The sequence below is a fragment of the Bos grunniens genome, chromosome 7, assembly GCF_055505025.1.
Source record: "Bos grunniens cultivar Pamir isolate PY7600 chromosome 7, Bosgru_T2T1.0, whole genome shotgun sequence".
Lineage (NCBI taxonomy): Eukaryota > Metazoa > Chordata > Mammalia > Artiodactyla > Bovidae > Bos > Bos grunniens.
This window is the reverse complement of record NC_141171.1, coordinates 60,932,250-61,483,027: the sequence shown is the minus strand read 5'-3', so window position 1 is coordinate 61,483,027 and position 550,778 is coordinate 60,932,250. Positions and strand designations below refer to the sequence as shown.

At 46.6% G+C, this 550,778-nt stretch overlaps 7 protein-coding genes and 2 long non-coding RNA genes across 32 annotated transcripts; 3 read left to right on the top strand and 6 right to left on the bottom strand.

Moving 5' to 3' along the window:
• Window positions 1–4,517: 4,517 nt before the first annotated feature.
• On the bottom strand, window positions 4,518–22,384 carry CDX1 (caudal type homeobox 1). 3 transcript variants are annotated; one of them, XM_086412431.1, is made up of 3 exons: window positions 21,847–22,384; window positions 7,022–7,167; window positions 4,518–6,211 (listed from the first exon to the last, which is right to left on the bottom strand). In XM_086412431.1, exons 1-3 carry the CDS (start codon window positions 22,289–22,291, stop codon window positions 6,005–6,007), a joined length of 798 nt encoding a protein of 265 aa, XP_086268557.1. In that variant the 5' UTR covers window positions 22,292–22,384; the 3' UTR covers window positions 4,518–6,004. The 3 variants fall into 3 exon arrangements, 2 of the variants coding, with proteins under 2 accessions (XP_086268557.1, XP_086268558.1); XM_086412432.1 differs by lacking the exon at window positions 21,847–22,384 and adding an exon at window positions 7,707–7,830; XR_015167737.1 differs by lacking the exons at window positions 4,518–6,211; window positions 21,847–22,384 and adding an exon at window positions 7,497–7,834 and having other exon boundaries at window positions 7,034–7,167.
• A 10,474-nt stretch (window positions 22,385–32,858) lies between these two features.
• PDGFRB (platelet derived growth factor receptor beta) lies at window positions 32,859–70,692 on the top strand. 2 transcript variants are annotated; one of them, XM_086412430.1, is made up of 23 exons: window positions 32,859–33,511; window positions 49,265–49,310; window positions 50,412–50,735; window positions 51,260–51,526; window positions 52,241–52,368; window positions 52,484–52,655; window positions 53,242–53,434; window positions 54,108–54,223; window positions 55,565–55,688; window positions 56,122–56,333; window positions 58,633–58,727; window positions 59,644–59,776; window positions 60,315–60,419; window positions 60,758–60,868; window positions 61,885–62,044; window positions 63,062–63,222; window positions 63,757–63,875; window positions 64,113–64,235; window positions 64,997–65,108; window positions 65,529–65,628; window positions 66,165–66,270; window positions 67,132–67,364; window positions 68,662–70,692. In XM_086412430.1, exons 2-23 carry the CDS (start codon window positions 49,271–49,273, stop codon window positions 68,837–68,839), a joined length of 3,312 nt encoding a protein of 1,103 aa, XP_086268556.1. In that variant the 5' UTR covers window positions 32,859–33,511; window positions 49,265–49,270; the 3' UTR covers window positions 68,840–70,692. The 2 variants fall into 2 exon arrangements, with proteins under 2 accessions (XP_086268556.1, XP_086268555.1); XM_086412429.1 differs by having other exon boundaries at window positions 33,051–33,511; window positions 56,080–56,333.
• A 62,309-nt stretch (window positions 70,693–133,001) lies between these two features.
• Window positions 133,002–164,581, top strand: CSF1R (colony stimulating factor 1 receptor). The gene is made up of 21 exons (XM_086412420.1): window positions 133,002–133,205; window positions 138,070–138,327; window positions 138,762–139,046; window positions 141,083–141,219; window positions 141,881–142,040; window positions 146,370–146,556; window positions 149,274–149,389; window positions 149,522–149,642; window positions 149,718–149,905; window positions 151,495–151,610; window positions 157,003–157,129; window positions 157,264–157,368; window positions 157,804–157,914; window positions 158,603–158,765; window positions 160,686–160,777; window positions 160,878–160,975; window positions 161,604–161,726; window positions 161,805–161,916; window positions 162,524–162,623; window positions 163,463–163,571; window positions 163,662–164,581. Exons 1-21 carry the CDS (start codon window positions 133,157–133,159, stop codon window positions 163,797–163,799), a joined length of 2,895 nt encoding a protein of 964 aa, XP_086268546.1. The 5' UTR covers window positions 133,002–133,156; the 3' UTR covers window positions 163,800–164,581.
• Window positions 164,582–164,709: 128 nt separating this feature from the next.
• Window positions 164,710–225,492, bottom strand: HMGXB3 (HMG-box containing 3). 6 transcript variants are annotated; one of them, XM_086412410.1, is made up of 22 exons: window positions 225,019–225,492; window positions 224,738–224,760; window positions 224,362–224,363; window positions 221,812–221,950; window positions 220,755–220,929; window positions 216,984–217,481; window positions 215,317–215,415; window positions 209,001–209,132; window positions 204,656–205,062; window positions 202,441–202,616; window positions 202,207–202,304; window positions 199,865–199,963; window positions 198,183–198,332; window positions 192,890–193,191; window positions 192,260–192,387; window positions 176,373–176,504; window positions 175,264–175,448; window positions 171,014–171,233; window positions 169,677–169,810; window positions 168,810–168,926; window positions 166,920–167,129; window positions 164,715–165,961 (listed from the first exon to the last, which is right to left on the bottom strand). In XM_086412410.1, the coding sequence occupies exons 1-22, from the start codon at window positions 225,181–225,183 to the stop codon at window positions 165,494–165,496; spliced, it is 4,059 nt and encodes a 1,352-aa protein (XP_086268536.1). In that variant the 5' UTR covers window positions 225,184–225,492; the 3' UTR covers window positions 164,715–165,493. The 6 variants fall into 6 exon arrangements, with proteins under 6 accessions (XP_086268534.1, XP_086268535.1, XP_086268530.1 ...); XM_086412408.1 differs by lacking the exons at window positions 224,362–224,363; window positions 224,738–224,760 and having other exon boundaries at window positions 164,710–165,961; window positions 204,656–204,819; window positions 204,916–205,062; XM_086412409.1 differs by lacking the exons at window positions 224,362–224,363; window positions 224,738–224,760; window positions 225,019–225,492 and adding an exon at window positions 222,257–222,559 and having other exon boundaries at window positions 164,710–165,961; window positions 204,656–204,819; window positions 204,916–205,062.
• Window positions 225,493–225,563: 71 nt separating this feature from the next.
• Window positions 225,564–349,895, top strand: PDE6A (phosphodiesterase 6A). 2 transcript variants are annotated; one of them, XM_086412428.1, is made up of 22 exons: window positions 225,564–225,722; window positions 286,665–286,817; window positions 287,438–287,527; window positions 288,073–288,213; window positions 294,933–295,007; window positions 303,847–303,911; window positions 309,829–309,895; window positions 315,171–315,218; window positions 318,128–318,277; window positions 318,840–318,983; window positions 320,996–321,061; window positions 321,282–321,428; window positions 322,321–322,428; window positions 324,366–324,475; window positions 325,956–326,043; window positions 326,248–326,348; window positions 326,863–326,970; window positions 345,418–345,481; window positions 345,754–345,828; window positions 346,489–346,572; window positions 349,126–349,273; window positions 349,681–349,895. In XM_086412428.1, exons 2-22 carry the CDS (start codon window positions 286,737–286,739, stop codon window positions 349,752–349,754), a joined length of 2,034 nt encoding a protein of 677 aa, XP_086268554.1. In that variant the 5' UTR covers window positions 225,564–225,722; window positions 286,665–286,736; the 3' UTR covers window positions 349,755–349,895. The 2 variants fall into 2 exon arrangements, 1 of the variants encoding a protein (XP_086268554.1); XR_015167734.1 differs by lacking the exon at window positions 326,248–326,348 and having other exon boundaries at window positions 225,585–225,722.
• On the bottom strand, window positions 238,519–261,256 carry SLC26A2 (solute carrier family 26 member 2). Of its 6 annotated transcripts, none has more exons than XM_086412421.1 (5): window positions 260,964–261,251; window positions 258,961–259,028; window positions 249,628–249,806; window positions 246,660–247,368; window positions 238,519–245,178 (listed from the first exon to the last, which is right to left on the bottom strand). In XM_086412421.1, the coding sequence occupies exons 4-5, from the start codon at window positions 247,341–247,343 to the stop codon at window positions 243,658–243,660; spliced, it is 2,205 nt and encodes a 734-aa protein (XP_086268547.1). In that variant the 5' UTR covers window positions 247,344–247,368; window positions 249,628–249,806; window positions 258,961–259,028; window positions 260,964–261,251; the 3' UTR covers window positions 238,519–243,657. The 6 variants fall into 6 exon arrangements, with proteins under 6 accessions (XP_086268547.1, XP_086268548.1, XP_086268550.1 ...); XM_086412422.1 differs by having other exon boundaries at window positions 260,984–261,230; XM_086412424.1 differs by having other exon boundaries at window positions 260,801–260,993.
• LOC147369662 (uncharacterized) lies at window positions 345,179–349,784 on the bottom strand. 2 transcript variants are annotated; one of them, XR_015167735.1, is made up of 4 exons: window positions 349,650–349,685; window positions 348,711–348,760; window positions 348,344–348,434; window positions 345,179–345,810 (listed from the first exon to the last, which is right to left on the bottom strand). It is a non-coding gene; the product is annotated as an uncharacterized LOC147369662 (long non-coding RNA). The 2 variants fall into 2 exon arrangements; XR_015167736.1 differs by lacking the exon at window positions 348,711–348,760 and having other exon boundaries at window positions 349,650–349,784.
• An 8,366-nt stretch (window positions 349,896–358,261) lies between the features above and the next one.
• PPARGC1B (PPARG coactivator 1 beta) lies at window positions 358,262–471,637 on the bottom strand. 9 transcript variants are annotated; one of them, XM_086412418.1, is made up of 13 exons: window positions 471,289–471,637; window positions 387,271–387,444; window positions 385,933–386,019; window positions 379,552–379,767; window positions 375,498–375,650; window positions 372,509–373,622; window positions 371,558–371,594; window positions 370,965–371,038; window positions 369,007–369,790; window positions 365,841–365,916; window positions 363,290–363,411; window positions 359,700–359,854; window positions 358,262–358,556 (listed from the first exon to the last, which is right to left on the bottom strand). In XM_086412418.1, exons 1-13 carry the CDS (start codon window positions 471,364–471,366, stop codon window positions 358,456–358,458), a joined length of 3,171 nt encoding a protein of 1,056 aa, XP_086268544.1. In that variant the 5' UTR covers window positions 471,367–471,637; the 3' UTR covers window positions 358,262–358,455. The 9 variants fall into 9 exon arrangements, 8 of the variants coding, with proteins under 8 accessions (XP_086268544.1, XP_086268541.1, XP_086268537.1 ...); XM_086412415.1 differs by having other exon boundaries at window positions 375,498–375,614; window positions 471,289–471,449; XM_086412411.1 differs by lacking the exon at window positions 471,289–471,637 and adding an exon at window positions 469,764–469,996.
• A 59,464-nt stretch (window positions 471,638–531,101) lies between these two features.
• On the bottom strand, window positions 531,102–542,407 carry LOC147369659 (uncharacterized). The gene is made up of 4 exons (XR_015167732.1): window positions 542,174–542,407; window positions 541,749–541,911; window positions 532,752–532,881; window positions 531,102–531,851 (listed from the first exon to the last, which is right to left on the bottom strand). It is a non-coding gene; the product is annotated as an uncharacterized LOC147369659 (long non-coding RNA).
• Window positions 542,408–550,778: the final 8,371 nt, after the last annotated feature.

The window sequence follows — 550,778 nt, the reverse complement described above, 5'->3', positions numbered from 1 at the left end:
TTCAAAAGTATCAATTCTCTGGTGCTCCAGCCTTCTTTATGGTCCAGCGCTCACACCCATACATAACTACTTGAAAAACCATAGCTTTGACTATACAGACCCTTGTCAGCAAAGTAATGTCCCTGCTTTTTAATATGCTCTCTAGGTTTGTCATAACTTTTCTTCCAAGGAGCAAGCATCTTTTAGTTTCATGGCTGCAATTACCGTCTGCAGTGATTTTGGAGTGGAGTGATTTTTAGGTCCCACCCAGCTGCTCCTTTCTTTAAGCCTGGCCTCACAGGGTAGGCAGGGCCTCTCCAGACCCAGGAAGGAAGGAGCCCCTTAGCCATGAATGTGAAGTGAAGGGGAATTCATTGAGCCCTACTGTGTGCATTGATGAGCTCATATCCAATATCTAAATTTTAGTTCTTTCCAACAGCCTGGAGAGTCAACTTTGTGCTTCCCTATTTTGCACCTGAGGAAACTGTCTTCAAGGAGTGAAGTTGTATGTCCAGGGTCACAAATCACTGAATCTTGGAGCTTTGAAGATAAAGCCAGGAGGCCCTTAGGCCATGCCTCAGTCAGTTCAGTTTAGTCACTCAGTTGTGTCTGACTCTTTGTGACCCCATGGACTGCAACATGCCAGGCTTCCCTGTTCATCACTGACTCCCGGAGCCTGCTCAAACTCATGTCTGTGTAGTTGGTGATCCCATCCAACCATCTTATCTTCTGTCATCCCCTTCTCCTCCTGCCTTCAATCTTTCCCAGGATCAGGGTCTTTTGCAATGAGTCAGTTCTTCACATCAGGTAGCCAAAGTATTGAAGCTTGTTTCACCATCAATCCTTCCAATGAATATTCAGGACTGATTTCTTTTAGAATTGACTGGTTTGATCTCCTTGCAGTCCAAGGGACTCTCAAGAGTCTTCTTCAACATCACAGTTCAAAAGCATCAATTCTTCAAGGCTCAGCTTTCTTCATAGTCCAGCTCTCTCGTCCATGCATGACTACTGAAAAAACCATAGCTTTGACTAGATGGACCTTTGTCAGCGAAGTGATGTCTCTGCTTTTTAATATGCTCTCTAGGTTGGTCATAGCTTTTCTTCCAAAGAGCAAGCATCTTTTAATTTCATGGCTGCAGTCACCATTTGCAGTGATTTTGGAGCCCAAAAAAATACAGTCTCTTAAGGTTTCCATGGTTTCCTCTTCTATTTGCCATGAAGTGATGGGACTGGATGCCATGATCTTAGTTTTTTGAATGTTGAGTTTTAAGCCAACTTTTTCACTCTCCTCTTTCACTTTCATCAAGAGGCTCTTTAGTTCTTCGCTTTCTGCCATAAGGGTGGTGTCATCTGTGTATCTGAGGTTATTGCTATTTCTCCCATCAATCTTGATTCCAGATTGTGCTTCATCCAGCCTGGCATTTCACATGATGTACTCTGCATTTAAGTTAAATAAGAAGGGTGACATTATACACCCTTAATGTACTCCTTTCCCAATTTGGAACCAGTCTGTTGTTCCATGTCTGGTTCTAACTGTTGCTTCTTGAGCTGTATACAGATTTCTCAGGAGGCAAGTAGAGTGGTCTGGTATTCCCATCTCTTGAAGAATTTTCCACATTTTGTTATGATCCACATAGTCAAAGGCTTTGGCATAGTCAATAAAGTAGATGTTTTTCTGGAACTCTCTTGCTTTTTTGATGATCCAACAGATGTTGGCAATTTGATCTTTGCTTCCAGGCCATGCCTGGGGAGAGGCAAAAGCCAGTGGCTCCTGGATCCAAGGGCCTGTGGCTGCCATCACACTTCTTATAGGGTGGGTGGCAGCTTGACTGAACCACTCCCTCTCATTGGCTTGTAGGTTTCATTAGGCTCTAAGCAAGGCACAGAGAAGCGTGGGAACAGGGAGTAGAGACAAGGCATTGGCTCAGGAGCCCTAAAAGACTCGCCTCCTTGTTGCCACTTCCCAGTAGTACCTGCTCCCCGCAGATCCAGGCCTGGAGGGAGCCAGTGCTAGAGGAGGGGAAGGGAACAGGGCTGGGACTTTAGCCATTCTCAAACCCATCATGAGGTGGCCACCAAGCAGCAGCAGCAGTCACTGGGCCTCACCTTTCACATGGGGAAAGGGAGGCCCAGAGGAAGCAGGACCTGGAAAATCATTCAGTGAAGCAAAGGCAGGTGAAGCCTGGAATCAAGGAGTCTGACCCCACCCAGACTCTGCCCAGACTCTCCATATCACAACTTCCTCCATCCTCACCCTCATCACCACAGCCCTTGTTGGCAAAGTCTACTTCATACAACAAACAACCCCCCCTCCCCAACATTTTTTACAAGACATTGTCCACATGAGTCAGTCACCTTCTGAAACCCTGGTTTTATGATCATGCAACTGGCCATGAGTTCTGCCACTGAGCACATTTGACAGTTGTTCTCAACACAACCCCCTTCCCCCTCCAAGGGTAAATTTGGGTACCACTTGGCAAAATAACTAGTTAGGAATCCAAGCCTAATAAATAATCTATTTCCCTTTCCCTCTTCCCTCTCCCTCTCCTTTATTTTTCTTAGTCTCACATCAAACCAGAAAAATGGGGATATGTACTGGACTTAAAGAAAATGTGAGATGAAAATGTACTTCCTTTTATTATATAGGAAGATATTTTTAAGTGCATATAAATAAACATTTTTAGTTTGCTTAAATGTTCAGACTTTATCGCTGAAGATCATGTGTTTTGTTACACCAGCCAGTGGTGACTGTGAAAGATGAGGATCCAGACTGCTAGTCCATCTGGTGAGATTCAGAGAAGGTAGTTCTGGAGCGGCCATACCCTCTGAAGCTGCCCCATCCTACACCTGCTCTGCTCCCAGCTTCTGTGTCCCACTGGTTGGGCATCTCACCCACTTAGAGCCAGGCTGGCTTCCTGGCTAAAGACCTCCTCTTTGTGAATACTCCACTCCCAGCCCCGAGTCCCTCCCTAGTCTTGATCTGTGGCCCTCTCTGCTCAGCCCACACCAGGTTCTTGGCAGTCCGTGAAGAAGTCTCGTCCACAAGCCTCAGGTTCTCAACATGGCGTTAGGGGCCTACAGAAATGTAGTGCTAACACACATGTTTCAGATGTGCTAGAGGCCATGACTAGGCCCTGAGCCTTGCACAGCCAGGCCAGGCCAGATTTCACTTTTGCCTCCACACTTTCCCCATCTCTAATACCAACTCAGGGCCTGCCACCCAGCCAGGGGGGAAGCATAAAGTCACTATATGCAAAGCAGAAGCAGTACCAGGTCATTCCTGATAGGAAATCCCGAACACCTCTTAGCACTGGGGTGACTGCAGGGTCTGACAGTACTTGAGGGGTCCTTTTCCTGAGCCATTACAACACCCAGATCTGGTTGAATTCTCTGTGTGGCAGGCAATGTATTATCTCACATGGCAGCTCAAGACACTGCTTGGAAGTTGTCTTAGATCAAAGTTTCCTTTTCCATGAAGCTCAAACAGCAGTTGACAGGTGATGGCCAGCCCAACCTGTGGGTCCCACCCAACCCCTTGACTTCCCAGTAGACAGCAGCTGCAACTCCTCAAGCCTGCCAGGCCTGGTGACTGACCTCCAGCCCCACAGAGGTCTTCCTGTGGCTGGGGACAGGCTTGTCCTGCCTCAGATCCTCCCAGCCACCATCTGTCCTCAGCCCTGGGGGCAGGGGTTGTTAGAGCATCAGTTAGGCTTGCCAGTATCTCACCCTAGGATATAGCAGCCCTGGGAGCAGATGGCTAAAACACAAGACTTATTGCATGCCAGGCCCTGTGCTAAACACAATTCTGAGGCAGCTTAGAGTATTTTATTTCCATGGGGACGCTGAGGTTCAGAGATGCTAAGTAACTTGTCTGAAATCTCACAGCTTGGAAGTGGCCAAGCTGGAGTCTAGGCCTTGTGACAACAAACTTGCTAACTAAACACTGAATCACAGCTGAAGCATGGCCCTCCAGCCCCACACTCCAGAGCCCACAGTGTTCTGTGGGGTGCTGGTAGGTGCTGGTAGGGGTCTCCTCGATAGTGAAGCATGAGAAATGCTGGATTAAAGAAAATTCAGGGGGTTTCTTTGCTGTGGGACTTGTCAGTCTTTGATGTGTTAATACACCACTGTGACTATCCCAGAAGGGTTGAGTCTGCAGGACTTCCCAAACTTACTTGACCAGAGCCATTTTTTTTCCTTGATAAACAAGCTCCTTTGTCTTACAGATGGGGAAATGAATAGGGAAGCAATTACCTGAGGGTCACACAGCAAACATTTCTGAAGATCAGAAAACTATATTCAATCACTGCTAGCCACACTGCCACCAATCTTCTTCCTCTGCTCCTGGAAGCCTGGTCCTTTCCCCTGGTTCCACCAGGTCCCCATGCCTTAGACGTCCACCATCCTCAGTTAAGCTGTGCTGCCTCCCAGGCCACCAGGAGGAGGAGGAGAGAGAAGAGCCTCTGCTCCTCAGGGACGCATGCGGGGACTAGATCCACCTCGCGCATTGTCGTCATGTGCCTCAGGAGCAAAGGGCAGGCAGGCAGACTGCACACAGTTTTTATGGCTGGGCCACCTCCCAGAACAGTAAACAGAGGGGCAGGCAGCTGGCACTGGATCCCTCTAGGGAGTGAAGGCCCCAGGCAACAGACTCCTCTCCACCTCTGAAAGGGAGCTGACAATATCAGGAGTTTCTAAAAAGTAGACTTTCAAGCTTATGTTGCTCATAATCTTTTTTTTTTTTTTAACCATTCCTCCGTCTTGGCTTGACAACACCCACTAGTCCTATAGGCCTCACTTCAAACATCCCCTTCTCCAGGAAGCCTTCCAGATCCTCCAAGATAAGCTGGGAGCTCTTTCTGGACTCCCTGGATGCTCTGCTCCCCTGATACCTAAAGCATAGCTCAGACTGGGAATTCTGGGGGCAAGGACTGTGCATTCCCCAGGTCCAGCCATGCCTGGCACGTGGGAGTACCCAACGAATGTCATCTGTTAAAAGAAATCCCTGAGTATTTTAAAAATTCAAAAGACTGAAAGACTGAATCTGATGATTCTGCTTACAAAATGGACTTAAAATTTGACATAGTCTCATAGACTTACTCTAATGATGTAGTGTTTTGATCTTTCAAATGTGTTTTAAAGGTGACCTTGTTGTATGCCTGCAGAGACTAGGAGGGACTATGCAGTTGCTGTTTCCTTTCATGCTATTTATAATGATTTTTATACATTTTTAAAAAGAGAAAAAAAAAGTTTATTCTTGAAGCTGCATCCAAGAGATTCCATTCTCTGTGCAACACACTTGCCCAGTTGTGAGGTCTGTTTGGTTCAGAGAAAGTCCTCTGGGGGCTCTCTGAGGCGTGGTCCCCAAGGGACAGCCTGGTGGGGTGGTAGAAACTTGGTAGGGTAGACTCTGCCCCTGTGTCCCCTGCAGGGGCCTCCCCACAATCTGGAAATCCCACTGAGAATGGGTGTGAGGGGATATGCTGTGTAGCTCAGACAGGATGGTCATCTCTTGCCCAGGCTCAATCCTGAGGGCTTTGTACTTTGCATCCCGCAAGGAGAGGGTTCGAGGCATGTGATGATGGGGGCAGGTAGACGTGAGCCTGCAGGAAAAGGCAGGCTGGCACCCTTCCCTTGGACCCCCTCAGGTCATGGTCTGCAAGCCATCTTCCCTGGATTCCATCTCCTTTCTCCAGGAGTCTGGTCCCTACAACAGCCTCCCACCTTTGAGCCTATGGAGGAGGAGCTAGATCCTCCTCATCTTGCCTCCTGGGAATTAAGACTTCCCACCCCAGGCACCCTTATCCCCCTGAGGCCTAGAACACCAAAGTGGGAAAAGGTCCTATTCAACAGGTTCACTGCACGGTTGGGCCCAGGGGATGCAGGGAATAGGTGGGTGATTTGTCCAGGGTTACTCAGAAGGTCAGTGGTATGGCTTGGGACTCAGACTCCTGGGCCCCCACAGGAGCCACATTCCCAGCACCTGAGTCCTCAAGGCCCCCAGCCCACAAGGCTGGTCAGGGGGCTATGGCAGATATTCCTCCTTGACAGGCACTGGGGAGGAGGCACCCAGGAGGCTAGCAGAGCTGGGGCACAGGCCCGCCAGGGGTGGCCCTGCTGGGGTGGAGGTGATGTCATGGGCTGGTGGGGGTGGCTGTGGAGGCTGCTGCTGCTGCTTCTTCTTATTCACTTTGCGCTCCTTGGCCCGCCGGTTTTGGAACCAGATCTTCACCTGTGGGGTCAGAGAACAGAGATGGGGCAGAAGGTGTGGAGACTGAATGACAGAGCAAGAGGAAGAGAGAGGGCAGTGGAGCTCTTGTTTCTTGATGTGGCATTTGGGGCTTCCCTCCGGCTCCAGCTACCCCAACTGTTCATGTACCGTGAACATGTTCTCCCTTTCTGGAACCTGTTACCCTGCCTTTTATTTTTTTTTGAAGTACCTGTAATATTTTTTTTATTCTGCCCAGCAAAATATAGGAGTTGCAGCTGTTCCTCCATCCTTTTACTTTATTTTTTAATTTTTATTTATTTTTAATTAGAAGATATTGGTTTACAATGTTGTGTTGGTTTCTGCTGTGCAACAACATGAGTCAGTCATAAGTATACATATATCCCCTCCCTTTTGAGCCTCCCTCCCACCCCCACACCCACCCCTCCACCCCTGCTCCTTTACTCTTAAGACAACTTTTTCTGTAACCCTCTTCCTCTCCATCTTCCAAAGCCATACTCTAACACCCTTCCTCCAGGAAGCCCTCCCTGTCCTCCCTGTGATTGCTCCCTCCTCTGGATTTAAACAGCACTGATCAAAGCCTGCTGTAGCCTAGAATTAATCAGACCCCCTATCCCTGTATTGGTGCCCAGGGATATTGGGTTTTATTGGCCAGGGGATTCATGGCAGCAGCTCTGTTTCTGTTGTGTTGTATGACCATGGCCAGGAGAAAACCTCTCTGTTCTCCCTTGACTGAGCTCCATAATCTGCCTGGTAGCCTGGAGGTCAGACTCGCAGTACTGCTCCTGTGGCTGAAGTAGGGGCCCTACACACCTGCCGTTCAGTGAGCCCCAGGTTGGCGGCCAGCTCTGATTTCCGCCGGATGGTGATGTAACGGCTGTAGTGGAACTCCTTCTCCAGCTCCAGGCGCTGGTGGTCGGTATAGACCACCCGGTATTTGTCCTTGGTCCGAGTCTTACCTGAGAAGCAGAAGTGCCAAGAGGAGAGATGAGTGGGGAGAGGAGCCTGCAGAAGGCCAAGGCAGGGCTCCCAGGAGGAGGGGCAATCCAGGACCCCCGAAGAAGAACGCTGAGAGAGTAACAATCAGGCTTGGAGACTTCCAACCTGGGAGTCAAGCACCGTTCTTACGCCCATCTGGGGCCCCTAACACTGAGAGAGAGGCTTCCTCAATGGTTCAGCAGGCAAAGTATCTGCCTGTAATGCAGGAGATGCAGGGAATGTGGGTTCAATCCCTGGGTCAGAAAGATCCCCTGGAGGAGAGCATGGTAACCCACTCCAGTAGTCTTGCCTGGAGAATCCCACGGACAGAGGAGCCTGACAGGCTACAGTCCATGGGATCGCAGAGTTGGACACGACTGAGCGACTGAGCACAAGGCTCAGAGACAGGATACAACTTGCCCAGAGTTACCCAGCAAGCTGCAGGTGGAGTTGGGGTTTCCGCCAGGTCTGCTGACCCAGAGCCCTACTCTGACTGCCAGGCCCACCAGCTTTTATGCACCAGTTCCCAGGTGTGGCTGCACAACAGACACATGGGGAACTCGGGAAAAGCACAGCTTCCAGAGCGTCACTGAGCATGTCAACTCGAAAGCCTTGGGTGGAATCTGCATTTTTCACAAGCTCCCCAGGTGGTTCTAATTCGGGGATCCTTGGAGGAACACCTGGCAGCAGGGGTAGGTTGAGATAGAGACATCAGCTGCTCTTCTCTCCTGTGGTGGAGAGAGCAGGAAGGGCCGCCACAGCCAGAGGCTGGAAGCAGGAAGCTTTCAGGAACTGCCCTAGGGTATATGCTCCTCACTTCCTGTTGAATGCCTGTTGGTTGCTGGCCAAACAATCAGACAGAAAGTATTGGGACTGCTGGTTGTTCCCCAGGACTTGTCAGGTTCCTCAAAAGACCCTGGTTCTAGACGCGAAGTCCTGAGCTGGGGCTGCACCCAGGGGGCTGATCTGCTTGGAGCCATTCGCGCTCCAGCCTGAGCCCAGACACACAGCAGGAGTGCTCAGGCCAGCCCACAGATATTTACCGAGTTCCTGCTGTGGGCCAAGTCCCGGGTACAGCAGGGAGCAGAATTAAAAGTCCCTGCCCTCCTGAAGCTTAGGTTCTAGTGGAGGGAGATGAGTAAAAATAAAAAAATATGAAAATTATTTGATATGTTAATTGATGAAAAGTATTTCAGAGAAAAAAGAAGGACTGGGAATTTAGGGAGGAGAGAGGCTATGATTTTGAACAGAGTGGTCCATGAAGGCCTTACCTTGAAGGGGAGCTTGAGCAAAGATCTAAAGGAAGTGAGGGAAAGAGCAATGCAGCTGTCTGGGGAAGAGGTGCCCAAGCAGAGGGAACAGTAGGTGCAGAGGCCCTGAGTAGGGGACGTGCCTGCTGTCTGAAGAGGGAGGAACACTGAGAAGGCTGGTGCGCCCAGGATGCAGTAAGCAGGGGGGTGGGCAGGTCATGCGAGGCCCACAGGCCATGGAAAGGACTCTGGGTTTTGCTCTGTCTGGGACAGGAGCCATTACAGGGTTTTGAGCAGAGGAGACATGAGATTTGATATAGGTTTTAAGATGCCTCTTAAGATGCCTCTGGCTGCTGCATAGAGAACAGACTGGTGAGAAAGGGGAAGTGTGGGGAGACCTGCCATAACTCAGGAGAAAGAAGGTGGTAGCTTGGCTTCCACATAAGACTCAGCCTTGGACCAGGAACTGCATGGGTTAATGTCAGGGATCTCTTTCAGGCTGGGATCAGAGGTCTGTCTGGAGAGACTATTAACGAGTCATGCTTGGCCTGGGCTGCTGTGAGGGCCTGACTCAATACCAGTGTCCTTTTGTAAGAAACTGAGCACGTGGCTATGACCAGGAGGCACATGTAAGCATTTCCAGACTCGCCCCTGCATCCCACCAGGGCATGGCCAGTCTGCATAACCATCGACCTCTCCCACTTCACCCAGATGCCCCCCCAACAACCTGACCTTCATCTCCGTGGTCCCAGCTCTGGGCCTAACTGTCCCTCAGCACCCCTGTGCTAACCACCCCCCAACACTGTTCCAGCCTCCGCCTTCCCCACCCAGCCCACACAGCTTGGCAGGACAGTGCTGGGCTCCCCAAGAGCCAAGTGGTTTGTGGAGAACAGGAGACAGCAGATGTTCCTGGGCTCTTTCCCTTGAGTTTCCTGCCAGAGCAGCAGAACCACACTGGACTCTTCCACAATCACTGACCTCAGCCCATTGCCCGACACAGCACGAGACAGCCTCGGCCCTCAGCCAGGCCTAACCCAGGAAAGGGACCAGGGAGTGGCTGCCGAGGCCTTGGCTCCAGATGGGGCCCCTTCTTGACCTAGAAAATTCAATGCCAGCTCAAAAACAATTCTGCCTAATGCCACCACCGCTGGAACCCAGCAGATCTCTGAACCCACAGCCCCGCTGGGTTCACTGGGCCAAAGCCAGAAAGGGTCATGGAAGTTCAGTCTCCTCCCACATTATAGATGAAGATACTGACGTTCAGAATGGTTATACAGCAGCCAGAGGTCCAAATAAGAGAGGCCTTGTGAGTTCTTTTAGTTCAAACTCCCTGTACATTCAGGGTTACTGAAGCCCCAGGCAGTTACCAGGCCTGCAGCTCCTGTTGTGGTGCGTAGCTCCTCACCCCACCAGATTTGGGGTCCACAGAGCCTGCTATATAGCCCTCTAAGCATTGGCAATAGAAGCTCAAATGGCAGGCCCATCGTCCACTTGTATTTCTGGAAGAGAGGGTCCAGACCATGGTGAGGGCAGATCCCCAAAGTCCTGGCTGGGCCTGGATGGCCCTCAGGTTGAAAATGCCAAAAAGATTCACTTTTGGGAGTGGGGGGAGGAGGCTTCCTGCCCACCCAGACCTCAGCCTGAGAGACTATAAAGACACCCTTTTCCTCAGGCATCCAACCCTTACTCCTATCCTCCCTGATGAGCAAGTGGGGATCCATTACACCCATTTCATATATGAGGGAAATCAAAGCTCAGAGAAGGGCACTTGCTGAGGGTCATCCTGCATGGTAGTGGTATCAATCTGGGCTCAGGTTTCCTGACCTCCAGCCTGGGCTCTTTCCCCCAACTCTGGGGGCATCAGGAACTAGACAAGAGATGGGGTTCTGGCTGCATAGTTACTCCTCTCTGTGTAGCTGCACCTCTAGCAAGGCTGCCAGTGAAGACCCAGGACCTGTTACAGCCTCCTGGATCCAAGAGAGGGGCTGGTGGGCTCAGGAACACACAGACCAACTTCTATCTGGGGAAGTTGCTCAAAGCACAAAATTTATTGCTGAGAAAATGGCTCTGCCAAAGAACCAAATGTTTGAAATCATACTGTGTGGTCCAGGAACCAGAAAGTCCCATCTGCTGGCCAGAGGGTGATAATGGGAATGTCCTCCTTGGAGCCCAACTTGGTGATCTCAGCCTCATTTAACATGCACATGCCCTTTGACTCCTGAATCCCTCTTCCAGGGAGTGATCCCACAGAAAACTGCCCAGAGAGGTACTGTTTCAGATAGTACAAAAGTTAAGAACCATGTACATGTCTATGAGTCAGGACTAGTTAATAAGAGAGGGTACATCCATGGAGAGGATCATTAGGCAGTCATTAAGAAGAAATTATAAAGCTCTATATGTGCCAACGTGGAGCAATTTCTAAAAACATTACGTTTTTTAAACGGCAAAATGGTGTGAAAAGTATGTTACTATTTTCGTATAAAAATGGAACACACACACACACACGCACTCGAACATGTTTGTGCACCCACGGAGTTCTTTCTGTAAGAATACACAGGAAGCCAGTATCGGGGCTGCCTGGAGAAGGGACTGAAGCCTGGGGAGCCACAGGGAAGAGGGAGTCTTTGGGGTATTTGCATTTTTACCCTCTGAAGATGTGAATTTGTATTTTTAATGACAATCAGGCGCCCTGGGCTCCAGTCCCAACTCTGGGCCAGAACTCCCCACTGCTGTGAGCAACCCTCCTTTCCCCTCCTGTTATCACCAGTGCCACCCTGGGGGCCCAGAAGGGAGGGAGCAGGGAGGTACGTGACAGCGGTGGGGCAGGGAGAGCGCCCAGGATGAATGATTTACAGGCCTTTGGGACACTGGGCCTAAGAGGGAAGTCCGGACTCCTGTAACAGGTGTCTGATGGGGGCCAGGCCACTCCCAGTCACCTAATGAATAACCCTCTGGGCCAGATGCCAGGGCACGTAGGTGGGAGAGAGGGTGGGAGTCCCCCCACCAGCTCTTAGGGGTGAAGCATGAGAGGAGAAGAGGCTTGGATAACTCTCCAAATGAGAGTCTTTCTCTCTTCTCTGGTTGTAGGATGCTAGGAACGGTCCATCCATATGCATCAGGCTGCCATAGAGGTTAGCAAGCTCCCCACCCCTAAAGCGTGCACAGCAGAGGCCCTGGGAAGTTCCAGGCTAAATGTCCTGACTCCTGACCAGCAGCCTCAAATGCCTGAGGAAACTTTTAAAAGCACAGATTCTGGCCCAGAAGTTCAGACTCAGGGGCACTAAAATTGGGCTTGGGGATTTGATACTTGAATAGCTCTCCAGGTGACCGTGACATGTGGTTGTTTGAGCAGGCAGACCTCTAGGGCTTGCTGTCCAGCTTCTCACTGGCTGGGTTCTGAGTCTCATGTTCTGTATCTACAAAATGGCAATAATTATTCTAATAACAGCCAATATGTCCATGTGTCAAGAACTTTGTATACATCTCTCAACAACCTATGAAGCTGTGCAGGTGTTAGCCCCAGTTTACAGATGAGAACACTGAGGCCCAGCAAGGTCTGCACATCTGAGGGTGGGACCTGGCCCAGGTCTGTCTGGTTTTAGAAACAGCACTAGAACCTATCACCCAGTGTAAGGTCTCCCATAATTAACTCCCACCCTGAGTATTTAGGGGATCACTTGAGATGGACGGATGAATGATGCCTAGCATATACCGAACACATGCAGGGAAAGGTAGATCCTAATGATTTCCATGGTGGGATAACCACATGGCAGGGATGCTGGGAAATGGATCTAAGCAATGGATTGTATGTTGGATGAGACCATTTATTTATAAGGTCCCTTCCAACTTGGAAACATGAAGTTCCCAATGTTTGTTGATGCTCTGATTATATTTGTTATTATTGCTGAAAGAATTCTAAGACTGATTTCCCTGAGAGTCTAGAAACAAAGTCTGCCCAGCTGGAGGGTGCGGGCAGGAGCCTGGCGGTCTGCAGTGGGGCCTCCTCATCCAGCCTGGGCCAGGCAAGGACAGAGTTCAGCCTCTGCCCCCAGGGCGGGGTTGGTGGCTCCCAGAAAATCAAGTGGCCTCTGGGTCAGCACTTCCTTTGACCTCTTCCTGCTGGGACTGTGGCCCTGAGGGATGACACTGCCAGCTCTGGCCCTCAGAGCTTGGAACACAAATCCATGACCCCTCTCTGTGTGGTCCAATCCCACTGGCCATACATCAAAATCCCCCACACCCAACAGACATACACAGACACAGAGAAATGCACACAGGCAGGCATGGATGCTTGTTAAAAATACATATTCACAAGCTCTCAGGCCTGTTGTGTCCTGGTCTCTCTGCCATCTTTAACAAGCTTACGGGAGGGGATTCTGAATCACCAGCTGAATTAAGTATGTCCCGGTGCTGTGCCACCTGTGTGGCCATAAGTAAGTCCCTTCTCCCCTCTGGGCCTGTTTCTCCTATGCAGCAGAAGGTTGGGTGTCAGCTCCCAGGGCCCTGTAGATTCTGAACTTCTCTGTAGCTCTGAGCCCATGGGCCCAGGTCTGCATCCTTAGCTAATGGATTTAACAAGTGGTTGAACTTCTTTGGGCTTCCCTTCCCCCTGGGGAGCAGAATGGATATGAAAGCAGTTTGCAAAGGGCAAAGAGCTATGGAGACAACAAGCTGGACTGAGCTATTTGTAGAAGCGGATGTTGGAGGGATCCCTTGGGAGAAGGAGGAATGCCGCCTGATGGGGGCCCTCAGGGCAAACAACATTGCCTGGGGGTGGGGAGGTCTGGCTGGGCCACCAGCTGGACATGTGAGGTTCTGCTTGGAACCATTCCCCCATGTGTATGACCAGTGGGTGGACTTCTGTTGCCCAGTTCCATGATGGATAGATATCCTCCCCGGGCCATGAGGCTCTCTATTGGGCCCATGATTAGTTCTTGTTTTGGCTGGTTTGCCAGTCCTAGCTGCTCTAGCACGAGTCCTCATTCACTCCTGCTCATTCCTGGAGCAGGAGTGAGGCTAGCATGGCTGTGGGAGTGAGATGAGAGGATGGCCAGACCAGCCACACTCTGGGGCCCTGCAGGTTTAGGCGGCTTCTCCACCCCACTGTCACCCCCCTTCCTAGGCACCAAGCTCAGTCAGCACCGCCCTTCCTCCTCCCCAGCTGCCTCTGCATCTTCCCCTCACCTATCTTCTTCAATGAGGTCCCCAATCTGACTCGGCTATGGGAGGCAGTAAAGAGGACAGAAAGTTCATAGTCAAATAGACCTGATGGTTCTAACCCGGCCTGGCCATGGGCTAGCAGTGGGAACCCAGGCAAGTCACGGAACATTTCTGAATCCCATTACTCATCAGTGAAATGAGGACAGGAATGCCTCCTTCAGACATGGAAGCTGTGGAGAGTAGATGTGCTCATGTATTTAACAAGATATTAAAAAAGCTATCTGTGACAGTGGAGAAAAAGAAAGAGGGGAAGGAAGGAGGGGGGATAAGAGGGAAAGGACGAGGAGGAGCAGGGGGAAGAAGATGATGATGCAGAGACAAAAAGATGATGACTGCAGGGACAAAAGAGGCCAGAGAATCCTCAGTGGAGAATAAAGGGCACATCAGGAATGGATTACCGTGCTGGGAACTCTGGAGAGGAATTTTCCTGCGCTGTCCCATATGATAGCTACTAGCCACATCTGGCTGCCTAAATTAAAATTAATTAAATAGAATTAAAAATTCAGTGTTTTAGTCATGCTAGCCATATAGCAAGTGCTCAGTGGACACATGTAGCTAATGGCTACCACACTGGACAGTATAGATACAGAGCCGTCATTACAGGAAGTTCTATTGGACAACACAGCTAGACCAAACTCCCAGCAAAGTCCAGATGCCCACACCCTCGTAGCATATACCTAACCCGACTGCTTGGACTATCTGCAAAGCAGCCTGTCCTTGCACTCATCACCCAGTTATATTCTTCCTAGGATTTTCCACAAGGGGCACCAGAAATAGGGGGCACCTTTGGCCTAGAACAGCCCTTCTGAGAGTTACCAGCAGCAACTGCATCCCTCTGTCTTCTGGGCTGAACAACCTGCAGCCTCTCAATCGTCTCCTGGTGGAGTTTCCAGGCCTCTGCCCTACCCTGGCCATCCTTCTCTGGTCTGGAGGTGAGGTCCCTGCCTAATTGTCCGCAGGTGTGGGTCCTAAAGAATCATATCTGGGGCAGAGGTGCAGGGAGGGAGGGGCTGTGGACCCCAGCCCTTTTCATGCTCACCGAGGGACCTTAGCAAATCCCTTCCCCTTGGTTCCTGGCTGCCTACATGCTCCATGATGGCAGAGACCATGCATCTTGCTCATTTGGTTCTACAACTGTTCCAGACACACACAGTGAGTACTTGATGAATCCTTGTTAAACTTAACACAGACTCACTGCTTCCTGGCCTTCTCCTCACAGTAAATGGCCCCTCTCCTCCAGCCACTCAGGCCAAAAGCCTAGGTGGCAATTTCCCCGCTCCCCACATCCCATCCATCAGCTGGTTGGCTTAACCTCCAAAGGACATCCTTCTGTCTAACTCCACTGTCTGCATAGCCTTAGTCACAGCCACTACTCTAATAGAGAAATGTGTTGTTCTGGGGTCAAAAACACTTGCATTTGAAAAATAGTGAGTACTCAATGGATGGTAGTGCATATTATTATTACTATGGGAAGTGCTTGGTACTTATTTGTTAAATGGTTCATTCCCACTTTCAAGGGTGGGGGGTAGATTAAAAACAAACCAGCATAAGAAATAGTTACAAACTGTGATTAGTGTGAAGGAAAGGAAGTGTTGAGCTCAGAGCATAACCTCACACCTCTTACAGTTATTATGATTAAGATGTGGGGGCGGGTGGCAGGGGGTAGAGAGCCTACTTTATTTAGCTTGAGGAAAGTGTCCTGGAGAAGATGACATCTAAGCCAAGATCTGATGGTTGAGAAGGAGGTCTCTATGTCACCAATGGGGAAGAATATCCCAGGAAGACAGGAGAGCATGTGCAAAGGCCCTAAAGCAGAGAGAGTAGCAACAGAGGGCCAGACCCCCAAGGGACCCCTTGTGCCTTGCCCTGGCAGGAATCCCCAGCACCTAGCAGAAGAGAAGAAAGACTCAGAGACTAGCACCACCCGCCTGCCTCATGAATGAATGAGAAAAGGCACAAGAGGAGGCTGAAAAGGCTAGCAGGGTTTTGAGCCCTAGGGTAAGGGGCTTGGATTTGACTTTGAGAGCAATGGGAAGACATGGGAGCCTGGAGGGTCAGTCTTGGCGTCCAATGATGCCTGTTCCCTCTCTGTTGATGCTAAGGGGTCTTTGTGGGGGCACCCCTATAAGGCTGAGGGGCAAGTATGGCAGGGGAGGGCTTAGCCTCTTAACATGGTGATGGACCTGACTCCAGACATATATGTTGTTTCCAGGTCCCAAAAACTCTGGGACAGAAACTTGAGAGGCATCTCATTAAGATAATTCCCACCAATAAGAGAGGCTTGCTGCTAATAAAGCTGTTTTGGTCCTTCAGAACAACTCCCCAAACTCTCAGCAGCAATATCTGCAAAGTGGGGGGAAAACACCCAACCAAAAAAAGCCTTCTGCCACCTTCTAACTGGGTCATTCCCCCCTTCCCAGCTACATCTGAAAGACGAGGTGGCGAATGGAGCTTCTGCCTGGAGAACCGGTTTTAAACAGCCTGCTGTGCCCATCCTCCCACTTCAGTCTCTTACAGCTCATCACTGACTGGCCTCCTTTTCCCCACCTGGACTGGAATGCACATGGGGAGGGGGGCTTGGGCTCCCATTCTGAGTGTGTTGCTTCATCTGATAGATGGTCATCGGGCTGCAGAGGCTAGGTTTGAACCCTGGGCAGCAGCAAACGTGGCCATGTGAGCTTTGGCAAGTCACTTTACCTTCTCTGAGCCTCATTAACTCTATCTGTAAAAATGAAGCTAATAATAGATCCTCACACCTCTTACAGCTATTATGAGACTTACATGAGTTCACCCATGCAGAGTTTTTGACACAGTGCCTGGCACGTGGTAGAGACTCAGCCGATGTCACAGTTATTAGCTTTATCATGAGCTCCTATTATGTGCAAGGCATGATGAGAAGGATGAGACTGACTAGGACAGTTCCTTGAGGGGATAACAGATGGCAGATGGCAGAGATCAACAAGACAGTCAGTGATAAATGTTCAAAAAGGATCTGATACAGTGCTTGGAGGGGAGGGAACCAAGGAGGGCTTCCTAGAGGAGGTGGCCTTGGAGAAGCAGCATTTGACCTGGTAAAGATACAGGAGGGCAGTTCAGGTCAAGAAACCCACGCTAGAGAGGCAGGGAGTATGAGGTGTGTGCTCTCATGTACCTGCTAATGACAGGTGGAGATGGTCACAGGCACCAGTACACTGAGTACCTACTGTATGCCAGGCTCAGGGATGTGTTTTACAGGAACCATTGCCTCAAGGTGTAATCCTGCTATAATCTTGATATCACAGTGGAAGAAGCTGAGGCTTAGAGAAATGATCCACATCAATTTGACTGCAGCTGATGCAGCTTCTAACAGAAACACAATTTCAGGCTTGAGGCACTGAAGCTGGACTCTTAACCATCCCAGGTAAGCATTTCTGTATCTCAACAAACTAATGGGAAAGTGGCTTCAAGAGTGGGTTGGGGCTGGTTCTCAAAAGGACTCTGAAATGGGGCTGGATTTTCATTACAGCAATCGAATGGTATAAAACAAAAGGGCAATTCCATGGCAGTGGGGAGCCATGGGATGCTCTTGAGCAGGGGATGAGCTTTGAGAAGGTAAATCCAGTAGTGGTTTAGAACAGTGGCCCCCCAACCTTTTTGGCACCAGGGACTGGTTTTATGGAAGACAGTTTTTCCAAGTATGGGGGTGGGGGATAGTTCAGGTGGTAATGTGAACAATGGGGAATGGCAGATGAAGCTTTGCTTGCTCACCCACCGCTCACTTCCTGCTGTGCCACCCATTCCTAACAGGCCACACACCAGTACCAGGGGGTTGGAGACCCCTGGTTTAGAGGACATCAAGGTCAGAGCTGACTCATTTGAAAAGACCCTGATGCTAGGAAAGATTGAGGGCGGGAGGAGAAGGAGACGACAGAGGATGAGATGGTTGGATGGCATCACTGACTCAATGGACATGGGTTTGGGTGGACTCCGGGAGTTGGTGACAGACAGGGAGGCCTGGCATCCTGCGGTTCATGGGGTCACAAAGATTTGGACATGACTGAGTGACTGAACTGAACTGAGGGCAGTAGGGGGGCTTCCCAGGTGGCTCAGTGGTAAAGCATCTGCCTGCCAATGCAGGAGACACTGGCAATGCAGGTTCGATCCATGGGTCAGGAAGATCCCCTGGAGGAGGAAATGGCAACCCATTCTAGTATGTTTTCCTGGAAAATCCCATGGACAGGGGAGCCTGGTGGGCTACAGCCCATGGAATTGCAAAGAGTTGGATACAACTTAGCGACTAAACAGCAGGAGCAGCAGCAGCAGCAGGGTATTGGGGAGAGGCTGAAGGTAAGAGGCCAGGTTGGTGGCTGTGGCAATGGGCCAAGGGAGAAGGCCTGGAACGTAGTTGGGGGAGGAGGGTTCATCCCCTCCATGGGCCTCAGTTTCTCCATCTGATAGCTGAAGAGGTTGGACCAAGATCCAAACCCTGCTACAAAAGTCTTATCATCTGAGTGGGCATGACCCTACTTGTATGGGACTTTAGCCACGCCAATGGGCCATTAACCTGTGAAAAACTATTTATTGATACTGCATCAGAGACTGAACCTTTGACAGAGGATGATTCCTAAATAAAATATTTATAGTTAAAAGGGGAAGACAAAAAAGAACAGAGCCACTTGCAGTCATTTCCCATCCTGGCCTCAGTCAAGTGACAGTCATCACTCAGAACTGGCTAATATTTTGTTTATGGACAACATAATAGCCTCTCTTGCACCTTCCCAAGCTTTGTTGCCCTCTCCTTAGGTAAAACTGGCATCTTAGTCCCAGCCTCAGCTCCGCCAATTCCCCAGGTAAGAATAGAGTACTGACCATCCGTGGAACAGGGAGAAAGGGGCAACCAGGCTTCCACCACTGGCATGAGCGGCTCAGCTGGACAGTCGTGGGTCCCATCTCCAGGTTGAGATCTTATCTCTCCCCGCTTCTCCCAGAGCTCTCTTACTGTCCCTCACACACTTGCCCTGTTCATTCATTCATCAGAAAATATTGAGCACCTACTAAATGCCACACACGGAGCTGGGTGCCTGGAATGCAGTGAAGTGAAAGTCACTCAGTCGTGTCTGACTCTTTGCAAGCCCATGGAATTCACCAGGCCAGAACTGTGGAGTGGTAGTCTTTCCCTTCTCCAGGGAATCTTCTCAACCCAGGGATTGAACCCAGGTCACCCACATTGTAGGCATATTCTTTACCAGCTGAGCCGCAAGGGAAGCCCATCCCTTCTCCAGCAGATCTTCCTGACCCAGGAATTGAACCAGGGTCTCCTGCATTGCAGGCAGATTCTTTACCACTTGAGCTATCAGGGAAACACAGTCATGGGTCAAATAAACATGGTTCTGGACTTCATGGGAGTTTACCTTGGTGGGTAGGTGTGGGAATAGACACCACACAAACACAAAGTAAGTTAACGTTCTGAAGGAAACAAGGCAAAGATTATCAACGGGTATGTGGGGGAGGCACTGACTTCAGAACATCATGGAAGACCTCTCTGAGGAAGTGGCCATGAAGCTAAGTAAGACCTGAAAGGTAAGACAGCTTGCAAAGAATTTTCCTGGAAGAGGGAATACAGCAAATGTATAAGACCTGCCTGTAGCAGCACATATAGCTAGGCCTCAGGAAGAAGTGTAAATTTTGCCCTAAATATAATGGGAAGCCATCAGAAAATTTTTAACTGACTCATCCAACATATACCCCAGCCCAGCCTCCACCTGTGTGAAACTAGAACATTCCCTTACAATCTCCAGCCTTCAGTTTCCCATATGTATGTCTGGTCTCTAACTGTCCAGTCAGATATTCTGGAACGCTAGAAGCACAGAAGGCAAGGAAGGAGCAGGAAGGATACCATCAGATCGGGGGCCAGCAGCACTGGGGTGGGGGGGTGGGGGGGATGGCATGCACTGACCTTCCCTCTGCTGTCCCAGACAACAGCGTAACCCAGGAAACACCCCTGGAGACCCCACATCTTCATTCCCCAGAGGGACGAACTGAGGCCAAAGAGGAGAGGGGCTTGGCCTCTCTCTCAGGGAGGGTCTGTAACCTCCATTCAGTTCTGCCCCCGCCTCAAGAACACTGGTCAGATTCAGACTCCACCTGAGTGGACAGGCAGCAGCTTCTAGCTTCCAAAAGGCAGAGTGGTTCTTGCCTGGCTCCAGGGGTGGCCACTTTCCTTGGGAACCCCCAAACCTCCCTTGGCCCGCCTTTCTACTTTCTGGGAGTGAGGGTGAAAGAATGTTTGCCTTTGGGCAGAGTTACTCCTAGGCCTCCAATGTGCCCAGGGCAACAGTTTCCAGATGACTTTCGAGACCCGAGCCAAACTGGGTTTGGCAGCTCCAGTGCCCAGAGAGCCAGGATTTGCCTGACATCACACAGCCTGGAAGCTCCTCAGGGCTCCTGCCAGTCCTCTGACCGCCACAGGCCCCTGGAGAACCTCCCCGTCCATCTCCATAGTTGGCTGATGAGCAGGAAGTAGCAACTACAATAAAGGAGCAGGACAAGTGGACTTTCTTCTTCAGAGAACAGACACAGAACCGCAGGACCCCAAGTGTCAGTGGCCCCAGACACTTTGTCTCATATAATCTAAGGTAAAATTCTCAACTGAGGTTTATGGATAAAGCTTCTAGGGGCCTTTGGAACCCCTGAAATTGTCTGCCCAGTTAGGAAACACTTTTTCTTTTTTCCTAGGGAGAACATTTATGCTTTCCACCACATTTTTCAAAGGAGTTCTTTTGTAACTCAAACAAATGTATAAGACCCTTCTCGCTCATGTCACAGGTGGTAAAACTGAGACCTAGAAAAGATGGCTGATTTAAGGGACTCTGTTGAGAGCATTAGAGCACAGGCTTGGTCACATCCCAGCCTCACCACGTACTGGTTACAACAGTATAACTATATTTGCCCTACTTTGTCATCTCTCTATGCCATAGTTTCTTCATCTTGAAAATGGGGGTGATAATAGTCCCCACGATAAAGTTATAAGGATGAAAAGATCTTAGGTCAGCGCCTGCTGCGTTAGTAGGTGCTCTGTAAGAATTAACTGTTATTATTTAGCCACAGAGACAAGTGGTACAGCTGCAGCAGAAACCTCAGTCTTCTGAGGCCTCTGGAGGCAGGTAGGAGGTTCTGTGTTCTGGGGACTCTCAAGGAGGTGGTACAGTTGCAGCCAGACCTGTAGCTGCTGATCACCCCCTCCGCAGCATCTGCCCCAGGATGAGCTGTCCGTGTGGGGGGGACGTGGGGGTGAAGAGGAGGGGGGAGGTGGGGAAGGCCCAGGCTCACTCCCAGCTGGGGGAAGGGGAGGAGGGGCTGGACATCAAAGGGTGGGCAGGCCAACTTCCCGCCCCTAAGGCCAGGTGGCCTTTGTCAGGACAGGCCAAACATAGTCAGGACAATGGGGTATCATGTTCACTTTCCGGCCGACAGGAGTCACTACCGAGCCAAGGCCCAGCCTGTTACATGACAAAGGGGGGACCTATAAAGAGGTCAGGCCGCCCCTTATTAAAGCCGAGCCTTTGTCCTGCCCTCTCCCCAGCCTTTGAAGAGGGTGGATCGGAGAGGCCTGCCTGGGGGCAGGAGGTTCACAGGCTCAGGAGCCAAACAGCAGCCACCTTCCCAACTGCTGCTGCTGTCCCCTCCCCCAGGGTCAAGAGTTCAGGGAGAGCCCTGGGATGGTAAGGTAGGGACCCTCAACCACCACCAATCTAACCAAAGAAGGCTCTTTTTTAGCCCAAAGGATATGACCCACCAATCTCTTCATTATATGGATAGGGGACTGAGACCTGGAAAGTGACTCGTGTGTGTGCACACATACTGCATGTCCCGAGGCTGGGATAGGGGTGCAAGGAACAGATGACCACCTGGACCAGTGCTGCCTTAGTTTACCCAGGGATAAAGGTCTGGGGACCTGTGTTTAGTTCCTACAGGGCGTCTTTCTTCATTGCTTGGGTCTCAGTTTCCCTACCTACAGGGAAAGACAGGTTGTGCTTTCCAGTGCTCTGGCAGGCCGGGATTCAGAAGGGGGAAACTGAGAGAACAGCCTCCAGGGAGAGTGGACGGGGGCCACGTTCTGGAACCCAAGCAGGGCCACGGCAGAGGTCAGACAGCACCTGCTGGCGCCCAAGGGAACCATTCGGAGGCCCAGAGCGAGAGAGGGATCCTTACCGCTGCCACCGCCGCCTCCAGCCGCCACACTGCGCCGCATCCACTCGTAGGGTGTCCGCCTTTGCGCTCCGGGTGAGGAAGGAGTGCCTGGGCCGCCGAGGGGCTGCGCCAGGAGACCCGGGCCAGGCCCCGGGGGCGTGGGCACCGCGCCAAAGTCCGGAGGGGGCCCGAATGCCAGCGGGGCCGGGCTGGCGGTGGGACCCGTGGGGCCCGGGCCGTAGGCGGCAGCCCATTCGTCCTTGGGCGCAGAGAAGGGCGCACTCCAGGCTGCAGGGGGCACGGGGCCCGGCTCCACGTGAGAGTAGCCGGTGAAATCTGGGTACTGCGGGGGTCCAGGGGGTGGGGGCGGAGGGCCGTAGGCTTGTGGGCCCAGGCTGAGACTAGCGGGCCTGGCGGGGCCGGGGTACACGGGGGAATCCTTGTCCAGAACATAGCCCACGTACATGGTGGCCGCGAGGCCGCCCGCGCATGCTGGGCCCTGGAGCCGCCGCAGCCGGCTGCCCCGACGAGCGACTGCACACCTGAACTCCCAGCCCTGCTGCCGCCCGCCCCACCCAGGCCTTTTATAGCTCCGGGCCGCCTGCCGCCCCAGCCGAGGCGGGTTTGCATTTCAAAGCGGGGGGAGCCTCCAGGCCGCGAATCAAAGGGGGAAACCCGTCGGGGGCGGGGGGTTCAAAAGGAGACAAATTGCCGCCCCAAGCGGGAGGTGGACTCTGGGGCCAGAGAGGGTGGGGGCGCGGAGGGCGCATCCCGGCGAGCATCGAGGCATCACTAGGTATGGGAGCCTCCTGCAAGGCCCCGGCCTAGCGGCCTTGGGGGCTAGTCCTCCCCGCGGCCTTGTCCTCCTTGCCGCCACACCGACCTCTCCGCAACCCCATTGTACAGGTGAAGAAAAGGGATCTGAGTGGTGGTAGTGGGGCGAATGCGGGTTAGCGCCACACAACCGCACCCGGCCTGTGGCGCAGTCGGTAGGGACCAGTTTGAGGTGAAAGGGAGGAACCGCTGACTTCAAACAGGGTTCTCGTCTTTAAGGTAGCGGGTCCTTAATCTTTTTTTTTGGGGGGGGGAGGGGTCACGACCCCTCTTAGTCTCTCCTGAAAGCTGTGGATGTTTTTCCCCTGGGGGAAAATGCACATATGCACATACACGAGTCTGCAAACAGTTGGGGAGTTCACCTGAGTTGGCTCTCCGGAGGAAGTTCTTAGAGAAGTCGGGTAGGAGCATTCTTTTACAGATATTCTAGGGAACCTTTCACAATTCTCTTGACAACCCCCTCCCTCCTCCCCATCCCTGCCTTCATTTTAATGAGAAGTTTCCAATATACACAGAAGTAGAATTGTAGAGTGACTCACTATAGACCCATCATGAGCTTCAACCATTATCAAGATTCTGCCACACTTATTTAACTGACTCGCCTCCCTTTTCTTGCTAAAGTATTTTAAAACAAATTTCAAACATCGTGTCATTTTATCCCTACATACTTTAGCAGGCATCTCTAAAACACATGGACATTTTCTTACATAATATGCCATTATCAAACCTAACAAAATTAACGCAAATTTCTGTGTATTATCTAATACCCATTCACATTCAGAGTATTTCAATTGATTTTTAAAATGTCTTTTTAATAGTTGGTTTATCCTAAAGCTCTAATCCATTTATTATTAGAGCTAGGGACCTCTTGGATTTTAAATGTTTCATGCATCTCCCCCCATCCTATCCAATTAAAGACTGTCAAACATTTCAGAGATATGATGAGGGGGACGGGGTGAGGGTAAAGAGTTGAGAGGCCATTAGTGAACTGAGAGTGGGAAGTGAAACTGAGGGTTTGGGGGAAGGATTCATGAAGAACAGGGCTCTGGATCAGAAGGCCTGTAAAAACCTCTTATGGGGTTTGATCCTCCAGTGTTTCCTGGGAGCCCCCTAAATGTGCAGGGACCTGTGGCCCCGAAGGTGGAATCAGAGTCTTATCTATCCAGCCTGTCCCTCTCTTGAGTTGCCACACTAGCCAGGGCAGGTCAGCATCATTTCAGGACTAGATAGATATGTCAGGATGAGGATATAGTTCACAGGGCCCAGTGCAAAATGATAATGTGAGATCCCTTGTTCAAAACTCATTTTAAATTTCAAGATGGTGGCCGCAGAGCGCACAAGCAAGCACGGCACCCTTCTAAACACTGGGCCCTGAGTGACTGCATGGGTCTCAGCCATGAAGCTGTCTTGGTCAGAATCTTGTTCTTCTGAGACTCTGATGGATACCATAACCGAGTGAGCGACAGTAAGCCCAGGATGCCCTTTCCTGCTTGGAGGAGCTCTTTTCATTGTACAGTGGGAAGCACCAACACCCAGAAAGGAAAGGGGTTGTGCCCAAGTCTATGCAGCAAAATGAATGCTGTTCATGGAAGAGAGGAAAGAGGGCTTCCTGGTTTGTGGCTGACATGGATGAGCTCACTACAGCCTCAGCAGGGAAGGTCAGGAAGTGGACATGTGGGGATGGTTTGATCAGAAGCCATCTGAACCCAGGACCCAGTCTTTCAAGGGGTTGGACCCAATCTTTCAAGGGGTTGGTGAGATACTGGGGAGTACACAGAGAAGGGAGAAGAGACCCAAGAGGACGGGGCTCTGTTCTCTGAGCTGGTGTAACCAGCGCTGCTTAGACTGGACTGGAGGAAGAAAAGACCTGGAGGGTGGCCTGAAGGTATGAGTTTGAGGAAGGAAACAGGGCAGACCTAAGACCTGAGAGAGAAAGCTGCAGGCACAGACGTAGATTTCAACCCACCCATAGTAAAGTGCTCTCTAAAGGGCCATCTGTCATGAAAGGGCTGTTGTGAGAGAGAGAGTGAGTTCACCGCCACAGAAGGTAGGACAAGTGATTGTTGGAGGTCCCCAGTCAGGGATGCTGCTTACAGGATGCCTATCCTGGAAAGTAAGAAAGTTGATGCCCTCTAGGTACCCTCTGATTCCAAGAATATGTTACCTCAGAGCTAGATGGAAGGCTTAAAATTTGGGAGTAGGTATAGGAATTCATCGGAGAAGGCAATGGCATCCCACTCCAGTACTTTGCCTGGAAAATACCATGGATGGAGGAGCCTGTTAGGCTGCAGTCCATGGGGTCGCTAAGAGTCAGACACGACTGAGCAACTTCACTTTCACTTTTCAGTTTCATGCATTGGAGAAGGAAATGGCAACCCACTCCAGTGTTCTTGCCTGGAGAATCCCAGGGACGGGGGAGCCTGGTGGGCTGCCGTCTATGGGATCGCACAGAGTCGGACACGACTGAAGTGACTTAGCAGCAGCAGCAGCATAGGAATTCATTTGTTCCTGTAATCCTATGTTTGGTGTTAGTTAGTTGCTAAGTTGTATCCAACTCTTGTGACCTCATGGACTGAGCCTGCCAGGCTTCTCTGTCCATACAATTTCCCAAGCAAAAATACTGGAGTGGATTGCCATTTCCTTCTTCAGGGGATCTTCCCTATCCAGGGATTGAACCTGGGTCTCCTGTATTGCAGGCAATCTCCTGCGTTGCAGGCAGTTCATATGTTCGGAAAATGTGTATTAACACTCCTCCTTTATGCCGACATTGTGTTAGGTACTAGGTGAGGCTCTGTCCCTGGGGTGCTTACAGAATGGGAAGGGAGAGAAGCAGGTATGAATCAAATGATCACAAATAAGGGTAAAATTACATTTTGGAGAGGGCCAGGAATCCAGAGAGTACTCCCAAGGGAAGGAGACTTGGAAGTCTTGCAAGAGGATGTGACATATGAGTCAGGGCCCTGGGGAGCAGGAAAGGGCACTGTGGGCAGAGGGACAGTGTGAGCAGAGGGGTTGATGCTGGGGATACGTAGTCTTCCAGAACTGAAAGACTGATTTGGAGTTCAGTGATGGTGGTGGGGGCAAGAGATGAGTGTGGGGAGAGACAGAGCAAGGCTTGGCAGAACAAGCTTGATGAGGGATATGGGAGGTTGTTATCAAGGGTTTTGCATGGTGGGAAGGGGGCTATGGCTGGTGTGTGGAGAATGAGCCAGAGCAGAGGCGGGAAGCCCAAGAGCTACAAGGAAGCTGGGCAGGGGTCCAGGAGTGATGAAGTGTTCAGGACTTGGGTGGTGGCTGAGGGAGGGGGGACTTGCCAGGCAAAGCAGGGACTATTTCTCTAGCCAGGGAGAGAGCAGAGTCAGGGAGGCCTGAGGCCTGGGGTTGGGAGTGGGTGGGGATGAGGGGAGGGCTCCGTGGCCCCCTTCATTGCCATCCTCTCCCAGGGTGGAGGCAGGAGGTGCCTACCCCTCCACAGACATCTCCTGGAGAGGCCTCTACCCATCTTTCTGTCACCCCTTCTTGGACCTGTTCTTTCCTGAGCCCTGGGGACTGGTGGGACAAACTGGCCTCATTTGCTGGATGAGGAAAGAAAGCAGAAAACATGGAGAGGTCTAGGTGTCTGGCCAAAGTTACACATGGCTGGGCACAAAAGCTGGCTGCCTTTCTTGCTGCCCAGCCCAAGTACCCAAGGGCTTCTCAGCCAGCCCGGCGGATCCTCCAACTCACTCCTTTTACAGATAGAGAAACTGAGGCCCAGAAGCCTAAAGAAAGAAAGGATTTTTTTCCAGGTTCCCTCAGCAAGTCAGTGCTGTACTGGAATCAGACCCAGGTCTTCTGATGCCCAGCTCAGCACCCTTTTCTTAATCTTTCTGAGGTTGCAGTGTTTACTCTTTCACCTGTGCTGAAATAATAATAACAATAGATCATTATTTATTGAGCATTAATAAATAATGCATAATAAATATAAATAAGTAAATAATCAGTAAATAATAATATAAAGCATCATTATTTACTGAGTGCCAGGCATCATGCCAAGTTGTTTGCATGTATTAATCTCATTTCATCCTCACACAACCCAGTAAGGTAGGGTCATTGTTATCCCCAGTTTGATTTGCAGATGAAGCAGCTAGAGCTCAGAGAAGTGAAGTTACCTGCCTGAGCCCACACAGCAGGTCAGGGGCTTGTCTGGAAGTTTCTCTTTCCTCTCCAGCTGAGCTGCCTGGAAGGATAGTGAGCCTGTATGTGCCTCTCCTTCCCACCCAGGATTTTGCCTAAACAAATACCTAGTTCTTCTTCCTCCTCTGGCTTCCTCATGCAAAAGAGCCTCAGCTACCCCCCACCCTCACCCCTATGTGGACCCCTGAATCAGAGACCTAAACTACCCGTCATGTTACATGTTAAGAGGACACTATAACCTTGTCTAAAACTTTCAAGCTGTGCGTCTGAAATCACAGGTCTTCCCCCTGCCTTGGCCTCTGACTCACCATGTGACCTTGAACCCTTGCCTCCCTGGGCTTTGGTGTCCCCAAGGCGCCCACTGCGGGCTGGTTGCTTTGGACAGCCATATAGCTGTGGCACTGAGACCCTGTGTAGCAGGAGAGCCCCCACACCCTTGTCACAGCCTCTTCCTCTGTGACAGCCCCTTATCTCTGGGAGTGGCTGTTTACTGGGCCCCTCTTCCCTCTGGAAGCCCTCCCTCTGGGCTGCTCTCACACACCCAACCAGGGCCTTCTGGGGTGGGGTGCAGAGACAATGGCCTCATAAAGATCTTGGTGATAACTTGGTTTTTAAATCAGGTTTATGGCCCTGAAAGAGAAGAGGTTCTGGGCTCAGCTTCCTGTTGGAAGTGATTTGCCTAAAGAGAAACTGGTGGGCACCAGGGCCAGCAGGAGGCTTACCTGGATTGCTCCCCAGTCCCAGCCCAGCCTCAACCTCACTCTGTGACCTTGGGCAAGGAACGCTCTCTTTCAGAGCTGTTCCTGAGCTGTGGGGAAAGTGGGGATGGCAACCTCTGCCCACCTCCAGGGGACAGGTGTGAGTCTCATGGGTGTGTGCTGGGGCTCCTGGGAGCCCCTCCCCATTCCTGTCTCCCCTCTCATCATGGTCCTCTCCACCTCCTGCCCCCTCCAGAGGCTGGGGGTGCCACCTGCTGGCTCTGTGAGGTACTACTCAAAGGCTCCCTGGGGGCTTAGTCTCAATCGTGACACAGGATGTGCTGATTCCTTTCTTCCTCTCAGCGCAGAAACGAGAGGTGTAGGGGAGGGAGGCAGTCTCCAGCACACAGCTACTTAGGGAGCAGGGGGACACTCGAGCCAGAGGTCCAGGGGCGGAATGTGCTCATCCGAAGGAGCACTGTGTTGATCTGTTGTTCAGAGGAGATACAGAGGCCGGGAAAGGAAGGTCACCCTGTGAGTCGGAGGTCAAGCACGGACTTGTACCTAAAGCAAGCACACACCCATAAGCCTCACTCCCAGTTGGAACATCCTCCAGCCTCTGGGCTGGACAGAGTCAGGGTGGGGACAGTCAGCCGGTAGTTGACGACCATAGCCTCCCCGCTAGTCCCCTGCCTCGCCTCACCTCTTGCCCCTGTTAGCCCATCCTCCTTAAGGTATCACCATAATCCCATCGATCTCCTATTTAAAATCCTGCCCTGGCCCCTGCTGACCCTCAGGACAAAGGCCATACTTTACTACCTCTCCAACCTTACATCCCACTATGTCCCCTCTCTGTGCCTCAACCACTCTTTTCTTCCTGTTCATACACACCAGGCTCTTTCTGGCCTCCAAGCTTTTGCACATGCTGTTTCTTCTGTCTAGAACACTGTTCCTGCCTCTGCATTATATGTAGCCCTTTAACCTCAGATGTCAGTTGAAATATGTCTTCCGCAGAGAAGTTTCAGCCTACCTAAACAAGAACTCCTATATCCACCCTGTTATTCTCTGTTTCTTTCATCACTTTTTTTTTTCTATTGGTGTGGCATGTGAGATCCTTGACATTAGTTCCTTGATCAGGGATCAAACCTGTGCCCCCTGCAGTGGAAGCACGGAGTCTTAACAACTGGACTGCCAGGGAAGTCCTTGTCATAATTTTTGTATTATTAATTTATGGTTTCCTTCGTGTTTGTTTATGAGCTCTATGAAGGTAGGGCTCAGAGTAGGTGTTCCACTAACTTGCATCGCATGCGAGAAACAGCCTGAGAGGCAGAGGTCCCACTCCAGACCTGCTGTGTGCCCTTAAGAGGGTTCTGGCCTTCTCTGGGCCTCAGTAGATCCAGTGAGAGGGAGGTATGTGGCCTCTGTGGGCCCTGTTGGTCTGATGATCTGTGAGCCATCTGTGTACCAGAAGGACACACCCTTGTTCCCAGGGGCCCTAAGACCAAGGTCAGCTGGAGGCTGGGGAGAGGCTGAGATGGCAAGGTCTTGGAGCCCTTATCTCTGGGAACCCTGTCGAGCCTTGGTGGTGACAGCCTGGCCCAGCAAGAGCAGTTCTAGGAATCTAGGGTGGGAATGTGGCCCGAAGTCCCCACTGGCCCCTCTGCCCCACCAGATAGCCACTATGCTGAGTGTCCAGGAGGGGGAGGGGCCGTGTCCTCTGTGTGCCTCTTTTGGTTCCCTCGCTTTTAGGTACAAGGAGCTACCTGCTCAGGGTGTGCAGGATGGAAAGATAACGCACTGGGAGTCAGGAGTCCTGACTTCCCAGCCCCTTCGGTCTCTGCTGACCTCAGGGAAGTCGCCTCCACCCTCTGGGCCTCAGTTTCTGTGTCTGATGGAAGCACTCTTAGGGCTCTTCAGGCCCTGGCATCCAAGATGACTGTGCCAGTGTGTGGCACATGCGTGCTGCATCCCGACCCCAGGCCTGGGGAGCGGGAGGAGGGGCAGTGCTGGGAGTATGGGAGAGCCAGATGTGGGGGCTGCTGGCGCTGCCTGAGTGAGTGCTGAACTGGCCTACTGGGAATTCTCCCACTCAGGCGCCCTTTCTGCCCCCCCACTCCTTCACCCTACGGAGAGCTTCGGCTTCCGGCTCTAAAGAGCGTGGGTGGGGGCTGAGGAGGGGGGGGTCAGTTCATCCTGATTCCCTCCTTTAGAGAAGAACACGGTCCTGAGAGTCTAGACGGAACCTGGGTGCCTGTCCTGGACTCATATCACAGTCACGCTCCATCCCTGGGGCTCAGACATCCTGGGTGTCAAATTGGCGGTTGCACAGGCTTCACTCCAACCCTGGTGGTGGACTTCTGGGACAGCAGCTCCCGGTGACACCGGAGAATCAGGCATCTTTTGTGAGAGCTTTCTCACTCTGCCCTAGTCCTTGAATAAAATGCCTTTGGTGCATCACTTACTCAGGCCTCTCAACAACCCCACGTTACAGCTCAAAACACTGAGGCTCTTTGAGCTCAGTTCATGTAATTTGTCCACAGTCACACAGCTAGGAAGTGGCAGAGTTGGACTGGAACTACATACATCAGAGCCTTGGTTCTTAATCCTCGAGCATGACACTGTGCAGTGGGAAGGGGATGTACTGAACCCCAAGGCCTGCCTTGCACCTTTGCCTCTGCACCCTCTACCTCAGGCAGGGCTCCCCACACCTCAGGCTCTGCCCACTCACCCTCACCCTAGCCTCTCCCAAGACAGGATGGTCAGAGGACGGACCATAGCATCTGGACACGTGGGAGACTGCTTGCGGCTCCTCCTGTCCACAGTGGGGCTGGGGGCCATGCTGACCACCCCAGGGTGATGGGACTGCTCTGGCCACTGCTCACCCCTTCAGAGTACACAGGGGAAACTGAGGCCCAGGAAGTGGAGCGCTCAGCCGAGGGATACACAGTGGTGGGCTGCAGCTGGAATGAGGGAAAACACTATTTCAAGAACAATTCAGACAGTGTACTAAGCCCTTGGGGTACAATATAAATGACAACAGTCTTTTGAGTCATCCCTTGAATTATCTCTGTTTTTTCAGAGGAGGAAACTGAGGCTCAGGAGTTTAAATGACTTCCCCAAGATCCTGTAGCTTCGAACTGCTAAAGCTGGGATTTGAACCAAGCTCTGTCCATCTCTGAAACCTGCCCTGTCAATCATGACCCTTCTTCCTCAACTGTCCAGCCCTCGGGGAGTGCCCTGTGGTGTTCCGTGTGATTCTGCACCCCCCAACCCCATCTCAGCTGTGAGGAGGCGTAACAGCCCTGGTGCCTGCCAAGGGTTAATGGTGGTAGGGGCTAAGTGATTCCAGATGGGCCAGCCGGATGGCCGGGCTGGCCGGAAACCGGCGGCCGCCAGCTTCCCAGGGGAGCCACCAGCAGCCGCCCCCTCCCCTCTGTGCTGCATCTCTGGCCCCCAGCTGTCCCCTTGCCCTGGGGCCCACCCGCCTCCTCTCCCTAGCTAGAGTCCAGATCTAAGAAACTTGTAGACAGAGCATCCCAAGTGCCCTCCAGCACAGTGAGCCCATCCTTGCTATGAACAGATGGGGAAACTGAGGCTCAGAGAAGATGAAGTACCTATCCAAGGCCACACAAGAAGTGCATAGCTGGGTCTCAGGACTCCCAGACTATCTGTTTTGGGTATTGGGATTTGAAATGCCTCCTTGTTCTCCCCCACCAGCCCTACTGACCTGGTCCTAGCAGCTGAACTAAGGCTTCAGAGGTGAATGGCCAAGGCAGATGCTAGGAGGGGAGTTGTAAAGACTGATGAAATCTTTGGACAGAAAGGCCTGACCCTGTGGTCTTTGGAGTCCCCGGACTTTCCCTATGACTCCCTTGCCACTGAGCTGGACTAAGCCCCCTCCCTTGGGAGACTCTCATAGCTCCCACCCCATCATGTGGACCTAGTCTGAAAAACCCTTCTCCCTCTGTGTGGTCTAACCCAAATGTTCTGCTGGGCTGTCCCCAGTGGGCCAAGACCAAGAAATGAGCACAAGATTGGTGACTGTGGTTGGTATGAAATCCCAACCTCCTTCCTTTATGAACAGACACCTGGGGTGAGGTGCTAGAGGAAAAGGTTGTAGATAGAGGGCAGGATGGAAGGAGCTCTGGGCAGAGTCAGGTAGGGCTCCACCTGGGACACCTCTCTTTCCCTCTCTGGGACTCCCCATGTATTACAGTGGTAGGGGTAGGGTGACACAACCCAACTCTCATTAAAAATGATGCCTTTGGTCAGGAATCTGTTGATTAGAGACTTGTTCTGATCGGAGGAAATGAGGGTTGAAGAAATGAAAGGATGGGACTTCCCTGGAGGTCCAATGGTTAAGACTCCATGCTTCCACTGCAGAGCACGTGGGTTCAATCCCTGGTCGGGAAATTTCTGCATGCTATGGGATGCAGGCAGGAAAAAAAAAAAGGAGAGGGTGAGAAGTCCAGGGGCTCCCAGAGAAGGCTTGGCAGACCTTGGTGAGAGGTTGGAAATGGAACACAACAGTACTGGAAGAGAAATGAGAGTTGGGGAAGGGATAACAAGGAAGAGGGTAGGACAGGAGGGCCAGTCAGCACTGTGGTGCGGGTCTTCGTTGGGGTCAGAGCACCTGAATCTGTTCTGGTATGTACAGACCTGACCCTGCCCTAGCTCTGCTGTAGCTGTGTGAGCTTGGGAAGCCCATCTGACTCCTCTGGGCTTCAGTTCCTTGTCCACACAATAAGGAAATAATTCTTTCCTGGTCCTCTGGGGATTTTGAGATGATAGGGGAAGATGTCTGGAAATCTGAAGTTTGCTGGGTGACCTTGGGCATGTCTCTTTCCCTTTCTGTGCTAATTCACCCCGGACCTTGATTTCTTCTTATGAGAAGTGATTGATAACCTCAGAAGGGCTTTTTCTCTCTTCTAAGTCACCTTTTTTCAGAAGCCCTTCCTGATTCCCTCAAGCCTCAGGGAGTGCCCCCCTCTTCGGGCACTGTATCTCCCACTAGCTGGGTACCCTGAGGTCGGAGACTGTAACTTACCTCTGCAACCCCAACACCTGGCACAGTGTCTGGCACATGGTAGGTGCTCAGCAAGCGTGTTTAATGAATGAGTGTCGACTGAGTCACCAGATGGGTTATCAGAGCTCCCTCTGCAGATGGGAAAGCTGAGGCCCAGAGAGGGGACCCACCCCCGGGTGCAACAGCCAGAGGAGGCTACCACCCGAGACAGGCATCAGGCTAGTGGGCCAGGCCACTCTTTAATAAAAGTGACTCAGCGGCTGGCTGGCGTGGGCTGTGGAATTTCTAAACATCCCCTCACATCCTGAGTGAGCAGGCTACGGGAGGGAGCAAGCAGAGGGAAACGAGGAAGAAAAACAAGAAACTTGGGGGAAAAGAAAGAGGGAGGGGGAAACTAAAATTGAAAACAGACACACGCGTCTGCCCTCCCCGCCCCCAGCCCCCCTTCCCCCAGCTGGGCCAATCAGAGGCTGTTCTGCAGCCTTTCCCCCAAAGCAGGGGGGTGGGGGCAGGGAAGCCCACAGTGGGGTGAGCTCCTGGGGCCGCCAGCGGCCCGCAGTCCCTGCCCGCCCTGTCTGGAGCCAGAGGGAAGGAGGGACTGGGAGGAGAGAGCCGGGCCCCTCTGACCAGCGCCACCAGGCAGCAGCCTGCGCTGAGCGACCCGGGCAGCCAGACCCAGGGCGGCCCCTCCTGGCAGCCCTTCTCCTCCACAAGGATGCTTTGGGAGTGAGGCCACTCCTCACCCCGTAGCCCTTCACTCCCTCCATTCTCCTGAGGCTCTGCGAGCCGACAACGCTCCTCACTGTCCTCCCGCTCTGCCACTGCCCCACTTCAGGTCCAGCAGAATCCTTGTGATGCCAGGGGAGAGTAGGCAGTGAGGAGGTCTTCCTGGAGGGGGTGACAGCCCAGAGCCCAGGACTTTGCCCACACCTCAGAAGGCATCAGCAGCAAGGTAAGCACTGGGAAGAGGAGGGAACCCCAGCCTCTTGTCCTGTCCCCTTGTCCCAGACTGCGCCTTCTTGGGTAGGTCAAAAAATGGAAAATATTTTTAACAAAACCAGATGGGAGGAGGCTCCAAGATTGTGGGCGACATCTGGGCTGGAGGAACCAGCTCTCTCCTGCTCAGGCTGCTTCTGGGGTGGGTGCCCCTTGCCCTCATCAAACAAATCCCAGGGGTTTCTGGCAGTGAGCGGGGAGGGGGGCCTTCCAAAGCAAAGCGCTGCCTGTAGGGGGCCGCGAGGAGAGCTGGAAGGAGTATGAAAGGGGATTTGGGAGATGGATCCGGAGATATATCCATGTATCCTGCCGGATACATAGAAAGGGAACCTAGCAGGGAACTGGGGACCTCAGACGCACAGCCTCTGTCCCTGGGCCCAAGCCTTGTCCCTAAGAATCTGTCTGGCTCTAGGCCAGTCGGCCGCCAGGCAACCTCTCGGGATTTAAATGGATTTGCAAATTTTCCGGATTCCTAAGATGTCCTTCCAAACCCCCAGCGGCTGGGAAAGTGCGAAGGCGAGGGGGCAGAGGCAGGCCCGTCCTCAGGCAGGCTGGGCTGGGGGTCTGGGATTCAGCCGTCCGATCTGGGGGCCCCTCTGTGAAGAAGAGGGGTTGGCTATTGGGCCCTTTCCTCTGGTCACAGGCAGCTTCTCAGGCCTTCTCATCTTCCTCTTTCTCCGTGCCATCCTAAAACATGCATCTGATCACCATTCCTTCCGTGAGTCTCCCCAGTAGAAGGTACCTATGGAAAGCCTAAACTCCTAACAGCAGCTGCCACTCATAGACACATTGCATGATGCTAGGACCATTCGGCAGAGAAGGCAATGACACCCCACTCCAGTACTCTTGCCTGGAAAATCCCATGGACGGAGGAGCCTGGAAGGCTGCAGTCCATGGGGTTGCTGAGGGTCGGACATGACTGAGCGACTTCACTTTCACTTTTCACTTTTCATGCACTGGGGAAGGAAATGGCAACCCACTCCAGTGTTCTTGCCTGGAGAATCCCAGGGACGGGGGAGCCTGGTGGGCTGCCGTCTATGGGGTCACACAGAGTCGGACATGACTAAAGTGATGCAGCAGCAGCAGCAGGACCATTAGGGGTGTTTTCTATGCTTGATTTCATGTGCGTTCAAATCCAACGGAAGGGACTGATTTTATACCAAATTTATGGGTGAGGAAACAGAGGCTCAGGACAGCCACACAGCTGGTAGGTGGCAGAGCTCAGGAGATAGTAGGCTCCCTGCCCCAGCACACCAGACTTGGGCTTTGTGTTCCTGCCAGTCAGATCCCAGGCTTCCCAGAGGAATTTTCATGCTCCTGCCGGTAGGCATGCCCTTCCTCACTACCTTGCCTTTTCCTTTAAGGACCCTCCCTCCTCTACCTCCTCCAGGCAACCTTCCTTGGTTCCTCCGGTCTTCCAAGAGCTTGCCATGCCCATCATCCTGGAGCCTTGTTGCTTGACCCTCTGTTTGTGTTCTGTTTACATATCAGAGATTGTTTGGGTCCCAGGCTTCCCCATCCTGTGTTCTGACCCCAGTTCCCCTGGGAAGACAGTGGGACTGAGCAAATGTGGTTCTGAAGGGGAGGAGGGACCTACTGAAGACCTTGTGTTCCCAAGGGTGAGCCCAGAACCCAGGCCTCTTATCTTCCTTCCTCTCTTCCTTATCACCCTCTGGGTGCCTTTCCAGAACCTTACATGGTCCTCCCGACATTTTTCTATGTCAAGGGGGGAGTGTTCCTGTCTCTGTGATCCCAAAGTACACAGATGCCTCTAGTGAGGTCTTCTGAAGTCAGGCCATCTTCCCTTGCCTCCAAGCAGCAGAGCCTTGAATCCACAGCACTTGGGAACATGCAGACTATGTTGGTCACCATCCTGGAGTGCTGACTCTGTGCTGGAACCTCTCGAGCCTTATAATCCCCATCTCAGGTCTTTAGAATCAGTATTATGATTACCCCTTGAAGACAAGGAAAACAAAGCTCAGAGAAGCTAAGTGACTTTCCCAGGGTCACACAGTTGGTAGAGTTGGTATGTAGGCTGAGGTCTGCCTGAAACCAAAGACTTAACCTCCTTGCTCCCAGGGAGGCTCTGGTCAGAGGAGAGAGTCTTCATCTTCCCTCAGAGCCTGCTCCTGGGTCCAGCACCTTCTCCAGCAGAAAGTTTAGCTCCTGGGTCCACCCAGCCCCGGCTTGGTCCTGAGTGAGGAGGGAGACCATCTGGTGAGCCCTCTCCCTTCAGTGGTGATCAGGCAGCCCTCCCTCCTCTGTGGGAAGAAGAGCTGAGACTTCTAATTGCCCACAGATGTGGGGCAGCGGAAAGCACCGTGGATTCAGAGTCAGAAAACCCAGCGCTTGTCCTGGCTCCTCTCAAATCCTGTGTGGCCAACCTCAGGCCCCCACGTCCTCTTTCTTGCTTCGTCTGCATCTGGAAGGCAGTGGGCATGGTGGGTAAAACAACACCAGTTTCCGGCATCTGATGACGCCCCCTTGGCTCTAGCTAACTGTGTGACCCTGGGCCAATGCTCTGCCTCTCCGGGCAATAGGTCCCTCCTTTGTGAGCAGTAGGGTGGGACACAGAGTCGACAAGGTAATAATATAGATAAGGCACTTAGCATGGTTCCTGCATCTCGTGCAGCTGGACCTAACACCTAAGAGAGCAAAGAGAGCGCCTCTGCTCTCCCCGCCTCCTGTACAGGATGACATGGTTGTGACCTTGGTCTGCACATCGTGAAGGGCTGTAGCCATGGAAGGGAAGGAACCTGGGCATCATGGCTGTGCTGAAGGCTCACTTCCATCCTCCAGGCACAGTCTGGCTCCGAGACCAGCTGCCTTCCGGGCTGAAGGAGGGAATTCTGGGCCTTTTGCTCAGATTGGGCTACTGAATGGTGAGGAGGGAGAAAGGAATGAGAGGGCCTCAGGCACTCCTGAAACACCCCCATGCCCTATTTTTGGCAGACGGTTCAGAACCCACAGACAGTGGACCCTTGGAAGGGGGAGATCTTCCCCCCTATTTTCCACATCTCCCCCCGCAACCTGCCCATTGGCCATGTCTTCCCAGCATCAGAGCTTGAAGCACCTCCACTGGGAAGCCATGTGTGAGAGAGGACAGAACTGGGAGCAGCCTTCTCTGAGCACTTTCATTGTGCTTTTTACATCCATTGCCATCAAGGTCATGGCTATATTCCTCAGCACTTAGAACAGGCCTGGCCTTCAGTGACTGCTTAATAAATATTTGCGGAACTAATTTAATCATCGCAGACTACCTCAAGGAGGGGACATAAACTCTCCAATTTATAGAAAAAGAAATGCCCAGAGAGGTTAAGAGGTTAAGTCAGTTGCTCTAAGTCCCACAGCTAGGATATGATGGAGTCGGGACATAAACCTGGTGTTCTTGACTCCAGAGTCCATGACTGAGAGACGGGGTGGGGACTGGGCTTCAGCTGTGGGGGCCCCTCAGAGCTCTAGAGGTGGTCATCAGACCCTGGAACCCATCCTGTATGACTGTGGGTGAGTCAGTCCCTCTCTGGGCCTCAGTTTTCCCATCAGTAAAATAAGGATTTTTGAACGAGATGATCTCTGAGTTCCTTCCAGCTGTAAAACAATTCCAGGATTCCAAGCCGCGCCAGTCCAGATTGGCAGCCACACAAGCCCTGTTGTGTACTCAGGGATCATGCATATTTAACTTCACAATGAAAGGGTTTTTTCTTACCCCTTTTCTGCACGTTACAGAGAGCGGTCAGGATCGATGACCACTAATGGAAAATGGTGCCCTATGATCAAGAGGAAGAACTTTCTGACAATCAGAGCAGCCTGGAAATGCACTCTGTTTCTTGGGGGAGCTCTGAGTGTGTGTTTCCCCAGCAGCCACAGGCCCATTTTTCTTGGATACTGAGGAGGGAGGGTCAGGACTGCCTGTGAAGGGGTGTGTGTGGATGCTGTGACCCTTTGCTGATTTTTGAACTTCATATGCTCTGATTTCAAAGTAGGCTTTGGCCAATGGTAGATGGACAAATGGTGGGGCCCACAGGCAAGGGAATGGATGCAGAGACCCACCTCTAATGGGAGGAGTGTGGAATTCACATAGTGTTGCTCCCAGTGTAGAAGCCAAACCTAAGCCCCTCCCAAGACTTCAGGCCCAGAACCCTCAGGCCAAAGAGCTTCCTGAACCCCCAGGCCATGGCCCCAGGACCCCTCTTCCTAACCCCAGCCTAGTACAGGAGGTTGAAAATCAAAGTGTATCATTTTAGCTGTATTAGCACCCTCTCTTTTCCTCGCTTCAGATCAGAGCTCTTTAATGTCTCAAGTGCGCAAAGCCTTTCATCTGCCAGAGGTACCAGCTTCTCTACCCTGTGATGGAAAGGGTCGTCACTTGGGAGGTGGGGGCAGCAGGGCCAGGGGGTCAGACAATTCCTGAAGGTCAGAGATGAAAAGGACTATGGGGATCACTCTGCTCAACTTCCTTATTGTATGCAGGGGACACTGAGGTCCAGAGAAGAGGAGGGATGTGCCTCAGCTGTAGCACTGAGCCCAGGATCCAGCCTGCTGGCCTGGACTTTCCTCTGCTCCAGCGCACATGTTGGATCTTCTCCACCCATCTCTGTGGCTCAGGGCTCAGGGCTCAGGCTCCAGCTCTCACTAGATTGAGGTCACAGGGCAGAGTTTGGGCTAGAATGGAGCAATGCCACCCCAATGAGGGATGGGAGCCCCTCTGGGTAGTCTTGTGGACCATGGAGCCTTTGATTATATCACTTCTCCATCCCAGCCATAATTTCCTTTTATGTAAAACAAGGGGGCAAGGGGACAGTTCAGTGACCTCAAAGGTTACATCCAGCTCCACCCTTAGCCCCTGAGAGCTCCTGTCAGGCTTTGTGTGGCTGTGTCACATCTTACTGCTGTCCTGGTTACCTTCTGTCTTGGAAGTGGAGCCATAAGGGCTGTGACACCCTCCTTTTCCTCCTTTTTTAGCTTCTCTACTCCTGAAGCTGAGCCTAAGTGGTGGATAGTGGGAGGAGGTTCCAGCATCAGCCCCAGAGGGCAGGGCTCAGATTTACAAACCTGTCACTAAAGGCCCGGCTTCTCCTAGCCCAGGGTTTTGGGAATGAAGGTAAGGGCTCAGGGGTGACTCAGTGGACTGTGGGCTATTCCACTCTTACCTATATTTCTGTTCTTATCATAATAATCTTATCTTATTATGTTCTTATCAGGCTGGGGCCTTTCTGTTGAATGGATAGTAAAAGTGATAAGTACACGGAGAGATGGATAAACAGGTTGGTCGATGGCTGGATGGACGAATAGACGGCCTCCCCTTTAGTCCAGGGAGCAGGGATGACTTCATAAGCATTCAACATGTGCAGGCACAGAGGATTTCATGCTTAGAAGGGCCTTGCCTTGAAATGCTTAATAGTATTTTTTAACAAGGGTCCCGACACTTGCATTTTGCCCTCAGCACAGCAAACTATATAGTTGGTCCTGCCAGGGAATTCAGGCTGGGTTTGAGACGGCTTCATCCTGAAAGCTGGTCTTGCTGCCTCTACTGTCCCCATCTAATCCATACCCTCCCACAAACTGCCAGGCTACTCCTGTCGCCCACCCTGTGGAGGCCCTCCCCATAAGTGCTTAGAGTTGCCCTGTTGTCACCCTAGGCAGCAGCCAGCCCCCCACCCTCACTGCCAATACCCTGGCAAGTTGGCTCCCCAGTGCCTCCAGGGCAGAGCCCAAGTCCTTACTCAGCACCCCAGTCTTTTCCCAAAGTGACCCCTGCCCTCCTTCTCTGCCCATCACCTGCCTCTTTGCTGAAAAAGCCCCAGTTTCCAGCCTCACAGTCCTTTGTTTGCCATCACCCGATGCCTCACAGTCTCCCACTTCCTTAACTGCTCATACAGAGCTTCTGTGGAATAGCCTTCCCTGGCGTCATCCCCCAGGGAGCCCAACTCACAGCCACTCCTCCCCCTCAAACCATCCTATAATCATAACAGTTACCACTGACTGAGTGCCTGTCATACGTCAGGAGCCTTTCAGCATCATCTCTACCTCTCATGGCAATGGAAAAGGGTGTCTCTTTTGCTGTTTCCCAGGAAAATGGGACTCAGGGAAGTTAAACTCAGAGAAGTCGCGTGGTTATGAGGCAGTGGATTAAGTGGCTGGGATTGCTGCTCCTGGCCTGACCGAGCCCCTCTGGGTACTTTCATTTCCCTGGGAGGCATCAGGCACTGTCCCCTGGCATCAGAGTCCCATATGTCTGTTCAGCCCCCTCATCACTCTGAACCATCACCTCCCTAGATGGAAAGGGTCACCATTGCCTGCTATCCTGAGGATCAGAGAGTTGACCTTCCATAGCCATTTGAGCTCTCATGCTGAGTAAGCATCTATTGAGCGCCGGTATGCGTGCTAAGTCACTTCAGTCGTGTCCGACTCTTTGTGACCCTATGGACCATAGCCCGCCAGGCTCCTCTGTCCATGGGATTCTCCAGGCAAGAATGCCAGAATGGGTTGCCATGCCCTCCTCCAGGGGATCTTCCCGACCCAGGGATCGAACCCACATCTCTTATGTCTCCTGCATTGGCAGGCAGGTCCTTTACCACTAGCGCCATCTGGAAAACCCATATTGGGCACCTACTGTAAGCCTGGAGAATCCCAGGGATGGGGGAGCCTGGTGGGCTGCCATCTCTGGGGTCGCACAGAGTCGGACATGACTGAAGCAACTTAGCAGCAGCAGCAGCAGCAGGAAGCCTAATCCTATATGAGGAACTTAAAGATATCCCCCAGGTTGTTAGGTGGGCTTTCTCATTTGTGAGAAGTTGAACTAAGGGACTAAGACAAAGAGCAGGTTGGCAGACAGTGGACTGTTAGCCTTGGGTTCTGGTTCTGGAGGAGGGGCCCCCACCCCTGCCCAAGCTGAGCCTGCTGACACCGCCAGTAACAACAGCAGCGACAGTAACAATAGCAGCAACCCTTCTTGGCTTTCTCACCACCCCGTTTCCCACACGGACCCCTTTGCTGACAAGCCTAGCCTAGCCGGGTCTCAAGGCCAAGTGAGTGAATGAGTGAGTGACTTATTCTCCCGTGAGTGAATGAAGAAGAGTCACGTGGCCACTGACTTGGCCGAGGGCTGTGCGCCAGGCCCTGCTCTGTGCATTTTACTTGTATTAACTCATTCGAAGGCCTCGACAACTCAATGACGAGCCCGGACTTAGAGAGAGGAGACCCGAGGCACAGGGAGGCTGAGTAACAGCGAGTGGGAGACTCAGGGTGAGCTCCTGGAGGAAGGGGTCAGAGAACAGATGTGGAGAAAATAAGGGGACTAAAACGTGGGAGTTTTCTCCCCTCTGGCTCTGGCGCGCAGGAGGGCTATGAGGGGAATCTCAATGCTCTGTAATTGGCATCAATTAATGGCAGATTCTTGTTAGCTAGCTGCCCCACCCGATGTGTGGACTCTGGGCTGCTGGGGGAAGGCCGCGTGCTGGTGGGTCAGTCCACACGGCCGAGGCCCGCCTGCCCCCTGCCCACTTGGCTCTGAGAACCCATTCTGTGTTCGGCCCCCACCCCAGCCCGGGGCTGATCCCGGGCTGGCAGCAGCCAGGGGAACAGAAGGTTTGCTTGTCTGCGCCTGCCGCACCCCCCTCCCCAGTCTGAGCCTGGGACCCCTCTCGGGGGCTCCTTTGGCTGCCAGGGCCTGGCTCTCTCTGTTGCCATGGCACCGGCCGGAGATGAGGCTCTGGGGGGCGGTGGGGGGCGGGGTTGCAGGGAGGACAGCCGAAGGATGGTGGAGGCCTAGAACTCTGCAGCTGCAGGGGCCCCTGGGCCCTCTGAACAGTGGAAAGGGGGTGCTGGGGCCCCAGCAGAGGTAGGCCTGGAGCATGAATGCAGCATAGCATTGCACCTAGCCTGACTGCCGGGATGCTCTGTCTACAGCCTTTGGGACAGGGCTTGTGGTAGACCAGAGCCCTGCTGTCCTCAGCAAGGACTCCTCTCCTCAGTGTAGATGCTGACCCTCAGGCTCTGCAGTGATGTCCCAGAAAGGTTCTGAGATCCTGCCTTGCTTAACTTCCAAATTCCTGGGTGAGCTGGGGTAGATCCCCTGCTCAGGACTCTGACCTCTGAGGACCTCGAATACCTGAGGGCTTGAGCCCATTAGGGTGAACCCATGTGGTAGTGCTTCTCTGGGAACAGACCTGTTTCTGGGCAGAAGCTAGGCAGTCCAACATAGTGGTTAAGAATACATGTTTGGGATCAGTCAGATGGGCCTGAGTTTGAATCCCAGCTTATCATTGGCTTTTATTAATTTGTTGTGTGACCTTGAGCAAGTTGCCACACCTCTCTGAGACTTAATTTCTTCCTCTATGAATAGAAATAATGATTGTACCCTCCTCACAGGATTGTTGTGAGGATGAAACCAAATTCCCAGGTCATGTCATTTAGCAGAGTGCTTGGCTCTGAATTAGTAAGGGCTTTTGTTTCCACATTGTGGAGCATCAGAAAAATGAACGGGAAAAAAGATGCCCTGCTTGTGGGGACAGCGAGTCATTGATGGTGGCAAATGGAAGCAGGACTAATGGGCAGAGGGTATAAAGAGACAGACGGAGCACATGTAATAAAAGTTTCCAAACAGCCTGACCCCTGAGGAACCTGAGCTGTTCAAGAATAGAATGGGCCATGGTGAGGTGGCGAGATCCCTATCGTGGGAGGTGTGCAGTTGGGAGGCTTGACAATTGCAGAGAGGCTGGGGGAGAGATGAAGTAGGAGGACTTACAACCCATCTCACACCTAAGAATATAGAGTTCTGTGAAAGATGATGTGACTGTCTGCCTCTTTGTTCTGCCAACTTCAGTTTCACCTGGCTGAAGAGGGGAGAGGTTGGAAAATAGAGGGTGAACAAACAAGCCTGTTGACTCCTTTATTGAGCTCATACTGTGTGTCAGGCACAAGCTTGACATCTTTGCCTCCTGTCTTAGAAAGGCTGTCACATGGCTGTTGAGCCTGTGTGCTCTGGGATCAGTCCACCCGGGATAGAAAAGGGGCTCCACCACTGGCGAACTCTGTGACCTTGGGCAAACGATTTGCCCTCTCTGTGCCTTGTTCTCCTTATCTATAAAATGCAGAAGCAACACCGATATCATGGATTGTTCTGAGACCATTCACATTAAGGGCTTGGCCCAGGCATTGAGTGATAAGAACTAAATCAGAGTTGGCTATTCTTCTTATTTTCAAGGTCTTCTAAGTCTTTGTTCCTTTTGGAAGGGGGCATTGAGGCCCAGCTGGGATCCAGAGGACTCTAATCCAGGGATCCACTGGGCCTGGGCAGAGCCAGGCCACAATGGCCCAGGGGGTGGCCGTGGGGACGAGCAGGGAGGCCAGTGAGGCGCCGGAGGAGGCAGGAAGCGTTTGCTTGGCGGGCGGGTGGACAAGGGTATGTGGCGGGCCTCCCTCCCTCTCTGACCTCCTTCTCAGGCCGGTTCCCAGCCTGTGTGGGGACCCAGACCCCCTCCCCTGGGCCCCCAGTGGCCGCGAGGCACACACTGAGCGCTTTCCCACGAACTGTTCCAAGTAACTAGGGCTGCTCCCCCTACCTCCAAGCGCCTGCTGCTACTCTGCGGCGGGTGAGGGGTGTGTGGCAGGAGAGAGGGCTCGGACTGGGAGGGATCAGTCCATGTTTTATCAGCCTGGCTCCAATCCAGACAGATGTTTCGTTTTATTTTGAACTTCCAGAAAAGAGGTCATTTCTTTCCATTGTGTCCCTGGGGAGGCCTCCTGGGGAGAGAAGAACAGAGTGAGTGACAAGAGCATGGGGGCCTCACTTGGGCCCCTAGGGAGCTGGAAGGACAGCATCCTGCCCCCTCCGTGGTGATGAGCTGTCTGTCAGCAGGGCAGGGAGTGAAGGTTCTTACAGGCTGGGCTAAGAAGCCAGCTTTTATGTAGGGTGGATGGAGAGCCGTGGAGGCACCAGGGAAGGACATGGTTGGGTGGGGATTTCAGGAAGGTTGCTCTGGTCAGGGGATGAGAACAGGCAGGAAGGCTCAGACTAGAGGCGATGTGGTACCATGGGGTAGCCAGAGGTCACCGAGCTTGTGCTGGAGGGGGTGGGGTAGGACCATCAGAGTGATGTTCCATGGAACTGGCACTGTCCTTTCATCCCACACGGACTTCCAGAACAGCTGGACCCCATTCCAGGCCCCAACTTAGCTGATTTCTGCTGCTTTGTTTGGAGGACCTCGTAGATACCTGGAAAACAGAAAGGTCCTCTGGGTCTAGAAGCAGCATGGCAGGGAACTGGGCCTGGGTGATTGGCATCACTGTGTGACTCAGGTCAGGTTGCTCACCCTCTCTGGTCTCCACATGATCCTGAGGTTTGTGGGGAGGTTCAGTGTGTAGGGTGGAATGCTGACCTTCAGCAGCAGAAGGGGCATTGGATCGACATGCCCTCAACCTCAGGTGAAAGCTCCACAACCTCAGCTGAGTTCTAGCTTTCTAACCCCTGCCCATAACTATCTCCCAACCCAATGGACCCTGCTCTCCTTCCTGGCTCCCAGGATGGGGTTCCCTACCCATGCTTCAAGATGGCACCTACAGCTCAGCCCACTTGGAGTGAGCCCACAGAGCCACACCCTCTGCCATCACTCTCATACTCCCCCAGCTGCTGGCGGGAGGACTCAGGCTTTGGCTCCAGATCCCTCTTGCCCCCACACACTCCCAGGCCTGGAGCTGGCTGCCTTCTTTGAGCTGAGTCATGACATCCTGGCCAGGGCCACTCCCCAGCACCCTACCCCCATCCCAGCATTTCAACTCAGCACGGCTACTTCCAGACCAGGGTCCTGAGAGTCACCCGTGTCAGCCCCAGCAGTGTTCTCAGGACAGCCCTGCCCACCCCATGTACAGATGGGGAAACTGAGGCTCAGAGAGGCGCAGGACTGTACAAGCAGGTGACAGAGCTGGGCTAGGACCCATATCCCCTCCTCTCAGCCGGGGATCTGCCCCTGAAGTTTGTGTCTGGGGCTGTGAAGTGTCCGTGGTGTAGGAGGGAGGACCAGAACACCAGGCAGGAGACTGGAGTCTGCATCCCACTTCTGACAGCAACTTAGCAAGTCGCCTCCTCTGAGTCTGTTTCTAATCCCTGTCTGACTGGGACAAGGCCGGGAAAGTGATATAAAGGTCTGTGTGTGGTGGGCGGGGGCAGTATCCTGTCGGGAGGGAGTGGACAGCAACTGTTGTTCAAACCCTGGGCCTTGAACCACCAGCCTCACATCAAAACCAGGGCTGGAGGCAGGGGCTGCCCAGGCAGATGAACTACAGCACCCCACTAGCCCCCTGAACCCAGCCTGCTAGGTCAAAACCCTGACACTGGTCCCTGTCCTTCTCCAAGCCTCAGTTTTCCCGTCTGCACAGTGGTGCACAGGAAGAGGGTTGGATCAGATAGATGGTCCCTGAGGGCCTCAGAGCTCTGACATTCCAAGACTCTAACCCCGTGACCCCAAGGCCAGGCCTCCCCCTCCCTCTGGCATCTTGTTTATTCAGAGCATCCCTGGCCCGAGACTGCGGGCCTCAAGCACCTCTCCTCTGTGAAGCAGGGCTTCCTCCCATCCCCACCTCACTGCTATTTCTGCCCAGCCTGATCCTTGCCTCCAGACTGAGTGTCCCCCTGCCCCCTCAGGTACCCACATCCCCTCCAAATCCTAAAACCAGCTCAGGGCCAGCTCCTACTCCTTCTGTTCTGCCTCATTCTCATCTCAGAAAAAGATATTGTGCCTCCAGCACAGACACATTCCTGCCCCCTAAGTACTCCAAGCCAGAAATAGGAGTGGGGCTCATTTAGGACACCTCTTTCTCCAGCCCCTCTACATCCAGTCACCACGTCCTGTCATTCTGGGCTGGCTAAATCTCAGTCCTGTCTGTTTCCACCAGTCCCCACTGACGTTGGAACAGCCAAGCCCAGTAAACACAGTAGTGGTGGCAGAGCCATCTACCTCGGCTCAGTCTCTGCTCTGTGCTCTTAGGCAAGTAAATAAGCACTCCCTGCCTCAGTTTCCCCATCTAAAATAGGGTGATCCTTGTATCTATCTACCTCATAGTGTTGTCTGAGGAGCAAGTGAGTCAGTCTATGTCAAGTGCTCAGGATAGTACCTGGCACAGTAAGTGCACAGCACACGCTGACTTTGTGTCTTCTCTGTGCCCACGTGTGCATGTGTGTTCAGGTGAGTTTGGGGTCCCATGGGCACATGCTCTATGCGTGTTGTATGTGCATAGCTTTGCTTGTGCTAAGTACACGTGTGATTTAACCTGCATGTGTGCACCTCACATGGGCATGTGGGAGAGCCCCGAGGTGGTGCTGCAGGCGTGGTGGAGCTGCATGCATGCACGTGTGGGCTTGCGCATGTCTGATGCCGGCGTGCGGGCTGGGCACACACAGGGCCCGCTGCCCTGTATTTCAGAGCAGTGTGTGAGCGAGCGCGTAGGCAGGAGCCTGTGCTGTGTGCACGTGCTCTCCGTGTGAGCCTCCCCCACTGGCAGCAGTGCAGGCCCCCCTCCCCAGCCTGCCTGTGTCGTGGGAGCCTTGGGACCCCGAGGGAGGGAAGCTGCTGCTAGCGGATGTGGCCAAGATGGACTGGATTTATTTAGATTAAGGCGGTGGGAAAGGAGTGGAGGCTTGTATGAGCAGGGCTGAGGCTCTGAGGAGGAATCCTCAAGCACACTTGTTCCTCTGGACTTGAGGTCATACCCTGGACTGAGGGGGTACCTCTGACTCACTGTGAGGAGCTGGGCAATTATCCCATCTGTGGATCTCTGTACCCCCAACCGAGCCAAAATAGGAAGACTCATGAGAACGTCCCACACAGCACTCGCCTCACAAACAAAGGGGAGATCTCTGAGGGTCCCCTCCCTCTCTGTGCTCCAAGGGCCTTCTGAGGCAGGAGAGTGTGGTAGGAAGGGGATTCCTCCTCCCTATGACATCCACTTTGTCCCAGGTGGCTCCTCCCTGGAAAGCAGTCTTGCCCCTGAAGAAGAGAAGTGGTCACAGGCAAGCCCCTTTCCCCTATTTTAGCCACCTGGGCCTTTCTGGGGTTGGCTGCAAATATACAACCTCTGGGAAGCACAGAAGTCTGTAGGCATTGGGTAGACAACTGGAGGTGTCAAGGAGTCATCCAAGATGGCTCAGGAGGTTGGGTCCCAGTCCCCATTCTGGTTCTTCCCAATCCACCAGCTTGTTGCCCATGCCACACTTCCACTGTCACCTCCAGAGGGCCATATTACCTGTTTATTTGTCTGGAAGTCACCTGAAAAACAGAAGCCCAGAGAGGGAAAGAATTTGTCAAAGTACACACAGCAAATCTGGGACCAAATGGTTAGGGAAGTGAATCCATGGAATGAAAATGGGTTATGGATGCTCATTTTGCTCCAGCCTCAGGAATGTTGCCTTTCCTCTCATCAACAACCCCATGTCCCCAGGCCACCCCGGCAAGAATAATAGTGACTAGAACCTTCTCTCTGGCAGTGTTAGAGCAAGGCTGGCTCTCTGAGATGATCCATCCAAACCTCTCCCTGTATGGAAGGGGAAACTGACTCCCAGAGAGGGCTGGAGGCTCAGTCTCATGGTAGGTCTGAAGTCCCATGTGAAATGCTCATTTCATGGAGGGAGAAGCCAGTTCAAGATCCCTGGTTATCTATACTCTCCCTAAGGTGTCTCCACTTTCCCTGAGCTCCTTTGCCTATCCCATCCTCTCTCTGCAGCCTGATTCTGCCTTTTTGATGTGACTGGGCCATGACAGTCTGTCTGTAGGTCTCTGCTGCCTGTTCAAGAAGGCCCCTCCCAGCTCAGAGCCTCAGGGACTCTAATCCCCCTGAGCCCCAGGTCTAGCAGAGAGGAGCCAGGGTCGAGGGCTGCTCACCCAGGGGCCTAGTACACAGCCTTCCAGAGCCAGGCCAGTCCTAGTTGTCATGACCTCCCATCTCCAGGCCAGCCGACCAAATTCCTCCTTTAGAATAATAAACAGTGTGGCCAGCCAGAGAGGTGGGGAGGGGATGGGCAAGGAGGCTGAAATGACCCCTTCCCCCAGCCTCCACTGCTAATGATTTTCTTTGGCTGAGATCTCTAGCAGGAAGGGGGGATCCAGAGAGGCACCCACTAAGGGGCAGATAGGCCTCTGTGGGGGCTGCTGGCTCCACTGTGGCGCTGCTTCGTCCTGCCGGAAGAGGTCTGGCAACCAGCTGGAGGGCTGCGGCAGGAGGGGTGGGCGGGGGGCGCTGGGGATGCGGCCTCAGCATGGCTGGGCTTTGAGTCTAAGGCATTTGGCAGAGGGGAGGGGGCTCTCAGGAAGGCTGGTCTGAAGAGGAGAGCAGATTTATTCAGGGAGTTCTTAGGGTGCTGAGCAGACAGCTGAGACCAGTGGTCCCCAGTCCAGGCCCTTGCCTGTGTCTCATGCTGAATGTGTAAACACAGCCCTGCAAGTGAGCCACTTGCCATCGTCCTGTGTTTTGAGAGCTGGAGACAGAGGCCAGTGAAATGTGATGGTGCAGGAGGTAGCCCTGCTGGAGCTTAGACTCACATCCTAGCCCTGGATTGCAAACTAAAAGGGATGAGATGAGGGTGGAGTGGAGCAATCTGGCATGGGCTTAGGAGTCAGGCCAGGCTGGGCAGCCACTCAGGGAAGGCACCAGGCTTTCTTGTCTCCTTATCACCTGGTCTCTCCCACATTTCTTGCCCTAGGACCCCCACCCACTTCTGGCCTCCTTCCTGTTGATACTGCGGTCAGAACTTTGCAAACCTGGGTATTGCTGGTTATTTTGGATCCTCGGATGGGGCTGCCAAGGGCAGGGAGAGGGTGAAGACCCATATAGTCCGATCTGTCTCCCTCTGTGTCCCTGCTTCTCTTTCTGCCTCCATCACTGGGTGATTCCTGTCTGTATCTCTGAGTCTTTGTCTTTCTACCCCTATCGTTCCGGTCACTTTGTCTCCCTCCAGAACAAGCTCTGCCATGTAACCCTGGGTAAACTTCTTCCCCTCTTAAAGCCTCATTCTCCCCATCTGGATACTGAAGGTGGGGGTGAGGGGCTTGGATTCAGTAGTTTGCAAGGATGCTGTGCTGTGTGGTGAGGCCTCCTCTGGGTCCAGCCCCTGGCCCCTCGCCCTGGGCCTCCCTGTGCAGCCTGGGGCTGAGTTAAGGGGGCCAGGCGTGGGGGGTGCCCCCCACATTCCACAGCCCCACTCCCCCGCTTCCCTTCCCATAGCCGCCTCCATTTCCTGTTGTGCTTGTGGAACTGTGGGAGTTCTCTGGGTTCTGGCTCACCCCCTCCCTCTCCCTCAGGCCTTTCATCACACTTTCCTAAATATTTGTCCTGGCAGATAAGAGCCTGGTATTGGAACTGTCACCCGGAGGATAGGCTGTTAGAGCCGGTGGGCCCCTGAACACCATCCAGGCCAAGACCCCACCCCCACCATACGTACCCAAGGAGAAGCGGGGGGTTCAGTCAAGACCATCAAAGAAGTAGAGGCAGAGTCAAAGCAAGGTCCAGGCACCCCGAGACTTGGCCCAATTCAGGGGAAGGAGCCCCTTGGGCATGAGTGCCCTCTTGGTGTGGAGTATGGGTAGTCTTTGACTTTAGCCTAATGGATCCAGGGGCTGGGTGGCTCAAGCTGGGGCTTACTCTACAGGACCCAGGGCAAAGATGGGCTGTGGCACTGCCTCTGGCTACTCTGAGCCCTGACTCCTGTTTACCTTTGCAGGATACCATGTGGCTTCCGAGCGCCATGCAAGCTGTTGTCCTCAAAGGTAGGTAGGCTTGGGCAGGGATAGGGGGCCCTGGGGAACCTCTAGGTAGGACTCTGAAGCTGGCAGGGTGGCTTATGCTAGCACCAGGACCTGGGAGCCCAGGGGCGCTGCTCTGCTCTTGAGCTTCAGTTCCCTGCCTTTCTACTGGGTCTCAGTGGAGGCCTCCTTCCACTGTCCACCCCTCAGCTCAGAAACTTCAGTGGACCTCTGCCTGTCCAGAGCCATCAGCTCAAATTCTTGGTTTGGCCCTCCATACTCTATGTCCCCTCACCAACTGTCCCCACCCTCTTCCCTAACAGTCACTCTGGTCTCCCATCTCTTATCAGCACTTACTGATATCAGTCTGGCCTGTCTGGTTCTGGTGAGGGACTCCCCTCCTATTCACGGACCCCTCATTGGCTGTGAGCTCCCAAGTCTGGGTGGGCTTTTTTCAAGCAATCAATGCTGACTAGGCAATCAGTGGCCAGCCAAAGGTTCACCCAAGGATGACTGACCCACTGGCTGAGCACCCATCCATCTAAATGGGTGCTTATTTTCACCTCCAGGGTTTTCAGCTGCTGAGGCTGGGCACAAGGCCTACAGCATCCTTCCCCAGGGCATCAGCAAGCAGAGGGAAAACCAATCACTCGACATCCCCAGCACCCTTCAGCCTCCAGGGGCCTCAGTCTCTTTCCTGACCTGATCTGCCCCACTCTGGACTATGTTGGCCAACACCTCCCCAAGCAGGGCCATCTCTGGGCTTTGGGTACAACCTGGGCAACTGGGGCAGCTGCAGGGAAGAGGCTCAGAAAGTGACCTGGGAAGTAATGCAGGAACTGGGGGCCTGGGAATTGCTTCCCAAGGATTTCCTGATGTCTTTGAGAGAACATGCCTGCAGCCTGAATGCCACACTGCAGAAGGACTGCAAGGCTGGGGGTCTCTAGGCACTGAGAGCGGGAGGCCAGGAGTCCCTGGGGACTAGACCCTGGGCAAACAGGTCTCAGAGCCATGGCTTCCAGTCTCTGTTTTCTGTGGATTAGGGAGGTGTGTTCCTCAGGGTCAGCTATGGAAAGAGGTGCTATTGCTCTTGTGCCCTGACGTCTGATGCCTCCTCTCCCAAAGGCCGGGTGCTATTGCTGCCCCTGCTGTTTCTGCTGGGACCACAGGCCTCCTGGGGCCTGGCCATCATACCCCCGGGGCCAGAACTTGTCCTCAACCTCTCCAGCACCTTTGTTCTGACCTGCTCGGGCCCAGCTCCAGTGGTGTGGGAACGGATGTCCCAGAAACCCCCACAGGAAATGACCGAGACCCAGGATGGCACATTCTCCAGCGTGCTGACACTGGTCAACGTCACTGGACTAGACACAGGAGAATACTTCTGTGGCTACAAACGCTCCCATGGGCTGGAGGCCAGTGAGCGAAAACGGCTCTACATCTTTGTACCAGGTGAGGACCCCTGGCCAGTGCACTTCTCCTCTCCTGCCCTTCTCAGCTGCAGGCATCTGGGGGAAGCTCAGAGAGAGCTTTACTGAGATGGTGAAACATAGCCATCTCAGAAATGCAGATGAATCAGGGAATCCAGCCTGGCTCAGTCCAGGAGTATGTCCACTCCCACCCCTGGGTCTAGATATTCGTCTGCTGTCTGCCAGCCCACCCCATTCCTGGTTCCCAAGGATGCTGCATTCTCTGCTGGTTCCAATATGCACCCCCTTGGCCTCCACATCCCATCTTCCCATTTTCCAAGCTCCAGGTACCAGCTGTCCTTTAGCTTGTGACTTATCTTCTTTCTCAGGCTGATGCTGTCCATATCAAATGCTAAAGCTAGAAGGGACCCTGAGAGCATGCTTCTTCTGTAGAAGGTAGACTGAGGGGCAGAGAGGGAAGAGACTTGTTCAAGGTGACAGAGCAAATCAGGGAAGAGCCAGAAACCCAGCTCCTCTGACTCACATTCTTGGCCCTGCCTCTGGCAGATCCTTCTGTGGGCTTCCTCCCTGTCGACCCTGAGGAGCTATTCATCTTTCTCACGGAAATAACTGAGACCACAATTCCATGCCGAGTGACGGATCCGAGGCTGGTGGTGATGCTGCACGAGAAGAAGGTGGATGTCCCCCTGCCCATAGCCTATGACCCTCAGCGTGGCTTCTCTGGTACCTTTGAGGACAAGACCTACATCTGCAAAACCACCATCGGGGACAGGGAGGTGGATTCCGATGCCTACCATGTCTACAGCCTCCAGGGTGAGCCCCCTTTCTGGCCTGGTGCTCAGCCGAGGCAAGTATGACCCTCCACAGAGGGAAAGACCTTTTCAGATTATCAAGTGTGCAATTCCATTTTCACTGGATTCTCACTACAGCTATGGAAGGCAGGTGTGTTTCCCTATTTTACAGATGAGAAAACTGAGGCTCAGAAAGAGGATGAAGTATGCCGAAGGTCATGGGAAGCATTAGTGGTGGAGCTGGGCTGTATATACTGTGGTAGGCAAAGGCACAGGCTTTCAGCCAGTGGGATTTGAATCCCAGCTCTGCCACTTCCCATCTGAGTGACTTTGCACAAGACAAATAATCTCTCAGAGTCTGCTTCTTCCTCTGTAAAATAGGGATAATATAGACCATTTATCTAGGGGGATTATTATGAAGATTAAATAAAAGATGGCGAGTACCTGGTTGTGCTCAATAAGTTTCTTTTGTACTTAGGTGCCCAGAGAGTACTTTGATTTCAAAACATTCTAGAATGCCAGTTTCATGAGGACAGGAATTTTGCCTGTTGTATTTCCTGCTAAAGCCCTAGTGCCTAGAATAGTACTTGGCATATAGTAGGTATTTAATAAATATTTGTCAAAACAATGAATCTTCCACACACCAGTCATGCCCTCCTTCTGTGGACCCTGACCCCATCCCTAAGCTGATGTTGGTGGTGACTTCTTCAGCCCTAAGCCAATCTCTTTCCACCAGTGTCATCCATCAATGTCTCAGTGAATGCAGTGCAGACTGTGGTCCGCCAAGGGGAGAATATCACCATCATGTGCATTGTGACCGGGAATGAGGTGGTCAACTTCGAGTGGACATACCCACGCATGGAGGTAATGCCAGGCCACAGGTTAGAGGAAGGGTCAGGCAGGGATGGATATTTCAGCTTATAGCCTGACTTCCTGGACCTTTTCTAATGTGGGGGGCTTGCCCCAACTGTCTCTACAGAGTGGGCGCCTGGTGGAGCCAGTGACTGACTTCCTCTTTGAAATGCCCCACATACGTTCTATCCTGCACATCCCCAGTGCTGAGCTAGGAGACTCAGGGACCTACATCTGCAATGTATCAGAAAGCGTGAGCGACCATCGTGATGAAAAGGCTATCAATGTCACCGTGGTCGGTGAGTGCCTTGAGCTTAGCCCCAGCCTTCATTCTGAACTGGACCCAGACCTTGTCACAGCCCTGGGGTACTGTCAGCCATGTTCTAATCCAGCTCAAGCCTCAGTGCCAACCAAAGCCCCATTTCCAGGATCAACCCAACCAAAGCACAGTATCAGCTCCAAATCCAGTCCTAATCCCAACCTAGACTTCCCAGCTAGCCAGAACCCTAGCATCAACCCGATTTCTAAATCCCTACTGCCATTCCAGCCCCAGGCCGCCCCATCCCCAAATTGAAGCAGGCTATAACTCATCTCAGCCACAATCATGAGACAGAACACACCTAAAGAGCACTGCAACTGTAGTCCCAATCTTGAACCCTGCCCCCAAACCAATATCAGACTCAAATTTGGTTCCTGCTGCAGTCCATCCCAGTCCCAACCTAAATCCCCAGGCTCAGGTTCAGTTCCTAAAGCCTGAAGCCCGCCTCCAGTATGCTGGGCTCCTTGGGTGTACAGCTGATGCCCCGCCCCAGGAGCCCCGCCCCAAGGAGGTGCTGCCCCATTGGCTCAGGGCACAGCCCCACCCCAGACGGCTGCCCCTTGCAGAGAACGGCTATGTGCGCCTGCTGGGACAGCTGGACCCTGTACAATTCGCCGAGCTCCACCGCAGCCGGACACTGCAGGTGGTGTTTGAGGCCTACCCGCCACCCACTGTCATGTGGTTCAAAGACAACCGAACCCTGGGTGACTCCAGCGCCGGCGAGATCGTGCTGTCCACACGCAATGTGTCTGAGACTCGGTGAGCAGCCACCTGTCCACTCTATTATAGCTATTGTTCTCTGCAGCCGCCAGGCAGCCCACAGCCTTAAGACCTATCGAGGCCCATCTTTCCTGAGAACCTACTACGTGACAGGCACCCTGCCAGGCCACGTTGCCAGGCACTGGGGGCACTGCCTAGAATAGAACCAGACAGTTCCATCCTTCCTAGAGTTTCCTCTCTAGAAGGGAAAACAGATGCTGGTCAGATGACCACCCAGATGTTTAGTTGTCCTTGTGATGGGTGGAGCCAGCAGGAAGCAGCCCTGGAGAAAAAGACAGGATGGCTAGGGAAGAGGGCCAGGCAGGCCACTGCCACCTATGCAAGAATGTGGCCCTGAGGCCGACCTGAGGTGCTGTATGTTAGAATAAGGCAGTTCAGGCCTTTCTGAAAGGGATGAAATGCGGAGGAACAGACATAGTGCTTCCCCTTCACCATGCCCTCCACCCCAATCCTCCTAACCCTCCCTCTTGGCTCACTGGAGCTGCCTATGGGTGGGGATCCAAAAGTCCTGGCACGGCTACTGACAGCCATGTGACCTTGGCAATCCCCTTCTACTCCCTGGGCCTTGTTTTTCTTATCTTTACAAGAAAGGTGGGGGCTTGTAAGAGTTCTCCCAGCTCTGACAGCTGGTCCCCTGGCCTGTCCTCCTCAGGTATGTGTCAGAGCTGACACTGGTGCGGGTGAAGGTGGCTGAGGCTGGCTACTACACCATGCGGGCCTTCCATGAGGATGCTGAAGCCCAGCTCTCCTTCCAGCTGCAGGTCAATGGTGAGGAGCCTTCCCCCTGCTTTCCTTCCCCTGACCCTCCCACCTCTATTCTCTCTCCATTCCTACACTGGCCATCCACCCAGAGGAGGAGCAGAAGAGGGAGTCCAGGACTCAGAGGGCTGGATTCTAGACCAGGCTCCAACACTGACCACTGCTGTATGCACATCCCCTCTTTGGGCTTCAGTTTCCCCAGCTTTAAAAGAAAGTCATTGCACTAGACTGGTGTTTGCAAAACCCCAGGCATTCATGTCCCAGTGCCATGATGTTTCCTTCTCACACACCACTTACACTATACTACTAATTAGATATTTATTGAGCAGCTACACTATGCCAGTCCATTCAAGGTTCTTGAGGCCCTGCCATTGTATAGCTTGCATCTTAGTGGGAGGAAGAAAAACATTCAGTAGTGGGGGAAAAACCCAGCAAGCCAGGTGCAAACAAGTGCTGTGAAAGAAAACAATAAAAGCTAGGTAAGGAGGATAGAGAGTCCTGCAGACTAGGGAGTGAGGAAAGCTACAGTTTCAATAGCATAATCAGGGTTGACTGCATGGAAATGACATTTGTGTGAAGACTTGGAGAAGGTGAGGGCATTAGCCAAGTGGCTATTTGGGAAAAGGGCACACCAGGCAGTATGAAGGCAACATTGAAAGGCTTGTGTGGCCAGAATAGAGTGAGAGATAAGCGGTGCAGATGAGGTCAGAGATGACCTTGAACGGTGGGAGATGAGATCAGAGCTGAGGTTGGCAGTTGGGGGCCCATGGGAGGATAGATAGTCTAGGCCCTCATGGACTACACTATGGAGTTTGGCTTTTACTGTGACTGAAATGAAAAGCCACTGCAGGGTTTTGAGCAGAGAAATGACACGATAATGACTTAATGTTTTGTGGACTAACTTCCTAAAAATAAATTTATTTTGACTGAAAATTGAACCTCTCCATTGTAGATGGAAAATCAGCATCACATGTCATAAATATAAAGCAACCACTAAAATAAACTCTGAGAAAACAACAACAAAAAAATGCTATTAAATCTTGGCTCCATGTTCTTGCTGGTCCAGGACTCTGATCCGAGGCTTGCCCTCTCTTTGTTAAAAGGGAAGATTAGAAAATCTTAGATGTTAAAGACAGACTAGCACCCTACAGGCATTGCCTTTGAAGTACCCAGAAGGGGAATCTGTCAGTTTTCACACGGTGAGTCCTGGTATTTAATGCTCACCTGCAGTCTGCAGTTCCCCTCCCCCTCCCCCAGGGGAGACTCTGGAACAAGCCTTCCCTGAGGGCCTTGCTCACTGACTGTCTATTCTGACCTCTCCACCTCTGTGCCTGCTCCCTTTACACGCAGTGCCTGTCCGTGTGCTGGAGCTGAGCGAGAGCCACCCTGCCAATGGGGAGCAGACAGTTCGTTGTCGCGGCCGGGGCATGCCCCAGCCACACCTCACCTGGTCTACCTGCAGTGACCTCAAAAGGTGAGCAGACCCCCAAGCCTCCGTTTCCCAAGGTACCCACAGCTAACTAGATGGACTCAGTGAAAGTCATCTAGTCTGGAACCTTCCTCTGGGAACACTGTTCCAGGCTAGAGCCATAGTCTAGAAGACGTGGCTTCTTGGAGATGCTCTGCATGACCTAAACTGTCGCTTTTCCTTACCTTGACCCTGAGGGTCAAACGAAGGGAGCGGATTTTGCAATCCGGGGTTCCCAATTCTAGGGTAGGAGCGCCCCTGCTGGTCAGTCGAGAGATCACATGAGGAACCCACTAAGGAGCAGGCAGTGGGAAAAAGAACTAGACAGGCCCGGCTTCCTTCCAGCACCACACAGTGGCGCTGCCTGCTTATGGCCTCAGTTTTCTCCCCCGCATAGGGTGGGAAGGGACTGGAAGTCGACCTGGCCGGTTCTCGGCAGGTGTCCGCGGGAGCTGCCGCCCACGCCGCTGGGGAACAGTTCCGAGGAGGAGAGCCAGCTAGAGACGAATGTGACGTACTGGGCGGAGGAGCAGGAGTTCGAGGTGGTGAGCACACTGCGCCTGCGCCATGTGGATCAGCCGCTGTCCGTGCGCTGCACGCTGCACAACCTGCTGGGCTACGACGTGCAGGAGGTCACCGTGGTGCCACATTGTGAGTCCTCTGTCCTCTGTGGCCCCTTGACGACCCCTCACCTCCACTTCCACCCTGCTATACTTGGGTCTGTGTCTGTATGCCCATGGCAGGCCAGAGTTGGCAGGGTCAGAGCACTCAGGAGCGCTGCGAGTGTATGTTCCTATGCGCTTACACAACAGCACAATATTGGCACACGTGTGTACATCCACGAGTGTACGTGTGTAAACCATGACTACGAACAACTGTATCTCCTTATGTATGTACATTGTATATATGTGTACTTGAGCATGCCTGATCCATGGACACGGGTGTAAACCCTCCAGGTGTAGATTTGTAAAGCAGGTAGTGAAGAATGTCTCATCCTCACATACATGCATAAAGCTTGAGCATGTGTCTGTAAGCATGCACACAAGCATATTTGTGGGTGTAAACCCAGTAAGTATATGTTTGTAAACCACATACATGAGCATCCCAATCCCTGGGCAGATATGTAAACCCACAAGTGTATGTCTGTAGGTGTGTATATGTGGTACACAATCCCCATATAAGTGGCAAACAGTGCATGTACAACCCCTGTGCAGCGTGCACATATGGCATAATGCATGTCTGTAAGCATGGAGATGCAGCACACCTTTCAGTGAAAGTGTGCAACCCAATCCCCCACATATATGCTTGCTGTGCCTTGCATGTCTGGTAGTAGGTACACATCCATGCATAATTCTCACCCATGTGAACAGTCACTATGGTGCCCAGATGCTTTTGCTACCTGCCAGTCCCAGTGCGTACATGGACCTGTATGCATAAACTTCATTTATGCACCCGTTTCCTCATCCAGTAAATAGTCACAGGGTCTCAGCTTCTCTCTGGAGAAAGCCCAGCCCTGCCTGTCCTCCTAGTGCCCATGGTCCAGAAAGAATGCAGACAAGGAACTAGGCAGCCTCACTGTGAGGGTCAGCTTCTGGGGGGAAAGCCTGGAGGGAGAAGGAGCTCCATCCCCATCTATGGGATTCAGAAAAGTATCCTGGTGAAATGAAGCTTTAGGCCAATAACTGAAAGATAATTAGGAGTTAGCCTAGTGAGGAATGGTGCTCCAGTCAGAGGGAATAGCCTGTTTAAAAGCCCAGAGGCAAAGTGAATTCAGAGCAATTAAAGAAATCAACGTGGTTGGAGAACAGAGTTAGTGTGTATTTAGGGGTTGGGGGAGGAGGTAAAGGGGAGGGGACTACAAGAGAAGCCAGAAGCCAGTGTGAGCAGAGCTATGAAGGTTGTACAAGGTGTTTTGGACATACTTACGCCGGCACTTAGGTAGGTATTTGGGCTTGTATAAGCAGATACTTCTTTACACAGACCTGCCTTCCCCTGCCCTGTGGTGGGATGGGTGGAGGTTTTAATGCCTTACCTCATCCATACTCCTACACACACATTCATATTCCTGAGCAAGTGGGCACCTACTGACCAACTCTGAGCAAGGCAGAAGTAAAGCTTTTGTGTGCCATCTGAGGGGGAAACTGTCATGGCTGGGTGAAGTCCTCTCTTTCTGCTCAAAGATAGCTCCCTAGAAGATGTAGGCTCCCTAGAGCTCTCTAGGGAGCAGAAAAGGGCCTGTGGGGGACAGGGGAGGAGGGAGGGAGTTCCCAAGGAACTTCATGGGTGGCCAGAGGGGCAGGACAAGGGTGATGAGGGTCTGGCTGAATGAGGAGGGAGTGGGAAGAAGTGGGTATGTGCAGCAAAGAGGCTGAGGCTTTGAGGGTAGAGGAGACTCAGAGCTTGGGGGGCCCAGAGTTGGCCCTGTATGGTTACCTGTTGCCTGGCCCCTTCCTCAGTCTGCTTTACGATTGCCATCACTGTGGGTGGGGGTGGGGGAGGGGAAACAGGCTCCTTTCTGGAGTCTGTATGCCTCGGGCTATGGGAGTTCAGTTATTGTATCCATTGGTGTCTGTCCTAGCTGTGACAAGCCCCATGAGGGCCTAGATTCAGAAGAAAGGTGAACCACAGCCCTGCTCTCAGGAGCTTGTATTCAATCTGGACCTGTGGCAGACAGGCCAGACTGATCCTGGAAAGAGCTGAGGGGATATGGAGGCCAGTGGTGATCCAGGGGGAGTTACTGTAGGGCAGGGAATATTTAGGGTGAGGCTGGAGGTGTGGCCCAGAAGGGAAAGGCTAAAGGTCTGACATCATAGGCCAAAGCGGGGATGGGGCTGGTTCCATTCTGGGCAGGACGGGCAGAGAGGTTTTTGTGGTACCAGAGGTAGAGTGCAGGGAGGGGAGCTGCCAAATGTCCTGTTTGTTCATAAGCATCTCTCATCTCTGCGTCCAGCCCTGCCCTTCAAGGTGGTGGTGATCTCGGCCATCCTGGCCTTGGTGGTCCTCACGATCATCTCCCTCATTATCCTCATCATGCTCTGGCAGAAGGTAAGCCCCGCCTTTGCCTAATGGGTTCAGAGTGGCACACCATTTTTTCGCATGGACCTCTGCCATCCTCTAGTGCTGCAGGATCTGGCCATGTCTGGGGCCCAGCATGGAGCTCAGGTGATAAAATGACGTAAAGTGATGCGGGGTGTCTGAGCTACCTCCAACCCCAGCTGCCTAGAGTCACACGGGCCTGGTCCAGACCATCTGGAGTGCTCTGACTCTGCAGTGCACCCCACTCCCCACCCAGCATCTTGCTCAGGCATCAGGTCTGTCCAGCCTAGCCACAGGGCCCGAGACCTTCAAAGTGGACTGCCTGGGTTCCAGCATTCTTCCAACTGTCACCCACACTCCTAGGATTCTACTGAAAGGCATTCTAATCCCGCTAATCTGTCATTTCGATGGTCTGTACTGTGGTTTCCCCATTCCATGATTCTTCCATAGGATTGCTGCACTCGATTCTGTCATTCTAAGATTCCAATCCTGTGATTCCAGCATCCTGTGATTTCAACATTCTAAGGTTATATCTTTCTGAGATTCCCACTGTGACTGACCCGGCATGGGGAGGGGCCATCCACATCCAGTAGAGTGTCCCTACCTCGTGTCACTTTCCAAGGCTACGTGCTCCTCTACTCGCATCTGAGGAGCAACTGGGGTTTGGGGAGAAGCTGGTGAGGAGGTTCTGATGAGCCTGCTGCTCAGCTGTCAGCTGCTTCTCTGCCACCTCCTCCTTATATCTGTTCCCATGGAGCCCATAAAGGCCTTGGCTCTATTGATAACTTGCTGTATGACTTCAGATCTACTCTATGACTTCAGATAATCTTTTCTGGGCTTCAGTTTTTCTTGCCTCATCTGTTTCATAAGGAGCTGGACCTAGTGGTCCCCCTCTGATGATCCATCCCTGATCTTGATCCTGCAGAAGCCACGCTATGAAATCCGATGGAAAGTGATCGAATCTGTGAGCTCTGATGGCCATGAGTACATCTATGTGGACCCTATGCAGCTGCCCTACGACTCCACCTGGGAGCTGCCACGGGACCAGCTTGTGCTTGGTCAGTCCAAGGAGGCCTCAATTGGCAGTCTGGGGACTTGAGGCTGGTGGGAACACTGTCTGACATCTGGGCCCAGCCTTGCCATGATTGGCTTGAGACCTAGGGCTGATGTCTTGCCTTCTCTGGCCCTCAGGCCCTACCCTCTGTACAATGTGGGGGTAAGATGATCCCCTTGAGACCCTCTAGCCTTTATGTTCTATGATCCAGAGATGCTGTGAGATGAAACCCCTTTGTGGAGAGAGAGGAAGTATTAATGAGTGCGAGGCCTGTGCTTAGTGCAGCTGGAGAGGCTGAGAGGGTACGGAGAACCTGTGCTCCCCTCTGGGGGAGAGGTTTTCCAGGGACTAAAGAGGGACCAGAAAGTAGGCAGGACTTAGGTGAGACCAGGAAGGACTGCAAAGCACTGTGATTTTAGGAGCCTTCATGGGAGAAACACCTTAAGTCCAGGGTAGCTTGAGGGATGTCTAACCTGGCCTCAGAAAGCATACATGTTGAGATTCTTCGTGGGTCAGCAGCTGAGAGATTATCTCTTTCCTAGGACGCACCCTGGGCTCTGGGGCCTTTGGGCAGGTGGTGGAGGCCACGGCTCACGGCCTGAGCCATTCTCAGGCTACCATGAAAGTGGCTGTGAAGATGCTGAAATGTGAGTCCTGGGACCCCGCCTCTCTCTCCCCTCACCCCCACCTCCCCCGCACATTCAGGCACTCCCAGAGCAGGCCTTGTGCTGATTCTCTGGGCACAGAAGTACAGGCATACCACAGCCAGCAGCACTCCCGATTCTACTTTGGGAAAGAGGCTTCCTCACCCTGCCCCCTCCTCCAGGAGCCTCCCCACCCACCCTTTTTCCTTCCTCCTGCCTGTGGGTCCTCACCACCCTTGACCACCTGGGTCTAACAGCACAGACTGGGGCAGAGGAGCCAGAATAGGCTCCAGGGAGGCCTCCGTGACTGGGCCAGGCCTGAGGTCCTCTCTCTCCCTCAGCCACAGCCCGCAGCAGTGAGAAGCAAGCCCTCATGTCGGAGCTGAAGATCATGAGTCACCTTGGGCCCCACCTGAACGTCGTCAACCTGCTGGGCGCCTGCACTAAAGGAGGTACAACCCACTGCCAGAGGATTCTGGGAAGTGCCAGTGGCCAAGGCCTGGCCCCTCCCTGCCCCCTCCTCAGTCCAAGGACAACAGGACACTCTCACTGGAGGGTCCGTGCCTACCCAGTCCAGTGCCCTCACTTCACAGAGCCAGATGTGTGTCAGATTAGCAAGTCACAAAATCACATCACCTCCAAGACCAAAGCACTCTTCAGGTTACCATTCCTAGCAGTTTCCAAATCAAGGAGTCCTCTGATGTTTAAAACTTGTCACAGTCGATTTTAAAAAGGGTAATAAGTAACAGCTCATGAGACACTGAAATGAGCCCTTTCTCTGGAGACCACCAACCGGCTTGCTCATTCAGAGCTGCTTTCACTCGGAACGTAGAATAAGTAAGGTCTCTCAGCTGAGTGTGTTTATTTGGAACTCTGATTACAAGTTAGGCTGCAAAAAAAAAAAAAAAAAGTTATCACTATTTGCAGCTGCTTGTTGTGAGATTTGGGATTTTCCTCAGTATTGTGCAACCAAAACAAAATACAGAAGTACACTGTGTGCGTAGACCAATTTTTGTCTGCAGTGGTCACACATTTCAAAATGTTTGATTCCACCAGTATCTTCAAACTGCCAAGTCAATGCACTGTGCTTGAATTTAAACAGTAACCTGGTAATAATCAGTTGCCTTGGTTTGCTTTATATCCTGGGCTCAAATTTCAGCTTCATCAACAACAGCTAACCCTGTGCTTGCAGTTTGCCAAGCACTGAGCTGAGCTAACCAAAGGCATTATCTCATGAATACTCATGAGATTCTTTGGGGTGGGCATTACTAGCCCCATTTGATAGATGAGGATAGTAAGGCTCAGGGAGACTGCCTTGCTCACAGCCAGGAAAATCCAGGTTTGCCTGGGGCCTGAGCCTGTCTGCTGTTCCACATGCAGCCTGTCGTTAGCCTCAGGGCTCTGACCGGAAGCCTGACCCCGCCCCACCCCCTGCCCTGGGACTGTCCCTGAGCCTGTCCTCCTGCAGGGCCCATCTACATCATTACCGAGTACTGCCGTTATGGCGACCTGGTGGACTACCTGCACCGCAACAAGCACACCTTCCTGCAGCGCTGCTCGGACAAGCGCCGCCCGCCCAGCGCCGAGCTCTACAGCAACGCCCTGCCTGTTGGGCTCCCTCTGCCTAGGTACCGCAGGGAGGCTGGGGCCTGAGTCGGTGGGGAGCCCTGAGGAGCACCTGCTCACCCCTCCTTGTCCAGGACAGGAAGTTGAGGCCAGGGTGGGCAGAGCTGCTCCTAGAGCCAGCCTGCAGCCTGGCCCCCTCGGCCACCCTAGAGGTGGGCATGACAATAACAGTGGTGATGATGGTAGCTGCCACCTGCTGATTGTAGGAGGTGTGGCAGGCCCTGCACTGAGCACTCCGCGGATGTGACCCCCTTCGACCTCTCACCAAACACACATCATTGTCTCTCCATCAATGGGGAGCACCTGGGGTCCTCCTGATCCAGGTTGACCCTCACTGTAGCGCTCTCCACTCTACTCCTCCCTTGCTGCAGCCTTCCCCCTCCTCCACACAGCAGTCTCTCCAGTGCCTCCAGGGTAGCTATCCTCTTTCTTCTTCTTGTCCAAAAATAACATTTCTTTTCTCTCTTGCTGATTGCAAAAGCAATACTTGTCTATTTCAGAGGCAAGAGTCAGTTAAGAATAGCATTAAAAGACGTTAAAATTCATCCATGTTCTCTTCAACATTTTGATTGGTTTCCTTCCAGTCTTTTCTCTCCCCCTAGAGACACATGTGTACTTGGTCCCACAGCTCTCTGGAGAGCTGATGCCGCGGGCAGAGGCATTAAGGTGATTCACTGCCCACTTGCAGGGCCTCATGGCTGGACAGTGTCCTTCCTGTGACCCTTTCTTTGGGTACTGGAATTGCCCTAGGCATGAGTTCTCTGAGGACACAACCTAGGTCTTATCATCATCTTGGCAGCCCCAGTGCCCAGCTCAGGATGGGTCTGAGGTTGGCTGGAAGGGCTCACTACATGGTCGTTCGTATTGTGACAGATTGTGAGTAGAGGATGCTTGAGTGAGGGAGAGAAGAAACGCATAAGTGACGGGGCCTTTCTGGCCCCAGTGGTGAGCAGAGGGGCAGGAGGGGGATGAGCGGGGAGAGCCTGTGCTACTGCCTTGTGATGCTCCTCTGCCCCCAGCCACGTGTCACTGCCTGGGGAGAGCGATGGTGGCTACATGGACATGAGCAAGGACGAGTCGGTGGACTATGTGCCCATGCTGGACATGAAAGGAGATGTCAAATACGCAGACATCGAGTCCTCGAACTACATGGCTCCTTATGATAACTACGTCCCCTCTGGTGGGTGCACGCAGGGTCCTCACACCAGTGTTGTCATGCATTCTTTCCAAACCCTTTCCTCCACCCAGTCTGGCAACAACCCTGCCAGGAAGGTGGCCCTGTGCCCATTTCATAGATGCAGAAACTGAGGCCTGCCACCTGCCCAAAGCTGCTGTGTGGTGGAACCCCAATATCAACCCCTGTTTTTGGGTCAAGAAATGTGCACACAGCCTTCAGGGAGGAGAGGAGCTTGGGTTGGAGGGGATGCCTGACCTGCTGGGGCCTCAGGAAAGAGTGATCTGCTCAGAGCAGACCCCAGGCTGACTAGTGCCCTGAGGAGCAGGCAGGCCAGGCTGAGTAAAAGTGGCCCAGGGCTAATGCCAAAAGTTTTTTCTGGAAGTCGGAAAATTTAAGAGATATTTGGAAATTGTTTTCCTTTTGGGGAAGCCTTAGAGGATCAGGAGACTCCTCTCTGGGCCATCCAGCCTCTACGAGCCAGAGGCCAGGGTTCTGTGGCCCTGGGGAGACTCAAGATGTCCTTCTGCTCTTCTCTAGCTCCTGAGAGGACTTGCCGGGTGACTTTGATCAACGAGTCCCCAGTGCTTAGCTACACGGATCTTGTGGGCTTCAGCTACCAGGTGGCCAATGGCATGGAGTTCCTGGCGTCCAAGAATGTATGTGTAGTCACAGTGAGCAGAGTGGGGTCCTGGGGAGGGGGGTCCCCCGACCAGCCAGGGTCCTCCAAGTATGTGACCCATACAGCATCCCTCTGGTGGCTGAGGATGGCCAATGCCCTCACACCTGGTGGCCCCTCACACCTGACCAGCCATGTATTTTTTATAAAGCCCTCGACCTAGAGAGCCTTTCCCCACAATTGCCCCACAGTCTCAGCTCCCATCCCCTGTCCCCAGTGTGTCCACCGAGACCTGGCAGCCAGGAACGTGCTCATCTGTGAGGGCAAGCTGGTCAAGATCTGCGACTTTGGCCTGGCTCGTGACATCATGCGGGACTCAAACTACATCTCCAAGGGCAGCGTGAGTGCCTTCACCGTCATCATGGTTCATGTGGCTTTGACTCATGGGAAATCAGGACAGAGTCCTCGTGAACTCTGCCTGCCTGGCCCTGTGTGTAGGGACAGGAAGGGGAGCCACCAACTGTGCATGGGGAGGGGATGGGGGTGAGATGCCCAGGCCTGGGGGGTGGGCCAAGGGCTCAGATTTGCTGGGCATGGCAGGGGCCAAGGGGCCAGCTATAAAGCTGGAATGGATAGGGAGCAGGCCAAATGCGCTTCTCAGCAGTGATGGTAGGCAGAGGAAGAAGCCCAGATGAGTGAGTGGCAGGTGGTACTCGGATAAAAGGTGACCATCCTGCCTCGCACTCATGTCCCCACTTTCCACACAGGGACAGAACTGGAGGGACACTAGGCTCCAGAGATGGAAGGCAGCTAGGATGAGAGCTGGGGGACACCTGAGCACATCCCTGCCTCCGCCCACAGGGGCCTCTACTGCGGTCAGGAAAGGGATCCTGCTCCCCGAGGAGTCTCAGACCCTGGGGCTCTTCCTCACAGACAGGGGTTGCCGTGTCCCCAGCCTGTGAGAAGAGAAACTCAGCCTCCTGATCCTCTGACTAACCAGCATTGGGATGGGTGTGGGAACCGTGTATCGGCAGTGATGGGCCTTGGGGGCCAGGAAGTGAGAAACAGCTGAGGTGGGGACCGCCGGGCCTCCTCCTGCCCCCCAGGTGCAGAGTGGGGCTCAGCCCCTCCTCTCACTCAGCAGCCTCTGCCCTCCCACAGACCTTCCTGCCTCTGAAGTGGATGGCCCCCGAGAGCATCTTCAACAGCCTCTACACTACCCTGAGCGACGTGTGGTCCTTCGGCATCTTGCTCTGGGAGATCTTCACGCTGGGTATGCTTCCTTCATCCTCCAGTGCTCACCCGCACACAGCACAGCGTCCACCCTGAGCGCCCACACCTCCATCCTAGGGGGGTGGTGGGACAAGGTTCAGAAGCTCTGCTCTGTTCTTGTTACTGTGTGACCTCGGCAAAGTGTCTTGCCGTCTGGATCTCCTTACCTCTGCATCTCAGTATAGATGGACTTGGACAGTGACGTCAAGAAGCCTGGCTCTGGTGTTCTCTGGTTCTGATTCCGGGGAGGGATTCAGTCTGTGTCCAGAGCCTGTGAAGGAGCCCACATTTCCCAGTGCCAAAGCCAAGATACCCTCACCAGTGCCTGGGCTGGTGTGCCTCTCCCTGTCCTGTAGGAGAGGATTCCTGCTGCTTTCCCAGCACCCCTGAGCCTGTGTCTCTTGTCTCTGCTCCCTAACAGGTGGCACCCCATACCCAGAGCTGCCCATGAACGAGCAGTTCTACAACGCCATCAAGAGGGGCTACCGCATGGCCCAGCCTGCCCACGCCTCTGACGAGATGTGAGTGGAGCATCTGGGAAGATATTTGGGGGTGCAGATAATACATATCCAACTTTACCAGCTTAAGATAAAAATAGATTAGTTCAGAGATGTAGAAAAATTAGGTTTAGCCGGATCCCATTGTTCACAGACATTAGCCACAGCCTCTTGTTCTACCCTGGGACTCTGTTCTCCTTCATGTTAACCTTACTTTCAGGCTGGCACCATCCAAATGGCTTCAGCCTGGCTGCTTTCACCATAGTTCCAGCAAAAGGCCCAGAGGTGGCTGTCAAGGGCTCTGCTAGGGTCACAGGCCCATCCAGAACCAGCCACTGGGCTGAGGGGATGAACCCCTACTGGCCAGACCCAGTCATGTGCTCACCATGCGGCCAACCCCATGGAAGCACTGAACTGAAGGTGAAGGAGGGGCTTCTCAAGGGAACATGCCGGAGCAGTAAAGGGGAGACCCTCCCCACCTCCCCTCCCACCTCTTTTTATTTATTCCTCACTTTGTCCTGGGAGGTGGCAGGCCCTGACCCCTCTGCCCCTTTCCTCAGCTACGAGATCATGCAGAAGTGCTGGGAAGAGAAGTTCGAGATCCGGCCCCCCTTCTCTCAGCTGGTGCTGCTTCTCGAGAGACTGCTGGGTGAGGGCTACAAAAAGGTACGCTGAGGCAGGGTGGGGGTGGGGACTGGAGAGCACCAGTGCAGAAATAGACACAGGGTACAAGGCTCACTGTGACACACTGGTGTTTGGGGACAATCCTTTCCCCTCTCTGGCCCTGTTTCCCTATTGGTGCTAATAAGGGATGTGAGTGTAGTTTATTTTAGCAGTACAGAATTTCTTAAAGTGAAATCCTACTTGGAAGCTGATTAATTTAAACTGAAGGCAGGGAGCCTATTGCCCCCTCATCCTGCATCCTTCCACTTGCCTTTGCAACCAGACCAAACCCTGGGCCTCCGTCCCAAGTCTGAACAACCCCAGGCGCAATGGCTACTAAGGGCCTGACTGCCTAGACCCTGTGGCAGGCTCGTACACGGCAGATGTTGCCAGCGGGGCATTAAAACCGTCCCCTGCCCCACCGCAAAGCTAGTGCAAGGGGGATGCATGTATCCTTTGTCTAGACACAGCCCTTTCCCTCAGTCCATTCCTCAGCCCACTCCCAGCCACATCAGGTTATGGGTCCAGGACCAGTAGTGAGGGAAACAGGCCCCAGCGAAGGAGATCATGGCAGGCAGAGAGCCCACGCCTGTCTCCCCTGAAGCAGGGGAGAGTTAGGGTCACGGGTGCTGGTCTGAGTACTGACCCCTCCCCAGGTGACCCTCAGCTCACCTTGTCTGGTAGAAGGCCAGGGAGGAGGGTAACTTAGTGGCTTTGGGCAATTCTCCTTCCTCTCGGAGCACCAGGGACCTTATTTACATAATGCTGGAAGGGCTAGCTCAGAATCTACCTGTTAGATGATCCCTGAAGTCATTTCTGGTCTGACCCTCCCTCTGTCTTGGATTCTTCCTGCCCGCTGAGCAGAAGTACCAGCAGGTGGATGAGGAGTTTCTGAGGAGCGACCACCCAGCCATCCTTCGGTCCCAAGCCCGCTTGCCTGGCTTCAATGGCCTCCGATCTCCTCTGGACTCCAGCTCCGTCCTCTATACTGCTGTGCAGCCCAACGAGGGGGACAATGACTACATCATCCCCCTGCCTGACCCCAAACCTGAGGTTGCTGATGAGGGCCCACTGGAGGGTTCCCCCAGCCTTGCCAGGTAGCTATTCCTACCTGCAGCCCAAAGCAGTAGTGTACATAGTGTGTGTGTGCACACGTGCGTGTGTGTCTTTGTATGTGTGTGTGTCAGTCTGTATCTTCATGCCATCAGACTTGGCTTAGAAGTGAGTTACCTCAGCTGAGTACTTATTCCTGCCAATGAGTAGAAAAAAGAATGGAACTCATTTGACCCTTGATGACCTCAGGTGGAAATGGCAGGCTGGTAAGAGAAAGAATGGCCTGGGACATATATGCAAAGTATCTGTTTCCTTTAAAGGAACCCCCACAGCCATCTACTCTGTCCCCTCTCTCGGCTGTGACTTAGCCCTAAGGAGGGAAAAGGAAAATCTAATTTGCATCCCTAGCACCACATGTATTACTCTGTGGTCATCCCCAAGCCTGTGATCTGGCCTTCAGCACCGTGCCCTGAGGACCCCAGGGAGCATGGAACCGGGAGGCAGAGGTGTCTACAGAAGTTCAGGCCAAAATTCACACTGGGGAGAAGATTCATGCTTTTCTTTGGCCTTGGGATGTGAAGTTACAGCACGAGGGGAGGGTTTTGGAGGAAGGCCAGCTATCGCCTGGACTAGATGTTCTGCATGTGGCCAGACCTACACCCAAAACAAGATCCACCCTGTGGCGAAATGGCTGGGGCTGCAAACTGGGTTCCAGCTGTATTTCTGCCACTCGCTGCAGTGAGACCCGGCCAGGTCCCTTTGCTGTGAGCCCATCTCTGTACATGCACTAGGAGCCCACACGGGACTTAGAAGTCCCTCCCCACCCTGTTTGAGAAGCTAATATTCCAAGGCTCCAAGCAGCCAGTGTACAGAGGAGTTCAGCTGAGTTCAGACAGCTTGGGGTGTGAATGCTGGGGCTGCTCTGAGCCTTCAGACCAGCTGCTTCTCCTCTCTGAACCTCAGTTGCTTCGTCTGCAAAATGAAAACAGTCAGAGTACTTCAATTTGGAGGTTGTTATAGGGATTGAATGAGGTCATTATGCGTTCAGGCATGTGGGAGATGGAGACTGATGAGTGAGCAATGGACTCTGGAGTCAACTAGATCTGCTCTAAGTCCCCATCCTATACTTAGCCACTGTGCGATGCAGGGCAGTGACATAACCTCTCTGAGCTGCACTTTCCTCACGACGCGTGCCTCATGTAATCTCTACAAGGATTTTAGTGAGCTAAAGTGTGTAAGGCACATGCAGCCAGCTCAGGTAGATAGAGGGCTCTATCTTAATGCTGTTCTTTCACTGAGGTTCCCTCCAGCCTCTCACTCACTTGCCCTCCCCGCCTCTAGCTCCACCCTGAATGAAGTCAACACCTCCTCCACCATCTCCTGTGACAGCCCTCTGGAACCCCAAGAGGAGCCAGAGCCAGAGCCGCAGCCTGCCTCCCAGGTGGAGCCAGAGCCCAAGTGGCCGCCGGATTCCAGCTGCCCCGGGCCTCGGGCCGAGGCGGAGGACAGCTTCCTGTAGGGGCTGGCCCCCACCCTGCCCTGCCCTACCCGAAGCTCCCCTCTACCTCCCAGCACCCTGCACCGCCTGGCCGGGCCTGGCCTCCCATCAGCCAGGCTGCTCCCGTCGGCTGTCCCTTTCCGGAAGGCTTCTGCCCTTGGCACATCATACCCAACCCCTCGGCCTGGCTTAGGAGGCAAGAGAGCTGGAGGAGCCGTGACCAGTCCTCTGCCTCTGGAGCACCCCTGTGACTCTGAGCCAGGGCTCTCCCAGGGGACTCAGTTTCCCCATCTGTAAGATGGGAATGATGGGCTTGGCAACCCATAGTCTGGGATTCTTACCCTGCCTGACAGATGTGGAGGATGGAACCCTCAAGTTTCGTGAAGTGGTGGATTAACTCTTCTGTTCAGCCAGCTGCCGCTCAAGGAGCTGCAGCTCTCTCCTTGCACTTTTTTCTCCAAGAGCTGGGAAAGGGACCCTAGCATCTCCAGCTCCTGGCCGAGCTAGGGCCTGGCCTTGGACAATGTTGCCTCATCCAGAAGCCGCCTGCCCTCAGTGCCAGTCTTTGCTTTCCCAGGCCCAAGCTGGTCTGGGGCCTTCTGTGCTTAATTAATGCTGGGGCTGAGCCAAGTACAGGATACCCTGGCCTGTAGCCCCAGGCCCAGGCACTTGGGGTGCACATCCCCATAATATGCCGTGTCCATGTCTTCCTGGCCCCATGGGTCCAGGGATCCTCTTTCTTATCACTGCCAGTCTTACTCCACTCACCAGAGTCTCCAGGGCCAGATGAGCCCCCCATCTCTGATGCGTGTGTTGACATGCTTGCAACAGGTGCCTGCATGTGTGGACCAGTATGGCATTGGACCTGCTAAGAGAACTTGGAGAATTCCTTCACCCTCTCTGGGGCTGTTTTCCTTGTTGAAAAATGAGCAATTGGACTCACTGACTTCTGGTACCCTGCCAGCACTAACATTCTAGAGTATTCCAGGGGTTGTACACTTGCCCAGATGAAGCAAAGATAAACACTCCACACCTCTATCCTGGGATCAGCTGGGACCTGGGGAGGCTCCAATCACACATCACACACTTCCGGGCATTCAGGAACTGGGCCCCTTCCCCAGGCCCCCGGCAGGTCCCCAAAGGCCAGCTGCCCAGGCCTTGGCTCTGAGTGATAGCCAGTGTCCTGGAAAACCCCCAGAAGGGACGGGGGGAGACCATGGGATCCCTTTCAGCACCCACATGGCCTCTGGCTGGAGCTGTCCTGGGCAAAGGAAGCAGGCAGCAAATCGAAGCGCCTGGCGCAGCCCGCCACTCCAGCACCTGCTGTCCAGGGCTGTGCCGCAGACCTGACGGGCAGTAAGAGGACAAGACGCCTTGGAGGGGGGACCCGAGGAGGGGCTGCAAGACGTGGGTAATTGGGGGTTGCCTTCCCACCTTCCAGCTGCCCCAGTCTGAGGAAGGAACTGTGGGAGATGGCTTTGTCTGCCCAGGGGTGCTCACCTCATGCCTCTGTTAGCCCAGTGGGCAGTGGTGGGGCCTGGGGAGTGAGGGCTGTGGCCAGGACCACTGGCAGGGGAATGGCTGGATGGGGTGGGGGTGGGTGGGTGAGGGAAGGTCAACGACTCTGGGAACCAGCCCCCTGTGTTGGTTGGCACCTCCCTGCCCTGGGACCCCTAAAGCCTGGTCAAGGGGAGGGTTGGGTTCTCACTACGGTACCAAAGATGTAATCACCTAGGTTTACAAGTATTTTTAGGACTCACGTTAACACACATTTATATGACAGAAGTGCTATTTTGTACGCCATCAAATTTTCCTCTCTGTGTACTTTTTTAAGAGAAAGATTTTAATATTAAACCTGGTGCTTCTCACTCACAGACTTCGTGATGTCCCGCAGGTGTGGGTCCCTGGGCCCGGGAGGTGGCAGGAGTGGGTGGGGCAGCCGGGCTCACACAGCCGTAGGATCTCCACGTGACCCCTCAGCTCAAGTCCACTCCCATTTGTGAGGTGGGGTTTTTCACACTCCCCACCCCCCGCCCCACCGCTCTTCCCTGGTAGTTGGGGGACCTGGACCTCAGGCTTTGGTTTTCCAAGTTGTGGAAGAAGAAGGCTCTTCTGGCGCCGTAGTGCTTGGTTCTGGGTGGGGGCCCTGAGCCCCACTGCCACCCCCGCACTGCCCCGCCATGTGCTTTGGCTTTGGCCATTAAGCCAGCCACCCTCCCTGCAACCTGTGACCCAGTTCCAAGCTGGTGTGGCTCATAAGAGGCATTCGCTACAGCCCAGATCCCAGGCCCTGGTGACCTGTGGTCGGGTCTCAGGTACGGGCAGGGAGACAGACAGTGTGCCCGAGGGAGCAGAAAGGAGGAAGGAGAGAGAAGAAGAAGTAAGGAAGATGTGGGTGAGTGTGGCCACAGCACGGCCAGGGGAGGGAAGCAGGGGCCTAGCTGTGGCTCTGAGAGCAGAGTCTGCCAGGCTGGGAGAGGGGTGCAGACTCATCCCTCATGGCTGTGGCAGCTTAGTGGTGTGTGGGGCTGTCATGAGCCAGGCATCTTGGTGTCCACTGGCCAGCTCAATACTGGTTGTAGGCTCTACTTGACAGCCCAGGGAGACCCGGCAGCAGAATGGGGCCAGGGCAATAGAGCTGCCGGGGCAGAGGGCAGAGTACACAGGTCCTGGCCCTCCTGCCTGGGTCCTTTGGGACGGGTCACCTGAGGGGGCAGCAGGGTTCTGCCTGAGACCCGTCACACCTCACTGTGTGACCTCGGCCATTCCTTGCTCTGTCTGAGCTGGGGATGGGGCATCCCAGTTTCCTTCTGGAGACTAGCACCTCCTTTCAGAACCACAGGCCTCCCTGGACTGCCTCCAGGAGTCTGGGGCCGTGGCTGCCAGTGGGGAGAGGAACAGAGACGTGGGGCAGCTCTGACTCATGGGCCCAGCCGCCAACTCAGGGGCAGCTGAGCCACCCCCAGGGAAACCCCCCTGCCCCACCTCCCCTGCTGCAGGGCCTGGGGGTCCTGGCCTTGGCGCCCATGATCCCATCTCCCCTGGCTGTGGTAGGAGATGAGTAAGCCACACCCGGATCTGCCCTGTAAAGAGAATAAACAGCCACATTCCAGATGGGAATTATCCTTGTCTTTGGGAAAGCCTCTATCTGGAGGTCAGGGGACCTCGGCCCCTTCACCTCAGGCCTGCTCCTTATGGGGTCTTGGGTGGGTTAGCCCAGAAGTAGATGGAGCTAAGACACCACAGAGAGAGGCGAGGAGGACACAGTGCTGGTGCCACTTGCTGAAGCATTCCTCTGTGCCAGGGATGTCCTGTTGCTGCACACATCTTCCCGTTTGCCTTCACATCCCCCCATGAACTTAGGGCTGCTCCTGTCCCCGTATTACAAAGGGGATACCAGTTCAGGAGAGGTTGTGGTGACCTGCCTATGGTTGTCAGGTTGGTACAGCAGGGAGGTGATGGGTGCCTGGGCCTGGCTGAAATCTGGGTCAGCTCTCAGGGGGGCGAAGGGAAGCCTGGGTCCCAGCCCCTGTCTCCTGACTCCAGACCTCTGGGGCTGTGGGTCCCCAAGAGAAAGTGCTGGGGGGAAGGAAGGAGCTAAGAGACTCTGAGGGCTAGGTGGATGTAATAAACAAGCATCTGATGGGCTGGGAGCCCACACACCCCTGTGCAGAGGGGATGTGGGAGCTGGAGGATGGGGAAACTGTAGCTCCTGTGGCTCTCCCATCCCCACCACTCAGACGGGCCCATGGGAACTGGTGAGCTGGAATTTTCCTCCCAGACGATGAGCCACTTGACTATACAATTCTTCCGCCACCCTATTCACAGCCAGGGTCCTTGTTCCTGGAAAAAGAGAGAAAGACTGAAAGCTTTTGCTTCCAGGGCCCTGACCCTCAGCTGATGAGGGGCCCCACAGCTCCCATTAATGTTCCTTCTTTGAATTATAGCCCTGTCTCCACAAGGTCTTTTCTATTTCAGTTTCTCATTCAGCTTCATAAACATTTAAAATTACTTTTATAGAAGCAATTATATAATATATGCCTGCATTAAAAAGTACCCATTAGCAGATGTATAACACAGAAAGAGACCCATGAGACCCTGGCTCTGTCTTGGTCCCTCATCATTTAGAGTGGGATCCTCTCTGTAAGCCGATGTGATGTTCACGATAAAGCTAGGCAACAAGCCAAGGGAAGACCCAGATGAAAAAGCTAAGGCTCAGAGCCATGAAGTGCTGGTCCAAGGTCACACTGGGAGGCTCATTCCTGCCAGTCTGGTGTCTTTGCTACTGCCTTCCTCAGGGAGATTCGGAGTCCAGTTTCTGGATGCAGAGGGGATAGCAGGCTGAGAAGCCATTGGATCAGGTTGCTAGCCACCCACTCGGGGTGAGGGTCTTGGAATTCCTTGAGTAGGCTCCTCCTTAGAGGGAGCTTCTGGGGCTTCTGGGCTGTGATCGGCTCCCACAGCTCAGAATACCGTTAGCCATGACTGCTTCGGAGCCTGATGAAGGGGCCTAGGCCTGGGGCAGGGGGCTGGGCCTTCTCAGGATCCAGAAGGGACTCAGAGACATCACAGAAAGCAGCCTATCTCCCTGTGGTCCCCTCCAACTGGCTCAGCCTCTGCCCTTCTCTCTGGGCACATTAGGGCCTGTGTGTCTGCTCTTTCCAATGGCTTCTTTCCACCTGACAGGGTTGGGGCAGTTCCAGTCTCTTTCTGGTTTAGGGTTTTGTGGGTAATCACTGCAAGGAACTAGAAAGTTACAAACACGGGGAAGTAACAAAGTTTCTGGAAAATCACAGAATTCTCAAGAGTTATTGTTCCCCTTCTGAAGGTACAAGATGGCAACTTCCATGTCTGAAAATTTTTCTTCTCCATTACTGATCTTTTTGAAGCATACTATGATCTTGTCTCTATTTGCTCAGACACCTTCGATGGCTCCCCGTGGCCCAACAAAGTCCAGACATCCTCATGTGGTCGTGAAGGTCCCTCCTGACCTGGCTTCAGCGTCTCTCGCCTCTCCCATGTCTGTGCTCCAAGGCCTATCTATCCCTGTGTGGGCCCCAAGCTGTCCAACCTTCCAGCAGTGCCCAAGAGCTCCCTTATTGCTTGTCTTTCTGATAGTAGCCATTCTAACAGCTGCGAGGTGATTTCTCATTGTGGTTTTGATTTGATTTCCCTGATGATTAGTGATGTTGTACATCTTTTCATAGGCCTGTTGGTAATTTGCAAAAATGTCCATTCCTCTGTCCGTGTTTTAATTGGATTATTTTGCTGTTGAGTTGAATGAGTTCCTTATGTTTGGATATTAACTCCTTAGCCCATACATATAATTTGCAAAGATTTTCTCCCATTTCACAGGTTGCCTATTCATCGTGTTGCCTGTTTCTTGTGCTGTGCAGAAGCCCTGCCTCTGCACTTCTCTGGGTGCTGCCCTCACCACCCAGGACACCCAGCTGTCTATGACTGAAAGGATAAGTCTGGCTAACTTCCAGCCCAGCTCAAAGCCACCTCCCCCAAGAAGCCTTCCCAGCACCCGGCTGGGAGTGGTTTCTTTGCCCGGTCCTTCGATTGTGCCTCTGATGGGCCCCATCAGTCCACTAACGTCCTTTGTGCTCTCTCATCTCCAGGCCTTTATCATGTTATCTCTCCTTCCTGGAACATTCCCACTCCTCTCTGCATCTCTCGCCAGCTCCTTCTCAGTTTAGGCAGACTCTTTCTTCTGCAGCGCTCCCAGGATGTCTTGCAACTCCACTGCTGTCCTGGTTTGTCTTCACCACCCAGCCATGAGCTCCAAAGGGGAGGAACTATGCCTGCCACGCTCAGCACTGTTCCCAGGGCCAAGCAGAGAGTTGGTGCTTGATAAATATTTGTTGGATGCACTTCACCTGCCATTATTGTCTCACTGAATCTGAGTTAGTAACCCTTCCCCTGTTTTACAGACAAAACAAACAAACAAACAAACAACAACAACAAAAAAACAACCTTAGAGGCCAGAACCTGGCTGTGGTCACACAGCTATAAGTGGGGAATGTGATTCCCAGTCTGTCTGGCTCCAAAAACCAGGCCAGTCCCCCTCTACCCTTGACCTTTCTGAGAGCCGCAGCCATTGCTAAAGCAGGTAGTTAAACACATGGGCTCTGGGGCTGAGTTCCTCAGTTCAAATCCGGCTCTGCCATGTGTCAGCTGTGTGACCCTGAGAAGAACACTTAACATCTCTGAGCCTGTTTTTCCTCATCTACAACATGGAGTAATTAAAGCTATCCCCTTAGATGATTCTGAGGATCAGATGAGATAACCTGTACACAGAGTTCAGTCTGGAGATTCTCACAAAGGAAGTGTCTAATGAACAGGGGCTCAAGATAACTCCTCTTTGTGTAATTGCTTTACTGCAGTTGTTAATGGCACCCCTTTTGGTCTCAAAGGTTCATATTTGGATGACAAACGAGCAACAGAGATTGATGTCATTGTGACCACCTTCGTTATAGTACCACTACTTGGGACAGGGAGGGACCTGCAGGTAGGAAACAGCCCTGAGCCTCTCCGTCCTGGGCCCAGAACAGGGCATGGCTGGTTTCTGAGAGTGGAGGACTCCTTTCACTCTCTTTTCATTTGTTTACGGGCTTCCCTGATAGCTTCCTCAGCTGGTAAAGAATCTGCTTGCAATTTGGGAGACCTGAGTTCGATGCCTAGGTTGGGAAGATCCCCTGGAGAAGGGAAAGGCTACCCACCCCAGTATTCTGGCCTGGAGAATTCCGTGGACTATTATAGTCCATGGGGTCACAAAGAGTCGGACATGACTTAGTGACTTTCACTTCACTGCCTGCAATGCAGGAGACCCTGGTTCAATTCCTGGGTTGGGAAGATCCCCTGGAGAAGGGAAAGGCTACCCACTCCAGTATTGTGGCCTAGAGAATTTCATGGACTGTATAGGCCCAGAACAAGTCACTGCCGGTTTCTGAGAGTGGAGGACTCCTTTCACTCTCTGCTCGTTTGTTTATATGTTTACTCACTTATTTGTGCATCCAGCACTGACTGAGCTGCCACCACCTGCCAGGCATGGGCCAAGAACAGAGGGTGAGGAGAAACCAGGGCTGTGCTGGGGGTGGAGGTGGGCAGTCTGCAGGACATTACATCAGTAATGTCCCCCACTGAGAACAGCCCTTCACTGAGAAGGGCTGTGACCTCAGGGGGCCAGTGTAAGGCAGACAAAGGGAGGAGGGCTGAGTACAGACCAGACAGAAGAAGGACCACATCGAGCAGTAAGAGAGCAGGGTGAGTTCAGGAGCTGGGAACTCGGGCTTCAATCCTGCAGGGAGAGTGGGTGGAGAGAGCAGAGGCGCTAAGGCCAGCTGTGGGCAGGTAGCAAAGGCTACTGTAAGCCCTGCTAGAGCATGAACCTGACCTGCACCTCTGGGCTGGAATAGTAGATAGGAACAAATACCCTTGGTAGCCTAAGGCAGACACTAGAACTCTTTCTATCCTCAGTCCTGATGGGAGTCAAGTGTCCTGATGATGGTCCCTGTGTCCTGGCTTGGGCCCCTCCTTTCCCTGGTGGGGAAACTGCCTGCATGGACTGGGGCTGGGGTTAAGTGGTAAGGAATGTGGAGGCTGAGCTCTCCCTGCCATGGAGTCTAGAGGTGCCAGGACCCCAGAGCCAGGCAGGGAGAGACCCTTAGCACGTGCAGGAGTGTGAAAGGCCCACACAGTTGCTTCAGGATTTCCTAACATTTGGGCTGACATGCAAATCCTTTGCAAAGTTCCTCTGCCACAGGAAGCAGTGATGTCAGTCTGGAATCCCTGTTCATCACCCTCCTAGCAGCATCACTGCAGCTTCCCCAGCCAGGGGTCACCCCTACATCACCTGCACTGTTCCCTACAGTGAGCCCAGGGCACTTGCCTTCATGGTGGTCAGCACCCTCACAGTCGAGAAAGACCCAGGGTCACATTGTGCTTTGTGGTGGTCATTAGCAAAGTCTCTGCAGCCAGCTCGGTCACCTGATGGCTCTGAGACCTGGGGCAAGTGCCAACCTTTCTGAGCTTTGCCCTCCTCATCTGCAAAATAGGAATAATTAATAGAACCAGCCTCCTGGTTGAGAGGATTAAATGAGATAAATATGCCAAGAGCCCGGCATGGTACCTGGCATGTGAACAACATGTGAAAAATGTTAGGCCTCCAAACGCCATACTTCTAGGAGGGCAGAGTGCCTTCCGACTCGTAGAGCTTTTAACACAGCTTTCATTCACAGATTCGTACATCCCTCAAACATCTGAAGTCAGTGGATCAGAATGTTCAGGTATACCACAGGCTCAGGAGGCAGAAATACCCTAACCAGCTGTGTGATCTCAAGACAGTGACTTAACTACTCTGAGTCTTGGGGTAAAAGCCACACCTACCTATAAGTGTGGCCTGCAAGTGAAGAAAGAACTGAGATGGGGGTGAGCCCAGAGGGCTTGGGATGCATAGGAAGGGCAGGAGGCCCCTTCAAGATAGTCCAAGCTGTCGGATTTTCCAGGTGGACAGCAGTAATAGGACACGCAGCTGAGCAGCTTCCTCTGATCTCTGGGACAGGGACACGCTCTGCTGAGGCCACCCCCCAGGTCCACTGTTGACTTCCACTACCCACCCAGGCTAGACCCATCTCTTCTCCACCTCTACACCCTCCACCAGGGACGGGTCTCTGCCAGCCCCAGTCAGGGACTCTGAGAATTGCATGGAAGCTGAGCACCCTACCCCAAGACCAGAGACAAACTTCTCCTACATCTTAGAGATTCTCAGGTTTCCACAATGCCATTCGTGAGCTTTCAAGGGTGGTGGCCTCAGACATTAGTAAGCATCAGAATTCCCTAGAGAGTCTGTTTCCTGTGCAGGTTCCTCCCACTTCTAATTCTGCAGGCTTGGGATGGCCCTGGAATCTGCTTTTTAACAGATCCCCTTGTGATTCTGACTTCCCTGGTGGCTCAGAGGTTAAAGCGTCTGCCTGCAATGCGGGAGATGTGGGTTAGATCCCTGGGTCGGGAAGATCCCCTGGAGAAGGAAATGGCAACCCACTCCAGTATTCTTGCCTGGAAAATCCCATGGACTGAGGAGCCTGGAGGGCTACAGTCTACGGGGTAGCAAAGAGTCAGACACGACTGAGCGACTTCACTTTCACTTTCACTTGTGATTCTGAGGCTAGGGTTCCTGGACTGTATGTAGTTGGAGGTCCCTGTCTGTCGGCTCCCGGGAAGAACCGTGGCCTGTAGCGTAAAGCCTAAGCTCCCGGCCACCTGCTCAGGGACTCTTTGCTCTTGGACGTCACCCCTTCCTACCTCTACTTCTGCACCCCTCCTCTGGCCTGCCGTGGGGATCTCTGACTTTTTGTCCCCTCCGTCCTCATGCCAGTCAGTCTTCTGGATTTCCTTTCTGCCTGAATGACTCCTCCAAGGACCAGCTCCAAAGCCACTGCTCACGAAGCCCTCAAAGACTCTCCATCCTGTCCCCTCATGACATCTGACTGTGCTCCTGTCAGCACACAAAGGGGCTCCCTCCAACTGGGTGGGAGGTGAAAGTTAATGTCACATTGGTGACCCTGCATATTGTTGAAGATGAGGGTGAGGCTGACCAGATGTGCTGGGAGACCAGGTCCCAGGAGGACCTCTAAGGGACCGAAGAGCTTGACCTGGAGACACGGTGCTTCTGGGGGCCCAGGGGAGGGCACATGTTCCTGGAGTCCTGTCAGGGGACAGGGAACAGAGGTACCTGGGGGTCCTGAGTACAGAACCAGGAGCAACAGGGGGTTCCCAAGGAGACAGTTCTGTTCCCGGATAGGAAGCACATGCTGCAGCTTTCTAAGGACTGGAGGTGTGCACATGGCCTGCCAGGAATGCTGTGATTGTATGGGGAGTGGTGTGAGAGGATTAACTTGATGGCAGGGAGCAGGAGTCTGGGCCTGAGACTCTGAGAATCCCAATTCTCACTCCAACTCTTTCCAAAAGTCTGTGTGTCCTGAAATAAGTCACTTACCCTCTCTGACCCTTCTTTTTCTTATCTGGTGGAGATACTATGCAACACGCCAAGTCCCTATGGCCCAGATGTGTATGAGAAAATAGAGATGAAAGTGTCCTGTAGACAACGAGTGGCTCAGCCTTCCTCTGCTGCTGCTGCTGCTAAGTCCCTTCAGTCGTGTCCGACTCTGTGCGACCCCATAGACAGCAGCCCAGCAGGCTCCCCTGTCCCTGCAGCCTTCCTCAGCAAGGTACAAAACCCAGAAACCAGAAATGAAAACACCAAAAAGTTTACAACATACAAAGCTTCTGTGTAAACTTCTGTGTAAATAGAGAGCAAAATAAAAAGCTGAAAGAGATGTGGTGGACTGGTAGAGAACATTTTCAATGTATCTGATAATAGGGTTAATAGACATAATACAGAATGTAAATAGTGTCAACAAATCAATAAATGATAAGAAATAGGACATGGGTCAAGGATATGTGCAGAAGAAATCCCAAAAGCCAAAATACATGTCAAAAAAGTTCATTTCACAATCAACCATGGAAATGTATATTAAAATCTCAATGAAATAACATTTTATTTTTCCTATCAGGTTGGGAACATTTTTAAAGATCAGTAATAGCCTTCCTCAGCCATCAATGCAAAGAAATAGAGGAAAACAACAGAATGGGAAAGACTAGAGATCTCTTCAAGAAAATTAGAGATACCAGGGGAACATTGGAGAAGGCAATGGCACCCCACTCCAGTACTCTTGCCTGGAAAATCCCATGGACGCAGGAGCCTGGAAGGCTGCGGTCCATGGGGTCGCTGAGGGTAGGACACAATTGAGCGACTTCACTTTCACTTTTCACTTTCATGCGTTGGAGAAGGAAATGGCAACCCACTCCAGTGTTCTTCCCTGGAGAATCCCAGGGATGGGGGAGCCTGGTGGGCTGCCATCTATGGGGTTGCACAGAGTCGGACACGACTGAAGTGACTTAGCACTAGCAGCAGTAGCAGTAGGGGAACATTTCATGCAAAGATGGGCTCTATAAAAGACAGAAATGGTATGGACCTAACAGAAGCAGAAGATATTAAGAAGAGCTGGCAAGAATATACAGAAGAACTGTACAAAAAAGATCTTCATGACCAAGATAATCACGATGGTGTGATCACTCATCTAGAGCCAGATATCCTGGAATGTGAAGTCAAGTGGGCCTTAGAAAGCATCACTATGAACAAAGCTAGTGGAGGTGATGGAATTCCAGTTGGGCTATTTCAAATCCTGAAAGATGATGCTGTGAAAGTGCTGCACTCAATATGTCAGCAAATTTGGAAAACTCAGAAGTGGCCACAGGACTGGAAAAGGTCAGTTTTCATTCCAATCCCAAAGAAAGGCAATGCCAAGGAATGCTCAAACTACCACACAATTGCACTCATCTCACATGCTAGTAAAGTAATGCTCAAAATTCTCCAAGCCAGGCTTCAGCAATACGTGAACCGTGAACTTCCAGATGTTCAAGCTGGTTTTAGAAAAGGCAGAGGAACCAGAGACCAAATTGCCAACATCTGCTGGATCATGGAAAAAGCAAGTGAGCTCCAGAAAAACATCTATTTCTGCTTTATTGACTATGCCAAAGCCTTTGACTGTGTGGATCACAATAAACTGTGGAAAATTCTGAAGGAGATGGGAATACCAGACCTCCTGACCTGCCTCTTGAGAAATTTGTATGCAGGTCAGGAAGCAACAGTTAGAACTGGACATGGAACAACAGACTGGTTCCAAATTGGGAAAGGAGTACGTCAAGGCTGTATATTGTTACCCTGCTTATTTAACTTACATGCAGAGTACATTATGAGAAATGCTGGACTGGAAGAAGCACAAGCTGGAATCAAGATTGCCGGGAGAAATATCAATAACCTCAGATATGCAGATGACACCACCCTTATGGCAGAAAGTGAAGAGGAACTAAAAAGCCTCTTGATGAAGGTGAAAGAGGAGAGTGAAAAAGTTGGCTTAAAACTCAACATTCAGAAAATGAAGATCATGGCATCTGGTCCCATCACTTCATGGGAAATAGATGGGGAAACAGTGGAAACAGTGTCAGACTTTATTTTTCTGGGCTCCAAAATCACTGCAGATGGTGACTGCAGCCATGAAATTAAGAGACACTTATTCCTTGGAAGAAAAGTTATGACCAACCTAAATAGCATATTGAAAAGCAGAGACATTACTTTGCCAACAAAGGTCCATCTAGTCAAGGCTGTGGTTTTTCCAGTGGTCATGTATGGATGTGAGAGTTGGACTGTGAAGAAAGCTGAGTGCTGAAGAATTGATGCTTTTGAACTGTGGTGTTGGAGAAGACTCTTGAGAGTCCCTTGGACTGCAAGGAGGTCCAACCAGTCCATTCTGAAGGAGATCAGCCCTGGGATTTCTTTGGAAGGAATGATGCTAAAGCTGAAACTCCAGTACTTTGGCCACTTCATGCAAAGAGTTGACTCATTGGAAAAGACTCTGATGCTGGGAGGGATTGGGGCAGGAGGAGAAGGGGACGACAGAGGATGAGATGGCTGGATGGCATCACTGACTTGATGGACGTGAGTCTGAGTGAACTCTGGGAGTTGGTGATGGACAGGGAGGCCTGGCATGCTGCAATTCATGGGGTCACAAAGAGTCGGACATGACTGAGCAACTGATCTGAACTGAACTGAATAGCCAACTTCAGCAAGAATGTAGTGAAGCTAGGTTTCCCTGCACACTTTTGGTGGGAATGCACATTTATACAGCCTCTTTTGGAGGGCAATTGAACAGTACCTGCACATTTAACTGTACCTACTTTCAGACCCAGCAATCCATCCTCTAGGAATGGATTCCCCTAAAGTGATGTCACACATGCACAATGATTCACGTGCTCAGATGATCACTGCGATGGAGAAAAATCAAGTAAGTAAAGTGTCCATTCAGTAGAGAAATGGTAAAAAATTATGGGATATTCACATCATGAATACAAGAAAGCAATTTAAAAACCAAGGAGGTAGGTGTCTATGTACCCTGCATGTAAGTTAAATAAGCAGGGTGACAATATACAGCCTTGACGTACTCCTTTCCCAATTTGGAACCAGTCTGTTGTTCCATGTCCAGTTCTAACTGTTGCTTCCTGACCTGCATACAGATTTCTCAGGAGGCAGGTCAGGAGGTCTGGTATTCCCATCTCTTTCAGAATTTTCCACAGTTTATTGTGATCCACACAGTCAAAGGCTTTGGCATAGTCAATAAAGCAGAAATAGATGTTTTTCTGGAGCTCACTTGCTTTTTCCATGATCCAGCAGATGTTGGCAATTTGGTCTCTGGTTCCTCTGCCTTTTCTAAAACCAGCTTGAACATCTGGAAGTTCACGGTTCACGTATTGTTGAAGCCTGGTTTGCAGAATTTTGAGCGTTACTTTACTAGCGTGTGAGATGAGTGCAATTGTGTAGTAATTTGAGCATTCTTTGGCATTGCCTTTCTTTGGGATTGGAATGAAAACTGACCTTTTCCAGTCCTGTGGCCACTTCTGAGTTTTCCAAATTTGCTGACATATTGAGTGCAGCACTTTCACAACAACATCTTTTAGGATCTGAAATAGCTCAATGGTGATGGAATTCCATCACCCCCAGTAGCTTTGTTCCTAGTCATGCTTCCTAAGGCCCATTTGACTTCACATTCCAAGGATGTCTGCCTCTAGGTGAGTGATCACACCATTGTGATTATGTGGGTTGTGAAGATCTTTTCTGTACAGTTCTGTGTATTCTTGCCACCTCTTCTTAATATCTTCTGCTTCTGTTAGGTCCATACCGTTTCTGTCCTTTATTGAGCCCATCTTTGCATGAAATGTTCCCTTGGTATCTCTAATTTTCTTCAAGAGATCTCCAGTCTTTCCCATTCTATTATTTTCCTCTATTTCTTTGCATTGATCACTGAGGAAGGCTTTCTTATCTCTCTTTGCTATTCTTTGGAACTCTGCATTCAAATGGGTATATCTTTCCTTTTCTCCTTTGCCTTTAGCCTCTCTTCTTTTCTCAGCTATTTGTAAGGCCTCCTTAGACAGCCATTTTGCTTTTTTACATTTCTTTTTCTTGGGGATGGTCTTGATCCCTGTCTCCTGTACCGTGTCACGAACCTCTATCCATAGTTCATCAGGTACTCTGTCTATCAGATCTAGTCCCTTAAATCTGTTTTTCACTTCCACTGTATAATCATAAGGGGTTTGATTTAGGTCATACCTGAATGTTCTAGTGGTTCTCCCTACCTTCTTCAATTTAAGTCTGAATTTGGCAATGAGGAGTTCACGACCTGAGCCACAGTCAGCTCCCAGTCTTGTTTTTGCTGACTGTATAGAGCTTCTCCATCTTTGGCTGCAAAGAATATAATCAATCTGTTTTCAGTATTGACCATCTGGTGATGTCCATGTGTAGAGTCTTCTCTTGTGTTGTTGGAAGAGTGTGTTTGCTATGACCAGTGCGTTCTCTTGGCAAAATTCTATTAGCCTTTGCCCTGCTTCATTCTGTGCTCCAAGGCCAAATTTGCCTGTTACTCCAGGTGTTTCTTGACTTCCTACTTTTGCATTCCAGTCCCCTATAATGAAAAGGACATCTTTTTGGGGTGTTAGTTCTAGAAGGTCTTGTATGTCTTCATAGAACCGTTCAACTTGAGCTTCTTCAGCATTACTGGTTGGGGCATAGACTTGGATTACTGTGATATTGCATGGTTTGCCTTGGAAACAACAGAGATCATTCTGTCATTTTTGAGATGGTATCTAAGTACTGCATTTTGGACTCTTTTGTTGACTATGATGGCTACTCCATTTCTTCTAAGGGATTCTTGCCCACAGTAGTAGATATAATGGTCATCTAAATTAAATTCACTCATTCCAGTCTATTTTAGTTTGCTGATTCCTAAAATGTCGACGTTCACTCTTGCCATCTCTTGTTTGACCACTTCCAACTTACCTTGATTCATGGACCTAACATTCCAAGTTCCTATGCATTATTGCTCTTTACAGCATCGGACCTTGCTTCCATCACCAGTCACATCCACAAATGAATGTTGTTTTTCCTTTGGCTTTGTCTCTTCATTCTTTCTGGAGTTATTTTGCCACTGATCTCCAGTAGCATATTGCGCACCTACTGACCTGGGAAGTTCATCTTTCAGCGTCCAATCTTTTTGCCTTTTCTTACTGTTCATGGGGTTGTCAAGGCAAGAATACTGAAGTGGTTTGTCATTCCCTTCTCCGGTAGACTTCATTTTGTCAGAACTCTCCACCATGACCAGTCTGTCTTGGGTGGCCCTACACAGCATGACTCATAGTTTCATTGAGTTAGACAAGGCTGTGATCCATGTGATTAGATTGGTTACTTTTGTGTGATTGTGGTTTCAGTCTGCCTGCCCTCTGATGCCCTCTCCCAGCACCTACCGTCTTACTGTGGTTTCTCTGACCTTGGACATGGGTATCTCCTCTTGGACACTCCAGTGCCATGCAGCCACCGCTCACCACTCCAGCCTTGTAATGCTTTAAGTGTCTGTAGGATTGGTGGTGATGTCCACTCCTTGATTCTTGACATTTGTAATTTGTGTCTTTTTTTCTTGGATATTTTATCCTTTTTTTTTTTTTTGCAATGAAATAGCTTTTGGCTTTACTGAATTTTCTCTAACATTTTCTGGGTTTCATTAATTTCTGTTGTTATCTTTCCTTCCCTATAGTTACTATGAATTTAAGTATTCTTTCTCTAGTTTCTTATGTAGAAACTCAGATCACTGATTATTTTTTCATTCCATTAAAACAATTTTCTAATTTCCCATGTGATTCTTCTTTGACTCAAGGGTTGCTTGTAAGTGTGTTGTTCAATTTCCACATATTTCAATTATCCATTTATCTTCTTGTTAATGATTTCAAGTTTAAATTATTAAGCTTGCACAAGAATTGTGCAAGTTATTGTGCAATATTTGTATGATTTAGATACTTAAACTTTGTATGCTTTTTAAATTTTTAACGATTTTTCGTACAGATAAGGTATGGTACATCTAGGTGAATGTTCCATGTATCTGTAAGAATGTGTATTCTGCTGCTAAGTGGAGAATTCTATTAATATCAATTAGGTCAAGTTGGTGTATAGTTTGGGTCAGGCTTGCTGTATTCTTACTGACTTCCTATTAATACTTGTACGGTCTGTTAGTGAGAGAGAGCGTCACTGCAGATTTTCTGTCTCTTCCAGTTCTACCAGTTTTGTTTCATGTATTTTGAATGTCTATTCTAAGGTGCATATACATTTAGAATTATTGTCTGCTTTAGTAACTGACTCTTCATTTGTGATGTTGTTCAGTATTCCTAGAAATATACCTTGTTCTGATGTCTATTTGTCTGATGTTAATATAGCACTCCAGCTTTTTTTTTTTTGACTACTGCTTACATGGAATGTCTTTTTGCATTCTTTTACTTTTATCCTACCCTTGTCTTTTTGTTTAAAGTGGTTTTCTTTTTTTAAATATTATTGATGTATAGTTGATTTACAGTGTTGTCTTAGTTTCAGGTGTTCAGCAAAGTGATTCAGATATATGTATGTATGTATACATATATATCGGAGAAGGCAATGGCACCCCACTCCAGTACTCTTGCCTGGAAAATCCCATGGACGGAGGAGCCTGGTAGGCTGCAGTCCATGGGGTCGCTAAGAGTCGGGCACGACTGAGCAGCTTCACTTTCACTTTTCACTTTCATGCATTGAAGAAGGAAATGGCAACCCACTCCAGTGTTCTTGCCTGGAGAATCCCAGGACGGGGGAGCCTGGTGGGCTGCCGTCTATGGGGTCGCACAGAGTTGGACACGACTGACGCTACTTAGCAGCAGCAGCATACATATATATATATTCTTTTTCAGATCCTTTTCATTATAGGTTATTATAAGACATTAAGTGTAGTTCCTTGTGCTATACAGTAGGTCCTTTCCATTTGAATATTTTGTATATAGTAGTGGGTTTATGTTAATCTAAAATTCCTAATTTATCCCTCCCTTTCCCCTTTGGTAACCATAAATTTGCTTCCCATGCCTATGAATCTGTTTCCTTTTATAATTAAGTTCATTTATATAACTTTTGCAGATTTTATATATAAGTGATGTCATGTGGTATTTGTCTTTCTCTTTCTGACTTCACATAGAATGATAATCCCTAGGGCCATCCATGTTGCTGCCGATGACATTATTTCATTCTTTTTTATGGTTGAGTTACATATATACATATAGATAGTTAGATAGGTGTGTATTCTTAATGAAACCAGTCCTGATCACCTTGTTGGAACAGATGGGTAAAGGAGAGACAAGGGAGCAGAAAACAGGAAGATTCACCCCAGAAGAACATCCCTGTGTCTGGCCTATAGGAAGCTTATACAGCTGGGCACATTTTCATTCTTCCTCACTGAGAATTTTAACCCTCTTTTGTATGAGCCAAACAAGCAGGGTGTTAGCATCAAATGGCTTTTAAGTGTGTCTGTGTCCATAAAGCAAAGTTTGCCATGAGGAACAAAGATTGTGGTGGTGCTAAGGCCACGTGTCATGTGAGGTCTTAGACTGAATGTTTTCTACTTGGAAATTTCCCAGATGCCAAGATGAGCTTGTTTTTGATGTCTGCTGGGGAGGTAAAATGTTGCGGTCATCTACCAGGAAGATTAAGCCCCTACATGCTCAGAAAGGGAGGGAGGGCTTGAGTATTTCAAACTGTATGCTCCTGAATTCCCCTCTCAAAGTCAGCCCTGGCTGAGTCTCAGAGAGCTCCTTCCTCACTTTGGTTTCTTCAAGGGGATACAGCCACCTCCTTCACCTGCCTCCTCATGGGGGAAGTTTTCCAGGTAGTGAGACAAAGTCTGGACTCTCCTAGGCTCCCATGCAATGGGAAGCCTGCCTTCAGCACTTGGGGAAACTCTTAGGAGCCTCTGAGCACACTGGCTACAGTCTCAGAACTGCCAGGATGGATTCCTGGGCAGCTGGGCAGCACCCATGACCTGTAGATAAGTGGGCCCAGGTGCTGCCTATAAAGAAGCAAGTATGCTCAGAGCCTCGATTGGCAAGTCCTGGGGCTTCCCTTCCTTTCCCATGAACGCAGGGTTTTCTTAGGTGCAGCCAACTTTGCAGGGTCTCGCAGCATCACGATGGGCCCAATCCGTAAGCGCTGGGGAGAAGCAGTAGGCATTTGGTGAAGATAGTTGTTACAGGCTCTTCTGGGGTTTTTCTGGCCAAGAAGTAAATTATCTTGAGCACCACAGTGGAGGAAACCCGGTCAGCCAACTGCAGAGCCCAGTCTGTCTAAGGGCTTGGTTTTCTTCAGTGGATAAACACCTGGCTGTTCTATATCAGCTCCAGAGTAGGTAGGTACAGGACTCTGCTTGGAGCTGAGGTGCTGACGCGGCGGGAGGTGGAGTTCTGCGGGTGGGTTGGGGGGGCGGTTCAGAGGAGGGAGATAAGCCCACATTGTAGCCCTGGCTGGCGGTCGGAGAGCACCAGAGGCTGGGGCTGGGGCTGGGGCTGGGGCAGCACCAAGCGGCAGTCACGGAGACCCCAGTGGCTGTGCCAAGTGACTGGCAGAGTAGGGGAGTAGGCAGAAGGAAGGAAACTTTGCAAGTGTGACCCAACTGAATACTCTGGATTGGGAAAAAGAAATGGAGGAAGCAAGATGAAGGGCAGAGGGAAGGCTCCCGCATACAAAGGGGATGACTCTTCGCCCTCTACCCCTTACCCTCCTTTTGGTTGTATGATTTTCTTCTTTTGTTAAAGCAGCGCCTGCTTCAGAGCGGCTGGGGGCTCGGCCCATCCACTTCTTGGGGTGCGTGCCTCTCCCTGGCGTCCCTTCCCCCTCCCATGCGCCCGTTGTTCAGTGGTGTACATTTCTTCTCCCAGACGCGGGGCACATGCCCCAAGGGACAGGATCCTCAGTCGCCTTAGCTCCTGGAGCTCTTCATAAGGAGTTGGGGGAGAGGGAGGCACAGGAAATGGGAACTGAGCTGAAGCAGGGGCTGAAACTGGGCTGGGTGAGGGTGCTCCTGGCTCCCCAGCCTTCTGTGGTGACCTTCCTGGGGTTCTAGCTGCTGCTCCCAGGCAAAAGTATGGTCTCCCCTGCCCTGCTTGTGGGCCCCATGGTGTGATGCTGTGTCTGTGTGTTCTACACAAAGGGACTTGCCCTTTCCCTTCGTAACCTACATTTGATGTGGATTAAACCTGTATAACAGAGAAGGCAATGGCACCCCACTCCAGTACTCTTGCCTAGAAAAATCCCATGGATGGAGGAGCCTGGTGTGCTGCAGTCCATGGGGTTGCTAAGTTGGACATGACTGAGCGACTTCACTTTCACTTTTTCATGCATTGGAGAAGGAAATGGCAACCCACTCCAGTGTTCTTGCCTGGAGAATCCCAGGGACGGGGGAGCCTGGTGGGCTGCCATCTATGGGGTCACACAAAGTCAGACACGACTGAAGTGACTTAGCAAACCTGTATAAACAGAGTGAGTGAGTGAAGTCGCTCAGTCATGTCCGACTCTCTGCGACCCGTGGACTGTAGCCTACCAGGCTCCTCCGTCCATGGAATTCTCCAGGCAAGAGTACTAGAGTGCGGTGCCATTTCCTTCTCCAGGGGATCTTCCCCACCCAGGGATCAAACCCGGGTCTCCCACATTGCAGGCAGATGCTTTACCATCTGAGCCACCAGGGAAGCCCCAATAAACAGAATAGATAGGTACAATGTTTGACTCGTTTTTCCAAGTTATTTTGCAAAATCAATTTGAAGAAACAATGTAAAACTATATCCTATGCCCAATTTGCCCCAGGGCCTACTGTGCCTCAGGCAAGGCAACATCCACTGAGACCAGGTCTAGAAGATCAGGATCCACCCAGGGTGTTTGTTTGTGTGCCCTTCCCAGTTTCTACCTCTGATCTACATAATGGAGGGGAAAAAATCCACACAGGATTTTTTAGAAACAGGATACAGCCTCAACCAGAACCATAAACAGATTCTACAAAAGGTAAGAGTGGATGTATGGGCTGACGGGAGGCCAGGAAGGGCCAAGAGGGCTGACCCAGGAGGAGTTAAACTCTGCAGCTGCCAAGGCTCCAAATGTAAAGCAATGAAGTGAAGTGAAGTCACTCAGTCGTGTCTGACTCTTTGGGACCCCATGGACTGTAGCCCACCAGGCTCCTCCGTCCATGGGATTTTCCAGGCAAGAGTACTGGAGTGGGTTGTCATTTCCTTCTCCACGGAGGATCTTCCTGACTCGAAGACCAGGTCTTGGTCTTCGGGAGACCTGGATCGAACCCAGGTCTCCCGCACTGTAGGCAGACGCTTTACCGTCTGAGCCACCAATTGGCATGGGAAGGAAGATACAAAGCCTCTGATAACCTTCCTTAAACGTCTGTTAATATGACCCTGTGAATCCCCATAGAACACTCCAATTCTACTAATACAAAAACCTGGAGCCAGAAATTATTGTTTAGCACAGGATTTGAAACTGTAGACGATGTGTATCTGGTTCTGTCAAATCCTTACACTTACTTACAACTTTATCTGGTAACTTTTGCTGGCTTATATTTCTGTCCTTGTTGAATTATAGGAGATATATCTACAGAGATAGTTATATTCTAGATGCTTAACACTTGTATATATTTTGCAAATGATTTCTGCCATGTTATGTTTTCATTCTCTTGATGGTGTTCTTTGCACCAAAATGTTTAATTTGTGATGAAGTTTAATTCATTTTTTGGTTGCTTGTGGTTTTGATTGCATAGCTATGAAATCACTTAGTCATATGCTTTCTTCTAAGAGTTTTATAGTTTTGCCTCTTATGGTTTGGCCTTCGATCCATGTTGAGTTAATTTTTGTATATGGTATGACATAAGGATCTGACTTCATTCTTTTGTATGTGGATATTCAGTTCTCTTAACATCATTTGTTGAAAAGACTGTTTTTCCCCATTGAATGGTCTTGACATCCTTGTTGATAATCAGCTGGCTGTAGATGTGAAGGTTTTTTTTCCCCTGAATTATAAAGTTTATTCTATTGATCTCTGAATCTGTTCTTATGCCAATACCACACTGTTTTCATTTCATTAGCTTTGTAGTAAGTTGTACAATTTAAAATTGTGACTCCAATTTCATCTTTATTTGTTATTTTTTCAAGATTGATTTGGCTATTCAGCATCCCTTAAGATTCCATATGAATTTGAGAATCATCTTTTCCACTTCTGTAATAAAGGACACCGGGGTTTTGATACTGAATTTACTGATCACTTGGAGGTATTGTCATCTTAACAGTATTAAATCTTCCGTTATGTGAACCCAGATGTCTTTAAATTCATTTAGTGTTCTTAATTTCTTTCAGCCGTGTTATGTGGTTTTCAGTGTTTATGTCTTGCATCTCTTTGGTTAAATTGGTTCCCAAATATGTTACTCATTTTGATGCTATTGAAAAACAATTATTCTTAAATTTTTCTTTGCAGGTTGTTCACTGCTTGTGTGTAGAAATACACTTGAGTTTCATATGTTGGTCTTGTATCCTGTGACTTTGCTGAATATATTTATTAGCTCTGCAGGACAGTAGATCCTTTAGGGTTTATCTATATATAGGATTATGTCATCTGTGAATAGAGAAAGTTTTACTTCTTCCTTTTAATTTGGGCACCTTTTATTTCTTTTTCATGATCACTTGACTAGGACCCCTAATACAATGTTGAATAGAAGAGGTATGTGCAGGTGTCCTTGCCTTGTTCCCGATGTAAGGGTGTGGTGGGGGAGGGAGTTTTTAGTCTTTTATCATTGAATTAGCTGTGTGGTTTTTTTTTTTTAATATATGCCCTAATTATGTGAAGGATGTTCATTTTAATTCCTAGACTTTTGGATGTTTTATTATGAAAGCATGCTAGATTTGTTAAGGGCTTTTTTTCTGCATCAGTTGAGTAAATCATGTGAGATTCTGCTGTTGTTCTATTGATGTGGTGGAATCAATTGATTTTCATGTGTTGAACCATCTTTTAATTTCTGAGATAAAGCCCACTTGGTCATAGTGTGGCTCTTTATTTTAATATGCTGTCATCGTTTTAATATGCTGTCAGATTTGGTTTGCTAGTATTTTGTTGAGTATGTTTGCATCTCTTTTTCTAAGGTATATTGGTCTGTAGTTTTCTTGTGAAGTTCTTGTCTAATGTTGGGATTGAGAAAACGCTGGCCTCCTGGAATGAGTTGAGAAGTGTTCCCTCATCTTCTTTTTTTTTTTTTTTTTAATGAGTTCAAGAAGGATCCAGGTTAATTCCTTAAATGTTTGAAAGAACTCACCAGTGAAACCATCTGGTCCTGGACTTGTCCTTGTTGGTAGGTATTTGATGATTGATTCAATCTCTATGCTAGTATGGTTCTGGTCAGAATTTCTAGTTCTTAATCAGTTTCAGTTGGTATCCATGATTGCAAAAGGCACAAAGCACTTTGCTAAAACATTAAGATTGGGTGAGTGAGCGATAGTCACTTAGTCATGTCCAACTCTTTGCAACCCCATAAACTGTCGCCTGCCAGGTTCCTTTGTCCATGGAATTCTCCAGAGAAGAATACTGGACTGCTATTTGCTTCTCCAGGGGATCTTCCTGACCCAGGGATTGAACACAGGTCTCCTGCATTACAGCCAGATTATAAAATTTGTATATCTAGGTGGATGGAAAGAACGTCTGGATAGACAGAAATAACAGGGTAAACAGCTTCCTCTGATCTCTGGGACAGGGACACATTCAGCTGAGGTGGCCTAGGCCACCCCTCAGGGCCACTGTGACCTCCAACTCCCTGACCAGCCACATCCCTTCTCTACCTCAACACCCTCCACCAGGGTGTTGAGGTCCAAGTCAGGGACTTTGTTTGAGTTACATGGAGCTGAGCACCCTGTCCTGAGACCAGACACAAAATTCTACATCTTAGAGATGCTTGGGTTTCCTCAAGACCATCTGTAAACCTTGGAGGACAGTGGCCTCAGACATAAGTAAGCATCAGAATCTCCTAGAAAGCCTATTTCCTGTGCAGGTTTGTACTTTGGGTCTGGAATGGCCCTGATTTGCATTTCAACAAGTCACCCTGTGACTCAGAGGCTGGGGCTCTGGACTGTATGTAGTTGGAGGTCCCTGTCTGTCGGCTCCCGGGAAGAACCGTGGCCTGTAGCATAAAGCCTAAGCTCCCGCCCACCTGCTCAGGGACTCTTTGCTCTTGGACGTCACCCCTTCCTACCTCTACTTCTGCACCCCTCCTCTGGCCTGCCGTGGAGATCTCTGACTTTTTGTCCCCTCCGTCCTCATGCCAGTCAGTCTTCTGGATTTCCTTTCTGCCTGAATGACTCCTCCAAGGACCAGCTCCAAAGCCACTGCTCACGAAGCCCTCAAAGACTCTCCATCCCGTCCCCTCATGACATCTGACTGTGCTCCTGTCAGCACACAAAGGGGCTCCCTCCAACTGGGTGGGACACGAAAATATTAATGTCACATTGGTGACCCTGCATATTGTTGAAGATCTGACGAGGGTGAGACTGACCAGATGTGCTGGGAGACCAGGTCCCAGGAGGACCTCTAAGGGACCAACGAGCTTGACCTGGAGACATGGTGCTTCTGGGGGCCCAGGGGCGGTGCCACATCCCTGGAGGCCTGTCAGAGCACAGGGAACAGAGGTACCTGGGGTCGTGACAGATGCTTATCACGACTGATGAGTGCCCTGAGGGAAGCACGTGCTATAACTTTCTAACAATAGACATGCAGGTGACCTACCAGGAATGCTGGGAGTGTGTGGGGAGTGGTATTACCCATTGACCCCGGCTGTCAGGAGTGGTAGCCTGGCCCTGAGACTCTGAGAATCCTAATTCCGGCTCTAAGTTTTCCCCAAAGTCGCTGTGTGACCTGAGATAAGTCACTTACCCTCTCTGACCCTTCTTTTTCTTGTCTCTGGTGGAGATACTAAGTACCACACTGAGTCCCTGTGGCCCAGGGCTGCATGAGAAAATGGAAATGAAAGTGCCCTGTAGACAATTAGTGGCTCAGCCTTCCTCAGCAAGATACAAAACCCAGAAACCAGAAATGAAAACACCAACACACTTGACAACAGAAAAAGTAAAACGTTGGTGTAAACAGAGATAGCAAAAAAAGAAAGTTGAAAGAGACATGGTAGCCTGGTAGAGAATATTCAGCATATCTGATAATAGGGTTAATAGACATAATACAGAACATAAATAGTGTCAACAAATCAATAAAAGACAAGTAACAAATGGAAAAATTGGCCAAGAATATCTATAGAAGAAATCCAAACAACCAATATACATGTCAAAAAAATTTTTTCCTCATTTCTCCATCAACCTAGAAACGCACATTAAAATCTCAATGAAATAACATTTTTCTATCAGACTGGGAATATTTTTAAAGATCAGTAATAGCCAACGTCAGCAAGAAAGCAGCGAAGCTGGGTTTCCCCACACACTGTTGGCGGGAATGCACATTTACACCGCCTTTTTTGGAGGGCAGTTGAACACCACCTCCACATTGTACTGTACTTAACCCTGCTGCTGCTGCTACTGCTAAGTCGCTTCAGTCGTGTCCAACTCTGTGTGACCCCATAGACGACAGCCCACTAGGCTCCGCCGTCCTTGGGATTCTCCAGGCAAGAACACTGGAGTGGGTTGCCATTTCCTTCTCCAATGCATGAAAAGTGAAAGTGAAGTCACTCAGTCGTGTCCGACTCTTAGTGACCCCATGGACTGCAGCCTACCAGGCGCCTCCATCCATGGGATTTTCCAGGCAAGAATACTGGAGTGGGGTGCCATTGACTTCTCTCTCCAGGACCCAGCAATCCCACCTCAAGGAATGGATCCGCTCAGATGATGTCACACATGCATGATGATTCAGGCACTCTGATGTTCACTGCAGCATTGTTTGGAGAAAAATCAGTTAACTAAAGTGTCCATCCAGTAGAGGAATGGTGAAAAAAAGGAATATTCACATCATGAATATAAGGGAATTAAAAAAACAAGGAGGTAGGTCTCTAGGTACTGACATGGAAACACTTCTGAGATATACGGTTAAGTGATAAAACCCAAGCCCCTAGCCTAATAAATAGCATATGAGACTATTTTTTTAAAACCACAAACTCTGGGTGAATGGATGGATGAATGGACACATGGATGAGCCTGCATCTGCACAGACCCACATCAGGAAGGGTGTACCTTGTGCACGATTCAAAGCAGTGGCTGTTGCTGGGAAAGAGGCTTGCTTGGGAGAAGGGTGTGGGGGTACTTCCATTCTGGGGAGAGTAGATCCCTCTTTCTGTGAGACTCTGTTACAGTGAGTGCTGTGGGAACAAAGAGGACTATAGCACAGTGGTGGGAAGCGATTCCTGGCTCTGCTGCCCTCTGCCTGCTCCTGTAACTGCTGGTGGTTGACTGGCAGGCCTGCTAATTGCCTTTGCTGTTCGTTTTCTAAAGGCTCTTTTTTTTTCTTCCCTGCCTCTGCATGGCAAAACCCAACCCTCCCCAGCCTTGGCACTTATCCCAGCTCAATACATTATTAGTTAGGTTTTCTTGTACCACATTCAAGCAAACAAACCCCCACATCTCACAATAAAAATTTTTAAAGAAAAAAAAACAAAAAAAACATGTCTTTCCCTCTCCTCTCCACCTTGTGCAGCTGATCTGGTGGCCTTAGTAGATCAGTAGGGATTACTCATGCATCCACAGGACAACTGGGGGTTCTGCTCCAGGCTGGGTTTAGCAGAGACGCCTTAGGTGGTGCAGCCTTGCTTTAGATGTTCTTCTTCCTCCTCTTAGGAGCAACAGGCCTGCTCAGTAATATTAGAAGCATCTTCTTCTCTTTCCAGAGATTTGTCCATTCTATCTAGCTTGTTGATGTGCCTCGAGCGTTTCATAGCATTCCCTTATTATTCTTTTAGTGTCTAGAGGCACTGTAGCCCCTGGCGTAGTGTAGGCCCTCCCTCAGCTCCTGAGAAGCGACCTAGAGCAAATTTGTGTAGACGGTCAGCTGTTGGGTTCCTATTCCCTGCTCTGGCTCTCCAGGCTCCTCAGTGCTCATTTTAATTTTGAGAGAAGAAACAGCTCCTACCTCAGATGTCTTTGTGGTGAGTAACCTTGCTAAAATGCACCTGTGCCTACATCGCCTAATAACCCCACATTGTTGGTTAGAGTTCCACCCTAAGGGAGACAATATACAAGGTTAAAGCCACTGACTTATGCAAAGGTCCATCAGTTTCAAGTTCCAGACCCTGGGTTGGATCCCCGCCTTTGCATTGGTCCCCATCTGACTGTTTTCTTTGTTCAGATCACATCAGTCGCTCAGTCGTGTCCGACTCTTTGCGACCCCATGAATCGAAGCACGCCAGGCCTCCCTGTCCATCACCAACTCCCGGAGTTTACTCAGACTCATGTCCATCGAGTCTGACAGATGCCATCCAGCCATCTCATCCTCTGTCGTCCCCTTCTCCTCCTGCCCCCAATCCCTCCCAGCATCAGAGTCTTTTCCAATGAGTCAACTCTTCCCATGAGGTGGCCAAAGTACTGGAGTTTCAGCTTTAGCATCATTCCTTCCAAAGAAATCCCAGGGCTGATCTCCTTCAGCATGGACTGGTTGGATCTCCTTGCAGTCCAAGGGACTCTCCAGAGTCTTCTCCAACACCACAGTTCAAAAGCATCAATTCTTCGGCGCTCAGCCTTCTTCACAGTCCAACTCTCACATCCATACATGACCACAGGAAAAACCATAGCCTTGACTAGACGAACCTTTGTTGGCAAAATAATGTCTCTGCTTTTGAATATGCTATCTAGGTTGGTCATAACCTTCCTTCCAAGGAGTAAGCGTCTTTTAATTTCATGGCTGCAATCACCATCTGCAGTGATTTTGGAGCCCCCAAAAATAAAGCCTGACACTGTTTCCACTGTTTCCCCATCTATTTCCCATGAAGTGATGGGACCAGATGCCATGATCTTCGTTTTCTGAATGTTGAGCTTTAAGCCAACTTTTTCACTCTCCACTTTCACTTTCATCAAGAGGCTTTTTAGTTCCTCTTCACTTTCTGCCATAAGGGTGGTGTCATCTGCATATCTGAGATTATTGATATTTCTCCCGGCAATCTTGATTCCAGCTTGTGTTTCTTCCAGTCCAGCGTTTCTCATGATGTACTCTGCATATAAGTTAAATAAACAGGGTGACAATATACAGCCTTAACGTACTCCTTTTCCTATTTGGAACCAGTCTGTTGTTCCATGTCCAGTTCTAACTGTTGCTTCCTGACCTGCATACAGATTTCTCAAGAGGCAGGTCAGGTGTTCTGGTATTCCCATCTCTTTCAGAATTTTCCACAGTTTATTGTGATCCACACAGTCAAAGGCTTTGGCATAGTCAATAAAGCAGAAATAGATGTTTTTCTGGAGCTCACTTGCTTTTTCCATGACCCAGCAGATGTTGGCAATTTGATCCCTGGTTCCTCTGCCTTTTCTAAAACCAGCTTGAACATCAGGAAGTTCACGGTTCACATATTGCTGAAGCCTGGCTTGGAGAATTTTGAGCATTACTTTACTAGCGTGTGAGATGAGTGCAATTGTGCGGTAGTTTGAGCATTCTTGGGCATTGCCTTTCTTTGGGACTGGAATGAAAACGGACCTTTTCCAGTCCTGTGGCCACTGCTGAGTTTTCCAAATTTGCTGGCATATTGAGTGAAGCACTTTGACTCAATATGCATCATCTTTCAGGATTTGGAATAGCTCAACTGGAATTCTATCACCTCCACTAGCTTTGTTCATAGTGATGCTTTCTAAGGCCCACTTGACTTCATGTTCCAGGATGTCTGGCTCTAGGTGAGTGATCACACCATCGTGATTATCTGGGTTGTGAAGACCTTTTTTGTATAGTTTTGTGTATTCTTGCCATCTCTTCTTAATATCTTCTGCTTCTGTTAAGTCCATACCATTTCTGTCCTTTATCGAGCCGAACTTTGCACGAAATGTTCCTTTGGTATCTCTGATTTTCTTGAAGAGATCTCTGGTCTTTCCCATTCTGTTGTTTTCCTCTATTTCTTTGCATTGATCACTGAAGAAGGCTTTCTTATCTCTTCTTGCTATTCTTTGGAACTCTGCATTCAAATGTTTATATCTTTCCTTTTCTCCTTTGCTTTTCGCTTCTCTTCTTTTCACAGCTATTTGTAAGGCCTCCCCAGACAGCCATTTTGCTTTATTGCATTTCTTTTCCATGGGGATGGTCTTGATCCCTGTCTCCTGTACAATGTTATGAACCTCATTCCATAGTTCATCAGGCACTCTATCTCTCAGATCTAGGCCCTTAAATCTATTTTTCACTTCCACTGTATAATCATAAGGGATTTGATTTAGGTCATACCTGAATGGTCTAGTGGTTTTCCCTACTTTCTTCAATTTAAGTCTGAATTTGGCAATAAGGAGTTCATGGTCTGAGCTACAGTCAGCTCCTGATCTTGTTTTTGCTGACTGTATAGAGCTTCTCCATCTTTGGCTGCAAAGAATATAATCAATCTGATTTCGGTGTTGACCATCTGGTGATGTCCACATATAGAGTCTTCTCTTGTGTTGTTGGAAGAAGGTGTTTGTTATGATCAGTGCATTTTCTTGGCAAAACTCTATTAGTCTTTGCCCTGCTTCATTCCTTATTCCAAGGCCAAATTTGCCTGTTACTCCAGGTGTTTCTTAACTTCGTACTTTTGCATTCCAGTCCCCTATAATGAAAAGGACATCTTTTTTGGGTGTTAGTTCTAAAAGGTCTTGTAGGTCTTCATAGAACCGTTCAACTTCAGCTTCTTTAGCGTTACTGGTTGGGGCATAGACTTGGATTACTGTGATATTGCATGGTTTGCCTTGGAAACGAACAGAGATCATTCTGTCGTTTTTGAGATTGCATCCAAGTACTGCATTTCAGACTCTTTTGTTGATCATGATGGCTACTCCATTTCTTCTGAGGGATTCGTGCCCGCAGTAGTAGATATAATGGTCATCTGAGTTAAATTCACCCATTCCAGTCCATTTCAGTTCACTGATTCCTAGAATGTCGACATTCACTCTTGCCATCTCTTGTTTGACCACTTCCAATTTGCCTTGATTCATGGACCTGACATTCCAGGTTCCTGTGCAATATTGCTCTTTACAGCATCGGACCTTGCTTCCATCACCAGTCACATCCACAGCTGGGTATTGTTTTTGCTTTGGCTCCATCCCTTCATTCTTTCTGGAGTTATTTCTCCACTGATCTCCAGTAGCATATTGGGTACCTACTGACCTGGGGAGTTTCTCTTTCAGTATCCTATCATTTTGCCTTTTCACACTGTTCATGGGGTTCTCAAGGCAAGAATACTGAAGTAGTTTGCCATTCCCTTCTCCAGCGACCACATTCTGTCAGATCTCTCCACCATGACCCGCCCATCTTGGGTTGCCCCACGGGCATGGCTTAGTTTAATTGAGTTAGAGAAGGCTGTGGTCCTAGTGTGATTAGATTGACTAGTTTTCTGTGAGTATGGTTTCAGTGTGTCTGCCCTCTGATGCCCTCTTGCAACACCTACTGTCTTACTTGGGTTTCTCTTATCTTGGGCGTGGGGTATCTCTTCACAGCTGCTCCAGCAAAGCGCAGCCAATCTCCTTACCTTGGACGAGGGGTATCTCCTCACCGCTGCCCTTCCTGACCTTTGACATGGGATAGCTCCTCTAGGCCCTCCTGTGCCCGCACAGCTTCGGCAGATTGGTGTTTGGATGACTGTAGCAAATGGCAACCCACTCCAGTATTCTTGCCTAGAGAATCCTGTAGATAGAGGAGCCTGGTGGGCTGCTATCCTTAGGGTCACACAGAGTCGACACAACTGAAGCGACTTAGCATGCATGCATGCATTGGAGAAGGAAATGGCAACCCACTCCAGTATTCTTGCCTTGAGAATCCCAGGGACAGAGGAGCTTGGTGGGCTGCCTTTATGGGGTCGCACAGAGTCGGACACGACTGATGCAACTTAGCAGCAGCAGCAGCAAACTTTCTTAAACCTGATTTTAATGGGGGTCCTCTGATTTCAGGGGATAAACCCATTGCTCCCTGGCTAAGCTTGCCTTACAGAGATGTTGGGAGTTTTCACCTGTGTTTAATATGGTTGCCGGAGGTATTGATACAGGTGTGTATTCTTAACGAAACCAGCCCTGATCACCTTGTTGGGACAAGCGGGTAAAGGAGAAATGAGAGAGCATAAAACAGGAAGATTCACCCCAGAAGAACATCCCTGTGTCTGGCCTATAGGAAGTCTATACTGCTGGGCACCTTTTGATTCTTCCTCACTGAGAATTTTAACCCTCTTTTGTATGAGCCAAACAAGCAGAGCGTTAGCATCGAATGGCTTTTAAGTGTGTCTGTGTCCATAAAGGAAAGTTTGCCATGAGGAACAAAGATTGTGGTGGTGCTAAGGCCACGTGTCATGTGAGATCTTAGACTGAATGTTTTCTGCTTGGAAATTTCCCAAATGCCAAGATGAGCTTTTTTTGATGTCTGCTGTAGAGGTAAAATGTTGCGGTCATCTACCAGGAAGATTAAGCCCCTACGTGCTAAGAAAGGGAGGGAGGGCTTGAGTATTTCAAACTGTATGCTCCTGAATTCCCCTCTCAAAGTCAGCCCTGACTGAATCTCAGCTCCTTCCTCACTTTGGTTTCTTCAAGGGGATACAGCCACCTCCTTCACTTGCCTCCTCATGGGGGAAGTTTTCCAGGTAGTCAGACAGAGTCTGGACTCTCCTAGGCTCCCCTGCAATGGGAAGCCTGCCTTCAGCACTTGGGGAAATTCTTAGGAGCCTCTGAGCACAATGGCTACAGTCTCAGAACTGCCAGGACAGATTCATTGGTGGCCAGGCAGCACCCATGATTTGAGGCTACAGTTCCAACAGCCCTCCTTCTTAAGAGAACCTTCGAATGCAATCTGATCATCTTTGAGACTGCCCATTCTCCTCTGTGGCTTCTTCAGGGAATTCATACAGCTAAGTTGGACTTCTCTGGTGGCTCAAACAGTAAAGCGTCTGCCTACAGTGCAGGAGACCCGGCTTGAATCCCTGGGTCAGGAAGATCTGGAGAAGGAAATGGCAACCCACTCCAGTACTCTTGCCTGGAAAATCCCATGGATGGAGGAGCCTGGTAGGCTGCAGTCCATGGGGTCACAAAGAGTCGGACACTACTGAGCGACTTCACTTTCACTTTGTTTTCAGTACTACATTTGCTTGCTGCTTTCCAGAAGGCATGCTAGGAGATGGAACTGGATCTAAAATCCTCAAGTTCTTGTTTTCTCTCTCACACTTCTTGAGGCTGTCTGAGTTCCCTCTGCTTTTATGGGGGAGTGAGGGAAGGCCATTTCAAGCCTGGAGACTTGAAACCCACAGACTGTTCTCAGCTCTCAGATTTGAAACCTGGGATATTGACTAAGCCTTTAACTTAGGGGTTGCTTGTTCTCATGCTGTCTGTAAACGTGCATTCTCAGGGGCCAGCTAAGCCCTCAGAAGCAGCACTAAGATGGAGAGCAGTTGAGGGGCAAGTGGCAAGCATGCCCAGGTGCTGCCTATAAAGGAACAGAGTGCTCAGAGCCACAGATGTGTCGAGTCCTGGGGCTTCCCTTTCCCTCCCGTGAACGCACAGATTTCCCAGGTCAGCCAACTTGGCAGAGTCTTGCGGACCTGCCTGCAGTCTCTGGGAACACTGCTGGTTGAGATAAGGTCCACTCAGTAAAGACTGGAGAGGCGGCAGGCATTTGATGAAGGTAGTTGTTCCAGGCTCTTCTAGGGTTTTGCTGGCTGAGGAGTAAACTCTTTTGAGCACTACATCGGAGGAAACTGAGTCAGCCAGCTGCAGAGCCCAGCCTCTCTAAGGGCTCAACTTTCTTCTGTGGATAAACTTCTGGCCTTCCTTTATCAGCTCAAGAGTAGGTAGGTACAGGCCTATCCTTGGAGCTGAAGCTGAGTGGGAGTGAAAAGGAGGCGAGCTTGGGGGAGGGGATCAGCCCACCACAGCCCTGACTGGCAGCCAGAGCACCAGAGGCTCGGGCAGAGGCAGCACCAGGCAGGACCCCAGGGTCCCTCTAGAGCAGCTCCCAGTAGATGTGCCGAGAGCTTGGAGGGAATGTCAGAGCAGGGGAGTAGGTGGAAGGGAGGAAACTGAATACTCAGACTGGGAAAAAGAAATGGAGGAAGCAAGATGAAGGGCAGAGGGAAGGCTCCCGCATACAAAGGGGATGACTCTTCGCCCTCTACCCCTTACCCTCCTTTTGGTTGTATGATTTTCTTCTTTTGTTAAAGCAGCGCCTGCTTCAGAGCGGCTGGGGGCTCGGCCCATCCACTTCTTGGGGTGCGTGCCTCTTCCTGGCGTCCCTTCCCCCTTCCATGTGCCCGCTGTTCAGTGGTGTATATTTCTTCTCCCAGACGCGGGGCACATGCCCCAAGGGACAGGATCCTCAGTCGCCTTAGCTCCTGGAGCTCTTCATGAGGACCTGGGGGAGAGGGAGGCACAGGAAATGGGAACTGAGCTGAAGCAGGGGCTGAAACTGGGCTGGGTGAGGGTGCTCCTGGCTCCCCAGCCTTCTGTGGTGACCTTCCTGGGGTTCTAGCTGCTGCTCCCAGGCAAAAGTATGGTCTCCCCTGCCCTGCTTGTGGGCCCCATGGTGTGATGCTGTGTCTGTGTGTTCTACACAAAGGGACTTGCCCTTTCCCTTCGTAACCTACATTTGATGTGGATTAAACCTGTATAACAGAGAAGGCAATGGCACCCCACTGCAGTACTCTTGCCTAGAAAAATCCCATGGATGGAGGAGCCTGGTGTGCTGCAGTCCATGGGGTCGCTAAGTCAGACATGACTGAGCGACTTCACTTTCACTTTTTCATGCATTGGAGAAGGAAATGGCAACCCACTCCAGTGTTCTTGCCTGGAGAATCCCAGGGACGGGGGAGCCTGGTGGGCTGCCGTCTACGGGGTCGCACAGAGTTGGACACGACTGAAGTGACTTAGTAAACCTGTATAAACAGAGCGAGTGAGTGAAGTCGCTCAGTCATGTCCGACTCTCTGCGACCCCGTGGACTGTAGCCTACCAGGCTCCTCTGTCCATGGAATTCTCCAGGCAAGAGTACTGGAGTGCGGTGCCATTTCCTTCTCCAGGGGATCTTCCCCACCCAGGGATCAAACCCGGGTCTCCCACATTGCAGGCAGATGCTTTACAATCTGAGCCACCAGGGAAGCCCCAATAAACAGAATAGATAGGTACAATGTTTGACTCGTTTTTCCAAGTTATTTTGCAAAATCAATTTGAAGAAGCAATGTAAAACTATATCCTATACCCAATTTGCCCCAGGGCCTACTGTGCCTCAGGCAAGGCAACATCCACTGAGACCAGGTCTAGAAGATCAGGATCCACCCAGGGTGTTTGTTTGTGTGCCCTTCCCAGTTTCTACCTCTGATCTACATAATGGAGGGGAAAAAATCCACACAGGATTTTTTAGAAACAGGATACAGCCTCAACCAGAACCATAAACAGATTCTACAAAAGGTAAGAGTGGATGTATGGGCTGACGGGAGGCCAGGAAGGGCCAAGAGGGCTGACCCAGGAGAAGCTCAACTCTGCAGATGCCAAGGCTCCAAATGTAAAGCAATACCTTTTGAAAAGTCGTGGGAAGGAAGATACAAAGCCTCTGATAACCACCTTTCTTAATTGCCTGTTAATATGACCCTGTGGATCCCCATAGAACATTCCAATTCTACTGATATGGAAATCTGGAGCCAGAAATTATTGTTTTGTACAGTATTTGAGAGTCATTAACACAATCATCGGAGAAGGCAATGGCACCCCACTCCAGTACTCTTGCCTGGAAAATCGCATGGACGGAGGAGCCTGGTAGGCTGCAGTCCATGGGGTCGTTAAGAGTCAGACACGACTGAGCGACTTCACTTTCACTTTTCACTTTCATGCATTGGAAAAGGAAATGGCAACCCACTCCAGTGTTCTTGCCTGGAGAATCCCAGGGGGAGCCTGGTGGGCTGCCGTCTATGGGGTCGCACAGAGTCGGACACGACTGAATCGACTTAGCAGCAGCAGCAGCAACACAATCATAGAGGATATGTATCTGGTCCTGCCATATCCTTACACTTTGCTTATACCTGGAGACTTCTGTTGGTTTATAGTTCTGTTCTTTTATAATTAATGGAGAGAGATACAGATATATTCTAAATACTTAGCCCTTGTGTATATGGCTTGCAGATGTTTACTGTCATGTTGTGTTTTTAGTTTCTTGATGGGATTCTTCATACCAAAGTGTTTAATTTTGATGAAATCCAATTCATTTTTTGGTTGCTTGTGTTTTTGATGACATAGCTATGAAATCATTTACAAGTCCAGGTCATATGCTTTCTTCCAGGAGTTTTATAATTTTACCCTTTATATTTAGGTCTTCAATCAATTTGAGTCAATTTTTGTTTATGTTATGAAGTATGGGTCTGACTTCATTCTTTTGTACGTGGATATTTAGTTGTCTTAACAGCATTTGATGAAAAGGCCTTTTTTCTTTTTCTAAGTCTTGGCATTTTGTTGGAAATCACTTGACTGTAGAACTGAAGGTTTCTTTGTGAACTCTCAAGTTAATTCTGTTGACCTCTGAATCTATTAGGCCAGTACCACACTGTTTTCATTTCTTTAGCTCTGTAGTAAGTTGTGAAATTGAGAAGTGTGACTCCAGTTTCCTTTTTCTGTTTAGCTTTTTTTTCAAGATTGATTTGGCTATTCAGCATCTCTTGAAGTTCCAAATGAATTTGAGAGTCATCTTTTCTATTTCTATCATAAAGGCCATTGTGGTTTTAATAGAGACTGAATTTATTGTTCACCTTGGGGTATTATCATCTTAACAATAATAAATCTTCCAATCTGTGAACACAATGTCTTTAAATGTATTTAGTATTCTTAAATACTTTCAGCAGTGTGTTGTGGTTTTCAGTGTTTACATCAGAATCTCCTTAGTTAAACTGGTTCCGAAATATTTTATTCATTTTAATGCTATGGTAAATACAAAATTATTTTAACAATTTTCTTTTTAGGTTGTTCACTGCTTGTGTATAAAAATACACTTGAGTTTTGTCTTGTATCCTGTGACTTTGCTGAATATATTTATTAGCTCTAATATATTTTGGGGGGTTATGGTCTTTTAGGAGTTTTTTGTATATTGGATTATGTCATTTGTAAATAGAGAAAGTTTTACTTCTTCCTTGCAGTTTGGGTGCTTTTTATTCCTTTTTCTTCATGATTGCTCTGACTAGAACCTCCAGTACAATATTGTAGAAGCTGTGAGAGCAAGCATCATTGCCTTGTTCCTGATGCAAGGGTGCAGTAAGGGAAGGAGTTTTCATTTTATCATTGAGTTAGCTGTGAGTTTTTTTATATATGCCCTTACTTATGTGGAGGATGTTCATTTTAATTCCTAGCCTTTTGGATGTTTTATTACGAAAGGGTGCTGGATTTGTTAAGGGCTTTTTTGGCATCAACTGAGTTAATCATGTGAGATTCTATTGTTCTGTTGATGTGGTGTGGTCAGTTGATTTTCATGGGTTGAACCATCTTTGCATTTCTGAGAGAAAGCTCACTTGGTTATGGTGTATAATCATTTTAATGTGCTCTCAGATTTGGTTTGTTAATGTTTTGTTGAGTATGTTTTCATCTCTGTTTCTAAGAGATACTGTTCTGTAGTTTTTTTTTTCTTGATATCCTTATTTGATGTTGGTATTGAGATAATGCTGGCCTCTGAGAATGAGTTGAGAAATATCCCCTCATCTATTTTTTGAATGAATTAGAGATGGATCTAGGTTAATTCCTTAAATGTTTGATGGAACTCACCAGTGAAACTGTCTGTTCCTGGGCTTTTCTTTGTTGGGAACTTCTTTGTGATTGATTTTATCTCTTTGTTAATTATGGTTCTGGTCAGAGTTTTTAATTCTTGATCAATTTTGGTTGGTATTCATGATTACGAAATGTTCAAAACACTTTGCTGAAACATAAAGTTTAGGGTTATAAAATTTGTGTATCTAAGGAGACGAAAAGAATGTCCAGATAGAAAATATCAGGGCAAACAGCTTCCTCTGATCTCTGGGACAGGGACAAGTTCTGCTGAGGTGGCCAAGGCTACCCCATGGGACCACTGTGACCTCCACCCCCCCGACCAGCCACATCCCTCTCCACCTCAACACTCTTCACCAGGGAAGAGTCCCTGCCAATCCAGGTCAGGGACTTTGAATTACATGGAGCTGAGCACTCTGTCCTGAGACCAGACACAAATCTCTACTACATATTAAGAGATTCTCAGGTTTCCTCAAGACTATCTGAAAGCCTTGGAGGGCAGTGGCCTCAGACATAAGTAAGCATTGAAATCCCCTAGAGAGCCTGTTTCTTGTGTAGGCTCCCACTTTGGGCCTGGGACGGCCCTGATCTGTATTTCAACAGGTCCCCCTGTGACTCAGAGGCTGGGGCTCCTGGATTGTACTTGGAGGTCCCTGCCTCTGCCAGCTCCATGAGGAACTCTGACTGGAAGTATAAACCATTAGCTTCAGCCATGTGGTCGGAAACCTTTTGCAGTTGGACGTTGCCGGTTCCTCCCTCTGCCTCTGCCCCTTTCCTCTGGCTAGCCACAGAGAACTCTGACTTTTCACCCTGGAAGGCATCTGATTGTGCCCCTGTCACCACATGAAGGGGCTCCCTCCAACTGGGTGGACTTGAGGAACGGTTAATGTCACACTATTGACTCTGCATGTTGTTGAAGATCTGATGATACTGAGGATGACCAGGTGTGCCGGGAGACCAGGTCCCAGGAGGACTGCTAAAAGGCTATTCCACAGCATGGGAGGCCTGTCAGGGGACAGGGAACAGAGGTTCCTGGGGTCCTGAGTGCAGTGACTGCTGCATGCCCCAGGGAGGCAAATCTGTTCCCTGGTAGTGAAACACGGGCTACAACTTTCTAACAGAAGGCACACAGGTGAACTGCTAGGAAAACTGTGAGTGTGCGGGGAGTGATATTGGCAATTGACCTGGGCAGCTGGTAGAGATAATCTGGGCCAGACCCTTGAGAACTCCAACTCTGGTTTCAAGTCTTCCCAAAGTCGCTGTGTGACCTGAGATAAGTCACTTACCTTCTCTGATCCTTTTTCTTATCTCTGGTGGAGATCCTATGCACTTCACTGAGTCCCTGTGGCCCAGGCCTTCATGAGAAAACAGAAATGAAAGTGCCCTGTAGACAATAATGGCTCAGTCTTTCTCAGCAAGATATAAAACCCAGAAACCAGAAATGAAAGGATCAACAAATTTGACAACATGTAAAGTAAAACTTTTGTGTAAATAGAGATAGCAAAAAAGAAAGTTCAATGAGATGTCATATAGGTTGGTCAATAATTTTTTCTTTTTTTTTAATATTTATTTTTGATTGGTGATTGCTTTACAATATTGGTTTGATTTTTGTCATATATCAACATGAATTAACCATAAGTGTACATATATCCCCTCCCTCTTGAATCTCCCTCTCAACCTTTAGCCCATTCCCACCCCTCTAGGTTATCACAGAACCCCAGTTTGAGTTCCCTGAGTCATAGAGTAAATTCCCATTGGCTATATATTTCTGTATGTTAGTGTATATACATCCATGAAGCTCCCTCCATCCATCTCACCCTCTCCCCTCCCCTTGTCCATAAGTCTGTTCTCTGTGTCCGCATCTCCACTGCTGCTCTGTGAGCAGGTCCATCGGTACCACTCCTTTAGACTTACATATATGTGTTAATATACGATGTTTGTTTTTCTTTTTCTGACCTCACTCTGTGGAATAGGCTCTAGGTTCATCCACATCATTAGAACTGACTCAAATGTGTTATTTTTTATGACTGAGTAGTATTCCATTGCAACTAAGATCATGGCATCTGGTCCCATCACTCATGGGAAATAGATGGGGAAACAGTGGAAACAGTTTCAGACTTTATTTTTTTGGGCTCCAAAATCACTGCAGATGGTGATTGCAGCTATGAAATTAAAAGACACTTACTCCTTGGAAGGAAAGTTATGACCAACCTAGATAGCATATTCAAAAGCAGAGACATTACTTTGCCAACAAAGGTTTGTCTAGTCAAGGCTATGGTTTTTCCTGTGGTCATGTATGGATGTGAGAGTTGGACTGTGAAGAAAGCTGAGCGCTGAAGAATTGTTTTTGAACTGTGGTGTTGGAGAAGACTCTTGAGAGTCTCTTAGACTGCAAGGAGATCCAACCAGTCCATGCTGAAGGAGATCAACCCTGGGATTTCTTTGGAAGGAATGATGCTAAAGCTGAAACTCCAATACTTTGGCCACCTCATGCGAAGAGTTGACTCATTGGAAAAGACCCTAATGCTGGGAAGGATTGGGGACAGGAGGAGAAGGGGACGACAGAGGATGAGATGGCTGGATGGCATCACTGACTCGATGCACATGAGTTTGAGTGAACTCAGGGAGTTGGTGATGGACAGGGAGGCCTGGCGTGCTGCCATTCATGGGGTCGCAAAGAGTCAGACACGACTGAGAGACTGAACTGAACTGAGTATTCCACTGTATACATGTACCACAGCTTCTTTATCCATTCATCTGTCGATGGACATCTAGGTTGCTTCCATGTATTGGCTGTTGTAAATAGTGCTGCAGTGAACATTGGAGTACACGTATCTTTTTCTGTTCATGTCTGATAGGGTTCATAGAAATAATTCAGAATATAAATAGTACTGACAAATCAGTAAAAGACAGGCAACAGATGGGAAAATGGACCAATATAGAAGAAATCCATATAGCCAATGTACATGTCAAAAAATTTTTTTTTCTCATTTCACCATCAACCTCAGAAATGCACATTAAAACATCGATGAAATAACATTTTTCTATCAGACTGGGAACATTTTTTAAAGATCAGTAATAGCCAGTGTCAGCAAGAAAGTAGTGAAGCTGGGTTTCCCCACACACTGTTGGCGGGAATGCACATTTACACGCCTTTTTTGGAGGGCAGTTGAACACCACCTCCACATTTTACTGTACTTTACCCTGGGACCCAGCAATCCTGCCTCTAGGAATGGATCCCACTCAGATGATGTCACACAGGCACAATGATTTAGGCACTCTGATATTCACTGCTGCACCGTTTGGAGAAAAATCAGGTAACTAAAGTTTCCATTCAGTAGAGAAATGGTGGAAAAAAACTACAAAATATTCATCCCACGAGTACAATACAGCAATTTAAAAAATAAGGAAGTATAGATCTCTATGTACTCACATGGAAAGACTTCTGAGATGTGTGAATAAGTGGTAAAACCCAAGCCCCAGCCTAATAAATAGCATATGAGACTATTTTTTTAAAACCACAAACTCTGGGTGAATGGATGGATGAATGGACACATGGATGAGCCTGCATCTGCACAGACCCACATCAGGAAGGGTGTACCTTGTGCACGATTCAAAGCAGTGGCTGTTGCTGGGAAAGAGGCTTGCTTGGGAGAAGGGTGTGGAGGGACTTCCATTCTAGGGAGAGCAGATCCCTCTTTATGTGAGACTCTGTTACAGTGAGTGATGTGGGAGCAAAGAGGACTATAGCACAGTGGTGGGAAGCGATTCCTGGCTCTGCTGCCCTCTGCCTGCTCCTGTAACTGCTGGTGGTTGACTAGCAGGTCTGCTAATTGCCTTTGCTATTCGTTTCTTTCTAAATGCTCTTTTTTTCTTCCCTGCCTAGCCTGGCAAAATCCAACTCTCTCCAGCCTTGGCATTTATTCCAACTCAGTGCGTTATTAGCTTTTCTTGGATAGCATTCAAACAAACAATACCCCACAAATCTATAATAATAATACAGCTATTTCTCTCTCATCTACACCTTGTGCAGCTGATCTGGTGGTCTTAGTAGGCATCACTCGTGCATCTTCAGGACAACTGGGGGTTCTGCTGCAGGCTGGGCTTAGCAGAGATACCTTAGGTGATTCAGCCCTGCTTTACATGTTTTATTCCTCCCCTAAGGAGCAACCTGGAAAATCCCATGGACGGAGGAGCCTGGTAGGCTGCAGTCCATGGGGTCGCTAAGAGTCGGGCATGACTGAGTGACTTCACTTTCACTTTTCACTTTCATGCATTGGAGAAGGAAATGGCAACCCACTCCAGTGTTCTTGCCTGGAGAATCCGAGGGATGGAGGAGCCTGGTGGGCTGCCGTCTACGGGGTTGCACAGAGTCGGACACGACTGAAGTGACTTAACAGCAGTAGCAACAAGGAGCAACCAGTCAGCTCAATGATGCTAGAAGCATCTTCTTGTCTTGCCAGAGATTTGTCCATTTTATCTAGCTTGTCGAAATTACATGCCTAGAGTGCATTATAGTATTCCCTTATTATTCCTTTAGTGTTGGTAGGGTTGATGGTGATGACCACTCTTTGATTCGTGACGTTTGTAATTTGTATCTTTCTTGTTTTTTTTTTTTTATTATTTTTCTTGGATACTTTATCAATTTTTTTCAATGAGACAGCTTTGACTTTACTGATCCTTCTTTAACATTTTCTGAATTTCATTCATTTCTGTTGTTATCCTCTTTCATTCCTTATAGTTACTATGAATTTAATGCGTTCTTTCTCTAGTTTCTAGTTTCTTAAACTAGAAGCTCGGATCATGATTATTTTTTAATTTCATTACAAATAATTTCTAACTTCCCATGTGGTGATTTCTTCTTTGACTCATGGGTTGCTTATAAGTGTGTTGTTCAATTTCCACATATTTCAATTTTCCTGTTGTCTTCCTGTTAATGATTCCAAGTTTAATTCTGTTATTGTGCAATAAATACTTTGTATGGTTTAGATATTTAAACTTCGTATGCTTTAAAATTTTTTTTAATGGTTTTTCATATAGATAAGGTATAGTACATCTAGGTGAATGTTCCACGTGCCTCTAAAATGTGTATTCTGCTGTTAAGTGGAGAATTCTATTAATATCAGTTTGGTCAAGTAGTTGTATAGTTTGAGTCGGGTTTTCTATGTTCTTACTGACTTTCTACTTGTACTGCCTGTTACTGGGAGAGAATTGTCACCACAGATTTTTTTGCCTCTTCTTTCAGTTCTATCAGTTCTGTTTCATGTATTTTGAATGTTCTAAAGTATGTATACATTTAGACTTATTATCTGCTTGGATAATTGACTTTTTTGTCATTATGTGATATCCTTCAGTATCCCCAGAAATACTTTGTTCTGATGTCTACTTTTTCTTGTATTAATTCAGTACTCTAGCTTTTTTTTCTTTTTTGATTACTGTTTACATGAAATACGTTTTTCCATTTTTTTACTTTTATCCTGGTGGTGGTATAGTCACTAAGTCGTGTCCGACTTTGTTGACCCCATGGAATGTAGCCTGCCAGGCTCCTCTGTCCACGGGATTCTCCAGGCAACAATACTGGAGTGGATTGCCATTTCCTTCTCCAGGGGATCTTCCTGACCCAGGAATTGAACCTGGGTCTCCCGCATTGCAGGCAGATTCTTTACTGACTGAGCTATGAGGGAAGCCCCAAAATGGAAGTTTTAGGTGTTGGCTATGAATTCAGCTTTCTCCTAACACTTTTATCCTACCTATGTCTTTATATTTAAAGTGGCTTTCTTTTTTAAATTATTACTGGTGTATAGTTGATTTAAAATGTGTTAGTTTCAGGTGTACAGCAAAGTGATTCAGATACATGTGTACGTATGTGTGTGTGTATATATATATATTTTTTATACTCTTTTCCTTTATAGGTTATATAAGATATTAAATGTAGTTCCTGTGCTATAAAGTCGGAGAAGGCAATGGCACCCCACTCCAGTACTCTTGCCTGGAAAATCCCATGGATGGAGGAGCCTGGTAGGCTGCAGTCCATGGGGTCACAAAGAGTCAGACACGACTGAGCGACTTCACTTTCACTTTTCACTGTCATGCATTGGAGAAGGAAATGGCAACCCACTCCAATATTCTTGCCTGGAGAATCCCGGGGATGGGGAAGTCTGGTGGGCTGCTGTCTATGGGGTCGCACAGAGTCGGACACAACTGAAGCGACTTAGCAGCAGCAGCAGTGCTATAAAGTAGATCCTTTTTGTTTATATATTTTGAATAGTGTGTTTATTAATCCCAAACTCATAATTTATGCCCCTCCTTCCCGCTTTGGTAACTCTATGATTCTGTTGATCTTTTGTAAATAATTTCATATATTTAATTTTTGTATCTCTCACATGTAAGTGATATCATGTGGTATTTGTCTGACTAGACTTACTATGATAATCTCTAGGTCCATCCAGGTTGCTGCCAGGTTATTCTTTTTTATGACTGAGTTATATATTCAAACACACACATACATACATATGCAGGTATGTATTTAATGAAACCAACCCTGATTACCTTGTTGAGACAAGCAGGTAAAGGAGAAACGAGGGTGCATCAAGCAGGAAAACTCTCTACCCTAGAAGGACGTGCTCTGGTTCTGGCCTAAAGGAAGTTTATACAACTGGACACAGTTTTTCCTTACTGAGAATTTTAGCCCTCTTTGGCATGCTTAGAGAAAAAGGGGGAAATTGAGATAGCACCTTGTTAAGCTGGTTTTGCCTCCTTAAATATGTTGTTGATGAATCAAACCTTTATTTTACAGAGACAACACAGCCATGCACGTGTGCAAGCTGGGAACCCATGCCTTCAGGGTAACCCCAGAACCAAGAGTATTTAGTCTGTGAAACTCAAAGAATAGAAATGTTGCCACCAGCGTGCTTTACAAAGTGAGAATCCTTCATAAGAAAAATCTGGTTTCCGACAGCGTTGCAAATAGCTTATACGGATTATTCGAGACTAGCCTATCAGCTTCCAAGCTTGAAATTTCCCTAAACCCCTTTAAGTGGAAGTCGCTCAGTCCTGTCTCACTCTTTGAGACCCCATGGATTATACAATCCATGGAATTCTCCAGGGCAGAATATCGGAGTGGGTAGCCTTTCCCTCTGCAGGTGATCTTCCCAACCCAGGGATCAAACCCAGGTCTCCCTCGTTGCAGGCGGATTATTTACCAGCTGAGCCACAACGGAAGCCCAAGATACTAGAGTGGGTAGCCTATCCCTTCTCCAGGGGATCTTCCTGACCCAGGAATTGAACCGGGGTCTCCTGCTTTGCAGGCGGATTCTCTACCAACTGAGCTATCAGAGAACCCCTTAAATTTCGCCCTAAATCCTGGATGAAAAGAGATTTGAGAGCCTTACTTCTTATCTCCTTGCCAGTTGACCTAACAATAAAACTTTGTTTTCTCAAAAGCTAGTGCCATAATATTGGCTTCTCTGCATGTCCGGTACTGAGTCCTTGCTGGGAAATACCCAGGAGTAAATTGCTGGCTGCTGCTGCTAAGTCACTTCAGTCATGTCCAACTCTGTGAGACCCCATAGACAGCAGCCCACCAGGCTCCCCCGTCCCTGGGATTCTCCAGGCAAGTACACTGGAGTGGGTTGCCATTTCCTTCTCCAATGCATGAAAGTGAAAAGTGAAAGTGAAGTCGCTCAGTCATGTGGTAATTCTCCATGTAACTTTTTGAAGAACTCACAAATTGATGAGTGCAGCAGCTGCACCACTTTAAACTCTCATGAGAGTTGTATAAGGGTTCCAATTTTTCCACATCCTTGCCAACACTTGTTATTTTCTGATTTTTTTTTAAAATTGTGGGCAACCTAGTTGGTGTGAGGCAGTATCTCACTGTGGTTTTGATTTGAATTTTCCTAATGACTAAGGATATTAAGCATCATTTCATGTACTTGTTGGTCATTTGTATATCTTCTTTGGAGAAATATCTATTCAACTATTTTGGTCACTTTTAATTTGAGTTGTCTTTGTTGAATTACAGATAATATATCTAGAGGAAAATGTATATGATACTTAACCCTTGTATAAGCGGTTTGCAAATATTTTCTGCCATTCTGTGTTGTCTTTTTACTCTCTTGATATTCTTTGCACCAAAATGTTTAATTTTGATGAAGTCAAATTTACCTTTTTTTTTCTTTGGTCTCTTACGGTTTTAAGAACATAGCAATGAAAACATTTTCAAATCCAGGTCATGGATATTTACCCCCCATGTTTTCTCCTAAGAATTTAATAGTTTTAGCCATGTATTTATGCTTTTGATTCATTCTGAGTTCATTTTTGTATAAGGTATGAAGTAAGGGTCTGACTTTATTCTTTTGAATGTGGATACCGGTTCTCTTGACACCATTTGTTGAAAAGGCTGTATTTTCCCTAATGATTGGTCTTGGCATCCTTGTTGATTATCAATTGGCTGTACATGTGAGGGCTTCTTTCTGAACTCTCAAGTTTATTCTCTTGGTTTCTGAATCTGTTCTTATGCCAATACCACACTGTTTTGATTTCTTTAGCTTCGTAGTAAGTTGTGATATTGGGAAGTGTGAATCCAGCTTTGTTATTTTCAAGGTTTATTTGCCATTTGGCATCTCTTGAAATTTCATATGAATTTGAGAATCAGATTTTTCCATTTACGCACTGAAGGCTATAGGGATTTTGACAGGGACAGTGTTGAATCCATAGATCACTTCGGGGAGTATTGTCATTTTCATTTTGTGTGTGACTGCTCAGTTGCTAAGCTTTGTTCTGCTCTTTGCCACTTCATGGACTGTAGCCTGCCAGGTTCCTCTGGCCGTGAGATTTCCCAAGAAAGAATACTGGAATGGGTTGCCATGGTCCAGGGACTGAACCCACATCTCCTGCATTGGCAGGTGGATTCTTTACCACTGAGCCACCTGGGAAGCCCATGTTAACAACATTAAATCTTCCAAACTATGAATACAAATATCTCCCCACTTATTGAGCCTTCTCAGTTTCTTTCAGAGTGTGTTGTGTTTTTCAGTGTTTATGTCTTATATCTCTTCGGCTGCCAAGTATTTTGTTCATTTTGATGCTATTGCAAATACAATTGTTTTACTGGATTCATTGCTAGTGTATATAAATGTGCTTGAGTTTTGTTTGTTGATCTTGTATCCTGCAACTATGCTGAATACATTTATGAGCCCTAGTAGATTGGGGAGGATTACAGATTCTTTAGAATTTTTCTGTGTATAGGATTATGTCATCTGTGAATGAGATGGCTTTATTTCTTTTTATTTGGATGCTCTTTCTTTTTCTTCACAATTGCTCTGACTAGTACCTCCAGTACAATATTCAATAGAAGTGATAAGAGCCAGTGTCCTTGCCTTGTTCCTGATGTAAAGAGGTGGGGGAGGGACCTTTCAGCCTTTTATCATTGAGTAAGCTGTGACTTTTTTGTATATGCCCTTAACTGTGTTGAGGATTTTTTTTTTTTTTCTTAATTTTAAAAGCCATTCCTAGTGAAACATTTATTTTTTCAAATAATTGTATTGGGATATAGTTGATTTACCATGCTGTGTTCTGCTATATAGCAAAAATGAACCAGCTATACATATACATAAACCCACTCTTTTTTAGATTCTTTTCCCATATAGGTCATTACAGAGTATTGAATAGAGTTCCCTGTGCTATACAGTAGCTTCTTATTAATTATCTGTTTTGCATATAGTAGTGTATATATGTAAATCCCAAACTCCCAATTAATCCCTACCTTCCCTTTCCCCCTTGGTAACTATAGGTTTGTTTTCTACATCTCTGACTCTATTTCTGTTTTGTAAATTAGTTCATTTGTACCATTTTTTTTTAGATTCCACATATAAGAGAAATCACATGATATTTGTCCTGCTCTGTCCTACCTCACTCAGTATGACAATCCCTAGGACCATCCATGTTGCTGCAAATGGCATTATTTCATTCTTTTTTATGATGAGTAATATTCCATTGTATATATGTACCGTATCTTCTTTATTTATTCATCAGTGGACATTTAGGTTGCTTCCATGTCTTGGCTATTGTAAAAAACACTGCAATGACATTAGGGTGCATGTTTCTTTTTGAAGTATGATTTTCTCTGAATAAATGCCCAGGATTGTGATTGCTGGATCATATGGTAGCTTCATCGTTAATTTTTTAAGGAGCCTCTGTACTGTTCTCCATGGGGCTTCTGTGATGGCTCAGATAGTAAAGAATCTGCCTGCAATGCAGGAGACCCAGGTTCGATTCCTGGGTCGGGAAGATCCTCTGGAGAAAGAAATGGCTGCTTACTCCAGTATTCTTGCCTGGGGAATTCCATGGACAGAGGAGCCTGGCAGGCTGTAGTCCATGGAGTCACCAAGAGTCAAACATTACTAAGTGACTAACACTTTCACTTTTTATACTGTTCTCCATAGTGGCTGTAGCAACTTACATCCCCACCAACAGTGTTAGAGGGTTCCCTTTTCTCCACACCCTCTTCAACTTTTAATGTTCATCGGGTTTTTTTTGATGATGGCCATTCTGGCTGAGGGGCTTCCCTGGTGGCTCAGATGGTAAAGAATCTGTCTGCAATGCAGGAGACCCAGTTTTGATCCCTGAATCAGTAAGATCCCCTGGAGATAGCTACCCACTCCAGTATTCTTGCCTGGAGAATTCCATGGACAGAGGAGCTTGGCGTGTTACAGTCCATGGGGTTACAGAGAGTTGGACATGACTGAGCGAATAACACTTTCACTTTGATTCTGACTGATGTGAGGTGATACCTCATTGTAGTTTTGATCTGCATTTCTCTAATAATAAGTGATGTTGACCATCTTTTTTATATGCTTTCTGGCCATTTCTATGTCGTCTTTGGAGAAACAACTGTATTTAGATCTTCCACCCATTTTTTCACTGGGATATTTTTTGGATATTGACCTTCATGAGCTGTTTGTACATTTTGAAAATTAATCCCTTCTTGGTCATTTTGTTTGCAAATATTTTCTCCCATTCTGAGAGTTGTGTTTTCATTTTCTATATGGTTTCCTTTGCTGTGCAAAAGCTTTTGAGTTTAATTAGGTCCCATTTATTTATCTTTGGTTTTATTTTCATTACTCTAGGAAGTGGACCAAAAAAGATCTTGCTGCAACTTATGTCAGAGTGTTCTGCCTGTGTTTTTCTATAAGAGTTTTATAGTAGGTAGTCTTATATTTAGGATCTCCTTGCAGTCCAAGGGACTCTCAAGAGTCTTCTCCAACACCACAGTTCAAAAGCATCAATTCTTTGGCGCTCAGCTTTCTTCACAGTCCAACTCTCACATCCATACATGACTACTGGAAAAACCATAGCCTTGACTAGATGGACCTTTGCTGGCAAAGTAATGTCTCTGCTTTTGAATACGCTATCTAGGTTGGTCATAACTTTCCTTCCAAGGAGTAAGCGTCTTTTAATTTCATGGCTGCAGTCACCATCTGCAGTGATTTTGGAGCCCCCCAAAATAAAGTCTGACACTGTTTCCACTGTTTCCCCATCTATTTCCCATGAAGTGATGGGACCAGATGCCATGATCTTCATTTTCTGAATGTTGAGCTTTAAGCCAACTTTTTCACTCTTCTCTTTCACTTTCATCAAGAGGCTTTTTAGTTCCTCTTCACTTTCTGCCATAAAGGGTGGTGTCATCTGCATATCTGAGGTGATTGATATTTCTCCCGGCAATCTTGATTCCAGCTTGTGCTTCATCCAGCCCAGCGTTTCTCATGATGTACTCTTTAAATAAACAGGGTGACAATATACAGCCTTGACGTACTCCTTTTCCTGTTTGGAACCAGTCTGTTGTTCCATGTCCAGTTCTAACTGTTGCTTCCTGACCTGCATATAGGTTTCTCAAGAGGCAGGTCAGGAGGTCTGGTATTCCCATCTCTTTCAGAATTTTCCACAGTTTATTGTGATTCGCACAGTCAATGGCCTTGGCATAGTCAATAAAGCAGAAGTAGATGTTTTTCTGGCACTCTCTTGCTTTTTCCATGATCCAGTGGATGTTGGCAATTGGATCCCTGGTTCCTCTGCCTTTTCTAAAACCAGCTTGAACATCTGGAAGTTCATGGTTCACGTATTGCTGAAGCCTCGGACTGCAAGGAGATCCAACCAGTCCATTCTAAAGGTGATCAGTCTTGGGTGTTCTTTGGAAGGACTGATGCTGAAGCTGAAACTCCGGTACTTTGGCCACCTCATGCAAAGAATTGACTCACTGGAAAAGATTCTGATGCTGGGAGGGTTGGGGGCAGGAGGAGAAGGGGACGACAGAGGATGAAATGGCTGGATGGCATCACTGACTCGATGGATGTGAGTTTGAGTGAACTCCAGGAGTTGGTGATGGACAGGGAGGCCTGGCGTGCTGCAACTCAAGGGGTCGCAGAGTCAGACACGACTGAGCGACTGAACTAAACTGAATCCATTTTGAGTTTATTTTTGTGTATGGTGTTAGAGTATATTCTAATTTCATTCTTATACATGGAACTGTCCAGTTTTCTCAGCATCATTTATTGAAAAGACTGTTTTTTCTCTGTTGTATATTCTTGCCTCCTTTGTCATAGATTAAGTGACCATTGGCATGTGGGTTTATCTCTGAATTTTCTATGCTATTCTGTTGACCTATATTTCTGTTTTTGTGCCAGTACCCTGTTATGTACTGTGCCAGTACTGTTATGATGACCATGTCTTTATAATGTAGTTTGAAGCCAGCGAACCTGATTTCTCCAGCTCTGTTTTTCTTTCTCAAGATTACTTTGGCCATGTAGGGTCATTTGTGTTTCCATACAAATTGTAAAATTATTTATTCTAGTTCTGTGAAAAATGCTATTGGTGATTTTATAGGGATTGCATTGGATTTATAGACTACTTTGGGTAGTGTTGTCATTTGGACAGTATTAATTCTTCCAGTCTAAGAGTGTGGTATGTGTCTCAGTCCATTTGTGTGATCTTTGATTTCTTTCACCAATATCTTACAGTCTTCTGTGTTCACGTCTTTTGCCTTCTTTGCTAGATTTATTCCTAGATATTTTATACTTTTTGATGAGATGGTAGATGGGCTTCTTTCCTTAATTTCTCCTTTTGACCTTTCATTGTTGGTGTATAGGAATGTGCTAATGTATAGTGTGTATTGATTTTATATCCTAGAATTTTTGTTTAAATTCGCAGTTTTTTAGGTATGTTACCATGAAAGCATGTTAGATTTTGTTAAAGACTTTTTCTATATAAATTGAGATAATCATGTGAGATTCTATGGTTGCTTTATTAATGCGATGTTGATTTTCATGTGTTGAATCATCTTTGCATTTCTGTGATAAATCCAACTTGGTTACAGTGTATAATCATTTTAATATGTTGTCAAATTTGGTTGCTGTATTAAGTATCTTTGCACCTATGTTCATAAGGGATATTGGTCTGTAGTTTTCTTTTCTCCTGATGTCCTTGCGGATTGATGGTATTAAGGCAATGCTGGCCTCTTAGAATGAGTTGAGAAGTGCTCACTCATCTTCTAATTTTTGAATGAATTTGAGACAAATCTGGGCTAATTATTTAAATGTTTGGTAGAACTCAACAGTGAAACTATTAATATCTGATCTTGGGCTTTTCCTTGTTGGGAGGTTTTGATGATTGATTCATTCTCTTTGATAGTTATAGGTCTGGTCAGAGTTTCTCATTCTTGATGGTTTTGGTAGATGTTCATGATTAGCAAAGATTCAAAACACTTTACTAAAACACAAATTATCTAGAAAATTTGTATAGCTAAGGAGATGGAAATAATGTCCAGATAGAAATAACAGGGCAAACAGCTCTCTCTGATCTCTGGGACAGGGACAGGTTCTCCTGACATGGTCTAGGCCACCCCTCAGGGCCACTGTGACCTCCATCTCCCTGGTCAGTCACTTTCTCCACCTCAACATCCTCCACCGGTGGAGGGGGGGTGTCCCCACCAGCCTGGGTCAGGGACTTTGTGGCAATTGTATGGAAGCTAAGTACCCTATGCTAAGACCAGAAACAAACCTCTCCAACATCTCAGAGATTCTCAGGTTTCCTCCAGCCCCATCCGTGGGCTTTGGAGGGCAGTATGCTCTGGGGATATGGGCTTCACTGGTGGCTCAGAGGTTAAAGCGTCTGCCTGCAATGCAGGAGACCTGGGTTTGATCCCTGGGTCAGGAAGATCCCCTGGAGAAGGAAATGGCAACCCACTCCAGTACTCTTGCCTGGAAAATCCCATGGACAGAGGAGCCTGGTAGACTACAGTCCATGGGATCGCAAAGAGTAGGACACGACTGAGCGACTTCACTTTATGCTCTGGGGAAACAGTGGAAACAGTGTCAGATTTTATTTTTGGGGGGCTCCAAAATCACTGCAGATGGTGACTGCAGCCATGAAATTAAAAGACGCTTACTCCCTGGAAGGAAAGTTATGACCAACCTAGATAGCATATTCAAAAGCAGAGACATTACTTTGCCAACAAAGGTCAAGGCTATGGTTTTTCCAGTGGTCACGTATGGATGTGAGAGTTGGACTGTGAAGAAAGCTGAGCGCCTAAGAATTGATGCTTTTGAACTGTGGTGTTGGAGAAGACTCTTGAGAGTCCCTTGGACTGCAAGGAGATCCAACCAGTCCATTCTGAAGGAGATCAGCCCTGGGATTTCTTTGGAAGGAATGATGCTAAAGCGGAAACTCCAGTACTTTGGCCACCTCATGGGAAGAGTTGACTCATTGGAAAAGACTCTGATGCTGGGAGGGATTGGGGGCAGGAAGAAAAGGGGACGACAGAGGATGAGATGGCTGGATGGCATCACCGACTCGATGGATGTGAGTCTGAGTGAACTCCAGGAGTTGGTGATGGACAGGGAGGCCTGGTGTGCTGCGATTCATGGGGTTGCAAAGAGTTGGACACGACTGAGTGACTGAACTGAACTGAACTGAGGCTCAAACATAAGTAAGCATCAGATTCCCCTAGAGAGTCTCTGCAGGTCCTCACCTCCCACCTCTAATTCTGCAGGCCTGGGATGCCCTGAAATCTGTAGTTTAACAAGTCACCCTGTAATCCTGAGGTTGGGGTTCCTGGGCTGTACTTGAAGGTCCCCACCTATACTGGCTCCCTAGCCTCATAGAATACAACACAAGCTCCAGCCACCAAAATGTTTAATTTTGATGAAGTTCAGTTTATCTGTTTTTTTCACTTTGGTTGCTTGTGGCTTAAGTCAAGCAATGTCAATTTGTTGACATAGCCATGAAACCATTATGAAGTCCAGGTTATGAATATTTACCCCTATGCTTTCCTGTAAGAGTTTTATACTTTTAGCCTTTGTATTTATGTCTTTGATCCATTTGAGTTAATTTTTATATTTGGTGTAAGTCAGGGTCTGACTTAATCCTTTTGCTTGTGGATGTCTAGTTCTCTTAACACATCTGTTAAAAAGACTTTTTTCCCCCTTGAATTGTCTTGGCATCTTTGTTGAACATCAATTGACTGTATATATGAGGGTTTCTTTCTGAACTCTCAAGTTTATTCCATTGATGTCTGAATCTATTCTTATGCACTTACCACACTGTTTTGATTTCTTTAGCTTTGTAGTAAGTAGTGATCTTGGAGAGTGTGGCTCTAACTTTGGGTTCTTCCAGATTGATTTGTTATTTGGCATCTCTTGAAATTTCATATGAACTTGAGAATCAGCTTTTCTGTTTCTATCATAAATACCATTGGAATTTTGATACAGACTGATTTTGTTGGTCACTTTGGGAATATTGTTATCTTAACAATATTAAGTCTTCCTATCTGTGAGCACAAATGTTTTCTGTTTAGTCTAAACATCTTTCAGCAGTCTGTTGTGATTTTCAGTGTTTCTGTGTTACATTTTTTTGTTTAAGCTGGCTCCTACATATTTTATTCATTTTGATATTATTGCACATAATTTTTTAAAATTTCCTTTTTGGGTTCACTGTTGGCATGTAGAAATACACTTGAGTTTTTTGTGTTGATCTTATATCCTAGAAGTTTGCTGACTGCATTTATTAGCTCTAATAGGTTTCAGAGTATTTTGTAGATTCTTAAGGGTTTTTCTGTATATAGTCTTATGTCCTCTGTGAATAGAGGAATGTTTACATCTTTTAATTTGAATGCATTTCAATTATTTTCTTTTGATTGTTCTGACTAGAACCTCCAGTAAGTGTTGAATAGAAATAGCGTTAGTGTCCTTGCCTGGTTCCTGATATTAGGTGGGTGAAAGAGGACACGGAGCTTTCAATCTTTTATCATTGAATTAACAGTAAGTTTTTTATATAAGCTTTTAATAATTTTGAGGATTTAAAAAAAATTCCTAGTCTTTTGTGTGTTTTTATCATGGTAGCAATTAATGTGAGGTTGGTTTTCTTGAGTTAAACTATTATTGCATATGTGGGATAAATCCCACTTGGACATGGTGTTTAATCATCTTAATACGCTGTCAGATTTGGTTTGCTAGTATTTGGTTGAGTATGTTTGCATTTATGTTTGTAAAGAATATGTGTGCTTAATCACTCAGTCGTGTCCAACTCTTTGTGATCCCATGGACTGCAACCTGCCAGGCTGTTCTGTCCATTGAGATCCTCCAGGCAAGAATAGTTTAGTGGGTTACCATCCCCTCCTCCAGGGGACCTTCCAAACCCAGGGACTGAACCTAGGTCTCCTGCATTGCAGTCGGATTCTTTACCATCTGAGCCACCAGGGAAGCCCAAGAATACTGAAGTGGGTAGCCTATGCCTTCTTTAGGGGAACTTCCCAACCCAGGAATTGAACTGCAGTCTCCTGTATTGCAGGCAGATTCTTTACAAGCTGAGCTACGAGGGAAACCCATAAGAGATGTAGGTTTGTAGTTTTCTCATGATATCCTTGTCTGTTGATGGTATCATGGTAATGTTGGCCTCATGGAATGAGTCAAGAAATGCTCACTCAAATTATAATTTTTGAATGAGTTTGAAATGAATTAGAGTTAATTCTTTAATTGGTACAGCTCATTAGTGAACCTATCTGGTTGTGGACATGCTCTTGTTGGGAGGTTTGATTCAATCTCTTTGCTCGATATAGTTCTGGTCAGAGTTTCTAGTTCTTACCTCAACTCTGGTTTGTGTTCATGATTAGTAAAGGTGCAAAACACTTTGCTAAAACACAAAAGTATTTGCAAAATTTCTGTATCTAAGGAGTTGGAAAGAGTGTCCTGGTAGACAGAAACAAGAGGGCGAATAGCTTCCTCTGATCTCCAGGACAGGGACAGGTTCTGCTGAGGTGGCCTAGGCCACCCCTCAGGGCCACTGTGACCTCCTGCCCACTGGTCAGCCACCTTCTCCACATTAACACACACCAACGGGAAGGGGTCCCCAACAGCTCCAGTCAGGGACTTTGTGACAATTGCATGGGAACTAAGCACCCTATCCTAAGATCAGACATAAACCTCTCCTACATTTTAGAGATTCCAGGTTTCCTGCAGCTCCATCCATTGGCTTTTGAGGGCAGTGGGCTCAGACGTAAGTAAGCTTCAGAATCCCCTAGAGGGCCTGTTTCCTGTACAGGTTCCAACCTCCTACCTCTAATTCCATAGGCCTGGGGTGGCCCTGGAATCAGCATTTTAACAGGTCCCCCTGTGATTCTGCAGCTCAGGTTCCTGAACGAAACACTTAGAGGTCCCCACCTCTGCCAGCTCCCTGGCTTATAGAATACAGCCTAATCTCCAGCCACCAAAACGTTTAATTTTGATGAAGTTCAATTGATCTATTTTTTCTTGGGTTGCTTGTGGTTTGATGATATAGCGATGAAACCATTATGAAGTCTAGGTTATGAATATTCATCCCTATGCTTTCCTCTAAGTGTTTTTTACTTTAGCCTTTCTCTTTATGTCTATGAGCCATTTTGAGTTAATTTTTATATATGATATGAAGTCAGGGTCTGACTTAATTCTTCTGTATGTGGATATCCAGTTCTCTTAATGCCATTTATTGAAAAGACTTATTCTCCGTATGAATGGTTCTAGCATCCTTGTTGATAATCAGTTGCCTGTAGATGTGAAGGTTTCTGTCTGAACTTGCAAATTTATTCTATTGATCTCTGAATCTATTCTTAAACCAACACTACAGTGTTTTGTGTTTTTATTTCTTTTAGTTTTGTAGTAACTATACCATTGGGAAGTGTCAGTCTAGCTTTGTCTTTTGTTTTTTTCAACATTGATTAGACTATTTGGCATCTGTGGGATATTCCATATGAATCTGAGAATCAGCATGTCCGTTTCTATATTAAAGGCCACTGGAATATCAATGGACTGTATCTAGATCTCCTTGGGAATATTGTCATCTTAACAATATGAAGTCTTCCAACCTGTGAACACAAATGTTTTTCCATTTACTGAGTCTTCATTTCTTTCAGTAGTGTGTTGTAGCTTTCAGTGTTCATGTCTAGCATCTTTTTGGTTAAATTGTTTCCCAAGTATTTTATTCGTGTTGATACTATTGCAAATGCAATTATTTTTAAAATTGTTTTTTTGAGTTCTTCACTGCTAATGTATAGAAATACACTTGAGTTTTGTGTGTTAATCTTGTATCCTGTAACTTTGCTGAATGTATTTATTAGCTCTAGTAAGTTTTAGAGTTTTTTGTGGATTCTTTGTGGTTTTTCTATATATAGATTATGTCCTCTGTGAGTAGAGAAGTGTTTATTGCTTTTATTTGGATGCCCTTTATTACTTTTTCTTTGTGATTGCTCTGGCTAGGACTTCGAGTATAGTGTTGAACAGAAATAGTGAGAGATGGTGTCTTTGCCTTGTTCCTGGTATAACGTGGAGGATAGGGAAATGTCAGTTTGTTTTTAATCATTGAGTTAGTTGAGAGTTTTTTATATATGCTTTTAATAATTTTGACAATATTTGTTTTTGTTCCTTATTTTTTGGGTGTTTTACCATGCTTGCCGGGGTCTAGCCCCAGTGGATCCAGGGAATTCGAAGGGGAGACAGCATCCGTGATCAGGAAACAACAGCTTATTTAAATGTTAATTAAAGATATAAAGAGTGGTTAAATAAGTATAGCTCAGTGAGAAAATTCAGTGGAGAAAAGAGGCTGAATAATTCAGCCGGAGGTGAGAGAAAGAACGACATGGGGAGACCAGGCTTTGGTGAACAAGGCCCACACTTTATTTTCCAAAGTAGTTTTTATACCTTAAATTATGCATAGAGGATAATGGGGGAAGGTGTAGAGTCATGCAGTAAGCCAGGCTTTCTTCCTGCAAACTTACCATATGCAAAAGTTTAGGTGATTTGCATCATCTTCTGGCCCGGAGGCCTGTTAACATTTTAAGACCCTTTCTTCAGAAAACTTATTTTTCTCTAAAGGTGATTAGTCAGGTGCCACCCTCCAAAAGCATTAGATAAAGTTGCATTCCTATAGAGCAAAGGTGTGGTGGGCTATAACAAGAAAAAGAATTAACTCAAGGGTTCCAGGTTACAAACATTAAAGCTACTACTTACACCAATTATATTAATCAATACACTGCCAGGGACACAGCAGGTAAGGGATATGGAGACTTAGCAGCAAACATTGGCCCAAAAAGTGAAAAACCGTTCACCAATACAATTTCTAATCAATCTTTTAACTGCTCAAAGGAATCTGTATTTAGACAGTTTAGAACATCTCATGCCTCTCACAGTTGGGAGGCTCTGAGCAATCACATGTGGCTGGAAAAACCTATTCAGACAGGCTAGAGGACTTCCAAAGGAGTTTGTAGGTTGAAACACTGTCACACCCAGGAATTATTAGCTGGAGCTGTAAGCTAACTCTTTTTTCAGAGAGAGATAGTGGGGGACAGCCCCCCGTAAAGTCAGAGGTATAGGTGAGAGCACAAAGCAGAAAGTAGGCAGACTCTGGTTTTGGGGGTAGATGCTCGAGAATTTCCAGGGGGACTCCTGAGGCTCAATCCCGCCTTTGCATATGCAGAGCCTCCTTCCTCATGACCCTTGCCACGGGTGGAGCTCCTGCTCCTGGCAACCATGAAAGCATGTTAGATTTTCTTAAAGGCTTTTTCTGTATCAATTGAGATAATCCTGTGAAATTCTATTGCTGATCTTTAAGGTTGATTTTCTTGTATTGAACCATCATTGCATTTCTGCATAGTGGGATTAATCCCACCGGATCATGATGTATAGTCATGTCAATGTGCTGTCAGATTTGGTTTGCTAGTATTTGGTTGAATATGTTTGCATTTTTATTCAGAACAAATATTGTTCTGTAGTTTTCTTGTGATGTCCTTGTCTGTTGATGGTACAAAGGTGATGCTGGCCTCATAGACTGAGCTGAGAAGTGTTCGATCATCTTCTCATTTTTTAATGAGTTTGAGATGAATTGGGGTTAATTCTTGAAATGTTCGGTAGAACTCACCAGTGAAACTATCTGGTCAAGGGCTTGTCCTTGCTGGGAGGTTTCTGATGACTGATGCATGTCTTTGCTAGTTATAGGTCTGGTCAGAGTTTTGAGTTCATGATGGCTTTGGTTGGTGTTCATGATTAGTAAAAGTTCAAAATGCTCTGATAAAACACAAATGTATTTTTAAAATTTCTGCATCTCAGGAGATAGGATGTCCAGATAGACAAACAGCTTCCTCTGATCTCTGGGACAGAGACATGTTCTGCTGAGGTGGCCTAGGCCACCCCTTGGGGCACTGTGATCTTCATGCCTCTGGGCAGCCACCTTCTCCACCTCAATACCCACCACCAGGAAGGTATCCCCAACAGCCCGGGTCAGGGACTTTGAGACAACTGCATGGAAGCTAAGCAACCTATTAGAGACCAGACACAAACCTTTTCTGCATTTCGAGATTTTCAGGTTTCCACCAGCTCTTTAATGGGCTTTGGAGGGCATTGGGCTCAGATACAAGCAAGCCTAAGAATCCCCTAGAGACCCTATTTCCTGTGCAGTTTCCCTCCTCCTGACTCTAATTCCACAAGCCTGTGATGGCCTTGGAATCTGCATTTTCACCAGTTCCCCTGTGATTCTGAGGTTGGGCTTCCTGAACTGTACTTGGAGGCCCCCCGCCTATGTTGGTTCCCCGGCTTTATAGGAAACACCTAAGCTCCAGCCACCAAAATGTTTAATTTGATGAAGTTCAACTTTTCTATTTTTTGTCTTGGTTGTTTGTGGCTTTGGTGACATAGCCATGAAACCAATTTCACATCCAGGTTATGAATATTTACCCCTATGCTTTCCTCTAAGAGTTTTATATTTTTAGCCTATTTATGTCTTTGATCCATTTAGGTTAATTTTTGAATATATATGAACTATGGTTTACTTCATTCTTTTGTATGTGGATACCCAATTGTCTTAATAACTTTTGTTGGAAAGACTGTTTTCTCCCATTGAATGGTAATAGCGTCCTTGTTGATAATCAATTGCTTTAAATTCTTTCAAGAGTGTGCTGTGGTTTTCAGTGATTATGTCCTGCATATCTTGCATTAAATTGGTTCCCAAGGATTTTATTCATTTTGATAGTATTGCAAATATGATAATTTTTAAATTTCCTTTTTGGTTGTTCACTGGTAGTGTATAGGAATACACTTGAGTTTTGTTTGTTGATCCTATATCCTGTAACTTTGCTGAATACATTTATTATCTCTAATATTTTAGAGTGTTTTGTAGACTCTTCAGGGTTTTTCTGTATATAGAATTCTGTTCTCTTTGAATAGAGAAAGGTTTTCTTCTTTTCATCTGGATGCATTTTATTTCTTTTTCTTTGTGATTACACTGACTAGAGCCTCCAGTACAATGCTGAATAGAAATAGTGAGAGCTGGTATCTTTGCTTTGTTCCTGATATAAGGCATGGGGTAGGAAGCTTTCAATCTTTTATTATTGAGTTAGCTGTGAGTTTTTTATATATGCTTTTAATAATTTTGAGGATTTTTTTAAAAATTCCTAGTCTTTCGTGTGTTTATCACAAAAGAACATTAGATTTTGTGAAAGGCTTTTTTCTGTGTCATTTGAGATAACCATGTGAAATTCTCTTGTGCTGTTAATGTAATGTTGATTTTGTTTTGTTTACCCACCTTTGCATTTCTGCAAAGTGGGCTAAATCTCACTGGTAATGGTGTTATTTATTTTAATAGGCTGTCAGTCTTGGTTTGCTAGTATCTGGTTGAGTATGTTTGCACTTATGTTTATAAGGGATCTTGGTCTGTAGTTTTCCCATGAGGTCCTTGTCTATTGATGGTATCAAGGTAATGTTGGCCTCATAGAATGACTTGAGAAGTGCTCAGCCATCTTGTAATTTTTAAATGAGTTTGAGACAAATCAGGGTTAATTCTTTAAATGTTTGGTAGAATTCAGAAGTGAAACTATTAGTATCTGGTCCTGGGCTTTTCCTTGTTGTGAGGTATTTGATGATCGATTCAATGTCTTTGTCATTTATAGGTCTGGTCAGAGTTTCTAGTTCCTAACTGCTTTTGTTGGTGTATATCATTAGTAAAGGTTCAAATCACTTCACTAAAACACAGATGTATCTATAAATTTTATATATCTAAGGAGATGGAAAGAATGGGCAGATAAACTAAATAACAGGGCAGACAGCTTCCTCTGATCTCCTGGACAGGGACAGGTTCTGCTGAGGTGGCCTAGGCCACCCTCAGGGCCACTGTGACCTCCATCCATCTGATCAGCCACCTTTTCCACCTCTACACCCTCCACCAAGAGGGTACCCATCAGCCCAGGTCAGGGACTTTGTAACAACTGCATGGGAGCTAAGTACCCTATCCTGAGACCAGACACAAACTTCTCCTGTATCTTAGAGATGCTCAGGTTTCCTCTATCTCCATCCATGCGCTTTTGAGGCAGTGGGGCCAACATAAGCAAGCATCCAAACTCCCAAGAGATCCTGTTTCCTGTGCAATCCCCACCCCTAATTCAGCAGGCCTGGTATGGCCCTGGAATCCACATTTTCACAGGTCCCCCTGTGATTCTGTGGCTGGGTTCCTGAATTGTACTTGGATGTACAAGTACATCCACCTTTGCCCACTCACTGACCTTATAGAATACAATCCAAGCTCCAGCCACCAAAATGCTAATTTTTTATGAAATTCAGTTTATCTACTTTTTTTCCCCTTTGGTTTCTTATGGCTTTGGTGACATAGCTATGAAAATATTTTCAATTTCAGATTATGAATAATTACCCCCATGCTTTCTTCTAAGAGTTTTATACTTTAGGCCTTTATATTTTGTCTTTGATCCATTTTGAGTTAAGTTTTGTATGTAATGTGAAGTCACAGTCTGACTACATTCTTCCGTATGTGGATATCCAGTTCTCTTAACACCAGTTGTTGAAAAGACTTTTTCAACATTGAATGGTTTTGGCATCCTTGTTGAAAATCAGTTGACTGTGTCTGTGGAAGTAATCTTTCTGAACTCTCAAGTTTATTTTATAGATATCTACATCTATTCTATGTATTTCACTGTGCTGTATTACTAAGAAAAACTTTGGAAATTTCCTTTGCCTTTTAGGATAGGGTGTAGGTTTACGACTTATAGCCCAGAAATTCATTACATATCCCTCATAAAACCACCACTCTGGAATTCAATTTATTAAAAAACACACTCCAAAAACAAGAAATATCCTCACTCCTAGTTTAAAAATATTTACTCTTCTGATTTGAAATATTTACTTAACCTGGAAAACCTTATCCATCAGAGGGCAGACAGGATGGAAACTACAATTACAGAAAACTAACCAAACTGATCACATGGACCACAGCCTTGGCTAATTCAGTGCAATGATGAGCCTTGCCATGTAGGGCCACCCAAGATGGACAGGTCATGGTGGAGAGTTCTGACTAAACGTAGTCTACTGGAGAAGGGAATGGCAAACCACTTCAGTATTCTTGCCTTGAGAACTCCATGAACAGTATGAAAAGACAAAAAGATAGGACACTGAAAGATGAAGTCCCCAGGTCGGTAGGTGCCTAATATGCTACTGGAGATCAGTGGAAAAATAGCTCCAGAAAGAATGACGAGGCTGAGCCAAAGCAAAAACAACTCCCAATTGTGGATGTGACTGGTGATGGAAGTTAAGTCTGATGCTGTAAAGAACAATATTGCATAGGAACCTGGAATGTTAGGTCCATGAATCAAGGTAAATTGGAAATGGTCAAACACGAGATGGCAAGAGTGAACATTGACATTTTAGGAGTCAGTCAACTAAAATGGACTGGAATCAGATCAGGTCAGTCGCTCAGTTGTGTCCAACTCTTTGCAACCCCATGAATCGCAGCATGCCAGGCCTCCCTGTCCATCACCAACTCCCGGAGTTCACTCAGACTCACGTCCATCGAGTCGGTGATGCCATCCAGCCATCTCACCCTCTGTCGTCCCCTTCTCCTCCTGCCCCCAATCCCTCCCAGCATCAGAGTCTTTTCCAATGAGTCAACTCTTCCCATGAGGTGACCAAAGTACTGGAGTTTCAGCTTTAGCATCATTCCTTCCAAAGAAATCCCAGGGCTGATCTCCTTCAGAATGGACTGGTTGGATCTCCTTGCAGTCCAAGGGACTCTCCAGAGTCTTCTCCAACACCTCAGTTCAAAAGCGTCAATTCTTCGGCGCTCAGCCTTCTTCACAGTCCAACTCTCACATCCATACATGACCACAGGAAAAACCATAGCCTTGACTAGACGAACCTTTGTTGGCAAAGTAATGTCTCTGCTTTTGAATATGCTATCTAGATTGGACATAACTTTCCTTCCAAGGAGTAAGCATCTTTTAATTTCATGGCTGCAGTCACCATCTGCAGTGATTTTGGAGCCCAGAAAAATAAAGCCTGACACTGTTTCCACTGTTTCCTCATCTATTTCCCATGAAGTGATGGGACCAGATGCCATGATCTTCATTTTCTCAATGTTGAGCTTTAAGCCAACTTTTTCACTCTCCACTTTCACTTTCATCAAGAGGCTTTTTAGTTCCTCTTCACTTTCTGCCATAAGGGTGGTGTCATCTGCATATCTGAGTTATTGATATTTCTCCCGGCAATCTTGATTCCAGCTTGTGTTTCTTCCAGTCCAGCGTTTCTCATGATGTACTCTGCATATAGGTTAAATAAGCAGGGTGACAATATACAGCCTTGACGTACTCCTTTCCCAATTTGGAACCAGTCTGTTGTTCCATGTCCAGTTCTAACTGTTGCTTCCTGACCTGCATACAAATTTCTCAAGAGGCAGATCAGGTGGTCTGGTATTTCCATCTCTCTCAGAATTTTCCACAGTTTATTGTGATCCACAGAGTCAAAGGCTTTGGCATAGTCAATAAAGCAGAAATAGATGTTTTTCTGGAACTCTCTTGCTTTTTCCATGATCCAGCAGATGTTGGCAATTTGATCTCTGGTTCCTCTGCCTTTTCTAAAACCAGCTTGAACATCAGGAAGTTCACGGTTCACATATTGCTGAAGCCTGGCTTGGAGAATTTTGAGTATTACTTTACTACCGTACGGACCGGAATGGGCAAATTTAATTCAGATGACTATTATATCTACTACTGAGGGCTAGAATCCCTTAGAAGAAGTGGAGTAGCCATCATAGTCAACAAGAGTCCTAAATGCAGTACTTGGATGCAATCTCAAAAACGACAGAATTATCTCTGTTTGTTTCCAAGGCAAACCATGCAATATCACAGTAATCCAAGTCTATGCCCCAACCAGTAATGCTGAAGAAGCTGAACGGTTCTATAAAGACCTACAAGACCTTCTAGAACTAATACCCAAAAAAGATATCCTTTTCATTATAGGGGACTGGAATGCAAAAGTTGGAAGTCAAGAGATAACGTGGAATAACAGGCAAGTTTGGCCTTAGAGTACAAAATGAAGCAGGACAAAGGCTAACAGAGTTTTGCCAAGAGAATGCACTGGTCATAGCACCCTCTTTCAATAACACAAGAGAAGACTACACATGTACGTCACCAGATGGTCAATATCAAAATCAGATTGATTACATTCTTTGCAGCCAAAGATGGAGAAGCTATATATAGTCAGCAAAACAAGACCAGGAGCTGACTGTGGCTCAGATCATAAACTCCTTATTGCCAAATTCAGACTTAAATTGAAGAAAGTAGAGAAAACAGCTAGACCATTCAGGTATGACCTAAATCAAATCCTTTACGATCATACAGTGGAAGTGAGAAATAGATTCAAGAATTAGATCTGTTAGAGTGCCTGAAGAACTAAGGATTTATCACGTTATCACTTTAAATTAGTCACATCTATTCTTTACTGAACATCAATAAGGACATGGAATTTTTTTTTTTTTGCTAGATGAAAGCAAAAGCACATTTTGTAGTGGTGTCACCAAAGTCAAAACTTCCCTGGTGGCTCAGTGGTCAAGAATCCACCTGCAATTCAGGAGACACAGGAGATGCGGGTTCTATCCCTGGGTCAGGAAGATCCTCTGGAGAAGGAAATGGCAACCCACTCCAGTATTCTTGCCTGGAAAATCCAATGGGCAGAGGAGGATTTTCTGTATATAGGATTATGTCATCTGTGAAGAGAGAAAGTTTTACTTCTTTTAATTTGGATGCATTTTATTTCTTTTTCTTTGTGATTGTTCTAGCTCAGACCTCCAGTATAGTGTTGAACAGAAATAGTGAGGCATGTTGTCCTTGCCTTGTTGCTGATGTAAAGCTGTGGTGGGAGGGGTGGGGGCAGGGAAGCTTTCAATGTTTTATCTTTGAGTTAGCTGTGGGTTTTTTTATATACGCTTTTAATAATTTTGAGAATGTTTGTTTTCGTTTCTAGTCTTTGGGGGTTTTATCATGAAAGCATGTTAGATATTATTAAAGGCTTTTTTCTGTGTCAGTTGAGATAATCATGTGAAATTCTCTCATTCTATTATTGTGATGTCAATTTTCTTGTACTGAGCCACCTCTTCATTTGTTGGATAAATCCCAGTTGATCATGGTGTCTAATCATTTTAATATGCTGTCGGGTTTGGTTTGCTGGGATTTGGTTGAGTATGTTTGCAGTTAGGTTCATAAGAGAAATCCATCTATAGTTTTCTTATGATATCCTTCTTTGTTGATGGAATCAGTTATTGCAGCCCTCATAGAATGAGTTGTGAAGAGCCCAGTCATCTTCTATTCTTTTGAGTGAGCTTGAGACGAATCAGGGTTAATTCTTTAAGTGCTTTTCTTTGTTGGGTGGTTTTTACTGATTGACTGAATCTCTTTGATAGTTACAGGTCTCGTAAGAGTTTCTATGTCTTTTAGTTTGTTTTCATGATTTGTAAAAGTTCAAAGCACTTTGCTAAGACAGAAATGTATTTGTAATACTTATATTTCTAAGTCGATGGAAAGATTAATCATTTTCCTGGGTCAGTGTTTATTGAGTGGATTTTTTTTTTTTAGATTCTAGAATTAATTTTATAACCATTTGAATAGAAATAAAAACACTGAAAGAATCAACTAAAAGTGGTAAATGCAGTTGCATGCAGGAAAGGCGGCAGAGGGATGCTAATTTTCTTAGACTACAGCAGCACAGTTTAACCCTTTGTAAAAGTAAACAAACTTAATTAGTCCAGAAAAAGGCAGTTCTATAGCCAGGCGGTTGCTGTTGTTCAGTTGCTAAGTCATGTCCACTCTTTGGGACCTCATGGGCTGCAGCATGCCACGCTTTCCTGTCCTTTACTACCTCCCGAAGTTTGCTCAAATTTATATCCATTGAGTCAATGATACTATTCAATCTTATCCTCTTCAGGTTGCCTAGATCCAAATTCCACCTCCATTTGGTAGCTATGAGACCTTGGGCAAGTTTACAGTGTTTGAGCTCTCTGAACCTGAACCTCAATTTTCACGTTGTAAAATGGGGAATGATAACAGTACCTACTGTATAAAATTTTTATGGGAACAAAAGGGGACAGTGGTATGTAAAGGTTTGGCTGGTGAGTGTCCTGTAAATGGAAGCTTCTTGATACTATCTGTTTTCAGGCTTGTCCAGACCAACCTAACTTCCTTTTCCACTTAGCAAGAGCCCCCTGCTGCTCTGGAGCCCCCCCATATGTACAATCAACTGCCTAATACTGGGCATGTCTCTTCTCCTAGGGCCCCTTAGAGGTGGCTTCAGAAGGGCTCTGAACTTAGCAGTTCTACCCTTACTCCAACCCCGCCCCCTGGGGGGCATGTCTTTATTTATTTATTTTTTAACCAAGATTTCCAAACTCTGTGGTTGCCTTGCCTAGCTAAAAGAGGAAGAGGGGGATCAGCCCAAGGAGAAGGAGGAAGAGGAAAACAAGACAAACAGCCAGTGCTAGTGGAGAGGAATACATGTCCAGTGGGTCTGGTCCCGTCAGGGCTGGTGTCTGAGAATCTGGTTCTCTGCCCTGCCGCAAGCCCTGCGTCAGCCTGCCGCTTTCCTGCTGAAGCCATGGGCCCACGGACCCTGCTGATCTTGCTGGTGGTCACAGCTTGGCATGGTAAGAGCAGAACCAGAGCTTTGGGGGGTCAGGGGGTGGGGACAGGGTTGTGACAGGGTTCCAAGGGAAGGATTCTCTAAACCTCTGCCCGTCACTAGGGTCTCCACTCCGCATTTTCATCTCCCCAACCCTGGACTGCGGGTGTGTGGGTGTCTGCTCCAGAAAGGCAGTGGAGGGAAAGCGGGTATGAACTAGGTGGAAGCAGCCTGGCCAGGGCTGTGGATCTGGCCCAGCTCAGATGGTGACTGTCCGTGTGTCCTGAACACATCCCTATGCCCTCGGGACTCTTTAGTGCCTATTGAACGGTCAACAGCATGTTTTGGGGGCTGATGGAGCAGACAAAATGCTCCTCAAACCCCACTGTGCACACAGATACCCCAGGGATCTTGTTACAGTGCAGACTCTGACTCTATCAGTCTCAGGGGTGATCTGAGATTCTTCATGACTATCGAATTCCTAGGAGATGCCAGTCCCACTGGTCCAGACCTACGCTGAGCAGAGAGGCCCTGAGAGCCTCTTGTGGCTCCGCTGGCACTGCCAGTGTGGGACTCACGAGGCGAATGAGGCAGGATGTGACTTGGAGGGGCCTGAAGAGGCAGTGGTCCTTCCTTGGGTGGCTTGGGCAAGAGGTCAGAAGGAGAGGTAAGAGGTTAGCCTCTCTGGCCAAGGGCTCAGGAGAGGTAAATTTGGGGCGAGAGAGTACAGGGCTAGCAGCTTGTCTCAGGGGAGGACAGCGAGGGTCTGCTAGGCTGAAATCACAGACACAGGCTGCGGGGCCTCAGGACAGAGAGCTGTGGAGCAGACCCCACCCGAATCCCATCCCTCCGACAGCATCAGTGATGCAGGATCTCCCGCTAGGAGGGTCCCTAACTGAGGCTGGGGGCTGGGTGCTGGACTCGTATCTACAGTCGGCCCGACAAACACATGTTAAGTTCTTTTGGCCACTCCATGCGGCATAAGGGATCAAACCCATGCCCCCTGCACTGGGAGTGTGGAGTCTTCACCATTGGATCACCAGGGAAGCCCCTAAATTTTGCTGCATATTTGGAGGAATGCTGGGGAAGGATGGGGACTGTGGGTGGGGTAGGAAGGCAGCAGCATCTCCGGCCTTCCCACAGTCCTGTGGCTGCAAGAGCCTGAGGAATAGGTGCGTCTGGTCCCTGAGGACGAGATGGCCCACTGAAGGGCTTTTTTGGGCCCAGTCAGTTCCACTGGGCTTGCAAGTCTGTTCTCTTTTGTTGAGATGAATTTATGTGTAGTAGAAAGCATTGATTCTTAAGTGTACCTGTGATGAGATTTGACAAGTATATACGCTTGTGTCCCCACCATCTCAATTAAGATAGACACTATTCCCCTCATCCTAGAAAGCTTTGTGGGTTTTATTTCACTCTTTTGTCCTATCCTCCTGCCCAGAAAATGCCTATGGGAGACTGATGGGGGATGGAGGGGCTGTCCAGCATCTCGCCTCAAAGGAAAGAAGAAATGGGGACTGCAGGCTGGAAGCCTACTTTTTCAGTAGACCAGTGATGAATGAGGGGCAGTTGTGAGGAAGTTGGGAGACAGAATCACTGCACCCTAGAGACCAGAAGAGACTCACTAAGACTCAGGGCCAAGGAGGAGGCTGTGCCCCAAACCTTGGCATGCTGTGTGTGTGTGTGTGTGTATGTGTGCGCATGTGTGTATGTTTGTGTCTCTGTGTGTGTATGTCTATTTTTTGCATGTGTATGGGTGTATATATTTGTGTATGTGTGTGCATGTATGTGTGTGTGTGTGTATGTTTGTGTGTATGTGTGTGTATGTCTATTTTTTTGTGTGTGTATATGTTTGTGTATGTATGTATGTATGTATGTGTTGGGGGAGAGGTGGGGGTGTGGGGGCACACCCTGGGAGCTGATGATGAGGGATGTCTCCCAAGCAAGTGGGAGGGGGTGAGAAGGTTTGGGGAGTTGAGATGGTGGGGTGAAGGGGCAGAAGGGGTCCAGCCCCCACCCAGGGAGTAAAGGCCTGAGCAAGCTTTTCCTTCCCTCCTGTCAAGCCAGCAGTGGGCAGCTGGAGCGGAAGCTGAGGGTGTCAGCCCTGTCCTGCATGAATACTTGCGACGACAGGACAAAATAAGATAATGCCTCTCTGACTACACTTCCAGGAGGCTGAGCCTGGAGTTAGAGGACAGGGTTGGGGTGGGTGAGGGAGAAGGCACCGTGAGACCCAGCAGGGGCAGAAGCGAAATACAGAGTCACAGAATCTGAGACCGTGGGATGCTACAGGCATAGGCTGTGACCTTTAAAAGTTAGCACTTCAGCTGTCAGAGTGTCAGGATCAGAGAGGAGGTTAGGAGAGTAGTAGATGAAGCAATAACACGGGACAGGAGAGCTGACTCAGCCAGAGGTTGTTTATCACCTCCTTGAATCCTCCCAGGACCTCTCAGAGGTGGAAATTCGGATTGTTCTCATTGAAAGAGTATCCTGAGGGTCAGAGGTTAAGCAGCCTACTTAGTTAGCAGGGTAGAGCCAAGTTTTGGACCCAGGTTGGCATAGCACAGTTGTAAAGAATCCTCCTGCCAATGCAGGAGATGGAAGAGACTCGGGCTCCATCTCTGGATCAGGAAGGTCCCCTGGAGGAGGAAGTGGCAACCCATTCCAGTATTCTTGCCTGAAGAATCCCATGGACAGGGGAGCCTGGTGGGCTAGAGTCCATGGGATCGCAAAAAGTCAAACATGGCTGAGCGACGACTGGCTGACATGAGTCCACAATCAAGCTCTTCCCTCCAGTCCCCCACCCCAACCCCGATGCCCTGCATGGCTGCAGCAGTAATAGGCTAGCACCTGCTCTGTTGGGACTTGCCAGCAGCCTGCCAAAAATGATGCTTGCCCCTCTCCCTGGGGGTCAGCAGCACAGGGAAGCCTGGCTACAACCCCCAGGTGTCGGCTTCCGCAGTATTCCTCTGGTCACTCCATCCTTTATGCAGATCAGAAGCCTGCACATCTCTGATGTGTACAAAATCAAAACATAAATTAAGTCATCCTGAAATAATTTGACAGGATCTTTCTGATTCTGGGGTTTGTAGTGAGGGCAGGGTGCAGTGGAATGGAAAGACCCATTTAAGAAGATTTTGTGCAGTACTTCCCTGGTGGTCCAGTGGTTAGGAATCCACCTTCCAATGCAGGGGACATGGGTTCAGTCCCTGATCGGGGAACTAAGGTCCCACATGCCAAGTGGCGGCTAAGCCCACACACTGCAGCTTCAGAGCACTTATGCTGCAACAAAAGATCTCACGTGCTGAAACTAAGACATGATGCAGCCAAATAAATAAATACACTTTTTTTTTTAAGAAGAAGCTTTTGTGCAAGATGATGAAGAGTCCCTGAATTTGCCTGGTTCCTTCAGGGTTGGGATGTCCATGGTCCCATCGCTGGGACAGACAGATTAGACTCAGTAGGGGGGTACCTAGTAGGTCAGTGGCAGAGCCGGGTCCTGCAGCCTGGGATATGCCAGTGCCCAGCAGGTGGTACTGCCTGTTTCAAGGGGTGAGGGGGTCTTTCCCCTAAAGGGGACAGTGGCCAGGAAGCAGAAGTGAGAGCCTCCCTCGGAGAAGGACTGCAGGCTGAGCGGAAATGGGGGCTAGGCCGGGTACCAGCAATGTGTTTCCGCCTGCACAGGCTGGAGGGCGCCTGGCAGCCCCTCCAAGTCCTTGAATCAGCTCTCACTTCCCTCCTTTACCCCTATTTTAGGCCCTGGAAAAATGCTGACACTGCAGAGGCAACGGGCCTTCTTCCCGGAGGGCCTGAGTTTCAAGTTCTCTTTTCTCCTTCAAGAAAATTTTCCTTAAAAGAGATTGTCCCTAGTAAACGCAGCAGTGCTGGGATGTTAGGGTGGGCTTCTGGGGGTAGACTAGATAGTAAATAGAATGGCTAACCTTTGCTGAATTATTTATATTTGGTGACAGGTGATGTTCTAAAGCTTTCTGTGCATTTAAATCTCCTGACATCCCAATAAATGGGTACAATTTTGGTCCCCATTTTATATGGGGAAACTGAGGCACAGAGCCTCTGAACCTCCCCACTGTGCTACAGACCAGATGTCCAGTGATGAGAGAAGGCACAGCAGAAGACTCGAACTCTGCCATGCCAAGATCCCATACCCCTTGTCTTCTTCTTTTATTTCTTTAAAATATTTTTTAAAGGTATATGCATTTTTATTTGTTTTTGGCCATATTGTGTGGCACGTGGAGAGGTCAAACCCATGCCCTCTGCAGTGGAAGCTCAGAGTCTTAATCACTGGACCATCAGGGAAGCCCCTTTTTCTTCTTCCTCGTGTGAATTAATTCAGAACACTTTGCCATGAACGTTCTATTCATTTCTTTCTTCCAAGGACAGAGGAGCCGCCTGGTGGGCTGCAGTCTATGGGGTTGCAGAGAGTCAGACACGCCTGAGCGACTTTCACTTTTGCTTGTTTGAAGCCCCTTCTTTGAGCTAGGTGCTGGACTTCGTAGCAGGAATGCAGCCCATTTATTACATCAGGCTGAAGGAGTCCACTCCTGGGGAGAATGACGCAGTCATGGCCAGGAAGACTGAGGCCAGAGGCTGCGGTAGCCCCCACGGGACAGTGGCTGGGTGGGAGGCCAAGAAAGCCCTCAGTCCCCTTCTCTCAGAGACATCAGAGATGTCAGTCCATCACAGAAGGTTTGGGGCAGGGCCTGAAGTGACTGACCTGAGAGGGGCAGGGACGTGTTTGAGTTGGTCCTGCAGTTGTAGCTGAACCCCAGAACCAGCAGCAGCCTGCCAGAGAGCCCCCAGCTCAGAGGCAGGGTACAGCCAGCGGGATGTCACCTCAGCCCTCACTTCTATCTGCCACTTCCCATCACCAGGTCAGGGGGTCCCAGTGATAGAGCCCAGTGGCCCTGAGCTGGTGGTGGAGCCAGGCACAGCGGTGACCTTGCGATGTATGAGCAATGGCAGCGTGAAGTGGGATGGCCCTGTTTCCCCCTACTGGACTCTGGACTCTGACGCCCCCAGAAGCATCCTCACCACGAACAATGCCACCTTCCTACACACGGGAACGTACCGCTGCACTGAGCCTGGAGACCCCCTGGCGGGCACTGCTACTATCCACCTCTACGTCAAAGGTGAGGACTATGAGCCCCCTCCCAAGAGGACTAGCCCAGCAAGGCCCACCAAGAACGGCCAAGAGGGCTGGGCCCTGACCTGAGCCATCATAATAAGCCAACTCCACGTTTACTGAGAACCTGCCACGAACAAGGACCTGTGGCAGTGCTTCTAATTTCATTCCTCACAACAACCCTGTGAGAAGGTTCTTGTTTCTGCGCATTTTCCAGATGCTCAGAGAGGTTGAGTCATTTGCCCAAGATCACACAGCATTAAATAGTGGGGCTGGACCTGCCCCAGAGCCCCCAAGCATCAGCTGAGCTTCCCTGGTATTATGTGACCTCAGGCAAATGAACAGCATCTCTGAGCTTCTCCGTCACCAATGTCCAGGGACCGGTCGGTTAGCCTGGCGGAGGGGGGCGTCTTTGTAACCCTGTATCTCCATGCTCCCCAGACCCTGCTCGGCCCTGGAGGGTCCTGGCTGAGGAAGTGACGGTGTTGGAGGGTCAGGACGCGCTGCTGCCCTGTCTGCTCACTGACCCAGCACTGGAGGCGGGCGTCTCGCTGGTGCGGGTGCGAGGCCGGTCTGTCTTGCGCCAAACCAGCTATTCCTTCTCGCCCTGGTACGGCTTCACCATCCACAAGGCCAAGTTCATTGAGAGCCAGGACTACGAGTGCAGCGTTCGGGTGGCTGGCAGGGTGGTGAAGTCCCTCAGCATCCGGCTTAAAGTTCAGAAAGGTGCGTGGACAGGGACGACCTGAGAGCTGGTGCCTGGCGGAGGGGAAGTAAGGGTGGGTGCTTTGTTTCACCTCTTCCTTCCAGTCGTGCCTGCATCATCCATGGGGCACCTGCTGAAGCAAGACCATGAGGTGTGAGGTGCTGGGAGGCAGACCACATGTATGCTGATAACTCAACTGGCAAGGTAGTCTCAGGTCATGAAATAGGCTATGAAAAGCATTGAACTGGGTGGTGGAATAGAATGTGTGGGCGTGGGGAGCTCGTGGAGAGAGTGACATTTTATTTGAGTGGAAATGTGCCTTATGAGAAGGTGGAAACAGCAGGTCCACAGTCGTGAGCTGGGAACAGGCTTCAGATGTTCCAGGAATGGAAGGAGGGCCCAAAGCTCTCCCACCCCTTCAGACATGGATTCCTACTTGGGGCGCACCAGGTGCTGGGTGCTGAACACAGGAGAGGGGGGAAACCGTGAGCAACGCCATGGGGTGTCATGATGGCAGGTGCATGGGACGCCTCGGCATCAGCATCAGTGGTGTTGAAGTCTCTCTTCTGTCTGCTCCCCCCTTGTTTCTGCTGGGCTGGTAGATGGATTCTGGTTTCTGGGAGGACTGGTGTGAGTCAGCAGGATCAGAATCTGAGCCTAAGACAGGAAGCAAGCACGTGTAATGAGGCCAGGGTCAGAGTGGCAGGGCTGGCCCAAGGGCCTGTGCCCTGAGCCCACGAAACCTGTCCAGGAAACCAAGGGAACCCACTCTGTGTGCAGAGGAGCCAGGCAGGACCTTTCCCTACAGCCCACCTTGCAGAGGGATCCCAGGGCCCTCGTTTCACCATGACTCTGTGACATGAGTGCACTCCTTAGCATCTGACCCTGTAAAACGGAGTTAGGTTATCTTTCAACAACAGCCACAGCCAGAGATGTTAATTCATAGGCTAGGGCTTCCCTCATAGCTCAGTTGGTAAAGAATCTGCCTGCAGTGCAGGAGACCTGGGTTCGATTCCTAGGTCAAGAAGATCCCCTGAAGAAGGAAATGGCAACCCACTCCAGTATTCTTGCCTGGAGAGTCCCATGGACAGAGGAGCCTGCCAGGCTACAGGCCATGGAGTCACAAGAGTCGGACACGACTGAGCTATTAAACCACTATCGCCATGTTTTAGGCACTGGGTTAGCTGTGCCTAAACTAGGCATACCACACTAGGGATACCACCTGCATTTACTGGTGGTGACAGATGAGAGAGAAAGCAAATAAATGTGATGAACAAGAAACCAAGCTGAAGAGATATGGGTACGGGAATCCTGGGAGTCTCCAGGCAAGAATACTAGAGCGGGTTGCCACGCCCTCCTCCAGGGGATCTTCCCGACCCAGGGGTCGAACCCAAGTCTCTTACATCTCCTGTATTGGCAGGTGGGTTCTTTTCCACTAGTGCCACCTGGGAAGCCCGAAGCTAATTCAGCTAACCTGTGACAGGAGGTCCCTCTGAGGAATGTTTGAGCTGAAGATGTGAAGGATGAGAACAACCAGTCAAAGTGTGGTTGTTGCATGGATCAGGCATTCCCAAAGGGAAGGGCAAGGGCACATCTTTGGGTGGGAGGGGCCACGTGGCTGCAGAGCGGTGAGGGGTGGCAAGTGCATACAGGTTGGGAGCAGGGTCTGGGGAGGTACGAGGGACTGCAGCTTTTAGTCTGAGTGATGAGAAGCCGCTGAATGTTAGCACAAGAGAGGCGCATGATCCAGTCTTCCTTGTAGGGAGCTGACGTTGGCTGCTGTTGGCCTCACAGTTGGCTGCTGTGAGGAAGCAGGGAGGCCTTCCAGGTGGCTGCAGGAGTCCAGAGCAGAGGGGAAGGGTGTGACTGGGGAGAGGCGCTGGTGATGGAGCCAAGGGGACTCTTCAAGGTCCATTTAGGAGATGGGATTTGTTGTGGGGAAAACTGAGGTGCCATGGCTGCCCCCCAGGTTTTGGGAAGGGAGCCTGGGCCCATGGCAGAATGCAGAGTGGCAGCTCTGGCCTAGGTGCTCATGGGTGCCTTCCCCTGATCTCAGTCATCCCAGGACCGCCGACCTTGACATTGGAGCCTGAAGAGCTGGTGCGGATTCAAGGGGAGACTGCCAAGATCGTGTGCTCAGCCAGTGACGTTGATGTCAACTTTGACGTCTTCCTTCAACGTGGAGACACAAAAGTCAGTACCTGGGGGAGGGGGTGGGGTCCTGCCTGTCCTCCTGGCACTCCAGGCCCCACCTCAAGGTGGCACTGGGAGCTGAGGGCATAGCTCAGGACCAGAGAGAGGAATAACTCACCCAAGGTCTCACTGCTGGTCAGTAGATGATGCAGAAGCAAGTCTCAGGCTCCTGCATCTGCACATTGTAATGGGAGAAGGAGGAGGCAGGATTCCACCCCCTTGACCCATGACCTTTGCCCTAGCCTGTAGACAAGAGGCACATGTCAGCTCAATTCTGATTTTGCAAGAGGTTCCAAGGCCACTTCTGAGGCCCATGAATGTAAGAATTATTTCTGAAAAACTCTAGAGAGAGAAAGAGGGAGTTTTCTCAGGAGGAAATGGCAGTAGGCCACTTCTAAGAACATACTTCCTCCCCATGCCTTCTGCATGCCAGGCATAGCCCTATGCCATTTGCATTCTCCATCTCACTTACTCTTCACTACAACCCTAGAAGCATGGGCCAGTGTCAGTCCCAATTTGCAGATGAAGAAACTGAGGCTCACAGTTCAGTCCCTGCCCAAGGAAAAGCACATAGTAATCCTTAAAGGCTGAGAATTAGAACCCAGCTCTTTCTAATTCCTAAATGACCTCTGTATACCATTTCTGTTCCTTCTGGATGCAGCTCGCAATCTCTCAACAATCCGACTTCCGTGACAACCGTTATCAAAAAGTCCTGACTCTCGAACTCGATCACGTAGGCTTCCAAGATGCTGGCAACTACACCTGTGTGGCCACCAATGCCCGGGGCGTCCACACTACCTCCATGGTCTTCCGGGTGGTAGGTGAGCATCGGGGTGGTGGAGGGTCAGCACAGATCCTGGGGAGAGGGGGTGCCTATGGGGATTGAGAAAGAGGGAGCTGATGTTAAAAAAAGGAGTAGACACTGTTGGAATAGCTCACTAGAATCCCCCTTTTCTCAGCCTGGCTAAGGAGCCATGTCTGTGTCAGCCCTCTGATTGATTCTCAGAGTCCTCCTTCTCTCCCACCTTGGAGGTCCCACAGTGCACGGCTGCATCTCATTCCAGCATCATTTTGTTGTGTTTTGGGATTGATGTCCAGTAGGTCCCTCCTGGACTTTGCTGTTCACTCATTCATTCATTCCTGCATGCCTGGGACTCACATCACATGGGCATGTGAATAGACAGCAGGCACCCTGGGTGGGCATGCAAGAAGCCTGAGGTGTCCTGGGAACACCAAGGGGGACTCCCCAACAAAGGCTTGGACTAAATGGACTCTAAGCTGGGACCAGAAGAATGGAGGTGGGTTAGTCAGGCAGAGGGGAGGGGAAGGAAGGGGAACAGCACTTCAGCAGAGGGAACAGCATATGCAAGGCTCAAAGGCAAAGAGAACAAGAGCATCTGAGGCATCCAGAGAAACTGACGACAGCAGGGACACGAAGGGGTGGCGGGGGGTGGTCATAGGAAAGCGGGGCGGAGGGTAGTATCCGAGAGCAAGTTGAATGGGTAGCTTGCATCATCTCTGGTGGGCGGGGGTCAAAGGTCTTAAGAGGAGAGTGATGGGATCAGATGGCAGAGAGGATGCAGGAGTGGTGGCCAGGAGCCCGCGGTCCTAAGCCACATTCCAGCCTACCTCCACCAATGATGTAGGTAGGTTGCTTAAACTCTTTCCCCATCTGCAAAATAGGGATCCTAACAGTAACTGTCTCATAGGTTTGCTCTGAGAATTCATTGAATATATCTGAACTAACTAGGGCAGGGCCTGGCACAGAGTAAACCCTCAGTGTGCCTGAGGAGATGTCATTTGAGAAAGCTCTGCCCTGTGTCATGTGGATTGGATAGGAGACTCGAGGCTGGAGGCCCATCAGGGCAGTTAACGTGGTGTCCAGGCCAGAGATGGCGAAGGGTGCTGGATTATGGTGGGGACCCCGGAGAGTCTGGTATCCAAAACAATCTAGGCGGGACAATGGCTGCTGGGACAAAGCAGAAAGGAGCCAAGATGACCAGAGTGATTGGGGAGGAGGCAGCGACAGTCACTGGGCTGAGAATCGGGAGCAGAGGGCAGCTTCTTCAGGGTAGGGACAGGTTCAGAGTGCTTCCAGCTTGGCCACACCTCATGTATTAAGCTGGGAGCCTGAGGGGAGGCGGGAGGGCGAGCCTAAGAATCATTACCCTCACAGAACAAGTAATACATCAGGCTTGCAGGAGCACCTAAGCTCTGTTGTGGGCCCATCCTGTGCCAGCAGCTCTGAGGGCTAAAGCAGGAGAGAACAGTAAACTGTCTCCCAGTTATGGATTCTAATTCTATCCATTTTGTAGTGCAGACCTACAGTAGTCAGTCAACGGATGTTGTTTTCCTTCACTCTTCCCGCTAGATCCTTTTTAATGCGGGGGATCCAGTTACTAATGAGAGAGAAAATGTCCTGCCCACATGGAATTTGTATTCTAGTTGGGAGAAGACAAGCAATAAGCAAAATAAATTATGAACAAGACAATTGGATAGGGTTTTCAGCTTAAAATCGGGTGATCATCAAGGAAGATTACTGGGAAACTGACATTTGAGCAAAGACTCGAAGTTGGTGAAGGACCAAGCCATGTAGAATCTTGGAGAAGAGAGCTGCAGACAGAGGGCAAGCAGTGTTTTTAAGGTGGGTCCAAGCTCACCACATGCAAGGAGTAAGTCAGCCAGTGTAGCTGGGTGGAGCTTGAGAGCAAGTGTAGTACATGATGACGTCAGAGGTGAAGGAGAAGGTCCCGGGAGGCCAGCGTGAGACCTGGGCTTTTCTTCTTGAGAGGGGATACCATTGGAGGGTTTGAGCAAAGGAGTGACATGATCTGACTTGAGGGTAGCAAGATGTAATATGGCTTTCTGGTGCTTTGTTGAGGACTGTCTATTGGGAGATGAGGGTAGAAGCCAGAAAACTGTTAGGAAACTCCTGCTACTAGTTTGAGCCAGAGGTGATGGTGGCTTGATTAGGGAGGGATACGGTGGAGGTGATGGGAGGTGGATGGAGTTTGGATGAATGAATGGCTGGCTGGCTGGCTAAGGGAGAAAGAGAGAAGAAAAACAGCCTTGCCCTCAAAGCTCACAAGCCTGGAGAGAGAAGACAGCTACCTAAAGGGAGGACCAGGTGCATGAAGAAGTGTAGTGGTGGTGGTGGTTTAATCGCTAAGTCGTGTCCGACTCTTGCGACCCCGTGGACTGTAGCCTGCCAGGCTCCTCTGTCCATGGGATTCTCTAGGCAAGAATACTGGAGTGGGTTGCCATTTCCTTCTCCAGGGGGTCTTCCAAACCCAGGAATTGAACCTGGGTCTCCTGTACTGCTGGCAGATTCTTTACCAACTGAGCCACCAGGGAAGCCCGAAGCAGTGTAGATGTGGTGCCTAATGACTGTACAGTCTCAAAGGGCGGCAGCTGGTATCCTGCTAAGTGAAATAAATCAGACAGAGAAAGACAAGTACTATACGATATTGCTTATATGTGGAATCTTAAAAATACCACAAAGGGACTTCCCTTCTGGTCCAGTGGTTAAGATTTCACCTTCCAATGCAGGGGCTGTGGGCTCAATCTTTGGTTGGGGAACTAAGATCCCACACGCTGCAGGATGCAGCCAAAAACTTAAAATAAGTAAAACTTGGGGAAAAGATCCTTTAAATATAAATAAATTTAAAAATTTAAAATACCACAAACTAATGAATATCACAAAAAAGAGGCTGACTCACAGAGAACAAACTAGGGGTTACCAGTGGGGAGAGGGAAGTTGGGGGGCCATATAGCAGCAGGGGATTAAGAGGTAGAAACTTTTATGTATAAAATCAATAAGCTACAGGATGTGTTATACAACACAGGGAACATAGTTAATCATTTTTAACAACTTTAAATGGAATATAACTTTTAAAAATTGTGAATCACTATGTTGGATAGCTGAAACTTATCAAATATATATCAACTATACCTCAGTTTTTAAAAAAGCAAAACGAATCCAGAGGAGGGAGCACTCCTTTACCCTGGAGTGATGGATGGAGTCTCCCTGATGGGGGAGTCTCAGAGAATGAGAAGGATCTAAAGAGAAGAAAGGAAGAATATGGGGTTCCTGGTGGAGGAAATGACTTGAGCAGAGAGCCCAGGTTGGAACTACTGTGGGGTGTTCTGAGGATATGAGAACACCAAGATGGGTGGAGAATTGTGTGTGTGTCTGTGTGTGCACATGTGAGTAGGAAGAGGGGCCATGGCTAGATGGGCATAAAGTGAAAGTGAAAGAGAAGTCGCTCAGTCGTGTCCAACTCTTTTCGACCCCGTGGACTGTAGCCTACCAGGCTTCTCAGTCCATGGGATTCTCCAGGCAAGAATACTGGAGAATTCAGGTGTAGGTAGCAGAAATCAACTCAAACAGACCTCACCAAAAGAGGATTTTATTGGCCTTATAGCTAAAGCCAAACAAAACAAAACATGGTTATGAGCTTCTGGGACAGCTGGATTTTAATGTTCAGATGTGGACAAGAAACTATTGTTTTCCAACCCTTGGCTCTATATTTTTCTTGTGGGGCAGCACCAAGCTTGGAAACCCCAGTGGAATGAAAACTTCTCTTTTCCTCCAGTTCCAACAGAAACCATAGGAATGAGTGCCATGGACTCACTCATTCCTACCCACAACCGATCACGATCCAAAGGGCACAGATCACCCTGATTGGTTGGCCTGGGTCACATGCCCACTTTAGAACTGGATATAGAAGTTGCATTGATTAAACTTCTACCAGAAAAAGGGGAAATATAAACTACTACCAGAAAGGGGGACATTTTTAGCTGCTAGAAAACATTTTATACAGTTATAACAAGATAGATATATTCTATTAATCTCTTTATTACATAAAAAAAGAGGTAGAGGTGCCAAGGAAGATAGGAATTTGCCCAGGTTCTTTCAGGAAATTGGAGATAAGAGTTTAAAGCCCTGAGCTTTTGAGAGGGGTGGGAGTGGTGGGAAAAAGATGAGAGAGGGCACGTTTTGGCTACAGGTCAGGTCTGTGTGACTGGCACATGCTAGCTACTCAGGGAGGGCCCAGCTGAAAGACTGGCTCCACAGGTGGATCACCAAATGAACACACAGACGGACATCTTCCCACTCATTCCAGATTTCTGTGCATTCTGCTTCCCAGACAGTGCCTACTTGAACTTAACCTCTGAGCAGAACCTCCTCCAAGAGGTGGCCGTGGGTGAAAAGCTTGAACTCAGAGTCAAGGTGGAGGCCTACCCAAGCCTGCAAAGTTTCAACTGGACCTATGAGGGTCCCTTCTTTGGTTCCCAGCCCAAGCTCAACTTTGAAACCACGAACAACACATACAGGTACCACCCAGTAGCTCCCATCTGCATGGCCCACAGCCAGACAGAGGACGCTTTAAGAGAGTCAGCACACTTGGGTCCTGTCTCAACCTTGACTAGGGGGTGAGCCCTTTCCCATTTCTAGGGCTCAGTGTTCTTGACTATGTAGAGCCTCAACATCAGTCATCTGTGTTTGAGATGTAGATGAAATTAGCGTATCTTTTGTGCTGTATCCTTGGGAAATTAAATGACGTCCTCAAGAATTCTATCCTTTCTTGGGTGTGTGCGTTCTGACGGTCACCCAAGGTCTCCTGAGCTTATTCATTCTCCTCTTTTGTGACTGATCCAAATGCAGAAGGCCATCCCCATGATTTCCACTCAGAGTCACACTCCTGATGGCAATTGCACGAGGTATCTAGAGCCACACACACAGGTTTGGGGGACTAGAGGGAATTAATATCTCTCAGTCACAGATACATCAAAAGTTCTTTAGAAACCTGTGGCCATCCACCCCTGAGAATTTCTCACCAGCTACTCTTCTGCACTGGATCAAAACTCTTCTTATGAAGGTCTGTCTGCCTGTGCACACCCCCACCCTCCACTCCCAGAGTCCTGTGTACTCTACATGCAGAGCATTTTAGAAATGTCTTTTTGTCTCCTGTGGACTCTCTCCTCAGGGTCTTACTTTCCTGCCCAAAGTGACCTAACCAGGCAGTTTCTAAACAAGAGAGTTTTTTCCCTAAGGAGGAACACAGATAACAAGTGTGAAAATAATCATTTCTCTACCCTGTTCTACTTCTAAAATTTTTCCTGGAGGAAGGAAACAGCAACCCACTCCAGTATTCTTACCTGGAAAATCCTATGGGCAGAGCAACCTGGCGGGCTACAGTCCCTGGGGTCACAGAGGCAGACATAGCTGAGCGTGGGCACACTCCCTCCATAGCTGCTTCATAGTGCTGTGTTAGTTTCTACACGCAGCAAAGCGAATCATCTGTACGTATACACATATCCCCTCTTTTTTGGACTTCTTTCCCATACAGGTCATGACCACAGAGCATTGAGTAGAGTTCCCTGTGCTATACAGTAGCTCTCATTAATTACCTATTTTATACATAGTATCAATAATGTATATATGTCAATCCCAATCTCCCCTTTCATCCCATCTCCCTTTTCCCCCATTGATATCCACGTTTGTTCTCTATGTCTCTATTTCTGCTTTATAAATAAGATCATCTATACCAATTTTTTCAGATATAACATGTATGTGTTAATATACGATACTTATTTTTCTCTTTCTGACTAACTTCACTCTCTATGATGGTCTCTAGGTCCAGCCACATCTCTAAAAATTACCCAGCTTCATTCCCTTTTATGGCTAAGTAATATTCCATTGTATATACATACCACATCTTCTTTATCTATTCCTCTACCATTTGAATGAGAGAGTACAGGTCCATTAAAGACAGCAGAAATGTGGATCACATGCTATCACATCTTCTCCCACAACTGTGATGAACAGCCCTAATTCAGTTAAGAACCATTTCGTGTGATGTCTAAATACAGCCTCAGAGTCCTTCTCAATATAGTCTTGAGGCTACATTTCCATCATAATTGGCTCATAAGAGGAGATCTGTTGCCATCTCTATGGTAGATAATCCTCAGACATCTTCCAACTCCCAAACTCTCTGGAGTTCTCTTTCTAGCTCTGGAAGCCCAAACCTCTTTGATTCCTGGATTCTTGTTTGTTGATCAACAGAATCAACAAAGATGTTCCTTTGTCCTCATCTTCTTCTAGTTCCTTTCTTGTCCTTTCCAGCCAGGATTTCTAGCTTCCTCTCATCTAAAAGAGAAGTTCTGAAATGGAGTCTGCAGACACCAGGAAGGGGGCTGATCCATGGATATGTTTCAGGGGTCTGTAAGCAATAGGGACCCTGTGGAAAAGAACCAGAGAGGTGCCCTTGAACTCGGTAATCTGGGGCCTTTCAGCACAGGGCACCAAACTGAGCCCGTGTGATAGGTGTGTTCATCATGGTGATTTGGACTCATGCAAAAAGTTAAATTCTTTCAGTTTAAGAAGCAGGTATTAGTTATCTCAAGAATTGACACATGTAGAGGGGTTCTATATACCAATGAACTGGCTGAGTAAATACCATGGGTTTTAGTCTAGTAATGGCTGCAGGTATTTTCCAATGAAGGGGCAAGTGTCTGCAATGAGTTAGGCTCTCTGAATACAGATCCCTCACGCTCACAGAAAAACAAGCAAAGGGACAGAAAGTTAAGTATCCTTGCGTAAGGTCACACAGCTGGGAAATGGCAATCCTAGGACTAGAGCCCCCTGGCTGCATCCTGCCTCCCTTCCCTCTCAAAGCCCCTCCTGGCAGGGCTGGCGCTTTGGGGATAGAAGCTGACCAGGTACTGGTGTTTTCAGTGAGGACTGTTTAGCCCAGTGATGGTGGTGAAAGTAGATCCATTCAGTGAGGCTTGTGAGGCTTCTCCCCGCACTGGCACTGTATAGACACTGCCTCCACTAAAGCTCAGAACCAAAGTGCTTTGTGGATGAGAGAGGCAATTCAGGAAATCGGGTTGGTGGTTTTTCCATGTCTCAGTGGACCCAGGCTGGGTACCTGGCTCAGCCAAGGCCTTCGTGCCCCAGACCCCCGACCAAAAATAAAACCACCCCCTCTAAGGTGGTTTTCGGAACCCTCTGTCCTCACCCCAGACGGCCTGCTCCTCCCACACAGATACACCTCCAAGCTCACCCTGCCTCGCCTGAAGCCCTCCGAGGCCGGCCTCTACTCCTTCCAGGCTAGAAATGCCAGACGCGAGGACACCCTGACCTTTGAACTCACCCTCCTATGTGAGTAGAAGGGCTTGGGGACACAGGGTCCCTGGGGCAGCTGAGATAGACGAGCTGGGGGAGGTTGGGCTGGGGCAGAGAAGGCTCAGGGTGGGCGGTCAGGCGAGGAGACTCAGACCCTCTCTACCTCAGACCCCCCGGAAGTAGAAGTCATGTGGACCCTCTCCAATGGCTCTAAAGCCCTGCTCTGTGAAGCCTCCGGGTACCCCCAGCCCAATGTGACGTGGGTGCAGTGCAGCAGCCACACCAACAGGTAAGTGACTTCCCTCCTCACCTGGGCTCAGGGGCTGGGCACCCCAAAGCTCTGGCCACATTCTGTGCTTCCCAGATGTGATAAGACCCACGTGCTGGTCCTGGAGGAGCCGAACCCTGATGTCCTGCGCCAGGAGCCCTTCCACAAAGTGACCGTCCAGAGCCTGCTGACCCCTGGGACCTTGGAACACAACAGGACGTACGAGTGCAGGGCCCAGAACAGCATGGGGAACACCTCCGGGGCTTTGGGGCCCATCTCCGTAGGTGAGCCTTGGACCCCTGCTCCAGGCTGCGACAGGAGGGGTGCCCAGGGAACTATCCCCAGCCACTCCTGGGAGCCAAGGGCCAGAGTTTCAGTGCCGAGCGGATCCCAGCCATACCAAGTCTAGCTCTCCACGTGTGACTCTAGGCCCCTTGTGACCAAAGGCAGCAAGATGGGCAGTCTAGAACCCAGAGGGCTGGAAGTAGTAGGGGGAGAAGGGCAGAGGGGAAGCAGAGATCTAGACAGAAAGCAGCCTGAAGCAGCAGCAGCCTAATCTGGCCCCTCTGCCCTTATTCCTGCGCTTGAGCTGACTCATTAGTTCACAAGTGTGCATTTGAGACTCACAGGGGAACAGGGCCTCCCCCGGGCTTACAGTGACAGGGACAGGCGACTAATGAACACAGGCCCTGCCCCCAACCGAGGGCCAGCCACTCTGGCCTTTCCCATCCTTCCCAGACTCCCTTCCATCAGAGACAGTCCTTTCCACCCGGGGCGCTGTGCGGTGGGGGTGGGGGGCAACTGCCACTGCAGCATTGTCTGGAGGAAGACTCATCCCTCTCTGCATTGCACAAAGGCTGCATGTGGGTGAGTTGTCTGATTCTGAGAGGCCCAAGACTGTACAGGGCCACAGCACCCTCGGTCCTCTGAAAAGCAGGTTCGGCACCCACTGTGTGCCAGGCCCAGAGAGGACAGAATGGGGCCTCCGCCTGGCTCCAAGGGGCTCCTGGTGCCCTAGCCTTGGAGTCCCAGTTCCACATGCGCTGCCCTGGCGGCTGTGTCCCAAGCTGGTGATCCTATATTACAAATAAGAAAGCCAACATGTTGCTGAAGGCTTACACTGTGCCAGGCATCGTGCCAAGCCCCTTGCAGACACTATTTCAGTACACTCACCCAACCCCAGGAAGTTGCTTTAGTGCAGCCTGCCTTCCCTCTTGGGGCGTGATGAACCTGAGGCTTTGGGAGAAGTCACAGGCTTGCTCTCACACCTCATAAGAGGTAGAAGTGAGGCTGAGTCTCAGGTTCATGCTGCTGATCTGGCCAGGGGGTGGAAATTAGGTCCTTCCCAACGCATCAAGGGAACTGGGGCTACTGATGTGGGAAGAGGAGACCTGGGTCCATGAGCCTGACTTTCAGACTCTCGGAGGGCTGTGTGGTCCCAGAGGGCACTTGGGGATGCTACAGGGACCTCCTGGGGAGGCAGATTTCAGTCCAGAAGGTCTCTCTGTCCAAGCTGGCCAGAGGTGTAGGTAATGAGCCTCCACACTGGGGGAGGGTTCAAGTCGTGGCTGAGCCCCAGAGGCTTCTTACACAGGCAGGGGGTGGGTTGCGTGATCTGAGGGGCTCCCCTGGCTGCAGAGGCTGTGAGTCTGGGCAGGGTTTAGAGCTGGGCGTGAGCAGGGCTGGAGGGGGGTCCTCCCTGCCCCTGGCTAGGGGAGGATCTGTAGGCTTCCTACTGAGAGGATACTTTGTTCAATCAACAAGAATTTTGGGGGCACCTCCCGTGTTCCAGGCCACAGGCCTGTTCCAGTGGGGCCCGGGGTCTCAAAGGCCCCTTGGACCAGCTCACGGCCCTGTCCGCCCCTCCGTGCAGGAGCCTCCATGCAGCCCCGCGATGAGCCCCTCTTCACACCGGTGCTGGTGGCCTGCATGTCCATCATGGCCTTGCTGCTGCTGCTGCTGCTGCTGCTCTTCTACAAGTACAAGCAGGTGAGCCGGGGCGGGGCGGGGCGGGGCAGCACCACCGGGCCTCGAGGGTCCACCCGGCACAACCGCTCACCCGGCGGCTGGCCATTCACGACGAGAGCTCTCCAGTGGGCACCTGCTGTATGTCAGTGTGAGTGGCTGTGAGTCAAGACTCAAGCCGCTGGGGTTCTGCTCTCGTAGGCTTCGCTGTCTCGTGCAGGAAATGGCTGCTACCATGAAAGTGAGGGCGTGGATTACAGAGGAAAGATGCTGCCAGGAGAGCCGTGGGGAGTCGGGGAGGGTGAAGGTGGGATCCTCTCCCAGCTGGGGCTTCCAGGGGCACAAGAGGGGCCCCAGGGGCCAGGCCTGTGTCTCTGTCAGGTGGCAGGTGAGCTAGTGGAGGGAAGGCCTGATCATCATCATCCTCTTCATTATTTTTTAAAAATATTTATTTGGCTGTTTCAGGTCTTAGCTGTGGCACACCAGCTCTTTGGATACCCATAGGCTTCTCTAGTTGAGGTGCATGGGCTTATTCACACTTTCATATGCCCACTTAGCTGCTCCGTGGCTTGTGGGATCTTAGTTCCCCATCTAGGGATTGAACCCACATCCCCTGCATTGGAAGGTGGATTCTTATCCACTGGACTGCAAGGAAGTCCCCATCATTTTCACTGTGCGTGCTAAGTTGCTTCAGTTGTATCTGACTCTGCGACCCTATGGACTGTAGCCCGCCAGGCTCCTCTGTCCATGGGATTCTCCAGGCAAGAAGACTGGAGTGGGTTGCCATGCCCTCCTCCAGGGGATCTTCCCCACCTAGGGATCTGACCCAGGTCTCTTATGTCTCCTCCAGTGGCAGGCAAGTTCTTTACCACTAGCACCACCTGGGAAGCCCCTCCTCTTCATTATTTAATATTATTACGAATCAAGTCTGCTGTTAATTGCACTTTGATGTTTAGTACCCTGCCTGTCACTTTTGAGTGCTCAATCGGTGATTGAGCAGTGATTTTAGGGGCATTTTTATGACATGTGTTACCTGTATCCTCTCATTTACCGCCCTCAGCAACCATGGCATGTGGGTAGTATCACTAACCCCATTTTACAGAGTTGGAAGCTAAGGTTCCAAGAGGTTGAGACAGATGCCCTAGTCTACAGCTGGCCAGTGGCAGAGGTTGGTTTTGAAACAGTCATTTTCTAAACCATTTTGCAAAACATGAAGTCATCTTATTTTACCCTCACGACAATCTGGAGGCAGGGACTAGAGCAGTCAGCATTCTACAATAAGGAAATGGGCTTAGCAAGGTTGAAGGACCTGCTCAAGAATCCTAATTGCTTCCCACCCCAGAGCCCACGGTCTCCACCATTTAGCTGCACTGCCTGTCTATATGAAAGACCATTTCCGGTGTGGTTGGGCACTGACAGGGCCAGGCCAGAAGGCTGCGGCAGGCCAGAAGTGAAGGGATGGTCTCTGGCTGGCAGGGAAAGGAGTCTGCTTGGAGGAGGCAGCATGGCGTGGGTGAGACTGGCCATGGAGCATGGGGCAGGCAGCCAGGGGAAGAGGAGATTCAGGGCAAGGGTGTCTCTGGGGAGAGGGCAGTGTGCACAAAGAGTGGGGAAGACCACGGGGAGCACCGGAAATACTGATGCCTGGAAGAGGCTGCAGGTGGAGGCACATTGGAGGTATGGACCCCATCCTGAAGGTTCAGGAGATGTGAACAACAGAATGAAGTGAGTTACAAATGAATAGTGCACCTGTGAGCCCCTTGCTGCCTTTTCTTCCCCGCACCTGCCTTGGGGGTTTTAGTGTAAGCAGAGGACTTGGAGTAGACAGGCGGATGCTGTGTCAGGGGTGCCCAGAGGCACACAGGGTGCTCGGTGCATATCAGCACCCAGCCTGAGGGCGCAGCTCTGAGCGCAGCCTCCAGAATCTGGGGCCCCAGGTCAAGTCTTCAGGGATCTAGGTCCACCTCTGACACTGGCCATGAGACCTTTTGACTGGCAGACTGCAGGCTATGGGACACTCAGCAAGATCCTGGGCTTGGACAGCGCTCAGACTGGACGATGAACATGCTGGGCCCAGGAGGAAGTTGGCTGGGGAAGCTAAGTTTGCTCACACATTTTGGGATTGGAGGGCTGTCTGAGGTTGGGCATCTCCTTGACTACACGCCCAAAGTGGTTGTCGGGCACTGCTCGCCCACCTCCAGGGGGACAGGACTTCGGTCACTCTCGTGGCCTCCCGTTCCTTCTCTGAGCAGCTCTGTTGCAAAGTTCTTCCTTATATGGAGCTGAAAGCTGCCTCCCTGCGCCCCACTGAGCTGCCTCCCCAGCCCTGCAGAGATTCCAGAGAAGTGTCCAGTTCCCCCTCCAGCCCTTTCTGCCTTGGACTGCCCAGGCCCCTTGGTCAGTTGTTGTTTGGGGACGCTCTACCTTCTTTTCAAGGGACCATTTTTGGAATGTGTACTTGCAGGCACCTCTTATCCCATTTAGGAAATTGAACTGGCCCCTGAGCCCACCCAAGAACAAGAGAAGGAGGGCATCCCTGGGGTCAAGATGGCCATACCCTAATGTGATGGCCATGCCCCAGGGCTTACCGTCAAAATGTCCTTTGCTTTGCCCCTTGGGGTTCTGAGCCTCGCCCCTTCCCTGGGGAGCCAGCCTGGCTTGTCCTCACTACACAGGCCTGAGGGGAGGGTGGCCCCAATTGGGGGAAGGGTTACTTCTGTCCCAGGGCTGAGTCATCACCTTTCTGGCCCCCAGAAAGACCACAAGGGGGGCTGAGGGGGAAGAGAAAAGGGCAGGAGTCAGCAGGCTAGAGGCTAGAAGCAGGAGGGACGTGCGGAAGAAAGGATGACAGTGACAGGGAGGAGCAAGGGGGATGGTGGGAGCGGCAGTGGAGAGGCTAGAATTCTCGGGAATGGGGGCCATAAAGGGGATACACAGGAGGGTCCCTAAGATTTCTGGTGAGAACTGTTCAGATCTTCCCCTCCCCAAGACAGAAAGCATCCTCCCACCCAGACAGCAGTCCCGCATGGGGACTTTGATGATTCCATGCCCACCTCGGTCGGCAAGGGGAAGTGGCCGGGCCCGTTACAAGGAATAAGTGAGATGACGCATGTTGAGTGTGGAGCCCAGCGCCCACTCACAGGAAGTGCTCTGCAGGCACGCACTGACAGCATTCTATTCCGAGGTCACCCAAAGGAGAGGCCCGTCTGGGCAGGAGCTCCCAGGAGCTCCATAGGAGGAGCCATGTGCAGGCGCGGCAGAGGCTGGGCAGAACGGGAGGCCGCCTTCCGAGAAGAGGGGTGGGGGCGCCTGAGACAGGCGGGAGAGAGTGGTGTCTTCCTCCAGCGATCAGGTCTGGGATTCAGAGGCTGAAGTCCCAGCCAGACAACCTCGCTTGCCTTGATCTCCCTCCCCTTCCCCACTCTCCCCTGCCCGGCTGACTCAGGCCCAGCTGCAGGGCCAGAGGAAGGAGAAGTGGCAAGGAGGAAAAGATAGCCTTCACCGCAGTGGCTCCTGGAGATAGAAGTGGCCAGGAGAGGAAAAGGAATACTTCCTGGTGCTGTCTCTGTCTTTTGAGTTGGAAAGGCAGCCACAGGCAGGGTTTGAATCCTCTGACACTCAGGAAATCTTCCTGTCCCATTTCAGGCTATCTGCTATAACTCTACCATGGCTGTCCTCACATTTACCCGTAGTCTCTTGTTCTGAATCAGAACCTGGAAGTTCTTCCTTATGTCTAACTACAATCTCTCCCTCCAAACTACCATCTGGACGTTCTTCCTGATGGCTACCTAGGAGACTTCAATCACAGGCCACCCTCCTCCCAGCACCCACTTGAGCTCCCCCCACCTTGAGGAGGGTGCCCCATGGAGGAGCCCAGCTGCTAAAAAACACAGTCCAGCTGGCCTCCATGCCCCACGAGTGACCGGAAAGAGAGTTGGACTGCTGACCCGAGGCCTCGGTGTTCTCCAACGCCCCACCCCAGCTTCCACTTTCCACCTAAACTCTGTCTTCCATCAGCACTTCTCGTGGGCACCCCCTGGCATCATGCCCCCATGCAGCTGCCACCCTGGGCAGGAACGAGAGCGGCAGCCACTCCCCCGTAGGGCAGGCTCTGCCGCTAGCCGGCTGGTTGGAGCAGCATGGAGAGTCTGGGTGCGCCAGCTGCTCACTGTTGTGTGCGCGGGGTCTCTCTCCGTCTGTCCTTTAACTTTGTAAAGTCCGATGCATCACTTACCTGCATCAAGCCTAGGAGGTTTCTCCTGGCACTGAGAGAATTCACTCAGTGACTGGCAGCCCTCAAGACTCTCCTGCCTTCAGAACTGTGCCTGCTCGCCTCCAGCCACATGGCACCTCCAGCCCCTCAGCCTCTCCAGGACCTTTAGCACCTCCACACCTCTGTTCCCCCGCTGCTCCCCTGGCCGGCACCCTCTCACCTCCCCGGGGGCCCTCCCTGACTTGTCTTCCGATGTCCCCAGCTCTCTCTGTCCTCTTGCCCTGCTTTATTGTCTCCATTGAGCCATCTGAAAATCTATTTTTTTCTACATTTTGTATTTGCAGTCCTATGTATGTATGTATTTGAGTGGAATGCCTGTCTTAGCCACTAGAATGCAAACTCCAGGGGACAGGAACTCTGTTTTGTTCAACTCTGAATCAGTGATGCCTGAAACGAATAGGTGCTCGGTGAAGTATTTAGATGGGAGCAATATTCAACCTCAAAAGGGGAGGAAATGTCCATAGAGGCAACCACATAGGTGAGCCTTGAAGACATCATGCTGAGTGAGACCAGACAGTCACAAAGGGACAGATTCTGAATGATTCCAATTAAATCAGGTACCTGGGGCGGTCAGATGCACGAGATAAGTGGGAGGTGGGAACGGGGAGCTGTTGTTTAGTGAGCACAGTTTCAGTTTTTCAAGATGGAAAGCGTTCTGGAGATCTGTTGCACAACAGTGTGGGTGTACGTACCACCACCAAGCAGTGTACTGAGGAATGGTTGACGTGCTGAATCTTGTTATACTTGGTATCTCAGCACCGGTGAAAATAAACTAGCTGATACTTGGATGGGAGGGTGGGTGTGTGAATGGACCTATAGTTTCACCCTCCCTCCTAGCTCAGGAATTACCATTATCAGAGCTGTCAAGACCCTCAGACGTGGTCCTAAATCTTTCAATATACAATTAGGGAAACTGAGGCTTGAAGAATGGATGGTCCCTTTGTAAGGCCAAGCCAGACAGGGACTGGGCTCTCGGTGCCATAGGCACGGGGTGACCCGGCCCCTCTCACCACCTCCGTGCGCTGTGCGGTGGGACCGCCCAGCCCCTGTCCTCCTGGGTCGGGATGATGTCCCAGACCCACCTGGCAGGCCCAGCTGACCCTTCCTCCCCTTCCTCCTCTTCTCCTCCCCACCCCCCAACAGAAGCCCAAGTACGAGGTGCGCTGGAAGATCATCGAGAGCTATGAAGGCAACAGCTACACCTTCATCGACCCCACCCAGCTGCCCTACAATGAGAAGTGGGAGTTCCCCCGGAACAACCTGCAGTTTGGTGAGCTGGGGTCTCTGCACCCACCACGCCCTCCTGTCACAGGGCCAGCATGGGTGGCAGGAAGCCTGTGGGCCCTTAGAGAGAGGCCCCTCTGGCACCCCAGGACCTGAGAAGGCTGTGTGTGTGTGTGGCAGGTAAGACCCTCGGAGCCGGCGCCTTCGGGAAGGTGGTGGAGGCCACGGCTTTTGGTCTGGGCAAGGAAGATGCTGTCCTGAAGGTGGCTGTGAAGATGCTGAAGTGTGAGTGCAGGAGGGGCTGGGGGATGGGGGAGCAGGTAGGAGGTGGTGGACACCACCGGGACGGTCTGTCCTGTGGTCACGTGGCATCGCCCACATTTTCGGCCTGTCAGAGCCTGGGATCGCAGGTGAAGCTGCTCTGTTTCCTTTGTGAGCTCCAGGCTTCCTTTTACTCCTGGGTGTGGAAGGGCTTCTGACTGAACCCCAAAGGGGCTGGGATAAGAGGCCTCCCTGGGCTCTGGCTTGGCCCCAGCTTGGCCCAAACCAGTTCAGTGACAGGCCACCTCTCCTCTCTCCCCCCACAACTCTCATGTCATTTATTCTGCCTCTTTCGGTGTCTGATTACCTTGGGCGCTCTGGGTGCCCCCTGCTTTGCTCCTGTGTCTCCTGTGTGTGGCCCTCCATGTCCTGCCCTTTTTCTGTGGCCCCACCTCCCAGCCACGGCGCATGCTGACGAGAAGGAAGCCCTCATGTCAGAGCTGAAGATCATGAGCCACCTGGGCCAGCACGAGAACATAGTCAACCTCTTGGGAGCCTGTACCCACGGAGGTGAGGGGCCCTGGCAGGCATGCGGGGCCACAATCTTGGGTGTCTGAGGGCCCCAGGGCGGCCTCACGCTATCCATCTTCCCCTTCCCATCCCCACAAAGTGAAGGTAGGATCCCTGTCTGGGCACCCCTTGAATTCCTAGGCCAGACACCTGGACTGGTCAGAAGCTGCTCGTGGATGACAGGCGGTTCTGAGAGCCCTGACCAGTGGCTCTCAAACATGTGTGGACATCAGAGTCACCTGGAAAAGGAGCAAAGAAAGCAGATCTCCAGGCCCCACTCCAGGGAGTCTGATGCTGTGGGTCTGGAGTGAGGCCCTTCAAATCTAACTTTAAGCCCCCACTCAAAGAGACTGGGCACTCACTGCAGGGCCCATAGAAGTGTCCCAGGATCAGTTGGGATTCAGCCCACCCCATTCTCTTCTCCTATAGCAGCTTTGACTTACATGGAACTGCCTTAGTTTTCCTTTGAAGAAAGAATTCTTCAGCTAGTTTTTCAGAGGGCCCTCTGCTCTAGACAGATGTGGTCACTGAGGCCCAGAAAGCATGGAGGGCTGCTTATAGACAAGCAGGATTAGAACCTGGGGCTCCAGAGTCACAGCCCAGGTTCTTATTGCCCTTTCCCCACATTCTTGTCCAGGTGGGGTGGTGGGTTAAGGGTGCACTGACCCCACTCTCTTGGGTGCTCTAGGCCCTGTCCTGGTCATCACGGAGTACTGTTGCTATGGTGACCTGCTCAACTTTCTGCGAAGGAAGGCTGAGGCCATGCTGGGACCCAGCCTGAGTCCAGGCCAGGATCCCGAGGCAGGCACCGGCTACAAGAACATCCACTTGGAAAAGAAATACATCCGCAGGTAGTATCCTGGCAAAGGCCAGGACTGGGAGGTGGGGCCCTGTGTCTATTCCCAAAGTCAGCTCAGGGTTGGGTGGCTATGTGGTCTTCACCTTCCCACTCGTGCTGTGGGGAGTAGCCACCCATATTATGTGGGCACTTCAGTTTGTCTCCTACTTATTCCTATTGTCCAAGGAATATTTGAGCCCCTACTATGTTCCAGGAGGATAGCGGGCAGAGATAGGCAGCTCACAGTCTGGTGGAGTCAGGTGTTAATCATTTTATCGTGCATATAAGATCCATTCAGGGCCCTAGAGACGGACAAGTCTTGGAGATAACGGCCCTATTTCTCCCATAGCGCCCATCCCAATTTTGAGTGGCCATGGGGACGTGGGATAGAGTCTGTTCCTTGTTGGATGAGAAGGTATCATCCAACACAAGGTTATCACGGCAAGCTGTGGCCAGGTCCTTGGTCCACGTGGGCCTGTTTCCCCAAGAAGCCATCCAGGCTGAACCTCTGAGTCTCTGCTCTCTCGCTCTGTAATGCTGTGATTCCTGGAAGCCACCCAGAGGCAAGTGGACAGAGCCACATGGGGAACCACAGAGAGGAAGTGGCCAGTTTTGTGTCACACACGAGTCAGAGGCAGAGGCGGAGCCTGGTTGGACCCTGCTGCTGCCGCCTTGTCCAGTGCTCACCTAAGCCACGCTGCTCTCCTGCAAGCCTTGGACTCAGGGCCTGTGAGGCTTCTGGGCCAGGCTGCTGGGAGCTGCAGCAGGATCAGGAGAAGGGTATACACTGAGCTCCTATTTTACCACTGTCAGCTACCCAGCCTGGGAAGCCAGAAGGGGAAGGAGACCATGTCACTCTATCCAGTGACCTTGAGCACGCGGGCTGGCAGGATCTGCTTCCTCTTCGGAGTTTCTGACACCCTTTGGAGAGGGTGGCTCATGCTGGGCCTCAGCAGGCTGGGAACTCAGGCCAGATCAACTTGAAATGAAAACAGAAGTCAAGTGTTAGCTCTTCCATTTTCACGATTTCAAGAGCAAGTGGCATGTGAACCAATCCTGCTAATGGGATCCCAGGCTACATTAATAGAAGTATAGTTTCTAGACAAAGGGAGAGAATAGTTTTTTGATGGTCAGACCATAAGTAAAACACTGGATTATTTTTCTGGGAACACTAGAGTAAGGACATCATCATGGTGCTCATCTCTATCACAGCAGGGGCAGGAGGTGAGAGGTCCAGGCTCCTATCTGGTTGAAACATTAGAAGGTGCTTCTCAATCTTAGCAGCTACCCAGAGCACACGCTCATAGTCTTCTGAGTGCTGTTAGCAATGTACAATCTCAGGCCCCTCCAGCCTTGCAGTCAGAATCTGCGTTCAAGTAAGATTCTCCAGGTGATTCACATGCACGGGAATTAGTTTAAGAAGCTCTAGACCAGGCCTCCACTCTGGCTGCACACCAGAACTGCCTAGAGAAAACTGGTAAGCGGGAATGACTAGGTTTTGTCCCTAGTTCCCACAGTCTTTGGCCTGAGGGGGTCTGAGTATTTGGAGCTTCCCAGGGTGAAGCCAGAAGGGAGAGGCGCAGTGCAAACAAGTGGACTCAAAGAAGGGGCCCTGGCATAAGATCAAATCCTTGCTGGGGTGTTCCAGCGAAGAGGGAGACACTTCTTGAGGGCAGAGCAAGGACCAGGAAGAGGAACAGCCTGGGGGCAGACTAGCATCAGGAACAGTGGAAGGCCTTCTAACCGGCAGAGCTGCCAAAGATGGAACAGGATGTAAACTCCCTTACTGGACGGCCACGCAGAGGTCGCTGATCACTCAAGTGGGTGGGTCAGAAACTGAAGTCCAAGTTGACTCAGGGCCCTTCTTCTCTGCAGAGTGGCTGGGCGAGGCCTGAGCTGGGCAGCAGAAATAATGGGCCCCTCTCCTCTGCAGGGACAGCGGCTTCTCCAGCCAGGGTGTGGACACCTATGTGGAGATGAGACCTGTGTCCACTTCGTCGTCAAATGACTCATTCTCTGAACAAGGTGCGAGGAGGTGCTGGGGCTGAGAAAGAGGAGGGGTTACTGGGGTCAATGCAGGGCAGGGAGGTCAGCGGGGCCATCCCAATGCCTCTCCCTGCCCCAGACCTGGACAAGGAGGACGGGCGGCCGCTGGAGCTGCGTGACCTGCTCCACTTCTCAAGCCAAGTGGCCCAGGGCATGGCCTTTCTTGCTTCCAAGAATGTAAGTCTCAGAAAATGGGTCCCTCTGTGTGGTCACCCAGGGGGGTGGGGGCAGCTGAACCCGTGAGGCTAGATGGGTGAGGACACGGGAGAGAAAATGGAGTTTGTGAAGGGGGCCGTGCTCCTCACAGCACAGACTGGGGAGTCTAGAGCTTGAATGCTGGCTCTGCCACTTGCTGTGTGGCTTTGAGCAACTGGCCGAACCTCTCCGAGCCCAGGTTTCTACACCTATAAAGAGAGATGCAATCGTAGGATGGCATGAGGCTAAGATAGGGTTACGGTGTGCGCAGACACTTAGGGGAGGGCCAGCCCTGAGGGTGGCAGCCGCTTGTCCTGTTAGCAGCTCCAGAGCACCCTGTTTCTAGGCCCGAGCAGACCACCCAGCTTCTGAGGCGGCTCCTGCTGCTCTCAGCCAGAGGGCCAGTCACAGCAGGTTCTCAACACTGCCTGTCTGACCACGTGTTTTCTCTGACTTGGGTCATGGTAGAAGGCAGGGACTGGAGCCAGGGTACAGGAGCAAAAATGATGGCCACTGCCTCATCCACCAAGCCCTCTGGGGCCCAGGCTGCTGCCCCTGCACCCTGGGCTCAAGCAGGGAGGGGCCAGGACTGACCTCAGTGCCTTCCCAGTGCATCCATCGGGACGTGGCGGCCAGAAACGTGCTGCTGACCAGCGGCCACGTGGCCAAGATTGGGGACTTTGGTCTGGCTCGGGACATCATGAATGACTCCAACTACATCGTTAAGGGCAACGTGAGTGCTGGGAGGGCTGGGCCAGGCTGGGGAGGGGTGGTGACCCGGGCCCAAGGTGACCGGGGCCTGCTGTGCCAGGCTCGCCTGCCCGTGAAGTGGATGGCACCAGAGAGCATCTTCGACTGCGTCTACACCGTTCAGAGCGACGTGTGGTCCTACGGCATCCTGCTCTGGGAGATCTTCTCACTCGGTGAGCTGCTGGCCCAGTCAGGCTCAGCGTGCGGCTGGCTGGTGCCTGGTGACCCATGGCACCTGTAGCTCCTGGAGGATGCTGGCCCAGGAGGCTTGGAGGTCAGCGCTGAGCAAAGGCTGCTGAGGGCGCAGGGGTGGGGGAAGCATCTTAAAACCAAGTGTCGTGGCTCCCAACGTGGGCTGAGCCCCTCCACCCCGACAGCACTCCCTCCAGAGTGTTTCCTCACCTGTCTGCTTGGACAGCTGCTCCTCCCTTGAATGCCGTTTCCCCTCGTCTGAAACGTGCACATCCCTGAAGACCCAGCGCCCACCTCTGGGGCACCAAGACAAGCACTTGGGCTCAGCCCGTCGGTGTGGTCCTCCACCGACCAAAGCCTGTGCTGGAATTCTGCGGGTGTAATGAAACCTGGGCGAAGGTTTCTACATCCTAGAAGTCTATAATAAGCAGGACACCTTTTGCAGCGCCTGGCCTGTAGTAAGCGCTTGTTAAGGGGAGCTGCTGTTCGATTACCATGTCCAGCTGGGACCTGCCACCCAGCCCCGCCAAGATGTAGGGGGACAGCAGGCGCTGAGCATCATCTTTTCCGTGATCTTACCTTTTGCAGGGCTCAACCCCTACCCTGGTATCCTGGTGAACAGCAAGTTCTATAAGCTGGTGAAGGATGGATACCAAATGGCTCAGCCCGCGTTTGCCCCAGAGAACATGTAAGCGAAGTACCCCAAGGTTTGGTGGAAGCGGATGGAAAGGTGTGTGGCCCGTCTTTCCAGTCCAGTGTTCTAGGGCCAGGTTTCCTCTCGCCCAGAGTGGACTAACATGGACCCCTTTTAGCAAGTTTAGGGTTTCCAAGGGTTTTCCAGGTAGCATGGAGGACATTCTCAAAAAGGGATCTTAACAGGGGCTGGCCCCAAGACAGATGACGAATGTTTAATTCGGACTCTGTGATTATGAGCCCAAGAAGGCTCTTCTCTTTTCTTCTGTCCTGGCTGCCAGCCTCTTGCTCAACACAGCCACTAGCCACTGCAGTCTCTTAACCGCCTCCTGACAGCCAGCCCACCACAAGCTCCTCGCTGGCTCCCTGCCCTCACCACAGCCCTTCCGCAGGCCCACTGGCCCGTCTCGCCCAGTGTCCTTCTCCAGCCACCGTCTCCCCACAGCTGGTCCCTGTGCCACCCAGGCGCTCCCTGCCAAAGTGGATGCACGCAGCCCACTAACCAGCTCCTCATCCACTTTAGTACTACCACCAAGCAGCCGCTTAAACCTACCTGCAGGCAGCAAGGGTGCCCCTTTGTGCCAAGAGCTTGGGCAGATAGCATCCCTGAGCTTTTTTCCTCCTCAATTTTCAGGCCCATTCTGACAAAAAGCCCCCTTTCCCAGGGTTACCGGAAAGATTAAAGTGCACTGGTCTTGTGCTAAGCTCACTTCTGACAGTTTCAGGACCTCTGCCAGGCAGGAGTGAGTGAGTGAGTGAGTGTGTATACGTATGCGTGCACACGTACGTGATGACTCCCAGGCCCACGAGCTGCTGCTTCCTCTCCCGTCTCAGATACAGCATCATGCAGGCCTGCTGGGCCCTGGAGCCGACGCGCAGACCCACCTTCCAGCAGATCTGCTCCCTCCTCCAGGAGCAGGTTCAGGTGGACAGGAGAGAGCAGGTGAGTGGGACCAGGCTCACGGTGGGTGGCTCGGTTAGAGCTGAGCCTGACCCTTCGGGACTGACCATCCCCTGGCCTCTCTGCACCCAGGACTACAGCAATCTGCCGAGCAGTGGCAGCAGCAGCAGCGAGCCAGAGGAGGAGAGCTCCAGCGAACACCTGACCTGCTGTGAGCAGGGCGACATCGCCCAGCCCCTGCTGCAACCCAACAACTACCAGTTCTGCTGAGGAGGGGGCCACAGGAAGTACCACCCTCCCTGCCTCCAAGCTCGCACCTCCTCCGTGGATGGGGCACCACAGGGAGAACACAGACTCTGCCCTCCATCTTTTCTCTCAACAGCCCGGCCCAGCTCTGAAACTCAGGAATGGGGGATCTATAGGAGGCTGGTGAGAACCCCACTCCCAGGGTCTGGGCCATCACTGCCAGTCGGGGACTGGGGATGAGCCCCACCCCACCCCTCCAGTTCTCAAAGCTGTGGCCTCAGCTTCACTATGCCAACTGGGAGAACACCCAGTTCACTCTTAACCTGTTCCCACTTCTGGGAACCACCTCCCTTCCATCCCTCCTGTTTCAATGGAAATGGACTGATTTGGTGATTGAAGTTCCCAAGAGCTACCCAAACACGAGAAACCAAGGTTCCTTGGGCCTTGGCAGAATGGAGGGGACACCCACGGAGTGACTTGATGAGAGGAGACAGATGCTTAGGGCTGTGCTCAGGCCCTGGGAGCAGGCTGGCTCCTTTGGAAGAACCTAATTGTCCCCCTCTGCCTCTAAGCCTTCTCTCCACAGCCCCACCCCGCCCTGGGTCTGGTACTGCTGCAATGAGCCAGGTGGCAGCTAAAAGCTTGGGAGTGTTCTGTATGGCCCCCACCATACTGAGGTGGAAGGCAGGGGACCCGTGTGGCTGGCCACACCAAGCAAGCAGCACTCGCTCCAGGTTGACTCATCGTAACTAACAGTCACAAAGTGGAATGTCCCTGTCAGCATTAAACTAACCCCATTAACACAACCGGCCTCTGTGTCTTTGTGCCCTGCCGACTTCCAGGGACCTCCTCCGTCCTTCCCTGGTGAGTAACCCTCCCCAGCACCTCTGGGGCCCAACCACACTGTACCCCACACAACGAGACTGGAACTGACTCTTGTTGCACCCAAACCATATAATTTAATAAACTTTATTCAGGTCAGGGGAAGAGAGAGGGGGGAAAAAAGCCATCTATCCCACTCCTCTCAATAAATTAACACGGCCAGTTCCCGTGCCCTAAGCAAACCATGGGCACTTGAGCCAGTCCTGCTGTTTCCTTACGACCCAGTCTGCTTCCCCTTCACAGAAGGGAGTTTTCCTACTGCCACCGGGTCATGCCATGCTCACAGGCCACTTCCTCTTTGGGGGAGGAAAGAAGCTGCAGCAGCAGTGGCCAGGAGAGGAGGGGTCCTCACAGCCTGAGGCAGAGGAGAGTCCTGGAAGGGAGCACTGGCTCGCCCCTTCAACCCGCTCAGCTGCCCCCAGATGTGGGTGCAGAAGAACAGGAGATGCAAGCCTCCTCTGGGAGAACAAAGAGCCCACAGGGACCCTCAGAGCTAAGGGAGGCCCCGAGGCAAAGGCAACAGGCTGCAGGGGAGGGAAACGGCATCCCCAGGCGCCCCGGGGAAGCAGCAGTCTCCCCGCCTTCTCTCAGCCTCCCCGTCTCTCTAGTGGACACACAGCGCCACCCACGGTGCCTCTGGGTCTAGTAAGGAGCGTCCTGGTGCCTCTTCTGACCGCTGGAAGGCTGAGAACCAAGGACCCCGGGCTCCACTGAGCTCAGGAAATGGAAGCTCTTTGGTCAGTCCCAGCCTCAGAGGCTGGTCCCCTGGATGGATGTGCCTCGGGCAAGGGCCTTGCTATGGCTTGATACGTGCGGTCCCTGGGCAAGTGCCCGGCTTACTCTGTGGCTGTGGCCCCGTCTTCTTCCTCCCCGTCCTCCTCCACCTCCGTCTTGATCTGAGCAACCCCAAGGCGGTAGAGGGTGTCACGGATGACCACCTCACCAGGCTGGCAGCTCTGCACAATGTCGTGGATCTGCCGGTTGACAATCTCGCGGCTGGTGAGGAAGTCCATGAGGCGGTTGTAGAGGTAATAGTGGGTGGCGTTGTCAAAGGCAATGGGCCGCTGGCGGACGCTGTTTGGTTTGCTGTCTGCAAAGGAGGCCAGGATGGCTGCATAGGGTGCCAACTCAGGACACAGGGCCAAGGAGTGGTGTCCAGCACTGGGGTCGCCAGGACTGGACTGTGTGCCTGCGTGGACGATGCGCCGTGTGGCAGTCTTGGTGACCGGGTGCTGGACAGAGTGCTCGGCCTCTGTCATGTCCACTGTATAATGCTGGTCCAGGAGTTCTGGGCAGGACACACTCTAGAAAGGAGATGGAAAGCCATTGTGATGAGAGGAAAGGTTAAGGTCCAAGCTGTGCGAAGGATGGAGTGAAAGCCGTGGGCTCAGCCAGCTCCGTTTTAGTCCTCCGTTACCACAGGGCAGGCACATCTCCTGGGTAAGTCCCCCGTTCCTCCTCCCCGGGCCTCTGTTTCCTCATACCATGAGGGGGACAGGAACAGGGGCCACCACCCAGAGCAGATGCCAGATTACCAGTGCTGCTCTTATCCTGTCCGTGTCTCATCAATTCTGCCCAGGGCTGCAGGGGAGGTTCCCCCAGAGATTCTGATGTCCTTCTGCAATGCCCCTCACCAACTCACGAGCGAGCAAGGCCCAAGAAGTAATAAGAAAAAGGTGAGTGATGACAATGATGTCCCCTTGCTCCTACCAGTCTAATGTCTCTTCCAGCAAAGGGCAAGTGCCTGTGCTAAGAACCAAAGCCTGAGACAACGCACTAAGACAGAGGCCAGAGCTCTGCTATTAATCTGCTGTGGTACTCTCAACTGGTCCATTTCCCCTCGTGGCTTTACTTTCCCCTTTTAGTTAGAGGAAAGAGGCTGAGAAGGTCAGCATTTTCTAAGCCTCTGTGCCTCTAGATCACAACACAATGAATCCCATGCAGCAGATTCAGGCAAAGCCAAAGTAGGGCTGCTCTGGGCCTTTAGTATATCCTCGGAGGTGGCAATTTTCTAGGCTCATCTGCAAGGTAATCCCTTTGACCCCCACGATACCTGTGTTTTCACCCTGGGTACACTAAATGACATGCTGTGGCCTCACACACAAGGTCAGTGGAGATTTGTGGCATAAATACTGGTTCCAGAGTTCTGAGACAAAACACTGGTAGAGAAAAAGGAGATACTGGATGGTTCACAGAAGACCTGCCCAAAGAACCAGGGGGTGAGGCATGGTCAGCCTTGTGGGATTTTAGAAGGGAACGTACCACTGGTGGCTCCGTGGGGCTAGAGAAACAGCCCTGATTCCTCCCCCACATCTGGTTGGTCAGGTCCGGGTAGCAGAGGTCAGCACACAGGGCCACAGGTGTGGCCATGTCAACCACGTACACAGGAGGCCAATGGCGGGAAGAGACGAGCAGATCCACGTGGTCGAGGGCACTCTCGCCCCGCACAAGATACTTGGAGCCGCAGACCACCTGGTGGAGACGGAGGGTACAGCACAGGGTGAGGAAGGCAATCTGCAGACACGGGTCCACTCAGTTCCTCCTAGGACGGTGAACAATCAGGCTCCGTGACTGAAGTCCCGCCATCCTATAGGAGCCCATGACATTCCATTTCCCTCCTGCTTCTGTCCCTAAGTGAAGTCGCCACTTCACTCCCACATGGGAGAATAGCATCCAAGCCTCAAATGAGGCTGAAACATACCCCCACCTCCCCAAGACATTGGCTCCAAACCCCCTTGACATTACATCCCTAAACCCCATCTAGTCTGATGGTTCCCAAGCTGCATGGTACCTACAGCTCAGAGATGGTTAGAAGTGAAAGTGCCTGGGTCTCCCTCCGAATCCACAGAATCAGCCTCTGGGGGTGGCATCTAAACACCTGTATTGCAAGCAGCCCCCTACCAGACCCTGAGGGAGCTGTCCAGATGGGCACCTCTGGTGAAGGCTACACCTCCACCAGCAGGATTCCACAAATGCCAGGCTACTGCAGGGCAGCTCTGTGTCCACTTTCTGTCCACTGTGTTCAACTCTGCCTCTACCTCCCTCCCTCCACAGCAGTGCTGGCTATTGCTTCCAGGTAGTATTGCTGCCCCCTCACAGCCCCGAGTCCTTCTTGTGAGATGGATGCCAGTCACATAACACGATGCTCAGAGCAGGCTCTGACTGCTCAGGGGTTATAAAAAAAGGCTGATGGCCTGACTCCCTTTTGATGGCCAGTCCCCTGCCTACTCTGAACTGAAGGCTTTGTGAAGCTGTCTTCCCCAGTCATCACTCACTTTTTTAGGAGGCTTCGACCCCGGCATCGTCTTGGTTTGGGATGACTGTCACACAGGGTGCAACCCTCTCAGAGCTATCCTGGCAGATGCCCACCCTATGCACGCTCTCTACAGACCTAAGGAGTGGTCTTCTGAGAACCCAAATCAGACCATCTCTATTCAAACCATCTAAAGGGCCCCTCATCACTCTCAGAAGAAAATCCAAACCGGTCCTCTGGCCCACAAAGCGCTACAGGATCTGGCCTCCAGTGACCCCTCCCACCTCCCTCCTCTGTTCACTAGGCTCCCCTCTCAGGACTCAGGGGTCACACCCCTTCCCCAGCTCACATGGGGCTCTCAGCCTCCTCTGGCTGCCTCACTGGGCAGCAGGTTCTTCTCAGCTGCTTTCTATCTCCTATCCTTGTCTAGTTCCTGTAGAACCGTTTCCACGAGCCATGAAAAAGTCGCTGAGTCATGTCCAACTCTTTGCAACCCCATGGAGTGTATAGTCCATGGGATTCTCTAGGCCAGAATACTGGAGTGGGTAGACGTTCCCTTCTCCAGGGGATCTTCCCAACCCAGGGATCAACCCAGGCCTCCCGCATTGCAGGCGGATTGTTTGCCAGCGGAGCCACGGCCTTGGTGACTTTGTTTCTCAGTATGAGGGCAGTGAGGAGGAGCGAGGTCTTTGCCGCTCACCCTCGTACTCTCCACCACTGGTGCAGAGGCCAGCACACAAAAGCGCGTTTAGTACTCGCTGGTGATGACCAGAAGGAGCTGTTCCACAGCGGCCCAGCGACCTAAGTGCCAGCTCCAGGATGAGCTGGAGGGATCAGATCCTCTGTGTGGGTAAACTGCCATGAACAAGCTCACCCCGAGTTCCTCGTCACCCTCTTACCTGGTGGGGGCACACCTTGTAGACTTTGCCCCCTGTGAGATGAGGTGGGGGCTGTCGAGCTCTGGCTCCATTCTGAACAGATTCATAGAGGGCCAACAAGGAGAAGCAGAGCTGCTCCTAAGCAGAACAAGGTTAAACGGTGGTAAATGCTCAGGGACCAGGCTTGGCCACAGCAACGAACGCTTGCTCAGGGCGAGTGAATCAACTGGTAAGACCAGAGCAGGCCTTTAAGCCTCACCAGCCCGACGTCCTATACCTAAAGGTACAGATGGGAACACCAAGGCCCTGAAAGGACCAGGTCACAGACAGAGCCAGCCACACTGCTCAAGCTGCCAGGCTCTGAGGCCTGGGTTCTCCTACTACTATTTACAGGGCAGGGAAGGCATCAAAGAGGAGCCAACATTTGGATCTGAACTTAGCGCATAGGATTTTTAAGAGCGAAATACATAATATGTGGGTAAAATATGCACACATGCATGTGTGCTCTATGAATGCTACAGCACTTGTTTCCTAAGAGCCTGGAGAGGTGATAACCAGACACTGCAAACATCATGACGCTGCTATTTTGGTTATTGTCACTTTGCAAATGAGGAGAATGAGGCTCAGTTTATCCAAGGTCACACACAGTCAGTGGGAGAGCCTGGATTCTTGAACCAAGTCTGGACCCACTACCTTCAACAGAGGAACTGCCTGGATGCAAAGGGCCTCACATGCAAGGCCTGACCCAGCTGCTGGCTATCGCCCAGGCTCCCCTGCCCGCCAGCACCCTCTGTCCCAAACACGTACCCAGTCACGGGGATTTGTATCCCTGGCCAGAAAAACTGCCCACCAGAAAGTCCCTGTCCCCAGCACCACCTGGAGACCCACCTTGGAGTCTTCTGCCCTGAAGGGGATGCCACACTGCCTCAGCAGGCACTGCAGCTCCTCCTCGCTGTAGGAGCCGATCTCCTCAAGCTTGCACGCGCCCTCCTGGAGCAGGCGCACCAAGGCACTGCCGTTGCCTGCAAGAGATGACGAGCTGCTGGGAGGCGCTGCTGCAGCCACCAAACGCCCTAGGAGTCCCTCACACGTGAGGATGGACGAGCGGGGGCCAGTCCACAGTCAAGCACGCTCTGCCCCAAGCAGAGCCTGGCAGCTGATAGAGGGGAACTCAAGGCAGGCCTTAGGGTGTTCTACAGACGCCTGAGGTCTCTTGGAACCGGCCTTCTGCCTCTGAAGGTCCAGGGAAGATAGCCAGCAGAGTACTCGTGCAGACAGCCCCCCAAACTTCGGCTTTTAACCTTTTAAGTTTCAAAACCATGATCTCAGATGCTTACCAAAACGCAGCAACAAGAGGAACAGCAGCTCTCATTTTAAAAATGCTCTTGATATGCTACATTCCTGAATCTACTGATCAACAGAACTATGTGGGGGCCTTACTTATAAAATCAATTTAGCAGGCCATAGCAGAGTTGGACACGACTGAAGCGACTTAGCAGCAGCAGCCAGGATTTTAAAAATGAAATAAAAGAGCATTTGTTAAGGAAAAGGACGGTTTTATGAAAGTTGTGTTACTTACAGACACATACACACGTGCTACTTAAAAGAGCAGCACACTGAGGAACAATGGAGAACCTACTGCTTAAACAAGAAACTCCGCTCACTTAACTGTCACAAAAACTTAGGTGGTGGGTAAAGTATCATACCCCTCTGTAAACAAAACAACAGAGGCTAGGGCAATGAAGAGATGCAGCAGAGGCCACATGGCTACCAAGTGACACAGCTAGGAAACCCAGGTTGTCGGAAACCGATGTTCTCCAAGGAGCCACCTGAGGGCTTCTCAACATGTAAGCACAGAGCACCTGCAAAACCACCCGAAAGACCTGCTGAGCAAGCCTGCCTCCCCCTACGTCTGTCCTGAGACTCTCTGGGTTGCAGCCCTGACCTCAGCATTTTTCAGAGGGTTCCCACCGTTCAGTGCAGGGCATGCCAGAAGGCTGACAAGGTCTGTGGGTCGGTCCTAGACAATTTGGCTGACAGCTCTTCAAAACTCTGCACATGACTTGATTCTCCAGGGGATTTTGTCACAGGTTATCACTATCTTTCCAGAAAGCTCTCTGGGTGGCCTTGGCCCCCTCTCTAGCACTCATGCTGTCTGGCTACAAACAACCTTCCAGACTCCACAGGACCGTGCCCTGACCCCAGGCACCAGCAGGTGGCCTCACCAGGTACTGGCTGCACGTCCAGGCTCTTGTCTTTCTCGGTGTTGACGACCACAGCTCCTCTCATGAGTGGTGGGAAGAAGGGGGCAATGACGGAGGCGTCAAACCTGGTGATGGGGATGCTGGCTGGGAAGGCCACCTGCTCAATCACCTCTGTCTCCATTGTGGCCCAGAAGTCCTCCACGTTGACCTCACTAGATGCCAGGAAGTCAGGCCAGGTGAACTAAAAGGTCAAAGAAAAACAGTCAAAACATTATGAGTCACAGAACATCAGCAACACAACACACAACAGCCTACTGTCTCAACACAGGCTGAGCAGGGGCAGGGAAAGTGAGAGCCGTATCCTGCTGGGATACCCCAAATTTAACATCTTAGTGCCTTGCCTCCCTGCTCCCTCCCACACCACTGTGTTCCCCAAGACCTAAGTTCCTTCTGCATCTCTGCCTGTCATTTTCACTGCCTGGCCAGGAGAGGTTAGCTACCAGCCTATCATGTGCTGGACACTGGCTAATTAACTACTACTATACAACCCAGCGGAGAAGGAAATGGCAACCCACTCCAGTGTTCTTGCCTGGAGAATCCCAGGGACGGGGGAGCCTGGTGGGCTGCCGTCTATGGGGTCACACAGAGTCGGACACGACTGAAGTGACTTAGCAGCAGCAGCAGCATACAAGCCAGAGGTGGCCTGAGGTAAGACCAGACCACCAGAGTGAGGGACAGAATGAGAATGTGAACCAAGATCTAGCGCCAAACCCTTAATCCCTAAGCCTGGCTTGCAGGAGTCATGAGCGTAAAATTCAGCGGCACTTGCCCACTTTCAAGGCCCTTTTGTTTCCTCCCTCCCCACGAAGGTCCTTCCGACATGCAGCGATCTCCTCTACATGCAGCACGTACCATCCACTGTAGACATCTAGCCTTGTGCTATTCAATTCTCCTTCTTGTGAGCCCTCTGATGCGACCCTGAAGTAAGACCCTGATCCTAGTACCTCATCAGAGTCATTTGTGTTCCTCAGCAATGCTGATACCTGGGCTCCATCTCAACCTGGATGAACTAAATCCCTAAGTTTGCATTTTTAAAAGTGTCCCTAGGTGAGTGGTTCTCAAGGTGTGATCCCTGGATCAGCAGCAAGAGCACCACAGGGGAACTTGTTGAAAATACAAATGCTCGGCCCACTCCCCACGCACTAAATCAGAAATCCTGGGGGTGGGACCAGCAAGCCTCACACCAGAAGTTTGAAAACCACTGTTCACTGTAATTCTTATGACCACGAAATCTGAGAACGACCGCTCCACATGTAGACGGTCCAGATGGTTCTCCTCTACACAGTCCCCAAGGGGAGGGGTCAACTCCACAATCGCCTCATGGACAACTGCATATTTGTTTTGTTTTATACTTTCCTGTTTTAGCTCACAGACTCTAGAACACCCCCATCCCATTCTCCTCATATACACTATCCAACTTTGCATCCCACACACAAAAAGGAGAAAACTAAGTCCTGGTCTCTAGAAAGAAACAGCCAGAAACCCCGAAAAGAAGAGACACGCATGTGGCAAGTGAAGGCAGAGCTACTCCATTCCATGAGGAAAGAGCTTTGGTCGGGACAGGGCAGGTGCCGAGGAGGACGAGGACACATGAGCTTTGCAGGAAGGTGGGATTCTCTCTACTCTGGAGAGCAAAAAGCCAAGTAGTCTGTGACCAGATGTGCTTCCAAAACTGGAGCTCAGGGTCCCAGGAGGTGCTGGTGAATATGGCTGTGCTTAAGAGCTCAGACTCTACAGTTAAGGAGCCAGATCAAGGCCAGGTCTCAGCACCACCCCTTCCCAGCTGGATGAGCTTGGAAGGGCTTCAGTCCCTTCATCTACAAAAATCTCACCAGGCTGAGCTATCAGTCAGAAAGTAAAGCACTGAGTACAGAGTAAGAACCTGACATATGTGATAAAATGCTCAACAAATCACGGCTGCATTACTGTTAACATTTACACAGACAAGCAGATTTGAATGAGTCTGGAAAGAGCTGTTTTGGCGACAGTAACACAAAAGCAGTTCATTTTACCTACAAGGAACACTCAGAAGGCTCCAGTAGGATTATATCAGTTTTCATCTATCTCATTACGCACCACCCCCCTTAAAACAGAACTATTTCAGCAGTATACATACTTTTTTTTTTTAATTGAGAAAAAGAATAATATGCATTAAATCACTAATACACTGAGCTGGTCAAGCCAAAACACACCAGAGCTTTTCTTCAGAGGTCCTGAACCATGCCCAGTGGAGTGAGCTACACATCTAGTGCATAAAGACTCACATGGCAGAGTTCAGAAGTGAAAAGCCTGCACCCACTTGTGACTACCAGCACACTCACTGGGCACCCCAAACCTGTGCAGGCAGACCAGCCCTCTCAGCATGATGATAGGGAAACTGTTCATCTGCGGGATTTTTAAAAAAAATTCCCAACACCAGGTTAAAGAATTTTCTCTATTAGTCTCAATTTGCAACAAGTTTTACCACAAATGGGTGCTGAATAAAAATGAAAGCCTTTTTAAGACACCCAATGAAATAATCATATGAGTTTTCTCCTCTAAACTGTTAAGTATTCAAATACATTAGTATATTTTTAATGTTGACATAATCCTCCTTTCCTGGGATAAACTTAAGTCATGATTTTACTTTACATGTTGTTAGATTTGTACTCATTACTCTATCCATTATTAGATTTGCTATTATCTTATTCAGGACTTTGATATCGATATTCATGTGTACCATCAGCCCAAACTTTCATCTGATAATAAATGTTTGGTTTTGTTTTCAGTTATATGGCCGTATGTCTTACGGAAATAAATCCACTTTTGCAATTCTTCTATGACTGGAATCTTATTTCTTGGATATTTGTTAAAATTAATATATTAAGTCATTTGAATTTGTTGTTATCTTTGCGTGACATTTTTCAGTTAAGAACCTAAGTCAGGTCTTCCCTAGTGGCTCAGTGGTAAAAAAAAAATTTGCCTGCCTGCCAATGCAGGGGAGACAGGTTCAATCTATGATCTGGGAAGATTCCACATGCTGCAGAGTAACTAAGCCCGTGTGCCACAGCTACTGAGCCTGTGCTCTAGGGCCCGGGAGCTGCAACCACTGAGCTCACATGCCCTAGAGCCCATGCTCTGCAACAAGAGATGTGACCTGTCCTCAGTCACTCAGTCATGTCCGACTCTCTGCAACCCCATGGGCTGTAGTCCACTAGGCTCCTCTGTCCATGGGACTGTCTGGGCAAGAATACTGGAGTGGGTTGCCATTCCCTTCTCCAAGGGATCTTCTCTACCTAGGAACTGAACCTGCATCTCCTGAGTCACTTGCCCTGCAGGTAGATTCTTTACCACTAAGCCACCGGGGAAGCCCACAAGAGAAGTCACTGCACCACAACCAAAGAGCAGCCCCTGCCCGCCGCACTAGAGAAAGAGCCTGCACAGTAACAAAGACCTAGCACAGCCAAACGAAACACAAGTATACATACACATATTCAGACAGGCCGCTCTTTCTCAAAACCCTTCGTTGGCTCTCCATTTCACTCAGCAAAAGTCCGTACAACGGCCTGGGCCGCCCAAAGCCTCTCAAATCTCACATATCCTACCTCTCTCTCCCCTGCTCACAAAGAGCCAGCCACATCAGCCTCCTTCCTCAACTATGGCCAGCAATCCACCTCCAACTCCGTTCTTGCTGCTCCCTCTGCCTGAAAGTTTCCCCTGCTGAAATCTACAGGGGCTTCAGAGCTCTATTCTGATGCCCCTCTATCAGAGAGGACTTCCCCGACCACCCTCTTTATAGAGGCAAGAACCCCTTCTTCCTGCCACACTGCTCTCATCTCCTACCGTGCCTTATTGTTACTATGCTACTTTTAATATATATATATAAATAGTATATTAACATAATATACACAATTATTAATGTTTGTTTCCTATCTGTGTTCTCAAATCAGCAAGTGAGCTCCATGAGCACAGAAACTCCACGGGTTTAACTGCCATTTCCCAAATGTCTAGAAAGTGCACCTAGTTCATGTTTAATAAATTAGTTGAATAAGTTGCAAATGCCTCCATTTCCATCTAGCCTTTCTTAGATGAAAACCTGGGCAGTGGCAGGAAAAGGCTCATCGCCTTACTCAGGAAAGAGCCAGAGCTCTGCTCCGGGGACCTCATGCAGGAATGGCTGCGTAAGTGTGAGGAGACTCTAACAGTGGCCTGTGCGGTCAAGGAGCACTCACTTCCACACTCTTTAGTGCCAGCACATTGTTCTCACTCCTCTGGGCAACTTCCACTTTGGGGGCCACTCCACAGATGCCACAGATCATGTCATTGTAGTCTCGGACAGTGAGGCACTCGAAAGCCCAATAGCCATTGCACAGCAGCTCCTGCAACTGGCTCAGCTCCTCCGAGGTAAGAGTCTTCTCTGGAAGGAAAGCAAGAGCTCTGAGAAGTTCACAGAAAAAGATCTGGAGGCCACGGGGGATGAGCAATGGCCAGGAAGAATAGCAATTCTGTAAGAATGCTTCTCTCCTAAGAACATCTAAGAGGTGGTGTATTAACCACTGGAGTGTCAAGCACCTGGGCCTTTAGGTGTTCAGGTAGCAACTCAAAGGGCAATTGCCATCAGAGTACTGATGGGTGTACCCAGCACCCACTGGGACCCAGACACTGTGCTGAAAGCTTTGAATACATTCTGTCATTTAACTTACATCTTTATGAACCAAGAGCAGTTATTATTTTCACTGTGTAACTTAAAAAAAACTGAGATATAAAGAATAACTCACTGAAATCCACATTGCCACTAAGTAGCAGAGGCCAGAGTCAAACACAGACCATCTGACCCTAGGACCTTTGCTCTACTCCATCTCACCTCATAGCAAGGAAGGGACAGGGGGCTGGATTCTATAGGAATGAATGGAGAAAGGTAAACAGAAAGAAATGAGGGAAGCAAGGGGAAAAATCATTTCTAATAATAAAGACTATGGTGCCCATGCTCAGGTCTCAGTGTCAGCTTTGGAAATGGGGGCAGATCTCCAGAAGCTGTGTATTCAGAGTGAACTTGATTAGCATATACTAAGGCCAAGTCTACCTATGACCAAAGAATGAGCTTCTATAAAGTCTATTCAGTCTTGTGCTGAAAGCTGCTGGACCCGTGGGAAGATTCATGTTTTCCAAAGTCAATTCAGCATTTGTAAAACTCAAGAGGAGGGCTATGTTAGGAAGTCAGTGTCTCCTTTTCAAAATATCAGACTCTCCTCCAGGTAATTTTTTCAACAAAAGTCCATCACTGAAAATTCCCAGGGAGTCTAGGACTAACCTTGGGAAAAGGGAGGAAGCCAACCTTTACCTGTCTGCTCCTGCACTGACTTCAGAAGAGTGCTGATGGACACTCTGGGGTCCTCTCCCAGCTTGATCTGGTTTCGGATTGCAAAAAGCAAGTCCAGGCTCACTAGCAGCTTATTTCCCACATTAAAGAGACCTGCAGATTAAAAAGTGGGAACAGAGAAATTCACTGTTAACAACATCCACAATGGCAAAAAAATGGAAACTAACTAGGTGCCCATCAATGGGGAACATTAAAAAAATAAACCACGGTACATTCATAAAATGCAAAACTAGAGGTCACCTGCAAGTTGGTAACCTACAAGCAGCTGTGAAGGAAACTGTTTAACTGGATTCTATTGTACCCGGAGCACCACATGCAGTTCGCAGCATGCAGGGGCTGCTCAGAAACACTGTTTGGAAGATGGCAGAGTAGAAAGACGTGGGCCCACCTCTTCTTATGAAGACACCAAAATCCCAACTGACTGCCAAAAAACCATCAACAAACAAACGCTGAAACCTACCAAAAAAGACATCCAACATCCAAAGACAAAGTAGAAGTCACAACAAGATGGGAGAGGGGAGCAATTACTATGAAATCAAATCCCAAACCCATCAGGAGGTCGACCCACAATGGAAAATAATTGTATCACAGAGGTTCTCCCACAGGAATGAAGTACTGAGCCCCACGTCAGGCTCTCCAGCCTGGCGGTCTGGCAATGAGAGGAGCAGCCCCAGGAGCACCTGGCTTTGAAGGCAGTGGGGATTGATGGCAGGGATTCCACAGCAGTGGGGGAAACAGAAACCATTCTTATAGGGCTCACACAAGGTCCTGTGTGCATTAGGACCAGGGGAAAAAGTAGTGACCTTGTAAGATACTAGAGGGGCTTCCCTGGTGGCTCAGACAGTAAAGAATCTGACTGCAATGCTAGAGACCCGGGTTTGATCCCTGGTTCGGGAAGATACCCTGGAGAAGGGAATGGCTACCCACTCCAATATTCTTGCCTGACAAAATCCCATGGACAGAGCCACCTGGTGGTCCACAGTCAAGGCTGTGTATTGTTTCCCTGCTTATTTAACTTATATGCAGAGTGCATCATATGTACGTACTCTGCCCAGCCTGAAATGCCAGGCTGGATGAAGCACAAGCTGAAATCAAGATTGCCAGGAGAAATATCAATAACCTCAGATATGCAGATGATACCACTCTTATGGCAGAAAGCAAAGAGGAACTAAAGAGCCTCTTGATGAAACTGAAAGAGGAGAGTGAAAATGCTGGCTTAAAACTCAACATTCAAGATGAAGATCATGGCATCTGGTTCCATCAGTTCATGGCAAATAGATGGGGAAAAGCAAAAACAGCAACAGATTTCATTTTTGTGGGCTGCAAAATCACTGTGGATGGTGATGGCAGGCACAAAATTAAAAGATGCTTGTTCCTTAGAAGAAAAGTGTCAAACCTAGACAGCATATTAAAAAGCAGATACATCACTTTGCCAACAAAGGTTCACATAGTCAAAGCTATGGTTTTTCCAATAGTCATGTATGGATGCAAGAGTTGGACTATAAAGAAAGCTGAGTGCTGAAGAATTGATACTTTCGAACTGTGGTGCTGGAGAAGACTCTTGAGAGAGTCCCCTGGACAGCAAGGAGATTGAACCAGTCAATCCTAAAGGAAATCAATCCTGATACTCACTGGAAGGACTAATGCTGAAGCTCTAATACTTTGGCCACCTGATGCAAAGAGCTGACACAATAGAAAAGACCCTTACGCTGGGAAAGACTGAGGGCAGGAGGAGAAGGGTGTGATAGAGGATGAGATGGATGGATGACATCACTGATTCAACGGACATGAGTTTGAGCAAACTCAGGGAGATAGTGAAGGACACAGAAGTCTGTGGTGCTGCATTTCATGGGGGTTGCAGAGAGTCGGACACAACTTAGCAACCAAACAACAACATGACCCAGCAGTCCCAGTCCTCAGCATATTGTTGTTATAGCGAAGAGGCTCTTTAGTTCCTCTTCACTTTCTGCCATAAAGGTGGTGTCATTTGCGTATCTGACATTATTGCTATTTTTCCCAGCAATCTTGATCCCAGCTTCTGATTCATCCGGCCCAGCATTTCACATAATATGCTCTGCATATAAGTTCAACAACAACAATATACCTAGGCATAACACTTGGAGAAAACCATGGTTCAAAAGGATACGTGCACTTCAATGTTCACTGCAGCACTGTTTACAGCAGCCAAGACATGGAAGCAATCTAAATGTACATCAACAGATGAATGAATAAGATGTGGTACATATATATAATGTTCATTAAAAAGAACGAACGAGGACTTTCTTGGTGGTCCAGTGGTTGAGACTTTGTTTGTCAATACAGGAGACACAAGTTTAATCTCTGGTCTGAGAAGATTCCACATGCCACAGGGCAACTAAGCCCTCGTGCCACAACCACTGAAGCCTGCGTGCCCTAGAGACCACGCCCCGCAACAAGAGAAGCCACCATGATGAGATGCCCGAGCACAACAAAAAGTGGCACCACTCACTGCAACTAGAGAGAGCCCACATGCAGTAACGAAGACCCAGTGCAGCCAAAAACAAAAAACAAAATATGCCATTTGCAGCAACATGCATGGACCTGAAGATTATCATGTATGTGAAGTAAGCCAGACAAAAAAAGGTAAATATCAAGACATTGCTTATATGTGGAATTAAAAAAATGTTAAAAATGAACTTATTTATTAATACAAAACAGAAAGAGAATCAGAGACTTAGAAAACAAACTTGTGGTTATTACCAAAGAGGAAAGGAGTGAGGGGAGGGATAAATAGGGAGTGTGGGATTGATATATATACACTACTATATTTAAAATACCTAACCAGGGACTTCCCTGGTGGCCCAGTGGTTAAGAATCTGCCTTGCAATGCTGGGGCCATGAGTTCAAGCCCTGCTTGGGGAACTAAGATCCAACATGTCATGCAACAACTAAGCCCAAGTGCCACAACTACAGTCCATATGTCACAGTGAAAGATCCCACCCAGAACAATGACGATGCCACAGGCCACAAGTAAGACTCAACACAGCCAAGAAATAAACATTTTTGAAAAAATAAAATAGATAACCAATATGCACCTACTGACAGCACAGGGAACTCTGCTCAATACGCATGATAACCTAAATGGAAAAAGAACTGTACATGCCAATGCGTAACTGACTCACTCTGCTGTACACCTGGAACTAACACATTTTTAATGAACTATTTGTTGTTGTTTAGTTGCTGAGCCATGCCCAACTCTCCCGATCCACAGTCTGTAGCCCGCCAGGCTCCTCTGCCCATGGGATTTCCCAGGCAAGAATACTGGAGTGGGTTGCCATTTCCTTCTCCAGACAATCTTCCAGACCCAGGTATGGAACCTGTGCCTCCTGCATTGACAAACTATATTCCAATATAAAATAAAAACTAAGAACAAACAAACAAGAAATCATTACGAATAATAAAGTAAGTTTAAATGCTGTGACATGAAGTTTTCCACAATACACTGTTATATGAAAAGAACAACTAATAAAACACATATCACAGGTTTTTTTCCTTTTTAATAAAAAATGAAATATCGCCTTACCACCCAATTCAGTCCTTATCACCAAAAGGATTACCATTCCTCCACCTCTCACAGTTAGTTATACCATGAGGCAAGGCCAGGAGCACCCTTTCGCCCAGGGATGTATAGGGAATATGAAAAAGGCTAATAACATCACCCCTATGTCAAATCCTGGGATCAAAGACCCAGAAAAATTTAAATGTAACTAATTTAAGATGAATAAGAGAGGGTGGTTTTACATGTGCACAAAATGAACAAAAGCAAATTTTGGCATACAATTCCCAATAACAAATGGTATAGAGGAGTGGGGAAGACCTTTTTAAACATGATACCAAATGCTGAGACCACAAATTAGAGGGTCCAAGTTCTGATCACATAAAAACTTAAACAAGGGGAAAAAAAAAAACATTACACACACAAAAATCCAACTCTCATGTCCAAAAAAATCAAATTTAAAAGACAACTAATAAACTGATGAAAAACTCCATCAACAAAACAACCCCAAAGAATGAAAATGTTTACAAAAGAAATTCATAAAAGATTGAAAAACACAGAAAACATATAATCTTCCCAGCTGTCAAAGAAATACAAGAGGACAGTGATCAAGATGGTGGAACAGCAGGGCATGGAGCTCACCTCCTCCTACAAATAATAAAAAATACATCTACAAATGGAACAATTCACGAAGAACATCTAAACACTGCAGATTGGAGACTTCCGAAAGGGCAAGAAAATCTCCATATAACCAGGGAAAAGGGGGGGGGGCGGTGGTGGAGGGCGGTGGTTGGGGAAAGGAGGGAAATCAGGATGTGACCTGTGTCCCAGGGAGGGAGGGAGATGTGAGAGGGGAAAGGTTCCTGCACCTTGTGAAGTCCCAGCACTGGTGGGGAAACCAGCCTGGAACCAGGAGGAGTTTAGATGCCTCAGGGGGAGGAGGGGGGAAGCACAGCAGTCAGTGTGAGGAAGGCAAATCGGAGACTGACTTTGCACAGGTGGTCAGTATGGCCTCCCTGTACTCTCCTGCCTGAGATGCTAATCCACCTGTGCAGGCAGTGGGGGGGTGCTGAAGATCGAACTTCAGAGACCACATCTGGGAAGACGACTGGGGTTGGCTGCATGGAGACAGTCTGAAGGGGCTGGAGTATGGTAACTGACTGTGTACGTGAAAGAAGCCTGGGCCTCCCAGTGGGGCGAGAGACCACTGTTGGGGGTTACACAAGGAGAGGGGCAGGAGCACCACAGGGGCGCTTCTTTTCCCACACATGCTCTCAGACAACAGGACATTCTATACAAGCTCCAGGAGCCAGCATGAGCTGCCGCTGCCATCACAAGCTCCAGAGGTATGCAGGCCACCCCTACTGCTAAGACATGCATGAGCAGGCAGCAATCACTGCCCCCACTGGCATGTGGCCCCAGGAGCACACGTAGGCCACTATAACTTCATACTCCCTATCATAAGGATGACAGCCAGCATGGGCTAAGGAAAGAGGTAACAAGCATCCAAACTAAAAGCAACAAAAATATTAAACCCATACAGGCTTATACAAGGATGCTCCCACATGTAGTATTCCAAGACTATGGTAGATAATTGTTTTTCCTAAACTCATACAGTAAGAGAAATATAAGTAAAATGAACAAGCACAGGAACCATTCCCAGTTAAAAGACCAAGAGAATTCCCTTGAAGGAACAAACAACAAAAGATGCTTTCAATCTGAAATTGAATTCAAAAAAGAAGTAATAAAAATTCTGAAAGAATTAACAGAAAGGCCATAGACAGAAACACAGATTACTGTAAAAAGGAGCTAGAAACTATAAGGAGTAGCCAAGAAAAGTTGGAAACTCATTTGCTGAGACAAAAGGTGAGCTAAAGGCAATGAACAGCAGAATGAATAATGCAGAAGAATGAGTAAGTGATCTGGAAGACAGAATAATGGAAATCATCCAGTCAGAACAGGAGACAGAAGGTGAAATAAATATATGAAAGCAATATATGAGACCTATGGGATAATCTAAAGCATGCTAATCTATGCCTAATAGGGATTCCAGAAGGAAAAAGATCAAAAATGTATTTGAATAAATTATGGTTAAAAACTTCCCAAACCTAAAGAAAGAAACAGACAACCAGATACAAGAAGCAGAAGGTCCCAAACAAGATGAACTGAAACACACCTATGCCAAGACAATAAAAATGGCAGGGAGGGAAGGGACACGGGTGTACCTATGGCTGATTCTTGTTGATGTTTGACAGAAAACAACAAAATTCTGTAAAGCAATTATCTTTCAATTGAAAAAGTGGGGGGGGGGGGTGGGGAAAAGGCAAAGGTTAGTGGATTCTAAAGGCAGCAAGAAAGCAACCAAGTTAATCCCAATGGAATCCTCCCCATAAGGCTACCGGCAGGCTTCTTTAGAGGAACTCTGAAGGTCAGAAGGGAGTGGCAAGATACATGCAAAGCAACCTAGAATATAAAACCCAGCAACATTATATCTTAGAAAATAAACAAGAAGATGTAAAATAAAATGTGGGGGAGAGGAGTAAAAACATTTAGATTCTCTCTTTTTTTAAAAGAATGTATTTGAGACAATATGACTATCAGTCTAAAGCAAGTAGATATAGGAAGGGGTTAATATACTTGAAAAACAGGGTAACCACAGATCAAAAGCATACAAAAGACTCACAAAAAACAGAGAACACAAGCATAAGATAAAAGGAAATCATCAAGCCACAAAAAATATGATAAAAAAGAACAAAGAAGAAACATAGAGCCAATAGGAAAACAGGGTTTAAAATGGCAATAAATACATATTTTATCAATAATTACCTTAAGTGTCAATGAACTAAATGCTTCAATCAAAACACAAAGTGGTAGACTGGATGAAAAAACAAGAGCCTACAACATACTGCCTATAAGACCCACTTTAGGGCAAAGCACATACACAGATTTAATGTTAAAGGATGGGAAAAGATATTTCATGCACACAGAAATGGCAAGAAAGCAGGGAGTCACATACTCTTACCAGATAAAACAGGCTTTGAAACAAAGGCCATAAAGAAAGCTAGACCTTATATAATGATAAAAAGGGTCATACAAGAAGAAGATATTACATCCATTAACATATAAGAACCCTCTAAAGGAGCATCTAATTACATAAAGCAAACATTAACAGACATAAAAGGAGAAACTTATAGGAATACAATAATAGCACAAAACTTTTAACACCTCATTCACATTAATGGACAGATGTTCTGGACAGAAAATCAGTAAGACAACAGAGATCCAAAATGATACAACAATTAAGACTCTATTCCAGGATATTACATTTAAAAAAAAAAACCAAGAATACACATTCTTTTTACGTGTACATGGAACATTCTCCAGGACTGACCACATACTAGGGCACAAAACAAACCTCAACAAATTTAAGAGTATAAAAATTACTTCAAACAATCTTCTCTTCTCTAATCTACAATAGAATGAAACTAGAAAGCAACCACAGGAAAACAAATGAGAAAAAAAATTACATGGAGAATGAAAGCATTTTATTAAAAACAATGGATCAATAAGTAAATCAAAAAGGGAAATTAAAAATACCTTGAGACAAGCAACAATGAAAACACAATCATAGAAAATCTATAGGATGGAGCAAAAAAAAGTTCTTAGAGCTAGGAAAGCTCACAGCTATATAGCCCTTCCTCAAAAAACAAGAAAAATCTTAAATAAGCAACCTAAATTAGCACCTAAAAGACTTAGAAAAAGAACAAGCAAAGCCTAAACTCAGCAGAAGGAAGGAAGTAATAAAAGATGAGAGAAGAAATAAAACAGAGATTAAATAATAGAATGAAATCAGTAAAACCAAGTGCTGGTTCTTTGAAAGGGTAAACAAAGTTGCCAAACTTCTGGCCAGGCTCACCAAGAGAAAGAACCCAGATAAACAAAATAAGAAATGAAGAAGAAGAAACAGCAACTGATACTGCTGAAATACAAAACCACAACAGAATCCTACAAACAATTATATACCAACAAATTTGACAAACTAGAAGCAATGAACAAATTTCTAGAAACACACAGCTCACCAAAACTGAATCAAGAAGAAATCCATAATTTGAACAGACTGATTACTAGAACTGAAATAGAATATGAAGGGAAAAAAACAAAACAAAAACAAAAAACTAACTACAAACTAAAGTCCAGGATCAGACGGCTCCACAGGCAAACAATACCAAACACATAAAGAAGAACTTTTACTGACCCTTCTCAAACTCTTCCAAAATACTGAAGCAGAGGCAACACTCCCAGAGATACTATGTGAAGCCACCACCACCCTGATACCAAAACCAAACAAAGGTAACGCCAAAAACAGAAAACTGTCCATCAATATCCATGATGAATATAGATGCAACAATTCTCAACAAAAACACTACAAACCAAATCCAGCAATACATAAAAAAGATCATATACCATGACCAAGGGCGTTCATTCCAAATTCACAAGGATGGTTCAATATACACAAATCAATTAATATGCTACACAACATCAACAAAAGAGAAAAAACACATAATCACCTCAATGGATGCAGAAAACACACTTGACAAAATTCAACATCCATTCATGGTTTTTAAAAAAAGACTCTTAACAAAATTCATATAAAGGGAACATATCTTAACATAATAAAACCTATTACGATAAACCCACAAACAATATAATACCCAACAATGAAAAGCTGGAAGCCTTCCCACTAAAATGTGGAACAAGACAAAGAAGCCCACTCTCACCACTTCTATTCAACATAGTATTGAAGTCCTAGCCACAGCAATCAGACAAGAAAAGGGTATCCAAATTGGAAGGGAAGAGGTAAAACTGTCATCACTATATGCAGATGACACGATGCTACACATAGAAAACCCTGAAGACTCCACACAAAAACATTTAGAGTTGATAAATGAATTAAGCAAGGTAGGAGGATACAAGATTAACCCACAGAAATTGGTTGCAGTTCTTTACACTAACAGCGAAGCAGCAGACAGGTAATGTAAAAAAAATAATACCTTTAAAAACTGCACTCCCCAAAAAATAAATAAATAAAATACTTAAGAATACTTTCACCTAAGGAGGTGAAAGACTTTTACACTGAGAATTATAAAATACTAATAAAGGAAACTGAAAAGAAATGGAATGATATCCCATGCTCTTGGGTTGGGAGAATATTATTAAAATGGCAACTATCCAAAGGAATCTACATATTTAATGTGATCCCTGTCAAATTACCCAGGATATTTTTCACTAGAACAAATAATCCTAAGATTTATATGGGACAATGAAAGACCTTGAGGGAAAATAACCAAGCAGGAAGCACAACCCTTTCAGACTTCAGACAATACCCCAAAGCTACAGTAATCAAAACCGTGGTATCAGTACAAAAACAGACATACAGATCAATGGAACAGAATAGAGAGCCCAGAAATAAACCCACACACCTATGGTCAAAGGAGGCAAGGATAAAATGGGAAAAATCTTCAGCCAAGTGGTGTTGGGAAAGTTGGACAGCTGCGTGTAAATCAATGAAGTTAGAACACACTCTCATACCATGCACAAAAATAAACTCAAAATGGCTTGCAGAATTAAATATAAGACATTATAAAACTCCTAGAAGAGATCACAGGCAAAACATTCTCTGACAGAAATTGTACCAGAGTTTTCTTAGGTCAGTTGCCAGGGCAATAAAAATAAAAACAAAAGTAAACAAATGGGATTTAGTCAAATTTACAAGCTTTTGCACAGTAAAGGAAACTACAAACAAAAGGAAAAGACAACCTATGAAACGGGAGAAAATATCTGTGAATGATGTAACCAACAAGGGCTTACTCTCAAAGACATACAAACAGCTCATGTAGCTCAACAACAACAAACCACCCAACTGAAAAATAAGCAGAAGACCTAGACATTTACCAAAGGTGACATGCAGATGGCCAATAGATACATGAAAAGATGCTCAACATCATTAGTAGAGAAAAGCAAATCAAAACTACCAGGAGGTACCACATCAGTCAGAATGGCCATCATTAAAAAGTCTACAGACACAGAATGAAAGATCCAAAAAAAGAAAAAAAAAAAAGGGTTATACACAGTAAAAGCTGGAGACAGTGTGGAGAAAAGGGAAACACTCCCTCCACTGGTGGAATGTAAACTGGTGTAGCCACTATGGAAAACTAAAAAACAGAACTGCCATATAAGCCAGCAATCCCACTCCTGGGCATGTATCCAGAGGAAAACACGGTGTGAAAGAATACACGTACTCCTGCAGCAGCACTGACAACAGCCAAGACATGAGAACAACCGAAACGTCCAACAGAAGGATGGATACACACACACACTCACACACACACACACTCACACACAGAATACTACTCAGCCGTAAAAAAGAACAAAATAATGCCATTTGCAGCAATAAGGATGCGACAAGAGATCATCATACTAAGGGAAGTAGGTCAAAAAGAGAAAGCAAATACCACACGATATCACTTATATGTGTAACCTAAAACAGCACAAACGAACCTACGTACGAAACAGAAACAGCCTCAGACCGAGAGAACTGACTTGTGGGGGAGGGGGTTGGGAAGGGATGGACTGGGAATCTGGGGTTAGTAGATGCAAACTATTACATACAGACTGGATAAGTAACAAGGTCCTAAAGTACAGGAAACTAGATTCAATATCCTGGGATAAACCATAATGCAAAAGAATATAAAAAAGGATATATATATGTGTGTGTATAACTATGTCACTTTGCTGTAGAGCAGAAATTAACATTATAAATCACCTATGCTTTAGTAAAAAGTAAGATTAAAGAAAAGCAGTTTTATAACAGTTTCTACGTATCAAACTGACAAAACTGAAAAAATTACAACGATGCAGAAGGACTTCTGGTTCATGATGGCAGAGTAGAAGGGTGTGCGCTCATCTCCCGGAAGAACACCAGAACTGCAACCAGCTGATAAACCACCACTGACAGGAGGAAGCTGGAACCACCAAAATAAAGAAAAGACACGTCCAAAGACAACGAAGAAGCTGCAATGAGATGGGAGGAGGGGTGCAAACACAATAAAATGCAATCCCATAGCTGCTTGGTGGGTAACCCACAAACTGGAGCACAATAATACCAAACGAAGTTCTCCCACTGTTGTAAAAGTTCTGAATTCCACGTCAGGCTTCCCAGCCTGGGGGTTTGAGAAAGGAACCCCCTGGCAATCTGGCCTTTAAGGCCAGCAGGATTTGATTATAGGACTTCCACAGGACTGGGGGAACCACAGACTCCAGTCTCGGAGGGCACAAACAAAATCTTGCCCACACCAAGACCCAGAGGAAAGGAATAGAGACCCAACGGAAGACTGAATGAAAACTACTTGCTAGAGTTGGAGGGTCTCCTGTGGAGGCATGGGTTGGCAGGGACTCAACACAGGGACAGGGGCACTGGCAACATCAGACCAAGAAGTTCCCCTTTGGCATAAACCCTCTTGAAGTTCACCATTAACCCTACCATAAAGCCTGCAGACCCCAGGGCTGGGTCAAACAACTACCAGGGAGGGAGTGCAACCCCACCCATCAGCAGATAATTAAAGCTTTACTGAGTATGGCCCTGCCCACCAGAGCAAGACCCAGTTTTTCCCATTGCCAGTCCCTCCCTTGAGGAAGTTTATACAAGCCTCTTAGCCTCATCCACCAGAAGGCAGATGGAAGAGCAAAAAGAAGCACAGTCCCACAGCAGCTAAAACAAAAACCATATTACAGAAAGTTAATCATAATAAAAAACAGAAAGTTATGTCCTAGATGAGGAGCTTCCCTTGAAGCTCAATCCATAAAGAATCTGCTGGCAATGCAGGAGACCCTGGTTCAATTCCTGGGTTGGGAAGATCCCCTGGATAAAGGCATGGCAACCCACTCCAGTATTCTTGCCTGGAGAATCCCTGGACAGAGGAGCCTGACAGCTACAGTCCATGAAGTCACGAGAGTCAGACATGACTTAGGGAGGCTTCCCTGATGGCTCAGATAGTTAAAGAATCTGCCTGTAATGCAGGAGACCTGGGTTTGATCCCTGAGTTGGGAAGATAGATCCCCTGGAGAAGGGCATGGCAAACCACTCCAGTATTCTTGCCTGGAGAATCCGCATGGACAGAGAAGCCTGGTGGGCTACAGTCCACGGGGTCACAAAGACTTGGACACGACTGAGTGACTAAGTACATGTCCCAGATGAAGGGACAAGATAAAACTCCAGAAAAACAAGCGGAGATAGGCAACCTTTCAGAAAAAGAATTCAGAATAATGATAGTGAAGATGATCCAAGATCTTGGGAAAATAATGGAGAAGATGCAAGAAATGTTTACCAAAGGTCTAGAAGAACTAAAGAACAAACAGAGATGAATACATACACTAGAAGGAATCAATAGCAGAATAACTGAGGCAGAATAGATAAATGACCCAGAGGACAGAATGGTGGAAATCACTGCCACAGAACAGAATATAGAAAAAAAGAGTGAAAAGCAATGAAGACAGCCTTAGAGACTCTGGAACAACATTAAATGCACCAACATTCACATTATAGGGGTCCCAGAAGGAGAGAGAGAGAAAGGACCTGAGAAAATATTTGAAGAAATAACAGCTGAAAACTTCCCAAACATGGGAAAAGAAATAGTCAATCAATCAAGTCCAGGGCATGATAAACCCAAGAAGGAACAATCAAAATACATACTAATCAAACTGACAAAAGTTAAAGACAAACATAAAATATTAAAAGCGATAAAGGAAAAATGACAAATAACATACAAAGGAACTCCCATCAGGCTATCAGCTGATTTCTCAACAGAAACTCTACGAGCCAGAAGGGAATGGCATGATATATTTAAAGTGATGAAAAGGAAGAACCTACAACCAAGAATACTCTACCCAGCAAGACTCTCCTTCAGATTTGATGGAGAAATCAAAAGCTTTCCATACAAAGCAAAAGTTAAGAGAAGTCAGCACCACCAAACCAGTTTAGTTCAATCACTCAGTCGTGTCCTACTCTTTGCAACCCCATGGACTGCAGCACGCCAGGCTTCCCTGTCCATCACCAACTCCAGGAGCTTGCTCAAACTCACATCTATGGAGTCAGTGATGCCATCCAACCATCTTATCCTCTGTTGTCCCCTTCTCCTGCCTTCAGTCTTTCTCATAAGTATGCATAATGTATATATTTTAGAAAACTTACGAATTTTTGCCTAACTAAAAAATGTATGACATTTTGATTCCACTTGTTTGACTTACCATGAATAGAATGCTATATTTAATTTAAAAAAGTTAATGTGACAATGAAGGTTTACTTTATAGCACAGGGAACTATAGTCAGTATCTTGTAATAACCTATAATGGAAAATAATTTCAAAAATATTATGTGTATATGTATAACTGAATCACCTCGCTGTGTACCTGAAACACTGTAAGTCAACTATATTTCAATAAAATACATATTTAAGGAAAAAACATGCCAAGAAAGAAATTATAATGCTAATCTACTAAAGTTCTTAAAGTTAATGAGTGAGTTTTACAAGGTCATTGAATAAAGTTCAATAGATAAAACCCGATTATGTTTTTATACTAGCACCAAACAGTTAGAAATTGAACCATGTCATTTAACACTGAACAAAATTAAATGCCTAGGTATAAATCTAACAAAATACCTGCAGGACCTATATGCTAAAAACAATGAAACACTGATAAAAAAAAAAAAAAAGAAAACCTAATCAAATAGAAAAATAGACTATATCATGTATTAGAAAGACTCAATATTTTTAAGCATGTCAAACTTCTGCAAGCTGGTCTACAAATTTAACACAATTCCAATTAGAATTCTAGCAGGATTCTGTAAATACTAGCAAGCTGATTCTAAAATTCATATGGGAATGCAAAGAAACAAAAAGAGTTAAAACAATTCAGGAAGAACAAGGTTGGAGAATTTATACTACCCAAACGATAAGAGCTACTAAAAAGCAACAGTATTCAAGACACCTGATACTGGCAAAAGAATAGACAATATAACCAATGAAGCAGAGTGCAGAAATAGACCTAGGTATACATGACTAATTGTTTTTCAATCAAGTAGCAGAGGCAATTCAAAGCAGAAAGGACTACTTTTTAACAAACAGTGGAATAAATGGATGTCCACATGGAAAAAAAAAACCTCAATATGGACCTCACACCTTACATATAAATGAATTCACAATGGGTTACAGACAAATAAAAACCATAAATTATAAAGCTTTTAGCAGAAAACATAGGAAAATATTTATGATCGTCACCTAGATAAAGACAGCAATAACATCAACACAATTGCTAAAACAAAATTTGATGAATTGGTCTTTATCATACTTGAAAATTTTTGCTCTGTCGAAGATTCTGTTAGGAGAATGAGAATATAAGACACAAACCATAATAAAATATCTGCAAATCACTTATCTGACAAAGGATGAACATTCAAAACTCAACAGCAAGAAAACCACCCAGTTCAATGGGCCAAAGATAGAACGGGTACTTCACCAAAGACATACAGATGACAAATAAACCCACAAAAAGATGCTCAACTTCATTAGTCTTAAATTGAGACCACGTTAAGTTATTACTACACACACCTATTAGAATGGCTGAAACACACACACACAAAATAGATAATACCAAGTGCTGACATATGAAGCAAACTGGAATTCTCACCCATCATTAAAGGGAACACAAAATGGCACAAAATAGGTGATCAGTTTGGTGATTTCTCATAAAACTAAACATACATTTACCACATGGCCCAGCAATGTGACTCCTAGGGTATTTACCCAAAATAAAATGAAAATTTACGTTTACACAAAACTCTAGACATGATTGTTTACAGTTATGAATACAACTGTCAAAATTGGTAAAAATCCAAACATTCCTCAAGGAATGAACAGACAATCAAGTGTGGTGTTCCACACAATGCAAAACTATTCAACAATAAAAGGGAAAATCTACTGATACACAGAACCAGATAGATGAACTTCAAAGACATATATATATAGTAAAAGAAGCCAGATTCACAACTATTCACTATAGATTTATATGACGTTCTGGAAAGATAGAAATATATGGAATGAAGAAACTATCAAACGGTTGCCAGAGGTTAGGGGTGAGGGGTTATTAAAAGAGAATGGGGTTATTAAAAGGGACATTAAAAGAGAATGCTTTGGGGATGATGAAACTGTTCTCTATACTGATTGTGGTGACAGTTACAAAACTCAGTGCATTTGTCAGAACTCACAACTGCACAGTAACAAAGTCTGCTGCATGCACATATAGAACATAAGGTTATACATTAAAAAAAGAGAGAGACCCAGGTGCTGCAGGCTGAGACAGAGCAGGGAAACGGCACTCTCACTAGTTGCTGAAGGAGTACAATACAAGTACAATACAAGTACAATACAATACAATCGGTCTGGCAATACAAGACATTAAAAGTATGAACTCAAAATAAGGCACCTTAAGGTTCTGAATACAAGGAGAATAAGAAATACTCCCTAATCTTCAGCACTCAATTCTACATATAAAACTCAGGATTCAAATTCTCAAAATGGTTGGTACATGGTCAGTGTTCAATGAACGACGCTGATGAATAGAAGAAAAGGCTGAATATACAGCAATTCCACTTTGGGGCATTTGCCCAAAGGAAATAATTAAGGCTGTACACAAAGACTTAATTATAAAGAGAACTCTTAAAATGGAACACGGTCATATATTTCTCCTTAAAAACGGTGATGCATTTTGCCACTTGCCAGCATAAGAGAATACCCATGATATATTGCTAAATTTAAAAACACTCCAAAACAACATCCAGCACAATCCCATTTTTGTTCAATAAAAAACTATTAAACCTATAAATCCTACACCTTCTTTTATTCTGTAGGGATGAAAAACACATCTGAAAGACTACAGAATACAATGTTGAATATTAATCTCATAGCAGTAGGATTACTACTGATTTTTAGTTTTTTATTTTTACTTGTCAGCATTTTGTTTTTTCCACAACGAAGATCTGTTATTTTTAAATTAACTTTGTTTAAAGAGCCCTAATAAGAGAGCCCTAACACTTCAGAGATAAATATAATCTTCTGGGGCTGGGCTATCCAGGAGGAAAGATATCCTCTTCCTCAGAAGCCTCATCTGAGAGAAAATCCAATGCTCACAGGACCAGAAGTCTGACCCCCAGAGGCTGTTCTCAAACATGTCCTTTGAGGGTAAAAAGGCTGGCACCCACCTGTATAGATGTCCATGAAGCTGTGCAGGGCCAGACAATGCGGATTCAGACACATCTTCACCTGAGCAGTCACGACCTGCAGCCAACTGGCTGTCAGCAGCCAGCACTCCTGGGGCCCTGCCAGAGAGCTAGTACCAAGAATATTTGGGGAAAAAAAAGAAGGAAAAGCAACTTCTTAATGCAGTTCCTAGGCTCAGGGATCAACAGCAAACTCAAGACTTTAAATGTAGTAGGAAATGAAGGTGCTGCACCTTGTGCTCCAGGGATTTTCTTAGGTGGACGCTCCCCCTTTGTTGGAATTGGGCTTATGGAATCACCCCTAAAGTTAACCTAATTCTGAACTTATTATCTAATTTAACCAACCCTAATAAACTCTGAAATCCAAGCAGTCCAGAAGTAAACTAAATCCTAAGTTGGGGACAGTATCATTTCAATAGAAATAATATATAATCACTATTATTATTATAATTTTATTTTATTTTTGGTGATTGCAAAAGTAAAGGAAACCTAAGAAAAGCTGAAAAGAACATCTGCAAAGGTTATAGCCTTAATGGTATTTGAAGAAAGGGGTGATACAGGTTAAGTAAGATGGGGCAACTAGGGGAGGGTAAATCTGAAAGTGGTGCTTACTTTTGTCCCCCTTTGAATAATGGGCTGCTACAGAGAAGGCACTGCGTGGATGGAGACTCGTAGTAATTCGACCAAGAGGTTTGCTCGATGGTGACCGTCTCCTCACTCACGTTGGACAGGACGAGCCGAGAGCTATTGAGTTCATGAATCAAAGAGAAGACTTCAGCCAGCTCTGACTCATTCTCAGGGATCTGCAGGACTTTGCGCAGCAGCTGCAGTGTTGATTGGCGCTGGATCTCCCTCTGGGCTGCGCTCAGGGGCTCTGTGGCACTTAACACATCCGGGAGTGGTGAGCTTGCCCCCTGGAAGAGAGCAGATCTGTCACGAAACACCATCGAGGGCACAAAAGAGGCGGCCATGGGCTAAAACCACGAGAGGCCGTGCATGGCAAAGGGAAAGGCCTACGACTGACGTGGGAAACCTAGGTCCCTAAGCCACTCAGCTAGTAACTCGCTGCGTGACTCACAGCAGGAGTTCTCTCTCTCTGGCACTATTTCTCTACCAGTAAAATAAGAGGATTATATACCCCTCTTGGTAATAGTTTCAAGATTCTGCTCCCATGCACTGGCTGTGAGGTTTGGAGGATAACAGACCAGGGGTTCAATTCTGGATATGCCACTGAAGAGCTGTAAATGGGTAACCCCCCGCAATACCTCCAAAAATGAAGGATCAAAATACTAATAATCTCCCAGAGTTGTTGCAGAGTAAATGAGATAGTGCAAGTAAAGCACTCAGCATTCAACAAAAATTCTCTGAATGGTAGTTTTGATGTGTGAACAGGCACCTGTAGAGCTTAAAGCATTTATTTTTAACACCGTGTGGCTTCTGAGTACAAGGGAACTTTATACACCAGTCAGAGGCTTCCAGGAAACAAGGTTCTGAAACTCTCTCTGAAACAGGTCCTTCTTGTACCAGTCCCTTTTCAATGGAGGTCCTTCCCTGATCTGTGCAAATGCAGCGTCAATCACTCCTCCTTCACGCTCCTGTAGTCCACTCCTTTACTGCATATTTCACTTTCTCACAGGTGGTAAGCCATTGTTCTCTCCCCTGCTTATTTACCAAATTTCTAATACCACCCCTGAGGGCATACAAAAGATGCTAACTCATATTTGCTGGACATATTATATGTTGTTTACAGAGGTTAATTGCGTAACAAAACTTATTAACTCAGTATACCTGTGACAACTCTTGTCTTGCTATCTGTAATAGTTTGGTTACCTATCTTTCCCCCCAAGCTAGACTGTAAGCTCCTAAGGGGAAGTGGGCATGTATTATTCATGTCTGTATCCCCAAAAGCTGACCCGTAACAGGCTTTCAATACATGCTTGCTGAAAAAATGAATTTGAATGAATGGCTGTAGAAGAGCTGAGGGACACTAGAATGAGTTGCCCCAGATGCTGTGTGTTCTTTCTCATTTATGACTTATGCTGAACCATGGGTCAGAAGATCGGTTGGAAAGCATACTATCCTTTGCCTCTGAAACACAGATGAAAGATGGAAAAGAAAGAAGATCATTCCAGCCCATAGATACTGCAGTCTTAATCACAGCCACTGGCGACAAACTGCATGGGAAATGTACGCTCACCGGGGGCTCCGAAGAGAAGGCTCATAAACTTAAAGGTCCTTGGGTTTCTGAACAGTGTGTTGTGGGAAACAATTGTTTTCTTCTGTTTCTCTAAAATTTAGAGAATTAGAATGTGAATGAATGTATGAAGATGAGGGTCATGGGGGTAGGCAGCTACCAACTAACCAAAGAAAAAAAGAATATAAAAAAGAGTGGGACTTGAAATCAATTGTCAAAAGGTCCCCAGATAATTCCTGTCTGACTAAGAAAAGTTAAGTCACTTCACCAGTAGAGACCAACATCCATTTTCATAATGCAAGCCACATCGACAGCTACAATGAAATAGGAAAAAGGAGTTCAGAGCATCTACCTACACAGGACTCAATTCCATTCCATAATCACTGACACATTATATATGCAAGCTCCAGCATTAGAAATATGGGGGCTGGCAATTCCCTGGGACCAGTGGTTCACTGCCAAGGGCCTGGGTTCAATCTCTGGTAGGAGAACTAAGATCCCACAAGCCACGTGGCCAGAAAGAAAAAGGAGTATGGGCCAACAGATTACACTTGGCTGACAAGTGATTGTGGTCTTACAGGGAACTAAGGGTGTCAAGACAGGGTGTCGTCAACATTTTCTATTTGTTTCCTTAGAATCTTTTTTTGTTTTAAACGTTTTATTTTGTACTGGGGTGCAGTCGATTAACAATGCTGTAATAGTTTCAGGTGAACAGGGAAGAATCTTTATATCCACAGTTTTACAGAGTTCTAAGCAAAGTACTGATGTTGAAGCTGAAACTCCAATACTTTGGCAAAGAATTGACTCATTTGAAAAACCCTGATGCTGGTAAAGATTGAGGGCAGGAGGAGAAGGGGATGACAGAGGATGAGATGGTTGGATGGCATCACTGACTCAATGAACATGAGTTTAGGTAAACTCCGAAAGTTGGTGATGGACAGGGAGGCCTGGTGTGCTGCAGTCCATGGGGGTCACAAAGAGTCGGACATGACTGAGCAACTGAACTGAACTGAAGCAAAGTACCCAGAACATCTAAATTTTTTCACTTATTAGATCATAAATTATTTCCATTTTGTACACTAATCTTAATCTTTTTATGCATTAATAATTTAGTATTCATTAGTAATTAATAATTGTTGTTCTGTCACTAAGTCATGTCTGACTCTTTGCAACCTCATGAACTGCAGCACACCAGGCTTCCTGTCCTTCAGTATTTCCCTGAGTTTGCTCAAACTCCTCTCCATTAAGTCAGTGAGGCCATCCAACCATCTCATCCCTTGTCACCCCCTTCTATTCTTGCCCTCAGTCTTTTCCAGCATCAGGGTCTTTTCCAATGAGTTAGCTTTTCACATCAGGTGGCCAAAGTACTGGAGCTTCAATACCAATGAAAATTCAGTGTTGATTTCCTTTAGGATTGACTGGTTTGATCTCCTTGCAGTCCAAGGGACTCTTAAGAGTCTTCTCCAGCACCACAGTTCAAAAGCATCAATTCTTCAGCACTCAGTGTTCTTTATAGTCCAACTGTCACATCTAAACACGACTACTGGAAAAACCACAGCTTTGACTAACAAAGGTCTGCCAATAGACCTCTGGTGGCAAAGTGATGTCTCTGCTTTTTAATACACTGTCTAGATTTGTCACAGCTCTTCTTCCAAGAAGCAAGCCATCTTTTAATTGTGTGGCTGCAGTCACCATCTGCAGTGATTTCGGAGCCCCAGAAAATGACATCTGATATTGTTTGTGCGTTTTCCCCATCTATTTGCCATGAAGTGATAGCACTGGATGCCATTATAATTTATTTCAATGGTAGACAGGTTATTTCTAATTTTATCTGTTGTAATCACAGAATGTGTGATGTTCCAGACGGGCTTTATTTCAGATATTTTGTTTAATTCTGGGAATATGTATTCTTGTATTTGTCAAAAGTATCTGTTCTGAATTTGAGTCCCAACACTTATCAAGAACCATGGAGATGTGTGTTTGTATGTGAGCACTGAAAATTTTACTCTGGAAACTGACTTAAGGAAATAGTTCAAACAAACAAAAAGTTAATCTGGGGTATAAAATTTTAGATCTAAATCAATTTTCTTTATATTGCACTGGAATTATCCCTGTTTACTAAATAACATTCACTTTCTTGGAAAAAAAAGACATGGTGTGGTCAATGTGCTGTGAAGAGGAGCACATCAACCACATGGAGAAACCAGAGGAAAAGCTCACTGCCAGCAGAGGGCATCCTGTGTAACAGAACGTGACGGGAGGCATGGACGCATTCTACAAGAAGTTCTGAGACTCCTCGAAGCTCAACTTGAGTTTTCTCTAGCGCTCATGGCCCCAAGAATAGAACACCCAGATCTAATCCACCTTGCCTGCTTTGTTTTACTGATGGGGAAACTAAAATTCAGGATAGGGAAAGCAAGCAACTTAGGGTCATTTCCAGGCAGGTCTCTCAATTCCTATTCTCAGTGTTTTTTCCTTTTAGTTCCACTTCTCTTTCTCACAATAACCTCAGAATACTATCTCAAGCACAGAAACAGACCTGAAGATTAGGGGGCGAGATTCACTGCCAGAAAGCCCCCTCCCATCCATACACACAGAAAACTTAGCTTGAAGAAGTCGTCCCTAACCTCTCTAGTTGTGTCCGCTCCCAAACCCCCTGACCTCCTGACACAACCTTCTGGGCCTCTCCATGGCTCAGGACATTCAGTATGTCCCCTGCCTGCAAAACAAACTGCCTAGTCTAGCATTAAAGACCTTCCACGATACATGGTCCCAATCTTTTAAGACTTCTTTTCCATGCTCCTCCCTATACACTCTCTCCTCTAACCCAGTGGAGCATCAGACTGCCTACCTCGTCATCTCTACTCATGCCCATCCTTGAGTATACTGCACACCTTTCCCTTCCACCCACATCCTGCACATCTTGTGAGGTGTGGGCTAGATCTAGAGTGGCCAGGCTCCGTCTTGGATCCTGACCTGTTCTGCGAGCCATCCTCTTTCCCTCCAAAGCATATGAGTTGAGATCTCTCTTTTTATGTTCATCCCAGTCATTCTTTTCACTGCCTTAGGTAGGTACTCTTTCTGTTCACTTAAAAAAAACTCCTATGTGGAAATTCAGAGGTCCCCTGAAACTGCCTTGTTCTAGTAAACAAACAAATAACAAAAACAAGCCCTAAGGAGCCAAGTGGAATGTGTTTTACTATCCAGCAGTCTGGTCCCACTTCAGGGAACAGGCCTGCCAAGACTGCTAGAAGTAAAGCGCTGTGGTTGGCCAAATGCTCTGCAAGGAACCTGAGTAGCAGCAATCTCATCTACAAAGTCCTGAGGCTGGCACTCTGTATTTAGCAAAATTCTATTTACAGGTCCTTCAACAACCTCAAAGCTAAAACAATGTAACCTTTCCAACCCTTTCTACTTCAGGATCCTCACTAAGGCCTGTGTTGGCTATTTTTTTTCTCCTGTGAATGAACTCTTGGTCCACTGAGCTAGAAGATTCTCGGAGATCAAGGTATCTGATAAACTCCCTTATCTTAGCGAAGAGGATAAGGAAGCCCACAAAGAAGGCACTTGCCAGGTTCAGAACCTAGAACCTGGCTCCAGTTCTGGTGCTAACTACAAAATGTACCAAGAAATCCTTTTATTTCTCCTAAAGCTGAACTGCTAACAGAGCCCTGTCCAAGATTGGAGGGTGTGTTTCGGGAAGGAACTCACGAGAACCTTGGTGGTTTTCTCAGTCCGGTCTTTGGCAAGGTTAAAACCACAGCTGGGACAAATCCGAGGTTTATGCCGGTTGGTGTAGACATAGCTACAAGAGGGATTCTTGCACTTTCCCCGACCTCGTGATGTAGCCAGGCCCAAATCCTAAAAAATAAGACCATATTTCAATTCTATAAGTCAATTTACACCTGTGCACAGCCAAGAATCAGGATGACCTGCAACTGGTAAAACAGAGGAGGAGTGACAATTACGAACCCAGATTCAGACCAGCTCTCAAAGAGCCTTGAAACAAGATACTTTTTCTGTGGTTATCGCCTGAACAGTTCTGGCAAGTCCTCCTATCTGTGAAACAAAGATGAATCTCAAAGGTCAGACATTCAAATGCCTTCAGGGTCCAGGCAATCAGCAGTGAAGCAGGTCTGTTCTAACAGAATGCCAGGGGGACCAAAGACTTCAAGCTCCGTCTGAAGAAATATTGTGACCTGTGGCCTCTACAAGCTCACAGCTCTGGCACTGAGGCTCTTAAAACAAGCTGCAGTCTAATCAGCCCAAGAGAGGGTCCTGGGCAGTCCCCACCAAATGGTGCCCCAGTGGCCTCCCATAGCCACAGGAAAGAGACAGTGAAGGGATGGACAGCACAAAGAAGGGAGTGGCTGGGCCTTTGGAAAATGAAGCCTAAGCAGCTCTCCAGGATAAGAGAGCCCTCTTCCCAAGACAGGGCCAGAAAAGGCGATGACCCACCATACTATGTTGTCTTGTTCCTACTGAATGCACAGCACAGGGCACGGCACAAAGAATGTGCTCAAAAGAAATTTCTGAATTTTTAAACATCTTGAATTTAAAAATATCTAGCTGCTTTCTCAAAATCTGTGCATCTCACTCATCCAGGGAAACTGCCAAAGGTTACCTGGCTGGTTTGGTACCTTAAGGATCAACAAAATTAGAGAGTATTAAGCAAGAGAAGCCCCAAAACATGCTTTCTAAGCCAACAGAGTATTTTACAGACAGTGAAAACTGTGAGGACCAGAGACGGAAAGAGCCTCAAGGTCAGATGGCATGCCAGCAATAGAGCCAGAACCACTTTTGGACTAGGTCTTTCCACATCTAGTGTTTATTTCACTGCTCCAGGCTGCTTAGCCTGCAAAAGAATGACCCCAGAGCCACACATTTGTTTTTGGGGATGTTAATATGTTATGTTAAAAATAAAAATGGGGGAGGGAAAACCTTGGTGGGAAACACCAGATTGAACAAAATAAGTTGCATTTACTAAAGCACTTCTCAAACCCTATCAGATACTAGCACTGAATGTGACTGTTTTAGGTAGAAAAAAATACATTTCTCAAACTTACATGCAGAGCACTAAAAGATCTAAAGACGGCTGAATGCTGAAGCTGGACTGAATTCTCAGTGACTTTCCAAGAGAACTACTCTCAAGAAAAATACCTTGGTCAGCTGGCCTATACTTTACGGATCTCACTTGGGAAAAACAAGAAACCTAGCTGATTCACTCAGTAACTACTATGATTTGTTCCACTGACAAGATGTTTAGAATCAATGATCGAGCCCTCACCCTACTCTCACTCCCAAGTACCACTCCCCGCCCCCCAGACTCCTACTCACCCTCCACCACACAACCAAACCACCCCTGTGTCCACCCATCCCTCAGTTCCCCTTACCAGGGTGACAGTGCAGCTGTACTTATATGGAGGAAACATATCGGGCTTGACCTCCACAACTTTCACCTGAGATGTCCTGTTGGTTTGGCCATTTGATAGCTGCAGATCAAAACAAATTACTTAGTGCTTCTGAACCTCAGTCAAGCTCCTGAGGTCCTATGTACTGAAACAGCTTGAGGAAACAGTTGCCCAGGAAGTTGTAGAGCTACGCTCCAAATGAGCCCTCTGGGATGCTAGTCAGCAGTCACCAGCCCACCAAAGATTGAGTGTCACTTTCAACTCCGGGGGTTGCCACATTCCTTTGCACAGCTTCTAACACTGCGTATTGGTAACACTATAAATCAGATTTACAACTACTACAAAGTGAGAAAAGCATATAATTGCTCTATACACAAATATGTGGTTGAATTATGCTGACATAAAGAAGTGTGTGGAATTCCTTGGCAGTCCAATGGTTAGGACTCTGCACTTCCACAGTCAGGGGCCTGTGTCTGATCCTTGATTAGGGAACTAAGATCCCATTTTGGCCATGCCAAAAAAAAAAGTCTGAAAGATTATTCACTAAAATGTCACAGGTTGAGGGGAAGATAATGGTTGTTTCCCATTTTACCAGTAGCTATAAATTTTTCAAATGTTCTACACAAAATGCAAAAATGATAAAGAAAGCATTCTAAGTTAAAAATAACTATTCTGTAATAATTTAATTTTCAGAATATAAGATCTCATGTCACTTAACTGGTTTAAGACTAGTAGCAAGAGCATTTATAGCTTTTACAAATACTGAATTTGCAAATTAAAAGGAAACTACAAAGACTGGCAATTTATACACATAAAGGGGTTCTAAGGCCTGGAGATCTAGGAAGTAGCTGAAGCAGACTCATTACCAGCCTTCTATACTCAAAGACCACACATGCACCCAGAGGCGTCACCACTACTGGGTGAAAAAGATCAACCTTCAAATGAGAAGCTGGCTGATACCCTTGTCGGGACCGATTTACAACTATCACATAAAAGCAGTTACCTGACAGCACAGGGCAAGGGAGAAGGCAGACTGATGTTCCTATTCCAATTTGGTCCGTTTTGGGGTTTTCAATTTCAAACTGAGGGGTCAGGAAATTAATTTAATGGGCTGAAATCAGGACTTTGAAAAACAAATGGAAAAATGACTGCATTTAATACGGGCATAGCTTCATTAAGCTTTTAATGTGTAGCTGTATGTATGTCTACTGATGTAGAAATGTGTTTATTACTGATAGGCATGCTCAGAAAACTGCTGATTTAAGGAACTTTGATCATATTCAAGTCACATATGGCAAAGAGAACTACAACAAAAAATGTAAGAAAAAATGTGCTTCAACACATGCAATTTTGACACCTGGTAATAAGTCTTTAACAGCTTTATTATTAAATCGAATGAACTGTACTGGTTACAAGCCAGTGGATGAGATGGTTGGATGGCATCACCAATTCAACGGACATGAACTTGGGCAAACTGGGAGACAGTGAGGGGCAAGGAAGCCTGGCGGCCTGCAATCCATGGCATTGTGACGAGTCGGACTTGACTTGGTGAATGAACAACAAGCCAGTATATGGAGAAAGAGCCATTCTTTTAGGTTTGAAAGATTACATTTAAAGCATAAACACAGACAAATGCAGGAAAGGACTTCAGGGCTGAAACAGTGCACACCAGACTGTCAATAATTGTTATTTCTAGGTGACAGGATCATAAGACTTATTTTCTTTCTGCCTTACCTGAACTTACTACAGCAATCATGCATTCATTTTTTTCTAAAAAGATATGACAACTAAATGCGGTATCTAATCCTAGACCAGATCCTGTACTGAAGTAGAAAATGCTATAATGGACTTAACTGGGTAAAACTGACAAAACTGGAATACAAATGAAAAAGTATCAAGTTTCATTCAGTAACAAAATACCTCTATTTTTAGGAAATGCACAATTAAGCATTAAAGAGTAAAAGGCCATGTTATCCTTAAATCATGCCTATTTTAAATACACACACACACACAATGGGGAAGATACATGAGCACAAATGTTAATGCAAAATGGGCTAATACGTTAACAGGTGACGTTAGAGAGTGCACAGGTGCTCTTTGTACTACTTTTATTCTTACAACTTTGTTTTAAATTGTTTCTAAATAAAAGTACACATAACAAGAAATTAAAAAATAGACAAGTCATTCATGCTAAACCTACTCCCAGAGCTCTACCAGTGTAATAATGGAGGCTTTTTCCCTATGGCTTTGAGACACTCAATGGAAGCCCTGTTCTCAGAGCAGCCAGCCCCCCAGGGAGCTCCCCCTCTGGGGAATGGTCTTACCTTCACCTCACCAGTGCTAGATGGCTGCTGGATGGGCTGGCCCAGCTGCTTCAGCGTGCTTGGCTTCAGGCCACAAGTCCTCACAGAGGGAGTCTTATCTGAGACAACCAGGAGCCAAACTGGTGACTTAAGTGCATTCAGAGTTGCCCTAAGTCTCTCATCTCCATGCTCAACCCCGACTCCTGCCCCCTTCCCTTTCAACAGTCCCTCCTCCCGGTCTGTCCCAGACCTTACCACTCAGAGGAAAGGCCTGCCTGGCCCTGGGCAGTCCCATGCTGCTGCCTCGGCCCACATTAGCTGGGGCTGGAAGAATTGCTCTCATGGGTCTTGCCGCAGCCAGTAATGATGGCTTGCCCCGTGCTCTGCCTTTAAGCTCTGGGGCTCTGGGCATAGGAGTGAGCAGGTCAACTCTGGGGGGAAAAAAAAAAAGAAGGAAACTCTCCTAGAAATTCCAGACCAAGGGGAAGAAAATCAAAATGCTATCTCCAGATAGTACTTTATTAGAGGAATACTGTCCTGGTTAAAATGTCATACTTTAGACATTAATTAAACCATTAAGCAGCTCTGTAACCCTGGGCAAGAAATGTCACTTCTGTTTACCTCAAGTTTCTAATAAGTAAAATGGGAAAGTAATTACAGGTACTTCATGGGTCATTATGAAGATTTTTAAAAAGTGTAAAACCATGCCTACAGTGAGGAATTATCAACAGCCAATGTAGTTATAACATCTAATCCACCCCTAGTAAACTCAAGTATTTGGTATATCAGTCTCCCACATGAGGGCTGCTGAGAGACCCTGGAAAACACGGTCCATGTTTTCTTCATCTCTGTAGCTCCAATTTGAGCATAAGCCTGTCCATAGGAGGCCTCAATACACCTTGGCTAAAGTGCTTCAGCTGCCCAAACCAAAAGTGCACAGCATCCTTCTCTAAGGACACAGAACCATCTCAAAGTATTGATATATTGTTAAATTTTAAAAGGCAATGAGTCAAAGTATGTATGTTATGCTGCCATTTGTGTAAAGAAAGGTGGGGGAAAAAAATAGACACACACACACAATTGACCTTGAACAGCATGTATTAGGGGAACTGACCTACACGTACTCAAAAGCTCGGTGATAACTGCACAGCCTTTCCTCCATATCCAGAGTTCCCCATGTGGCAGATTCAACCCACTGCACACCATGTAGCACAAGAGAATGTATGTACTGAAAAAAATCCGTATGTAAGTGGACCCACACCATCAAGTCCGTGTTTGTTCAAGAGTTAACTCTGTATGTACAAACATCACATGTTTTCCCACCTTTCTTTACACAAATGTTAGCATAACATACATATTTTAATATCTTGACTTAAAAACCTTAACATTATTATAAACACACAAACACACTCCTATCTGTTTATATATACATAAAATTATCTCTAAAAACACAGCAAGTCTGTGGTAAATGGGAATGGAGCACTGAAGGATGGGACAGAAAGTTTTTTTTCAGGATATATTTCTTACATCTTGGAGTTTGAACTAAGTATATTTTCTATTCAACAATAAAAAATTTCATCATAATAATATAAATGAGAATTTCTAAACCATGACACTACTAACATTTCAGGCCAAATAATTCTCTGGCACAAGAGGCTGGCCTGTGCAGCGCAGGATGTCTAGCAGCATCCTTGGCCTCTATCAGTAGAGGCCAGTGCACTCTCTCCCCAACTCTATCAACCAGAAATGTCTCTAAACACTGCCACAATGTCCCCTGGGGAACTGTGCCCCTTTGAGAACCACTGATATAAACAAATAAGGGATTTCCATTTTAAGATGATAGTTGCCTTTGCAAAGCAGCTACATAGAGCATCCAGTTAAACCTCTAAAAACGGGAGGAAAAACAGCCCATACTTATGGACTGCTCCTATCTGAAAGCTTTACATGTGATCTTTTTCAGGCAGTATGGTCAGGCACTGAGGATATGATTTTTTTTTTTTTAGAAGACTCAACTCAAAATTTTCCAGAGGGGGAGAATGAGTATGAAGTGACTGTGCCCAGTCAAATAGAAGCCCAGAAAAGAGTCACAATCAGAATTTAGTTCTCTGACCACCAGGACAGGAATCTTTACATAAGATGTCTTAATAATGCCTTGCTTTCCAAATGTAGGAGCCAGGATCGAATATTAGGTCTGTAACACTGCCCACAGTCTGTACTAGCAAGACTCTACAAAAAATGCTTTAGGGAGACTGACTGAAGAGATGTATAGGACCAGAACAGTACTGAAAAGACAGCAGAGTATAGGAGAAATGGCAAATCAGTGGCTCTAGGCTTTGGTTTCTGTATCTAACATAGAGACCATGAATTGGGCTCTGTTGCCTGTCTCAGGAAGACACGGACAACACAAACACAGGGCACTTCACAAACTGCTATTCTAAACGCAACGCTATACATAAACACACTGGGTTACCCTGTAGGCTTTTTAGGAGCAGGGAGTGAACCGGAGGTGCTGGTCCCCTCGGCTGGCGGTGGCACGTCTAGTCCAGGACTGTCATTTTCAGTTGTTCCCAGAGAGACCTCAGGCTTGACCACTGGCGTCTTAATGACTGCTGCACCATGATTCCCAGGAGTTTCCTTAACCAAAACATGGGCATCTGAGATGATCACTTCCTCCCACTCATTCTCCTCACCCACTTCTCTTGGAGGAGCTACACTGAGAAGCTGGCTTACAGCCTCTGAGTTCTCCAGAGTCAGTTTGGAAGCGTCTTCCTTAGCGGAATTTTGCTCAGTGGTGACAGGCTGCTGATTTCTTTTAACCACAGAGCCTTTGGAGGAGACACCAGAAGTCAATTCCACTTTGACTTTGGCTGGCTTTTCCTAGAAAAAATAAGGAAACCTTTTATGCATGTGGCATTTTACAATTGACAACACATTTACAAATATTCTCTTATTTGATCCTCGTAACAATAATGTATGAACAACAGATAAGAAGTTGAGGCTGAGAGAGGAAGAGGCTGACTTCAGGCCCCAAGTTTTATAAAACTGGCCTGAACCTAAGTCTTCTGATTCCAGTTTCCTTTCACCACAATATTCAAGGCTATAGTTAGGATAAACCTATTCTTCTAATAAATTTCCTAATGACATGTTTCTTTAGGTTTCAGCAAACAAATGCTGGCATTTTTTACCTCGACCTCTGACTGTTCAAGGCCTTTTTTACTTCTTAAAAAAATTTCTTAACAGTGGTTGTGTCCAGAATGGGTCTCAGAGGTTTTTTCTTCCACATGAATAGTGAAAGGCACTATAAACTAGAAGACAAAACACAAAAGCTGCGTTCTGTCTAGGCTCTGCTTCATCGTAACTGCTTATGTCACCTGAGGCAAGCTTAATCTGATTCCTCATTCCCCATTATGGAAAAAGAGAGCTCTTGGGTCAATGGCAGGCAGACAGCCTTTTGGGAGACTTAATTGTTCATGGAGGGGCAGGACCCCTCTTTGTACTTTTCAGGAAGCTCAGTACCTGTGGCCAGAGCCACTAGATTTCAGTACTGTCTGCCAGTCACTGACTACCAAAAACCTCTTACACTTCTAAAGTCCCTCTGGGCCACATGGTGCCTCTGGCTAAGAACCAACATAGATAACCTTTAAGAAATCTCCAATAAAGCATTCTTAGGTTCTAATATGGAGAAGGAAATGGCAACCCACTCCAGTGTTCTTGTCTGGAGAATCCCAGGGACGGGGGAGCCTGTTGGGCTGCCGTCTATGGGGCTGCAGTCAGACACGACTGAAGCGACTTAGCAGAGTAGCAGCAGCAGGTTCTAACACATGATGACAAACCATGAGGACAAGAAACATTCTTAGTAAATTGTACTCAGCTTCCTGACTGCTCAAGAGGGAAGTCGGCAGAAAAACAGGAGACATGTTAAACCAAATCCTTGAGATGAGGTATCTGAGCAAAATGTTGTCCACTAAGTAGGCTATAGACAAAAATTCTTTGCAGGAAGACTGAGTAATTTAAGCAAACAGAGCAAAAAAACTTGAGCTAGTGATCTCACATTTCCTTCACTCAGCGTACCCTTTTTAGATGTCACTTTCTTTCAAGATGGAAGACAAATACTACCAGTTCCTCGTGCAGAGACCTCAATTACTGCTATAGGAGTGAGGCCTTGACCTAAAGAGCCTTATATACCATCTTTTGTTCCATCCAACTCACTGGGAACTGAGCCACATGTTTCTTGGGCTAATTTTAGCTAGTATGAACTCCAGAACAATATAAGAAAAGGTGAGTCATTTCCTGACTGGCATGGACATATTTGGAACTTTCAGAAACTATTTATACTTGCTCCTTCAAAAATCAGAACTCAAGAAATCTTAAGATTCTGCAGCTTAACAGCACAGCAATGCCTGCAGTTTGGTTTAGTGGAAAAGGCAATAGCATAATTAACAATGTGAATGTAACAAGTCATTTCTCCTCAATCTATTTTTCCTCAGCTGGAAACTGGGAGTTGAACTAGCTGATAACCAAGGTCACTTTTATCTATAAAATTTTAAATGCATTTATGCTACAATGTTACCCTTTTTCTTCTCACAATTACTTATTCTGTTCCAAGGAGACTTAGAAATCACAGTATATGCTCTTCACACGTTAATTCTTTTTTAAAAATATTTACTTATTATTTATTTGGCGGCATCGGCTCTTCGTTGTGGTGAATGGGCTTAGTTGCCCCCACGGCATGTGGGATCTCAATTCCCCAACCAGGGATTGAACCTGTGTCTCCTGCATTAGAAGGTGGATTCTTAACCACTGGACCACCAGGGAAATCCTTACATAGTAATTCTTGCAAAAATCTTGGAGAAAAAAATTTCTAACTTAGCAAGTAAAGACAAGAGACAAGTAGCTAAGAAAAAAAATTTATGCATGTCATGAGTTCGATCTCAGAAAAAGAATGGCTTAAAAGTTATTTCAATAAAAGGGAGTGGAGAAGACAAAATGAAAAAGGAAAGAAAGCCAAAGTCCAAACAGAATCTGAAGCAGATTATGCACAGGATAGGTTAGACTCGTGCAAAAGCACAGGAAACAAGATCATCTGACAGACGTGCTGTGCATCAGTGAAGGCGGCCAAGGAGAAGTCCAACTACTACCCAATTCAATCTTCCTACCGCAGTTGGGGAAGTGTATTTTGGGAGAATAATTAGGGTGGGAATAAATGAAATGGCTTCACAACAACAAGAAAACTCCACAAACCCCTAGGTATTTCCTGCCCCTTGAAGTGTTAATGTTCACAGCCAGTAACAAGAGACAATTATACTGCTGCCAACAATGGGAGCAGTGAACCCCTACAGAGGATTGAATATATAATTACACTAGAAATGAACCATCCACTTTGCATGGACAATTTCATCTGACCCCTCCAACAACCCTATTGATGTAGGTAATATTCTTAATTTCTATTTACAAATGAAAGGAAGCCTAAATCAAGAACAGAAATGTAGAATGACTTTCCCAAGGTTACAAAGTTAAGGTCTGAACTGAGGAAGCTGACTCCAGAATTATATTCTTAATTATTAACCTATTCTGTCTCCAAAACTGGTGCTATCCTGAACTTCAATACTTAGCCAGAGGGCAAAAGTCACTATCCTGATAATTTTCTAAGAAATGTTCTGTGGAAAATGCCCCAAAGGAACTTAGTAAGTATGATACTATGTAAGTTTTCTCTCAGAGAAGATAAGTCTGGACCATGAGTTGAAACACATGATGAACACAATCCTAAGCCTAAACTATTTTCACAAAAATAATGCCTTCTCTTTCCTTTTCTATCTACCCAAATTCTATTGCTCTTTCCAAATCATCTCCTCTATAAAACCACTTCTATTTTAGTCTTTTTGTCCCTAGATAATTTAGTCTCATATCAAAAATGTAGCAAGTATGTATGATTTATAGTCAGTGCCAAGCATACAACAGGTAACAAAAAACATGTTCTGAACTGAACATCACAGGGGCATAGCTCTAATGCTCATTTATTTACCGAGCACCATTTATTTGGAGACAGAAGTACATATTTGGAAAGTTAAACTATGGCAGAGCTTGAATACTGGGTTAAAGACCTCCACTTTTAATAGAAGCTATAGGAAACTAAGTGGGCTTCCTTAGTGGCTCAGACGGTAAAGAATCTGCCTGCAATGTGGGCAACCTGGGTTTGATCCCTGGGTCGGGAAGATTCCCTGGAGAAGGAAATGACAACCCACTCCAGTATTCTTGCCTGGAAAATCCCATGAACAGAGGAGCCTGTTGGGCTACAGGCCATGGGATTGCAAAGAGTCAGACACTACTGAGCAACTAACACTTTCCACACGAAACTAAAAGGACTCAGAGCTAAGGAATGAGATGTGCCCTGTGTGTATGAATAGCTAAGCAGTTAGTGTGGGGGGTGGATTGCTAAAAATGCGACCCTAACAGGAAGTGAATAATTTAACACAGTATAGTCATTCATGGAAAACTATGAAGCAATTAAAGGTAACGCTTTTGAAGAATATTTAATGATATGGTATGGTAAAAGAAAAAAGACAAGATACAGAATTTCTATACCCACAGATAAAGACTAGAAAAAATCTTAACAGACACTGAAATCTTAACAATGGCTTTTGTTTGGATGGAGGTTATGGATAACATTTTATTCTTTCTTCTTAAAAAGAAAGAAACTGACTTATTTGTAGCATCAGAAAAGTTAAATGAATATGAATTTAAGTCATCTATTCTTAAGGGGAACAGTAAGTTTACTTTGTGAGGTTTCCAAAGCAGTGATGGCCAATGGACTTTACCTTTGGGATCCACTTCCCTCCAAGGAAGTTACCACAGGTAGGGCACTTAGGTGGTTTGTGCCTGGTGACATATGTAAAGGAGCAGCCTGGGCTGGTGCACGTTCCATGGCCCCGTCGGGTGTATGTAGTTGTCTGTAAAAAAAAAAAAAAGTCAGAATCAACAGTACAATCTAATCTCTCTCAGATCCTCATGACTGTTATAACCCCAACAATGGCAGGAAGATACCAGCTTGCAAAAAATTAGCCAGTTCATGATCTTAAAAGGTCAGAATTGGAAAGGCCCTAAAATACAACTAGTTAGTTCACTTTTTAGAAATGGAGAGAGTGAATGCAAATGAAGAAAGACAACTGCCTAGGGTTACAGAGTTAGGTACCAGAAGAATAGAGATTATGATAGTTACAATTAATTAAGTGAAGTACCACACAATGCTAAACACTATCGATGTCGCACTTGAAGTTCTCAGCAATACTATGAGGCAGGTATTACTACTACTGAGGTTCAGAGTGGTTAAATGCTTTGTTTCAAATCATGAATCATGTGGTGACTCAAGGACAGAGAGAGCCCTAGAAGACAGTCAAAACTCCTTCCACGCATCCTGCTGCACCCTACGGCTCTCCACACATCAAAGAACTTGCTTCATCTTCTCTCTTATTAGTTAAAAATCAAAGAACCTAGAATCTAGGATTCAAAGATATAAAAACAGTCCAGTCACCAAATAAATGAGAGGGAACTCCAGTTGAAACCAGTTCCTTTGACACTCAACAGAATTTGATTATTTGTATACATATATTCAATCACTGGCTCACATAATCAATCTCTAGTGATTTCCCTTTGAACAGAATGTATTACATTTCAGCTACAAATAGAAATTAGCCACGCTCCATTTCTTGATTAATGCTGGAAAGAAAACACTTTCCTGTGAGATCTGTTCAGTCACTTATGAATGGTTTACCCAGCTACTAATCCCTGTCTCCCTAGCCCGGCCAGAAAGCAAAAACCTCCCTTAGGAAACACCAAGCTGCCCCTAGGCTGCCTCTGGCCAGAACACCTAAGGAAAAAGGGATACGACAGTGGTAGCAAATCAAGGATGAGTGTGAAGTTGTGTGGCCCCAGGAAAAAGGATTTGGGTTCCAACTTCGTCACTGTCACACTGAATGAGCTGGGGGTAATTCATCTTTGCTCTTGGGCCCTTGATTTCCTCTTCTGTAAAATCACCTGCCCTTTCTGCTTAATGGGTATATCTTGAGGAACAAAAAGTTTGTAAGACTATTTTTAATGGAAAATAAAACATTTCTCTTTTCTCTGACTGTGGCCCCACACAGAATAGTCATCAGAGAAAAGTTAGTTCCATAAATAAATCACCACCAACTTGGAAATACTCCTAAACAGCAGCGTACAGAAATGACTTTAGAAAATAATGCCAGTGTTCAAGGCTGATGTTGCTCTTCTAGAACTTGATTTAACATTTATTAGACCATGAAAGAACATTAATTTCCTGAAGAGGAAAGGCTCAGGAAAAATAGTTTACTACAACTTTCTTATCTAATAAAGTATTATTTATCTGTAGCGGGAATTTTAAGAGGAAAAGGCAGACTATGACAAGTTAAATATATGTACCTAAAAGAAACCAAGATATGTACCCTAAAAAAAACCAACAAGTAACGAAGACAAAGTTAATAAGCCATAGACCAATAAACGAGATAAAATGGATTCATTAAAAATATTCAGTTTGGAGTTCCCTGGTGGTCCAGTGGTTAAGAATCCACCTGGCCTGGATAGCATTTGGATTTGCCACATGAATAATTTAATTACAGCAGAAACTGTAGATAAAATGTATGGTTTCTGCTTAAACAGATAACATGTTCAAAAAAACTAAGATGAAGGCATACACATTCATAACACATACAATATTCAGATCACCCAGTACAAACATTAAGAAATAAATTTGACCTTTAAACCTAATTTCAATTAAAATCTATGTGAAGGCGTAAAAAAAAAAAATTTAACTGCAAAAATTAAATTAAAAAATCTAATCATATGTATTAGCATTAAAACATGTATGGCAGGTCCTCAAAGTATTTAAGCTTAACTTACAAATAGTGGCTTGTATAGGACAACCTGCCTTAAAATGCTGAGAGATATTCTCGTTTCAAAAAAAAAAAAAAAAGAAAGACTGATGCCAAAGCTCCAATACTTTGGCCACCTAATGTGAAGAGTCAACTCATTGGAAAAGATCATGATGCTGGGAAAGACTGAAGGCACAAGGAGAAGGGGGCAGCTGAGAATGAGATGGTTAGATACTATCACCAACTCAATGGACATGAGTTTGACCCAACTCCAGGAGATAGTGAAAGACAAGGAAGCCTGGCATGGTACAGTACATGCAGTTGCAAAGAGTTGGACATGACTTAGAAATTGAACAACAAAGTAAAACTATCATGTGCAAATTATTCCTCAAATATGTTATTCCTTCTCCTTCTTCCTTAACTTTTTGTACCAATTTGTGTGTTGAGGAGGACCAAGGATATATGTGGTTTGATTTGGAAGCATGGAAGGAGAATCAAAAAAAAAAAAAAAAAAAGAATCCACCTGCTAATGCAGGGAACACGGGTTCAATCCCTGGTCGGGGAGGATTCCACACGCCTGGGGGCAACTAAGCACACGCGCCGCCACTACTGAGCCCAGGAGCTGCGACCACTGAAGCCCGTACGCTCTGGCGCCCGCTCTGCAGTGAGAAACCTGAGCACCACAGCTCGAGTAACTCCCACCCACCGCAACCTGTAAAAAGCCCACATGCAGCAATGAAGACCCAGGGCAGCCAGAAATAAACAAATAATTTTTTAAAAAAATATTCAAGCATTTCAAAAGAAAATATAACAAAACATAACCAAAACAATAACAAGAAGTAAGAGGACATATTTAAACCAAATCATATTAATAATCACATTAAATATATAGTGCCTAAATACTAAATACCTAAATTACAAGGCAGAGACAGTCAGACAGGTCTTGCTCTTACAGTCAAACTATATGCTGTCTACCAAAAAGGTACTTTAAATACAAAGCTACAAAAAGGTAGAAAGATGGAAAAATATATAGCTCGTTAATAACAATAATCAAAAGCAAGCTTGATATCAGACCTAAGTAGATTTCACAGGCAACAGTGTGAGAGATAAATGCCATTTCTTAATAAAGGAACAATAAACGTATCCAGAGAATTTAACAATCCTAAATGTTTATGTATTTAATAACAGTCAAAATACATGACACATAAACTAACAGAACTGCAAAAAGAAACACACAAATCTATGATGAATGGCAGATGCTTTCTTAGCAGTTGACAGAAACAGCCGACAGAAAATCAGCAAGGAACATCACAAATCAACTCAACCTAATCTGAAATGTACAGAACACTCCATCCAACAGCAGATTACACACTCTTTTCAAATGTACTTAGACCATTTATCAAGAGAATCCATACTCTGAGCCATAAAATAAGCCACACTCAATTTAAAAGGATTCAGATCTTACACAAACTACAAAGTTCTAATCACAATGGAATCAAATCAGAAATCAATACTGAAAGATATCTGGAAAATCCCAAATATTTGGAAAGTGATACACCTCTAAATAACTCATGGGTCAAATAAGTTAGAAAGCATTTCCAACTGAATAAAAATGAAAACATACCCTACCAAAATTTGTGGCATGCCACTAAAAGTACTGCTTGAAAGTCAAAGTGAAAGTCGCTCAGTCGTGTCCGACTCTTTGCAACCCCATGGACTATACAGACCATGGAATTCTCCAGGCCAGAATACTGGAGGGGGTAACCCTTCCCTCGAAGAAGGCAATGGCACCCCACTCCAGTACTCTTGCCTGGAAAATCCCATGGGTGGAGGGGCCTGGTAGGCTGCAGTCCATGGGGTCGCTAAGAGTCAGACACAACTAAAAGACTTCACTTTCACTTTTCACTTTCATGCATTGGAGAAGAAATGGCAACCCACTCCAGTGTTCTTGCCTGGAGAATCCCAGGGACTGGGGAGCCTCGTGGGCTGCTGTCTATAGGGTTGCACAGAGTCGGACACAACTGAAGCGACTTAGCAGCAGCAGCAGCAGCAGCCTTTCCCTTCTCCAGGGGATCTTCCCAACCAAGAGATTGAACCCAGGTCTCCGCAATGCAGGCAGATTCTTTACCAGCTGAGCCACAAGAGAAGTCTGAAGTAGTGCTTGGAGGTAAATTAAGCACTAAGCAGCTATATTAGAAAAGAAAGTCTCAAATCAATAACCTCAGCTTCTACCTTAAGAAACTAGGTAAGACCAAATTAAACCCAAAGCAAGCAGAAGAATGATAATAAAGATCATGGCAGAAATGAGTGAAACAGAAAGCAAAAAAACAATAGAGAGGATCAATGAACCCAAATGTTCCCTCTCTGAGAGCAATAAAATCAATAACCTCTGGCCAAGTTTATCAAGAAAAAAGAAAGAAGACCCAAATTACCAGTGTCAGTAATGGAGAAGGGAAATCACTACATATTTTATAGATATTAAAAGGACACAGGTTCCTCAAAACTTTAAAGACAGAATCACCACATGATTCAGCAATGCTACCCTTAGGGTATTACATCCAAAAGAACTGAAACAGGGACTCAGACAGACATTTGTATTCCAAAGTTCCTATCACCACTACTCACAGTAATCAAAAGGTGGAAATAAACCAAATATCCAGCAATGTTTATGAATGGATAAACAAAACGTAGTATATACACACAATGGAATATTTTTTAGCCATAAAAAGGAATGAAATTCTGATACATGCCATAAGACAGATGAACCTTAAAAATACGTTAAATGAAAAAGTCAGATTAAAAAGGTAGTCTTTGAATGATTCCACTTATTTGAGGTACCTAGAATACACAAATTCCAAGAAAGTAAAATAGCTTTACTAGGGCCTAGGGTAGAAAGCAGGGGCAGGGAATGGGGAGTAACTGTTTAATATACAGTTTCTGGTTGGAATGATGAAAAAGTTCTGAAAATGGGTAGCGCTAATGACTGCATGACACTGTGAATATACTTAACACCAACAGCATTTGAATTGTACACTTAAAATTGACTAAAAGGGTAAATTTCATTACATATATTTTACCAGTTTTTAAAAATTGTGTGAAAGACAAACTTTCAAAGCTCACTCCAAAATAGATAATCTGAATAGTTCTATATATATTTTAAAAATTGGACTTGCCATTATAAACCTTCCCACAAAGAAATCTTCAGGCCCAGATGAGTTCATTGATAATTCTAACCATTTAAGGAAGAAATAATGCCAGTACTATACAAAACTCTTTCAAAAAACAGCAGAGCAGAAAATATTTCACAGCTCATTCTATGAAGCATAACTTTGATACTAAAACAAGAAAAACACTGTATAAGAAAATTAAGAGACCAATAATATTCCTCATGAATATAAATACAGAAATTCTGAACAAAATGTTATCAAATCCAATCCAGTAATATATTAGAAGGATAATATATCACTGCTAAGTGAAGTCTACCCCAGGAACACAAAGTTAACATTTGAAAAATACTATTAATCATACTAACAACAACAACAACAAAAAAACCCCAATCATTTCTAAAGACACACAAAAATCCAATATCCAATCCTGTTAAAAACTTCCAGAAAAAATAACTTCCTAAACATGATAAGGGTATCCATGAAAAACCTACAGCTAATGATGAAAGACTAGATTCTTTCACCCTAGACAGGCAGACAGACAAAGGCGCTGGCTCACAGCACTTCTCCTCAACAGTGTGCTGGAGGTCCTTCACAAAACCCTAAGGCAAAGTCTCAGCCCACACGCTGCAGCGTGTGACGGAAGTAACACTGAGAATCAAAAGCCCTGGGTCCTTGTTCTGCCTTGTCTCGCAGCTCAGTGACCCTGAATCACAGAACAAGTCCTTTTTCTTCTTTGGACCTTTTCCCTAACCTGCACAATAACAGGATTGAATTCTATCAGTGATCTCTCAAGTTTTCTACATCAACACTTCAGAAAATATGATAAAACCCATGGAACCTATCCCAAGAAATTACTTTCTCAAAGAGAAAAATTTGTATGTAACTTGAGTTCAAGGATCCTGTGGAGCTCTATTCACAGACCCTCCCCCAACTCCCTCACCCCCAGTTAAGAATATCTGAACCAGAAAATCTCTGAGATCTCTGCCAGTCGCCATGTCCTAAGTTCATTAACAATTTTAGAAAACTACCTGAAAGAGAATTCTTACAGAGCCATAATCTCCATCAACTCCCCACATACTAACCAGTTTGATGGAGGTGGGATTCTCCACAACCGAGTAGGCAGGAAGAGGCAACATAATGAACTGTGTGGCTGGCGCAGAGGAGCTACTCTCACCGGAATCCTGCGGGTACAGGGAGACAAGACAGTTTTATTGAGATGGAGTGAAGAACACCCAGGAGCACTCATAACACTGAAGATAATCAAGTCCAATAACCAAAGATAACATGCTTATCCAGTGGGTGCATCAAGAAAACATATGAATCTACAATTATATCAAAATAAAAGTTTAATTAAGGACAAAGAAAACCACTACCACAGGGAATGTGCTATCCTCATTTTACAAATGAGAAAACTGAGGTTAAGATACTTAAGACTCCAAAGATCACATCAATAGTCAAAGAAACCGATTCTTGTGACCATCAGATGTTCTTAGGAACCTATTCAGTTCAGTTCAGTCGCTCACTCATGTCCAACTCTTTGCGACCCCCATGAACCATAGCACACCAGGCCCCCCTGTCCATCACCAACTCCCGGAGTTCACCCAAACTCATGTCGATCAAGTCGGTGATGCCATCCAGCCATCTCATCCTCTGTCGTCCCCTTCTCCTCCTGCCCCCAATCCCTTCCAGCATCACAGTCTTCTCCAATGAGTCAACTCTTCACATGAGGTGGCCAAAGTACTGGAGTTTCAGCTTTAGCATCATTCCTTCCAAAGAAATCCCAGGACTAATCTCCTTTAGGATGGACTGGTTGGATCTCCTTGCAGTCCAAGGCACTCTCAAGAGTCTTCTCCAACACCACAGTTCAAAAGCATCAATTCTTCAGTGCTCAGCTTTCTTCACAGTCCAACTTTCACATCCATACATCACCACTGGAAAAACCATAGCCTTGACTAGACCTATTAATCAGGCCAATGGCATGCTTCATTACCATATACAGCACTGCGGCAACAAATAATAAAATTTATGCCTGGCAAGGAATCCTTTGGAGGGCTATCTGCTCTCACCCATCCAGCTGTAGGGGCCACTGCATGCTGGTCCTCTTACATTGAGCAGGACAACTACCTCTCTCAGGATGCCATCCTACCCAGGATGACAGACAGCCTGGTGGCAGCTCCCCAACTCTTCACTTCCAGGGTCCACGCTGTGGTAATCACTGAAATCACTGCTCTTTCCCCTCAACTGGGCATGAATGGAAAGCCACTGGGAAGAGATCTCCCCCTGTTTTCTTGGCTATTAGTCCGATCAACCTGACTGTGAAAAGAACTTCCTTCTTCTACTTACTCTGTGCCCAGGAAGGCCATTTACAATGCCTCCTCAACAGTTTTCAAGATGCTATTATGTTTGTTGAAACAATCGTAAGGGAACATAAAATCCTAACCAATGCCAACAGCCTAACAGATCCTGGCTTTGACTCATGGACAAATATCATTCCCATCCCTCCTAATGTACCTTATCTCGTGTGAAGAAAACACTGGCTAATCTGAGCAAGTGGAGATGTGAGAATGCCTAAGAAACTGAAGAGGACTTTGGACCAAGCCTAGGGGCAAAAAGGTTCAAGAGGACTGCAGTCCAACTCAGAAGTGCCACACCAATTCCTAATTACCACTACTCCAGAATCACACTGCATGGGTCTAGCTGCCTTTTTAACTCTCTCAGGTAAAGCACAATCACAGTACCTGTCACTTACCCTCATGACTGTTACTACAGACATACTCTCCCCCACCTGGGGGTGGGGCACAGTCAGGCTTCCAGTGGTGAGGTCTGATGAGCCGTTCACTAAGGTCTCTTCAATAACCAGGCTTGTCTGATAAGGTTGGTGGCTCTCCCCTACCTCCAGGGAAGCCTCATTTAGGAGCACATCCTGGCTGAGGATCTCTGAGGTGGCGATCTCCTGTACAGCACCAGGCTGGGCAAGGGCTCCCACATCCTCAGCTAAGGCCTCCACAGTCAGGCATTGTTCTGCCATGCCTGCATGGCCGGGCACTGTCTCCAGGGCAGTGTTGGACACAAGAGATGGTCCTTTGGGGGACATCTGGTTCTGGGCCACACACAGCTCTAGCTGAGGGCAGCTCCGCTCCTCCTGCAGGCTGCTCTTGGGGATGATGATGTAATCTGAGCGAGGGAGGATCTTGCGGAAACCTGGGATGTCCGGAACCACAGCAGTCAGTCCAGAGAGCTTAGAGTTCTGACGATGAAGAAGCCACGTCGGGGAGACAAGCAGAGATAAACAGAGTAAGACCACGTGAATATACATGTATAAGCTTCCCCCCCCGCCCCCCCCACAGAAGAACCAGAAAGATTCCATTCTCTTGACCTATGACTTAGGGTTAGCCTCTGCCAATAGCAATATCATCTTCATTTGAATCATACTTTAGCCAGTGTAACTTACTCAGTCACAAAGGAGACAATAAGTGGGTTAGATTCTATAAGGGGCACTGATCTTGGCATCATGCAACTGTGAGCTGAACTCCCAGATCTGGTGGAGTCTTGAACAAATTCTTTCCCCTTTTTAGGTTTTGCTGCCCTATCTGTAAAACAAGGGAACTGAATCTGGCTATTTATGAGTTCTTTTCCAGCTCTGACACTTTAGGATTTCAAAGTAGCTTTAGATGCCAGGATGTATAAGGGAGATTTAGATGCCAGGACATATAATGCTCAATGAAACATTTAAAGCATAAGATACAAACCAATAGGCCACTCTGGATCTCAGGGAAGCAAGGAAGAATTCTGACATCATAGCTTCTCCCAGACTTGCAAAGAAGGCTTCACAACAGAATGTGTATAGGGGAGGGGTTATACGATAAGGACCTGAATATACTAGGGGAGGTGGGAGAATATAAACATTAACACTGACCTAGGAAGGTTTAGAAAATACTTCTTAAAAGCAATACTATTAAGTTAGGTACTATTATCATGCCCATTTCTCAAATGAGAGAAATGCAGGAGGGTAAACTTTCCCAAGACACACAATTAGTGAGTAGTAAGACTGAAACTCCAGGCCAGGTCTTCTAAGGAGCTAGAAGACCAGGTACCAGAACACTAGAAGCCACAGCTCTGCATGGCTACCTGGAACCAAGAAAAAGGTGATTGTGTTTTATTTTTTCAATTTAAACTGAAAGTTACCCAATAAGGAAAACAGAAAAGCTCAAAGTGAACAGATAAGTGAGAATGGAAATTAACTGGACCAAAAACTAATTTTAGAAGCATCATTTAAAAACAACTGAATCAATTACAAAAGGATCTTTAAAAAAAAAAAATCAAAAGAAGTGGATGAGACTTAGGCTACAAAGGAAGCACTCAGGTGAAACTTGAAAGCAAACTGTCCAAACCCATTATGGAGCCTTTACTGGAGACAAAATGAAGAAATGATATCCTCAAGTCACCCTTTGAAGCCGACAGGTCAAGAGAACAAAACTAAATGGTGGCAAATACAAAGGCTGGTCTGGACTTTATCAACAAATCCAAGCCCAGAGAAACCAGGGCAGCCTGAATGACATTCATCTTACACACTGTAAGGAATGACACTGCAACCACAGGCCCAGCAACCTGGCAAGAGCCCTAAAGAGCTGCAAGGGACATAGCCCACCACAAGGTCTCCAACAGGTTCCCACAGAATGCAGGCAGAGGGTCCCACCTGCACACCAGGTAATTGGGGAGAGGTCAAACAGCATAGAAAATCTCACCCGGTCTTGGTACATCCCAGATGCTCGTTAAATGTCACCTTTTCTTATTATATGGTCACTGGACATTTAATCTACTAAAGAGTGGTATTTACTGACCAAGTCACTATGTTCCAAGAATTCAGCCAGGTGTTTTACATTATCTATTTTAAACACTGCGAACAGATACTATTATCCCCATTTTACAAATAAGGAAAGCAGGACTCAAAGCTTAAATGATTCTTTCAAGGTTATAGCTAGTTAATATCAGAGCTAGTTTATTCATAATAATCTTGGGGATAGTGGTGGAGATGATGGTAGATACAAATTTACATATGGATAAAAAATCATTATAGATGATCTACTTAAGTTTTTTAAGTCTTAATAAGAACCTATAACAACACCCAGTTTTAAAAGCTATGTCAGGGGACTTCCCTGGAGGCCCACTGGGTAAGACTCTGTGCTTCTATAATAAAGGGAGCATGGGTTCAATTCCTGGTTGGGCGAACTATGATCCCACATGGCCAAAAAATTGAAAATTTTTTAAAAACTAAAAACCGTATCACTTTAGCATTAGGTAAAATTTTCTTGTATCATGAGCAAAAAGTTTGTGACTTTATAATGGGGAAACCAAAGAAAATATGTGTACTTTTCCTAGACTTCACCTCTCCTTCTCCACTGGGATTGTTTCCTAGACTCACAGTTTACAAACAACTCATCCAGAGGAGGAGTAGAGCGGCACCTCCCAGATGGTAGGCAACACAGAGCTCTTCTAAGAAGACCAATGCCAAGCCAACAAGGACAAACTAATCTAAATGGTGGCCAGTGGCAGATGGGCACCACTGAAGGAAACATAACCTGTTTTGCTATAGCATCGTCATCGCATTCCTGAAGAACTTTTGCTCTATACAATCAAAAAAGTCAGAGACTGTTGTTTCAATTGGAAAACAAGGAGTTAAGGTGAAAAGGTTTCCACTTACAACAAGGTTATTCTTCCTGCTGGAATTTTAGTTAAAAAAAAAAAAAAAAAAGGCAGTACTAACAGTTGTCAGTACATTTTATTATTGTGAACAGTAGTAACAAAATGGCTGACAGACACAAACCAAAGAGTTTTCTTGCTTATTCTTTAATGCAGACGTTCAAAGGCTTAGTCCCTTCCATGAACTTCAGCTTTAGGCTTACACTTTTCGTTCAATAGTTCAATACCAGTGCTAGAACATGGTCTTATAGAAAGCAGCTGTGTCTACCTCTAAACTCACAAGCCTAACTGCTGATTATGGGATAACTTATAGTGGTCAACACAACACAAATTAATAACATTCACACTCAATTGATAACATGAAAATCCACGGTGTAGGGAAAATGTCTGTAGAAGCTACTCAATGAAGGCAAAGGAACACTTAACTACTCACAAGGACGAGAGGCTCCAAGTTTGCTAAAATTCAGAAAAGGAACCTAAGGCTCCCTGGAGATAATGTACGGCCACAAGCAGAGTATAAGAGAGTGTGGGGCATCATCAGAATGGAAACAGAGGGAGTCCCCTGGCAGTCCAGTGTTTGGGACTCAGCACTTTCCATGCCATGGCCCAGGTGCAACCCCTGGTTGGCTTAAAATTCTGCAAGCCATGTGGCGCAGACAAAAAAGAGAAAGAGACAATATCAGACTCAAGAAAGGTAAAAATGACTCAACTTAAAAGTTTTCCCAAGAGAAGAAAACCGGAGAACAAGAGGTTGGATTCCCCAAGCCTTACCACTACAGCAATGGAGGTATTAGCTGAAGGGGGAAAAAAAATTACTTACAGGATCCAGACCTTCTTTCTCTAGTTTGGCTTTCTCCAGGTAGTAACTCCTCTCAGCCACACTGAGAAGCCTCCAACTCTCACTAATCTTCTTATTGATCTCAGACTGAGGGAGGTGGGGGAGCTCCTGCTGCACTTTCAGGTAGATGTCGTAATAGTAGAGAAGGTAAGCAGACCTGAGGAAGCAAGGACTTCATGAGGTTTCCCCTCCCTCAACCAGTAAATTCTACAATATTTGAGTAGTGAAGAGTTAAATACAAAACCCAGCTTTTCATTTCAAAAGCATTTCTGTAAACAGAGACTGAAGCAAAGAAGCATTTAAATAATATCCCCAGAAGGTAAATGACAGGAGGTTTCTCCCTCCAGAAACCTGGAAGCAAAGGCTTATCTGGTTTACTTCACCACCACCACTTTTTCTGCAGGGATGGCTGACTCTAAATCCCAATATGGGCAAAAAACAGATACAAATGTTCTGTCATTCCACTTTTAGGAAAAGGTTAGAGGACTGATTACCACTCACATCCTCCTCATCTACATAGCCTTTGGTCATCTCTCTGGTAAACAACACCTAGCCGAGGCCGAGAGGGAAGCAAGCAGACCTGTCGAAGTGACCCAGAGCTGGGAGCCTCGGCAAGAAGTCTGGGGAGTTCACAGTTAAGAAGGAGATTAGAGCTACAATCTGGATATTCTTTATAGGTATCATTGGTGCTACTTATAATTCCATATTTTTATTGATGCCCTAATAGACAACAGAACTATTAATAATGCAGGATGTGGTTCTCTTGTACAGAGTTTTCCACCATTTGTATGCCTATTTCCTGCTACAGCCTAGAAACAGGACCAAAATTTGGAAAGGAGTGACAACTGCTGACATCAACTGGCCACTTCCTACTCCCCTACTCCCTCTCCCCACAACCCCACTACCTCTATCAGGAGACTTCAAGAACTGACATGGCATTCTCAATGAATCTGGACACAGTCTAAAGTCTTCTTGTTCAACAGAGATCTCCAAGCAGATTCTGTTTATAAATGCCAGCTACCAAAATGTGTTGGCTAACCTGGGTTTCTTGGCCTTTTCTCCATGGATTTTATACTTCTTTTTCTTCTTGGGTGGCCCAGGGGAGGTATAACAGTAGGCTTCCTCAATTTCCTCCATCACGACAGTTACCTCAGTACCATCATACGATGCATCCATGGCTAGAGGAAAGTCAAACACAAACAAGTGTCAAGAATCTACCTGAAAGAGGACAGCAGCCTCCCAATCCAATGATCCCTTATCTCTGCTAGGGCTTTAAGACTCAGTCATTTCCCAAACTCAGCAGATGTATCTTAAGCACCACCTGGGGACTTAACTAAATATACAGATTTTAGGATTCCACCTCAGCCTTCTAATCAGAATCTCTAAAGGGTATGGCAATCTGCATCCTTAACAAGATTTCTGTGCCATGTGCTTAGTTGTTCAGGCATGTCTGACTCTTTTTGACCCTTTGGGCTGTAGCCTACCAGGCTCCTCTGTCCATGGGATTTTTTCAGGCAACAATATTGGAGTGGGTTGCCATTTTCCTCCTCCAGGGGATCTTCCTGACCCAGGAATTAAATGCTCGTCTTCTGTGTCTCCTGCACTGCAGGCAGATTCTTAACCTGCTGAGCCATTGGGGAAGCCCTTCATGCTGGAGCTCCAATACTCTGGCCACCTGATGCAAAGAGCCAACTCACTGGAAAAGACCTGATGCTGGGAAAGACTGAGGGCAGGAGAAGGGGGCAACAGAGGATGAGATGGTTGGATGGCCTCACCGACTCAATGGACATGAGTCTGAGCAAACTCCAGGAGACAGTGAAGGACAGGGAAGCCTGGCGTGCTGCAGTCCATGGGATCACAAAGAGTTGGACGTAACTCAGTGACTGAACAACAACATCCTTAACAAGCGCCCCAGGTGATTCCTCTGACCAGGCAAATCTGGGATCACTAGCTTAGCCCTTTCACTTATATTCACTCATGAGACACTTAGTAATCCTTCAACTCAAAGATTTATTAGCCCCATGTTATAAGAATTCCATATGTTAACAGGTGACTACTTGGCCAGGAGTCAGTTCTGGACGCTCCCTCATGTTTCATGCCTTAAGTAAAATGCTTCATTGATTTTCATTCATTCAAACGTGTAATAAGTGCCAATACGTAGGAAGTTTCTTTACACTCTGCCAACTTGTGTGACTTTGGACAGGTCCTTAAGCTTCTTCAGGTTCAATTCTCTCTTTTTAAACAGTAAGAAGCAATGTCTCTCCCACCTTACCACAGATTTATAGTGATAAGGCTCAAGGAACAGTCAGGTGCTATACAAAAAGGGTTCATTATTAAAGATGAATAGTCTGTGACTGAGATGCTTAATGACCTCCCCAAAGAGACACTACACCCAGGGGCTTGAAAAGCAGATTTTTTTTTTAACTCAAAAATTCAACTGTGAGCCTTCTTCCATTATACTACACTGCTCCCATCTCCATTAGCAACATTCTAAATCAGCACTGTTCTATTAACATTTTGAAATGACTGAAATGTTCTTCATCTGTGCTCCTCCAATATGGTAGCTACTTATAGCTACTGAGCACCTGAAATATGGATTGTGTGACTGAAGAACTTGAATTGATTTCATTTTGTTTAATTGTAATTAGTTCAAATAGCCACATATGGTTAGTGACTAAGGTAATGAACCACTCAGGTGTAAACAGTAATCTGACAGACAGACATTAACTTCCCAGAACTGGTCTAAGAAACAGATAATCTACTAATAGCCTTTCCTAGGGAAAGGAAGGCATTACAAAAAAATTCAATGACTAGTTCAAGAAGAGTTAGTTTATTTGTGGCCACATTCGAAATTGGAGTTTTACCCAGACTCAATCCTTGGATGCAGAAAGGTTCCCAGAAACTTCATTTTACAAGAAATAATATAGTTGCTCTGGAAAATCTGTGAGAAGATAATTTAGGATTCTGGGAAGAAGGAGCTATGTAAGTAAACACAGAACTGATATGTGTATTACAAGGTCCACTCACATCTCAATTTAGAACTCACTCCACAAATGATGAAGTATCTGATAAGTTATAATGAGAAAAAGAGCACTGCATGTTGAGTCAGGAGACCTGGATCCAAGTCTAAATTCTAACCATGCGATCTCAGGCAAGTCTATTCCCACCCTAAAATTCTGTTGTTCCTCAAGTGAGACTGAAGAGGCTGAAATCTGTGGCTCCTAACTTTGAAAGGCAAGAATACCTTTGAGAATCCTATGAAAGTGGAAATACCCTCTCCCAGAAAATGTAGATAAATATTTCACTTTTAATTTTTAAAGATATACCAAAGGCTAAGAACACACTATTCCTAAAGTTCTTTCTACTTCTGTACCACCTCTAAATAATTTCCCTTACCACTAGAAAACATAACAACCCACCCCCCGCCTCAAAAAAACCCCCAGCCTTCTGTTACAGCACAACTCTGGAGGAGAACATAACCCACATTCGGCTGGGTCAGAAACAGGCCAGTGCCTTCATTGGGTAAGGGACCCGAGGGTTCAAATCAAGGCTATGTGAGGATGTGCTTTTTTTGCCTTCAATAATTGACTCCTCAGCCTTTGAGTCTCATAGAGAAAAGCAATAATTGCAGGAGAGCTTCTGTAAAGAATGACATACAGGGTTTTAGCACGCAGTGCAAAACAAGTTAAAAAACAAAAGTCATACAAACACATTGAGGGTTAGAGGCAGGAAGAGACTACCCTGGGTTTTGGCTTGTTTGACTAGCCTGGCTTAAGCCTGGGTTCAAGAGTTGTTTTCAGATCCTAGTCCCCAATACAGCAATGCAAAAAAAAAAAAAAAAGCCAAGATAATATAAAGGGTAAAACCAAGGGCTCTGGAGGGCAGAGGATCAGGGTACTATTTTAATTCACGCACTTTAACAGCAAGCGCACAAAGTTCTATGACCTTGAGCAATCTACTCTCACTCTCGAAGCCTCAGTTTTCTCCTCTTGTAAAAGAAAAGGTAATACTTGAAATATGTGACACACTTTCACTGTCCCATCAGATACCCCTCGGACCCTCATTAAACGGCGTTTGACAGCACAGCTGTGGGCCATGGTTGGCCTATGGGCCTTAGACGAATGCGGGAGGAGACTAAGGCTCACTGCTCCTACATTGAGGAAGAGGCAACAGCGCTCAGAGAGCCGCAGCTCCCAGCTCGTGGGCGCCCAGCTCGTGCAGCGCGGCGCTCAAGGGCGGGACTTACCTGGAGAAGCGTGCAAACCGCGCGGCTCACATTCCCGGTGGCGCCGGGCCAGGGGGCTCGACGAGGGGGCTGGCCGGCGCACTCGCGCTCCGCGCTGTCGGCGAGAGGCGGCTCCAGTCGTGGCAGTGGCAGCAAGGAAGTGGAGGCGAGGACTCGCGCGCGCATCCCGGGGGCTAGAGGAGCCCCGGCCCCGCGGCCCCGCCCGGCGACACACGGCGCGGAGTCGCGACAGCCTCTCTCGCTCCCCTTCCTCGGAGTCGCGATATGGGGTCGTGGAGGGAGGGTGTGGAAGCACACGTCCGCCCCGCAGGCTCTTCAATGACGCCTGCCGAGGGCCCCGGGGGTCAAGCCCCGGGAAGCCCGAGGAAGAAAGCAGGGACACGGGCGTCACCGCGGAACCGGCTCAGCCCCAACAGCGGCGGCAGCAGCAGTCAGCAGCACACCTCCGATCGCCAGGGAGACCCGGCAGCCCTCGCGGCGCACCGGAAGCGGCCGGCGGCGCGTGACTGCGTGCGACCCCTCGCGCAAGCGCAGTAGTCCATCTCAGATTGAGGGGCGGGCCCATAGAAACTGCTTAGAGACTTAGAAGGGGGCTGCTAAGGAGGACGGACTGCTTCCTGCTAGAGGTCCCGGGAGGCAGAGGAAGCTACGGCCGCCCGCGCTGGACGCCCTCAGCCCCTCGGGTGTTGCCGTAGGGCGTTCAGGTAAATGGGGCGGGGCTGTGCCGAGGGCGGGGGTCGAGGCCCCGCCTCGCCTGTCAAAGCCAAGTCCGGCCAGGGGAGCCTCAGCACGATCCCCCAAAACGGCGTTCAAGGCATGACCCCATTCCTGCTCTGTCACCGCTTGTTCAGGATAGGTTTGTTACTTCTTAGCGCTTCATCAAGCCGTCCTCCTCACCCAGTGATCTACCCGCAATCCGTCTCTCCGACCGTCCCACGCACAGTAATGGTTGTGACTGATTCAAATGGAACTGAATGACATGTGCAATCAGATAAGAATTGTCCCTTCCTGCCGATGTCACAGATCGTCCTACATTTGTACAAGTCCCTGCACTCTTCAGTTCAGTTCAGTCGCTCAATCGTGTCCGACTCTTTGCGACCCCATGAATTGCAGCACGCCAGGCCTCCCTGTCCATCACCAACTCCCGGATTTGCTTATTTTCTGCTTATACCACTATCGGCTTTCTCCATCTACCACTGTCACCAGCCTTCTCCTAGTCACCTGCCTGAACTGATGCAGTTTCTTCCAATCTCCCCTCTTTTCCCTCTACAATCTATTCTCCACACAACACGCAGACATATCTTTTTGTACTGTAAATCTGATTAGGTCACTCTCTGCTTAAGACCCTCCAGTGTCCTCTTGTTTACTTAGAATAAAATTCAAACTTGACCTCCAAGGTCTTGATTTGGCTCTGAGTCATTCTCCTTCCACATCTCTTCTCAGTACTGGTATTGTTCCCAGAACAAGCTATATCGCACTCTGTAGTATGCAGAATGCTAGCTTTGTACTGAGCCTCCTTGGGTTTGAATTCCAGTCCCATCACATATAAGCTGTATTAAGCATGTAAAGTATTAATAACAAGTTATGTTTACAAAGAACCAATAATTGGTACTTATTTCTGTAAATGGCATCACCATTCACTCAATTGCTAAGTGCTCAAGCCAGAAATCTGGGAGTTATCCTTGACTCCTCTTGCACCAATCCATCAGGAAGATCTGAAAAAACATTGTCCCAAACTGACCACTTCTTACCATCTCCATTATTACTCTAAAACAAGCCACCATTATCTTACATCAAGGGTCCTGCAACAGCCTCCTAGTCTCCTCCTTTTTCTCTGACACCCTTCCATTCCATTCTTCACACAGCAGTCATCTTTCTCTTTGCTTAAAATCCTTTAGGAGCTTCTTGTTGCACTCAAATTAACATAGCCCAACTATATATAGCCTGTAGGCTAGCCTGCATTTATCTTCAGATTTAGGGCCACCTCTTAGGAAAATGTACTTTACCCATTAGGTACTCCACCTTGCAACCAAAAGACTTTTCTAAAGTGCAAATCTGATCATGTCATTCCAAAAACAAACAAACAAAAAACCCCAAAACTCTAAAGGCCTCTTACTATCCCAAGATTCTTGTTTTCTTCTCCAAAGACACTTCCCCCCTGACAATGCCTTTTTATTTTCTACAGTACTTCATTGCCTTTACACATAGTTCCTTCTATCTCATGAACTCCTGTTTGTTTATACTTTAACTCCCAACATCAATCTTGTTTCCTCTTAGAAATACACTGCCCATCTCTGTCCCACCAGTTGATCATCCCACTTCTTTGTTCTTCCACAGTACACTGTAGCCTCTATTAAAGTACTCCATACACTCTATAGTTTTGTCTTCCCTGCTTCCCTAGTAATGTCCTCAGTGGTAAGCACTATGCTGCATTCATCTTTGTATGGCTGACATCAAGTATAGTGCTTAGCACAAAGAGGATGTCATGAATGGATAGACGTGTGGAGGTAGTGGCAGAAGTCTCAGCCTAAAGCACAGCAGCTTCTCTTGTTCTCAGAGGATTCTCATGATAAAAGGTTTAAGCAGGCAGTTACCAGAACTGCTACTGCTGGATTATTTCCTTCATAGTACATATCACACTCTAGATTAACTAATTTTTCTGTTCAATTATTGTTTATCTCCCTATATCACATTGTATATTTCATAAGGGCAGGAACCTTGACAATGTTGTTCATCACTGTATCCTCACCACTAGGCACCTGTAATTATTTATTAAATGAATGTGTGGCTACCGGAAACATCTTCCCACAGTGAAAAATCCTTCCAAACCATGGTGACAGAGCTATAAAGATTTCATGGTGGTGGGATTTCAAGCAGGACTATAGATTGGCAGAAACAGCACTAATCTGAGTCAAGAAATCTGAGCTATATGAACCTGGGTAAGCCCCTTCCCTGGGCCTCAGTTTCTGCATCTATGAAATAAGCCTGATAATAATTCCTTGAATTTATATAATGCATTGCTATTTGCAGAGCTTTTGCCACCTATTATTTCAGTCTAGTCTCATAGCAGACAGCAGACACAGTTATTATTTTTATGAAGGCTCAGAAAATTTGAGGAAACTTAACTAGATCTCTTCTATTTCAAACATTCTATTAATATGATGAATCTGTATAAGTAATCTCTACAAAAAGTCAGTAGCATGAATCCCATCTTCTCTTGACTTTGGCCTTATCATTTTTTAATACGATTTAAAAAAATCTGAACTCATCTTTTAGGGGGAATCCATTATCTTTGGTTCCTGATAGGCACTCCATTCTGTCTTCTCGGTTTTCCACACTTGCAGCAAAACAAGCCGAGAGGAGGAACGGACACAGCCTTGGTAGTTGTGGCCTGACCCTCACTCTACAGATATGGCAAACAAGGGGAACAAGAAGCATCCGCAGTTCTCCCTGGAGGAGAAAAGGAGAGTTGTGGAAGCTGTAGACTCAGGCAAAAGGAAAGGCAATGTGGCAAAAGAATTTGGCATCACTCCTTCTACTCTGTCTACATTCTTAAAGTGAAAGTCACTCAGTCGTGTCTGACTCTGTGACGCCATGGACTACATAGTCCATGAAATTCTCTAGGCCAGAATACTGAAGGATCATGCCAAATTTGAAAAAAGATGCAGGAGGCATGTATGGGACTTCAGCAGAAAAGGATAAGGAATGCTTTTTATGACGACATTGATAAGGCTGTTTTTGCCTGGTTTCAAGAAATCCAGTCCAGTTCTTGTGACTGGTTCTGTCATTTGGAAAAAAGCACTAAACTTGGCCAATATGCTTGGCTATGACAGTTTTCAAGCAAGTTGTGGGCTGGCTGAACAGACTTCAGGATCGCCACGAAATTTCTTTGAAAGTAGTCTGTAGAGGGGATAGTGAGAGATTAGTGAACAGTTAACAAGTGGCATGCAGAGGAAATTATAAAACTAGTTGCTGACTTCAGCCCAGATGATATCTTTAATGATGATGAGACAGGAATGTTTTTCCAGTTGCTTCCCCAGCACACACTTGCTGCTAAAGGGGACCATTGTCGAGGGGACAAGAAAGCAAGGCAGCAGTTGACAGCACTCTTTTGTTGCAGCACTTTAGGAACTGAAAAAATGAGACCGTTGATTGTTGGTAGGTCAGCCAACCCACGCTGCCTCAAGAATGTCCATTCCCTCCCCTGTGACTGCTGAGCCAACCAGCAGGCATGGATGACACAGGATCTGTTTAATGAGTGGCTGATGCAAGTGGATGCCAGGATGAAGCAGGCGGAACGCTGGAGCCTCCTGCTGATCGACAAGTGCTCTGCTCACAGCATGCTTCTTCCATGCTTGGAAAGGAGTCAGGTGTGGTATCTGCCCTCAAACTGTACTGCCGTCCTGCAGCCCTGAATCTTGGCATAATTCATACCATGAAAGTGCTGTACAGGAGCCACCTTTACAACGGATCTTCCTCAAGTTCAACAGCAGTGAGGATCAAGAAAAAGTGGACATCAAGCAGGCTGATGGCATGATTGCTGCAGCATGGTGGTCAGTCAACTAGCGGTCCACAGTGGTGAAATGCTGGCAGCAGGCAGGCATCGTCCCTGTGGAACTGACAGATTCTGACACAGAAGCAGCCACCGGTGAACCAGGTATTGCCACTGAAAAGTTATGGCACTTGGTGGCTCTTGCCACTTGTGTCCCAAATGAAATAAATTTCCAAGACTTTGTCACTGCAGATGATGACCTCATCATCTCTCAGGAGCTGTTGGACACAGAGGTCATCCAGGACATGGGAGCCAGCGAAAGTACTGATGAAGCTGGAAGTGAAGATAAGGGGGAGGCATCTTTACCACAGCAGCCAAAAATCACCATCACAGAGGCCATCTCAAGTGCACAGACGCTTAGACAGTTCCTTTCCACTTGTGCGGGTGTTCTTGGTGCCATTTTTGGACAGCTAAATGCATAGATGAATATTTAATGAGAAAAGTGATGCAAACTCTTGTTGATTCCAAAATTACAGATTTCCTCCAAACAAAATAATATAGAAATTAACTGCTTTTAATTCAGAGGATGTAGTTTACAAGAATAAATTTCTTTAGATAGGATATTGCACTTAAATTTTGAGCAATATTATGACAACATTCCAGTTTTCTGAAATAATCAGGAAACTTTCTTGAATGGAATTTTGGACTCAAGGGTTTTCATTTCTGATAAGTTCCCAGGCAATGCCAATGCTGATGTGGTCCAAGGTTCATGCTTGAGAAGCACTGGTCCTGCTGTGTTCTACCACTTCTCTTTTTAACTGGCCATCTAAATACTCCCAATCACTAACTGTCAAAAAAAAAAAAAAAGCATCAGATGTTCTTACTCTAGAACTGTAACTCCTTCCTGCTGATCTAGTAACTCCAGAACCTTCTTAGCTATTTTCCTGAATGCCCTACCAAGTATTCAGTAGAGGTACATTTATGTCAAAAGAATTACCAAGAGCCCTCTAGCCTATCAAAGCATCTTTTAGTACTTCAGGATTATTATCAGTAGGGTCCCAGAGTATAGGGAAATAAAATGCCTGAAAGAGGAGACATGCTACAACCTGGAAAGCATGGTAATACCAGTGTACCTCTCAAATCCAGGCAAGGTGTGAGGAACATTTATAAGAGAGATGACCTGTGTGAGAATGTTTGGATTATTCGGATAATCCACGGTGGTCCTCTGCACACTAGTGGATAACCCAGCCTGGACCATGTCGTTAATACAAGGGCACACTGTTTGCCTTCACTACAATTACTTCATTGCTGTTGTTGTTAAGTCACTAACTCATGTCCAGCTCTTTGCGACCCCATGGACTGTAGCCCACCAGGCTCCTCTGACCGTGGTGTTTCCCAGGCAAGAATACTAGAGTGGGTTGCCATTTCCTTCTCCAGGGGATCCTTCCAGGTCAGGGATCAAATCTGCATCTCCCACACTGGCAGGTGGATTCTTTACCACTGAACTACCAGGGAAGCCCATAAATCACCCTTATTCATTTGTGTTTGTTCTTCAAAGAGTCTGTGAGAGCAGAGTTAAATTATTTAAAACTGTACAAATTTATCATCAAATTTATATTAAACATACCACTGTAAAGCAATTATCCTCTAGTTAAAAATTAAAATTAAATTATATTAAAAGCTTTTCTCCTATAAAAAGGCATGCTTAATATCCTTTGAAACCCTATCTATTTGAAACCCTATCTGAAACCCTATCTATACTAAACCTAGTATCTATTCATCATGAGTTAGATAAGTGTCAGGTTCATTTTTAGAAGGTACACGCAATACCTGTTACTGTTGTAGGGTGGTTCCCTGCCACAAGTTAATTTTATGGATATTTTAGAAATCCATAGCAATTTAGTGATTTTTCTTCCTGTAGTTACTTAATTGAACCAGATGTATAAAGCAGATTAATCATAGAAAATACCACTTCCATGTTGAACAAAAGAACAAACACACACACAGCAGATGCTTAAATAGATATGTTTTTTTAAAACCTTATTATGGATATTTTTTCCTTTTAACAATATAATTTGAATTAAAGTTACTATACATATTTTAAATTATTAACACATAGGAGAGGAAAACTGTGTGTTCTGGCCAAGTCCTGTGGTTCTGTCTCACTGTCAGCACCTTAATTGCTCTCACCATGTGTCAGGATTACAGATAAAATTTCTAATTTCTTCCCTCATCTTTCTCCTGAAGTCCATTTTGCACATAATGTTAGAACTCTTTCCCCTCCCCAATTATCTATAGTGGCTCCCAAAGGCCTACAAAAGCAAAAGACTATTTAGCTGAGTTCTAGCACCCTCTGGAGTTGGTTCCAACCTGCATCTCCAGCTTGGTTGTCAGGACAGTTTAGTGTGGCCCCCACCATGGGCCGTTGTCTTCATTACACACCCATGTCCGCCAGGTGCCTTTGCCTGAATGCCTCACCCTGTTCTCTACCAAGCTGGGCCTCACATGTTCTTCAAGCACTAACCAGAGTCCTCTTTCTTTTAGCCCTTCTTGAAGACTCCAGCGCCTGTTCCACCTTTCTCTCCCTCGACTCCTCAGCACTGCTGTCTCTATCATTCAGTTAAGCACTTAAATGTTTTGTCAACATTCTGTAGCCAGACTGTAAGCTTCATGAGAGCAGGAACCACTCTGCCTTTGTAACCATAAAGGTGCCTAGCACTGTGCTGGGAACATCAGTAAACATCAGTATGCACATCAGTAAGTACTGGTGTATAAATTAACATCAAGTAATGTCAAAGCTTTGTTCGTAGTGATGCTTTCCAAGGCCCACTTGACTTCACATTCTAGGATGTCTGGCTCTAGGTCAGTGATCACACCACCATGATTATCTGGGTCGTGAAGATCTTTTTTGTACAGTTCTTCTGTGTATTCTTGCCATCTCTTCTTAATATCTTCTGCTTCTGTTAGGGCCATACCATTTCTGTCCTTTATCGAGCTCATCTTTGCATGAAATGTTCCTTTGGTATCTCTGATTTTCTTGAAGAGATCCCTAGTCTTTCCCATTCTGTTGTTTTCCTCTCTTTCTTTGCATCGATCGCTGAAGAAGGCTTTCTTATCTCTTCTTGCTATTCTTTGGAACTCTGCATTCAGATGTTTATATCTTTCCTTTTCTCCTTTGCTTTTCGCTTCTCTTCTTTTCACAGCTATTTGTAAGGCCTCCCCAGACAGCCATTTTGCTTTTTTGCATTTCTCTTCTATTGGAATGGTCTTGATCCCTGTCTCCTGTACAATGTCACAAACCTCATTCCATTGTTCATCAGGCACTCTATCTATCAGATCTAGGCTCTTAAATCTATTTCTCACTTCCACTGTATAATCATAAGGGATTTGATTTAGGTCATACCTGTATGGTCTAGTGGTTTTCCCTACTTTCTTCAATTTAAGTCTGAATTTGGCAATAAGGAGTTCATGGTCTGAGCCACAGTCAGCTCCTGGTCTTGTTTTTGCTGACTGTATAAAGCTTCTCCATCTTTGGCTCAAAAGCCTCTTGATGAAAGTGAAAGTGGAGAGTGAAAAAGTTGGCTTAAAGCTCAACATTCATAAAACGAAGACCATGGCATCCCGTCCCACCACTTCATGGGAAATAGATGGGGAAACAGTGGAAAGTGTCAGACTTTATTTTTCTGGGCTCCAAAATCACTGCACATGGTGACTGCAGCCATGAAATTAAAAGACGCTTACTCCTTGGAAGGAAAGTTATGACCAACCTAGATAGCATATTCAAAAGCAGAGACATTACTTTGCCAACAAAGTTTCTTCTAGTCAAGGCTATGGTTTTTCCTGTGGTCATGTATGGATGTGAGAGTTGGACTGTGAAGAAGGCTGAGTGCTGAAGAATTGATGCTTTTGAACTGTGGTTATGGAGAAGACTCTTGAGAGTCCCTTGGACTGCAAGGAGATCCAACCAGTCCATTCTGAAGGAGATCAGCCCTGGGATTTCTTTGGAAGGAATGATGCTAAAGCTGAAACTCCAGTACTTTGGCCACCTCACGTGAAGAGTTGACTCATTGGAAAAGACTCTGATGCTGGGAGGGATTGGGGGCAGGAGGAGAAGGGGATGACAGAGGATGAGATGGCTGGATGGCATCACTGACTCGATGGACGTGGGTCTCAGTGAACTCCAGGAGTTGGTGATGGACAAGGAGGCCTGGCGTGCTGCGATTCATGGGGTCGCAAAGAGTTGGACACAACTGAGCGACTGATCTGATCTGAATGTCAAAGCTACCTTATTTTTAAAACTGCAAGAAGCACTGATCCTACTAGAAAATGATTTGGAGATAAGATAGGGCAGCCCTCTATTTTAAAAGGACTTGCAAAATTTTGCCATTAATCATTGTTCAAATATTATTCCAGTCCAGGTTACAATCTATTCTTTGATAATGAAGAATTCTAATAGAGTTAAACCTATTTCTTTGCACAGAAAATCACTGTGGGAATCTCCAATTCTGTAAGATAAGACTTTAGTGTGAAAGGCTTTATCTCAGTGTTTGTATATAGTAATATTCAGTAAGTATGTGCTTAAACGTGCTCTTTAAAAAGAGAAATCTCATGTTCTTGACTCATTTAACATATCATATGAATTATATCCAAGTAGATGGATATCAGATCCAGGAGAGCTTTTGCAGTCTGGTTTGTCAGGTGAAACTTTGCTCCTCTTGGATATTGGGGTTTTGTTGTTGTTGTTGCTGTTGTTGTTTTGCCTCCTAGAATGTGGGATCTTAGTTCCCTCACCAGGGATCAAACCTGTACCCCCCAGTGAAAGCGCAGAGTTTTAACCACTGGACCACCTGGAAAGTCCCAAAATTAGAGGATTTTGACACTGTTTTAAACCAAAAAAGGTTGATGCTATCCCTCCTTGGTCTGCTGTCTTCATCAGGCCTTCTCTGGCTTCTCTCTGACTTTCTGCTTTTGTCCCACCTGACCAATCCATTTTCTAAGCCACCATTCTGGGATTACGGACCTACCTCAATTGTGCTGTCATAAGGATAAAAAAGTGTACCTGTAAATACTGTCTGTTGTCATCACTTGCTTCCCAAGTGGTGCAGTGGTAAAAAAATCCACCTGCCAATACAGGAGGCACAAGAGATGCAGGTTCTATCCTTGGGTCGGGAAGATCCCCTGGAGTAGGAAATGGCAACCTGCTCCAGTATTCTTGCCTGGAAAATTCCATGGACAGAGCCTGGCAGGCTACAGTCCACAGGGTCACAAAGAGTTGGACACAACTGAGCGCACACACACACATTGTCATTACTATCCACCCAATTTGGAACCCAACCATCTAGAGGCAAGGACCTGCCTTACCACTAAAATATCTTGGGGTTCAGTGTTCCAGAACCACCCAACCTGAACAATAGATAAACTCAAGGAGTTGTCTTTGCCCTATTCCTATGAAGGGCTCTTTCATTAAAAAGGAAGAAAGCTAAGGGATTTCCCTGGTGGTCCAGTGGCTAAGACTCCATGCTCCCAATGTAGAGGGCCAGGGTTCGATCCCTGATAGGGGCACTAGATCTCAGATACTGCAATTAAGACCTCAAGCAGCCAAATAAGTATTTTAAAAACTGATGTGTAAAAGAAGAAAGCTAAGACTTACTGAATGCATATTTATGTCAAGCATTGTCTCACTTCTTACCATTTACTCTTTCCAACAAATCATAATACCAAAGGATAGATAGTTATCTTTGAATTGGGATGTGGTAGAGGGCCTCCTGGAGAAGGCAATGGCACCCCACTCCAGTACTCTTGCCTGGAGAATCCCATGGATGGAGAAGCCTGGTAGGCTGTGGTCCATGGGGTCGCGAAGAGTCTGACACGACTGAGTGACTTCGCTTTCATTTTTCACTTTCACGCATTGGAGAAGGAAATGGCAACCCACTCCAGTGTTCTTGCCTGGAGAATCCCAGGGACGCTAGAGCCTGGTGGGCTGCCGTCTGTGGGGTTGCACAGAGTCGTACACGACTGAAGCGACTTAGCAGCAGCAGCAGAGGGCTTCCTTGGTAGCTCAGTTTGTAAAGAATCTTCTTGCAATGCAGGAGACCTCAGTTCGATTCCTGGGTCGGGAAGATCCTCTGCAGACGGGATAGGCTACCCACTCTAGTATTCTTGGGCTTCCCTTGTGGCTCACCTGGTAAAGAATCTGCCCGCAATGCGGGAGACCTGAGTTCAGTCTCGGAGTTGGGAAGATCCCCTGGAGAAGGAAAAGGCTACCCACTCCAGTATTCTGGCCTGGAGAATTCCATGAGCTGTAGTCAATGGGGTCACAATGAGTCTGACACAAATGAGCAACTTCACTCACTCACTCAGAGCATATTCCCGCCACCAGAGGGCAGAGGTGGGCTACATGAGGGAGACAGTTCAGCCAACTGAAGAAATTAGGAGCAGCCACTTGGAATTTCTCTGACATAGCAGAGACTGAGAAAGTAGAGGAAAGAGAGAGGAGACACAGGATGTGGGACTTGTTCAAGCAACTGATTTAGAAATAACTGTACCTTGAGCTTCCCTGGTAGCTCAATGGTAAAGAATCTGCCTGCCAATGCAGAAGACACGGGTTCGATCCCTGATCCAGGAACATCCCACATGCCAAGGAGCTACTACTACTGAGCCTGTGCTACAGAGCCCTTGCACTGCAACTACTGAAGCCTGTGTGTCCTAAAGCCCGTGCTCCGTAACAAGAGAAGCCACAGCGATGAGAGGCCTGCCTACAGCAACTAGAGTAGCCCCCAATGTCCACAACTAGAGAAAAATCTGTGCAGCAAAGAAGACCCACCACAGCCAAAAATAAATAAAATTATTTTTAAAAAAAGAAATAACTGTACCTCAGACTACCCAATTCACCCCGTTATACACACTTATCCCTTCAACTATTGATAACACATGCCACCTAATTGACTGGGCAGATAATTGACAGGCTCTGCAAATAAGCCAGTGTTAGAGAAATAGTCACCCATCAATATATCCGTGCTTTCAATAATTACTGAAATGTTGGACCTTAATAAAATACCCACTGCTGACCTGAGAGGCACAAAGAATGAATTAAGTTCATGACCCTCCCCTCAAGCAGTCCAGGAAGCAGAGGATATCAATGAGAGGAGGGAAAAATAATAAGAATTGTAAATGCCATTTTAGAGAATAATCAGAGAAATTTACAGAAGTATAGAAATAGAACCCAAAGGAGCCTCATGAGAAGAGGAATTCAATAGGAATTGTTGCTAAGAGCCAGAGACATTTAATATGAAGTGTCTGAAGAAAGAGTAGGGAGTTATGTATATGGGGCTGGGAAGCAATCCCTGGCAGAAGGAATAGCCTTCTATAAAAAGGCCTGAGTATTAAAAAAATGGCCCATTTGGGAATAGCTAACGTTAGAGGTAGGGATGTCAAGCAAAGGATGTGTGGTAGGACAAGTGACTGGAGATGCAAGCAAGAACAGTTTTTAAGGTCCTGTTGGCTAAAGCATTAATCTTGAACTTACCCTAAAAACACTGGAGAACCACTTACAAGTGTCAAACTTCATTTTTGTAGAAACTGAGAACCAATGTAGAGGCTGAGCTGCAGAAATACAGGTAAACTAGTTAGGCTGTGACATCATCCCAAAGAGAAATGATACACATTGAGGGCAAAGAAGAGGTGTTGGACTTCAAAGACTTGTCAGGTAGATGGCTTTGGTGTGAGAGATGAAGAGGAATGTTCTAGAATTTCCCAGGATTCTGGCTTGAGTAGCTAGCTCATGCCATAATCAAGAGAGGTTAAATAGGAGGTGCCTGGAGATATATTGCTTATGAGATGCCTGTGGGATCCAGGTTGAACTGTCCAGTAACAGCTGTGGAGATTTATACACAGACAGACATGCTGGTTAGTGTTTAGAAATGTCAGGCTGGAAATTATGTTTGGCTGGCATTAGCATACATATAATAAGGGAATTAAAGCCATAAATGTGGAAACAGTCATCTGGGGAGAGCTTACAATGCAAGGTGTTTTATGATATGAGGGTCCATGAACCAGCCTTTTTTTCTAATCAAGTGTCTGTATATACATGCACATGTGGCTATTTCTCCAAGAAGAGCCATACTTTGATCAGTTACAATGGATCTGGAAATTCAAACTTTAAGCAGTAGTGCTATATGAGGAGAGACAAGGCCAAGGACACAAGCACTGAAAGGACCGACAGGATCGCAGAGCCCTCCAAGTTGGTTAGAGGAGATGCCAGAGGATGAGTGTGGGAGGCACTGCAGGGGCTCTGGATCCTAGATGCTGCGTGCAGACGGAGTGAGGGCACACTCCTTCACCCTGTGCGGCAGGTGCGAGCTTAGGAGCAGAATGCCCAGGGCTACCAAAGCACTGCCAAAGGAAGACTGACAACTGTCCTTAACCCTATACACACACTCCTACTTCTTCTCCACAGCTGAGAGGCAGACGAGGGGGGACGCTCTGGGAGGCTCTCAGCAGGTATGGGGAGGAGATGGTAGTACAGATTAGTCCTTACAAAGTGGTATGTGCTCCACTTAGGAACTGCACTCCCACTTCTCTCACTTAGTTGGTATAAGGTGTTAGCTGCAATCTGATGAGGAAAATGTGCTTCAAAATTCAGTGTTAGGACAGTAGTAAAACATAAGCCAGATTTGAATTTTCTGATTTCAACACAGTAACGAACAAGAGTCCTGCAACATAAGAACTGGCAGACTCTTTGAGCAATCCAGTCCTCTTCCCCTACTTCACTGATAGAAAAATTGAGTCCCCAGAGGGGACTCAGGACCCCAAAGCAAAAAGGAAAGAACTAGGCTTTTTTATGCTTTAAGATTTTCTGTAAGGACAAATACTTTTGTCTGGTGGCAAAAATGAATGACTAAATCACACTCCAACGTAAAGAGACGGTATTTTAAAATTCACTGGCGACCTAAATATGCTTAGTTAGAAACACTTCCCTCTTGCACTTGAATAATGTATACACAGTAATATTTTATTAGCATAACAGTTTATTAAAAGACAAATGAAATGACACCTCTAGATCTCAACACATACAGGATCTTATTAATAATATCACAAACAGATCCCAGAAGAAAAGGAGCTGCTATTAACCAATTCCCCCCTCTCTTAAAATAGGCTGTAATCCATCAACAACTCATCCTCAATCCATGGAGGATTAAGCATAATTTATGTGGAGTAGCATCAGGGCACTTGTTTTAATTTAAACAGATATACATACATGGTATAAAACAAATTCTCAAAAGTCATTAGCCTTGAATAAACTGGAAAAAAAAAGCAGTATTCTTTTTTAGTGAATAGACAAGACTGAGAATTTAAGTTCATTCAGCTCTAATCCTAATATTGTCTTGATTTGTATACAAAACTGAAGAGACCAAAAAAGGTAGCGTGTTATATAGATTGGTTTGTTCACACTAATTTGAGGAATCATGGCAGCAACAGAACTCAAACAGTAACTCCCCAACTGATTTGAATTGAAAAGGCAAGAGCAGTATCATTCCAACTAATTTTTTAGGGATGGGGATTGGGGTGTGGGAAACTTCCCTAAAATAAGTTTCTTTAAACTGCAGTTAGAGATCCTTTATGCCTAAGGATGCTTGTGTTTGCCTAGTAAAAACCCTTTGTTAGAAATTCTGTCATTGGTATTTTTAATAAGATTACAATTATTTGGCCAATTTCAGAGTCATAATTCAAGTCCAAGAAAGGTTATCCAAAGTTCCAATGTAGATTTATAAATGTGGTGGCTCCAATATAGCCATCTAGTGTCCTTCATTATTCCAGTTTTCATAATTCAATATCTCCTTCCTATTTTACATCACTAGGAGAAAAATACACACCAGAAAAAAGTCTACTATTTGGTATAATGCTTATTTTACTTTCCTAACTGTATTAACATGTTTACTTTAAAATTTCAGGTGCAAAACACTTGTTTAAAAAATAGTCCTTGTCAAGATAAAAATTACCTTATAGAAATAAATTTCCCCCACTTCTATGTTTAAATTCTCCATTTCTAAAGTTACTAACATCTTTTTAAAAAACCTAAAATTGTATATAATATTTCAAAACTATTTTACTTTAATAATGATAATAGGCTATGATAATAAACTAGTTGGTATATTATTTTGGCCTACTGCATTATAATTTTCATTCTTGTTATTAGCACTTGAATGATTCCATTCATGATTTCTAAAATCTTTATACCACAAGAAAAAAAAAAAAAAGCCTAATTAGTTCATAGCCTAAAAGCTTTCTAGATCTAATTTCTTCCTTTTCGCAGTTCTTAAAGCCCAGTTTCAAATAAGGCATCACTAGAACAGATAAAACAGTAGCGGAAAAAAAGAGAAACATCAAAGAACAGAAAAATCAAAGTCCGAATCCTATCGATTGGATTCTTACCTTGTCACTGTGCAATCATTCCTTGAGCAGAACAGGGGTGTCCTTGTTTGCCTCAGTTGCCTGCCTTCCACTCAGACATCGGTCCAGGTTCAGCTTAGGCCCTCCATAAAGCACCTCCAAGTGCTGCCATGTGTTACTAGAAGAGTTAGCATATAGCCCACCTACTGGATTTAGTATTTAAGTCCCAGCACCTGGCCAGGGCCCTAGACTCCTGCATAGGTCCTCAGGATGTATTTGAGGTACTGTCTACATGGCTCATCTCTAGGAATACATAGAGGAAAACAAGAACATGAATACGGAGCACAAAGCTTGAATTTATCATTATAACTTCTAGGTTTAAGTCCCCCCAAAATTCACTACAACCCTATTCTCACTTTTATATTAAGCTCAGGGCTAATACCCCACGTGTTCTTAAGTGACAAATTACTAACCGAATACCCCTGCAGAGAATTACTTTTCTTGTTAAAATGTGGTCATGAGCATTAGAATAGTCTAATGAATTCATCTAATATTTTGACACCATTTAAAGATCACCATTTACCATGCTGTAAATTTACCAGTAAATTTTGGCTTCAGTGTCTACTGATGTTTAAAAGCTATGTCAGTTTATCCAAATTTTGTTTTCCTTTGCTCCTTAAAAAAGTCAATTAGACATCTGTCGGTTTTACTGCTATCAGAGGCAACAGTCACTCAATCTAGAGCTCTGCAGTAGGTCAACCTCGGCTTTGGCCTCAACCTTGGCTACCAGCTCTTTCACTTTGGTGAATCTGTGCACTCCCCTTCTAGAAGCAGAATCCAGTTCTGAGTCTGCTCTCAGACTAAGCTGTGGCTCTTAATCCTGGTCTCCCTACTTATGGACAGTCATGTATGAAGCTAACCAGGGGTTGAATCCTATTCATCTGAGGCCCTCTTCTCCCTTGCTTGCTCAGAGATCGTCTTTTTAATGGTCTATCCCCTTCACCTCTCTCTTGAATATTACCCTTTGACTCTAGGTGAACTCTACCCCTCTGGTTGTATGAGTTTTAACCATCAAGAGTGTACATACATTTCAATTAAATGACCATTTTAAGATATTCAGAATTTTGTACATTCATCAATAAGCAATACAAATATGCCTCAGTTAGACTCTAAAGTTCAGAGTAAACAAGACATTTTGTGTCAATAAAGTGTATAAAATATCACCTAATCAACTAAATCAACCAAACCTTTGAGCAAGAAAGCAGATTCCTTTGGCTTTGGTTTCAGGCTTGATTCCTTTAAATACCAGCAATCAAAAAATCTTAACATGAAAGTACAGGCAGATTTCAAACCAAGCAGACAAGGTAAGATTTAAATTCTAGTGTATCTTCAGTATTTTTTACAAATGGCTTCCAAAAGCAGAATGTCTTATTTGTTCGGGTAGATACGAGAAAAGCAAACCAGAACACAATTCAAGAATCTGCTAATTGCAGAAAGTCCCAGAATTGTTTATATCTACATTTTGGACAGAAATGGGAGGTAAAGGTCAAAGCCTGTTATTCTGTTCTTTTAAGAGATTTTCTAAATTCTTTGGACTCTTTTTTTTAATTCCCCCATGGTAAGGTTTGCTAAACTATAAAGTCATCTTGAACATGTACCCATTACTCTGTCACATGGCATTAGGTATTTACCATGATCTGGATTCAAAACTTGGCTCGGGTGAGGTACAAGACCGGGTTGAAAACAAATGACAACCAAGATACTTTGATTTTACTATTCCTATTCATCTAAGACTGGAGAGACAGAGCAAATATTTGCTACAAACAATAAACAAAAGAGACACAAATAAACAGCAGTTAACATTTCTGAAATTCAAGACTTAAGTTCTAAAAGGATGTCAAAACTCTAAGGACACTATTACATTTAATCGTGATGTAAATCACCTCAAAGAGAGAAATCTAGCTCCTGAGAAACTGCTTTAATGATAAGAAGGCATTTTTCATGTAAACTGATGGGCAGAGCTCTCTCAAAAGAAAATCAACACTTGCAGTTTATGGAGCCAACAAGAAAGATGTTTAAAAGTCTCCCATTTCAGTAGATGTGCTATACACAGGGTTTGTTTCTCATAAACATACTGTTTAGAATGTAGGGATGGGTTAAAAATGATTTTGCACTTTTGTGGTTTTTATCTTGTTTGTTTAAAATGGTGTGCTAAATGTTTCAGTCTCATATAAACCAGTCTCCTAATCCAAAGTTTGGAAAATCTGGTATTTTCCCTCACCCATAAAGGTCCAGATACAGAACTATAAGCTTTCAATGTTGGACATACTTTTCCAAAGAAAATATTTCTGAACCACAACTAGTGACCAGGTATGATAAATAGCACATCCCCAGAACCTGGGTTGTATGAAGATGATGCTTCTAAATCCTTTTACACAATGGTTTTAGGTGGCCCCAAAAAGCGAAAAGTGGTCACTGCCATCAGTATTTATTATACATCAACAGGGTGCGTAGCAGTGAGCATTAGTTTTGTTTTCACTAAAACATCTACAATTATTGATGTTGTTTTGGAAGCATTCTGTCACTTCTGTGCATTTTTCTCCATTGGTCACAATAAATTTTTTCTTACAGATTAAAAATGAATAGTAGCTTCTCAAATATGAGAAAGACTGTCAATTCCCAGCTTACTCTTGCTAAACACGGGAAGGAAAGAAAAATTCACTACTAAAAATGTTTAAGGGAAGTTGTCAATCATTCCTTTTTTGCAATCTGTCTGGAACAGTTTGCCTCAAGGTCACTTAAAAAGCTACATGAAATTGCTAAGTCAGCACTGTGCCTTTTCTCTGGCAAACTTGTCACTCACTGGCAATCAGACATAGCGGTTTAGAACAGATTCCATGGGAAACACAGTACATGAAAGTTAAAACAGAGCTTAATGGCAGATTAATACTCAGAAACAAGGACAGACAGGAATCACAGAAGAGACAGGGAGGATTCTCACTATGTTGACTGGCATGGAGAGCTCTTTTCTCACCTACTTACCCTAAACAAAAAGGCTGACTAAAAACATCAACTGTATCACACCATGAGCGTTCTGTATAATGTGGGACTGACTGGTAGGGTTTCCCAAACCTGCTCTGCCATCAGACTCCTGATAAGACTGTGCCAGAGAGGAACGATACTTTCCTGTAAAAAGCCAGAGATCTGACTGCCATCTGGAGAGCAAAGACAGGGGATAGAGAAGCTCAAGTGAGAACAAGCTTGTCTAGTTACTACCCTGCACTCCAGAAGCCTCTTGACTTGCTGTTACAAGAGAAGACATACATTCTTTCCCTAGTTCCTTTCTCCTCTCTCTCCAAAGAGCCATGCCAAACAGGCTCCAGCACCTCTTATGTACATGCCAGCTTTACCCCTTTACCTCCTGGAGAAGCAAGAGTTCAGATGCATATCTCCTAAAACAGGATGGTAATTAGGTTTGGGGCTACTTTACAGTTCAACAGATATTTAATTCCAAGAATATCTCATATTTGAGAGAAAACTTAAAACCACATTTTCTTTTTTTGATTCTGCCTAACTAAAAGCTCTGTTGCATTTCTGTATTTACAAAGGCCATCAACTTCAAAGGAAGAATTCTGCCTAGCCAAAAGGTTAAAATTTCTTGTGTGCAGCAATTTCCAGTTCCACAGTATAAAATGCTACACACTTGAAATTTTAATCTATTGGCTAGACAGGATTCTTCCTTCCATCTACCTTCTCAATCAATCACTGGAAAAATTCGGACCATTGGGAATATGTCTCTCTTTTTGATTCTGAGAGTCTTCTGCAAAAGTCATGGCTTCATATACACTATAAAAAAGAAGGTTTTCTTCATCCTTTTTGCAGTACTCTCCCCGGGCCAGGGAGTCCCTCACAGAGGGATTGCATTGAGCCAGCAGAACCTGGATGCCAATAGCTTCATAATCTCTGTGAACTTCTTTCAGTGTATGGATCCCTGCTGTATCTAAAAACTGTATTGCACTACAGTCAATCACGATTGTATGGAACTCTAAGGGATCATGGGAAAGTTGCACTGAAACTTCATCCTGGATTCCACTGGGTGTTACTGTTTCCCTTTTGATCTTTCTCTTTGCTGCCTTCCTCTGAGCTGCTTTTACTAAGACTGGGTTGAGAGTTTTTTTGTATAAGACAGACTTAAAATATTCTTTGTTTACATAGTAGAGAGGGGCCACAAAGCGGAAAATCTTGATGCCTGACTTGGCCTGAAGGTTCTTGTAGGCAGACATGGACTCAAAGACTTCAGAATCTTCCACCAGGCCAAGCAATGAAGCCTTTGGCTTCTGAGTGCGGAGGATGACACAAAACATAGAAAAACAAACCCCAGTAAGCAGGCCTATTTCAGTACTGATCAGTGCAGAGCACAGCATAGTAACAAACCAGATAACTGTGTCCATTCTGCTAATCCTCCACATCTGGGGCAGATCCTTAAATTTACATAGGGCTCCCCGGAGATTTACAATGGTGATCACACCAAGGACACTTTTCTGCAGGGAGAAGAACAAAGGAGCTATGACCAAGAGGACCAACAAAAGAACCAGAGCTGTCATCACACCAGAAACCTGAGTTTGACAGCCTGTGGATTCCTTCACCAGTGTCTTTGCAAGAGCTGCGCTAGTAGTGAAGCAGTGGAAGAAGGAAGGGATGATATTGCAAAAGCCGATAGCGTACATTTCCTGATTAGCTTTGACTGTGTAGCCATGTTTCTTGGCAAACATCTCAGAAAGTGATACAGTGATAGCAAACCCAATGATAGCAATAGCTATTGCATCTACAGCCACTCTAGGAATTAAGTTCCAGTCAGGTGCTTTGGGTGGCATAAACCCAGTGGGAATATGCCCAGCAATACTGGTGCCATATTTCTCATTCAGTTTTCCAAAATGAGAGGCTAATGTGGCTGCCACAATAACAAAGAGTTCAACAGGAATCGGTGCCTTAAGCTTGGACTTGAAGCGCTCGTTGAGTTCTTTGGTTGGCAAAAGAACCAAAAGGCACAAAAGGCTGGTGATGAGATCACAGATATTGGTCTTACGGATGTTTCTGAAGACATGTATCCAAGTAGTGATGAGTGATCCCACTCCAGCGCTCCGAGGAAGGCTGAGTCCGAGGAGGTACTTGACTTGAGATGTAAGAATAGTAAAGGAGGCACCAGTGACAAATCCACCCAGCAAGGCATCGGAGAGGTAGACTGAAACAAAGCCCACTTGAAAGAAGCCCATTGCTACCTAGAAGAAAGGATATACAAGTGTTAAATATAAATGGAAAAGACCTTATAAATCCTATATTCCCCTAGTATTTCTTTGTGTGGAGACACTCTACCAGAGCACCACAGAATGTCAGAGCTAGAAACAAAAACACAATCATTTATCAATTCTCTCATTTTACAAAGAGAGGGCTCATTTTACTGACACTCAGAGGCCTGAACAAGTTGCCCAAGGTCACAGTGTTACTAACTAGCCCAGACAAGAAGTCAGGATTCCTACTTTCTTGTTCAATGTTTCTTAAACTTGAATAAGGTTCAGATTGCTTTGAAAAAGAAAAAGTTTCCCAAGGATCTATGAGAAATCATAAAGATGCAAACTGGAAAAATTCTAACTTAAAAAACATTTATTTTTCTTTAAATCACATTATCATTACTGTAAAAGTAAAGTTTTTATTGATAAAACAAAAAACTAGATTCACATCAAAATGGAATCACACTTTAAAAATTATAGAACTCTCTTTAATCTAACTTAAAACTGAGAACGATTTTCAGCCTATGTATATGTGGTTATACCATACTGCCTTCCATGTTAATTCTACATCCTCAAAGATACAATATTTTATTTCTTTTTCCTCTTCCCAATTAATTCTTCCTCAAAATTCTATTGTACCCTTCCTCATTCTTGGTGAGGCATACTAATGAAAAAGTAAAAATGAACTCAGGACACGACTCTTCTGTTCACCAGCCTCTTCTCCCTCGCCTCCTACCCAGGCACCTAATAGAGTGAGCTACTCTCCTGCGCCCCATATTGGTTCAAAATGTCTCTAACAGAGAAGAGGGTTAATGCTGGCATTGGGTCCTGAATGCCAAAAGGCACAGGCATGATGGAAATGGCAGATCAATGGATTCTGTGGAGACCCAAGAACTTCATTTCTAATCCTTCTCCTGGCTGATAGTATGAAATAGAGGTCCCCAACTTGTTTCCTCCCCAACAGTCCGAGAAAACTACAAACTTTAGTGAGAGTCACTGACTAGAGCAGCAATTCTAAAAGAAAGGGGGAAGTCACCTACAGTTTAAAAAACTTGCACTCTTCCTCTCCCAACCCCCAGTCACCCTCTTGCCTGTTAGTGCTGACTCTGCCAATAACCAACCACAAGTAACTTCAAGCAAATCTGATAGTTCTTATTATATAAAATTAAGAAGTTGAACTAGGTGGTCTGAGGTCCTGTTCTGGTCTAAATTTTTACAAACAAATAATTAAATTCTGGCTGACTGACATTAACTAGTTAAAAGGCAGGCTGAAGTTGAGAAAATAGAAGCAGCCTTATCTTACTTGTGGAGTCAAACCAGGGTTTAAATTTTGGCACTACCTCTTCCATATCCTGTGCACTCAATAAATGATAGCTTTAATTATTATGATTGCTAAGATCCCTGACAGAACTGAGACTTCATGTATAGTGATTTCTTTGCCAGAAAGAATCACTTATTCCATCGTTTCTTACCTGATAAACTCCAGCCACAAAGGTTACAGTGCTGCCAACTATAATGGCATAGCAACTTCTGTCACATGTCTTGTCTGGTATCTGGTTTACCAATGAGCTCTCATTTGAAGCAGCATGGACAGTGTCATAGCCAGCTATGTATAGTTCTCGGTCAACTACTTCACCAATCATAAGGCACAGTATTCCAAAAATGCCCACAGAGATGTGACGGGAGGTACCCAAAATGAAATAAATGAGGCTGGCAAAAAACGATGTGTACAGACCATAGATAGGTTCTTGGCCAGCCAAGAGAGAATAAGCGATGGATTGGGGCACCAATAAGATGCCCACAATCAAGCCAGACATCACATCTCCTAAAATGTTTTTCTTCAGATCATATTTTGGGAGCCACTGCAAAACAGGAAGGAAACCAAAAATGGTATTTTTGGCTTTGGTTGAACTGCACTGGCAGCTCTTCTCTAGTTTTTTGATAACAAACTTCTTGAAGTTATTATCTGATTTCTCTTGAGGCTCCAAATGGATCCTAGGGTGTCTAAAAAGATTACTGGGCTCAAACTGCCAGAAGTCATTACGTGATTCCTCTTCAGGCTCCAGATGGATCCCAGATGGAGCTCTGTACTGGTCATTTCCTTTAACTGAGTCCTTGGGTGAAAGGTCATTTTGATCTTCATTTTTCAAAGACATTTCTGGAGACAGATGTTTCAGCCTCCTATCCCAGAGAAAAGAGCAGGGTTAACTTAATTCTGTAATTCTCAGTACGCACATATTTTAACAGTCCTACTTGTCATGCATGAGAGTTAACAGGAGTTCAATTTGGGGGTAGGTATCTTTTGTTCACGTTCCTTAGTTGAGCCTCATTTGTCTTGACCCAGGAAAAAAGAATCAGACCGTAAACAACCAAGTTAAAGCAAACAATTTACGGAGTACAGGGCTGCCCAAAAGTATAAACTATCAAGGATTCTCCCCGACCTCTGCTGGCACCTTATGCAGTTTTTTCCTTCAGGGTAGCCCATCTACTCCTTTCTACCTGCTACTATCTTACTTTCAGGTTTTTTACTCTGAGGAATTCTGCAAAAGAGGTTCTGGTCTCAAACCTTGACAACTACCTTACCTGCAAAAGTCCCTGAAACAAGGAAGATGACTGATTTTTTTTTAGAGGTGGGGCCCTTTTAAAATAACCTACTAGCTATTGAAAATAAACAGAAAAGAAATGTGAGTGACAGAGTAAACTTAAATGTTTTGGGAAATTAAAAAAAAAAAAAAAGGACAGGATGCCTTTGGATCTTTGAACAACATATTCTAGTTTGGTAGAAAAGAAGAGTCAAGTTGATAAGGGACTGCTGAAGGAAACAAAGCACCAGTATGGGGTGGACTGATGGGGCAGGTGTCTGATACGTGCTCTGAAAGGTTTTGGTCTACTCATTCTACTTTGTGTAGTAGAGAGTCACATCTGTCCTGTGTGCAGGATCTATAAACATGCAAAGACAGATTTGCTTTATTATTCCAAGTACACACTCTGAAACATAAGCTGAACGGAGGAATGATGGTGCCCAACACATCAACTTGGAGGGTGATCCAGGTGACCCTGCATCTCTGGGTCCTAAAGCACAAAACCAGGGCCATACGACCTGTCACTAAAAACTATAGGAAAACATAGAAGGTAGAAACAAGTAAAGAGAGAGGAGGGACAACAACAAAAATAAGTCTTGTAGTAAAAGAGAAGGAAAAAGAAACAGGCCTTCAGAGGAACAGAGTGTCAACTGGCAAATACTTCACAAATCAGTGTCTTTGTGTTAGCTGTTTGCAATGGCACCCCACTCCAGTACTCTTGCCTGGAAAATCCCATGGACAGAGGAGCCTGGTGGGCTGTGGTCCATGGGGTTGGTAAGAGTCAGACACGACTGAGCAACTTCACTTTCACTTTTCACTTTCATGCATTGGAGAAGGAAATGGCAACCCACTCCAGTGTTCTTGCCTGGAGAGTCCCGGGGACCGGGGAGCCTGGTGGGCTGCCGTCTATGGGGTTGCACAGAGTCAGACAGGACTGAAGTGACTTAGCAGTAGCAGTAGCTTAGAATGGCCATCAAACTCTTGCCTACCAAGATCCTAACCATTTTAAAAATCCAGTTAAAAATTCTTTCTCTTCTTCAAAGCACTGACCAATCTTCCTCAGCCCAAATTAATCTTAATTAACTGGCACTTCACACCTGTACTACAGTACTAACCACACTCTTATATTAAGGAAGAGTCTCCCCAGCTCCTGGGGGAAAAGATATCTTGTTCATCTTTATAATCATCAACAATGTACAGTAACTGTGAGATAGCAGGCTTACAAAATGTTTGAATGAAGGAAAGAATAAATGAATAAACAAATTTATGAGTGTGGCCAATAAGAGGTAAAATAATATTAAATACAGAGAAGGCAATGGCACGCCACTCCAGTATTCTTGCCTGGAAAATCCCAAGGACGGAGGAGCCTGGTAGGCTGCAGTCCATGGGGTCGCTAAGAGTCGGATACGACTGAGCAACTTCACTTTCACTTTTCACTTTCATGCATTGGAGAAGGAAATGGCAACCCACTCCAGTGTTCTTGCCTGGAGAATCCCAGGGACGGGGGAGCCTGGTGGGCTGTCGTTTATGGGGTCGCACAGAGTCGGACATGACTGAAGTGACTTAGCATAGCATAGCATAATATTAAATAAAGGACTCAGGGAGTTTTCCATTTCAGAACTGACAAAAAGATAGGCCCTTGTGAGGTTCCATAAGCCTAATATTGCCAAGACGCCATAATCCAGGACCCATGACCCATTCAAGAACATAGTATTTGTAAAAGCAATCCACATTAATTTTGGTTAGGATAAAAGGACTATAGCTGGTCATCCCACTGAACAAGAGTAAAATAACAGTTACATTGATGGTCTTGTTAAACAAACAAGGAAAAAAAGAACAGATTTAGATGACTGCTTACCTGAGCAAGTCAATCAGACTGATGAAAACACACAGCAGCTCTTCATCCCTCAATGCAACTGGTCCATACCTTTCTTCTCACTTTCTACTTTCAGGCCAAGCTTGCTTGAGTGCATTCCTTACATCATTCTATTTTGGAATAGCTCTTAGTGATTTCTGGGTCAAAAGGCTTTTCCAAACCTAAGGTATGCAAAAGAGGCATAAGAAAAACTAATAAAATTCAAATCTTGCCCTATATGACAGCTAGCTGGAAAGGAAAAGGTAAAAATTAATAATACAAGTGTGACAGAGTGAGGAAACTGTAAGGAAGAACTGAGATGAAATACGAAAAGTGAGAAACACAGTAACAGAGATAATGAATGCCTCTGACAGGACCATGAGACCTGACAAAGCCAAAGAAAGAATCGATGAAACTGAAGATAGGTCGATAGACATTACCCAACCTAAAACAGAGAAAAACAGAACTTTTAAAAAATCAAAAACAATAAGAGAACATTCAAGAGTGGTGGGGTGTATTAAATAAACAAATTTATGCATAATTAGAATCTCAAAAGGGGAAGACATAGAGTGGGAAGAAGGAATATTTGAAGACATAATAGTCAAGAATCTTCCAAAATTAATGACAGACACCAAACTACAGATCCAAGAATCTCAGAGGATACTAAGGACAAATATAAAATGAAACCAAACAACACAGCACCATACACCTACACAGATCATATTCAAACTGCTGAAAACAAAGACAAAAATAAAATTCTGAAGACAGCCAAAGGAAGGAAAAAAAAAAAAAAACATGCTAAATATAGCAACAAAGATATGAATTATAGCAGACTTCTTTTTGGAAACCATATAAGCCAGAAGATGGAGTGATACTTTTATCACAGAAATATAACTGTTAACCCAGAAAAAAACATTTTTTGAAGGATGAAGAAGAAATAAAAACTTTTCTCAGACAAACATGAAGAGAATTTATTGCCAGCAGACCAGCACTACTACTACTACTACACACACATACACCAGACAAAACTCAGGTGTGCACAATACACAACAAAGAAAGTCTAGAAAATGGAACACATGAAAATAAAATTTGTTTTTAATTAAAACTCTTTAATTGCTCTAAAAGATAACTGCCTAAAGCAAAAATAGAAATGCATTTTGTTTATAGCACATGCAAAATAAAAAGCATAAGAGTACAAATTACGGCAGGCAGAATTAAGAATTCTAAGATCTTGTACTATATATGAAGTAGTACAATACTATGAAGGAAGATGTATACTGTAAACTCAAGGGTAACCACTAAATTTTTTAAGATATAAATAAGAAGCTACTTGTGGAGATAACATAGAATTGTAAAAAAATTCTCATATTAACCCAAATGAAAAATGAGACCCAAAACAGAACACATTGAAAATAGCTGGTAACATAGTAGAATTTAATTCAAACATATTAAAAAAATCACATTTAGTGTGAATAGTCTACACATACCAATTAAATAGATTGCCAGATATGATTTAAAAAGACCCAATTATATGCTGTCTATAAGAAACCCACTTTAAATATAAAGATGCAGATTATAATAAAGTGAAATGACTTACAGTAATTCATGTAGCTTGTAAGTAACTTAACCAGATAATAAAATCCAGATTTTAAGACTCTAAGAATAGCTCTTTTTTTGAGCATGTTACTATCCATGTCACTAATTAGCTTTCTTTAACTTCACTTATCTCTAAACACTTTGAAATTCAGGTACCCTACAGATCCCAGTTTCACCTACTTGCTACCCAAAATGACCTAGCACTGACACCAATAAACTTGTGTCCAACTCTCCTCTGTGTTCATGGCCGTGGTCCTTTCCCATCTCCAGCTCTCAAAAACTGAGGTGGAGATAAAACAGGTATTCACTCACAAGCAGTCCTAGAAGTGGAACTGATTTAGCCATCAGTTTGAATCCAAATACGATCTATAGCCTTTTACTGATCCTAGTTACCATCTAGAATCCTTCTCAAAACTACTTTTTTCCCTTTTTTCAAGCCTATTTTAAATCCCCCCCCCCAAAAAAACATTAAAAATTATCTTAAACTAAATTGTAGGTATGATCTCTGTATGGATTAAGCTCCTTAAGAGCAAGTTTCATTCTGGTTCATCTCTGTATCCCCTACTGTGTCCAAGTATATGCTTTCCAAAACCGGAATGAAAATATTTGCTAAATAAATAACTGAAATACAGAAAAGGTAGGATGCAAAGCAGTATTTATTTTCAGGTGGAAATATCTACTTTGGAAATAGCTACATTTTTCAAGTATCCTTTTTTTTGCACAAAAATCCTCTCATTCCCTCAAGCCTGTTACTGCTTAATTATAGTATTCACCAACTGCTTCATGAAAATTAAGAAATTACAGTGTTTATCCTTGAAATATAGCCGATAGCCAGACCCCCCATTTTTAAAAAGTTGGAATACCTAATCTATATTCCATGAAATTTAATAAAATAGGATTCTCCTGTATCATACAGGATAATCTCTCCCTTTATCAACATTGATGTTTGACAGTGAGGGATAAAAAAGGCTCAAAAGGAAAACTCTTGAACCTTTCACATTATCTTGCAGGAACTGGAGAAAAATAACCAACAAAATATTTGAAAAATACATTTACACATTCATATACTAAAGTATAATGGCAGTTCAGGCAACACAGAAAGAACATTTCTGTACTTCCTTCTTTGATCAGGCACGTGAAGTTGTGACTACTTGGTTCTCTTTTTCTGGTGATGAAACAGCAGCCCTGGCACTGTTTTCCATGTGAATTACTGATTCTGGGAAAGATTGAGGGCAAGAGGAGGAGGAGGCAACAGAGGATTAGATAGCTGGACGGCAACACAGACTCAGTGGACATGAATTGGAGCAAACTCCGGGAGACAGTGAAGGACAGGCAAGCCTGGTGTGCTGCAGTCCATGGGGTCGCACAGAGTTGGACACAACTGAGCGACTGAACAACAACAAAGAGCACTGGACTAAAAGGGAGGGACATCCCTTCCATGTAAGCCTGACCGCACTCGGCCAACTTCTTTTTGGAATTTTGCAGATATAAGAGAAACAATGTCTACTTTTTGGTTAGTAATTATAGCATATTTTAACCAATAGTGTATATAAAACAGTTTTTCAATTTGTGAAATTGAAATGCCTTTTTGGAAGGCAATAGTCTTCAGAGATTGGTAAAGTCTCCCTCTGAAGCATAATGATTCCATATTCATGCTTTGCTCTACTGTACTTTAGACTCTAACTGTATATTCTCTAACTATATATTAGACAACTCACTGTTAAATACACTCGAAGCTGCCAACTACTATGATCAGAGCATCTAAGCAGGGAAGAAACCTGCAAGAGATGAACAGTTTAGCAAGGCTTCAAGGGAACAACGTACCTACCTGGGCTCTGAAGTCTGGGTCAGAAATGAAAGAATGAAGACTTGGAAAATGGATGAGGGAGAAGAAAACACAAACAGCAATAGTTCTGGGGTTGGAGGGAAAGAATGAGAAATTAGTATGACACGTTTAAACCACCAGGTGCATATGGAAGGTCAGTGAGAGAGAAAGCGGCAAAGGTACTGTGGGCTCGGTATGCCCGGTAAGAAAGGCAGACTTTCACGTGCAGACAGCGCACAAGCCCTGGAGGTTTCTGAGAAAATCACTTACTGTATCACTCATTTGATAATAATTATCTATTATCTCATTACATCTTCTGGTCTGTTATGCTATTTAATTCTTTTTCAACTAAGTAATTAGTATTTTACTTTTCTGCCCTTTATGAATAAAAATTAGTTTTAAGATTATTTAAAAACAAAAAAACTAAACCATAAACAGGTAAAACCAAGACAGAGTCTCCATTTACACAGTTCCATCTGATCCTCTAGCTCACTGTTGTCAGATAAGTTCAGGGAAGATCACGACATTGTACAGCCTGGGAAGCTAAAAGGATGAGCTAAAGCTTCTGTATCTAGCTCCATCCCATCCATGGGTGCCTACAACCAGGATGGCTCAGCCCTGGCCACTGATCCAGCCCTCTGCCACAGACTAAGAAGTTCAAGTACTATGAGATGAAAATTCAGACCTGTCTTTGTTCTGTGGGCCTGCACCCCTGCTTATTCCACAAATGTTCCTAAGTGTCAACAAGCCTTTCAAGGATGGACTGGTTAACTTTCTATGTGAGCTCCTAGAGACTGAGTTCAGTTCAGTCGCTCAGTCATGTCCGACTCTTTGCGACCCCATGAATCACAGCATGCCAGGCCTCCCTGTCCATCACCATCTCCCGGAGTTCACTCAGACTCACGTCCATCAAGTCAGTGATGCCATCCAGCCATCTCATCCTCTGTCGTCCCCTTCTCCTCCTGCCCCCAATCCCTCCCAGCATCAGAGTCTTTTCCAATGATTCAACCCTTCACATGAGGTGGCCAAAGTATTGGAGTTTCAGCTTTAGCATCATTCCTTCCAAAGAAATCCCAGGGCTGATCTCCTTCAGAATGGACTGGTTGGATCTCCTTGCAGTCCAAGGGACTCTCAAGAGTCTTCTCCAACACCACAGTTCAAAAGCATCAATTCTTCGGCACTCAGCCTTCTTCACAGTCCAACTCTCACATCCATACATGACCACAGGAAAAACCACAGCCTTGACTAGACGGACCTTTGTTGGCAAAGTAATGTCTCTGCTTTTCAATATGCTATCTAGGTTGGTCATAACTTTTCTTCCAAGGAGTAAGCATCTTTTAATTTCGTGGCTGCAGTAACCATCTGCAGTGATGTTGGAGCCCCCAAAAATAAAGTCTGACACTGTTTCCACTGTTTCCCCATCTATTTCCCATGAAGTGATGGGACCAGATGCCATGATCTTCCTTTTCTGAATGTCAAGCTTTAAGCCAACTTTTTCAATCTCCAGTTTCACTTTCAGCAATAGGCTTTTTAGTTCCTCTTCACTTTCTGCCATAAGGGTGGTGTCATCTGCATATCTGAGGTTATTGATATTTCTCCTGGCAATCTTGATTCCAGAGATTGAGTACTGGTCTCCTTATCTACTCCGAGCTAACCACTGTGCTAGACACAGTGCATCAGAACCTAGACTACAAATCTAGGGGTCGATTTTGCTTTTGTTCACCCCCTCACATGCCCCTCCCCCTCACTCCCCGTCTGCTCTACCTTAAATATATCCATCCTCTCCCCACTGTCCGTAGTATCTGGAATCCAGTTACTTCTTACTTCCCTCCACCATCAGATCTCAACTGGGCTACTCCAACAGCTAATAATATCTAAACCCTGTCCAACTCTCCACCCTCATTTCCTACTGGCCTTCTTGCTGTTATTTGCAACATGCCAAATACATGCCAAGTTTGTTCCAGGCAGAGAAGTTGAGCAAGTGCAGAGACCTTAATAAGGAAACACACACTCAGATCTTGCAGGCCTTTTCTCATTCTTCAGGCCTCAGCTTATATATCATTTCCATATAATGGCCTTCCTTGACCATACCAAATAATACTGCCACTCCTCTCAAAAATCCTTATCTGGCTTTATTTTCTTCACAGAACTTTCATAGACTTTTGCAATTATATTGTGCATTTATACTTATAAAAAATGTTATTTATAGTCTTTTTCATACCTACTGTATCCCCAATAAGAACAAAGCTTAGCACATAGCAGGAGATCAATAAATTAATATGAAAATGGATAAGAAACCCAGTTTCTACCCACAATCAGTGGGTTAAGACAGATTTATAAACAGATAAACTATAACACTCTAAGTGCCATAACAGAGGTTTGCCATACTCTGAGAATAGAGAATAGGCTGTAGGTCAATGTGAGGAAGTTGCAAAGTAGGTAAGAAAAGAAAAGAAACTCAGGCAAGTGGAAGGTCCCAGAAAAATCCAAGACCCAGGAAAAAGTCACCTAGCTTGCCAGATTTCTGGACTGAAACTGCAGAAGGTAAGACTGGAGTGCAAAACAGGTCCTTATGTAATCCCAAGAAGCCTGGACTTCATCCTGTAAGCTATGGCGGAAAGGACATAAACTCCAAGACAGGGCAGGAAAGGAGGTTTGACATTTCAGAGGTGCAACTAGACAAAAGATGATGCTTGCAGAAAAGGGATACATCTAAGATGAACTCTGAGGTGGGCCACATACAAGGATAGTGCATGGGACTGTGGAGGACAGAATGGAAAGACAGGAAGCAACAAAAAGGTTGCCTTATATGTCATAGGTTTGAGATTTTTAGATATTCAAATGAGGATATCCAGTAAGCAATTAGGAATGGGCATTTTGGGGACTTTCCTGGTGGTTCAGTGGTTAGGACTCTGGCCTTCCACTACAGGGATCGTGCATTTGATCCCTGGTCAGAAAAAAGAAAACTGGGGGTGTCAAGCATAGGAGAGAAGCCAAAATTGAAAAAAATAAATGAGGAGGGGAAGAGAAGATAGATCATCGGCACATAAACAGAATCTCATTTTTCTCTAAATTCTCATTGTTTGGATGTTCAATAAATGTCTGTTGAATATACATTTTATCTTTTCAACTAGATTAAAAATTATTCAAGGAGCTACTTTATGCTTTTTGTGAACTCTCACAATACCTTGCATAGGACTGAGCACCCAAGAGGCATGTACTAAGTTTTCTGTTGATGGATAGATTGGTTTTTATTTTTTTTTAATTATTTTAACAAAAAAATTTTTTTCAAAAATAATTCTTAACTTTTAAAACTTGATTGTTTCTTTGAAACATAATTGATGCATTGCATTGGGAATGTAAAATGGTAAAAACACTGCAGAAAACAGTTTGGTAGTTACTCAAACAGTTACACAGGATTACTATATAACCCAACAATTCCACTCCTAGGTATATCCCCCAAAGAACTAAAAACAGGGACCAAATACCTGTACACAAACGTTCACAACAGTATTAGTCACAAGAGTCAAAAGGCAGAAATAACCCAAGTATCTGTTAATAGATGAATGGAAAAAAAACTGGTCTAGGCCACACAATGAAATATTACTTAGCCAATTAAAAGAAATAAAGCTCAGATACTCTTCATCTACAGCAAAGATGAGTGAAAGAAGCCAGACACAAAAGGACACATACTATATAATTCCACTTATACTTAATGTTACTGAACATTTAAAATGGTTAATATGGCCAATGTTATGCTATATATAATTTAATATATACAAAACCAGGAGCGAGCATAGCATTGCATCTTACACGATACATGAAATGATATAATATCACTTGAAGGCAAACTGTGATAGTTACAGATGCTATAAACTCTAAAGCAATCCCATTAATAACAAAAAGTTATGGCAAATAAACAATGGAGATAAAATGGGATCACAGAAAATAGTAAATAATCCAAAAGAAGACAGAGAAGGGTGGACTTCTCTGGTGGTCCAGCAGTTAAGACTCCATGCATCCAATGCAGGGGATATGGGTTTAATCCCGGGTCAGGGAACTAATATCCCACATGCCATGTCGTCATAGGCAAAAAAAAAAAAAAAAGACAAAGAAGGGGATATAAACAGTTATTATATAAAATAACCTCTATCTAACGTTTGTGGAAAACTTGAGAAGTCTTAACATTAACCTAATATTAATGTGAACAAAAAGTCTCTTTTCCTAAGTGGAAAATCTCAGTTAAACTAGGCTGGAAGAGGTGTGGACTGTGTTGCTTGGAAATAATTTTCCAGTACTCACACAGCTTTTAAGCAGTAGAATCATGATGAGAATCAAGACCTATCTGATTCAAGCCTACTCTGTCTCTGAACAGCTTATTTTGAAACCTTTCAAATATTCAGAAACGTTGAATGAATGATACATGAACACTGGTTATTCATAACTCACCCGTTGAACAATTCACCAATTGTTAATGTTTTGCTATATCTGTACTACTTTTGCACTCTTTACACATACCAGTTGGTTTGTTTGGTAATTTTTCTCTCAACTATTTGAAAGTTGCAGACACACTTCAGCCTTAAACACTGAATAGAACCAATGTTTTTAACCACCATCCCATGCTGCCTCTTCTTCAAAAGGAGCATTCATTAACAACATGACATCAAATCATTTGGATACACTCTTCAAAAATCTGCAATAACTCTCTACCTCCTTGAATATAGTCAAATAACTTGAGTCTAGCCTGCAGCTGCCTTTCTCTTGTTTCTTTTCATGCACCAGTGTTCCAATCACCCGTCCATGAAAATACTAAACAGCCTTTGTCCTTTGGGGCCCTTGCTCATGTCATTCCTTAGTCTGGGATGCCTTTCCCTTCTGTCTCCATCTGTCTTAGTCCTTTTTCTAATCTTTTAAGTCCCACCTCAAATGCCACAGAAGAAGGGGGCTGAAATTTCACAGGCTATGTTTCTCCAACAAATGACATGACATTTAGCACCCAAGTCGCTCAAGTTTACATGTCTCTCAAACACGAGTACCATTTCAGGACAGACACCAAGTCATCCCAGTGTCTACATACCCAGAATCTAACGCAATGCCTCCAAGTTGCTATGTATGGCTATGATTTATGTTTATTGAAATGAAGAAAAAGGTGAAGTTCCAAGTAAATATAGTGAAGACCAAAAAAAAGAAAAATTCCCGGACTTCCCTGGTGGCACAGTGGATAAGAATTTGCCTGCTAATGCAGGGAAGATGGGTTTGATCCCTGGTCTGGAGAGACTCCACATACGGAGGGGAAAGTAAGCCCGTGTGCCACAACCAATGAAGCCCATGTGCCTAGAGCCTGTGCTCCCCAAGAAGAAAAGCCACTGCAATGAGCAGCCTCCGCTTACCGCAACTAAAGAAAGTCAGTGCAAAGCAACCAAGACCCAGAGCAGCCAAAAATTTTTAAAAATAAATAACTTAAAAAAAAAACCTTCCTGGGGCTTCCCTGGTGGCTCAGTGGTAAAGATTTTTGCCTGCCAATGCAGGAGATGTGGGTTTGATCCCTGATCCATGAAGATCCCACATGCCTCCGAGCAACTAAGCCTGTGTGCCCCAACTATTGAGCCTGTGCTTTAGAGTCTGTGCTCCTTAATAAGAGAAATCACTGCAATGAGAAGCCCAAGCACCACAACTAGAGAAAAGCCCGAGCAACAACGAAGACCCAGCACAGCCAAACTTATATAAATAGTTTTTTTAAATTCCCTACTTTTCAGTTATCACAAATGATTAACAATGTCCATTAATTCTGTGATGTAAAAAGAACCACCACCATAAGGCTTACATCAGTAGTATAAGCACTATAATATATTCTTTCTCTTATAAAGCCCATTATAAGACAAAATAATAAAATACCCAAGAGGAAAATAACTTACTGTAAAACCATGGTAAAATAATTAAATAGTTCCTTGCACAGCACTACATTGCTTTCAAAAAATTTCACCTAAATAAGAAAAAAAGAAAAAAAATTTTAATAAAAATTTAGTAAGATTTCATCAGCATCTTCCACTTGCCTCCTCAGTAAATCTGAAAATAGAATACGAATTCCTATTCTCCAGTATGAGAAAAATCAAAGTTTAGTCACTTGTTCAACTGGTAGAACCAGATTCTCAATCCTCATTTTCCAATTTCCAAGCTTAGCTCTCTTCTAAAACACATGGACCCCAATTTTGTTTCCTTGCTAAGAGGTCTTAGGAGCTAGTTATAAGCAGTAATTTTGTGGCCAAGTACTCAACTCATTTCTATTATTAATTTTGATAATTAATGCAGTTTGCAACTGTATCCCCTGTACCTTAAAACTGTACAGCACCTAATAAGAGCTTAACAAGTATTTGTTAAGCAAATGGATGAATAACAGTTTATGAGCTATGTTGGTAAAAAGGGAATTACTCCTCCCTCTCCACCCTCACACACCATAACCAAGTTTGTGTCAAGAAATTAGTTTGGGAAGCATCTATCTGACGGTTTATACCCATTAAAAGTAACATCAATTCTCAAAAGGACCCCTAGTGAATCTAATTTAGATCTTGTCAAATCCCAATACATCATCTCTAGATCTTCCTCCAGGAAGCAGCAAATTATATTACAATGACACCCAACACGGAGATCTGTTAAGATGGAGATTCTCAGACAAACCCAGGGGTGAGATTCAAGACAGCCCCTTGGGTGATTCTGAGTAAGTAGACTGTGGGCCATATTTCAAGAATCACTAGGTATGTTCTGAAGTCAGAAAGAACTCTAATCAGATCCCAGCCACACTGTTCAACATCTGTATGGCACCAAGGGAAAAAACTTCATTTTACTCAGCATTAATTTCTCACCTGTAAAATGGAGATAACATTACATAACTTGCAGTGTTGTTTTAAAACGAAGCCAAGTACCTAGCACAGTGCCTAGCACATAGCATTTGCTTAAAAAATGACAGCTACTAGTCTTCATCCTTTGAGATTACTGAAGAGGAAAAAAAAAATGGACTTATTTCTTGCCAACAGCTTTGGCTCTCCATTTCTCATTCACTCAACTTTTGAAGACAAGAACTTCCGCTTAACTCAATATTTGATATCACATTAGTTCCAGATTTCACATAAAGAGCCCCAGGAATGAGGAAAAAAGGTTCTAGAATGAGTGCCAGAGAGGAGTGCCATTAAGTCTTGAATGCTTCTAACTCACCGTAGACCAATAATCTGCGCAAAGAAGGGGCCCAGTCTAATAGCCTATGAGTCTGAAGAGCTGGGTACAAGTCCTAGCTCTGCAAATGACTTGTTGTGTGACTTTCAGCAAGGCTCTGTCCCTTTCTGTGTCCTTTCAGTGTCTCCATCTCACCAGCGAAAGGATTTCAACTTCAGTCTATGAATCTCAAAGAAGTAGAGGTATGATTTGTACTTAACCTGGTATGTAGTTTTTAAAACCAAGAAATCAAGTCCTCTCTCCTGTCCAAGGCTCAGTTTACCCATCTGAAGTAGTAAGGGTGGCCCTCATCTCCTCGGTCCTGCTCCCAGATATCGGGGTTCCGGATGGCACAAGGAGGACTCCGGAGGAAGACCCGTGCCTTCACCTACGAGCTGAGGACCACCCGGCGCGTTAGATGGGATGAAGGACGAACAGACCTCAAGCGCAGGAGCTGGGTCGGGTTCACTGGATGGGGATGTGGGGCTTCGACGCTTAGCCCTGCCTCCGCCCCTGCCGACAGAGGAAATAACCCCGAGGCACGCCCACCTCTCACGGCCCAGCCACGACTGCCCGCAGCGACCGTTGGCGAGGGCTTCCTCCCACCACAACGTGGGACACAGGCGAAGACGACTCCAAGAGGAGCCCGCTGACCGCGCGGAGGCCAGAACTGCTCACTCTCCCCGGTCTCCAGTCCCTCCCCTCGCCTCACCTCTAGAGTCTCTGCCGTACCGTGCGACCCGGCTCCAAGGCGCGTCCTCCGCCGTGGCGGGACTGAGGCGGTAGCGTGGCGCGAGCGGAGGTAGCCCACTGCTGGGCCGGGCTCCCTTTAACCCACCAGTTCCCTTGCCCGCCCATCGCCCTGCCCCAGGAGGAGGTGTGGCCCGGCCGGGCGGGACTGAGGCAAGCGGTGAGCAGGGACCCGCCGGGAGGTGAGGAAGGCGACTATAGAGCGAAAATTCAGCCTGCGCCGTCACGTGGCACTGCGACAGAGCGACGCGGCTATCAGCCAATGACGCGGCCAGAACCGGCAAGAGTGCCGCCCCCAAGCCGCTTTCCTCCTCGCGATTGGCTGTACTGTACAGAAGAAGCCACGCGTTCCTGATTATGAAGGAGATTTTGCCTGTTGGAAGTGAGCAGATCACGGTTCCTCCGGCTTAACCTTTAGGGTAATGCGAGGACTCACTATCGGGCGAGACGTGGAAATGCTCTAAGGAGAGCTTAAACTGTTCTTCCTTTAAGAGGGGTATCGTTTTCATCTTCGACTTTTTGGCACCCCCCCTCTTTTATTGATAGAGAAAAAAAGTGCTCCGACTCTTTGCGACCCCGTGGACTATATAGCCCGCCAGGCACTTCTGTCCGTGGGATTTCCCAGGGAAGAATAATGGAGTGGGTTGCCACTTCCTTCTTCAGGGGATCTTCCCGACTCAGGGATTGAACCCAGGTCTTCCACATTGCAGGAAGATTCTTTGCCGTCTGAGCCACCAGGGAAGCCCACTGAGAGAGAAATGGAGGCCCTATATGGGAAAAGGTCTGCAACAAAGTAAGAGGGCCTCTTGCCCCAGTTTAACTTACTCTCGACCGAAGGTACCAATACCCAAAGGTTCTTTTAAAGATGTAAATGAGTATATAAATATGAAATGTAATTCCTCCGTGGCTTTCCTTGACATTCATAGATAATGTGAAATTTCTCCCTATGCCCCCAAAGTCCTGAATGTTCTGGGCCCCGGCCCCTTCCTTCTAACGTCGCAACTCTCCTTCCCTCAGCCCTCTCCACCCATCCTAGCCTCCTTTGCCAAGCTTGTTCTCTTTCTCGACCTAGACACTGACTGGTTCCAGTACCTGGCCTCTACTTATTTCTCCAGTGTCAGCCTAAAGACCTGCCTGCCCTTTCCTTGGCGACTGTCCTGCTAGTCACTTTTTAGCATGTAGTCTTCATTTAATTATGTGCCACAAATTAGGCACTATCCGATATAGATTATACATTCATTTGTTCATTTTCCATCTTGTATTGCCTGTAGGGGGGTTCACAGATGATTGCATAGAATGACAGGATAGATGGGAGTGAAAGAAAACCAGTGAAGGAAACAAAATGGTCAACTTGCTTTTCTTCCCTTTTCAAGAACACATTCAAGGAACTCCATTTCTTACCCTGAGATGAGCCTCAGGTTTCTGTCACCCACCAGATTCCGAACTTCCAGAGTCACAAGCCATATCAGGATCAGAACACCTGGGTTCTGCTCCTGGTACAATCCCCTAGCAATGAGGACAAATCGCATAATCTCACCTTTCCAAGGGTAATTAATGGCCCCACACTCAAGAGTCAGTAAGACAATGGGTGTTAATGTATTTTGTCCACTCCTTATAAGTTGCAAAACAAACAGAAGACAACAGTTAACAATTTCTGGTTATTTATTTCTGGATGCACAAAACTTCACATTTATTATCTTATTTAGGCCTCATAGAAGCTTTTGTGGAGAAGGAAATGGCAACCCACTCCAGTATTCTTGCCTAGAGAATCCTGTGGACAGAGGAGCCTGGTGGGCTGTCTATGGGGTCTCACAGAGTCGGACATGACTGAAGCAACTTAGCAGCAGCAGAAGCTTTTGAGGGGGTGTTATGTTATGACTCTCCCTTTATCAGTGAAGAAATGGGACTCAGAGATGTTAGGTGACTTGTCCACAGTCCCACAGTTATTAATAAATGACAACAGCATGATTTCAACCCAATTATAGCTGCCTGCAAAGCCCACTCTTAACCACTACACTTACTGTGTTAGTCAAAGGTAAGACTCTATCCCCATCCTTGTGTGTAATAGATACCACTAAAGACTGGTTTAATATAATAACGGCTATCATTTTCTCTCTCTTATTCCATACGTTCTCATCAACTTTTGTTGTTTTTGAGTTGCTAAGTTGTGTCCCATGGACTCTATAACCCACCAGGCTCCTCTGTCCATGGGATTTCTCAGGAAAGAATATTGGAGCAGGTTGCCATTTCCTTCTCCAGGGCATCTTCCCTACCCAGGGATAGAACCTGCATTTCCTGCATTGGCAGGCAGATTCTTTATCACTGAGCCACCATGGAAGCCCCTCATCTACTTTGTAGATGAAGAAATTGCAGCTTGGAATATTGTTACTTAACAGAGCCACTCAACTGACAAGTAGTGGATTCTGAGGTGGGACAGGGAGGGGTTTTCTTTGTTATAGCTGTCTGTCTCCCGAGCCTCTCATTGGTGCCTTTCAACCCCCTAATTCAGCATCCAGGCTGCTATTTAATGTTGTGGTCCCCTCACCTACCCGCATACAAATCTCCAGGGGCCTCATACAGCTAGACTTTGGTCCACCATTCCTACTGTACCTTCATCATGCTCCAGTTCTCTGTGGCAGGAATCTTAAGGTGTGAAACAGATAACCAAATCCCTGCTAAAGGAGAGCTGGCTAAGTAATAATCAGCTTTTCCTCAATAACAGCATGTCAGCAGCCCAGCCAGCCAGAACCCAGATCTCTTCACCCCTCCCAACCAGGCCTGAGCATTTTCCATCCTATTGGTCTCAGGGTGCACAGAGGTAACTGGCAGCCAGAGGGTTGTACATTATAACCATTACTCTGTCCCAAACTCTTTTCCAAAGAATAACTAATGATGTGTTAACTGGGGATGTTATGGGCCAGCAAAGTCATCTCAGGTTAGGGATTACTTCAGGATTCAGTTCTTCAGCCCTTCCTGACTACCCACTCTTCCAGGAAGGACAGGTCACTTCCTCTGAGACCCCACTGTTGAGTGGACTGTTCCTGATTTGCTATTTGGGATTCATTTCTGCTGATACAGCTGTTTTGCTTTTTTCATTTTCTTTTTAATTTAACTTGATTGTTCTTAGGCAGAACTCACTGGTAGCTCAACTGGTAAAGAATCTGCATGCAATGCAGGAGGCTCCAGTTCGATTCTTGGGTCAGGAAGATCCCCTGGAGAAGGGATAGGCTACCCACTCCAGTATTCTTGCCTGGAGAATCCCATGGACAGAGGAGCTTTGTGGGCTACGGTCCACGGGGTTGCAAAGAGTCAGACACGACTGAGCAACTAACACTGATTATTCTTACAAATAGGTAACATGTACAAGTAAACAAGTTCGAAATATCAAAGAGTTTACAATGAAAAGTAGATCTCTCCTACACTATCCATTCTTACCCCAGCATCCCTTTCTGGAGGCAAACACAGCACTAGCTTCCTGTGTTGCCTTCCAAGGTAGTCTAACCAGCAGTTCTCTACTCTGGCTACACATCAGAATCTCTTGGGAAACTTTTAGAAAATAAAAATACTTTGGTCTCATCCTCAGTTATTATGATTGAGTTGGGAAAGAGTGGGCTCAGGCATTGATGCTTTTTAAAAGCCCACCAGAAGATTCTAATATACACCTAGGGTTGATAAGCCTATCTGTGCATGTACAAGACTCCCCCAATCAACCAATTAGTCACTCTCATATATACTTAAAAAAAAAAAAATGGGCAGGGACTTCCCTGGTGGTCCAGCGGTTAAGAATCCATCTTGCAATGAAGGGGACAGACAAGGGTTCGATCCCTGGTCAGGGAACTAAGATCCCATATGCCTCAGAGCAACTAAATCCACCTGCTGTGACTACTCAGCCTGCACGCTCTGGAGCTCTTGTGCCTCAACCAGAGTCCATGCACTGCAGTGAAAGGTCCCGTGTGGAGCTCGTGTGCCTCAACCAGAGAGTCCATGCACTGCAGTGAAAGGTCCCACGTGGAGCTCGTGTGCCTCAACCAGAGAGTCCATGCACTGCAGTGAAAGATCCCGCGTGACAATGAAGATCCTGCATGCTGCCACTAAGACCTGACACAGCCAAATAAATAAATAAATTAAAAAAAAAAAAAGAAATGGGCATACATTATTATTCTATACTCTTAGAAATTGATAATACTAAATTTTGAAGATTCTTCCATCTCAGTGCATAAAGAGCTCCTTTATGACTATCTACTGCTAAGTAACAAATCATTCCAAAACTTAGTGGCTTAAAATACCAATCGCCATTTTTGTTATTTCTCATGGTTGCTGTGGGTCAGAGGTTTGGTAAGAGTTTCCATGAGTGGTTCTGGCTTGGATCTCTCATAGAGCTATATAGTCAGATAGTGGCTAGAGTGGAGACAGGGAATGAAGAAGCTGAAGGCTGAACATCTCTCTTCATGCAGACTCAGGGCCTCACCCTGTGTCTCTCTGTATGGGCTAGTTTAGGCTTCCTCACATCATGGCAGTTTCAGGGCAGTCTGTGCTTAAATGACCTCTGAAGACTTCAAAGGTTCCAGTAATAGGAGGATTCTGTATAGCCTTTTAGGATCTGGCCTCAAAAGTCACATACTTACAAGTCTCAATAAGAGACATGTCCAAGTCACATTGTGAGAAGGACATGTCGGGTGGGGAAGGAATATCGCTGTGGCTGTCTTTGGTCATAGCAGCTGCATGGTATCCCACTCTTTAGGGGGACCATCATTCATGTAAGCAGTGATGGACATTTATATTGTTTCCATTCTTTTTAACTAATTAACTTAACCATGCTGGGTCTTAGTTCTGCCATGTGGGCTCTTAGTTGTGGGATCTAGTTCCCTGACCAGGGATTGAACCCGGGCCCCCTTCACTGGTAACAAGGAGTCTTAGGCACAGGCCACCAGGGAAGTCCTCTCCACTTTTCCTCAGCTCCCTCTCCCCCCAGTTCCTAAAGGGGGCTTGGCCCTTCTTGATGACTTGCCTCTCAAGGATGCTGTGTGGCAGGATAGGAAGTAACTATTCTCAGACTCAAGGAGAGATCCTCTCTTCTTTTTGGCCTTTGAGGGAAATTAGACTGAATCATCCCAGAGAGGGAAAGAATGGAGGAGGAAAGGAAATTTTTGAAAGCCTCTGCCAAGAGGGCTAGGCTTGGCAGGATCTTCGAGTGGCAAGGACCTGGGCCTTGTCCTGCCCTGGGGAGGTGGGAAGGTTTGCCATGTGGGTGCCTTTTGGTAGCTCTGGGAGCCTGAAGCCATAGCAAGAACCCCAGAACCCTGGCCAAGAACACCACTGTTTCAGGGGCATTATCAGTTTGGACAAGGGGCACATGTGTGGACACAGAATGGACAAAATAAAGGTTACAGCGCTTTTCTCCAGCTGAACTGAGTTAGACCAACAGGCCTTCACATGACCCTGGGGTGGAATGATGGTCACAGTAATTATTGAGATTGGATATCCTGCCAGCTGTGGGATGGGGGCTTGGAATATATACAATTTGATTTGGAGGAAGAAAAGAAATGTGATTCTTACACTGGGGTGAAGCAGTACAAGTCACCCTTGCTATAATATTTAGGTACAGAAAGTGATCTGTTATTTGGTGTTTCATAGTGATAACAAACCCCAGCATTCCAGATTTGTTCTTTCAGGATTCTGAGCTAGGTGCTGTGAGAAATGGTCATTCAAGATGGAACATGATCTCTGCACTAAAATATTGACTTTCTCAACATTTCTTTACTTAAATGCTTTTATTTTTGGATAGCCAGGACAATATCTTAAAAGATTAGTAGTTGAAATTGTTCTTTCTGTTCATATTTTTATTAAAAGATAAGACAATAAGAAAGTGCACAAAGATTTAGCAAATGTTCTTTAAGAATACCAAAGGAAAGAAAAAAAGAAGGAAAAAATCAGCCTAAATAACCAATAGTTAGAAATATGTTAAATTATGGTACAACCATCCAGTGGAACTCTGTGAGGCCATTAAAAGTCATGTGGTAATGGAATATTTAATGGCATAGAAAGATGTTTACATACATGTTAAACAAAATATCTAGGGACTTCCCTGGTGGTCCAGTGGTTAAGACTCCATACCTCCAATATAAGGACCAGGGGTTTGATCCCTAGTTGGGGAACTAAGATCCCACATGCTCTGTGGTGCAGGCCCCAAAGTATTAAACTACCTTTATGGGCTTCCCTGGTGGCTCAGATGGTAAAGAATCTGCCTGCAATGCAAGAGATCTGGGTTTGATCCCTGGGTCAGGAAGATCCTCTGCAAAAGGGAATAGCAACCCCCTCCAGTAGCCTTGCCTGGAGAATCCCATGGGCAGCAGAGCCTGATGGGTTACAGTCCATAGGGCCACAAAGAGTCAAACATGACTGAATGACTAACATACACTTTTTACTGAGAAGTAGCCACAAAGAAAGTTCTATACATACACTGCCACTAAGCCTCACCACAGTTCTATAAAATAAGTATCATTATTATCCACAATTTGCAAATGAGAAAATTGAGACCAGAGTTTAGGAAACTGTTTGATCCCTGTTCAGGGAACTAGATCCCACAGGCCTCAGCTAAGAGCTCACATGCAGCAACTGAAGATCCTAGCACAGACAAATAAATAAAAATGAATATTAAAAAAAAGAAGAGAAAATAAAAATGACGTAAAGGTTAAAATGCACCTAAGGAGAAAATATTGCATGGCTCATCCATCACCCAGGTTAGATCCTCAAAGTAAAACAAAGAGAACTTCACAGACTAGCCACGGTTTGGAGGCAGACTCAACAGGAAACCCACGTAGCTGAATAAAGGCATGGCATTACGTCAACGTCAGGAGGCAGGACAGTGAGGAACTGACATCAACTCTAGGTCAAGGATAAGAACAAATGAAATATGGCAGACAGCCAAGATTAAGTATAAAATGAGGGTGTGTTTGTGTGTGTGTTCGGTTGCTCAGTCGTGTCTGACTCTTGATGGCCCCATGGACAGTAGCCCACCAGGCTCCTCTGTCCGTGGAATTTTCCAGGCAAGAATACTGGAGCAAGTTGCTATTTTCAACTCCAGGGGATCTTCCTGACCCAGGAATAGAACCCAATTCTCGTGTGTCTCCTGCATTGGCAAGTGGATTCTTTACCATTGTGACACCTGGGAAGCCATAAAATGAAGGTGGAGCCCAATAAAATGAGGCTGGAGGCCATTCCAGCAGTTCCAAGGTGGGGCCAGGAAAACTCTTCCCTTCTATGGCTTCACAGAGGTTGTGTGGTTTGGCAAGCCAGAGGTGAAAGTCTTCCTATCAGGAAATGGAGGCTAAGTCAACCTGTAATGCCAGCGAAAGGTCCTGAAGGGGGACACTCAATGCCCAGTGACGTAAATTACCCAGGCTGGCAGCACTGTTTCTCAGGCCCTGTCTCCCAGTCAACCAATGTGTCTTCCACACGTTTTTCTTGCGTCTGTACCCACTTCCTTCCCTCCAGTTTCTCAATCCTCATTCTAAGCCAGTTCCTCATTCCTCTGGGAAAATTGCAAATCAACTATACTCCAACAAAAATTATTTTTAAAATATTTGCAACCACGTCCTTACTGATTAACAGGAATCATCTTCCTATTTAAATGCTGATATTTGAATCCTCTGCCTTGTCCTGGGCTTACCTACCTTCGATGACAACGACTTGACTATCTTTAAGGTAATCCAGTTAATCTTTGATAGTTATGATAACTAATGATGATTGGATGACTACTATTAAATTGAACAGTCTGAAACCGCTGTCCCTAGAGGACAAAAATAGTCAAAGAGGAGCAATTTTATATGGTTCAACTTAACATGCACTGGGTACATAGCTACACATTACACAATATATTATTTCATCTCCACAACCACCATGTAAAAGAATTCTAATTTTACAGCTAAGCAAAGTGAGGTCCAGGGATATTGAATAATTTACACACCACCTCTTAAACACTATGGGTATTGCTTTTTTTCCTCACTGCAAGGCTTGGGCTATCTTAGTTCCACAACCAGGGATCGAACCTAGGGCCCTGGCAGTGAGAGTGCTAAGTCCTAACCACTGGACCGCCAGGGAATTCCTTGGTGTTGCCTTATTATAATAACTTTTGTCTCTGACCTACTGGCTTGTCTGGCTCTCTGGTTCCTCCACTCTGAATAATCTTTCAGAGCCTCTTCCTAGTTGAACATCCTTGGTTCCCTCATCATTGCTATTAACACAAGTGATGAACACTGGGGGCCTGTGGACACCATTTCACCCAACACTAGGATTTGTGGTGGCCACTGACATACAACACAACCCATTCCCATTCTAGCAGGTCCTGAATTTCTGGCTCCTCTTCTTTCTAAAAGGTGCTTCACAAAATACCTTTCCACACATACCTCTCCTTCACCCAGTTGATTCCTTGCTGTGCCCTATTTCTTTCTTTTATTCCCCCCTCTTTACCTCCAAACTCAGTGTCTTAAAACCACCTGTGGACCCAGCAGTTCCACTCCTGGGTATATACCTAAGAGAACCAAAAACACATGTCCACGCAAAGACTTGCATAGCGAAAAAGTGAGAACAACCTACATGTCCACCAACTAATAAATGGGTAAATGAAATGTGGTATCTATATCCATCATAATGGAACATTATTCAGTCATAAAAAAGAATGAAGCTCTGTTACATGTTGCAGTATGGATGAACCTTGAAAATATTATGCTAAATGAGAATGGTCATGTTGCAGGAAGGGGGACCCCTTCCAGGGCCTGAAACTGGGCTCTTGTCTAACACTCAGAAATGAATTGTCTGAGGAGACACATGTGCTGACAAAGCAAGAGATTTTATTGGGAAAGGGCACCTGGGTGGAGAGCAGAGGGTAAGAGAACCCAGGAGAACTGCTCTGCCGCGTGGCTTGCAGTCTCGGGTTTTATGGTGATGGGATTAGTTTCCTGGTGGTCTTTGGCCAGTCATTCTAATTCAGAGTCTTTCCTGGTGGCTCACGCATTGCTCAGCCTAGATGGATGCTGGTGAGAGGGATTCTAGAAAGTGGACGGACACGCGGTGTCTCTTTTCGACCTTTCCCGAACTCTTCCAGTTGGTGGTGGCTTATTAGTTCTGTATTCCTTATCGGGATCTCCTGTCATAAAACAACTCATGCAAATGGTTACTATGGTGCCTGGCCAGGGTGGGCGGTTTCAATCAGTGTGCTTCCCCTAACAGACACAAAGGCCACACACATATCGTATAATTCTATTTATATGAAATGTCCAGAATAGATAAATCCATAGAGAAAGTAGATTAGTAGTTACCAGAGGATGAGAAAATAGATTAGTGGGGGCACAACGTAAGAAATACACTAAAAACCACAGAATTATACCCTTTAAAAAGATGTTTTTATATAATGTGAATTTTATCTCAATAAATACATATTTTAAAATCACCTATGATTTGAGTCATGTAAATTTTCAAAGCCTTCCAGTTTTCTTTTCAGTGAACTATAGATCTTGGGGTAGAGATTATGTTAAATAAATAGCTCCAGCTTTTCTTCCGGGAGGATCCTTTGGCAAGGCTTGTGGTCAGAAACAGAGAGGTCAACCATCTGGTCAGTCTTCCCTCACTCCAGCCCGTTTGGAGTCCTGGAACCGGGAGTGCTAGGGATAATGTTATTCAACTCTTCTGTTTTGTTCTTAGGAAAATCAACAGAGCCTTGAGAGAAGACAGAACCTTTTCAAGATCATAGAATGAGTCAGTGGCATTGTTGGGCCTGCAGTCCTGTTTTCTCCTTTCAGGTAGAACACGTTTGTGTATAGACTTGACTACAGAAAGCATTCTCTCCTACGCATACTGGTAGCCCCTGTTTCCAATGAAAGAAGCTTCAAATTTCCTTCACTGACATCTGAAATCAGACCCATTGAACAGGCTTATAGGAGGTGAACTGATGCAAATACTAGCTTATCCCTACCTAGCCAACAATTAGCACTAAAGTTTGTTAGCAGATTTGACTGTCTCATTCTGGCATATTGAAAAATAAGGTAAAAATAGATTTCTTGCAAAAGAGTTGCTTATATTCCCAGCCAGAACTAAGCCCAGTGGGCATATGACAGGAAGGACTTGGGCTGGGCTGTTTTAGAGACTTTTTAAAAGGGGCAAAGCTTTACTCCTATCCTCAAAGACTTTGAGTTTGATGAGAGTACAAATGTATAGAAATAACACAGCCTAGAATGTAGAAACTCCTATTGACATGGAAGCAGACCAATAGTTTGGAGTTCAAAGTAGAAAGAGTCTTAACTGGAGCATAAAGAATCCATGGTGGGAACAGCATTTGGACTGGGTGGTATGGGACAGGTCAAGGGCTCAGCAAGAGTGAAGAGGCAAAGTCAGAGAGAATGAAAAACACTAGGGTGGAGCTTAGAGTATGTATAGAGAAACTGTACAAAATAAAATAAGAAGGAATACTGGGGCCAAATTTCGGAGTGCTATTTATGTCAGGATTAAGAAAGATTGCTCAATTTTTTGAGGGGCTCAGTAGGGGTAAGAACAGCCTCACACACTCTGATAGAGCCTCTTAGAGCAAAATTTGCATTATTTATTCAAACTCTTAGATAGCTTCAAACTCTTTGGGCCTGGGGTTTCACTTCTAGATATTTCCACTAAGAAATGTAAGTGTTCATTACACCATAATTTATACTACTAGAAAATTAGAAACAACAGAGCAGTGGAGCAGTTGTTCTCAATAGGAATAATTTGATCTCAGGGGACATTTGGAAATGTCTGGAAATGTTTTTTATTTCCACAATTTAAAGGGGAGGGAGTGCTACTGGCATCTAGTGGGTAGAGTCCAGGAATGTTGCTAAACATCTTTATAGTGTACAGGACAGCTTCCCACAACAAAGAATCACTGAGCCCAAAATGCCAAGGTTGAGAATATACATATGGATATAGATAGGTATGGAAAGGTTTAAAAATATACGAAGAATATTGGCGATGGTAATATCTGGGATTATGTTTTATTTCCATTTTTTCTTTTGTGACTTCCTGTACTTTCTAAGTTTTAATCAAGAATATATAGGACTATTTTATCTGATATGAGTATTGCTACTCCTGCTTTCTTTTGGTCCCTATTTGCATGGAAAATCTTTTTCCAGCCCTTCACTTTCAATCTGTATGTGTCCCCTGTTTTGAGGTGGGTCTCCTGTAGACAACATATGTAGGGGTCTTGTTTTTGTATCCATTCAGCCAGTCTTTGTCTTTTGGTTGGGGCATTCAACCCATTTACGTTTAAGGTAATTACTGATAAGTATGATCCCGTTGCCATTTACTTTATTGTTTGGGGTTCGAATTTATACACCATTTTTGTGTTTCCTGTCTAGAGAATATCCTTTAGTATTTGTTGGAGAGTTGGTTTGGTGGTGCAGAATTCTCTCAGCTTTTGCTTGTCTGAGAAGCTTTTGATTTCTCCTTCATACTTGAATGAAATCCTTGCTGGGTACAATAATCTGGGCTGTAGGTTATTTTCTTTCATCATTTTAAGTATGTCTTGCCATTCCCTCCTGGCTTGAAGAGTTTCTATTGAAAGATCAGCTGTTATCCTTATGGGAATTCCCTTGTGTGTTATTTGTTGTTTTTCCCTTGCTGCTTTTAATATTTGTTCTTTGTGTTTGATCTTTGTTAATTTGATTAATATGTGTCTTGGGGTGTTTCGCCTTGGGTTTATCCTGTTTGGGATTCTCTGGGTTTCTTGGACTTGGGTGATTATTTCCTTCCCCAGTTTAGGGAAGTTTTCAACTATTATCTCCTCAAGTATTTTCTCATGGTCTTTCTTTTTGTCTTCTTCTTCTGGAACCCCTATGATTCGAATGTTGTAGCGTTTAATATTGTCCTGGAGGTCTCTGAGATTGTTCTCATTTCTTTTAATTCGTTTTTCTTTTATTCTCTCTGATTCATTTATTTCTACCATTCTATCTTCTAATTCACTAATCCTATCTTCTGCCTCTGTTATTCTACTATTTGTTGCCTCCAGAGTGTTTTTAATTTCATTTATTGCATTATTCATTATATATTGACTCTTTTTTATTTCTTCTAGGTCCTTGTTAAACCTTTCTTGCATCTTCTCAATCCTTGTCTCCAACTCTAGCCACTTGCTTAAAAAAAAAAAAAAAAAGAATATATAGGACTTTGTGGGACTTCCCTGGTGGTCCAGTAGTTAGTTAGGAATCTGCCTTTCAATGCAGGGGATGCAGGTTCAATCCCTGGTTAGGGAACTAAGATTCCAGATGCTGCAGGACAACTAAGCCCACATGCCACTACTAGAGAGAAGCCCATACACCTCAGGGAAGACCCAGTGCAGCCAAAAAAAGAAATATAGGACTTTGAATTAGTCAAGAGTAATATAATTCAGGTTGAGTCCAGGGGACAAAGGTTTAAGTCCTGGTCTGAGTCCAAGAATCAGGCGTGCCAACATCTAAGGGCAGGAGAAGATCTATGTCCCAGCTCAAACAGAGGGCCAATTCACCCTCCCCTCATCTTTTTTTTTTTTCCTATTCAATCTCCTGATGGATTGGGGGATACTCACCTGTGCTGGGGAGGGTAAAATTCATTACTTTGTCTAATGACTCAACTAATCTCTTCTGAAACACTCTTAATGACAAACCCAGAAGTAATGTTTTACTAGCTACTTGGGCATCCTTTAGCCCAACTAACACATAAAATGAACCACCATGAACATCATTTAAAAACAACATTACTGAGCATCAAGGATTATGCTAGACAGCCTTGCAAAGCCTCAATAATCAGTCCTGACAGGTGCCTGCCCTCACTGGAGCTCACAGTACAGAGAAGAAGACACAGAGCAGACAAACATAAAACCAGAAAACACGTTTTAATAGTGAAAAAGGAAATAAACGGATGATATGACAGGCAGGAATTGGGGAGAGAGTGACTGGGGCTCCCTGAGATAAGACAATTAAGGGTGACTAAGGACATGGCAACCTACTCCAGTGTTCTTGCCTGGAGAATCCCAGGGACGGGGGAGCCTGGTGGGCTGCCGTCTATGGGGTCGCACAGAGTTGGACACGACTGAAGCGACTTAGCAGCAGCAGCAGCAGCAGCAGCAGCATGAGCTGAGACCTTGAGGCTGAGGAGCTGGAGAGACAGGGATTCACATTCCAGACAGAGAGCTCACGTTAGTTATGGTGGATGTGTTTGGAAAAGTTATTGTGAGATCCACCAGACCAAGGGTCATCTGTATACACAGTGTTGAATAGGCACAGTATCCTGAGAATTAATTAATTACACTCTATAATAAAGGAAGTGATCTATTGATACTTTCCTTTAAAGTTCACTTACACAGTTCAAAGTGCCAACCGCAGTCTATGATCCTACATTCCACAGTATTTATAAGACAGGTGTGCCAGGCTCTTATATATATATATATATATATCTCCATAGTCACTACAGTATATTTCATCCAGAAAGAACGCGCTCTTCTCTTCCTGCCCTGGCGGGTTCGGAGAGACAACCCAATGAGGATTCTGGTATTTTGAGCCTCACTGGAGCTGATAAAATCCACAGTATTGTGTGCGTTTCTGAGCTGACAACCCAAGAAGATACTGGCTGCAGCCAGCAAAAGCACCCTAAAATGCCAAAACAAAGATCAGGGACTGAAGGACAGTAGAAGGTTAAGCCTCTACGGAAAGGACAGAAACAAAAATGTTAACTAAAGGTTACCTTTGAATGGCAGGATTATGGGTGATTCTAAGGGCCTTCTTTGTGTATTTTCTACAGTAAACATGTGTATTGTAATAGAAAAAAAAATCTATGAAAGGTGCTGTTTTTATAAAGTGAAAAGTGAAAGTCACTCAGTTGTGCCTGACTCTTTGCAACCCCATGGACTATACAGTCCATGGAATTCTCCAGGCCAGAATACTGGAGTGGGCAGCCTTTCCCTTCTCCAGGAGATCTTCCCAACCCAGGGATCGAACCCAGGTCCCTCTCATTGCAGGTGGATTCTTTCCCAGCTGAGCCACCAGGGAAGCCCTGTTTTTATAAAGGTCCTTCAAATTCAGAGATGTAATGTGGATATTTGGCCCATAATGTACACAAGGGAAGCAGGCTCAGTGGTGAGCATGCAGAGGGAAGCCGTGTGTTAGGGGATCCTGGGGACAGAGGTGAAGAAGAGTGGGGTGAGGGGCCAGGGACAGGAGGTGGATGCCCAGTTCGTCTCAGCTCTAGCCATTTCTGCCACAGAGAAACTGGATACGGGGTTGTTAGATCTTCTGATTCTCTGAGAGAAGCTAAACGAAACTGTTAAACAGTAAACATGGGCTTCCGTATCAAATGTTAAAGAAAAATACCATACAGGGCAAAGAAAGCATCTTTATAACAGTATGATGTCTTGTGTTACCAGTTTGCAGCCTCTCTGTTTGGTGTTTTCTTTTACTTGATCTCAATGCCAGTTCTGTGCCAAATTTTCTTCTCCTATTAGCGGACCAAGGTGAAAAGAGAACACTCACCTCTCCCATCTGGGGCCCAGAAGCACCCAGAACATCCTGATCCTCATAATCCTTGCTCTGGGGAAATATTAATGATTTAATCTCCCAAGCTCACTCACTCTGCTCTGCAGCCACACCAACGAGGTTCACAAACAAGACTCAGAGAAGTCTAGGCCAGCCTCACCCCCATCTACAGAAATAGGCAGTGCAATTCCCAGCCATGGGCGAGGTGACGGCAGAGGAAGTAGAGAAGTTTCTGGACTCAAATGTCAGCTTTGCCAAACAGTACTACAACCTGCGCTACCGGGCCAAGGTCATCTCAGACCTGCTGGGACCCAGGGAGGCGGCCGTGGACTTCAGCAACTACCACCCGCTGAGCAGCGTGGAAGAGAGTGAAATTATCTTCGACCTCCTGCGGGACTTTCAGGACAACCTGCAGGCCGAGAAGTGCGTCTTCAACGTCATGAAGAAGTTGTGCTTCCTGCTGCAGGCTGACCGCATGAGCCTATTCATGTACAGGGCCCGGAACGGCATCGCAGAGCTGGCCACCCGGCTCTTCAACGTCCACAAGGATGCTGTGCTCGAGGAGTGCCTGGTGGCGCCTGACTCGGAGATCGTGTTCCCCCTGGACATGGGAGTGGTGGGCCATGTTGCGCTCTCTAAAAAGATCGTCAACGTCCCCAACACAGAGGAGGTATCCTCTTCCCCATGGGAGTGGGGGACAGGGAGGCATTATTCCATGGGGTTTGGAGGGGAGGTATACGGGACAGGGAGCTGTCAGCCACCAAGACTGGGCTGGTGACCACTTGACACTTTTCTTTCTTTTTTTACTTGTCTATTTTTTTTTTAATTAATTTATTTTTCGCTGCTCTGGGTCTTCGTTGCTCTGTGAGGGCTTTCTCTAGCTGCTGTGAGTGAAGGGCTGCGCTTCCTTGCAGCCTGTGGTGGCTTCTCTTGTAGGCGGAGCTTGGGCTCTAGGTCCTCCGGCTCAGTAGTTGTGGCGCACAGGCTTAGTTGCCCTGTGGCATGTGGGATCCTCTTGGACCAGGAATAGAACCTGTGTCCCCTGCATTGCCAGGCAGATTCTTAAGCACTAGATCACCAGGGAAGTCTTTCTATTTGTTTATTGATAACTTTTTATTTTGAAAAAAAAAAAATCAGAAGAGTTTAAAATACAGTACCAAGAACTGTATATTGTTCATCCCAATTCATCAACTGTTTATACCTTACCCGGCTTCCCTCGTGGCTCAGCTGGGAAACAATCCACCTGCAACATGGGAGACCTGGGTTCGATCCCTGCTTTGGGAAGATCCTCTGGAGAAGGGAATGACTACCCACGCCAGTATTCTGGCCTGGAGAATTCCATGGACTGTATAGTCCATGGGGTCTCAAAGAGTTGGACACGACTGAGCAACTTTCACTTTCACCTTACCACATTTGCTTTATGTCTCCATTTTTTTCTGATCCATTTGGGAGACAAACACAGATAATGTGTCCTTTTAACCCCAGGAATTTTTCTGTGTATTTTCAGAACAAGGACATTTCTTACATAGCCAAAGTACAATGATCAAACTCAGGAAATGTGACAGTCGTTACAATACTATTATCTAATGAACGGTCCATATTCAGTTATTTGCGAGTCATCTCAATGATGCCCATTTAGCACTGTCTCTTTAGTTTCCAATCTGAAACAGTTTCTCAATCTATCTTTGTTTTCCATGATGCTGATGTTTTTGAAGGATATAGGCCAACTTGTTCTGCAGAAACGTCCCTCCATTTGGGCTTGTCTGCTGTGTCTTCACGTTTAGATTCAGGCTATGCATTTCTGGCAGGACTATCACAAAGGTGATGTTATTTTTACTTTGTGCCTTGCGTCAGGAGACATAGGCTGGCAGTCATTACGGAAATGCTAAACTGACTACTTGGTTAAGTACTTGGCTCTGTCTTCTAAGAGTTTAGTGTTCTGTGAGATTCTCCTGGCAGCTCTGACAAAGACTTCTTTGATCACCTACAGGAAATCATTTAATGCAGTTTTCCCCATAACCATCTGCCAGAGTCCACTCCTACTCATCCTTCCGATCTTAGCTTAAAGTTCACTTCCTCAGGGAGACCCTCTCAGATCCTTCTGTGAGTTTCCTCCCTAAAACCATTTACCACAATAAGCCCTGGAGGCCAGGGACCATGCCTGCCTTATTGTCCACTTTATACCAAATGTTTGTCCACTTTATAGCAATTGCCCACTTTATAGCAAAGGTTTGGCACAAAGCAGATGCTCAACAAACACTTAGCAAAAAGACTCACACTCAGGTAATTTTGCAATAATCCCTTTAACACCTGTCTTACCCCAATATTTGCCCTAGGCTGTCAAGGCCAATGTTGGTCTCATTTATTGCTGAACTGGCCTAACCAGGAGCCTGTGTTCAGTCATTCCCAAGATCCAGCCTGGACATTTTGTGACTTTGTGTTCCCCTTACCTCTGACCTAATTTCAGATTAAAGTTCTTAAAATTAAAAGTTGGGGAGGTATGGGGCTTCAAAGATCATCTCATCCAGCTGACTTGTTTAATGGATGAGAAGTCTGGAGTCAGAAGATCTTGAGAAGGGGCTTGCCCAAAGTCACCAAGGCATCAGAGCAGAGCTTCCTGGACTTCACATGCACAGATGTAAGAATTCCAATGGATCATCTTTTTGACTTGGGTTCCTTTTTTGAAAAAAATTAATTAATTCATCATTTGGCCGCACCAGGTCTTAGTGATGGCACGAAGGATCCTCTAGTTATGGCATGGGAAAATCTTTAGTTGGGGCTGGCAAACTCTTAGCTGCAGCACATGGGATTTAGTTTCCTGACCAGGGATCGAACCCTGGCCCCTTGCACTGGGAGGACAGAGTCTTAGCTACTGGACCACTAGAAAGTCCCTTGAGTTACTTGGCAAGATGAAAGGCATAGACTTGGGCCTTTGTGGAACCTGGTTTTCTTTGAAGTATGCTGGTCTAGATCTCCTATGGGATTCCTCTCTCCTTGGCCCTCCTAGGGTAAGGGTAATTCTGCACCCAGGGAACTTTCCTGAGGACTCATTCAACTGGATTGGAGTCTGTTCTCCCTTCAACTCTCTCCAGACTTCAACTTCTCTCTAGACTGTAGCCAACATGGGTTGTCACAGTCTTATAACTGATTATCCCTGTTTTACAGATGATGAAATTGAAATCTTTTCTCAGTCACACAGAAAGCGGCAGAGCAGGGATTTGAATTCAGGCACTGGGACTGGTGCCACACCCTTTCACTGCTCTGCTGTTCTCTACTTCCTCGTGGCCTATAAAACGAGTGCATTAAACTAAGTGCAGTGTATGAAAAAAAGGTCCTTTTAAATTACATGGCAGAAAATTGAGATGTTAAGCTTTGAGGTCAGATCTGGGTGTGAATCAAGACTCCCTTTCTAATAACATGGCCTTGGCAAACTCTTTAGCTTGTTTGGGGTCACTTCCTAATTTGTAAAATAGAGGGAGAAAACCTAGCTTCTCTAAGTGTTGTTGTAGGATAAATGAGATAATTCTTTCTCCTCTAGCAAAGTTCTTAGCACATAGTTTAGGCTCTTACTGACAGCTTCTGCTCCTTGTTAATATCGCTATTACTTTGTTGTTGCTGTTAAGGAATTTATTCTATGGAATAGATGCTGGACCAGGTCTGTGTGGGGCTTGGAGAGGAATCCAGTCTTGCCTTTCTGGAGCTTTCAGTTTAGATTCTGTTTGTGGGAAAGACAGAACAGAGGTGCTGAAAACTTCTATGGACCCTGGTGTTGAGGGACTGAGGATTTAAGTAGACTCTCTGATCCTAAAATATCCCTGAGAGTTTGATGAACCCCTGCACTAAGCCTGCTGTTTCTTTGTCAGCCCCAAAGTTCACCCTGGACGGGATGGCTGTGTTCCCGGGAAGCTTTCAGGCCAGGCAGCCCCCTTGGTGTGTGCCTCAGGCCTGGAGTGATGTCATTTCAGGTCAGCAAGCCTCTGTCCTTCAGTTGTACATATCTTCCTCCTTGAGATATCATAATTTATTGGGGTCTGTGGACAGACACTGGGAGCTGGATGGAGAAGAAGCAGGGATATGGTGTAGACTGGGGGGTGGGTAGTCCCTGAACCACTGATAAGTGATACTCTTAGCCTTTAGCACACTTCCCATCAGCCCCCACCAAAACCTGAAAGTGGTTGTAATTACTGCATTGAAAAATGTGAAACCATGAATGGGTTTCCCATGGTTGTAATGTGGCTCCCATGCTCTGACACATTCTTACTTATCCTTGGGACCTTCTCGGGGGCAACTTGTCATTAGGGCTGCCAGATATAATGTAAGCTGCCCAGTTGAATTTGAATCTTAGATAAACAAAGAGATACTTTTTTTTTTTTTGGCTGAGCTGCATGGCATGTGGGATCTTAGTTCCCCAAGCAGGGACAAAATCCATGCCTCCTGCGATGGAAGTGTGAGTATTAACCACTGGACCACCAGGGAAGCCCCAGAGAACTATTTTAGTATGTGTTTTGTGCTAATAACTGTTAAACTGTCAATAATCAATGCTGTGACTGGACAAGCCCATGTGGTTCTTATGATGAATGCAAGATACCCTTTAGCACTAGTGATCAGAAAACTTTGAAAAAACAAAGGCTTATTACTTATAAGACCTGGAAATTACATTGCATACCTGGGGCTGTACAAGGAGGTCTCATGTTAGAGAGGGTGAGAGTGGGCTCTGGCCTAGGACTTTCATGAGGGTTGAGGGTTTCACAGGCTCACTCTCTATTAGTGAGTTTAAAACATAAGAGCAGAAATTGAAATCTTGGTAAGAGAAAATAGAAAGCAAAAAGTGGCTCCAAATGATCAGTTATCAAAATCAACCAAGATCTTTAAAACAAAAGAGCCTCAGTGTGAGGAGGTGGCATGGCTCTTTAACTAGTGTGTGGCTGACAGTGTGTCTATTTGAGATAGGCAGATAGCCATCTTTGAGGTGGATGTCAGCAATCAAAGCCTAAGTCATACACTCACATTACAAACATGAAAACAAACGACTCCCAAGGGTGTCCAGCTCACACTACAGTACACCCTATGCAACACATGATATACTAAGAAAGCTGTTTCCCTGAAATTCAAATGTGATTAATCCTGTGTTTATTTGCTAAATCTGGCAACCCTACTTGACATTCAGTGTGTGTCTGTGTATTTATTCTTTACCCTTTCTCCTTGGGAAAGCCCACAAGGCTTGTCTGTTCCTGCGTATCTTATTCAACCACTACTGGTCCCCAGACCTAGCCCAGGGCCTGGGACAGAGTGGTTCCTCATTACAGTTTATTGAGTGAATTAATAAGTCATGGCCCTTTCCCAGTGGGCTGTGATATTGTGATTTATAAAAAGAAATATTTATTTGGTCTTTGTCCTGGTTCCTGACACAGAAGTGACCCTTGTAATTTCCTGAGTGATAGAACCATCTGACACAGAGCTCCTAAATCCCTTGGAGTTTCCTGGGTGGTAGGTGGTCTTTTGTTCTAATGAGAGGACTCTTGGTGGACTCCCGGATGGGGACCAGAAAGATCAAGCCTTGATTAGACACTTGAAACCTTCAGCCCATCCTCTATTCTCTTAAGAGGGTTTTCCAGGTGGCCCTAGTGGTAAAGAACTCGCCTGCCAATGCAGGAGGACATACGAGATGCAGGTTCAATCCCTGGGTTGGGAAGATCTCCTGGAGGAGGGCATGGCAATCCACTCCAGTATTGTTGCCTGGAGAATCCCATGGACAGAGGAGCCTGGCAGGCTATGGTCCATAGTGTTGCAAAGAGTCAGACGTGACTAAAGAGACAGCACACATGCGCCAATGCGAGAGACTCAGGTTTGATCCCTGGGTCAGCAAGATCCCCTGAAGAAGGAAATGGCAACCTACTCCAGTATTCTTGCCTGGGAAATCCCATGGATAGAGGAGCCTGGCAGGCTACAGTCTAGGGGGTTGCAAAAGAGTTGGACACAACTTAGCAACTAAACAACAACATTCCTGTAAGAGGGGAGAGGGGCTGGAAATGGGATTAATAATTGATTATGCCTTTGTGATTAAACTGTCATAAAAAACCTCAAAAGTACAGGGTTCAGAGAGCTTCTGGGCTGGTGAATACATGCATGTGCTGGGAGGGTAGTGTACACCCCAACTCCAGGGGACAGAATCTTTGGCACACAGGACCTTTCTGGATCTCACCTTATATATCTTTATCTGACAGTTCATTGGTACACTTATTCTATTCTAAGACTGTAAATGTAAATACTTTCCTGAGTTCTATGAGCTTTTCTGGCAAGTAATCAAACCCAAGGAGTGAGTCACTGGAACCTCGATTTACAGTTAGTGAGGCAGAAGCACAGATAGCAGCCTATGACTTGACATTGGCATCCGAAGCAGGGGCAGTCTTCAGGGACTGAACCCTCCAGTTGTACGTTCTTGTTCTCCAGGTAAACAGTGTCAGAACTGAACTGAATTGTTGGATACCCAGCTAGTGTCAGAGAACTGGTCAGTGTGGGGAAAAAAGCATCTACATATCTGGTGTGCTAAGTGTTGTGAATATGGTAGTTATGTGAGAGTAAAGGAAAACAGTGAGTTTCTCCTAGACGGTGACAATCCCATTTCTGAAGACTGAAGCTGAAAGCACTGTCATGTCCAGAGGCTCTTACATTGGTTGTCCTGCTCTCCTTCCCGCCCTATGACACCTGGAACCCAGCATGCCAGGCCAGAAAGAAAACTCAGAGAGGACCCGGTCTGACATGGTGATTTTACCGAAGAGGAAACTGAGGCTCGGAGAGGTTTCAACTACTGACAGGCTCATGAAGCCACTCAGAGGGGCCCCAGGATACCATCAATCCTCTGGGGGCTTTCTTCACATTATGGCTTGAATTGTGAATTCATGCTTTACATAATGTCCCCATTGTACAGTGATAACCCACTGAGGACAGCCTCCCCTTTCTTACGGGTCTTGGCAGACCCAGTGCCTCTCACAGACCCAGTGCTCAGTAAATATAAGTGGATGAATGAATCAATCCATCAATGAGCCGATCAGTGTATCAGTGAATGAATGAATGAATGCAGTGACTGTGCCATTTACGAGCAGGAGAATTGTCTATAAAACAGGGAAGGAGAGAGTTCTATGTGACAGGGAAGATGTGAGAGTCAATGAATTGTCTGGCTCTGGGCCTAGTACATCATTGAAAGTGAAAGTCATTCAATAAATAGATATCATGGGACACACTGGAGCTTGGCACAGAGGATGTTTGAAAAGAGAAACTGGGTTTCCAGGAATGAGAAGCAGTCTTGAATTACTTTGGAATAAAATCTAAGCTCTTCCAGTGGCCTCCAAGGCCCTGTCACATAAGGCCTCTGCCCACCTTTCTGAGGGGCTTCCCTGGTGGCTCAGATGGTAAAGAATCTGCCTTCAATGTGGGAGACCTGAGTTTGATCCATGAGTTGGGAAGATCCCCTGGAGAAGGAAATGGTTATCCACTCCAGTATTCTTGCCTGGAGAATCCCTTGGACAAAGGAGCCTGGCTGGCTACAGCCCATAGAGTCACAAAGAGTCAGACACAACTGAAGCAGCTTAGGATGCACGTAGGCACGCATGCTACCTCTCTGACTTCCTTGACCTCCAATCTCCTCACTAAGCAGGCCTTCTTCCTGTTTCTCAGATCAGTCAGTTCATTGCCCCCTGCTCCTTGGCATCCTCCGTGCCCTCTGCTTGGAATACACTTCTGGCTGGCTGGCTCTTCTGAGCCTTCACTCTCTGCATTGCCTCTTAGAGAAGCCTCCCTACCTGCCAGGACTGACCAGAGCAGCTTCAACCTACCCCCGCTACCATCACTTTCTATAGCATCATCCAGTTTCTCTTCTTCAAAGCAGCTGTTTACTTGCTTTTTGTCTGTCCACCCCATTTGAGTGGAAGCTTTACTAGGGAAAGATATTCACCCGTCTTGTTCATTGCCTAAACTGCCTAGCATATATTAAAGGCTTTCTGTTAATGCCAACTGAATGAATGAATGACTTGGGCTTTCTTCTGCTCGACTTCTGATTCCTAGGCTTTAAAACAGATAGGTTAGTGACTTTCCTGGTGGTTTAACAGTTAAAACTGTGTTCCCAACGCAGGGGACCCAGGTTCAATCCTTGATCAGGGAACTAGATCCAACATGCTGCAACCAAGAGTTCGAATGCCACAACCAAAGAAAAAGATCCCTCATGCAGCAATTAAGACCAGGCACAGCCAAACAAAAAGTAAATAAAACAGTTTTAGCAGGTGGCCTTTAAGGTCCCTCCGCCGCTGGTAAGTTGAGGTTCTATGACACAGCTGAGAACACTGTATATGCTAAAAATATAAGGATGCCAATGATTATACAGACACCAGTCAATTGGCAGCTGTGCTATTTGTGAGAAAATTCTAGGGCTGAGAACTCAGTGGGAGAGAAGGTACTGGTGGCTTTAGTAACATTGGCCTCAGATGCAGGTAAGGCCCAAGTACTGCTTTCCTTGACAGAAGTGAATACTGAAAGACTGAACTGACTTGATGAAATGAATCTGGGCATGTCTCACTCAGGCTTGTATTCATCAGTTGTCCTTAGAGAGTGACATGGAATACCCTTATGGTTAATACCTCTTTAGAGATTTTGCTTAATCCTCCAACACTAATTCAAGTTGAGCACTACAGGCTTCTCTTAATTCCTTTACCCTTCACCTGGTTTGAGAGAGCTTCATCGACAACAGGGCCTGTTTATTTAGTCCCACTCCAACTGGAAGAATCCCCAGATGCAGAGCACCACATTCTAAACTTCTGCATTGTGGGAAAGTTCTAGTTCTAGCACAGCTGTGTGAATTGGCTCTGCAAAATACACTTCCTTCTCAGAACAGCCTGAACTGTACACATCTCAGCTGGCTTGTGTTCCCAGCAACGCTGACTGTTGGGAAACCTCACAGTGTGACCAAGAAACAGAAAGGTGGATTCTTTTGGATTTAAGACAACAATTCACGCTCTGTCCCCACTTTCTGACCACCCAGACTGTACTGCCCTATACTGGCCTCCAAGTTTGCCTTCGGGGTGGGGTGTAGGAGGTGTGTGCTCCTCTGCACTCATACTGCTTTGAGCCAACCCTTATGTCCTGTGTTACTATTAACACAGGACATCTGTGTTAATTCTGTGTGAATTCTGTTAATTCTGTGTGATTCATCTGTGTGCTGGCCTGAATTTTAGTCTTCCCTCTATCCCCGGTGCTTAGCATAAGGCCTGACACAGAGCGGGGCTTCCGTTAAGATTTGTGGAATGGGGATATCCATTGGATTGGCTGTGTGGTGCTAGAACTGGATCGCAAAAAAAGTTGAATGCAGCAATGAAGACCCAGTGCAGCCAATAAATGAATAAATAAAAGCTGGAAGTAACAAATTCTCTGGTTCAAAGACCCAGACCCAGGTCTACACTTATCCAGGCTTCCCTGAAATGAAGCTTCCCTGGATGAAGCAGCAGAGCTGAGGGCAGTTTCTCAAATCACATACACACACAGTAATAAGTAATGTTAATCTTGAGTTTCAGTTTCCCCCTTTGTAAGATGAACTACTAATGGTCCCATCTCTTGGGTTATTGGGAAGAATACAGTGAGCTGAGGCAGGCAAAGCGCCACACGCAACACCTGCTGGCAACTGTGCTGATTCTATTCACTAAGGTCTTTTCCTCACTCAGGTTTCTGATTTACATTTAACTGTCATCAATGGAAGAGAGCCTTCTCAAAATCTTCCTCCACAGACAAAGCCAACCCTCCACCTCCATCCTTGGGTCCCTCCAGTGCTTTGCTCACATCTCCATAACCCTTCATAAGCTGTATTTCAGACTTTCTTCTACTGGATTTTGGAGGCTTCCAGGGTAGAAATCATCTATAATAGCCTCGTCCCTGATGAGGAGTAGATGGAACTGGCTTCATTCTTTTGTCAACAAGAGAACGGGGAGCCTCTCTACCCCACCTCTACAACAAACTGTGGAAAATTATTAAAGAGATGGGAATACCAGATCACTTTACCTGTCTCCCTACCTGTCTCCCGGGAAACCTGTATGCAGATCAAAAAGCAACAGTTAGAACCGGACATGGAACAACAGACTGATTCCAAATTGGGAAAGGAGTACATCAAGGCTGTATATTGTCGCCCTGCTTACTCAACTTCTATGCAGAGTACATCATGAGAAATGCTGGGCTGGATGAAGCACAAGCTGGAATCAAGATTGCCATGAGAAATATCAGTAACCTCAGACATGCAGATGACACCACCCTAATGGCAGAAAGCAAAAAGGAACTAAAGAGCCTCTTGATGAAAGTGAAAGAGGAGAGTGAAAAAGCTGATTTAAAACTCAACACTCAAAAACTGATGATCATGGAATTTGGTCTCACCACATCATGGCAAATAGATGGGAAAACAATGGAAACACTAAGACTTTATTTTCTTGGGCTCCAAAATCACTGCAAATGGAGACTGTACCCATGAGATTAAAAGATGCTTGCTCCTTGGAAGAAAAGCTATGACCAACCTAGATAGCATATTCAAAAGCAGAGACATTACTTTGCTGACAAAGGTCCATCTAGTCAAAGCTATGGTTTTTCCAGTAGTCATGAATGGATGTGAGAGTTGTACCATGAAGAAGGCTGAGTGCCGAAGAATTGATGCTCTTGAACTGTGGTGTTGGAGAAGACTCTTGAGAGTCCCTTGGACTACAAGGAGACCCAACCAGTCAATCCTAAAGGAAATCAACCCTGAATATTCATTGGAAGGACTGATGCTGAAGCTGAAACTCCAACATTTTGGAGTGATGTGAAGATCTGATGTGAAGATCTTTCCCAGCATCTTTCCTGATGCTGGGAAAGATTGAAGGAAGGAGGAGAAGAACACAACAGAGGACAAGATGGTTGGATGGCATCACTGACTCAATGGACATGAATTTGAGCAAGCTCCAGAAGACAGTGAAGGTCAGGGTTGCCTGGTGTGCTGCAGTCCACGGGATTGCAAAGAGTCAGACATGACTGAGTGACTGAACAACAACAGCAACCACGGGCACCTGGGGCTCTGGGTTGTTTTCCTGTCTTTGCTCTTCCTCTGCGCACTCATACTTGTCTTTGTCTACCTTCAGGATGAACATTTCTGTGACTTCGTGGACACCCTCACAGAGTACCAGACTAAGAACATCTTGGCTTCTCCCATAATGAATGGGAAGGATGTGGTGGCCATAATCATGGCTGTGAATAAAGTGGATGGGCCCCACTTCACCGAGAATGATGAAGAGGTAAGAGTGCTTAGGAACTGGTGGGCTGGCCATGCCAGCACATTCTCCCAGCTCACAAATCTTCTGACCCTTGCTATTTGCCCTGACCTTGGCTTTCCCCTCTGTAAGACAAGGAAGTTAGTGGTCTGATGATCTGTGAGGGAGGCAGGACAGGATAATCATTAAGATGTTGGGCTTTGGAGATAAGAATATAGGGATAATGGTTCTGGTTCTGCTAATATCTGTTTGTCTTGGGCACGTTTTTCTGAACCTCAGATTACTTATTTGTAAAATGGGGCTGGTTTTATAGTATCTTTTATAGAGAGTATCTATAGTGTCTCTTGAGGTCATTTGTGGCCATCAGGATAACATATATACATGACTTATCACGGGGCCTGCAAACTCAATGAACAGTAGCAACTTCTCATGAACACACTTCTAATAACATTAACATTCTACATTCTGTGAGTTTTACCCTCACATAATGCAACATTTTATGAGTCAGCTTTCCACGATCCATCTGCTCAAACTGTCTCAGATGAAGCTTTGAAAATATTCAAACTTATCGGCTGATGGTAGAAGTGGCCAGAAGAGGAATTTCTCCTTCTCATCTGTTTCTCCTCATGCTGTTTGATTTTCAGATTCTTCTCAAGTACCTCAATTTTGCAAATCTAATCATGAAGGTGTTCCACCTGAGTTACCTGCACAACTGTGAGACTCGGCGTGGCCAGGTAAAGGGCTTGACTTGAGGGAATGGACTGGACTGAAGGTGTCCTCTTCCTGAAGCACTGATGTGCTCAGCTAGAAGGCAGTAGTGACAGGAGTGCCTGGGAAGTATCGTGCAGTCTCTCCCAGCATCCCTGGGGTGCATGAGTCATGATGTCTGTAAAGCTGTAACCCAGAGTGACTGCACGTATAAGCTTTCATGTCAGCCAGCTTGTACTTGAATCCTTGCTAAGCCATTTACCAGTTCTAAGACCTTGAGCACACCATTTAACCTCTCCAAGCTTCAGCCTCCTCTTTTGAAAAATGGGGATAATTACGGGATAAAGTATGTAGGATACTTGGGCTCTGTCAATGTTTGTTATCATCGTTGTTATTAACAACCTAGGAAATAAAAAAATTGGAAAGAGTTGGATCCAATAGCAGCTGCCCCGTTATTCACCACTCTGAAGCTCAGTTTCTCCATCTACAAAACAGGGACAGCTATTCTTGGTTATTATGAGCTGCTGTTCTGTGCCTCAGGAACACTAACTGTGTTTTTGTATTTCTTCAGATACTGTTGTGGTCTGGGAGCAAAGTCTTTGAAGAGCTTACAGACATTGAGAGGCAGTTCCACAAAGCCCTGTACACAGTCCGTGCCTTCCTCAACTGTGACAGATACTCTGTGGGGCTCTTAGACATGACCAAACAGAAGGTGAGAACACTTAAGAGCAGACATTTCCAAGAATAGGTTAAATATATAGCTGCTATATATCAGGTGGAACCCAGCCTTGTGTCATGAATTTGGTTGCACAGGGAAATGGCTGGCAGGAGGTAGATGGTTATGAAAGGTTTTTCACAGGTCTTTTACACTGAGGAGAGGAGTACCAGCCTCTACAGAGGAAAAGTCATTCCAGGGCACAGGGGAGGAAAAATAACCTATATCTTCCCTAGTCCATAGGGAAAAAATGAGCATGTGAGAAGAAGGCATGATGAGGTGGTAAAGGTGAGTGATAAAGAAGTTTCCATGTAGGGTGAAAATGCAGCAAGAAGAAAGTTGCCAACTTCAGAAACTGTCAGAAAATACACTCAAAGGTGGGCAGAAACCTTTCCTATGGTGAAAAGACAACCCTCAGAATCGGAGAAAATTATAGCAAATGAAACAACTGACAAAGGATTAATTTCCAAAATATACAAGCTGCTCATACAAGTCAATACCAGAAAAACAAACAACCCAATCAAAAAGTTGGAAAAAGGCCTAAATAGACATTTCTCCAAAGAAGGCATACAGATGGCTAACAAAAACATGAAAAGATGCTCAACATCGCTCATTATTATAGAAATGCAAATCACAACTCCAATGAGATACCACCTCACACCAATCATAATGGCCATCATCAGGAGGTCCATAAACAATAAATGCTGGAGAGGGTGTGGAGAAAAGGGAAGCCTCTTGCACTGTTGGTGGGAATGTAAATTGAAGATGGAAGATGATATGAAGATTTCTTAAAAAACTAGAAATAAAACCACCATATGACCCAGCAATCCCATTCCTAGGCATATACCCTGAGGAAATCCAAAAGTGAAAAAGACACATGTACCCCAATGTTCATTGCAACACTACAATAGCTAGAACATTGAAGCAACCTAGATGTCCACTGACAGATGAATGGATAAAGAAGCTGTGGTACATATACATATAATGTAATATTACTCAGCCATTAAAAGGAACACATTTGAGTCAGTTCTAATGAGGTGGACAAACTTAGAGCCTATTATACAGGGTGAAGTAAGTCAGAAAAAGAAAGATAAATATTGTTTACTATTGTAATATTGTCCATCCCTAGTGGTCCGTTGGGTAAGACTTGGAGCTTTCATTGCCCAGGGCCTAGGTTCAATCCCTGGTTGGGGAACTAAGAGCCTGAAAGCCATGTGATGCAGCCAAACAAACAAGGAATCTAGAAATATGGTGCCTATGAATTTATCTGCAGGGCAGCCATGGAGAGGACACAGGGTCGGGGGCGGGGAAGAGAGGGTGAGATGTATGGAGAGAGTAACATGGAAACATATTACTTTATGCAAAATAGATAGCCAATGGGAATTTGCTCTATGACTCAGGGAACTCAGACAGGGGCTCTGTATCAATCTAAAGGGGTGGGAAGGGGAGGGAGATGGGAAGGAGGTTCACGAGTAGGGGGACATAGGCATACCTATGGCTGATTCATGTTGATGCTTGACAGAAAACAAAATTCTCTAAAGCAATTATCCTTCAATTAAAAAATAAATATTTTTTTAAAAGAAAATATAGATGTAAATCTTTGTGGCCCTGGATAAGGCAATGGTTTCTTGGATATGGCATCAAAAGCACAAGTAACAAAGGAGAAACAGAAAATTGGGCTTCATAAAAATTTAAAAGTTTTGTGCTTGAAAGGACAGTAAAGAAGAAACCTTTTGAAAAGACAAGTATGTAAAATATAAAAAGAACTCTTAAAATTAGGAGTATAGGATTAACAGATACGAACTATTATATATAAAATAGACAGGCAACAAGAATTTACTGTATAGCACAGGGAACTATACTCAGTATCTTGTAATAACCTACAATGGAAGGTGGTCCACTGGCTAAGACTCTGTGGTCCCAATGCAGCGGGCCCAGGTTTGATCCTTGGTCGGGAACTAGATCCCATGTATTGCAACTAAAAGTTCGCATATCACAGCAAAAGATCGAAGATCCCGTGCATGCAATGAAGACCAGGTGCAGTCAAATAAATAAATAAATATTAAAAAATAAATAAATAAAATAGTCATGATACATTTGTTAGTTTAAAAAATAACGGAAAAAATATATATATACTAATCACTTTGCTGAAACTATCACAATATTGTAAATCAACTATACTTCCATCTTTTTTTAAAGTTTGATGTTTGCTGATGAAGGGGAAAACAAAAATCTCTTACTACTCAACAATAAAAAGATAACCCAGTTTAAAAAATAAAATAAATTGCTGGGCAACATGATAATCTCCCTTTTTTATATAATGCTCTACAAAAATAATTCCATAGTAGTACATGTGGATTTTTAAATAATATATGTACATATAACAAACACACAGAGAAAAGCACTATTACAGGAAAATAGTTCAGTGAATTACCACAAAGTGAATATCCCACGTAACTACCACCAAGATTAAGGAATAAGAACATTACTGGCGCCTCAGAAGCCCCTTTCTTACCTCTCTCTAGTAACTCCCATTCCTTCCTCCTAAAAGGTAACCACTCTCTGACCTTTAAAGCCACGTTAGTTTTTCCTAATTTTGAAATTCATATAAATGTAATTATACTCTTTTGTGTCTGACTTCTTTTGATCAAAATTTGGATTGTAAGATTCATTCTTATTGCTCATCATAGTCATCAATTTTCATTAATTAGTTCATTAATTTTCATTCTTGTAGAATATTCCATTATATGAGTAATCCACAAAGTATTTATTTATTCTACCAGTGATAGTGATTTGAATTTTCCAGTTTGGGCTTTTATGAATATTGCTATCATGAACACTCTAGTACATATTTTTTCGGTACACATATATATTCTATGGTTCCTCTTTCTATAATCTGCTTTATTTCTTGATTTTTCAGTTAATCTGTATCTTGTACATGCCCATTTATTTTTGTTTGAACACTAGAAATCTGTATAAAATATTTTGGAGATGATTTGAAACTCTTGGCAATGTTATATTCCTCCAAAGGGGATTTATGTTACTTCTGGTTATAAGTTGAAACAAAGGCAGAGTATCTGAATCTAATCAAGGACTGAGCCAATTTGAAGCTGGTCTTCAGTTTTTGTGAGGGTTATTCTGTTTCTGATTCACTTTTACTCCTAGAGTATAAATCTTTAGGAAGGACAGGCTAAAAACCTGGGTTGCTTTCAAGGATGTCTCCTTTTTGGCAGGTCCCAAATTTCAACCTAGTCCTACTAGCCAAGTAGGTCTACTGAAAGCTTTGCATACCTTTCCAGTTGCTCCACAACATCTTTGGTGTCAGTAAGAGGAAAAGTTGAATCAGGCATCAGGCTCATATCTCTGGGCTTCCCTTCTCTGTGAGATCTTGGCCCATCAAATTATTGCTGCCTTGCTAGCGCTATGATTCCTTCACATAAATGTTTATATACGCATACACACATACATATACAGAGTCCAGATTCATGATAATTCTCAGTTGGAGGATTGGTTTGCAACAGACTGGCTACCATTGGTAGTAGTAGAAATCCTCTTTTTTTGTTCTTTAGTCCACATAGATTTATCTCATTTTTTAAAATAGTATTGGTATACCATAATTAGTTTATCCTTTCCCCTATTTCTGGGCATTTAAATCATTTCTAGATAGTCTTGCAATTAAAGGCAATGCTGTAATGAACAACCTTGGAGTTAAATTCCTGCCCACTCGACAGAGACTATCTATAGGACAAAGGTGTGGAAGTAGATTACTAAGAAAAAAATTTTATTTCACTTTCCCCAAATTTTCCGTCTAAAGGCTAAATCATTTTATACTCCTACTTGCACTGCATGAGAGTTCCCTTTCTCCAAACTCCTGCCCCCAATTCTGTGTATCATAAATCTTTTGTATTTTTCCTACTTAAACAGGCAAAAATGTTATTATTCTTCTTTTCTAATTGTTTTTTCACTGATGATCATAGAAGAGTAAATACATTTTGTATATTTATTTGTAATTTAACTTTTCTTTTTACATACATTGCCCAAGTTTTTCTGTGCAATATATTGCCCATTTTTCCACCTTTAAAATTGAATTCTTTGTCTATTTCTTATTAAAATATGAGTGCTTTATATTATATAGATTATGTATGTGTCACCTAGCTGCAACCATATTTTCCTTTTCTGTGGATTATATTTTAACTTTGTCTATGGCATCTTTCATAATACAGAAGACTTAAATTTTATGGCTTCTGTGTTTTGAATTTTGTTTAAGAAAGACTTCCTCAACCTGAATACTATAGTCTGAAATAACCTTAATTGCTTTGATTAATACATTTTCATCTTTTACTCATCTTGAAATTATTAATATGTTATAAGGTAAGGATAAATTTTGTGATGTCCTCATAATTCTCAAGAGTCCATTTTAAGGTGCTCAGTTTGTATCTTAAAAGATCAAAACACAGCTCTAAGCTGCAGCATTCTGCCCTCTGTTTCTTTTGAACTCTCCCTCAAAAGGGAAAGTCACATTTAAATGAGAATATCCTGATTTAGTCATCCCCAATAGATGGAACAATCTAGCAATTAGAAGTGGGTTGGGTTGCCTATAATCACTCTAAGAACTGGTTCTCTTTCCCCTCCCCCCCCCCTTGCCCCACCCCAGATAGCTAAATTCTTAACTGAAGTATTGACATTATGAAAAGTGTCAATAAAGGCCACTGAATTGTACAATTACGCTGGGCGAGTCACAAGGTGTATGAATTATATCTCAGGAAGGCTGTTTAGAAGTAAAAGAGAGAGAGAGAGACGGGACAGAGGACGGCAGGCACAAACACGCCCCACATTCCAGCGCACCCTCTGTTGACATCTGCTTCTCCTGAGGACAGTCTTCAAAACCGTGCAGTGTTTGACCTCGATAGTGTCAGCCTGATATTCTTCTTCTGGTCTCAACATTTGTGTTCTCTTTTTGTTACTGTTTTGATTCTTACCCTGGCTACCTTACTAAAGTCACTCAAAGGCTTAGTTGTCTCCTCCATGAGATAGTAGATCCTCTGGGCATGAACTGTACCTTGTCTCTATCCAGCACAAAGCATGTTGTGGAGCTTAGGTAGGTCCCCAGCTCTCATTTTCACCCAGAACTGAATTGCTTCCTGTTGTCGACAGTCAAGAGGAAGAGTCCAACTGGGCAGAAGGGTGAGGACGTGAAATGTGAATTTCATGTGGACTTCATTTGCCATCTGCTTGCCCTCTGGATGATGTAAGAGCAGACAAACCACCATGACAAATATTTTCAAATGAGAGAGAGAGAGAGTTCAAGAAGCAGAGGGGCTTGACATCCTGCCCATGGTAACCCAGAGTGAGCAGATCACTGTCTCTAAACACAGCAGATAAGTGAACAGAGAGGCACTGGAGGACAGGGGCCTCTTCCTCAGACCCAGATTTGGCCCAATCCAAGTGTGCAGCAGCATGTGTTGCAGAAAAACCGGAGGAGAAGCAGCAAGGAAGCCTGTGTGGCGTCCTAGTCAGTTTCTTCTCCTGGGGCTGCGTGACCATGCAGAGCCTTTGCTGGCCCTTTTCTCTCCTCTCTCTGCCCCTGTCTTTGCCAGTTATCTTACAGGTGTCATCCTTTCCTGTTGAAGCTCAAAGGTCTATCTGTCCATATTTGGCACCATTGCTTCTCTTTCCTTATTTGGAAAAAAAAATTTTATTATGAAAGCCATACATTTTATTAAGGAAGAATCCCGAGAAAGTCAATTGTTAATGCTTTGTTGTGAATTCTTTGAGAGCATTTTCTATATAGAGTTAAACCATTGGGGGTCACATGATCTATGCATCTATCACTTCACATTTTTTATTCATTGATGTATCATGGACATCTTTTTAATCAATACATACACATCTGTAATATGCTTGTTACTAGATGTACCATCAGAGAAGGCAATGGCAACCTACTCCAGTACTCTTGCCTGGAAAATCCCATGGACTGAGGGGCCTGGTGGGCTGCAGTCCATGGGGTCGCTAGAAGTCGGACACGACTGAAGCGACTTAGCAGCAGCAGCAGCAGATACACCATAATTGATTTAATAAGTCTCCTCCTTTTGGATACTTCGTGCTCAGTCACTAAATCATATCCAACTCTTTGTGAACCCATGGACTGTAGTCCTCCAGGCTCCTCTGTCCATGGGGCTCTCCAGGCAAGAATACTGGAGTGGGTTGCCATTTCCTATTCCATGGGACTCTTCCTAACCTAGGGATCAAACCCATGTCTCCTGCATTGTAGGCAGATTCTTTACCACTGTGCCATTGTAGGTTTTTTCTAATTTTTCACCGCTATAAATGATACTGTAAGAAACATTGTTCTAGCTAAACATTTGATCACATGTTTAGCAGGTATGTAAGGTAAATTTCTTGGCTATAGAGTCCACTTTTTCCTTCTCAAGTCCCACAGCAGAGGAAGAATGAGGTTGCTCTTGCTTAGCTCCCATTCTTGGTTATTGATTAGACAGATCCAGTTCTGATGATACTGATATATTTCAAAGCACAGACACAATTGACTTTTTCCAAGTCTAGTGAATCTTGCAGCCCTGCCAAGCTTAGGTTCCACTGAGTTCTTCACATCTTCCAAATTTCAGTGATAGATGACTCATCCAGGTGAGTCTTATTTTCTTAATCTCCTTTTTTGATCTGCTTTCAAGACACATAATTATTGTTTTTCTCAACCCTAGGAATTTTTTGATGTGTGGCCAGTCCTGATGGGGGAGGCTCCACCCTACGCTGGTCCCAGGACTCCGGATGGAAGGGTAGGTCTCCCTCTGGCCTGTTCAGTATGAACAAATGTTTAATGAAATATCATGTAAGGCACTGTAGGCCCTGATGAAGTTTCTCTACCACATAGGTATTTATCTCTTCTGGGTTGGGTCGTCACCTTTGAAATTATGGTAATTCCTCACGATTGCTCAAGCCCTGTATTTTGCAAGGTGTTTTTAATATCTCCCTGGAGTTTCACAACAACCTGGTGGGACTGACAGAAGAGGGAAACTATTCTTATTCCATAGATGAGGAAAGAAGTCCAGAAAGATCAAGCAACATGCTTAAGGACTCACTCAGCAGAACTGTAGATTATTAAAGATGTAAATAATCTCAAAATCGAATATAGATGTACACGTTGATAGCCGGAAAGTCATTTCCAGTCAATAGACATATATGTTTAGTTATGAAAGTTTTTTAATTCTTTATTTCCAACAAGTGTCTAGATTCTCAGATTCTTTTGAAAAGGTGGCAGACCATTCAAAACTGCACAGCCCCCCCATCCCCATCCCACAGGTGAAATTTGATTGGAGCTGAGTAGCAGCTGCCTCCTTGCAACCTGGCCTGAGCTCCCTAGTTTGCCACAGTCCCCCTGACTCCCTCTTGTGTACCCCTGGCTGCCTCCTCTCATTTATGTTTCTATTAGGTCTCCCTTGGCATTTCAGTGTGCAACCTCTGGCCTCCTACTATTGCTACATTTTAAAGATGAGACATAAACACTTTAGAGAAGCTGTAATGAAATATGTGGGGATGCAAAGATGAAGCAGGGTAAACAGACCCGGCACTCAAATGGCCTATAGAACCTGTAGAATGACTTTAGCTGAGGCCACATAGAATAAGTAAGCAGCATAGCTGTGTCCTGAATTGAGCTTTAGTCCAGTCATCTTCTCACAAAACCTTCCAGGCTGTCTGAAACAGTATACCATTTCTGCTAGGAGGCCTGATTCTCCCTAGCCAACACTAACCCTACCCAAAATAAAGGACAGTGTGTGTGTGTGTGTGTGTGTGTGTGTGTGCGTGACAGACTTTATTTAACCTTAATTCAAACTCTAGGTATTCAGATTAATACCCTGGCTGTGTTAGTTCTCATTCCAATCCCAAAGAAAGGCAATGCCAAAGAATGCTCAAACTACCCCACAATTGCACTCATCTCACACGCTAGTAAAGTAATGCTCAAAATTCTCCAAGCCAGGCTTCAGCAATACATGAACCGTGAACTTCCAGATGTTCAAGCTGGTTTTAGAAAAGGCAGAGGAACCAGAGATCAAATTGCCAACATCCGCTGGATCATGGAAAAAGCAAGAGAGTTCCAGAAAAACATCTATTTCTGCTTTACTGACTATGCCAAAGCCTTTGACTGTGTGGATCACAATAAACTGTGGAAAATTCTGAAAGAGATGGGAATACCAGACCACCTGACCTGCCTTTTGAGAAACCTATATGCAGGTCAGGAAGCAACAGTTAGAACTGGACATGGAACAACAGACTGGTTCCAAACAGGAAAAGGAGTACATCAAGGCTGTATATTGTCACCCTGTTTATTTAAAGAGTACATCATGAGAAACGCTGGGCTGGAAGAAGCACAAGCTGGAATCAAGATTGCAGGAGAAATATCAATCACCTCAGATATGCAGATGACACCACCCTTATGGCAGAAAGTGAAGAGGAACTAAAAAGCCTCTTGATGAAAGTGAAAGAGGAGAGTGTAAAAGTTGGCTTAAAGCTCAACATTCAGAAAACGAAAATCATGGCATCTGGTCCCATCACTTCATGGGAAATAGATGGGGAAACAGTGGAAACAGTGTCAGACTTTATTTTTTTGGGCTCCAAAATCACTGCAGATGCTGACTGCAGCCATGAAATTAAAAGACACTTACTCCTTGGAAGAAAAGTTATGACCAACCTAGATAGCATATTAAAAAGCAGAGACATTACTTTGCCAACAAAGGTCCATCTAGTCAAGGCTATGGGTTTTCCAGTGGTCATGTATGGATGCGAGAGTTGGACTGTGAAGAAAGCTGAGCACCGAAGAATTGATGCTTTTGAACTGTGGTGATGGAGAAGACTCTTGAGAGTCCCTTGGACTGCAAGGAGATCCAACCAGTCCATTCTGAAGGAGATCAGCCCTGGGATTTCTTTGAAAGGAATGATGCAATAGCTGAAACTCCAGTACTTTGGCCACCTCATGCGCAGAGTTGACTCATTGGAAAAGACTCTGATGCTGGGAGAGATTGGGAGCAGAAGGGAAAGGGGACGACAGAGGATGAGATGGCTGGATGGCATCACTGACTTGATGGACATGAGTTTGAGTGAACTCCGGGAGTTGGTGATGGACAGGGAGGCCTGGCGTGCAAGAGTCGGACACGACTGAGCGACTGAACTAAACTGAACTGTGAGCTTCATATACACACCAGAAAAGATTTCAGCCTTGGAATTGACAATGTCTGCTGTGCTTTATCCAAAATGACCTTTATAATCTGCCACTGTCCAGTTTCAAACTACTATTTTGCCCATACAATTTCATGTTTTCATTTTGGAAGACTAAGTCTGCAAGACTAACATCACGTGCTACTGTCAGAAAACTGTTTGGGGACATTTTTCCTTTTTAAGTACAGCTTGCTGTATTGACATAATTGAGATGTTACTACTGAGTTTTCATCAAATTCACATATGAGCTGGTTTTGTTTCTTCCAGAAATTTAGAATTTTAGGAACTAGGGTAGAGACCATTCTAGCTTTCAAACTCCACCAACCTCAATTAGTTTCAATTTCCTGGGCTGCTTTAATATTCAGCTCTCTGAGCTGAGCCCTGTGGTCAGAGGTCATTTCCAACTCCAGAAGGCCTAGAGAAATATCAGACCCTATCTAACTTATCTGGTTCTTCACTCTTGAGGATCCCTATCTTCAAGATTGAACTGAAGATGGAGGAGAAGACACATTTATATGTTTGAGTGAGGCCCTTTGCTGTTCAGTTGAAACTACCACATTGTTAATTGGCTATACTTCAATATAAAATAAAAGGTTAAAAAAAAAAAAAAAGATTAAACTGAAGAGGACATTTTCTCACTAAATTCCAGCCTAAAAGGGATGCCCATCATCTGATCACTTCAGAAGCTTTAGTTTCACTGAGGTGACCAGCACATTCATGGGCAAAACTTTTCTTCCCCAAACCCTCCTCCACCTCACGCAGCAATGACTCAGTCCTTGCAAGAGTGTGAGATGTCAGGTTGCAATGGAAAAGGCCAGAAGACAAAGAACTTTGGTCTTAGTGGGTTGCTAGCCTGTAGGGTGAGCTTGGTCAAATAACCCCTTAGGGTCTCCACTTTCTCTTCTATGGAATGCTGTCACCAAATTTATCTCCAAAGGCAGTTTGATATTTAGGACACAGTTGATGAGGAAAACACACAGAGGCCTGAGCCGGGGCCCAGACACAGCAGGACAGGACTGGACAAAAGCAGATCTTCTGGAAAGAGCATAGGGTTGAAGGGAGAAAGACTAAATTCAGGTCCCTGCTCCAGCAGCTGCCTGTGTAGCCTTGGGCACCTCTCTGAGCCTCCCTTCCTCATCTGGAACACTCAGGAAATCAAGCTGACCTAGGCAGCCCATGGTAGCTAAAGCGAATCACACTGACTTGGTAGGCACTCCGACAACGATGGCAACGTAAGTCTCACTCTCTGCCGGGCGCTTCACCTGGAATCTGTAATATACTCTTCTCATCAGTTTATGGAGGAGGTATCCAGGTAGCTCAGCGGTAAAGAATCTGCCTGACAAGCAGGAGACATGAGTTCAATCCCTGGGTCAGGAAGATCCCCTGGAGAAAAAAATGGCAACCTACTCCAGTATTGCCTGGGAAATCCCATGGACAGGGGATCCTGGCAGGCTACAGTCCATGGGGTTGCAAGAGTTGTATACTATTGAGTGACTAAACAGCAACAACATTCTCTTTATGTCTATTGGATAGTAGAGGACATTAAAGGCTTAAAGGGGAAAAACCATTTACACAGTTTCAAACCCTGGATGCTTTTCTTTCAGGTAACTATCATTGCAGTCAGGCTGTTTAACTTCCCCTGTTGCCTTCTAACATCACTCTCACAATTGATCTGCCATGTTCACGCTAGAAACACAGTTTCTGTCTGAATTTTGACCAATTAACCTCCCTGAATCTTGGGTCTGAAGCTCTCCCAAAGCAGCTATACTTCACTTCATCTCCTTTTAAAAATAAAGCATTGTATGTGTGTGTGCTTTCATTATGAAAAACAGCTACGTAGTCTTCATAAAAAAACAAAAATGGCACTTCTTTTAAAACTGGTATATTTCCATGCATGATGATCTGGCTCTGGCTATATCTGGCTCTTTCAAAGACCCTGTGTTACAGTGTCAGCTGCTTAGGTGCAAGGTGACAAAGGCACTCATTGATGGCTTGGTTTTGATTTTCCAAAAGCGGGTGGACTCATACATGAATATGGCCTTGAAAGTAACTTGGCTGAGCTATAGCGTGTGGAAAAAGTTTTATTTATCTAGAGAACACTGATTTTTCTGTTGCTCTCTGCGAAGGTAAAACTGAGTCTTATGTAAGTTTAAAAGAAAAAAGTCCATCTCTCATCTTTCTGAAGGAACCTGGTAGAGACCTCTGGGTAGGGCAGTCTACCAGGCTCAGAGAGCCAGCAGGTTGCCTGGGGAACAGTGAACAGCCCAGGTCCAAGGACAGATGACCATGAAGCAAGAAAGCCATCTCTCCAGCCAGAGGAAACAGCTCTGCCAAAGGCTCAACAGATTTCTAGAATTGCCCATAGGATATGACTTCATAGTTTTAAAATGTTCTTAGCACAATTTGTTTATATGTACTGAAAAAGTAATACATGAGAACAGAGAAGAGCTCACACCATACAAAAGGGCAGAGTACAGAAATCCAGCCTGCCTTGAGGCAGCTAGGCAGCCACTACGTGTGGTCTATCTTTCTCAAATGTCTATGGATATTTCTGTATGTACATATACAAGCTGGGTTTAGAAAAGGCAGAGGAGCCAGAGATCAAATTGCCAGCATTCATTGGATAATAGGGATTCCCAGGTGGTGCTAGTGATAAAGAATCTGCTTGCCAATGCAGGAGACATAAGAGACAAGGGTTTGATCCCTGTGTCGGGAAGACCCCCTGAGGGAGGGCATGGCAACCCACTCCAGTATTCTTGCCTGGAGAATCCCATGGACAGATGAACCTGAAGGGCTATAGTCCATAGGACTGCAAAGAGTTGGACATGAATGAGGCAACTTAGCACTGGATCATAGAGAAAGCAAGGGAATTCCAAAAAACATCTACTTCTGCTTCATTGACTACACTTAAGCCTTTTTCTATGTGGATCACAACAAACTGTGGAAAATTCTTCAAGAGATGGGAATACTAGACCACCTTACCTGCCTCCTGAGAAACCTGTATGCAGGTCAAGAAGCAACAGTTAGAAGTGGACATGAAACAATGGACTGGTTCAAAATTGGGAAAGGAGTACATCAAGGCTGTATACTGTTACCCTGCTTATTTAACTTTTAGGCAGAGTAATCCTGGGATGACTGAATCACAAGCTGGAATCAAGATTTCCAGGAGAAATATCAACAACCTTAAATATGCAGATGATACCACTCTAATGGCAGAAAGTGATGAGGAACTGAAGAGCCTCTTGATAAGGGTAATAGAGGGGAGTGAAAAAGCTGGCTTAAAACTCAACATACAAAAAACTAAGATCATGGCATCTGGTCCCATCATTTCATGGTGAGTAGAAGTGGAAAAAGTAGAAGCAGTGACAAATTTTATTTTCTTGGGCTCCAAAATCACTTCAGATGTTGACTGCAGCCATGAAATTAAAAGATGCTTGCTCCTTGGATGAAAAGCTATGACAAACCTAGACAGCATATTAAAAAGCAGAGACATTACTTTGCTGACAAAGGTTCATATAGTCAAAGCTATGGTTTTCCCAGTAGTCAGGTATGGATGTGAGAGTTGGACCATAAAGAAGGTCGAACGCCAAAGAACTGATGCTTTCAAATTGTGGTGCTAGAGAAGACTTTTGACCGTCCCTTGGACTGCAAGGAGATCATTCCAGTCAATCCTAAAGGAAATCAACCTTGAATATTCATTGTAAGGACTGATGCTGAAGCTGAAGCCCCAGTACTTTGGCCACCTGATACAAAAAGCCAACTCATTGGAAAAGCCCCTGATGCTAAGAAAGATTGAAGACAAAAAGGGATGAGGACAACAGTGGATGAGATGGTTAGATAGCATCACTGACCCAATGGTCATGAATTTGAGCAAAATCCAGGAGATAATGAAGGACAGGGAAGCCTGGTGTGCTGCAGTCCATGGGGTCTCAAAGAGTTGGACATAACTTAGTGACTGAACAGCAACAAATGTATGTATTCCACCACCACCCCACTTTGACAAACGTGATGATTCTATTTTGTGCCTTACTTTCCCACCTGAGGATATTTGGCATCTTTCCCTATCAGCACAGATACAGCTCTGGAGACAAGCACCCATTATGCACAGGCACTGTTTTTTAATCATCTCCAAGGGATGGACACCAGCTATCTCTAGGCTTTTTAAAGCAGTCTGGCTGAGAGCCCTAGGTGGGGAAAACAATGCTTTTACCTATGTTTGGGTGTATATCTATAGGGTTTATTAGCATATGTAGAATTACTGAGTCAAAAATATGGCATTTTAGTCTATAAAAGGCTATTCATGCTTACTATCCACCTATAGTCTTAGACTCAAAGCTGGAATGGGCTTTATGGATTCCCCAGTGCAGTGTTTTAAATTCCCGGATTATCTTTAGACACCTAGGTTTCCACAGTGGCTGCCTCAGCGAGGGGTGAATGGGGCAGTAGAGGACAAGACAGGGAGCGAGGGAGAACCCAGAGATGCAGGATCTCGAGGTACCAGACTCTACTCCCATCAGGGTGGTGTTGCTTTCCTCTGCTTTCTAGGAGTAGGGCCTATGCTTTGTGAGGAGAAAGAGTTCTGCTACTTGATACTGACGATAAACAAGTACCACCCATCTTACAGCTGGGGCCCAGAGAGGACACCAAGTGGAACCAAGACCAGAGCCTGAGTCTTTGCACTGTAGATCTATTCCTGACTCCATTTCATCATGCTTCGGGGGGCATCTGGCCTCCCCTTGCATGCTTCCTGCTGCAGGGAGTTCCTACCTACCCTGGAGCAGCCATGGGTGCTCTTAAAGGGTTCAGTCACTGTAGCTGCTTCAAACGCTGAGCATTGAGGGGCAGAGTGTCTCCTTCTCCCTCATGATCCTGCAGGTCACAATTGCTTCTCAACTAGGCACCTTGACTAGATGAGGAATTTCTGTTTGTGGAGGTTCTGGGTCAGGTGGCCTGGGTGGGCTCAGATATCTACATTTTAAACTCTAGGGCGATACTTCTCAAAATGCCTATGTTAAGGAATAATTTTTTAAAATTTCCAATTCATTTTGGACTAATACTTTTCATGATATGATAAAAGTCTATATTTGAAAAAATTGTCTTCTAAACATTTTAGAAGACATACAAAGTGTTAAGTCTTTTAAAAATTATTAGTTTCAGCAGACATAACCTAACTCAGTCAAATTGCTATAAAAGTTTCTAAACACTGACTGCCAATTTCTGTTTTTATCTCATCATAGAATAGTAATAAATAGTGTACAGACTGGTACCAATCCAGGGACTGCACTTTGAGTAACCCTGTTCTAGGTAAGGGTGATACAGAGAGGAATACACTATTTAAGCTGATGAACCTTAAGTGATACAACAGAAAGAGCTCTCAGCCTGGAGTCAAGGGCCTAGGTTCTGATCCTGGTTCACTGTCTTATAATAAATGTGTCCTTTCCCCTCTCTGGGTCTCAGTTTTTGAATTTGTAAAATGCTAACATGCCTACCACATGTAGGTGTTTAGACATTTTAATAAGGTAATGGATTTTTCCCCAATTACATTTTTCAAGTAATTAAACAGATCTACTGTAAGAGACGGAGAAGGCAATGGCACCCCACTCCAGTACTCTTGCCTAGAAAATCCCATGGATGGAGGAGCCTGGAAGGCTGCAGTCCATGTGGTCGCTGAGGGTCAGACACGACTGAGCGACTTCACTTTCACTTTTCACTTTCACACATTGGAGAGGGAAATGGCAACCCACTCCAGTGTTCTTGCCTGGAGAATCCCAGGGACGGGGAAGCCTGGTGGGCTGCCGTCTCTGGGGTCGCACAGAGTCGGACACGACTGAAGTGACTTAGTAGCAGCACTGTAAGAGAATGGGGGTTTTAATGGTGCAAGGAGATAGGAAGGAGGGAGGAAGTGGAAAGTGAGTGGGACGCATAGGGCATGATTGGGAAGGCAAGTCTGAAAGAGCTGATGAAACAGAGAGAGGAGCTGAGTGAAGGAGGAAGGAGCTGTGACCATGAAGCTGACTCTGCATGGAGGATGGCTGGGTTAACGATGATGCTAATGGGACAGGAGCCCCCTTCCATCTTCCTCTCTCACTAGACTCCAGTAGTAATCTTTTCTCGTTGTACTGAACCCCAGGCCCCCTCGGAACACTTCCTACTCCTTTTTAAAGCCCCAGATCCCAGCCCCTGCCTGGCCACTGTGAGCTGGCTCCAAGGAAGAGCAGGATGAATCTTGAGACTCAGCTGACAGTGAGCTCCAGGAGCACTGGGACACAGCCTCAGCAGGTCAGGCCAGTGCTTCTGGAAAACCACAGGGCACAGGGGAAAGAACAAAGCCTTTCTCAAGGACACACTCCTGCTGGAGTTCTGTCTCAGACTCTGAAAGTATATATTTCTCTCTCTTCTGCCTAGGAAATCAACTTTTACAAGGTCATTGACTACATCCTGCATGGCAAAGAAGACATCAAAGTCATCCCGTAAGTCTCTTCTCCAAACATGCAGAATCGCAGGCGCATTAGTGTCCATAACATACTCATTCAAAAATCAACGCTCACCAAACCCAAGAAGGCCACACACTCAGGCAGAGCAACAAAGAGACAATGCAGAAGGGTGGGAAAGATCATGCAGGCTAGAAAATGAGGCTGGATTCTTAGTCAGCTGCTGTGAGTTCAAGTCCCAAGTTTCATTCCATAGAGAGGCCACTATGGAATGAGACCATGGATCTGATCAGGGCTTTTCAATGGTTTTCTGTTGGAGGCTCATCTGGGGCCTAAGGCAGAGGGTGAGGGAAAGGCAGGAAGTTAGCAAAGGAAGTGATTCAGCCCCCAAGGAAAGCTTGCTGTCTAGTGTCTTTTTTTTTTTTTTTTTTTTTTCTGGTTGCACGATGTGGGATCTTAGTTCCCCAGAGATTGAATCTGTGCCCTCATCAGGGACAGCTCAGACTCCTAACCACTAGACCACCAAGGAATTCCCCTCTAATGTCTTATGTGATTAAGGAGGATAATGCTGCTGCTGCTGCTGCTGCTGCTTCTGCTGCTGCTAAGTTGCTTCAGTTGTGTCCGACTCTGTGCAACCCCATAGACGGCAGCCTACCAGGCTCCCCCGTCCCTGGGATTCTCCAGGCAAGAACACTGGAGTGGGTTGCCATTTCCTTCTCCAATGCATGAAAGTGAAAAGTAAAAGTGAAGTCGCTCAGTCATGTCTGACCCTCAGCGACCCCATGGACTGCAGCCCACCAGGCTCCTCCATCCATGGGATTTTCCAGACAAGAGTACTGGAGTGGGGTGCCATTGCCTTCTCCAAGGAGGATAATGAAAAAGCTGAAATCCCAGAGGGTGAGGCCTCCGTGCAGGTGGTGGGGCCTCAAAGGCCATTTTAAGATTCCAACAATCAAGAATGTTTTGCATATAAGCTTGAACTTTTCGGCCAGAAGAGCATGCCCCAAAACTCAGTTGGCTTTTTACCTACTTGAATCCTCTGAGAGTGCTAGGAGCCATGCCCACAGTTCTATCTGAGGCTTGGCTCTTTCCCAAGTGAACTTCAGACACCTTGAGGCCAGAATCGGCCTCTGTGGAGAGCTTCACCTCTCCTCCCATTTCTCGTTCAAATGAAGAGATTTATTGCAAGTCACCTCAATCCTTAAACAGTGGGTGTGAGAGGCCTCAACTGTTGCCAAAGAATGTTGATCCTGATGAGGGATGAGAGATTGCTTTAAGTTCTGGAGTTTCTGGGTTTTCTCTGTTCAGTCCTGTTTACGCAACAACTAAGTCTTTTCTAAATTCATTTCTTTTTCTTTTTTCTTCTTGTCAACGGCATACTCTGCCCCCATCCTGTCTTCTGACCCCTTCTCTAGAGGTGCTGGTTTATCAGACTCATTGTCTGTGTTTGGAGTTATCACAGGTCACAGCATTCCCCATCTCACCACTTCTCACCAAGCATCACATCCTCTAGTCTCTGATAACATCCATCTTGCTGCCTTCTACGGTGGGGCTGTATCCACACTGAACTTAATATAAATTCCCAGAAGTAACTTCAAGAGATTATACTATGATGCAGCACCAAAACAAAAAGCAGCTTTGAATGGCACAGAGACAGGAGAAAGATGCGAGATGTGATAAAAACCTAAATCTAAATGCTAAGAGAGCTCTGTCGGTATTCATAAATAATTTTAAGTTCAAAAAGCTTTGTATTACAGATTAACTGGCAGAATATTATCTCTCTCAGGTGTGTATAAGAAACGGTTCTTGGGAATTTCCTGGAAGTCCAGTGGTTAGGACTCTGCACTTGCACTGCAGGGCTCAGGCAGTTAAGATCCCACAGGCTGGGTTCTTCTAATAACTGATGAGCTCCATTGATATATGAAGAAATACCATATATCCTCTTTACAAGAGACCTAGCTAAAAGATCATACAGAGAAAATGAAAGAATGAACAAAAGATATGCCTCACAAATGATAATCAAAAGAAAACTGATGTAACTATGTTACTATTAGATAAAAATAGGTGTCAAGGTACACATTAGTAAAGATAGTAACTTCTTAATGATAAAGGGGTCAATTCAACTTGACTTTCTGGGAAGAATTTACAAATGTGTATATGCTTAATAATGTGGCCTCAAAGAGAAAGCAAAAACTGACAGAAACTTAAGAATGTATAGACAAATTCATGTTTGCTAATTGATACAGCAGACTAAAATAAACAGAATAGAGAATATTTAAATAAGATAATTACCAAACAATCTAATGGATTTATACATTAATAGAACATGACATCTCACACCCAAACTACAGAACACTCAGTCTTTTCAAGAATACTTGTGCATTTATGATAACTGGTGATATAACAGACCATAAAACAAACCTCAAATGATTGAAATCATACAGAGATGTCCTCTAGTCACAATGAAAATATGCTAGAAACTAATAACAAAGAGCTAATTAGAAAAAAAATCTTTATATGCTTGGAAACTAGAAACTACTTTTATGAAAAAATAAAAAGGAATATACTTCCATATATCCATGGATAAAAGAAGAACTCAATGGAAATTATTATATTTTCTGAACTAAAAGAATGACAATATCACATGATATGTGATAAAAACCAATGTGATGCAGTGAAATCATACCTAAGGTGAAATTTACAGTATTACACTCTCATACTAGAAAATAATAAAAAAATAAAGTAATAAACTGTGTACCAAAACTATATCAGCCAGGGCCCCAACAGATACTAGGTGTCACATTTAAATTAGGGAATTCGGGACTTCCCTGGTGGTCCAGTGGCTCAGACTCTACGCCCCCAGTGCAGGGGGCCTGGGTTTGGTCCTGGTCAGGGGACTAGATCCCACATGCCGCAACTAAGAGTTTGAATGCTGCAACTAAAGATTTTGAGTGCCACCACTAAGACCGAGCACAGTCAAAAAATTTTTTTAATCAGGTAAATCAAGGAGGGTTTATTTACAAAGGGATGAATTACAGAGGTGTGTATGGGTGGAATGAAGGAAACCAACCACAAGAGAATATTTTAGTAGTAAAGTTGTGAGCACTTCTGGGCCCCAAGGAAATTTCTAGAATGTGGTGAGGAGAAATACTCATATAGAGCAGGCCATCATTAGAGAAGTGCAGACAAAACAAACTCAGAACAACGCTGCCAGGGGAACCCAAGGAAATAAATAGCCTGACCTTCCTGTTCTACCGCCCTGTAGTTTTGGCCAGGTCTCCCCTTCAGTCTAAACTCAGTCAGAAGCTAGAAGGCCAGACACCCCGTTGATGAAATCCACACGGACTGGCCTCCCATGACAGGGAGGAGCAGGTTGGAAGTGGCTCTGGAGGGGCAGACAGGAGCTATCCATCATATGATCTCAAGAAACTAACAACAAGCAAGCATACCCTTCCAAAACAATAAAGATAAGCCCAGAAATTAATTAAATATTAACAAAATATTGAACAAATGCCAAAAGTTGGTTTCTTGGACAGATTAATAAAATTGATGAATTTCTGGCAAGACTGACCAAGAAAAATAGGGACTCGAATGAACTGTATTAGAAAGGAAAAGGGTAATAACCACAATCATACAGACACTAACAGGATACAATAAAAGGATATTATGCCCAGAATATTTTAAATCTAGATGAAAGAGGCAAATTCCTATAAAAATAAAACTTACTAAATATAAATTACAAAGAAATAGAAAATCACAATAGTCTTATAACAGTAAAATATATTAAAACCCTTCCACAAAGACATTTCAGGCTCAGATGCCTTCAGAGATGAGTTTTACTAAATATTTAAGGAAGAAATAACACAATTCTCATACAAATTATCTAAGAGAATAGAGAAAAAAAAGTGACTAGTATAAACTTGACACCAAAACTCAACAAAGTCTGTATGAAAGAGGAAAATTCATACCAAGCTTACTTGTGAACCTAGACGCAAAGATCCTAAAAAACTTTTAGCAGATAATAACTAAAAAGGGTTATAAATCATGACCCAATTGAATTTATTCCAGGAATGCAAGGCCAACATTAGAACAATCAATCTATAAAATCTGTCACATTAACAGAAACACGTTATAATTATTTCCATAGAGAACTTTATTAATCTAAAAGTATATATTTTTTTAATGTCTGAAAATACTAAAGCATTGACAGAGACATGGAGCAAAGGGAACTCTAATATACCACCAATGGTGGTGCAAATTGGATTTTAGAAAACAGTCTGGCTTTCTCAAGTAAAGTTGAAGATATGCACATATTACGACCCAGTATTTCTACTCCAGAAATACCACATGGAACTGAGAGCATGCACACACCAGAGTGTTAGAATATTCATATTAGACTCACACTAACTGGGAGGGATTGGGAGCAGGAGGAGAAGGGGATGACAGAGGATGAGATGGCTGGATGGCATCACTGATTCAATGGACGTGAGTCTCAGTGAACTCCGGGATTTGGTGATGGACAGGGAGGCCTGGCGTGCTGCGATTCATGGGGTCGCAAAGAGTCGGACACGACTGAGCGACTGAACTGAACTGAACTGACTGAAGGGGAATGTCCATCAACAGTTGAATGCATAAATTATATACAATCTTACCAGGAAAAATGGTTTAAGTCTATCAAACAAATGAATTACAGCAACATGAAAAAGAAGTCCAACAAAATAATGCATGTACATTGAATGATTCTACCTGAATGAAGTTGAAAAATATGTGAAACAGGGTACAGGAAACCAGGTGGTAAAACTCCTCAGAAAAGCAAGAATCCTAAAGTTGGGACAACCGTTCCCTTTGGGGTTCAGGAGAAGGTTGTGAGTGGAAGGGGCGGGTTAGGGGTTTCCAAGATGCCAACAGGTTGTTCAAGTTTCATAGGTATAGTTCCATAGGTGTTCACTTCCAAACAACTGAAGTTCTTAATACATTTTTCTGTGTATTTTTAGCAATAAACAAGTAAAAATATACCATATAAAATAAATATGCTATGCTATGCTATGCTAAGTCACTTCAGTCATGTCCGACTCTGTGCGACCCCATAGACAGCAACCCACCAGGCTCCCCCATCCCTGGGATTCTCCAGGCAAGAACACTGGAGTGGGTTGCCATTTCCTTCTCCAATGCATGAAAATGAAAAGTAAAAGCGAAGTCGCTCAGTCATGTCCGACCCTCAGCAACCCCATGGACTGCAGCCTTCCAGGCTCCTCCATCCATGGGATTTTCCAGGCAAGAGTACTGGAGTAGGGTGCCATTGCCTTCTCCAATATAAAATAAATATATAAATCTAAATTGTGATATTGCTGTGTATGTTAGTCACTCAGTCGTGTCTCGCTCTTTGCGATCCCATGGACTATAGCCTGCCAGGTTCCTCTGTCCATGGAATTTTCCAGGCAAGAATACTGGAGTGGGCTGCCATTCCCTTCTCCATGGGATCTTTCTGATCCAGGAATCAAACCCAGGTCTCCTGCAATGCAGGCAGATGCTTTACCATCTGAGTCACTTGGGAATGAGGGATAAATAAGTATGCAAAGCACCTAGCTTAGTGCTTGGCATGTGGTAGGAGCTCATCCTAGGAGGGTTTCCCTCACTCTCCACGGTATTGAGCAACTCACTCTACATAAGGACTGGTGGAGGGAAATGATGGCATCTGGTTTTGCTCAGCAGCCAATAACCATCTGTTGGATCAATTTTGTCTCTTAGAGAGCATGAAATCCATATAACGGATTTGTGACTTTTTCCTCAATGTCTACATTTGGGCATTAAGATGCTTAGCCAAGATTTGGGGCTTGATCTTGGTGGGGGTGGTACTTGGAGCCACCAGAGGGAAGAGGGAGGATAAGATCCAGTTTCAAGTTTTTAGTCCATCTGTCCCCACCTCAAAAGTCACCACTGTCTTTGGTCTTGACAGGAATCCTCCTCCAGACCACTGGGCTTTAGTGAGCGGTCTCCCCACTTATGTTGCCCAAAATGGCCTGGTAAGTAATATAACATTGAAGGGGGAGAGTTTTGAATCAGTTTTTGAATCATTCTTCTTAATGTTGAAGAGTGAAGGGATTTCAGATCAAGAGAGTGGGAAAAACTATGGGAAGCATGGATCTCTCAAAGCCTGATTCTCTCGTTTCTCAACTCACCTGATGGCTGGTCCAAGGGGATGTGCAGAGAATTGACATTTGAATAAACATGAGACAGAGAAGTGTAAATCTCCCTGACAACCAAAGATACTTATGCAAATATCAGGGATAATGTCATGACTGGCTGGTCCACGAGGCTCACCACAGAGCAAGACCCAGCCTCTTATCCCAGAGACCTGGTTGCCCCTCCCAAGCTCCCATCCCTACCACATTTCTAACCACACAGTGGACCTCAAATGCTGTCTCCCACATGCCCTACCCACAGGGTCCAGGGTAGCGTAACAGCATCCCCTGCCCTCGAGAGAAGGGCCATGGGTATTAGCAGCACATCACCCCTGAATCTGAGGCCACTCATAAAGATACAGAGGTATCTTTTCCCAGGCACACAGTACACAGTGCTGTTCATGTATCAGGGTGTTTATTTATTGGGCATTCTCTATGTGCCAGGTGCTGTGGTTGGCTGTGGGGATACAAAGATAGATGAATCAAATAATTGCTGTCCTGAAGCTCATCATCAAATGGGAGATATCTTTATGAACAGATATTTATATTATAATGCAATAGGGTCACAATAAAGATGTACATGGTATATTCTAGGAATACAAAGCGGGGTGGGGGGGCATCTAAACCAGCCTTTACTTTCCAGGGTGTTTTGGTATGAGTTGAGTTTTAAAATAAATAGGGGTAAGGCAGGTAGGGACCAGGAAGCAACATGGTGGAGAAAACAACACGGGCCAACAACTCGAGCTTGGAGGTTGGGAGCAACATGGTGTGTGCAGTTTGGAGTAGCTGGAGTGTTAGGTTTGAGACAGGAAGATGGCGAGAGATGAGGCTTGAGAGGGAAAAAGGGAGGGGCCAGACCACAGCAGCTTGGATGCTAGATCAAGAGGGTGGAACTTTAATCCACAGGTGACAGGTTTTTAAGTAAGAGGTTGACACAATAAATTTCATTTTAGAAAGAAAATTCTGAAAGCTCCCTGGAAAATAGGCCTGAAGAGACTTAAGATTGGAAGCAGAGAGAAAAGTATGTCATCACAAACAAGAGATGATGAACATCTCAACAAAGGCAGAGGCAGTAAAGAACACTAAACAGCCACAGAGTGCTGATGATAAGCCAGGCAGTAAATACATTTGGTCATTTAATACTCACGACTCAAACAAAGACGAGGTGGAGAGAGGAGGATCAGAACTCAATCTAACAGTGAGAGGGCTTCGTGACTGACTGTGAGCAGAGAAACAGGGAGAGAAGAGTCAAAGCCAACTTCAGATGTCTAGACTGGATGGATAATGCTGCCTCCAGGTTTGGATATTACCTGCTGAGATCAGTTTCAGGTAAGGTGTGACAGAGACTTTTTTCAAGAGTAGGTGTCCAGCAAGTAGCTAAACAGATGACGCTGCCACTGTGGAGCTAAATAAGGGATGAAGTTGGAGATTCGTGTCCACAAGAGGTAGAGATTCATACTGACTACAATGCAGAAGATATTATAGTATAGAAAATATTATAATCCTTGACCATTTGCTCCTAGTAGAAGATGGTACTTGAAACCATGAGTGTGGATAAAGTTACCAGGGAGAGGAACTCAATTAGGATATTGGAGGATGCCAACATTTAAAGATTGGGTGGCAGAAGAAGAGTGTGTGAAGGAAAATTGGTAGAAGGGTTCAGAAGTGTCTGGAGACCCAGGAGTGGGTAGTGTCATGGAAACCAAGGGAGTGGAAAATTTCAATAAAGAGAGAGAATACCAAATGCAACAAAAGTGATCCAGTGAGATAAGAACTGAAAATCCCCACTGGGTTTGGCAATTAGGTGGTCACTGATGTCCCTAATGAGAACAGGCTTGGTGGTAAGGTGGCGGGATAGGGGAGTGGGGACAGAAACCAGCAGGCGGTCTTCTGAGGTGTGGGTGGGTAATGAGAAGGTAGAAAATGCAAGAGAAGAAAGAGAAAACCTGGATGGTTACTACTGGGTAGGCCAAAAAGTTCATTTGGGTTTTCTGCAACATCTTATGGAAAAATCTGAACAGTAGCCCCATGGGCAGGGCTCTGGAGGGATCAGATAAGTATCACTGGTGCAGTAGAGTAAACTGGCCTAGTTGTCAGGAGAGAAATTTTGCAACATGCAACCAGAGCTACAGCACTTTTTATTTCTTCATCTGCTGTGACATTTATACCACAAGGAAAAACTCTTGCCTGGCAAAACAAATATAATCGTTTCAAAGATGTTTATTTATAGCATTATTTATATTAATTTTTAAAAACACATATTTTTGTTCAGGACATAATCCAATCCTGAACAAAAAGGGGAAAGAAAATGGGACACCTTACTATGAAACTACAGTAACCAAAACAGTATGGTGTCAGTACAAAGACAGACTTATAGATCAGTGGAACAGGATAAAAAATGCAGAAATACACCCACGAGCTATGGCCAATTAATCTACGACAAAGAAAGCAAAAATATACAATGGAGAAAAGACAGTCTCTTCAATAAGTGGTGCTGGGAAACTGGACAGCTATGTGTAAAAGAGTGATATTAGAACATTCTCTGACACCATGTGCAAAAATAAACTCAAAATGAATTAAAGATCTAAATGTAGGACCAAACTCTATAAAACTCCCAGAGGAAAACAGAGGCAGAACACTCTCTGACATAAATCACACCAATATCTTTTTAGATCCACCTCCTAGAGAAATGCAAATAAAAGCAAAAATAAATAAATGAGACCTATTTAAACTTAAAAGCTTTTGTATAGCTATCAGATCAGATCAGTCGCTCAGTCGTGTCCAACTCTTTGCGACCCCATGAATCGCAGCACGCCAGGCCTCCCTGTCCATCACCAACTCCCGGAGTTCATCAGACTCACGTCCATCGAGTCAGTGATGCCATCCAGCCATCTCATCCTCTGTCGTCCCCTTCTCCTCCTGCCCCCAATCCCTCCCAGCATCAGAGTCTTTTCCAATGAGTCAACTCTTCACATGAGGTGGCCAAAGTACTGCAGTTTCAGCTTTAGCATCATTCCTTCCAAAGAAATCCCAGGGCTGATCTCCTTCAGAATGGACTGGTTGGATCTCCTTGCAGTCCAAGGGACTCTCAAGAGTCTTCTCCATCACCACAGTTCAAAAGCATCAATTCTTCAGCGCTCAGCCTTCTTCACAGTCCAACTCTCACATCCATACATGACCACTGGAAAAACCATAGCCTTGACTAGACGGACCTTTGTTGGCAAAGTTATGTCTCTGCTTTTCAATATGCTATCTAGGTTGGTCATAACTTTCCTTCCCAGGAGTAAGCATCTTTTAATTTCATGGCTGCAGTCACCCCACTCCAGTACTCTTCCCTGGAAAATCCCATGGACGGAGGAGCCTGGTAGGCTGCAGTCCACGGGGTTGCTAGGAGTCGGACACGACTGAGCGACTTCACTTTCACTTTTCACTTTCATGCATTGGAGAAGGAAATGGCAAGCCACTCCAGTGTTCTTGCCTGGAGAATCCCAGGGACAGGGGAGCCTGGTGGGCTGCCATCTCTGGGGTCGCACAGAGTCAGACATGACTGAAGCGACTTAGCAGCAGCAGCAGCAGCAGCAGTCACCATCTGCAGTGATTTTGGAGCCCAGAAAAATAAAATCTGACACTGTTTCCACTGTTTCCCCATCTATTTCCCATGAAGTGATGGGACCGGATGCCATGATCTTAGTTTTCTGAATGTTGAGCTTTAAGCCAACTTTTTCACTCTCCACTTTCACTTTCATCAAGAGGCTTTTTAGTTCCTCTTCACTTTCTGCCATAAGGTGGTGTCATCTGCATATCTGAGGTGATTGATATTTCTCCCGGCAATCTTGATTCCAGCTTGTGTTTCTTCCAGTCCAGCGTTTCTCATGATGTACTCTGCATATAAGTTAAATAAACAGGGTGACAATATACAGCCTTGACAAACTCCTTTTTCTATTTGGAACCAGTCTGCTGTTCCATGTCCAGTTCTAACTGTTGCTTCCTGACCTGTGTACAAATTTCTCAAGAGGCAGATCAGGTGGTCTGGTATTCCCCTCTCTTTCAGAATTTTCCACAGTTTATTGTGATCCACAGAGTCAAAGGCTTTGGCATAGTCAATAAAGCAGAAATAGATGCTTTTCTGGAAAAGTAACCACAAACAGAACAAAAAGACAACTCACAGAATGGAGAAAATATTTGCAAAGTAACCAACAAAGGATTAATCTCCAAAATTTACAGAAAGTTCATACAGATCTCTACCCCCCCAAAAAAGGAAAACGCAATCAAAAACTCGGCAGAAGATTCTAAATAGGTATTTCTCCAAACAAAGTATACAGACGGCCAAAAACATATGCTCAACATGACTAATTATTGGATAAATGCAAATCAAAACTACAATGAGGTTATCACCTCACACTGGTCAGTACGGCCATCATCAAAAAGTCTACAAACAATAAGTTATATTCCACATGTAAGTGATTGTATGTGATATCTACAAAGCACATGCCATCAGGTATGTATGGAGTCTAAAGAAAGGGACACAAATGAACTTACACACAAAACAGAAACAGAGTCACAGGCTTAGAAAACAAACTTACTGTTACCTAAAGGGGAAAGGTAGTGGCGGGGGAGGGATAAATTCGGAGGTTCAGATTAGTATATATACTCTACTATATATAAAATAGATAATCAACAATGATCTACTGCATAGCACAGAGAACTCTACACATACTCCATAAAAACCTATATGGGAAAAGCATCTGAAAAAGAACAGGTCTATGGATACATATAACTAAAAAAATGAAATACGAAGAAAAAGTTAATGTAAAAAAAGAAAATGGGACACTATACAGCTTCTAAAAATGACAAATTGTAGCCTTAACTTTCTCAAAGTTTAGAAATGACTCAGAAGTAAGGCAAATGGTAAGAAGTCATGTTTATACGGCAGCTTTCCTGTTCAGTAACCTCAGTTAATAATTCAAAACCATCATGAGCATGTCTACCTAACAAAAAGAATGTGAGTGCCGTGGGGCAAGGATGTGGTATTTTTGAAAATAGCATGCCCAGTGTCCTTGAAGTGTACTCTATCAAGGCTAATTAAAACCCCATTATTCCTCTCCATGGCTTTCAGATTTGCAACATCATGAATGCGCCTTCAGAGGACTTTTTTGCATTCCAGGTAAGTCATTTTTCATTTGCTATCTTAGTTACTTGGTATTTTTCCCCACAAGGAGGATTAGAATACATTAAAATCTATCTACGTTATTGGGAAGCAATCTCAATAAAGTGAAAACGTGAGTACAAAAAAGTCATGTGCCAATGGAAGTGGGGAGAGAATTAATTTGGTAAATGCCAAGGTTCCATTTGATTTTAAGGTTTATAGCCTTTGCTTTCTGGCCTCAGGACCTTTGCTTATGCAGTTCTCTCTCTCACTACCATCTCTTGCCCAGATGCCCTCTCCCCTTCAATGACAGACTCAATGCTATGAAATTTTTATGAAGTTTTATTCTACTTCCCCTGGCTGAGTATCATTTCTGTCTCCTTAAGATGATCACAGAATCTTGTTTAGTATTCCATTTGATGTTGTCTGTGTGTCTTTTTAAAAAAATGTTGTGGAGGACACGGTCTGGGCCAGCCATTGGCACAATACTACGCTGGCTACAGAGGTGGACCAGACAGGCATGGTCTGTGTTTGCCAGGAGCTCATGATCTCATGGGGAGAGAGACATGTGGAGTGCTGGCCAGGAGAAGGGTAGAGGAGGGAATCTCAGGGGGGCCTGAGTTCATCCAGAAGGAATCAAGGAATGTGTCCTTGAGAAATTACATTTGAGCAGTAAAAAATGGAGAGAGGATTGCAGGAAAGAGAAGGCTTGTGGAAGGGAGAGTAGACCAATGAGCCTGAGGGGAGAGTGGCAGGAGGAAATTCTAGAGAGGGAGACAGAGGCCAGGTCACACAGGGCCTGGAAGTCCATGCCAAGGAGTTTGTCTTTCTCACTCCATTTCCCTTCCCTCGTATTTTATGCTCCTTCCTTGCCTTTTAGACTAATTCTTCTTGGCAAAATATTGGCTTCCTTAGGTCAAAGGTTGTGGCTTATCTTTCTTAACTTCTTCAGTTGCAGGTACCCTGTCAATATTTTGGGTTTAGCATTCTAGATATACAGAAAACAAATCATGAGTGGTCAGAAAATAATGAAGAAGGAAATAAAAATGACTCATATAAATATTAGTGGCTTATGTGTTTACTCCTTAAAGAACATTATGAAAGACCTTAGGGAGAATATCCTTCCAAGGTTAAAACTGTACGTCTTGTGTTGTGATGTTGATCATATCAGTATGACAAGGCAGGTTGTTGCTGAGAGTTGCTACCATGATTATAACCAAAAGAGAGCTTGGTCTTTACCCAAGTCATCTGATTACAGCTTACTCATATTCATAAGTCAAATCTGATCTTGTTTTTAGATCATAGTCTTCTATCTCCACAAAGTAGCCCAAGTGATGTTTTTAAAAAAACTTCTCTACCCTTCTCCTGGCCAGCACTCCACATGTCTCTCTCCTCATGAGATCATGAGCTCCTGGAAAACATAGACCATGCTTGTCCAAATAACTTCTCTCCTTAAAAATCTTTAATGCTTTTTAAACTCAAAACTTCCAGGCCCTGTGTGACCTGGCCTCTGTCTCCCTCTCTAGAATTTCCTCCTGCCACTCTCCCCTCAGGCTCATTGGTCTACTCTCCCTTCCACAAGCCTTCTCTTTCCTGCAATCCTCTCTCCATTTTTTACTGCTCAAATGTAATTTCTCAAGGACACATTCCTTGATTCCTTCTGGATGAACTCAGGCCCCTCTGAGATTCCCTCCTCTACCCTTCTCCTGGCCAGCACTCCACATGTCTCTCTCCCCATGAGATCATGAGCTCCTGGCAAACACAGACCATGCCTGTCCAAATAACTTCTCTCCTTAAAAATCTTTAATGCTTTCCCATTTCACTCTTGATAAAATCTGCCTCCTTATCAGGGCCTTCTGAGGGAAGGGACTCCCCCAAGGTGAGGAAGAGAGTGGGGAGGAAGGCAGGCCTTAAACTCAAGTTTCCTGACTGACAGCCCTGCGCCCTTTGGACTATGTTCTTCATCCCTATGGGGTCACTCTCCTACCAGGTGATACCAGTGTCACAGAAATAATAATAACCATCATCTTGCCACCTTCAAAACTTTGGAACCTCTGAGCTGGAAGACTCCCCGACTCCAGGAAAGCTTTCTTGACTTCCTTCCCTTCCCTGGTTCCCACAGACCCTGAGAGAATTTCCTGCATGCCATCTGATGGCCTCCTTACCTTCCAGATGATGGGCAACTTGAGAACAACACCTGTGCCTTACTTGCCTTGGTTTCCTCAGATTCTAGCTCTTACACGTTGTAAAACATTTGATAAATCTGTAATGAATCAGTGGGAAAAGAGCCTAGAAAGTATCTAGTCTAGTTATTCCCATTTTTATAGATGATGGAAGTGAGGATCAAATAGGAAATGACTCACAAAGAGCACCTTCTAATTGACCAAGAAATCTCACCTCTATTTTCTCATTTGTCCCATGAGGCATAGACTCTTACGACTGTCCCCATATATAGATGAGAAAATTGAGGCCCATGGAGATAAAATGACATGCCAAAAGGAACACAGACAGGCAGATAGGCAGTCAAAAGGTGCAGGTTATATCTACTTGATGAGTTCAAAGTTACAATATCACCAGGGCCCCTGCCAAGCCAGTCCTCCACAGTCAGCTCCTGTGTCTGAAAGGGAAATACCGCCTCCCTGTACTGTCTGTGGGCATCCTTAGAGCCAGCAACACACAACTCACTGCCTGGCACATAACGGCCCTGATATCTTAGGAATGAAAATGGTATTGCTATTTGGCTTATGGAGCTCCCACCAGATGGGCAAAACTGTTCATGGCGTTTGGTGACTAAAACCAGGCGTAACCCAGCAAGGTCTAACCTGCCAACCCCTCGGCCAAGCAGGGTCACAACACAGCATGAAATCCATCATGGATGTCTCTGTAGCCTGGTACCCGGGCAACTTATTCTGGCTCTTCTCTTGCAGAAAGAGCCTCTGGATGAGTCTGGATGGATGATTAAAAATGTCCTTTCTATGCCAATTGTGAATAAGAAGGAGGAAATTGTTGGGGTGGCCACGTTTTACAATCGCAAAGATGGGAAACCCTTTGATGAAATGGATGAGACCCTCATGGAGGTATGGTTTTTAAGGAGGCTTCTGGATGTGGGATTCAGAGGTGACTCTGGATCTGGGACTTCCAGAGCCACGTGGCGGGGACCTAGCATGCTGCTGTCCCAGCCCAGCAGGGATGGGGGCTCACCTCGTACATACTTTCCTGATCCGATGTTTTTGTTTGACTGTCCTCCTGCACTGCCTCTGTTGTCAAAGAAATCTATATTCCCTTCTTTAAAAATTAACAAACTTTACCTTTTAGAGAAGCTTTAGGTTCACAGCAAAGTTGAGCAGAAAGCACAGAGTTCATTTATGTCCTCTGTCCCCACATGGGGACAACACATTCCCTTTTTGTGAAGCTGTTATGCATGAGGACGATGCTTTGTGCTAGAGCTTTACTCAAAGTGTATTCTCATCCATCATTTTATCTTATCCTCATGGCATCCCTTTGAGGAGACCAGCACACAGCTAACCACACCTGTTTTATAGCTGAGAAGATAGAGGCTTAGAGAGTCTTGCCCCAGGTTACAGAGAAAGGACCAGACCAGAATGTTCTCCCTCTGATTCTTCCTTTCTTTCCTTTCAGTCTTTGGCCCAGTTCCTGGGCTGGTCTGTCTTAAATCCTGATACTTATGAGTTGATGAACAAACTTGAAAACAGGAAGGATATTTTCCAAGACATGGTGAAATACCACGTGAAGTGTGACAATGAAGAAATCCAGACAATCTTGGTGGGTAGTGGTTTTCCCGTTTCTCCTCAAGAAAAGGCTGTTCTGGGAACAGCTATCCCTCCCAGGGTTCAGTTCAGTTCGGTCACTCAGTCATGTCTGACTCTTTGCAACCCCATGAACCACAGCATGCCAGGCCTCCCTGTCCATCACCAACTCCCAGAGTCCACCCAAACCCAAGTCCATTGAGTCAGTGATGCCATCCAACCATCTTATCCTCTGTTGTCCCCTTCTCCTCCTGCCCTCAATCTTTCCCAGCATCAGGGTCTTTTCAAATGAGTCAGCTCTTCACATCAGGTGGCCAAAGTATTGGAATTTCAGCTTCAACATCAGTCCTTCCAATGAACATCCAGGACTGATCTCCTTTAGGAAGGACTGGTTGGATCTCCTTGCAGTCCAAGGGACTCTCAAGTTACCTCAGTCTTAAAACCATGCCTTGGCTTAACAGCTCTAGAAACTCCATTTTCCTCTGTGCTCAGGGCTGACTTGGTTGGTACTAGAGATGGAGTCACCAACCACAATTCCCACTCTGAGAGGAAGCTCTATCTGACAGACCAATGGACAATGGTCAGTTGCTCAGAGCCTCCCTCCGTGAGGTCAGCTAACCGCACCTATTTTATAGCTGAGAAGGTGGGGGCTCAGAGAGTCTTGCTCTAAATTACAGAGACAGGATCAGACCTGCCTTAGGAGGTCAAACTTTCTGAGCAAAGAAATAGTTCATAGGGTAGCGTCAGATGTTGGCAGGAAGCCATCACATAGTTTCATCGCTATAGAGTATATCTGGTATTTCATACCTGTCATGCTTATAATAGCCCAGTAAGATGGGCACAGTAAGGATTTTCACCCTATTGTAGACATGAAGAAATTGAGGCCTAGAAGGGGAAAGGAAGTTATCCCCAAATCACACAGCTCACTAAATAGTTCTCATTTAACATTTATCAGGATAATGAGCAAATTATCACTGTTATGAAAGGGCTTCCTTGGAAGGTAGGGAGCACCCTGTCATGGGAAATATTGCAACACAGGCTGGATGATCACATATCAAGGATGCTATAGAGGAGAATCCTACGTGGGTGGGAAATAGGATGACAGGCTTTCCAAGATATGTGAGAATCAGTGATCTACCATTCCTGTAATTTTGGACTCAAAAAGATCAAGATTTTAGAAAGAAACTGAATTAACCAAAGAGCATTAGATATGATACCCAGCTGAGTTCCCAAGACTTGTTGGGTTTATGCACTGCACAAGTTGAAAAAATATAAGCCGATGTGTTCAGAGGGCATTTCTGAACTAGAGTGGGTCGCCTTTCCCTTCTCCAGGAGATCTTCCCAACCCAGGGATCAAACCCAGGTCTCCCGCATTGCAGGTAGATTCTTTACCAGCTGAGCCACAAGGGAAGCCCTATGGAGGCATAGTGAACCAGTTAAAAGTAGGTAGACTGTGCTCTAGATCAAGAAATCTGGAAGAAGTTATTGGGTCCAGGTTCCTCTCCCCCTGTAACACAGGGAAAACAGGACCAGAGGGGAAGGAACTTGGCTCAAGTCACATAGTAAGAGGAAAAGCCAGGGCCATGAGCAAGACCTCCAGGCTCCCAGTTAGTAATAAAAACAGTAAGAATGTCAACAGCATTATTTAACCCTAGCACTCACTATATACTGAGCACTGCTCTCAGTGATTTACATGCATTATTTCAATTTCATATACATTTTTTTAAATGACTTTGGATAATCTAATTTTAATCTGCCCGTTAAGTACTTTTAGTATCCCCATTTTGCAGATGAGGAATGGGGGATCCAATTGGTAGAGCTTGAATTTGCACGCAGGACTCCATGACTCCAAATCCCATGACCTTGAATTACTTGTCAATAAACGCTGAATGGGAGCCTCTCTCAGTTGGTAGCTCTGTTGCAAGAACTTTGGAGGAAGAAGAAAAAAGGAAATGGAAAAGTAGAGACATACTTTGACCTCAGATATAGTAAACTAATGTTTTTCTCTGCTCTTTCGGGCCCTGGCAGAAAACCAGAGAGGTGTATGGGAAGGAGCCGTGGGAATGCGAGGAAGAAGAACTGGCTGAGATCCTGGTGAGCTGGGCAGCAGCGCCGGTCCTGACCTGTTGCAAGCACAGGGCGTGCGTGCCCCAAGCATGTGTGGGGAGCATCTCTGCCAAGTGTGGCCCTTGCCACTCTGCTCTGATCCTTCCAGCAGACTCAGATCAGGGACAGGGCTGGTGGGGGGCGGGGTGAGGGAGGGACCAAGGGATTCCTCATGTGCTCCAGTCACTTGACTCCATGTTTCATACAGCAAGGAGAGCTGCCAGATGCAGACAAATATGAAATTAACAAATTCCACTTCAGCGACCTGCCGCTGACGGAACTGGAGCTGGTGAAATGTGGAATTCAGATGTACTATGAGCTCAAAGTGGTGGATAAATTTCACATTCCTCAGGAGGTGAGGTTGAAACAAACCTTTGGTTTCCCTTTTATTCCCTTCCTTTCTTGCTTAAAAAACAAAACAAAACAAAACCTCAATCTGTAAACTGCCTTAGAAAGAGTGTACTCTCAGTTTTTAAGATTTAAAGCATTAGTCACATCACACAGATGAGTCATTTACCAGAAAAGAGACACATGGTTCTTCTGAGCTGTGATGTTTCTCAAGGTAGGTTCTGAGGCACTGAGTTCTGAAGGTTGTGGATAAAAGTGATGCCAAAAAAAAAAAAGTTCCTACAGTTCAACAGGGTGGGAAATGTGTGTTAAATCCATTTAGACAGGGCTTTTTCCCCTGCAGGATTCCTTAGGTGTGCTGTGCATCTAGAGGCATGGGGATGGACAGAAAAGGTGGAGCTGGGGGTGTACTGTGTGCAGAATTTCCCAGACTTCTTTGATTAAAGCAGCAGTCCTAACTGTGCTTTAAACCACATCAGTATCACCTGAAAATGGATCAATGCCAGCACGGGTCCACCAACACCCGCACATACACCCTCTTTCTCCCCCTCCTCTCTCCACTGGCTGTGAGGAATCAGAAATTGTTTTAACAAGACCTTCCCATACCCCACAGCGATGCAGATATGCACTCAAGTTTGAGAACCACTGATCTCAACACGCCTTTGGTTTTCTCTCCTACACTGCCTGCAAGCTTCTCCCAGGGCGTTGTTTCATGACCACGTCCATTGTCATAGTATCCAGCCGTCTGAAAGTGCTCTCACGGTCTTAGTGCACCTATTGCTCCTCCCACTGTGGTCCGGCGTGGGGACCGGAACACTGAGGGGCTCGGCCAGGCGGGCCCCCCTGCCCGCCCCAGTGCGGTGCTGCTGCCTTACAGTGTGCTGTGTGTGTGTTCGCAGGCCCTGGTGCGGTTCATGTATTCCCTGAGTAAGGGCTACCGCAGGATCACCTACCACAACTGGCGGCATGGCTTCAACGTGGGGCAGACCATGTTCTCCTTGCTGGTGGTACGAGAACAGGGGGACCCAGCGGCGTGGTGGGAGGGACCTCGGGCTGCTAGGGGCTCCCGCTACCCTGGGCACCTCAGTGCAGCTCGCCAGGCAGCAGCGGCATCATTCTTCTATTTATTGCCTTTTTAAAAAATAGACAACAAGAGTACATGCTTAGCATAAATGAATTCCAAGAAGCGAGAAGTATGTAAAATAAAAAGTGAAAGAAAGGCAGCATTCTACTCCCACCCCCAAGCCAGTATTTGGAGAAAACCATGGCACAGCTCCTTCCAGGTTTCCCTCCAGAAGCATCGAGAGATTTGTTCACACACACATACACAAAATTTATTTTATTTATAACCAATTAAACAATATGATTCTATAATATGCTTTTTTATTTGAAACTATATAAATATATCAATCATGTTTTCCTATATATATATTTTATTGTGGTAAAACATATATAACCTAAAATTTACCATTTTTAGGTGCATAATTCAGTGGCATCAAGGACATTCACAGTATTGTGCAACCATCACTACTCTCCATCTCTAGAACTTTTCCAACTTCCCAGACACCCTGTCTCCATTAAACAACATTAATACAACTCCCTATTTCCTCAGTCTCCAGCCCCTGGGAGCCAGCATTCTACTTTTTCAGTCTCTATGAATTCCCTTTCTTATAGGTACCTCACCTAAGTAGAATCATACAGTATTTGTCCTTTTGTGTCTGATCAATTTCACTTAGCATAATGTCTTCAAGGCTTATCCATGATCTAATTTTATGACTTCATAGTATTTTGCATTGTTTAAGTAGATAACACTTTCTTTACCTAGCTCCCCTATTCAGAGAAGGCAATGGCAACTCATTCCAGTACTCTTGCCTAGACAACCCCATGGACGGAGGAGCCTGGTAGGCTGCGGTCCATGGGGTTGCTAAGAGTCGAACAGGACTGAGCGTCTTCACTTTCACTTTTCACTTTCATGCATTGGAGAAGGAAATGGCAACCCACTCCAGTGTTCTTGCCTGGAGAAGTCCAGGGACGGGGGAGCCTCGTGGGCTGCCGTCTATGGAGTTGCACAGAGTTGGACACGACTGAAGCAACTTAGCAGCAGCAGCAGCAGCTCCCTTATGAGGATTGCTTTTGATCTTTCACTATTACGAACAATGCTATTATGTCCTTGGATGGACATACCAATGTGTATATGTGTGAGTCATTTTGTCTCAGAAGTTTTGGAGGTTTTATATTTCATTTAAAAGTGTTTTCCCATACAGGTCACAACACAAATCTCTGCCCTTGCCCAGTGTCCCCATCCTCATTCCTTTCCCTCGTGTCTGGAGTGGTCAGGCCAGAGAAAGCACTGGGGCCTGGGGGCAGGAATTCTAGCCAGGCTGCCTCTGAAGGTGAAAAACATACCGCTTAGACGTGATTTATTTCTTAGAGTCACAAGTCAGCGGCACCTCCTCAGGGCTCTTTCCAGCCTTGACTCCAATACCCGGCACAAACAAGGAGTTAAGTGAGGACAGCCAGGGAAAAATTCTTCTGAGCTGTGTTTGAACCAGTAGACCAGGTTTGGAAGGTTTGTTTTACCAGTCTGGACATGTTCCAACACTGTCTAAATCCTCAAAGTCCAGGGCTGTCTGTTTCTCAACAAGCATCCAGTCTGACACCCTCCACTTTAAGGCCCAGAGGGAGGTGGGACCAGCTAAGGTGACTCGGGAGTAAAACGACCCACCATCACCTCTGCCTGGACTGTCCCAGTTCTAGCACAGAAAGTCCCATATCCCACATCTCAGTCCTGGCAAACGTCTGGTCATCCTGTGGCACCAGGGGTTGAGCCAAGATCAGACCTGTGTTTCCAAGCACCAGGCCCTCCCCCTTACTCCTGCTCTCTCAGTCCTGCTTCCAAGCCCCCCACAAAAGGAGTGAGTAGCATCTCTGACTGCCCTTCCAGACCGGAAAGCTGAAGCGATACTTCACAGACCTGGAGGCCTTGGCCATGGTCACCGCCGCCTTCTGCCATGACATTGACCACAGAGGCACTAACAATCTCTACCAGATGAAGTGAGTCAGCCCTTACTGGCCCTTCTCTCTACCTCCTGCCTCTGGGATTGATTACCTAGATCTGAATGGGTCTTAGACAGACTCACTTGCCATGGGGAATTCCCATGGTCCACAGCTTCCCACTTCCTCCTATCCTTTGGTTCTGGGTAAACTCCTGTGATAGAATAATGAAGCTCAAATATGTCCACACCCCAGTGCCTGGGGCCTGGGGATATGTTGCCTTACTTTCAAAAGAAACTTCATAAACATGATTAAGGATGTTGAAATATAGGGATTATCTTGGGTTATCCAAGTGGGCCCCAAATAGTTAGAAGGGTCCTTGTAAGAAAGAGGTAGGAACTCAGGGAGGACAGAAGATGCTACACTGTTGGCTTTGAAGATGCAGGATAAGTCACAAGCCAAGGAATTAGGGGCCTCTAGAAGCTAGAAAAGGCAAGGAAACAGTCTCCTCTAGAACCTCCAGAAGGAAAACAGCTCTTCAGACCATTTTAGACTTCTAAACTCCAGAGCTGAAAGACACTAAATTTTTCTTGTTTTAAGCCATTTAAGTTTGTGGTGATTTTTTAGAGCAGCAACAGGAAACTAATAAACTTTCTCACTCTGCTCCTTCCTCTCCTACTGAACTAATTTAAGCCAAGATGTTAGTAACTGCTAATGATTCATTTATTCACCTTGGGTTTATAATGCACAAAAGGCCAGCATGGTAGGCCCTATGTTAGGCAAAGGAGGTTCCATGGTGAACAAACGAGACACAGTCCCTGACTTCACAGAGCTTATATCCTAGTCTCTGAAGTAGGGGCCAGGAACCATGGTCTTGGGAGACCCTCATGACCACCACGTGGACTGGCAGAGCAGGGACTAGTGTCGTACCCAGGCTCTGCCCAGGGCCCACAGACTGTAAGTCATGCTTCTGTGAGTCTTCTCAGTTTCTGCCTGCTGCTCCAAGGTTAGAGATTATGTTTACATTTTACCTTGTAGAAGGCGAAGTACTGATCTCAGTGCTTGGCACACAACAAGGGCTCAGCAAATATTTATTGAATAAAGACGTGAATAAATACATTGCTTGTGGGAATCCAGTGACTTCTCAGAATCAGGTTTGGAAGATCTGGGGCTTGGCGATCTTTAAAGCACTAGCCCAGTGCCAGTGTCCATGGATGGCTATGGGGATGGGTCTGTAAAACTGCACATGGCATTGTGTTTGTGTCTTTTTCTGGGGATAAGGGTCCACACTTCTAGGGAGGCCATGTCCCCAAAGAGGCCCAGAATTAGTTATGGAGAAAGTTAAAGTATGAGAGCCAGGACACCTGCTATCTAGTCCTATTTCTCACGGTCGTACTGTGTGACAAGTCCCTTCTTATTCTTGCACTTCAACCTATCTGCCTGCAGAATTAGGAGGTGACAGGAATGGATGATGCCTTTAACCTTCATCTCTGCCATTCCATGTTAATCTTCTCTGTGTGTCTCTTTCTCTCCCATTCAGATCCCAGAACCCACTGGCCAAGCTCCATGGGTCCTCCATCTTGGAAAGACACCACTTGGAGTTTGGTAAAACACTGTTGAGAGATGAGGTAGGATGAGGGCCCTCTGCATTGGCTTTGGGGCCTGAGAACGAGTCCCCATCTCACAAGAAGCCTGAGTGTAGCCAGGCATTGGCCTGGACTGTCTCTCTAGTCACCTGGGGCAGCCATCGGGAATTGAATGACTTTACTGCCAGCGTCACTTCTCCCTTCTCTCCTTCTCACATCACTTCTATCCCTCCATTTTCTCTTTAGAGCCTAAATATCTTTCAGAACCTCAATCGCAGGCAGCATGAGCATGCAATCCACATGATGGACATTGCGATCATTGCTACAGACCTTGCCTTGTATTTCAAGTTGGTATTTCTTCTCATTTTAAGAATAAAAATGATTAGGGAATTCCCTGCCAGTCCAGTGGTTAAGACTTGGGGATTTTACTGCCATGGGGCCAGGTTCTGTCCCTAGCAGGGGAAATAAGATCCTGCAAGCTGCAAGGCGTGGACAAACAAAAAAGAATACTATTATAAAAATAATGAACACCACAGTTCTAATTGATTTAGTGAGTATTCTGTGCCAGGTACCACACTTGTGCTATGGATGCATCCATTCTCACTACAGCTCTGAGTTAGTCTTACCCTGTTATACAGATGGGGAAACTGAGATCAGGGGAAGATAAGCTAAGATCAGATAATAAACCCATGGTAGAGTCTGAGTTAGAACCTAGGTCTTCACTCCCAGGCATTGGTTCTTTTCACCTTTCTTTTTAAAAGTTACACTGCCATAATTAGCCTCTGAAACAACCAACATTAGAAGGCCAGGGGTTGCCTTATTCTAATATGTGCTCCTTTAACAAACTGATGTGTTTTGTAGGAAAAGGACGATGTTCCAAAAGATCGTGGATCAGTCTAAGACATACGAGACTCAGCAGGAGTGGACGCAGTACATGATGCTGGATCAGACACGGAAGGAAATTGTCATGTGAGTTGAGACAAGGCTTAAACCCTGATTCCCTTAAGCCCAGGGTCAAAAGGCAAGATGCTATCCTGTCAGGCCTCTCCGTCTTCAAGAGACCCCTGCAAAACTTTTCATTCTGGAGGCCTCTGACACACAAAACAAAGAAGTTATGCCAAAACAGCACTGCAAAAATGATATGTTTACTCTTCATTCTAGCACAAAAATACAAGACAGTATCTGTGGCTCAGTAAGTAAAGAATCTGTCTCCAATACAGGAGACCACCTGTAATGCAGGAGACATGGGCTCAATCCCTGGGTGGGGAAGATACCTTGGAGAAGAAAATGGCAACCCACTCCAGTATTCTTGCCTGGAAAATCCCATGGACAGGGGAGCCAGGTGGGCTACAGTCCATGGGGTTGCAAAGGGTCAGACACAAGTGAGTGACTAAGAATGTACGCATGCATGCATACCTCTCTGTATACAAAAAGTACAAGATTTGAAGTAATTCTATGCTAAAATGCAGAATTTTGGTGGTAAAATGATATAACTTTTGGTGATAAAGTTTTTGGTAAAACACAGAGCATTAAACCAATTATGGTTTGAGTGATAGCTAAGTGTTACTCAGAATATATGGGCTTAATCTCTTTAGTATTCCCTTATACATGGCAAAAGCAGGCATGCAATTCACAAGTTAGTTCCCTGGTTTGTGTGACATTCATAGTGCTTTGTTGGCACGAGGTCTGGTAATGCAACGCAAAGCTTTCTGGTGAATATCTTCTTTTAGTTTCTCAGTATGCTTCCTTGATTCACCTCAGCTGATGATGGGGTTAGAAATGCAAATTTGAGTCTTTTCATGACTACGTCGCGTAAGCCAATGGGTCCCCTGGCTTCCCTATGACAGGTCCTGGGTGATATTAAAGGAGACAATGCCTGACCCAGGACCCAGAGAACTGTTGTTTGTTTATCCCTAGATGCTTCTGCAGAGGTGAGGTTTAATCAAGTCACGAATTTCGCAAATCCAGAGAAGAGACAGCTGCTGGGACAGGCTCAGGGAAGATGGGGCCAGTTGTCTTTCCCTCAGCTGTGAAGTTGTCCAACCAAGCCTCCCCAAAGGTCCTCCCACCCTGAGGAGCAGTGTGACCTGTGCCCACTGAACAATGAGTCATGCTCTAGTGATAGCTGCTCCCAGACAGACCAGGAGTTGCTCCACAATGTTTCAAAAATGGTGCTGCAGAAGGGCTGAATGAGTGGAAAGAACCCTAAGTTCTTGGACAGGGGGACTTATTATTACAAAGTTGTCTGTTCTCCCTATTTAGTTATTTATTTAAAGTGATTCCAAAGAAAATATCAACTTTATTTTGTGGAGAATTAGGAAGCCAATTCCAAAATCCTTATGAGAATTAAGTATGAAAAAGAGCCAGAAAATTCTGAGGAAACAAGGAAATAATAGGGGTCAGCAGAACTGAAGATAGCTCAGTCCTAGGTATGAGCAGGAGAGGTCAGTAGACAGACTCAAAAGACAATGCCTGTGCTAAAAGTAGATTTTCTGCCAGTGGAGAAGGATAATTTCATAAATGGTGTTGGGCCCATGAGGTGATCTGATGGATTTTTTTTTTCCCTCAAGACCAGCAAGCAGTTCTCCAGTGCTCAGTGAACACTGACAGGCTGTCCTACAAATTTAACTCAAATCTCACACTATCTACCTGGAGATAGCGCCAGACCCCACAGACTAAGGGCTCAGCCTCACAAGACTGGCTTCCTTTCAGATGAAGCCAGTCCGGGTTGCCTGTGCTTCTGATTGCCCAGCTATAAACTGGAAGTTGCTGTGAACTCCTCCTTGGGTTTGATTAATTTGTTAGCATGGCCCACAGAACTCAGAGAAGCATTTACTTACATTATTAGTTTAGTATAAGGATTATTACAAAAGAACAGCCAAAGAGGTACATAAGGTAAAGGCCAGAAGGGTCCTGAATGCAGGGGCTTCCATTACTACAGAACTGGGGTGTGCTCATCCACGCTGATGCTTATTAAATCTTTGTTCAGTAGTTTTTACAAAGCTTAATCTGCAGCTCCCCCCACCCGTTTCCCAGAGGCCAGCAGTTGGGCTGAAAGTCCATCCCTCTATTCCATTGGTCTTTCAGGTAGGCCTGACCCCATCTAGGGACCCTACCCTCAGTCACTCTAAGTCACTTCATTAGCATAGCCCCAAAGGGGGCTTCTGGGGAAGGACAAGACTCTTGTATCACTAGGGAAATCTCAAGGGTTTTAGGAGCTCTGTGTGAGGAATCAGGGACAAAGAAGAAATATAGTTCAGATTCTGCCATAGGTGGTCACAGAGGCAGACCCCTATTTCACTCCTATAGCAAATAAATTCAAGATGAATCAAGGATTTTAAAATAATGAGAAAATAAACTAATAATATGGAGAGAGGAAAAAAGCTTGGGAGAATTGAAAAGAGTAAGCTTTTCTAAGTGTGACATAAAATTCAAAAGTCGTAAAGAGACTGATAAATTTGACTAATGAAACTTTAGAGATTTCTGGACAACACCCACAAGAACTCAGAGCTAAAGTAAGAATTTAAATGGTACACCGGGGGGAAATATGTGTAATGCTTCTGACAGAAGAAGAGCTAGTTTCCTCAGTCGTGTTAATATAATTCAAGAAAAAGACTAATCCCACAGAAAAATGAGCAAAAGGCGTGAGCAAACATTTCCCAGAAAAGGAATTACAGTGGGATGTAAACATATGAAAAGATGACCTTAGCCACAGTGAGACAAATGAAAAATTAAACTACTTTGGGATATAACTGTTCATCCCTCCTATCGGCAAAGATGAAGTGCTTGCTAACACGTGGTGTTGGGCAGAGTGAGGGGCAACAGGCAACCCTATTCACTGTGCTGGGAATGTAAATAGGCGCAGTTTTGTTTCTTTGGTTTTCAATGTTGGCTTATACTTTTTTACCCTGACCACCCAGGGCCATGGCAGTGAAAGCGCCAAGTCCTAACCCCCGGATGGCCAAGTAACTCTCCAACAGGTGCAGTTTTACGAAGGGCAATGCCTATCAAAATTGAAACCAGCCATACTCTTTGGCCCAGGAAATCCCAGATCCAGGATTTACCCTACAGAATTTCTCCCACCTGTGCTACAAGAAGTATGCATAGAGTTATTCATTGCAACATTACTTGTAACCACAAAAAATATTGAAAAAAACTTAAAAGACCATCATGGGGGACCAGGTTAAATACAATATATTATTTACACACAGTGCGGTGTCATGCAGTTTACAAAGATATGACATGAAAGGTTTCCAAAAAAATAAATAAATAAAGCCAGAAGCAAGACTTCTTGAATCATGGTAAAAGCCAACGTAGTCTTAAGCCGAAGCTCTTGCAAAGCCTTCCAAGACAAACACAGGCTTAGATGGTCTCAAGGGAATCCGTATTTTCTCTCTTTACATTATCTTCTGGAGAAAGTGCAGTAAGTGAGGCATGGTCAGTTCCTCATTCTTATCCCATGTGACAAAATAAAGACAAATTTGCCCTTTCTTGAAGTCTATAGTGTGAAGACCCCTGGGGCATCAAACAGAAGGACAATAAATATTGGTGTTTTCAAAGCTCCTTTTAATCATGGCGTTATAAACCCAAGGGAGGGCTTTGGACCTTCCCTGTCTTATATATTTATTTTGTTAGGGCGTTAGAAGTGGAAAGCTTTGTCCTTTGATTGTACAGTGGGGCAGCAGAAGCTGAGCATCTCTTATTTAGCACTCTACTTCCTTCAGAGAATGAACCGCATTCTCTGCTGTTAGGGATGTGGGATGGCCCCCTGCTATCAGGGCCATCAAAAAGGTAGCAGTACTTGATTTCATCCATGCTTCTGTCTGTCTATCCGTCAATCTATCTAGTCTACCTACATACCTATCCATCTATTAGTACCTCTGCCTTTCTTAGAATTAAGAATAAAAAATAAGGTGGGTGTCAGCAGAATGCATTCTAATAACATGCTTATATGAAATGAAAAATAAGGGTCAGATTCTTTCTGAAACAAGTCTTATTTTCAGGCTTCAGTTGACAATAAAAGACTGGCATTTCCAATTGTTACATGGCAGATATTTCCAGAAATAAGTGAATCAAACTTGAAGGTTCAAAGTTTTGATGAAAATGTTGCTAAATGTTGTGATAAGATAAAAGCACTTTATAAAAAATACAGCACTGGGAGGGGGAGGGATAAATTGGGAGTTTGGGATGACATATATACACTACCATATTAAAAATAGATAACCAGCAAGGACATACTGTGCAGCACAGGGAACTCTGCTCACTATTCTGTAATAACCTAAATGGGAAAAGAATTTGGAAAAAGAATAGACACATGCATAACTGAATCACTTGCTGTACACTTGAAGCTAATGCAACATTGTTAATCAAATTGCTCCAATATAAAAAAAAAAGTCAAAAAATATAAAACTGGAAGATATATTAAAGTGAATAGTGTTTTAATTGCCTTAACATATTCTGAGTGTCTTGGGTTAACCAAAGTGCCACACAGAAAGTGTCGGGTACAATTAATAGTCATACGAGGAATCTTAGTCAAATCTTTATGGCACAATTCCTGGAAACTGAGCAAGTGAATGACTCTAATGTTTGCTTTAGACAAACTTAAAGGAGAATCTGATTAAACTGTCAACTGATAATGTGGAAGAATTTAAAGAATGGAATGATGTTGTAACAAAACTTTTTCCATTCCCAGGGTTTCTAAATGTTGCATCTAATTAGTCTTGCAGTATGAAATATTCACTAACTCATTTTTGGCCATGTCACATGGCTTAGGTCCTCAACTAGGGATTGAACTCTCCCCTTGGCAGTGAAAGCTCAGAGTTCTAACCACTAGACTGCCAGGGAATTCCCCATGCATTAACTGGTTAAAAAAAAAAAAGTCCCATCCTCTCTATCAATAGATGAATTTCCAAAAATATTTGAGTTTTTAATAATTTCTAAAAAACAGGTAATATAGTTTATTGTATTGGTTAATCATGTAATAATAGTAATTCAATCCAGAACAAAAATTTTCTATACTTGGAGATCTATGGTCAAAGACGACAATATTTAGTTACATATTTTAATTAATGGACATATTTGGTTAAAAATCAGTATGAAAAAGTGATCAACACATTTCATATATATATTTGAATATCTGTGATATATATACAGTTATACACATATATAGATATACATACACACATACACACAAATATAAAACCTTAGGATAAACTCTGTAGGGGAAGTTAACTAGAAATACATGTTTATGGAGAAAAAAAGAATGCAAAGTTCCAGACTTTTGTTTTTAATTGAAGCATAGTTGATGTACAATATTATGTAACTTTTAGGTGTATAATATGGTGATTCACAATTTTTAAAGGTTATACTCCATTTATAGTTATTATAAAATATTGGCTATATTCTGTGCTGTACAATATATCCATGTAGCTTATTTTATACATAGCAGTTTGTGTCTCTTAATTTCTTATATTGTTATTCCCCACTTCCCTCTCCCTACTGGTAACCAGTGTATCTCCAGTTTGTCCTTCATATCTGTGAGTCTGCTGATGCTGCTTTTAACATGTTCACTAGTTTGTTGCATTTCTTAGAGTCCATGTTTAAAAGACATCATATAGTATTTGCCTTTCTCTGACTGATTTCACTTAGCATAATACCATCCAAGTCAATCTATGTTGCTGCAAATATAAAATTTCATTCTTTTTTATGACTGGATATTACTCCGTTGGATGGATGGATGTGTGTATGTGTATATATGTATGTACACACACATATACACATACATACCACATCTTTATCCCTTCATCTGTTGACAGACACTGAGGTTGCTTCAATATCTTGACAACTGTAAACAGTGCTGCCAAGAACATTGGGATGCATGTGTCTTTTTGAATTAGTGTTTTTTCCCCAGATATATAACCAGGAGTGGAGTTTCTGGGTCATATGGTTCTGTTTTTAGTTTTATGAGAAATTGTCATACTGTTTTCCACAATGGCTGAACCAATTTACATTCCCACCAACAGTGTATGAGTTCCCTTCTCCCCACATTCTCATCAGCACTTTTTTCATGATGAAGGTCTTCCTGACGAGTGTGAGGTGATCTCTCATTGCGATTTTGATTTGCATCTCCCTGATGATTAGCAGTGTTAAGCATCTTTCCATGTTCCTGTTGGTAATCTGCGTTTCCTCTTTGGAAAAATGTCTATTCAGTTCTTCTGCTCATTTTTTAATCAAATTGTTCGCTTTTTTGCTTTTAGGCTGGTTTTTTTTTTTTGATATTGTAGGAATAGTTTATATTTTTGGATACTAAACTTCTTATTGGACAGGTCAATTGCAAATATTTTTTCTCATTCTATGGGTTGAATCTTTGGTTTGTCAATGGTTTCCTTTGCTGTGAAAAAGCTTTTCAGTTTAATTAGGTCCCATTTGTTTACTTTTGCTTTTCCTTCCTTTGCTTCAGAAGACAGATTCAAAAAAATATTGGAACAATTTATGTCAAAGAGTGTTCTGCCTACCTTTTCCTCCAGGAGATTTATGGTTTCTGGTCTTAGGTTTGTGTGTGCATGCTAAGTCGCTTCAGTAGTGTCTGACTCTTTGTGACCCTGTGGATTGTAGCCCATCAGGCTCCCCTGCCCGTGGGATTCTCTAGGCAAAGCCTTCTATCTCCTGCGTTGGCAGGCAGGTTCTTTACCACTAGCACCACCTGGGAAGCCTTTAAAACTCTAGAATCTTAAAGAAATGCTGGTTCATTTGTTTTTAAATGGATGGTACACTGATGGTTGATATAAAAATGCTATGCTATTTAGATTTCTTTATATTTAAAGAATAATGAAACCATTTTATTTATTTTTATGATCATAATTATTTTTATTAAGCCAAAAACATAACAGAGCTTTACAGGGAGAACCCAACTACATTTAATTAAACATAAAAATATAGATTAAACAACAACAAAAGAAGCAGCCTATCACTGAAGACACATTAATACAAGAAAGTTACAAGGAACCCATTTAAGATTTTTGGAAGGTAACATTCTCAACAATATAAGTAATCTGGGTACCATGATGTAGAAGGAGGTAGTAATACTATTTGCAGAGTCCTTTCAATCTTTCAAGACTGGGTAAGTAAGTCAAGATGTCAACTTAAAAATGTACAAGAAGGTAAACACTTTTCAGAATTCTTCTGGTAGGCACTCAGTGAAAAATGTTCAAAGATCTATAAAGTAGGGTTCTCAATCTTAACACTATTGACATTTGGGAGCAATAAATATAATAGGGGCTCTCCTGTGCATTTAAAGATATTTAATATAATCCCTGGTTTCTACTCAGTAGATCCCAGTAGCAGCCCCTCCTCCCCAGCTGTGACAAGCAGAACTATCTCCAGACATGGCCAAATATCCCCTGGGAGCAAAAGTGGCACCTGGTTGAAAAGCACTGTTGTGAAGCGGTCTTGGGGCTGGTCCATCTATTAGGTGATTAGACACATAATTAGAGCTACTACACACCTGGGTATAGTGTACCTGTTACACACTTAGGGCTTCAGCTCCAGAGGGTCTGGTCTCATCTCTCTCACTAATTGGTGATTGACCTTGAGCAGGTAACTTCACTTCTCTGTGCCTGTTTCCTCATCTGCTCAAAGAGAGTAATGGTAGTATCTACCTTATGGGTTATCACAGGGGCTGAGCCGGGACACGTGGAGTGCTGTGCTGCATTGCTCATGGCAGGCATGGTGTCAGGCTTTTCCTGTGATATAAAGAGACCTATGTATTTTGGCCTTTGTCCCCATTTCCCAACACAGATTCTAAAACTCTTGATAGTGATGAGTCATAGACTTGATAGGAGTGTCTTTGGTTCTAAGGGTTTCCCTGGTAGCTCAGCTGGTAAAGAATCCACCTGCAATGCAGGAGACCCCAGTTCAATTCCTGGGTCGGGAAGATCCACTGGAGAAGGGATAGGCTACCCACTCCAGTATTCTTGGGCTTCCCTGGTGGCTTAGCTGGTAAAGAATCTGCCTGCAATGCGGGAGACCTGGGTTCAATCCCTGGGTTGGGAAGATCCCCTGGAGAAGGGAAAGGCTACCCACTCCAGTATTCTAGCCTGGAGAATTCCATGGACTATACAGTCCACAGGGTCGCAAAGAGTCGGACACGACTGGGCCACTTTCACTTTCTTTTGGCTCTAATGAGGCAACTCTTGGTGGAACCCTAGAGGGCTTCAGGATAGGTGCTGATCACTAGAAAGACAAAGATTTCATTAGAAGCTTGAAACTTTCAGCTCCAGCCCAACCTCTGGGGAGGGGAAGAGGACTGAAGACTGAGTCAGTCAGTGGCCAATGATTTAATAAACCATGTTTATGGGGCAAAATCTCCATAAAAACCTATGAAAAACAGTTTGAAGAGCCACTAAGTCAGTGAACACATCGACAGGCTGGGAGGGTGACATGTCTGAAAAGAGCGTGGAAGCTCTGTAGGCACTCCCAACCCCATACCTTGTCCTGTGCGTCTCTTCCATTTGGCTATTCCTAAGTTATATCCTATGGACTTCCCTGGTGGCTCAGACGGTAAAGCGTCTGTCTACAATGCAGGAGACCTGGGTTCGATCCCTGGATTGGGAAGATCCCCTGGAGAAGGAAATGGCAATCCACTCCAGTACTATTGCCTGGAAAATCTCATGGACAGAGGAGCCTGGTAGACTACAGTCCATGGGGTCGCAAAGAGTCAGACACGACTAAGCAACTTCAGTTTCACTTTTCACTTTCAAGTTATATCCTATATGGTAAACTGGCAAAGAGAAGAGTTTTCCGAAGTTTTATGAGTTGTCCTAACAAGTTTTTAAACCTGGGGTTCATGAGAACCCCTTGCCTCTGTAGTCAAGTCAGAGGTGTGGTAGCCTCGGGCTCTGATACTTGCAACTGACTTCCAAGGTGAGGGCAGTCTTATTGGATTGAGCCCGCCAACCTGCAAAATCTGACGCTAGTCAAATGTTAAAAGTGAATTGTATTGAATTGAATTGAATCAGAGGACACCCAGTTGGTGACAGAATTGGTTGTTTTGAGGAAAAAACCCAGCACGTGCCTCCTCTGCTCTGATTATCTGGGAGGGCTCCGGTTGGTAACCTTCATCTTATTTGAGGTCCACACCTCAACCCTTGAGGTATCTTTTTTTTTTTTCTCCTCATCCTGAGGTATGTGGGCTCTTAGTTCCCTGACCAGGGATCAAACTCATGCCCCCTTCAGTGGAAGTCCCTGCAGATCCTAAGCGCTGGACCACTAGGGAAGTCCCAACCACATTTGAGTCTCCTGCTTTGCTGTCTCTCGGGTCACCCTGATGCAGTGTGCTTACTGTAGGACCAGGATGTGACAGTACCTTCAGAATCAGGGCGTGACATCAGTGATGCCATCCAACCATCTCATCCTCTGTCGTCCCCTTCTCCTCCTGCCCTCAATCTTTCCCAGCATCAGAGTCTTTTCCAATGAGTCAGCTCTCTGCATCAGGTGGTCAAAGTATTGGAGTTTCAGCTTCAACATCAGTCCCTCCAATGAACACCCAGGACTGATCTCCTTTAGGATGGACTGGTTGGATCTCCTTGCAGTCCAAGGGACTCCCAAGAGTCTTCTCCAACACCACAGTTCAAAAGCATCAATTCTTTGGCACTCAGTTTTCTTTATAGTCCAACACTCACATCCATACATGACCAATGGAAAAACAATAGCCTTAACTAGACGGACTTTTGTTGGCAAAGTAATGTCTCTGCTTTATAATATGCTGTCTAGGATGGTCATAACTTTTCTTCCAAAGAGAAAGCATCCTTTAATTTCATGGCTGCAGTCACCATCGGCACTGATTTTGCAGCCCTCAAAAATAAACTCTGTTACTGTTTCCCCATCTATTTCCCATGAAGTGATGGAACCAGATGCCATGATCTAGTTTACTGAATGTTGAGCTTTAAGCCAACTTTTTCACTCTCCTCTCTCACTTTCATTAAAAGGCTCTTAAGTTCTTCACTTTCTGCCGTAAGTGTGGTGTCACCTGCATATCGGAGGTTATAGATATTTCTCCCGGCAATCTTGATTCCAGCGTATGCTTCATCCAGCCCAGAATTTCTCATGATATACTCTTTAAATAAGCAGGGTGACAATATACAGCCTTGACGTACTCCTTTCCTGATTTGGAAACAGTCTGTTGTTCCATGTCCAGTTCTAACTATTGCTTCCTGACCTGCATACAGATTTCTCAAGAGGAAGGTCAGGTGGTCTGGTATTCCCATCTCTTGAAGAATTTTCCACAATTTGTGGTGATCCACATAGTCAAAGGTTTTGGCATAGTCAATAAGCAGAAATAGATGTTTTTCTGGAACTCTCTTGCTTTTTTGATGATCCAGCGGATGTTGGCAATTTGATCTCTGGTCCCTCTGCCTTTTCTAAAACTAGCTTGAAGGTCTGGAAGTTCATGGTTCACGTATTGTTGAAGCCTGGCTTGGAGAATTTTGAGCATTACTTGACTAGTGTGTGAGATGAGTGCAATTGTACAGTAGTTTGAGCTTTCCTTGGCATTGCCTTTCCTTGAGATTGGAATGAAAACTGACCTTTTCCAATCCTGTGGCCACTGGCTGAGTTTTCCAAATTTGCTGGCATATTGAGTACAGCACTTTCACAACATCATCTTTTAGGATTTGAAATAACTCAACTGGAATTCCATCACCTCCACTAGCTTTGTTTGTAGTGATGCTTCCTAAGGCCCACTTGACTTCACTTTTCAGGATGTCTGGCTCTAGGTGAGTGATCATACCATTGTGATTATCTGGGTCATGAAGATCTTTTTTGTACAGTTTTTCTGTGTATTCTTGCCACCTCTTCTTAATATCTTCTGCTTCTGTTAGGTCCATACCATTTCTGTCCTTTATTGAGCCCATCTTTGCATGAAATGTTCCCTTGGTATCTTTAATTTTCTTGAAGAGATCTCTAGTCTTTCCCATTCTATTGTTTTCCTCTATTTCTTTGCATTGATCATGAAGGAAGGCTTTCTTATCTCTCCTTGCTATTCTTTGGAACTCTGCATTCAAATGGGTATATCTTTCCTTTTCTCCTTTGCTTTTCGCTTCTCTTCTTTTCACAGCTATTTGTAAAGCCCCCTCAGACAGCCATTTTGCCTTTTTGCATTTCTTTTTCTTGGGAATGGTCTTGATCCCTGTCTTCTGGACAATGTCACAAACCTCCATCCATAGTTCATCAGGCACTCTATCAGATCTAATCCCTTGAATCTATTTCTCACTTTCACTGTATAATCGTAAGGGATTTGATTTAGGTCATACCCGAATGGTCTAGTGGTTTTCCCTACTTTCTTCAATTTAAGTCTGAATTTGGCAATAAGGAGTTCATGATCTGAGCCACAGTCAGCTCCCGGTCTTGTTTTTGCTGACTGTATAGAGCTTCTCCATCTTTGGCTGCAAAGAATATAATCAATCTGATTTCAGTATTGACCATATGGTGATTTACATGTGTAGAGTCTTCTCTTATATTGTTGGAAGAGGATGTTTGCTATGACCAGTGTGTTCTCTTGGCAAAACTCTGTTAGACTTTACCTTACTTCATTCTGTACTCCAAGGTCAAATTTGCCTGTTACTCCAGTTATTTCTTGACTTCCTACTTTTGCATTCAAGTCCCCTATAATGAAAAGGACATCTTTTTGGGGTGTTAGTTCTAGAAGGTCTTGTATGTCTTCATAGAACCATTCAACTTCAGCTTCTTCATCATTACTGGTCGGGGCATAGACTTAGATTGCCGTGATATTGAATGGTTTGCCTTGGAAATGGACAGAGATCATTCTGTCGTTTTTGAGATGGCATCCAAGTACTGATTTTGGACTCTTCTGTTGACTATGATGGCTACTCCATTTCTTCTAAGGGATTCTTGCCCACAGCAGTAGATATAACGGTCATCTGAGTTAAATTCACCCATTCCAGTCCATTTTAGTTCACTCATTCCTAAAATGTCGATATTCACTCTTGCCATCTTCTGTTTGACCACTTCCAATTTGCCTTGATTCATGGACCTAACATTCCAGGTTCCTATGCAATATTGCTCTTTACACCATTGGACTTTACTTCCATCACCAGTCACATCCACAACTGGGTGTTGTTTTTGCTTTGGCCCTGTCTCTTCTTTCTTTCTGGAGTTATTTCTCCAATGATCTCCAGTAGCATATTGAGCACCTACTGACCTGGGGAGTTCATCTTTCAGTGTCCTATCTTTTTGCCTTTTCATACTGTTCATGGGGTTCTCAAGGCAAGAATACTGAAGTGGTTTGCCATTGCCTTCTCCAGTGGACCACGTTTTGTCAGAACTCTCCACCATGACCCGTCCATCTTGGGTGGCCTTACGCAGCATGGCTCATAGTTTCATTGAGTTAGACAAGGCTGTGGTCCATGTGATCAGATTGGTTAGTTTTCTGTGACTGTGGTTTTCATGCTGTCTGCCCTCTGATAGAGAAGGATAAGAGGCTTATGGAAGCTTCCTGATGGTAGAGACTGATTGAGGGAGAAACTGGGTCTTGTTCTGATGGGCGTGGCCATGCTCAGTAAATCTTGAATCCAATTTTCTGTTGATGGATGGAGTTGTGTTCCCTCCCTGCTATTTACCTGGGTCCAAACTATGGTGGACTTCCCTGGTGGCTCAGCCAGTAAAGCATCTGCCTACAATGTGGGAGACCCGGGTTCAATCCCTGGGTTGGGAAGATCCTCTGGAGAAGGAAATGGCAACCCACTCCAGTACTCTTGCCTGGAAAATCCCATGGACGGAGAAGCCTGGTAGGCTACAGTCCATGGGGTCGCAAAGAGTCAGACATGACTGAGAGAGACACTTCACTTCAGTAAACTATGGTGGAGGTAATGAAGATAATGGTGAATAATATTTCCTGATAAATAGAAATTATAAGAATTCCAATTTTAGTACCCATAGATTGATATTCTTTAATAGAGGGTCACATTATGACATTTGTAGGTGGGTCATAGGTACTTTTTGCCTTAATGGCTTCTTCCTCCATTTAAATAAATAAAAATCATATTTCATGACTGTTAATATAAGTGCAAATATAATCCAGGCTTAATTCATTCTTCATATATTCACTATTACTATTTTTTTTAAATAAACTAAAATTTAAATATTTTCACAAGTGCCTAAAAGTATCCTGAACCCTACTTAGGCACTACCTTAGAGATAAGTGACCCTGTCATTTTCTTTTTTTTTTTTCAGCAGCTCATCCTCCCCTTCCCCATCCACCCAACCATCTAGAAATGAATGTTAAGAATTTAGAATCTGCCCACACTCTGTCTGTGGAGTGTTTTTCTCTCAGGGCCACTCTTGAGGGCCACTTTTGAGACAGACCACATGTTGTCAATGGAATGTGTACCTCTCTAAATAAATCCACTTCTTACCTATCACTTTATCTCTCACCAAATTCTTTCTCCGTGAGACATAAAGAAGCTGAACTTCAGTAAGTCCTACCACCAGGAACTAAGGCCCCCACCCAGGTGAGGGGTGGAATGATAATGTGGACCCTCCTGACTCCAACCAAGTGAAACTTGGACTCAATCTTTGCTCCAATTCTGTGCTGAATTCTGCTCTACTCAAGCCCCCTCAGAAATATGCATGTACCCATAGTTTAAAATGCCCCCAGTTTTGCTAGTTCAGGGAGACACGGCTTTGGGAAAAGATGCCCTGGTGTTCTCCTTACTTGTTGCAACTAATAAATCCTTCCTTCTCCACCCTTTTCCCCACCCGTTAAAAGAATTTTAAAAGTTTTTTGCATTTGAATCCAAAGGCAACCACTGTGCTAAACATGTTCTTCTAACATACATCCTGCAAATAATGGAATAGTGGCCAAGACTTTGTATATAGCTGTTGTCAAGCAGCAATTAAGAGCCACTTAAAACCCAGTGAGCTCATCACCTCGGCTCCAGCATCCGCTGCTACCTGGCGTAAGGTGCTCTCTGTGTTCAAGACAGTGGAACTTTGGGAAGGACCAGAGGGAAAGTATGAAAACCACGAAGACACCAAAAACACCGCAAACCGCACAATTCATAAACCACAATGGTGTGGGGCCCGTCAATTAAGAGCTACTTTAATGGTAAATGCCTACAGGGCTGCTCTCAGTCCTAAGTCCTCTGCAATCTCTCCAGGGCCTGACATGCAGTGAGCACTCAGCAAAGGTGTGCTGGGTGAGTTAACAACTTCCAACCCCCTTCAAGCCCCAGGCCACGAAGCCCAGGCCTCAGCAGCGCATTTCTGGTGGCCAAGCACCAACTGATCTTATCTGTGGCTGCTTTCCCATTGCGATGATGAAACTGAGTAATGCAATCGAGTCCACATGCTCTGCAAAACCTAAAATATTTGCTATCTGGCCCTTTACAGAAAAAGTTGGTGCCTCCTAGTCTCATGTTTTACAAATTAAAAAAATGAGGCTCAGAGAGACAAAGTGACTTACCTAGTGTCTCATGGGCAATCGTGGAGCATCAACCAGGTCACCCTATCCCCCTCCCATACACCCACAGCTTTCCTTGGCTCCCTTCAAACTGCCCCTGCAGGCTACCCACTTCAGACCAAGGGTAATTCCAGGAAGAGTCTGAATGCCTCGCAAGGGTGCCTGGGATGCTTCCAGGGTCACGCTTCGAGCTAAGGATCAAGGAGAAGCACTGCTGAGCATCCCAGCTGAGCAGAAGTAATGTTTGCTTTGGGCCTGGTGCGCAGGAGCCCATCCTGGTGCTTAATATGATGCAGGTGATAGTGATGAAGATAAGGCCCATGGTAGCACTTGTAAAATCATCCTATGTATTGGTCACAGTAACCCCTAGGACAGATATATTGCATTGAGCCCATGAAATTGCTGACTTTCAACTGCTTTTTTTTTTTTTAACTTTTTTATATATAGCTGATGAACAATGTTGTGATAGTTTCAGGTGAACTGCAAAGGGACTCAGCCGTACATATCCATGTATCCTTGCTCCCTCGAACTCCCATCCAGGCTGCCACATAACATTGAGCAGGGTTCCATGTGGTATATATTAACAGTAGGTCCTTGTTGGTTATCCATTTTAAGTACAGCAGGATGTACATATCCATCCCAAACTCCTTAATTATCCTGTTCCCCATCCTTCCCCCGGCAACCATAAGTTCACTAAGTCTACTACTCTCTGTTTTGTAAGTTCATTTGTATCATTTCTTTTTATACACATATAAGGAATGCCATACGATTTTTCTCCTCTGACTTACTTCCGTCAGTATGACGATCTCTAGGTCATCCATGTTGCTGCAATCGACTGTTTCTGACCCACAAAATCAGAATTTTGTACGACCCAACCTAATGTGATTATCTTGTTTCACCAAAGATCAGAGAGAGCCTCAAAGACATAAGTCACTTGTCCTGGATATGACAACCAAGGACAAGAGTGAGGATCTAATTGCTCGGTCTGACTCCAAAGCCTTGCACTGAATTTCATATTGTTTAACTTCACCACCCTCGCCCCCCTCCCCCTGCAATTGATGACTCTCACCCACCTTGAGGATAAGGTTCAAATTTCTCCACAAGTCTTTAGGACTTACTCTAGCTCTCTTCTGCATAATAACCACTTTCATCCTGACACTGCCGTCTTCCTCACGCTGCATGTCTAATCTATCCCCAAGCCATGCTGAGTTTATTTTTAAATGCCTGTCTGTCTGGATACTTCATTGTATTGCCACATCCATCTCTTGTCTGGACCCTTCAGTGGCTTCCTAACTGGGCTCCTGGGACCTCATCACTGAAACCACTGTGTTGTTCTCTGCAAAATGCAAATATGACCCCTCCCCCACTCTTCAGTGACTCTTCCTGTTGCTCTTAGTATGGAAATGTCCCCACACCTGGGTTTTGGGTCTACCCTGTTCATCTCAGGTCCCCTCAACCCCTCTTCCATCTGCTCCCTGAGCCCCTCCTTGCTTCCAGGCTTCCTTCCACAAAGGCCTTTGCGCTAGATGTTCTCTCTGCCTAGAATGTGTTTCCCCTCTGCTCCTTACGTGGCTCCCCACAGGCCTCTCTGGGTCCCTAATGCCTAGCATAGCATCTTGTTCACAGGCTTCTCTGGGTCCCTAATGCCTAGCATAGCATCTTGGCCAAGGAACACCTAAGGCCACAGTGCTGACGTGAATGTAATGCCTTGTCTTTAGGGCATGAAGCTTGGGACTGGCTTTTCTGGTGTCCAAGTGTCCCCCACCCCCAGCGCCCATCACATGCACAAATATCTATCTATAAAACACTTAGGTGTTTCCCTAACTCCTGGGAGTAATTGTCACATGCTTTCTTCAGCCAGGGAAAGTAAACATCCAGAGCTCTCCTGAGTATGTGGACACTGACAGGTAACAAGGAGCCAGTGACTCCTGGATGCACAACCAAACATTCATTTGCTTAATGTGTTTGACAGTAAACGTAGCATGTTGACACTTAACACTGAGCATCAGGCATGTGTTCTGATGTTATTACAAGGAATAAATGTTTTCCTATGGGACTTCTCTGTGGCTCATATGGTAAAGAATCTGCCTGTAATGCAGGAGACCCAGGTTCAATCACTGGGTCAGGAAGATCCCCTGGAGAAGGGAACGGCAACCCACTCCAGTATTCTTGCCTGGAGAATCCCATGGACAGAGGAGCCTGGTGGGCTATAGTCCATGGGGTTGCAAAGAGTCAGACACAACTGCACGACTAACACTACCACTAAATGTTTTCCTAAGAAGATGTATGCATTCCTGAAAGCTTATTTACTCAAATAATTTTTTGAGTTTTTGAGGGTTTACTTAAAGATAGTTAAACTTGTTAATATTTCATAACTCTTAAGGCCTCCCAGACCAGCTTATGTAACCTATGCCAGATACAGCTGGTTCACTGTAAAATCATCCAAGTGCTAGTTAGGTTCAGAGCCCCAAGCTTCTCCAACTGTCCCCCACAGTCTCTGCCCATCCTCTCACCAAGTGGGGTTGACTCTCCCACATGGGGTTGATCCCATGCTCTCCAGGCCAGGGAGCTCAGGCCCTCCTGCTGTCCTTCCTGAACTGCTGCAGCATCTCTCTTTCCTCCCTCCCTGCCTCCCTCCCTCTCTCTGTTCTATCTTACAGGTACTGCCAAGCAGCTCTGATGAGTCATGATCTGACCCTGCAACGTCAATGCGCTCCCTGCTTATTGGATACACCTGCACTCCCCGGCATGGGATTGACACCCACAGCACATGACCCTGGATTCCCCTCCCAGACTTCACGCCACTGTGCCCCATCTCTGAAATACCTTATCAAATTCTCTCCTCTTGCTCCAATTCTTTTCACATGTCCCTTCCCTTTCTGTCTTATGTCATACCTACCTGTGTAACAATACCTGTCTTACCTTCCTATTAATGTGAAAGTACTTTAAGAGTTTATCTTTTAATCCTTTCTTTCCTCAGTCTGTTCCTCTACTTTTTAACATAAGGCTTCCTCACAATGACCAGGGTCGTCCTTCTCCTTTCATCATTCATTACCTGCTGGGGCAAAAAGTAGTTCTCAGGAGAGGAGCAAAAAACTCTTAGATAATACAGTGATCTGTGGCCCTCCAGAGGCACAGTATGTCCATGTTATTAAAATTTCTCGGTGAAGTGGTTATAGGAAAGATGTATAAAAAGGTCCTTTGACAATAGATCAGGGAGGATAAAGAGAAAAAGGTTGAGAAATGCGGTTCCATTCTAGTCAGAAGGAACTCTGAGGATGTGATGAGATTTAAATGAAATTGCTATTTATAAAATGCCTAGAACAGCGTGGGGCACATAATGTATAGAAACCCAACATGTGTTCCTGATAATTGCCAGTTTATTGTGCACGTGGGCTTCCCTGGTGCCTCAGACAGTAAAGAATCTGCCTGCAATGCAGGAGACCCCAGTTTGATCCCTGGATTGGGAAGATATCCTGGAGAAGGGAATGTCAACCCACTCCAGTATTCTTGCCGGGAAAATTCCATGGACAGAGGAGCCTGGTAGGCTACAGGGTCACAAACAGACACGACTGACTCACACACACACGTTGTGCACATAATATATCTAGGCACCATGCTAAGATTTTTACACACATTATCTCATTGAATCTTGCACTCACTCCATGAAGAAAGTAGCAGTATTATTACAGACAAGGAAACTGTGGCCCAGAACTTAGTTTAATTGCTTAATGCCAAACTCCTAATAACTGACAAAGGCAGGATTTAAATCTGTTTGACTACAAAACCTGACCTTCAGATGCAGTTGGGCATTGACACCTCTGCTCACAATGGGATGAGGCCACCTACTAGTAGGGGCAGAAAAAGAAGAGATACATGGAATCAATCAGATATACAGCACTGACTGCCTCTGGACTGATGGTTGGTGTCCTTGTGTGCAGGGCCATGATGATGACCGCCTGTGATCTCTCAGCCATCACCAAGCCTTGGGAGGTGCAGAGCAAGGTACGTACTCCTCCTGTCCTCCTGTCCTGAGAGGAGGAGCATCCCAGTCCTGGTGACAGCAGCTAATGCAGCTTGGATTCTCTAGCTGCTGAGGCAGCCCACTGCTCCATCATCCTCTGGCAAGATGTGGCAATCTCTTGTGATGACATATAGTGGGGTGGTAGGGCAGGATTGGGGTGTTTTTGCTGAGCTGGAAGCCCAAGAGGGATGGGAGCAGGGTGGGAGGACCGGGGCTGAGACCTGACTCCATGGAGGGCGTCTGCCTGTTGCAGGTGGCTCTGCTGGTTGCTGCTGAATTCTGGGAACAAGGTGACCTGGAGCGCACGGTGCTGCAACAGAATCCCATTGTGAGTAGAGAAGGGACCTCAGCCTGATACTGGGCGTGTGATCTTGTTCTGGTGGAGAGCAGTGACCTGGCCATGATGGAGAGATGTGCCCCTTCATCCTTGACACACAGATGTGTGACCTTACCACAGAGATGAGCTTCCCCTAACGCAGTGGTTCTCAAAGTGTGTTCCCTGGAGACCACCATCAACCTTGTTACCTGGGTACACATTAGAGATGCAAATCCACAGACCACTCCACCCCCTCACCCCCTGTGCACACCCTGGACCTACCTGCACAGAAACTCTGGGGGTGGGTCCAGCAACATGCTCCCTACTAAAGTTTGGAGACCCTCCTCTAAGGTGTATCCTTGGCTCAGTCAGCTCAGTAGAGATGGCCAAAACTTAGATTTCCCTTTCAGTTCTGACAGTCTAGGAGTCTACCTCCCATGGCTCTGTGCTAACAGCACAGACCATGCAAGGGGAAGACCTGTCCAGCTGTGAATCTATCTATATTGAAAGTAAACTTGGCTGGAATGATCCACTGGCTCCCCACCAGACTCAGGGAGACCAGTGAGAGGGTTTTTGTTTTGGAAGAATGTTTCACTTCATAGGTAGGATGGGTTCCCTGCTGCATCAGCCCAAGAGGGGCCCAGCGCAATTAACTCTCTCTCCCCCTGACAGCCCATGATGGACAGAAACAAGGCGGATGAACTCCCTAAGCTTCAGGTCGGCTTCATCGACTTTGTTTGCACCTTTGTCTACAAGGTAGGTCCTTCGCTTTCTCAGGCCCAACAAAATGTCTCTGATGAGCCTGCTGCTGCGGCTGCTAAGTCGCTTCAGTTGTGTCCAACTCTGTGCGACCCCATAGACGGAAGCCCACCAGGCTCCCCCGTCCCTGGGACTCTCCAGGCAAGAACACTGGAGTGGGTTGCCATTTCCTTCTCCAGTGCATGGAAGTGGAAAGTGAAAGTGAAGTCGCTCAATCGTGTCCGACTCTTAGCGACCCCATGGACTGCAGCCTACCAGGCTCTGCCGTCCATGGGATTTCCAAGGCAAAAGTACTGGAGTGGGGTGCCATTGGGATTCCCAAATGATATCAGGAATAAAAAACCCTGGCAAGTGACCTGTGAGTACTACTTTACAAAATGCATCTCACCTCCAGTGGTGTTTGGTTGTCAGGACAGCCCCATAAGAGCTTCCGTGACTTTTCACCCAGGCCAGAGCCTGCAGCTTCACACATCCTAAGTGAAAGCTGCTCAGTCGTGTCCGACCCTTTGTGACCCCATGGACTCTACAGTCCATGGAATTCTCCAGGCCAGAATACTCGAGTGGGTAGCCTTTCCCTTCTCCAGGGAATCTTACCAATCCAGGGATCTAACCTAGGTCTCCCACATTGCAGGTGGATTCTTTACCAGATGAGCCACAAGGGAAACCCAAGAATACCGGAGTGGGTAGTCTATCCCTTCTCCAGTGAATCTTCCTGACCCAGGAATTGAACCTGGGTCTCCTGCATTGCAGGTGGATTCTTTACCAACTGAGCTATCAAGGAAGCCCAGAGTTGTTCAGTAAATTGTTGTGGGTCAAATGATGTATCATCTTTTCAGGCAGAGACATGGGGAGCATAGCAGATACATGTCCAGCTAACTTCCCCAGCTGGTGGGAATATGACAGGTCACAGTTACTCAATTGTCAAAAGATACTCTGAATTTTCTCTTTGAGCTCTGGCTCAACGTTAAAGTCTCCCTCTTGAGAAACCTGCCATGCCCCTATCCATATTATCTGTGCCACCATCCACCTCCCATTGGTTATTTTTATTTTGGCTATGTTACACGAGGAGACAGATGTCAGAGAGGAGAAATGACAGGGCCAGGACACAGCATCAGAGGGGGAGCCTGACCCTGTATTTGAGGGCTCTTTCTGCTGCGTGAGGGCTTTCCTGATAAACTCATTGGTAAAGAATCCACCTGCAATGCAGGAGACCCTGGTTCAATTCCTGGGTCAGGAAGATCCACTGGAGAAGGGATAGGCTACCACTCCAGTGTTCTTGGGCTTCCCTTGTGGCTCAGCTGGTAGAGAATCCACCTGCAATGCTGGAGACCTGGGTCTGATCTCTGGGTTGGAAAGATCCCCTGGAGAAGGGAAAGGCTACCCATTCAAGTATTCTGGCCTGGAGAATTCCATGGACTGCATAGTCCACGTGGTCACAAAGAGTCAGACACGACTAAGCGACTTTCACTTGAGCTGCAGCCCTTCTGCCCGCAGGGGGCGCACGAGTGCATCTCTGATATAACGCAGACTAACCAGGATCCTCCAAGCAGCAGGCCGGGGTAGCTGATGCTCTCTGTGATCATCAGTAATATACAAAACAGTGGGGACTGGGCTAAGAGCCTTACGTGCATTATCACAGCAACTCCATGAGGTACTGTTCCAATTTCATGGGGACCTGCCCAAGGTCACACGGCTGGTGGCAAAATTGATCTGAGCACAGCTAGCTCTGGCTGAACTCTGAAGTGGACCCTGGATGTGCCATTCTCACCTTATGCAAATCTCTGCCAATCTGCATCTCCATTTCTTCACCCAAAAATCTAGGAGTGAGGAGTCTCATTGTCCCACCTGGCAGGAGTTTTCTGAGGACCAAAGGAGACACAGAGCATCATAAACTGTCACGCGCTGTGCTTAAAGGCATTATTTTTATTCTAGGGCTAAGAGACCTTTAGAATCCTTGTCGCATCTTTGTGCCCCAGACCTTGTATTGGGCCAAGGTCACCCCAGTGAATGAGCAGAGATGTGCCTGCCTCCCCAGTGCACAGCTCCGGAGGCAGACTAGCAGAGGGAGTCACTACAGTGAAATGTGATGTGGGAATGTAAGGTTTGGGGAGCTGGTAATAGAGGACTCGACTTACCTTGGGGATCAGAAGAGGCTTCCGAGGGGAAGTGATGTCTGAGTAGAGCCCTCAAGGGAAAAGAGGGGGAAGTTAGAGAGTTCCAGCAAAGCAACGAGCTGGTGTGAGGCCCGGACAGAGATCTGGAATGTCCGGAGGGTTCCAGTTGGTGACGAGGAAGACCACTGGGTCTGGGAGCCTTGTGGAGTTTGTGTTCCATCCTGAAAGCCAGGTGGTGCCACAGGAGGGTATTACGCAAGTGAGGCATGGGACCTTGTGACTGAGGGCCCTACAGTGTCGTCTCCAACAGCACTGGGTGATGGAAGCGGCCGCCCCCTGGGGACGCTCACTCCAGTGAGGGCATGACACACTGCGCCCTGCCCGGAGACCGGATCCCAGGGCTCTGTGCCTGTGCCAGAGGCTCTGTCTCTTGCAGGAATTCTCCCGTTTCCACGAGGAGATCACTCCCATGCTGGATGGGATTACCAACAACCGCAAGGAGTGGAAAGCGCTTGCTGATGAGTATGAGACCAAGATGAAGGGGCTGGAGGAGGAGAAGCAGAAACAGCAGGCAGCCAACCAAGGTTTGTGGAAGGGGGAGGATGGGGGCGTCCCAACCCCACACACACTGGGTGCTCACGACCACAGAGCCTTACACACGTAGGCCCATTCAGGCCACTCCACAACCCAATTGCCCCCATTCTACATATGAGAGCACAGAGGCGCGCAGAGGTGAAGTGTCGTGGTCAAATCACACCGTTAGCAGTGGCACAGCCTGGTTCCCAAGATTGAGGGTCCCAGCAAAGGAGCCTCCCCTCTATTCCTCCCCAACTGCCCCTGACCAGAGTAGGACAAAGTCCAATAATAAAGGGGTGGATGTAGGACCTCCAAAAGCCCTTGAGTTTGCAACTCCTGGTCCAAACAAGGTCAGAGGGAAAGCCCGCTGCAGCCTCCTCTCACCTGGTGTGTTGTCTTTCCTGTCTGATCACAGCAGCCGCAGGAAGTCAACACGGCGGAAAGCAACCTGGGGGCGGGCCTGCATCCAAGTCTTGCTGCGTCCAATAGCAGAGCGAGGACCCAGGGCCCAGGCCGGCCCCACCCTTCACCGACGAGAGCACCCAGGCCAGTGGGAAACCACACGCCACCTGCTCGAGAAGTCAGAGTTGTGGGGTTTGAAAACTGAAAAAGAATTTAGTTTACATCTTTCCTAGTGGCTTTCAAGCCTCTTTTTTCAGCTGTGAGAACTTTTTATTGAATGACAACCAACATTTTAGCTTTCACAGACTCAAACATTAGTGCCAGACTCACCTGCTTACCTAGAATCTTTTGTGTTCTTATACTTTCATTTTATAGTACACAAATATGCAATCATTCACAAAAGTAGAGAATTACACAATGAATTGACTCCTACCCATCATGCAGATTCTAACATCAGGATTTTTGCTGCATTTGCTTCATCTGTCCTTTTAGAGTTTTCTTTTTTTCTTAGCTGAAATATTTAAAAACAAATTCCAGGCATATCATTGACTCCTCCATTACGCATCTTTAAAGATGAATGGGTGTTTTCAAACATAATCACATCATGATCGCATGCCACACATGAACCCCTAATACCCAGTTGTGGTGGATACTGCGATGAGCTGCCCAGACCCTTTACTGAAGACCGTGGTCTCAGCAGTGATGAGCGCTGTCAATAGACAGCCCTCAGTCTCAGTCCCTTCGGGATTACCTCATCCTCAGGGAGAGTTTGCCTGAGGGTGGTGGCCTGCAGCCTATGACAGATCCATGCCAGGTAAGGCCTGGCCATCTTGGCTCAACCCAGAACAAGTTCGCAGCAATAACACACACATCCAAGGTGAAAGGTCCTGGAAGATGCCACTCTTCACTGCTCTCATTGGGAGTAAGCAAGCACAGGAAAATGTTTCAAGTTCACCCAAATATGGTACACAATTCAAGTCTCTTTTCCATATTCTCTGTTCAGAGACTATTTCAGAGTTGTCAACTGGCAAGTGTCTTTGCCTGAAACCATAATGTCAAAATATCTCTTTTAGCACATATATGTAGTGTGTTTGTGTGGAAAAGCAGATATACCAAAACAAGGGAGTCCTCGTTCAGAAGGTGGTATAGCTTTGTAAGTCATACTGGCAAAAAGTTGGTAATGGAACAATGTTATGGGACGCAAGTCTGAATGGTTCCTTGTGATCCATGAAAAGTATTTTGGAGAGGCACCCTAGGCTGAGGTCTTCTCTCAAGAGATGACCCTGAAACTAGAAGCCTTTTCCTCCTTAGTAGCCAGAGCAACACTCAACAAGCACACAGGACTCAATAAAGAAAGACACACCTGGGCAGAGCTGTGGGTGGTATTTTCTTTTTAATCTCCATAGTGTATTTGTTAAGTTTATTTATAAGCAGATCACTTCACTATTTACAGTACATGAGCATAGAGATTCTACAGTTTTTGTGATGTAAACAATAACTCCACAGTGGAGTTTGAGAAAAGAAGCCAGTTCTGAAGTATTTACAGACATTAAAATAGAACTTTATACTCACAGAATAATAATACATAGAGCAATTTGGTTAAATTATCTATGAAACTATAGAATCTGACAATGTACAAATACAGGAAAACATTTTCTCATTTAGAAGGTAAAACAGATAAATCACACCAGAAATAAAATAGGGACGATGACAACCACAATAATTAAAAGCAAAGAAGTTTTCTTCCTTGCCCCTCACGGATAAAGTATTTATATAAATAAGGACACAACCCAACAAAATGGAAAAAATATATAAAAAATCCTCTACCAATTAAAAAAAATAGCAAAACTAAAAACTCGATTCTCAATCATTAGCAGTGTCCTTTAAAAAATTAAAATTTAGCTTTCTATTATAAATAACAAAGCAGATGTGTCCCTCTGTGTAGGTGAAATTCTTGCACCTTTCTCAAGAAATGCATCAATGTAATTCCACACACACACACACACACAAACATAGGTGTGCACACGTGCAGACACACACACACACACACACACACAGCCTTGCACTCACGCACCCCAGGCTGTAGTTACCTTGTTGAGCTTCCTAATAAATAATGCCCCCTACGGTAGTACCCCTGGGGATACCCAAACCTCACAAGGTGAGCCATTCCCTGGATTGACCCTGTTACAGAGCCGGGGAAAGCCCTGGCTTTCTATTGCTCAGAATTCTCTAGGCTGCATGATCATACCAAGAGAAAAGGATTTGAGTCCAAGATTTGGAAATGCTGGAAGGGACCATAGGGACCACCTTGCCCAGTCAATTAAGGCTAGCTACAGACATCATCTCTTTAGAAACCTGGGGTGGGTGGGGGGAGGAATCTTGGGTTGGTTTCAACATTAGCAGCCCCCTCTGGAAGAAGCAGATGCTCCAAGCCAATGCTAATGCTAGTATCGCAGCACACGGAGGTGAAGGGAGTGGGTGGGTGTGAATTTCCGGAGCAGAATGCCCCAAGTCAGACTTCTGGATGGTCATCTTCCACTGAAACCATTTGGAAATCCAAGTGGTCCACTTCCCTGGTCCACTGACCACCCTGACCACACACCCCTTGAGATTCCAACCTCTTTCTGTTGGAATCAGAACATTCCTCAAGAAACAAAGTTGGGAGTAGTTTATGACTTTTTATTCCTAACACAAAAACATTTGACAAGATTTTTAAATACAAAATACAAAACAAGCAAACAAAAGCTGTTTGGCTATTCGGTAGACCATATCAAAGGCCACGGCCAGGCCCCCCACAAAATCCTCACGCACAACCTCTCTGCTTGTCCTGAGGGTCCAGTGGGGGCCACCTAGCAGAGGTTCACTTAACAAGGTCAGCAGCTGGGCTGCCAGTATTGCAGTTACAGTAAACCCCTCCTTGGCACTTGGGCCAGGTCCACTCATGTTTCCGCTGCCCTCAGGAGAGCTAGTGTATTTTTCAGTCTGAGTGGTTGCTTCTGGGGCTTCTGACTGGTGTTACACTGGGCTCTAAACACACAGACAGTTCGCTCATGTCCTTGCATTTCATTCCCAACATTGGTGTTGGACTGCAAAGTGGTCGAAAGGCTTTATTTGCCTTCTATCTGGGTAGCTGGTGGATACAGTCTTCGGCCACTAGATGGCGACTAGACATTGATAAGGCAAAGTGCTGAGGTGGAAGCTGACCAATCCCTTCAAAAGTCACCCATGAGCGAGGCTGGCAAAGTGGAGATCTGGAGGATCCTTTGACAAAACATACAGCACAGAGGGGGTCCTGGCTATAAAACACCTTTTGGAGGCATTATTGAACAGCCCTGGGACTGACCACCTACAAAACCCTATTCTCCGAGCCCCCAGTTTGGGCAGTTGGATTTCTGTGCTGCTTCTGAATGTGCAAGGCATTCTGATGAAACAGAGTTTTCTGCAAATCTGCCCCACAAAATCTCAGAGCCTCAGCTACCACTGCTACACCCTTAAAGAAACAAAAAACCAAAGCTGCCCTAAACATATGCAGTGTGATCCGTGCCTCCTGTTGCCCCGTATGTTTTACAATCATTTGAAACAAATGTGTGAAAAGTACCTAAGTTAAGCTGTTTTGCAAAAACAAGTGTATTGCTAGTATTGCCTGACAGCAAGAGAGAAACAGCCAAGAGGTCACAACATTCAGATTGAAAGCTGTTTGGTGGGGACGATGACAAAGCTAATATGAGATCTGACATCACCACCCAGCCAAACTGGGGTTTAACTTCTCACCATCCCCACCAGAAACTATGGCTTAGATCTGTCCTGGGGAGCTGGCCTCCTCATATAAGGTAACTCGGCCAGGACCATGTGGATTTGAATTCCCTGCTAGTTGGTAACCTTGCAGAGAACTCTCACCCTGAACATGAGCTGGGCACAGCCAGAGAATGGAATTGGTTTCATGAGTTAATGATGGCTTCCCGGTGCTCCAGGATGGGAATCTTAGCCCATCAGAGGTGAAAGGGACTTTAGTGCTCAGCCCATCCAATACTCATTCCCATCTGTAAATGAGGAAACAGAGGCCCAAGATCACATAGCAAGTAAGAAACATTGGGTTTCTCACTTTTAGATGGCTTATAAGTAAGTGACTTGCTCTGCAAACCCATTTCAATTGGCTGCACTGTCTTCATTTTTTTTTTTTTTTACAAAAATAGGTACCAGATCAAAAAGCATTGCTCCATTTTTAGGACTGGCCCTAGGATGGGCTCTCCCTCAGCTGATGTCTATGAAGGCATCTCCGCCTTCCTCCCTCACCAGCCCCTTTCCTGGCCCCCTGTCCCAATGCCTAGGAGACGACCTCACATCGCCCAGGGAGATCCATGTTTGCCAGTGTAGAAACATGGAGCCAGGCTTAGTGTCATGGGTTTCTCAAAGTACTTTTATTGGTTTAATGCAAAGTCAGCCTCTGCCTGCTTCCTGGGCATTCTACAGCCGGCTCCCAGGGGCCCTCCGCTCTATGTCTGTTTTGAGCCAAGGGCATCTCTATGCACAAAGGTTTCCCAGCTCCCGAGCTCTCCCTCCATTTACCCTGTACCCCTGGACTCAGCAGACAGTTCTGGAGCCTATCTATGTGTGCAAACGTCTCAGGGACGTGGGGCCCAGATTAAACATATTGCACATAAGCACTAACCGGTTTCCTTCTGCCCCAATGGGAAGGATCCCTCTTCTTTGGCCATTGAAACCATTAGGTTCACTTTATTTGCTACTATATATTCAACTTCTTTCCTTGGTCATGTCTGAGGACAATTGCTAAATCACAAACGGTAAGAAAAGACTGCAGTTTCGACATGAGTGAGTCAGATCAACAAATCCTTTGGAGTTGATTCTGCTTCACAGCTGGGACATCCCATCACTCTAGCTGGGGGCTCGGCTGTCATTGCAACTGAACCCAAGGCCTGGGATTGGGTTTCAAGCTGTCCATGCAGAAGGGCTGCACTGTCATGCTGTCCCTGTCCCCTCAGCGTGCATACTGCATACGCCTAGAAGAAATCGCTCTCCAAACATCAATACAGGCTTTAGGCGAGACAGATTTCTTATTGCATCTCTTCCCACATAAGGACCTGAGTACTGAGTCTTTGCAGTTCAGAGCATCCCCCACCCCTTCCTCTTCCCACCCTGGAGCTCCCAAAGCCCCGCCTCTCCCGTGAGCACATTCCACACACAGGGCTATGAGAGCTCACAGCAGCTGCAGACACCTGGCTGGTGCTTTGTATTGATACCTCAAAGCAGTGTTCTGACTGGGGGTCAAGGTGTGATGGGGAGAAGAGGGTCAGGGCCTTAGCTGCACTCCATCCACTCATATTCTTTACCTCTTTGATGCATTTTCCTTCATTAACCAGAGCCCCCGAGAGCGAGGATTCTGATTCAGCCTTGTACCGACTGAGGAAGGAGATGGAAGAATTCCACTTAGCATTTAGATGGAACATATTTGGAAAACACCAGCACGGCACAGAGATAGACAGTACAACCTGCCTTGTGTGGGCGGCTACCAACACAGTCTACTGTAAGCTTGCATGGCAATCGCACGTGAACATGACGGAGAGCAGATACTAGGACACAGCTACAGTGAGATGGTTGCCAATGGCAGCTGCTCCCTCTGGGGGACTCCTTAATTTGGTAGGAAAGAGACCAAGGTTGACTGGTTTTCCTGGAGAGACCTTGGAATCTCCTTGGTAAATAATACACAGCACCGAATGAGTCTTCGGATGGAGGTTGTCTGCAGGGTTGGTCACCTTTAGAACTTGTATCCTTTTACATACGGGATGGTGAGAAGAAACTGCTTGATGCCCTCGGCAGACACCCTCTCCCATCCGCAGGCCCCAGCCCCAACCTTAAGCATATCATGTCCCAGGACTAAACTCAAATCTCTGCTCAAGGGCCAGCGTCTGACCACCTTCAAGTGCCTTGTATTAATCTGAAGTGAAAGGGTGGCTTCCGCTGACCCAGTAGAGGGAAGACACTTGTCTTTCACTAAAAATCTGCATTTTTTCACCCTAAGGTACCACCTGCCCATGGCAGAACCCCTGGTCTAGTGCAATCAGGGAAGAAGCAAACAGGAGAGGCTTAGAGATCTTCTAGTCCAACCCCTCCTAGCACAGAGACTTAGGGAGAGGAAGGGACTCTGACTTATTTAAGTCACAGAGTTAATTCTTGGCAAAGCCAGTACTCAACGCAGCTCTCTCCACTCTGAATGTATAGTTCCTTTCTATTTTTTCCACAGGATGAAATTTCAGTTTACTTGTTAGTGCAAATCAGGAGTTAGGGGAGGCATCAGGTGGATTTAAATTCTATTCCATTCCATTCCATCCCATCCCATAACAATTTACTGTGTGCCTACTGTGTGCTAGGCAGTGAACAGCTATAAAGGGAATTTATAATGTTCAGACTCGTGCCATGGAAAGTCTCCTTTCTGGTCTATCCTTATAAACCCTGCCTTCTCCAAACATATTCCTGTCCACTATTCCCCTTGGCCCCCACCTCCAAGCGGGATTGTGTCAGAGTAGTACTGGGAGTCCTGTGCCAAGGAATGGCTTAAGGGCAATTTTCTCTCATAGATCAGGACACGACAGAGAGGGATGGGCCAGCATGAAACCGGGCCACCACGGGGTTCTGTATGACAGAAAACTTTCAAAGATTACACCAGGATGTCAGATAGGTTAAACTCTGATCAACTAGTCATGACTGCTCAGAGCACTGTGATGAGGATTGTTGAGCGTGACCAAGTTCAAAGAACATGAGTGCAGTGCTCAACTAGTTATGTTTGCAACTGGCCAAGGATGTGGGAATAGTGGCCCATGTGCCATGTACTTGCTAGATACCACCTTAGAAGCCACAGCTGTCAGAGCTGGCAGGGACCTTAGAGATCAGCCTGCCTAATTCTCCTCCTTGGTCCATTTCACATAAAAGAAAACTGGGGTCCAGAGAGGTGAAGTGACCTGATACACAGGAACTCAGATTCCCTGCTTCTTCCAGTGCCAGTCTCCTCCAACCTTCTCTGTGGGCTTGAAGTATGCTCACCTCTCAGGAGAGGTTTATTGGCCCAGTTAAACTACTGAGGTATTTTATAATCTTAAGAACATAAATAGAAAACCCAAACCCCATAACTACCAATTGCCAAAGAACAAGGCTTGGCATTAGTAATAGATTATATCACTTTGTTTAGTTAAATGAGCCAAGTCAAACTTTTTTAAGCAGCAGGATCTTTTTTCTTTCAAATACAAAAACTCCCCAAGGAACTCTGATGTGTGAAAAAGACCAAGTTGGAGCCACTCTGTCTGAAGCTGAAGCAGTGCACTCTTACCCTGCCTAGCCACGCTCCCCCTCACAAATGGCCCCCAAGGAACCTCCTGAACATCCAAGGTGGACATGGCTTTGATACCGCTCAAGAACACAAAGTTTAAAATAAAACCCAATGAGAATGTTTTCTAAGTTGGAAAGGAGATTGGAGATTGTCTTCTCTATCCCCATGCCTCACATCCCCTCCTGCTCCCTATTACCCCTGCTGCCCAAACAACTTCACAGGTGAAGAAAAGGGAAGTCAAGCTGAAGGAGGATGAGGTGGTAGCTGGCCCCAAAAGGGTGACTGCTCCCAGATCACCTCTCTGTATCACTCCAGGTGTGTCCCTGAAGCTCTGATGGCGTGTCCACAGGTGTAAGCACACCTCAGGACCCCTTGGATCAAGACTGGTGCCAAAGCCTGAACTTGCCCGATATTGACGAGGGAGCTGCCAACTTGCCCCCCAAAATGAGCCCGGAGGCGCCTAGACTGTTGTACTTTTCAGTTGAACCCACTTCTACCAGTCCTTGCAACTTTGCCTCTTTACCCTAGCTAAGGCAGGAGGAGGGGCCTGGGTTGGGCCACTATAGTCTCACAGGTCGTGAAATCCTGGGCAAGTCATTTTGCCTCCTAGGGCACTGCTGGCCTCACCTGGAAAACAGGAATAATGCAGCTCACCCCACCTTCTTTCCAAGGTCTGAGGGGATCTGCGCACTCATATCCAGGCACAAACTCTAAGTGTGAGCTGGGCACCGACTGTAAACAAACCCCAGCTTGCTCAATGAGAGACAAGGCAGCGCTTGGCAGAACAGGCCCAGAAACAGGCCCTCTCTCCATCGCTCCTGATGGTGGCTGCATGCCACTCCTCCCTGGTAACCAGGCTTCCAGCCGCCAGCACTTCTGGGGCATTCTGGTAAAGGGAGCAGTGCAGGTCAGTGGCAAACACCTCATGACAGTGCATAGTTAACAAAATCAAGGAAGCAATACAATAATCCCAGGCACAGGACATCTGAGCCATAAATACATTATTTTAAGGATATACTTTTTTTCTTCAATTAGAAGTGAGTTTATAATCCTGATTCTATTCACGAGTAACAATTTCATCATCACACACTACAGACGAGAAATGGTATGGTGAACACAGCTGCACGTCTACGAGGGGACGTCGGTCGGGGAGGAAGGGGAGGTGGGTGCCAGACCAAGCATCTGGCGCACACCCAGGACAACCGTCGGAAGCGAGGACACTAATGTGGCAATGGAACATCAACACCATGGAAACTCACAGACAGAAGCAGCTTTGTTCAATGTAAACATTGATTTTTTTTTTAAAAGGACAGCAGTTCCGAGTCTCTCTCTCTCTCTCACGCGCTCACTCTCTCTCCTTCTCATATACTTAATTTCTTTGAAAACGTAAACATTTTGGAAGGGCCTTGTCTGAGGTATTGAGGTATTCCTCGAAGGTTAAGGCTGTTATCAGTGCAGGCTCTGCTGGGCCTCCTTCAGTAAGCTGTCAAAATCCATGGCTTCGTACTTGGTTTTCACTGACGCAGGCAGGGCCTCTTCTGAATTAGAATCTGGGCGAGGGTGGAGGAGTCAGTGAGAGGGGAAGGCAGTGAGCGATTCAGAAAGCCTGCCAATCAGAACATCTGCCACCAGGGTCAGCCCCACGGAGCGGAGGTAGCCTGAGGTTCCAGAGAGCAGTGGGCAGTGGCTCTGCGCTCCTCCGGGCCACCTCTGCCATGTGGGTGGTGTCCTGGGGGCTCGGCTGCCCTGGTTGCAGGCTGGGGATGCCTGAACCAGAGCCCTCCCCCCAGGGCTCCTTTCCCGCTCCAACAGCCTCTAATTTTACTTCCCCTAATGGTTTCTTGCCCTTTAGGAAACCAGTGCGGAAGTCACATAAGGCAGACAACTACGATGTCCTCACTGCGTGGCTGGGGAACTGGGTCCCCATGGGGGACACAAAGTCGGGAGCACTGCCTGGTGGGGTGCCTCCGGGGTCTCCTGACACTCAGATCTGCACTATGGAGGCTGCAGCAGACTCTGGCCTACCACAAACTCTTGTCCTTCTTCACCAACTTGGCCCCAGATGGTGAGGGCATGGTGACAATATTGTTTCACTGTGACCCAGTTAATGGACAAGGCTGCTGCCTGTCAGGGCCACCATGGATGGCAGGGCGGCTGCCGACCCTGTGAGGTCAAAGAGACGGCAGCCGTGGTTCTGCCACCTGGCTGCGAGCACGAGACTGGACCTTCCAAGAGACCACGAGAGGCTTCATCTCTTTGGTACCAGTCCTGGCATAGGGCAAGATGGACCAGAGGCCAGAAGGAAAACAAGAGGACAGCCTCCAGGCCAAGTGGCTGCCCAGTTATTCCCACCAGCATGGGGGAGCCTGGTCTTCCCCCATGGCTCAGGGGTAAAGAATCTGCCTGCCAATGCAGGAGACACCAGTTCAATCCCTGGGTCAGGACAATCCCCCAGAGAAGGAAATGGCAACTCACTCCAGTATCCCTGCCTGGGAAGCCTCATGGACAGAGAGCCTGGTGGGCTATACTCCATGGGGTCACAAAGAGTTGGACACGACTCAACGACTAAGCAACGATGACAGGGCAGCCTGGGCATGGGAGCCGTGTCCAGAGGGGGCTTTAGGTTTCAATAAAGGAGGTCACTGGCCCAGAGCTTTGGGTATGAGCGGGATGCACAGGGCCTGCATACTCACCATAGTCAGTATAGCGGGGCCAGCAGAAGTGCCGGAGCCCCCCGTAGCTCAGCTGGAAGGAGGGCTCGCTGCGCTTCCTCAGGGCGGTGCCATTCCTCAGGGACAGGGCAGCGTGCTCAGAACTCCGGTAGGTGATGAAGCCATACTTCTCGCCTCTGGAAGGAGAGGAAAGGGGGAGCGTGTCACTGGGCCAGCCTGGTGGACACTGTCAGACCACCTGCTACCCAGTGAGGGGCGGGAAACCATGAGTCATGAGTCAATGGCTCATGACTGTGTCGCACGGCTCCCCGATAGACATGATGACGGTCACTGGGTTGGCAATAAAGCACTAATAAGTGCTGGCCACCACCCATCGCCTCACGTGCTCTCAGACCCCCTGTGACCAGGAACTGCTGTCATCTCTCCCTCTGGGACGAGGAACAGGCTCTGAGTTCAGGATTTGCCCAAAGACAGGGAGCAGAGCAGGGACTCAAACCCAGGCTCCCTGCCGTGAAATCTGAGGCTCTTCATGGTCCTCTCTATTTCCTTCACGATCCCCATTTTTCAGGATCAGCCACACCTACGCTCCATCCTACCACTCCACACCCTTCAAAGTCAGCCTCAGCTGTCACTTCTTCTTCTTCTTCTTTTTTTAAATTAAATATTCATGTATTTATTTAGGCTGTGCTGAATCTTCGTTGCAGTGCGTGGGCTTTCTCTAGTTGTGGCACTCGGGCTTCTCTTCTTGCAGCACGTGGGCTCTAGAGCACACGGGCTCAGTAGTCATGGCATGCGGCTTCTCTAGCTGCACATAGGGTCTCTAGTCGTGGCACACAGGCTTAGTTGCCCCATGGTCTATGGGATCTTAGTTCCCCAACCAGGGACTGAATGCATGTCCTCTGCATTGAAAGGTGGATTCTTAACCCGTGGACCACCAGGGAAGCCCCTCAGCCGCCACTTCTTTGGCTGTTAACCTGTCCTTCACCTTCCCTAACATCGCTGATATTGCATATACACCTCCTCCTTCACGCCTGCCTATTCAGCATTCTCTCCCTGCCCTCTGACAATACCACCCGGTGCTCAGCTGGGCTCAGGGCACCAGGGTAAGACACAAGACAGTGACCTTCCTTGGCCGTAGTGATTGTTCAAGCATGAACCTGTCACCCAAAACAGAACCCCAAAGATTCCATGCCATATCTTTGCTGGAACTCCTGCTTCCCTGGGTAGGAGATATGCTTACGGCTGGAGGTAACCACTTTGCTAGCATGAGGGAAGCCTGCCTGAGAAGAATGCCAGCGTGAGGGGGACCTAAAGTCAGATCTACACTCATCAGTTCCACAATCAAATGAATCCTGATCTATCGGTCTGCTACTCAGACTCCTCAAGGACAGCACCATCCTACCACTCAGCACAGGTAGAGTGCCTCACAAACACTTGACTGAATTTCGTTTCCTGACACCTCTCTGAACAAGGCCAAGCCTGGAACCCTCTGACTTTAAATATCTGAGACTCCTGCAGCTGCTGCTAAGTCGCATCAGTCATGTCCGACTCTGTGTGACCCCATAGACGGCAGCCCACCAGGCTCCCCCGTCCCTGGGATTCTCCAGGCAAGAACGCTGGAGTGGGTTGCCATTTCGTTCTCCAATGCATGAAAGTGAAAAGTGAAAGTGAAGTCGCTCAGTCGTGTCCGACTCTTAGCGACCCCAGGGACTGCAGCCCACCAGGCTCCTCCGTCCATGGGATTTTCCAGGCAAGAGTACTGGAGTGGGGTGCCATCGCCTTCTCCAGAGACTCCTGAGTACTTTTTAAATCTTAACAAATTGCACTGTCTACTTAGAGATTAATTTGCTTGCTTTGTTTTTACATGCTACCTTCATGGGATATCCTGAAGACTGCACAGAACGTAAACAGTTTAATTTGTGTCATGACTTTTTACAACAAATTATGACAAAAATACATATCATAAAATTTACTACCTTTATTATTTTTCAGTGTATGGGGGGTTCAGTTGTGTTAAGTATATACGTGCATGCTAAGTTGCTTCAGTCGTGTTGATGCTATGGACTGTAGCCCACCAGGCTCCTCTGCTCATGGGATTTTCCAGGCAAGAACACTGGACTGGGCTGTCATTCCCTACTCCAGCAGATCTTCCCAACCCAGGGTTTGAACCCATGTCCCTTACGTCTCCTGCACTGGCAGGTGGATTCTTTACCACTAGGGCCACACTGTGTTAACTTACACTGTTGTAAGATGGATCTCTAGAAATTTTTCATCTCGCAAAACTGAAACTTTGAACCCATTAAACAACAATGCCTTATATCCTCTTCTCCCAGCCCCTGGCCACCACCATTCTGCTTTCCCTGTCTATGAGTTTAACTCCTTTAGATCCTCATGTGAGTGGAATCACACAGTATGCGTCCTTTGGTGACTGGCTGGTTTCACCCAGCATAATGTCCTCAAGGCCCATGTATGCTGTAGCATGTGACAGGACTGATTCCCGTCCTTTCAAGACTAATATCCCACGGCACGCATACACTTCTTGCTGATCCATTCTTCTTCAGTTGTTGTCAGCTCTTGGATATTGTGAATACCAGTGCTATGAACATGTATGTGCAAATACCTCTTCAAGATCCTGCTTTCAATTCTTCTGATTATATACCCAGAAGAGGAATGGCTGGGTCAAATGGTAATTTTATGGTTCATTTTATGAGGAACCCCCATACTATTTTCCATAGTGGTTGCACCTTTTATTGGCTCGTTTGGGTTTCCATAACATCGGTTGGAAAAACCCAAATGAACTTTTTGGCCAACCCACTACATTCCAACCCATAGTGCACAAGGATTCCAGTCTCTCCACATCCTCATTTGTTACTTTTCCATAGCCACCATAAGGGATGTGAGATGTGTAATGATTCTTATGTAGAAACTATTTTCTCACTGAAGTTTTTAAAAGTCATTATTAAATTAGAATTTTAAAACCTTAATAACTCAGTTTGCAAGTAATAACAGGAGACACTTCAGAATTATTTCAAATCTGACGAAGTTTTGACACCTAAGTTGTGCGTTTATATGCAACCTATTCTTACAGATCTCCCGAGAGATGAAGCACTGCTTCCCTGGGTGAGTGGGACACAGAGCTGCAGCTGCAGAGGAACGGAGGGATGGAATAACATGGGGTTGGCAGCCAAGAGTGCAATACAAGTGTGCCTTCAGCCACCATGGGCTTTTGCCAGCCCCATACCAGCTCTAGGATGGAAAACCAGAAGCTGACACATGGGCTGCAGATCTGGCTCTACCACTAACTAGCTGCTCAGTTGACTTCTCTGCGCCATCCAGAAAGGAAAGCAATAGAAACAGTAAGGCTGCATGTGTCATACGCAAGTTGGAAAACCGACGTGAGACAATGCATGAAAGTTGCCTCGCACTTTAGCAGAATATCAGTACATGTTTGCGGTGATTCCTGGGCTGCACAATTGTTACTGGTCCCCCCTTCTCCTGTACCTAAGGGTAGGTTTGTCCTGGAAGTCTTCTTGGGCACCTTCATGTGGTGAGCCCTGAATGGGGACCTCTGCACACCCCTAACTCCCCTCCTCTGTGAGAGCCTGACTCACCTCTTGCTTCTCGTGAGCACCTGGCACTCCACAATCTCGCCAAACACTTCGAAGCGCCTCTTCAGCTCTCGCGAGCTCATGTCACTGGACAGGTTTCGAACGTACACCACGCGGCCTTCGCCCTGCCCGAGGGGGACACAGAGGGACCTGTCATTCGGGTGGTTTCCTAGAGCCCCCCAGATGGCGGGCTCCCACAGAGTCCTCATCCCCAGTCCATGTTACCCGGCTGAGCAAGCGACACCAGCTGGGACTGGAGTCAGAGACAGGACAGTGACAGTCGCTATCCCAGAGGACCTGCCTTATGGGAGGAGGGGGCTGTTAAGCATCGGATGGGAGGTGGCCCGAAAGGAAGCGACTGCGTACTTGAAGGGAATGAACAGAGACTGGGCGGAGACAGGAGAGGGAGTCACTGCTACTAATGTACCTGCACACTGGGTAGCTTCTGTATTTGTTTGGAGCCTGACTTCTTCTGGCACTGGGGGAGGTGCTGAGGATGCTAGAGGGCGAGCACTGGCGGCCAGGTCGCTACAGGTCAGAGTGGTGGGGAAGACAACAGTGGGACCGGGGCATAAGGATGTGGAGCCACCGTTAGCTTTGGTTTTGCCAGGGTAAGCGCCGAAGAATTGATGCTTTTGAACTGTGGTGTTGGAGAAGACTCTTGAGAGTCCCTTGGACTGCAAGGAGATCCAACCGGTCCATTCTGAAGGAGATCAGCCCTGGGATTTCTTTGGAAGGAATGATGCTAAAGCTGAAACTCCAGTACTTTGGCCACCTCATGCGAAGAGTTGACTCATTGGAAAAGACTCTGATGCTGGGAGGGATTGGGGGCAGGAGGAGAAGGGGACGACAGAGGATGAGATGGCTGGATGGCATCACTGACTCGATGGACGTGGGTCTGGGTGAACTCTGGGAGTTGGTGATGGACAGGGAGGCCTGGCGTGCTGCGATTCATGGGGTTGCAAAGAGTCGGACACAACTGAGCGGCTGACCTGAACTGAACTGAACTGATGTAGACACCGGTCACCTTTAGGAGCCAGGCCCCTAGACCTGCCCAGCAGAGGGGGTGCATCATGGAAGCCTGGTTGGGACCTCCCCCAACCCCCCACCATCATCTAGTGACTGGATCCAGTTAAAGGCATGACCATCGGAAGAGTGCCTTTGATTTGCTGGAGAAACTCCAGCTGTGCTCCTGGTGGGCAAGACCACCAGGGTCTGGTCTAGACAGGGTTTCTCCGGAACAGGGTAAGGCCAGCGATTCTCCAGCCATGCACCTCAGAGGGCGGCGGTCCACAGAGAGCACTGCTGTAGTCACAGGCATTAGATTTGTCCCCCAAGGTGGCCCAGTTCAGCTCCGTGTAAGAATGCAACCACCCCCTGCCCACCCCCTCTCTCCTCCCACCACCCGCCTCCTCCAGGACCTTGAACTCACAAGGCTCTTTCCAGCCTCTGCCCCCCGTCCTCCTGAACCTTTGCTTGGATGGCTTCTTCCATCCCTTGGGGCCTAGCTCTCTGAAGATGCCCCTCCCAGACGACCATGTAAATAAACCCTCCCCACAAGTCAAAACATGATTTGTTTCAGACATCTTAGTCGTGGCATGATTAATTTCACAGTGCACCTCCCAATCTGTAATTACAGTGTTTATTGCTTTGCTTATGAGTCTGTCGTCTCTCTCTCCCTTCTGGCCCAACCATAGGAGTGGAGACCTTGTTTGTCTCATTCACTGCTGCCATCCAGCACCTAGAACAGGGCCAGGCATGCCACAACTACTGAGCACTCACACAAGGATCCCAGGAAGTTGCTCCATGTGGTTTTAAGTACCTGCTTGCAGATAGCTGTGAGCACACCTCCGGGGTATGCACACCTCAAGCGTGCCCTGCCCTGAAGTACCACGTTGTCGGGTGTTGGGGGTAGGGGGGGTGCGTGGGGGCGGGGTGTGGGTGTATGGAAATCCAGTGAGAGTCTGTCTGTGCTTCTGTCTTACTTTCCCTTCCCTCCTTTCTAATGATATAAGGGCAGTGACTCCAGCTTCCTAATGACTTTTCCCCACATGGTGCTCTGCAACAGGTCCACCAGGCACAGCCTGGGCCTCTGGACTAACTCTGGGAGAGGACTAGAGAGTCGGGCAGGGAGGAAGAGACAGGCTCTCTTGGTCCTGTAGCCCAGATCACACCAGGGGACCCTATATACAGATGAGTAAACTGAGGCTCAAGGAAGTTGCTCAAGGTCACACAGAAGTGGAAGCAGGGCTGGCTCTGCTCCCTCATCAGTGCTCACCCCCTGGGCCCTGTCGAGCCTCTGATACTGAGCCCTAAATCCTCACCAATGGCACACCACCCCACCCCACTCCCAGACCAGTCCCTTGGCTGCATTTTGCACGTGCCACCTTTGATGCCTTTTGATGACCCTTATGCTTTAGTAAATGAGAGAAATACAACTATCTCCTGTAGGCCAGATGACTTCAAAGCACTTCGGGTCTCTGAAGCCCCCACACTTCCTGACGCCCCTGCTTGTCCCCGTTCACTCCGGGCTCTGGGGCCCCAAGTCACTTACAATGGCCTTTTCCCGCCGCTTCCTGGCATGCCGGACGCTTGGCGTTCCGTCTGAACACGACCCTCTGCTCTCACATCTGTCAGTGAACAAGCAAAGCAGACTCACTCACTCTTAGCAGGGACCACAGTGGGGCGGGAGGAGGACTTGCTCCAGGAGGCGAGAGATGTTTCTTCAGCTTTGTTAGGACTCGTTCATCAGTGAAGGTAGGACTGGGAGAGGGAGCCCAGCTCTCTGTCTCAGCGGTAAGCGCCCAGGGCCACATGTGGGTCTGAACATGTGATTGACACGCGCCTTCCACACCGCTAACCATAATCCCTGTGAACCTTTCTATGCTGCTGGGGGTGGAAAGACCCTTTCGCTTCATTATGGTATTTGACCTGATAAAAAAATATCCTCTGAGGTCTCATGCTTCCCCATTTTTCAGATGAAAATCTTAAGGCTCAGGTTCAAGATGAAATTTTCCCCAAAGCTAAGAAGTGGGGAAGCCAGAGCCAGGGGGAGGTCTGCTGATTCTAGACCCATGGCTCCCCCTCCACTTTTGCTGTCTGGCCAGGCAGCAACCTTGGCCATCACAGCCCCCACACCCCAGGCAGCCAGTGGGCTACTCAGCTGGAGAAACCCCTGGATGCCGCATGCCTGCGTCCTCCCAGGCACCTGTCTGTACAATGCCCTCTCTTCCCAGTGGCCAGGCTGATGGAGGGGAAGGAGCTCAGCATGTAAGAGGGGGTTGAGTGCCGACTCTGCCACACACCGTGTGCATCCTTGGGAACACAGCAGACAATGAGAGCAGGGGCTCCAGAGTCAGCTAGTATTCCAATGCTGATTCTACTACCTCTCTGCTGGTGACCCGGGACCGGCTACTTAAGCCAGTTCTTCATCTGTAAACTAAGGAGAATCAATTGTATTTGCCTCCTCAGCCATTTGGGAGGATCAAATCAGAACATACCTGTACATGCTTAGCCCTGGAATGGCTTGGTACTTGCTGGCTATATTTTTCTATTGAACCTCTTTGAGCCTCAGTTTCCTCATCTATAAAATGGGGTTGAAAAGCACTTGAGATTCCCTCAAGTGCCTCTGTGAAGCTCAAAGAGGGTAATAGAAAGGGATGTGACTTTCAAACTTTAAAGTGCTATATAATAAGAGTATCATTATCCACTTGCAGCAGCATTGGAAGTCTTCCCCCATGAAGAGCTGAGAGTGACTTGAAGGTGCTATAGGGCTTGTTAAACCAGCTCAAAGCCTTCCTGTTGATTGATGTTTGGTAGCAGAAGCAAAAGTAGAGAAATGCTGGTCTGGAGAAGGCTGATGACTAGTTTATCCAACTGACCAGCCATCAAGCTCTGCCAGGCAGCTGAGTAGGAACCAAGTTAACCAATTAACTTTCTCCAGTGAAAGCCAGCCTGAACTTAGCCCAAAAGTGAGAAAGAGGAAAAGGAGAAACTGTGGTGATTGAGAGAGGTCCCTGACTCTTGTGCCAAGCCCATGGGTAAAGGGCCTGAACAGGCCAGGAAGGGAAGGAAGCCAAGAAGCTCCAGCTCTGGCCTTGGGGGATGTGCTTCAACAGAAGAACCTTAGTAGCTTCTGAACAGACACTGCAGAAGAAACCAGCTAACATGAACACAGGCAGACTAGCTCAAAGTGACCCGCTGGGGAAAGGAGAACAGAGCTGAAAGGGGGGCTCAGAGAGGTCTGACAGAAGATGGCTCTGACTAACTGTTCTGGCTTATTACATAGACAGGCTTTTAGAGAAATTGCTCAAAATGAGTTTATTTTAAATAGTTTATTTCAGATAGTCCAGGGCTTCAGCACATTAGTGTCTGGGCCGGGGTGGGGGGGTGGTCCAGAAGTCCCCTAAAATCCAATGCCCAATTAGTTGTCTGCATACATTTTAATGGGGAAAGGAAGCTTTGTTTTCATCAGATTTTCAATTAAGAGCCACCAGTAGAGATAAGAAAATATAAAGAGGAATTTTTCTAAAGTTATCTTTCTACTACCTGAATTCTGTTTCTCAGAGTATAGCGCTCTAGCAATGTCATCATTACGCCGGAACTTATTAGAAATGAAATTCTCCACCCCCACCCGCGACCTACAAAACCTGAGGCTCAGGAGGCGGGGCCCAGCCACCAGCTTGGTAAGGAAGCCTCCCCAGGATCAGGCTTGCTGCACTGCTCTGAACCCAGGAGCGCCATCTGGTGGTCACTCAGGTGCATCTCGAGCAGAGAGTTTGGGACCTGCACCCACGCTCCTAAGGCCTACCCTCCAAAGAACCAGATCCTGCTGTCATTAGGGAAGAGAAGAAACCTGTCTCCACCAAAAGATGCCAGACTTCCATTCTTTCTGCCCTGCGGTCCACAGAATTCTGGAACAGCTCCTTCTACCGTCCGGTTCAGTGAGCAAAGACGGTATAAGCAAACGCTCATGACACGTCATCTCAGTGCGAAGGAAAAGAGCTCTCCCACCCGGTGGCTGACTGCCGGAAGATTGCACAACTCTGCAGCACCGAGAAATGGGAATAAACCTTATCACTGTTTTAAAGCCGGGTTTTTGGTGTTTTTTTAGAACACAAGTTAGAATTATGCTAATCTTTGTTTTACAAGTAAATGTCACATAGGTATTACACTGTATGGATGTGTTGACCCTTGAACAACACAGGTTTGAACTCTGAGGGTCCACCAACACTGGGGTTTTTTTCAGTAGTAAATACCACACTGTCAGAAGTTGCTGAATCTGCAGACAGAGTTACCTTGGATGAGGAGAGCCGACTATAAGTTATACACAATTTTTGACTGTGTGGAGGATTGGTGTCCCTAACACTCACCTTATTCAAAGGTCAACTGTATATGTTTACACAAAAACCTACCCATTTTACAAATATAAAAGCAGAAACAGATGAATAAGGTCACAAAAGGCCAGCAAGTGCGTTTTCTTCCTCCCCTGAGGCCAGGCGATCTGGACCACTCCTCACTGGACCACACGGCAGGCTTCGCTTGGCTTCAGGACTTGCCCATAACTCCCCAAGGAGTCCACCTCCAGGGCCTCTGACCAGGACACAGGCCACACAGGAAGCTGTGGCCCTGGTCTCAGGGCTCCTCTCTCCCTTGACACCTCAGAACTGGAGGTGCTCAGCTGCCCACCTTCCATCCTAAGGCCACCCACCCATCCATACCTGAAGGTCCTCCGTGTGGCTGGTGACCGGGAGCGGCAGGATGAGGAGCCAGAGCTGGAGCGGCTGCGGGGACAGAGCCGCCGACTGGCCTTGCTGGGTGGGCTCTGGTAGGGGCAGTGGTCAGAGCGAGGGGGGCTGACCCCCGAGTCCTCTTCTTCATCGTCGTCCTCCTCCTCCTCCTCCAGGAGGAAGGTGCTCTCGCCACTGCTGCTGCTGCTGTCTTCAAAGACAGTGTCATACTCAGGGCTCTTGCAGGAGGCCAGGTCTTCATCCTCCAAGGCTGTCTCTAGAAGCCCAAAGTGCTTAGTGAGGCTGGCACGGATCTCGTGGTCTCTCAGCAGCGTGCTGTCTTTGGTGGGGGCACCAACATCACAGCTTCCGTCTTCTTCCCTGCCAGCGGCCTGAGCCTCAGCCCGTGGGGCCCCTGGCTGGGGCCAGTCCTTCAGGTGGGCCCCAGACGGCTCCCAGGACCTCAGCACCTTCCTCTGCAGGGCGCCGTCTGGCTTCAGCACCTGGCAGTAGTCATGGTCACCGAAGGAACAGGAGAAGGGGCGCTTCTGACCAGCCTGGGAGGCTGGCTGGGCTGGGGTATGCCGCAGGTGGGACAGGAGCTCGCTCCGCTCTGGGTGCTTCTTTGGCAGCTTGTGGGCAGCCTCGGCGGTGGCCCCGAGCTGGGGACCCTCTGGGGTGGGAGCTCTATCTTTGCCTGGGCTGTGCTTGATGTCTGGCTTGAAGGGGTCTTCCTCTGTAGGCTTGTACGGAGGCGTGGTGGGCGGAGTGAGTCCTACCCAAGCAAGAGGAAAAATGTGAGACAGATCATTTCTCCAAGGAGCATTGAAACCCTCCTTTGGGAGGGCAGAGAAACAGCATGCGTGTCACCACTCCCCAGACCCAGTGGAAGGCAGGCATCGCTAATCGATCACTGCGCTGCTGACTGAGCCTGGACGGAGCCTGGGGCTCCATCTCATACAGTCGGTCAACAGTTTTTCGGAGCTGGCATGTGATGAAATCCATTTGCCATCCCTTCTGTAGCCTCGCAGAAGCCTCCAGGTTATCTGAGATCTCTCTTCCTGCTTCCTGCTCCACATTCCATCATTCCACAAGCCCTCCCAAATGGTCATCCCAAATACCTCTGAAGTCTCCCAGGGTACAGAGGTGGCAGGTACCACAGGCCAAAACCTCCCATCTGGATTTGACCACCACAGTGACCTTAGGGGGTCCTGCAACTGACCTTAGCCTTCACCCTCACCCGGGTACCAGAGGGAACTTGCCAAAATGCCAGCGATCTCTTCCTTTCTGGGGCTCCTGGAGCCTTGAGGAACTGCATGAACCCCTTCAGCCCGACATTCCTCTTAGCCTTTGATGTTTGCTCTTGCCTGGCCCCCAGTTCTGCCCCACAGCACCACCATGTGGCCGGTCTCCTCCAATGCACCTGTACCTCCGCTTTTCTGTGCCTTTGTGCTCATGCCAATTCTGCTCCCAAGAATACCCTTCTGTCTTGTTTTTGTCTCCTCCACTTCTATCACCCTGCAAACGCAGCTAAAATGCCTGCTGCTCTGGGTACCCTTGCATCTTCTCAGGCCTCATCCTGCCCCTCCCCATACTGTCCCTTCCTCTATGTTCCCAGAGCTCTTGCAAGGTCTTTGGAACAAGCCCGTATCAAACAATACTTGTCATGGTGTGAATCTGGTTCCCACATAGGACTGCGGGCTGCTTCAGGGGAAGATACGTGTCTCATACGTCTCTCTCTTTTTTTTTTTAACATCAGGTCATGTGCCAACTGTTGGTAGCCAAACAGCTGAACCTGGGTCCTGACTCTCCTTATAACTCTCTCAATGGGAATCTCAAGATCCAGCGTAGCCTGTGCAGTGGTGGCAAGGAGGGCTTGTTGGGGTACCCCCTTACTCCCTGAGGTGTTTCCTCCCCAAGGGCACCTCCCCATTGAGCCCCTAGCTTACCTGCCGTGCCACAGAGCTCTACCGCCAAGGTCTGCTCGAAGCTCTTCTTGCCAAAAGGAGGGTCACCGGTGGGGCTGGAGGACGGGATGGAAAGACGCCAGTCAGCAGCAGGTTCCACCTCCCCGAGCACGCCAGGAGGGCAAGGGCACAGCGTGACAGATCCTGCTATTGCAGCCCACAAAAGTGAGGCCTGGGGAGAATTTGCAGGAGAATCCCCATCCTGGCTGTTAGAGGAATTCAAAGCTATACAGCTTTTAGGAGACACAAGAGAAATCTGAGGGCAGTGGAGACAGGATAATCATTGTCAACCTCCTTATTTACCACGGAACAGCTGAGGCCCAGAGAGCAGACACTTGCCCAAAGCCACAGCACTGTCAGCTTTTCCCCATGAAATTCTCCATCTCCTAGGCCTGCAGAGATCAGCTTCTAAAACCAAACTGCCTACCAAGGAAACCCAGCTCCTGAGAACCCCACATGGTAATGAGGGCAGGGGTGTGTGGGGACAGGATCAGGCTCAGGGGCCAATGAGCCACCCTACACCCAACCAGATAAGGTCTCACGGAATAATAAGTCAACAATTCCCAGAAATCTACCTTTGCGACAAGGCCAGCATGAGGCACCTGGGAGAGTCTGAAAAGAAGACAAAAGAGAAAAATAAGATTCTTCAACACGGCATTGCTAGAGAGGATGTTTCCCTCTGAACTGCATTGGTACCAAGCACAGCAGGCATGTGACCCAAAAGCCTCTGCCATTTTTAGGGACAAGCAGGAACAGCTCAAAACCTTCATTCCCCCAGACTCAGCAGACATTTACAGCTGGCAGGGCTACTGCTTTGGCAGCGTTGATGGGTACTAGGGCGACCCCTTATGGCCAATCAGTATACCACGTATGGTGAAGCATTCCAGCTTCCAAGGCCAGCATCTGTGGCCTCAGCCCCAAGAGATGCAGGACTAACTAGCTAACTAACCATTAGACACCTCTGTGCCTTTATTCCATGTCTTAAAACAGGAATTACAACAGCACCCACCACATAGGTTTCCTATGAGGATCAATGGGGATAATCTGTATTAAATCATAGACCAAGCCTGGCAGAGCAAATATAAAATAGATGACTGCTGTATTATTATCCCCACTCTTGTTACCATTTAAAATTCAACCTCATTGTGGAGCTGAATTTAGAGACTCACACCGTCCATCACATTGTTACCCAGGAAGTCTTCTTTAGAGGACTTATCACAATTTGTAAATACTTTCCTTTCTTGCTCACTTTATGATTGCCTGTCTCCCCCACTGATACACAAGCCCCAAGAACGCCGGCATCTTGCTCCTTGTTCATTAAGGAGCCTGGCCCATGCATGATGAGAAACTCAGAGATGCTCAGGTAACTCCTGAAGGTCTGCCCAGCTAAGCCCATTATACAGGAAGGAAAGTTGAGAGCCAGAGAGGGAGAGGGGTTCGCCCAACCTGGAGCTCCTGGCTCCAGTGCAGTGGGGTCTGCCACACCTCAGCCCCGCCCCCTCTCTCGGACCACCGACTCCGACTACCTCTGGAAGAGAGCCGCGGGCAACTGGGGTCCTCATCTGTATCCCCACACCCGCTCTCACAGGGGCTCTCCAGAGCCGGGATCTGGGGTCCCCGCAGGAGCGGCTGGTCTTGGCCACTGTCCTCATCAGTGGGGCTGCCAGGCTCCCCCTCCACATCATAGGCTTCGGGGGCCAAGCGCGAGGGCAGAGGCCCCTGGGGCTCTGCAGGGACCATGGGCTCATCGGTGAAAGTCAGCCAGGGGCCGAGCTCGGGGTTCAGTCTCCTGGAACGCCGCACGGGGCACACAGAGCTCTCCGGCTTCCTCCCCAGCTTGGTCCCTGGCCTTTTCCGGCCCCATTCCTCCTCGTCCTCTTCCTCTTTTTCTTCTTCTTCCTCCTCCTCTTCTTCCTCCTCTTCCTCCTCCGGCTGCAGCCTGGCCGACCGGCTGACGTGCCCTTTCACCTTCAGCCTCAGCGGGCGCAGGCTGGGTCTGGGCCCTGAACTCTTGGATGAAGGTGAGACCCTCACCTCCTCCATGAGGCCCGGGTGGCCGGCAGAGGCCTGGCTGTCCTTGGGCCGGGGCCGGGGCGTGAGGGAGGCGTAGACAGGTGTGGCCAGGCGGTAGGGTTTGCTGACATCGCAGAGGACATCTTGAGCCAGAAGTTCCCTCAGGATGGAGAACTCGGTCCAGGCGGCTTTGGAAGGGTGCTGGGACCGAGGCCGGGGTCGGACCTGCTTGGCGGGGCTGCTGCTGGGCTGGGGAGCTGGCTCTGGCGCCTGTGTGGGCAGCTTCCTCTGTGGGAGGCAGTAGGTGTGCATGTAGCGGATGAGTTGCACCATGGCCTGCATGTCCTCCTGGGAAACCTGGGCGCTGGGGTCTGTCCTGCCCATCGCTGGTGAGTCCCCGGGGGAGGCTGGAGCCAGCTGGGGGCTTGGGCAGTCCTCGCCCGCCTCCTCATCCTCCTTGGTGGGGAGCCGGGGACTCGAGGATGGTGGTGGCTGCAGGCCTCTATCCGGGGACAGAGCTTTAGCCCGGGGGCAGGACGGTGCCGAGGTGAGGTGCTTGTGTAGCTCCGTGCAGCTCCGGCTCTGAGGGTGCGGCGTGGGGGCCTTCCTGTCTTGGGGGCCGTCCATCTGGAGAGGGAAAGAGGCCACAGTGAGGAGGGAGACCCGCACGGCTTCTCCCCGCTGCCCACAGCTGCACCATTGGCCAGGCCCAGCCTGTCTCTCCAGGATGATCATGCTGGGTTTCATTGCTCCATCCCCGGCTTCCAGCACAGAACCCGGCACTTGACAGCACTCAGGGGATGAGGATGAAGGAGCGGCCAGCCTCCTAACAGGGACCCCAGCTATGGATCCCGCCCTTTCCAGGTTTACTGCCAAAGCCCTGTTCTGACTACCCTGCTCCCCTGCGCGGAGCCCTCGGTGAGAGCGCCAAGAAGTACATTAGTGGCTGCTTGGGGCTGGGCGTGGGAACAGGGACTGACTGTAAATAGAGACACTGGGGATCTTCCTGGGAGGATGGAAATGTTCTAAAACTGGATTATGGTCATGGCTGCACAACTCTGTAAGTTTATTAAAAATCACTGAATCATACTTTTAAAACAGGTGCCTTTTATGGTATGTAAACGGCACCTTCATAAACCTCTTTAAAAGGAAAAAAAAAAAAAATCAGTAGCTTTCCAGTGCCCGTGTAGTAAAGGGGAAGCCCCTGGCCAGGGGTGCTCTGCAACGTGGCCCCAGCCAACTGCCCTCTCCAGACTTCTCTGCCTTCACTCTTCTACAGAGGGGTTCCACCCCCAGAGCAACCGTCTCTCTGCTGAGCCCAGGCCAGCTGTCCTGCTGTCTCTCATGCCCCCTCCCCCGGCAATGCTTCCGAACCTCCCAGAGGGCAGGCTGGCTCACAGAGGGGCTTAGCTGCCGCCTCTTTGATGTGAGGGATGGCCGTCTCTTTGGGGAGGCCAGCCAGGGCAAGTAGGGAGGGAGCACAGGGAGAGGGTCCCCCCCTCCCCCACCTTCGGGGAGACCAGGAGGGGACAGGCTCCTACACTGAGCTATGATCTGAGAAAGATGCCCTCCTGAGTCTGCCTGACACTGCAACAGTGTCTAGGAACAAGAGGAAGGGCTGAGTGCAGGCTCTGAGTAACAGGAACACTGGGAAGTCACCTTGGAAACCCCTCCTTGGAGGTCTCAGAAGATGGAGCCCAAAGAGGGAAAAGGATTTGCTTCCCTCCTGGGTGTTCACGATGGTGCTTTCAGCTCTCTGATGCGCCCCACCCCCAGGAGAAATTCAAACTCCTCCTTGTGGTCTCCATGGTACCAACAAAGATATTATGCTGGGTTCTGTCACCTCATTAGAATAAGCTTCCTGAGGGCAGGCCACAGCCTCCTTGTCCCAGCTGTAACTCAACATCTAAGACTGCCTGGAACACTGAGGTTGAGTTGGCTTTTTTTTTTAATATTTATTTATTTGGCTGAGCTGGGTTTTAGTTGAGGCATGTGGCATCTAGTTCCTTGACCAGATTGAATCTGGGCCCCCTGCATTGGGAGCGTGGACTCTTAGCCATTGGACCACCAGAGAAGCCCCTACAGTTCACTCTTGAACCAGACAGGGGTTCCACACAGTGGAAAATTCACGTGACTGATATAGTCTGTCCTCAGTACCCACGGTTCCTCTGCATCTATGGATTCAATGAACTCAGATCCTGCAGTACTGTAATATTTACTACTGACAAAAATCCACGTAGAAGTGGCCCTGTGCAGTTCAGACCCATGTAGTTCAAGGTCAACTGTACATGAAAAAGTCCAGGGCTCTATCTAGAACCCCGGACCAGCCTAGGTTTCAAGTAGTGTCCAGCACATCAGCAACAAGGGTTGTGTGAGGAGCAAAGAGTGAACTATGAATGTATTGAACTTGACGGCCTCTAACAAGAGTGGAAGGGTGCACCCCCTGCCCAGAGACCCTCCTGGAGGAGTCCTGGGTGGGTTTGGGGGCATGTGTAGACATACCTTGACACAAGGCCGCTGATTTCTGGACCTGAGGCCTGCCTGGCGCCATGCGGTCCCTTCCTTCTGGCTATCGGAGGTCGAGGTTGGGTAGGACGTGGCAAGAAGGAGTTTCTGCAGCTGCAGGAGGAGCAGATGGGAGAAGCCAGGGCTGAGCTACAGCCAGAGACACAGGGAAGCACAGCTTAGGGAGAAGCTCGGCCTGGAGCCAGACCCCCAGGATGACCACACTCTGACCCCATCATCGTGGGAGCGTGGAAGACCACAGGGAGGGCACTCAATGGCCTAGGATACACTAAGTACAGAAAGCAGGTTGTGTAGCAATGCCAAACAGACACAAGTATCCCAGTAAAATGTTAAGTCCTTTTCAGAGTGAGTAACCCAAGAGAAATATCTATGATCTTCAGAAACCCAGACAGATCTCGGGTGATGTCTACCCACGCTACCACTGAAATATGATGCACACACTTGATTGGGACTCTCTACACACACTTGTAGTACACACATGCACACATACACGGTCTGGATGGTGAGGTCCCACAGTGTTTCTTTGGTGTAGGATTTTAGCTGATTTTCCTCTGTTCTTTTTGTTTAATCATATTGTTTAGAAAATCGATTCTTTACCTTAACAAGTAATACTTGGAAATGGTAAAAAATACACATACCACAAATACTGACGGGTAGACAACGGGAAGCTAGTCTCCCTCCTGTCCAAGGTCCCAGAGACAACTGCTATTAACCACCTTCTTGTGACCCTTTCCTGAGGTGGGACTCAGAAATATATACATACACAACACAAGAATGCATATATGTACACATCACCTCCAACCAAGCCAGCTGTTTTCACACGAGTGGAAGCATCCTAAGCTGATGCTCGTCTGGCTTTTATAATTTTTCTATAAAAGTTGATAAGCTTTTCACACTTCTACACCCAGAGGAAAGGTGCTCAGTGTATTCCAGCCAACAAAGCAGGGAGCTGAGCGCACCTGGGGGTTTCGCCGGTGATCCTACCACAGCCAAAGCTGAGAACAATTCAGGAAGCTGAGAGGTTTTTGTTTTAGCACTGAGTGTTTCCTCAGGAGACATGACCCCCCAGTGGGATTGCCAAGGGCCCGGGAACCACAGAAAAGGCCACTCCCACTGCCCTAGGAGCTAGAGGAGCCACACGACCCTACCGAGACCCCAAACCAGCATGTGCATGTCTGTGATTCTCTGACATGGACAGGAAAAGATGGTCATACCAGAGCAAGGGACCTGGTTCTAACCCAGTTCAACCCAACTCACTGTGAGACCTTGGGTGAGTCCTTTTCTCCTCCTGGCCTTGCTTTCTCCAAGGTTGTGAGTGTGCATGGATGTGCGTGTGCATGTGTGTGTGTAAAACAGGAGCAGGCAGACTAAATAATTGGGTCTTTTTTGATTCAGGGGTCCCTGTAAGGATACGAGAGAAGCTGCTAGCCTCAGAAAACACACACGTATGCAGAGGTCCATGGGTTCTGCATGTGGACTCTCTGGGACCCATGACTCCAGGTTAAGAATTTGTATAAATTCTCAGGGCCTTTCTAGAACTATGTTGGAATGTGGGGAGTCTAGATGGCAAGTGTCCTGTGTGCCTAGCATAGCGCCTGAAACAGAAGTACAGCAAGGCGTGAGAGGGAACAACCAACTGGCGACCAGCAGGGGTCGCTCTCTACCTCTCTACTCAGGTGTGGCTCCTCTGCAGAGTCCTATTCAGAATTCCTCTTGTTACTACCACAACCATTACTACTGGGCGCCCCAGGTGGTGCAGTAGGAAAGAATCCACCGGGCATGCAGAAGACACAAGAGATGTAGGTTTGATCCGTGGGTCGGGATGATCCCCTGGAGAAGGAAATGGCAACTCACTCCAGTATTCCTGCCTGGAAAATTCCGTGGACAGAGGTGCCTGGTGGGCTATATAGTCCATGGGGTCAAAAAGAGTCGGACGTGACTGAGTGACTGAGCACACACGTGCTCACACACACAAAGTATTACTACTACTAATACTGGGCTTCCCTGGTGGCTCAGCTGGTAAAGAACCTGCCTTAAGTGCAGGAGACCTGGGTTCGATCCCTGGATTCGGAAGATCTCCTGGAGAAGGGAACAGTTACCCACTCCAGTGTTCTGGCCTAGAAAATTCCATGGACTGTATAACCCACGGGGTAGAAAAGAGTCGGGCATGACCAAGTGCCTTTCACTTTCACTTTTCACTTTTCCACTACTACTACTACTACTAACACCATGGCTGACGGTTGTGACTATCACTTAGATAGCATTTATTGAGCCATTTCTTTGTACCAAGCACTGTTCTAAGTGCTTTACATTATCTGCTGTACTCCTCCCAACCGCCTTTGAGATAAGCACTACTATTAACCCCACCTTACAGACCAGGAAGCTGAGTCAGAGAGAGGCACAAGAGCATTCACTGGTGGGGCTGAGATTCAAACCCAAGAGGTCTGATTCTAATCAGAAAGGACGCTCGACCCTCATCAGCAGGAGCATAACATGGGACTGAACACACTCTAGAGTCTGGCACGCACAGGTGCTTATTAAATGTTCCACACTGCTTTGGGGAACATGAAGTCAGCAGGAGAAAGGGAAAGCAGTCCTGGTCTAGGAATCAGAAGACCTGGGTTCTAGCCCTTGCTGGCACGTCAACTTGTGTGATCCTGGGAGAGGCCCTCACCTCCCTGGGCCTCAGTTTCCCCAGAGGTGCACTTTATGATCACCAAGGGCCTGTCCAGCTCTAACTCTCCACGACCGAAGATCCCTGCCACCTCCAACAGGCCCTGACTTTCCAGCTAAGTCTCACCAGCCCTAGGAGTGCCAGTGATGAGGTAAGGAGCCCCAGACAGATGAGCTGGACTTCACAAGCCAGTACATCTGGGGTTCTGGCACCTTTAGCCTGCGACAAGAGCAACTGCTTTTGGCAACCTCTGAAATCCCTTTGGAATCTGAAAAGGCTGAGACCTTCTCCCCAGAAACCTGCAATGCCATGTGTACATTTCCACATTCCACGTGGATTCAGGTAGCATTTAACTTTTGCTGGTTAGAGTATGAACCGGTCCAACCCCTTTGGAGGTCAGGCTAGAAGTACTTGTCTAAACTGAAAAACCACATACATTAAGACCCAGGAATTTGTTTTCTAGGAATGGATCCACTTCCTCCTGGTGAAGGACACAGTCTAAAGTAATGGAACAATAAAAGAGTTGAAACAATGCACATATCCTCCAACCAGAGGATTAGTTAAAGAAGTTATGGTACCTTCTTATGAGGGAACACTATGCAGCTGACAAAAAGGATAAAACAGAGCTACCTCTGTTCATCTTAAAGTTTCCATGCCACACAATTCACTGAGAAAAGCAAGGTTTAGGCTGTGTGTAATGGAGGCTCCTTTTTGTCGTTAAAAAAAAAAGTAGAAGAGGAAAGTCACACAACAGATCAGTAACCATGGTTACATCTGGGGAAAGAAAAAGCCATTATGAGATGGGTAAGGAGGTTTTGCTTTTAACTCTCCATACTTCCTGCTTGCATTTTTCACTGTGTGTATATGTGTGGAAAAGTGAAAGTGAAAGTCAGCCGTTCAATCATGTCCAACTCTTTGCAACCCCATGGGCTGTAGCCCGCCAGGCTCCTCTGTCTATGGGGATTCTCCAGGCAAGAATACTTCCATTCCCTTCCATTCCCTTCCATTCTCCAGGGGATCGTCTCAACCTAGGGATGAAACCCAGGCCTCCCATATTGCAGGCAGATTCTTTACCGTCTGAACCACCAAGGGTCTGTGGAAAATATTTGCATTTAATTTCAAGGTTTAACGCACACTTAGGGTAAATCCATGAAATCCCAAAGGGCCTACAGAGTCGCAGGTTAAGCCCAGGGAGGCTGCCCACCACCAGTCCAGGCTGTCTGCCCTGAACCCTTGCCGGTGATGCACAGAGATCCCTGCAGGACCTAGAGCTGGTTTCCCTGCACCCACCACCCCTACAACCACACACCACATCTCAGGCCACCACCATCACTTCAGTTGGAAACAGATTCTCACCAGCGAGAGCTCATCCACCTCAGGGGCCGAGGCAGGGGGCCCCTCCAGAGAGGGGCTGGGGGGCGCAGAGGAGGGGATGGGTGATGCAGAAGCACAGGAGGGTGTGTCTCCATCATCCAGGGCTGGCAAGGCAGCCAGACTCACAACATCTTCAGGCATGTCATCCAGGGTTTTGGTGAGCGCTGCCAGGAGGGCCTCATTCTCACTGTCGATTATCTGCAGCGAGCAGAGAGGCAGAGAGGCGACACGGTTAGCCAATGCCTTGGGCTCAGCGACTTTGGATAGAAATCTGCTCTGTACCTGCAGCTGCACCACCACCGCCATCATCCTCCCGCCAAACCTGCTCAGATCTTCCCAGTTTCTTAGGAAAGCAGATGCCAAAGAAATGCGCTATGGACTCTAAGAATCAGAGATTTTCGAGCAGGTAGCAGGTGGTAACAGGAAGGGCCTTGGCTTAGGGTCACATGCTAATCAGGGGACACCCATCCCTTCCTCCAAGGACATCTCTTCATACCACAGCCTCCTGTGTCCAAACTCCTGGACAGAGTACCGAGGCTGGTCTATGCCACTGGCAGCCTCAGGTCAGCCTCTCTTACCCTGGGGCCCAGACAGCTGGTGGAAAGACTGGAAGCTTCAAGGTTCGACCGTGACAGTGACGAGCAGAGCAACAGGACAACAGCTGCCATGCCCCTGTGGGCTCCCAGGGCCCACAGCCTCATTCACTCATGGATGGGCAGGGCGGTTAGTGTGGTGGCTAGGAGCTTGGGATCTGGAGCTGGGGTGGATCCCAGATCTCACATTTACCAACTGTAACAACAGGACCTACTTCATAAGGCTATTGTCAAGGACTAAGTAAATATATGTAAGATGCTTGAACACAGGGCCCGGCACATAACAAGCACTCCTTACTACCACTCCCATCACCACCACTGTTACCACTGCCACTATGACTCCTGCCATAAGCATGACGGTGACAGTGAAGGTGACGATGACAGTGGTGGGGGGTGAGGGCGATGACGATGGCTGTGGCGGGGGCAGTTCCTCCCCTCCCCTCCCCACTCTTCCTTCTCCTAACACATACATACTACTATGTGCTTGGCGATGACTGGAGACTGGTGGTACAGACTGGTAGCTCACGGAGTTTACCCTCCAGTGGAGAAAAGAGTTAAACAAGGAAACAAAACTAGATCATTTCAGAGAGTGAGAAAGCCTGGGAAAAAAAATAAAAGGAAGCTGTGATGCAGAATAAGAATGCGGTAAAGATTTATAGGCTATTTACAGCAGTCAAAGAAGGCTGCTCTGAGCAACTAATACTGAAACTTAGGCTTGAAAGATGAGAAGGTACCAGCCAGGCAAAGAGCTGAGGAAAGACGATTCCAGGCAGACTGAAAACCTAGTGCCAAGACCAGGGACAAAGGGTTTGGCTGATGAAAGAAATAGAAAGGCTTCGTAAATACTGCCTCAGGTAAACGCCACAATAACCCTTGTGGGGGTGGGGTTGTTGTTCTTCAGTCACTCAGTCATTTCCAACCCTTTGTGACTCCATGGACTGCAGCACGCCAGGCTTCCCTGTCCTTCACCATCTCCCAGAGCTTGTTCAAACTCATGTCCATCGAGTCGGTGATGCCATCCAATCATCTCATCCTCTGTCGATTCCTTCTCCTGCCCTCAATCTTTCCCAGCATCACAGTCTTTTCTAAGGAGTCGACTCTTCGCATCACGTGGCCAAAGTATTGGAGCTTCAGCTTCAGCATATGTCTTTCCAGTGAATATTCAGGATTGATTTCATTTAGGATGGACTGGTTTGATCTCCTTGCAGTCCAACAGTCTCTCAAGAATCTTCTCCAACACTACAGTTCAAAAGCATCAAGTCTTTGGTGCTCAGCCTTCTTTATGATCCGATTCACACATCCATACATGACTATTGGAAAAACCACAGCTTTGACTATGGAACTTTGTCAGCAAAAAGTCTACTATCATATTAGATGGTGACTGCATCCATGAAATTAAAAGATGCTTGCTCCTTGGAAGAAAAGCTATGAAAAACCTAGATAGCGTAAAAAGGGGGGTGGGTTACTATTCTAATTGCCATTTTGCATTTGAGGAAACTGAGCCTCATGGAGGTTGACCAACATGTCCTGGGTGCATTTAATTCATTCACACAGCAAATCCGGGGCAGAGGCAGAGCTGACACAGAGCACAGCACACACAGATGAACTGACAGGCTTCCTTCTCTGATGTCTCAGATCTCTGACACGAGAGTCTGCACGCACACTCCCAGCTCACCAGCCCTGCACGGAGATCACCCTGCTTCCAGTTGAGGCACTGAGCGTCTCACTCAGTAAAGCCCAGCTACTGGGCTTGTGCTGGCAGGAGGCCTGTCTGTCACATGATGTCTTAACCAGCGCTCTTTCCCATCCCAGGTCAGGCTGTTTATCCTTTCTTCAGGAAGTTCATCTGAAATACACATCCCGTGACGGCCTTTTGGCTGTACTAAATCTGTTTCAGGCCTTGCAGCCAGAGCAGCAGCTGAGTAATTCGAAGGGGGACATGGGGAGAAGAGAACAAATGTGGTTGTGACTTTGCAAGACAGCTAAGAATAAAAGAAAGGTCAAAGGAAGGTTTCAGGTTAGCCTGACCTGGGCCCCCAGGATGGAGGTCCAAGGGCAGGTCCAGGAATTCCAGTTCAGGAATGCAAAAGAGCTCAAGGGGCAGCCCCAATCCCCATCCACAGGCCGGACCCCCAAACCTGTGTTTCCAGAGCAATCAGTCCAGCCTGATGGGGAGTTAAGATCTTGGACATGGGGCTCAAGGACTACTCTTGGGGTTGACTGGGGGGCACTCTACCACTGACAGGGTGACCTTGGGTAAGTCATTTCCCATTTCTAAGCCTTGAAGCTTTGGGGGAAGACCTGGTCCCCAGTCAGTTTCCCTCCAAGGGTTACTAGGGAGGCCGGTCTGGAGGCAGCCACACAAGGGCTCTGTGAATTGTTCCTGGCCTAGCTCAGTGCCTGGGGCGTGGGAGGCTCCAGGCAGACTTGATGAATGGAAGAATGAGTGAACCAAAAATGAACTCTGACCACTGGGGAGATTAGTCTCAAAGAACCCATTCCAGAGGGAAGTGATTCACAAGTCATTCAGTGTCATCAGCACTGGAAGGAAGGAGGGGTCAGGCTTTCACAGCCAGAGGAAAAAGGCCCAGAGATATTCTGAATTATCACAAGTATCAGAGCTGGAAGGGCCTGTGGGGGTCACACAGTGACCAGGGAAGTCAAACATGCAGCTTGTGGGTCCCATCCCTCATGCCCCCACCCAGTGTTCCTTCCATGCCCTTTCTTAACACAACCCTCCAGGCAACACTGTGGATCATCTGGGTTGGAACTCACAGGGAAGCCTATTTGCCATTCTTTTTTGGGGTGGGGGGAATGAAGGTCCAGGAGAGACTTGTCAAGATCACACAGCAAGTTGGGAGGCGGGTAGGGAGGATGGTCAAGGACTTACTAGGTACTCGGCATGGTGCTGAAATGAATACCAGATGGTAGAGACCGCCAAGGAGCCCCAGCAGGTTACAAAATGACTAACAGAAGGCCTTCCCACTCTGTCCTCAGCCCTCCCTTAGCAGCTCCAGCTCGGAACAGCCAGGTGGGGTCAGGGAAGAGAGTCCGGCCCTGCCCTCGGCATGGTCCCATCAGTACCCCAGGATAATACATCACAGGGAGCCAGGCCGCCCCTCTCCTCTTCCCAGGCCCATTAGCTCAGCTCTCCCAGCTCTGCTTAGAAACGGAGTGCAAATTAATGGAGAGTTAATCAGCTGAGGAACGGATATTAATAGGCTCGTCCCCACCCCCAATCTTCCTGAGCGCTCTGAGGCTGGAGAAAAAGGAACCTTCAAGAAACCAGAGGGAGAACCTTCACTCTGAGCATCTAGAGGGGCCTGAGGGAAAGACAACAGAACAGAGTTCAGGCTCCCAGGGCCAGAAGAATACTCAGAAACTGCCCCCATTCACGGGGGTGCAGGAAACCCAGGAAGTCACTTTCCCTTCCTTTTTTCTGGGGGTAGGTCCACAGAGTCTAAAAGGACCCAGTGGCTCTCTCCCTATAACAGATTAAGGACCGCTGATCTAATCCGTGCCCTTTCCTCATTTCTCACCTGGGGAAACTGAGGCGCAACAAGGAGGAGCTACTAGCCCAAGGCCACACAGCACATGGTGACAAAACCAAACGCCTGCCTCCTCCAAAAATGTTTACTAAGTTTAGCCTACGGTGGCCCTGGCCCCAGTACTCTGGGCACACAAACAGAAGGTACTGTCCCTGCCTCCGGGGGCAGTTGTCAGCTCTTGTAAAGATAGCTGTTCTCCACTCTCTGGGTCTGTTTCCATAGCGATGGTGCCACCTGACTTGTGAGAACATGGCTCTGACTCAAGGCAGCATGCCTATACGACTGCCACTGGTCAAGTGAGGACTCTGTCCCAGTCAGTGGCGGAGGCGTATTAGAACCTCTGGGCTCTGAATTCCATCAAGGACTCTGGAATGGGTCATGTCTGGTCCTTGGCAGGAAAGAAAACATTGCAATCAGTTTCTTCATTCAACACCTATGACCGAGTCTTTTCAATTCAATGTGCAAGGGCCTCACAGAGGAACAAAATACGCTTGCCCTCAAGGAGCTTGAACTCTGAAGGTCACATGCATGCACAGGATGGGAGCCCAGAGAGGAAGTGACTGACCACCTGCGTTAGGAAGAGCTAACGTGAGAGCTGGGTGTTGAAGGATGTATTCACAGAAATATTTGTTAATTATTTAACAAATAAAGAAAGTGCTGGTCTCTGTGCACAGCCTGGGACCATGACAATTTACAGTGCTGTATCAGCCCCCAAGCTCCAGGGGTGGAGAGGGGATCGAGGAGGAATCAGGCACCGATCATGTAATCACCCTCGCAGAGGGGCACCGGGGTGTGATGGGTGGCGCAGGTTATGGAATGCAGGGAATGAAGGGGAGAGAGGCAGTGTACGCAGAGTTCCACCACAGTCCTGACCATCTCTGAAGATTCTTCTGCCTTCCTTGCTATGCAAAGAGCCCAAGGGCCACACCAGGCTGACTTGTGTCTGAGGCCATTTCATGCACATCGTAGGCTCCTGGCAGGAGCTTACTAGTGGGTCTGGCCAGTCTCTGAGTAGGCAGGGCCTGTACAGTTTAGGTGGGGATCGTCTTTAAGTTGCTAAGTGAAAGTCACTCAGTTGTGTCCAACTCTTTGCGACCCCATGGACTATAACAGTCCACAGAATTCTCCAGGCCAGAATACTTGCGTGGGTAGCCTTTCCCTTCTCCAGGGCATCTTCCCAACCCAGGGATCCAACCAGGTCTCTCACATTGCAGGCGGATTCTTTACCAGCTGAGCCACAAAGGAAGCCCAAGAACACTGGAGTGGGTAGCCTATCCCTTCTCCCAGGAAAAGGATCTTCCCGACCCAAGAATCGAACCAGGGTCTCCTGCGTTGCAGGCGGATTCTTTACCACTGAGCTATCAGGGATGGTCTTTAGGCAGCATCCAAATCCCTCTTGCTCATCAGTTCTCTATAACCTGAAAGCATTTCCTGGAAGTTGGCCCCACTCTGAGGGAGGGAATAGCAGAGCGCAGTTTGCCCCATGGTTGTGAGAAAGAATGGAGGCCCCGGATGGAGCCAGAACCAGACCGCAGTCCTGCTGATCCTCACACAACAGCGAGGGGATTGGGTTCCTGCATTAGAGTAAACTTACACTGACCCTTCCTAACTGTGTGGCCTTAGGCAAGTTACTTAACCTCTCTAAGCATCACTTTTCTCATCTGTAAAATGGGTTACTGATAATTTTTGTACTGATAGGTTAGAATAATCTTGGGGAAAATCCAACTCCTTCCCTGGTGGCTCAGATGGTAAAGAATTTGCTTGCAATGCAGGAGTCCCAGATTCTGTTCCTGGGTCAGGAAGTTCCCATGGAGAAGGGCATGGCAACCCACTCCAGTATTCTTGCCTGGAGAACTCAATGGACAGAGGTGGGTTACAGACAATGCGGTTGCAAAGAGTCAGACACAGCTGAGCCGTTATCACTTTCACTAATATGACCCAGAAGAGCAGGCATAATCTGGCCCCTGCCTAGCCTATCCCCACCCCCCATTTCCTGACACTTTCCCTTTAGCTATTGCCCTCCAGCTCTTCGGCTCCCCAACACAGCAAGCTTTCCTGCTTCCTGGCTCTGGGATCACCATGAGGCTCCTTTGTCCTCCTTCAGCTGAAGCATCTCTTAGAAAGGACTTTCCTGACCACCCAGTTTCTTCAGACGCTCCTCATCCCAGGTTTATTCTTATTGTGCCCATGTCCCTAGTGACCACTGTTTGACTATGTATTACCTGATCTAGGGTCAATCTTCCCTCTAGACCGTAGAGTCCACTGTTGAATGCAGTGTCTGACACACATAGGGAGCTCCATAAACATTTCTAGAAGGAATGATACAATTTGTCAGTGGAATTATTTGAGATGATACTCTTGGCACACTGACTTGGCACATGGTATGTTATTATTGTTGTTATTGTTATTACTATAATTATTATTATATTGTCAGACAGGCACAGAGAGATATGCATTCTTCCTCCAGTGTTTATATAGGAGCATATTTCAAGTGAAGAATAATAACTCCAAATGTACTCATCACCCAGTTTCAACATGGTTAATCTTATTTCACCTATTACTCTCCATGCTGCACACCCACACATGCAAATGCATGCAGGGATTGCTTTATTCTGAAGCAAATCCCAGACATCACATTATCGCACATTAGAGGCCTTCTTAAAGGAAACGTGCCTCCAGGACTGTGGGGCTCACAGGGGAAGAGGCACAGATATGAACTGCAGGTTCTGGCATTGCTTCTTCTTAAAGACCCTCTATGGGAGCGGGGAGGGAGGTTCAAGGAGAGAATATATATAAATATAAATAATTATGACTGATTTGCATTGTTGTACACCAGAAATCACTACAGCACGGTAAAGCAGTTATCCTCCAATTTAAAATTTTTTTAAAAAATAAAAATAAAGAAAAAACAAATAAATAAAGAACCTCTAGGTACCAATGGAAATATGGAGATAAATACACTCCTGCCTGAGAGTTGTTAATAAAATTAAGTGAGTGAACATACATACACAGGGACAGTCCTGCCACAGAGAATGGGAGTCAGTCCCATTATGGTGTCAGCCATTATGGCGTCAGCATGGTTATAAAGCTCTGGCTTAGGAGGCAGGCAAACTGGGTTTCAATCTAGTTCAGCTACTAACAAGGTAAATCACCCTAGGCGTGTAGCTAAATTTCTCCAAGCCTCAGTTTCCTCATCTGTAAAATGAGGAGATAATCTCACTTGCTTCACAGAGTGGGAATGAGAGTTCAGTGTGATCATTCAAGGAAAGGAAGAACTCGCTCTAGCTCACAGAGAGACTCGGTTCTGACTAGGGGCATGGAGAAAGTAGCTCTTCCCAGTCCCCACTTCCCAGAGGCGATAATACTGCCTCTGAGAGGGTGAGAGCTGCCCAAGACCAAGTGCAGACCCAGGACAACAGACAGGGTCCCAATAGCTGTAGTGGATGAAGAGTCTTCTTTGCATATGCAAGTGGAGAAGAAGGTGACTCAGGGCAGCCAGGCTTTCAGGGGCAGAGAGAGGCACGAGTGAGGCAGACGGTGGTGAGGTTCGGAGGGCGTACCTGGAAGAGCTCCAAGTCATCAGGGCTGTACTCGCTGGGGTCAGTTTCGGAGTTCTCTGGGCACCACTGCAGCTCCTCAAAGCAGGTGGCTGAGTCAAAGTCATTGGCATCCAGCTGGGAGAGGTCGAGCTCAGGAAAGTCAGCGCAGAGTTGTTCCTCCCCAGATCCCCCACCCTGAGGAGACAGGTAGAAAGGAGGTGGGTCAGAGCTGAGCCTGGCTAGACCCAAGAAGGGACCCTCCTACTTAGGATACTGGCAGTCTGAACCTTTGGCTGCCTTTGTCTAGGGCCTGATTTTGCCAAGTGACCAAGAAATGCAAAGATCTACTTCATCCTCTTGCAATTGTTGAAACTACCAGGAGGTAGGTCAGGCTCAAGCATTACAAATGCCCCTGCCTGCTATATCTTCCCTTCTCCTCCACACTCCCATACACCCCTCAAAGCCCTGCCCACATAGGACCTCTTTTCTCTTCCCAGAAATGTTTGGTTGAAAACTTGATTACAACCTGTAAATAGAGAACTACTCCTTTCTATAACTGTTCCCATTTGAAAGGGGATTTCTAGAAGGCAACAATCCTTCTATATGAATAAGGAAACAACAAAAAGCAAGAACTGACATCATTGAGTGATTGCTGCATTCTAGAAAAACACTCAAGTTCCCAGAAATAATTGTCATGTCTAAAAGGGTAGACGATTACCCATCAGCAGACAATAGGTAAGTAAAAGTATAACCATCTATATCATGGAATACTACAGTGCTGTTGAAAAGAATGAGGGCATTATGTATGTTATCATATCATACATGCATATCATGTTAAATCTAACCTGCAGAACATTGGCAGGTAAAATACTATCCCACACGTGTAAAAAGAATGAGACACACTCAAGCCGCACACTGTTGATGATAATACATATGAGAATACGGTGCCAATACATAGGAGGTTTAGAAGGCCATAAGTGGTGGGTGGGGTAGAAGAGAGTCAGGAAGGACCTGGTAACAGCACTGACTAAACCGGTGCTTCTCAGAGTGTGGTCCCAGCAGGGGCAGCACCACCCGGAACCTGATGGAAACAATGCAGATTCGCAGCCTAACCCAGACGATAGACTCAGAAAGCGATCGCTTTCTCACCCTGGTCTCCCAGGTTTAACAGTTACCAAGGGACTTCCCTGGGGATCCAGTGGTTAAGACTCCAAGCTTCCAATGCAAGGAATTAAGATCCTGCATGCCACTGGGAGCAACCAAGAAATTTAAAAATTTAAAAAAAAAAAAAAAAAAGTTACCAATAGAAGGGTGCCTTGCAGATTCAGAAACAGCCTGAGCTGGGGGAGGCTGACACAGAAACAGGATACCATGGACACTGGGGTCCAGCGTCTATGAATCACAATCCCCATGTACCAGCTGTGATACCTTGGGCAAGTCCCTTCACCTCTTTGAAGCTCAACTATCTAGTCTGTAAAATGGGATAACATCTGCCTCATACAGTTAATATTAAATGAGGCAATGCTATAACTTGGCTTGGTAAGTGCTCAATAAATGGTAGCAAGCAGGAATGGTGACAAATTTTAAAAAATAATATAAAACAGAGTTTCATGGCAGGCAGAGATGGGTGGAACCTCCTTTGAGAACAGAAAGAGGCCTGCGTGACACTGAAGAGAAATAGGTTTTATCCAGGCCTTTTCCTTAATTGTTACCACTTACTAGGCCTCATAAATTATGAATAAATGTATATTATTAGCTCAACTTGACACAGGAAAAAGGCTTTTATCTGAATTTGGGTCAAATGTCTTAATTGGCATTTTGCAAGAATCCTGTACACCCGGGCGGCACCAAGGCTGGTTCTCGCAAGCAGCCAGTCCCTGCTTTCAGGCCAGGTAGCACATGCCCAGAGAGTGCAACTCCAGGGACACTCCCAACCGTGCCTGCCCTCTATCTGCCTGGTCTTCCTCCGAGCCACATGTGTTCAACACTCATGGGAACTAAGCCCTGTGTCACTCGGTGAGGATTCTCAGCCGCCTCCTGGGGCTGCCTCCTCCTCCCCTACTGAGTCGGCTCATGGGGGTACAGTGGTCTTGCCTGTTCTAAACAGACGTTTGGTTTGTTTTCAGTTTTTGGCTGTGAGGAACAAGCCTACAGTACTTGTGTACAAGTCTTTGCGTGATAAAGACTCATACATCATGCAATTTTCTCTCTCTTGGGAATTGCTTGCTCATATGGTAAGTGTCTGTGCATGCGTGCTCGGTTGTGTATGACTTTTTGCAACCCTATGGACTACAGCCCGCCAGGCTCCTCATCCGTGGAATTCTCCAGGCAAGAGTACTGGAGTGGGTTGCTATTCCCTTCTCCAAAGCATTGGTGAACCTTGATAAAAGCTACCTGAAAAACTGCTCTCCAATGTGGATGTGCCATTGCCCACTCCCACAGGCTGTATGGAAGTTCCTATTGTTCCAGGCCCTCATTAGCACTTGGTTTTGTCAGTATTTAAATGAGCCGTGCATGATACCGGGGGCCTGCAAACCTTATATTAAATGCTACTATGAGGCAGGCCCTGTGATGTATAAGACTCAGTGCATTCCTTTATGATTTGCCATCTCAGTGGGAAAAGAAAACACATACATATTTCATTACAGATTTTGTTAGTGCCACAGCGGAAACAAACCAGGTGCACTGATGGAGGACAAGAGAGGGAGGGGAATCTACTTAGATGGGGTTGACCAAAGGCTTCCTGGAGAAGCCAACGTCTGGTTTGAGACGTGAAGGAGGAGCCAGGCAGTTGAAGGTGTGGAGAAGGTTTCAGGCAGAGATCCAGGTGGGGACCAAGCCTAGAGTGTCGGGCACTGCCCACAGGCCAGTGAGGCTGCAGCTCAGCCCTGGAGTAAGGGGAGGGAGAAGATGCCTTCAGAGAGGCAGTGGAGGCCAGCTCAAGTAGGGACTGGATGGATTTGGGTCTTATGCCAAGTGTGATGAGGGCGGTGGCACTAGTGGTAAAGAACCCGCCTGCCAATGCAGGTGACATGAGACATGTGGGGGTTCAATCCCAGGGTTGGGAAGACATCTTGAAGGAGGGCATGGCAACCCACTCCAGTATTCTTGCCTGGAGAATCCCCATGGACAGAGGAACCTGGGGGGCCACAGTCCATGGGGTTGCAAAGAGTCGGACACGACTAAGGCGACTTAGCACACAAGCATGCACGTGGTGGGGGTGGGGCCAGTGTAGAAGCAAGCGGGTGGGCTAGGCTGACTAGCATCCAGTAGAGACTCAGGCGGGAGGGCTGGGAGGACCGAGGCCCTCCACTGAGGGCCTGTGGAGCAAGAGGAAAGGCCAAAAGCAGAGACACAAAGATGCTCAGCAACTGGCAGCTGGCTGGCCAGCAAAGCCCCCACCTATAAGCTCTTTGGGGAACTCTTTATATATTCCAGAATCAGCCCATCCTAGTAACTCAGAGCAGCCACCTCTGTAAGACTTGCCTCTTGAATCTTATAAACAAGTTTTAAATCAGAATTCCAGAATTTCAGATCAGCAAGGAACCAGCTGTCCCAAGAGGTTGTCCAGGTCTTTGTGGACAATTCAGGAGACCCCTTTCAGAACCAGATATGGTATGCGTGCACAATGCATGTGTGTGCAAGGAATTCAGACTGAACCTCTGAACCTCTTAACCTTTCGTAGACACAGCTAAGAACTTCTGACTCGCCTTCACTTGGCACATATAGACACTGAGGTCCAAGGAGGATAATGGATTAGCTCAGGGTCATCCAATGAGAATCCTTCCTATGAAAGCCATGCCACTGCCTTTACAAAATACCATCAAGGGGCCATGACCACTGCACTTATTGATTTACAGAGCAGCTCGACACACTCACAGTGTACCTAGGACATAAAAACAAAGAAATCTCAGCTTCGAGGCCTTGTCGATTAGGGCTGAGGCCACTCTCTGGCTAAAAACCATTAAGCGTTGCATTAACAGTGATTTCTCTGGCCCTCTTCATATTTAGAGAGGCTTTTGGAGGGGTGCTTCAGGTGACCTAAAGGGCCTCTAATGCGGCCGGCTCCTGTAGGCCCCACTCACAGAATGGTGGGGGCAGGGGCGTCAGAGCACAGGCTGGCCACTATGACTGAGCGCTTTCTATACACCGTGGGCCAGGCCCAGTGCTTCATCTGCATTCTCTCACTGGATTCCTCTAACAGCGCTGCAGGTGCACCGTGGACCAGGCCCAGTGCTTCATCTGCATTCTCTCACTGGATTCCTCTAACAACGCTGCAGGTGCACCGTGGGCCAGGCCCAGTGCTTCATCTGCATTCTCTCACTGGATTCCTCTAACAACGCTGCAGGTGCACCGTGGGCCAGGCCCAGTGCTTCATCTGCATTCTCTTACTGGATTCCTCTAACAACGCTGCAGGTGCACCGTGGGCCAGGCCCAGTGCTTCATCTGCATTCTCTCACTGGATTCCTCTAACAACGCTGCAGGGCAGGTGTCACTGTCCCCGTTACCACCAACGAGGAAACTCGGAGATCCCGTCACCTGTATTGATCTGCCAGGGCTGCCATAAGAGAGCACCACAAACTGCGTGGCTCAAACAACAGAAATACTTTGCCTCCGCGTTCTGGAGGCGGGAAGCCTGAGATCAACATGCTGGCAGGGGTGCCGCCTTCCGAGGCCTCTCTTGTTGGCAAGTGGATGGCGTCTTCTCCCTGTGTCTCTCTTCCCATCATCTTCCTCCTACACATGCCAGGCTCCGTGTCCAAATTTCCCTAGATTAGGCCCACACTGATGACCTCATTTTAACTCGATGACCTCTGTACTAGAGACCCTATCTCCAGATAAGGTCACATTTTGAGGTAATGGGGATTAGGAGGCCAACATATCTTTGAATGGAGGATGCAGTTCAACCCTTAGCACCAAGGGTCCCAGAAACACAAAGCTGAGATTCCAACCCTGGGTCTCCTGGCTCCCTGCACAGCCTGTGCCATTGTCTGACATCCTGCTTCTGAAGGTGAGAAGGAACTTTTAAAATCATTTCCTCCCATTTATGGGCTTTCCTGGTGGCACAGTGGTAAAGAATCCTCCTACCAATGCAGGAGCCACAGGAGACACAGGTTCAATCCCTGGCTTAGGAAGATCCCCTGGAGGAGGAAATGGCAATCCACTCCAGTACTCTTGCCTGGAGAATCCCGTGGACAGAGGAGTCTGGCAGACTACAGTCCTTAGGGTTGCAAAGAGTCGGACACGACTTAGCAGCTGAGCATACATGCATGCATTCCCATTTATGGATGGGGAGACAGAGCTTTGGGAAAAGTCTGAGAAAGACCCAAGTCACAGGGTTAGCTTGCAGCTGAGCAGGGACAGGCCTGGGGCCACACGTGCTGTGCTGTGCGCTGGCCCCAGGCACAGAGCCCCCGGTGGTCCCCACCACAAGTCTGCTCACACCACTGCGGCAGGAACACCTCTGGCTGCTGCATCACCTGTACCCATTCCTCCAGCAACATCACATCCCATATCTAAGCAGGCTGCGGCTGCCCCAAGCCAGGGAGATAAACACTCCTGGCAATGGATTAATGGTGCTTCATCCAGGTTCACATAAGTGCCTTCATTGGAAGCTTGTGCATCTTGTCAGAAATCGATTCCCTGTTTAAGACAGAATGCCTCTGCAGGAAAAATTGGTGGCTCCACTTTCCAGACTACACTCAGCAAATCGCCTAGCTTAGCGCGCCTGGCCAGAGCACATTCTCAGAGTTATACCTGGTGGAAGGAAGCGGGAGCGGGGAGGGGCAGCTGCACTAACAGAACCTGGGTGCTGGGCCTGCCCGCAGTCACTATGCATCCTTCAGTGGGTTGCCTCCTCTCTTGGGTTCTCACTGCCCCCTCTGGAAAAGAGAATATCAAACACACAGACCCTATGGACCCATCGTGCTCAAGCGATTGATATAATTTTGTACTTATCTAGTTTCTGTGATCCACATAGACTTTGGGATGAAGGCAGAATAAATAAATGAAATTTATGGAGGGGGAAACAAAGGTACAGAAGGAAGGTCTGTATTAACATGGAAAGAGGCCCAGACAAGAAAGACAAAGGGCTAAGCCTGGCTTGGTTACTAACACTCATCCTTTGAGATCAGGACCTAAATTTTGTAGCCTCAGTTTCTATCAACAAAATGGGGATAATAAAAGAATCCTACTTCACAATGTCCTTACAAAGATAAAACAACACAGGTCTAGATACCCAGTGAATGGTGGTCACAGATATAGCACTTAGAGTTGACATTCAAGTGACATTCACAGCTATAATACCTTCCCAGAAGGCAGGAAGGTAGGCAGTGGTCAATGTTCCCACTGCACTGATGGGCAGAGCAGGGCCTCTCAGAGGGTCAATGCTTCAAGAACTCGTCTCCTGACCCATCCCCTCAGTCCTAAACCTGACGCCCTCAATCCTGTTCCTTCAGCCTGCACCAGCCCCCACTCCAGTGTTACTGTGGCTCGTGGTTTCCCTTGGAGGATGACCTTGCCCTAATGGACAGACCACACTGGCTCGCTCTGGGCCTCACACACTCCTTGACTGCCATCTTGGATGCCCTAAGCACTGCCCTACTGCCCGCTTGGAGCCTCCTTCACTGACAAAGTTGTATTTGAAGGTCTCAGGCAAGTTTTCCCTTTTAAATGATTGGGCATGAGATCTATTAGGGGTACAGGTATGTAGCACTGGGCTCACCTTTCCTGCCTCCCTAACCGTGGCAGACACCACTAATCAAACACCGCTCTACTTCCCAATGAGCCCCAAGCATTTGCAACGAGGAACCTTCACGGCCACTGCTAATCCATTAGACCCAGCCTGGTCTAGACCTATGAGCCTGCGCCTCTATTTGCCTTCTAGGAAGGGAGGGAAGTAAGTACGCAGGAAGTCCCCACAGGGTCATTTCACTATAAAGATGTTTTCCTTTTTCTCCTCCCATCTCTGCTATTTGGCTGGCCTCCCACCCATTCCCCTTCCTAATGTGGAAGCCCACTGATCTTCCTTGAGGACATCATCCCTCCTCCCAACCCAGTCAGTCCAGGTGAGTACAGTCTGGCCAATTTAAAGGGTTTCATCCAGTGATGATGGCAACTGGTTCACAGCAGTGGTTCAGGGTGACCACCAGGAATGTGCTGGAGCATCTGGACAAGGGTGCCCAGCTGCTTGAATGTAATTCTGGAGACACTGAGAGACATTTTTGCTTCTGCCTGAGAATGAAGCCAGCACAGGGAATGCAGAGCAAAGAAGCAAAGAGAGATGTATTCCTGAGAAAAGAGTGTAAACACTTGGATCCAGCTGTGCCTGAAGCCAGTCTAGTCCCTGTTTTTCACAAATATGTGAGTGAATAAGTTCCCTCTCCAGATTAGGTGCCAGCTGGAGTTTATCATCTACCAATGAAAAAGTTATAATTGATTCATCCCTTTTACAACCAAAAGAAAAAAAATCTAATCTTCCCACTGTCTTCCAAATTAGTACAAAACTCCTAAAGATGCTTCCAGGAGAATAGTAGGAAAAGTAATTGATTTTTAGACCACAAAGAAATACTACCAGCCTCCTCTGAAATAAGACTCAGGAGTCATAGACACAAAATTAAGCTCCAGGAAGAATAAGTAGAAAATGCAGGAGCTCTGAGCCAGCCTAAAAGAAAAAAACATTCTGAGCTTAAAGATAAAGCAGACCATTGAAAGGATCTTTTACCGAGACACCCAAGGCTAAGTGTCTCAAAACATCATGGAGGCCCTTTCCACATGAAAGCGTCAGTCCCAGGCCTGCCGAGGGCAAACTCAGTGACATTCAGCCCTTTTCAACCAGGTCCCAACCCCCAGCCACACAGCTGCCCACTCAGGGCTTAGGGTAAGGTGATTTGATGGAAGATCACCAGATCTGGTGGGAGTGGGTCCTCCAACCCAGAGAGCAAAACAAGTCCAGGGCTCAGAACTGGGCTACAAGGCCAGGCCAGACCCAGACAACCAGAGAGGATGACAAGTTAGTTATCAGTGACCTTGAGAAGGCAGCTCTGATTGGTAGACAGATGAGCAGGAGGTGGGGTCCCTGATATTTCAAAGCACTAATCGGCCCTGGGTCAGTCACCTTAGGACGTGAGGGAGCAGTCAGCTTGGAGCTCCTCAAAGTTTTCATCATTTTGGGCAGTTTTCTGTTACTTGCCATCAAACCTAATCCTAATCAGGCCTTGTCAGGCCTCTGGTACAACAGACGCTTCCCTAAGCAACAGGCCGGGTTAATCCACACTCTTCATCCCTTCCTGTAACAACACACATTGCTAAGGCCCACAGTGCCCCAGTGTCTCAGAGACAACCCTCCAGGTCATCTACACACCTGCCTCCAGTGTCTGGGTTGTTTGTTCAATGTCGGTTGTGTTTTCTCCCAAACACAACTATAATTACAGACTTTTTGGTTTTTGCTGTGCCATGGGGCATGTGGGACCCTAGTTCCCAGACCAGGGATCAAACTCATGCCCTCTGCAGTGAAAGTGCAGAGTCCTAACCACTGGACCACCAGGGAATTCCAATCTTTACAAATTTTATTATTTTTTAAAAATTATTTGTTTATTTGGCCACTCTGCACAGCTTGCAGTTCCCCAACTGGTGGGTCAAACTCAGGCCCACAGCAGTGGACGCATGCAGTCTTAATCACTGGACCACCAAGGAGTTCTGATAAGTACAAACTTTAATGAAATGGTTCATCAAAAGAAAATATGAGGATAAGAGAAGAGACTTCAACGGAAACTAAGTTGAAGGCTATGGAAGGAGTCAATAAAATTGAGCTGTTTTTGTGTGTTTTTTTTTTTCCTTAAAAAGAAAACACAAAACCCTGCTGTCAAATTATGTGTGGGTGAATTAATAGTAGAAGATTAGGAAGACATTGGCAAGACTCTGAAGAATCTGCACTTAGATTGCTTGACGGGAGTCTAAATTCTTCATCCAATTGAGTGCATCCCCAGTCTGGAAACAGGAGCCCTGGCAGTGTGGGCGTGGACTAGGCAGGAGAGAGCTCGGGATTTCAGTGCCAGCAGCACAAGCAGTCCCAGAGCAAAGACTGGTAATAATGAATGTGCACGCCATATGGCTTCATTAAACAACCTAGGTAGGTATTAGGTTTTATGGTTTTGTGCTTTCACTGACTTTGTCTGAGGAATTCCCCTCTCTGGCCCTCCACCTACCCCTCCAACCCTCAGCTGTAGTTCCCACTCTTTATCAGATAAGGTGACTATTATACATGAATTGCAGCCTCCATAGCACAGAAAATTAATCTCTACAATGGACTCCCAGATCTGGGGCTTTAGGCACTGGAGGAACCTAGGGAAACACTTCCAGAGACAGAAGACTCTTATTTTGCAGACAAGGACACTGAGGCAGAAAGTCTCCTGGGACAGGTGTTATCTTAGTCATATCCTTTCTTCCTCCCTGTTGCCTTCCAGCAGCCCCTTTGCCAGCTGAGATCCCTAAGATCTCTGAGAGCTGTGCCTGAGCGAGGTGGCCTAGGGTGAAGCAGCTCCTGGATGTCCTGGCAGGTGGCTGGCACCGAGGTCTTAGGGGATGCCATCAGTGCCCCACCACCCATTCTGGCACCTGCCAGGCGGCCCAGGCTGCCCCTGGCTTGGAAAGGTGGTGTTTTGTTTATCTGAAAAGCGTAAAGTGTACTCTGTGACACGAGCGGACGAGTGAGTGAGGGTGTTCCGGGGCACTGCCATTCGCACACTGTGCTCCCCTACAATTGCTATCAATTTTCTGCACTTGAATTCAAGGGCCTCTTGAACTCAAAGGAGAGCGGCAGGAAAAGCGCTTTGTAAGCTGCGAAGTGTGTGCAGGTATCCACCGGTTGTTAAGACTGGTTGAGGCTGGCCCTGGCTGATCACCTGCTAGTTGCAGGGCGTCCCCTAGCCTCTTTCCATCTCCAGGGACCGGCCTGCAACACAGAACGGTTGTGTGGCTTGAGTTTCCACCGTGGGGCCTCTGTGCCGGCAGCTCCCTCGGCCTGGGAAGCCTTCTCTTGCTTTCATCTGCGCACAGCTGGTCCTTTCTTATCAGCCCCAGCCCAGATTAAGTGTCCCTCTGAGACGAGCCTTGCTGACCACTGTATCCTGAAGTGGCTGCCAACCTCTCTCCCATCACCTACTCCAAGTTCCTCAATTAGCAATTTTCTCTCTCTGATGTCCCCCCACCACTTTTGCCAGTATTTTTTTTAAATTGTAGTAATATATACATAATATAAAACTTTACATTTTAACCATTTTTAACTGGGCAATGTGGTGGCATTAAGTATATTCACACTGTTGTGTAACCAGCAGCAGCACCCCTCTCTAGAACTCTTCCCCGTTTTTCATGTATCTACTTGTATATGTTACCTCCCCCAGCTAGGAGTTCCATCCGAGCAGAAGCTTGTTCCCCGCTGTTTCCCCAGCCCCTAGCAGAATGCCTAGAATGTAGTGGCTGCTCAATAAACAAAGTGACAGCCATGTGGAAGCGCCCTGTAAAGGGTGGTGCTCAGGAGCAAGAGAATGTAACCCGGACATCTTTTCCATTAAGTCTCGAGACGAGGGCCAACTGCCCGGCAGCCTCAGTTTCCCGATAATGACTTTTGTCCTACTCTGTAAGGGCAAAAGCCCAGGAACTCCTTTTCTTCCCTGGTTCCAGGCCCCTTTGAGAGGCCAAAAATGAAGACACACGATCACACAGGCCACCTGACATTGACACTCACCATTTCAACACATCAGCTCTACCCAGAGCAACGTTTTATCATCACTGAAGGGCAGGCACAAAAATAGATGGCGAGGATCAAATGCTGCCCTCGACAGTGGTTGCAAGGCCCTGGCATACGAGGACTTGAGGCCTGGGAGGCAGGGGGGTCCTCTGTCATAGGAGGGCACAGACACTGGAAGGTGGAGTCATGGCTGGGATTTGGCTAAGGTGCGGGAGGTACCAACCTCGGGCACCAAACATCCAGCAATCGAGACAGGTCATATTTGATGTAATATTGTGAAAACAATCAAAATTAATGCCCGCCCCCCAATCCAGGATGAACAAAATATCAAAACACTAAATAAAGACAAGGTCAGTGGTACTGACTTCTCCTTTTGCTTCAGACTATTTGGCTCCGCATGGCAGTCTTCCTACCTTTAAAAGATGTGGTATTATTATATTCAAAATGGATATTTTGGCATCGACTATTAACAAATTAACTAACACACTAACTATTGCAACATATTTAAAGTGTTGCATTAAAATATGACTTATCTTGATTACTGAACTTTCTGTCATCTCAACTTTTGTGCCTGAGCCACGTGTCTCCTTTGCCTCACAGTGCTGCTGCTATTGCTGCTAAGTCGCTTCACTCGTGTCGGACTCTGTGCGACCCCATAGACGGAAGCCCACCAGGCTCCCCTATCTCTAGTATTCTCCAGGCAAGAACACTGGAGTGGGTTGCCATTTCCTTCTCCAATACATGAAAGTGAAAAGTGAAAGTGAAGCCGCTCAGTCGTGTCCGACTCTAGCGACCCCATGGACTACAGCCTACCAGGCTCCTCCATCCATGGGATTTTCCAGGCAAGAGTACTGGAGTGGGTTGCCATTGCCCCCTAATCCTAGTGAGAATGAGTGACTGTATGTTCTGGTGACTGAAATGAGACCGGATCCTGTCCTAGATCCCTTTAGTCTGGGGGCTCGGTTTCCACATCTCTACAATGGAGCCCATAACCCTAGGGTGTTCCAGTCCTGTCCAGTGAGGCATTTGGGACTCTAAAGTGCTATCTATAGGTGAGGAACTGTTATCACATTTTTATCAAAGGCCATAAATGGTCCATGACCATGGTGAGCAGCATTCAGCTTTGAGGTGAGTTGCAACAAACTTGCCTGATTCATAAAGACAGGAGTGAAGTTTGCTAAATGAATAGGTTTTGCTTAAGAAAAGAGATTAGAGCAGATTCATGGTTCTCCCAGCAAGCAGGACCTCCTCTCCCATTCTGATTCCTTTACTGGATGGGAAGGAAGGCAGAGGGCTACAGTGAGCCCTGGGAAAGCACCCACTCCTTGCAGCTGAAACGGACAACCCCTCAACTCCCTGATCACACTGCAGGATCGCTGTCCTTCACCATCACATTTTCTGGAGTTCCCTCAAAATCAGAATACGTTCAAGAGCAGGGGAGGAGGGACTGGCATGTGTCAGCTACCTGAGGGTATGAGAAGGATGAAGAAATGCCTGGAAATGGACAGTGGTGTTATCTGTACACAGTCGTGAATGTACTTAATGCCCCTGAATTGTACGCTTAAAAATAACCAATATTATCTTATGCATATTTTACCACAATAAAATTAAATGCTAAAAGTCCCAGAGACCTAAAATAAAGTGCCTGGCCCACTCCTTCTGGAGGAGTTCTCTGGGGTCCTACGGTGTCCACGTTCTTTGCTTCTATTTATGTGTTCCTTGCCGTGGTTGGCAGGAGACCCGGGGGGAGCTGGGCCAGAGCTCAGCTGAGAAGCCCTTCTGCCTGTTCACACTGTTATAAATAACCCAGAAAGAGGCAGAAAGAGGGGTCTGGCATGAGAGTGAAGGTCAGGCAGCCCCTTCATGGCATTTGAGGAAATGTCACGCCCATCGGGCCAGCAAGGTACCGGCTCACATCTCCAGCCCCCACGCTGCCCAGGGCTGACTGTGGCCATGCTATCGTGCCAGGGAGCATCACTCCCACTCTGGAAGGGCAGCCCCAAGGTGGCCGGCTCCCGGAGGTTCAAACAGAGAGGAGACCATGGGGTGAGTTGGAGGAGCAGAGAATAGCTGAGGATCCCCCAAGCCCAACGGGCAGAGGTGAAGTCAACTTCCCAAGAACCCAGGGCAGGGCTCAGCCACCAACACAGCAGCCTTGGCTTGTCAGCCAATACACACAGCCTGTGGAGGGAGAGATGACTCAGCAACACGCAGCCCACAACTGCCCCTGCTGGGGCTGCTGCACAGCGTGGGAGCCGGGAAGGGCCTCACAGCCCATCTGGTCCTGTGGTTCCCACGCTGGGCTCCCTGGGGAAGCCCCTGCATGCTCTCCACCCCCGCAGCCTGCCAGCGCCCTGGGCTTGGAAGTGGGAGGGATGATGAGGAAGCTAATTAATTAGGTTTTCCATTTTTATTAACTAAAAACTACACAGTGGCAACGCATCATACTCCTATTTAACCTGAGTGAATTCAACATTATAAGCTTGCCAAAAACCAAATACACAGGAAGCCAAATTTCTGTTTCTTTCTTCCATGTTAGAAATACGACGACATTATGTTTTGCACATGAATTTTATACCTCCCCATACCCACACACTCATACCTATTATTCACATATGCTATTTTGTCGGCAACTTAAAGGCTTTACTGGGTTCATTTGAAATCTCAGACTAAGAAGCCACTTTCCAAGTAGGTAGTATCTACCATTTCCACATGGTACAGATGCAGAAGCTAAGACCCAGGGAGGTAACATGACTTTGCAAAGCAGAATGTAAATGTTGGAGAGTCTTTATGGGCTCAGGAAGCCCAGGAAAGAAGGTGCTGTGTAGACCACAGAAGATACCACCAAAGCTGGGGCTCGCCCACCATCCCCAGGGAACTGGAGGCACAGCTGAGACTAGGGGCTGTTGCTCACCCTCCTGCATTTGCACGAGCCTTCCCCAACTTGTCACCGCCCTTGACAAAAACCCAAAGTCCTCACTGGCCTATGAGGCCTGGCGCAGCCTGGGCCTGCCTCCTCTCGCACAAATTCCTGGGCCCTCTCACCCTTCCCATACTGCGAACACAGCGGCCTTCTTCTTCTCCTGGAGTGAAACTCTCTCAGCTTGGGCTCTCCACCTATGACACATCTGTCCTGCCTGGTCCCAGGTTACTTATCCAGCATTGGGTCTCAGTGAGAGGCCTTCCCCAACCCCTAACCCGCTATGGATCATGTCCCCATGTGTTATGCACAGCATAAACCCAGAGACTGTCTGTCTGTCTGTCCCCTCCAGAATACCAGCCGCAGGAGAGCAGAGGTCCAGGCTTGTCCTCTGTTGAATCCCGGTGCCTGGGACAGTGTCAGGCACAGAGTAGGTGCTCACTAGATCTTTGTGGGATGGGTAGAGGTGGGCCTGGGAGCAGAGCTCCAGTTTCCCAGGTCAGTTCAGGCAGCTCTGCCTCACCATGCTATGAGTCCTGCAAGGCCTCCCTCTCATGCACCCTCCTTTCCTGGTGGTGGGGGGGAGGGGGGGTGTCCTTCTCCATCCATTTATTCCTTAAGGAAATACATTTCACAGAGGTCAGATGATGAGAAACCCAGACCCATGGCTCCCAGATAAAGCTGGTGGGAAACAGACTCTCTCTGGCCCCAGCAGGCCCTCCCTGGTCATGTGGTCAGTGAGGGCCCACTTACTCACGTCCCCCAGGCCCAAGGCACTGGCTCTCTCCAGCCACAGGCCAACCTGTCTCATGTGGAAGTGTGTTCACCGGGTGTGTAAAGTGAATTTTTGTCAACTAAATCATACCTTTCCATTCCCTTCTTCTTAAGTAACAAGGAGGTGGTCCACAGGGTGATATCACCACTGGTTTCCCAACCAGAGCCAGGGCCTTCATGGTAGAATAACAGGCACCAGAGCTAGGAAAGGGGCACCATCTAACAATGCCTGGTTACCACCCAGCCTGCAGGGAAACAGGCTGGAAGCGGGGGTTCTCCAAGACAGAAGAGTGAGGTCTTTCAGGGAGTGAAGTCCCTGCCATGGGAGCCCACTTCTCTGACCTACCGGGCTCCTCCCACCCTGCCAGGATTAGGGGTCTCAGGGCTCATAAAAATCCTTTACGCCTGTAAACTAGACATTCTCCCATCTGACCCTTACAATAGGGCAGAGGTTAAGCCATTTTTTTCTGATGGGGAAGCTGAGGTTCAGAGAGGGGAAGTAACTTGCCTTAAGTCACGAAGCAAGTTAAAGAGAAGAACAGGACTAGAACTCCCAGACCTCTGCCTCAGTTGAAGCAAAAATATCACTGATTAGGAGCAGCAATCTTGAACTCTCTGCTCAAGTGGCATGGGACCTTGGACAAGTCCCTCCACTTCTCTGAGCCTCAGTTTCCCTATATTCCAAAACTGGTTAGGCTTGGAGACCACAGTCAGTCAGCTGGGCTTTGGGACATGCAGGGTCAGCCTATGATGTCCTGGGCATGGTAGGAAAGCCTTAGCTGCCCCATTGGCAATTCCCAACAAGGGGGAGAGGTGGAGGAGATGGAGGTGATGACCACTGCAGGAGGCATCACATGGGGTGTGTCTGTAGTGGTGTTGTGAGAGGGCACGTGGAAGATCTGCTAGCTCCTCACTCTGCTACTCAAAGTGCAGTCACGGACCAGCAGCATTGCCCAGCCCTGGAGGTTGTTCAATTCTGCAGAATCTCATGCTGAAGCCTAACACCTCCTGAATCAGAACCTGCATTTTAATAAGATCCCTCGGTTGATTCATAGGCACATTAAAGTGTGGAAAACAAAAAAATTTTAAATCGGAAGACCAATTGTAACATGTGACCTTCAGTTCAGCACCTAAATCCTCCGAGCCCCAGCGTCTGCATCTGTGGAGTAGAGATAACAGAGTGTACACCTCAGGGCGACTGCTCTGAGCGTTATGTTAGATGGCGCATGCCAACAGTCTAGCCCAGTGCCCAGCAGGTAACAGCTGCACACACTGCTAGTTCCTTTCCTTCCTGAAAGGCCGGAAGGAAGAACGCCTCTGCTTCCATTCCAAGTCCTGCCTGCAACATCTGGGAGGCGAGGAAAAGACCCCCGTGGGGCAGCAACAGATGGGGACAGGGTGGGAGCAAAGGGAGAAAGGAGGAGGGCAGAGGAAATGAAGAAGCAAAATAAAAACAAGCAACAGAGACCATCTGAATCCCCAAGAGGCAGGCGACATGTGAAACCCAGAGACACAGCCATTTCAGCTCACGTCAGAGGATAAAAGGCTGAGGGTGGAGGGGCAAGGGCCACGGGGCTGTGTCCCCTCAGGTCACACACAGCCCCTCCAGCCCAGCTCTGAACCAGTTCTTGTAGCCAGGGTGGGCACAATGCCAACTAAGGGTCACTGGAGCAACCAGACAGAAGCCGGGGGGCTCGGGCGGAGCCCCGAGAAGGGTTAAACTTGGCTGGAGAACACTGATCCAAGGGTCGGTCAGCCCAGAGGAGCTGGACAACAGGGGGCTGGGCTGTGTGATTTTTGGCTGAATGATTTAAACTCTCTGGGCCTCAGTAAAACAGGAGGTGGTAATAATAGCCATAGGGATCCTATGAGGATTTAATGAGAAGGGCTTGCATTGTGTCAGATGCACGGTAAGTGCTAAAAAGATAACAGTCATTCCTGAGATTACTACACAGGAGACCTGAAGCGACTGCTGGAACAGATGCAGCCCTTTGGGATTCCAGAACTTCCTCTGTACCCCATCGCTGTGCGAACCCTTCCAGCTCAGACTGACCCAGTCCAACCACTATCAACTCACAACTTACTGGCAGCCATGGCTTCCTGCTTCTACTCCAGCCCCCTCCAGGCTGCTGGGCAGGGGGCAGCCATAGCCAAGTGCTTTCAAGTCGCAGATCCGACTGTACTGGACCCTGTTTAAAACCTTGCTTGTTCCCAATTCCTCCCAGATAAAGACTCAAACTCTTCAGGAGGCCTTTACCATTCTGCATGATCTGGCTTCTCTCTACCTGTCCAAAATCATTTCCTGGCATTAACCCACAGTCCACCCAACTTTCAGCCCCACTGACCTTCTCTCCAACACTAGCACTTGCCAGGACCTCTCTCCCATAAGACCTTTGCATGTGCTATTCCCTCTGCCTGGAACATAATCCCACACATAGATGCTTTGTCTAGTTATCTCGTATGTACCCTCCACTCTTTACCTCCTGAGGAAGCTTTCCTTGAGCCATGCAGACTGCAGAAGGAGCCTGGCCTTCTGGAGGTCCTGAGCCTTCAGAGCTTATCACAGTTGGTAATTAAACATCTACTTGCATGGGCATGTTATTATTGCTCACCAAGGTATCCTTGGGCTTCCCTGGTGGGTCAGTTGGTAAAGAATCCACCTGCAATGCAGGAGACCTGGGTGTGATCCCTGGGTTGGGAAGATCCCCTAGAGAAGGGAATGGCAACCCACTGCAGTCCTCTTGCCTGGGAAACCCCACAGACAGAGGAGCCTGATGGGCTACGGTCCATAGGATTGAAAGACTTGGACATGACTTAGCGACTAAACCACCACAACGTATCCCTGGCACCCGGCACATAATAAGTGTTTAATAAACACAGAGAATAAATGAACAACTCCATTCTTGGCAACCATCTCACCGCCCTCCCCAGTCCTAGGAAGTCCCACCTCACCCCTCACATCTTTCCCTAGGCCTTAATTAATCCTCTATACACACATGGGACAAACCCCAGGGCTGCCTGGTCCTCAGCCTCTACCCCTGACCTGCAGGACCAATGCCAGAGATCCGAACGTTTCTAGATCTGATTTTCTTGAAAGCAGCTTTGGGCTATGGCCAGGGGAGGCGTGCACCGCCGGCCTCAGCAGTAAATGCTGATGAAGCTGTCTGGACCAGCTGAGCTGAGATCAGGAAATGCCAAGATTTAAAAGCATCCGGAACCCATTTATTTATTGTTGTTCTTGCACTTCCAGGCTATTTTAAGCTTCAGATCGATCAGATCCTTTCTCCAAATATTGCTCCAGAAACACCCACCACGCACCTGGCCCTACCTGTCAGGGCTCAGCTGCCCCCTGCCCCATCTGACACACCACCCTGATGACAGCAGAAACAAGAAGCTAGTCTTGTTGATTGGGTACCTCTGTGAGCTGTAAGTGAAAGTCCCCAAACATCTCAAAGGTAGGTTGTATTAGCTCCATTGGGAAGATGGGGAAACTGAAACTCAGAGAGGTAAAGAAACTGGCCCAGGGTCACACAGCTAGAAAGTGCTGGAACTGGGATTCATCCCCAGATCATCCAAATTTAAAGGTCAGCCTGGGCTCCTAACCACTCAGATTATTGCTTCCCTCATTCCCCTGCCACAGCTTTTCATACACACTGTGGGGTTTCTCATCTTGCCCATGCCCTTCCAGCCACCTGCAAGGACCAGCAGAGTTCTCAGCCGTGAGTCAGAGCCACCAACCCCCACGCGTGCTATATGGGAAGGTTGCCAAGCTGGGCTGTTAAGAGAAAAGGGGAAGTTAACGTTATATGACCATGTTTATTTTTTTAAATGATGCATGGGTGGGAAGATGGACAGATGGTTCATAGATTACCAGCTGAGCCACCAGGGAAGACCAGATTATTGCCAGAAGGACACAAAAGAAAGCACCAGGAGTTGGGGGGTGGGCTTCGGGAATAAGGAGTTGATTGGGGATAAGGGATGTCAGAGAATATCTGCTTTCTATGTTGCGTCTTTCTTTACTCTTTGAAGGTTTTTATTTTCATTGATCATATACAGGCTTCAACCATCCTTAAAAGGCCAATTCTGACTTCCCTAGTGGTCCAGTGATTAAGAAACCACCTGACAATGCAGGGGACACAGGTTCCATCCCTGGTCTGGGAAGATTCCGCATGTCTTGGAGCAACTAAGCCCATGAGCCACAACCACTGAGCATGTGCTCCGCAACAACAGAAGCCACCGCTGTTCACCGCAGCCAGAGAAAGGCTGTGGGCAACAACAAAGACCCAGTGCAGCCAAAAATAAAACAATAAATAAATAAACATCCATTCACATACCACCTCCCCCATGGAGCCTGCCCTGATCTCCCCTACTTGTCTCTCCTCTGCATCCCTACCACATTCTGGCTGCATCTCTCAGGGCAGTTAGGCCACTGAGCCTGCATCTTCAACGTGCACACACCCAAGGGAGTCCTCAGCCAGGCAGGAGCCTGGGTCATTGTCCTGAGCCTCTGGGGTCTCCCTCAACACTGAGCCTGAGCCTCTGCTGAGGCAGGGGTGCAGAGAGGCCTGCCAAAGGAACAATTATGTTGCTTTCTAACTTGGTCCATGACCTCCTAAAGCCAAGGAAGTTGGAAACTCTAAAATGGAGCTGGGGGATGGGGAGGAGAGAAGAGGAAAGCAGAGAATCAGAGGGTAAATTCAGCTCCTGGAAACCTGCCCGGCGCGCATCCCTGGGAAATGACTCAAGCACGGCTGATGCCAGCAGACAGTCCATTTGGGCCCTGAGGTCACCAAACCTCATCACAGCCCTGCTTATTAAATATAGAGGCGCATGAAATAAAGCCACCAATCTGGTGTGGGGCTCAGAGGAAGGCGCAGAGACAGGGATGAGAGGCAGGGAGTCTGGCCCCGAATCCCCACCCTTGACTAATCACCCAGGAGGCTCTGGGCTGTGGCTGAGACTGGATCCTTCGGTCAGACTTGGCTTCTAGCCTTGGCGAGAACTTGGTGACAGTCCTACTTCACCTCCCATGCAGCAAGGGGGTTCCTGTCCCCCTCAGCACCCACCCCTGCCTGAGGACCAAGGAGAACTCGGTAACCTGTGGCCCATGATAATCACAACCTTTGGTGAGCCTCCCTTTTATGCCATGCACTACACAGCCATCTCATTGATCCTGCCCAACCAAGTAAAGAAAGGCAGACACCATCCAGTCCATTTTACAGATGAGGAAACTGAGTCTCAGTAATGTAAGTAATGTGCTTGAGATCACACAGCCAAGTTAAGTGATATTGGAACTAGATCAAGGCTGCATGGGGGAAAAGCCAGCACCAGAACTCCATTGGCTGGAGCTATGGGACCATAGCCACCGGGGGGCTAGAGGCCTCAGCTTTCTCATTATCTCGGGGCTATTGGCCTACAAGGCAGCCTAAGAATCACTGAGTTGAGGCCATGCCTCTCTGTCTCTGATCACATACCCCTGAGGGCACAGTGGTGGGCTGAGACATACTCCAAAGGCACAGGCCAGGTGAGGTGCCTCTTCTCAGAACTCCCTCAGATTTTCCCTCCCAAGACCTGGCATAAAACAAAGTTAAATTATTCACTAGTAAGAAAAAATTTCTTCTACTATAAAAAACAAGAGTATGCTAGGGACTAGAATGTAAAAGCCATAATAATTGTTTTTGGATAAAATAACAGTTTTTATGCTGTGGCTTCTGTTTAAATAGGTTGTAGGTTTAGCTGACAGAACTACATTGGAGGCTGTGGCAGGACTGTTAAGAACTGTGGGATCAGATAGATCTGCATTAATTGGGGCTCAGCCACTCAATCAGCTGTGTGACCCTGGCCTGATCTCAACCTCTCTGAGACTTAGCTTCTAAATTGGGAATGATAAAATCATGCTTGCAAAGTAGGAGTCCTTAACCTTTTCTGAGTCATGAATCCCACTGACAGTCTAATAAAGGCTATAAACTTCTCAGAATGTTTATGAATGCATAAGATAAAATAAGTGAAATATTTTTAAATGCATAAAATAAAACAGGATTATTTAGGAAATCAACACTATCAAAATACATTTATAAAATATTAAAAAGACTAAATTTATGTTACAGTAATATAGCAGGCTTCCTTATTACTATAGTAAATAAGATGTAGTAGCAAGTGTAATAATCACCAGTAATTTCAAAGTAGCAATGAGTATAAGTATTCTTAGGTATCCGAAAAAACTATAATGTGATATGAATATTATCTGATTTCCATCAGTGACAAAGTCAAGGTACCACTAATACTTCTACGGTTTGCCACCTACATTCACAATGGGAGGAAATGAGTTGGCAAAAATAAAGATGTGATTTTTTTTTTCATCCAAGTTCACAGACCTCTGAATTCTATCCCCTGGGGTTAAGCAACTCAGTTGTAAAGCAGTCTACCCAGGGCCTGGCATATCCTGTGAATGTTCTTCAGGGTAGCTGGTTCAAGCTATTTCAGACTCTGCCCCCAGACATGACAGGGTCTGTTCCACCTGCATGCCATTAGGAGTCCTCTAGGGGAGGGGCTTGAGCAGCCCTGCGCCCATCAGGGGCTCAGGGAGGGATGTGGGTCATGCAAAGCTGTTAGGTGACTAAGGAAAGCTCTCAAAGTTAATCCAGAAGCTTAGGGCTGGCAGAGGGTTAAGCCCCAGCTAGATATGCACTCAGGCTGTCTCAGCTCAAAACAAGCTGCGTCCTTCCATGCATTAGCGCGTCCTCAACCACTCTGCAAAGCAGCCCTTTCACATCCTACCTTCTGACAACTCCACTTGGGTGGCTTATTGGCATCTCAACCGTATGTCCAAACAGAATTCTACTTGCACCCAAGCCAGTTTCTCTGCAGTTTTCCCAGTGTCAATAAATGGCAAACCCTTCACCCAGCTACTCAGAAGAAAACCCGGGGTTCTCTTTCCCTCACTGCCAGATTCAATCCATCAGTCCTGTCCACTCCCTCTCCATCTCTGCTGTCACGCATAACCTCATCACCTCCTACCTAGGCTTTTACAGTGCTGCCCAACAGGACTCCATCCCACCCCAAGTTCATCCTCACACAGTAGCTCAAATAATCTTAAAAAAAAATGTAAACTAGATCATGTCACCCACTTCCCACTCAAAATTCTCCAAAGATTCTCCTATTGTACATATAAATCCAAACATCTGTGGCTTAGAATGCCTTTGCCTAGGCTGCCAGCATCCTCTCTGGCTACTTCCTGCCTTGATCACCACGCCCCAGGCATCCCAGCATTCTTTACATCAGAGGGCAAAGTAGTCACTGCCTCAGGGCCTTTGCATAAGTTATTTTTGCATGGCTGGTTCCTTCCTGACGTTGAAACCAAATGTGACCTCTTCGGAGAGGCTTTCCCTGACCATTCACTATAAAGTGGTTACCCCTCCCCACACCCTGGCAAACTCTCCATCACATGGCTGCGTCTCATTTCTTCATGACCCACGTCACTGTCTGAAATAAACTTGTCCATTCTGTTGATGTGTTTGTTATCTGTCTACCTGCACTCAAACAGAAGCTCCTGACTGCTGAAGACTAGTCTGTGTGTCTTGCTTCCTACTATGCTGGCACACAGTAAGCACTCCTCAGATTTTACTGAATGAGCTTTTTACTGTGTAGGGGAAATGGGCTGAGTTCTGGGCAGGCACTATGTCATGCAGTCCTTACAGCTGCTATGCTTTTCCTTATACAGAGGCGGAAACTGAGGGGGCCCAAGGAGGTTTCCCAGCTAAGGTTGAGGGCTGTCTGATCCTAAAGCCGGATTCTTTATCACTTCATCATACTCTTAAAAAAAAATAAAATAAAATTACCCCTTCCCACTCCTCCATCTTCTCCAAAAGTCATCCCCAAAGAGAAGACCAGGGATGGATGCTTCTACAGAAAGATGCAGAAGTGCAGGGCTGAACTGATGGCATTCCAGGACTCATGATGCTGTGACCTCATCCTGCTCAGAGGCTGTTCCCCTGCTGGACCTCTCTGCCCACGGAAATTGGCTGGCAGGGATGTGGCACCCACACCTGGACTCACATTGCCTGCAGCACCTTGGAAACTCCTCATGGCTCCTTTCTCCTCAACTGCTTTTTCCAGGCCTCTAATCTCCAGATCAGGTTTCCAGAGCTGGGAGTGTTGTCTGCATAGGAAATTCCCCAGGCAACACTGGGGCAGGAGGGAGACCTACCTGAGAGGCTGGAGATCTCGAAATCAGAGCCACAGAACCCCAAGCAGGAAAAAAGCCTGACCGCCAATCAGTCCAACCGCTCTCCTTATGCTTTAACCAAACAATAGCTGCAGGTGCCTCATGGGATAGGTTCCCTTATAGTTCCATTTCACAGATGAGGAAACTTGAGACCCAGAGAGGTTTGCTAATTTCCTTGGAGACATCCAGCTAAGTAAGTCGTTAAGCTGGGATGGGAACCCAGGAAATCTGACTCCCTAAGCCGTGACATTTAACCTCCATGCTAGAATAAGAACAAAACCCTTTTTGTTTCAGAGCCTCACCAAAGGAGGCACAAGTGCCAGAATTAGCAGAGTGAAAGGGGCCCTTAGACAGACCTGGCTCTAGCTCTCCTATCTTCCAGTGGAGGAAACTGAGGTTCTGAGCCGGAGAGTCTGACTGCCCCTCTGACTGCATCAAGCTGCCTCTGGTGAACTCCACCCAGCCCCAACGCAGGCACCACACATCGCAGGCACCACGCATCGGTGGACAGTGACCCCCACGAAGGACCAGCTCCAGGAGCACTCGCCCCTGGAGTCCGCATTCCAATCGGGTTAGAGCAGGAAGGGCAGGTGCTGGGCAGACAATGCTCCATCCGCAGCAGGCGGGAGGCAGCTGTTGTGCAGGAGCTTGCCTTAAACAGAACTCCCTGTTTCCATTTTAGCCCTGTTGCCATGGGATGGGTCTGGCTGGGACAACGGCCTCCTTATATAGGGCAAAGCAGAAATCCTTGCCCCTCTTCTCCTAATGCAAAGGCAATTAACACAGAAAAAGACAAAAATAAGCAACGGCTCTTTAGAGGCAAACACATCTCTTTGCCACGTTACTGCTTAGAGGATTTTGCTTGTGTGTGTGTGCGCGTGTGTGCGTGTGTGTGTGCGCACGTGCGCGTGCACGCAAGAACACACATGGGGGCATGCACACACGCATGCCACTGAACAGCAAATCAGAACAAAGCGCTCTGGTCTGGATTTGAAACTGAGGGCTGCCACCACCATATGCATCCGACAAATACCCCTTGCCTCCCCAGGCCTCAGTTTCTCAGTCTCTCCATATGGATAGGCAAGAGTCAGATGAGATGCCGGTAACACCCTTCTTGGCCTTAATATTTTACAATTCTATGAAATGCAGATGATCTGAAACCTTTTCCATTCATTAAAGAATCAACATGTGAGGAACAACACCATCAGCCAGTCTGTCTGGAAGTTCTTCCCCAAGAGACTGCACTCCTCCACTCCTCCTGGTTTTGTTCTAACACAGGCTGAACTTATTTTTATTTTGGAGGGGAGAAGGGAATGCTGCGTGGCATGTGGGATCCTAGTTCCCTAATCAGGGATCAAACCCACACCCTGTGCAGTAGAAGTACACAGTCTTAACCACTGGACCGCCAGGGAAAAAGGCTGAATTTTAACCCTTCCTTGGTAGCCCAATCATCAGGGGTTGGCAACCTTTTTCTGTAAAGGGTCAAATGGTAAATGTTTTAGGTTTTTGAGCCATAAGTGAACTACTCGGTCCTGGAGTTTTAGTGTAAAAGCAGCCAGACGTGTGAACAAACAGGCATGGTGGCTTCCAATAAAACCTTATTTATAAAAACAGGCAGTGATTGGATGTGGCCCTTAGGGCCTCACTTTGCTGACCTCTGGGACCATCATCTTCACCACCACCCCCTCCAAGTGGTCCTCTGCTCTGACACAGTACTGCCCCTTCCCTCGGGACTCTGAGATCTTCAGAGCTGCTGGTCTCTGCCCTTAGCAACCATCTCCCCTGGACAGTTGGGTGCTTGGCTGACACATCTTCCCACTCTGAGTCTGCTGTCTTCAAGAAGCTCCATGTTTCCCTGCTTAGGTACCAATTCTAATCAACAGGGGACTGGTTAACCAGATCTCAAAGCTGAAGGCTCCATCTAAAACAAGAATGAGGGACTTCCCTGGTGGTCCAGTGGTCAAGAATCCACTTGCCAATGCAGGGGATGTGGGGTTTGACCCCCAGTCCAGGAAGATTCCATGCACTGAGGAGCAACCACCAAAGCCTGTCCGCCTAGAGCCTGTGCCCTGCAACAAGAGAAGCCACTACAGGAGAAGCCAGTACACGGCAACCAGAGAGTAGCTCCTGTGCGCGGCAACTAGAGAAAATCTGTGCACAGCAACAAAGACTCAGTGTAGCCAAAAATAAATAAATAGACAACAGTAACAAACAAATGACAGCAACAAGAATTCGTGGGCTCTGAAGGAGACTCCTTTGGGGGACTACAGGGCCTGGTCCCTGGGCTACCACAGGCTCTGCTTAGACTCCAGAAGGTGTAGGCCGCTGGATGAGATGTTTCTGAAGGCATGAGGAAACGAGGGTGTGATCTGTCCTCCCCACAAACATTTGTTGCATGAGTGTCGAGTGAGGCAGCGCAAGAGCATTCTTCTAAACAATGGGCTACTTACACTATCAGTGACAGCATGAGGGGATTTGGGGAAGGCAGAGGATGCTCGAATGAACCAGCTTCCTTCTGTCCTTCCCTGGACTTGTTGATAGAACCACTTTCCCCTCTGACAGGAAAACATCTCCTGTGACTCAGGGGCTCCTCCTGGCAGGCAGAAACCACTCCCTTGTCCAGGAAGCACTTGCCCACCTCCACCCAGTTCTTAGGCAGGCCAAGAGGAAAGAGTAGGCAACAGCAGCTGCCCCCACAGGCCTTTTTGTGGGGTGAGGGAGTCACTGGACCAGCAACCCAAACTGCAAGGGCAGGGAGGCCCAGAGGGGTGGAGGACACACCCACCACCAAACCCAGAGAACCGGGCTCTGATTGCATGTCCTGTCCCAAGGCTGTGGTCACTGTTATTTTATCTGCACATTTCTGAAGGTCAAGGAGAAGACACATGAAGTTCTTTTAGGGGCCCCATGGGCAGATCCAAGATACCAGTGGGTGAAAGCCACATTTTTTCCCATACAAGGAAGAATGAAGGCAGTGATGTCCTCTTTGTTGGGATTTATACAGCGGCCAGCAGTGCAAACTGCAAAGGGAACTCAAGCACCCAAGAATGAGGATGCTATAACTGATCAGTGTGACCAGGTACCAAACCTGTGTTCCATTCAAGTTCTTATCCTTCATCAGCATATTCTTTTAGCCTCACATCAATCCTCAGGGTAGAAACAAATGATCCACTTTTCAGATGGGAAAAGCTCAGTCAACAAAGGCTGTAACAGAGAGGCAGAAGCAGTGTAGCTTGCCAGGATCAGACCCCAGCTCTCTTGTGTCAGTGTCTCCATAAAACCACATTCTCTGGTACTTCCCTCATGGTCCAATGGCTAAGACTCTGTGCTCCCAACGCAGGGGGCCTGGGTTCGATCCCTGGTTGGGGCACTAGATCCCACAAGCTGCAACTAAGAGTTTGTATGCCACGACTAAAGATCCTGCGTGCCAGCAAGAGGGAGGATCCCAAGTGCTACAACCAAGACTCAGTGCAGCCAAACAAAAATATACATTTTTAACTGTTTTTTGTTTTTAATCACATTCCTTTAATGACACTCAGACTCCTAGTCCCATCCCTACTCCATCCTCAAAGTGGGATGAATCATTCTGGGAGGTGGTCTCAGCCTTTCTTTGACTCTTACCTCTGGGGAGCTCCTATGAAGAGCAAAGGGGTGGAGACCCCACATCTTGAAGGCCCCAAGGAAGAACACTGTCTCCCTCTGCCCCCATCTCATCCCTGAAGGATCAGAACCTCCCTCAGGAGGACTGGAAGGGCTCTCTATGCCAGGCCTGTTTGCTAACGCCTATTTTATAACGTCTGCCCCACCCACCCCACCCTCTACTCCAAACAACTCATGGCTCCAGCTCAGCACCTTTGGACGCAGGGTTCTACCTTCCAGCACTCCACCTGCTCCCCCTCCCCAGTACGGTCACTCTGTCCTCTTCTAAACCCTGCCCTCCCAATTCTTGCCCCAGGACACCATCTGCCCAGCTTATGTCTCTGTGTGTGTTTAGCATCATTCCCCCAAGGAGAGGCTTCGAATCCTGTGTGTCCCAGGGTCCCCTGGGGCCAGCAGGTGCTCATTCATCCCATGTGTGTTGAATGAGTGAAGCTTTTATAGATGTATCCTTTTATATTTAAACAGGAAAACCGCAAGGCACTGGGATATGGTCCCTCATCTTAATCTATAAAAGGCTGTAAAAACAGAGGAAGGGAGCTGCTAGACACCAGGCCAATGACAGTAGCTCTCCCTGTCTCCTCAACTCATTGGGTCTTCAGCTAACAGCGTCTGCAGAAGGGGAAAATGTCCTGGGTGAAAAAATAAAGCTTCCTTTAGGCTCTAATATTCCCTAATTACCACTCATTCTGCAGAAATTGACTTTTGCTATAAAAGACTAGCCTCTCCAGGCAATGAAATCACAGAATCAATCTCAGCACCAGCATCTGCACGTAGTCAGCCCACAGCCCCAGTCCCAGCAGGCAGGCTCCAAGCCTCTTGCACATCAACAGGGATGGGGAGCCAATGAAGAAGTAGAGAGTCAACTCTAGAAACTTCTAATCGGGAGTCCTGGGGGTCCTGCAGGGCCTTTCACCCCCAAGAGTTGAAGTTGGAATGGCTGAGAAAGCGGAGTTAAGGAGAAACATAACAGTGACTGAAGGACAACAACGGAATCAAAGGGTATTCCTAAGAAGGACTCAGTATTTCTCAAGGGCTGGTTCCCTGACCACCCGCTGCAGAATCTCCTGGGGGAAGCTTGTAAAAATGCAAGTTTCCCGGGCCCTACCCCAGAGGCCCTGAATCCATCACTGGGGGAGACCCGGGAATCTGCATTTTAAACAAGCTTCCCAGTGATGAAGCCACCATTACCGTCCTCTGCCCAGATTCCTGCCCCAGCCCAGGAGTCTGTACCTGCCACACACTGCCCATGGACAGCCAGGCCCTCCCTACAGATGCGAAAGTCTCCAGAGTGACCGACAGGAAAGCAAAGCCCCAGTAAGCTCTCTCACTCATTTCTTTACTTCATCAGGTCCCAAAACAAGAGCACTTGTTTCCCAATGTCTCATCCTAGAATCAGGATCTCTTCCGGCTGTGCTAGCTCCTTTTATTATAATTCTGAAGCCTCAGAGGCCCCTAGGAAATGCAGGCCACAAACCAGCTCACTCTGGATCTGGCCAGACTGGGGCCGCAGCAGGGTAGACACAGGGTGGACAGGGAGTACAGCTGGAGGCTGAGCGAACGCGGCGGGAAGAACTGGCAGAACACGCAGGGGGGAGGAAACAGGCATGCCCAGGGTGCCTGAGTCCTAAGTGGGGGGGCTGAGGGTGAGGGTGATAGCTTTCACTTGGGAAGGGAGAATTTCCTCACAATAAATGATGCTGCAGAAAGAAGAGTCCCGGTCCTCTGCCCAGTCCTGAGAGAGGCAACTCATGCCCACCATTTCAGGTCCCTTTAACTTCTGCACCCCTCCTCCCACCACCTACACTGAGTATTTATCATGTTACCAGGCACATCCCCTACATTATCTCATTTACTCCCTATAATAATCCTACACAGAAGGTATGATTTTCACTTCTATGTACAGGTGAGGAAACTGAGGCTCAGAGAGATTAGACAACTTGCTCAAGGTCACCCAGCTAGAGCCAGGAGATGAACTCAGGCAGCATGACTGGAGATCAGGGGCAGACCCTTAGATTTACCCTGCTTCCCCTTCTTAACCCCGACAAGGTCTTAGAAAGGTGTCACTGAGCTGTGAAGGGTTGGCACACAGACCACAGCAACCTTCGTGGGTCTTAATGAGAGGGTAGACAAGTGAGGCATTTCTTGAGCAAGAAAAGAATGAGAGGTGCTGCTTTAGGTAATCCCTTTCAGGTGCACTGCACTTTACAGTTTACCATGGGAAGCACCACAGTGCCTAATAAAGGGATCCAAAGCAGTGACACCAGAACCAGGTTGCCTGGGCCTGAACCCCGCTCCCAGAGTTACATGATCTTGAGAATGTGACAACGTCGGCACCTAAATACCATTTCCTATAAAATGAGCATAACAGTAACTACTCCACAGAGTTATTCTGAGGCTTTAATGAGGATATAAGTAAAGCACTTAGAACGGTGTCTGGCCCATAAAAAGTGTCATTTGACTGCTCGCTGTTATTGTAAGTATGATAAAATGATCTCACATTTAGTACTTTATTTTATCCTCATAACAGCCCTGCTTGGTCCACAGGACTGGATTATTTGTCCCAATTTTCAGATGAGAAAAGCAAGCTTCGGCAGGGAAAATGAATTCCACAAGGAAATACAGACAGCAGCATGAGTCTCTGAATTCTCAAAGTACCTCCCAGGCAAGTCCCCATTTTGCATTTGTTTTTCTTTTGAGCCCTGAGGTTGCCTCCATTTGTTCTGCTGACTCATATCTAAAGTGAAAGAGCTAAAAAAAGTACAAGAATGGTCTACTACGCAACAAACATGCCACCACTTGCAATGCCTATGTACATGGCAGACACCACTAATCAGTCGTAGGCCTTGTTCCTACTGAGCTTGAGCATAGATTTGGACTCTCCAGCACAGTATTCTTGACAGTCATTACCAACTGATCACAGATGGTAGATGATCAAACCTTTCATTGTGTAGACAGAACCTTCTATTCAAACTTGGACTATTTCCAAATTTAGTTCTGATTGGGAGACAGGGGTACCCATAGCCTAGTCCCATTACTACACATGTCAACATCCCTGCAGATACTTCTTGTAGATTATAGTGTCCCTGTGAGTAGAATGTGGTCACAGCAGCATCCATCTTTCCCTACACCCAACTGCTCAACATAGATGCCTTGCTTAGCTGGTCCCACTTCATGACTGGCAATCATGTCAGCTCTTGGGGGAAGCACTGGACATCAGCAGGTCTCCTCTGATTATGGATACTGGTGGTAGGTATGGGAGGTAATTAGTTACTAATCTATTTTAAAACCCCAACCTGAAGAATGATTTGGTTTTTAATTAATGTAAAATGGAGCAATTCAATGGGCACAAGGGCTTTTACCTCTCCACCATTCTTCATTAGAAGGAGAACAATACCTTCTAATCCTGGATCTCATGGGTCAGTGATGCTGAACCTATATGCATACTCTTGCTCCAGAGGTAGACGCATGGTCCAGTCCTGGGCAATCAGAGAGCCACACTCCCAGACATCATGACTGGCTTGAAGCTGAAAAATGTACTCCCTAATCCAAACAATGAGAGTCAGTCCCAGGATGTTAGCTGGTGCTATTGGGAAAGAATGTTCTCATCCTATTGCAGTTGCTAATCTGATCCATAAGAGGCCTTGCAGCCCTTTTTTTCATTGACTGGGAAGAACCTGTGTGAGAATGGAGCCCCAGTAAAGGGAAGCTACACTGAAAGATAGTGCTCCTGGATCAAACCGAACATGAACCCCACTTTTTCCAGTTATGGAAACCAATAAATTCCTTTTTTGGAGGTGACTTTGAGTCAGCTCTCTTTCACTCATAACCACAGCAATCCTGACAGTTAAATACACACATTCTGATGTGGTTAGAAAAGATCTCCAGCAGGAACATGGGCCCTACAGCTTCTCTCAGCCAATTTACAGCTGATAAATTGGGCATACGTAGAGGACTGAGACTGTGTTTTCTAACATGCACGTTGGGGTAAATTAAAAAAAAAGTCTGAGAATCATCGAGCTTGACCCTGTGGTCTTCTACTGATGTCTCTTTTCTACTCTAGGCACCTAATAAAATTGACAACCCTTGAGCCAAGGGAGTTAATGCTCTGCTTCTGAGGCCTGCGAAACAATTTTGCTTCTATTGGCAGAGGACCTTTATTCATTGGTTGGTTCATTCATTCCTTTGTTTATTTCACTGACATTTAGTGCTTTTTGATGGTCTTCACTTCAACCCTCTGAATTCTCCTCCATATTTTCTACTACCTGAGACATTCCTCCCCTGACTGTCTCCAATTCCAGTTTCTACAGTCTATAGCATGGATGCAGCTGGGTTACACTTAAGGCTACCCTATGACAGGGTGTCCAGGTCTGCACAGATACTTGGGTCTTGGCTGCTGCCTCCGGGGCATCCTCCCATCAAGAATGGATGTCAGGCTTGGTCCTTGGCTTGCCTTCACTCTACGCCCAGCCCAGCCCATTGGGGAGCTAATCTGGTACATGTGAGGGGAGGGGTCAGCCAACAATCTCATATTCTGGCCTCATTTAGTGCCTGGGATGGGGTGCCACAAGCCCTCAACAGTCACAACACCAACCACAGCAGGCTCCACAGACTCATCCAAACCACTCGTGTGAACCACCACCAGGAGACCATGAGGTCTTCACTCTGTGTATGAAAGATGGGGACTGGGGTCTCAGGAGAAGCAGAGGGCAGGACCAAATACACAGGGGAGAATCCCAGGGATGGGGTAGCCTGGTGGGCTGCTGTCTATGGGGTCGCACAGATTTGGACACGACTGCAGTGACTTAGCAGCAGCAGCATTCTATAAATGCTTAGCACTAAAAGTTAAGAGGAGAAAAAAGAACTTTCCTTAATGATAACAATTTATGAGTCCTTTGAACTGCCACATTTCATCATCAGATTGTAAACTAAAAAGGAAGGGGTCCCTGTTTCCTGCGTGCTTACTAAGTGTCAGGCACTATGCTGTCTCACTGGAGATCGCAGAAATGAGTACCTCCACCTCCTTCACAGATGAAGAAACCAAGGTTCAGAAAGGCCCCAGGTCACCTGCCCAGCAAGTGATAAAAGCCACGATTCATATCTGTGTCTGTCTGGCTGCAAAGTCCATGCTGTTAGCCCATCGTTTTTTCTGCCCTACCTTTAGAACGGGAACGGCCCTCAGACAAAGGTGCCAGGTCCAATCCTCAGATAGGAGATTGAGGCCCCAAAGGAAGAGGCCTGCCTGGGACCCAGGGTTGTTGCTGCCTTGGGTGGGGCTTCTCTCTAGACTCAGGAAGCCTGAACACAGCACAGAGAAAACCTGTCATCCCAAGGGTACATGCACTTCCCTCTTTCCTGAACTGTCACTTTAATGCGAACCTGAGCCATGCTTCCAAGGATACAACAGGGATAGAAAGAAGGCACCCCCATCATCCAATCAGGTGGTGCACAGGCTAACGTCCAGGTAATTAGAACACAAAGAGAAGGAATTGAGAAAAGTTCAACTGGCTGGAGTGAGGGTCAGGGATGAGGATCAGGGGGAAGCAACCTGAAGGACTTCTAGGCCTCGATGGGGAGGTTGCCCTTTGCCCCAAGATCATGGAGCTTCTTTGACAGCGTTTCTGCAGAACAGTGACCTGATAGCTCTGTGCTCTAGCTGCCATGTGGAGATGCAGACAAAAATGGCAGCAGGAGGCCCAACTGGGTGGCTGTCCCATTGGCCAGAGTGACACAGTCGCTGCTAAGTGGAAGAAAGTAAAATGAACAGGAATGAATGGACTGGACTGATTGCCGACAGGGCAAGATGAGGCAGATGAGCTGATTGGTCAAGACAAACTCCCTATTCCCACTGGGGGGCTGTGCATCTCAGTGGAAGTTAATTAATGGGCTTCTGGGGTATTGAGTGTGGCAGGAGGGAAAGAGATGTGTCCCAGGGGTGAGGAAGGCCGGAGTGGGCCACCAGTCTCTCTCTGTAATTCCAGTGTGACAGGAGACAGTGACCCAGGAGTTCCGATGCTCATTCCAGAACCTCTGCCCTAAGCACCTTGACCTTCTATCCACTTGCAAGTGCAGAACCACTGGCTAGGAAAGCCCCACCAGCTGCCTCCACTCAAGGCCTTTCTTCCCTTCCTCTCTTCTCTCCCCTGCCGCCCCTGCCACCCCAGTCCCAGCCAGTACTTGGCAGCCCCCCAGAGGCCTGCTGGGGCTCAGGAGGGAATGTTGAGCATCTGGCCAGAGCTCAGCCCAGCCCTGTGGGTTCACATTAGGGCACCTGCTAACGTGCAAGACCCTGGGGCACGCCACCCTGTGATTGGTTGGCAAGACCAGGCATCGGGGCCATTCCAGCACCCAGGGCCACATGACCCCGAATCTTGGCTATAAATAGAAGAGAACCTGTCAGCCCCCCCGGCCCATACCCAGCCTCCCCTCCCTCTTGGCGAAGAATGAAAGGGCGCCTTGAAATGGTGCAGAGGCCCAGCTACCCAGCTCAGCTGCTCTGGACCCAAACCTTCTGCTGATCTCAGGGAAAACACTCCATCATCTAGAAATTCAGGGATCCATCAAGCTCAGGCCCCACTCAGCCCACATCTCGCTTCTATCCCCAGTAACTCTCCTGGTGTGGTTACTGCTTCCAGCCCCCAGATTTCTGAGTCATTCGGGTCACATATGCTGCTACCAGCAAGGCATTCATTAGGTAGTCACTGCTGGAGGAAAAGGGTGCATGTGTGTACTGGTCTTTGCAGAAATATTTGTCTTTTAACACTTCTTCACAGCTTTGTGGATATGAGACCAACCCTCGCCCCTTACCTTACACAAAACGTATGGGCCTTGAACTTATTTACAAACTAGAAACAGATTCACAGACTTAGCAAGTAAACTTATGGCTGCCGCGGGGCGGGAGGAGGATGAGGGGCAGGGATAGTTAGGGAGTTTGGGACGGACATGTATACACTGCTATATTTAAAATGAATAACCAACAAGGTCCTCCTATATAGCACAGGGAGGTATGCTCAATGGTATGTGGCAGCCTGGAGGGGAGGGGAGTTTGAGGAAGAATGGAAACGTGTATACGTATGGCTGGGTCCCTTTTCTGTCCACTTCAAACGAGCACAACATTGTTAATCAGCTATACTCCAATATAAAATAAAAACTTAATAATAAAATAAAGTGCATGAATTTCAAAAAACAAAAAGGAATGGGCATTCCCCAAGGTCACACAGTAAGTGGGTAGTAGAACAGGGACCAGACCCCCAGGCCAGCACTCACTACAACCCCTAGTGGGATCACGAACCCCACTCCCAGCCCAGCATCACTTGGGTTTTTGTTCTGTTGTGTTGTGTGCTGTCAGTTACTCAGTCATTTCTGACTCTTTGCAAGCCCACGTACTAGCCTGCCAGGCTCCTCTGTCCATGGGATTTCCCAGGCAAGAATACTGGAGTGGCTAGCCATTCCCTTCTCCAGGTGACCTTCCTGACCCAGGAATAAAACTGGGTCTCCCGAGTTGCCGGCAGATTCTTTACCATCTGGGCCACCAGGGGGTCTTTGCTCATGCCATGCCAGTGGCCTGGAGTGCCCTTCCCACTTCTTTCTTCTCTCCCCTCCATCTTGGACTCAGCCCATTACCACTTCCACCAAGAGGCTTTTGTGATCATTTAATTACTTCACGGCTGTCCTGATCCCCATGCCCCACCAATGCAAACACTTCCCTTAATGCATTTACTGAGTCACTTGCTTGGCACTGACCAAGAATGGCATTAGTATTTATTTCCCTTTATTTAGGAGTAGCTAATAGTCTATCTCATAAGCTAAATATAAGTTGGTAGTAGCTGCCATCGTGTGGGTAAGGATCTGCAGGAAAAAGTATGGTGATTGATTAGTGATGTCTGCTCCGGCCAGACAAATTATCAGTACTCATGTCAGTTTTTGTCATATCTGCTTTAGTATCTACTCTTCATTCTTCTCCCCCAAAGATTAAATTTCTTAGGGCAGAAGCTCACTATATAGATCATTCAGCTTGAGCTATGAATGCAGGGATTCTCCACTCCCTATGTGTGTGTGCTCAGTCGTGTGCAACTCGTGTCCGACTCGTGTCTGCAACCCCATGGACTGTAGCTTGCCAGGCTCTTCTGTCCACAGGATTTTTCAGGCATAAATACTAGAGTGGGTTGGCATTTCCTCCTTCAGGGGATCTTCCTGACCCAGGGAAGATCCGCTGAGCCATCAGGGAAGCCACTCCCTGCCCACCACCAGACGTCATCATGGTAGCAAGTAGACATCGCAGAGGAGGGAAAAAACCAATAATTATCTCTTGCTCACGCCTGTAGCTGCACCACACCAATGACTCCACAGCTGTCACCTCAGCTAACCTGGACAGCAAGGCTGAGAGGTAGACAGGTATTCTCTCCACTTTTCACATAAGGAAACTGAGGCACATGGACATTAAGTGACTGTCCCTGGATCAAGCCACAGGTGTCAGGCCTGAACCCAGGTCACAAGAGGGCAGCCATGCAGAACCAGCAAGTATCATCACAGCCAACAGGTGACCACCCCCCAACCCCCTCATACCTCCCATGACTGGAAATGCCTTGCCACCCAAGGCAGGCCAGCTCGTTCCATCTGGGTCAGTTCTGGACATCGGGGAAGCTCCTTGCTTGCCTGAGTTGGAAACTTTCCTCATTAAGGGGTGGCACGCCCTTCAGTGCCACCCCTCGCCCATGTCAAATATTCACAGGCAGTTCGTGCCCTCCCCACACCTTCTTTCTTTGGTTGTACACTTTACAGCTCCTGCCATTTGGAAGAACATGTGGTTTAGAGCTACTCGCTTGTGGTTCCTCTTTCTCTGACAGCACATCTGTTTGCCTACTTTGTTGAGGACCACCTCCTCCCTAGTTCTAGAGGCCAGATTTCTATTAATACAATCAAGCATTCAGAAGTACCCATAACTTTTTGAGATTCAGCATGCTTCACACTATACACCTACTTCCCCCAAATATCCCCGTTCTGCAAAACTAGAAAAAACTAGAATAACAGACTATCAGAGCAAGAAGGGCCTCAGAGATCCTGAGGTCAGACTTCTTACTGCATGGCTGAGGGAGAAGGGCCCTGTTTCAGGTTCAATGGCGAGATGGTGAAGAGCCAGACCAGAACCCAGATATCATCCTCTCCCTCTTGAACTCTGCCCACTAACCACTAGGTAATGTTTGACTTGAAATCCTACACCCGACTCAAGGTCAGGCGAGCCAACTTGGGCCTTACTGAGGACTGCTGAGAGGTCAGGATGGGAGTCTGAACCCAACAGGTCTGGGGTCACACTAGGGTCCTGCTACTCTGTACACGGGCTCCTCTCCGTGTTAGAACCCATGCTGGTGACTTTGCCTCCCTGGGTGCATGCGCTGACCCCTTTCAACCCCACGCAGCTCTGCGCCCCACTCCTGCCCACCTCCAAACTCTGCAGCAGGAATACGCCTGCGAGTCATCACAGGCTCCGCTCTCTCCACCCCACCCAGGAGGGGGCCCTTTCACCTAGATCTACTTTCAGCTTTGGGTACAGGGATCACATGCTGCCAGCCAGAGCGTGTTTGCAAATGCCAAGTGAAACAAGAAAGCTCCCACGCAGAAGGACTGGGAGTGGGCTCTGGGTACCCCTCTATCAAACATTACTGGCCCTGAGCAGCCCTGGAGCCAAGACACCAGGACACAACACGGCAGGGTTCCGTGCACATCTGACCTCATCACATCTGGGACCTGCTCCTGCCTCCCTCCCCGTGCACCCGTGTTTCCACCACACCACCCTCCTCTTCTCTTAAAAGCCCACCCTTCCCGAGCTTTCAAATGCTCTTTCTTGCCTGGCAGTCTCAATAGTCAATCCTGGAACAAGCCTTCCCCGATGCCCACCCTCCCCATCACTATTTTCTCCTTCTGCACTACCACCATCCCACAGCCTGTCACCAATGTCCCCTGATTTGTTTCCTTGTTTCTGTATTTTTAGAGAGCTCCACAGGCACAGCAACTGGCCAGTCCTTACACTGTTGTATCCTCACTGTCTGTATATAGCGGGTGTTCAGTAAAAACCAGAAGGCACGAGTGCTGTGTGGCGCCTGAGGTGGTCTACCCACACTCCGGGGACAGAAGAGGCAGCCGCACCCCCAGGCTCGGGGGTGCCTACTGTCTGCTGCTTACCAGTTATTGCACACTTATGATGCACCAGGAATTAACATGCAGCCTACAGAATCCCTACAACACTCACCATACCTAAAAGATGGGGAGACTCAAGTTCAGAAAGGCTCAGTGTCTGGGACGTGCACCCAAGATGTAGCAGAGACAGGATTCAAACTTCAGGACTCTTCTGTGGACTGCACTCAGATTTGGGGCCTGGCTGGGATCAGATAATGTCAGGCCCTCGCCTGGATTTTATCTCATAGTTAAAAGAAATCTGAGGAAACCCTTCTGAGGAAAGGCTGGTGTGGGGCCTTCAATCTGGGACACTCAAAACTAGATCTTGGACTTCCCTGGTGGTCCGGTGGTTAAGAATCCATCTGCCAGTGCAAGGGACATGGGTTCACTCCGTGGTCTGGGAAGAGCCCGTATGTCTCGGGGCAACTAAACTGGTGTGCCACAATTACTGAGCCCATGTGCTGCAACTACCAAAGTCTGCTCAACTAGAGCTGGTGCTTCCAACAAGGGAATCCACTGCAATGAGAGAAGTCCTCACAATGCAACGAAGAGTAGGCCCCACTTACCACAGCTAGAGAAAGCCTGTATGTAGCAATGAAGACCCAGTGCAGTCATAAATATAATAAATATTTTTAAATTAAAAAAATTTTTTAAAATACTGGATCTTATAAATGATTTCTTGGGTACCTGCTCCCCGAAAGACTGGTCTGCAAGCAAACTCCTTGTCAGACGCAGACAGTGGGCACAGGCTGTCTCCCCTGTGAGATGTTTCTAGAACCTTCTGGATAATCTCTTTCCATGGAGTTCTGGAAACTTGGAGACAGTTCTGAGGTCACACAGTCACTCACACTTCCCTTTCTACTAACAAAGAAACTGAGTGCCAGTTCTTGCCTGAGATCCCCCAGCCACAGCCAGGCGGTTACAGATCCTGGATGGTTGGCCTGGGGTGTTGTGAGGGAATCAGGTGGGAAGAGGGGATGAGGGGCTGTGACTGGCAGGAAGAGAGAGCTTCCTTCTGAGAGGTCCCATGAAGCTGAGCCAGGGCAAGGGTGGGAGCTGAAACTGCAGTTCATTCACCCTAAGGAAGCGCCTGCGACAATCCGAGCTGCCCAAAGATGGTCACAGGCAGCCCTGTGAGACAGTGAGGGCTCTGTGACCCATGAGTGCAAACACAGTCTGCCTGGTGGACGGCAAGGCGTGCAAGCAGGAGATGGTGGGGGCGGGCTCAACGACATAGCCTTGTGGTCCTCCCAACCCAGAGAGCCTGGGACCTCTGCTCTGAGTCTCTTCTCGCAGTGTCCGGGGTCTCTCTGGCCCCTGGAGGCCCAGGAGGAGTCAGGAAGCCTCACAGACCTCTTTCCCACCCCCACCCCTCACCGAGATGCAGGCTGAGGCTGAGAGACGGACTAAAGTCTTCTTGCCAGGAATGTGGGCCTCTTCCCCACTTATGGTTCAGGGGCTGCCTCTCTTCTGCCATGCACCTATAAAATGCACCAGCATCCGCGGACACCCAGGTGATGCTGGTCCATGCGTGTGAGCAGCTGGACAGCGTGTGTGTGTGATTTCAGAAGACAGTTTAGAATCCCTCCTTCTAAGAGTTCCTCTCTTGGGGAGCTAGAGCTCTGGGAGGAGGATGGGGCGGTGCGGCCCTCAAGGGGAGAGAGGACCAAAGAAGGCAAGATGTTAGGATGCGGGGGGAGGGGCAGTTTCCGGAGGAGGCCCAGGCTGTAAAAGGAGTGAGGCCTCTGTGATCCATGAGGGACAAGGCTGATACTTAACTCTTCCCTCCCAGCACGGGAGGGCAGCGGAATTTCCCAACACATTCCCGGGCACCGAGCCCAGCAAGCCCCCTCTTACTCCTGGCTGTGGGCGCAGCTCCGGCCATTCCTCACTACTGAGCAGGGCTGGCAATGGCCCGGAGTTTGGGACTTTGCTCAGAAGCTTCCACATCTGTGAAGGGGGCAGACGATGCATGAGAGATGGATGATTGAGAAAATTGCTCCAAAGCCCTGGCACACACTTGCTTAATAGATACAGCAAACCACAAAACTACTGCGGCGATCATGACAACAGCAAGAACGCATCCACACGGAGTCCAGCCCGGGCGCTGCCGCTTAACTCAGACGAGCTCTGTCACCTCTTCTGGGCCCTGGGCCCTCCATCTGCTGAGTGGGACATGATAGCAGGCTAAAACGTGCAACACCCCAGGGCATGGTCATCCTGAGTGTGGAAGAGCCGGGTGGAGGGGAGGGTAAGGACTCGGGGGCAGGCATGAGGCAGGAGCGTGGGACTGTGAGCACGTCTGTGCATGCGTGTCGAGTACAAATGGCCTGGAGAGCCCCACCCTGTCCGCTGCCAAAGGGAAAAGGTTACTGGGCTATTTCCCTCATCCCCTGAGAACCGCGCTCAGTCCTGTTCAAACCTGTCTGAAACCTCAGAGCCAGTAAGTGGCCAAGCAGAGCTGTGAACTCAGGTCTTATTGCTGAGGCCTCGGTCCCTCTGTTACTCTACAGTGCTGGCCTCTGGGTGGGGTCACTCCCAGGGCCTTGGATGAATTCACTGCAGCTCAGTTGCAGTTGGTACCAGAAGCCTGCCCAGGTCTCTGCAGGCCAGCATTCACCTCATCCATGATCTCAAGACCCCTTGGTCTACGGATGCCAACCACAGGAGGAACCACTGCCATAGGCATTTGGGAGTTCCAGGTTGGCACAATGATCTGACTCAGGGGCCTGGTGGCTATATTTCCTGCACAAAGAAAGCTGTCCAGTCTAAGAAATTTCTGGTACCCCTTTAGGGAAACACACAGGCAAACTTTCCAAAGCACAGATGGGGAAACCACTGCCCACAGAGGAAAAGGAATGTGCCCATGGTCACACAATTAGGTTGCAATGAAAACGAGGCTGTGGTTCAGCTCTTCCTGCTCCCGGTGCAGTAGTTCTTGGATTGTCTTCATCACCTACACTCTGCTGTCTTTTCTAGGATATCCATTGGAATTAGAACAGAAGGGGTCCAAAGGAATTATCCTTGGATGAGGATGCTGATAACAATCATTGTTGAGGAGGCCTGGGCAGTCAGTGCTCTCTTGATGCCAACCACTAGGGGGCAATGTTGGCTTCACACAGCTTGGCTGTGTTGGGAGACTGTTAAGAGGCCATCAGAGAGGAAATTAGGAGAACTCCATTAACTTACTTCTATCTCACCTGATTTTCTTCCCTTATAGACTGTTCAGTGTGCCTAATGCCACGATTCCATTAGGTGCCACCTGTGGAGGGAGGGAAGAGGGACATGGAAGGAGGTCCAGAGGCAGATGCAGGTCAGATAAGCCACAGAGACTCAAAGGACCTCCTAGCTCCCATCCAAAGGCAAAGGAAGAGGAGTGGGTATCTCTAGCTGAAGCCTTCAACGCAAGACAGGCCCAGCTGCAGACTTGGCATCCCTTTCTAGATCTCTTGCTGCTGCTGCTAAGTCACTTCAATCGTGTCCGACTCTGTGCAACCCCATAGACGGCAGCCCACCAGGCTCCTCCATCCATGGGATTTTCCAGGCAAGAGTACTGGAGTGGGGTGCCATTGCCTTCTCCGTCTAGATCTCTTAGAGAATGTTTACCTCCAATGCCAGCTCCAACTGATTGGGAAGCTCTGTTCCGCAGAGGGTGCTGGGGCCTGTCCAGGTTCATGGGGAGAGTATGGTAACTGATCAGTTCTGTCCACCATGGGCAAGTCACAGATTCCTGTGAGCTTCAGCTACTGTACCATCTCAGTCATGGCCCTTCTTCCTTCCAGGAAGCCTCACTCTACTGCAACCTCCAAGTGTCCTGGGCAGTGGACAGGGCAGAAGCAAGTGAGCCCCTTGGAAGGGACGGGAACTGAAGACTCACAGGGCCAGCAGATTGTCCCAGGGATGCAATGTCACTGACAATAACAGGCAAGAGAACCTGGGTAGGGGGCTCCATCTCCCCTCTTATTACTGTGATGCATCCACAGAAGCGTGTTCTCTGTTGCCTCTGCCCTCATGGGGTGGCAGTTAGGGCTTCTTCAGTGAAACTGAAAGGGGTGAGAGTTCAGCCACGTGAGGCTGTGAGAGGCTGTTGCGGTCTCTGCAACAGGGAGCTGCCCTACCCCACCCCTACACACCCTTCACACACCCCTCAGTTGCCCATGAACACACCCCACCAGAGAGGAAAGGGGAGTTCAGTCCAGGTGAGGTTGCGCAACCAGCTCCATCCATCTGCACCTGCCTGACAGCCGCCAGCACGGGCTGCAGCTCCCCCTGCTCTGACGGAGGAGTGCATTGCTCAGAGGGTCCCAGCCTGAGACTCAGATGAGGCCACCTCGACCCTGGAAGACACTGGTGTGGAGTTACCCTCCTCCCCCTCAAAGGCCATGCTGCACAATGGGAGGAACACTGGACTCAGAGTCCAGAGTCTCAGATTGAGGCTTCAGCTCTGCCACTCACCCACTCTGAGTCCTTGGCCAAGTCCGCGCCCTACCCTGGGCTTCCGTTTCCTCTCTGTTCCATGAGGGCTCATGGCCTCCAAACGCCATGAACTGTGGCCAGCAGCATCAGAGACACCCAGGCACAGGGCCAAATCCCAACCCCAGACCCAAGCGAAGACCTGGGCATGAGGCTTGGAAGCTATGCTGTGAAGCAGTTTCCCACAGGACTCTGAGATCTCGAGATAGAAGTCAATCCCTCGGCAAAAGGCCGTCAGCTGACAAACCAGCAGCCTCACATCTCAATGACTTCCTTGAGCGGGTGCTAAGCAATCTCAGCCATTTTCTGAGCTGGCCAATGGATGCAAGAGGTGGAGGGAGGCTCAGAGCCTGCCCAGCAGCAGCATCAAATGTAGGGGGTCGGGGAACGACCCAGCGAGCTCATCTCTGAACACTGGCTCACCCTGAAAAGAACCTGGCTCACTCGGGGTGCAGTCTCCTTGCTGAATGAACAAACAAATGTCAAGTCTGGAGTCTGAGAAATCACCCCAACCTCTTCTCAATGCTCAGATACGATAACTGTGGTCAGGCCAGTCACCAAGGGACCAACCCCAGAAAGATGAGAGTGGCCACAAATCTTCATGAAGTCCTCACTCAGTGCCGGGCCTACAGGTAACTGCGTTACCTGTGAACTTCCCAACCCCAGGGAGCACACGATATATTTAGCTCCATTTCACAGGTGAGGAATAGGGGGCCGGTGTACACAGCCAGTAAGCAGCCAGTAAGCAGCAGCACTATGGGGCCCTCTCATCAGAGAGGGACAGAGGGCTCCCCCAGGCTCCTGGCTTCACAAATGCTATGAGATGCCAACCCCAGGCTTCCTGATGAGGCTCAGATGCCCATACCATCCTGGCCTCTGCCAGAAGGGCATTCAAGTCAGAGCTGAAAGGGGGACCCAGGACAAGTGGCTCACTTGCTCTCCTAACTGGTGCTAAAATGACTCTGAGGCACCCCTGCAGGCACCTCCTTTCTGACTGATGGGGTATGCAGGTGCCAGTGGGGCCCACGAAGGGCTGGATGGGATCCTGGGGACAGAATAAGCTGGGACCTGTCCATAGTCACCCAGGCCAAGAGTCACCATCAAGCCAGGCAGCTGGGTCTCTTCCTTCAGAACTTCATAATCGGCTTACTTCCCTAAAACTCTGCCCTCCTCCCCCGTCTACTTCCACCTCACTCCAGTCTCCAGCTTATGGCCACCCTGCCGGCCCTACCTCAGTCCACCTCCCTGGTTGTTGAGCCTCTAGGCACGAAATCTGTGAGCGTCATAACACCCTCCCAGTGTGTAATTACACGTTGAGGTAGATACTTAATTAGTGTCTGTCTCCCCCCACAAAGGCAGGGACACTGTCTTATTTGTCTGTTTGCCCAGTGCTGGAAAATGGTGGGCCCTCAATAAATGCTTATCAAGAAACAAGGAAATCCAGTAGGAAGCAAAATGCAAAGTTGAGAGTGAATGGTCCCAGTAGAAAAGACTGACAGAACCCCAAATGGGCAGAAATTGATCAGGGTTGGGGCAGATGGAAGAGAGGGAGTCAGTCAGGGAAGGCTTCCTGGAAGAGAAGTTAGGCTTCAAAGGGTGAGTAGGAGTTCGGTGGTCATTTCAAGAGGGTGGACCTTCACAGGGCAGAGGTGGCAGTGTCCTTGGTGGGAGGGGTCCAGGGGGTGCTCAGACTGAGACTCCACCTCTGAGAGGAGAGGCTCCCTCACACCACACTGCCCACCTGACAGAGAAGGAGCAGAGGGTTGGCCCTCCTGTGGGCAGCAATGGCTGAGAAAGTTCAATGCCAGGTTCATTCAAACACTCAGCATCCCTGTCCACAGGATATGAGGATACACAGGGCTGCCCCAGTTAAGCTCTGGGGGGCACTGCTGTGTTTCCTCTGGAGGCTGTTTTCATTAATAAAAGGTGTGGAGGTCTGCATGAGTCACCACCTCAGCCATCCCTGTCCCCCAATGCCATCACAGCCTGTGTGGTCCCCCGTCCCCATCCCCAAACATCAAGAAGGTAGAGATAAAGCATCAGCTTTGCCAGCACCTTAGCCAAAAACACCAGCATTGCACCCACAAGAAAACACTATCCTGCAACACTGCCAGAGCCGGGACCAAAACCTTCAACTCCAGGTACAGTCACGCTACGTTGTGCACGACTCTCTGCGACCCAAATGGACTGCAGCACGCCAGGCTCCCTGTCCTTCACTATTTCTCAGAGTTTGCTCCAACTCACGTCCATTGAATCAGTGATGCCATCCAACCATCTCATCCTATGTCGCCCCCTTCTCCTCCTGCCCTCAATTTGTCCCAGCATCAGGGTATTTTCCAGTGAGTTGGTTCTTCACATCAGGTGACCAAAGTATTGGAGCTTCAGCTTCAACATCAGTCCTTCCGATGAATATTCAGGGTTGACTTCCTTTAGAAAACGTTAACACATCGTGCCAAACCTTAACTGCACCTTCACCTAGTCACAAGCACTGGCGCACCCAATCTGACCACAATGCCACCACCCCCGTCACTAAGCAGTTACAGAAAACACCACGAACACCAACGCAATACCACGCAGCCCCACAGCCAAATCCATCACCCCAGGCACCTTAAAGATGCATCATTAACACAAATCCCACATCCCATGACAGTCAGCACGACACAAATACCATCAGCACACCCTAACCCACGAGCGACATGTTATAACCATGCCCCTACGGAACACACTCGCAGTCACACATCACAGCTGCCAGCCCAATAAGCTCACAACAAAGGCCTTACTTGCCAGAGCTTATAAAACACACTCAGACCTAACATCCAGTATTGCCCTTGTGCCTACTTATCCAAGGGTCCTGGGGCTGCCTGGAGGGGGCTTTCGGAGGGGCCTCCCACTGACCGGGTGTGCAGCCCACCAGATCTGGCTCTGATCCCACTGGCACCTGCCCCCACACAGTGCAATGTCCCCCTGAACACACCCAGAACACAGCAGACCAGCAGCTGCACAACAGTGGTGGCCCCTTTGGGACCACCTTCTCCACCCCACCCCACCCATCCCAATAAGCCAGTCACGCTCTCCAGATAAACGCCCTACCAGCGGCCCTGCCTGAATTCTCAGAGGAAGTCCTAGGAGACTAGAAGGGCTTTGTAAAAAGCTCCCAGAGGCTCTGACACAGAATCCAACCCCCAGGGAATCCCTGTAGTAAAGCCTGACACGAGGACCAGAGGGAAAGAAACCCTTCAACTCTCCTTGCCTTTGGGGTGATATCCAGGCCTCAAGAGTCCACAGCGGCAGCCCCACTCACCAGAAGGAGACCTCGGAGGTGATCTCAGTCTCCCTGTCTGCAGAATGGGGACCTCCATCCTGTCAAGATCACCCCAGCTGGTCCCTGCGGAGCAGACGCTCCTCAATACCTCTTGCAGGGCCAAGCCTTCTGCAAAAAAGCTGGCAGTGCACTGCCATGGCACTGGGGCCTCAGCATATTATTAGAATGTACTATTCAGCTAGGGCTGCCATAACAAAATACCACTGGGTGGCTTAAACAACAGAATTCATTTTCCCACAGTTCTAGAGGCTAAATGTCTGCCAACAGGGTTGGTTCATGGTGGAACCTCTCCTCAAGGCTTACAGCGCAAGTCTGCCTTCTCACTGTGTCTTCACACGGTCTTGTCTCTGAGGGTGAAGAGAGATCTCTGCTGTCGCTTCATCTTCTGATAAGGATGCCAGTCCTACTGGATGAGGGACCACCTTTATGACCTCATTTAACCTTCATTACCTCTTTACAGGCCCTATCTCCAAAACATTGCACTGGGGTTTAGGGCTTCAAAACATGAATTTCGGGAGGGAAGCAATTTAGTCCATAAAAGGGGGAAAGGCTTGAAGGTTTGGCAGTCTGACAGGCCTGGGTTAGGAAACTTCACCTTCTGAGCTTGCTTGTCTGTAAGTAGGAAACAAGTGCTCACAGTGTTGTTTGAGGATTAAAGTAAGAAGGTAAAGGGACTTCCTTGGTGGTCCTGTGGCTAAGACTCCATGCTCTCAAAGCAGGGAGCCTGAGTTCCAGCCCTGGTCAGGGAACTAGATCCCACACGCTGCAACTAAAGATCCTGCATGCTGCTATGAAGACCAAAGGTCCCACATGCTGCAACAAAGACTGGGCACAGCCTAATTAATTAAATAAGATGAAATAAATATTTTTTGTTTTTAAATGAACATCTGCTTATTTAACTTATATGCAGAGTACATCATGAGAAAGGCTGGGCTGGAAGAAGCACAAGCTGGAATCAAGATTGCTGGGAGAAATATCAATAACCTCAGATATGCAGATGACACCACCCTTATGGCAGAAAGTGAAGAGGAACTCAAAAACCTCTTGATGAAAGTGAAAGTGGAGAGTGAAAAAGTTGGCTTAAAGCTCAACATTCAGAAAACGAAGATCATGGCATCTGGTCCCATCACTTCGTTTCAAATAGATGGGGAAGCAGTGGAAGCAGTGTCAGACTTTGTTTTGGGGGGCTCCAAAATCACTGCAGATGGTGATTGCAGCCATGAAATTAAAAGACGCTTACTCCTTGGAAGGAAAGTTATGACCAACCTAGATAGCATATTCAAAAGCAGAGACATTACTTTGCAACAAAAGTCCGTCTAGTCAAGGCTATGGTTTTTCCTGTGGTCGTGTATGGATGTGAGAGTTGGACTGTGAAGAAGGCTGAGCGCTGAGGAATTGATGCTTTTGAACTGTGGTGTTGGAGAAGACTCTTGAGAGTCCCTTGGACTGCAAGGAGATCCAACCAGTCCATTCTGAAGGAGATCAGCCCTGGCATTTCTTTGGAAGGAATGATGGTAAAGCTGAAACTCCAGTACTTTGGCCACCTCATGCGAAGAGTTGACTCATTGGAAAAGACTCTGATGCTGGGAGGGATTGGGGGCAAGAGGAGAAGGGGACGACAGAGGATGAGATGGCTGGATGGCATCACCGACTCGATGGACGTGAGTTTGAGTGAACTCCGGGAGTTGGTGATGGACAGGGAGGCCTGGCGTGCTGCAATTCATGGGGTCGCAAAGAGTCTGACACGACTGAGTGACTGAACTGAACTGAACTGACAGAGCAGATGAAAGCTGGAGCCAGCTTAGGGAGATTGCTCAGTAACATTCTGTTGGTAATGTGAAATCAGCTGTAGGTGGGCAATTTACATCATGGAAACTGGTCAACCCTAAAAATGATGGCCCCCACCCCATCCTTGAGCCCACTGTTACACATTCACCAGGACACCACTGAACACGATACTGTAAGTACAGAACTTTCTACTCAGTGCTGCCAGACAGGCAAACAGAAAGAACAAGGAAAAAGGAATACCACTCACAATATCTTTCTATGCAAAACTAACAGAGCGAAGGAAAACAGTTTCCTTGCTATAATTTACGTGGAACATAATAGGTGTTTCCCATTACGCTGTGCTCTTGCGTGGATTCTCTCCACTCCCCAGTGTGACCTCACAGACCTATGGCCACACCCAGCTGCTCCCACCCTCATGCCTTTGCCTACTGCCTGCAGCACCCCATAGTGTCCCCAGCAGCCCGACAGACCTGGGCCATCAGGGCCCCTGCACTGGGCTTTGTTTGCATCCTTGGAGGGCTTGGCACTGGCCCTCTCCAACAGCCCCCTCTGGACCCACATATGCCTGCCTAAATGGCCCTGCACCTGCTTTCAGGGCCCATGCTGGCCTCTCCCCTGGATCCATCACCCACAGGATGACTGCACGGTGTGTGTGCACTCTGAGGCCCGGGGGTGACGAGTACTGGCTGTCTGCGGTTCCCTGGTACATGGGGCTTAGACATGCTGCTGGGGCACCACTTGTACTCTGTTCTAGCTTCAACAAACCTGCCATCCAATTTCTTCAAGGTTCTAGAATAAGAAATTTGTCAGTGTCGATGATGATGATCCTTCAAAGCCTAAGGTCCTCATCTCCTCCATAAGCCCTGCCCCTAGAATAGTTTTATATCACATTTAGTCATTTAAGTCCTTATGACTGCTTTGATGTGACCACTCAAGGTTATTTCAAGTTATTACAATAAACCTCTGTGTTTCTATAATAAAATCTGTTTTTATTCTTAACACAACTTTTGGGGGGAAAGGAATATGCTATTATTTCCACCTAACATGCAGAAGACTTAGAGCTATTAAGTTATTTGCCCAAGGTCACATAGCCAATCTGGCCATGAAGTCAAAAGTCTGCATGGGTGCTTATGTATGTCTCCCTTTAATCAGATGATCAACTTCTCTGAGGGCGGGGATGTCTTATATTTATCTGGACTCTGAGGGGCTGCTAGGCAACAAAAATACGGTTCCTAGAAGTGTGAATGGGGCTTCCCAGGTGGCTCAGTGGTAAAGAATTCACCTGCCAATGCAGGAGCCACCAGAGACACGGGTTCGATCCCTGGGTTCAGAAGATCCCCTGGAGGAGAAAATGGCAACCCACTCCAGTATTTTTGCCAGGATAATCCCATGGACAGAGGAGCCTGGCGGGCTATAGTCAATGGGGTCACAGAGTCAGACACGACTGAGTGAGCACTCACGCATGAGATGTAAAAATTAGGTCCCTTTTTTTTTTCTTTAAACTTTACTCATAAGAAACTGAACACAATGTGACAGCTGGAGAAGGCAACTTCAGGACTTCAGAGCTCCTCCCCATCAAGAAGCCAGACCCGGCAAGAAAGCAGGGGGTTCCTTCAACCTTGAGGAGGCTTAGGTGCAGCTGAGGGGGATGCTGAGCTGTCACAGAGCTGAGGGGGCTCTGGAGATGGAATACTGTCCCCCAAAGATGTCCCCCATGTCCTAAACCCCCAAACCTGGGACTAGCCTAAGTTATAACGGGTTTTGCAGATGTAATGAAGTCAAAGATCTTGAGATGGGGAAATTACATTGGGTTATCTGGGTGGGTTCCATGTAATTACAGGGTTTTTATAAGGTGGCAAGAGAGTCAAAAAAGGAGATGTGATGATAGAAGTTGAGGTCAGAGCAACGTAACCACAACCAAGGAATGTGTACAGCCTCTAGAAGTCTACAAAGGCAAGAAGACAGATTTTTGCCCTGACTCTCTAGTAAGAAATGAAGCCCCGCCATTGGTGCAAGTCCAGTGAGACCCATCTTGGCTGTCTGACCTCCAGAACTGTAAGATAATAACTTTGTTTGTAGTAATTTGTTACAGCAGCAATAGGAAGCTAAGACAACTCCTGTTCAGTGTATAAGAAATTGAAGCCCAGAGAGAAGACAGTGGCCCTCGACTGAGAGGACACACCCAAGAAGAAGCAGCGTTCATGGTACCCTTGATGGACTTCTGGTCCCAGTGAGAACCACTTCTCCTGCAGTTTGCTATTTAGCCATCTTGGTTATCATTTGTAAGGAAAAAACGTAAGAAGTAATGTGGAAGAATACAGACAAATGCTAAAAAGTTCCAGGGGAGCAGAGTTCATCTCAACAAAAGAAACACATGAGCTGTCAGATGTACCTACAGTGAGAACGAATGCCTTATCCCTGGAGGTGACAGCTGATTGGGTACAGCATTTTGGGGGATACTAACAGAAGCTTTCTTACTTTGGAAAGTTAGACCAAAGGATATCCACGAATTCATGATTTGAGAGGATCCTAGATTTCTAGAATTCCTCTACACTGAGTCTCCATTCCCCTGCAGTTTCAACATCTCCACTCTACCCTTCAATAGAGCCTGAGACCCCATGCTTGTAAAATGTCTTTACGTCATCTCTCCACACATCCTCAAAGTTTCCTGGTGTCTCTGTGGAGTCAGAGGAAAAAGCAGGAAGAACACTTCCCCTGGGAGCCCTGAATTTCTAAACAATTATTTTATTACCAAGAAATCATTCCAGCCAGCCTCACTCAGACCACATCTCCTGGATCTAGGAGAAAGGCTGGGGGCACAAGAATGCATTTGTGGGCTCCTGCACGAACACCCCCTCAGGTTCCCAGAGCCCATCTCTGTGAAATTTACACCCCAGCCCACACCCTTCCCTCCCAGCCAAGCCAGTGTGGGAAATAGGCCGAGATGTCGAACTCTGCAGAAAGAAGACTGTTGTTTCCTAGCACAGGCAGACTTCCTCCCCTGGCGCAGGGGATGTCCTCGCAGGGTGGACTGTGGGCAGCCAGGCCAGGGAGTGGCCAGGACAGCTTTCCACTCACTCAATGCAGGGACCCTGTCCTCATCTCCAAGCTAGCCACACTAGCCACTCCAGGCTGACACCACCAGCCTAACTAACTGGGAAAGGAACCTGCTGGTTTTGCTTACCCCTCACACCCCTGCCACCCCCCCCCCCCACCCAGGCTGGTTCCATGCTCAGGTTCTCAAAGTACAAGCAAGCACCTGCTTCAGTCTGAGCCATTCAGAGAACATCCACATTTCCCAGAGAGGACAGCCACCTGACTCTGTAAGGGGAGGGAAACAGGAAGCGGGAGAAGAGATAATTCCATCATCTCACTTTCACCTTCAGTTGGATGCAATGAAATTATGATGGTGCTACCTCGCTCTGTAAAGGACATAGGCAGGACTCACAGCATAAACCCAGGCCCTAGGGTGATGCAATGCTTCTTCAGGCCAGCTGCAGGCAGAAACCAAGAGCTCAGCCTAGTAAACCCTCTGGGATCCAGAAACAGTATGGATATTTGGCCTGGCCTTGGTTGAGGGGCAATAAAAGGGTTAATACTTCTGGGTATTTATCTGAGGAAAACAAAGGCACTAACTGGAAAAGATCATCTGCACGGCCACGTTCACTGTAGCACCGTTTACGACAGCCAAGACATGGGAACAACCTAAGTATCCACCGACAGATGAATGGATAAAGAATATGTGACACATATTTTATATATATGTTTTATATATATAATTTTAGGCGCTTCCCAGGTGGCTCAGTGGTAAACGATCCACCTGCCAAGGCAGGAGACCTGGGTTCAATCCCTGGGTCAGGAAGATCTCCTAGAGAAAGAAATAGCAACCCAGTTGAGTATTCTTACCTGGGAAATCCCATGAACAGAGGAACCTGGCAGGCTACACTCCATGGAATCACAAAAGAATCAGACATGGCTTAGCGACTAAACATTAGTCGTAGTAGTTATTTTATATATGTATAAGTAACTATATACATAATTACTCAGTCATGTCTGACTCTTTGCGACTCCATGGGCTGTAGCCTGCCAGGCTCCTCTGCCCATGGAATTAATGAGTTACCATTTCCTACTCCAGGGGATCTTCCTGACCCAGGAGTAGAACCCACGTTTCTTGTGTCTCCTACATTGACAGGAGGATTCTTGACCACTGTGCCACCTGGAAGGCCATATATATGTATACACACACACACACAAACACATAAAATTCAGTCATAAAAGCAGGAAATCTTGCTATTTGCAATAACATGAATGGACCTTGAGGGCATTATGCTAAGTGAAATAAGTCAGATAGAGAAAGACAAATACCATATGATCTCACTTATACACAGAATGTAGAAAACACACACACACACACACACAAACTCAATGATACAGAGAACAGACTGGCAAATTGGTGGTTGCCAGAGGCTGAGGGGTATGGAATCAGTGAAGATGGTCAAAGGTAAAAGCTTCCAGTTATAATTCCTAGGGATATAATGTACAGTGTAGCAACTATAGTTAATAATACTGTGTTGCCCATTTGAAATTTTAAGAATAATTTTTTGAAGAAAGGGCTAAGATCACACACAAGCTTTGGAATGAGACTGCATGTTAACCCCCAGCTCTGCTGTGTGAGGTGAGGTGCGTGCTGTCAGGCAAGTTAGTTACTTCCGAGCCTCAGTTTTCCCTTTTGATATATGGCACTAGTAAGTAATACTGATCTTGCTATGAGGAACAGACTACAGAGGAGGTATGAAAAGGCCTAATCAAGTTGCCTGGCCTATTAAGAAAGAGCTTACTTAGTACTACCTTTAAATATATAGATTTCTGGATCAGTAAGGCCCTACCAGGTCTGGTTCTGTAGTTAACCTGGTAAAGATATTTTAGCTGTCTTTCCCGGTTATCCTGTAACCACATGACTTAGATTTTCTGATCTCCTTTCAGACCACCCCATTCAAGACAAAAATAAAATATGATGATAAAAAAATTAAACCAAAAGTCCTGAACCTGCAATTTGGGTGATCTGCCACAAGGTGGAAAACTTCTCTATGACAAGGTCTCATAAGGTCCAAGCTTTTCCAGAGGAGTCAGAGGTAATACCGGTGACAGATTAGTAATCAATCAATTTTTACATGTATTCATTTTTATAAATCTCTTTATTAAAATAGCAGCCTTAAATAAATTGAACAATATTTTCTAGGTACTGTCAAACGCTTAACCTCATTTAACCCTAAAAACAATCCCACAGAAGCTGGCATTATTACCCTAATTTTGAGGAAATAAGGAACTGAAGGCTCACAGCAGTGCTGTGGCATGCCCAAGGGTGCATCTCGTAAAGGCAAGAGAACTTCAGGTAAGAATGACCACCTCTCTCCCCTTGCCCTCAGCTCCAAGTGGCTCCAGTCACAAGTCACAGACAGTAAGGTCTCACCAACAAGGCACCAGTTGACTGCCCCGGGCCTCCCCCAGGGAACCAGCACCAGCCAGGCTGGCCTCTACCGTCTGTCCCTCCCTCAGCTAAAGGAGGTATTTTCTTCATTTAATAAAGAAAAGGTGACGAAGAGGGTCTAACCCTCCTTTCCTTCCATAGGATTAGTCTGCCTTAAAAAGAAAATTCTGAGTTATCTCGGAAAGGGAAAGTGAAGTCGCTCAGTTGTGTCCAACTCTTTGCAACCCCATGGACTGTAGCCCACCAGGCTCCTCTGTCCATGGTATTCTCCAGGCAAGAATACTAGAGTGGGTTGCCATTTCCTTCTCCAGGGGATCTTCCTGACCCAGGGATTGAACCCAGGTCTCCTGCATTGCAGCCAGATTCTTTACTGTCTGAGCCACCAGGGAAGCCCCCTGTTATCTCAGGTACCCCCTTAACACTTCCCTACCTGTCAGACATCAGTTGGTTTCCTTCCAGCAAATCCTAGGGGGAAGTGCCCATTCTTGCACTTGGGCCATCAGTAACTCTTTGTCATTGCTATTTAGTCGCTCTGTCATGTCCAGCTCTTTGCGACCCCATGGACTACAGGCTGCCAGGCTTCTCTGTCCGTGGGATTTTCCAGGCAAGAACACTGGAGTGGGCTGCCATTTCCTCCTCCAGGGTATCTTCCCAACTCAGGAACTGAACCCGCGTCTCCTGCTTGGCAGGTGGATTCTTAACCAGCAGCGCCACTGGGGAAGCCCTGGTGGCACCAGTGGCAAGTGACTCTAGTTCCACTCATTAATAAGCACCTTCATTTTCACACTCCTCCCTCCCCCAGCACCCCGACGAAGCTGACATGCCGATGACAGGAGGGATAGTAAACAGTACACAGATAAGTGGATCAGACACCATCCTGATGGTCACCAGACTTGCTCTAACCAGCAGAACCTCCTAGGGAGGGGCACCTCCATCATTTCCTGCCATTTGTATACTGGCAGCCCCAGTCACCATCGAGCCTGCACCCTCCATGCCCTGAGACAGCCAAGGCCTAACCGAGCCCATCACTGCACAGGCCCAAGGCAGCTCTCCCAGCCTCCCTATCTCACAGACCAGCAGGACATAGGGCACTGCCCTTTAGTTTCCTGAGTCACAGAGCCAGGAGCAACCTAGGCTAGAGCCCAGCCCCATGTCTTTGGGCTTCAGCTCCCAGCCGGTTCTGCTCCATCAACCTGGTCAAAGCTCAGGTCCTAGAGAAAAGCCCTAAGTAGCTTGAGGCCCCCTGGGTCCCTCCTTTGCTGCGCCATTCTTGGGAGAAAGCCTGTCCTAAGAGGGAAGTAGGAGGCACAACTGTTTGGGGCCTATGCTTTGCCCTAAGGGGATCCCAACCTTAGGGCAAAGGACTCAGGATTCAGGACTCAGCCCGGGTCAATCAATGGTCACTAGAGTGTTATGCTTCCCATGCCAGCTGCCTGAGTCTTACCGTATCTTTGTAACCCCTCCATTGATTTTTTTTTACCCCAAATTTTTCTTTAAATCCTTTCCTTTTTTTCTCCTTAGATTCATCTTTATAAGATACACACATACACACACACACACACACACACACACATATATATAATAGCTACATTTTCTCAAATGCATCTAAATAAATACTTAATTATTAAATGAAATACCCTGATTTGCTTGCTGCCCCAAATCAACAAGCAGACCACCCACACTTCCCTTGGAACTCTGAAGTCTCTCTTTCACACGCACTGACTTTATCCTAGCTGCCTGCCCTTGCTGGCTCAGGTCTTCCCCTGGAAAATTCTGAAACAGTGGCAGCTGAGGTCTTTTCAACCCAGCACCTGGCCTCCCTCGGTCTGGCACCTTCACTGGCCAAGGATCACGTCATCCTTGTACTGGAGGCTGTCTTGATGACACGAATTCACAGGTTCCATATCCCAATTCCCGCTCCGGCTCTGCAGTCCCCATGTTTGATCCAGCCCCCTCAGCGGGGCTGGAGACATCACATCCTGAGCCTCTGTCCCTCAGGGTCCTTCTCACCCATCTCCCTCCCCATCCTGGCACACCCCACCAGCCCTGCTCCAGGCTGAGCCACCTGGCCACCTGGGCCTACTCTGAGCACTTCTTTCCTCCCCAGCCTCCCTGCCCTCCCACCATTCACTGTGAAGTGTGGGGCCACTTCTCTGGACCTCAGTTTCTCTGTCTGTACAATGAAGGAGTAAAGACTGAGATAGAAGTTCTTAAGTGGGGCCTGTACCTGGCTTTCAGAGTCAATGAAATCACATGCACACTTCTCTGTTTCAACATTCTTACGTAAAACAGGTCCACACTATCTTCAGAGTTCCACATGAGGGCTCTGACCCCGTTTTAGTCAGGCCCAGGAGCACAGGCTCTCTGAAGGCCTTGGGGCTCTCACGCTCACACCCTGAATCCTCGGGATGTACACACCCCCCACACCACACCCACGACCCAGCGTACAATGGACCTCAATAAAGACCTAAAACACCTTCTCTTCTCCCCCAAATCCATGCTTCGTGACCAGCAGCCCCTGACAAAAAAATAAAAAGAGAGAGAGAGAGAAACACACCAAGCGCTTGATGCCTTTTATTCAACTTGAAAACCAAAGCAAGTTAACAACTTTTATAACAAAAAAAAGAAAAGTTCAAGAGTCACCCCAGGACCTGGGGCCATGGCAAAGCTCTCACTCCACTGGGGCTCCCCCAGGAATCCAGACTGAGAACTGGAGGACCAGGGCCAAGAACCAGAGGGAGGGAGGCTCCAGGGCCAGGGAAGGGGAGAAGGAGGGAGCAGGGGCCAGCCAGTTCACCTCTCCAAAGGGACCGAGGGGGCTCCCGGGAGAGCCAAAGGATAGAATTCACAGATTCAGCTCAACACCCACATGTCCCCAAAACTGTCCCCCCAACAAAACAGAGGGCCTCCAGAAATAGCAAGCACCCTGTCCTGCGTGCACAAGCAGCAGCTGGGAAATCTAAGCCCTCTCCATCCGGGAGGATGCTGGGTGGGATGGCCTCTAAAATCTCTTCTATTCTTGAGAGTCTTGGAATTCTTCCTCAGGACAGAAGAGAAGGCTGGGGCCTGGGAAAGCGCAAGAGCCATCCAGAGAGAGTCCTTAGTGGGTGAGTCAGGCCAGGATCAGCAGAGAGGCCCGCGGAGGCCACCACGAGGGCCTCCTGACCAAAGTCACCCCATCTGCTTGTCGCTGCCCTTGCACTTTACACCATCACTCACACCAGTCCTCACGGGAACCCAGGGAGGATGAGGGGTCTGAACCAAGAACAATGGGGAGTAGACAGAGCTAAGGAGGGACCAGCAAGGCAGGGGCAGACACTCTAGCCGGGAGAGCAAGCAGCAGAGCTCACAGCAACCGGCACCGTGCACTAAGCTCTTTAAACGTGTGTTATCCTGTTCCCCACCCCCAACCCCCATGATGAGGGGGTGCTGCCAGTGCCCACGGGCCCGCGAGAGAACATGCGCTCCCTCGTTCTGGACAAGGAGACTGAGGACAGCAGGGACCCGCAGCCTGTCAAATTAATAAGCCACAGAAGCAGGATTGGACTCCAAGCAACCCCTCCAGGGCCCACAAAACCAAAACAGTGTTGTGAGTGTGTGAGAAGGGGCGGGACATGGAGCCAACATCAGTCACTGAACAAAATAACTAGAACAGCAGGAAATATGCCTGATTCCAGAAGGAATTCACCCTGCTCCCCTCCACCCTGACCTGCAGCTCAGGGCAGGAGTCTTTTCTTTTATCTTTACTTCAGGGAGGGCAGGCTCTCCAAGAAGGCTCACTGGAACACTGGGTGTGTGCTGAGAGACCTGGTCAGATGGGATTCTGCCACACCTCAGGGCAAATTCCAGAAATGATTCCACCTCTACCAGGGGCAGCCAGACACAGCAGGCCTCGGGGGCTTTCTTATTTGTGTGGCAGGTGCTTAGATCGTTGGTAGGGCAGTGTCTGTCATATTTGCACAGCATTTGGGCTCCACTTACATTTCACTCCACAGCAAACGAGCAATGCCAATCCCAAGCATGTCCCAGACTTCTACATACCTGCTGCTGTGAGAGACAGTGGCAAAGAAGTTAGTGAGGATAACCATATGACTGCTGAAGACACGTGATGTCTGTTTATTATCATTTTATTCTTCAGTTCAGTCGCTTAGTTGTGTCCGACTCTTTGAGACCCCATGGACTGCAACACTCCAGGCTTCCCTGTCTATCACCAACTCCCGAAGCTTGCTCAAACTCATGTCCATCAAGTAGGTAATGTTATCTAACCATTTCATCCTCTGTCATCCCCTTCTCCTCCCGCCTTCAATCCTTTGCAGCATCAGAGTCTTTTCCAAAGAGTCAGTTCTTCACATCAGGTGGCCAAAGTACTGGAGCTTCAGCATCAGTCCTTCCAATGAATATTCAGGACTGATTTCCTTTAGAATTGACAGGTTGGATCTCCTTGCAGTCCAGGGGACTCTCAAGAGTCTTCTCCAACACCACAGTTCAAAAGCATCAATTCTTTGGTGCTTGGCTTTCTTTATAGTCCAACTCTCACATCCATACATGACCACTGGAAAGACCATAGCTTTGACTAGATGCACCTTTGTCAGCAAAGTAATGTCTCTGCTTTTTAATATGCTGTCTAGGTTTGTCATAGCTTTTCTTCCAAGGAACAGGCATCTTTTAATTGCGTGGCTGTAGTCACCATCTGCAGTGATACTGGAGCCCAAGAAAATAAAGTCTGTCACTGTTTCCATTGTTTCCCCATCTATTTGCCATGAAATGATGGGACCAGATTCCATGATCTTAGTTTCTTGAACTTGCATTTTAAACCAGCTTTTTCATTTTATTTTCATTTTCATTTTAAAAGGGTGCATTTTATCCTGTGACCTTTTAAAACAGGGTAGGAGGCTCGGAAAAGCCAAGCAACTTGCCCAAGGTCACAAAGACTGTTAAATGGCAGAATCCTCAGACCCAGCACTCAAGTAGATCTGACTCAAGAGCCCTACCTTGAGCTATCTTCCATACCAAGGCCCTGCTCCTGCCTTCAGGGGCACTGCAGCTGAGGCAGCCCAATCTCAACCCCCAGCAGTTCTTCCCAGCACGATCTGATGTCCCTCACTGGGCTGACTCAACAGCCTCGACCTTCTGACGGCTTGCTGTCTGCTGGTTGATGCGGTCTGCCTGCTCACAGCTGCGTGCACAGTGCAGACCATGGGTGTGTGCTGAACAACTGAATCAGGAGATGGCCCTGCTGTGTCCTTGGCCCTTGCTACATCTCCTACATATATGCACAAGGACTGCACCCCTTCTTTGTCTGTCCCCCCACAGCTCCTTGCACATAACAGATGCTCCATCACACTGGGTAAAGAATTTAACATGGAAAATGTGGTAGGAAATCTCTGGATCCAAATCTCAGCTCTGCCACTAACACACTGCCTGACGTGTGGGTCACTAGCTCAGTTCCTCTGGGCTTCCACACTCAAGACAGGTGTTGGGAGCCCCCAGATTGGGAGGCTCTTGGAGGCCAGACCCTTCACCAGCTCCCAAGGAGCAGCCCTGCAGCTGGTCCTCATTGCTGCTAGAAGCAGGCCTGCTGCTGGATGTGGGTCATTCTTAACCAAATGCACTTCCTCTGGTTTGTGAGGACAAGGGGAGGGGCGAGAACTCCATCTCCACATCCTATGCCTACCCAGGGAGCAGCCCAGCACCTCAACTTTTTCATTTATATGCTGCTCAAGTTCAACTCTGGTCAGCTGTGTAAGGCAGGTGACTTGAGTCTCCAGCTCCTGGCCACTGAATCAGGAATGGTGGTACCCCTTCCCTCACCTCCTGCTTCATGGTGGCACAGCTATTGGTACAGCATTCTCTAGGCACCAGGCCCATCTGTTCATTCAACCTGCACATTCACTTCAAGAGGCAGGTACAGTCATTTCTCCCTCTTACAAATAAATGTAAAGAGGCAAATAAAGAGGCAAACTCCTGTTTGCCTCTTTAGGCAAACAGGAGTCAACTACTTGCCTGAGGTCATGAGTAAAACATAACTGAACAAACCACAAAACAGAATCTCTAGCTACAACCATGAGTAGCATTATCTTGCTGGTATCAAAGCAGTGAATTAAAAAAGTCCAGGGAAGGCCAGGGAAAAGACCTTCTATAAACCTTAATAAAGATTAATGAGATCTTAATAAAGATATATCATCCAACATAATGCTAAGTGAAAAAGTAACAAAGACAATATGATCTGATCTCTTTTTTAAGGAAAATTGTTTATGGGAAGAAAGAAGAAACATTCATGGTGGGTGGCCACGCCTGGATAGTGAAATTATGGGTGGTCTTTATTTCCTTTTGGAGGATGTACCTATGTCTTTAACTTTTTTCAAAAAATATTTAATTCTTTTGTAATTAAAATTGTAATAAATGTTTGTTTTATACTTCAAAGGGATTTCCCTAGAGCTTGAGGGGCTAGGACTCTGCACTCCCAATGCAGGGGGCCCAGGTTCAATCCATGGTCGGGGAACTAGATCCCACATGCTGCAACTAAAGATTCTGGGTGTTGCAACTAAGACCCAGTACAGCCAAATAAACATAAATAAATAAAAACTTAAAAAGAAAAACAAAGCAGAAGTAACTCTTCTGTGAACCAGAGGGATTGTGAATGTATAAAATTACTGTCCAATTCTTTAATTATATCTGCTTTAAAACTGGAAGTAAAAATGTGAAAAATGTATAAGTATAAACATTTGTGATTATTCAAATATTTGTTGAATTAAAATAAGCAAGATATGACCCCACAACAGAGACAGAGGACACCTTGGAGCCGGAAAGGCAGGCTCAAGCCCATGGGCAGAACTGGCTTGCAGGCATCTGTGAATCCCCAAGGCGGGGAGCCCCCAGACAGGACCCCTGCTCCCACAAGGTGGCACCTGGCCCAGCACGTGACCACACAGGAGATCCCACCCGGATCCAAACCCCCCAGCCAACTCCCAGTGCTTATCTTTTGAGGTCCATCTCACAACAGTTAACTGATGGCTTCAATGATGAGTATAATCATAATAATGATGCATCCAATGCACGGGTCCACTCTGTCCTCTTCCCAGAGCACTGGAAGACAGCGGGGACAGGCTGTCCTGCTGCGCCTCTAGCTCCCAACAGAGTTGGGATGGATGATGGATGAAGTGAATGAAGGAATGGACGAATAAGTGAATGCTGACCTAAGAACAAGGTGGAGGCTGGATTTGTCCCAAACGCAGGGTTACCTAGACAGAGTCCACCCCACAGTAGGTCACGAACTGGCTGAGTATACACCCTTACCACCGTGGAGCTCACGTGGCCACTACGTGGTAGATCTGTCCCCACGATCAGCTGGCTTTGCCCACAGGCGCTACCATGTGTGAGACGGGGGATAAGGGTATAAAGGAGATGGAAGGAGAAAAAGATTCCATCATCTAGGCTGTTGCTAGGAGAGATTAATCACCAGTGGTCCAGCGGCTAAGACTCCACACTCCCAATGCAGGGGGTCCAGGTTCAATCCCTGGTCAGGGAACTTGATCCTGCATGCCACAAAGAAGACTGAGGACCCCCTCCCCCTCCATTCAAGCCACATCTAAGACCCAGCATAGCCAAAATAAATACATATATTTTTCTAGAAAAAGACCAAAAAAATGTCCCAAGCTGCCCACCTGGTCTTTTTCTAAACTTCTGGGGCAACAAGACTCCCTCCCAGGGCAGCGGAGTCTATGGGTCCAAGGCCTCCATTCACCTCTGTCACTAGAACTCTGTGACCAGCACTTCCCTCTGGCTGGACCTTCCTTTCTCCTCCTGGTCTTGCCTCCTCCTCTAGCCCTGTGGTTTCTCCACTCTGTGACCCTGCCCTGGGCCCAGTTATTCCAATTCTAAGAATCTCCTTCTTATTAAGCAACCCAATTAGCCGCGCTGACCTCGACTCTCTGCAGCTCTCTGAGCAGCCGGGCGTTAAATCGCAGATCTAAGTGGAAATTGACTTTGCATCGAGGGTGCCTTAGGACGCTGACACGACTAGATGGAGAGCCAGGGAGGAAGCCTTCATCTGTTCGGACAGCCTGCCGGAGCTCCTCTGAATTAGCAAAGGCCTCTATTCTGCAACTTGGAAAGACCTTGTGCATTCTACTCATTTCAAAGAAATATTGTAGCTTAAGCGATGGGCTAAAATACAGATGTATTCACTCAACTCTCCCAAGCGGATCCCCTCAGGCAGGGCCTGCTCTGATTTATAACTAGCACACCACCTGCTCTGAAAAGATGCTCAAACTCCAGGTCTCTATGCAGCCTCCCCTGGGATCCTGGCTGCACAAGTAGTGGGTGTTTCTTGTGAAGACGGACAGACCCAGCTGCTCCAGGCTTTTGCCCATGCTGCTCCCCACTACCCGGAACACCTTTTCCCCAAAAGGTTGCTTCCTTTTTTATTTCTCAGGCCTCTACACAAATGGCTTCCCTGATGGCTCAGCAAGTAAAGAATTCACCTGCAATACAGGAGACACAGGAAATGTGAGTTCCATCCCTGGGTCAGGAAGATCCCCTGGAGGAGGAAATGGCAACCCACTCCAGTATTCTTGCCTGGAGAATCCCATGGACAGAGGAGCCTGGCGGGCTACAGTCCAAAGGGTCACAAAGAGTCCGTGTCCTATTTGTTCTTAAAATTTATTACTAGCTGAAATCATGTTCCTCTTCTGTTTCCCTACGTCAGTTCCCCACAGTCAGGACTGGGTCTATCACTACGTCCCCTTGTCCAACCACAGGAAATGGGCATTAAATACAGGTGGAGTGAGATGGAAACTCCCTGCAGCCAAAAGAATAATCAATCAGGCAGGGTGATCCAGGCCCAGGGGTCAGGAAGCCAGATCCTATCTCCATGGAAAGTCAGACAAGGCACTGAATCTTAGAACTTTAGCTGCAGTCAAGGAAGCTCTAGTCCCCTCCGCTCACAGGCCATCAGATGAGCCCCGCCCCCACTCCTATCCCCATTTGGGGAAGGGGAAGGCAGGTTGAGTCACATTTTCTGGGATTACGGAAAAAGAACATTTCACAGGATGTGATCTGCAGAGTCTACAGGAGCAGGAAAAACCCCCAAATCCCCTCAGGGTGTGAGTCCTCGGGGTTCTAGGTCAAGCAGAATCCACATCAGGACCTGACTATGGCCAGAATCTGCAGCCCTTACTATGACCAAGAACAATAATAAACTAGGGTGTAGGCTTCCCAAGGCCAGGGACCCTGCTCCTTTTTGCTAAATCCTCAATCTGGACCAGTGTCAGCACATAATAAACAATTCATTAAGTATTTTTTAAATAACTTATTTTTTTATTTGATGCCTCCTACATGGTAAGCATTTTATATACAAAGTTCATTGATTCTTCAGATCCATTCTGTATAGCCAGGACTCCTAACACTTACTCAGAGAGGTGAGGTAAGATGGCCAACCAGCAAGAGGAGGACAGTGCAAGGCCTTGAACCCAAGTGTCAGACAAACAGTAATAATGACACCACCTTCCAAGCCAGACAGGCAAGGCTCTACCTTTGTGGTCTCAGTAATCCTTTCAACAGTCCTCTCTGCTCCACAGAGAAGGCAATCATGGCCCCAGAGGGTGAAGTCACCTAGCGTAGAGTCTGCAGTTAACGCTGGGCAGAACTGGGATTCCAACCTAGGTATCTCTCAGCTCTGAGCCACGGGCTCTTGGGGTTCAGCCACAAGGCATTCCACTGAAACAGAGACACTGTAGTAGAAGTTAGAATAATTAACCATATGAATCATAATGCTCTCAAAGAAACTGCACATAACCTATGACTCACTGTAGTAAGACAACTCAGGACCCTATTCTGGGCCAGACCAGCGTCTAACTTGGACTCTGGCAGGTCTACTCTCTGGACCTCACTTTCCCCACCTATTTGATCTCTATTTAACCAGATGACATGGCTCTCAAGTTTTAAGAATCTAAAATTTTTTTTCAGTCATCTGAAACTAAGTAAATATTCATGTGATTTTATGTTTTTACAGCTTTCTACAGTTTATAAACACTTTTCAGATTGATTGTCTAATCTATCCAACAACCCTGCTCTTGAACTAACAGCCTCACTTTACAGAGTGGGAAAAAGTGACTCAGAGAGCTTAAGTGACTAGTCAAGTCACACAGCAGGTAGGTGTCAGGACCAGGATCTAGATTCCAGTTCTAGTCCACTGGGCTTTCCCCTTCACCTGGGGTGCTAGAGAGGAGGGTGGAGCCCAAGAAGGTGCCAGGGTATTATAAGGGAAAGTAGAGGGAAAGCAAGCACATTCATATAAATCAGTAAGAGTCAACAACACAATAGGCAGTTCACTGGAAAGGAAACACAAGTGACTCTTAACCATGAGAGAAAGTCTGCAAATTAAAACTTCAAAGAGATACCAGATTAACAAAGATCAAAAAAATTTAATACCATGCTGTGTTCCTGAACAAGCATTTCCTATTCATTTCTGCAGGAATGCAAAACTGATGTAATCTTATGAAGGGGAATGTGGTAACATTCATCAAAATTTTAAATGCATACACCTAGGACTTCCTTGGCAGTCCAGTGGTTAAGACTCTGAACTTCCACTGCCAGGGGCGCTGGTTCAAGCCCTAGTCAGGGAACTAAGAGCCCACAGGCTACAAGGTGCGGGCCAAAATAAATAACAGTGTTAAAAATAATAATAATAAATGCATACACCTTTTAACTGGGCAATTCCATTTGGCAGTAGTTATCCTAACATATCCATTCACACAAGTGTAAAATGACGCTCATACAAAAATATTCACTACAGACTAGTAGCAGCACTAAATTAGGAATAACCAAAATGCCCAATCGAAAACTGGTTAAGCAAACTACAGTCAACACAAAGAGTGAAGTAGATCTTTCTTTATACACTGATAAGAAATGATCTTTTAAGATATAATATTAAGTGGAAAAAAAAAGCAACCCACAGGCAATGATCTTAGCTTGCTACCATTTGTGCAAAAAATGGAGGCAGAAGTTTGACCGTATATATGCTGCACAGTTTTTCTCTGGAAGAACATTTTAGAAATTGGTAGCAGGGTTGCTGTGGGGACAGGAGCACAAGAACGGGAGAGAGGACTTCCCTTTGTAACTTTTACAATTTTTTTCAAGGAGGATCACATATTAAAATTTCAAAATAAATACAAAAGCAAGTCTATTGTCTCTTTCCCACTGAACAATGCTGTATGTTGAAACCAGTATGAAAATTAACTTGCTAGGTGGCTGGATCTTCCCAGGACCTGCTCCACATGACCCCCACCCAATTTTTTCCCCTTGGGTCAGCTCCAATTGCAGCCTCAATCACAAGGTGGATCAGTTAACACTTTAAATGATCTGACCGACTCAAGAATTCTAAATCAGGAAATCTGGGTTTAAATACCTTCTCTATCAGCATGGGTGCTTAACGTGCTCTGTACATACTAACAAACAGATATAAAAAGATTTGATGTAATACGTGTGTGGGGAAAAAAAATGTGTGTGCGGAATAAAAGCCCAATCTCTGGGATGATTAAATTCTGGGAGATAATGGTGATGGGTCATGTGAGACACTTGGAGGTGATCAGATACTGTCCAAACTTGATATGGTCTGAGTTAAAACAATAGCAGTCACTGTGGCGGTGCAGGCTGGTGAAGTAATAACACTGCCTTACATCTGTTTATGATACAATGTGCAATTAGCTTTGAAATCCATGATACGTGCATTCTCAAGGCAATGCAGGGGTTGATCCCATGTTATGAAGAAGGACAGAGGTCACACTGTGGGCAACATTTAAACCAGGACTTCAGCCAAAGTTATCTGTTTCTCAAGGCCATGGGCAGAAATCAGTCCATAAAGGACTGGAAGGCGGAAGTGTGCCCAAGGAGGGAAGTTTGGCTGGTGGTGGAACAAGCCAAGAAATAAAAAAGGACTGCTTTTGACTGGTTGTTCCTGGGTGTGGGATTCTTTGCTTCCTTTTGGCCGATTTGTACTCTCTTAAATTTCAATAATAAATTAACAGTTGATACTTTTACAACAAGAAAATACAATGTACATAAAAATAAAACAGAGAGTGACATATTCAGTTAAAAGGCATTTAAATACAATCAAGATGCTAAGAGTGGTTGTTTCTTGAGGGTAAGAGATTACAGGATGGGGGTGGCCTCTCACTTTCTTCGACAAGTTAGCTCCTAACATCCTAACACTGGACATTTTTTTAATGTTTTTAAATTTTTATTAAAAACATTTTAATATTTTGAATATTAATATAAAAACATACATATTTGTTGAAAAAAACAACAAAGATATTAAAAAAAAAAACTTAAAACAATAAGTTATTTCTCCAAAACACTTGGGGATTAATGGTGAATTATGGAAAAAACCTTGATTCTGGGAAAGGTTGAGGACAAGAAAAGGGGGCGACAGAGGATGAGATGGTTGGATGGCATCACCAACTCAATGGGTTTGAGCGAACTCAGGGAGATAGTGAAGGACAAGAAAGCCTGGTGTGCTGTAGTCCACGGGGTTGCACAGAGGCAGACACAACTTAGTAAATGAACAACAAAACGGACCAATTAGACAAATGTCTGAGTTACAGTGATATCAGATTTTTGTTTCAAATTCCATTATTGTTAGCTTCCTTTATTACCCAACAAAACTGATTTTTAACTAACTTATTCTGGAAGGCTCAGAGCAGAGCTTCCCCTGGATACAGGCGGATGCTGTCTCCTGGGCTGAAGCGGGGCCAGGCTGCCTGCGTGCACCCACTGGGTGCACGTGGACCTGCCCATCAGTCCCTCTGTCACCTAATCCTCCCGGCTGCAAGATCTGGCAGCTGGTGCGGGCCTGAGGGAGTTGGGTAGCTCTGGTGTTGAATTGCCTGTTGGCCACATGGTATGGGAAGTGTGGTCGCTCTTTTTCCACTTGCTGTGAGCTTTCTTTAAATAATTGCAGACCTCGTGGCTGAGCCAGCAGGAGCTGCGTGTGAAAGACTCCAGGGGCCAGGGCCCACGAGTAGCCATCCTGAGCCTCAGACAGCACCCACAGCCAAGTCTGCAGTACCCTCGGGGTATCTCAGAGTTCACTAACACCTTCCCTCCCTTCTTAAAAAAATTTTTTTAACTAAATCAGAGAGGAAAGCTGAAAGGCAGTTTTACAGATAAAAGAATGATTCCAGATAGATAACATAGCACTGTGGGGTGGGGGCGGGGAGAGGGAAGGAAGAAATCAATTTTAGATATAATCTATCAATAGAGGATTCTGAATAATTTGCTCCTTTAAAACAATCTGGCCTGAAGTTCCTGATTTTCACCCCATCTTTCCACCCCCATGAGTGTCTTATCCAAGTGTTCCGTGATTCACTGGAGAGATTAGAAATCAGGGACTCTCTTGCTTGGAGTTCCTCCTCCGCCTTCTTCTCTTTACAAACCCACACGTTTAAGGCACATGATCCCATGACAAACTTCTTCCAACTTGCAGTTCAAAGACAAGTAGGCACCCGTCACCAGCAACGGAGCCACAACCTGAGGAGCTGAGGGCCTGACACTGGCTTTGCCCCCTGGATGGAAGGAAATCACATGCCCATCCGAGCTCTGATGATCCCCCAGCTCTGTCTGCCTCCGGTATCCACTTCTCCCTCTATCTAGTACCTGGCAGTTCTGCCCCAAACAAAATTTACAAAAGCAAGACAGCCCCCACGGCAGAAAAAGGATAAGTCACAGCATGGTAGAGATGGGGAAACTCAAGCCCAGAGAGGAGGCCAGACTTGTCCAGGGTTACCCAGTGGAAAGGGATGGGCAGGACCTGAATCCAGGCCTTCCTCCAGACCCTAAGAACTACGCTCTCACCATGGCACTCTTACCTCTCTCATCTCCAGGACAGCTACAGAATTCTCTAAATAAGATTTTTCTCTTCCCTAACTCAAAGAAGAGTTGCTGGAAATTATACTTTTCTGGGGGAGTTGCAACTATTGCAAAATCACACAGTGGATTTTGGAGTTGCTGTTGCAACTCCACAAAAACTGAGGATCATTGCCCCAAGGAGAATTCAAGATAATCTTGGGAACTCAGTCTAGACAAGGCACAGACGTGAATGGCTGAGGGGCCCTTTCCAAAGCCATGCCTTCTTGACCAGACAGAACTTGGGGGCCACAAATGCCATATTCTTCTCAAATTGAGAGGGTAAGACATTAACCTTATTGGGTAAGACATTTCAATATCCCTGGGTCTCAGGTTCTTCATCTGTGAAATGAAAATGGAAATCGTCATGAGGTTGTAAAATACTATGAGAACTTCCCAGTAATATGCTAAAAGGGATAACAGTAGAAGTGAGATGAGTAATAGTAATAATAATTATGGCAATAATTATCACTATCATCATTAAATTTATTAACGGCTTCTTCTGTAAAGCTACTAGCCTTCTCCCTGTCCATCAAGTAGTCAGTGGCTGTGTGGGGCTGGCCCCACCGTGATGGAGATTACTGCCTCACTGGGCAAAAGAACCTTGGTCAGGTGTGCAGGTGAGAAGCTGTGCTCCAGCCGTGTGCCTCCACTCCACACCTAGGGCTGCACAGACCACAGGGCAATAGCACTCATTCCATCCTGCCTGTGAGGCTGGGGGAAAATCTAGTCAACCCCCACTCCCAAGACCTCCCCACTCCTTCAGAGCAGCCTCCTGCTAGTTCCTATGGGTGGAAATCTTGGTGCTCCTACTTGTGATTCTTCTAGACACTTAGCTCATCCTGCATGTTCTTCCCCTTCACAGGAGTCATCCAGCCAGCTCAAAGCCTCCACTGATGGGGAAGGAGTCCATGTCCCCCTGCAGTCACTCACTGCTCATTCACCAGCCACAGGACATGCTGGGCCTTATGACACGATGGCCTCTCTCTAGGATGCCCTCCCCCACTGGTCAGCTAGCTCTCTCCTCAGTCCTCTTTCTGCTACATGAGCTGCCTGGACACTCCCTCCATAATGGCCACCCTCCACAGCCATCTGTGGATCTGTTTTTCCCAGGATGGGAAGCAGGGCTTGTTCAAACCTGCAATTGTAGCTTCCTACACAGAGGAAGTGACTGCCACACAGATAGGGAAAGGAAGAGGTATCAACTGATAATCAACGGTTCTGTCACTCATGGGGTCTACCAGTTTTTGCCATCCATCTGTCATCAAACCAACCAGTCACTGATTGCCACTGTTACGGAGAAGAACCACCTCCACACACCGCACGAAGTTCTTCAGATACTATATCATTGCAACCACTCATTGATATACTTACCATCATCCCATTTCACAGTTGAGGAAACTGAGGTCCGGGCAGATTAAGTAACATGCCCTAAGCCACGCAGCTGCTAAATGACAGATTCTGGACTCAGGCCCCGATTTAGAGCTCCAATCTTAACCACTGTTCTACTCTGCCTTCCACTGACCCTCACAATCCAGACCCCAGGCTGAGTCCATTACTGGAACCAACTGACACCTCTCGTCCTCTGGTTGTCCCACAACTGGATCCTTGAAAATGTACTGTGAGGTCACCTGAGCAAATAAGAGATATAGCTTTGATCCCCAGGCAGGAAGATCCCCTGGAATAGGGCATGGCAACCCACTCCAGTATTCTTGCCTGGATTATCCCTTGGACAGAGGAGCCTGGCAGGCTACAGTCCATGGGGTTGCAAAGAGTTGGACATGACCGACGTGACTTAGCATGCATGAACTTGAGCAAAAGAGGACTTCTCATTCTGGGGTAGATTCTACATTTCCCTCCTTCCTCTCATGCTTTTGATCTCATTCTCTAGCCCGGGGGTGCCCAACCTCCAAGATCTAATGCCTGATGATCTGAGGTGGAACCAATGTAATAATAATAGAAATAAAGTACACAATAACCGTAATGTGCTTGAATCATCCTGAGACCACTATCCCCCTTCCCACTGGTCCATGGAAAAACTGTCTTTCATGAAACCAGTCCCTGGTGCCAAAAAGTTTGGGGACCACTGCTCTCGCCCACTCTGCTCTCCCCACACTTCAATCCACTAAACTGGGCCCATTTTGTCCCTAGGGAAGCAAGCTTCTAGGAAGGTGGCGCTAGTGCTAAAGAACCCACCTGCCAATGCAGGAGATGTAAGTGAGGCAGGTTCCAGCCCTGGGTTGGGAAGATCCCCTGGAGGAGGGCATGGCAACCCACTCCGGTACTCTTGCCTGGAGAATCTCATGCACAGAGGAGCCTGGCGGGCCACAGTCCATAGGGCCGCAAAGAGTCAGACACAACTAAAGCAACTTAGCACACGTGCGCAAGATACCATCATTGTCCTCTAGGCTCACCTGCTGCACTGACTGGTCTGAGACCACCTCCAGAGGTGGAAGACAGCTACATTCCTGCAGGGGGCTGGTCTACAAAGTGCGCGCCAGGCAGCCACTCCCTTGGCCACGAGGACAAAAGGCAAGTGCTGGAGGCCTGGGTGTTGCTGGAGAGGTGCCCGTGGTGACACCCACAAGAGAGGGTGGTGCTGTTGCCCAACCCAAGGAAGAAAGTGGCATGAGGTCACCGGAGCACTGGGGCATGACTCCTTGGGGGCAGGGTGCTATTGGGACCCCATGTGCCTGTGTGTGGCTTGGGCAGCAGAGGAGCTAGTCCCCCGGCCCACACTCACCCTCTGAGCCTCAGGCCCCTCATCTGAAGTTTGGGGCTTTATGTCCTGGGGCTGTTGGGAGAGTTAGGTGAACTCAGCACACAGCCAGTACAGATTAAAGGCTCAACACAACTCATTCATTCAAGAAATATTCAATGAACGACAACCATGCATCAGGCCCTAGGCTAGCTTCTGGGGGTGCAGTGGGAACCAGATAGGCAATATCCAGTTCTGATGGGGCAACAGGCACTCAATGGGGCGAAAAGTAGTAAACAAGAAAGTACCTGGGATGATTAAATACCTTAAAGAAAAGAGAGCATGGAACTGCAACAGAAAGTGCACAGAACAGGAAGATCAGGGAAGGCTTCTCTGAGGAGGTGATGTCTCAGCAGATCTGGAGGAGGTGAGGGGGCCTGGGAAGAGCATTCCTGACAGAGGCAACAGCATGTGCAAAGGCCTCACCACACTAGCTGGAAGATTACTCCTATTATCACTGGAGCCAAACTCTGTCTTCTCCATAGAAGCAGCACATAGAGCTGGGAGGACAACTAACTGGGCATCAGGAGAAGTGGCTTCCAGCTCTACACCATCAGAGGGCCAGGTAGGACAACCTGCACCAGCCTGTAGATGGGTCTCTAAGGGTCTGTAAGCAGCCTAGTTTCCCTCGAGCTCCCTCCTTTCTCCTTCTTCCAACCCATGCACGCCCTTTGCAGTCATCACGATCCCCACCTCCTGAGTTGCCCCAGAAATGTGTGTGTGTGTGTGGCTGAGGCTCTAGTGGGACAGACAGAGGGACAAAGACAAACATCTGATTCACTGCAGGATCATATCCGATCACCCTCTGCGGCTCCACTTGCCCCTCTGTAAAATGGGAAAGCTGTTCAGGTGGTGCTAGTAGGAAAAGAACCTGTTTGCCAGCGCAGGAGACACAAGAGACGTGGGTTAGATCCCTCAGTCAGGAATATCCCTGGAGAAGAATGGCAACCCACTCCAGTGTTCTTGCCTGGAGAATCCCCAAGGACAGAGGAGCCTAGTGGGCTACAGTTCATAGGGTCCAAGAGAGTTGGACACAACTGAAGTGAATTAGCATGCACATACTCTCTCCTCTTGCTATCAGTTCAGTTCAGTCGCTCAGTCATGTCTGACTCTTTGCGACCCCATGAATTACAGCACACCAGGCCTCCCTGTCCATCATCAACTTCCAGAGTTCACTCAAATGCATGTCCATTGAGTCGGTGATGCCATCCAGCCATCTCATCCTCTGTCGCCCCCTTCTCCTCCTGCCCCCAATCCCTCCCAGCATTAGAGTCTTTTCCAATGAGTCAACTCTTCGCATGAGGTGGCCAAAGTACTGGAGTTTCAGCTTTAGCATCAGTCCTTCCAAAGAACACCCAGGACTGATCTCCTTTAGGATGGACTGGTTGGATCTCCTTGCAGTCCAAGGGACTCTCAAGAGTCTTCTCCAACACCACAGTTCAAAAGCATCAATTCTTCAACGCTCAGCTTTCTTCACAGTTCAACTGTCACATCCATCCATGACCACAGGAAAAACCATAGCCTTGACTAGACCTTTGTTGGCAAAGTAATGTCTCTGCTTTTGAATATGCTATCTAGGTTGGTCATAACTTTCCTTTCAAGGAGCAAGTGTCTTTTAATTTCATGGCTGCAATCACCTCTTGCTATAACACGAGATTAATGTGAAGGTCAAGCAGAAATGCCAGATAAGGAAGCCACCCTGCTTTACACAGGCATCATAAAGGGGCCTTGTATCTGCTTCTGGGTCATCTGTATCCTGTGCTCTGGACTAAAGCTAGAAGGACAGAGAAGGGAGGAGACAACAGAGTTCATTCCAGACACTCTATGAATAGTATCTGATTGTTTAGGACCAAAGAAGTGTGTCTATGACAGGGAGCTTTCGAAAAACACAGACACTTAAGGGGCTGCTCTCAAAGATCCTCATTCAATAAGTCTGGGATGGCCTCAGACGTATAATTATTATTTTTTTTTAAACTACACTGATGATTCTGATATGCAGTCATGGCTGAGAACTACTGATTAGTTCTACCAACTCTGGCAGGTAGGAGCTATTATTATTCCCATTTGAAGGTGAAGGTGAAGGTGAAGTCGTGTCCGACTGTTTGCGACCACGTGGACTGTAGCCTACCAGGCTTCTCCGTCCATGGGATTCTCCAGGCAAGAATACTGGAGTGGGTTACCATTTCCTTCTCCAGGGGATCTTCCCGACCCAGGGATCAAACTCGGGTCTCCCGCATTGGAGGCAGACACTTTAACCTCTGAGCCACCAGGGAAGCCCAGGAGCTAATATTATTCCCATTTGGGAGCTGGCAAATGAGAGCACAGAGTGGCTAACTCCTTGGGTCACACAGCTAATAGCCATAGAGCTAAGATTTAAAACAGACGGTCAGCTTTCTTTCATCAAGAGGCTACACAGTTTCTTGAAGCCAATGAGCATGTGACATAGGCCCTTTCTATTACTCCATGCAGCCTTGGAAATCCAAAAGACAACCTCTCACGTGACAAGATTGCATCAACTTTCAAAGAAACTTTTACAGCTAGACTAACTCCTTCTTTATCAGCCATTATCAAGAAATAATGTGTGCTCACAATAAGCTTCATTTATAGACAACTTTGAAATTTTTCCTCCTCTTGATAGACCTCCTGTTTTAGACAGTGACACCAAAATACATTTTACTTTCTTGCTTCCTTGAACAGAGACCACTGATCAGAATATACCTTTCCTCCGGGATGATACACTGTCTCTACAGTGCATTAGCTTTGTACTTTTGCAAAGTAATGTTTTCAGAATAAGGGGGCTGCTTGCTCAGGCGCCAGTGGATTTCAGTGCTGAATCCACGTGTTTCTGCCATGCACCCCACACCCCATGCTTGCATGGACACACTAACAGAACTGACTTGCTGCTTCTAATGTCCTGAGGCTTGGACAGGACTCCCAAGCTTGTAAGAACTGTGTGTAAACAAGGAGTGAATTGGCCCTAGGTGGGACAGGTGAGGGGTGATCTTCTATGGAAGAGACTGAGTCTCCAGGCGATTCTGAACAAGGAATGATGGATGTGGCTTGGAGCTAATCCTCTTGGGCTGGAGAGTACAGTCCTGGGTTCCTGAATGATCCCTTTACCTCTCTGAATTCGCTCTCTACTTTTTTCCTCCAGAGTGGAGGCCAGACCCAATGGAATAAGCAGCTGGGCAATGGACATGAGGCCCGGTGTAAGGTGTTGGTTTTGGTCTCCCTGGAAGACATGGCAACATTTGACCAAATCCCTCCCTGTAGATTCTGGAAGCTCTGAGCCCCTCCCCAGTCTGGCCAGAGCAATAGACTGGATTCCTAACCCGTGTTTTAACATTCCACAAAGACCTGGCCACTAGACGTGTGTTCTGATAGGGGGTTCTGGAGGCTCCAAAAGATGTTTGTCCTCTGATTCCTTTGTGTGCAAGGCTTATCTTGGAGACAAGGGCAGTGGGTTCCTTGTGGGGACTAGCACAATCCTCCTAAACTCCCCCCTCACCCACACATCCTAGCTCCACACACAGAGAAGAGGCTTCTGTGGCCAGGCAAATGGCTGGTGACTTTCCTGAAAGATCAAACGGCATTTGTTCATTCATTTAATAATTCAACAGATATTTATTGGGGGCCTACAGTATACCAGCCGCTGTCAAGGCATTGGGAGATCTGATATTGAACCAGCTTGACAAGATCCCTTTCCTTAGGGAGCTCTGGTCCTGACTGGTCAGAAAAGAGAGAACATAAAGAATAAACACATAAAAGTTATCACAGGCTGGGACCAGAGTTCTGCATTTAACAAGGCTCCAGGGAAGGTCCAAAATAAATAGAGGTCTCTTCCCCATACAAATCTTCCCCCGAAGCAAATTCTCCTCTGTGCCCCACCGCACCCCCATCTCTGCTATAGGGACACCACTCTGAGCCCCCTGCACTCTGTCTCTTCTCTTCCACATCCACTCACTTCCAGTGAGCACCCCCAAGCTGAGGCCAAGTTTAGACGCCTCCATCCCGCTGTCCATCACCCCATTCCAGTCCTTGTTATATGCTCAGGCAGATTGGTCACACTGCAGTGGCTAAGACCATGTGCTCTGAAGCCAGGCAGACCTAGGCTCAAATCCCAGCCTTTCCATTGTCTGTCTGGGTGACAGAGGGCAAGTCACTGAACATCTGGTAGCTTTAGTTTTCTGGTTTGTCATAGCACCGACCTCTCCAAGTAGCTGAGAATCCTTTACCTGACAATGTACCTGAAGGTCCTATCTTAGTACTGGCACATATTAAGCGGTCATGAAATGTTAGCTACTTTCTATGCTTACTGTTATTAACAACAATACTAACAAAAACCTTTGCTGATGCCTCACCAGGACATTCAAAACCCTCATAGCCAGTTTCCCCATGTGCTTTGTTTTGGAGTGGCTAAAGGACAGATATAAACTAATCAGGGTGACAGAATACAAAATGAAGATAGGAGATGTAAATTCTGTTATAGACTATAGGATCACAGAGCAAAGGGGGAGCAATTCTCAGAGGGGGATTTAGGGGAGGCAGCCCTTGAGGCCTTGAAGGATGCTGCTGGAGTTGGGGAGGGGCAACAGATACCTCATGGTAGGGGTCCTAGGGGTTGCCATGTATAGGGAAGGAACTGCAAAACAATATTAGCACCATAAACTGGAAGTCAGCCTCAGTTTACCCAACTGCAAAGTTGGGTAAACCCCACTTCATAGGGTTCCTCTGAAATTAAATGCTCTTCTTGAAAGGGTTAGCAGTTTTTAACTGTTCTCATCATCATCACTGTTGAAGGATATGGTTGAAGAGGAGGGCAGTCTAGGAACACCAGGATTCATGTTAAAAATAATATATTGTTCTGCTCTTGTGGCAATGGGTACAGTGCTGCATGGTCAACAGTACTGGAATAATAGATGGACAGATAGATGGATAAATGGGTAAGCATTTGAGGTCTTGGATGCTGTACTAAGGAGCTTGCTTCTGCAGGTCACTGAAGATGATCCTGCAGATGTTTTGAGCAGGGGTTGCTGGGGTCTGGGGTCACTAGCAGCATGGAGGCTGGGTCATCCTCAGTGCCAAAGAACCAGGGCAGGGCCCTCCCCAATGTCCTGGGTACCACACTTCTCTGAGAAGAGCCTGAGACCAGAAATAAGGTTCAAGCAGCCACGTTGCCAAGGCTGTTTGCCATGGCAACATCAGGGAGCCACTCGTGGGCCGGCTGCTGCAACTGCTCAGGGCCTGGTTTCTAACGTCTCCTCACTCTCCCTCTGCTAAATGACTCTGTTCTGCCAGGCAAGCACAAGGAAAAAACACGGCAGCAGAGCTGCCGGGGAGCATCCATCTCAGCCAAGCAGGGCTCGCCCGGCTGAGTTCCCAGACAGTGGGTCCCAGACAGTTGAGTCCCTGCTATGCAGAGCCAGCTCTGGCCAAGCAGACAGCAGCCAGGCTGGGCGATATGAAGGCATTCCCTAGTCTGCTCCCTGTCTGCTTCTTCACCTCAAGGTAAGGGCATTGAGCAAGATGGTCTCTAAGGCACTCCCAACTCCCTGAAAGCTCAAGTTTACCTTGGTGTATTTACATAATTACCACTGTCATCTTCACAGTGGCTTACTATATGTCAGGTGGGTGCTTACTATATGTCAGGCAATGTGGCAGGCACATTTCTCTCCTGCAGTTATCTTAAGAACATACTATAATTATCACCAATTTTGCATGAGGTAACTGAGGTCAGAGAGGTTAAGACACTTGGTGAAGGTCACACAGCTAGTAAATGGTAGAATACAAATTTAAACCCTTTGCAGTTAAACTCCAAAGCCCAGAGCTCTTAATCACGGATATTTCTTCTCCTCTCTTTAAGTAGCATCTAACTGGATTTGCTTTTCGAAAAGTCAGCATGGGAATACTTGGCTAAGGCTGGAGGGGATTCCTCTCCAGTCCCTGCAGAAAGATAGGGTGAAGGAAATCATAATACTAGGAACCTCAGGGCTAAGACAGGATCAAGGACCAAGAGTTCAGTGGGAAGATAAATAGCAAGGTCTGAATTATATTTTTCTGTTTTTTAACAATGGCTCCTATACACTGAGCATTTCTAAACACTTTACAGGCATCATCTCAAACAGCCTTTTGTAAAACCCCTTGAAAAAGTAAAAGCGTTAGTTGCTCAGTCCCGTCCGTCTCTTTGTAACCCCATGGACTAGCCCATCAGGCTTTTGTCCATGGGATTCTCCAAGCAAAGAATATTGGAGTGGGTAGCCATTTCCTTCTTTAGGCGATCTTCCCGTCACAGTGACCAAACCTAGGTCTTCTGCATTGCAGGCAGATTCTTTACCATCTGAGCCACCAGGGAAGCCCAAGTGAAAGTGTTAGTCACTCGGTCGTGCATGCAACCCCATGGACTGCAGCCCATCAGGCTCCTCTGTCCAAGGAATTCTTCAGGCGAGAATACTGGAGTGGGTTGCCATTCCCTTCCCGATAAAACCCCTTAAGTATGTGCTACTATCAGTCCTATTTCCTAGATAAAAGTGCTAAGGCACACACACACACACACAAAAACTCTTGTGCCAAAGGCCACAGGGCTCACCCCAAGCAGAGTACAATCCTAGGATTCAAAGCCCTCTCAGCCACTGAAACAAATAATTAGAGCAAACCTTTGTTTTCTTCCCTAAAAGACAGAGCAGTAATTACAGGCCTTTGGGGATAATTAATCAAAGACTTTGCCCTTGACTTGTAAAAGTCTCTCTGGCCTCCTACTCTAGACCTGGGGCCCGGGGGGCAGCTCAGGCTCTGCCTTAAAGGAAGGGCAGGGCAGGAGCCCTGGAGCCTTGCTGCCACCAGAGCCTAGCTAGCTATGTGCCTTCAGGCCAGCTTCCTCCTCTCAGCTCTGTCTCCCAACCCTGTCTCCCTCAAGGGATGGTCCTGAGCGCCTAATGAGAAAACCCAAGGTCAACTGCATGTTAAAAAGCAGAAACATTACTCTGCCAACAAAGATCTGTATAGCCAAAGCTATGGTGTTTCCAGTTGTCACATACGGATGTGAGAGTTGGCCCATAAAGAGGGCTGAGTGCTGAAGAATTGATGCTTTTGAACTGCGGTGTTGGAGGAGACTCTTGAGAATCCCTTGGACTACAAGGAAATCAAACCAGTCAACCCTAAAGGAAATCAATCCTTAATATTCATTGGAAGGACTGATGCTGGAGCTCCAATACTTGGGCCACCTGATGTGAAGAGCCGACTCATTGGAAAAGACCCTGATGCTGGGAAAGATTGAACACAGGAGAAGAAGGGGATGACAGAGGATGAGACGATTGGATGGCATTACTGACTCAATGGACATGATTTGAGCAAGCTCTGGGAGTTGGTGACAGACAGGGAAGCCTGGTGTGCTATAGTCCATGGGGGTTGCAAAGAGTCAGACACGACTGAGCGACTGAAAAACAAAGGTCAACTGCAAGAGGAATGGGTGAACCCACCGGGGTTTAGGCACAGTGAGAGCTGGAAGAACGTGCAGCCTGTGCAAGGAGGTGGTGATCTGCACCCCAGGACTCTACAGCCACCACAAAGCCTGGCCACCTCGGGCAGCAGAGTCTCTACTCGGGCCATCACCCTGTCCCTCCCCCAGAGCCAAGACCCACCCTCCCCTCAAGTTCTGATACCGGAAAAGAACTAGTCAGGGAGTAGGAGACCTAGGCCTCGTCCAACAAGGTGGCTTCTCCTTCTCTGCGCAGGGTCCCTTCTTCTGGGAATGGTAGGGGTTGATCTGATGTGCTCCAAGGTCCCTCCTGGAGAAGGCAATGGCACCCCACTCCGGCACTCTTGCCTGGAAAATCCCATAGACAAAGGAGCCTGGTAGGCTGCAGTCCATGGGGTCGTGAAGAGTCGACACGACTGAGCTACTTGACTTTCACTTTTCACTTTCATGCATTGGAGAAGGAAATGGCAACCCACTCCAGTGTTCTTGCCTGGAGAATCCCAGGGATGGGGGAGCCTGGTGGGCTGCCGTCTATGGGGTCCCACAGAGTCAGACACGGCTGAAGCGACTTAGCAGCAAGGGCCCTCCCAAGCCAAGGAGAGTGAGCTGCTCAAGAAAGTGAAGTCGCTTAGTCATATCCAACTCTTTCGCGACCCCATGGACTGTAGTCTAGCAGGCTCCTCGTCCATGGGATTTTCCAGGCAATAGTACTAGAGTGGATTGCCATTTCCTTCTCCAGGGGATCTTCACAACCCAGGGATCGAACCCAGGTCTCCCGCATTGTAGACAGACGCTTTACCATCTGCGCCACCAGGAGCTGCTCAAGAACCCATGTTCAAATCCCAGGTTAGACACTCACTAGCTCCCAGACCCTACATGACTGCTTTAACCTCTCCGTGCTTCAAGTTCATCACTTACAAAATGGGGAAAACAGAAGCAATCTCACACTGCAAGAAACCATTGCAACAGTATTCAAAAGTCTCTTCACAGATACACACTGAACAGCCACAGATGGCATGTGGTCTGTGAGTGGACGGACAAGAGTGGCCGCTTGTCAAAAGTGGCCAAAGCCGGGTGACGGTGGCATGGACATTCTCGATTCCCTTCCTGCCACTGGCTTTGGCTCTGTACGTTCGCTATTTTTCCATGATAAAATGTTTAAAATACGAAGTTCTTTGCAGAGAACCTGACACCTAGTCATATAAAACATTGTTCTGCTCAAAAATTTGCCTACCTAATGGGTAAACACAAAACCAGACTAGGATAAAAATATTTTTTCTTGCCCTTCCTGAGCTGTCATTCTAGTTATAGGGATAAAAGCACACAGGCACAGCTTTCTCAGGCGGTCCAGTGGTTCAGACTCCGCACTTCCACTGCAGGGGACATGAGTTTGATCCCTGGTCAGGGAACTGAGATCCTGCATGCTGCACGGAAAATAAGACAAAGCGCTAGCAGAGAGTAAGTGGCACCCTCCATGTCAGCAGAACAGTGTGCTTCACAGACTTTCCAGAGTGGTCACGTGTGAGCAGGGGCTTGAAACACAGGTAGGCTATGAATATATTAAAATGCTGGGGATGAATGTCTGGAGAGGAACTTTCAGGTCATTCCAAAAGATTTTTTAATCTGCCTCGTCTGATGAACACGTGCTCTGAAGAGGCTCATAGTCTAGCTCATTTACTCACCCAGTGAGGATTCTGAATGGCTACTGTGTTCCAGGCATTTGTCTATTCATTGTGGGAAAAAAAATGTTTAACAAAGTGAACAAAAATCCTTGCCCTCATGGAGCTTAACAATCTGGAGTGATTTCCTAAATACTTAACGAGACATATGTTACAAGAGATGCATCTATTGTTGGGTACTTCTATGCCATGCATTCTGTGAGGTGCTTTAAATCCATACGTCCTTTGATTTTCATTGACTCCATAGTGAAACAGCTTTATCAGGGAAGTACTATTTATCGTTATCTCTACACCTGAGGAAATGGAAATTCGGAGAAGTCACATGACATACCAAAGGTCTCACCGCTGGTAAATCACAGAACCAGGACTCAAACCCAGGCAGGCTGACTTCAGAATGCTCTCTGCTACATATGGGATGGAGCAGTGGTACCTGGATGTGAGATGTCACCAAAATGATAGCGTGGGAGCTGAGTCTTATGCAGGATGAATAACGCAAATAGTAGAAATTCCAACAGGAGACAGAACATAGCTGAATGAGCCAATACCTCCTGGAAGATTCATGACATAGCCTGGGGCAGGCCAGGATCCCAAAGAGAAAGCAGACAGCTTGTGATAAAGTCAGGGGCCTAACTCTTCAACCTCGAATACCTGAAGGCCTTAGCACATGAAGTTAAACTTTAGGTTTGCATTTAAGAGTACTTGGTGGCTCAGACAGTGAAGAATTCACCTGCAATGCAGGAGACCCAGGTTCAGTCCCTGAGTTGGGAAGATCCCTTGGAGGAGGGCATGGCAACCCACTCCAGTATTCTTGCCTGAAGAATCCCCACGGACAGAAGAGCCTGGTGGGCTACACTCCATGGGGTCTCAAAGAGTCGCAGACACTGAGCAACTAAGCACAGCAAGGAGCCATGCATGATGTGTGAGCAACGGGGTGGCATCAGACACGTGCTCTAGGGGGACTGATCTGCCATCGGGGCTGAGGACAATCAGGAGAGGACAAAGTCTGGTGTGATAGTAAATACACGAACCCAGCTGTGAATGGACAAGGACCCAGACCGGAAGTCAGGGAGAGTAACAGGAAGGTCAATCCAGTTCAATTGATTCCTCATCAGCTGAGTGTCCACAGGATGTAATTGAGGCATTCAACTATGTTGGAGAGGGAGAGACAGTAAACAACCCTGCTCATTCTCTTCTAAATGACTTTATTTGGGTTCCCTCCATCCTTATCACAAGAACTGTGCTTCCCTTTCTTACAGAGAAAAGTTTGCATGGGCAGGAGTTAATTCTATCCTTCTATCCTTGATCTTGCCCTTCTAAAGTGTTTCAGAGACAGAAGGATTCAAAGTTTTGTGCACAACAGATGCTCATTTTATGTACTTTCTATTATTTAATTTCCAATCCTGAGAGTTAGGGCCTAGTATCCCCATTTCATAGATTGAAGAACAGAGGCCTAGAGAAGTAGTTCTGCCTTCTCTCTTGACAATTTGCCTTCATTTGCTCAAGGTGCTAGAAGACAATGAATAGAAAGAGAGTAGTCCCTGTCTTCATGGAACTTGGAATCAAGAGGTCTGGGGACCTTGCCCACTGATCCTGGCATTTCCACTTATTCCAAGGAAATGCAGGTAGATCATCTTCAGCAAGTCAATGAGTTTTCTGAAACTGTAAATGCCTCAGCTGTAAAATGGGAATAATGACATCTATACTTTGTAGAATCTTTATGAGAATGAAATGTAATAATGCAAACAGAAGGCTCAGCAGAGCACACAGCACATAGAGGATGCTCAATAAATGGCATTGATGATGATGATAATGCAGGAGGAGATAGCTATTAATACTGCAGTGCTTATGTTAGGGACTCGCTTCCCAGCATAAGCCCCCATTTGCAAGGCTTCTTCTGACTCAAACCAGTATTCCTTCTTTTGTTCCAGAGAGAGAAGGAAAAGGGTGACTCATATCCTGGCAATGATGAAGCTTCTGGCTAGCCTGCAGCAGCTGGGGAGAGGAAAGCCCTAGGGTGAAGGGGAAACATAAACCCCCAGGGCCCAGTTGCTGGGCCATTGCCTTTCCTGGGTTCCACAAGCATCCTAATCATTAGCACCAGCCAGGAAGCCCCAATGAAAGTGAACCCTGGGTCTCTGGTAAACAGAGCCAGCAAATGTGTCCCCTTCTGCGCTCAGGTGAAAGAGTTAAGTCTCCTGGGTCTCACACAGATGAAGAGTGGGTAAAGGTACCCAGCAAAGGTTGCACTTCAACCTGCCCCATAGATGGCCAGAACTTTGACTTAGAAAAGAAGTTAGCCCTGGTTTCAGGGGCTGTGGAGGCAGCAGCATCCCAGACCAAGCAAGTCAACACTAGTCAAGCCATTTTTTCCAGTTCTCCATGTGGCAGGTGCTCCTTCGGGTGTTCAGATCCAGTTTTAGAACAACAAGGAAACAGCATACCAACTGAAAAATGGGCCAAATTCACTAACACGACATTTCACAGAACAGACCATAAATGGCCCATAATCATTTGGGGAAAAGGTTCAGCAGCACAAGTCATCAAAGAAATGCACATTAAACCAATAAGGTGACAAAATTTATTGATGAATAGACTGGTAAAAATGAAAAACAATTAAAATGCCAAGAGTTTTCTGGGTAATGGGGAACTGGGTATTCCCACACAATGCTAGTGTGCAAATTAGCACAATCTTTCTAGAAGGCAATCCAGAAATGTGTTTACCAAACGCCTGCATAGTTCCTTTGACAGAGTAATTCATTTCTAGGAATTTAAATGAAGAAAAGAAGACATACGCAGAGATATTCATTTCAGCATGGCTTACAAGAGCAAAAAAAAAAAAAAAAAATATATATATATATATATAACTACTTACATGACTAACGATAAAGGATTGATTAAATACCTTTTGGTTCAACCCTCAATATTACATAACCATTAAGATATTAAGATACTAGGTAGAATACTTGCTGATGTGGAAAGTATATTGTTTGGAAGACAAAAAAAAGCATGTTGGAACAGTGTGATTCCAAGTTACAATTACTATACAAAGAATGATTCCATTTTTGTACAAAAGATATAATCCATAGGAATCAATAGGAAACAAAAAGTCAGAAAACACATATAAAAATTAACGGTGGTTATGTTTGGGTAAGATTACATATTTTCATTTTTTTTCTTTATGCTTGCCAGTGTTTCCTAACAATTCTATTATTAAATATTTTTAAATGATAAGGAGTTGGACTTGATGATTTATAAAGATCCTGCCATCTCTGACAGTTTGCACATCTATGATTGATGTCCCAAGTGTCTTCAAACAACCCATAGTGTGGGCTTACTATGTGGTCTCTGGAGCCTAAGTCACTGCCCACAGCTGCAGCCCTCTGCATTCCTCTCTCCCCATACTGGGCCCAGCTGTCCCCCCAGCCAGCCTGAGAACGTCCCTTGTCTGTCATTTCTGTGCCTAGCCAAGAGCTAAGCAAAGGAGCTCAGCACAGTGACAGGTGACACAGGGGCACAAAGACATGAAAGGCACAACTCTAGTTCCAGAATCTTCCTGGGCCACAGGACTCACACACAAAATGCTTGGTTGTATAACACAGACTAAGACAACCAGAGGCTAGAGAAAGCAGGGCAAGCTGGGCTAGAGAGGCCTGCTAGAGGAGAGGGCCACACAGGGATGGTGGGTGAGGGCACTACAGGCAGGGGCCCGGAACAAGGAGAAGCCAACACAAAGTCCTTTGCGACACATGCCCCCAACCTTTCCAAGAAACTTTCACAACCCTTAATCTGTTGAATTTCTGAACTTTGACCTGAATGGGTATAAGTTAAGTCTCCACAACAGAAATCCTCCCTCTATCTAACCCAGGATTAGCTGCCAAAGACAAGTCTTTGGGATAAAGCTGATAAATTACCTTTCTACTCACTCTCCCCACGCCTTCCAAAGGGGGAGACGGTGAAGGGGAGGGCCAGGGAGGGTCTAGGGGGAGGAGAGGAAGTTACAGGAAGGACCAGACATTTCACATGCAAAGAGTGCTCACCCCCAACCACCGGGCCTTGGGCTTCTCTTGCCGGCACCACCAGCCCCATTTGACAGATGGGAGAAAGGAGGCTCGAGGGTTAAAATGGCTTGCTCTGGGGTCACCCAGCCAGAGAGTGGGGAAGGCGACTCCACTCAGGCCTTCTGACTCCAAGTCCAGTGCTATTTCGAGGTAACACACAGGACCTGGAGTCAGGAGCCCTGGGTGGCTCTGTCACCCACTGGCTGCATGGTCCTGTACCAGCCGTCCAGCCCTCACAGCCTCGATCCCCAACTGTAAAATGAGGAGGCCCGCGAAGACCCGCCCAGGTCCTCTTCCGGCTGGTTCTCGGAGCCTTCTAGGGGCGGCTGCCAAGCTCCCCCTATCAATTACACTTCCCAAGTTGGGACGGCAGAGATCACCCGAAGGGCCTCAGCCCATCACGTGGTTACATAAAAAAAGCAAAACGTCCCAGATTAACTTCCACTGCACTGCTTCTGCTGATACACGATTACCCAAATTTCTAGTTTCCTTTGGTGAAATTTGCCTGCTGGGTAGGCACTTTGGACGGCTAAAACGGCAAATGTGAGCCGAAGAACACAGAAGATGGTGTTGAAACCTAGGGTCGGGTCCAAAGTGGACGAGTTCTTCCTGTGGGTCTCTGGACGAGTCTCTGGCTATTTCAGGCCTCCTACATCCGCGTCTTAGTAGAGGGGTTTGGAGACACCCCCGGACAAGCGAGAGGGCCGAGGGTAGAACTTTTCTAGCAGCAACTCTGCCCACCCTGTATCCAGTCCCCCCCGGTCCCATGCTGTCGGCTAGAGGGCTGGGGGCTAGGGGGCTGGGGGCGCGGTGGTGGTGCCGAGGCTGGGATCGGCCTTCGGAGCAGACAGGGGCCCGGGGCGAGTGCCGGCGCCCGGTGACTGCCACTGGAGCTCCACTGCAGTTTCGTCAGAGGTAAAGGTACGCGCCCGATGCGCGCGGCGTGTGCACACAAACACACACTACCGCGCGCAGACCATTCATCACACTTTTCCCCGGGCCTAGAGAAGCTCGATCATATGCCACTAGCCCCTGCGGCCCGTGCCCGGAACCCACCCAAGCGATCCCGCCACCGACCACGAGGCCCCGCGGCTCCCTGACGCATGGACGTCCGCAGCGATCAGGGACCGGCCTTCTTCTGCGCGTGGCGGGCTTCCTCTCGGCGACACCCGGCCACGTCGCGCGGTTCCAGCAGCCAGCGGGACTCGCCACCCAGAGTCCCCCAGAGCTGAACGTCTCGGCTGCTGCGTCCCCTCCAAGTCGCATCTCACGGCAAGGAGTCAGCTAGCAAGCCTCTCCCCGCCCACCCGGTCCCATGACAGCTGCTGCCGCCCAAGACAGGCAGATATAACAAGAAGCAAAGTTTCCCTCTCTCCCCTCCCACATCCCGCCCCCCTCCCCCTCCCTTCCAGTGTTATGCAAAACAAGCCGGCACCGGCGCTCAGACTCCAGGTACCAAACCAGCCCTAGCAAGCCGCGCCCGGTAGAGCCCAGCAGCCCCTCTGCCTCCGGCGTGCACCCGCATCCGGGGTCTCATTCGCGGCTCGGCTGCACCCCCAGCCTCCCCGCTACCCGTGGCGGGGTGACTGTAGAAAAAAACCCTAACTATGGGGCCAAACTTTATGCTTGCAACAGGCATGGGGTGGGGAAAACTGGGGAACGGGTAGGGGGCGCGCATTCCCTGTGCGGGCATTTTCCGGGCAGTTTATCCCAGCAGCAACCGCCCCCCCTCCCGCCCCCGTTTCCAAGTAACCAGCTTCCTCGCCCCTCCCGGCCCAACGGAGCACCCTCTCCTGTCACGCGCGTGTCGCCAGTGGGTCTCCCAGGCGCAGCCTGAGCCCTGTTCGCCGCCTCGCCTTCCCTTCCCCCAGCATCGCCGAGCGCGCACCAGGGGCCGCGCGCTGCAGGGGGACCCAGACGCCCCCAGACAGTCCTCCGGCCCCATCCTGCCGGGCTTTCGCCCCCGGGGACTCCACCGAATAGCGAAACCAGGAAGGTGCTATCCCCGCCCGCATGTCCACGTGCCCTGCAGACCCCTATGCCTTCAGCGGGCAATTGGCAGAAAACTCCGCGCTGCGGGAGCTTTTAGAGAGCCTCGAGGGGGCTAGCTGTAGCAGACCTGGTACCCGAGACCGGAGGATCAGGGGACTCCGGGGACCGGGACAGGCGCCTGCGCCGGGGCCACAAGTCCACGTGAAAGTACGGCAGCAAGTGCCGGGAGCCTGAGGGCGCGCCTTCTGCACCCAGACTCAGCATGAGGGTCCCCCACACCTGATGCGGCTCAACCTCTTCAAGGAAGCACCGAACCCCCCAGCTCAGTGGGCAGGGGGGTGGGGGTGGGCCGGAATCCAAGCAACCAAGGCTAGACCCTCCCCAGCGGCCGTAGCGACCGCAACGGTCCGGCATGCGTGGTGGGGGGACCTCCAGCTCCCTGTCCCCAGAAAGAAGTGCATCGCAGGGTGCATGGAAGGGGGACTCTGCAGTCTGGAACCCCCGATCCCCTCAATGCGCCCACCGCTGCCTCCTGGCCTCCGCGGCTGCGGCGGCAGCCTCCGCAGCTCAGCGGCCCTGGCTACCCGGCCGTGGCCCCTGCTGATCTTACCTGCGTGTCCGCGAGATAGTTGAGGAAGAAGGAGGAGAGCTCCTCGTCCAGCAGCGAGCCGCAGTCGTTCCCCGCCATCTTCCAGCCGCGGCTGCAGCGTGCGGCGGAGTCAGCGCCTAGCCGGCCGGGGGAGGGAGCGAGCGAGCAAGCGAGGGAGGCGGGAGGAGGGAGGGCGGAGCTCAGGCCCCCGCTGCCGCAGGGCCGCTGGCCGCGGGGGCGGGGCCGCAGGGCGCCCGCGCAAGCCGGGGGTCGCACCCCACTTTCCCTGCGCAATGTGTGGCGCCGGGATCCTCGCCCGCGGCCCCCGGCCCGGGAGGAGAGCGCCCGCAGCCGGGTGACGGTAGTCAGCCAGCAGCCCGATGCCTGCGCAGCAATGCAGGCAGCCCACTGCTCCTGCCGACCGAATCACGTTGCGTTAGCGCTGGGCGGGTCCTTACGAGACAACCTGCTTCGGCACAGCTGGGGAAACTGAGGCCTCAGAAGGCAGAGGACCTCGTTTGATGCCACGATATAGTTTAATACAGGAAAACAAAGCCCAGGTCTGACTGCCCTACAGGCTTGAGTGTCTCGCTGGGCTGCAGCCAGAGAGGGAGGGATACCATAGGTCAAAGGTGGAGAAATCAAGGAAGGCTCCTCGGAGGGGGAAGCTTTTTAAAAAAAATCTTTTCTTTGGAAGATGCGTTGACCCATATTCTTAACTATCTCTCTCTCTGGCTTCCTTCACTGTGTACTTCCCCCCCGAAAACTTCAACTCCTTCTCTGACCACGTCCACAGTGCCTTGAAGTAGCCAGCTTCCTGCTGGCCCACTGGCCTCCCAGTTTCTTGGGTAAGCCATCCGACTGCGGAATACTGTTCCCTGTCTGCGGACATTCACCGAGTAAACCACATCTTCACTGTATCCTTCCCTGCTGCTCCTCGGACTGTCAACTCTCTCTCCTGCCACTTCCATCATTCCCGGCGGCCTTAGCTCTGCAGACCTTTAAAACACTGGTAACGGTTGCCATTTTACCGTAGTTACAGTGAAGATTTGATCTTCAGACGTCTTCCTACTAGACTTTAAAGACCCATGAAAGCAGGGCCTGAGTTTGCTTTTGCACATACTGTGTCTCCAGTGCCAGGCACATAGTAGGTTCTTAGTAATGTGTTAACTAAAAATCCCAGAGGATTTAGATCTCCCATTACCATCACCACACATTTCGTAGATAAGAAAACTGCCTAGGGTAAAGGGTATGCATGGAGTGAGTGCCAGGGCCAGATCCAGAGCCCCCAGGCCTCCTGACGCCAGCCTTGAACTTTCATCATCATGCCCTGCTGTTTGCCAGCCAGGAGATGAGGGCACCGCCTGGGTAAAGGCAGAAAGGCGGGAAGATTTCAACCTGTTTTATTGGGCCCTCCTGCCGCCTGCTCTCCTCCCATCCCAAGCTAGCAAGGCCTGCCCCACCCTGCCCACCCTTCCTGGCTCCCTCCCAGCCGGAGGAGGAAAGGAGAGTACAGGGAGAGTCCCCAATACACCTGCTCAGACTTGAACACCAGAGCAGGAGCTTCCTTCTCCAGTTTGAGGTTCCCAGAACCAGAGGGCGTGATTTCACTCTTTGGGCTTTAGTTCAGGGCGCTTTTAAGGAACAATGGATCCCAAGAGAAAGCCTACATGGAGCTTTGAAGCGCTAGCCTGGGAGTCAGCAGTCCCAGGCTCTGGTCCAGCCCATCACATCTCACTCCAGTATTGGGCAACGCAGGGAGTTAAGAGCGTGGGCCCTCTAGTCAGAGTGCCTGGTTTCGAGCACCTGCAAGTCATTTATTCTCAGGCTTTGGTTTTCTCATCTACACAAATGGGGACCATAGAATTACTTACTTAAGAGGGGTGTTATGATGATCGAGGAGCTAACATATGCAAAGTGTTTGGTACAGTACCTGACTTCATGAGGGAAGTGCTAACCTCTCTGGTCCTTTGTTTCCTCATCTGTAAAAATGGGGGTGAAATATATGTCCCCTGAAGCCCTGGCCAACGTTATTTTCCTCTCTTCCAGAGCTTATATGCTACTGGCTACCTTGAACTCCAATAGGTCTGAATTTGAATCCTGGTGCTCACTAGCTTTGTGCTAGTTTACTTAACCTCTCTAAAGCCTCAGTTTCCACCAGGTAGGGATCTTGAGAAGACTGAATGGAACAATGCATGTAAAATTAATTGCTTGGTTCTGTAGCCTGCAAAGAGGAAGTGCTGATTCTCACAGGCATCATCATCACTACTGTCACCAGGATCATCACCTTCAGCACTAAAGACATGTGCTCTCCTGAGGCCATGCTTTTTTGCTGCTGTTTGTAGACATCAGAGCCAGAGCCTCCCAGGACGCTGTTTCCAAGAAGCATCCCTCCCAGATCCAGTCTCACCTCTGATTGGTGTTATGCCCTTTATTGCCCAGAGGCCATTCTTGGAGGATCCCTGAGACTAGCCATCTCCAGCCTTGGCCTGGCAGAGCTGCAGTGCCAGACAGGGCCTCCCAGGGAAGCCCTCAACAGCGCCACCCAAAAGCTTTTGTCTTTAATTGCCCAGCTACAAGGCCTTTCTCACTAATCCCTGTGTCCTCAGAATGGGCTACTTGTTGGCAAGAGACTCAGATGAGAAGGCACCTGATCTGAGATATCTAACCTCTTTTACAAAAACATCTTATCCCAAGGATTCCTTTATTAAAGGCCACTCAATAGATTCTCAACCTCTTCACATTCTCTGATCCATAAAAGCCCTCAAGAAACCTAACGGGCTATATAATCTTCTGCAATTACCGTCCCCTCTCTGAGGCTGTTTCCATACCTGTAGAAAACAAAAGAGTTGGGCTAAATCGACCTCTACTGAACCCTCTAGCCCAGATATTATGGGCGTTTATAGATACCAGCCCAAACTTAACAGTTTCTCTCTCCTGCGCATGTGCCAGACAACTGAGCTTATTATCATCTCAGATTGACTTCAACAACCCTGAGTATTTGGCGGTGTGATATCCATTTTATGACTGAGGAAACAAATGCTTAAAAGGGGTTGAAATGATTAGTCCAAGACCAAGCAGAGACACAGCTGAGATCTGAAGCCAGATCTGTGCACGGTGTAAACCGCAGACCCCAGTCATGACAGATACTTGGTCCCTGTCACCAAAGATTAAAATTCAATAGGTCAACAGTGGGCCCAGGAATCTGCATTTAATAGGTTCCCCTAAATGACTGTGCTGCAGGAAACTACCCATCAGTCAATAGACATTTGATGAGCACCCACTAAGTGCCAGCTGGGATGATGTGAACCATGGATAAATCAGTGAACACAACAGCTGCCACCCCTGCCCACACTCTATTCAGAACAATTGCTTAGTAAATTTTTGCTAGTGAATGGGGGAGAGGGGACATGAGTCTTGATCATCACTGAAGTTTCCTGCCAGCTGCCCACAACTCAGTGATTCTCTGACCCAGGCCAGGGAGTCTGACACACCTATTTCCCACCTATTTCTCCAGTCCCAGGAGGCAGGGACTCAAGCCAAGAGGAACTAAGAAGTCACCCGATTTGTATTGTTAATTTAGAGAGCTGGCTCCGTCTCCTATTGAATTGTAGAACTTGAGAATTGTGGAGTGTATGTTACCCATCAGCTTCGCTGAACACGTAGCAGAATGTGGCCAAAGCCACACACCCCTTCGGGACAGAGCCAGGACTAGAAGCCGGGGCTCTAGGTTGGATGCATCGTGGTCAGGTGTCTTCACAGGACAGACTTCTCATGCTTGAGCCTGTGGAAGAAACCACCCAGCTGTGTCAGTTGAGGGTCTCAGAACTGGGGACTAGAGCTTTCAGTGCCTGAAATTCTATCATGGGACTTCCCTGGTAGTCCAGTGGTTATGACTCCGTGCTTCCACTGCAGGGGGCGTAGGTTTGGGGAGGCTCCACATGCCACACAGTGGAGTCAGAATAAAAAAAAGAAAGTCCAGCATAAGCAAAGCATTTCTTTATGTTGCCCTCTTCTCCCTGTAGGGCCAACTTATAAACTCACCAGTACATTTAGGGGATACTTAGCAGATCACTGTCTCTTTTACACACTACAAATGCTGAAAAGTGTTCCCAAATCAGCAGATGAGGGGCACTAAACAGCTGTGAAGTTGCCTATGACTGTTTCCCAGTTTTGCAAGTGCAGGTTTTCATTCACTCACCTCTGCCTTGTTAATGACTGTGCACAAAGCATGGGAATAATGAAGCGGGGTAGGAATAGAAACACCTGCTTTTTCTTCATCTGTTCACAGAGCAAAATGATCCTAGACAGGTGTGACAGGTATAATGGTCCCTCATTATACCCATTTGATAGATGGAGAAACAAAGGTCCAGTGATATGAATTATTCTGTTTTTTTACAGAGATGTAAATTCTACCAGGTTACTACATATATATAATATATAATTAGATGTATAAAATACATATATATGTGTATTACATGTATAATATAATACAGCAACATTTAAAGAGTTACCTGAATTAAAGGGCAACATCTAAATTTAGTATCTCTAGCAAATAAGGCAAGCAGATGGTAAGAATGCCTGAGTACCTATTGTTTGTGAATATCTTTATACTCTATCACTTTGGGACCTTTTTAATGATCAACCTATCTGTCCTACCTGACCTAGAATTTTGTGTGGATCAAGTTCACTTACAAAGGACTTTGAACTTCACATTCACTATCCTAAATCATCAATAATGCTCCTTTGGAAACATATCCTAAGGATCTGATTCAAAAACTGGAACTGCTACAGCATAATGTTTATGTAGAGAAGCGGACAACAGAGGATGAGATGGTTGGATGGCATCACCGACTCGATGGACATGGGCTTGGGTGAACTCCAGGAGTTGGTGATGGACGGGGAGGCCTGGCGTGCTGCGGTTCATGGGGTCGCAAAGAGTAGGACACAACTGAGTGACTGAACTGAACTGAGATAGATAAATAGATAGATAGATTCAATAAATATTTTTAGAACCTGCCAGATGCTAGGCACTGTGCTACAGGCCCACAAATAGTAACCATAATATAATCTTTGCTCTCTTGTAACTCACAGCTGTGATCTCTACAATATGCAGGGGAGAGACTAGTCAACATGCTAGGATGAAATAAGTCTTTTTAAAAAAAAGATTATTTCTGAATGCACCAGGTCTCGTTACTGCACTTGGGCTTTCTCTAGTTGCAGTTAGAGCGGGGGCTACTCTCTGATTGTGGTACTTGGGCTTTTTGTTGCAGTGGCTTCTTTTGTTGTAGAGCACAGGCTCTAGGCACATGGGCTTCAGTAGTTGTGGCATGGGGACTCAGCAGTTACCGTTTGTGGGCTCTAGAGCACAGGCTCAATAGTTGTGGGGCATGGGCTTAGTTGCCCCATGGCACGTGGAATCTTCCTGGATCCCGATCGAACCCATGTCCTCTGCATTGGCAGGCGGATTCTTAACCACTGGACCACCAGGAAGATCAGATCAGATCAATCGCTCAGTCATGTCCGACTCTTTGCGACCCCATGAATCGCAGCATGCCAGGCCTCCCTGTCCATCACCAACTCCCAGAGTTCACCCAGACTCATGTCCATCGAGTCAGTGATGCCATCCTGCCATCTCATCTTCTGTCATCCCCTTCTTCTCTTGCCCCCAATCCCTCCCAGCATCAGTCTTTTCCAATGAGTCAACACTTTGCATGAGGTGGCCAAAGTAGTGGAGTTTCAGCTTTAGCATCATTCTTTCCAAAGAAATCCCAGGGCTGATCTCCTTCAGAATGGACTGGTTGGATCTCCTTGCAGTCCAAGGAACTCTCAAGAGTCTTCTCCAACACCACAGTTCAAAAGCATCAATTCTTCGGCACTAAGCCTTCTTCACAGTCCAACTCTCACATCCATACGTGACCACAGGAAAAACCATAGCCTTGACTAGATGGACCTTTGTTGGCAAAGTAATGTCTCTGCTTTTGAATATGCTATCTAGGTTGGTCATAACTTTCCTTCCAAGGAGTAAGCGTCTTTTAATTTCATGGCTGCAGTCACCATCTGTAGTGATTTTGGACCACCAGGAAAGCCCTGTAATAAGTTTTTTCATGGAAGCTGGGGGAGCTGAAAGCTGGGTGGGGCTGGGAGAAGAGCCCATGGGAGAGGTGGGATCCTGAGCCAAGACAATGAAAGTAGTAGGAGGGATCTGGAAGAGTGAATGGGTGGAGGCCACATTTTAGAGTGCGAATCACTAGGCTTTGGTCATAGATAAGAAATGATGGGCTGATTACAGGGAAGAGCTTCAGTGGATGATGAGTCTTAGAGAAGAGGCAGCTCATAAGGGTTCTCCTGAGTATAACCTCAGATATGCAGATGACACCACCCTTATGGCAGAAAGTGAAGAGGAACTAAGAAGCCTCTTGATGAAAGTGAAAGAGGAGACTGAAAAAGTTGGCTTAAAGCTCAACATTCAGAAAACTAAGATCATGGCATCTGGTCCCATCATTTCATGGGAGATAGACGGGGAAACAGTGGAAACAGTGTCAGACTTTATTTTTTTGGGCTCCAAAATCACTGCAGATTGTGACTGCAGCCATGAAATTAAAAGACGCTTACTCCTTGGAAGGAAAGTTATGACCAACCTAGATAGCATATTCAAAAGCAGAAACATTACTTTGCCAACAAAGGTCCGTCTAGTCAAGGCTATGGTTTTTCCTGTGGTCATGTATGGATGTGAAAGTTGGACTGTGAAGAAGGCTGAGCACCAAAGAATTGATGCTTTTGAACTGTGGTGTTGGAGAAGACTCTTGAGAGTCCCTTGGACTGCAAGGAGATCCAACCAGTCCATTCTGAAGGAGATCAGTCCTGGGTGCTCTTGGAAGGAATGATGCTAAAGCTGAAACTCCAGTACTTTGGCCACCTCATGCGAAGAGTTGATTCATTGGAAAAGACTCTGATGCTGGGAGGGATTGAGGGCAAGAGGAGAAGGGGACAACAGAGGATGAGATGGCTGGATGGCATCACCAACTCAATGGACGTGAGTCTGGGTGAACTCTGGGAGTTGGTGATGGACAGGGAGGCCTGGCATGCTGCGATTCATGAGGTCGAAAAGAGCCGGACACGACTGAGCGACTGAACTGAACTGAATTGAACTGAGTATTTTCAGATGACTGTGGGACAAGAGGAGGCATACAGGAGGAGCACACTGATACCAAGCAAAAAATTGGAAAGAACCTTAGCATCTAGTAAGAAAGAGCAGTTCAATTCCACACCTAGTTACAAACAGTAGACAAAAGCTCACACATGTGTACAGAGAACTGTGTTCAAGGGTGTTCATTGCAGTATTATTAATTATGGTAAAAAAAAAATACAGCTTATAGGAAAAAATGAACTGTGGTGAGACCACACAATGGAATATTAGACAACTGTGAAAATTAATAACAGCTGCATGAATCCACAAAGATAAAACACAAAAGCAATGAGTGAGATAAATAGGCAGCCTAAGGATACATGCAATGTTATACTATGCATGTAATGTTTTTAAATATGCAAAATAATTTTCCATTGCATTGGCCAGTACACATATATAAAGTAAAAGCATAAACATGGAACAGCAAAGGTACAGCTCATTTCAAGAAAGTGAGAGGAGAGGGGGGACCCAGGGCTGGCTTTATGGGTGAGCCACCTCACTCTTGAAGTCACACTGGCCTTACACGTGGTTAATTACTCTGCTGCTGCCGACTTGAAATTCATGATGATTTTAAATAAGGGTTCCTGCATTTCATTTTGCACCAGACCCTGCAAGTTATGTAGCTTCTCCTGGTGGGATTACATTGTATGTAAGAGAGTTCCAGTTATACCTGTGATCTTGTTTTTAATCTCAAAAATATTTTTAAAGTATCAGTGTTTGTTAAATCTGTGTAGCGCATTGTTCCTTGTGCTTTTCTGTATGTTTGAAATATTTTATAATTCAAAAACAATGAAGATACTCGGCAGAAGGTAGAAAGCTATATGGAAAATGTACGGGAAAATACGTATAACATTAAGTGAAATAGGGTTATAAAAATGTTTATAAAGTGATTGTAGTTGTGTGCATAAATGTACTTTTAAAGTGTATATGTTAGAGTGACCTAAGGAGTGTGAACAAACAAAACATGAGGATGGTGGAAATAATTTCTTTTCATATTTTCATTTGTGTTTTGTTTCAATTTTGTTTTTATAATAAATAAAATTGCCATCTATGTTATTTAAGTAGCCTATCTGCATTGTAACAGAGACATTTCAGAGACTTAAGATCTCAACATAAAGGAGTAGCTCTGATGGAACTGGTAGGAACCCTTCCTAAAATGAGCTTTGAACCGAATGTCAGTTTGGAGTCCCACTTGGGGACCGAACTCACGTTTGGACAAACCTCTTCTCCAGGCTGAGACTCAGATTCCCCCTCTGCACAACAGTGCGCTTGGACTGGGTGGGCCATCCCAAATGCGCCTTGGATGGGTGTGTTCCCCCGAGACCAGGGCCCTGACTGTGAGATGCTCTGATTCCCGCTCCCCTTTGCAGGGGAAATCATTTGGGCCATGTGTAGTTTGGCAGCAGAGATGGTTGGAGTCAGGATCCTGAGCAGAGAATCCAGGTCAGTAGGCCACCCTAGGAGCGTTTTATATGGGGTGGAAGCTCTTTGGTTCCTGGAGCAGCCAGAACTTCAGAGTCCCAGGGAAAGGGGCATGGCCTCACAGGCAGGGCAAGGTATAGGCACAGTGTGGTATCATGGGCACAGCAGAGCATCCTGGGCACAGCATGGTGGGGGCAGCCCTGCGCTCTTCAGCTTCCCTGAAGAATACTGGCAGACAACTCCAAAGATGAAAGATCGGTTGAAAGGGAATAGTCCACCTTCTGTCAGAGTTATTATTTTTCATTGTAATTTTTTTTTATTATTTTTTGGCCTCACCCTCGGACATGTAAGGATCTCAGTGCCCCAACCAGGGATCAAACCCACATCCCCTGCGTTGAAAATGCAGAGTCTTAACCACAGACCACCAGGCAAGTCCTCCACTACAAATTATTTTAAATTACATGTGATACAATTATTTTTATCCTTGTATAAAAAAACGCAAACAAGAGGCTTCCCTGGTGATCCAATAGCTAAGACTCCATGCTCCCAGTGCAGGGGGCCCAAGTTCAATCCCTGGTCAGGGAACTAGATCCCATATGCTGCAACTAAGAGTTCACATGCTGCAACTAAAGACCCAGGGCAGCCAAATAAATAAGTAAAATGAATATTTTTAAAAAACGACAAAAAAAATGTAAACAATACAAAGAAAGGACAAGCATCTGTGATCACCTTCACCCAATATCACTCCTTCCCCATAGGTGCCCACTGTTACTGTTTCATGAATTGCCTTACAGAAAAGGGAAAAAAAAGAGATTTTTTTCTTTGCTTTTTATACATATAAAACCTAGAAACCCTCAAAGTTTCGATTGAGACTTTTAAACAAAATGGAATCCTACTACAATCACTATTTTGTAATTTCCTTCTTAATATGTCTTAGAGGTCTTTCCATATCAGTACATGCAGATCTACCTATTTCTTCAAACTGTTGTTCAGTCACTAAGTCATGTTCAATTCTTTGCAATCCCATGAAGTGCAGCACTTCATGCCAGACTTCCCTGTCCTTCACGATTTCCCAGAGTTTGCTCAAACTCATGTCCATTGAGTCAGTGATGCCATCCAACCATCTCATCCTCTGTTGCCCTCCTCCTCCTCCTGCCGTCAATCTGTCCCAGCAGCAGGGTCTTTCCCAGTGAGTTGGCCCTTTGCATCAGGTGGCCAAAGTATTGGAGCTTCAGCTTCAGCATCAGTCCTTCCAATGAATATTCACAGTTGATTTCCTTTAGGATTGACTGGTTTGATCTCCCTGCTGTCCTCTTAAGAATCTTCTCCAGCACCACAATTCGAAAACATCAATTCTTCAGCGATCAGCCTTCTTTATGGTCCAACTCTCATATCCACACACGACTACTGGAAACACCGTAATTTTGACTATATGGATCTTTGTCAGCAAAGTGATGTCTCTGCTTTTTAATATGCTATCTAGGTCTGTCCTAGCTTTTCTTCCAAGGAACAAATGTCTTTTAATTCTTTCAAATTGCTGCATGGCTCTCCCCAGGGTGAATGTGCCAGGGACTTGATTTGTAACTTCTGGCGCATCATGTTTCTAGACTTACATTCTTCAGGTGGTTATATGGTCCTAGTTATATCACTAAAGACTATACAAAGCTGGGGATAGAAAATAATGACAGTGGATGCATTTCTTTATTCTTTCAATCAACAAAAGCCTGTGGAATGCTTCCTTTGAGTATAGACTTCATCTTTTAATCAATCAAGCCAGACCTGCATGTATGAGTTTAGTGAATAATGTCAATCATTTTACTACATTGTTTGAAACTCATCCATCATTCCTTCATGACCCATCTACTTTGTGCCAGGCATTGTGCTAAGCTTTGTGGGACTATAGAGTATTAGTCGTGGCTGCTTTGGTTGCAATTAATAAAAAAACCCTACTTAACCTAGCTTTAACATATAATATGTTGGCTTCCATTAATTAACACATTTAAAGGAGGAATGTCACCAGGAAGACGTGGATGTTCATCTCTCAGCTCTGTTTTCCCCTGAAAGCTTCATTCTGGGACAGGTTCTGTCCTGGTGATGGCAAGGTGGTATGCTCCAGGCCTAAACCCAATCCTCTTAGCAAGTCCAGCAAAGGAGCTGTGCCAGTTGCCTAGCAAAAGACTAGGATTCAGTCTGATTATATCAATTTGGCTCAAATGCCTGTCACTAGGCCAATCCCTGCTCCGATTTGTCAGTACTGGGTTACATGCCCACCTCTAAGTCTAGGAGTCAAGCTGTTTCATTCAACAACCCTGCTATCCCCAAACCAAGGTTCTTAAAAAGAGACCATTAATTTGAATGGGAAATAATTATATCTCTTTCTATTAGCTTCTAACTAAAATTTAGCATTTCCTTCTATTATGAATAGAGCAAACATTTCATAACAGTATTAAAAGTTCCTATAACTTTGGCACTAATAGAAATCACAGATATTTCATATCTCATCACAAAATGTCATTTACATTCATCACTATTTTGAAACTTAGGGTAACTATCAGACCAATTAGATCTTGCTATTCATGTGTTAATAAAGAAATATATATATATTGCTATATAAAAATTTCTTATCATGTGATAACTGTTTCAATATAATTGAGTTTTAAAAAATTATTTGTAGTTGATATTAAGCATTTAAAAACATCAACATGAGGAGGGGTCCATGGCCCACAAAAAAGGTCTAGATATAATATGGGAGAGATATATAATATCTAGATATAATATGATTTCCTCCCCAAAAGGACATCAGGTGCCTTTGCCAGAGGTGCATCTGCCCCACCGGGAACACTAACCTACACAGCTCAGGAGCAGCTGATCCTCATGACTCTGCTGACTTTATTGTCCCCCAGAAGCCCTGAAGAGCTTCTCCATACCAGGAGCCAAAATTTCCTCTGTCAAAGGAGGTGCAAAAATAGAAGGAACAAAATGAAACCTGGATGTCCTTTGTGAAGAGGAGGAGGAGACTTAAGCAAGATGCTTAAGGAGAAGTTCATGAGATCACTTTGCTCTGCAGATGCCTACTTGTCTCAGCATAGAGCCCAGCAATAGGCCTGCCCTTTGACCAGGATTCCCTCTTCCTGGGAGTTCACCTTGGAAACCAGTAGAAGGAAGAGAACAAGCTAGCCAGGCAAAAATATTCACTAAGGTGGGCTGGGGCTAGGGAGGCTGGGTCAGGAGCCTGGAGTCAGGCAGGCCTGTGTTTGAAGCCTTGCTCAAAAGGGTAACCAACACTGCCTGCCACACACATGAACACTGCTCCTCAGACATCAGCGTGGTGTCTAGTTCTTCCCCTGGATTTCAGACTAGCTTTCTGACTTGATTTGACCAAGAGAACTCAGCAGAAAGGATGCTATCCCAGTACCCGCCCTAGGAGTCAGGACAATGGGAGCTTCTGCTTTCACTCTCCAGGAAGCCAGTCACTGCGTAAAGAAATCCTGCTAACATGCCAGGTAGACCATGTAGAGAGACAGAGGCCCTGAAGGATGCGAGGCCACAGAAACAGAAACCAGCTGTCGCCATTTTAGCCTCCCCTCCTGCAATACCAGACATCTGAATAAACCCATCTTGCAGCCCCCAGCCCTAGTGAAGCTGCCTCAGTTAGTACTGTGTACAGCAGAGATGACTCAACTCCATCAAGCTCTGACCACACTGCAGAACCATGAACACGTAAATAGTTCTCGTCCCTTAAGCTACCACATTTTCATTTTCTAAGTGAATGAGTCTCTGTTTTGTAAGTTCATTTGTACCATTTCTTTTTAGATTCCACATGTAAGGGATGTCATATGCTATTTCTCCTTCTCTGACTCATTTCACTCAGCATGACACTCTCTAGGTACATCCGTGTTGATGCAGTGGCATTATTTCATTTTTGGTTTTGTTTTGTAATGGCTGAGTACTTACTATTCCACCATACCTATGGGCACAACCTTTAAAAGAATAACATAGCCCGAGGACACGACATAAACTGATTAGAACCAAAGAGGTCCAAGATGGTAGACAAGTCGACTTCCACTAGACTGTGAGCCTCAGTACACACTCATTTAACATATCAGCAAGCTGAATGACAAACCCACAGGTGCCGTAACAGTTCCAAGGCCAGCCATAAAGGTCAAAAAGTGAAAGGTGGCCCAATTCCTGGAAATCCCTGTCGCTTCCCCAAAATAGCTGGAGTATTCCTTCTACTCATTAGCCTATGAAATCACCCACCTCTATAAAAACTGACAACTCCATACCCTGGGGCCACTCTCACCTCCTGAGATGGCCCACACTCTGTCTGTGGAGTGTGTTTCTCTCTAAATAAACCCACTTCTTACCTATGACTGAATTCTTTCTGTGATGAGTCATCAACAACCTGAGCTTCATTAAGTCCTGAGACCAGGTGTGTGATCTCAGTCCTGGCCAATAGGTTCAAGTCCCATTCCGGGTTTTGGCTGAGTTTGAGTCCCAGCCTGATTAACACAGTTTTAATAGTCAAGGCTATGGTTTTTCCTGTGGTCATGTATGGATGTGAGAGTTGAACTGCGAAGAAGGCTGAGCACCGAAGAATTGATGCTTTTGAACTGTGGTGTTGGAGAAGACTCTTGAGAGTCCCTTGGACTGCAAGGAGATCCAACCAGTCCGTTCTGAAGGAGTGGATTTCTTTGGAAGGAATGATGCTAAAGCTGAAACTCCAGTACTTTGGCCACCTCATGTGAAGAGTTGACTCATTGGAAAAGACTCTGATGCTGGGAGGGATTGGGGGCAGGAGGAGAAGGGGACGACAGAGGATGAGATGGCTGGATGGCATCACCGACTCGATGGACGTGAGTCTGGGTGAACTCTGGGAGTTGGTGATGGACAGGGAGGCCTGGCGTGCTGCGATTCATGGGGTCTCAAAGAGTCAGACACGACTGAGCAACTGAACTGAACTGAACTGAATAATATGTTATAATTTCCTGCAGCGGCTGAGTTTCTCTAAGTTACTGGAATGACTCTACTGGATAGAATAGCATGGAACCATTAGAAATCATAAGCACAAAGTTCATGAACTTTATTTATTGTATAATTTGAAGTAAAGAGAGTCTGATTCCAATGAAGAAAAAAATTTTCTGAATAAAAGTTGTAAGGCAATAGGAGAAATAAAAACTGTTAGTGTACTTGGGTGGTGGGTTTTATTTACAAATGTCCTTTAAAGATTTCTGTAGTGTTATTCTCAACTTCTTAATTATAAATCATTTTAATGCAATTTCCAAATGGGATTAAGTTTTGGAGAAAACATGGAGAAATGAAGACTATGTATTTGAGTTTTGATTTTACTGAAAATGTTCTCTACTCAAATTTTCTTTAATTTGATCTTCATAAAAAATAATTTTTGTGCAATTATTAAATAGAAAACTGATCATTGTGCAATTTATCCAGTGCTATTATGAGCCCAGCAGGGAACTAAGTGCTTGTGCTCCTGCATTTATTCAACAAATAGTGAAATCCAGAGCTCAAGAGGAGGGATTTTCATGCTTTGTTCTTTGATGCCTCCCAGCAACTCTATCATGTCGGTGGTGTTATTATCCCCATTTCACAGATGAGGATACTGAGACTCAGAGAGGTTATGTTTCTTGTCAAAATCATTCAGCTTGGAAGTGGCAGGACTGAGATTTGAGCTCAGGTCTCTTGAGACTGTCTTCTCATTATCATTCACTTCTTAGCCCACAGCAGTACAGACTGCTCCGATTAAACAGACTGACTCAGCAAGTCTGTAAGCACTAAGAAGCAGCATGCTTTTGTCATAAAATAACAGCATGGAGTCAGGAGACCTGAACTTGGATCCTGGGTCACTGTGTGGTTATTCCCTCTGTACCTTCATGGCCTCACAGGCTAAATGAGGGATTTGGATAAATACTTGGAAAATTCTGGAAAATAACCCAAAGCATAATGCCTTGGACCTTAACTTTAACCGATTAGAGTAGGTTATTCTTAAAATTGTGATTCAAATGTCCCAACTGTGCTCAGATACTATTCTAAGCAGTATTTGGACTTAAAGTTCCAAGATTTGGGTTCAAAGATTGGCTGTGCTTTTGAGTGATTTGGGGTCAGTTTTCTAGCTCTCTGACTTTCAGTTTCAAGGGCAATAGCAATCCTAACCTCTCTCGTTGATTGTACGGACCCAGTGTGGACCCAACCCAAGTGGAAGAACTGAATAGTCAATAAATAAATACAATATGTATGTGTATATATAGATCTTAAATGAAAGACACTTTAATGAAACCTCACAGTAAAAGTACATAATATATACAATTAGTATAAATCTGTTTTGGTGTTTTATAATCACTTAGGAATTCTTTGACAGGTAGATATATATAATTTGAATGTGTATACTATATATGTGATATAGATGATATACAATATTCAGAAATATATTTTAATATGATAAATGAAAGGTAACATGCCTGCATCTCTGTGATGATAGAATTTCAGTGGAAGCTCCCCCCAGCTCCTCGCCCTACCCCACCTCAAATCTTCCACCCAACATCACACCTGGCTGGAGAGTGGGCTTCCCTGTATCCTGGGCTTACCATGATTAATGCACTAACACCTGGAGTGAAAACATTTTCTTCTTTAAGTATCCATTTCCCCCTACAAGACTATGAACAAATCAAGGCCAGGAATTGAGTCTTATTCTTAGATACAACAGCCCTCACTGTAAATGACACAGAGTAAGTAAATAAATATTTGTTAAGCTGAAGAAAGTAGGGAAAACCACTAGACCATTCAGGTATGACCTAAATCAAATTCCTTATGATTATACAGTGGAAGTGAGAAATAGATTTAAAGGACTAGATCTGATAGATAGAGTGCCTGATGAACTATGGACGGAGGTTCGTGACAGGAGACAGGGATCAAGACCATCCCCATGGAAAAGAAATGCAAAAAAGCAAAATGGCTGTCTGGGGAGGCCTTACAAATATCTGTGAAAGGAAGAGAAGCGAAAAGCAAAGGAGAAAAGGAAAGATATAAGCATCTGAATGCAGAGTTCCAAAGAATAGCAAGGAGAGATAAGAAAGCCTTCCTCAGCAATCAGTTCAAAGAAATAGAGGAAAACAACAGAATGGGAAAGACTAGAGATCTCTTCAAGAAAATTAGAGATACCAAGGGAACATTTCATGCAAAGACGGGCTGGATAAAGGACAGAAATGGTACGGACCTAACAGAAGCAGAAGATATTAAGAAGAGGTGGCAAGAATACACAGAAGATCTGTACAAAAAACATCTTCATGACCAAGATAATCACAATGGTGTGATCACTCACCTAGAGCCAGACATCCTGGAATGTGAAGTCAAGCGGGCCTTAGAAAGTATCACTACGAACAAAGCTAGTGGAAGTGATGGAATTCTGGTTGAGCTATTTCAAATCCTAAAAGATGATGCTGTGAACGTGCTGCACTCAATATGCCAGCAAATTTGGAAAACTCAGCAGTGGCCACAGGACTGGAAAAGGTCCGTTTTCATTCCAATCCCAAAGAAAGGCAATGCCAAAGAATGCTCAAACTACTGCACAATTGCACTCATCTCACACGCTAGTAAAGCAATGCTCAAAATTCTCCAAGCCAGGCTTCAGCAATACGTGAACTGTGAACTTCCAGATGTTCAAGCTGGATTTAGAAAAGGCAGAGGAACCAGAGATCAAATTGCTAACATCTGCTGGATCATCAAAAAAGCAAGAGAGTTCCAGAAAAACATCTACTTCTGCTTTATTGACTATGCCAAAGCCTTTGACTGTGTAGAACACAATAAACTGTGGAAAATTCTGAAACAGATGGGAATACCAGACCACCTGAGCTGCCTCTTGAGAAATCTGTATGCAGGTCAGGAAGCAACAGGTAGAACTGGACATGGAACAACAGACTGGTTCCAAATAGAAAAAGGAGTATGTCAAGGCTGTATATTGTCACCTTGCTTATTTAACTTATATGCAGAGTACATCATGAGAAACGCTGGGCTGGAAGAAGCACAAGCTGGAATCAAGATTGCTGGGAGAAATATCAATAACCTCAGATATGCAGATGACACCACCCTTATGGCAGAAAGTGAAGAGAAACTAAAAAGCCTCTTGATGACAGTGAAAGAGGAGAGTGAAAAAGTTGGCTTAAAGCTCAACATTCAGAAAACTAAGATCATGGCATCTGGTCCCATCACTTTATGGGAAATAGATGGGGAAACCGTGGAAACAGTATCAGACTTTATTTTGGGGGGCTCCAAAATCACTACAGATGGTGATTGCAGCCATGAAATTAAAAGACGCTTATTCCTTGGAAGAAAAGTTATGACCAACCTAGATAGCATATTCAAAAGCAGAGACATTACTTTGCCAACAAAGGTCCATCTAGTCAAGGCTATGGTTTTTCCAGTGGTCATGTATGGATGTGAGAGTTGGACTCTGAAGAAAGCTGAATGTCAAAGAATTGATGCTTTTGAACTGTGGTGTTGGAGAAGACTCTTGAGAGTTCCTTGGACTGCAAGGAGATCCAACCAGTCCATCCTAAAGGAGATCAGTCCTGGGTGTTCTTTGGAAGGACTGATGCTAAAGCTGAAACTCCAATATTTTGGCCACCTCATGCGAAGAAGAGTTGACTCATTGGAAAAGACTCTGATGCTGGGAGGGATTGGGGGCAGGAGGAGAAAGGGACGACAGAGGATGAGATGGCTGGATGGCATCACTGACTCGACGGACATGAGTTTGATTGAACTCTGGGAGTTGGGGATGGACAGAGAGGCCTGGCTTGCTGCAATTCATGGGGTCGCAAAGAGTTGGACACGACTGAGAGACTGAACCGAACTGAAGCTGAATTGACATGCTGTAGAGCTTGGAGACTCTTAAAAGCAGAAAGTATTTTTAAAATTTGATCTATTTTATATGAATATCAAATAGGCACATGGAAAGATGCTCTATATCATTACCAGTCATTAGGGCAACATAAATGACCATCACAATGCAATACCACTACCCCTTCCCTGTGATAACTGAAATTTCAAAATCTTGCCATATTCAGCATTTGTAACAATGTGGAGCAACTGGAACTCTCATATAATATCGACAGGAATGAAAAATAATTCAAATACAAAATGACACCACTTTGGAAAATAGTTTGCCAGTTCTTTAAAAAGTTAAACATATACCTTCCAAATGATCAAGAAATCTCACTCTACGTATTTATACAAAAGAAATTTTTTTTTTAAGTTTACATAAAGATGCATAGGTGAATCATCATAGTAGATTAACAATAGCCAAAAACTAGAAAAACTCCAAATGGCAGACCAACTAAACAAATTGAACGAACAGACAGATCATGGTAATAGTTATTCAATGAATACTGTTCAGCAATAAAAAAGAACAAACTCCTGACATACGCAACAACAGAGAAGAATCTCAAATTCATTCTGTTAGGTGAAATAATGCCAGACTCAAAAGATTGAATACAGCATCATTCCATTTAAATGAAATTCTAGAAAAGGCACAATTATAGTAAGAGGAAGTAGAGTGCATAGATTGGGAGAAACAATAGATTACAGAGGAAAGTTTGGGGCCTCGTGGTGGTGGTTACATAACTATATATGTTTTTCAAACTAAATGTTATACTTAAATTGGTGTATTTTATTGTATGTACACTTCAATAAAGCTAATTTTTTTTGTGTGTGTGTGTGTAATAAAGTTTTATTAAAGTATAAAGGAGATAGAGAAAGCTTCTGACATAGGCATCAGAAGGGGGCAGAAAGAGTACCCGCTTGCTAGTGTTAGCAATGAAGTTACATACTCTCCCAATAAAGCTAATTTTTAAACCGTATATCTATTTTCATGTTTTTTATTTTTAAACATGGGTTGCTTTTTAGAGTAGTGAGTGTCCTGTCCCCAGAGAATTCCAAAGACCAGCCAAATGGATATGTGTCAGGCATGTTGTAGAAGGGATTCCTGAGTTGGGTGCAAGCCCAGACGAGATGGCCTTTAGCATCGTTACGGTTATGGAATTTAGGCTTAAGTGAGTATTGCCTAATGTGTAGCAGAAAGAACAATGGTCTAGGAGTCAAGAGCCATTCATTCACTCATTCATCATTTACTGAACACCTAACACAAGCCTGGCAATGTTCAGCAGTGTTGAGCTTAAGTTAGTTTAAGTTGGGTTTCTACATAGTCACACCTAAAAAATCCTAACAAATATAATCCCATTGAGAGTGCTCAGTTGCTCAATCGTGTCTGACTCTTTGCGGCCCCATGGACTGTAGCCCACCAGGCGCCTCTGTCCATGGGATTTCCCAGGCAGGAACACTGGAGTGGATTGCCATTTCCTTCTCCAGGGGATCTTCCTGTCCCAGAGATGCAACTTGCATCTCTTACCTTGCAGGTGGATTTTCTACCACTGAACCCCTAGGGACTTGGGATAATCCCATCACTAGGTATTAAACTGGGTGATACTCCTTTGATACTCTTCCTAAGTGCCAAGTGAGGAGATCAGTGAGGGCCTGAGGAGGCAGGGAGACTACCCAGTTTTCTCCCTCTCCATCACCACAGCCTTGGTCCAGGTTGCCATTGCCTCTGACTCTGGACGGTTACATCAGCCTCCTCCTGGGTCTCCCTGAGTCCGCTTGAACTTCCTTGGGTTCATCTTATACACAGCATTCAGAAATCCACCACCTAAAATCCAGATCTGACTCTAAAAATTCTTCCATGCTGTCTCCTTCCCCCAAATTAAAGTCTCAGTTTCTCAACATGGTTCCAGGGCCCCCTGTGACAGAGCCCTGAATTGAAGATCAGCTAGGGAGATGTGTGGCAGCACGTATGGGCTGATGTGGGGAGAAAGAGCAGGAAAAGATGGACTGGAGAGATGTTTTGGAAGCAAAAACTGCCTGAGTTCAAGCACTGGCTGTGCTGTTGCCCTGTATAAACTAATCCTCTGTTTCCAGATCATCCAGAGATGAGACAAAGGACTGTTTCAGTTCCAGAGTTGTAGGTTAACACTCCTAGGTATGTTTCCTAGCTGCCCCTCCAGCTCTGTCTCTCTGTGTGTGCCTCTCACTCAGCAGACACCTTTACAAAAAATTGTTATCTGTGGATATGAGTCACAGATTATAACTGGCTCAATCTGCAGGAGGCTTCACAGTCCATCCTGCTGACATGATTCTCTGCCCAGAGGAGCTTGAGGGTCATGTTACTGACCTGAAGTGCAAAAGAAAACCTGGTGCGTGTCCTTTGAAATGGGAGAAGAAGGAATGCACTTACAGCCACTGACACTCTCCTGGACAGTAATTGTCCCCTGGACAGCAAAAGGGAGTAAGTGGGAGAGGGAAAGGTCCAGCCTTTCAGAGCTTTCAGATGCTGTGTGTCCAAGGTGCTCAAAACACTACCCTGGAGGTGCTTCCATCCAGTCAAATGGAAAGGTCACTGAACTGGCCATGAATCAATGGGCTACTCAGTCTTGGCTTGACCTTGACAATGTCACTTCACTTCTAGCTCAGTTTCTCTACCAACAAGTCAGACACAGTAACGACAGCTTCAATTCATCCAACAGTTCCCATTATTTTCAATTTCACAAGCAGTACATGTTCCTTAAAGAAAATGTAAAGCATGAATAATCAGAAAGGAAAAATAAATTCCTTAATCTCACCATTCTGACACAAACAGATGTCTTTCTATTTTAATCAAAATGGGACTGCAATTGCACATTCCCTCCTGCACCCAATTATTTTCTTCAACAATACATTGCAACCATCTTTCCACGTCATTACACTTTCCTCGGCGTTAGGATACTCAGATGTGACTGGATACCCATGGGTATTCTCCAATTGAGGCCAGTCTCTGTATTTCATTTCACCCTTCAAAAACACATCCAATCCCAAAAGAACCAGCAGGCACTGCATATCTCACTGAAGACTTCGTGGGCCATGGAGAAGAGAGTTGCATTGCTCACCATCCAGCAAGCACTCTCCAACACCCCACTTGGTAGCTCCATTCTCTCTGTAGTCTGACTTTGCTATTCCCCCAACACAGTCTCTCAAAAACCACCACTAGCCCTTCTGGTCTACTTGTATATGCCACGTAGCAAAACAATAGTAAAGGGGCATTCCTCAAGGATGGCCCTGGGAAATTAATTTGACAGTATTATTTATTCATTCATACCAAACACCTTTATATGATGGACAGTGTTTTGGGTGCTGAGGGAATTTTCATTCAACAAGAGGAAAAAAATCTTGTTTCTCATGGGACCTATTATTTTTCAATATTTACACTGCTGAAGAAGAGAGTCTCATAACGTATTTCAAAAGTCAACTCTTTTTGGACTTCAGTGTTATTTCCCGTTCTCCACCTCCTGGTGGTAAACAGTGCCAAAGTGAACATTGCTGAGGCACAGACTCCCATTTTTCAATTTTTAAAGATCTTTATCTTGTTTTAGTCATAGGAATCTACAGAGGCTTTACTGAAAAGGAAGGTAAGGGCCAAGAGAAAACAAGTCATTTCCCCAGGGTTACATGTTTGGTTATTTGGTGGCAGATTAAACAAACAAACACCTTTTCAAGAGGAAAACATGAATTCACAACAGTATGAGTCAGATCACATTGAGTCCTCTCCCCTTGAACAGCAGTAGCTGATGTTTACAGAGCACCTACCATAAGCATGACCCCATTACACGTGTGCTAAGTCATTTCAGTCATGTCTGACTCTTTGCGACTCTATGGACTATAGCCCACTAGGCTCCTCTGTCCATGGAATTCTCCAGGCAAGAATACTAGATGGGTTGGCATGCCCTCCTCCAGGGGATCTTCCCGACCCAGGGATCAAACCCATATCTCTTATGTCTCCTGCACTGACAGTTGGGTTCTTTACCACTAGCACCACCTGGGAAACCCCAACCTCAATATATACATCTCATTTAATCTTCCTTAAGCTATCAGCCCCATTCCACTGAAGGGCAAGGACAGAAAGTGACAGCCAAGGCTTAGACCCAAGCAGGTCTGATACCAAAGCCTACACTCTGAAGTACTCCTCACCTGGCCTCGCTGCTATGTGTCCAATTCCAATGCCAGCAAACTTGTCTTTCAATCTTAAAAATTGCATAGGAATCTGCTAGTGCTTCTGGCAGATACCTTTTATAGGCAGACCAGTTGTCATTAGTCTACATGCTGTTTAGCATCATAATATCTTAATGATTTTATATATTATTTTCATTTCCCTGGCAGTTCAATGGTTAAGACTCTGCACTTCCACTGCAGGGGGCATGGGATCAAGCCTTGATTGGGGAACTAAGATCACACATGCCACATGGCCAAAAAATAAACAGTAAAAATAACTACATAAAATAATACATTAAAAAAATCACTCTATGTGACAATTTTACATTTTACAATCTCATATGCCACCATCTCAATTGATCCTTACAACAAATGCTCATTCTCCAAGGCCCAACCAAGCATCTACTTCTCCAGGAAACACTTTTTAATTGCCTCCAGCTGAGAAGTCTCCCCTCTTCAGCCTTACAGGTCACAAGATTGTGGTTCTTTTAGGCTTGTTGTTATTCTCTGTCCCTAAGAATGGTGACCAAGGCTTTTTACCCCCAATGTCAGGCACTATGCCTGGTTCACTCTGTAAAAAGTTTGTGAGCACCACTGCTTACACTTGGTTCCTGGGAAGAAAATAAGGATTAGAAATCAGGGTTCTTCACTCCAGTTCCTCACTGTAAGATTTTTTCCTACTACACTTGTTTTAAGCTCAGACAGTTCAAGTCACTAGAGCCCTGTCTGGTGTTAATGATGCTAAAAATGAAGAGATGAGTGGATAGATGGGAGGAAGGAAGAAAGGATGGATGGATGGATGGATGGATGGATGGACAGACAGTAGGATGAATGGTTGAATGAAAGAAGAAAGAAAGGATAACTGGATGGATAGATGAAATGAAGGAAAGAAAGAAATATAGATACATGATTGGATAGAAAATGATAATGCAAGTATGGGAGGAAAAAGAAGGGGAGAAAGAAAAAAGGCAGGAGGATGAAGAAAGAGGAAACAGGAGAAAGTAGGGATGGAGGAATAGAAGGTAGGAAGGAGAGAGAAGGAAGAGAACTGTGACTTGGGTGAATAGGAAATTCAGGATTGATTTATTTAGAACCTCACTCGAAATCACACACCCCTCAGAAGATCAAGCATGGAAGACCTTCTCCACTGAGATTTTGCATTCCAGCCAGTAACCAATATTTCACATGCTGGATTAACCAAGGGCTCAGAGAAGTGAAAAGTTTATTCTTACAACCAAGAATTAAGTTCATCTAGACAGTCAAACTGGATACTCGGGACTCCAAGGCTAAATCTCTAAAGGACAATAAAATCAATCTTTAAAGAAGCATTTGCTTTCTAATCTATAGAAGAGACAAAGTTATAGGAGGCACAGAAGGTCAGTAAGGAAACAGAAGTCTTGCAATAAGCCAGGTACACCTAATAAATACCTTTGTTATAAACCAGCTAGACCTAATAAACACCCATTTGAGTTAAGCAAACAGGATCAATTTTTGTTAAACTTATGTGCTTGGCCTTGGGGACTTTCCCTCCCTGATGCTCTTGAAATTCTTGTACTAGGGCTTCTGAGACTCTTTCTGAGAGAGGAAAACACACTGGGGTGATCACGGCCCAGCCTAGAGCTGCTGCTCAGACCTGGACCATCTGTTTCCCTGAGTCCCTCTGGGTCTCCCCACCCCTGGGACACAGCCTTGGTTGCAAAAGCCCAGAACTGATCAGGCATTAAGTTCAAATGGAGACTGACTGTCACCAATTTGCAGCTACTGCCTCAGAGTGATGGTTGGGGGGGCGGGGGGTGGGGAGGTCCCCACTATCCTGGAGGCTGTGCAGATGGTAGGGGCCCAGCTCCAGCTCCTGGCCCAGAGGGCCCCCACTGCCCCAAGACAAGCCTTAAGACACAGGAAGCCCTGCCCTTGGTTCTGGGGACACAGAGATGAACCAGATGTGGGACTGTGTTTTCAGAGCTTCTAGACTATGTGGGGAGATGAAGCCAACAAACACTACAAAGTAGTGTGAAAAGTGACCAGAGCCATGTGAGGGTGTGATGGGGAGGGTCCGTGGGATCTCCAAGGAAAAGGAGTTGTTTCTAGCTGGGACTGGGTAAGGGAGTGTCCTAGAGATGGAGACTTGGAACTAGAGCTGGGCCTTAAATGTTTGGAAGGATTTTACCAAGCTAACAGAATAGCAAGAGCAAGGGCACCTGGTCCACAGGCCCACAGCAGAGGATGGATACATGTATATGTATGGCTGAGCACCTTTGCTGTCCCCCTGAAACTATCACAACATTGTTAATCAGCTATACTCCACTATAAAATTTAAAAACTTTTTAAAAAGGTCCATAGCAAATTTGGGTGCCAGGAACTTTCCAGAAGGGCTGCAGTGGGTGGTGAGTGAGGTGGGAGGAGGGAGATGGGGCTGGCGGGGCAGGAGAACTGAAGTCCAGCATGGCTTACTCAAGAGCTTGGCTTTAGGGTGAAGTGTGAGAAGACTTCGCAGGCTTTTGAGCAGATATCATCTGCATATATAATCTCTGTGTTTCCTTTGTACACTGGCTTGATGATCAAACTCCTCTGGAGGGCTTGGTAAAATGCAGATCCCCAGACCCAAATGCAGGCAATTTTGATCTAGTCTTTCTGGGAAGTGTGGGGGTATGGAGAAGGACAAGCGTGGTTTTGATCAGTACCTCAGATCAGAGCTCAGCCTCATGTCTTTCCAAGTCCTCTGTTTACCTCGTGTTAAAAACCTCTAGCCTTCAGTTGTGTCAGGGATTGGGGCAGTAGATAAACAAAGCATGGGGATATTTCCTATGGTGTGATGTGTGGGACGATCAACGGAGCAATATCTCCCATCCCAGTGACATCAACCCCAGTGAACCTGGCCCAACACTCACAGGGCTGCGATCAACCCCTCTCCCCCGCCACAGCCTCATGGGTGTTGGAGGGAGGCAGCCTGGCCAAACGGCACGAACTTTGGCCTGGTGTTGTTATCACTTTTCCTGAGAAACTCAAAAGTGGCCAAGCAATTCAAAGGTCTGTTATGACCTAGAGGACAAAAGTCAGCTCCAACCATTAGCCATTAATTACTCCTTACCACACCTTGGATGAGATCCTTGTCTCAGTTTTACAGACAGTGTTAGGGTTATTCTAACAGATATGATGTCTTAACATCCTCCCAGGTAGGCTTGTTCAGAGAGAGAAGGCTTCTAAACTCACAACCACTGAAGTTGTGAGTGCTCAGGTTGGAAGGGGTGCTCAAGGTCTCGACCAGCAGAGGGAAGATTTACACTTAAAACCAGGATCTCCATAACAACAACAAAATAGTAATTATGTGAGGTGAAGGATATGTTAACTGCGGTATTGTGGTGACATTTCACAATAATTACATGTATCAAATCATCACATTGTACATGTTAAATTTATACAATGTTATATGTCAATCCTGTATCAATAAAGCTGGTAATCAATAGTAAATCAAACCAATATTCTTCCTCTCCTGGCTATAACAATCAATATCAAAAACTTTTTAAAAGCTCTAGATTCTTTGTTTCAGCTATTCCAATTCTGGAGTCTCTCTCAAGGAATTAGTCCTCAGCACGGACAAGCCTTCAGACACAGAGGTGTTCATTGTAGAACTGTTCATGAGAGCCAAAAAACTAGATCAACCATGTCTATGCTGCTGCTGCTGCTGCTGCTAAGTCGCTTCAGTCGTGTCCGACTCTATGTGACCCCATAGACGGCAGCCCACCAGGCTCCGCCATCCCTGGGATTCTCCAGGCAAGAACACTGGAGTGGGTTGCCATTTCCTTCTCCAATGCATGAGAGTGAAAAGTGAAAGTGGGCTAGCCATAGATGAATTATTAACATTTACTGCATTGAGCTGTTGGCAAAGCATTTCACTAGCATTATCTTGCTGAATCCTAGCAGGAACCCTGTAAGGCAAATACTGATATTTAGCCCATTTTGTAGATAAGGAACAGAGAAGGCAATGGCACCCCACTCCAGTACTTTTGCCTGGAAAATCCCATGGACGGAGGAGCCTGGTGGGCTACAGTCCACGGGGTCGCTAAGAGTCGGACACAACTGAGCGACTTCACTTTCACTTTTCACTTTCATGCATTGGAGAAGGAAATGGCAACCCACTCCAGTGTTCTTGCCTTGAGAATCCCAGGGACGGGGGAGCCTGGTGGGCTGCCGTCTATGGAGTCGCACCGAGTTGGACACGACTGAAGCAACTTAGCAGCAGCAGCATCACCTCAGAAGTGTGAACAGAACAACAGAGCAGAAAAGCCACGACTGGGAAAGACTCAGAAAACAAATCTCAGAACAAAATTTCTAAATTGTTGGTCCCAGACCATGGCACAGACCAGGGAGGTTTTCCAACAAGTCTGGAGACAGGGAGGCTGGAGGTGTCTTTGTTTTCCTGTCCCCTCTGCAGGGTGGGGACAGGCAGCCAAACACTGAGTTCTCCCCACTGTCACCATACAGGGGGACAGGGAGGGTGGTCCTGGAGCTGGCTCACTCCTTCATCTCCATCAGTTTCCCCCAACACCTGCATATCCCCTTCTTTAAAATGGACGGTTTAAAAAGGGACAATTAATGTTTGCTCAAAGGCAATGGCACCCCACTCCAGTACTCTTGCCTGGAAAATCCCATGGATGGAGGAGCCTGGTAGGCTGCAGTCCATGGGGTCTCGAAGAGTCGGACACGACTGAGCGACTTGACTTTCACTTTTCACTTTATGCATTGGAGAAGGAAATGGCAACCCACTCCAGTATTCTTGCCTGGAGAATCCCAGGGATGGGGGAGCCTAGTGGGCTGCCCTCCTTGGGCAGAGTTGGACATGACTGGAGCCACTTAGCAGCAGCAGCAGCAGCAACCTAACAAAGCATGAATAAAAAATTCTTTGGAAAACATTGTTTTTATTTGACTATAGCATACTATTTGTTCTTTAGTCACTAAGTCATGTTTGACCCTTTGTGACCTCATGTACAATAGCCCTCCAGTCTCCTCTGTCCATGGGATTTCCCAGGCAAGAACACTGGAGTGGGTTGCCATTTCCTTCTCCAGAGGTCTTTCTGACCCAGGGATCAAACCCACCTCTCCTGCATTGGCAGGCGGATTCTTTACCACGAGCCACCAGGGAAGTCCATAGCATACTATTAGCATACTGTCAAAGTAAAAATCTTGTGCTTATTGGACAAATATACCTTCCAAAGAACCCCCATGTTCCTCCTAGAGAGGAATCTGAAGCACCTTGCTGTCTGCTGTGTCCTAATTCCACCAGTGAGTCCCAAGGGTTAAGGAGACCAAGATGGGGACTGGTGAACAGTTTGCCAGGCAGGAAAGGCCATCTGAGGGCAGCGGGAAAGGCCAGGCCCAGGGTCTGAGCCAAGGAGGCTGCAGAGAGTAGGGCCAGAGGGAAGGGTCCAAGGGCTGCTCGGAGGTCAAGGTCAGGTCAGCACTGCTTCATCAGCAGCTTGAAACTGGCAGCTTTATGTTGAAAAACTCAGTTAATTACAGACCTTTTCCAACATGGAATAATAGATGTCATTATAGAAAATTCAGAGGAAAAAAAAGGAAATGGGATGTTAAAAAAACAAATGACCCTTTCTCTGATGCCTTTGTTTTACTGAAAAATATTTTATTGTAAGTATATTTTCCCTTTGAAAGTAAGCTAGGAGTACTCTGTGTATACTTTAAAGATTTCTGTGTTGTTTGAATATTTTTTTAAAATATCTGTCTAATTTATGTTAAGTAATGTCTGTTAATTTAGTAAATATAAAATAGGGCAGAAATTAACGAGTGTTTTTTAACCTAAATATTTTTTTTATTCTATGTTTCAGAAACTTTGTTTTTATGACATAAAGCAGGTATGCAGGAAAAAATATATATATCTTTGAAAATCCAGCTACCACATTCAAAAAGTACAGAGAGCAATTGTTATTGCTGTTGTTTAGTTACTAAGTCGTGTCCAACTCTTTTCCGACCCCATGGACTGTACCCTGCCAGGCTCCTCTGTCCATGGGATATCCACTCCAGGCAAGAATACTAGAGTGGGTTGCCATTTCCTTCTCCAGGGGATCTTCCTGACCCAGGGATCAAACCTGCATCTCCTGCACTGGCAGGTGGATTCTCTACCAATAAGCCACCAGGGAAGCCCCAGCTCCAGTTAATAACACTGTATTGTATAACCAACAAGGACCTACTGCGTAGTACAGGGATCTATACTCAATATCTTATAATAACCTATAATGGAAAAGAATCTAATATGTGCATATTTGAATATATATAATGTATATAACTGAATCTCTTTGTTGTACACCTGAAACTAACACAACATTGTAAATTAACTATCATATATTTCAATAAAAAATTTAAAAATAATCCTATATTGCATATTTGAAAGTTGCTAAGAGTGTAGAACCTAGAAGTTCTCAGGACAAGAGAAAAATATTTGTACTATATATGGTAATGGATGTTAACTAAACTTACTGTGGTAATTACTTCACATTATACACAAATATAAAATCATTATGCTATACACCTGAAATTAATATTATATGTCAATTACATCCCAATGAAAAATGTTTAGTTTTGATGAACTTCAATTTATTTTTTCTTTTGTTGCTTGTACTCAAGGTCATGAAGACTTACCCCCATGATTTCTTTTTTTAGGAGTTTCATAGTTTTAACTCTGTTATTTAGATCTTTCTTCCAATTTGAATTAACTTTTGTATATGCTGTGAGGTGGTGGTCCAACTTCATCCTTTGCATGTAGACATCCAGTTGTCCCAGCATCATTTGCTGAAGAGATTGTTCTTTCCCTCATTGAATGGTCTTAGCACCCTTGTTGAAAACCAACTGAAGATGCATAGATTTATTTCTGGACTCTCAATTCAATTCCATTTATCTAAATGTAGGTAATATTTATGCCAATAACATTGTTTTGATTACTGCAGCTTTGTGGTAAATTTTGAAATCAAGAAGTGTGAGTCTTCATACTTGTTTTTCTTTTTCAAGATTGTTTCAGCTTCTTGGAATTCCTTGAAATTTCATATGAACTTCATAATCAGCTTTTCCACTTCTAAAAACAGAATTTGTGGGATTTGAAGTTTTTTTTAGGGATTTCATTGTATCTGTAGATCGCTTTAGGGAGTACTATCATCTTAACAACATTATGTCTTCAACCCACAAATATAGATGTCCATTTATTTAGACTTCCTTTAATTTCTTTCAGCAATATTTTGTAGTTTTATTATACAAGTCTTGCATCTTTGTGGTTAAACTTACTCCTACATATTTTATTCTTTTTTGGTGCTATTGCACACAATTTTTTTCCAATTATTTTTATTATGGTAAAATACATGTAAAACTTATCACCTCATACATTTAACTGCACAGTTCAGTGGTATTAAATACATTCATAATGTTGTGATACCATCATCATCATCCAATTCCAGAACTCTTTTCATCTTATAAAACTGAAACTATATATTCATTAAATCATAACGCCTCATTCTCCCCTCCCCCACAGCCCCTGGCAGCCACTATCCTGCTTTATAATTGTATAATTTTGATTACTCTAGTTCAGTTCAGTTCAGTCACTCAGTTGTGTCCGACTCTTTGCGACCCCATGAATTGCAGCACGCCAGGCCTCCCTGTCCATCACCAACTAACTCCCGGAGTTCACCCAAACTCATGTCCATCGAGTCAGTGATGCCATTCAGCCATCTCATCCTCTGTCGTCCCCTTCTCCTCTTGCCCCCAATCCCTCCCAGCATCAGAGTCTTTTCCAATGAGTCAACTCTTCACATGAGGTGGCCAAAGTACTGGAGTTTCAGCTTCAGCATCAGTCCTTCCAATGAACACCTAGGACTGATCTCCTTTAGGATGGACTGGTTGGATCTCCTTGCAGTCCAAGGAACTCTCAAGAGTCTTCTCCAACACCACAGTTCAAAAGCATCAATTCTTCAGCATTCAGCTTTCTTCAGAGTCCAACTCTCACATCCATACATGACCGCTGGAAAAACCATAACCTTGACTAGACGGACCTTTGTTGGCAAAGTAATGTCTCTGCTTTTGAATATGCTATCTAGGTTGATCATAACTTTTCTTCCAAGGAATAAGCATCTTTTCATTTCATGGCTGCAATCACCATCTGCAGTGATTTTGGAGCCCCCAAAAATAAAGTCTGACACTGTTTCCACGGTTTCCCCATCTATTTCCCATAAAGTGATGGGACCAGATGCCATGATCTTCGTTTTCTGAATGTTGAGCTTTAAGCCAACTTTGTCACTCTCCTCTTTCACTTTCATCAAGAGGCTTTTTAGTTCCTCTTCACTTTCTGCCATAAGGGTGGTGTCATCTGCATATCTGAGGTTATTGATATTTCTCCCAGCAATCTTGACTCCAGCTTGTGCTTCTTCCAGTCCAGCATTTCTCATGATGTACTCTGCATATAAGTTAAATAAGCATGGTGACAATATACAGCCTTGACATACTCCTTTTCCTATTTGGAACCAGTCTGTTGTTCCATGTCCAGTTCTACCTGTTGCTTCCTGACCTACACATAGGTTTCTCAAGAGGCAGGTCAAGTGGTCTGGTATTCCCATCTGTTTCAGAATTTTCCACAGTTTATTGTGATCCACACAGTCAAAGGCTTTGGCATAGTCAATAAAGCAGAAATAGATGTTTTTCTGGAACTCTCTTATTTTTCCATGGTCTAGCAGATGTTGGCAATTTGATCTCTGGTTCCTCTGCCTTTTCTAAAACCAGCTTGAACATCTGGAAGTTCACAGTTCACATATTGCTGAAGCTTGGCTTGGAGAATTTTGAGCATTAGTTTACTAGTGTGTGATTACTCTAAATGACTCATATAAGCAGAATCACACAGTATTTGGTTACTGGCTTATTTCATTTGAACTTCCCTGGTGGCTCAGATGGTAAAGAATCTGCCTGCAGTGCAGGAGACCTGGGTTCAATCCCTGGGAAGGTAAGATCCACTGGAGAAGGTAATGGCTACCCACTCCAGTATTCTTGCCTGGAGAATTCCATGGACAGAGGAGTCCATGGACTTGTAGAGAGTCCATGGGGTCCCAAAGTGTCAGACACAACTGGGCAACTAACATTTTCACTAATTTCATTTAGTGGAATGTCCTCCAGGTTGTTGCATATGTCAGAATTTCTTTCCTTTTTAAGGCTGAATAATATCCCTTTTGCTTATCCATTTATCTGTCAACAGACACTTGGGCTGCATTCACGTGTTATCTGTTGTGAATAATGCTGCTATGAACATGGGTATACCAATACTTCTTGGAGACCTTGTTTTCAATTCTTTGGGGTATGTATCCAGAAGTGAGATTGCTAGATCATATAATAATAGTTCTCTTTTTAACTGTTTAAGGAACTGTCAAACTGTTTTCTGTAGCGGCTGCATCATTTTATGCTTCCATCAACAATACACAAACTTCATAATTTCTCTAACACAACTTATTGAATCAAAAATTTTTAACTTAACATGGACCTCTTTTCATGTTAATGGTATAGAGGACTACCTTATCACTTATGGCACTTTATGGATATATATAATATGTTTCAATAATCCCTTAATATCGGCTATCTTCTTAAAGCGCTAATGAATTTTGCAAATTGTCCTCCAAAAATGTCAGAACTCTGAACAGCAGTGGGTGAGGAGCCTGTTCCTTACGCAAGATCCAGATCGTTTTTCCCCAGTGTCACTTCCAGAGGAGCAGAATGGGGACCTTCACATACTCCTTCACAAGGCAGAAGCCCTGAACACATCAGAAACAGTACCATTCAATAGAAAGGTCTTCCTCTAGACCTAGAAGGGCCCTCAGCACATCTTTATTAGAATTTTTATTGTAAAGACAATTTGTCTGATTTTTGTTTTCATCTGTTACTTCCTCTAGACTGTAAGCTGCATGTGGCATGGGACTGTGTCTGGATTGTTCGCTGTGAGTGCCAACATCTTGCACAGTGCCTGGCACAGGGGAGGTGTCAGAAAAGGTTACTTATTATTAGGATGGGGTAGAAGACAGATTACCACAAGCTGAAATTCCCTGAGAATAGGAACAGTGACTATCACTGACTTTTGTGCCTCCAGGGCTGCCACAGCCTCTGGCACGGAGTGGCAAGTGCAGGGTTATTTGTCAAATGAATAAAAGAAAGTGCCTGGCTCTAGAGCGTCAATGGTAATAGCAGATCTGAAGATTTCCTAACCCAGCGCTGTCTCTGCACTCTGCACCCTCTTACTTTTATTTGAATGTTTGTACTAGATTTCTGTCCTTATGGTCCCTTGGTTTCTATGCTTCAGCACAACAGCCATATATCTGCTGCCAAACAGACAAGCATGGGACATCACCTGTCAGCAGTTCTGAAGTTCCATCTCGCACTCTCAAATGATTTTTCAGTGGTGAGGACCAGGGCGGGAATTTCCCCATGTGTGCCCAGTCCTGGCCCATCTGTGCCCCCTTTGCTTGGATGATGTTCTGCGGGCTGGAGTCAGCATGAAAGCTATTTTTGACTAAGTGGCTACCTAATCTTACATAACCCTCAGCGATTCAGGCCAAGGTCATTCGGCTTAGTACATGAAAGACACATCACAGAGAGTGATTCCCCCTTCCCCAGAGCCCCTCCAGAGCTTGGGAGCTGCGAGGGTATTGCTAGTGGTTCTAGGTCTTCATTGAGGAGCCCAGCTAGGACCTCCTGAGCACAGCCCAACTTTGCTAAAAATCCAAGGGAAATCTTCCCCAATAACTGGTTTCCCGGTCTCTTTGGCACATGTGTGGAATTACAGAACTCAGGATGCAGGAAGTTTGAATACTCCCTCCCCCCGACCACCCAGTTCCTTCCCTAATGGGGGGATGCCTGAGCTGAAGACACTTGAGAGGCCCCATGAGTGGGGAAGATCTTTGTCTCACCTAGGGGAGAAGGGATAAATTCACACCCACATTTTAAATTTGTGCTATTGGAAAAGAGATAGAACAACAACATTCAAAGTCCTCTGGAATCTAATCCCAAATAGCTTTTCTATCTCATCAGCAAACCCTTAGCCAGAAGTCTGACCTGTCATAGATGCTCCCTAAATGCTTAGCGAGTGGAATTCACTGGCTGCTCCCTGAGACTTCCTGCTACACCCAATTCCCTGCCTCCTGCAGGTCGTACTGGTGGACTCTGCACTTTGTATGTGCTGTTTCCTTCACCCCATAAGCCCTTTGCTTCATGTTCCACCTTCCTGGCCCAGTACAAAGCCCAGTGCCTCCATACCACCATCAAGATCCTTCTACACAGAATGTGTTGTTCTTTGGTCTATATTTTCCTAGCTTGCCATGGACACTTCTGTTTTAAGCTTCTTATAACTGGTCAGGCATTCATCTGTTTCTTCTGCCAGACTGTGAGATCCTTGAGGGCAGGGTCTGGTCCTTAGTCATCACGGCATCTCCAGCACATATTGCTGGCTGGCACCCATTGCGCTTCCTGTAAATATTCATTTGTTGGATGGATGGATGACTGGAGAGGTGAATGAGGTCTGCAGTTCACAGAATTCTTTGCTTTTCAAATCCCCATGAGCTGGCTGAAGGAGAGAGCCATGAATGACAACATCCCAAGTCAATGTTCTGCACTCACAGAACCAATTATAACTTTTCTCTTTTCAAAAAATTAAATATAAGAAACGATTGGTGTCCACTGTAGAAAACACAGCACAAGTGCAAGAAAATCACTTTTAACATTTTAGAATATCTTTTCAGACATTTTTACTCCTATGTTTTTACAGAAATGGAGCCTCACTATGCTTACTGTTTTGTTATCCATTTCCATCACCAGTAGGTAGAGGATCACTGAGACTGCTGGTCCAGTTCCCTTTCCTGGGAAATGATGTTTTTCGTTTAATTCAGGAGCTTTCATTATGTCAAAGAGACCCCTCCCCAGTCTTAGTGGATTGGTCCAGAGGCAGGTCTTGATCCAGCTGGGCCAATCACAGTGCCTAGCTGCCCTGCCCACAATTGATTGGCTGTGATTTGAGCACTTGACCTAAGGTAGCCAATATATTCTTTGCTTGGGGTTCCTGGATTGAAGGTTAGAAACAGCTTCAGGTAGACTCTTGTGTTCCAAACCTTGCTCCCTGCTGTCTGGTCTGTAGTGAGAAAGTCAGTCTTGTACACAGGGAGAAGCAAACGTGGCAGATGAAGAGTGAGTCCTGGAGCTGAAACTGGATTCCATTTCTTAAGATCTGGCTACACTGTGGTCCTTCCCAAATCTTGAATGTTCAACTCTCCTTTGGATTCCATGGGCCAACAAATCCTCCCTGTGCCTTTCCCATTTTGAGATGGATTTCTGTCACTTTCCATTTTTTCACTGTGGTAAGTAATGCTACAGTGAACATCCTCACAAATTCATCTTCCATGCATTATTTTATCAAAATGAGTTCCTCAATGTGGAATTGCTATAGCAAAAGGTTTTCATATTTGTTAAGCCTTTGTGGCACAGCTTTTGAGCCTCTTGACATTTTCTGACTATTGCTTCTTCCAGTGACACTGTCCACACCATCATTGGACGCCTTCATGGGATTATATTATCTTGGACTGAGTTGGTCCCAGTGAGTTTGACCTTCATTGCTCATTGCGGCGGTGTGGAGGAGGGGGAGAAGGGGTATCCAAGTTTTGGCTCCAATCTGCCTATAAACCATATCCAAGTACTCTGCTGAAAAAGTAGGTGTGGAGTCAGTCAGGGGCTGGAGCAGTTTCAGAGGATTTTGTAAAGCCATGGACAAGTCCCTGAGGGCACAGTGGACACCTGGAGTGTAGACCAAAGAATGTCCAGCTTCAAGGTCACTGGTTGGGTCCCGAGGGTTTATTCCAGAAGGCCAGGGAAGAACATGGCTGTGAGGATGTCTGGCATCCAATGTCAGGGGACAGGGCACAGTCCTCAGTCTGGGAGGCCATGGAACAGATTTGTCAATGGTCCCTGTGCTGAGTTCTGGGCTCAAGAGCCAGGTACTCAAGCAGACAGGACCCGAGGCCAGGCTAAATGGCCTGTGCTGAGAACTCTTCCCTAAGTGCAATGGGAGCTTAGGAGGGGACAGCATGGCAAGATGCAAATCATTTCCCTCCGGGGGAAGAAGGGACAGATTGAATGAAGAAGTAACAGTGTGTTTCTGCCCCTGTGGCCTGTCCCAGTGGCCCACACTGGTGGAAACCTTCTCTGCCCATTACAGTGGGGCTTCCGACACCTGAACTCAGCCCTCCTGCAGTGTGAGCCAAATCCAGGGCCTCAAGCAGCCCTCTTGCTTTGGCTGATGCCCTTGTGTGTCACCCAGGCTCCCGGCCCAGAGCCTCCTCTCTGAGTGGATAAATATAGCACGTTCACGGAACAGCACACGCCTGAGTACATCCCTACTTTCCACATAAAGAAACAACATCCCCCCCGCCCCACCCCCACCTTGCCTCCCATACAGACAGGAATCTTTGTCATGAAATCAAATGGAATGAGATAATGGAACTGAAAGTGCTTTAAAAGGAAAGAGGACTAGAATGGGGGCTTTCAGTTTTGTTTTGTTATTTTTTTTCCTCTTAAGCAGCAGATTCTTTTTCAAATAAAATCTTACTGTACATCCGTTTATCCATCTGCTCCCATGATGCAGCCTTTGGGGACATCTCACATTTCACGTGTCCAAAACTACTATCCTCTTTAAATCTGCTCCTCCCCTACCTTCTCATCTTCGTTCTGGTACTTCTTCTCACCCACGTGTTCATGCTGGAAGCTGGGGTCGGGGGCAGCCACGATGCCCCACACACTCTCACAAGCTGCCAGTCCCTCCCTATCACCACCCCTCCTGTGGGCTCTTCCCCAACATGTCCCTAATTCATTCTGAGCTCTCCATCCCTCCGCCATCCCTCTGGACCAACCACTACTTGCCTGGCCAAGCTCTACCTTGTCTCCCTCAGACTGCAATGCCCACTTTCTAGTCCAACCTTCATTGCTCATTGCGGGAGTGTGGCAGAGGGGGAGAAGGAGTATCTAAGTTTTGGCTCCAATTTGCCCATAAACCATATCCAAGTACTCTGCTGGAAAAAGTAGGTGTGGAGTCAGTCAGGGGCTAGAGCAGTTTCAGAGGATTTTGTAAAGACAAGGACAAGTGCCTGAGGGCACAGTGGACACCTGAGGTGTGGACAAAAGTATGTCCAGCTTCAAGGTCACTGGTTGGGTCCCAAGGGTTTATTCCAGAAGACCAGGGAAGAACATGGCTGTGAGGATGTCTGGCATCCAACATCAGGGGGCAAGGCATACTCACATAATGGCCATAGTGGAATATACACAGAGAGTCATGCATAAATTATAACCGTTAAGTTTGATGAATTTGCCTAAACTGTACACACCTGTGCAACCAACACCCAGCTCAAGAAACAGAACATCACCTGTACCCAGAAGTCCCCATATGCCCCTCCCCTTCAGTTCACTTCAGTTCAGTTCAGTTGCTTAGTCATATCCGACTCTTTTCGACCCATGGACTGCAGCACGCCAGGCCTCCCAGTCGTGATGCCCTTCCCTAGTCACCCCCATTACTCTCGCAGGACAATTACCATCCTTATTTCTAATATCATAGATTCATTTTGCCCCTTTTGGAACTTTATATACAAGAATCAATACAATGTGTATTTTATACCACTGTGTTTGAGAGATCCACCCACACTGTTCTCTATATAGTTACAGTTTGTTTGTGTTCGTTGCTGTATAGTATTCCATTGCTTAAATTATCATTATTTGTTCAGTCAAGCACTGAGAGACATTTGAGTGGTTTATAGTTTGAGACTTTCACAAAGTGATGCTGTCAATATTTTTGTCTTTGATGTATGTAAGTATGTATTTGTGTTGGGTATCAACTTAGGAATAGAATTGCCCCATCATAGATTATATGTATGTTCAAAGAGTGATATCTTTATAGCATAAGCAGATGGCAGCATTCCTTCACTTAAATCCTCCATGGCTTCCCGATGGCTTTAGAACAATGTCCCAATTTTTTATGTCAACTCACTTGGGCTTTGCATGCTCCACCTGCTCACTTCTCCCTCCCTGCCTCAAATCCTGCTCTTATACAAGGTGTTTTTCCACCAGACAGATGTTCTAGTCCATTCTTCCACCTTGCCAAGCTTCTTCCTCTGCCAAAGGGCCAACTTGTCTGATGTGCTGCAGTTGCCAACTGGTCAATTCTTACTCATTCTTTATGTTGCTGGTCAGATAGAATATCCTCAGAAAGGCCTCTCCTGATTCACTAACGTAACTGAGCAATCACTGTTATTGTTTCTCATTGCCCAGCTCATAATTACCCAGAACTGGATGTGAAACTGTCTCATTGTTAATGACTGCCCACCCAGCAGACTAGGCAACAAGGGACTGGGATTTTCATGTTCAATGTTAGATCCTCAACACCTTGCACTAGGTAGGAACATAGTAAGGGGTCAATAAGTAACAATACTTGTTGGGACTTTCCTGGTGGTCCAGTGGCTAAGACTCAGTGCTTCCAATGCAGGGGGCCTGGGTTCATGCTCTGATCAGGGAACTAGATCCCACATGCCGTAACTAAGAGTTCACATGCTGCAACTAAAGATCCCACATGCTGCAATGAACACTGAAGATCCCACGCGCAGCAACTAAGACTCAGCACAGCCAAATAATATTTAAAAATTAAAAATAAATAAATAGGAGCTTCCTTGGTGGCTCAGTGGTAAAGAATCCACCTGCCAATGCAGGAAACATTGGTTTGATCCCTGATCTGGGAAGATCCTACATGCCTCGAAACAACTAAGCTCATGAACCTGTATTGAGCCTGTGCTCTAGAGCCTGGGAGCCACAGCTACTGAGCCCATGTGCTGCAACTACTGAAGCCCGTGCACCCTAGAGCCCATGCTCCCTAAGAGAAGCCACCGCAATGAGAAGCCCATGCACTGCAACTAGAGAATAGCCCCCACTCTCCATAACTATAGAAAAGCCCATGCAGCAACAAAGCCCCAGCACAGCCAAAAATAAAAATTAATAAATAAAAATTTTAAGATAAATAAATAAAAAATAACAACACTCTTACCTGCTCCTTAGAACTGAGGCCTGGTAGTCACACAGGGACCAGGGTGCAAATTTTGGCTCCATTACTCACTACTGTTGTACTGTTAGGCAAGTTACCTAGGTTCCCTGGGCCTCCATTTCCTCCTCTGGAAAACAGGAATAGTCTTGTAGCTTGAGAATGTATGTGAGTACATCACCTAACACAGTGTCGGCCACGTGGTGCTAATTAAACAGCGGCTTTCTATGCACCAGCTCTTTGAAGTCTCACCACAATCCCAGGGGCAGGAACTATTTTAAATCCCCATCTCATAGATGAGGAAACTGAGAAACTAAGGCCCAGGGAGGTTAAATACTTTGTCTAATCATTCTGGCTCCAGGCCCTAAGCCCTCCTTCATGACAGGGTGGGTGGTAGCATGTGAAAGATAATAAAAACAGAGGAGAGGGGCAGAGGGGAGCTCCAAATAGCCAACCCCACTCACTCCCACCCCTTTGACATCCATTCATCCCCATGAAACCCAAAGGTTAGGACCGCAGCATGGAAACCACTGGGTTACACAAACATCCGTGATTATTAATAGCTATGAAGGAAAAAATAGAAAGATCTGATTACAGAAAAAAATTCAAAGTTCTATATAACAAAAGACATCACAAACAAGGTCAAAAGAGAAATGAGCCTGTGGGAGAAAATATCTAAACTTCATACAACAAAGGTTTACTCTGCCTGTTATGAACATACTCCTGCAAATAAACTGGAAAAATACAAATGATCCAATGGAAAAATAGGCAAAGAATATGAACACAAGAGGAAATGACAGTGGTCAACAAACAATGTGTAAGCAGAGAAATGAAAATTAAATAATGAGCTCCTGCTTGTCTCCTAATATTAGCAAAAATGAAAAATATTGGTAACATTCATGCTGATGAAGGCATAAGAAAACTAATACTACAATACCCATCATTCAGCTGTAAAAATATTGAAACTTTTAGGAAACATTTTCTAAAATATTATGAGACAAGTAATATGCAACAACTTTCAGAAATTAAAGCAATAATCGATGGTGATATAAATAGATACAAGAATAGTCATTTCAACATTTCTGTAATAACAAGAACCAAGAAACACCTCAGTTGCATCAATAAAGTTATATATTACATAGCTATTAAGTGAGATAGATCCATACATGCCAACTTAAAATTATCTCTAAAATGAATAAAGTAAAAAAGAATGTCAAGGAATAATATCTATGGCTTTAATCTGTTCCACAGAAAATGAAAATCACCCCAAACACTTCTTAAAGCAGTTACTCAGTGTTCTGTGGTGACTTAAATGGGAAGGAAATCCAAGGAAGAGAGGATATATGTATACACATAGCTGATTCACTTTGATGGACAGCAGAAATTAACACAGTATTACAAATCACCTATACTCCAATTTAAAAAAAAATAAGCGGAGAAAAAGAGTAGGAAAATCAAATTTCTAATTACGGTGTGTCAAAGGAGTCAGACTGGAGGGTTTTGGCTTAAGATATATCTCTAAGTCTAAATTGTTGCAATGAGCATAAATTTTATTAAAAATTAATTAATAAGCCCTGCTCATTAATAATGACTCAAGAAATACTGCCTGCCTGTCTATTCTTATAAAATCTTTCATGATTTAACATTTACTTTGCTTCAATTCCTACAAATAAGCTGCTGGATTGGAGAAGGTGTTAATTGTCTTCTGAACAACTTCCTCTGATTAACCTTTTGGCTTGCTCTGCTGCCCAGGCTCTCAGGAAAAAGAAACCTGATATCATTATTATTCTAAAAAGAAATCTATGTTCTGAACATACAGTACATGCACGCAGTAGAAAATTCAAAATGAACAAAAGAATATATAGTAAAAAGTGAGTCTTTTTCTCTCCCTAGTACCCAGCCACCCAGTTCTACACCATTTTCTTACATATCTTTTCAGAGATATTCTAGGCATATTCCAGAATGTACATGCATATAGTCTATTTTTTAGAACACTAATGCTGTACATAATGTCTATATACATGGATACATTTTGTGATTTCTTCTAGCCAGAGCCTGATTAGTTCCAAGGCTGCACTTCTTTCCTGCTTGAGAAGTCAAATTTCCATAGCAGTGGCGGTTTATCCATCCATTCATCCATCCATCAGTCTATCTGCCCATCCACCATTCACCCAATAGCATCCATTGACAAGGGTTTGGTGGCCACTCACTCTGCCAGGCACTAGGTTAGAAGCTGGAGATAAAGTGATGAAAAGATAAGGTCCTTGCTCTAACCCAGCTGGCCTTCTGTAAAAGTAACAAATTGTGTAGAAGACGACAAATAATAAAAGAAAACTAACATATTTCAGACAATGGAACATGCCTTGGAGAGACTCATTCTCAGTTAAGAGAGGACAGAAGGAGGAAAGCTAAAAAGGAGAAGGGAGTGAGAAACAGGGCTTATTATAGGTGGATGGCCAGAGAAGATCTCCCTTGTAAGGTGATGTTTAAGCTAAGAACTGAGTGACAAGAAGGAGCAAATGTTGCTGGTTTCCCTGCTTGATGACTTTAGCATGAATGATTCCACAGGCAGAGTTTCAGCCTCATCTGAGTGGTGATGAGGGTGGGCTCTGAAGACCTGGTGGCATTCACTCGAACCCCAGCTCTGCCACTAAAAGCCAGGGAAGCCTTGGGCAAAATGCTTAAGCTCTCTGTCCCTCAGTTTCCTCACCTGTAATACAAGGTCATATAAAAGTAGTACCAGCTTAAAGGATCACTGTGAAAATTAAGCAGGTTAAGCAATGTGGGCTTCTCAGGCTGGCACAAAGAAAGTGATCAAAATATGATAAACTTAAAAAAAATTATGTTAGGTATAGCTCTCAGATGACAAGTCAAAAGCATGCCCTGTAAAAGAAGAAAGTCATAAAAGTTTTATCAAAATTAGAAATATTTGCTCTGTGAAAGACATTGTTAGGAAAATGAACAAAGAAGTTGCAACCTGGAAGAAAATGTTTGCAAATCACCTATTGGACAAAAGGCTTATATCCAGAATATACGAAGAACTCTCAAAACTTAGTAAGAAAACAATCCAATTAAGAAATGGACCAAAGACGTGACCAGACACTCCACCAAAGAGGATGCATTATGCAAAAACATATGAAAAGACATTTAACAGCGTTAGCCTTTCTGACGGAGAAGGCAATGGCACCCCACTCCAGTACTCTTGCCTGGGAAATCCCATGGATGGAGGAGCCTGGTAGGCTGCAGTCCATGGGGTCACTAAGAGTCGGACACGACTAGGCGACTTCACTTTCACTTTTCACTTTCATGCATTGGAGAAGGAAATGGCAACCCACTCCAGTGTTCTTGCCTGGAGAATCCCAGGGACGGGGGAGCCTGGTGGGCTGCCGTCTATGGGGTCGCACAGAGTCGGACACAACTGAAGCAACTTAGCAGCAGCAGCAGCCTTTCTGAAAATGCAAAATAAAACCATGACGAGATACCACTACACACCTATTAGAACGGCTTAAGAAGATTCTGATGGGATTTCCCTGGTGGTCCAGTAACTAAGACTCTGTGCTCCCAGTGCAGGGGGTCTGGGTTCAATCCCTACTCGGAAACTAGATCCCACATACCACAACGAAAGAGCCTGCAAGCTGCAACTAAGACCCAGGTGCAGCCAAATAAAAAATAGTTGTTTTTTTTAAGAATCTGACCTTACCAAAATTAACAACAACAAAAAAGAATCCGACAATACCACGTGCTGACAAGATACAGAGAAACTACAGTCCTCATGTATTGTTGGTGGGAGTCCAAAGTGGTACAGCCACTCTGGGAAACAGTTTGGCAGTTTCTTATAAAGTTAAGCCTTTACTTTACATATGCTCATTCCTAGGTGATTACCCTAGAGAAGTGAAAACTTTTATTCACATACAGACCTATACACAAATAAGCAGCTCTATTCATAATCCTCAAAAACTACAAGTAACCCAAATGTCCATTAAGGGATGAACAGATAAATATACTGTGGTACGTCCATACTACTAGAGAGCTAAAAAAAACACTACGAACTCCTGATACATGCAACAGCTGAATGAACAGGAAAGGAGCCAGTCTCACACGGTTACGTACTACGTGATCCCTTTTATATGACATTCTTGAAAAGACAAAGCCTTGGAGAGCAATGGAGAGCAGATCAGTGTTGTCAGGGGCAGGTGTGGGGAGGAATGTGACTACAGAGGGACAACTCAAGTGGTCTAGGGCTGATGGAACTTACATGCATCCTGATTATGCTGATGGTTACACAAACCTCATGCACGTCAAAATTCATATAATTATACACCAAGTCAATTTCATCACATGTTAATTTTTTTAAATAAGAAAAATAAAAAATGATTAATGATACTGTCATTCTAACTCAGTCACACACTCATTTCCAATCTCTCCTCCCTCCTTTCTTCTCATTTTCTGTAGCCAGAAACTTCTTCAGGAAGAGGCACTTCTGTCCTCTAAATATTTTAAGACATCCTTAATAACTTAGGCTTCCCCCTGGTGGCTCAGGTGGTAAAGAATCCGCCTGCAATGCAGAAGACCCAGGTTTGATCCCTGGATTGGGTAGATCCCCTGGAGAAGGAAATGGCAACCCACTCCACTATTCTTGCCCGAAGAATCCCATGGACAGAGGAGTCTGCCAGTCTGCAGCCCATGGGGTGGCAAAGAGTTGGACACAACCAAGCCACTAATGATAACCTGGCTTTGTTTCTCTGCATACAAAACTAATACATTTTTCTTGGAAAGAAAAGAAAAAGGAAGGGAGAGAGGGAGGGAGTCAGGAAGAATTCAATCATTACAGAAATGTATGACGTAGAAAGCAAAAGGCATCAGGAATCCTGCCCTCCAGAATTAACCCCTGGGAGGAGCTTCTGCCAGAACCATTTCAAAGTGATTTTATACGGTTGTTTCCTTACAAGGTTCAGAACCCATATGGTGGAATTTCATTTGATTGATTGATTGTTCAGGGCCCTGGGGAGAATGACCTTGAAAGGTCAACATCCAGTCCATTCTCATACCAAGTCAAGCCTTTTCATAGCTGGATGAAGTCTAGGGTGATCTAGTTCATTAAAGGTCATCCAGTCCCTTCCTGTCCCTCTCTGCTATGACTCCTACAAGACTCCACCATGTCTCTCACGGCAGCCTGCTCCCCTCACCTTGAGCTCTCCCTTGTGCCCAGGCTACCTCATCCCTCTCACCCAGCTCCATTTGCAATCACTGTTTGGATCATCCAGTCAACGTGCAACAGATCACTCACTATCTGTTCCTTCCTCCCTTCTTTCAAAGATACTTGCTGAGCACATGGTATGTGTACTGTGCTGAGGCATAGGGATACCTCAGGAACAAGACCCACACAATTCCCACTCTCCCAGAGCCTCCATTCTAGTCACAGAGACGGCAGCTAACCACAAAATGATTCTAACACGTATTCAATAAGCATGTGCTAAAGCCTGGAAAATGCAAATACATGACATGGTGGAACAATCCCACCCAGGGCAGGCTTCCCTGAGGAAGGGCAGTTAAGCTGAGACCTGCAGGAGGAGCAAGAGCTGGCCAGGTTCACAGCAGAGGGAAGGAAATTGCTAATGCAAAAACCGAGAGGTCAGGGTGGATCCCGTGCGCCTTGGGGACCAGCAGGTGCTAGGGTCACAGCAGTGGAGAGGGCACAATGATTGCTCTCCAGGGAAATGTTTTGAGGACATTTGCCACTGGCTTTGTGGCCTTCCTTGCCCTTTCCTTCCCTTAAAGTCCTGCATCTGAAACAGAACGTTCCCTATAGGGCTTAGGGCATGGGATTTGGAATCGGGTCTAGGCTCCATCACTCCCTACACATGGACAAACAAGCAACAGCTTACTCTCTGTAAGAGTAAGCTCATTTCCCCCCACCTGTAAAATGTGTATGAAGCTGTAACATGGGAGGACTTAATGAGATAACCCACACAGAGTCATATAAAGTCATGACCACAGTGCTTGGTACCTAGGTTGATAGTAGCTAGTGTTATCATTATATTATTAGAGGCCCTGGCTTCTCTGGTGGCTCAGACAGTAAAGAATCTCCCTGCAATGCAAGAGACCCAGGTTTGACCCCTGGGTGGAGAAGCTCCCCTGGAGAAGGAAATAGCCAGCAATCCAAGTATTCTTGCCTGGAGAATTCCATTGACAGAGGAGCCTGGGGGGCTACAGTCCATGGGGTCACAAAGAATTGGATATAACTGAGCGACAAACACTTTCACTTTTCATTAGAGGCACCGTGGTGCCTGACCTTGGAGGTGCAGTCTATATAGTCTAACTCTATTCAACTCTATATAGTCAGAGTTCATACAGAGCCAGGGAGGGGCTCCCAGCCTCTGGATTCCTATAGAACCAAAGTCCAAGTAATGATCCCTTTGGAATGAAATTCTGTGAATCCATCAAGCATGTTTTGGGAGTGGACTTGCCTTTGGCTGGAGAGTAGAGGACAGGGAAGACCCAGAAATGTTCCTTAGATGACAAATGTGTGCCGCCAGTTGACATCAACCCATCCCCTTCTCCTCCTGCCCTGAAGGCTGACCTCTCATCCAAAGGATTCCAACAATGCCACTGGTAATGAGAGCCTCAAGAAGTCCTCTCTGGGCCGAGGAGTCACGGGTTCTGCCTTCCCAGAAAAGCACCTTTGCTCCAGCAGAAGCATGCCTTTGGACTGATAAAGACTTGCCGTGTCCAGTTATGGGTAGGAATATTGCAAGGGGGTGAAGCTATTTTTTGCCACATGCTCTATCTCTCCAGCAGGCATAGTGACATTGCTTGGGATCCAAATATCCTCAGCTGTAGAAGGTCACGGAGCTGAAGGCTAGAAGGTCTGGACCTCAAATAGCCAGGCTGGGGGTTGGGGATTATTTGCATCACTGGTTGGAGGGTCCTAGGACCTTGAGCTGTCATCCTTCCATCCTCTGGCCCAGCCCCAACCACTACCCACAGGACTTCTGTTGAACCAATTCCCCTGGGCCCAGAGTCTGGTGGCAACTGTTTATTTTTAGCCTGTGATTCCCTGAGAATGCGGGTGGGCCCCTTGGAGCAGGGGGAGGGAGAAGGGAGGAGGAAAAGTAACTTCAGGGCCTGGAGGACCAGGGAAGACACAGCCCACTCCAAGCCCTTAGCTCAGCTCTGTGACCGGCAGTCCTCTCTTGGTCCACCCCAGCTGAGGATCAGGTTGGACTCATGCCCCCGCGTTCCCCTTTTTCTCTTCCCTGAAGGCCCTAGAGACTCTGAGCTTTCCGTTCCTTTTTAGAGTCACGCTCCCCACATTGCAAGCCCTTGGTCCTTTGGGGTTCCCTTGCTCAACCACAGTGGGTGTGATACAGGACTCCTCAACACCTCCCTTCCTCCTGCCTCTGAAGAGAGGTCTCAGGCCCGTCTCCTTGGGCCAGCCTGGCACCAGTCAGTGTTTAATAAATATGGGTAAAAAATAAATGAATAAATTCGGGTAGACTGAAGGATGGGTTTCAGGGCTCCTCCATACAAGCAAAGGCCTGAGTAATGGAAAAACAAATAAGGGGAAGTTAGAGGGGATTAGAAACTTACAAAAGCCTTAAGTCATTGTCTCTGGCTCTAGTTCCTTTCTCCTTTCTGAGAAGTTCCCTGGAGCCCCTGGGCCCCATCTTTGTCTTGTAACCTAGAGGGAAATGCATCTACCCCTTCTTCCTCTTCACTCTACCTTCAGTCATCCCTGACAAAAGAGACACTGATGAGCTGACCTCAATCCTGGCACACACTTGCCCTGAGACCCAGGGCAAGAAGCCCTGCCCCCTGCAAGAAACTACAAAGCACTCTTGTGGGACTGTTGTGAAAACTAGTGTGGGTATGCGTAAAACAGCTGGCGTGTAGTTGGTGCTTAATAAATGGTGATTGTTGTTGTATTATCATTAAATAAATGGTGCAGGACACCAAGCCTTTTTTTTTTTTTAATATCTTCTTTCATGGTATACCTGATCATTCTTCTTTATAGGGTACATTAATATTTTATAAGGCACTTTCACATCCATTAGCTCTTCTGATCCCCATACAACCCCTTGAAAAGGGCCAAGTTATTATTCCATGATTATTATTCCCATTATACAGATAAAACCACTCTCATTCCAGAAAACACAGATAACATCATCGCATTGTCAGTGTCTAATGCAGAGCCTGGCACAGAGTAGGTTCTCAAAACAAAACAAAGCAAAATCCTTCTGAAGGAATGGCCTATAGAATGTAACCCTATAGGCCATTTTGCCTTTCCTCATCTGTAAAATAGGGACTCATGCTGAAGGATAGCACAGGAAATTCAAAGTCTACGATTCAGGGACTTCCCTGGTGGTCTTGTGGCTAAGACTCTGCATTCCCATTGCAGAGGGTCTCGGTTCCATCCCTGGTTGGGGAACTAGATCCTGCCTGCCACAAAGATTATCAGAGATCCCACATGCTGCAGCTAAAGACCCAGCGCAGTCAAATAAATAAATATTTTAAAACAAAACAAAGTCTAGGATTCAGCTCCAAAGCAGGGCTTGGTCTTTTTAACAGGCAGAAGGGAGTGAGGTAGGTGTGGCACGTCTCTCCCAGAGGAGGTACTCACTTTTTAAGTTTTGGGAGAATAATTGAGAACAGCCTCAAACAGGGAGATGGTTATAGCTCATTCGTGGGAGAGCATCAGAACAGATTCCCCACGTCCCCATGTCCTGGGACTTCAGGTTCTCCAGCTGGAAGCTGAATTTTAGAAAGGAGATGGGCCTATGTGCCTATAGTCATGGGGAGCAAATCCCAGAGGAAGTAGGAAGGATTCTGGGGTAGAAGTTAAAATTTCCTCTAACATTGACACCATGGGGAAAAGAGTCTGCCACATTTGGAAGAGATGGGGTGAGGTGGATGAAAACATAGGAGAGAACTTACATATGCACCTTTTTAGGTCAAAAATCATTTTACTGATTTGGGGACCTAAAAATGTATTATGCATAAGTTGATTTTTGCTGCAAAGGATCATAATCAGTATATTACATTTCAAAGTATAATCTTTGTGGTCAGGCAATAACTATAAACCTGTGGCTTATTTTTAATTTATTTAATAAAAAAAATTAATGGACATATAGCTGTTAAATTCTAGGGGATCTCTTCAGTTTGCCCATTAAGGAGAAGCAGAAGTCACTCACACTGAATTTCAAGAAAGCCTTTAATGTGTGGGAGCTTATGGTTTAAAAGAGATCACACAACTTTAAGAAAATTACCAAGACTGTGCAGGAAGAGAAAAACTCAACTCACTGATAACAGCACAGTTTCTCTTGAAACTGACCTCATCACTATGTGTATATTTTATTTTCTAGTGACTGCGAATCACATTTTTTTCCCCTCAGAATAATTAACAATGCTTTTAGATTCTTGAAATCGGAAATAAAGCTGATGCTTATTGAGCATCTACTATGTGGTAGATAATGTTGTGATGATTTTCCATGCATTTAAATTAATTTAATCCTTATCACAGCCCTGTGACAGAGGTACTATGATTATCCCCATTTTATAGATGAGAAAAGAAAGTTCAAGGAAGCAAAGTAATTTGTCTTAAGGTCCCATTGCTACCAAGGGGTAGAACAAAGATTTGAACCTAGGTTGGGAGTAAAGTGGCAAATAGATCAGCATGAACATTAGGCCCCAGTCAGCCCTTTCATTCAATCAAGTTACCTCCTCGCAGTGAACTTGGGCAAACTACCCACCTCTAGCTTCACCATCGCATGTAACCACATGAACACTCTTCTCCCCAGATCCTGCCCCAACAGGAACATTTGTGATTTAGGGAGCTGAGGAAAACATACCAATGCTCTTTAAATACTGCTTTTTAATTTTTTTTTAACTCAGAGCAATTTTTAACTCTTTAAATCTTTGTCTTAAAAGGATTCTTTCTTTAATCCCTTTTATGAGGTCACGTGCGTGATTAGTTGCTCAGTCATTTGTGACCCCATGGACTGCAGGCTCATCCGTCCATGAGGATTCTCCAGGCTAGAATACTGGAGTGGGTTGCCATGCCTTCCTCCCAACCCAGGGATCAAACCCAGTCTCCCACATTGCAGACAGAGTCTTTACTGTCTGAGCCACCAGGGAAACCCTTATGAGGTCGCAGGGATGAGAAAAAGCCTATTTCTAATTCCCTCCCAGCTCCCGACTTCTGTCGCGCTCTCACTGATCTGTGTGAGGAAGCAGAAAGTAGGATCCCATTTCCATTCCTTCGTTCCTTTAAAACTTACTAATGGAGTGCTAAACCCTATCCCAGGTGGGGAAGAACACAGATGGCTCTGCCCTCACCCAGTGAACCTTCTCGTGGGTGAAAACTGACAGTAAACAAGGGCACAAAGAGATGGACTAAATTACAGTGACTGTGTCTGTGCTGTGCAGGAAATCTCCTGTGGTTTGCCCTGGCAATGTCAGTGCCCAGTCAAGTTCACAGTCACCACCAGGGAATGGGTGGGGGCACATCCACCACCAAGACTGAAAGTTTCTAAGAGGAAGCCCCAAGCGAGGGGGCACAGACTTCCCTGTCTTGCAACACCAGCAATTTCTGGGTCCCAGAGGAGCTGTTTCCCCTCGTTGACCCACACTCGGGTCACCCTGCCCTCAGTGCCCGGGGACTGCCCAGAGACCACACCAGACACAGCTTTGCCTTCAAAACCTCCCTGTGGCTCAAGTTTCAGACATCCCTTCAGGATAGCAAAGCCTACCTGATAGTCTTTGGACAACTGATCTTAAGTGTTTTATTTGGGGGATTTTTTTTTTCCAGATTGGTTTCTTTGAAGAGCCGAAGAGGTCCCTGAAATAAAATGACATTTAATCGAAGCTCACACCTCTAACTCCTACCTTCCAGACGAGACCCAGTGGGAGGAACAGGGCGGAGGTCGCCACCTTTTCTAAGCCTGATAAGAGGACTGTCCTGAGAGCCAGCCCCCATTGGCCGGCACCTCGGAGTCCTGGAACATTTTTCCTCTCCGAGATGTGATGTCGGAGAAGGCAATGGCACCCCACTCCAGTACTCTTGCCTGGAAAATCCCATGGATGGAGGAGCCTGGTAGGTTGCAGTCCGTGGGGTCGCTAAGAGTCAGACACGACTGAGCAACTTCACTTTCACTTTTCACTTTCATGCATTGGAGAAGGAAATGGCAACCCACTCCAGTGTTCTTGCCTGGAGAATCCCAGGGACAGCAGGGCCTGCTTGGGCTGCCACCTATGGGGTCGCACAGAGTAGGACACGACTGAAGCGACTTAGCAGCAAGATGTGATGTTAAGCAATCCACACAACACCTGGGAGGGGGAGGACAGAGGCCCTCATCCCCATTTTCAGGAGCAGAGCAGGTCATTTGCTGACATCTGATTTCATGGTTCTAAACCCAGCACTCTTTTTATCATCACAGTGTTTCCCGACTTCCATCACTCAAGTCCTTCCTCTGACTTTTGCCAAATCCCTATATCACCTGGATACCCTGATTAATACATTTCTCAAAGCTGCCTGCTTTTCCCCTTTGGCTTAAATGCCTTTGTTTAAAAACAAAGCTTGCTATCACTGTTCTAATTGGAAATCTGGTTTCACTTACCGTAAATGGAAGGCAGCCATAAATACAAATGCAAGGAAATGTTAGCAAACCCCAGCTAGACTCTGTGGCCGGCTGAAGGCTCTGAGCCTGAGGTCTGCTCTCTCTTTGTAAAACAGGGAGGGCAGCAAGCGTCAGAGGTGTTAAAGACAGGCTAGCTCCCAACTGAGGCTTTCTCCTGGAAGGATGAGGGAGAATTGAGAAAGTGATGAACTTTCTCGCCATGTGAGCCAGCGGACACTAGGCCGTGCCTATCTTGAACGCTGGCCACCGGGAGCACTTGCCTCGCCCCTGGGAAAGCCTGTGGTGCAGCACCCCTTCTTGGGGAAGAGAAGTGGCTCCCTTGCCTTGGCGCCCCTCAGTTTGTTTCCCCCGAGTGCCACCCCCAGCCACCCTGACCTGTCTGGGAGGCCATCTTTGCAAACCCTTTCATCTCTCTGCCTCCCCAGTGTGAGCTCTGTCCTAGGCCCCATCCCTGCCTACTCGTGTCCCAGCACAAGGTCTCTTCTCTCACCCATACCCTCACCAGGGGCCAGAACTTGGCAGAAGTGCTGCAACCCCTTTCGAAACACTCCCTTTTGCTTCCCAGACCCTCCACTGCAATGTGCCTGCCAAGCCAGCCTAGGGGCCTTTCTAAAGCTCAGCCAGACCTGTGGTGCTGCTTCCCTGCTAAAAGCCACTTTGTGTCTCCCACTACCCTCGGGATCAGGTCCTTCCTCCCTCACTCTTCCCCACTTCCCTACCCCAGTTCTAGGAATTCACCATGTTGGACTTCTTCATTTCCTTAGCAGTCTCTTCCTTGACTTGGGAATTTCATAAACAACATTCCCTCTGCTTCACCCACACATTCCTCCCATCTCCGATTCAACGTCACTCTCTCAAGGCAGCTGCTCCTGGTCTCCCTCCAGGCAGACCCCGCCCCTTTGATGACCCGTGTTTCTCCCCTGGCTCCCTTGAGCTCATGAGCAATTGGAATTACCTGTGTCTGTTTGCCTTTCTAGCCCAGAGTCTAGCAAAGTCTAGCATTATGTGGAGCCACATAAATGCTTGTTGATTGAATAGAAGGTTATTATTAATTCCCTGCACCTGTCAATCCCCACTCCCACTTTCTACCTGCCCTGCCTTTGTCTTCACCTAAGTTCTCCTTCTCCCAGCCTTGATATTCCAGGTCAATTCCCACCTCCCAGGAAGCCACCCTTACTGCTCTAGCCCAGACAAAATTTGCCTTCTATAGAAGCCCTAGCATTTCCTTTGTTGAATGAATGAATGAGACATATTATAAAAAAGGAGCAGTTTGAGAAATGGATGTCATTTAAAACTCACACTCATGGGAATGACTTCTATTTTTTAAGAGGGAAGGCATAATTTCTGTCAATGGAAGAATAAATTTCTAATGATTTCATTGGAGAGGCTGGTGGGAGACAGAGACAACAGGCTCAAATCACAAAGCCTTTTTTGGTTTTTCTTTGCAGTAAAGGTGAATTCTAAGAAGAAAGTCTCGCTCAAAATGTTACTTGTTTTTTTGGAAATAAACAACAATTTGCACATGGTACAAAATTCATGGACATGAACTTGGGCAAACTCCGGGAGATGGTGAGGGACAGGAAAGCCTGGTGTGCTGCAGTCCATTGGATCTCAAAGAGTCAGATACTACTTGGTGACTAAACAACAACAATTACAAAATTTAAAAAGCAGGTGGCCTTTCCTTAGCACGCCACATTAATGAATCTGAATGTTCGAGGAGATCAGCATACATATGCTATGCTATACTAAGTCACTTCAGTCGTGTCCGACTCTGTGTGACCCCATAGATGGTAGCCTACCAGGCTCCCCCATCCCTGGGATTCTCCAGGCAAGAACACTGGAGTGGGTTGCCATTTCCTTCTCCAATGCATGAAAGTGAAAAGTGAAAGTGAAGTCGCCTAGTCGTGTCCGACTCTTAGCGACCCCATGGACTGCAGCCTACTAGGCTCCTCCGTCCATGGGATTTTCCAGGCAAGAGTACTGGAGTGGGGTGCCATTGCCTTCTCCATCAGCATACATAGAGGTAGAGAATCCACTGTTCCTAATGACACAGTGATAGAAACTGTATTCCTAGGGGAGCCCCAAAAGGTGGAAAAGTGGACTCTAAGGGCAAGGGAGCAAGCACGCAAATATGGTTCTAGGGTCTGTGAATGGGGGTGGCCAGAGAGGAGATCTCAGGGTGGGTGGCCTAAGGACCTCCAGGCCCAGGGCTGGCCAGCGGTTAAGTCACCTTTGCTGCCTTATCGGCTACCAGACCTTTGGCCCTCAGATCCCTGGAGGGACAGTTCAGGGGGCAAACAAGGAAAGATGGATCTAGTCACCCTGAAATCAAACAGGCTCAGAGAGAGCAGGAACCCAGGGAAGACAACTACCCTGGGGACTTGCGGAAACCTTAGGAGGGCATCAGCCTTCCCACTGAGGAGGAATAGGGCTCCAGTCAATGGTATTTTCGGAGAAGGCGATGGAAAATCCATGGACAGAGGAGCCTGGTGGGCTGCAGTCCATGGGGTCGCTAAAAGTTGGACACAACTGAGCAACTTCACTTTCACTTTTCACTTTCATGCATTGGAGAAGGAAATGCCACTCCAGTGTTCTTGCCTGGAGTAATCCCAGGGACGGCACAGAGTTGGACACGACTGAAGCGACGCAGCAGCAGCAGCAGCAATGGTATTTTATCTCAAAGGACACATGACCTCAGCTCACACTGGAGTTATAAGCAGCCTTACTTTATATTATTATCTTTCTTGTTTATTGACACCAGGATCTCTGAGGCCAGAGAATGGGTCTCTTTTCCTCTGGTTCCAAGTCCCATTCCCCTCGCCAATAACAGTGAGCCCAGCACTGAATCCATTTTGGTGGCCACCTGTGACATTCTCATTGAGAGAGGACTGTGATTGTGATTCATATCAACCCCCAAACACACACACACACACATCACCTGGAAACAGCCCAGGGAAGGGCAGAGGCACTGCTGGGCTGCCAGGAGCCCTGGTCCTAGCCTGGCCCCCACTACCGGTGTGCCACTTTGGGCAGTCCCAGGGCAAAGCCCAGGACTAATCAGCTCTTGTTGTCCACACCCTCCAATCAACAGCTCAAGGAAACACAAAGCCATTCTTATGGCTGCTGTCCTGGCTGGATTGTGGGAAGGACAAATAAGGCCATTTCTAAAGAATTCCCAACCTGTTCAGATATGAAGGTTATAACAGCCAGCGATTGGCATGAGTGGGGAAGTCCAGGAAAAGCCAGATTGCCAGGGCCCTTTGTAACTGCTTCTGCAGCTGTACTGATCAGGAACCAGCTCCAAGTCAAATATGTGTACAAAGAGGAGGCTTGAACCGCTTCTCTCAGCCCGGGCCTGGCCGTCTTGCTGCCTCCACTGGAGAGATAAGAAAGCAAAGACTCAGGAAAGTTAACACAGTCATGTGAACATCAACAGGGTAGTCAAGAATTAACTCTATTAGGCCAATACTCATTCCAGACTTCTGAAAGGCTCCAGGTGACTGAATTTCTGCCAAACTGAGGTTCTCATTACTTTCCAGGGAAAAACATTCTCCAAGTGATATCAGCATTATAATAATAGCGTGGGAAGGTTGGGGGCTTATGGGCAGATGAGCTAGCCATCAGCTTGGGATTCTAAATTCTTGACATGGCTCAATTCAAAGTTTTGGTTTTAATTATTTTGAAGTGAACCAGAATGCTCATGGCATGCACTGGTGTCATTTTGTTGTGCCCAAATTTAAATCATAGTTCCAGGAGGCTGGTGTCCTGGAAAATTAACAGTAAGTAAGCCCAGCCTGCTGCCCAGCGGCTACATTTCAACATTGCTTTGTTGTTGTCACATGTCATACACCCTGGAATTCTCAGGAGGTTATGTAAAGAAAAAAAAATTTTTTTGACTTTTTATAAAATGTGGTTTCTTGAAAAATAAGCCAAAATGTCGTGGTGATAGAAGGGAGGATTAAAAGAAGTAAACATTCCTGTTGTTTCTTAAGCCAGAAAGCAGAAGTTTTGGCTAAATTCAGAATAGGAGATTGGAACCAGCGGGAGTTCAGATCCTAAAACTGATAAATTCACCTTTTTCTCTAAACAGTAATTTTTTTTTTAAAGCAACTTATAAAACCATTTCAAGTGATCAATGGCAATAGCAATAGCAACAGCAACAAAAACAACTCTTTGATGAGCAAAAGAAGAAACTTTTGAGAAGCTGAAAAGCATTTGATGTGTAGCATGGAGATATAACCCTTCCCACAGAAGGCTCTGTACCCAAGAACTGTCCTGTCTTGTTTAAATGGAAGATCAAAGACTTCCCTGGTGGTACAGTGGATAGGAATCCATCTGCCAATGCAGAGGACACAGGTTTGATCCCTGGTCCGGGAGGATTCTACAAACTGAGGAGCAACTAAGCCCATGCACCACAAGTACTGAGTCCTGAGAGTTCCAGGGCCTGTGAGCCACAACTACTGAGCCTGAGTGCCACAACTACTGAAGCACCCAGAGCCCGGGCTCCACAACAAGAGGAGTCACCACAATGAGAGGCCCTCACACCACAACGAACAGTAGTCCCTGCTGACAGCAACTAGAGAAAGCCCAAGCAGCAACATCTTTTTAATTATCAAAATAAATAAATAAAAATAGAGGAGAATTAATTTTACACACACACACACAAAACATGTAACCCTTGTTGGAAGTGGGATTCTGCAGGAAGGCAATGACCCGAGCAAAGTTTTCCAAACACACAGGTTTAGGGCTCATGAAGGTCTCCAGGTCTTAGTCTGGAGAAGACTGGAAGCCACTAAGGAGTCTTGCCTCACCATCAACTTGCTCATGCTTCCATTTTACCCCCACTCCCAGCCCATTCCAATCAGGATGTCATGGTGGCATGTCATCTAGTGGTTGAAATGATCACTGCAAGTAACTGCCTCAGGTTTCCTGTTTCGATTTTACTACACCTTATTTATTTATTTATTTAATGGATTGTTATGGGGTGCCAAATGCTGAGACTATAATAGAGAATATAGACATGGGCTTTCCTTTAGGAACCTTATAGTCTCCTGAGGGATCAGACACATAAAATAAAATACAAAAATAGGATCATGATATATGATAGGGAGCTACAGAACACTGAGGATGGGACACCTAAACTAGATCTACTTCCCAAAGGAAGTACCACCAACACTGGGACCTAAAGAATGAGTAGAAATTCATTAAACAAAGGAGGAGAAGGAAAGAGCCTTCCAGGCAAAGGGAACAGTTTGCCTAAAAGCCAAGTGTCAAGATTTCAGTTTCAGTTCAGTTGCTCAGTCGTATCCGACTCTTTGCAATCCCATGAATTGCAGCACACTAGGCCTCCCTGTCCATCACCAACTCCCGGAGTTCACCCAAACCCATGTGCATCAAGTTGGTGATGCCATCCAGCCATCTCATCCTCTGTCATCCCTTTCTCCTCCTGCCCCCAATCCCTACCAGCATCAGAGTCTTTTCCAATGAGTCAACTCTTAGCATGAGGTGGCCAAAGTAGTGGACTTTCAGCCTCAGCATCAGTCCTTCCAATGAACACCTAGGACTGATCTCCTTTAGGATGGACTGGTTGGATCTCCTTGCAGTCCAAGGGACTCTCAAGAGTCTTCTCCAACACCACAGTTCAAAAGCATCAATTCTTCAGCACTCAGCCTTCTTCACAGTCCAACTCTCACATCCATACATGACCATGGAAAAACCATAGCCTTGACTAGACGGACCTTTGTTGGCAAAGTAATATCTCTGCTTTGGAATATGCTATCTAGGTTGGTCCTAACTTTTCTTCCAAGGAATAAGCGTCTTTTAATTTCATGGCTGCAATCACCATCTGTAGTGATTTTGGAGCCCCCAAAAATAAAGGCTGACACTGTTTCCACGGTTTCCCCATCTATTTCCCATAAAGTGATGGGACCAGATGCCATGATCTTAGTTTTCTGAATGTTGAGCTTTAAGCCAACTTTTTCACTCTCCTCTTTCACTTTCATCAAGAGGCTTTTTAGTTCCTCTTCACTTTCTGCCATAAGGGTGGTGTCATCTGCATATCTGAGGTTATTGATATTTCTCCCGGCAATCTTAATTCCAGCCTGTGCTTCCTCCAGCCCAGGGTTTCTCATGATGTACTCTGCATATAAGTTAAATAAGCAGGGTGACAACATACAGCCTTGACGTACTCCTTTTCCTATTTGGAACCAGTCTGTTGTTCCATGTCCGGTTCTGACTGTTGCTTCCTGACCTGCATATAGGTTTCTCAAGAGGCAGGTCAGGTGGTCTGGTATTCTCATCTCTTTCAGAATTTTCCACAGCTTATTGTGATCCACACAAAGACTTTGGCATAGTCAATAAAGCAGAAGTAGATGTTTTTCTGGAACTCCATTGCTTTTTCGATGATCCAGAGGATGTTGGCAATTTGATCTCTGGTTCCTCTGCCTTTTCTAAATCCAGCTTGAACATCTGGAAGTTCACAGTTCATATACTCTTGAAGCCTGACTTGGAGAATTTTGACCATTACTCTGCTAGCATGTGAGATGAGTGCAATTGTGCAACAGTTTGAACATTCCTTGGCATTGCCTTTCTTTGGGATTGGAATGAAAACACCTTTTCCAGTCCTGTGGTCACTGCTGAGTGTTCCAAATTTGCTGGCATATTGAGTGCAGCACTTTCACAGCATCATCTTTTAGGATTTGAAATAGCTCACCTGGAATTCCACTAGCTTTGTCTGAAGCTTCCTAAGGCCCACTTGACTTCGCATTCCGAGATGTCTGACTCTCGGTAAGTGATCACACCATCATGGTTATCTGGGTCATGAAAATCTTTTTTGTATAGTTCTTCTGTGTGTTCTTGCCACCTCTTCTTAATATTTTCTGCTTCTGTTAGGTTGATACCATTTCTGTCCTTTATTGAGCCCATCTTTACATGAAATGTTACCTTGGTGTCTCCAATTTTCTTGAAGAGATCTCTAGTATTTCCCATTCTATTGTTTTCCTCTATTTCTTTGCATTGATCACTAAGGAAGGCTTTCTTATCTCTCTTTGCTGTTCTTTGGAACTCTGCATTCAGATGGGTATATCTTTCCTTTTCTCCTTTGCTTTTCACTTCTCTTCTTGTCACAGCTATTTGTAAGGCCTCCTCAGACAACCATTTTGCCTTTTTGCATTTGTTTTTCTTGGGGATGGTCTTGATCCCTGTCTTCTGTACAATGTCATGAACCTCCATCCATAGTTCTTCAGACACTCTGTCTATCAGATCTAATCCCTTGAATCTATTTGTCACTTCCACTGTACAATCATAAGGGATTTGATTCAGGTCATACCTGAATGGTCTAGTGGTTTTCCCTACCTTCTTCAATTTAAGTCTGAATTTGGCAATAAGGTGTTCATGATCTGAGCCACAGTCAGCTCCTGGTCTTCTTTTTGCTGACTGTATAGAGCTTCTCCATCTTTGGCTACAAAGATTATAATCAATCTGATTTCGGTATTGACCATCTGGTGATGTCCATGTATAGAGTCTTTTCTTGTGTTGTTGGAAGAGGGTGTTTGCTATGACCAGTGCGTTCTCTTGGCAAAATTCTATTAGCCTTTACCCCGCTTCATTCTGTATACTCCAAGGCCAAATTTGCCTGTTACTCCAGGTATTTCTTGACTTCCTACTTTTGCATTCAAGTCCCCTATAATGAAAAGGACATCTTTTGGTGGTGTTAGTTCTAGAAGGTCTTGTAGGTCTTCATAGAACCATTCAACTTCAGCTTCTTCAGCATTACTGGTTGGGGCATAAACTTGGATTACTGTGATATTGAATGGTTTGCCTTGGAAACGAACAGAGATCATTCTGTCGTTTTTGAGATTGCATCTAAGCACTGCATTTTGGACTCTTCTGTTGACTATAATGGCTACTCCATTTCTTCTAAGGGATTCTTCTTGCCCATGGTAGTAGATACAGTTCCAATTTGCCTTGATTCACGGACCTAACATTCCAGGTTCCTATGCAATATTGCTCTTTACAGCATTGGACTTTACTTCCATCACCAGTCACATCCACAACTGGGTGTTTTGTTTTTGTTTTTGTTTTTGGCTTTGGCCCCGTCTCTTCATTCTTTATGGAGTTATTTCTCCAATGATCTCCAGTAGCATATTGGTTGCCTACCAACCTGGGGGGCTCATCTTTCAGTGTCCTATCTTTTTGCCTTTTCATACTGTTCATGGGGTTCTCAAGGCAAGAATACTGAAGTGGTTTGCCATTCCCTTCTCCAGCGGACCACGTTTTGTCAGAACTCTCCACCATGACCCACCCATCTTGGGTGGCCCTACACGGCATGGCTTATAGTTTCATTGAGTTAGACAAGGCTGTGGTCCATGTGATCAGATTGGTTAGTTTTCTGTGATTGTGGTTTTCATGCTGTCTGCCCTCTGATGGAGAAGGATAAGAGGCTTATGGAAGCTTCCTAATGGGAAAGACTGACTGAGGGGGAAACTGGGTCTTGTTCTGATGGGTGGGGCCATGCTCAGTAAATCTTTAATCCAGTTTTCTGTTGTGTTCCCTCCCTGTTATTTGACCTGAGGCCAAACTATGGTGGAGGTAATGAAGATAATGGCGACCTCCTTCAAAGGGTTCCAGGCAAGCACTGCTGCACACAGTGCCCCCAACCCTGCAGCAGGCCACCGCCAACCCACGCCTCCACCGGAGACTCCTACCCTCACCCTAACCCCTAGTCTTAACCCCAAAGAATGCCATGAAGTTATTCTTTACTTTTTTTCTTCCGAGGCATGAGTTGCTCATCTCACATGACCTTGAGGTCTCTTTTCCTTCTGTCAGCAAAGAAGTTTTATAATCATTCTTAAGCAAGGGAAGAAATTCAGATCCTGCACAAATAAATAGGTCTGGGAATGCCAAACTCCTTTCTAAGCACAAAGTCCTTGATGAGGAATCATGGCCACTCTGAGGGTGAGGTCCTGGGAAATTGTGCATCTGCAGCCTCTGGGCATTTGTCGAAGAGGTAGCTTCCCAGATCCCACCTCAGGCCTTCTCAGTCCTCACTCAGAAGAGGCCAGCTGTGGAATGGTCACCGGTACCCCATGTGACCTGCTTACCTACCTATTCAGGTAGGAATTACAGGTACAGGGATCAAGTGCACCAACCTTGGGGTCAGTTCCCTCCACGGTTCAGTCTCAGTTCTGCCTCAACCTGCAAGTGGCTCAGCTGTTTGACCTTATGCCAACAACTTCATCTCCCCAAACACTGCATCCTCTTCTTCAAAAGGAGAATAAAAATCACAAAACCTACCTGATAGGATTATGGAGAGAAGTAGATGAGGTTGTAGATGCATGTAATTCACTTGGCACAGGGTCTGGCATACAAGAAGTACTCAATAAAGATTAAAAAACAAAGTCATGTCTTAGACCCCAAAGCAAAGGGCTTAAGGCAGCAGGCCTGGATAATCAGGAACTGGAATCTAAGATTAAACACACCCAGAGGAGTGGGTTGGTGCTGGGGACAAAGCAGGGGCCTCATGGCATCAGACATGTGACTCTGAGAGGAGGGTGAGAACCAGCAGTCCAGATGGGCAGTTCTCCTCTGGGCAGCTGGGAAAGGGCTAAGACAGGGGCCCAAGTGCACAGCAAACAGGGTAGAAATGAAATCTCTATGGAATAGTCAGAGAATCTGATAGTCTGATAGGAGGCTTGGCTCTGCCAGCTCTGAGTAGGAGTCACAATTCTTGCCACTACAAACCAGCCTAAGCTCACTTAATCTTGGGGTAGCTGAATCTAGTTTAAACAAAGTCATCAACCAGTCTCCAGTTCTCAGCTCTGCTTCCTTCTATGTTAGCTTTGTTGTCAAGCAGCCTTGCTCTTTGGGTTTTCCCAGGTAGCACAGTGGTAAAGAATCCACCTGCCAATGCAGGAGATGCAAGAGACACGAGTTCAATCTCTGGGTTGGGAAGATCGCCTGGAATAGGAAATGGCAACCCACTCCAGTATTCTTCCCTGTAGAATCTTATGGACAGAGGAGCCTGGCAGGCTACAGTCCATGGAGCCGCAAAGAGTCAGAGAAGACTGAGCTCGTGAGCATCTTAGGCTTGCTCTTTATCTTGACTTAAAAGTCAACCAGCAGTTCCACATGTATCTCCGCATGCAACCCCAGCAGAGAGACAACACCTCTTCTGCCATAACTCCAGCAAAAATCAAAGGTGACATTCATTAGCTTGACCTGGGTCACATGCCCATCTCTGAACCAATTACCATGAGCAGGAAAATGGAGTATTCTGATTGGCCAAGCATGAATCATACATTCAATCTGGAACCCAAACTACTGATACATGAACATAAAAAAGGATTCCCTAAATAAAACAGGGGCCTTGATTCTGGAAGAAGGTGTCAACCTAAAAACAAAACCATGAGAGTTTAGTTCAGAGACAAGGTATTTAATTAGGACCAAAGAACTGCAATTCGGGGTACACAGATTTAGATAGAAAAAAAATTAGTGTCCTCATGATAGCAAAGGGTCTCAGGATGTTTATGGGGAAAAACAGAGGTAGATGAGGTAAGCTGTTTTTTAAGAAGAGTTCACTGGTGCAAGTCAAGGTAATTCATCAGGTGAAGTGTTCATTGATAAAAGATGAGGTAAATCCAGATTTGTATTACTACTTCACTGGTCAGGTGAAGCAGTCACCAGGTAAAAGTTCACTGATGGATCGTTTCAACAGGACATTCTGGTTCTTCTGCTGATTTGGAATGTTGGTGGTTTTGTCCAGTTCAGAAGTACAGAAAACAGGACATGAAAGGCAGTTCTTCTGGAATGACTGCTTCAGCTTTATTTTACATGGCTCCAACTCATGTCATCTTTCATAGAGAAATGAGGACAAGAGGTGACCTTGTTTTGTCCCTGTGTGAGACACCCCTGTGGCCAGATGTCCCTGGAACTAAGGTACTCGGTCCCCTGAGCATCTGTCCAGTTCTGCAGCAGCCCCCACAGCTTGGTCCTCGGGCAGAGGATTCCAGCTGTGCTGGACAGCAGAGGGGAAGAGTCTCTCCCCCCAGAGAGCTATGACACCACAGATGGCACTTGCTGAGAAAGCAGTGCTGGGGAGAATGAGGCACAGCTGGCTTGCACAAGCCCTCAGCTAGATCCCCCAAGCGTCCTTCAAGAGAGTCTGTAAAGGACAAAAAATGAGGAATCTTATCGGGCGAGGGAAGTGGGGAGATGCTAAAATGCCTCTAGCACTCCAGAAAGCTAGGACTTCTCAACCACAGTGCCCAAAGCCCCCGGGTTGCTGGCAGCCTTGGACTGGGAGGGCACTAGGGATGATGCTCCTGTTCAGACACTCTTGCTCTTGTCCCTCCCTCCTTCCCTGGCTATCCTCCGCCCCCACCCCACTACCTTATGAACTGTGCAGGCCTGTCAGTGCACTGTCTCTCTCCTGACACTCGCCTCCTGGGCCTTTGTATTCATTAGGTGGCTCAGCGCCCATTGTGGGCCACATTCTGCACCAACTGCTGCAGTGAGTCCCTAGATGTAGCCCACAACTTCTAGGAACACACAGTTCTAGAAAGCGTGCATTCTTTACTTTTAACTGCACAAGTTAACATGACAAGTCAAGTTAGCTTGACTCTTGACTCCACCTTCCTCAGCCACTTGTCTTCACTCTCCCCAGCCAGTCACTCCCTCCAAGAAGCCTCAGTTATACATTTGATGTCTATCTGTTGAAACATTTTTCTACATATATACATCATAATATGTTTACTTGCAGAAGCATAAGCTAAGCCAGAAGTTAGTTTTTTTGTTTTGGTGACTGCTAAAAATTAGGTTCAGGAATGTCCCTGGTGGTCCAGTGGCTAAGACTCCGCACTCCCAACGCAGGGGACCTGGGTTCAATCCCTGGTCAGGGAACTAGATTCCACATGCCACATCTAAGAGTTTGCATGCTGCAACTAAACTCCCCTACACCAAAACGAAGCTCAAAGACCCCAAGTGCCACAGCTGAAAGAAAAAAAGCTTTGGCAAAGCCAAAGAAATAAATATTAGGGGAGAAAAAAGGTTTAAAAGGGTTTACCATGAAAGGCTTCCCTCCAACCCCATCCCTCAGCCAGGGATGAGCAATCCCCTTTCGAAGCAGCCAGCCAGGTCATCGGTTTCCAGTGCCTCCTCCCAGATAAGCTAGGCCGGAAGTTGACAAATCTTGTCTGGAAAGGACCAGATGATAAATATTTTAGATTTGGTGAGCTTATGGTCTCTGTCACAACTACCCAACTCTGTCAGTGTATTGAGAAAGCAACCATAGACAATACACTAATTCATGAGCATGGTGTGTGCCAATAAAGCTTTGTCTGTGAACATTGAAACTTGAATTTCATATCTTTTTTGTATTAATACTTCACTGGTCAGGTGAAGCAATCACTAAAATCAGTAAAAGTTCACTGATGGATCGTTTCAACAGAAGAAATAATACAAGAACACTGGAGTAGGTTGCCATTTCCTACTCCAATGCATGAAAGTGAAAAGTGAAAGGGAAGTCGCTCAGTCGTGTCCGACTTTTAGCGACCCCATGGACTGCAGCCCACCAGGCTCCTCCATCCATGGGATTTGCCAGGCAAGAGTACTGGAGTCTATTCACAGAAAAAACCACAAGTACCCATAAACATTCTTTCTCCTCTTTTTTCCATAAGGGGACATGCTATACACACTGTTCCGTATATTGATTTTCTCACTTGGTGATACATCATTTTTTAAAAAACAACTTTATTTATTTATTTATCAGCTGCTGGGTTTTTGTTGCTGTGAGGACTTTTCTAGTTTCGAGCAGGGGCTACTCTCTGGTTACAGGACTTAGGCTCCTCACTGCAGTGGCTTCTCCTTTTGTGGGGCACAGGCTCTAGAGCACAGGCTCAGCAGTTGTGGCATGTGGGATCTTCCTGTATCAGGGATCAAGCCTGTGGCTCCTGCACTGGCAGGCAGATTCTTTACCACTGCACTAAAGAGAAGTCCCATTATACATCTTAAAGATCATGCCATGTCAGTTCATACAGAACTTCATTTTTGCCTTTGGCATAGTATTACATTTTATTCCATGGTGGTACATTTACAATAACGTACTTATTGATGCATATTTAGGTTTTCTTTTGCTATTTTAGACAAAATTTCATTCAAAAAATTTGTATTTATTTGTATGTGTGGGCATTTTGAGCTTTATTGAGATACAATCCACACATCATACAACTCATCCATTTTAAGTGTACAATTAAATGGCTTTTAGTATATTTACAGAGCTGTGCACACAGCAGTGCATTCAATTTTAGAACCTTGCCATTACCCTCAAATAAATCCCTTACTCTTTAGCTGTCATCCCCTACAAAGTCCTAGGCAACCACTTAACTACTTTCTGTCTCTCTGGATTTGCCTATTTGGACTATTTATATGGAGTCATAAAATATTGATCTTTTGTGACTTAGCACAAAGTTTTCAAGGTTAATCCATGTTTTAGCATGTTATTGCTATTTCATTGCTATTTATGGCAGAATAATATTCTATTGTATGGCTATACCACATTTTATTTATCCATTCATCAGCTTTCGAGTGTTTCAATTGTTTCCACTTTGGGACTATTATGAACAATGCTGCTATGAACATTTGTGTACACATTTTTTTGTGAATATTTGCTTCCATTTGGGCCTCCTAGTTTTTACCACTAGAGTGCTAGTGGTAAAAACCCACCTGCCAATGCAGGAGATGCGAGAGACACGGGTTCGATCCCTGGGTCAGGAAGATCCCCTGGAGAAGGAAATGGCAACCTACTCCAGGACGCATGCCTGGAAAATTGCATGGACAGAGGAGCCTGGTGGGCTACCATCCATGGGAGCACCATTTTATATTCCCACCAGCAGCGCCTGAATTGCCAACATTTGCCATTATCTGCTTTTTTATTATAGCTATCCCAGTGGATATGAAGCAGTATCTTATTGTATTGCATACATTTTTTTAAGCCAAGTATATTGTTCTGAGATTTTAAAAATGTATTTCTATATCTTGGGCTTCCCACCCCACCCCTGCCCCATATATACATGTAGATCTTCTTTGTGGTTCTTAAATGCTAGGTAGTATGCCAGAGAAAAACTGGAGCCCAGCTCAGTCGTTCCCTCCTGATGGCTATCTAGGCTGTTTCCAACTTTTTATCAGTACAAACAGCATAGCGATGCACATTCTTGTTTTACATCCTTGTGCAGAGAGTAAGCATTTCTTGAGGACAGTCTTTGAAGTGGAATTGCTGGATGAAGAAATATGCACATGTGAATTTTTTTTAATGTCACAAACTATCCTCTGGAAAAACTCTACCAATTAACATTCTACCAATAGTGTATGAAAGTGTTCATTTCACTACGTCCATGCCAGCCCTGGATATTACCCCTTTCACTGGTGCTGCACCTAGTTTTCATTTGCATTTCCCTCATCAATGTGAGGTTGACTACAGGGCCATATCCCAACTGTGCTTCTCCTCCTCTTGGGCACCAGAGTGCTGCCCATTCATCTCTGTCTTCCATACTGCCAGCCCAGAGGTAAAAGAAGCACCTACTGATAAATGTTGGAGTCAGGCACTGTGACTTTTGCAGTCCTATCTGACAAAAATGTGTTCTGAGACCATACAAAATTTTACAGTGTTTTAGTTCTCCAAGATTTCATTGCAGATTTTAGAGCTTCTATCTGAGCTGCGCTGTCTTCTAAGCCTTAAAGAAATCAGGAATCCTTGACTCCTGGTCTAGAGTGCAATTTTTTAGTGAACAGCAGAACAACTTGAATACCTGGTCAGGCTGGAACACGGGAGTATTTCAAAACAGGTCCTAGGATCCTGAGGAACAAGAAAACTCTTTGGCTAGAAACCTCCTGATACCATCATTCAAATGGAATGGAAAAAAACCTTAGGGGTCATTTAAAGCTATCTTATTTGTATAAATCAGGAGACCAAGGCCCCAGCTAGAGAAGTGATTTGCTGCAGGTCACATAACTAGTCAAGAACAGAGCTGTGAGTGCAGCCAGGATTCTGATTCCAGGCCAGTGCTCTTTCCTCAAAACATGTGGAGTCAGAGAATTCACATCTAAACCCCTTCCAAAGCTCCTCTGCACCTAATTGGAGAGCATGACCTTTCTCAAAGCAGCACAGAGTGGGGATTAAGGGCCCTGTTTTTTGAACCAGACAGTTATACATTTAAATCCCAGCACAGCCACCAAGGTTTAGTAACTTTGCTCTTTGATCCTTAGTGTCTTCTTCTTTAACAGTTAATACTACCTACTTCAAGGATTATATTTGTAGTTATTATTATCTACCTTACAGGACTACATCAGATTTTGTTGTTCCATTGCTCAGTTATGTCTGACTCTGTTACCCCATGGATTGCAGCATGCCAGGCTTCCCTATCCTTCTCCAACTCCCAGAGGTTGCTCAAACTATGTCCATAGTGTCAGTGATGTCATCCAACCATCTCATCCTCTGTCATCCCCTTCTCCTCCTACCTTCAATCTTTCCCAGCTTTTTCTAATGAGTTGGCTCTTTGCATCACGTGGCCAAAGTATTGGTGCTTCAGCTTCAGCATCAGTCCTTCCAATGAATATTCAGGACTGACTTCCTTTAGGATTGACTGGTTTGATCTCCTTGCAGTCCAAGGGACTCTCAAGAGTCTTCTCCAACACCGCAACTCAAAAGCATCATTTCTTTGATGCTCAGCTTTCTTTATGATCCAACTCTCACATCCCTACATGACTTCTGGAAAAACCAAAGCTTTGACTAGACATACCTTTGTTGGCAAAGTAATGTCTCTGCTTTTGAATAAACTGTTTAGGTTAGTCATAACTTTTCTTCCAAGGAGCAAGCATCTTTTAATTTCATGGCTGTAGTCACCATCTGCAGTGATTTTGGAGCCCCCCAAAATAAAGTCTGTCACTGTTTCCATTGTTTCCCCATCTATTTGCCATGGAGTGATGGGACTGGATGCCATGATCTTAATTTTCTGAATGTTGAGTTTTAAGCCAGCTTTTTCATTCTCCTCTTTCACCTTCATCAAGAAGCTCTTTAGTTCCTCTTCACTTTCTGCCATAAGGGTGGTGTCATCTGCATATCTGAGGTTATTGATATTTCTCCCAGAAAGCTTAATTCCAGCTTGTGCTTCATTCAGCCCGGCATTTTGCATGATGTACTCTGCATATAAGTTAAATAAGCAGGATGACAATATACAGCCTTGATGTACTCCTTTCCAAATTTGGAACCAGTCCATTGTTCCATGTCCAGTTCTACCTATTGCTTCTTAACCTGCATACAGGTTTCTCAGGAGGCAAGTAAGGTGGTCTGGTATTCCCATCTCTTTAATAATTTTCCACAGCTTGTTGTGATCCACACAGTCAAAGGCTTTGGCATAGTCGATAAAGAAGAAGTAGATGTTTTTCTGGAATTCTCTTGCTTTTTCTATGATCCAACGGATGTTGGCAATTTGATCTCTGGTTCCTTTGCCTTTTCTAAATCCAGTTTGAACATCTGGAAGTTCTCGGCTCATATACTGTTGAAGCCTGGCTTGGAGAATTTTGAGCATTACTTTGCTAGCATGTGAAATGAGTGCAATTTAAATGAGCCTAATTCAGTAAGCACTCATTAAACTGTGCCTTTAATTTTTCCCCTCTAACTGCCTCCTCTCTTGGGTGATTCAGCTATGAGGATATAAAGATTAATTTATCATAGCATAAAGAATTCCTGGTTCAGACTGCATGCAGTTGTTGGATCATGTGTCCCCCACTTTGTTATTTCACCTGGGTTGGCTTGAGTTGCCACCCCCCAAGTCATTCCTTTATTAAACCAACATTCACAGCAGAGGGACTGTCCACATCCTTGTTTATCTCCACTGTATAAATTAGAAGGAGCTGAGAACAGTGGTTTGGTTTGGTTTTGATCTCAGTGGTTCTATCAACCTTCACTGCTGTTAGAATCATTTGGGAGCATTACAAAAGCACCAGAGATGGACCCCATTCCTTCACTTACCCCTTTATCCTGATCAGATTGCTTAAAAGTTCCCCTGATGATTCTCACTGAAGTCAGGCTGGAGAGCTACTGTTCTACATGAGTGCTTCTCAACTTTAACATCCATCTGAGTCACCTATAGAGCTGGGCCCCTTCCAGTCAGTAGGTCTGGAGTGGAGTCTATGATTTGCAGTTCTTACAAGTTTCCATGTAATGTGGATGCTACCAATCTGGGGAACAGTGCTTTTTATTTTTTATTAAGTATTTGTTTATTTTTGGCTGTGCTCAGTCTTCACTGCTGCAAGGGCTTTTCTCTAGTCATGGTGAGCAGGGGCTACTCTTCGTTGCAGAGCATGGGCTTCTCATTGCAGTGGCTCTCATTACAGAGCACTGGCTCTAGTGTGTATGGGCTTTGGTAGATGTGGCCCATGGGCTCAATAGTTGTGGTTCTTGGGCTCTAGAGCACATGTTCAATAGCTGTGGTGCACAAGCTCAGTTGCTCCACAGCATGTCTCATCTTCTCAGACCAGGGACTGAACCCATGTCTCCTGCACTGGCAAGTGGATTCTTTACCACTGAGCCACCAGGGAGGCCCTGGGGAACACTCTTTGATAACCGCTGATATAGGTGAACCTGAGTGGACCTTTGGGTTTTTTTCCTTCCCAGCATCATTTTCCACTCTGGTAAGAGCTCGTGACTTGCCTTTAGTGAACTATGCATCCTCATATCTTAGGCCACAGATGTAAGTGGCCTCCCAACTTCAGAGGCAAGAACATGACCAATTCTGGCCAGTAAACAGAATCTGCACCCTGGCTCCAGCGAGTGATTGGTTCAGCAATGGGCATGTCACTTAACAGTCAAGTGAGAGTCAGCCCTGGTACTTTTGGTGGAACTCTTGGGAAGAAGCGCTAAGCTGGTAAGATGGAAGCCTGGGGCTGCTTGGGAAGAACCTGCCCAAGGATGAAGCAGGCAAAGGAGAGCAGAGGAGACTAGAAGAGACCAAGTCCTGATGATAACCTTCTTATCTCCTGGATCCAGCCAAGCCTGAATTCAGACCTAAATATTGCAGTTATCTGGGTCAATAAATTCCCTTTTGGTACATCACAGGACTATAACCAACATTTTATAATACCTTTCAGTGGAGTATAATATATAAAAATATCAAATCACTATGTTGTGTATCTGAAATGAATATAACATTGTAAATCTACATTTCAACAAATAAATTCTCTTTTTAGCTTAGGCCAGTTTGAGGTAGGTTTTGTCATGTGCAGTTCAAGAAGTGCTGGGAATTACCTGGTGGTCCAGTGGTTAGGACTCTGTGCTTTCACTGCCAAGGGCCTAGTTTTGATTCCTGGTTGGGGAACTAAGATCCCGAAAGCCATGCCACTTAGCAAATAAAAGAAAGAGTGCTGCCTACATGGAATATCTAAAGTGCCTTCCCACCCAGAGACTGGGTGGGACTCCAGGTTCTATCCTGGTTGCTGCTCCCATTAGGCAATGATCTTCCAAAAGCCCCCAGAACGGAGCCGCAGAACTCCTAGAGGTCATTTAGTGCCATTCTCCTCCTTGTTTCTGTGGGGAGACCTGGGCCACAAGGAGGGGCGAGGTCGTGTCCTGAGTCATGCATACAACAAAGCCGAAAGGATATCAGATCTTGGCTCTGTCAATAAATCCACCCAAACCAGTGGGTGATAACAGCCACCAGTGCGATGCCAAAACACTGACAAGTCTCCTTCTCAAGGACACCCACGGAGGGACGGAGGCTCCCTCCTTCAGCATGAGAAACAGTGTTTCTGTGTCTCAGTTTCTCTAATTGCAGTTGAACAAACACAGAGGTAAATTCTATTGTTCTTAATAAAATGGAGTTTATGGAAATAGGGAAATTTTTTTTCAGGGGACAAATATGAGCAAAAAGAGGAAAATAAAACCCCCAGTAATCTCACCACTTGTGCCAACATTGACAACATTTGAGGAGCGTGTTCCTTTGTGTTTGTTTGCTTTATCTATAAAGATTTACATCAGGTAAGGTGGAGACTGGCCCTGAGAGACCCAAACTACCTTCAATCAGGAATGAATTGGGGTGAGTCTTAGAAGTGAAAGAGGAGGAGATTTCTTCCAGTCTTGGGGGTTGTATCAGACAGGGTTCTTCGTGCAAGCACCAGAAATGAGAGAGGAGGGGATTCTTTTGGAAGACCAATGGGAGCTTACATAATTGATAAAAGACTAGAAGAGCAGACTTGGGTCAGCAGGAGTTAAGGAAACTCTGAGGGTCAAGAAGAAGAAAGTAGGAAAACCGTCATTCACTTGATAGGGACATAGGTCAGGATGCTATCCGTGATCCACCATGGCTATTGCCACAAAGAGAATGACCAGAAACCATTCCTCTGTCCTTGCCAGAGTGAAAGTCTTGAGGAAAGAGCATTTGAGACCACATGTTCCCCGCTAGTTCATCCAGGTAAAAAGAAGAGGGACCTGATCTCTTTGACTTCAACTGGAGGAGGCCAGCCGTGGAAGGAAGGATTCAAGAAGTACTGCTCCCTCAAAATAGTCAGGGAGGGACAATTTTCCTTAATGAAACTAGGGTGCCCTGAGGAGGGGGATGGGTGGGGTACAGCCTCAAACCAAGAGTTACCTTCTAGAGAGCTAGAGAGGGGAAGAGCTTCAGGGCTGCTGCTTCTAGGGCCAGTTTATCACTGATGCTGCATATCAGTCTCAACCCACTACCCCAGCACACTGTTGACACACCTAGGAAATAAAGCAACCATTTTTGAGTGTAAGTGGAAATAAAGAGCCATAACATTGGGTGTCCAGGCTATGTGTCATAGGGTGTGTGCAAGAAAAGTTTCTTCCTTTTCCCAAATCCCCCTGGGAAGCACCTGCAGGACCAGTGAGATGGAATTTGCCTCCATCAATGAAGTGGTTTCCTTAGAGGGCAGGGGCTGTACCTGGTGCTGGGTATTGTTGACTGTGTGTCCCCAGGCTCTGGAGATGTGTTAGAGGAGCACTGACTGAGGGCAACCCAGCTGCCCATTTTTAACAGTGTCCCCATGTGGCAGAATTCAGCAACTGCAGGATACACACCTGTCAGGCTTCCAGGTTTTTCTCCTTCAGGAGATGACAACGAGAACTGCCCCTTTGGACTAAGTAACTGCTCTGAGAAGGCAATAGCACCCCACTCCAGTACTCTTGCCTGGAAAATCCCATGGACGGAGGAGCCTGGTGGGCTACAGTCCATGGGGTCGCTGAGGGTCGGACACGACTGAGCAACTTCACTTTCACTTTTCACTTTCATGCGTTGGAGAAGGAAATGGCAAGCCGCTCCAGTGTTCTTGCCTGGAGAATCCCAGGGACGGGGGAGCCTGGTGGGCTGCCATCTATGGGGTCGCATAGAGTCGGACATGACTGAAGTGACTTAGCAGCAGCAGCAACTGCTCTGAGAGTTATCCTGGAAGGGAGGACCCCATGTTGGGGAGAGAGTCATTCTCAGAAGAGATGAGATGGGAACTCAAGTCATTCAATTTCAGTAGTAAAAATCACATGACATAGCATCCTTCTACACAAAACCCAATTCACCAAGATCCTTCTGGTACTGATCTCCTACTGGCTACAATCTATCCAGCTCTCCTTGAATCTGTCTCACAGTTTTCCATCATACATAACCATGGGAATAGCATGCATCTGCTTGTCCACTGTCTTGCTCAAATTTAGACGTACGTGCTAACTTGCTTCAGTCATGTCCAACTCTTGGCAACCCCATGGACTATAGCCCGCCAGGCTCCTCTATCTATGGGATTCTCCAGGCAAGAATGCTGGAGTGGGTTGCCATTTCCTTCTCTAGGGGATCTTCCCAACCCAGAAATCAAGCCTGCATCTTGTACGTCTCCTGCATTGGCAGGCAGGTTCTTTACCACTAGTGCCACCTGGGAAACCTATGTTGCTGTCATTTCCTTGTCAAAGAGGGACTTAAGGGGCTTACTGAAGGGAAGTGAAGGTACTGAATCCCTGACATTCAACGTCCCCTTAATTTCTGTGGGTAGTTTGTTGGAGACTCACATTGCACTGGAAGTTTGGAGTCTTGATCCTCGTCTCTAGCTCGTCCATTAACTTGCTGTGTGATCTTGAGCAAGTTGCTGGAGCTTTCTGAACTCCACATCCTTCCACATTGTCCACTTTAGGGGCTGTTCATTGGTTTGAAAGAAGTTAACATTGCAGAAACCTAGAAAAGACAAAACAAATAATTATTAACAACAAGTAATACGGGGAGATTTTCTGCTGCAGTACTGGCTTTTCTGTGTCTGCAGAGCTAAGGAAACAGGAAATAGGATTTTGGTTCAGAAAAACAGCTGTTAAGGGATATTTCTGTGTGTTGGTGTACATGTATTTGAATGTCCCTCCGATTCATATTTCTCTCTGGGTGTTCCTCTGTGTCTCTCTCTCTCCCCTTCCCCTACTCCTTCCGGACCTTTTCCCAGTCTTACCCCGGCCAGAGCCGAAGTGTTATCATGAGCGATAGTCCCCTTAAATCAGGTCTGCCCTGCCCTAATGGTTGCAGTAGGCAAGATCAGGCCAAGTCAAAACAGTCTCTGGGCTTTTCTGGCTCCAGACTTGAAAGACAGAGCTTTTCAGTCTCTTGCAAGTCCTAGTTAAACAGGACCTCAGTGTCAGATCAGGGCCGAGGAACTCCAGGCTGCTGTACTCGGCTCCTGAGGATTGGGGTGAAGAGACAGGAAGGGGAGGGGAATTTGCCAGCACTTGGAGACTGACAGCTTCTGGCCAAGGTAGGCAGCACTGATGCCACCAGCTCAGCCCTGCCTCTTGCCCACCCAGTGGCCTTCACCTGCTTTCTGCCTCTAGAGCCTCTGGGATGAAGACAAACCTGGGTGCAAATCCTGACTCCCCCCACCTATTCAGTATGTAACCTTGGGCAAGTCATCATTAACCTCTAAGAATTCGGTTTCTTTGTCTGGGAAATGAAGAGGAAAAGAGGTAAGGTGTAAGGACCGGGTTGAACAAGAGTATAGCATAGAGCAGGAGTCAGCCAATCATGGGCTGCCTACCAAATCTGGCTCACTCTCTATTTTTGTGTGACCCTGCAAGCTAAGAATTTGTGTTTGTGTGTGCTCAGTCATTTCAGCAGTGTCCTACTCTTTGAGACCCCATGAACTATAGCCCTCCAGGCTCCTTTGTCCATGGGATTATCCAGGCAAGAATACTGGAGTGGGTTGCCATTGTTTCTAAATGACTGGTGGTGGGGTAGGGAGGGGACAAAAGAAAAAGTAATATTTCCTGACTTTGAACATGATATGAAATTCAAATTTCAGTGTCTCTAAAGAAAGTTTTATTGGCACACAGTCACGCTCATTTATTAATGTGTTGTCTAGGACAATAGAACTGAGTCATTGGAACAGGGACTGTATGTGATACTCAATACCTAAAGTACTATCTGGCCCTTTACAGAAGAAGTATGCATACCCTTGGCACAGGTTTAAGAGTATAAACCACCTGGGTTCAAATCTCTGTTCTGTCACTTCCTAATTTCGTAACTCTGGGAAGGTCACTTAATTCATATGTGCCAGAATTTTTTCTTCTGTAAAATGCAACTAACAATTGTGATTAGAGGTTGTTTTCAGGATGAAATGAGTTAGTATTTGTAAAGCACCAGGACCAATGTCTACATGCAGTAATATGTAAGCAAACAAACAACATCATGTATATGAGGAATTAAGCAATGATTTTGTGTTGTGTATTTGGTTGGAAGGAAACTCAGAAGCAATGGTGGCTTTATCCTTGATACCGTCCTGGGCAACAGTTTTTTTTTTTGGTCAGAAACCTCAATAAAGAGGTAAGACAGTGGAATGCATGGAGGGTATGGTTGGGAGTAACTGGGGGAGGGTGGCATTGGACTCCTAGAGACCCTGTCAGGAACAAATGTATGGACTATACAGATAACAATTTGGAAGGCAAAGCCTATGTGTGGCTGATTACAGAGATACTAATGTCTGTTTTGTCATTTTTTTTGTGGGGGGGGTGGTTTTGCTGCTATTGAATATTAAAAAGAAAGAGAGCTGGTTTCTTATCTCCTCCTTGATCACCTCACCTCTTCAAGAGCAGAAGACTTTTGATTCATGTAGTCTTAAAAAGAAATTGAAGGGTGGAGGCAGTTCTGCCAAGGTGGGAGAGGGTTTGGAAGACTTGAGGTGACTGAGGAGACATGACCTGGTAGCAGCACATATAATATCCATTTTAATACAAAGCAAAATGTGCTACACCAAAGTGAGTACACTGTCAGGCCACATTAATAGAAGTAGGTATGGTAGAAAGAGGGCAGTTATGTCTTTCTACCTACTATGGGCAGCCCATTTCCTACCCTAGGCAATTTAAGAGAGATTAGAATAGATGGGAATCCACCTGCCAAAGCAGGGGACACAGGTTCGATCCCTGGTCTGGGAAGATTCCACATGTTGCAAGGCAACTAAGGCTGTGCAGCACAAATACTGAGCTCATGCTCTAGGGCCCTTGAGCCACAACTACTGAGCCCGAGTGCCGCCACTACTAAAGCCCGTGTGCCTAGTTCCAGTGCTCCAGTGCTCCACAACAAGAGAAGCCGTCGCAATGCAAAGACCATGCACCACAACAAAGAGTAGCCCCCACTCACCACTAGAGGAACCCTGTGTGCAGCAATGGGAGAAGACTCAGCACAGCCAAAAATAAATAAATTAATTAAAAAGCCGTCTACATTTGTTGGCATCCCCCACCTTCTTGTCAGTTGCACTGGGTTCCTCCCCACCCTCGTCATTCCTGGTACATAGGAGCAGTTGGTAAATGCCAGTAGCTCCCAGCTTCCAAACATTCTCAGTTATGCGGAACTCACCCACTCTTTCCTGTGAAAGGCGGGCCTGGAGGATGAATCCCATTGCAGATCAAGAATTCTACTTTATCAGTAGCTACAAAGACATTAACCTGATCCCTGGGCTTGGGTCGGGGCAGGGCGTTGGTCAAAGTTTAGCTTGTTTGGGAACTCTTGGAATCACCTGGCCTCAGGAAGTCCTGTGTTCCCCAGTGGTCTCAGAGAGTGAGTGGCCCATCTCAAAGTCTTCAGTGACCTCTGCCATGTGTCTATAGCCTGATTTCCTAGCCTTATCTCCCATTACTCCCCTCTATACTTGCATGACTCAGCCAAAGGAGAGCACAGTTCAGCTTTTTCAAAAGCACATGCTATATTAGTTGCTTTTTGGTTGCGAGGGGCAGAACGCCAACTCAGACTGGGTTGACCAAGAAAGGAAGACTCATTGGCTCATGTCACCAAGATGTACAGAGCTGTCTGGCATCAGGCCCAGTTGGATCCAGCACCTTAGGATCTCTCTATCTCATTCTCTCGGCTTAGTGTGAGCTTCATTTGCATACCAACTTTCCTTTAGGAAGTCGTAAAATGGTTACTGAAAGCTCTAGGCTCAAATCTGGAACTCAACAACCCTAGTATAAATAGAATTTCACTTCCCCAAGAGTTTAAGCTCAAGGCTCAGGAAGTGGCTCTCAGAAAACAGACTGGGGTTATTGTCCATTCCAAATCAAGTCCTGTGGCAAAAGGCACTGAACAGTGATTGAACAGGCTCAAGTCACATGCCCCAGGGTGCAAGGGAAGAGACCCCATTAACAGTTGGGAGTGGACTTCCCTCAGACAGTAAAGCGTCTGCCTGCAATGCGGGAGACCTGGGTTCGATCCCTGGGTCAGGAAGATCCCCTGGAGAAGAAAATGGCAACCCACTCCAGTACTCTTGCCTGGGGAAGTCCATGGACTGAGAAGCCTTGTAGACTACAGTCCATGGGGTTGCAAAGAGTCAGACATAACTGAGTGACTTCACTTTCACTTTTCCAATACAAGGATTACAGGTTCAATCCCTGGTCAGGGAGCAAAGTTCCCACATGCCTCTAAGCAAAAAAAAAAAAAAAAGAGTTAGGGGTACAGTGAGAGTCAGTGCTGCTTACACACATGATCTGAGAGTGGGAAAGGGTGATCCTTAAAGACAGTGTGCATTCTGTGCTTCAGAGGAGGGGAAATGGGTGATGGGCATGCAGTGGCACAGGCCCACAACCACACATGCTGTACCACTCCTTCTGGCAACCTAGTGAGCTAGCATTAGTCTGACAGAGAGCAAGGGAAGTAAAGCCAGGAGGGGCATCTCTGGATGTTGGCGGGTAAGTCCTGTGTTTCTTTAGGACACCTTGCTAGCTCTGGGAGGGGAATGGAGGGGAGGATGAGGAAGCCATGGGGAGGATTTTGAAATCTGAAAGTCGACCTTCCTGCAAAGATCATGACTAATGAAAAGAAGGATGCCTCTGGAGCCTGGGCCCAGAATCAGGGAGGAAAATCCAGGGAATTGGGGAGGAATCGTGGAGCAGACACTACCCAACACACTTCCTCCCCTTCCATCCTTCTCGAAGAGCCCTCTACTGTTCAGGTGTCCACTCAGCCCAGACTCACGGTGCATCAGATTGGTCCAAGCTTATCACAATGCCCCACCCTTCTTGCCAACAACTGAACTAAGTCTGAATGTGTGATGTAATTCTGACCAATGACCAGTGGCTTTTCAGAACCATTTTCTTTACAGACAAAAAGAAACACATAGGAAGACTCAGACCATCTCCCTGTGCTGGACATTGTCATGTTTGGAAGTGCAGCAGCTATCTTGTAGCCAAGAAGAGAGTCAGACGGAAGGCCTTGTCACTCCTGAAGAAGACAGACAAGAAAAATTGAAAGAACCTGAACCTTTGCTTATTACACTGAGCCCCCAAATTAATCAATCCTGGAATCATCCTACTTTGGGCTTCTTAGAGTGTAGTACAATAAATTATCCTTGTTGCTCAGGCCCATCACATTGGAGTCCTCTCTTACTGTGGCCACAGGACACTAAGTGACTCAGATAGGCTCTGATTATTGAAAGAGCTTCTGAAGAGAGAGGACATTTCCAACACTGGGTGTGGAGGCTCTAAGCATGTTGCACAGCCCCTCTGGAACACGTAGAGTAGTAGAAAAAGGATGTACTTCAGAGACTCGTACGCCTAGATTTGTCGCCTACTAGCTGTATGCCCTTGAATACATTCATTCACCACCTCACTAGGCCTCAGTGTTCTCATCTGTAAAATAGGAAGAATAACCTGTACTTCATCAAGCTGTTGTGAGGGTCAAGACCATGTACAGAGTTCTGACATATAATGGCCACATATGGAAGGATCACTTTTGTCTGTACATCATTGGACAAGGATCTCAATGATGTCCACACAATGATTGATAAAGTAGTGACCCTTTATCAGAACCCCCTCAGAAGCTTCTTGAAGAATCCAGATTCCTGGATTCCATCAATGGGAATCAAGAGTCAATAGATCCGAGGTGGGGTCTGTCTGTGTATTAGTCTGGACTCTTTCAGTCACAAATTGCAAAAATCCAACTCAAAGTGACTGAAGCAAAAGCCAAAAAAAAAAAAAAAAAAAAAGGAGAAAGAAAACAAAAAAAGAAAATAGTAATTTATTGGCTCATGCATTTGAATAGCCCAGAGGAGTAAACTTCAGACATGGCTGGATCTAGGTGCTCATAACATGTTATGAGCTCACTCTCTCTCTCTTGTCATTCTTTGTCACAATTTACCTCTGTGTTGATTTCATTGTTAGCCAGCAGTTCCAGTCTGACAGCTACCAGCCTCTGAAAAAGAGAGTATCTTTTCCCCTACAGCTCTGCCAAAATCCTGGGGCTGCGCACTCCAGCCTAGTTTAGACGCCTAGGCAGATTACTCTGTGACTGGCCCAGCCTGGGTAACATGCTCACCCCTGGAGACCACCCAAACTCCGTGGGTCTATGTGAGGCAACAATAGCTCTCTAAAATAGGGGCTCTCCAGAGATAAATCCACGCACATATGGACACCTTATCTTTGACAAAGGAGGTAAGAATATACAGTGGATTAAAGACAATCTCTTTAACAAGTGGTGCTGGGAAATCTGGTCAACCACTTGTAAAAGAATGAAACTAGAACACTTTCTAACACCATATACAAAAATAAACTCAAAATGGATTAAAGATCTCAACATAAGACCAGAAACTATAAAACTCCTAGAGGAGAACATAGGCAAAACACTCTCTGACATACATCACAGCAGGATCCTCTATGACCCACCTCCCAGAATATTGGAAATAAAAGCAAAAATAAACAAATGGGACCTAATTAAACTTAAAAGCTTCTGCACATCAAAGGAAACTATTAGCAAGGTGAAAAGACAGCCTTCAGAATGGGAGAAAATAATAGCAAATGAAGCAACCGACAAACAACTAATCTCAAAAATATACAAGCAACTCCTACAGCTCAACTCCAGAAAAATAAATGACCCAATCAAAAAATGGGCCAAAGATCTAAATAGACATTTCTCCAAAGAAGACATACAGATGGCTAACAAACACTTGAAAAGATGTTCAACATCACTCTTTATCAGAGAAATGCAAATCAAAACCACTATGAGGTACCATTTCACACCAGTCAGAATGGCTGCGATCCAAAAGTCTACAAATAATAAATGCTGGAGAGGGTGTGGAGAAAAGGGAACCCTCTTACACTGTTGGTGGGAATGCAAATTAGTACAGCCACTATGGAGAACAGTGTGGAGATTCCTTAAAAAACTGGAAATAGAACTGCCTTATGATCCAGCAATCCCACTGCTGGGCATACACACTGAGGAAACCAGAAGGGAAAGAGACACGTGTACCCCAATGTTCATCGCAGTACTGTTTATAATAGCCAGGACATGGAAGCAACCTAGATGTCCATCAGCAGATGAATGGATAAGAAAGCTGTGGTACATATACACAATGGAGTATTACTCAGCCATTAAAAAGAATACATTTGAATCAGTTCTAATGAGGTGGATGAAACTGGAGACTATTATACAGAGTGAAGTAAGCCAGAAGGAAAAACATAAATACAGTATACTAACGCATGTATATGGAATTTAGAAAGATGGTAACGATAACCCTGTGTACGAGACAGCAAAAGAGACACTGATGTATAGAACAGTCTTATGGACTCTGTGGGAGAGGGTGGGAAGATTTGGGAGAATGTCATTGAAACATGTGAAATGTCATGTATGAAACGAGATGCCAGTCCAGGTTCAGTGCACGATGCTGGATGCTTGGGGCTGGTGCGCTGGGAAGGCCCAGGGGGATGGTATGGGGAGGTTGGGAGGGAGGAGGGTTCAGGATGGGGAGCATGTGATTTTTTTTTTAAAAATAAAATTAAAAAAATAAATAAATAAATAAATAAATGAAAAATAAAAAATAAAATAGGGGCTCTTTTCAGAAGAATAGGAAATGAGTGTTGAGCAGATGAACACGCTACAGATCTCACAATCTTTTTCACCAAGTCGTCTGGTTGATTCTGACGCACTTCTGAGGCAGGTTTGGGAATGACTGTTGAACAGATCACTGGTTTTAGGACTCACTAGAGCCATGGAAGGCATGAAGGCAGGAGGAGAAGGGGACGACAGAGGACGAGATGGTTGGATGGCATCACTGACTCAATGGACATGAGTTTGAGCAAACTCCTGGAAATGGTGAAGGACTGGAAAGCCTGGCGTGCTGCAGTCTGTGGGGTCGGAAAGAGTCAGACACGACTGAGCGGCTGAACAACAGAGCCACGGAATCCCTCTCTTCCTAGAAAATCTTAAACAGAAGCATATAAACAAAATAGACCCCAAAGTGGTCCTTTGGGGTGGAAAAGTGGGCTTCTATCATTCCCCAAGCAGCCCCTAAAGCCCCCTAAAAGCTCCCTGCTTTCACTGTTTGCTGAGGTCCCTTTCGCTCTTACCCTCCAGTCCTGCATTTGGGTGCAGTGGACTGGATGGGGTGGGGTGAGATCTCAAAGGGCTAACGTAACGCTGTCCCGCTTCCAGCCCCACCCGCGCCTCGGCAGTCAGTGCCAGAGGAGTAAATAGGGCCAGGAGGTGCCAGCGGCTGACTTAGGAGGTGCATCAGACATGCCACATCGGATGCTTCTAGCTTTGAAAGCCCATCCTGGCCCGAGGCCAAATGGCTTCCAGGGCTCTGCAGAGCGCTGGGCCCTGGGGCTGCGTGGGCGTTGATGACCTGCCTGTCTGCCAGTGACAGAGGGGATGGCGGCAGCACTGTGTCCGTGGTGGCAGGAGGAGACGCTGCGGGACACACTTGCTGGGGAGGCATGGTGGGGGATGAAGTCAATTTCACACTTTATTAGTCAGTCTGGGGCCAACTGAGGCCATCCTGAAACTGGGCTGAGGTCCCTCCTCCCTTTGCCAGCAAGAAAGGCCTTTATCGCCTGAAACTCTTCTTGTTGAAGGAGCAGTATTTTTTTTCCTCCTCAAAACCCCACAGCATTCAAACAAGGAGCTGGAATCCCTTTTGTTCTGCAAGAGACCAAGGCAGAGGGGTGAACAAATCCAGTGTGTGTGTGTGTGTGTGTGTGTGTGAGATGTGAGGCAGGGGATGTTGAACCATGTTGTTTGTTTATTCTTGCAGTCTTCCATTATCTATTCAACAGATTTTCATTGAGAGCCTACTGTGTGCCAGCAAACTGAAGCCAGTACTCAGTACAAAGAAACAAAGAAGGGAGCCTTCATTCATTACCCAGATTTCACTGAGCACCAACCAGGTACCTGACCCCAGGCCAAGCTCTGGGGATGCAGTGTGAATAGGCAGACATAGCCCTGCCCTCTTGGAGCAAAGGAGAGGCCCTCAGGTAAAAAGGCAATTTCAATAGAGAGGGATAAGGACCCAATAGAAGCATACAAAGAAAGAGCACCTGAACCAACAAAAGGAAAGCTTCCTGGAAGAATTGACATGCCACTGAGATTTGAAAGAGGATTCGGTAGGAGGAGAGGGGAATGGGAAAGGGTGCACCACCCAGGTGAAGGAGTGAGTGCGAAGTGGACCAGAGAGAGCAATGTAGATTGAGCTCAGCCAGAGCACAGATTTCAAGGAGAAGGAATGAGCAGGGGCCAGACCATGAAGCTGACTCTGGTGGTGGCTTTGTGAAGGAGGCCCCAGCCTGGGGGTTTGCTAGCAGTGG

Excerpts from the sequence above, each read along its gene's own strand:
- CDX1 (XM_086412431.1), bottom strand. The coding sequence starts at position 22,291 with ATGTACGTGGGCTATGTTCTGGACAAGGATTCCCCCGTGTACCCCGGC. Across the intron at positions 7,168-21,846 it reads TGGAGGCGGCGGTGGCAGCG|GTAAGACTCGGACCAAGGAC; the intron begins GTAAGGATCCCT and ends TCTGCTTCTCAG. Across the intron at positions 6,212-7,021 it reads TGGGGCTCACTGAACGGCAG|GTGAAGATCTGGTTCCAAAA; the intron begins GTGTGTAGGGCC and ends CTGACCCCACAG.
- PDGFRB (XM_086412429.1), top strand. The coding sequence starts at position 49,271 with ATGTGGCTTCCGAGCGCCATGCAAGCTGTTGTCCTCAAAG. Across the intron at positions 60,420-60,757 it reads GGCTGTGAAGATGCTGAAAT|CCACAGCCCGCAGCAGTGAG; the intron begins GTGAGTCCTGGG and ends TCTCTCCCTCAG. Across the intron at positions 65,629-66,164 it reads GCCCACGCCTCTGACGAGAT|CTACGAGATCATGCAGAAGT; the intron begins GTGAGTGGAGCA and ends CCCTTTCCTCAG.
- CSF1R (XM_086412420.1), top strand. The coding sequence starts at position 133,157 with ATGGGCCCACGGACCCTGCTGATCTTGCTGGTGGTCACAGCTTGGCAT. Across the intron at positions 157,130-157,263 it reads CCGGAACAACCTGCAGTTTG|GTAAGACCCTCGGAGCCGGC; the intron begins GTGAGCTGGGGT and ends TGTGTGTGGCAG. Across the intron at positions 157,369-157,803 it reads GGCTGTGAAGATGCTGAAGT|CCACGGCGCATGCTGACGAG; the intron begins GTGAGTGCAGGA and ends CCCACCTCCCAG.
- HMGXB3 (XM_086412410.1), bottom strand. The coding sequence starts at position 225,183 with ATGCGCGCGCGAGTCCTCGCCTCCACTTCCTTGCTGCCACTGCCACGA. Across the intron at positions 224,761-225,018 it reads CGGTTTGCACGCTTCTCCAG|AGGAGAAAACTGAGGCTTCG; the intron begins GTAAGTCCCGCC and ends TTCTTTTACAAG. Across the intron at positions 168,927-169,676 it reads TCAGGGCAGAAGACTCCAAG|GAGCAGCTCTGCTTCTCCTT; the intron begins GTGGGTCTCCAG and ends TGTTCTGCTTAG.
- SLC26A2 (XM_086412425.1), bottom strand. The coding sequence starts at position 247,343 with ATGTCTTTGAAAAATGAAGATCAAAATGACCTTTCACCCAAGGACTCA. Across the intron at positions 245,179-246,659 it reads TTGTGGCTGGAGTTTATCAG|GTAGCAATGGGCTTCTTTCA; the intron begins GTAAGAAACGAT and ends CCTTTCTTCTAG.
- PDE6A (XM_086412428.1), top strand. The coding sequence starts at position 286,737 with ATGAATGGGAAGGATGTGGTGGCCATAATCATGGCTGTGAATAAAGTG. Across the intron at positions 345,482-345,753 it reads CTTGGGAGGTGCAGAGCAAG|GTGGCTCTGCTGGTTGCTGC; the intron begins GTACGTACTCCT and ends TGCCTGTTGCAG. Across the intron at positions 349,274-349,680 it reads ACAGCAGGCAGCCAACCAAG|CAGCCGCAGGAAGTCAACAC; the intron begins GTTTGTGGAAGG and ends GTCTGATCACAG.
- PPARGC1B (XM_086412411.1), bottom strand. The coding sequence starts at position 469,952 with ATGCGACTTGGAGGGGACGCAGCAGCCGAGACGTTCAGCTCTGGGGGA. Across the intron at positions 373,623-375,497 it reads ATCAGCGGCCTTGTGTCAAG|ATGGACGGCCCCCAAGACAG; the intron begins GTATGTCTACAC and ends TTCCCTCTCCAG. Across the intron at positions 371,039-371,557 it reads ATGCTGGCCTTGTCGCAAAG|CCCCACCGGTGACCCTCCTT; the intron begins GTAGATTTCTGG and ends CCCGTCCTCCAG.